General features: G+C 35.4%; 12 protein-coding genes and 4 long non-coding RNA genes across 48 annotated transcripts in view; 7 read left to right on the forward strand and 9 right to left on the reverse strand.

Moving 5' to 3' along the window:
* Nucleotides 1-55097, reverse strand: part of LOC125665996 (PAN2-PAN3 deadenylation complex catalytic subunit PAN2-like) — a 56837-nt gene extending 1740 nt beyond the window's left edge. The window contains exons 1-27 of the mRNA XM_048899046.2: nucleotides 54953-55097; nucleotides 52223-52480; nucleotides 49382-49513; nucleotides 46830-46999; nucleotides 44838-44958; nucleotides 44458-44535; nucleotides 43323-43441; nucleotides 40593-40737; nucleotides 31326-31467; nucleotides 30995-31071; nucleotides 28978-29105; nucleotides 27904-28073; nucleotides 23874-24034; nucleotides 22378-22506; nucleotides 21641-21790; nucleotides 20912-21243; nucleotides 19949-20088; nucleotides 19205-19317; nucleotides 17419-17517; nucleotides 16965-17113; nucleotides 13064-13178; nucleotides 11604-11804; nucleotides 10406-10496; nucleotides 8749-8903; nucleotides 7514-7599; nucleotides 3122-3179; nucleotides 1042-1221 (exon numbers count right to left, since the gene is read on the reverse strand). Coding sequence (XP_048755003.1) covers nucleotides 1042-1221; nucleotides 3122-3179; nucleotides 7514-7599; nucleotides 8749-8903; nucleotides 10406-10496; nucleotides 11604-11804; nucleotides 13064-13178; nucleotides 16965-17113; nucleotides 17419-17517; nucleotides 19205-19317; nucleotides 19949-20088; nucleotides 20912-21243; nucleotides 21641-21790; nucleotides 22378-22506; nucleotides 23874-24034; nucleotides 27904-28073; nucleotides 28978-29105; nucleotides 30995-31071; nucleotides 31326-31467; nucleotides 40593-40737; nucleotides 43323-43441; nucleotides 44458-44535; nucleotides 44838-44958; nucleotides 46830-46999; nucleotides 49382-49513; nucleotides 52223-52456 — 3675 coding nt within the window. The 5' untranslated portion in view covers nucleotides 52457-52480; nucleotides 54953-55097. The remainder of the gene's footprint in view (nucleotides 1-1041; nucleotides 1222-3121; nucleotides 3180-7513; nucleotides 7600-8748; nucleotides 8904-10405; nucleotides 10497-11603; nucleotides 11805-13063; nucleotides 13179-16964; nucleotides 17114-17418; nucleotides 17518-19204; nucleotides 19318-19948; nucleotides 20089-20911; nucleotides 21244-21640; nucleotides 21791-22377; nucleotides 22507-23873; nucleotides 24035-27903; nucleotides 28074-28977; nucleotides 29106-30994; nucleotides 31072-31325; nucleotides 31468-40592; nucleotides 40738-43322; nucleotides 43442-44457; nucleotides 44536-44837; nucleotides 44959-46829; nucleotides 47000-49381; nucleotides 49514-52222; nucleotides 52481-54952) is intronic.
* Nucleotides 55098-62091: 6994 nt separating this feature from the next.
* On the forward strand, nucleotides 62092-70492 carry LOC125666006 (uncharacterized). Of its 3 annotated transcripts, none has more exons than XM_048899076.2 (6): nucleotides 62092-62182; nucleotides 64169-64326; nucleotides 65779-65984; nucleotides 66208-66342; nucleotides 68343-68570; nucleotides 69560-70492. In XM_048899076.2, the coding sequence occupies exons 1-6, from the start codon at nucleotides 62180-62182 to the stop codon at nucleotides 70093-70095; spliced, it is 1266 nt and encodes a 421-aa protein (XP_048755033.2). In that variant the 5' UTR covers nucleotides 62092-62179; the 3' UTR covers nucleotides 70096-70492. The 3 variants fall into 3 exon arrangements, with proteins under 3 accessions (XP_048755033.2, XP_048755035.2, XP_048755034.2); XM_048899078.2 differs by lacking the exon at nucleotides 62092-62182 and adding an exon at nucleotides 63391-63530; XM_048899077.2 differs by lacking the exon at nucleotides 62092-62182 and adding an exon at nucleotides 63417-63565.
* Nucleotides 70493-80695: 10203 nt separating this feature from the next.
* LOC125666005 (ankyrin repeat, PH and SEC7 domain containing protein secG-like) lies at nucleotides 80696-83150 on the reverse strand. Its single transcript, XM_048899074.2, has one exon. It carries the CDS (start codon nucleotides 82141-82143, stop codon nucleotides 80860-80862), a length of 1284 nt encoding a protein of 427 aa, XP_048755031.1. The 5' UTR covers nucleotides 82144-83150; the 3' UTR covers nucleotides 80696-80859.
* Nucleotides 83151-83871: 721 nt separating this feature from the next.
* Nucleotides 83872-85080, forward strand: LOC125665397 (uncharacterized). Its single transcript, XM_048898040.2, has 2 exons — nucleotides 83872-83916; nucleotides 84562-85080. Exons 1-2 carry the CDS (start codon nucleotides 83872-83874, stop codon nucleotides 85078-85080), a joined length of 564 nt encoding a protein of 187 aa, XP_048753997.2.
* Nucleotides 85081-86912: 1832 nt separating this feature from the next.
* LOC125666007 (NADH dehydrogenase [ubiquinone] 1 alpha subcomplex subunit 10, mitochondrial-like) lies at nucleotides 86913-114168 on the forward strand. Of its 2 annotated transcripts, XM_048899079.2 has the most exons (8): nucleotides 86913-87530; nucleotides 93990-94076; nucleotides 94708-94829; nucleotides 97516-97607; nucleotides 104164-104218; nucleotides 109239-109357; nucleotides 112280-112394; nucleotides 113984-114168. In XM_048899079.2, the coding sequence occupies exons 1-8, from the start codon at nucleotides 86987-86989 to the stop codon at nucleotides 114059-114061; spliced, it is 1212 nt and encodes a 403-aa protein (XP_048755036.1). In that variant the 5' UTR covers nucleotides 86913-86986; the 3' UTR covers nucleotides 114062-114168. The 2 variants fall into 2 exon arrangements, 1 of the variants encoding a protein (XP_048755036.1); XR_008799028.1 differs by lacking the exons at nucleotides 109239-109357; nucleotides 112280-112394; nucleotides 113984-114168 and adding an exon at nucleotides 107139-108841 and having other exon boundaries at nucleotides 86928-87530; nucleotides 104164-105954.
* Nucleotides 98809-100945, reverse strand: LOC125649048 (uncharacterized). 2 transcript variants are annotated; one of them, XM_048876258.2, is made up of 3 exons: nucleotides 100482-100945; nucleotides 99748-99925; nucleotides 98809-99178 (listed from the first exon to the last, which is right to left on the reverse strand). In XM_048876258.2, the coding sequence occupies exons 1-3, from the start codon at nucleotides 100503-100505 to the stop codon at nucleotides 98943-98945; spliced, it is 438 nt and encodes a 145-aa protein (XP_048732215.2). In that variant the 5' UTR covers nucleotides 100506-100945; the 3' UTR covers nucleotides 98809-98942. The 2 variants fall into 2 exon arrangements, with proteins under 2 accessions (XP_048732215.2, XP_056007244.1); XM_056151269.1 differs by having other exon boundaries at nucleotides 98809-99925; nucleotides 100482-100922.
* A 6453-nt stretch (nucleotides 114169-120621) lies between the features above and the next one.
* On the reverse strand, nucleotides 120622-132105 carry LOC125666002 (uncharacterized). 4 transcript variants are annotated; one of them, XM_056151246.1, is made up of 6 exons: nucleotides 131966-132103; nucleotides 130009-130080; nucleotides 128948-129028; nucleotides 124412-124456; nucleotides 124002-124166; nucleotides 120622-121977 (listed from the first exon to the last, which is right to left on the reverse strand). In XM_056151246.1, the coding sequence occupies exons 5-6, from the start codon at nucleotides 124077-124079 to the stop codon at nucleotides 120847-120849; spliced, it is 1209 nt and encodes a 402-aa protein (XP_056007221.1). In that variant the 5' UTR covers nucleotides 124080-124166; nucleotides 124412-124456; nucleotides 128948-129028; nucleotides 130009-130080; nucleotides 131966-132103; the 3' UTR covers nucleotides 120622-120846. The 4 variants fall into 4 exon arrangements, with proteins under 4 accessions (XP_056007221.1, XP_048755021.2, XP_056007220.1 ...); XM_048899064.2 differs by lacking the exon at nucleotides 124412-124456 and having other exon boundaries at nucleotides 131966-132105; XM_056151245.1 differs by lacking the exon at nucleotides 124412-124456 and having other exon boundaries at nucleotides 129920-130080; nucleotides 131966-132105.
* A 21201-nt stretch (nucleotides 132106-153306) lies between these two features.
* Nucleotides 153307-156292, reverse strand: LOC125666014 (uncharacterized). Its single transcript, XR_007366453.2, has 2 exons — nucleotides 155899-156292; nucleotides 153307-153628 (listed from the first exon to the last, which is right to left on the reverse strand). It is a non-coding gene; the product is annotated as an uncharacterized LOC125666014 (long non-coding RNA).
* A 4781-nt stretch (nucleotides 156293-161073) lies between these two features.
* LOC125666012 (leucine-rich repeat-containing protein 15-like) lies at nucleotides 161074-465216 on the reverse strand. 21 transcript variants are annotated; one of them, XM_056151253.1, is made up of 16 exons: nucleotides 464756-465216; nucleotides 445242-445313; nucleotides 418048-418119; nucleotides 373202-373273; nucleotides 335885-335956; nucleotides 313498-313569; nucleotides 285413-285484; nucleotides 181940-182011; nucleotides 178204-178388; nucleotides 173200-173241; nucleotides 170876-170917; nucleotides 168504-170121; nucleotides 168310-168417; nucleotides 168212-168234; nucleotides 167344-167600; nucleotides 161074-167193 (listed from the first exon to the last, which is right to left on the reverse strand). In XM_056151253.1, exons 1-12 carry the CDS (start codon nucleotides 464935-464937, stop codon nucleotides 170009-170011), a joined length of 1068 nt encoding a protein of 355 aa, XP_056007228.1. In that variant the 5' UTR covers nucleotides 464938-465216; the 3' UTR covers nucleotides 161074-167193; nucleotides 167344-167600; nucleotides 168212-168234; nucleotides 168310-168417; nucleotides 168504-170008. The 21 variants fall into 21 exon arrangements, with proteins under 21 accessions (XP_056007228.1, XP_056007224.1, XP_056007231.1 ...); XM_056151249.1 differs by having other exon boundaries at nucleotides 167478-167600; nucleotides 464756-465166; XM_056151260.1 differs by lacking the exons at nucleotides 161074-167193; nucleotides 167344-167600; nucleotides 168212-168234; ... (4 more) ...; nucleotides 178204-178388; nucleotides 181940-182011 and adding exons at nucleotides 248522-249363; nucleotides 255048-255307; nucleotides 255458-255714; ... (4 more) ...; nucleotides 260959-261000; nucleotides 265965-266149 and having other exon boundaries at nucleotides 464756-465163.
* On the forward strand, nucleotides 302211-305417 carry LOC125657454 (uncharacterized). Its single transcript, XR_007363345.2, has 4 exons — nucleotides 302211-302399; nucleotides 303788-303956; nucleotides 304257-304437; nucleotides 304735-305417. It is a non-coding gene; the product is annotated as an uncharacterized LOC125657454 (long non-coding RNA).
* Nucleotides 388014-394194, forward strand: LOC130050767 (uncharacterized). The gene is made up of 2 exons (XR_008799029.1): nucleotides 388014-388623; nucleotides 394074-394194. It is a non-coding gene; the product is annotated as an uncharacterized LOC130050767 (long non-coding RNA).
* Nucleotides 410691-411675, forward strand: LOC130050769 (uncharacterized). Its single transcript, XR_008799030.1, has 2 exons — nucleotides 410691-411237; nucleotides 411327-411675. It is a non-coding gene; the product is annotated as an uncharacterized LOC130050769 (long non-coding RNA).
* Nucleotides 465217-468841: 3625 nt separating the features above from the next.
* LOC125665997 (protein AF-10-like) lies at nucleotides 468842-503453 on the reverse strand. 6 transcript variants are annotated; one of them, XM_056151271.1, is made up of 16 exons: nucleotides 503233-503453; nucleotides 503041-503120; nucleotides 502001-502055; nucleotides 500428-500540; nucleotides 497779-497882; nucleotides 489667-489760; nucleotides 488126-488275; nucleotides 487367-487571; nucleotides 486881-487151; nucleotides 486370-486549; nucleotides 485660-485854; nucleotides 476902-476990; nucleotides 475915-476120; nucleotides 473436-473490; nucleotides 472247-472326; nucleotides 468842-469033 (listed from the first exon to the last, which is right to left on the reverse strand). In XM_056151271.1, the coding sequence occupies exons 1-16, from the start codon at nucleotides 503339-503341 to the stop codon at nucleotides 468932-468934; spliced, it is 2088 nt and encodes a 695-aa protein (XP_056007246.1). In that variant the 5' UTR covers nucleotides 503342-503453; the 3' UTR covers nucleotides 468842-468931. The 6 variants fall into 6 exon arrangements, with proteins under 6 accessions (XP_056007246.1, XP_056007245.1, XP_056007251.1 ...); XM_056151270.1 differs by having other exon boundaries at nucleotides 475915-476123; XM_056151276.1 differs by lacking the exon at nucleotides 472247-472326 and having other exon boundaries at nucleotides 475915-476123.
* Nucleotides 503454-521924: 18471 nt separating this feature from the next.
* LOC125665402 (5-hydroxytryptamine receptor 2B-like) lies at nucleotides 521925-522962 on the reverse strand. Its single transcript, XM_048898044.2, has one exon. It carries the CDS (start codon nucleotides 522960-522962, stop codon nucleotides 521925-521927), a length of 1038 nt encoding a protein of 345 aa, XP_048754001.1.
* Nucleotides 522963-540240: 17278 nt separating this feature from the next.
* Nucleotides 540241-542791, forward strand: LOC125665404 (uncharacterized). The gene is made up of 2 exons (XM_048898046.2): nucleotides 540241-540262; nucleotides 540391-542791. Coding segments are annotated over exons 1-2 (1773 nt in total). The 5' UTR covers nucleotides 540241-540260; the 3' UTR covers nucleotides 542162-542791.
* Nucleotides 542792-555991: 13200 nt separating this feature from the next.
* Nucleotides 555992-576716, reverse strand: part of LOC125665405 (nose resistant to fluoxetine protein 6-like) — a 34002-nt gene continuing 13277 nt past the window's right edge. Inside the window, exons 3-12 of the mRNA XM_056150951.1 lie at nucleotides 575621-575859; nucleotides 574149-574242; nucleotides 573959-574048; nucleotides 570991-571156; nucleotides 567951-568030; nucleotides 567720-567842; nucleotides 563926-564049; nucleotides 558409-558601; nucleotides 557020-557162; nucleotides 555992-556246 (exon numbers count right to left, since the gene is read on the reverse strand). Coding sequence (XP_056006926.1) covers nucleotides 556124-556246; nucleotides 557020-557162; nucleotides 558409-558601; nucleotides 563926-564049; nucleotides 567720-567842; nucleotides 567951-568030; nucleotides 570991-571156; nucleotides 573959-574048; nucleotides 574149-574242; nucleotides 575621-575859 — 1375 coding nt within the window. The 3' untranslated portion in view covers nucleotides 555992-556123. The remainder of the gene's footprint in view (nucleotides 556247-557019; nucleotides 557163-558408; nucleotides 558602-563925; nucleotides 564050-567719; nucleotides 567843-567950; nucleotides 568031-570990; nucleotides 571157-573958; nucleotides 574049-574148; nucleotides 574243-575620; nucleotides 575860-576716) is intronic.

Genomic DNA, 576716 nt, shown 5'->3' on the forward strand with positions numbered 1-576716 from the left:
AAAAAAAAAAGAGGCCCATGGGCCACAACGCTCATCTGAGTCACCTTGACCTTGCTGTACTTCAGAATAAGATTTTAAAAAGATCTGTACCCTCTTTAATCCCTATGTTATGTTCCCAACCTAGTCACGTGCAGTTGTGACTAAACTGAACTTGAATCGGATGCCTCAATGCCTCACTGTTCTGGGGGGGAATTCCCCCCCCCCCCCCCCATTTCTATGGGTCAGACAAGATCACAAATCAAAAGCTTTTATTTGATTTTTGCCAAGAACTAATCATTCGGGATACTTGGTTATTTACCTATGTTCATAGCTTTACTGCATTTAAGCTCGGGATCTGTATTCTATTAATCTGTCAGTGTGACAAAAAATGTTGTGTAACTGTTGAAATATTGTTGAAATGACGTATTTTTCCATGTAAAAGCCATTTGACAATTACTTATTTGTGTGATATTTGATCAAAACTGTTCAAAAACTACTGAAATAAGTAACTTTTAAATGTTCTGAGTGACTTAACCTTTCCAAAATGAACTTGAGAGACTCCTTGTCTTAAGGAACATTTGTGATCAATTATGATCAATTTCAAATGAAAGGTTTAGGAAATATGAGCTCGGATGGACAAACAGACAGACACAAAAGAGTAAGTGCTTCCCTGAAATTTTTTGTGGAGCCTCTGAGGTCCAGAAAACCAATGTTATGAGAAAAAGATAAACAGAGAGCGAACAGTAGCTGTGTTTGGCTTTGCTGGTATGGGACTAAATGTACTATTCAACAACTCTTATCTGTAAATTGCTGATGGTAAAAGTGCTTGCAAGGAGTTTTACTAACAAATTTTTGCAAAACACATTGTGCTTGCAAATCTACTAAATTTTCTCACATATGGAGAGCATTGATATACTGAGTTTAACTTTTTCTTTTAATCTTTACTCTTTCACCTGAATTTTCTCAATTTCCAACAACATTCCAAAGCTTCGTTAACAATGAAATTCCAGTCTGCGATCATATCGAACAGACAATTCTCTGAACTTAGCACGGTGTACTCACAGTTATGTTGATGACCCGGAAGTCCTTTTTCAGACCGTGGCCGACAAACACCACTTTGTTGTCCACCAGATAGCGGAGTTTGATGTAGGTGGACTTAAGTGTAGTCAGATGTTTAGTGGACAGCTCGGGGTTCAAATCACCTGGACTTATCCCAGACCACTGGGTCAAATAATCCACTACCTGAAAATAGTTAGAAAGTCCAGTCATTGTTTCTATATGAATAATAACTTAGTAATATCTCCACTGTATTTCTGCAGTAAACAGAACATCCACAATAACACAACACAAGCCTGTAATTTATAATCATTTACTTTTATATTAATAAACTTGATACATAATTCATGGTTTTACATTACTTTCAAAATTCTCAAGTTCAAGGAAAGCCTGTATGAGTAAGTGACAATTAATGGACAACGAATATTCGAAAGGCCATGAAATACCTTTGAATAGGGCTGAAAAGATTCACCGAAATATCGATACTGTTCAATATAAACCCTTGATTCAATGTTTGATTTACTGCCTTGATTTTTGGTTTGATACGTTTATTACAAACTGGTTCAGTAAAATACATCAGGTTCGGCCTGTAATGATTTTTACCTCCATGAGGGACAAAATAGCGTTAAATAAAGTTCAGACTGTTGTTTACCTTGAGTCTTGCGAAAATAATAATACACTTCATCAGTTTAAACTACAGAGCCAACATGCATCTTACCATTTGGCAATTTGGAAACATTTTGCTTTTAAAATTATGAATGTGAATCTTGGTAATTAAATTTTTCTTCAATGTTATTATTGGTTTCTTCTGTAAATTGTATTGTATTACAGTGTACAAGTATGGAATCGTGGCATAAGCATTGCAATACGCATCGTATCGGGAGTGTATCATTTCAGCCCTACCTTTAAACTTCTATGTGTTTAACACGTCAAGTATCTCATTATCGACCAGTAACAGCTGAACTTTGATTAATTAAGAGGCCTACAGGCCGTATAAATGAGCATTAGTTAAAAGTATCACTAGTCCGAAGGGCTATGAAATCGATACTATTAATTTTCCTGTTCTGCATATCTAACCTAAATTCTAATATTCAGCAGGGGTACAAAACAAGACATTCTTAAAACACAAATGCCCCAGAAAGTGCCCATACTGATGAAAAGCTGAATATATGCTACATTAACACTATATGACTATTTTGGACCTGCCCTAGAGTCAGACCCCTGAGGTTGTGAAATTCACAATTCAGTACATCCCTTCCTGCACCTCCTAAATACGCATTTAGTTTTTATACAGTAACTGCAAAATTAAAGAAGAAATCTTTCAAATGATAAACACAATATTAATCAATAAAATATTGGCCCCACCCTGGTACTAAAACCCTACCCCTAGGGTCATAAATTTTTAAAATTTTGTTAAAGGATTACCTGCTATTTCTTTATATCCATTTAGTTTCAATATAGTATCACTAAAGACAATGCTATTGATCAGAAGTGTTTTACACATAACCACTATATAACAAGTTTGGCCTCACCCTGTAGTCATAACCTCTATCCCAGAGATTATGAAATTTACAGTTGTGGTAGAGGCCTTCCTGCTCTACATGACTATGCATTTAGTTTTTCTTACAGATGCGCAGTTGTAGAGCAAAAGATTTTTTAAAATTGATTAATTTTTGACAGTTTTTGCCCTGTCCCTATGGCCCAGGGGGTGCAGTCTTGAAATTTAGTTTGTGTCCCCCTTGACCCAAAGATGCTTAATAACAAATTTGAAAACATTGGAATGGTAGTTATCAAAAAGTTAAAAATGTTCAATCGTTAACAGAAAATGGACACTGACCAATTGCAATAGGTCACCTGAGTAAAAGTCCCAAATTTGAAAATATAACTTTTATAACCTTTTCTTTCATATTTCAAAAACATGCAATTGTTAATGCACCATGATGACCAATAGCATTAGGTCACCAGGTAACCTAAAAAGTCTGAATAGGAAACAAAAATAAATTTTGATTGGGTCACAAATTTGGAAATATATTCTTTATGACCTTTTCTTTCATATTTTAAAGCAGGCTAGTAGGGATAATTTTACCTGCTCTTGTGTGGATATATAATCATCAATGAAGGCTATCCCTTTTCTCTCTCCTCGTCTACAAATGATTGAAAAATACACATGATTCTAGACCTCCTACACTGGAGTCAAAGACAGGTGAAATTGTTTTGACGATACCATCTACACATCGAAAACGTACAATAAAAATTCCTTCAGCATGGAGATGTATATTTATAATTAGCATTCCCTTCTATAATTATGTTTGTATGTAATCATCTATATAGTGCATGCAATATAAACACACTGGCCAGTAAATACACTGACCGGTAAACACACTGACCGGTAAACACAGACCCGTAAACACACTGACCGGTAAATACACTGACTGGTAAACACACTGACCCGTAAATACACTGACTGGTAAACACACTGACCCGTTAACACACTGACTTCAACACACTGACCGGTAAATACACTGACTGGTAAACACAATGACCGGTAAACACACTGACCGTTCAACACACTGACTGGTAAACACACTTACACTGAACAGTACAGTAAACACAATGACAGGTAAACACACTGACCAGTAAATACACTGACTGGTAAACACAATGACCCGTAAACACAATGACTGTTCAACACAATGACCGATAAACACACTGACCGGTAAACACACTTACACTGAACAGTACAGTAAACACAATGACAGGTAAACACACTGACCAGTAAATACACTGACCGGTAAACACACTGACTGGTAAACACATTGACCAGTAAACACACTGACTGGTAAACACAATGACCAATAAACACTTACACTGACCAGTAAACACAATGACCGATAAACACTTGGACTGACCAGTAAACACAATGACAGGTAAACACACTGACCAGTAAATACACTGGCTGGTTAACACAATGACCAGTAAACACACTGACCAGTAAATAATTCAATACATGGAAAACATTCTACTCCAATATCTCCCGACTGAAGACATCTTGATTGGTACGGGTGAAGTGTGTCACACTCTCTCTAATGCAGTGTATGATAACCTGTATATTGCGGTAAAAGATACAAACGGAGTTTATATTCTTTTGTTTCGTGGATACATTTTCTTGGTGAGAATACCATATGCATTACTTACAAAAATGCACCTGTATTTTGTAAGAAGTGAATGTGAATATAATTTTATGCTCTTTGCTTACTTCACTTCATTGTTAGATAATTGACGAAAGACTTCTCCCCGTTTATTACACATTATTGACCAAATTACTGCAGATACTTATACATGCACAGGCAAGTTTGCAAGAAAAGCTTTTTCTTTGCATTTTCATCTAATTTATCAAAAACTTTCAGAATGTTTTATTAATGTATGATATGTTTATTGCAATTTTGAGCAATGCATGATGTTTTACAATATTTTTTTCCCATTCCCTTTACAGTGAAACTCTTTAAACCGGCCGGCTCTCGGATTGGAAAAAATGGCCGGTTTAGAGGGATGGCTGGTATACCGAGAATTTAGCAATTATAGACATTTTATCTCAATATTCACAAAGTAGGTACTGTTCACTTTGATCTGGTGATCTATGATTAATTATCGGTGGAGATTAAATTAGTCCGTTTGTACCTAAAGATAATTATGAATTACAGTCAACTCTCGATAAACCGCCACCTTTTGTTCTTATGAAATTATGGCATTATAACGAATTTGGCGATGAATTGAATTACTGCCATCTTGAAGAGATAGAGTTACCGTTCTTTTATATGTAAGAGTTATCTTTCCTCTATTTACAATACTTATGTAAGTGAGCGATCCTTTGCTGCTAAGATGTCACCCACTGTCCTTCTTTTTATATAGCCTTTTCCCATAAAACAGAAAAATGATTTGCAATATCCTGATGGATACATTTTTGATGATGGCCTTGGTACATAATGATTTCCTTTTTCTCATCAAAATTTAACAGGACCGGCCTCTTTTGTGGCGAAGCCATAGCTAAATTGAAATGTGTTTCTTTGATGTATAAACAACTTGACTACAGTTCATCTCAAGTATTTTTCTTGTTTATTCAATACAACAATTACTGGGATCCTTCTGTCCAGGTGTACGCCGGAGATTGATAATGACCAATTTACTGCTTCACTGACCACGTGCACCCATGGCGGTTTATCGAGATAATTAACACGTTGAAATAGACTTTTGTATTGAAAACACTGTGGCAAATGGCGATAGCGAATTTGGCGTTTTAACGAGAGTTTTAAGTAACAGGAAAAATGTTCCTAGAAAAATGCGGCGTTATAACGAAAATGGCGATGAATTGAGTGGCGATAATTCTCGAGTTACCTGTACAAGAAATATTCTTGCTGAAATCATCTAATTTTAAACTGAAAATCTATAACAGGATACATAAAGAAAACACAGAGGCCTATTATTGGAATTCCTCTTACCTATAAAAACTGTTTACATTCATCGCTTATGTCAGTAACAATTTTGTTTTGACGTTTTTAAAAAGTGCAGTAGTAAATATGAAATTGTAATTTGAATATTTCTTTGGAATTTTAAGTCTATGGAAACCAAGAAAATCAGTATATGCATCCAGGGGTGCATGAGCCGAGTTGCATGGGATACATTGTAAAGTCAGGAATGATGTGGCATATTTATAATTGTGAAGAACTAATTTCAGTTTTAAACTTTTCGAGTTACTGTCCAGAAACCATATTTGTCTGAAGTTTTCAATCTATATTCGGTCACTGTGACTTTGACCTTTGTTCTCCAAAATCAATAGGGGCCTTGCTTTGCTGGTATCCAACAATATATCCAAGTATAATTTGATTCGGATTTAAACTTTCTGAGTTATCATCCAGAAACCAAATATTTCTGAAATTTCATTCTATATTCGGTCACTGTGACCTTGACATTTGATCTATTTTCTCCAAAATCAATAGGGGTCTTCCTCACCTGGTACATAACAATATCTGTAAGTATCATTTGATTCGGATTTAAACTTTCTGAGTTATCATCCGGAAACAAATATTTCTGAAATTTTCATTCTAAATTTGGTCACTGTGACCTTAAATCAATAGGGGTCTTCCTTACCTGGTACCCAACAATATATAAAAGTTTCATTTGATTCGGATTTAAACTATCAGAGTTATCATCCGGAAACCAAATTTTTCTGAAATTTTCATTCTATTTTCGGTCACTGTGACCTTGACCTTTGACCTTTTTCCTCCAAAATCAATAGGGGTCTTCCTTACCTGGTACCCAACAATATATCAAAGTTTCATTTGATTAGATTGTAAACTTTTCGAGTTATCATCCGGAAACCAATTGTTGACGCACAACTGCCCGCCCACCCGCATCACCAAACCAATAGCCGAGTTCAACTTCGTTGCAACTCGGCTAAAAATTAATCTATATTTTATTAATTATCATTAAAAGTCATGGATTTGTTCTTTATTAACTACTGCTTATATCCATACAATAGTGTGGTGAAACATTATGGCGTTTGATACTGTATTCATTCATTATGTTCCTAACTGTTTTTTTAACCTGTTGTACAGAATTTGGAAGGGTCTCTTGGATGAGCTAAGTGTCAATTAACACCCTTGACAACACAGGTAAACAATAAAAATTAAAGAGGCCACTACTGTTTTTCACACAATTTCCAACCTGGCAGGTTGGTCAGTCAATTTGCACACCTGGAGGATCTTGATCAACCTCTGGTCAAAATTTTCTTGTCTTCAAAAAGTGGCCGGTATGTTAAGGGTAAATTAAACATGTTTGTTAACAAGTGTACTTTTAAAAGTGGCCAATGTCCGGTTTTCAGGGGTGGCCAGTTTGTAAGACTTTCTTTGTAAGGAAATGTTAAGATTTCTGCCGGGACTTTGAAAATCGGCAAATATTCAGGGAGAACCGGTTTTCTGAGGGGCCGGTTTGGAGAAGTTTCACTGTACATTACTATCGAAGATGTTCACCAGTTGAGTCCAGCTAGGAAATCACTTGGGTGTAACAATTACATTTGAGGTACATATTAAAGTAAACAAGACTATCTGACAAAAATATGGCAGAATAGAAAATTGATAAGTCAGAAAGGGACCCACAATAAATCTGAAATCAAAAGTGGTCTACCTTTGCCAAATCCAAGCATTATGTACAAATTTTACAAAAATCTTTACAAAGAAACTCAAGTTATCGCTTGCTATGGAAAATGTTGACACATGGATGAACAAAGTGATTACTATAGGACACCCTCCTTATGAAATAAAATAAAATGAAAAATATATATGTGTACATATTTAAGAATTCATGTTAGCTTTAAGAAAGGTCTGACATACCAGAATGTTTTTCTACATTTCTTCATCATTATTTCTGTTACAATCACAACACATTTCTGTCTTTTTTTTTGGGTCAAATTTTATGACCTTACCCTCTCAGACAGGTCATTCTGGCACAGGTCAGGTGGGATGGTTTGATCATGGAGCGCGTTCCATCACTGCGTAGTTCTGACTCTTCCTGTGGATTATAAATAGATATCTGTCATGTGACTTGCATGTCGAAGTATCTTGTTATCTAAAGAGATCGCTTATATTGTGACCTAAAGGCAACTCACAGGTAACTTACAACTTACAGGTAAATTACTACTTATAGGTGACTTACTATTTATAGGTGACTTACAGGTAACTTAAAACTTACAGGTAACTTACAGGTGACTTACAGGTGACTTATTACTTATAGGTGACTTACTATTTATAGGTAACTTACAGGTAACTTACAGGTGACTTACAGGTGACTTACTACTTATAGGTGACTTACTATTTATAGGTGACTTACAGGTAACTTACTACTTATAGCTGACTTATAGGTGACTTACTATTTATAGGTGACTTACTATTTATAGGTGACTTACAGGTGACTTACAGGAACAAGAGAAATGAGCATGCATACTGACTAACATGAAAAAAGATTGATACTGTATATTACAGAGAGCTGTATATTTGGTGCACATTAAACTAACATCATAAAACATAGTCTAGAAATAATTTATAACACACAAGTTCTTGCAAGAACATTTTTCAGTAGTTTGAAAATGAAAATGCCAAAATTTAGGATGTCAAATTACAAAATATTTCTGACCTTGAAAAATAATAAGTGTGCTGTATTGCACAGGATATAGGATTATAAAGAAAAGCTGTGAAGATCAAAAAACGTTTATTTTGATTTTCTTGCTACAAGGACTCGGAAACCTTTAATCATAGTAAAAAGTCCACCCTGATTTCTACAGCTGAGTGTAATCATTCTTCTCAAAATCTGGAATAACACCTTGAATTACAGTATACTGGTCGATTAACTGGTTCAGAGAGACAAACCTACAATAACACCCAATTACCCGGTTCAAAGCCTGATTACCTGATTCAGCGAGACAAACCTGGAATAATGCCTGATTACCTGATTCAGCGAGACAAACCTGGAATAATGCCTGATTACCTGATTCAGCGAGACAAACCTGGAATAACGCCTGATTACCTGATTCAGCGAGACATAATGCCTGATTACCTGATTCAGCGAGACATAACGCCTGATTACCTGATTCAGCGAGATAAACCTGGAATAACGCCTGATTACCTGATTCAGCGAGATAAACCTGGAATAACGCCCGATTACCTGATTCAGCGAGACAAACTCGGCATCCAGAGCCACTACGTCTCCTTTTTGAGGGAGTTCATCCTCTGTCAAGGGTTCAAATGTCACTTTTCTACTGGCTGGATTGACCAATCCAAAGTCTTCTCTCAAAACATCCACGGTAATGGGATTTGTCACTGTAATATTCATAAACACAACATACTTCTTATTGCTATCATCCACGGGTAATTTTCTGTTGTACATATACAATTAATGTGCTTCACACACCGGTACATAGAGCTGTAAACTAGTGCTGTCATAAAGGGACAAATACCCTGAAAAACGCATTACATCTAGTAGACAACATCAGATTAGTTCGACAAACTCCCCCCTTTTCAAGTTTCTCAATCATGGATACATGTATATGCATTACACACTGCCATCAGAACTTAAAAGTACTAAATAGTAGCTAAAGTCTGTTAAAAAATTCCAATGTTATCTACTACATTTGTTTTGATTGGACAGGTTGACAAGCTGATGAGAATTTACAAATCAATGAGTCCGAAAACACAATGTATTCATACACGATTGAAAACAAATAATGTAGTGCGGGCAAACTATTTGAATTTTTGAAATTGTTAATATAGTCTGTGAATGAATTGAAATTATAACTATCAAACGTTCTCTTTGAAGAATATATCGATGCGTAAGCAATGGATAATTTACTATGGATAATCTACTCACCCATTTTTAAATTTTTAAACATAAAAGTGCTTTGCTCCCCCCCCCCCCCCCAAATAAATAAATCCTATGTTAACCTATATTTACATTCACTGAATCTTTACTCTTATATTTCTTTTGAAATTCACATTTTTTAAGACACAGAATAACATTATTATTCACTAACCTTTACATCTTATAAAACACAGAATAACATTATTATTCACTAACCTTTACAACTTATAAGACACAGAATAACATTATTATTCACTAACCTTTACATCTTATAAAACACAGAATAACATTATTATTCACTAACCTTTACAACTTATAAGACACAGAATAACATTATTATTCACTAACCTTTACATCTTATGAGACACAGAATAACATTACTTTTCACTAACCTTTACATCTTATAAAACACAGAATAACATTACTATTCACTAACCTTTACATCTTATAAAACACAGAATACCATTACTATTCACTAACCTTTACATCTTATAAAACACAGAATAACATTACTATTCACTAACCTTTACATCTTATAAGACTGCATGAATAACATTACTTTTCACTAACCTTTACATCTTATAAAACACAGAATAACATTACTATTCACTAACCTTTACATCTTATAAGACACAGAATAACATTACTATTCACTAACCTTTACATCTTATAAAACACAGAATAACATTACTATTCACTAACCTTTACATCTTATAAGACTGCATGAATAACATTACTATTCACTAACCTTTACATCTTATAAAACACAGAATAACATTACTATTCACTAACCTTTACATCTTATAAGACACAGAATAACATTACTATTCACTAACCTGTACGTCGTATAAGACTGCATGAATAACAATAATAAATTTTTGGGTTACCTGTCAGGTTGTGAATAACAATAACAAATTTTCGGGTTACCTGTCAGGTTATGAATAATAATAAATTTTCGGGTTACCTGTCAGGTTGTGAAACTTGGTCAGACTTCTCCTCTTGAAATAAATGGTACATGGAACTTTCCAGTCCAAATTCACGGCACAGGCTTCATGCTACAAAAACAAACATTACATCTGTCTTGAAAGGAAACACACAATTAAAGAATGAAAAGTGACATAGGTTCTCCAAAAAAAGATCATGTGTGTAAAAAAAAAAACAACAAACAACTCTGACAAAAAATAGTCTTGTGCAGATCTACTCTCAGAGAGAAATTTTGTGGTGATTTGTGAAAACAACAAAGCGTTTGTAGAGACTTAGTTTTGTTGTGAAAGAGTTGTTTACATCTAGAGTCTATTTTAAGTCAGTTGTTTACATCTAGAGTCTATTGTAAGTCAGTTGTTTACATCTAGAGTCTATTGTAAGTCAGTTGTTTACATCTACAGTCTATTGTAAGTCAGTTGTTTACATCTAGAGTCTATTGTAAGTCAGTTGTGTACATCTAGAGTCTATTTTAAGTCAGTTGTTTACATCTAGAGTCTATTGTAAGTCAGTTGTTTACATCTACAGTCTATTGTAAGTCAGTTGTTTACATCTACAGTCTATTGTAGGTAAGTTTTTTCTTGTTCGTTTGTTGATGTAAAAATACTATGAAAAAAAAGCAAAATTTAACACACACCCTCCACACATGAAAATTAACGATCTGATTGACAGTTTATAATACAGTAAATCATGTTTTATCTAATTGACAGTTTATAATACAGTAAATCATGTTTTATCTAATTGACAGTTTATATTACAGTAAATCATGTTTTATCTAATTGACAGTTTATAATACAGTAAATCATGTTTTATTCAGATGTTGTACCCTCCAAAATATGGAATAAATTGTCTCCATCTTCCGCACAAAATCTGATTTCTATAATATACTCTATATTCTGAATGTTCACCGATTTCTATAAATATACTCTGTACTTTGAATGTTGTCCGATTTGAATTGTGAATGTTGTGTCTAATAAGAATATTAAGATATTTACAAGTCAGGATCATCAGAGTTTCACAGCATATGTATTTCAAAATTTCATACTCAATTAAAAAAAAACCCTTAAAATAAAAATAAATGTATTCTAAATATTGAATATATTGATCAGTTTTTATATTGTACAAGATCGTAATTTTCATCCCAATAACTTGACACCTATAAGGAACTGTTGAAGCCTGACCTTTTCTATGGGGAGGATGGAGAAGTCGTTGAAGAGGTACCACTGGGTACAGGTCACGTTCTCCTTCCTCTGGTGGTACGTCTCGCCCACGTTAATACACGCCACCAGATTGCCAGCAGTCTTCTCATCACGAATGTGGTAAATAACAGCCAGTATCTCATAAAATTTCATAGTCGGTGCAGCATCTCGTGGAACCGGATGCTAAAATTAAGAAAGCCATAGAATCTTAGCCTTCAAATATTGTATAGTGAGTTGTTTTTTTCTCGCAGAGTGATAATATTGTTAGAATGTTAGTGCTCTAACGCTTGTAATGGCAGCTTGCACTGTATGCTTCCTAGGAGGCTGAGAAAGTTCTAGATTGATATAATGTCTGCCGGGGTAATAATGTACATTACATTTGTAAAGCACCTTTGAACGTACATAGTGTATGAAAAGGGTGCTATATAAATATGGTATTATTATTATAATTTTGGCTTATTCTAGAGGTTTGGTGTCATACCAACAAATTTTAGAGCTAAATTTGCACCCAATTGTTTCTGCAATCATAATATGTATGTTTGCAAGAAAGATAACTTTTTATAACAGTTGTTTTTAAGTCAAAGGTATATTCAGCACTCTTCAGCTTGGGAGGTAAATAAACTGGTTGTCTCTGATGGGAAAAGAGTACCAATTCATTTCCCATAGACCTCAATGTTAACCTTTGGCCCTCTCACTAATTAACTATATCGATTTTAAACAAATGACCGCAAACATTTCAAAGTTCATTCCAAGCGTTGATAAAAAATGACAAAAAATATATAGGGTCCCGTGCCTTTTATAGGCCATATTTGTACTTTTTTTTACAACACATAGCAATCTGCAGTAAATTACACATTTCATTTTAAGCACACCCCTACCATGGTAATTTCCTCAGTCATTTGTCGATTTTGTACGATAATTTTTCATCCTGACAATTAATTTGAACCTCTATAATATTTTTTTCAATTCCAAATAATTTCACTCTTGATATTAGCCAATCACGCAACACCTAGACATTTATACCTCCGCTCAATCTTGGGTAAACTGCGTCCGGGTTACGCATACAGGGGTTTGGTACTCTCATTCCTATAGTCAGTAATATGTTTTGCAGGTAAGTTATTAACACTACACTACATATAAATTTTTACGTCTCTGCCAAAACATATTCTGCTAAAACTATTTGTATACTCATGAGCCTGGAAATCTCCAAATTTTACACACACAGAAAAAAACACTATATGGTATGAAAGTCTCCCTAAAATCATACCTGTGACCTACAGGTTTTTTATCATTCTATCCAAACAGACACTACATAAAGTAATCGCTCTGTACAAAATATCAGGAATCTATGACTGTTATAACTAGAAACCTTGGAATCACAAAATAAATATGACCACGAAAAGAACACAATGTTCTGTAGTAACAAACTCCGAATGCCTTACATCATCTGGGTACTCTTCGATGTTGAGAGTTCCGTCGGAATGCAAGTCCATCATCAGGCCTAGAGGAATCCACTGGCAGTCTATGTCTTCATCGTAATTGTGAGGCGGCGGCTCCCTGGGAAAACAAATCACATATTACTACAACAACATCAGGTCATTTACAAATACACAAGTTAAAAAGATGTCCAGTCACTTCTGCATGAACGAGGGACCCATAGTCACCAGCAGAGAAATAAGTTAACATTAAGAGACCGTCTGGTGTACCGTATCTTGTTAGTACTTGTGTTTGATATCATTTCTTGCAATACCATCTGTGTACCTTATTTAAAATTCAATAAAACTGGAGCTTTGCACATCCGTGGTAATCATCAATTATCACCTGTATGTTGTACGATAATACAGGATATTTTGGAACTCTTCAGAAAAAGAAGTTACGAAAATTATGCGTCACTTGGACAACTCTTGTATACAAGTTAGTGATTGCCAAAGACGACTAATTTCTGATACAAAATTATCTGCCTGGTTTGAAGATTATTTTTCAGATGTAGCCAGTATATGTCATAATACACGTCTCAGGACCGATACAAGCAGCAACAAATATACCCCCCCCCCCCCCCGTTTTATTATTGACATGTGACATACTAATTATTGCGTTATTGTCACGTTTGTTATTGTTAAATGCAAAAATTGATTTATAAATTAATAGCCCCCCCCCCCCCCCCACCCCCCCCCCCCCACCCCCCACGATTTTGGAGTTTGGGCAAAATTGCTTTTCTTGCTAACTAAGTTTTTTTTTCATACAAATATAACAGCACTTGTTTTCTCCATTTGCTCTCCATCCCTCAACTTTCAAAAACGACGCTAAGTGCCTGAACTCATTATATCTGATGGTAGCCTGTTCTTGTTTAATGATAAGTTGCCCAAGTTAACACAGAAAACGTGATCTCATTAGGCATACTAAATATCAAAACCATGACGGAACCGGAGACGAAATAGGGGTTCCGATATTCCGTATTGATAGAGAATGTCATTTTTGTGCAAACCCTAAATACACTCTTTTCTTCAATATGAAAGGCATTGATACATAACTCAAAAAGATTTATAAGAAAAAATTAGCAATTTCCAAGAGAGATAACTTCTTTTTTTTTTTTTTTTTTGCTTCAGACTTGGTAAGAGTTATGTTTCTTTATTCTGTCTGGTTTGTGGACACTTTTCACAGCTACACTTACTTCAAGAGAGGTGCTTATTTACTGTTATTTTATCTAACATGTTCAGACTGGTTCTCGTTGCCACAGAAAAAAATATGTCTCCCTAATCCAGAGGAAAGGAAAACTTCAGGAAAGCAAAGTTGTATGGAGAACTTAGATGAATTGGAATTTAGATTTAAAAAAAGCCGACGTCTAATTCTAAAAATCGTAAATGAGGAAATTACGATTATTACACGCAAGAGCAAAAAGGCATGATATGCTATCGAAAATGGGGCAATGAAGGCAGCAAAACAATTTTCTGAGGATTTGGGGGTGGGTGGGAGGTTCACATCAAAGAAAGTACTGTGTGGTCATTCAAGAGTTCCAACATTCTGTAACAAAAGCAAAAAATGTCCTAGTAATATCTGAAAAAAACTCAAAACCCCCAGCACAACCAAAACTTTTTTAAGTGATGATATCGATAACAAAATATGCGAATATTCAAAACTTGTGGTTAGCAGGTGGTACTGTGAACATAAATATTGTTCAGAGCTTTGGCAAGCAGGTGATCTTTAAACAAAAACAATTACTTTTCGAATACGGGGGCACCCTTGAGTTAACATGGGAGTGGGCGAGTTCTCTATTTATCAGAATGAATTTCTGGAAAAGAAATGGCACAAAGGGCATCAAACCAAATCTTACTCAAATAGAAAAAGTGCTGAAAGAAAATACCATTCCTGACCAGTTGATAATAAACTAGGACCAGACATGTATGTTTAAATGAAAACACATAATCAAAACAATAAATCGACCACTTAGAATCTTAATCCATCAATACACATATAGTAATATATATCCCTGTTATGAATTAGATTTTCTAAATTACGATCTAGTAAATATCTTGTAAGACTGAATATCATTCCTGTGAGTGAATGGATAATGGACATGACGGCCCAAAACAGGCGAGCTCTGGGGGACGGCCCAAAACAGGCGAGCTCTGGGGGACGGCCCAAAACAGGCGAGCTCTGGGGGACGGCCCAAAACAGGCGAGCTCTGGGGGACGGCCCAAAACAGGCGAGCTCTGGGGGACAAATGACAGGTGACACCCCCACCCCCTATGGCATGTGCAACATCTGGTTATCTTTTGCTGCCTCAGATCATATATGGTGGAAAAACCCGGCAAATGTCACCCAACCATTAAATTCCCAAAACACATACAGATTCTCACTGGAGTACACAGTGTATTGATGCCTGTGAAATATCATTTTGCTGTATCACTTCCCATTATGCAACACAATCAAATGGCTTTGGCAATATTCAACACGTTCAAAGCCCAACAAAGCCAGGCCCTGCTTGATCTGTTGAAAAAAATCATGCATTCCTGTTGCCCCTGCTAGTTGTACGGATAAATTAAAACCATTAGATCGAACAATTAATACGCAAATTCAGTCATGGTGTTCTGATCAAGTGTTCAAACAACCGTGAAGAATCACAGCAGAAGGAGGGACCCAGACGCAGAATTACAGTACATCAATTTAAAAACATCACTTCTCAAACCTCTACATGTTAAACAGCTTTAGTAGAACACATAAAAACTTAGATTGATTAAATATTGTTTAATGTCCCTCTTGAGAATCTTTCACTCTTATAGAGACTACCGGGGAAGGGCTGCAAAATTTAGGCCTAAGCTTGGCACTTATGGCCATTGAACAGGGAGGGATCTTTATCGTGTCACACCTGCTGTGACACAGGAACTCCGTTTTTGAGGTCTCATCCGAAGGACCGCCCCATTTAGTCACCTCTTATGACAAGCAAGGGGTACTGGGGACCTATTATAAAAACTTACAGCAACAAAACGAATTCATCATTCATTCATTTGCTGTTGAAATCAAATGACAGTTGTATATGGATTGGATGGCACAGTCCAGGACAGCATTATCGTCTGTAATTTGTAGGGAAATTAACAACCAGTGATTTTTCTACATTTTTTACAAGGGTCCCGTGGGTTTTGAATTGGGGAAAAATTGTCGACATTTCAGTCAAACTGGGAAAAATCAATTTTATCGTAAATAAGTTATAAAATCATATCACACATTATATTATCTTTATTTTACACATCTAATTTTCTTTAACCTTCTAAAATTTTCAACTATTCTATCCATATCATCATTCCCATAACTCTTTGTTAAGTCTGATGTATATCATTCACATTGAATGTTTATTTTTTTCAAATACGTTTTACTTTCATAACTTTTATATCATTGAGAAAAATGTAAGCTAAATTGGGAAAAAAATTGGCAATTTTTAAGAGGGGAAAGGGCCGAAATTCGGACCCAAAATGGGCTTTAAAAAATCACTGACAACATAACATAACTGTGTTTGTCAGTCTGTCATGTTCATTGAATTGCCTTGAATATAATTTTTATAATTTCTAGATCGGCATAAAATAGTGTTATTTGCTTACATGATCAAATGATTTGCGCTTTTCTTAAGAAACGTTTCCCAGGGGGATAAATTCATGTATAAATTTTCATTTCAATTTGTGCAGGAGAAACAAAACAAATTCCAGAAAACTCTCAATGCATGACTGATGCAAAAACATTCTGATCAATCGAGACTACTGACTACTAAAAGGGTCCTTATTATACAACTTAAAAGTTAAACATAACAGACACTCTTTTTGTTCATTAGTAAAAAAGTTGATTTTCTCTTACAGAATGTCACGCTCGTGCCTAAATTTACAGCCATTTCGACGACATCCGTTTCCATAACGACACATGACGGGGTTGCCTCCTGGAGCATTCATAAAGCTGCCGCTCTGTGCGGAGGTCTCGTTTATTTCCTCCTTTCGCTGTCTCAGTATCTACAAAATAATTTATCTTTTATCATCCTCGTATTTTAGGGTACAAAAACTTGTAAATCTGCGCCATGGCCAATACCAATTCCCATACAAGTTAACTTTGCAATATATTAGGTGTATACCCACTCTCAAGTGCAGGTAGCAATATCATGTCTCATTACTGATGGGGCAAGACCTCCACCCTCCCTTCCAATGCACTGTATCATGTAACAAACCATCTCCACGACATACAATAATCCTTCACCTAGGATCTTCTGCGACAAGCTTTAATTTTAGTTTACCCTGTACTGTAGAGATAAATTCTTTACCATGTGCTGCATCTTCCAGAACTCGTAATCCCGGGCATTCTCAATATGGCAGTTGACTGCCACCACATCCGGAATACTCTGAATAGTCTTAATCTGGGTCTGTCCAAAGAAAATAACAAATCAGATCTCACTCTGCATAATCAATCCCTAGATACTGATTTACACTCAATGTCTCTCTCTCTCTATATATATATATATATATACATGTATATTCATTCAATAAATTCTTTTTTCTTGGTATCGGGGTAGAATAAAGTAAAAAATAAAATCAAAGTTTGAGTATTGGATTTTATTTTTTGACTTTATATAGATACTGATTTACACGACAATGTTGTCTACCTTGTACTCACTCTACATAATATAGGCTATACACGTCAATGTGTCTATACATATAGCCTGCGGTACTGAGTACTACAAATCAGATCATAGGCTAGATACTGATATACACGTCAATGTGTCTATATATATAGCCTGCGGTACTGAGTACTACAAATCAGATCATAGGCTAGATACTGATTTACACGTCAATGTGTCTATACATATAGCCTGCGGTACCGAGTACTGAGAATGATATTCCGTGGGGCTTTACACGACAGTATGTACAGGGATACTATTTTTGTTATAAATGTTTCCCAATCATTCACAGTTAACATCTACAGAATTTCTAATCAGAAAACCAATAAATATCATAGAATTGCACAAAAGTCTGCGGCGGTAACCAGAGTCTGCGGCGGTAACCAGACACTAAACAGAAGGAAATGGATACCAGAACGTTTCACCCTGTAGGCTTCATATTGACATCATGTGATCAGGATAATGCACTCTGGTGGGGTGGATCTAGGGGAGTGTCATAGAGGATATTTGAACTACTAATAAAACATTAAATACATGTACTACAGTTACTTTTTGTTACTCTGTTCTAAGTTTTACAGGAGTTGAATCTAAATATAGCATTTGTTACAAATCTAGACTCACTTACAGAGTTCCTGAAATGCACCGGTCCACAGGGCATCCCCCGTAAATTTGGAACCAACAGATAGAATCTAAATTGTTTTAACATTATCACTTAGATTAACTTTATACATGGTACATGTCATCTGACTTCCAGTTGGTTTAACATTATCACTTAGATTAAGGTGGGATAGCAAAGAGAATTTCCAACAAATACATCAGCTGTCTGGTACATTTCAGCTGTCCTGTAGAGTTTGGACCAGTTTTGGGAGCTCTGTTGCACCACACATTCTTGGATACTCAAACACTAAAAACCATGCAACTAAAATTGAAGTTCATTTCAAAGGCATTTTCACCAAGCACTGATAGAAGTGATTTGTTAAAATTTTCTTGATCATGCATCCCTAGATCCACTCCATCAAAGATTCCATCATTCTTATCACAGGTGTCAATCCCAATCTAAAACCATATAGTGTATCTTCTGATGGTAACTAAATCATTATAATACCACTGCAACATTTAAAGATTGATTGATTGTTTTGCTGTTGTCCGCCACACTCAACAATTTTTCAGTCATCTGATGGCGCCCAGTTTTTATTGGTGGAAGAGAGAACCCAGACACAATGTACCTGGGAAGATACCACCGACCTTCCGTAAGTAAACTGGGAAACTTTCTCACTTACCGGCGCGAGGGGGATTCGAACCCGCACCAACCAGAGGTGAGAAGCCGTGTGATTTTGAGCACGATGCTCTAACCACTCGGCCACGGAGGCCCTTACAACATTTACAGACATCACTCGGTCTCCACAAGAGTCCGGATTTACTATCGACCTACATGTGGCTGGTAACGATCACAGACGTTGCACCACGTTTGCATGTTCTGTTCAGCTGTCAGGGTGTTCTTCAGCACATCAGAGAAGGGGTACTCAAAGGGGGGTCTGGTACTGCCTAGAAAATATAAAAATAACAGAGCTTTTAATACATTTAATTCACAATGAGGTTTATTTACCTGGACGATTACAATCCGGGTAGCTGAGGTTTATTTACCTGGAGAATAACAATCCGGGTAGCTGAGCTTTAATTACCTGGGGGATTACAATCCGGGTAGTCGAGGTTTATTTACCTGGAAGATTACAATCCGGGTAGCTGAGCTTTAATTACCTGGAGAATAACAATCTGGGTAGCTGAGGTTTATTTACCTGGACAATTACAATCCAGGTAGCTGAGTTTTATTTACCTGGAGGATTACAATTTGGGTAGCTGAGCTTTAATTACCTGGAAGATTAAAATCCGAGTAGCTGAGGTTTATTTACCTGGAGGATTACAATCCGGGTAGCTGATTTTTATTTACCTGGAGGATTACAATCCGGGTAGCTGAGGTTTATTTACCTGGAGGTTTACAATCCGGGTAGCTGATTTTTATTTACCTGGAGGTTTACAATCGGGGTAGCTGAGGTTTATTTACCTGGAGGATTACAATCCGGGTAGCTGATTTTTATTTACCTGGAGGTTTACAATCGGGGTAGCTGATTTTTATTTACCTGGAGGATTACAATCCGGGTAGCTGAGGTTTATTTACCTGGAGGATTACAATCCGGGTAGCTGAGGTTTATTATGTTGGTGTCAGACTGTCTCTGTGTCTCTTGACCACACCTACACCTCAGCGTTGTCACTATCTTGATCCCCAACATTTCTGATATTGCTGATTTTCCCTCAACTCTGTAATTAAAAAAAAATCTGCATTTCCAGACTTTAGCTTTTCACTTGCCACTAAAATTTGGGAAAACTAATAACACATTTTGAGTAAATAATTGGTGAACCACAAATTAGACTGTAACCCATTCCATAGATATTTTTTTGAATTTCACTTCCACTAATTATGGTGCCTAAGGATCAGAGGGTATCAAAGTCGTTACATAAACATACTTGTAAAGTTTTTGTCCAATTTGACAAGTGGCTATATACATATACAGTAAAACATATCAATAATGAATGCTGGAAACACAATATGCACCATTCATCATAACCCAAATGTAGTTCATAGAGGAGGTTACCCCAAGGTCACAATAAACAAATGCCTGGAATGCTTCCAGATTAAGATTTTCCGTCCTAGACTTTTGATTCTAGAGAAGGATTTTCAGTGATTTTTCAAAAGGGCCCTGTGGCTTTCATTGTAAATATATCACATCAGACAAGAAGTCAAACACAAGGTGATGTCATTCTTCTTTTATTTTTCATATCTAACTTTCTTTTCTTTAAGCTCTTAAACTTTCAACTATTCTTTCTAAATCGTCTAGAATTGATGCGTCTTTGTCATGTCGTACATAAAACTATTCACATTGAACTTATTTTTTAACAAATACATTTTTGCCAGTCTTTATTTTTGGGAAAAGTGCAAGTTAAATTGGAAATTCGGACCTAAAATGGGGTCTTAAAAATTTACTACAAAAGCTCCACGGTCTCTCTTCATCTGAAACTTTGATCATAAATCTGTACACTTAAAAGTTAACATTTTACTGATAGGATTATTTGGATGCCTTACTTTTCAGTGGAAATATTATCTGGTGCCCCATCCTCCAGTTTGTCTGGGTCCCTGCTCTCATCGTCTGCTGTCTCTGACCCTTTGTCTCCATCACCCTCCTTTTCAGATTTCTCCTCCTCGTGGTGATCCTTTCCTTTCTTTTTCCCCTTCTTCTTTTTCTTCTTCTTTGTCTTGGGAGGGGTGGTTTCCACCGCTTTATCTCCAGTCTTTGGTGCATCATCTTCTGTTTTCAGACTTACTTCAGACATTTGCTCCGACAGATTTTCGTCTGATTTGGAAAGACTTTCCTCAGACTTGGCCTCTTTCACTGGCTGACTTCTGTTACAGAGTTCCTAAAAAAACATGGCACCAAGTCTTTATACAATTAAAGAATAGCATTGAGGCGGTCGAAAAGATTCCAGTGCCCTGAGAACAGGCCTATTTCCCAAGCCGAAACCGAGTGAAATAGACAGGAATCTTGCTGACTCTCTCAATGATATAAATGTACATGTACTTTAACTGTTACATTATACCACAGTAAACCTTAAAACCAGAATGAAACTTGAAAATAATACAGCATTTAAAATCGCAACACAGTCGCCATGATTGTTGTCATTTGCTACCATAAACTGGTTCTTTATAAGGGGACCAGTTAAACTGATGCAATTGCATTCTATAATGAATATCTATGATTTCCTTTGATACAGCCAGTCGGTTTAGAGAATTTTCATTGTATAAGGTACAACTTACTGCATGAACTTGTTGATAGAGAAATCTCTGCCAGCTCTGAATCAGACGAGACAAGTTAATCCGTGGATCGTTCTCCTCATTCTCTGCTAGCACAAGGCTCAACGCCGAGGCCTCTGGGATGGTGCGAAAAGCTCTCAAGAAGTTACTGGCCTAGTTGTAGAAAAAAGACAAGTACATGCATTGCATGATCAGCTAAGGACTGCTTTACATTTACAAAAACAATTCTTGTGTAGTTTTTTATTTTATTTTAAAATCATAATTCAGCTAAAATACACATATCAACCCCCCCCCCCCCCCCCCCCAAGTTAAATCCCTTTGCAAAGCAAAGGTCAATTGATGATAAAACAAATTTTCTTTTCCTTTTTTACCCTACTAAATTGTATGAGGCTACCACTCTGAATTATTAAGTTTTACACAGGTTTATGGGTTGCCCCACCCTGGGGCATTATTGAAGCTGACTGCAATTGATGAAAAAATAACAAATGTCAAAGACAAAAATTAAAAAAGCCAAAGTAGGGAAATAAGATTTTTTCATCACAAAATGGCAGACAAGATACATAACTTGTGCAGCATTGATACATGTAATGAAGGGGAAAATCTTTATTCATATTCTAAAGGATGCATGCTGTCAAACCAGAATAGCCAATATTATGACTGCTGCAAATTTTCCTTTGATTTGAATATGCATCCTCTTGAGAACCAGAAATCCTCACATATTTTTGTTCTATACTGATTACCTGACACGTTTGACCTTTCTGGTTGTCCAGCATATGAAACAGAAATCCCAGCTCGCAGGCCAGACAGAACTCTCGCTCGCACAGATGGCTCAACAGCGTACAGCGAAGAGGCTCAATAAAGTACAGCACCTGGTGATCACAAGAGACATGGAATAATAGTCTACAAATAATAGTCTACCGTATATACTCGCCTATAAGTCGGTTGTATTTTTTAAGGTTATTTTGTAGGAATTTGCCATTGACCCGCTTGTAAGTCGATAAAATTTTTTGTCAAAATTGGTTGACAATTTCAAGTCAATGTTCTAGTGTTTTTACCTATGTTTCAAAAAAATTATTTTGAGAAATTAATAATAATGAGGTGCTCAATATCCAGGCCTTATCTGTTTGGGGTTTAAACGCAACCCTTGATCTATTATGGGCAATGATCACTTGTTTACCTAAGCAATTATGGTCTCCTAATTACCAGTACATTACCAGTACATGACACCGTGTTTACTTAGTGGCACGCGCCTCGCGAAAACTGTTATTGTGGGATTCTGGTATAATTCATTGTATCAACAATCAAGTTTTTAAGAGTCAAGAATGATGATCTGTTAACAATATTCAATCTTTTATGAAATATATTTCAGCCGGTATACATATGAATATTTCAATATTAAATCGGATTCGTAATTCAATTTTACCGATAAACGATACATTATTGTAAGAATTAGTTACCGGTATGTAAATAATTTTCAAAATAAATAATATGCCCTTAACTAGATCAAAATATGTAAATACTTGTACTTTATACATAATTTTAAAATACATAAACAATACAATATGTCTAGTTATTTGTGAACAATAATCATTTGTGTGGTACTCAATGATAATCGTCGGAGTTGTTTAAAAAAAAAACACAACATGTACATTACGCCGCCCAGAAAAATACCAATCTTCTTAGGACACGCCTATAAGTCGGACATAGAGTTTTGGACCAAAAATTGACTCCTAAAATTCCGACTTATAGGCGAGTATATACGGTACCAATAATAGTCTACAAAACCCAGCTGGAGTGTTTAGGGCCAGAGATTACAAGAGTCTACAAAACCCAGCTGGAGTGTTTAGGTTAAGCACTAGGAGAGTGTGGCAGTCACTGAATCCCTTACATTTACTGTAAATTGACAAAACATTGTCTACAAGAATCATACAACAGAAGCACGCGGTTGTATATTTAATGCTGTTTTTTCTCCAAGTTTTGAGAAAATAAATGAAAAATACAACCATGTCTAATAAAATACAACCATGTCTAATAAAATACAACCATGTCTAATAAAATACAAATTTTCTAGCGAGTCTTTGTTCTTGATTTGATATAAAAAATTGATAATGGAGAATAGATATTGATTCCTTATAAATGAGATTTACTGGGGGGAAAAAAGTTCCTTACATGAAGGAGATGGCAGAAAATATATCTAAAACTGTTCCTTATAATAACTGAGAGTCTATGATATTACCTGCAGCATGCAGTTACAGTAGGCATTAGGTATATCAGTCTCCAAACCAGCAAAGTGGGTCTTGTTGTAATGTCGGAAGTCAAAGTCCTCCAGCCCTAACTTAGAGTACTTCAGATCCACCTTCCTGAAGCGCTTTGGTACTTTGATGAATGGATCATCCCCTGAAAAAAAAAAACAACCCACATTCATGGAAATCTATCTTCCTGCAAGTAAACTACAGTGTTGACTTACCGGATGGATAAGTAGTTAATAACATTCCTGAGGGGAAAATGTTCATTTAAACTTCAATCAAGATGCAGTGGTGAAACAATATGTCCCCCCCCCCTTCTGTGTAGTCATTTTCAACAGTGGCATATTTAACCTTGACCTTATAGATAACTCTGACCTTTATCAATTAAATATCTTAGTGTCTGTCTTGTACAGTTCAAAAAGTAAAACCAAAGTTAGAGTTAAATTGAAGACACAGAAACAAATACACAGACAGACAGGCAGGTTTAACAAAGTATAACAATCTTCGCTCTCGGGAAATCAAAACTATTCACTTCCCATGGGATTAAAATTACTTAGTCTTTGATGACAGCACTTGGGTCTCAAGAAGTTGAATTTCAGGTTCTAAGATCCATAATTCTAATTTTCAGGTCTGTCTACATGCACTTAAAATGTGCTGTATGTACAATTTCATCAAATTTCTCATTCCAAAAACTTTGGATGCAGTTTCATATATTTTACCAAGAAAAAAGATCTGTCTCCTAAAACGTTTTAGAATACTACAGGGTGCTTCGAGTTTCCTTTCAATACAGTTCAAAACCTAATTATTGATAATTAATTAACTGTTTTTCAGGCCTGCATCTGTTTGAACACTGCTGCGTATGAACTTTTATCCTTGAAGGAATGAAACAAGAGGCTAACATGCCTTATCAGTCAACTGAGTATATCAGTTAAAAGTATTACTAGCCCTGAGTATATCAGTTAAAAGTACTACTAGCCCTGAGTATATCAGTTAAAAGTACTACTAGCCCTGAGTATATCAGTTAAAAGTACTACTAGCCCTGAGTAAATCAGTTAAAAGTACTACTAGCCCTGAGTATATCAGTTAAAAGTACTACTAGCCCTGAGTAAATCAGTTAAAAGTACTACTAGCCCTGAGAGCTACGGAATCTAGAAAAAAATTCCTGTTCTAAATATCTTAAGCTATACACAGGGAAAAGTGGCTCGCATGATTTTCATGCAAAGAATTCGCATGATATTCATGTGAATTTCATATGAAGTTCATGCGAGCCACTTTTCCTTGTGTACATGTATATTCGAATATTCAGCAACAAAATAAAACAAGGTGTTCTTAAAACTTAAATGCCTTCAAAAGTGTCTATACTGATGAACGACTTTACATAATACAGTGAAACTTCTCTAAACCGGCTGGTGCTCGGACCAAAAAAAAAACAAACAACCGGCCGGTTTAGGGGGGTGGCCGGTTTACCAAGAATATAGCATTTAAAAACATTTTATCTTTATCTTTATTCACAAAGTAAGTACTGTTTACTTTGTTCTCTTCTTCAAAAAGTGGCTGGTATTATATGGGTAAATTATACATGTTTGTTAACAAATGTACTTTAAAAAGTGGCCAATATCCGGTTTCCAAGGGTGGCCGGTTTTGTAAGACTTTCTATGTAAGGAAATGTTAAGTTTTCTGCCAGGACTAAGAAAATTGGCCAATGTTCAGGGAGAACCGGTTTTCTGAGGGGCCGGTTTGGAGAAGTTTCACTGTATATGAAACATCAAACACAATATGCCTAATTTGGACCCATCCCGGAGTCAGAACCCTTGGGTTGAAAAATTCATTATTTTGGAATACGCTTTTCTACTTTTCCTAAACATGCATTCATTTTTTATACCAAATCAGCAAACTTAAAGAAGTCTTCCAAATGATATACAATAATCACTATGATAATTTTGGCCCCACTCTGGAATCAAAACCCTTACCCCTGGGATCGTGAAATTTACATTTCTGGTAAAGAACTACACCTACTCCTTCTAAATATATATTTAGTTTCAATTTAGTATCAACAGCATTAAAGAACATATCATTTAGATGATTCACATACAGTGATCACCAACTATATTGCCCCCTGTTATAATGCCACCCCCTCATATCGCCAAAAAAGTTTAAAGTCCTGTTTTTCTCGCTATGTAAAACCCCGTTATAACGCCACCCCCCACATACCGCCATCCGCCAATCTATTTACAGGTACGATTTGGTCAATTATCATTATAATCACCCCCGCTAATTATCGCCAATCAACGGCAGGACAATTTCAGTAAGCAGGCTTAGGCAATTATCCACTATCGGTCCTCAAGGTATCAAAGTTCGGAGCAGATAATAAGTTACGTAAATTATAATCAACTGAGTTCAAATATGCAGTATTGTTTTTGAAATCAGAGTATGGCGGATACACCGAAGTCTAAGCGTGTTGGACATAAAGCAAAAACTGGAAATCATTAAATACCCCTACCATTACGAGTCATTTACGACCACTGGACGCCGGGATTATCCAGGTATTCAAAGCACGATGTAGTAGATAAAATTTGTTTGATTTCTTATGACACCTGTACACATACCCCCTCCCCACGTTATAAAGCCAAAATTGCCGAGGTACAAATGTTGGCGTTATAACGGGGGATCACTGTATATACATTATATATACATGTACCAAATATATACATAGCTCTGAACCTCTACCCTGGGGATCATAAAATTTACAATGTTGGTAGAGGCCTTCCTGCTCACATCACTATGCAATTAGTTTTTCTTATAGATGTGCAATTGTAGAGAAGATAATTATTGAAAATCAAATTTTTCTCTGCCCCTAAGACCCCTGGGGTGCAGGAGTCCTGAAACCTGCAACTTATGTCACTCAGGTCTCAAAAATGCTTTATACCAAATTTGAAAAGAATTGGAAAGGTAGTTTTCAAGAAAAAGTTAGAAATGTTCAATTGTTAACTCAGGACGCAGACCAATAGCAATAGGTCATCTGAGTGACTCAGGTGACCCAACAATTAGGTACAGAATCATACTAAAGTTTTATAGCCTAATGCATTTCCTACCTCTGCCAATGTACAGAATCATACTAAAGTTTTATAGCCTAATACAGAGCTGCCAACATTATAAAATGGAAAATAGTAAGGCGGGGGTCAGGGGGCCTAGGCGGCCCCCTGCCGCTGGAGATCTTTTATGAATAAATATGTAACCTGAGCAATTTTAGGTACATTTCAAATCCAAATTTAATGAATTTTGACATACTAATTGTTATGCATTTTACAACTGCAAAAGATTAAATACATCTTTTATTGATTTTACTTTCTAAAACTTGTGTAAAAAATATTGTTACATTAGTATAATATTATATAATTTTACAGTCACTGTGTCAGTTATTCTGGCAAATTTTTTTTATATATATATACACTGTATAATTTTAGTTACTGAATCAGTTATTCTGGCAAGTTTTTTTTAAGTCATTTTCGTCGCCGTGAGAAATGTTGAAGTTTGTCAAACAGATTGTACACTTATACAAACTCCCCCTTTCTGACTTTGAAACGAATATATGTTTACAGTGTACTTGCATATTGTTCTTTGAATTTCTAGCTCCATAAGGTTTTCTTCTTTGGGGGAGTATTGTTGTTATTTCCATCAACACATGCTTTATGTTTAGTAGCAGCTGTCATATTGTTTATTTCAAAGCATTAAAATGATCGAGACTCTATATAGACATAGACTATGCAAACAAACGTAGTAACGACTATAGTTTGTTTATTATAAAAGTAAAAACCAATGACGGACATCTATAAAAATTTCGAAATGTCAAATAAGCGGAAAATCAGAAGATGTACAGTAAAATCGTAAGGCGTATTTTCTGCCCTAAAATCGTAAGCCTTACGTGAAAATCGTGAGGGTTGGCAGCTCTGCTAATACCTTTCCTACCTCTGCCAATGTACAGAATCATACGGAAGTTTTATAGCCTAATACTTTTCCTACCTCTGCCAATTGGAGATTCTGGAATTGACCCTTTTCCTTTCTTTGATTTTTCATTAACCTGAACATAAGGGATCTGATTCCGTTTTTCCTTCCCCACGTTTTTGGCATATCCCACATTATGCTGCATCTTCATGGACCGCAGGATGTCTGCATCCAAAGGTTTAGGCTTCCTTAAAAATAACAGTCAGTCTGACATACACAAATACACAGCAAAATCAAGACGACAGACATATACGTCATATACACGTGTTTTCACTAGATCATGGCAGCGAAGAGATGAGGATTTATTTTCTAAATCACGATCCATATTTTGATAAATTGTGATACAGTTCTTTTTCCAGAACTTTCTCCCCCCAACACATTGCAAAATATTTAGTTTGAAATTAAAATGACCTATATACAGTCAAACACAGCTATAGAGAAGTACCAGGGACATCCTGCTGGCTTTGTATGAGGCCTAACTAAATTCACTACATCTAAGTAGGTTTTTTTCTTTGTTATTTTCAACTAAGTGGGGAATGCAAATCAGTAAATTTGTGTTTGTTCTAAAACGTAATTCATGGTAAATGTCTGTTATAACGAGTAATGCATTGTAAATGTCTGTTATAACCAGTAATGCATTGTAAATGTCTGTTATAACCAGTAATGCATTGTAAATGTCTGTTATAATCAGTAATACATTGTAAATGTCTGTTATAACCAGTAATGCATGGTAAATGTCTGTTATAACCAGTAATACATTGTAAATGTCTGTTATAACCAGTAATGCATGGTAAATGTCTGTTATAATCAGTAATACATTGTAAATGTCTGTTATAACCAGTAATGCATTGTAAATGTCTGTTATAACCAGTAATGCATTGTAAATGTCTGTTATAACCAGTAATGCATGGTAAATGTCTGTTATAATCAGTAATACATTGTAAATGTCTGTTATAACCAGTAATGCATTGTAAATGTCTGTTATAACCAGTAATGCATTGTAAATGTCTGTTATAACCAGTAATTCTGACGTTTTAAGAATATTTTATCACACATAATTGTATGAACTAAGGGGCCACACACATCACCCACCTGTAGGTCCGCTGTGAGAGATATTCCGGCCAATCAGAAAGTAGCGTCCCGTTGGTGGGATACATCATGGGGATGATAGAGTAAGGCGTGTACTCATCTGTGACATGAATGGGTTGAATAGGTTCAATCTGAAATACCAAACACGTATAAAATACCGCGAGACTAATACCAGACTGAAATAAAATACCGCGAGACTAATACAAGACAGAAATAAAATACCACGAGATTAATACCAGACTGAAATAAAATACCACGAGACTTATACCAGACTGAAATAAAATACTGCGAGACTAACACCAGACAGAAATAAAATACCGCGAGACTAATACCAGACAGAAATAAAATACCGCGAGACTAATACCAGACTGAAATAAAATACCGCGAGACTAATACCAGACAGAAATAAAATACCACGAGACTAATACCAGACAAAAATAAAATACCGCAAGATTAATACCAGACAGAAATAAAATATCGCGAGATTAATACCAGACAAAAATAAAATACTGCGAGATTAATACCAGACAGAAATAAAATACTGCGAGACTAACACCAGACAGAAATAAATGTCACAGGACTAAAACCAGACAGAAATAAAATGGGTCATCTTGTTGCTAACGATACATAAAGTAGATCATCCTATTACTAACAATACATAAAGTAGGTCATCCTGTTACTAACAATACATAAAGTAGGTCACTGTTACTAACAATACATAAAGTAGGTCATCCTCTTACTAACAATACATAAAGTAGATCATCCTGTTACTAACAATACATAAAGTAGATCATCCTGTTACTAACAATACATAAAGTAGGTCACTGTTACTAACAATACATAAAGTAGGTCATCCTGTTACTAACAATACATAAAGTAGGTCACTGTTACTAACAATACATAAAGTAGGTCATCCTGTTACTAACAATACATAAAGTAGGTCACTGTTACTAACAATACATAAAGTAGGTCTTCCTGTTACTAACAATACATAAAGTAGATCATCCTGTTACTAACAATACATAAAGTAGATCATCCTGTTACTAACAATACATAAAGTAGGTCACTGTTACTAACAATACATAAAGTAGGTCATCCTGTTACTAACAATACATAAAGTAGGTCACTGTTACTAACAATACATAAAGTAGGTCACTGTTACTAACAATACATAAAGTAGGTCTTCCTGTTACTAACAATACATAAAGTAGGTCATCCTGTTACTAACAATACGTACATTTACTGGAAAAATCATTTATCTTATTCGTAATTCACACAGCTGCTCTACATGTTTTCAAAATAGAACAAGATGAGTTTGTGAAACACTGATGTTGTGGCAGCAGAGTAATTCCGGTACCCAAAGAAAGGTCTTGTCAGAAGGAATACACATGTGAAAGATGAAAACCTTCATGACCTGTGTAAAACTAAGTGCCCCTGAATCTCCAATATGGGGGCATAATATCAATGAATCTAATAAAATAACACTTTCAGCATAAGATAGCTGGTCCCTAAAACTTCAATTTATCCAGAGTAAACTGTATTTCAAATCTCAAAGATTTGACATGGATTTTCATGTATTTCATTTATTAAATTTTACATAATTTTTAAGAATATTTAATTCATTGTATTCAATATTGTAATTTATGAATCCCTCATTCAGCTGGTTAAATATATGTTAACATTGATGATCCTTTCAGGAATCCCTTGATTCTATAAAACAAGTTCCATTCCCACTGAAAAAATAGTACCTTTATTCCCAAAATGGAGACACATTGTTACTAGTAAACATTACATACTCAAGTTAACATAAAAACTTTTTTTATAAACACTAAAAAACTGACAAGTCAAACAAGGACCTGTATTAAATATTCTAATATAAAAAATTCCAAGCCCGTAAAAGTGAACAAAATATTGTTATTTTCTCCCAACTCCCATGCCTACAGCCTCTTTTCCAAATAAAGTCTGAAGAATGTTGCGTGTGTGAATACAATTAAACAAATGCAGGTAATTATGCACTTACAGGGTCTGCGAACTCCGTCTGTTCTGGGTATTGGTTGTAGCACGGGTTCTCTCCCAAGGTGAACAAATGCATGTAACCTGTATACACAATCAAAAAGATGGATGAATTTAAATCCAGATCAATTACTTTATATTTGCCACTCAAAAAACAACTATCATGATTAATGAACAGTGTAAACATTAATTAAGCAAAACATTCAAAGTCAAAAATTCAATGATGAGTCATCAACTCTTTAGTCGGAAAGATAACTTCTGAATATCAGATAATATTAGATAAAGCAAAAGACAATGCTAAATTGGCTAAAAATAATCTTCATTAATTTCATACTTACCCCCAGAGTCCCCAAAGGCTAGGGCTTGACAGCTGGCAGTAATGTCAAAGCTGAGGAGCGGATTACCATGGGTGTTAATTGGACAGACACCCATTGTAGACGGGGTCATTGCCGTGGTTTCAATGATCTGAAACTGACCTGCCTGAATGACAACAGAGTTTACACAGTTACTATACATTGTACAGGACAGTCACTACATTGTAAACAGAGTATTGTTACTCATATTGTGAACATTTAGAATAAATCATATTTCAATTTCCAGAATCTCCACAAAGCTCGGGTTCAAGGACAAGGTGTGTATACATAGAAGGAATAAATCTCCATTTATGAATTCTTCCTAATTACTGAACTGCAAAACCATGACATAGTTCCCAACTTTTAATAATTTGAAAGTGACTGATAAATTTCCATAACAAGAGGCCCATGGGCCACATCGCTCACCTGAGTCTCTTTAACACATGAAAAATGAATTTCCCATTGTTATTCCATCAACTTTTCAGGAGCCATGTCAGATTTTAGGAAACTTGATTCTGCACTATGTTGGGGAGGTTCAGGTACATTGAAATACTTCTGGCTCAGAGGTTCTTAATCTGATCTATGTCATAAAGCTTCCATGAAAAGAACAAGAGCCATGAATACCCAAATATGGCCCTGTGATTTTGAGTAAAATAAAGTATCTTCATTCCAATATTTCATCATGGTATGAAACAGCTTAGACTTTCTTCTTTATAAATCCAGTGTGTTTTTTCCGCGAAAATTCACGCATATAGAAATTATAACATGCAGAACCCATAGCAGTTGTGTTATTTTTGTAAAAGCTGATAATATCCAACAATATGCACCAAAAATTTGTATAACCCCCGAGCCTCGATCCAATAAATCTTAATGAATTGTAAATTAGTATATTACATACTGCATAGAAGTTAAGAGTTTTTTTGGATCAAGGCCTGGGGGATAAGTGAATTTTTACTTTTTATGTTCTGCAAATAACTGGAATTTCACATTCCATGCACAAAATCCGAATACTTTTCCAAACTATAGGTTTAATACAAATCGTAATATTTAAATATTATAGTTGGGGATTGTTCCATTGTCTTTTTACGAAACCAGTAATTATTCAAAGTTAATAAAATATGATTATTTTAAACAATATTATTGAAATAAAACCGGATTTGCGCCATCGTCGGAATGGGGCTATGTACATCAATCGATTTTGCCCCCAAAATTTCAAATAGATTATATGCACAATTTATGAACTTGAATATATATGTAACCATGTTAGGGATAGTTACAAAAACCTTGCACTAGTTAACAGTTTTAGTTATTTGATCAACCAATTACGAGGGCATACCTAATTGAAGACCTACGGGTAATTGAAGACTTACGGAAGACTTACAGAAGACCTACAAAAACGTGGACTATATACATCAAAACTAATATGATTTTCTGATTAAGCATGTCTCAAATATAAAATAAACACAAACAATTTTGATAAAAATAAATTTTAAAGTGTATTTATAAAGCTCGGTATGGGGAACATTTTTTTCTATTAGACGACCTAGTGCACGTAAATATATATCTACAAAGCAGCTGTTCAATTTTTGTTCATTTCTTTTATTTTTTAAGATACAATTTTGAAACATTTTTCCGATCTTTTAACAAAGAAAATATACAAGAAATGATTATTAATTGAACAGCTGATTTGCAAGTATGACATTTTATACGAGTTATCGTTCTTGCGCTAGGTCGTCAAAAGAGAAAAATATTTGCCCCTACCCAGCTTTGAAAATACACTTTAAAACTTATTTTTATCAAACATTTTTGTTTATATTAGATATCTGAGGCATGCTTAATGAGAAAATCATATTAGTTTTAATGTAAATAGCCTATATTTTTGTAAGTCTTCCGTAGGTCTTCAATTACCTGTACGTCTTAAATTAGGCAGCCGAATTACGAAGCTAAGTCCTCCAATCCACTCCATATACAACCGAGATCCACCCATCGTCTGCGATGCGCCTTTACTTCCACGCATGTTCTTTATACGTTATCACACTACATATATTTTAATTATCTGAAGGCAGTTGAATTTAATAAATATCTGGCTTCACATGTTTCATCTCCGTGCATTCAGTTTTCTTGGCACTGATGAGCATGTTGAAATCGCTGTCGCAGTACATAAAAAGACTTGGAGGACCGAGGGGTGCCTAACTCGATAGGCTACTTAGATGCGAAGATATATTGGCCTATCCCGTATTGTTTAATGATTTCTAAAGTTATAGTACAATAATTCCAATGTTATTTATTACAATTGTTTTGATTGGACAAAAATAAAGCTGAACAAGAGTTTACACATCAATAAATCCAAAATCACGATGTATTCATACACGCCTGAAAACAAATAACATAGTGCGGGGAAACTATTCAAATGTTTGCAATTGTTAATAAAGTGAATGAATTGGAATTATAAGAATGAAAGATTCTTTTTGAAGAATTTATTGATGTGTAAACTCCGGACATTTTACTCACAAACTTAACATAGAAGTGCTTCGCACTTTTATTCAGTTTGTGAGTAAAATGTCCGGAGTTTACACATCGATAAATTCTTCAAAAAGAATGTTTAATCCTATAATATATGGGTACCAGAAAAAAATTAGGCGTCCACATAACAATATAAAGAATAGACTGTAGGCTACAAGTCTCTGAGCTACAGATCTACAACATTCGTTCCGTTGTTTACGTGTTACAACCGATTTGGACATACGTCATCGGGTACCATTATATTTCGACACACAGCTATTCCGGTCCATTGCATATTTCATCCGTCAGAAATCAATATATAGAAATACATACAAATATGAATACAAAAAATATATCTAGCAATATGGATCTTGTTTTGCTTTTAAATGAAATTCATTGACAAACAGAATTACATTTGACCTAATTAGCTAAAATACAAGCAGTTAATAAAAAGGGATAATAATAATGAATAATTCGAAAATGAAAAAAAAAAAAAATGTAAAAAGAATGTTAACAAAAGTAGTGTATATTTCATTGTTTCAATTATATTTATCATTGAAAATTCAGTCTTAACAGCAAATATTCAAAACCACAAATCTTATAACAAAATTAAAAAGACAAATGGAAAAAAGAAGACGATATCATTAATACTGATTAAAATAGAGGTGAACATATGAATCACACTCGTTCCTGAAGTAAAAGTTTATGTATTTATTTTTTTAAATATATTATCCTACATAATTAAGTAAAATATTACTAAGCATTATAGAAGGAAGAACTGAACACATTATTAAACCACTGTCCTACTTAATTTAGTTTGAGTGTTTGTAACATGGAGGAAGTGTCTGATAACGGAGAAAGGTTTCCCTCATGCATTTTATGTAAGATAAGAACTAAACCTAATGACAGGAAGAAATGTGAAAGTGTTAAAATAAGCAAATTTTATGTTGTTAACCCCTTGATTGATAAAATTCTTGTTTCTATTTAGGGCTATTCCAGCAAAAAACGTATGGGGAGGAGGGACGGCAGCCGATATTTTTTTGGATGGGTGGGGGTGATTTGGGAAAATATATTTGTATGGGTGGTTGTCTTCCAGGTTAAAAAAAAAACATGGGTGCCTGTGAATTATGATAAAAGTGAAAACGTATCACGTTACGTTTCTTTTATTACAAAAGAAGAAGAAAAGCGGAGGCATTCTACATTAACTTAAGTACAGAAAAAAGATTGATAAATGAGCAGATAACTCAATGTTACCATAAAACTTTCCCCTCCAAGGTGTTACCCAACCTATTGTACCTGTCCTAAACGACCACCTGTCTGACGCAACCAACGATCATGAGTTTTACAACCTTTTCATGTACTTTCACCTTTATGAAACGACTGCACATTTTTTCGATTACAACGCAATTCCTACTTTCGATTTCAGTCGAGCATGACTATTCTGGGTATTATCGCCCCTAACACTTTCGTTTTAAAATGCACAGGTAATAGTTCGGCGGTGATCTTGTTTAATCGGCACTCTGAATCAATTATTATACCCAAGCTATCAATTTGTTAACGTGTAATTAACATGCAGCGTCGTGTGAGATTAATTACCAAAACCCGAGTTGTTGTTTATTTAACAAAATCAAGGATCAAGGAATGACCGTTGTTTCCAAAGGTGTGAATTTCGACAGACTTTGAGATGTGCGGGGTAATTCAGATATGAAATCTCCCACCTGGTATACCATTAAGTTTAACAGAGTGGAAAATTTGCCTGATTGCGATATAAATCGGGTAAATATTATGCTTGGGACTGAAATTTTAAATGGAATATTCGCGAGTTTCCTGTAGGCCTACGAGAGATTGTAGGGGGAAAAGTCAAAGGAAAAAAGTCACAATCTATATGCATACACTTTGTAATTTAGGGAAATATCTATGTCTAGCACTTAAGTTGCGAGAAAACCTAACTCTTTGAAAAGTTCTTCTCTGTTGCTTGCTTGAATTTGTACACCACTATACAATGCCATTTTATGTATACATATTGTAACTGATGTAATAAGACACATGTCTTTTAAAAGCCATAAAGAGAGTAACAATATATGTGAATTTAAATTTAAAGTGGTATAATATATTCATATTTTATTTAGTTATATATCATTAAAAAAAAACCCAACTTCTTGCTATTTCAACTGCGCAATTAACAAGCACCCAGATCATGACATATGAGTAAAAAGGACATGCACATCTAGTCCAGAAATGATATGACAATATCCCACATCATTAGTGAAACTGTTCGTTTATAATAAGCAAACAGAGCTTAGGTTTCTACAACTCGCATGTTTCCAGAGTATACAAAATTTAATTGCATTTTTTCTTTCATTTTATATGCTGAGATCATCCTTTTTTCTCCCTACCAAAATTGCATTGGAAATCAAAATACGTAATTTTTTCTGCAATGATTGCTACCTTCATCTCCCGATGAAACAACAAAGAAAGACATTTTATTGTTTATACTTTTTGCATTTTTAAAAATATAAACTAGAATTAAGTTCTAAAATATCATATGGTTGATCCATTTGTTATGTTAAATGAAAGTATTGAATTGCAGGGGAGAATCTAATTGTATGGGTGGTGGTAGCAGAGGAAAATTTAATTGTATGGGTGGCTGTCTTAAAAATAAAGTGCCTTCCCTCTCTCTCCCCCCCCCCATATTTTTTTTTGCTGAATAGCCCTTATGTGAAAATAACATCCGCTTAATTTTGTTTGCACACTAACCAAATATATGCAAGGAGGGAGTTTGGTTCTATTATATGTAACAGCAGTATCAGAATAAGACTTTTTAATTAATGAATTCGTTTCATAGATGTTATGGAGTTAATGATAATAATTAAGGCATTTTGAAATACACACAGGTCTAGATATTATTGTAATAAATGATACGGATAGGAAACTAATGAAATTAGATAAATGGAACATATTTTACCTGATTATTAGTTCACGTGAACATTTTCTTAGCCTATAATGTAAAATAAATTTCATCCATATGGCTAAACTAAATGTTCATGCAGAGTTCTTGAAAAGTGTCGGTAATGTCGGATTATCCGATAAAAGTAGTAAATGTCCGACACGAGTTACTTAATTGTCGGTCCTGATGGCCGATATAAGATCGGGATCGAAGTCCGTTTTTTACCGGGGAAAATGGCGGCCATGTGGCCCATAAATTTTCAAACCGATGCTAAATCCGGCAACACATTGAAACGTAAACGTGAGGAATCTGTTGTGAGAACTACGAGGAGAAGAGAAACCGATTGTATCTCCGCCTGGCAATCTGGGAGACAATGGCTTTTGTTTGCAGCGTTTTTGATGACACAATCTGCTCTAAGTCGAAACTGACGAAAGACCAACTACACTCAGGCTTAAGTGAGAGAAAAAGTAGTTACAACGATTGCAAAGGAAGATGAGAAAGAAGTTGAGAGGAATATACAGGATAGAGAGAAAAATGGAGGAAGAGAGAGAAGTCGAGGGTGAGAGAGAAATAGAGCAAGAAAGTCGCTCGGATAGTGAAAGTGAGGAAGATTCATTCAGAGTATAAGGAAGATGAGAAAGGGTATGAAAAGATGATTTATAAACTTATAGCTGAGATGGAGATTGAATACAATTACACATGTAGTAAATAAAATATATGAAAACCTCAAAAGCGATGCATTTTTATCTGGACTGACAAAATTTTGTTTGGGCTGACACTATTTCTAACAGTGTCAGACCAAATGTCTGACATTTCAAAAGAAATTTCAAGAACTCTGTTCATGTGTTATTCTGTACATGTACGGCTACTTTTGTAACGGTCCCCCCCCCCCCCCCCCCCCCCACACACACACATCATAAACGTAACTCCCTATATAGCAAAACACAAATATAAGTGTGAAACATAGAATTAAAATGTTTACTCACTGTCCAAAGTTGTACATGTAGCAAAGTGCGTCTGAAATAACGCTGTCCGAAGCCTGGATATTACTGTTTTTGATGTGATTACATGTACATGCGGGATAATAATAACACCCCCCAAACAAATAATAAAAATAAAAATCCGCAAACTTATAAAAGATTGTTAAAAGAAGTGATCAATATGCAACATAAACAACATGTAATATTGAAATGCACACACATAGGTCAATAGATCTTATTCGTAAGTCAACGGTTGGATCCACCATGTTTTCGTGTACATTTTAAGATCCCCCCCCCCCCCCCAAAAATATCGGTATGTGCAATAAATGGTAATACAGTTAAAATATTGGGATTGGGTTTATCTTCATGTCATACTTAAATAACACAGCTAAGTAAAGAGGTACTGAATTAATATTACTTTAAAACTGTTGAATGGTTTCATATATAAAAATTTAAAAAATATAAAGAGAGGGCTGGAGACAAACAGAGAGAGGAGAAAGAGATGTACGATTATACTATATAGGTGTGTGTTTAAATATAGAATTAACATAGACAGATTTAAATATTTACAATATCATAATTAAATTGCACTGAATAGTGTTTTTGTTTCACTTTTATACCTAGAGAACTTTCACGTAAAAGTACATGAAACGTTGTAAAATTGTGACGTTACGTTGCAAAATTGCGACGTCAATAACAATCTGGCCAAAACAATGGGTACTTTGAAGGTCAATAACAAAAAGAATTGAAAAGATATAGGAAAAAGGATAACATATTTGAAAAATAGATATTCTTGGTTTCTGTCCCTGAGAATAATATCATATTCTGACTAAGGGCCATTTTTGGCTATTCGTGGCTCTGGTTCCAACTTTTCTGGCACAGTCGTTCTTGAGAAGATTTCCTATATAAGACATATGAAATACGGTTTCCCCTATTGTGGACCCACCCCGACCCCCGGGAGCCATGATTTGAACAAACTTGAATCTGCACTATGTCATAAAGGTTCCATGTAAATTTCTGGCACAGTGGTTTTTGAGAAGATTTTTAAAGATTAATTATCTTACATTAAGACATATGAAAAACGGTTTCCCCTATTGTGGACATACCTGACCCCCAGAGATCATGATTTGAACAAACTTGAAACTGCACTATGTCATAAAGGTTCCATGTATATTTCAATTTTTTTGGCACAGTAGTTCTTGAGAAGAAGATTTTAAAAAAATTATATATTTATACATATGAAATACGGTTTCCTTTATTGTGGCAAAACCTGACACCCCGGGGGCCATGATTTCAACAAACTTGAATTTGAACTATGTCATAAAGCTTCAAACTTGAATCTGAACTATGTCAGGAAACTTCGATGTAAATTTGAACTCTTCTGGCTCAATGGTTCTTGAGAAGAAGATTTTTCCTATATAAATACATATAAAATGTGGTTTCCCCTAGTGTGGCCCCATCCGACCCCCAGGGGCCATGATATGAAAAAACTTGAATCTGCATTATGTCAGGAAGCTTCCATGTAAAGTTGAACTCTTCTGACTCAATGGTTCTTGAGAAGAAGATTTTTAAAGATTTTTCCTATATAAACACATATAAAATATGATTTCACTTAGTGTGGCCCCACCCGACCCCTGGGGGCTATGATATGAACAAATCTGAATCTGCACTATGTCATAAAGCTTTCATGTAAATTTGAACTCTTCTGGCTCAATGGTTCTTGAGAAGAAGATTTTTAAAAGATTTTTCCTATATAAACACATATAAAATATGATTTCACTTAGTGTGGCCCCACCCGACCCCTGGGGGCTATGATATGAACAAATCTGAATCTGCACTATGTCATAAAGCTTTCATGTAAATTTGAACTCTTCTGGCTCAATGGTTCTTGAGAAGAAGATTTTTAAAGATTTTTCCTATATACACACATATAAAATATGGTTTCCCCTAGTGTGGCCCCACCCGACCCCCGGGGGCCATGATATGAACAAACTTGAATCTGCATTATGTCAGGAAGCTTCCATGTAAAGTTGAACTCATCTGGCTCAATGGTTCTTGAGAAGAAGATTTTAAAAGATTTTTCCTATATAAATACATATAAAATATGGTTTCCCCTATTGTGGCACCATCCGACCCCTGGGGGCCATGATATGAACAAACTTGAACTCAATTATGTCAACAAACTTCCACGTAAATTTCAACTATACTGGTACAGTGGTTCATGAGAAGAAGATTTTTAAATGACCCCACCCTATTTTTACACTTTTGTGATTATCTCCCCTTTGAAGAGAACCTGGCCCTTAATTTGAACAATTTTGAATTCCCTTCAACTAAGGATGATTTGCATTAAGTTTGAATGAAATTGGCTTACTGGTTCTGGAGAATAAGATTTTTAAAAATTTTCAGTGTATTTTTACTGATTTGCTATTATCTCCCCTTGGATAAGGGGGTTGGCCCTCATTTGAACAATTTTGAATCCCCTTCACCCAAGGATGATTTGTGCCAACATTGGTTAAAATTGGCCCAGTGGTTTGGAGAAGAAGTTGAAAATGTAAATGTTTAACAGACAGACGGATGGACAGACAGACGGATGGACAGACAGACAGACGATGGACAAAAAGCGATCAGAAAAGCTCACTTGAGCTTTCAGCTCAGGTGAGCTAAAAACAGTGATGTGGAATATTGTAAAGGTATTAGGAGAATTAATTGAAATGAGGGGGAGAAGAGGGGGGGGGGGGGGGGGGGGGGCACCTTTGGAGTTGGGAACTACATAATGTTATATGTATGTGGTAGAAATCATGAATCTCCATAGATTATACACACCTGAGATGTGATGATCATTCTGTTGTTGTAGGCGGGTATAAAGCGCAGAAACATGGGGTCAATGACGACCTGTATCGGAGCCATGGCTCTCATTACTCTCAAGTCATACACCATAAGGAACCGGTCCGCTGTCAAGTTAGTATGCCTGTGGAAGATTGTTTTATATTAATCCAGTCTCCTAAATTACATGCATAGTATGTAAAGATTCATTATGTTTACGTTGTCTCTGAAAGCTTCTTTTTTTTTTTTAGTAAAACTGTGACTTCGACCAATTCTTTTTACAAGTAACATTACTACACAAATCATTATCAGTAAAACTTCAAAACTCTTGATACAATATCATATGTGAAATAATGTTACCTATTACAATTCTTATGACTGCACAAAAAACATTCTGAACGAGAATTTACACATCAATAAATCCGAAAACAAGACGTAATACTATTCATTTGTGCCTGAAAACAAATAACGTAATGCAGTTTTGTATGATGTAGCTTTTTTCGACTTAAAGATATACACAGTTTCTACCATCAAGCTTTACTGTCCAGCAAAATGGTTGACTGTGTGGAAGTCGCATTGGTTGGTACGAAGGCCAACTTCTAACAGACAGACAGTCTACGGACTTGGACAGTCAGTCTACGGACTAGGACAGTCAGTCTACGGACTAGGACAGTCGATCTACAGACTAAGACAGTCGTTCTACGGACTAGGACAGTCAGTCTACGGACTAGAACAGTCAGTCTACAGACTAGGACAGTCAGTCTAAAGACTAGGACAGTCAGTCTACGGACTAGGACAGTCAGTCTACGGACTAGGACAGTCAGTCTACATAATAGGACAGTCAGTCTACGGACTAGGACAGTCAGTCTACAGACTAGGACAGTCAGTCTACATAATAGGACAGTCAGTCTACGGACTAGAGCAGTCAGTCTATGGACTAGGACAGTCAGTCTACAGACTAAGACAGTCAGTCTACGGACTAGGACAGTCAGTCTACGGACTAGAGCAGTCAGTCTACAGACTAGGACAGTCAGTCTACATAATAGGACAGTCAGTCTACGGAATAGGACAATCAGTCTACGGACTAAGACAGTCAATCTACGGACTAAGACAGTCAATCTACAGACTAGAATAAGTCTACAGATTTGGACAATCAGTCTACGGACTAGGACAGTCACTACGGACTAGGACAATCAGTCTACGGACTAGGACAGTCAGTCTATGAACTAGGACAGAAAATATACAGACTAGAACAGTTAGTCTACAGATTTGGACAATCAGTCTAGAGACTAGAACAGTCAGTCTACGGACTAGGACAGTCAGTCTACAGACTAGGACAGTCAGTCTACGAACTAGAACAGTCAGTCTACGGACTAGGACTAGGACAGTCAGTCTACGGACTAGGACAGTCAGTCTACGGACTAGGACAGTCAGTCTACAGACTAGGACAGTCAGTCTACATAATAGGACAGTCAGTCTATGGACTAGAGCAGTCAGTCTATGGACTAGGACAGTCAGTCTACAGACTAAGACAGTCAGTCTACGGACTAGGACAGTCAGTCTACGGACTAGAGCAGTCAGTCTACAGACTAGGACAGTCAGTCTACATAATAGGACAGTCAGTCTACGGAATAGGACAATCAGTCTACGGACTAAGACAGTCAATCTACGGACTAAGACAGTCAATCTACAGACTAGAATAAGTCTACAGATTTGGACAATCAGTCTACGGACTAGGACAGTCACTACGGACTAGGACAATCAGTCTACGGACTAGGACAGTCAGTCTATGGACTAGGACAGAAAATATACAGACTAGAACAGTTAGTCTACAGATTTGGACAATCAGTCTAGAGACTAGAACAGTCAGTCTACGGACTAGGACAGTCAGTCTACAGACTAGGACAGTCAGTCTACAGACTAGGACAGTCAGTCTATGAACTAGAACAGTCAGTCTACGGACTAGGACTAGGACAGTCAGTCTACGGACTAGGACAGTCAGTCTACAGACAGTCACAGTATTTCTGTACAAATGTAAACATAAATTTCTAATGCATTGTATTTAACAAAATAACAATAAGTAATATTTATTATAAGTCCACATTATGTACAATATAAGAGGCAACATAAGCTCTCAGGACCTTTCTAATCGACTATAAGCTATAGGTGAGGTACTGCAAATTCAAAACAATGCATGGCACTTACAGCCTTGCCGGTAATGGTTCTTATACGTGCCAATGCCTCTACAACATGGTACTTCCATTTTTTATGTTATATCCGTTGTCCTCGGGGAATATGATTTTTCTTGGGTGAATTAATCTTTATATCTCCCTCACTTTCATGCAACAAATGTATAATATGTGCTGTATATACCGTGTGGTAACCATTAGTCAATATGTGCTGTAGTATATACCGTGTGGTAACCATTAGTCAATATGTGCTGTAATATATACCGTGTGGTAACCATTAGTCAATATGTGCTGTAGTATATACCGTGTGATAACCATTAGTCAATATGTGCTGTAGTATATACCGTGTGTTAACCATTAGTCAATATGTTCTGTATATATACCGTGTGGTAACCATTAGTCAATATGTTCTGTATATATACCGTGTGATAACCATTAGTCAATATGTTCTGTATATATACCGTGTGGTAACCATTAGTCAATATGTGCTGTAGTATATACTGTGTGATAACCATTAGTCAATATGTGCTGTAGTATATACCGTGTGGAGAATCCACAAGTCACCAGGAGATTCCCCTGTATGTCGAAGTCGGACAGAGTTCCAGTGTGAGCCTCCAGTACATGTTCAGCTTTCATTGTGGAATGGTCATACAAAGTTACCTGAAAAACAGTCAGAAATCATCCTCACAAATACAGTCAGAAATCATCCTCACAAAAACAGTCAGAAATCATCCTCACAAAAACGGTCAGAAATCATCCTCACAAATAGTCAGAAATCATCCTCACAAATACAGTCAGAAATCATCCTCACAAAAACAGTCAGAAATCATCCTCACAAATACAGTCAGAAATCATCCTCACAAAAACAGTCAGAAATCATCCTCACAAATACAGTCAAAACTGCAAACCTGTATTAAGAGACCACCTGTCATATGTGACCTTTTTTCCCCCCATTTTTCCATTGGACGGTCTCTTATTACAGGTTTGACTGCACACCAAACTCTGCACCAAGTCAACCAGCCAATTATGACGAAAAACCACAAATATGACTATAACAAACAGTTTCAATATACCGGGCTCAAAATTAACATATGCCCGTCAGTCTGTGACTGGTTAAAAGTCTGGCGGACTGACCGACATTTGTTTTAGTCAGTCTGATGGGACTGGTTAATTTTCTAAAGCATCATTTTGGAAAATATACTCATGAAATCTTATACACACATTTGGTATGCTTCTGTAGATATCAGACGAACCCGATTAATAAACATAAATCTCACATAAGTGTTACAATATTGTCTGAGGCATATTAAGTTAAATTTCATTTTAATACCATTAACGAAATTTGTTAATTATTTTTGGAAAACTCTGTTAGACTGGTAAATTTTTTTGTGGACTGGTTGAAATTATACCCCATCAGTCTGGCTGGACTGGTGACATAAAAAATTAGCTTCAAGCCCTGATATATGTGTTTCCCGATCAATCTATCTACCTTGCATGAACATATAGTAATAAACCTTGGCAAATGTTAATTAAGCGAATGATTCAGAAATGCTATTTCCCAGCTTTTCTAAATGTTAATCAAGTGAGTGATTCAAAAACGCTATTTCCCAGATTTTCTAAATCTTAATCAAGTGAACGATTTAGAAATGCTATTTCCCAGAATTCCTCTTCCTTACCTTTCCCGCTGTGTCTCCAGCACAGATGTACTTGTTAGTGCCTCTAAATATAGCACAGCCAGGCTCAGGTATGTCCACCTGTCAACAGATAATAAATCTCTTTACTAACAAGCTCTATATTTTTTTAATTTGATAAAATGTCACAACAATTCATGAAAACGTAAAATAGTGAGCACCATTCCCCTGCTAGTAATGCATGTTACAGATTAGTTATAGATAAATAAAAGCACAAATTTTGATTTTATACAAGTGGTTTTTTACAATTCAATGCAAATATTGCATAGTAACCCATATATTACATTTAATGAATTAACAGTTTGAAATATAAAATATCAATTAATGAAAACATATAAATGATTTCCAAAAAACTGCTGTTTCACCTCACGGATGACCTCCTTGTGTTCGACCTCCAGCTCTATGACCTTGGCCTGATGACCTCCGATGATTACTGAAGAGGGCCCTGTCATCATCATACATTGCATGTTGTGCATCGTTGCACTCCTACAAACAAAGGGCAGATTATATCACACTAATACTGCTAGCTGAAAGTCTTCTCTCCACAACTGATAGTTTTGATCCAGAGAGAATTTGCCTGCTTGCTTCAAGCACATAACATCATTTTTCTAAGGGGGAGGGGGGGAGCCAGCCAGAGAAGATAAGTTGTCTAAAATTCTTGACACTAACAAGGAAAAGGCCCGCTGATCTTATCGGTCATGAACATTAGTCAAAAGTATCCCTAGTTCCAAGGGCTATGAAATCACTTGGTCTGTAGGACTCATCCTAGAGTCAAAACCCTGTGGTTGCTAAATTCACAATTTATACATCTTTTCTGCTTTTTCTAAATAAGCAATTAGATTTTATACCACATCAGCAACCTTAACACTTTAAAAAGAAGTCTATCAAATTATAAAGACAATAATCACTATTATAATTTTGGCACCTACCCTGGAACCAAAACCCTTACCCCTGGGATCATGAAATTTATAATTTTGGTAAAGGACTACCTAATTTCTTGTAAATATCTATATGTATTTAGTTTCAATTTAGCATCAATAGCATAACATGTTTTACACATATACACTATATATACCAAATTTGAACACACCCTGAAGTCAGAACCTCAATCAAGGGGATCATGGAATTTACAATTGTGGTAGAGGCCTTCCTACTCTACATCACTACTCATACAGTTTTTCTTACAGATGTGCAATTGTAGAGAGAAAGATTTTAGATAATTGGTCAATTTTTCATAATGTTTGCCCTTCCCATAAGGCTCCAGGGGTGCAGGAGTTCTGAAATTTAAAATATATGTTCCCCTTGTCTCAAAAATGCTTCATACAAAATTTGAAAAGAATTGGAAAAATAATTATCCAGAAGTTTAAATGTTCAATTGTTAATGTGCTATTAAGTCTATATCACTTGCTAACAGAGTTTTCAAATTCATTTTAATTTACCTGTACAAACATTGTACTCTCTCCTTCACTGGCCCAATATTTAGTGATCAAAATCTAACAGGTATATTACAGCGAAGTGATTCTCATTCCCTGTAGTTTTAAATCATATCATCAGCTTACTGGATATAATGAATTACGTCTCATCCCAGCACTTCACTGTATGCATGTGTTCCTGTATCTACTATTAAGGCCATTTTGTTTTTTGTCAAAGACTACAACATTGTTTTTACAAAACATAGGTAAAATGGTTTAGTGTGCCGTGGTCGTCACAAATTACAATAATAAAGAGTACCATCATAAAATGTTCAATTTTGATTTTTTTCTATGTCTAGCTGTGATGAAAATATGCATTTGTGTACAGACTATGATACAATCTTACTTTGTAGGTGCACATCGCTGCACATTATGAACATATCCAACATAAAAAGGTGTGTTCTGTTTGGTGATTTTACACACGTCAGTTCAGGCTGCCATTATCTTAATGAATCAAGCTTGTTACAACTGTCGTCAAGGTTGTGATTAGTCTATTTATACTTCGTAAGAAAGGTAACTCTGGATATCCGATAGGGATCTCTAAGGAGTTTTGAAAAATAAGGCTAAATCTGCCAAGGGGGAGATGAAAGTAAGCAAATCAGACACTGGTTAGCAGAGACGGACTGAGACATGTCCGACAGATTTCCCATGACAACAGAAAGATAATTTATAATCAATACCCTGACATATTTCCCATGACAACAGAAAGATAATTTATAATCAATACCCTGACACATTTCCCATGACAACAGAAAGATAATTTGTAATCAATATATTTTCTAAACAGAAAGATAATTTGTGACCAATACCCCGATATATTTGCCACACCCCTTTAACCTTCTATTTCTTACCTATGGTGACATTGTAAGTTTGTAACCTAATTACCTGTAACTGAATAAGGGGATTCCCCTCCTGTTGTTACAGGCCAGACTGCTCTGAGTAAGGGAGAGAACTCCCCGAGACAGGGGTACAATCTGTCGGATGTCCTCATTCACATGGATTTGGAAGGACGTATACTTCTGTAGTTCTGCTCCGTAGTAAGAAGTAACGTGGCCCTAAATCATAAAAGATACAGGTGACTTTAACTAAATCATAAAAGATACAGGCCACTTTAACATAAATATGAAAATTTGAATATTGCAGTTATCATTAAAACTTTAAAGGGACTGATTCACGATTTTACCCAAAATTTAGTTTTTCACTTTTAATGATCAAAATCTACTGTCTAATGTGTTTGAAAGATTTCAAATGAAAATTAAGGTTATACATCATCACAGAAGCTCATTTAAGAGATTTTATTATTTGTTTTGTAAACAAAGATTGCGGTATGTTATTGTTTACGAAATTTTCAAAAGAAATGGATATCAATCTAAGTTTATTATATATTTCACATTTCAAGCATTTTGGGGGTAAAATGTGTCATATAAAAGTTAAAATTTGTGATTATGGAAAATTAAGATGAATTATATTACAAAATCAATGTTTCACTTCTGTGTTTGTTTAAATAAAAAGACTCGAGTCTTTGTTTACATAACACATATTTAAGGCTAAAATATTGCTTTCATACTTGCATCCAGAAGGTCAAAATTTTGGCTGTCAACATTAAATGAGTTATATTTTTAATGTTCAACATCAAAAATGAAAACTATTTTCATCAAAAATCGTGAACCAGTCCCTTTAAAGACATGTGACCAGGTTCTCATTTTGTTTGGTAGCTAGTGTCTATTGTAGTTTCTGGTTTGTATGTCCCATGATAGAGAGATGTGTGTGTGTGAGAGAGAGAGTTAGCTGTATTCACTAACTCGCGTGCTATTCTATAATATCCAGTCATTCTCTGCACAACTATCAAGGTGTTAGCAGTATAGAGTAATATCTTATATATTCACCAGATTTATTACATTGGCTATAGACTGGTAAGCATATTTATACATACATTAATAATGCATGAATTTAAGTAATAGTAATATCATACTTTAGATATTATGCTGTAAAGTTATAATATTGTACTTTGTGAATTACAGCTAGGGTAAATGTTACGCCCAAATGTGTGTGTATGTTGCAGATTTAGATTTAAATACAAATATCAACAAACCAACCCAAGAGTTATAGTTCTACTTACATGGGTTACAGACACATGCAGTGATTTTTCTACATTTTTCACAAGGGTCCTGTAGCTTTCGAATTGGGAAAATTGTCGACATTTCAATCAAATTGGGAAAATCAATTTTATAGTAAATAAGTTTTAAAATCATATCAAACATTATATTATCTTTATTTTACACATCTAATTTTCTTTTACCTTTTAAAATTTTCAACTATTCTATCCAAATCATAATTTTCATAACTCTTTGTTAAGTCATATGTGACATCGAATGTTTATATTTTTCAAATACATTAATTTTTTCTTTCATAATTTTATCATTGGGAAAAATGCAAGCTAAATTGGGAAGAATTTGACAAATTTTAGGAGGGGAAAGGGCCGAAATTCGGACCCAAAATGGGCCTTCAAAAAATCACTGATATATATAATATTATATATGTGTGTGTGTGTTATATGTGATTATCATCAATTTTAAAATTATAGCTTTGAGGCATTCAATATTATTGGATCATTACACATTCATATTGATTCCTACCCAGATTTGTCCTTCCTTACCAAGAGTTGTCCTTCCTCACCCTCATTTATACCTGTCAATGGCTCTTGTTTTACAAAATTCTTGTAACTTTCACTTTGAACATCTTTTAGTACCTTCTTTTATATCCAAAGGTTAATAAATATCATGCTTACTTTTGAACAAAGCCTTTTGAATTACACTCACACATGAAATTTACATAATTCCAGGAGAATTATTTCGTGGGTTAATATTGAATCGGTTATAAAACAAGATTAACATGTGGAAAAAGTTATTGGGAATTAACGTTTTTGTCTGTAAACACTTCTAAGAATGGAACTATGACCCTCCATTGAAATGTTGACATAGAGGAACGGAGAGTAGGAATGACAACTCTGAGTGGAAATTGATATCAAATACATGTCTAAATTTTATTCTTTAAATCAAAATACAAAAAGAAAGATCTAAAAATTGGTTTTTCAAACATTAAAAAAAGCAACATGAACATGAAACTTTTATTGTCTGAATTATTTTACATGTTAATTTATAATTGATAGATAAAATGCTATTACTGATGGAAAATGATTCCTGTGAAATTTACGTGAATATTTTAACATAAACTCATGTGAATCACTATTCCTGTGAAATTTACATGAAATTTATGTGAAGTTCAGTGAAAAGCAATTCACGTGAAATTCACATGATGCACATTTGCCTGTGTATGTATTGTTACCCGATTTAATGCTATCAAACTAAACAGCTGAGAAAATGATACACAATGACCTTGAAAGTGATGCTCGATGACCTTGGACTTTTAACACTCACCCCTTGATTTCCCATCCAGAGTAATTCTTGACTATCGAAGCAGAGTGTGGAAACACCGTATCGATCTCCTCCGTCCACCAGGGTATTGTTAATTTCCACGTACTCAGGCTCTGCTCCAGTCGAGTACACATCCTACACAGAAACGTAACCATGGTAACACAGGAACAAAATATTAAATAAGAGTGTGTAGAATGTGAAATTTCTCTCGTTCCCCTTTATATAGCTCATTCTACAGAGTTTGTCACTAATGCAAGAATCCGCGTCCCGGACACAGAAAATTCATGTGGGATGCAAGGTTGTCACTAACGCAAGAATCCGCGTCCCAGACACAGAAAATTCATGTGGGATGCAAGTTTGTCTGATATGGCAAGTCCCACGGACGAGGCAGACTCCGAGTAAATATCATAATTTTACGTAGAAGCCCTGATATTGTGTATTAATTAAAAATCGTAGTAGGAAAAAATCTAGGCAAAACGTTACGCTCTATTGAAGTGAGATAATACCACCGTGTTCACAGTATCCAAATCCGACTTCTTTGTTTAGCATCAGTCAATTAGGCACAAATTAGAATATACATTGTAATATTCAAAAGATAATGAGATATTTGATGCAAAATGGAGAACATTTTGCCACTGGCAGTTATTTACATTTATTTATTTATTTTACAAATTGGCAGTGTCTATATTCAAACGTTTGTCTTCCGTTATCCATTTTTATTAGAATCAAAAGTAGAACAGTTAGTAAACTTTGATAGGTTTTACAGAGCATCGGCAAACAAAACTAATACCCATCTATGTTATCACAACAATTTGATTAAAATGCTGTTTAATATTGAACAAGGTTGTTGTGATGATAGGAGATTTGGGGAAGTAATTCTGTTGGCTTGGGCATTAGTCATCCGAGGCCAATGATTAAAAATAAATCTTAAAATTGTCATGTTTTGTACTGGTTCCATTTCAATTGTCTTATATAAAAAGACTCATTAAATATTCACGGGACTCATCAAATTTTCATGGGACTCGAGCTGCTTATAAACCACCAGTCCGGGACTCGTCTTCAATAATTCCTAGTGATAACCCTGATTCTACTAAAAAAATTTAATTCAAATAAAAGAATTATAAGTCTAGATTAATTTCTTAATTAACAAGAGGCCCATGGGCCATATCGCTCACCTGAGTTATCATATATCTACACATATGAAATACGGTTTCCCTTATTGTGGCAAAACCTGACACCCCGGGGGCCATGATTTCAACAAACTTGAATTTGAACTATGTCATAAAGCTTCAAACTTGAATCTGAACTATGTCAGGAAACTTCGATGTAAATTTGAACTCTTCTGGCTCAATGGTTCTTGAGAAGAAGATTTTTCCTATATAAATACATATAAAATGTGGTTTCCCCCAGTGTGGCCCCACCCGACCCCCAGGGGCCATGATATGAACAAACTTGAATCTGCATTATGTCAGGAAGCTTCCATGTAAAGTTGAACTCTTCTGGCTCAATGGTTCTTGAGAAGAAGATTTTAAAAGATTTTTCCCATATAAACACATATAAAATATGGTTTCCCCTATTGTGGCCCCACCCGACCCCTGGGGGCTATGATATGAACAAACTTGAATCTGCATTATGTCAGAAAGCTTCCATGTAAAGTTGAACTCTTCTGGCTCAATGGTTCTTGAGAAGAAGATTTTAAAAGATTATTCCTATATAAATACATATAAAATATGGTTTCCCCTATTGTGGCGCCATCCGACCCCCGGGGGCCATGATATGAACAAACTTGAATCTGCATTATGTCAGGAAGCTTCCATGTAAATTTGAACTCTTCTGGCTCAATGGCTCTTGAGAAGAAGATTTTAAAAGATTATTCCTATATAAATACATATAAAATATGGTTTCCCCTATTGTGGCGCCATCCAACCCCTGGGGGCCATGATATGAACAAACTTGAATCTCCATTATGTCAGCAAACTTCCACATAAATTTCAACTATATTGGTACAGTGGTTCATGAGAAAAAGATTTCTAAATGACCCCACCCTATTTTTACACTTTTGTGATTATCTCCCCTTTGAAGAGAACCTGGCCCTTAATTTGAACAATTTTGAATTCCCTACAAATAAGGATGATTTGCATTAAGTTTGAATGAAATTGGCTTACTGGTTCTGGAGAAGAAGATTTTTAAAAATTTTCAGTGTATTTTTACTGATTTGCTATTATCTCCCCTTGGATAAGGGGGTTGGCCCTCATTTGAACAATTTTGAATCCTCTTCACCCAAGGATGATTTGTGCCAACATTGGTTAAAATTGGTCCCGTGGTTTTGGAGAAGAAGTTGAAAATGTAAATGTTTAACAGACAGATGGACAGACAGACGACGGACAAAAAGCGATCAGAAAAGCTCACTTGAGCTTTCAGCTCAGGTGAGCTAAAAACTACAACTTAACAACTAACAAATTAACATTGTTGTTTGATCATTAGGGGCGTTTAATAAAGAAAAATCCCCGACTTCATTTTATGACAAACTTTTGAATAATATTTAAGCAGATTTATCAGGATTATTGACAAAAGTTACTTCCCCTCAACAACATTAAAATTCTATATGAGTAATTACTATTGCATCCAATGTGTTTGTAAACATTCTAAAGAACTTTTTGTGATTTTCTAGTTATGATCTTTAATTTCGCCACCTTTTTGGAACATGCAAAATTTTACCACTGAATATCATAGACCCTATGCCTTTAATTTAACATATATCTTACATACATGTGTGTAATTAACAGAACATTCTTAATTCTTGAATTATAAAGAATGCAATTTTAATTCTTCATGCAATTTTACCTGGTTTCCATAATGCCCTTGCATCATCATTCCATCATTTCTCCTAAGATCAGCTCCACCCATGTGGTGCGGCATATGTGGAGGTAAAGCAGTTGGAGGCATGCCCTGGGGCAAGCCCTGAGGCATGTGGCCCGGGTGCCCTGGGTTTGGGGGCATGGGTGGGGGACCTGCATTAGGGGGGAGGTGGGAAGGAGAGGGAAACTGGGGGTGCATGGGCACTCTGTTGAAATTCATCTTGATTTACTTCTATCCGTCCATCTACAATATAATTCATAGAGTGATAAATACTATCATATCTCAAAATCTGTTTGTCTTCCCACAACCTGTTAAGACTCGGACACTTTGCATCATGCACCCAAGTGTTGAATGGGGGCTGATAAACTGATATTCTAACATGTTTAAGTCCTTCCCTTCATATAAGTGACCAAGTAAATGTCATCTGCTTTAATTTAAAATTTACTTGCCTACTTAAAATTGACAGCTTGAGCAGAAGGCCCAGGATTGAAATGCCTGGCGATCTCTTGTCGGCAGTCAGAGTCTATACCCCACATAGGGACAACAGGCATAAGTAAGTAATGCACCAAGTATCAAATTAATTATATCTGTATGCATGACAAAAAGTGCAGAAAACTCATTTCCCGGACTGACAGACAGATGGCATGCATCTGACTCCAGTAGTAGACTAATAAAATTGCTTGTTTTGAGCAGTACAACTTTGCATGCTGGTTTATACCTTTTGACCTTGTTAACAGTAACTTACATAATAAATTAGGTCAGAATGACCAGGCGTTTCTAGTGACTGTACAGAAATTAAGTTATATTTATTGATGTCTGTACACAAGCCATTTACATAGTAAGATAAATGAATAAATTACTTTGTTATGAATATTTGATTTCTAAAAAATTATAGTTTCATTGCAACTTTGGGTTGATTGTTCAATGTGTTATTTTGTTAACATTATGAATATCATCCTGTAATGTTATTAGCAAGGTTAAAGTTTCAGACAGAAATACGGAATGACAAGACAGGACAAAAACAATATGCCCCCTGATCTTTGAGGCATAAAAATCATTATAATTGCAGGATTTTCTTAAATGATCTTTTTCTATAAAGTTCAAATTATTCTTTGAGTTTGCAGTGTAACTAACTGAGATTGTTAATTAAAGGCAGAAAAAGCAGCAATACCAGCTGGTGGCACTACATTCTCACTTTTCAATATGGAGACTGCCCACACTCTTCCCTCGCACGTAACAATGGGTCTATGACAACTCATAAAAAAAATTCATAGATAGGACAACTCTTTGATATGGCAAGTCATAGAAGGGACATCTCATAGATATGACAATTTATCGACTCATCAAAACTAGTTGAAAAAAATACAGGAATGATAATTTTGTTTACATATGTTTTATTTACTCATTTGACATAATATTCAATGTTTCAATAAGAAATATTATGTGACAAGCCCTCAATTTATTTTAGATTTCTTTCTTGTAATTTTCCTCTTGCGGGACAGGTTGACCTCTTCACCACGCACAAGGGAACTTACAGTGCAGAACTAGAGACAGATATAACACATGTCTCTGGGTCAACCATTTCTGAATCTGTTCAGGACTGTTTATTCTTTAAGAAAGGAAATATATTTGCAAATGCCTGGGGGTGATAAACTGACAAAGCATAAGAAGCATCTATGCCACCTTTCTAAAATTTGTTGTATATGTGTGTGTGTGTGTGGGGGGGGGGGGGGGGGGGGGGGGGGGGGGGGGTCATTGGCTAAAATGTGTTCATATAGATCCAACACTCAATGGAGTAACAAGGTTGTTAGTTTGTCATGTTTGAAACTACTTTTGAAATGACTGATGAAGGGTGTCTTGGGTGACAGTGATGAAATACAACAAAACAATGAAAAGTGTTCAATCTTTTCTCTATCTCTCTATTGCATCATTATTCAATACAGGTGATGTTGATGAGTTGTTGTCATTCCTGAGATGCCTTTCTCTGAGTTGTGGTGTTGGGGACATTTACTTATGATTAGTTGAGTTGCCGTGTACCACAATATAAAAGTGAGGGTAAAGTGTAGAAGAATCTTGAATTACTAGAAAAGATTTCACTGCTAAATGTTTATCACAAAACAGTTATTTGCAATGTTTAAAAATGAAAAATTGATTGTTATGTTGGTTTGTTGGGGGGGGGGGGGGTTAAGTTTAAAAAGACTGATGCACATGTGCATGTTCACCTTTAGTTCAAGTGATTTATAATGATAAAAACTGTCAATATATTCACAACAGAGTACATGGATGTCTTTAATGATTAATTAAAACACATGTCCATTTGCAGTTTTTAATTATGTGAATAAAGTATGAAAATAGTATGGGACTAGTAAACCCATCATAATGACTAGTGGTCAATCTCTCAGCTTACTCGTACCATACCATGAGGCGAGTTTTTTTTTTTTTTCTCATCCCGAATTCGTATATTATATACCATTTGATTCTTTTAATTCAATCTAATTAGACTAATATTTTCAAATGTCATGTCAGATTATCAATGATGCATAACGTGTATGTAAAAATTGAAGCCTGGCAAATGCAATGTGACACTCGACACGCATCATAAGCACTGTTTACAAAATTTACACTCAAATCTTGATATACATATTTGTCTAAAAATTAAGTTACTAATAAGATAATGAATGACTAGAGAGATTGGAATTCAACTTCACATCTTACCTTGTTACAAAATAAACGTAAAAATATAGAATCTGCGACTTTGTCTTTGCTTCTCCCTCGCAAAGCTTCCAACAATAGAATTTTTAACCTCCTTTTACAAGAGATTTCTTACAAGGGGGCGCACTCTCCCGCACTCGCTTCACTGCGAATATATATTTATTACAAATCCAATTCTGGGCATACAAACTTAAGAAAAGAAGGGGAGAAGTGACAATCAAAAGACCAAATACAGAAAAAAAGAGTGTTTAGCAAATATGTCGAGGTACATGTACCCTGGTATTATTTTCACTAGGCCTTATGGAGGGGGAAATGTCATTTACAATCGATCTGTTAACTTGATGCCACGCTTTTGTTTGGTATCAGAACTCGTACCCAGAAGAACCCGTACCCAGGAGAACTCGTACCCATAAATTTGGGACAAGTTTTTTCTCTGAAATTGTACCCAGATTTTTATAATACAATTGACAAGTTTTTTCTCCGGGAGAACTCGTACCCTGATATTGATGGGTACGACTTCTCTTGGAGAACTCGTACCCAAATTTTTGGGTACGAGTTCTCCTGGGTACGGGTTCTCCTGGGTACGAGTTCTCCAGAAGTCGTTAAAAAATGACAAATTCCCGCTCTCTCTCAGTCTCTGTACATAATTTCTGCTTAAATTCTCTTGTTTATAATAAGCCTTTTAATTTTACAAAAATACTAACTTATAACGGTACATTCAATATTTTCCCTCTTTAGCAAAACATCTTGTTAGCAGGTTAAACCCATAGACATATAACAGAAGACTGAGAGAGAACGGGAAGTTATCCTCAGATTCTGTCATTTTCTGACACACACCCCCTTCACACACACACACACGACTGTGACAGTATGCATGCCAGTCAAGTTGTTTCACAAAAAAGCAAAACGATAAAATAATACATACTGAAAAAGACTTGATCTATACAGATTAAAGGACATGTTTCTAAACCCTTTCATCTTTTCAGATTTTTTTCATGCCTAAAACAAACTACTTTAAATGTGTTTTTAATGAAATATTTTGCGTTTTTTAATTGTACTATTTTATTCTGGCTGCCACCTCAAGAAACTAACATTTTTATTTATTAGGCCTAGCCTATCTATGCTGATAAATCCCCCTTCACCCGAAAACACCATTGATATATATAATAATTTCCCCCTAAACATGGCCTTTTTAAATCGAACGTGCTTTTAATCGAACTATAGACATTTTGAAGATAACCGAGTTTGATTTTAATTTTACACCTGGTATAGTATTTATGTATCACATAATTTTTTTAAAAGGGCGATAATTGAGTTTATAAAAGTTTTGAATTTAAAAGTCCGTTCATGTGTAGATATATTCTGCGGATACAGATGCATGTGTTGAACCCGAAGAGATACATTTTAAAACATATCGATATCATTGATTATTCATATATAGCTTAAATTTTTAATTTTTTTTTTTTTTTTTTTTTTTTTTACAATAACTGTTTCCCATCATTTTGCAAAATCATATGACGTCACAGGAGGGTGGAACTACTTTAATTAATTAACAGACCTATATTCCGTATTATATGAAATAGTTAAAAGGCTAACAGAGAATTTATATTTGAATGGAATTAAATGGTTATTTCATAATTAATTTAAATAATTATATATCAGTAGTTGGATTAGAAATAAACTGCCAGAAATTCTCGCCATTTAGGATTGGAGTGTTGCGGTCACTCGGTCCCTGTCAGTTAAAAAGTGATCGAGCAAACACAAAATATTTAACTTGTTGACTTAAAACAATCATGATATGTCGTTGTTTTATACATATCACACTCTCTGTTGTAAGTAAAGTCTACACACACAACATACACTGTATTATGTATAAATACATGCATTTGTTACGCAAAGACGTTTTCTACGAGAAGGGTGGATGGGGGGGGGGTGTTGGTGGTGGTAGGAAAACCGAGGTGTTATTCAAAGTTCTGATCTCTTCTCTTAGGTGCATGCTCGTTTTAAGTAACATCTCTCTCAATGCCGAAATTACAAGATTGTAAATCGCTTTGTAAACTTTTATACAAACATATTGAACTTAGCTTGATTAATTTTATGGTGCAAAATCATTTTACGGTGGTATATTCAGGACACGCAGTTTTGTTGTTGTTGAAAAAATTATGTTTTGCGTACGACATAACTGATATATCGTGCTCACGATTTATCACCTCGTGCGCACGGCATATCATCTCGTGCGCACCGCATATTATCTCGTGCGCACGACTTATTATCTCGTGCGCACGACATGATAATATTTCGTGTGCACGACATAATATCACGTGGGCATGCACGACATGACTTATATCTCTTCAATTCAAGTCGATGAGTCGCATTCTATGGTTGGTGACCTTTCACAATGAACTTTAACCTTAAATTCAATTAGTACAGCGGGGACCAAATATTGTATTACATGTACATATGTACATCTCAATGATGTCTAGTTTTAACAAGGAATGTCACCCCCAAAAAATGAGATTGCTTTGTTATATACGTGTACGTGTAAAACCATCGAAGTTGAATGGATGAACTCGGTTATTAACTTATTTATGCCGATCAATTACTGATTACTCATTATTTGGCAAAGGAGGAACATATCAGAAAGAATCAATTCTAAACCATTGTTGTAAACTTTGAATTTACAAAAACGACACCACAAGGGAGCAAAGTCTTAAGATGTGTTAAAATAATCTGCTGAGTATTTCAATGTAAAGTGCGTATAGGTTTAGGAGCCATGGCCATGTGAGTTTGTTAGGTTTTAAAGGGATCCGGAAGATATCAAAAGATAAATGTCGGATAAAAATCTAAAATTCAAATAGTTAAGGGGGTGGTGGTTAAAGGTTCTGCAGATTTTTGTTATCCGACATAGATTTTCGTACACAATTTTAGAAACAACAAAAGATTTCATTGATATTGATTAATATGACATTTTTAAGTGGAATCTAAAGACTGTGCAAAATCGAATAGAAAATGTGTATACATTGTATAGTGTCAATATTTAGGTGTCACTCCGGTAATTACTTTCACTTTGTATTACTATAGAGGGAAAAATCATTGAAAATCAGTTTGCAGAATTGAAGCCAAATAACGCAGTCGATGTTCCGTGTCACCTGTCTCCTCTGCCGACACCGGAAAAACAACACCCTACGCGGCATTTTCGGAAGAAAAAAATTACCCGCAAACAAGACTTCCCTTAAATCCACGTGTTTTTCACATACATGTATGTGTAAATAGCCGGAGTGCACCCCAGGAAGTAGCCTATAGCTATAGCTACCAACATCAAATTACATGTAGTTCCTTGTATACGTACACTTGGTATTTCTACAAAGTACACAGAATTTCCTAATCAGGGGTACAAAAAGAAGAGAAAAGATTAGAAGAAGGGGAAATATAAGAAAAATCGCGCATTCATGCCCCAAAAAAATTCTTTGAGATATACATGTATGGAACTACAGTTGACTAAGTTTATTTTGATTGGACAAATACCGGTGTAATATCTTTAATAGTGTACCGTACTAATATAATTTTATATATTTGTATACAAGTTATATACAACTGTAGTCACAAAAATATACTTGGTCACCTGAGCTTCACGTTCGTGTGTTGTTCTGATAAATAGAACTAATAGCAGAGGCTTGTCTCATTCTTAATTCTGCTTATGATTTGCTGTTGACCAACATGAAGTCTCGGAGTAGTTTTGTGCGAGAAATTATGTCACGCGCACGAGATGATAAGACGTGCGCACGACATAATTAAAAAAAAATGTGTACCCTAAATATACCACCATAGAAATTTTATCAATAATGTGAATAAATTCATTCGATTGACCAAGCCATGAGCTATGCGTTAGCATGATTTTTAAATAAAGTTCAAAAAGTGCGATAGTAAAATTGTTACACTTGACAAGTTTCTTCTCCGTCACAGACTCCGCGGTAAAAGTCACGTGATTCGACACTAAAACGAATATTATTAATTTGTAATTAGCGCTTTTCAAAAAGTAAAGCCAACAATTTACGTTTTTAACTGTCAAAGTTACAAATATTACCTTTAAAAATTATTCATAGCAGTATTTAATCCTATTTAATTTGCATACCATACAGCATGTATGCATTCATGCGCAGTTGTGTGTGTATATATATTATGTATGTATGTATACAGTTCTAAACGTATTTGGGTAAAATGTTTTAAGAACCATCACTGTTATCAAAACGTCGGTGATTTAAGCGATGTTAGCATAGACACTATAACTTCGTTTTTTGATTATTTTTTTTTAAATGATTTATATTTTTCTGTCGATGTTTTAAAGGGACTGGTTCACGTTTTTCGAAAACAATGTTTTTCTTTTTTGATGTTAAGAATTAAAAATATAGCTCATTTGATGTTGACAACCAAAATTTGGACCGCCTGAATGCAAGGATAAGACCGATATTTATCTTTGATTCTGTGTTATGTAAACAAAGACTCGAGTCTTTTTAAAATATGTAAACAAACAAACCAGTGAAACGTTAATTTGGTAATTTAAAGCATCTTCATTTTGTACAATCACAAATTTTAACTTTTAAATGGCACATTTTACCTATATGCTTGAGATGTGATATATATAATAAACTTGGATCAATATCCATTTATTTTGAAAACCCCGTAAACAATAACTCACCTCAATCTTTGTTTTCAAAACAAATAATAAACTCTCTATAATGAGCTTCTGTCATGATGAATATCATTAATTTTTTTGTGAAACCTTCTAAACGTATTAGAAAGTAGATTTTGATCATTTAAAGTGAAAAACAAAATTTGGAGGAAAATCGTGAATCAGTCCCCTTAAAAGCATAAACAGAGGAGCCTATATGCATATAGGGAAAGTCGCTTTGAGACCGTAGTGACAGAAATTTGACTATTTTTCACCAGAATGGTGTATTATAATGCTTGTTTATGATCATTGATCCGGACACGAGTGAATCTAAAACAAGATACCTTCTTATCTTCAGGTATATATTACAGTACTGCTAAATTCATGAACACTTGAATACATGAACACACCAACACATGAACACACCAACACATGAACACACTAACACATGAACACACTAACACATGAACACACTAACACATGAACACACCAACACATGAACACACTAACACATGAACACACTAACACATGAACACACCAACACATGAACACACCAACACATGAACACACTAACACATGAACACACTAACACATGAACACACCAACACATGAACACACCAACACATGAACACACTAACACATGAACACACCAACACATGAGTTTCACACACTAGTTGTATACATGAACACAGACAACCGGGCAAAATGCTGAATTTCCTGCGATCGGTGGATAATAAGTAAAATCACTTCCATTAACGATTCAGGTGGGGGTTAAATTGATACATGTTTAGATATGTTTGTCAGCATTGCTTTGATGTACTATAAGATTAATTCTGATTTGTGAACACGAATTGACGGTTAACCTGTTGCGCTTCACTACACATACTGTACGTACATTTATAATTTACGAACATTGTAACGAAATTGATGCTCCTTATATATGAAATTAAAATGAAATCCATTGATCTCGAATTTTTATGTTCAAGTTGAAATTGCAGTGTCTTTTAAATGCAATAAGCATTAATTTCTCACAGAAAAGTTGAAAGGTGTTGACTTTATATCAATTATTATTGCTTTTGGTATTATTTATCTCGTGCATGAATGACTGTTTAAATTTACAAAGTTAGGAGAAATTTGATCTACATGTACCTAGAGGTAAATATAGCGGCGTATCAAATTGTTATATTTTTCAGAAATTCTCTTTCTTATGAAATATCAATGGTAGAAAGCATTAATGGACAGCGATATTTGGTGGAAAATTAGTATAGACGGTTCTTCTAAGGAATTTATTAAAAATTAGTATAGAAAATTAGTTTAGATGGTTCTTCTAAGGAATTTTTTATATGTTACATGTACATACACTGTAACACCTTCCAAAAGTGTATTTTAAGATACATTTGACATAGACCTCTCTCAGTTACACTGGATTCGAAAATACAAGAATAGCGGCAAAGTGTATTTTTTTTTTTTAAGGTTTTCATGCACGCACAGTGGAAAGTATTGATCATAAATAGTTATAAATGATAATACACTTTTGCTATATGGTTGGTTTTTAATTGTTTAACGTCCCTCTTGAGAATTTTTCACTCATATAGAGACGTCACCATTGCTGGTGAAGGGCTGCAAAATTTAGGCCTATATACACAGCGCTTACGGCCATTGCATGAGCAGGGAGGAATCTTTATCGTGCCACACCTGCTGTGACACGGGACCTCGGTTTTTGCGTTCTCGTCCGAAGGACCGCCCAAATCAGTCGCCTCTTACGACAAGTAAGGGAGTACTGAGATTCTATTCTAACCCGGGTCCCAACGGGACAATTTCGAAGTGAATTGTGATCAGCAAATAATCTACACGTTCATAGCATATTGATAGCGACATCTTTTACATACATGTATATCAGAAAAAGAAAAGGACCTAATACGGACCCCTGAGGAACGCTTTGTTAACTTTCCTCTGACTCTTTCACTGTACCCCCCCCCCCCCTAATTCAAATTCATTCACGGTGCATTATAAGGAATCTCAATGAGTACGAGTTCATTTTTAAACTGATTAATCAACACCATCAATTAACCCGTCCTCCGTAACATTAATTAAGTCAATTATTATCACATCGCGCATTGTGTATCAAATTATGCGTAATAATTCGCTCCCGAATTAAGTTATTAAATAACTAGCCATAAAAAATGGATATGTGATTTGCAATATATTCAATACATTTGTAGCTTTAGTTTAGTAGTTTAGGTAAAGCTTTAGTGCCTGCGATCGGGAGATGATAAACAAAATACCCCCATTAAAGATTTACGTAGGAGTTAAAATAGATATACATGTATATGGAATCTGTTAAATTTCTCACATAATTACATAAAGGTTTTGACGTTTGCATAGAAATAGGGAACTACAGACTAAATCATTTAAAACTGAGTATTAAAAATAAGACGATGAATGTGCACTTATAGAAATAAAAAGCATAGACCGTAAACGAAACCTTTGACGTTATTATAATGTTAGTATACCCACGCAGTATCCGGGTCATTTGATCAAAATTGTAACAACCACCAAGCATGGTAAGTCGATTTATCCCTCTCTTCTCAATCTAATACATGTAACATAAAGATTTAACAGATATTTCCGTTCGTTGTATATCTAAAGGAAATATAGATATTAAAATGTGTTTTATATTATTTGTCGTAATGCGCATCTGGTGCATTAAAATTGGTACCGTACAAGTTTTACATTACGACCCCTGGGTCGAGGCCTCTGCGGGTGGACTGTTAGTCCCCAAGGGTCTCTACAGACCAGTAGCTAAGTACTTCGTTACTAGCTTGAAAATACGGATGTATATTTAATTGCTAGGATAAAATTTAGAAATTCATTTCAAAATGAAGGATTATCTCCCTCATCCTTGGACGAATTTGGCTCCAGTTTTTGGCACTCTAGTTTTCCTTTTAGCTCTAACAAGTTTATTGTTATTTCGAATTTCCAAAATGTCGACTTGAGCATCACTGAAGAGACATTATTTGTCGAAATGCGCATCTGGTGCATCAAAATTGGTACCGTATAAGTTTTACGGAGTTGGCGGTCGATATACTACTGTAGGAGAATGTGCATGGTGCGCGGTGTTGTTAAATTTTCCTATAATCTGGCGACCGTCATATCCCCAATAAACACCTCAGAAACACATTCTAATGTTTACAAAACAGTAAAGTGACTCAGATGAGTGCAGAGGTCCATTTAATTTAATCGTTCAGAATCTAAAGCTGTGTCATTTGTCTTTTAGAGTTGTACAACCCATAAAATTATCAAATCATGCACATCACAATATACTACGTGTTCTTTTATCTATCATGTTGTTTTAACGTCCATTAGATTGGACGGTTTACTCATATAAGAGACGTTTTACTCGTATAATAGACGTTTTACTCGTATAATAGACGTTTTACTCATATAAGAGACGTTTTACTCGTATAAGATTGTCATTTTAACCTATGTATGGCGCCCTGGCCGAAGCAGTGAGAGTTTTTTATCATGTCACGGGACCTCTGTCTTTAGAGTCATGTGATTTATACTTCTAATGATGGTTGTTTGGTGAAGGAATATTCAACAGATCAACCTATAGTTAACTAGTCTCGTGCAACGAGACACTCGGCTACCTCTTTAAATCTCCGTTAAGCCGCTTGTTGGAGATTTACGGGGATAGCCGAGTGTCTGGTTACACGAGACAAATAGTAAACGTTTTACGTTTGATTAGTCTGGATCATCCCGACGTTTGTGTATACGCCCTGTGGGGAGTCGGACACAAACGACGGAATGATCCAGACTAACGTTTGATGCGACACCGGAAATCGGGATTCGAACCCGAAACAACCCGAAAGTCCAACCAACCGGGTTATTTGTGAATTCCGAATATTCTAGGTATTGATCTCACATTGTATAAATGGAAACATAAGGTAATTTGCATACTGTGGAAGCATTTAAATTCGTGGATTTATTTTCAAAGGCGTGTTTCTCACCTGTCAAAGGAGAGTAAGATTTAGAAGTTCATAGATCAATCAGGCCTGGAGGTTATAAAACTTTTACCGAACTCATACTCAAACTCAACCATGTTTGTTTTGAGTACAATTCTGAGATATAGCTTTGAAACATACTCGAAAAATCTTGAGCATGTATTCCATTTGAGTATGAGAATAATTTCATAAGTTTCATACCCTTCACTTTTGAGTATGAGTAAGATTTAGAGCACGGAGTTCAAGTTTGAGTATGAAAACGTGCTCAAAAAAGTTTAATAACCCCCAGGTCTGATTATATACCACATGGGCTATCAGATGACACCTTTGAATTTCCCCGAGAACGAAAAGAATGTTGGGTGCCGATTTTCCTCCTGTAAATTGGCAGACTTGCATGTATATATAAGACGTATTTTAAGGTTTATCAAAGACAGAATATTAGTGTACGTAGGTATTACAAATTTAATGTAAATTCACAAATTCAGTTAATTAATTTTGACAATATGGAACTTTAAGACTATTGTTGTGTTTGGTCCTTGTCAATAGAGAACCAGTTTCGTGATGTTACAAGTCATTGGTTTATTGACCCTCGCCGTCACCACCTGCCTGGGGGCCACCGAGGGTCTGTCTAAAGAAGAGAGAGACCAGTTCTACAACAGCAATGAATACGGAGGGATGGTCAGCCTCACAGAACACGACTCTTAGTAAGAGTATGATGTGGTCAATTGTGATTTAAAGTTTCTATGGAATTATTTCCCTAACATTATGAGATTGTGTTTTCGTTTATTTTATATGCTGAATTTTGAAAAGGTTTGCGTAGATTATATTTATTTATTCATTTTTTTTTCTTTTTTGCGAAAATAGTTGCATTCATTAATGTGTTTCAATATCAACTATATTGCTATATGACATGCAGTAAGGATTTCAGATGTCGAACCTGAAAAAAATGACATTTGACGCCGTGAGCCCTATATCTCGATCGGGTAATCGGAGTATGAAACATGTACAAAAGTATTTTATCCAATGACATGTTGTATTGGTGAATTTTATCGTTATCCAATGACAGGTTGTATTGGTGAATTTTATCCAATGACAGGTAGTATTGGTAAATTTTATCCAATGACAGGTTTGTATTGGTGAATTTTATCCAATGACAGGTTGTATTGGTGAATTTTATCCAATGACAGGTTGTATTGGTGAATTTTATCCAATGACAGGTTGTATTGGTGAATTTTATCGTTATCCAATGACAGGTTGTATTGGTGAATTTTATCCAATGACAGGTTGTATTGGTGAATTTTATCCAATGACAGATTGTATTGGTGAATTTTATCGTTATCCAATGACAGATTGTATTGGTGAATTTTATCCAATGACAGGTTGTATTGGTGAATTTTATCCAATGACAGATTGTATTGGTGAATTTTATCCAATGACAGGTTGTATTGGTGAATTTTATCCAATGACAGGTATTGGTGAATTTTATCGTTATAACGACCATAAAATTTGCGAAATGTTGACTTGTTGAAACCCCTGTAACAACCTGCCTCGATTTAAAAACTGACCATACGCAGAACAAGCTCTTGCGTATCGACTCGATCGAGAGGCATAAACAACATATGCAGGGGATAATGAAATATTGCTACATAAATTTTAGAATGCGATGAAGTTGACGATGGAGACACTGAAGTCATTCTGTTTGTCATAGAAGTAAGAATCACGGGTCTTTCGGACATTACCTTAGAGATCCCGTGTCGCGGCAGGCGCCGGCACGTTAAAGAACCCTCATTGTTTTGCCCCTAAGTGCTAATTCAAGCATGCTGGGTCTAGATCTGCAGTATTTTGGTCTGCACAGTAACCTGATTAACGTAGAATATATAAAGTGATATACAAGTCATGTACTTTGTGCAGAGTAAGTGTCACATCAGTGATCAAAATTAAACCTGCAATGAAATGAGGCTATAAATAAGTAATTTGTCGAAAAATAAATTCAAGAAAAGGAAGTTTAACCGATGAATCGTTGAAACTGCTATTGTCAAACATGATACAGCAGAGAACCATTAACACAACAGTCAAATTACGTCACAATTCCAAATCGCGGGCTCATGTCTACCGTGCCTCTGATTTAAGGACGCTTTGTAAAATGTGTGTTTCAGTTATGTCGTTGAATCAAACGGACTTCCAGACCATGATACACAACAAAAAAATAAGAATGCGGCCGAAGCCCAAAACTTCCGGTTCACGTTTAACAAAGAGATAGATTTTGCCTGCACTCCCGGAAGTCTTCCGAAGGGACCGATTGCAATCACCAAAACTGGTGTCGCCATCTACAACCCTCTCAGCAGTACTGACGAAAATGCTGGTATGAAATGATTGTAATGTAATGATTCATAAGCTACCGAATAATTCAGAGAAACACGTTAAAATGGTTAATTCTATTTGAATTAATTATCCCAAGTATTCAATTGTATAATGCTTCTCCAAACAGAAGATAAAGCCTTCGTAATTATGCATACATTATCCGTTGCAATGGTCAACCTAGCTGACTGGCGTGTATCTTTTATGCCAATATTCATTTTGTATAGTGGATGGCGACGGGGCGGAGAGATTCGACCGATGTCATGGTCACTCTGACAGAAAAGGCATATATCACTACCACCAATCACCAGGGGCAGATAACTGTGGCGTCACGTTCACAGCAGAGCCAGACCAATTTATCGGTAAGACCTTTATTGATTAAACAAATTAAGTAAAAATAAAAATAAGTATGGACGGTCAAAAAGTAACCAACTACTGGCCGTGCAAGAGCGCGGTCTGTTCTGATACGGGGTTTCAAGCTGTATATACATGTATATGCGTGTCTGCGGAATTAATGTTTTCGTTTCTGCGGGATTTAAATGTGAATGTATTTTATTTTTTATCTAATTCCAAAACTAAAGTAATACATGTTAAATAGGGATTGAAGCTCTCGTTAATATTAGTCTCTGAGTGTGATTGATGTTTACAAAGAAGCAATTTCAGAAGACATTTCAAATTAACCTAAATATTTTTTATATCGGCATCAGTAAATATTACATTTTTACTTAACATAACTCATTGGCTTTGTTCACAAATCTTTTATTACTCGCTTTAGAACTTCATCTCATAATTTGAATGTTGAAGTTAGAAGATATAATGATATAGTCAGAGAGCGACGGTTATGTACGGTACTGTTTGTGAGCTAAGTGATGTAGAGGATGAGTTCCACTTTATTTTAAAATATCTTCTTTATTCTAACTTGAGAAAAACATTTCTAGAAATCCTATACCCCGAAGATTATTAAATACGGAAATTATCAATATCCCAGGATAGGCCATTTTTCATGGTTCGTGGGTCATGTTCTTTTATTATGCAGTATCCAGTGTTTTCAAACCGATTAAACTACTCGGTGTTAAAAATACTGAAGAACTGATTAATTTTAGAAAATTTTACAGTATGCAACTAAACTACAAAATTCTCAATGGTGTGATAGCATTTGTTCAATCTAAATTGTACATCTTAGTAACATTGTTGTCTACTCATTCTCCACAATGCCATTTTTGTTTGTTTGTATAATTATATTTATGTATATGATATTCAATGAGCCTCTGGCTTATGGTAATAAAGACTCAGGATAAGGTTGATTGATTGATTGATTGTTTTCCGACACACTCAACAATTTTTCAGTTAGCTGGTGGCGCCCAGTTTTTATTGGTGGAAGAGAGAGGTGAGAGGCCGTGTGATTTTGAGCACGATGCTCTAACCACTCGGCCAATCAGAATAAGAGTTGTATAACCTCTCGGAATAAACCAAACGTTCTAACATAAACATTACAGTTATCGTGCCTTTGTTTTGGGTTCAGTTTATTTAATTTATTACTGTATATCTATTCATTCATGAAATACAAAAAGGATGTGTAGTGTTTTGTGGATTCAAGGCTATTTTGTGGATACTAGTAAAACGTTCAAGTGATCTTGGGGTGGTGAGAAGGGTGGCGTATAGATAGGTGAAAACTCCAAACATATATACACACCTTTTAAAACAGTTATCCTGCGTAAAACTTTCTACTAACTAATATTGCTTACTATAGCGACGAAGATATTTTAATCAAAGTATGACTTTACAATTAACTCTTCGACCTGAAAGGATGTACCAAATGCATATCGGTAGTGTCGTCTGATATAAAAACTGGAATGATTTATTTCATTTCCTGCGGTCTGATATCTTTAGCGTTTGGATAAACATCTGGGTAAGGATGCAAGAACCCTGTAAGTTAGCGAATCAGGTAACAGGCTGCTGTGACGTCACTGGTTGTATATTCCACTTTTTGTAATCGGAGTTCCGGTGCCGTAACAGAGAACCCCACTCCACCCCACCTATAGTAACCTCTGGAAGGATGAACCTGGGCTACATACTCCCTCCCGGAAAAAACGGACCAGGTTATATTCTCTCAATGATCTTCCCTAGACCATTTTTAGATTCTTTTATGAATGAAAAGGGGTGCTGCGTGTGCGTGAATTGGGTTTATGAATGGAGAGATGGCGCTGCATGTGTAAAGGTTTTAGAAAACGATCTTCTTTTCAAAAGTTTATTGATAATCAGATCTATTGATTACGAAACTGTTTTGATACAGACAGATTCACCTGACAATATCGTTGCAGAACTTCTGAAATACATGTACCACGCTTCATTTATTTTCCAGGTGTTGCCCTAGACGGTTTCCCTATCTACGGGCCTTACGCCTCCGACAAAGGAGGAGAAGCCTTGACCTCAGCTGACCTTGACGTGTGTCATGGCCGTATGTTGGATGGGAAATACCGATATCACTTGACCTCTGACTTTCCTTACGTATTGGGATGCTACTGGGGAGCTGGTGCGAAAGACAACTCTCCGAGAGTGTCGTATACTTGTGACCCGGAAGTCGGCACAGGTAAGAGGAAACAGCAGAGCTATGGAACGTCACGTGACAAATATTTCATAGACTTACACAGACCGCAGTGTACCAAGACTTTGTGTATGCGAGAGCAAGTGGGTGTTGCTAAAACGGAAAGGAAATTTAAGAATTAAAATAGTTGATATACATTGTAGCTAAGATAACACAGATAATCGCAAATTTGCTTTACTTTGATTCAAATCATCGCAGCAGTACGATGGAGCAATAGGGTTTCATATAAGGCCTTTCAGAGATATAGTCTGAAAACGAAAGTATGATATAGTCTGAAAACGGAAGTGTGACAGACAGAGTAACGACTGGACAGACAGACCCAGAGTAATATCCCCCGGAGGTGAACAAATTCTATATAAGAATAGTATATCCACGAAAATTTATCACAATGAAAATAAACGATACCACGCTCTGATTATTTCACGACAACAGGGAATGCTCGCCCTTTAAAGATCATGTCTTTAACCGATTTCAAATTTATGCACACAGAAACTGCTTAGCAATTATACTTACGAATAACCGATTGACAGAGGACGTTATAATAGTTAGCAATAGTACCAAGTCGTTTTGTATTTAATTTAAAACAATGAAATATATGTAAAGGAAATATATGGTCGGTGCATCCAGAACTTGGGGGTGGATTCCTACCTTCCGATGTGACTATGAATTGAATTTGAGGGTACGTGGCGTAGTTCTCTGGTTTATTAGCACTGCCAAACTAACAATATAATGTTTTAGATTTTGGTTAATATTCATTTAGTCTACATATATTCATGAACATTTATTGTACAAGTGTACAGATATTTAGAAGAACACCCCCACCCCCCATAATCTAAGTTGAAACATTTTCTTTTGAAACAATGGGATGTCTTGATTATACATAACATAAGTTTGTCATTTGTTCTTCTTAAGTTTACATTCTGGGTAATATTTCTTTCTATGATCACGAAATGTGCGTTCGCTATTATTTGCAGACCTACCAGATTTGGGATACTTATGCAGTAACGTTGAACAAAGAAACGTGGACGCTGTCGTCTGTAACGAATATCCTGGAACAGCGGAAGTGACGACAAACGAAGATGAAATGGAGGCTCGCAACATGGTTACGTCGCCCCCTATGGCAGCGCCAACTAAACATACTAAACGCCCACATCCCAAAACTGGAGAACTCAAACTCCGAGAATACACGCCCAGCCCCCTCCGGGGAAAAAATGGAGGACTCAGACTCCGAGAATACACACCCAGCCCCCTCCGAGAGAAAAAGGGAGGACTCAGACTCCGAGAATACACACCCAGCCCCCTCCGAGAGAAAAAGGGAGGACTCATACTCCGAGAATACACGCCCAGGCCCCTCCGAGAGAAAAATGGAGGACCCAAACTCCGAGAATATACCCCCAGCCCCCTCCGAGAGAAAAATGGAGGACCCAAACTCCGAGAATACACGCCCAGCCCCCTTAGAGAGGCATACCTCAAACGGTGGCTTAAAGATCTTCTGGAACGATCTACTTGAAGACATTGGTCGACTATTGGTATATGATTAAAGATAAAATGAAATTTTTGAATGTAGAAATATCTAGAACGGACACGTTTCTTCGTTGTATTTGAATACCACACATCAAACTGTAACACACGAGTTATCTGTCTTTACTGTAACACACGAATTATCTGTCTTTACTGTAACACGCGAGTTATCTGTCTTTACTGTAACACACGATTTTTCTGTCTTTACTGTAACACACGAGTTATCTGTCTTTGGGATCTTAAATCAAATGGTCATAATTCAGGATTATGTTGTAATTACTTATTAGCTACTGAGTGAGACTACTTCCACATGTAATAACAGACAGAGACAAGTTTTCATTGTTCAAATACAGAATATGCTATAAATAAATTGTTAAATACATATCAAATTGACTTCTAAAATAAAATGCATCATTATAGATACATGTATTTTCGAATGAAATGCAGCTGCAGATATCTTGAAGAGAGAAACATTCATGATGAGGTAAGTGCGATAATGAATTCATGCAGACAGTACCTCGCCAGGATGATTTTAAGCGACCTTACATTGATTTATGCATGTACTACCTAACCTTGTGACCTTCATATTTCTTAATGACCTTGATAAACAAAATTGTACGAATAATCGAGTATATAGACTTGTACTGTCATCATTAGGACAGTGGTTGATCTCGGAGCTCCCAAAGATGCCCTCACAATCATTAAAGAAGAGTCTTACCTATTCTACCAAATAAAAAGTCAAATATTATTTCCCCGATAAGTTCATGGAGCATATAGGGAGCAATACATCTAATCCTTCTGTAGACAATCCGGATATAGGGAGCATTACAACTATTCTTTCTTTAGACAATCCGGATCTGACGATGCAACAGTAGAGACAATTTTCATTACCATATATTTACATAAACTGAATCTTTTCTCTTATATTTCTATTGAAATTGACATTACTTTCACCTGCAACAATGAATGCATGTTTGTTGCAAACTAGTTCGGCCCGGGTTTTTATATTAGTACCACCTGTCTGTGTAATCATTACCAAATATGGAGCGTCATCAAGGTCAACGGGTGCATCGGGTGTTCCATTTAACGTAACGAATGGGTCAACCATATGATATTTTAGTACTTTTAAGTCTAGTTTATATTCTAAAACAATGCATAAAACTATAAACAATGAAATGTCTTTCTTTGTTGTTTCCTTGGGTGATGAAGGTAGCAATCATTGCAGAAAAAAAAATACATAACCCGCTTACGCGGATTATGATTTTTTTATGCAAAGCTATATGTACCTTCATCACCCGAGGAAACAACGAGGAGAGCATTTTATTGTTTAAGTATTTAGACTTGACAGACAATAAATGACCACTCGGGCAAAATCAGAAATGAGAAACTTCAAACGTCCTGTGCCACAGCATACGCCAGAAATGGTGTAAATCAAATGTGGATTCTTAAAAAAAACCCTTTAGTAAATTAGAAATCGCAAAACCTTTTCGTATCAGCAACATCAATGCAACACTTTACACCACATTTCTCATGATAAATTAAAGACTAGACTTTTTGACATCATAGACAAGTTGTTTCTTCAACAAAACTGGAAAAAGGAAATGTTCATATCTAGTGACCAGTCATCCAAAAAATTAACATCACTCTGATTCCACGCACAAGTACTCTGAAATTAATATAAAAATATGCTGGAGTTCCTCATTGACAATATCGTTGTAGTCTTTGGTGACCAGGTCTTCCAACAGTCTGTTGGAATTTTCATGGGTACGAATAATGATCCTTTGTTAGTTGACCTGTTTTTATATTCTTATGAAGGAGAGTTTATTCAAAAGCTTCTAGATAAGAAGAAAATCATCTTGCTGCTGCCTTCAACACATTTTGATGCACGACGACGTTTTATCAATTAACAGTGCTAATTTTCATTCATATGTCGATTTCGTTACGTTCCTGTGAATTCGAGATAAAAGACAGCACAGAGTCCTCCACATCTGCTTTCTTACTTAGATATTTTATTGAAAATGGATATTAACGGCAACCTAACAACTTAATTTATGACAAACGAGATGATTTCAGCTTCTCCATCACCTGCATATGGTGTATATATATCTCTCAACTGATTCGATATACAAGAGCTTGTTCTGCGTGTGATCATGTTTTTAATCGAGACAGGCAACTGACAAGCATTTTGATGTTACAAGGAAGTTTATGTTACAGGGGTTTCAACAGTCTCGTTGAAAGTCATCATTTCGCAAATCGTATGGTCGTTATAATGATCCAGTTTGCCAATACAACCTACCATTGGGTCAAATGATGTCTGGCATGTTTCTTACCGATTGTTAGTCTGTTCTTGGCACAATGATTTATCTACGGATTACTCCGTTTACCTGATCAAGATAGAGGGCTCACTGCAGGTGTGACTGGTCGACAGGGGATGCTTTCTCCTTCTTGACACCTGTTATGAAAGCCTCGTCTGGTATAATGTATAAAGTATAATGGAAGCCGTGAATTTACATGAAATTCAATATTCAAACCCATTCAAACAATTATTTATTTAATTATTTAATTAATTAATTCAAACAATTATTTTTTAAATAAACTGAAATGACTTCATCCAAAATATTTAACTAAAATATTTGTGGTGATATTTGTTCACATACATGTAGACATTATTGTTTTAAAAATTATACGAGCATGGAAATGAACGGAGTTCGATTTGACTGGCTACCAAACATGGCTACGTCAACAAACGAAATCATTTGAAGCTGTGAGTTTTCAGGTCACATGGGGCTTTGATGAATGTGTAGAAGTATGTTTTGACACAAGTATAGTGGGAAAACATGTAAGGAATCTTTATACATGTATTAGATTTATGAAACAACGAAGCAATATTTATAATGCAACGATGTAAGTCCTCAACTGTGCACATTTTTTTTTCTGCGCCGTAAATCGAAAGTTTTTGTAAGGGGTGGATTTAAAAGGTATCTGGTCTGTCCCAATATTTTGCCAGAGAGCTACAGATCTGCAGCTAATCTGCACGTTGACTGTGTGTGATGTCATAGTTGTTTCAGGTCACAGTAAGAGACAAGAGAAATTTTCATGAAAACAATTCCAGTGAAAAACACCGAGCACTCTTCTTCAGATCGTTTGAATTACTTTCTGTCATTATTATAATTGTCTTCCTATAAATATCAAAATGGATTGGTAGTTGAATGGTAAATCAGCTCGGTAAAAAAACCCAGGTTTGATAGGAAAAGTTTGGCTTTTTCGCATTGAGATAGTCACGCAATAATAGTAGACTGTAGTAAGTATGACATACAATCACATCAATTATAATAGATTATAATAGGTTAAGCTTAGGAATAGGTGCGATAGATAATTATGGATTGTTAGAATATAATTTACAAGGACATCGATTTTATGCTAAACAGAAAACACCAACTCTCGTCGTGTAATTATAATATGATTCTTGTTTATAAAGAAAGAATCATTATATGTATACACCGGTACGTCATTGAAATCTTGTTTACACTAAGTCGAAAATTCATAAGCATAATTTTCCCTCTAAACATGGCGACAAAAGTACATGTAGCTTTTAATTTATCGGAAGAAGAAAATACTAGCTGTTTCTTGCGTATAATGGTTGGAATTTGGATCCAGATAGAGGAAGAACGAATTATTTGTTGGGACAGTTATGAAAGATACTGTTGGAAAATCCACTGTCCTGACTGTTTTGTAGGTCATACGCCATGGACGTGTCACACAGACAACTTTGATGGCCAGAAAATTCTGGTGTGCCGTCCAGAATTTTTTTTTCAAACAGAAGAATAAGTATTAGCAGTTTTGGAATATGGTGTGTCACCGTGGGGCTTGGGGCGAGGAATGGTACATAGCCAGACAATCCACTGCAATACGCAGGAACTCCCGCCTGAAACTTTATGTCTGACAGCCACACTTCTAGAGCTAGACCTGTACTCATCATTATGAGTAGAGGACGAAATTAGCCGTGGGTATCGGACGATGGCAGCAAAATGGATACAAGAAAATTTATGCAGTAACTATGATTGGGACAAAGAATATTCTGCCTAATTATTCAATGGCTAACGTCCTCATTTATACAAAATAAATTTAGATCTGATTATCAATATTTCGATTAGGCTTCACAAGAGAAATGACTACTCTGAATTTATCAATCTTACAAAAACGCACAGGTCATGCAGGTACCACAGATAACATCCTGTATATTCAGGGATGTATACACATGCTAGCATGGTTTCCTCGGGGCTTCACACCTGCCTAAAATTAATTCCTAACTTACCATAGGAAAACCAACCTAATCTTGGAATATCTTTGTCGTTGATTTCTGCTGAGATTATAAATGGTTTATTCTGACCCACAACAAAACTGAGGGCTAGTTCGGGATTAAGAAGTACCGGTATATAACATTTTTCAAGTCGTTTGATTTATTAAATTTCATAGCCAACTAAAAATCAACATGTCTTCGTTCACATATTTTCTTGCTTCGCCGAATGTTAAGGATGAGTTGATTAGGTTAGCTGTAGAAGTCTAGTTAGAGATTAAAACGTCCATGAAAAACAAAAAAATTCGATTCAAGAACAGAAAGGAGCGGGTTGCTTTAGAATAAATAAATAAAATAAATATTTATTCGGTATATACATACATACATAAATACCAAAGATTACTCATGAAAGCTTGAAAGCTTATTTCCAAGGGGTCCTTTGATGCACGAATGTTTGCGCTAGGGGGTCATTTATAAGGGTTACACAAAGTACCATATTTTGAAAAATGACAACTATTATTAATATTATTATCATAACAGGTTGTTGGTCAGGTGTCATTGGTGTTCCCTTACATAGAATTTATCTGAAATGTTCAGATTTAATTACTGGATCAGCTAAACTCATGATGTCCCTACGACATATCACTGGAGCTACTAGTGAACAACACGCCATACTTCATCCGAGGGCCGGTGTCAGGTGGTTGACATTTTTGCATAAGAATCCCGTCTTTGGTGTAGAAGCACTCACCGACCTTGGCGGTCTCTTCTGGCGGAAGTATTTGAACTTTATCAGGGTCCTTGTTTTACTCGGACAATAACTGTTCTCGACTGAGGGGGTCCTTGCCCTGGACGACCTGCATATTAATGTGATCATCATCATCACTGGTTTTCAGTGGAGACTCATTGTTATGTAGGGGATGCTTACTCCTCCTAGGCACTTGATCCTACTTCTGGTGTGTCCAGGGGTCCGTGTTTGCCCAGCTATCTATTTTGTATTGCCTATAGGAGTTATGAGATTGATCACTGTTCGTTATCTTCACCTTTATAGGAGTTATGAGATTGATCACTGTTCGTTATCTTCACCTTTCATTAGGAGTTATGAGATTGATCACTGTTCGTTATCTTCACCTTTACAGGAGTTATGAGATTGATCACTGTTCGTTATCTTCACCTTTCATTAGGAGTTATGAGATTGATCACTGTTCGTTATCTTCACCTTTATAGGAGTTACGAGATTGATCACTGTTCGTTATCTTCACCTTTCATTAGGAGTTATGAGATTGATCACTGTTCGTTATCTTCACCTTTCATTAGGAGTTATGAGATTGATCACTGTTCGTTATCTTCATCTTTATAGGAGTTATGAGATTGATCACTGTTCGTTATCTTCACCTTTCATTAGGAGTTATGAGATTGATCACTGTCCGTTACCTTCACCTCTATAGGAGTTATGAGATTGATCACTGTTCGTTATCTTCACCTTTTATTAGGAGTTATGAGATTGATCACTGTTCGATATCTTCACTTCTATAGGAGTTATGAGATTGATCACTGTTCGTTATCTTCACCTTTCATTAGGAGTTGTGAGATGGATCATTGTTCGTTATCTTCACCTTTCATATACATGTAGCTGTCTGTTTTCATGCCATCAAGACCAAACAGGAGACTATCATCACTTAAGTCAATTTCATGAGATGAACCAGTCGTGTTAAGAGGTTGAACATTGTCATCCTCGATATCCTTTCTTCTGCTTATCGTTCTAGTAACAGCATAGATTGGATTTAAGTCATCGTCTTTATCATCGGACGCAACATTGGAAGTGTTTTTCTCAGAAACTATGGGATCTTGTACAACTTTTCCACCAGCTAAATTATTGCCTAACGACAAGTAAACTCCTTGAACAGGAAGAGTAGGTTGATCCAGTAATCAAATCTGAACATTTCAGATAAATTCTATGTAAGGGAACACCAATGACGCCTGACCAACAACCTGTTATAATAATAACATTAATAATAGTTGTCATTTTTCAAAAATGGTATTTAAATTGTGTAACCAACTTCTCTCACAGCCTTTACTTTACATATTTCAGACTCCACTTTCCTCCCTTTTAAATGACTCCTAGCGCAAACATTCGTGCATCAAAGGACCCCTTGGAAATAAGCTTTCGAGCTTTCATGGGTAATCTTTGGTATGTATGTATGTATATACCGAATAAATATTTATTTATTTGTTCTAAAGCAACGCGGTCATTTCTGTTCTTGAATCGAATTTTTTGGTTTTTCATGGACGTTTTAATCTCTAACTAGACTTTCACAGCTAATCTAATCAACTCATCATTTTTCACGACACACTCATGTCAGGTCCATTAGATTTCCACTTGTAACGGAGTTTTGAGTCATGTTATTGGCCAAAGTTGAGAAAGGATGTTTCTGAAGTTTGCAAGTCGTGTCATAATTGCGGGATAGTAGGTACATGTAATTCCATCTGCCCCTGTCTAACATATTCCTGCTTTTGAAGAACTTTCGAGTGTTAGTTGGTTGTGTAGGACCTTTGCCTAAGGCTAGGTCAGGGAACCAGCTGTATTTACTTATACTGTTATGTGTACGTCCACCCGAGTCCCTGAAGCTGAACCTATAGGATACCATAGCCAAGGCTGCTGACAAATTATTCAGTTGTGTAGGAGTACCTAATGCTATTCAGTCCGATCAAGGTTCGAATTTAACGTTGGGGTAATTTCAAAGGTCAAGCATGAGTTAGGTTTTAGACAGTTTATCATCCCGAGTCTCATGGGGCTCTTGAACGTTTTCATCAGACCCTTAAAGCTATGATGGAGATATATTGTTTTCAATATGATAAAGACTGGGATGAAGGGGTTCATCTTGGTTTATTAGCTGCAAGAGAAGCAGTTAAAGAGTCTCTTGGATTAGTGTTTATATATCTCAACTGATCCGATATGCAAGAGCTTGTTCTGCGTATAGTCAGTTTTTAAATCGAAGTAACTACTGACAAACAAGTTGATTGTACAGGGGGTTTGAATAGTCTCGATTGAAGTAAGCATTTCGCAAATTCTATGGTCATATAACGATCTAGTTCGTCAATACAACCTATCATTGGGTCAAATGTTGTCTGTCGTGTTTCATACCGATTCATAGCCGTTCTTGGCACACTGATTATGACTGCGGATAACTCCGTTTACCTGATCAAGATATAGGTCTCACGGCGACAGGGGATGCTTACTCCTCCTAGGCACCCGATCCCACTTCTGGTGTGTCCAGGGGTCCGTGTTTGTCCAACTATCTATTTTGTATTGCTTGTCGGAGTTATGAGATTGATCACTGTTTGTTATCTTCACCTTTCATTTGGCCATACAGTTAGCTTTGCAACATTTTGATGTTTATTTGAATGTTACTGTATATCCAAGTCTTGTTTTTACGGATCAGAACACTCTCACTTTTTGCATATTAAATGTCAACAAGAATCAAAGACTCACAAGATGGAGTTTATCATTACAAGGGTATGATATTGATTTCAAACATATCAAAGGTGAATACATGTACAATGTTATTGCAGATGCCTTATCCAGAGTGTGATGAGTGTGTTGTGATGAGTGTGTTGTGTTTTGTTGCTTCAATTTGATGTAAATGTATATTATGCATTCAGGTTTTGAAGAATTGCGTTTTCATTGTCATTCAAACTTCTATAAATAGGGAGATGTATAATTTCTAGATCCGCGCCTGTGTTGTATAATACATCTGTAGTTGATTGACAGCTGCGACCTACACATGATTCTACATAGCATGATGTTTGTCAGAAAATAAAGATGACTACTTAACATTTGTTTTGCCATTACACTGTACGTTCTAGAAACAAAAGGTCTCTAAGCTTCATTTTCGTTGTTGTATGAATCATATACTGTAATTGCACTCGTAAGCATTGAATAAGATTTGGGGACTGATTGGGTTTAACAGCCGATTTGTGACAGTTTACAATCTCGTGTTGGAATTCAGCTCGGCGTTAAACCAGCATCTGACTTTTTAGGTCACCTGCATTTACTCAGGTGACCTATAGGAATTTGTTTTCGTCCGTCGTTTTCCGACGTGCGCCGTGCGTTAAAAATTGAACATTTTTAACTTCTTCTTAATAACTACCTGTCCAATTCTTTTCATATTTGGCATGAAGCATCTTTAGGACAAGGGAGATATAAATTGTAAATTTCAGGTCTCCAGCACCCCTGGGGCCCTAGGAGCGGGGCAAAAACTACCCAAAATTGACAATTTCAAAAAATATTTTCCTCAAGAACTGCACACGTTTAAGAAAATCTAAATACATTGTGATGTAGCGCAGGAAGGCCTCTACCAAAATTGTAAATCTCATGATCCCGGGGTAGGGTTTCTGACCCCAGGGCGGGGCCAAACTTGGTATATAGTGCTTATGTTTAAAGCACTTAAATAGCATCTTCTTTAGTGCTATTGACACTAAATTGAAACTAAATAGATATTTAGAAAGAATAGGTTGTCCTTTACCAAAAATTGTAGATTTGATGATACCAGGGGTAGAGGTTTTGGTATCAGGGTGGGGCCAAAATGGTCAGTTATTAAATGTGTAAACAATAAACATTTCTAACGTCTTCTTGATAACTATCATTCCAATTCTTTTCAAATTTGGTATGAAGCATCTTTCGGACAATCGGGACATAAATTGTAAATTTAAGGGTTCCTTCAACCCTTGGGCCCTAGGGGCGGGGCACAAACTGTCCAAAATTGACCAATTTTCAAAAATCTTCTTCTCAAGAACCACACAAGTGTAAGAAAAACTAAATGCATACATGTAGTGATGTAGAGCAGGAAGGCCTCTACTAAAATTGTAAATTACATGATCCCTGGGGTAGGGGTTCTGACCCCAGGGCTGGGTCAAAGTCGGTATATAGTGTTTTTGTGTAAAACACTTAAATAACATCTTCTTTAGTGCTAGTGATACTAAATTGAAACTAAATGAATATATAGAAAGAACAGGTTGTCCTTTACCAAAATTATAAATTTGATGATCCTCGGGGTAGAGGTTTTGGTATCAGGGTGGGACCAAAATGGTCAGTTTTTATTAAATGTGTGAACAATAGACATTTTTAACGTCTTCTTGATAACTATCATTCCAATTCTTTTTAAATTTGGTATGAGGCATCCTTGGTAGAAGGGAGGCTTGAATTGTAAATTTCAGGATTCCTGCACCCCTGGAGCCTTAGGTGCGGACCAAAAACTGCCCAAAATTGACCAATTTTCAAAAATCTTCTTCTCTACAACTGCACATGTTTAAGAAAAACTAAATACATAGTGATGTAGAGCAGGAAAACCTCTACCAAAAATGGTAAATTTCATGATCCCCGGGGTAGGGGTTCTGACCCCAGGGTGTTGCCAAACGTACTATGTGGTGTTTATCTGTAAAACACTTAGATAACATCTTCTTTAGTGTTATTGATACTAAATTGAAACTAAATGGATATTTAAAAGGAGCAGGTAGGCCTTTACCAAAATTATAAATTTGATAATCCTCGGGGGTAGGAGTTCTGTCCCCTGGGTGGGGCCAAACTTAGTATACAATATTTATCTGTGTGTTTGCCGAAACTGTATAAAATGTAAATGCATACTTATAAATAGCAGAAAAGGATTGTACAAAAGATGGTAATTTTACAACCCAGGGTTTTGACTCTAGGATGGGTCCAAATTTGTCATATCTTTTAATGTGAATAGACCTATTATATTATTTAAAGCTTTTCATCAGTGTATGCACTTTTGAGGGCATTGAAGTTTTAAGAACACATTTTGTTTTATACTGTTGCTGAACATTAGAAATTAGCTTAGATATTCAGAAAAGGATTTTTTTCTTCTAAATTTCGCAGCCATTGGGAGAAGTGATACTTTTTCACTAGTACTCAGGTGACCGATAAGGCCTGTGGGCCTCTTATTTATACTTATTGGAAGTTAGCAATTTGCTATTGATATATTTTATTATAAATAGACTGTTTAAAATCTTTGAATATCTTTGTGATTGTTTTCTGCTGAATTCATTTAGGGTTTATTATGACCCATGAGAATCTGTACATATTACATCCAAACTTATCCAACACATATATATATCAACCCATGTATTCATATATTTTTAATAAATTCTTTTTTTAAATTTATTATTATCATTATTTTATTTTTGGAATCAAGTGTCTTTAAGAAAATTCAAATCGATGAAAAGCAATGATATTGCTGCTCCTTATACACGAACAATGAAAATAATTACACTTTAATAAAGCATATTCGTTTTGGTTTATTCCTAATAATACATGTATACACACAATACTGTTAGCATCAATTAAGATGTGATTTAAAAACCTTGAACAATGAAGTTTTGCATTGATATCTGAAATATGATAAAGATACAATATAACAAAGAGGCTTTACTTGAATCTGATTATTTAAAGTCACTTTCGTTAAAATCTTTTATCAAAACGTAATCCTTCAACGCACGAGGCATGGGCAGCATCTCCACGCTCTCTACAATCTTGTAGCCAATTCTTTTGCGTATGCACTTCCGGCAAAGTTGTTGGAGAGAGGTAGTAGTTTGCATCTTCTTTCTTAACCAGTTCACAACATACTCTGCTTCTGGCACTAAACGCGGGGGGATATAGCTTGGGTGAAAGTACATCCGGGCTCTGTAATCAACATAACCATGCACAGCTAAGAGTCTGCAGATTGTGAAATGACCTCTCTCTGATGCTATTTGGAAGAGAGATTTGTAAACACCGTTTGTGAAATATTTTCCAGGTTGCTCTAGGTCACAGTTATGAACAACCATCAATCTGATAATTTCGATTTTGTTGCTTACAACTGCATCATAAGCAGCTGTTTCACTTTGGTGGTTATAAATATCATGTTGACTTCCAGCCTTCAACAGTAGTCCCACCACTTCTGTGTAGTTCCGTTTTATTGCAATGTGCAAAGCGGTGTCCCCAGTTTTGAATTCTCGTCGATTTAAATCACAGTTAGCTTTTAGAAGCCTAGCCACTGCTTCTTTGTGGTTGTAACATACCGCCTCCATCAAGGGCGTCCGTCCCCAGTAATTCTGAACGTCAATCAAACTTCCCGCCGATAACAATATATCGATGACGTCAGCGCACCCATTCCTGGAGGCATAGTGTAGAGCCATGTCGTAGTTCCTGTCGGTTATGTTCATGTTACAGTTAGCTCTGATTAGCCTGATCACGGCATCAGTTTTGTTGTTTCTGACAGCTTTCATTAAGGGCGTCTTTGACGTTATGTCCTGAGTATTAACGTTGACTCCACGTCGGATCAGACGGTCTAAAATTTGACAATACCCGTCATCCGCTGCGTAATGACAGGGAGAATTGCTGAACGTGTCTTTAGCGTCAATTTTAGCACCTGCTCGGATGAGCAACAGCATACAGGCCAATTTGTGGCGCAAGACAGCAAAATGCAGGGCTGTTCGACGTAATGTTGCCGTTGTTTTGTTGACGTCACATTTGGACTCGATTAAGTATTGTAACATATACGTGTACCCCCGATACGCGGCCAAATGAATGGGACATAGATCGGCGTGGTTTTTCTTTCGAACCTCCACAAATTTGGCATTTAGGTCTATTTTATGTTGCGTCACAATTCGCTTCAGTAACTGCAATTCATTGTTGAGAACGGCGTCATAGAATTCGATACCCACCATTTGTGTTCTGAGTAACATGATGTAGTCACGTAGAGAGAGAAAGAGAGGGAGAGAGCACCTGTTAATGAATATCCTCACAGTATCATCTCATTGGCAATCGAAATAATCTTCAAGGATCACTTTTACTGTTATAGATCTGTCTAACACAGCACGCAGATCAATAATTTCGATGTTTACCAGTCATATTTCTAGACGTTAATGGTTGAGGACTCACTGGATGACATTTTGTGTTCCTAATTCAACATGGCGCCTTTCTAAAAATATCGTGCATCTTTACGTCTGGATTGAGTGCGACGTATTAGAACGAGGTGGATAAATTATACTAAATATATCGCCAGCGATCGATGCAGCGCTGAACAGGGGATCAACACAGGGATATCGAAAGCCAATAAAGCACAAGCTGTGTGAGAATTCTCGTGAACTCGTTGTTTACTTCAGATGATTAATGTTATGAAAGTACGGCATGCATATAATAAATATATTGACTGAAATAGATTATCCATGTTTATGAAATTAAAATATAATGTAGATAAATTAAGCTAAAAAAAAAAAAAACCGACCAAAAACATGACCGAGTTGTCATTTTTATCATTGTAACATGTAATACACAACAAACAGAGTATTTATGTTAATGAAATTTAGATATATTGTAGATATGTTTTAAAGCTTAAAAAAAAAAAAAAAAAAACGGGGTTGCAGCGTCATTGCAAACAGTAACTTACCTATATGATACATGATAATTTGATTATTTATGTTTATAGATATACTGTCGATAAAAAAAAATGTAAGTTAAGCATAACAAAAGAAAGAAAACGGAGCTGCAGCGTATTTCAAACATAAAACAGATTAAATGTGCACGATACATGTACAGTAAATCTAACTACTGGTACTATTTATAGATATTACGTAATACTGATGGTTAACATTCCCTATGATTAAATGGACCTGAATGATACAGTAATTTAGTGATAAAATAAAGAAAACGGTGACTGACCAACACAACGACAAGGGTAAGGGAACAAAAAATTTAAATTAATTCTAAATATTTTATATTATTATTCTAAATTATCTATCTTTTCATTTCCATTGTCATGGAACTTTTTAAGACGGGAAATATTCTGATTACATTTGTGGTAGATAAAAATATAGTATAATTAGGATCGAACTGAAATACACTAGTAAACCCCCCCCCCCCTCCTCTTCATTGTATTTCAGGCAGTTTAAAAAGGATGTGTTTCATTTTCAACATTGCTACAGAAATGGCAAAATTTTTGTTCTCGTTTTGTTTTAGGTTTTGTGTATCTTTCTCTTTCTATATACGTGTAAAGAAAGATCGTAACACAAGCTTTTTTCTCCTCTCAGTGTAAGTATGATTATAATTTCACACACTGTGGTATGAATCACAGGGGCTAAGCCCGTTCTGGGCCCGAACTCTGTGATACCATAAATTTATGGTATCACAGAGTTCGGGCCCAAAACGGGCTTAGCCGCTGTGATATGAATGAGTTTTCATGTTTGACGATCAATTTTTAATTGCATCAAATGATCTTTAAAAATGTAAAAAAGAAATTATCAATAAATGTATTCATTGTAATTTTTTTTTTTCAAAAATAAGACTATGTGATATTTTGAGGAAAATTTACAGTACCCTCGGTATATATACTATTCTTCCATCTATTGATTCAAATGTCTATCATGAATGTAATAAAGTTAAATAAACTTCAAACTTAACATTTTATTCTGAAAATGACGGGGTCATTGTGTCTCTTTAAGCCTCTGATCAAACGTTGGGTAGAGCTTGAGGCTTGATGTAAACGACTGGTGCAGTGGTAGAGCTTGCCTCTTCTGATGCCTCTCCTGATGCAGTGGTAGAGCTTGTCTCTTCTGATGCCTCCTCCTGATGCAGTGCCTGCGTCAGTTCATCTAAGGTGTCCTTTGAATAATTCGGCGACCATTGATATTCCCAATGTGCTCAATGGATTCAAATTGATTGAAAATAGTTTAACGTCCCTCTTGAGAATATTTCACTCATATGGAGACGTCACCATTGCCGGTGAAGGGCTGCACAATTTAGGCCTATTCTCGGTGCTTATTGTCTTTGAGCAGGGAGGGGTCTTTATCGTGCCACACCTGCTGTGATACGGGAGCTAGGTTATTGCGGTCTCATCCGAGCGACCTCCCATTGATTCAGTCGCCTCTTATGACAAGCAAGGGGTACTAAGGACCTATTCTAACCCGGATCCCCACGGGCCAATAAGATTCAGATATGGGCTTGGTGTCGCAACTGACTCTCTATACACAATACACCACCAGGACAGGCGCGGTGTGGTCTGGGCTTGCCATCCATTAACACCAGCTGGCCTTGTTCGAGGAAGGTGTTTTTTAAAATGAAGCACAGCAAGAATGTGCCTTTGGTAACTTTGTGTATTGAACTAGGTAGTCCCTAAACCAGATAAAATCCAGCTTACAGGAAACACTGCCCCACACCCAACAGATCCGCCCGCCACCAAACAGATCCACACCAAACAGATCCACCACCAAACAGCCCCACACCAAACAGATCCGCCACCAAACAAATTAACCACCAAACAGCCCCACACCAAACAGAGCCGCCACCAAATAGATCCACCACCAAACAGCCCCACACCAAACAGATCCACCACCAAACAGATTCACCACCAAACAGCCCCACACCAAACAGATCCGCCACACAGATTCACCACCAAACAGATCCGCCATCAAACAGATCCACCACCAAACAGCCCCACACCAAGCAGATCCGCCACACAGATTCACCACCAAACAGATCCGCCATCAAACAGATCCACCACCAAACAGATCCGCCATCAAACAGCCCCACACCAAACAGATCCACCACCAGAATTTCGCTCAGCAGGTTGTCGCCATACACGCATTCGTCCCTCCGCCATACATGCATTCATCCATCGGTCATAGGCCTATATACATGTAGCAAATAGCGACTCTGACCTATGAACTTTCAACCAAGGTGCTAGGTTCCAACGATGGCGAGCTTGCTTTGTGGTTGGGTGTAAGCACACGTCTCTCGATACATGATCTTCTTGCACGATCTAACCAAATGCACAGCTAAGGGTTAAGCCCGATTTGACCTGAAACACCTCGTAACCATATACAATGACGGGTTTAACCCCTGTACAATCGATTCCGCACAGTTCTCGTTGAAAGCCAATGATGAAACAACTATTCCCTTTTTACCACTGAGCTATCCTTCCGAGTACATTGTCCTCCCGAACTGATGTTTTAAGGGGTCTTGAATAAATCTTGCACAAATTTGACGTCAATTGTTGATAGATACTTTTTTTTGTGTGGGTATATGAGACTTCCTGGCAATTCTACTGATGGTTGACGCGACATGATGACCGGTTTATCTCAGTGACATACCTGCTTCCTCATTTCAATTATCTGCCGTTGGATTGATTTGAAACTTGCGGATGATCCATAATTTAGATGTGCAAGAATTGTTACGCTGTACAAATTAAAAATAAAAAGCTAAAGCACTCTGACAAAACTCATAAATTTCACTTTGGAAGCGAGTACAATAGTCGCATTACCTGATCAGGATATGGGGCTCACGGCGGGTGTGACCGGTCAACAGGGGATGCTTACTCCTCCTAGGCACCTGATCCCACCTCTGGTGTGTCCAGGGGTCCGTGTTTGCCCGACTATCTATTTTGTATTGCTTGTAGGAGTTATGAGATTGATCACTGTTCGTTATCTTCACCTTGCATTGGACAGTTAGATAAAGGTGCATTGTAAACAAAGGACAGGTACAGATTGAATTGTATAACTTAATTCAAAATAAGTGCTCTGATATATGTAAAGGAGTAGTTAAGATGAAAAAAAAAATTAATCATATGAGACTACGGAAGCATATCAGGGCCGCAGCAGAATCTTTTTTGTTTTGTTTTGTTATAACAAATTGTTATAACAGATTATTGATTTGTTGTAACAAATTATCAATTTGTTATAACAAATTACTAATCTGTTATAACAAATTACTAATCTGTTATAACAAATTACTAATTTGTTATAACAGATTATCAATTTGTTATAATAGATTATCAATTTGTTAAAACAAATTAATAATTTGTTTTAACAGATTAGTAATTTGTTATAACAAAACTAAAAAAAAAGATACTGCTGCGGCCCTAATATGCTTCCGTACGTATGAAACTGTAGCAGGCCTAACTAACATGTATTTCAAACTGATTTTTCTGTTCTGGAAATGTTTCAAAATAAATCCTTGAGGGACGAAGTATTCATTGACTATGTTGCTGCAAAGAGGTACTAGTTTGTTTTATCCAAATGACCATCCTTTATTATACCTAATCCACCGAGTCTATGATACATGCATCTTTCTTATGCGAGTGTAGCGGTCAGCCGGGTGCATGGTTCGCCGGTGGCCAGATTAGTGAAGCACCTGACTAGATATTCAGGGGGCCCGGGTTTGAATCCCGGTCTGGTCCGTTGCAGTTTCTCCCTTCCTGTTACATTTGGTGCCATAGACCAGCCCCTGGCCTGGAGATTAATATCCTGGGTTGATGTCTTCAAGTGTTACAATAGTATTCTTTTTATCCCCAACAAAAACTGCAGATGGTTCGATCCATTTCAAAATTAGAAATTTAAATTTATAATGAATTAAACATTTCTTATAACGTCTATTTGCATAGTAAATAATAGATGTGGCGATGGCTTTTTATTTGTTATCACCATTTTCATCTTTTTTAAAGATTATATCTATTATAGTCGGGCTCAATATTCTCAATATATATCAACTTCCGGTATTCAAGGAGACTAACAAAACTTGAACTTGGCCATAATCATGGCAAGTTTAGGGCCTCGGTTCTTAACGCAAGGAAAAGTTTGTGCTAAAAATGTTCTAAGATCACCTTTACTGAGTGCTGCTTTACCGAGCTGCACACAAGTCGCAAACTTAAGATCAGTTAACAACCCATTTCCTCTGCCTCCACGTAAAAAGCCGTTCACTCACAGATACAACATCTTTTGGCAGCTACTGGACAGTCCCATACCGCGCATGAATGAAAATTCCATCGTGGTCGTAGTTGAAGGAAACATAGGAACCGGGAAGAAAGAGTTGGCAAAGAAACTAGCGGAGGAGTTTGATTTGAAGTACATTGATCCCATCGACTATGACCAACTTTATATTGATAAAAATTGTATGCCAGGCTTTGATTACAGGATCATCAATAGTTGTTCTCCTGAACGTGTAATGTTCAACAGCTTGGATACGTTTTGGGCAACAGAAAAAGTACAAGAAAACCCACTGATTTTGATGTCACAGTTTGAGATGTTCCACCTCAGATGGCACTCGTACCTCAAAGCGCTAGTACATATTTGTAATACTGGTATGTATCGATATATTGTATCAGTGTACAGAAATGTGAAAATCAGGTATGCCAGGGTCCTATGATACCGAGGTTCTTAATGATTCTCAATTTGCTTTTAAGATCTGTTGATCTGATTTCGGTCAATTGTTAATTAAGAAATTATCGCATTACTTCGAATGACCAAAATGCCCATGATTTTCCGAAATGTCCCATAAAACTACAGAAAGGCCACTTCCAACGTATAAAATAAAGCATATTTAGTTTATAAATGTTCAATTTTGAAAAGAAAATGCCAAATTGTGGTTGTAAATACAGTGAAAACTGTCATAGCGACCCAATGTATTATTAAGCGACTCACTGTCATATGTGACCATAAAAAATTCCCCCTAAGGTGTTTCCTTATATATTGTACCTGTATCAAATGACCACCTGTCTGACACGACCAACGACCATGATTTTTAGAACGTTTTCGTGTAATTTCACAAAAGTTTACCTTTATTTAACGACTGTACATTTTTCGATTACAACAACACGATTCATACTTTCGATTTCGGTTCAGCACGACTATTGTGGGGATTATCACCCCTAACAGTTCTGAGCAGTGTTCTTGTTTAGTCGGCCCTCTGAATCAATTACCATACCCAAGCTGTCAACATGCAGGGTCGCGTGTGGTTAATTGATAAAACTCGAGTTGTTCTTTATTTAACAAAATCAAGGATCAAGGAATCAAGGCCGCAGGGGTCGAAATTAACTTTTTCTAGCACAGGCTTATTTTAGCTTGTGGGTATAAAAAGATTTGCTGTGTACAATGATATTGTGATTTATTCAATGTCTTTCAAATTGAATAACATATTTCCAGCATTTATTGTACAAACAGAGACACAACACTTCATCACTAGCTTTTTTACCACCAGACAAGCATTGCATTTTTATTTTTAGTTACAAGTAGACTATACGTAAATACTTTTTACAACGAAATGTTTATAAGTTTTAGAAAATTTACATGCAGTTCATAAATGAGATTTCAATCTCATGTAAATGTATCATTCTTAAAAAGATTAAATGTAATTTTTGATGAATGATATTATAAATTATGATACAATACATGTAAAGTTGTTTTCTCCATTATACAAACTATTTCTGTATATTTTTTGCGAAATTTTAATTGCGGAAAATAAGCAACCTGTATTCAGGGCTCGAAATTAACATATGCCCGTCTGTCTATGACTGGTTAAAAGTCTGGCGGACGGACTGACATTTGTTTTGGTCAGTCCGATGGGACTGGTTAATTTTAAAAGCATCATTTTTGGAAAATATACTTATGAAATTTTATACACACATTTGGCATGCTTTGATCTGTAGATATCAGACGAATGTGATTCGTAAATATAAATCCCACATTTTATTATTTCTGGAAAACTCTGTTGTACTGGTAATTTTTTCTGCGGACTGGTTGAAATTATACACCATCAGTCCGGCTGGACTGGTGACATAATAAATTAGCTTCAAGCCCTGGTATTCAGAGACCACCTGTCATATGTGACATTTTTTCCATTCTCCGTTGGACGATCTTTTAATACAGGTTTGACTGTATAGAAAATTGTGTTCAATTCTCACATTTAAAGGCAAGCTGTATGGTCCGAATTACATTTTTTTTCCATCTCGTAAAAACGATATTAAATCATCACACGTATGTAGTTATGAGCTTTTATGACATGTCATACATTATTTTACATGTTTTAACCAAAATTATTTGATTTTTAATTAAATCGGTGTTTACAAACAACCACGTCACTCTGCCATTCCATGTGACAGTCACATGACCAGTTCAAACTTTCAGATCATCGGTTGTCTTATCTGTGTATTTTGTTACAACAGTACTGTGCCATAAGTTTAATAGAAATAAAAAATATCAAACACCTCTTAGTAATTTGTTGTTTACGCTCTTTCAGCCTTAAAACTAGACATGCGTCAGAGTTAATACATCATGTTAGGATTCCCCTGACGCGTGTGGGGCTATTTATAGACGTCTAACATTGTATAATTTATGCATTATCCGGAACACCTCGGGCCTTTCACCAAATAGACCGTGCTTTGGATGAAAGGCCCGAGGTTTTCCGGATGATTTCAGCGATTTTTTTCTACCCACTGGTACCGGTACCCATTCAATTAGGAAAAATAGCGTCAATATTGAACAAATTGGGAATTTTCTACCAATGTATCGGCAAATGATTTCAACTAAAAGAAAAGAAAAAAGAGAACAAAACAAGAAGTAGTCATTCCTTTAAAAACTTTTTTACGGTAATATTTGCTGTTGTGATACATAAGGAATCGTCGTAGCCTTGTTTTAGAATCGTCGTAGCTCTACAAAACACGCGCACTGCCATGATTTGTACTTCCGATTTCATACTGGAAGTGAACATTTTAGTTAACTTGTACAACGTTTCAGACTAAGTAAATTACGATGTCAGCGGTCTATTTTTTGGCAAGTAAATTGGGAATTTTTAGTTTCAAAATTGGGAAAAATCAATTGTTTTTGGCATTGGGAATGGTACCGTTTGCTGGATTTACATATGTACCACACTATATTTACTTTCTAAATAGTATTCTCACTGTTTTCTTTTACATGCAGATGTTTTCAAGCATGTAATTAAGGAAAAGTTAATAACTTTGTAAATTAATTAATCTCCTTTAAAGTATTATGTACAAAAATGATACATGAACATCGGGTCATACAGCTTTAATAGCAATGTTTCAAAGAACGATAACTCTAGCAAAATCTTGTGGCCTCTGTGCTTATCTGAGGAGAGCTATCACCGAAGTTTTTGTCCCAATAATTCTCGTATTTTCTACCCATATAATACTTGTTTGAATTATTCTTTGTTAGTTTTGTTCGCTGTTTTATGAGAACTATAAATCTTTGGTTTAAGAGATAAATAGTTTTCAAAAATTTTATCAAAAGTTAATAACCTCAAATACGTAAAATGTCTTGTTTCCTCTATTCATTCAGAAATGATAAGAAGATGATAAAATCTGCAAACTTGTATCAAGGTCAAGTGACACCAGTGACCTTGACTTATGACCTTACAACATATATTACTTAAGAACCAGGTCTGGTAGAGATATATATGGGATCTTCAGAAAGAATGATGAGATGTACAAATTGGTATGAAGGTCAAGTGACTCCAGTGACCTTGACCTCTGACCTTGAACAAACATACTCATAACATTTAAGAACTGGAATTGATAGAGACATTGGATCTTCAGCAATGATGAAAGGAGGATGAGATCTACAAATCAAGGTCAAGTGACTCCAATGACCTTGACATCTGACCTTAGATCATAAGTTTGGTGTTACTTTAAAAATGAGGTCTGATAAAGAGATGGAATCTTCAGAAATAATAAAAGGATGATGGGATCTACAAATTGTTATCAAGGTCAAGTGACCTTGACCTCTGACCCAAAACACAAGTATGGTATAACTTTAGAACTGGAACTGATGGAGACATGGAATCTTCAAAAATGATAAAAGGATGTAGTGACCTACAAAGTAACTAGTATTCCCATTGACCTTAACTTTTGACCTTGATTATAAAAACTTGTACAACCGTAGAAAACCAGGACTGGCAGAGACATGGGTTCATCAAAAATGATAAGAGGATGGTGGGACCTACAAACATCAAGTGACTGAAAAAAAAAAAAACCCAGGGATTTTTTTGAAAATTTTCAAATCAAAGCCTTTGTGAAAAAAAAAAATCGAGATCAGCGTTCAAAATATACAAGACCAGGTAGATAACTCTTAAACAAAAACATGGACAAAATAAACGAATTTTGTTGAGATAAGAGGTTAAATATAGATGCCATATCCCGAAATATTATTTGAATACAAGTAGATAAGGCCATATTTAAAAGAATGTTTGTTTCCCCTCCCCCGGGTCTGACTTTTGAAACACACTAGGTAGGCAGGTGGTTTTTTGTTGTTTTTTTTTTAAATTTTTTGTTGGAAACACCTATGAAAAAGCAGCTCAGAGCACCGATAGTCATTTTCAATACTGTACATCAGAAGAAGAGTATGTCATGTATTGGTTGATCTTGTTTTTATGTTGGTCACTGGATTGACATGTCTGCTGGCATTTATAATTCATATTCTTGGACATGTTAGTGTGAATGCACTCAGTGGATGCAATATGTTGGTTTACTTTACAAATACCTACATAGAAACATTACATCTTTTTAAAGAAAACATTAAAAACAAAACCAAAACATTTATGTTTGACTTAATTAGTAGAAATAGATGTACTTATCAGAACGATTTTTGTTCTGGAAATAAAAAAAACAACAAAAAACAAAAAAACCCGCGATTTTTAGGTTAAAAATATTTGACACGGGCCCTTTTTTTTAGACCCGGCCGGGCAAGGGGAAACAAACATATTTTTATTTTTAGCCTAAATTAGAGTATTGGCCTTATATTGATTTATTGAGAAAGAAAGATTATACATCAGTGGTATTTCTCAAAATATTTTTTGAAACATAGGTAAAAACACTAGAGCATTGACTTCAATTTGTCAACCGATTCTGACAAAAATTTGTACCGACTTACATTTGGGTCAATGGCAAATTCCTACAAAAGAAACTTAAAAAATACAACCAACTTATGAGCGAGTACATACTGTATGCTGTGTAAAAATATTTTTAATCGGCTTATTTATAAAAGATCTTTATTATTACAAATAAATGTCATGTTTCAATTGATAAAAAATTGTATTCATACCCCTTTAAAAGTACTTTTCAATCTCCAGATGTTCATTTTAGGTCAATATGTACATTTCAAAGTGTCAGAAACTGGTCAAAAATCAATTGGAAAACTAACAAATTTATCCGACTTTTAAATATAAGTAATTGATTTTTCTGGAAAGGCCGGGTTGTAGATATCAATAAAAAGAGATAATATCTTGTTCAAACTTTTTATTAATTTATATTTCCGAATCATTTAAGTTATTTCTCAATCTCTAAAACATCTTTTGAGTATGTCATTCTGTCCTCGGTTCGATGGTTGTCAGAATCACTCGTAATCTCGGTATGGTATATGTCATGTCCAGACTCCTGTAGTGATTGCATGGTTATAAATACTAACTCTCAGTGTACTTCTGTGTGTTTATCCTTGATTGCCCACTCATTTCTACATCAGGTAGAACAACAGTATAATTATACTTCAAGGTTCACCAAATGTCCAAAATGGTGTGTTGTTTTTCTGGAGTACTTTTGTGTGTTGTTTTTCTGGAGTACTTTTGTGTGTTGTTTTTCTGGAGTACTTTTGTGTGTTGTTTTTCTGGAGTACTTTTGTGTGTTGTTTTTCTGGAGTACTTTTGTGTGTTGTTTTTCTGGAGTACTTTTGGAATGGAGCCCTTCTTACATTTGGGAAAATTTATGACAAAATAAGAAAATAGGAAAATTCATTTTTATTGAAAATTTGTGGTTTTCATCATGTTCATTATAATCATATATTTGGAATTCGACTCCATTTCATTTTTTCATCACTTTCACTGCATGGTTAACATCCTTTTAAGATGGCTAAATTTAAGATTGGGAAATGTTTTTCTGAGGTACATGTATATAGCTACATGTGTAAATACCTTGTTTGGTGTCTTTGAAATGGAATAGAATTTATTTTGTAATTATGTGGTTGAAAAAACTGTAAACATATTACATTTGTCTGTGTATTCTACTTACCGTATTTCGCGGAGAGGAGCCACCTCTAAATCAAGCACATCTCTACTAAATGTTGTCTGTCTGTATAATTTACAGTGTATATATTTAGAAAGAGTTTTGACAGTCTCAACTGGTGTGTATGTATATATATATATATATAAAGCACTAAATAATCACAACTAGGTACTGAAATTTTTTACCCCAGCCCGGGGTCGAACCAGCGACGTACGGCACCCACCGCCTAGCAAGATTGTCAAACCAGTGTGTAAGTCCACTCGGCCACAACTTAAAATCAATTGATATACATTGTATTATCATCCCCGCCCCCCCTCAAAAAATGGTCCACCCCATTTTATTTTCACAAAAATTATGATTTCAAACAAACTTGCTTCCCAGTGACATGAGTGAATGATTAAAGTAACAGAATGTTGGTTTTATATCTTCTACCAAGGATTCTTTGAATGTTCACTTGATTAACACTTTGTGTGATATGCCTTAATTAATTTTGTCATAAATTTTTTTTTCTCTGGAAATAAAAAAAAAAAAGAATCCTCCCACCCGCCCCATATTTTTTTGTGACCCCAGATGATATACTCTACTAATTAAGTTGAATTGTCCTATATGCTAACTTGTTGAAAATCAGTTTCCCCCAAATATTGTATGACACACTAAATAGACATTTGTAACACAGTAAGACTTGTCAAACATTTCCCTTCATACATCTTTTTATAGTAGTTGGTTGTGATAAACTTCTTTTTCCTTTTGCAGGACAAGGTGTTGTTATGCCTCGAAATGTCTACAGTGACATTGTGTTTTGCTATGCCATGATGAAGAAAAAACTCTTCCCCAGAAGAGGTAAATATTGGATTCATTTACTAGTAACACATGTTCAACCATTTGTACAAATTACAGTTTCCCTTGGAGATAAATGTTTTACCATAAAAAAAAAATAAAAATATTTGTGCAGCCCAATACTGAGTTTTGCGAATTATTATTAGGACAAATATTATTACATGTACATGATTCATAGCTGAATAATACAAAGGCCTTTCTTTTTAATGGATAAGACTCAATTCCGTATACTTATCTGGAAGACATCAAATCGGTTCGATTCAGTATTTTTGAAATACACATGTTCATCAAAACAAAATAATTACAGCTAAGTAAATGTTCACATAATATGGAACTAATTAGTAGGATATTTGATTCCTGATTATTTTTTGCAATCTAATGATATTTTGCTGATAATGCCTACTAAAATAAAATGCAGATGTATATATATATATATATAGCTCAATGATTCTCATTTATGATATAAAGTATGAAAGTTATTCTTACTCCACCATGAATGTACATAGGTGTTTCAACACAGTAAATGGGAAGAAATTCAATGTTATTAGGATGGGGGGGGGGGGGGGGGGGGGGGGTGTCCTCTATTGATGACATAACTGATGACGGGTTGTACATGTCTTTTATTTGTGAACAGTGTATAAAGAATTTGAGAATTACGTGGACAATGCCATGAAACACCTATGGGCGCCACATCTCGTTATTTATCTGGATGCCACCCCAGCCTATTGCCTAAAGAAGATCAAAGACAGAAATATGGTGAGGCTTTTGTATATTATTAAAAGACCACAGTGCGGGTATTATCATCTCAACATGACCCCCCCCCCTCCCCGGGTAATCATAGATTCAGGGCATATAGTTTTTGGTCTGTCTGTCTGCAAAAGCTTTCACCTTGACCATATCTTTTGAGTGATAAGTGAGAGAACTTTTATATTTCACATGATTGTGTATTGCTTGTGATAAGACCTTTTTTTTCGTAACAACATTTTTGACCACATGACCTTGAAATTTAGAGTTTGCCCACACAAACATGACTGACTCAGTCCATGCCTTCAGCCATTTTGTTCATTATTTTATTATCGGGATTTAACATAATGTGCATTTTGAAATGTAAAAATAGGACAAAAACAAAGTATAATATGGATTAATTTTCTTAGCGACGCCATTGACATTTATATTCATTAATTGATGAGTTGCATTATAGATCTAAAGCCTGGAACAATCCATCATGTCTAATATTAACATGCAATATTCTCAAACAGTACTCATTCCATCATGTCTAATATTAACATGCAATATTCTCAGTACTCATTCCATCACTAATATTAATATGCAATATTCTCAGGTATTGCAGAAATGATGGCCTCAGGGGGTGGGTGGGGTGTTAAGATGGGGCCTCAAGAAGGGGATAAAAGTTTCACATGAGAATACACAAGCTGCATATTTGATATCCAATATTTGTTGAACTTACAGGAATGCATCATTGTATTTTTAGATCACCTGAATCATTCAGGTGACCTATTGCTATCTTTTTTGTCCGTCGTCGTGCGTTAACATTTGAACATTTTCAGCTTCTTCTCTGAAACCCCATAACCAATTTCAACCAATTTTGGCATATAACATCTGTGGGTGGAGGGGAACAAAAATTGTGAAATTCGTGGTCCCTGCCCCCCTGGGGCCTGAGGGATGGGGCAAAAACCATCAAAATGAGTGTAATTTTAAAAAATCTTCTTCTTTACTCCTGGACATCAAGAAGCCAAACTGTGGGCATAATTATAATGAGCGTTGAGCCCTCTACCAAAATTGTGAAATTCATGGCCCCTGGATCAGGGGTTCTGGTGTGTTAGGGTGGGGCTCTATTGGTCATATAGTGAAAATGTAGAAATTCTTTGAAAATCTTCTTCTCTGTCTCTGGGTATTAAGTAGACAAACTAATAGCATGGTAATGATGAGCAAGGATGCCTCTTTAAAAATTGTGAAATTCATGGCCCCTGGATCAGGGGTTCTGGTGTGTTAGGGTGGGGCTCTATTGGTCAAATTGTGAAAATGTAGAAATTCTTTGAAAATCTTCTTCTCTGTGTCTGGGTATTAAGTAGACAAACTAATAGCATGGTAATGATGAGCAAGGATGCCTCTTTAAAAAATTGTGAAATTCATGGCCCCTGGATCAGGGGTTTTGGTGCTAGGGTGGGGCTCTATAAGTCATATAGTGAAAATGCATTATTTCTTTGAAAATCTTCTTCTCTGTCCTTGGGTATTAAGTAGACAAACCAATAGCATGGTTATGATGAGCAAGGATGCCTTTTTCAAAATTGTGAAATTCATGGCCCCTGGGTCAGGGGTTCTGGTATTAGGGTGGGGCCCTATTGATCATATTGTGAAAATGCATTTTATTTCTTTGAAAATCTTCTCCTCTGCTGCTGGGTATTAAGTAGACAAATTAATAGTATGATAATGATGATCAAGGATGCTTCTTTCAAAACTGAAATTTATGGCCCCTGGGTCAGGGGTTCTGGTGCAAAGGCGGGGCTGATTGATTATATAGTGAAAATGCAATATTTCTTTGAAAATCTTCTGTTTTTGTCCGTCGTCGTGCGTTAACATTTGAACAATTTCAGCTTCTTCTCTGAAACACCTGAACCAATTTCAACCAATTTTGGCATATAGCATCTGTGGGTGGAGGGGAACAAAAATTGTGAAATTCGTGGTCCCTGCCCCCCTGGGGCCTGAGGGATGGGGCAAAAACCATCAAAATGAGTGTAATTTTAAAAAATCTTCTTCTTTACTCCTGGACATCAAGAAGCCAAACTGTGGGCATAATTATAATGAGCGTTGAGCCCTCTACCAAAATTGTGAAATTCATGGCCCCTGGGGCAGGGGTTCTTGTGTTAGGGTGGGGCTCTATTGGTCATATAGTGAAAATGTAGAAATTCTTTGAAAATCTTCTTATATTGGTTTTATCTAAGGAGTAAATAACCCTTTTCTTTATGATGTCTCAGACCTAGGATTTTTAAAAAGGATTATTGATTGAACATAAAAATGACACATGTACTTCATGACCACATAGCTATTCAATGTTTCTTCCATCCAAAAGTAAAATTCTTATATTTAAACACAAATCTAATTCAAACATTGCAAGGTTGTTACATGATACTCAGGTGACCTATATAAGGCCCCTGGGCCTCTTGTAATACCTAGGTTTGTACTGAATGTCTAGGTTAGATATGAAATTTGAAGGTCACTGTATTGGAAATTCTTAATTTTTTTTTTAAATTTTATGATTTGGTATGGTATGAGAGGTAGCAAAGTGTGAAAACCAAAATAGTCTTCCTGAAAATTCCGGGGGGGGGGGGGGGGGGGGGGGGGGATGCACACAATACAAACAACTATTGTAACTATAAGTAAAATGAAGCAATTTAAAATTGTCGTGTTATTGTGTTTTCAGTCCTATGAAGTGAACAGTCCTATATTGAAAGATGAGGATTTCTTGTCCTACATCAGCGAGGGGTATGACAAAATACTGCTGCCACAACTCGAGTAAGTCACCTTGTTCTGTGTCTGGTTTAGGTCTTTATATGGAGTTGTACTGATCAAGTCCAATTTTCTTTGTTTTTGTTAGCTCACTTGAGCTGAAAGTGTCTGTTGTCTGTCCGTGCATCTGTCTGTCAACTTTTCACATTTTTATCTTCATTTCCTGAACCACTAGGCCAATTTCAATCAAACTTGGCACAAATTATCCTTGGGTAAATGAAATTTGAATTGATTAAATGAAGGGCCATGTTACCTTCAAAGTGGAAAGAAATTTTGCTTAAATGAAGGGCCATGCTCTCTTCAAAGTGAAAATAATAAAAGAAAAATAGAGTGGGGTCATTTAAACTGTTCTTCTAAAAAATCGCTGGGCCAGAAAAGTTGAAATTTAAATGAAAGCTTCCTGACATGGAGTAGATTTATGTTTGTTTAAATGAAGGTTAATGGGGGTAGGGTGGAGCCACAATAACGGATCAAAGTTTTATTTGTTGATGTATAGGAAAAAGATTGATGGCACAGGAAAAGTATTGCATGTATTACAAACATCACTTGGAAGAGGTTTTCATGTAGTTGTATCAAAGTGATTTTATGTTAAACAAGATTTTATCTGAATACCCCTTTGCTTGTCGAAGTGGTTCTCCCTACCACTTTCCCTGTCTGACTGTCTGTTATCACTGAATGTGTCCCGACAACAGCCTGCAGGCTGTCCATGCTTTCACATCACCAAAGTTGTTTACTTTCTAAATTCAGCTAGTGATGTCACATGATCATGAATATTTCAACATGTGGCGTTTATTTTCTGCCAGAATGATAGATACACAGCAAAATAGCTTGATTGCTCTTTAACTTGTATAAGGCCACAATTAAAAGAATGTTTGTTTCCCCTCCCCCGGGTCTAGTTTTTGAAACTGACCAGGCAGGCAGGTGATATTTTTTTTTTTTTTTAAATTCATATAATTTTATATGTATTGTCGGAAAAAAAGCAGATCTGTCAAACAGGGCACTGATTGTCTTCAATGCTTAACATCTGGAGAAGAGAACATTTATACTACTATGTTGAGGATTGGTTGAGCTTCAATGTTTTATGTATTAAAATCCTGGAATGGCTTGCTGGCGTTGAATCTGTATGCTAATATGAATGCTCTGGATGTGTAATTTCTGTTTTCTTTACTCCGACATTTCTTTAAAAAACATTATTTAAAGAAATAAATGAAAATAAACAAAAAACATTTATTCTTGACTAGAAACAAGTAGAAACAAAAATCATAAACAACATGTTAAAAAGAATGACTTAGAGAGGATGAATATCAGACTAGAATTAACTGATTGTCAGACTAGAATTAACTATTTCTTAATTGGATTTCTCTTTGGGACTTCCAATTTTTTTGAACGACACAAGTCACAAACTGGCAGCACAACTTTAAAGTTTTTGCACAAGTCCTTGTCCTTTTGGATCTCTGTTGCAACACAATATGCACATATGTCTTTGCGGCCAACATCCGAGCTGTAGTATGCAAATTCAATGTGACTGGTACATGCAAGCTGGAGTCTTGTGAAAACTTTTCCATGTAGAACATCCCCTGAAAGTGACCAAAAAAAACACTTGTCAGAGAAAAAAATTGATTTTAATGTTTTTGTGCTCTTTATTTTCTTTTTCAGATTACCCAAGGTTAAATTCAAAGATTCATCCCTACTTCCATTACTTCAATGATACAAATATTATAAAGATGTTATCATTCAATGACTGTAAATATAAAGGCTGCCAAAAACATAATTTCCACAGATTGTGCATTTAATACTGAATGTCCTTTTGGAGAGTGAAAAAGGGGAATATGCATGGTAGATGCAAACATGTTTTATCCTGCACATGTATATAAGGCCTACAAAAAGCATTTAAATTTTTGAACAATGCAAGGATACAGATTGAATGTGGACAAACACACAAATCCAATTTCTGTTCTTCTGACATTTTGTCATTTGATTAAAAAGATTTGAACAGTGAATATTCATCTTAGTTCATGTATCCATTGTTTATGATATTAATCATCATGATGATAAACAAATGAACATACTTGTGCTTTGGTTCTGTCAGAAATGCCAGTCTTATTTAGTGTCATTTAATCACAATATTGTCAATAAATATACAAACCTTCTGGTGCTAAAATTGCCCCGCAAGTGTAGTCATATTTATCTGTTGTGTGCTTCAAGGCTCTTAAATCTCGAGGGTTCAACTTCAGCTTAGAATAAATGCATCTAGGTTTGTCACATTCAGTGCATTTTATTGTAGATCTCACATTCTGGGCAACAAGCATTCTGTTTTCACAACCCTGAAAAAGATTAGATATCAAATGCTAATTAAAATATATTCATTGAATGTAGAACAAGACAACCTAGATTGTAATGTTAAACAAAACCTTAAATCCAGGGAAAGGTGTAAATGTTAGAATATTGGAGGAAAAATTAAGCAAAAATATTGAAATATTAATGCAAGTCATGAAAGATATTAGGATCTAATTTAGCACAACTGTCAGACATATTTGTTACCACTGTGTGAAAATTATAATATTGTCTTTCATTTCATATAGCCTAGCAGTTTTGGTCTGTTTTCATAAGATACATGCATCAGTGCCAGTACCAAGTCTGACTGCCCATTTTCCTATTGTTGTTTATGTTTGTCCAATGTTGAAAAAAATTTGGGCAGCACTTCCCCTAGGAATTTACCGTTTTTACACCCCCTACCATAAATTTCCCCAGACCAAAAGTTTGGGAACATTGAAGAAAGAAATGAAATGGTGTGGGACAGACTCATTTATAACTTTAAGACATGAGCCATACACCATCTCAAACCTACTTGATAGAAATATAATAATGCATATAAATTACCTGTAAATCTGGGAGAGGCTTCATCAATCTTTTGAGGGAGCTTTGTCAGTGTGCTGGACTTTCTCATCAAAACATCGAAAGCTGTAGGACATGTAGGAGGATTTTGACCTTTTGGTACATTGTTATTTGGTTCTAAGTCTCTTATCACGTCAAATTGTACATATTTCAATTTTCTATCAAAGTTGTGAACCACTTGTATCTGTTCTTCAAAATCTGGCTCAAAAGTTACACCGTTGGCAAGTTTGTCCGACACGGTGACAGTTACTTCGTCCAACTTGTCTATGTTATGGTCGCCGTCCGCTGTCAAATCATTCAAAACCTCATTCCATGTACAGTGTTTGGAGAAACTGTAGAGTCTGTTGACTATTATGGGCACAACTTTAGATGTGTGTTTGTATTTTATCTTTACAGTAGACGACAACGCTATTCTGTCACCCATTTTTCAAGTATGGATAAATCCCGGTAACTTCCGAAAAAAGCAGAAGTAACGTCTAGAACCGACACGGAGCGGACACGATTTTTTTACGGAAATAAAAAAAAAAACATCGCAATTTTTTGGCAAAAAAACTTTTGACCCGGGCCCTTTTTTTTGACCCGGTCGGGGCGAGGGGAAACAAACATATTTTTATTTTTGGCCTAATTTGCATAAAGTGTATAACTTGTATTGTTTGATAAAAATACACACTTTTATTCCATTGATAATATTCAATTAGCATGACATCTATACCTTTACATGTAAATAGGGACTCAAAGTTTTGCATGTGAATATTAAGGAAATTTGATGAAAAAATAATAATAGGGGACTCAAAGTTTTACTTGAGAATATGAACTTTCAAGGATATTTGAAAAAAAAAATTCAAGAGTAACAAAGCTAACCTAGATCACATATAAATTTACAAACATTCTACAGATCGAGCCACAGGACTAATTTCAATTATGAAGCTTTCTTGTGTAAAGGAGATTCAAAATTGATCAAATGAAGAGTCACACCTTTTTCCAAAGAGAGATAATTAAGAAATAGTAAAAATGTTGTGGCACTCTTGAAATTTTCTTCTCCTGAACCACTGGACCAGAAAAGACAAAACTAAATGTGAAAGCTTCCTTAATGAGTGGAGATTCAAAATTCTTCAGATCATGGCCAATGGGGGTAGGGTGGGACCACAACAGGGGATCAAATCATAACATTGGGATCTATAGGAGATATCTTTAAAATTCTTCTAAACAAGACCAATAGTGCCATATTAGTCATATTAATATGCAAGCATACTCAGATAGTATATTTTCAATTTGTTCAAATCATGGGAAGGGGGTGGGGGGTGGAGGTTGGATAGGGCAAGGCTATAAAAAGGGGAACAAAGTTGAAAAATCTTTTAAGTTTTATTCCTATTGCAATTAGTTGTCATCAGTCGCCGTACGTTAACAATTGAACATTTTTAACTCCTTGATAACTGCTATTCCAATTCTTTTCAGATTTGGTAAGCAGAATATTTGGGACATAAATTGTGAATTTCAGGACTCCTGCACCCCAGGGGCCCTAGGGGCAGGGCAAAAAACTGCAAAAAATTGAACAATTTTCAAAAATCTTCTTTAAAACCACAATTGTGTAAGAAAAACTAAATGCATAGTGATGTAGAGCAGGAAGGCCTTTACCAATATTGTAAATTTCATGATCCCCTGGGTAGGGGTTCTGACCCCAGGGTGGGGCCAAACCTACTATATAGTGTTTATGTGTAAACCACTTAAATAACATCTTCTTTAGTGTATGCTTTTGATACTAAGTTGAAACTGAATGGATATTTAGAAAGAGCAGGTAGTCCTTTACTAAAATTGTAAATTTGATGATCCCAGAGGTAGGGGTTTTGGTATCAGGGTGGGGCCAAATTGGTCAGTTATTAAATAAATTTGTATTAACAATTACAGAAATTTTTAACTTCTTGATAACTATCATTCCAATTCTTTTCAAATTTGGTATGAAGCATCTTTGGAACAAGGGGGGTGTAAATTGTAAATGTCAGGATTCCTTCATCCCTGGGGTCGTAAGGGCAGGGCAAAAACTTCCCAAAATTGTCCAATTAAAAAAAATCTTGCACTCTAGTACCGCACATGAGTAAGAAAAACTTAATTCATATTGATGTAGAGCAGGGAGGCATCTACCAAAATTGAAAAAAATCATGATCCCTGGGGTGGAGCCAAACTTAGTATTTTGTGTTTATATGTAAGTTTGCTGAATCTGTCTAAAATCTAAATGTATACTTTGGAATAGCAGAAAAGGATGTACAAAAAATGACGAATTCTAGGATGGGTCCAAATAAGTCATATCTTTTAATGTTTTAATGTTAATACACCTATTATATTATGTAAAGCCTTTTATCAGTGTATGTACTTTTGAGGGCATTGAAATTTTAAGAACACATTTATACTGTTGCTGAACATTAGAATTTAGCTTAGATCTGTCGATATTCAGAACAAGAGATGTGAATGACTGCCCTAGAGTTACCAATGATGGAATGTAGGTGAAAAGTTTGCAAGGTTCTTTAAAAAATCTTGTTCCCCAGAACAGCAAGACCATTTTAGTCATTTTGATATTGAAGTGTGGCAGATCTGATTGTTTAATTAGATAGAATTGCTCTTAATCTGTGCCCTGATTATTAATTCAGCGTCTTATTGTATTTAACATTTATTTACTGTCAGTCATTTTTATTTGAGTACTTTTATGTTTAGATATTGTTGATATATTCCACGTGTTTTTAGCTCACCCGAACCGAAGGTTCAAGTGAGCTTTCTGATCAGAATTTGTCCGTAGTCTGTTGTTGTCGTAAACTTTTCACAATTTTATCTTGTTCTTCAGAACTACTGGGCCAATTTCAACCAAACTTGGCTAAAAGCATCCTTGGGTGAAGGGCTTTCAAGTTTGTTCAAATGAAGGGCCATGTCCCTTTCAAAGGGGAGATAATCACAAAAATGCAAAAATAGGGTGGGTTCATTTAAAAATCTTCTTCTCAAGAACCACTGGGCCAGAAGAGCTGAAATAAATTTACCTGAAAGCTTCCTGACATATTGCAGATTCAAGTTTGTTCAAATCATGCCCCCCCCCCCCCCCCTGGGGGGGGGGGGGGGGGTAGGATGGGGCCACAAGGGGGAACAAAGTTTTACATACAGATATATAGCGAAAAACTTTAAAAATCTTCTCAAGAACCACTATGCCAGAAAAGCTGAGATTTACATGAAAGCTTCCTGACATAATGCAGATTCAAGTTTGTTCAAATAATGGACCCCGGGGGTTGGATGGGGCCACAATAAGGGATCAAAGTTTTACATACAAATATATAGGAAAAATCTTCTCAAGAACCACTGAGCCAGAAAAGCTGAGATTTACATGAAAACTTTCTGACATAGTGCAGATTCAAGTTTGTTCAAATCATGGCCCCCAGGGGTAGGATGGGGCCACAAGGGGGATCAAAGTTTTACATACAAATATATAGTTAAAATCTTCTTCTCAATACCCACTGAGTCAGAAAAGCTGATATTTACAAGAAAAGTCAGGATAGTTTCTTTGGCTTTGATTGGCTAAAGTTAGTTAATTCAGGGCTGTAATCTAACTTATTTATATCTGATGTTAATTCAGGGCTATTATCTAACCTATACACCTGATGTTAATTCAGATTATTCCGATTCCTTTCAGGGAAGAATCTGAAGTCCTGGTTCTGGATGCTGATAATCTACCAGACTTTGATTTAGTAAGTTGGGATTATTATACCCCCCGAACGAAGTTCTCGGGAGTATATAGGAATCACTCTGTCTGTCTGTCCGTCTCTCTGCAGATTCGTGTCCAGGCCATAACTTCTTTGTTCTTTGACATAGGCATACCATAATTGGCACACAGGTGGATCACCATGAGACAATGTGTCAAGTACCTTCATGACCTCTATATGATCTTGACCCTTGACCTCAAGGTCAAAATTAAAGGTTTTTTACAATGGATTCGTGTCCGGGCCATAACTTCCTTGTTCTTTGACATAGGCAAAGTATATTTGGCACACAGGTGGATCACCATGACATGATGTGTCAGGTACCTTCATGACCTCCATATGACCTTGACGTCAAGGTCAAAATTAAAGGTTTTTTTTACAATGGAATCGTGTCCGGGCCATGACTTCTTTGTTCTTTGACATAGGCATATCGTATTTGACACATGAGTGTATCACCATAAGACGATGTGTCATGTACATTCATGACCTCTTTATGACCTTGACCTTTGATCTCAAGGTCAAAATTATAGGTTTATACCATGGATTTGTGTTTGGACTATATCTTCCATTTCCTTCTACAAAGGCATACCATATTTTTACACTCAGGAATAAGATGGGCTGATTATAGACATGTAGTGAGATTCAAGTTTGTTCAAATTGTGTCCCTGAGGGGCCATAAATGATTCACAGAAATGGTTTAAAGTTTTACTGTAAAACACAGTCATAGCAAACCTCTAGGGCCAGTGAAAAACAGTTTGTTTTAATCAAACATCGTTTACTTATATCTTATAAGATTTTCATTATTTTCCTCTCATAGGGGAATGAATATCACTTTGCCATAAGCGTGAATTTGCTCTAAGCAGGTTCATTATAAGTGTGTTTTACTGTACATAAGAATGTATATGACAAATGTAATAATTTTCTCTGAAAATCTTTTTCTCGGGAACCATAAGTGTATACATTTTCGTCAGTATGCAAGCTTCTTATTGTAGTGAACCAAATTCACACCGTCACCCCATGGATTGGATCAGGGCCACTAGAGGGGTTTACATGATAATACATGTAGATAGGAACATTTTACTAGTTACCATGTGAGCATCCTCATGTATTATACATTTAAGTTCACACTATCCTCCAAGGACCTTTCCAGGGGACGCCCATATTAGGGGTTTCAATATGCAATTTCCGAGTTGCCCAATAGTTCTTTCCCTTTGTGGAACTCTTATGCACAGTGAGACGCAAAACATACTGTCCATACGCGATGGGTACAATGCTTATCGCTGTCTACATATATTGCCTAAAGGCCGATTATCATGCAACCACCCAAATTGCAGGGACACACAATATTTGTAAGTTTTAATTATTAGTATTTAATAATAAAATAGCTCAAACAAAAATGAATAATCACCATTTTCTTCCGTTAAAATATCACTCGTGCAGAAGAGGAAATATAAAATAATTTCATATTGAATTTAATGACCTAATTCAATCAAATATTATTCTTGATATGGTCAGTTTACTGTATACCAACGGCTGATATAAACAAAATTTACACTTTCATTACTTTCATCCGTATTTACAAAGCTAGTCTATAGTTTATGTACACTACGGGCAACACAGATTTCTTGTTTTCCGCGTTCCTGCGATGGGAAAAATTTAACGCGGTAATCTATAGGTAACTCATGTAAACCGCGTTCTTATCGCGGGATGACTATCAGTTAGCTGTCCCCGTCGCGTTAACATTTGTTAAAAAAATTGATCGGTTTTGTACCATCTCCCTCGATTTAATTTTTAAATGGGGGGGAGGGGGGAGACATTTTGAATATTTGCATACAAATGGTACGATGTCATGTAATTATGTCGCAGAATTTGAATAGACATATTTCAGTCCTGAATATTTAGTTGATCCCAATATAACTTATTTTCAAAAAAGTCAATAAAAGTATTAATTTGAATGAAATTAGAATCAACATGTATTAATTTCGTTGTGTGTTTGAATTAGGTTGCTATCTCAATATTGATTTTGATTATCTAATGCTACAAATCCTGGTGTTGCCTAATTAGAGGTCCCCCTGGACCCCAATTTCCTGTGTATTTCAGTAACTGACACTACTTGTGTATAAAGATTAGCACCCACCCCCACCTTGGGAGCTCCAGGTAAATAACACCTATGCTGAAAAGACAATGCCTACTTCTCGGTTTAAAAAAAATTGGGGCCGTTACCGTGCATGCATTGTGTCATCATGATTTTCAGCGATTGTAGGACAGAATATCACAGGATAGAAAGTCTCGGACAAAATGACCGTGGACAAAAACTCACGATTAGAAATTATGTGAAATTGGGATAAAAGGTCACAGTTCATAGGAAAATTAAAAACAATTAAAATTCATTTTTATATAAATTTTAAAAAAAATGTTCTTTTTGTAAAGTTTAAGAAAATATATGTGTAAAATTATATACTTTCTATAAGAATTTATTTGAATTTCAAACTTTAGATTTTAATACTGATAATACAAGAAAAAGAAGATTTTATTGATATCGAATAAAAATAAACTTTGTGATTAAGTTTACAATGCTACATGTATATATCAATGGTAACCGTTGTAAAAACAAAATCTGCTGACAGATTCCTTACACTCCAGATTATTGTGAAAACAAGCAGTCAGTGATTGCTATATATAAACATCAACCTGCACCACCCATTTGGTTGTCAATATGGTAGCTTCTACATTTTGATAATCAACTCATTACATAAGTTTATGCCAAAAAAGTAGAGTTTATTTGTGCCAATTAAATTTCAAGACCTTAACGACTGGGAGGCTGGGTAAATCCATCAGGAGAGAGAGAGAGAGAGAGAGAGAGAGAGAGAGAGCATGTTTGTAAAGGGACTCTCTTCTGATACTGTAGTATGTCAAAACTCGGACACACTGGTAAACAAGAAGTAGTATTACCCAAGCTCAAGATCACACTGCACAACAGATTAGCGAGACAAAGAAAGTCAGTCACAGACACAGTTAAAATCTAACATTTTATTAGATTACATTTACATGTACATGCTGTACCAGTGAGATGTACAATTTCCAAAGAATGAAATGATATGCGTATAATGAATGTAAATTGAATATTTAGGTTTTTTTCGCAAGTGAATTCATTAATTCATCAAATATTATCGTAAACTTAATATTTTGCATAAATAAAAGAAAAAGTTGTGTATTTGCCATTTCTAACAAATAAAAGGATGTGTAACAAGAATGTGTTAAGCTTAACTTTCAATATTCTTACAATGATAATGAAAGGGGGTGTCTCCAACCTTTATCTGACCACATTTTAAGTGATGTTGGCAGAGAAGCCATGCTGCTTCAAAGGGACTTTTCCTCGTAAAACCCGTGCACGAGTATTTCAAAACTCGGATCCTCGGGAAGACAGGAAGTATTATGCAACCATAGATCCACACTATTTACAACATAACAAGATGACAAAGAAAATTATAACATTAAATTTATCACTAAAACATACATCTTCCAACAAGTAATCCGATATGCAAGATGAATGTCTAAACAAAAACGAGAAGATTCAAGTAGAATTTAAATTTACGTTTCATTTTACTAACGACATTCTCAGTTCTTCAAATACATGTACACATGTATCATTGAAGACTGAGTTTTTGTTAAGATCAATGATCTTATTTTAAAATTTCAATACTCAATAAAAAGATATATAAGTATCAAACAAAGAAACATGCCCCATCAATTTTAGTCCCAGTTTAATGTATTCGCCATGGTTTCGCTTTCCAACGAATAAAACATGATTATACATGCATTTCAATGCCCAATTATTGTTTTACAAATAGAAGTATTTTTATTTTATCTTAGCATGCCTTTTTGCGCGATGATTATCAAGGAAATATCTATTATAATAAGTTTCAGAATTGGGTTTTAGATTTATTTTAATCATATATATATAAGCACATTCATTAAATACTGTAATATGAGAAACTGATTTTTCTTAAATTCGATGCAATTATATCTTTTATTTTTTTTATTTTGAATTTCATTTAAATGAAATGAATGCAGAAGAAATATACTTGTCCATGCACGTGCAATTTGCATGTTTAATCCAGTTGACTAGAAAACTACACTGTAAGCCATGATCTGACAGGAAAGACAGAACTGTCAAGGTATAGATCTCTTTGACATGTTATCTAATATTTTCTAAACTCTAGTTTCAAATCAATTTCTATTAAAACGATGTTTATAAATACCGAATAACTTTCCCGTGATCATCACTGACAATACGAAACCAAAATCTCTGAAGTAAATTATGTTTTACATTGTCGATTATACGGATAATGCACGTATATATTCCTTCTGAAATACTGCGAAAATTTTTAATTCACAAACATACTTGCATAAGATTTAAATTGTACTTTTCAATTGATTCTACCCATTGGAAGTAGCTGTCATTGGAGACAAGACACAGTATTCAGACCTGTGCAAATACAGATAGTTTACTCCGCCGCGGTATAAACGTGGTCCCGCGAAGCCCCGCTATGTTGTATGTGTGTTAAACATTTGAATAACATCTTTAATGCTATGAATACTAAATTGAAACTAAATAGAAATTTAGAAAGAAGGAGCAGGTAACCCTTTATGAAATTGTAAATTTCATAATCTCAAAGGTTAGGGATTTTGCATTGTCAGAAACCCACCTAGGTAAAAGAAGTGCAACTGACCGTGGGTTTCCAATGATGGGAAGTTTGGTATCGGGGTTGACCCGAAATAAATTAATATATAATATATATCTTTGTGATTTGAAAAACTTATTTTTATTTTGCTTATGCTGTATGAAAACTAAGTGGATATTAGGAAAAGCAGAAAGGGAAGTACTAAAAAGTAAAATTATGATGGATTTCCCTGTCATAATGATGTACTAAAGTGCAACAAAACAATACACTGAAGTGTACGTACATGAACATTGCAATTCATGTCTAAATGTTTGGTATTGTAGCTTGTCGAGGAATTGGAGCAGTTTAACTTCAACCCGTTTAGAGACAGTTTGTTGAGGGATGAGAAGTTCAAACAATGGAGACATACCCATGAAAGGAGCTGGGTGTCCTTTAGACTCTGGTAGGTATCCAATATGACCTCAGTCAGCGACTTAACTCAACAAATGGAGGGGAGTCGATCAAAGGGTCAATGTTGGCCAAATTTGAAACATTTCTTGAGGAAAGGGATTAAGGTTTATTGAATGGTGGATCATCCCTATTTCAAGTACAAATTGATAGTAAAATGCATGTAGCTAAAATCAGATGGAGTCATTTGAAAAAAAAAAAATTTAAGAAAGATTTTGTTATTAAAATATGTTAAAAAAACTCAAGCAATAAATTCTTGATATTTTATTGATATAGATCTGTTCAGATCCTGGGATATGAGAGGGGTGGGGGTGCAATGTTTTGTTTATATAAATCTGTACAGATTGTGGGATATGAGAGGAGTGGGGGTGCAATGTTTTGTTTTTATAAATATGTTCAGATCATGGGATATAAGAGATTTGGGGTGCAATGTTTTGTTTATATAAATCTGTTCAGATCGTGGGATATGAAATGTACAAGAAAGCTTCCTGACATAAGAGTGGATTCAAGTTTGTTCAAATCATGGCCCCAGGGGTTGGGTGGGGCCACAATGGGGTATCAAAGTTTTACATGCATATACAGTATAATTTGTCCAAACCGGCCTCTGAGTACTCCGGCGCTCTGTCAATTCCGGCCATAAAATATAGTCCCTAACATTTCTTTAACAAATCCTTTATTAATAATTCCCTGTACTCCGGATACTGCGTATTCTGTATATCGGCCGGCTTACACAGTCCCAACTGCTATCAATTAACTTTAATTATCCTGTGTAAACCGGCCCCTCGATGATACACCACCCTAATTGTTGCGGTCAATTGTATTCGGTGTACACAAGGTCCCAACTGCTCGTAATTAGCTCTAATTATCGCATTTAAACCAGCCACCCCACGATGACCAACCTGTCGGTATTCGGTCCATCACACGCGGTGTACACAAAGGGTGTCTCAAGGGAAGCCACAAGTAAGTAAAAGAGTGCAACTGGCGATGAGTCGCGATCAGTTTAAAATAAAACCTGATTTTTAGGGCTGCACTTTTCAATTATGACAGCACCACGCACGAGGTAATGGCGCCCTCCCTCTAACGACAGATACGAGAACTGACATTAAAAGACAAAGTTCAATTAATCGATGAATTCGATACATTCTTGGAATGAAACAAAATCAGCAACAATCCCGTTATGTTTTTCAAAAGTAGGGTTTCCACTAGTGGACTTCTCGGAGCTCTACGGCGAGTCAGACAGTGATGATATGCAGTTAGTTAGCACAACTCGCCATGTCCGGTCGATCACTCGGCATTGTATTAGTTTCCGTTTCACAAATTGAGACAGTCGAAAGCGATACATTTACAATGAAAGCTGGGAAAGACAAATTTTAAATGAACACAACACAAACTTGACGAACGTACATAATGTAGCACTTGATAACGGCGATGATGTAGATGAAATCGACAATTTACCAACAGAAAATTGCGCGAATAATTCCCAACTTTTAAATTTAATAAAAATTGAAACTTTTTCAAATGAGCACGACAATAAAACACTGACATTTATATTTTTAATTCTTTTGTGATTAATATATATTAAAACGTTAGCAATCATTACACACGTATGCATAGATAGTGAATACAAGGGAAGCAACTCTCATTCTTGTCAACATTCTGCACTCCGGACTCTGTGCAAACCGGCCAATTTCTTTGGAACCACACATAGCCGGTTTAGACAGATTATACTGTATATAGGAAAGATTCTGTAAAGCGGATTAATTTCATGATTTCCTTTTTTCTGAAACAATTGCGGTTTGATGAATTTGCGGATTTGTATATTATAAGAGTTACAGCAGTTGAGTCATGATTTACATTCAAGTTTGTTAAATTCAAGGGCCCAGGGGGTAGGTTGGGGCCACAATAGGAGATCAAAGACTATATATAAATATTGGAATATACAGGAAATTCTTTTATAGAAAACAGGGCCACGCTAAATCATATCCGAATACAAATGTTTCCAAGTTGTGTGGATCCAAACATTTTTTATGCTCCCCCTCCCCCAAGACCTTTCATTTCATACCATGATCTATGACGGTGTGACCTTGACCTTCTCCAGAACAGCAAGGTGATCTTGAAACATGTTTGGTTGTGTTGTAACCCGTTTGGGCTAGGTTGGGGACATAATGTACTGTTAATTTTTTTCATGGGAATAAAGGTTGAAAATAAAATCTTTCAAAAATCATAACAGCAGGGCCAAGGTGACTCAGGTGAGCAATGTGGCCCATGGACCTATTGTTCATGAAGGAAAGGCCAACGTGTATGAAATAGGGGTGAATCAATATATCGATATATCGAAATATACCGGTATACGCCTGTCCAGCGATATACGATACAGTGTTTCGACGATAAGATATGATATAATGTCGGGGTTAAAAATAGCCCTTTTAATAATCGGGATCGAAGTTCATAATTTAAAAATGGCTTCTAACAGGAACACGATTCCTCAGACTTTAATCCCCGCTTTTTCATTGTGACATTGGAGATTCCTCAGACTTCAATCCCCGCTTTTTCATTGTGACATTGGAGTTTCCTCAGACTTTAATCCCCGTTTTTACATTGTGACACATTGGAGATTTCTCAGACTTTAATCCCCGCTTTTACATTGTGACATTGGAGTTTCCTCAGACTTTAATTGTCATTGTTTGTTTTGTTATGAAATAAAAGATATGAAACCACTTCCATTTTTTTTAAAAAATTTTGATATTTTACTTCAGAAAATGCTTAAGTACCTTGTATATCCAATATATCGGATATCGCATCAGAAAATATTGTATCGTATTGGAAAATCTTGAGCAATACACACCCCTAGTATGAAAACAGTTCCTTCCAGCTCATTATATGTATTGTTCTATGTTGTTTTATACTGAATTTTCAGGGCCGATAGCTCTGCTGCTGATGTACAGGCATGCCCACGCCCTGCTACTATGCTTCAGATTCCAGAAATTCAATTAAAGGAAGAAGAGACCTTTGTTATTTGTGATTATTTAGCTGTAAGTACATTCATCATTGACACTGCATACTGTATATTTGGCCAATTTTGGTTGTCTCGAATATTTGGCAGATTTTTCTCAAAAAAGATGTTGGAAATGGTTGCGCTTTATTTTTTGACACAGTTTCATTTAACAAGTGCAGCATTTAATTATGACGCTTTAATTTTTGGCCAATATTTCTTCATGGTCCGAGTCCATCATGCAATTAAACATACACAATGGGGTTAAGGTGTCCCGAGTAAAATTTTACTAAAACTTGTGGGGAAATCCCTCGCTCACTGTGGAATCATTAGAATTCGTGGTGGCTCAATTTTCGTGGAATTCGTAGGTACCCCTCACCTGCGAATTTACATCCTCAACGAATAAAGAATCATAATTACATTCCAGAGTTATCTTTCTTACAAATATATAAATCCACTAAATTATGTGCCCACGAACCTGTAAAAATTCAGCAATCCATGAAAATTGGCCCCCATGAATTTAAATGATTCTACAGTAACTCAAGTGAGGTAGAGTTATATCTATCTGCTGTTTATCACCTTGGCACAGGTGAAAGGTGCGCTCAAATCATTTGCAATTTGGGCTTTATATGTCAACATTGATATGATAAATTCTTAAAAGTGATTCAGGGGCCTCCGTAGCTGAGTGGTTAGAGCATCGCAGTCAAAATCACACGGCCTCTTACCTCTGTCGGCGAGGGTTTGAATCCCGCTCGCACCGATAAGTGAGAAAGTTTCCCAGTTCACTTTCGGAAATTCGGTGGTCTCTGTACATTGTATCTGGGTTCTCTCTTCCACCAATAAAAACTGGGCGCCACCATATAACTGGAAAATTGTTGAGTGTGGCGGAAAACATCAATCAATAAAAGTGATCCAGGCCGTTAAAATATCCTCTAATATTTAGCAATTTCCATAATCTGAATTCAAATTTTGTGCATTTCCCATTCATTGCCAAATCTTATTTAAGTGAAACATAAAATCCTGTCATATCAAAATCCTAAATCTTCAACTAATAGTTACCTTTTGGAATATGCCTTGATCGAAATAAGATATCGTCATCTTTCACCTGTGTCACATGGACATGCACACACGACTAACCTTCTTTATTATAAATGACTATGCACATCGGGGAAAGATATCAAGGTCACAATGTAAAATAAAAATTACTTTAGTGCACTCTATATATTATAACATGAAATTTATATATATTATCAAAGAAAACTGAAAAAAAAATCATCTGACAAAAAGGTTTACACAGATACAGCTTGAACACTTGATAACGGTAGTAAAGAACGACAAAAGATTGTGACATTTTCCCCGCGATACAACTACCCGGGTATAGACCTGTACGTCATGATGTATTTTTATATTGTGATGTCATATAATATAAAGTGCACTAAAGTGTGTTTTAACTTTAATCGGGACACCTTAACCCCACTGCCACTCCTTCCAAATTTGATATTAAGTATCTTTAGGATAAGGGGGGCATAAATTGTAAATTTCAGGACTCCCATACCCCATGATTTTTACATGGATTGTATGAATATTCGTTCGTTTGGTATGGTATACATAAAATTATTTATTTGACAGAGAATGAAACAATACTACTACAATGTTCAACCGGGAGAGGGCGGTGTGGCAGGGGCAGTGAAGAGACTGTTTGTCTGAGAACCGTGTCGGGCTAGGGGGAAGAAGTGGTGAATGGAGTGCTTTGAACTCTTTCTTATGTTATTATCAAGTGACATTTGAAAAAAAATTAAATGAATATTAATTTATTGTTTTTTATATTTTCAAAAGCAAATTTTTTTATCAGACTGACTTGCTGTCTTCTGATAGAGATGAAATTACTTGAATGAGACGTATTGGTACATATTCCACTCCACATCTTTTGTTTGCCGGGCTTTAATAAGGAATTGCTGTTATAACAATAATAATTATTATTATTATTATTATTGCTGTTATTTCTAAGAGCATTGACCTTGTAAAGGAATTGCTGTTATTTCTGAGAGAATTGACCTTGTAATACACATGATGAGATGAGACATAATTTGATGAAGTTGTAAAGTGTGTCAGATACAGTTCTCCTCAATGTTTCACAACTAGTGGTGCAAAAATCTACCTGACAATTAAGGGGATGGCAAGATTAGGGTTGTTTCACATAGCTGTCCTATAGGGGGTGTAACTCTACCTTTCCTGAACTTTACAATTGTCTCTGCAAATACACATATTGATTTTACACGAAATCATGCATTCTCTCTTGAAGTTTGTCTGGAAAATTCTGTGCCAATCTAGCATCATGATGTGTAGAGTTGTATCCCATTCTGTGCCAATCTAGCATCATGATGTGTAGAGTTGTATCCCATTCTGTGCCAATCTAGCATCATGATGTGTAGAGTTGTATCCCATTCTGTGCCAATCTAGCATCATGATGTGAAGAGTTGTATCCCATTCTGTGCCAATCTAGCATCATGATGTGTAGAGTTGTATCCCATTCTGTGCCAATCTAGCATCATGATGTGTAGAGTTGTATCCCATTCTGTGCCAATCTAGCATCATGATGTGTAGAGTTGTATCCCATTCTGTGCCAATCTAGCATCATGATGTGTAGAGTTGTATCCCATTCTGTGCCAATCTAGCATCATGATGTGAAGAGTTGTATCCCATTCTGTGCCAATCTAGCATCATGATGTGTAGAGTTGTATCCCATTCTGTGCCAATCTAGCATCATGATGTGTAGAGTTGTATCCCATTCTGTGCCAATCTAGCATCATGATGTGTAGAGTTGTATCCCATTCTGTGCCAATCTAGCATCATGATGTGTAGAGTTGTATCCCATTCTGTGCCAATCTAGCATCATGATGTGAAGAGTTGTATCCCATTCTGTGCCAATCTAGCATCATGATGTGTAGAGTTGTATCCCATTCTGTGCCAATCTAGCATCATGATGTGTAGAGTTGCATCCCATTTCTCTTGATACCCATTTAATACTTACAAAAACAATGAGCAGAATTTCATTTCTATTTCATCTTTTTTATGATGATCATAAACAAGTTTCCATGGAAACAAAAGTATAATCTGTTGCAGTTCATATTCTTTTTGACCTGAAAGGATACACCATCATCATCATAATTATGAGGTAAATATTGTGTCAGGGTTTTAAATTGTTCTTCTTCCCATCCAATCTCTACCCAGAGTTATTGTTCCCGCTACGCTCCACTGTTGTAGCACAGCGTAATACGCCCTCTGGTGAGAGATTGCTTCCCATCATGGGGAATGATTCGAACATGCACAAAATTGGTGAGAGATGCTGGACTACCAGAAATCTCTGGTAAATTTTCAGATTGTACGAGTAGAGGATCATGTTGTGCAAACAAAAGCTGATAAAAGTAACTTGCTATTTTTTTTTTCATCATAAAATATATTAATTTATCGTAGACCATCAATGACTTGCTTTCCCAGAAATCTTACGAACACTGTGTGTGTACTTTCTTGCACGCATCTCATGGGACAAGTACTTTCTACTTGGCCTATTGAATGGTCGAACAATCATGGCTCAGAAAAAATGTGTTCGAAACACAACTGAAATTTTGTGATGTTATCGCAGCAGAGTAATTCTGGTACCCAGAGAAAGGTCGTCACAATACACATGTGAAATATGAAAGCATTCAAAAGTTGTGACATACTGGTAGTTGAAAGTTTTTTCAAAAGTAGGTCAAACTTCAATGACAAAAGATTTTGCTACCTAAAGAAAGGTCTTGTCACAAGGAAAGGAATATACATGTGAAATATGAAAGCCCTATCACCATCCATTCAAAAGTCACGGTCAATGTTAAAGTTTTTGTGGACAAACTCAAAACTCTACATGTGTATGTCCCCAAATCTCCAATCATGGTGGCATCAAAAGGATGAAAATTTCAACAGCAAAAAATGTAAGAAAGTTTGAATCTCTGTGGTAAAAAAAACAATCGAGGTTCTCTAAAATTTGAATTGAAAACAGGTTTGTACACTTTTGCATCGACGTCGTAATGCCCGAGATAGAGAGTGATGACGATTCAGACAATGGAAAATTAGTTTGTACTGTAGAGAGACCAACTGTTAAATGCTGAATTTAAGTATTGGAAATGAAATGAAAATGTTAATGTTTAGCATTGTCGCTGATTATAAATAAATGATGTTTAAACGTAATTTCACCTTTTCATTCTGTGTGCTAATTAAACATGTAAAAGTCGCTAATTAAACATGTAAAAGTCAAAACTGGAAACCAACTCCTCCATGGTTAAACTTGTGGAAGCTTCTCACAAATGGATATCACGTGATATTCAATAGGGTCTGGATCTAAAGAAATAAACAAGATCACCAACACCTCACGAGCTGCACAAGTTTATTACTAATCAAGTAAACTTTCTCGTGACGTATTGGTGATAGGTTTATTTCTTTAAACTTTTAATTTGTCTGGTAGTTTTACTAAATTTTCCATGATATACAGTATCAACCGGACCCAACCTGACACCCAAGCAGTCCCAGAAAGCTGGGGACTGCTCTAGAAAGCAGTCCCAGCAGTCCCCAGGACTGCTTCGTTCAGCCAAGCATGAATGAATCACTTGAGGTTATGATTGACAATAAGTAACCCATATCTAACCAACCATTTACAAATTAAAAATACATGTACATCTAAGTGGAAAGCAGTTTTTGCTAGTTTAATATAGACTATAAGTGAATAAATCATTTAGGCGACTTTAAACACATTTATTTCAATAACCCAGTCAAGAAATAAATATAATCATGCTACATAATTTTCAGAACCCAAGATACACTTCACATGTATGAAATATTAAAAAAAAATAATAATGAATAACAACAGCAAAATTGCCTGACAGAACATGGATGTCAATTGATTTTACATTGTGGTTATCAGACTTATAAATTCTACATCTATCTTTTTTCACTTGTATTCATAAACTGTCATTTTGTTATAAATGCATGAAAAAATATCACACAAGTATTTTGAATATGTGCTGTTTTCATGTATAATGTACATGTATTGTTTTTGTCTTTAATTACATTGCAAGTCATTTATCTTCGATTTCGACTACCGTATTGACATACTCCAGCGATTATCGACAATGTTTATTGATAATCTCACTGTCGGCTTAGCTCCTCCCACTAGTTATTTTAACCCCGCCTACTGGGACTGCTTTTCGGTTTGTTTTGTGGGACTGTCCTGCATGGGACTGCTTTCTGTCAGGTTGGGTCTGGTTGGTACTGTACAGAATAAATTTAGTTTTTTTACACTCTTCCGCCAACTCCGCATACATGTTACTGTGAGTGACTTAGGTGTGTCATGATGAAGCAGCTTGGTCAGATGGTCAAGGTTACTACAACAGTACTATGCTATGAGGTCATCAATGTCTGTCTGTATACTCAGTAGAACTACGGTAGGTTAAAACTCGTAATACATGTAAACTCCATGATACATAAATTTTTATGCTCCCAGAATTGAAGATGTGGCAAAAAACTTAAGCCTTGCTCATATCTTTTACACCATAAGAGGTATAGAGCTTTCATATTTGGTATGTGTATTCCTTGTGGTAAGACCTTCCCATTGACACCAAAATCTTTGACCTTGTGACCTTAGCATTGACTTGGTTCCACAGTTGGCAGTCGTTCAGATAATATACCATATTTATAGGTATTCAACAATAGTCTGTCAGATAATATACCATATTTATAGGTATTCAACAATATAGTCTGTCAGATAATATTCCATATTTATAGGTATTCAACTATAGTCTGTCAGATAATATACCATATTTATAGGTATTCAACTATAGTCTGTCAGATAATATACCATATTTATAGGTATTCAACTATAGTCTGTCAGATAATATACCATATATAGGTATTCAACTATAAAATCTGTCAGATAATAAATATACCATATTTATAAGTATTCAACTATAGTCTTTCAGATAATATACCATATTTATAGGTATTTAACTATAGTCTGTCAGATAATATACCATATATAGGTATTCAACTATACAGTCTGTCAGATAATATACCATATTTATAGGTATCCAAGTATAAAATCTGTCAGATAATATACCATATTTATAGGTATTCAACTATAGTCTGTCAGATAATATACCATATTTATAGGTATTCAACTATACAGTCTGTCAGATAATATACCATATTTATAGGTATTCAACTATAGTCTGTCAGATAATATACCATATTTATAAGTATTCAACTATATAGTCTGTCAGATAATATACCATATTTATAGGTATCCAACTATAAAATCTGTCAGATAATATACCATATTTATAAGTATTCAACTATAGTCTGTCAGATAATATACCATATTTATAGGTATTCAACTATAAAATCTGTCAGATAATATACCATATTTATAGGTATTCAACTATAGTCTGTCAGATAATATACCATATATAGATATTCAACTATAAAATCTGTCAGATAATAAATATACCATATTTATAAGTATTCAACTATAGTCTTTCAGATAATATACCATATTTATAGGTATTTAACTATAGTCTGTCAGATAATATACCATATATAGGTATTCAACTATACAGTCTGTCAGATAATATACCATATTTATAGGTATCCAACTATAAAATCTGTCAGATAATAAATATACCATATTTATAAGTATTCAACTATAGTCTGTCAGATAATATACCATATTTATAGGTATTCAACTATACAGTCTGTCAGATAATATACCATATTTATAAGTATTCAACTATATAGTCTTCAGATAATATACCATATTTATAGGTATCCAACTATAAAATCTGTCAGATAATATACCATATTTATAGGTATTCAACTATAAAATCTGTCAGATAATATACCATATTTATAGGTATTCAACTATAGTCTGTCAGATAATATACCATATATAGGTATTCAACTATAAAATCTGTCAGATAATAAATATACCATATTTATAAGTATTCAACTATAGTCTTTCAGATAATATACCATATTTATAGGTATTTAACTATAGTCTGTCAGATAATATACCATATATAGGTATTCAACTATACAGTCTGTCAGATAATATACCATATTTATAGGTATCCAACTATAAAATCTGTCAGATAATAAATATACCATATTTATAAGTATTCAACTATAGTCTGTCAGATAATATACCATATTTATAGGTATTCAACTATACAGTCTGTCAGATAATATACCATATTTATAAGTATTCAACTATATAGTCTTCAGATAATATACCATATTTATAGGTATCCAACTATAAAATCTGTCAGATAATATACCATATTTATAGGTATTCAACTATAGTCTGTCAGATAATATACCATATTTATAGGTATTCAACTATAAAATCTGTCAGATAATATACCATATTTATAGGTATTCAACTATAGTCTGTCAGATAATATACCATATATAGGTATTCAACTATAAAATCTGTCAGATAATAAATATACCATATTTATAAGTATTCAACTATAGTCTTTCAGATAATTTACCATATTTATAGGTATTTAACTATAGTCTGTCAGATAATATACCATATATAGGTATTCAACTATACAGTCTGTCAGATAATATACCATATTTATAGGTATCCAACTATAAAATCTGTCAGATAATATACCATATTTATAGGTATTCAACTATAGTCTGTCAGATAATATTCCATATTTATAGGTATTCAACTATATAGTCTGTCAGATAATATACCATATTTATAGGTATTCAACTATATAATCTGTCAGATAATATTCCATATTTATAGGTATTCAACTATATAGTCTGTCAGATAAAGCATGGCATCATATAAAGGTTAAGGTATTCACTAACAACAGTTCAAAGACAGACCTTTGTTCAGATAACACTGTGACATGTGTTATAAACATTTACTGACAGTCATTCAGATATCAAACAAATGATATTATAAACATTTACTGACAGTCGTTCAGATATCAAACAAATGATATTATAAACCTTTACTGACAGTCGTTCAGATATCAAACAAATGATATTATAAACCTTTACTGACAGTCGTTCAGATATCAAACAAATGATATTATAAACATTTACTGACAGTCGTTCAGATATCAAACAAATGATATTATAAACCTTTACTGACAGTCGTTCAGATATCAAACAAATGATATTATAAACCTTTACTGACAGTCGTTCAGATATCAAACAAATGATATTATAAACCTTTACTGACAGTCGTTCAGATATCAAACAAATGATATTATAAACATTTACTGACAGTCGTTCAGATATTAAACAAATGATATTATAAACATTTACTGACAGTCATTCAGATATTAAATAAATGATATTATAAACATATTTACTGTTGGCATTTCAGATAACACATGTTGTTATAAACCTTTACTGACAGTCGTTCAGATAACACCTGGTGATCAATGTATGTATTTGTATAGAGAATTCTTCGCCACAGACTTAAATATGAGTGGAATACCACTATATTCCTTCAAATTGGGCAGCTCACTCACATAATATTTGAAAACATCCTCGACATAATTTTCATTGTGAACTAACAGCCAAGTCTTCCAGTGTGTGGCGTCATGGCCGACCGTATGCTCAGTCACATTGGTAAACTCATTTTTCAGGTTGTAAGCCCAAAACAAGTCATAGTTGAAATAGTTTGAAGGCCACGCTCGGACACAACCAGCACGGTTGTACACTTTGTCCAGATTCGGTAAAAGTCTATGGAATGCTATGTTTGTCATTAGGTGCAGTTTCTCATATAGAGAATCTGTGGCCTTTTTTTGTTGAAATTTATAAATATCACAGTTCTGTCGAAGTTTTTTCATGGAATATGTTCTCCCACCTTCCACATAACTATCGAGCTTCCTCGCCTCATTTGTCATCAACATGTTCAAAGTTTGCTTATGATATTTCCCGCTGATCATGTATCCAGAACATGTATGATATTTTGTATAAAATCCGTACAGGCTAAAACTATTCAACAGGAGATAGATCAACTTTCGGTTCACATTAATGAAGACATACGTAAAGACTGGGAAAAGTATCAGAAGAGACGTCTTGTCCTGAAAATGGAGAGTCCATAAAAGTATGTGACGCAGAAATACAAATTTCCTTTCCCCCACGGACAGGTCCGATACGTAATCTGGACCCCCTGGTTTTTCACCTCCATGCTGTGTAGTAGGTATCTGTGACAAATTTCGTTTTGGTGGTGCATCCTTCAATGACTCTGGGAATAACTTTGGTGTTCTACCCGTGGTATCTGCAGACGTCAAGGATGCTCTTTGTTTCGGCGGAGGTTGTGAAGGTGACGATGGCAAAACTTTTGATGACCCATTACCGTTTTGTGGGACAGAGTGAAATGATTGTTGATCTTGAGGGGAGAAGGACAGATTTGATGGGACACCGATTAACATTCTGGAGGAACTGATGTCGTACAACCAGTGTAGGATAATTTCACTCCCCTTACACGAGTAGATGTCCAAGTCCATGGATCCATACAGCCTCCGGTTGGCAATATTTGATTCTTTGATGTCTTCCAACACCTGTAAAATATGAGAAGTGTACTTTTATGCGTATTGGATGACTGCAATTTGTTTCAACTTTCTCTTTCTCTCTTTAAATAAACTCATATACTAAAACACACACACACACCTACATCATAATCCTACAAGTAAGGTCTTTGATTTTTGTTTTGTTTTTATTGTATACCTGAAACTTAATAAAAAATTGTCTTTAACAAAATTGGAAATTTTTTACGATGCGGCCATGTGTGTGACCATGCAATCTGATTAAAAGAAGATCCTTAGATCTGCTCACGAAGATCGCTACACTGGTTTGTGAAATGATAATGCATGTACAAGTGTATAGTCTAAACATTTTGAAAGCTTCATAAAAATTATTTAACATATTCTCTATTTCATTCCAAGGTAAAATGTCCTAAACATTTTTATCTTGATTCAAATTTAAATGATGCAGTAAAGTTATCACAAAGGACCCAGCATGGTTAGTCCACGTCTGATAAACTGTATGATGAAAGGAGGATATTGTTATGGAAATGGAAAGAGAATATGCTTTCTGAGTACATTAAAAGTAAATGAAAGTTTTTTAAATTTGCGTTATTTTTTTCAATGTTGCGGTCTATGCCAATTCGATGAGGTCTATGTCATCTTGTTTTTTGGAATAGACCTGTGGTCTAAATCAAGTTTTAAACCAATGTCGAACACTAATAAATCACAGAAACCACTAATTTTGTCTGTGATAATAATAGTAGGCGTCTATACCACACCACACCCTAGTAATGTATAACATATTAATAATATATAACATGCTATTTGTGGTGTTGGCCAGTATTAGTTCTTTTTACATCCTCATTTATTTGATCTCGTATCTACAATAAAATCTAACACTTAATTTGGATGTTATGTCTGTGGTTTTTAGTGATGTGTAATGTTCAAAATTGGATTAAAACTTGGTATAGACCACGGGTCTATGCCAAAACAAGATGACATAGACCTCATTGAATTGGCATAGACCGCAACATTGAAAAGAAAAAATAACACAAATTAAAAAAATCTTAATTAATTCTAATGACTTTGAAAGCATATTTTCTTTCCGTTTCCATAACAATATCCTCCTTTCCTCATAACATTTATCAGACATCAACTTTTGGGATAACTCTATTGCTTTAAACGTAGAAAATCAGCATATACAATTTGGTCTATCCCAATTACAGTCAGCATAGACCAGTGTCATTTGACATAGAATCGGTCTATGGTTAATTTTGAATACTGGATATGGTATAAATGTATCTTACTATAATATTAACATGTATCTTACTATAATATTAACATATGTAACTGGCTGACCAGACTAAATGTATCTTACTATATTAACATGTGTCACTGGCTGGCCTGGCTAAATGTATCTTACTATAATATTAACATGTGTCACTGGCTAGCCTGGCTAAATGTATCTTACTATAATATTAACATGTGTAACTGGCTGGCCTGGTTAAATGTATATTACCATAAAATCAGCATGTGTAATCTGGCTGGCCTGGCTAAATGTATCTTACTATATTAACATGTGTCACTGGCTAACCTGGCTAAATGTATGTTACTATAATATTAACATGTGTAACTGGCCGGCCTGGCTAAATGTATCTTACTATATTAACATGTGTCACTGGCCGACCTGGCTAAATGTATGTTACTATAAGATTAACATGTGTCACTGGCCAACCTGGCTAAATGTATCTTACTATAATATTAACATGTGTCACTGGTCGGCCTGGCTAAATGTATCTTACTATATTAACATGTGTCACTGGCCGACCTGGCTAAATGTATCTTGCTATAAGATGAACATGTGTCACTGGCTAACCTGGCTAAATGTATCTTAGAATAATATTAACGTGTCACTGGCTGGCCTGGCTAAATGTATCTTACTATAATATTAACATGTATCTTACTATAATATTAACATGTGTCACTGGCCGGGCTGGCTAAATGTATCTTACTATAATATTAACATGTGTCACTGGCCAACCTGGCTAAATGTATCTTACTTCTTGCACAAGCGTCCATGTCTCCGCATTAACTGTGCTCAGCTCAGCCTCACTTTCAACCCCGTACCTTCTCTTCATCACGTTTTGGATGAACGAGTTTGGAATCAGATATGATCCCACAAAGGCAACAGGAAGCAAATAATACTTAACATGGAGTCGACGACCCTGTAATTATATAATCAATCTTATTTGTATCAAAATTCATTTATGCCCCGCGAGATTGAAGATCAGAGTGTGTAACATATAATGGATATTTCCAACAGTTGTTTATATTTTGCATACTCAGTTGTTCTGCGGATATGAAATATACACAATAATTACAATCATAGAATATTTATAAATATATGTATAAATACATCGTAGGTATAATACAACTGCAGAAACTGGAGATGCAGAATATAATTTCCTACCTAGGTCCTTATCGAATTGCAAAAATTTCCATCTTCAGAAAATCTCTGTTAAATACAGTACACACAATGTATCTCTATATTGTTTTGGTTTGTCTGTTATATGGTACATGTAAATATATTGTTTTGGTTTGTCTGTTATATGGTACCTGTAAATATATTGTTTTGGTTTGTTTATTATAATGGCGAGATCAAAAGTTCAATGTCTGACAAAAAACTAAATTCACATAGTTTTCACCCTCCCCACTCCCCTTTAAAACTAAATATGATAAATGTTGAAATTAATCAATCAACAAGTAAAAATATACGATTGAAAATAATGTAACGTGTAGCGGTCACCCAGCCAAGTGCTGAACACGCTCGCCGTTGCTTAACTTGCGTGATCAAGAGAGAGACTTTACCACATCACTAGAAAAGCTAGCTCTCTAGCGAGGCAGTAGAAGTTCCCTCTTATACTGACCGCTACACTTCCCCCCAATTTGGGGAAGCTTCATTCTGAAACTTAGCGCGAGTCCTCTCTAAGTGTTTGGCACCTGCTCAGTAATGGCACCAGCCGTTCCCGCCAACAACCACTGTCGTCCCCGGATGAATCCACATCCGTACCAGAGCTCCGAAGAGACTCTACCTAAAGCAGGCCTCCCACCAAACACCAGAGTCATACCGCTGCCACCAATTTGTAACGTGTAGTGGTCACCCAGCCAAGTGCTGAACACGCTCGCCATCACTTAACTTGCATGATCAAGAGAGACACTCTACCACATCACTAGAAAAGCTAGCTCTCTAGCGAGGCAGTACAAGTTCCCTCTTATACTGACCGCTACAATAACACTGTATATTTTTTCTAATGTTTATTCACAAATGAAAGTGTACATTAGAACTATTAAATGACTCAGTGTTTGACACTAACGTTAGTCTAAGACTAATAGATTTTAATTCGGACTAATAAAATCTGTGCCTAGTCAGTCCGATTGGACTAATAAAAATTTCTGCTGAACAACTTTTTTAAATTATCGATGTACGATTGTCTAGAACTTACTGGAAACAACCAATGTATTTTTAGCTATCTAGCATGGTGGGTAGTCACATAACTCCTAGTCAAGTCAACGCTTACTTGGAGTAGTTGATATTATATAAGTAAAACGTTTCAGCGATCATGATTAGTTTGACACATATGTCGCAATGGAGTAACTAGTCACGTGCAACCAGACGCTCTGCTTTCTCCATAAATCTCTGACAAAGATTTTTGGAGACAGCTGAGTGTCTGCTTGAACGAGACAATGGAGCTACAGAAGAAGCTGTCGTACATTTTCAAAGCAGATACCGAGAGTGTTAAAAAGTGAAAGGTAGACACAAGTATTGAGAAGAAAGCTCATGATCAGGAGTATGATCGAACTCGCTGATCACGAGATTTCCAGGAATCTTGGACGAAAAATTGAGACTGGTTATGTCATAAGTACATTGTATTAATTATATTAAATTAAATGTATTTTTGTTTTTAAATTACACATTTATTTCCCTATTTATGACGGACTAATAAAATTCCCCGCGGACAAGGTAAGCAGGCACTACACCGAAATGACTAATGCCTAAAAAAGTTAATGTCGATCACTGTAGAGTTCATTAAAATGTAATATTATTATGCCCCTAAGGTATAAAATATTATTTTGGTCTCTTATACGCTATATACAATGGATCTTTATATTGTTTTGTCTGTCTGACTCTTTGCGTGTCTCCATCATAACTTTTGAACCATAAAAATTGACTTCATACTTTGCCAACTGGATATATACAAGCATAAACAGGTATTATAAAAAAAAATAAAGTGCACCGCCACGGCACATGATACGCCCGTCACATATTGTTAACATGAACATATCACCATGAAGAGATAGGTATGCATGGAACCAAATGTCAACCTTCCTTTAAGAATCTTACCTACTTTATGGCCTCATGTGACATTGCTTCAAATATTGATAATGTAAGCTTAATGATTTTTAAAAGGATATAAAAACATTTTCCCAAATGGTTTCAATGAAATGATTAAAGTGCAAGATAGCCCTTTATCCAAGCAAACAACTTACAATAAATGGGAGTACTCAAAAAGGTTGATTTATTCAACATATCAAAAAATACATATATCAGTATCTGCCTTTGTCAAATCTTCAAGTATAAAAGTAAAATATGCATGGTGATGTCAATATAAATAAATATAGATTAAAAACGGTTATTTCAAATACTGGTGCATCTCCTATGGTGTAGTTATTAATTAGAAAAAAATAATACATCATATATTTCTCAACTGGTTGTGTTAGACTTGAGAAATGCACATCTGCAGCTTTGCTCATTGTATTTTAAGGAATGAAGAACAATGCACAGCGTAATAAAACATCAAACATTAGTCATTATGTTTATTCTTAGACTGTAAAACTGTCATCTTAGTGAGACATGACAATCTGCACCTTGTTGTTGAGATATAAAATAAAAATATATTTTACAATATCATATTAATTCTTAAACTTTATACCAAATTAACTTTCAAAGTAATGGCTACCACTTAGAACTGTTCTAAAATTTGACAGATCAATTAGAAGGCCAGATTCCTCTGCCCAATTCCCGATTGCAAGAGAAATAGATAGCACCTCCTTGATCAGATTGCTGTAACAGAAATCTTCTAAACTCATTAATTAATCTGTAATTTGACAGAATGCAATTTTTCTGTTAGCAAAATGCCTCCTGAATTGCTTGATAATTACACCCATGGGACAAGGGAAATTTCTCTTGTTACTGACACAAAAGAAATAATTTGTTTGTTATATACTGCTGTATAGTACAGTGTATATAATGAAGAATGTGTAGTTTCTTGAATTAACATTTTTTAATATGATTATTGCAATACTATTTCATCTGTTCAGATTTACACAAATGCCCAATCTGCAGCTTTGTTCATTGTATATCTTTTTTCTGAACAATGCCACAGCCATAACAAAACATCAAAATACTAATCATTAAAATAGGCCTTTATACATATTGCAACCATTTGTTGTCTTAGTGAGAAATGATACTCTGCATATAGGTTGCTGAGAAAAAAAATTAAAAATTATATAGTACAATGTCAAATTAATTTTGAAAATAAAGACTAACCACAACAAACAAATTCACTTTCACAAATAATTTCTGGTATATCTGCAATTAAGAGGCTAAGATCTCTCTGCCCAATTCCCTAGAGATAAAGATAACACCTGCTTGATCATGTTGATCAGAGATGCTCTACACAAAACTCATTAATTAGTCTTGTCAAAATGCCCTTTGCATGCTACTCCCATGGGACAAGTGGAATTTCTCATGTTATTGTTAGAAACAAAGGAAACATTACATAGGCTAAAAAGAAGCTGTACAGTATATCATAAAAAAAATATGTGTTTTCTTGATGTAACATTTTTGAATGAGGTTTTCTACAAAACTCTTATATGAGTAGGGATTGTACCAATTATAACATACTTTTTTCAAAAAATCACTTCAACTAAATGTCACAGTGACCTTAAAGTACAGTGCGACACACCTTCTACCTAAGATGCATAAGATGACCAAGTTTCATGATTCTAGATCAAATAGTTTTCAAGTTATGAGCCGGACAGGGTTTTACCATATTTGGCCATATCTTCTTAATTAAAAGTCACAGCGACCTGGTTTTAATGTGCGACACACCTTCTACCCAAGATGTATCAACTGACAAAGTTTGATTATTCTAGGCCTTATAGTATTTAAGTTATGAGCCGGACACGAAAAAGCTAACAGACGGACGAACAGACGGACGGACATGAAGGCCATAACATAATACGGCCCGTCTTAAGACGGGCGTATAATAAGTCTTTGGTATAGGTAAAATATATAAAAAATTCAGTCAAAGATTTTATATTTATTTCAAAGTGGCTTTACTGCGGCTCTTCAGTGGAATTTGAAAAAAACCCAACATTAACGGTATTATGATGTCATAGTAAGGTAAACTTTTGGTGCAATAATAGTCTGATTAAAATCAAACCTCTCACTTCGCTCAATATACGGACAATCCCGTGCAGCGATTGTCCGTATATCGAGCGAAGTGAGAGATTTGATTTTAATCAGACTGGTGCAATAAATGTCCAAAGAAGACACCAGAGTAAATTCTACAGATGATAATGTGATAACACATACTCACACGCTTACAAACAACATCTAAATTCAATGAATTCATGAAACATTATAGAATCACTTATAATTACATTTAGAGTAAATTATCCGGTGAGTTTCCAATTAAAATTCAGTAATGAAATATTGTTCTTTAAAAGTTGCCTGCTGTAATTGTTTATTTTCTTCTATAACTTTATAGAATGGGAAAATTTTGAAATGTCCTCTGCCGCACACATCAAAATGTTCGCTACATAGGGTGTTCCTATTGACATGTCCTCAGTCGGCTTTTTTACTACCTACTTTATTACAGATTAGTCCTATGTAATTTTGTATATGGAGAGAGAGTGTGTGTGGTGATAATTTGATAATTACCTTTGTAGATTTTTGGAATACACTATCTTTTCTGATCCACTGGACCCATCTGTTGAATGCTCTCCAAAATCGATTCATCTTCTGGAATGGGAAATATATTCTAAATACGAACATTGTAATCTCACTTCATTTCTGATTGTGTCTCTGTGAACAATATTTAAGCCTCACTCAATCCGATTGGCATACAAACTAGACTTTATAGCGAGCGAAGCGACGAGCACGCTCCAATGATTACACAATTAAGTCACGTGGTTGGCTCTTCATCAGATGAAAAATGATGGGGACTACCCATAATGCTTAAAGAAAAATGTCATTGTCACTGCGGTATGCTTCATTGACAACCGTGTAGATAAAACAAATAAATAGTTTGGAAAGTACCACAAATGATTTTAAATTCCAGACAAGCTTTCCCATACCTTCGTACATTTTGTTGTGGATAATTGCTTGGTTTGAAAGAAAAACAATTGCAGTTAATGATGACGTCACAATGCACTGTTTACATCAACGCGTTACATTTCCCGCGTTAAATGAATTGCCTATAGTCGTGTTGTAAGATGTTATGGGTCTTTGCTTGTCTCAACGGTCACACCGTAAACATACTAGATCATGAGACGCTAAACGAATTCATGCCAATACAAATGTCAATTGACTTCAAAGATATATGATCTGATAAAGAACACCATTGTGCATTATTACTTAGTGCATCTCTTTCAATATACTTAGAGCCTCTCTTTCAATATACTTAGAGCCTCTCTTTCAATATACTTAGAGCCTCTCTTTCAATATACTTAGAGCCTCTCTTTCAATATACTTAGAGCCTCTCTTTCAATACACTTTGATCCTCTCTTTCAGTATACTTTGAGCCTCTCTTTCAATATACTTAGAGCCTCTCTTTCAATATACTTAGAGCCTCTCTTTCAATACACTTTGAGCCTCTCTTTCAGTATACTTTGAGCCTCTCTTTCAGTATACTTTGAGCCTCTCTTTCAGCACTTTGTATAAAGGTGTGTTCCTTTCTTTCTAATGGTGAAGATGACAACGATCTCAGTGTTTACCCTTACTCAGTTCATGTATAAAGGTCTATTCTCCTCTCGTTGCCAACAATATCAGTAAACTCGATGACAGCTTAGCATCTGGAAAAGAAGTAATTAATGATCCACATGAACATTACCAAGTACACAGAGTAGAATGCTTTAGTAAATGTATGGATAAACCTCAACAGCCCTCACGCTGAGGCACTCATTGACTGCTCCTTATTGTTTTATACATATTATTAACATTGTGCTGTAGCAGGAAGGGGGGAAATGCAACGGACCAGACCACGATTCGAACCCGGGCCCCCTGAATCTCTACTCAGGTGCTCTACGAACTGAGCTAACTGGCCATTGGCGATCGAACCCGACTGACCGCTACATTCCTCCCTCCTTAACTGTCTTCACACTTTAAGACATCAACCCAGGATCTTTATTCCCTGGCTGGCATTTTCACCTGTCAGTTCCAGGGGCTGGTCTACCGCACCAAATGTAACAGGAACGGAGAAAAAGCAATGGACCAGACTGGGATTCAAACCCGGGCCCCCTGAATCTCTAGTCAGGTGCTCTACCAACTGAGCTATCTTGCCACCGGCGATCGAACCTGGCTGACCGGTACAGTGCATAATATCATGTAATATTGAGCGGAGAATGGCATGAAAAAAATTATTAACTTTTATGGCCACATTCAATATATAAAAATTAAACATGTAATGGAGAGAAGTACCTATGTATAGTGTAACAACCTTGTTTAGAAAATGTACGCTGCTGTTACCACAGGCACCGGGAATTTTGTCTAAATATGATAGTAAAGGTCTATTTCATACCTCATAAAAAGCAGTTTTTTATTAGAAGGTGTTCGGTAGAGACCCCCTACTATTATTATTACAGATAAAGTTACCGGTTCCTGTGCTGTTTGGTAGTGTTACACAGGGGCTTGTTTCATAAACTTCGCAAACTATTCTATATATCTAATGAGTTATTTAGACACTGGATTTTATGTATGGGCACTGAAGCACTTCATTTGAGTACCAGTGTTATGGAGGGGGTGAGGTAAGAGAGCCTGTAGGAGGTACAAGAAGGGGTTTTCCGGTAAACATTGTATACATGCGTTTGTTAGACGCTGAAATGGATAAAAACAAAATGTGTGTGTGTGGGGGGGGGGGGGGGGGGTGTGTGTTTATATATAGTATAGCTTGTGAAGTTTATGAAACAAGCGCTTGTGGAGTATTATCTAGAATCAACGGGTTGGGAACCTTCCCCTATAGCGAGATCTTCTCGCTAAAATGCGATTATCCCTCTCTAGCAAGAAATAAACATTACCGTATACAGGTATTTTTCGTGTTTTTATTGAAAATAATGGAAAATCCCGTGCATTGCTGAATAAGTACAACAAACACTCAGCATGACGTGAATTTTCTCTTTAAAATTTACATCACATTAAAGAAATTTCATATCAAATCTTGCTGCGTTAGAGGGAAGGAGGATGAAATCCGGTGCACATCGTGAGTGTTTTTGTTTTGATTTAATTAATACTACATTTGCAGAGGAGCGAGATATTTTAGCACTTTTCTTTTCATGTGACACACAAAGAGATGTACTCCACAGGTGTTTTTTTGGTTGTACGGGATATATTTACTCTCTCTAGAAGGGATAATCGCGTTTTTGAAAGAGAGTAGTTCGCTATAGGGGAAGTGTTCCGAGTCTGATCAATAGAAACCCAAGAGCTTATAGTTACAACACATTTGTCGTTTCGACCATAAATAAAGTTTGAGTATCTACATCTTTACAGCGTTGTGTGAAACCCAAGGATTGAGGTACGATCCAACCCCGTGGGTTTTAAATGATGCCTTACAAGTTACAGAAAAATAATAAGTAAGCCTAGAATGACATTTACATCCAGTCCGAATTGCCTCACTACTCATCGCCAGTTTTACATAAAATTGGTTCAAACTGGTTGCATGATTTTACCAATACGCATACTAACGTAGTCTAATGAATTATAATCAAGGTCCATTTTCCATTGTAGTAGACTTTACAGTCTGTTGACTGCAAATTTCTGTTATTGATATTATTTATTTCAGCATCAACACATGGTTAACAATGTGAATCCCGATCCCGAAATATAGGTGGGCGGTAAATCTAGTACTGCTTACTCCCGACTCCCGACTGTCCCGGATTGCGATGTTTTATAGATTATATTAAAACCGGCGAACAGAATAACTTCATATTTCTTGGGAACAATCTTTATGTCTAAATCGATTCATACAATTAAAAAAACAACAATATTAATGGTAAGCGGTAAATGTAGTACGGCCGAAACCCGAAAGTCCCGGATAACGATTTTTGCATGATTTCTCTCTTTTAAATAGTAGATAGAATAACATCAAACTTATTGTGATAATTGTTTGTGACCCATTAAACAAGAATCATATAACTTTTTTGGGGAATTCTGTAAATAAGATACTGAACCAGAGTTTTCGGATACCAAAAAGCGGTAAATCTAGTACGTTTTATAAATGCCGAAACCCGAACACGGTCGCCGATTTTTTGATCTACCGAAAGTCCGCGTTTTAGCATTATAGACAATATTGAATCAGACTGAGTTCTAGATATCTAAGGTAACTTAAATAAATCGCAGTTGCATATATGGTGCATCTATATGCGCGTTTTATTGTATCACCCTACATATTATTTGTAATTATACATGTGTAGTACACGCACTATTTTGCAATATTTCAATCCACTTTGATATACACTATAAATAGTGTGCTTCTTTTTAAACTTCGGTTGTTGAAGCATATTTGTTATTGAATTAATTGAATAATTTTATAATTCAATTATTATTTTGATGCAGTGTAGGCTACTAATGCATACGAAGTGTGATTTAAAGTAATCATATGTACATGTAATTTATATGTAATTTAACGAAGAAGAACGACAAATTTTAATATTATCAAGACGATTAACGACTGTGCTATCATATTTTCCTTTTCTTTCTTAATCAAAATGACAAAATATTGTAAAAGCACACTTTTTGGGTTACATTATTTAGCCTACTTGAGGGAGTAAAATTTCTTTACTTTCGGAGTTTGAATTTTTATTCAAAATAACATGAATGGATGAATGGGGAACCTTCGCGGGGTTAGAGCTGGGCAACGGAATCAATAGTTGATGCTGTAATCATGACTAATTACCGACAGACATCCCCAACTATCGTTTTACATGTATGCGTACGCTGTTTAGGTACGAATTTACTAAACTAAGGGGACTTACTTGTTCCGATTAAAACAGTATCGCGATTACAAAATACAGCAGTTTTTATTATTCTGTGTAGTGGAAATAATGATAGAAACATAAAATGTAGTCTTAATCAATATATTTTGCATGAATAGGATTACTTATAACCCAGTATTTACAAAGGGGCTTGTTATATTTAGAGTTACTCCCCCTTGACTGTAATTGAATAACTACTGCAGCCTCATTTTGGAGTTGGAATAAAAGCTGTGAAGCTGAGAACACGTGTTGGGTATTAGTGTTTCAGATTGGCCCTTCTTAGTGTCTGAGTCCAGTCCATATTACGAACACAATTATTACATGGTGTCAGATCATCATCGAACCCTAGAAAACACGGTTACAGAGGAAGATGTCGGATCTAACCGGACTTCCGATCCCCAGAATGGACTGGGATAGCTCAAATCTCCCAGAAACATGGTGGAAATTCCAGTCTACAGTCGAGCTTATGTTCAAGGGACCGTTAGCGGCCAAAGACGAGCCTATTAAAGTCACGTACCTATTATTATCGGTTGGCGAACGAGGACGAGAAATTGCAGATACCTGGACAGATATGAGTGAGACAGATAAGAAGAAATTGGTTCCCCAATACGAGAGATTTCAGAAGCAGGTGCAGCCAAAACTCAACCCCATTTTCGCCAGGTACAAATTTGATTTAACCAGTCAAGGAAACGACACAATTGAACAATTTCTATCAAGGTTAAAGACACTTGTCAAAGACTGCAATTATATTGATCCGGAAGAAATGATCAGATATCGTCTAGTTTTCGGTGTGTTGGAGGAGAAAGCACGTGAAAAACTCATAAACGCAGGATCAGACCTGACGCTAGACAAAGCCGTCCAAATTCTACAAACATACGAATACAGCCAGATACAGTTGAAGACCATGAAAGGTGCGGTCGACGAAATACAGATGAAGAGCAAATTACATCGTGCACAGTCCGGCAGTAATCGTGGGAGACAAGCATATCGCCAAGGAAACGCGAAACGTCAACCCAGAAAAGCTTCATCCCTGCCCGATAATAATCGCGACAGACCATGCACAGACGAAAGGCGCATCTGGCAGAGATCCACACAGATCTACGAGGTATCCTAACCCTACTGGTCAGTGCAAAATTTGCGGTTACGACCACAGCCAACAAGATCGCTGCCCAGCGAAAGGAAAGCAGTGTACAAAGTGCAAAAAATATAATCATTTTGCGAAAGTTTGTAAATCTATATATTCTCTTAATGTCAATGATGAGATATACACACATTATGAGAAATCTGTAGATTCGAGTAGTTCAGATGAATTTGTTATTGATAGCATTTCAGATGTGTCAGAAATCACTTGTTCAAATGACCAAGCATTTTGTATATTGACAGTTCACACTGGTACAATACCAAAGTCTGTCAGATTTAAGATCGATACTGGATCTCAGGTCAATATCATGCCTAAGAGAGTGTTTGATGCACTTAAGCTTTCAGAAGATCAGAATGTAGAGATCATACCTAGTAGTGCCAATCTTACTGCCTACAATAGTCAGCCACTTAGCTCGTTAGGTTGTTGTACTTTGAAATGTACTTACAAAGAGAAGTCTATGTTTGTCAAGTTTCATGTTATTGACACATGTTCAGCTGCTATATTAGGTCTGAAAGATTGTTTAACATTTAAGTTGATCAAACTTGTATATGCATGTAACACCACTAGTCAAGTACCCACCAGCAATCCCAGGGCCACACCCCAGGATAAAGGACCTGCCCCAGAACCCCTCTCAAAACACAACTCTATCCACAGCACTGGGACCCCTAGCCCTATAAAGCGGGACCACACCCCCTCAACAGGGATCCTCTCCAAAGACAAAGTTTTGTCAGAGTATGGAGACATATTTGAAGGAATTGGGAAATTTCCGGGGGAATGCACCATCCAAATTGATCCTTCAGTAGCCCCAGTAATTCACCCCCCCCCCTCCCCCCACGTAAGGTACTCTTTGCTCTTCACGAGAAACTTTCACAGGAACTGACAAGTATGGAGTCAGAGGGCATAATAGCAAAAGTCACAGAGCCAACCCAGTGGGTAAACTCGCTCGTTGTAGTTGAGACTTGTAGTAAGCTCAGGGTATGTTTAGACCCCAGGGACCTTTACAAAGCAATACAAAGACCCCACTACCCCATGAGAACCTTAGAATATGCTCTCCCAGAACTTACAGGTGCAAACGTATTCACCAAGCTTGACCTTCGTTGCGGTTATTGGACAATTCTCTTATCCACGGAATCATCATATTTAACCACTTTTAATACCCCATTTGGGAGGTATAAATACTTGAGACTACCATTTGGGTTGAAATCATCACAGAATGAATTTCAAAGAAAGGTCGACGAATGTTTTGAGGGTATATCTGGTGTCATTGCCCTTGTTGATGACATACTTGTCTATGGTCAAACCCGAGCAGAGCATGATCAAGCTCTTCATAAGGTCTTGGCAAAAGCAAGACAAACAGGTCTCAAATTCAACAAAGATAAGCTGCATGTAGCAGTTGACAAGGTCATATATTTCGGTCACATTCTTACCTCGAGTGGAATTGAACCTGACCCGGAAAAAGTGGTTGCTATTCGAGACATGCCACCCCCTTCCAGCAAAGCCGAGCTCCAGACTGTTTTCGGAATGATGACCTACTTATCTAAGTTTGCCCCTAATTTGTCCAACATTACCAGCCCCATGCGTAAACGTCTCGCACAAAATACACAGTTTGCATGGGACGAACCCCAGAAAAGAGCATTTGACGAGGTCAAAAGCATTTTAACCGCTAGCCCTGGTCCAATTCTTAGATATTTTGACCCATCTAAGCCAATAGTACTCCAAGTTGATGCTTCAAAACATGGCCTTGGCGCAGCCCTAATACAGGAAGGCAAGCCTATTGCATATGCCTCGAAATCTTTGACCCCTAGCGAATATGATTACGCCCAAATAGAGAAGGAGCTCTTTGCAATTGTTTTCGGATGCAAGCGCTTTCACCATTATATTTATGGTCGCAATATCACTGTCCAATCAGATCATAAGCCACTTGTTCCAATCTTTAAGAAACCCCTTCATGCTGCCCCTCCCCGTCTCCAAAGGATGTTGTTACAACTAGGCAATTATGACCTTGATGTCATCTATATACCAGGCACTAAGATTCCACTGGCCGACACGCTGTCTCGCAAACATTTGCCAAACAGTTACCCACAGTACTCAAAGGGCATGGACTCTCATGTTCATAGCATCATTAGTAGGGTACCCATCACAAGCCGTAGGTTAGATGATATTCGCATCGCAACTGCAAATGACCTGGACCTCCAAACCTTAATCAAGACCATTCTGAATGGCTGGCCTACTGAAAGGAAGTCATGTGACTCTTCTCTTATAGAATTTTGGAACTACAGAGATGAATTGTCCTACATAGATGGACTTGTGCTTAAAGGTCATAAGATTCTTATCCCAAGGTCACTCCGTAACCAAATACTAGGCAGCCTCCACATAGGTCATACAGGCGTCGAGAAGACCCTCCGTAGAGCTCGTACTGCCCTATTTTGGCCCGGTCTCCATACTGATGTACAAAAACTTGTATCTAGTTGCCCACAGTGTTTGTCTTATAGAAATTCAAACCCCAAAGAACCCCTTAACCCCCACCCAACACCTGACTACCCTTGGCAAGTAGTTGCCACAGACTTGTTCCAATGGGACGAGAATGATTATTTGATTGTAGTAGATTACTACAGCCGTTACTTTGAGGTGACCCACCTTAATACAACCACTAGTAAATCCATTGTAAAGCAAATGAAGTCAATCTTCTCAAGATTTGGCATACCCGAAAAAGTAGTGTCTGACAACGGGCCCCAATACAGCTCCTCGGAATTCACCAACTTTGCTTCAGATTATGGGTTTAACGATGGTACTTCCAGTCCAAAATACCCTCAATCAAATGGACTAGCCGAAAGAACTGTCCAAACTATCAAAAGAATATTTCAGAAATTTAAGGGTAACAAAAGCGACCCCCACCTAGGGATCTTGGAATATCGAAACACACCTATGGACAACTTAGGTTACTCCCCTGCTGAGTTATTGCAAGGTCGACAGCTTAGGTCAATATTACCTGTACTGCCCTCCCAGCTTACCCCAAAGGTTCTAGACCATCATAAGGTTGCTGTAAATATGCAGAACAGTAAGGATAAGACCTCAAAGACTTACAATAGTCAAGCCATGAGTTGTTGCCATTAACTGAAGGTGAAACTATTCAATTTCAGCAGGATTCCAAGTTATGGAAACCTTGCCACATAATAAGTCGCCTGAATGACCGTAGCTATCTTGTAAAAGCCCAAACTGGTACTAGTTTCAGGCGCAATAGACGTCACATTATTAAATCGAATGAGAAATCCCAAAACCTGTCTGAACCCGAGTTAATCCTGAATGCTGAGGACCCCATGCCATTGCCCACTCCTGCACCCACACCCCAACTATGGATAATGCACAACCCCCAAAGAAATCCATGGCAGTCAACTCCGATAACACAGCTCCTATGCCATATGTCACTAGAAGTGGTAGAATCAGCAAACCGAAACAAATTTATTTTCAGTGATGTACATTCGTTGGACATTGTCTCTCGTGGTTTGGATTAGACATTATATAATACTATCCACCACTGTTGTGTATAATACTTTATTCTGATAACCATTACTTTGTTAACATGTTGTATCATTATAATTGTGTTAAGAAGGGAGATGTTATATTTAGAGTTACTCCCCCTTGACTGTAATTGATTAACTACTGCAGCCTCATTTTGGAGGAATAAAAGCTGTGAAGCTGAGAACAATTGTTGGGTATTAGTGTTTCAGATTGGCCCTTCTTAGTGTCTGAGGCCAGTCCATATTACGAACACAATTATTACAGGGCTGTGGAAATCGGTCAGTGTCTTCGACCGTGTTTGGGTTCCGACATTTATAAAACGTACTAGATTTACCGCTTTTTGGCAGGTGAAAACTCTGGTTTGGTACTTTTGTAGAAGAATTCTCAGAAAAAGTTTATGTTTTTTATGTACCTAGGTTACAAACAGTAACCTCTGCAAATTATATGTTATTACATGCAACATTAAGAGAAAAAACTCGAAAAAATCGCTATCCGGGACTTTCGGCTTTTGGCATTCGGGTTTCGGCCGTACTATATTTACCGCTTAAACTGGAGATGCAGCATACTCAAAAGCGGTAAATCTAGTACTGTTTTAAATGTCAAAACCGAAAACGGACATTCTTCATTCCATGCATGATTTTATAAAGAGAATGTTGTTTTTTAAACGATATTAAACAAATCTTTGTATCATTGATTGGTTCAAGCTATATCACCCGACTCGAAAATTTTTGCAAAGGTGACTTAAAAATACCAGGTATTTCCAAGTTCTTTGGTGTACCTGGTTTGCGGGCAGACAATATATTTGATATGTTGAATGTATATAGTGCCGACTTTAAATAGAATTCACTTTACCTTGTTCAAAAGTATTGGAAGTTAGACAATTCAGACCTGATATTGTCATTGTTTTAGTTGGTGGAAATGACATTAGTGACAATTCCTCTCCGTGCGAAATATTTCAGAACACTGCGAACTTAGTTGACACGTTCAAGGAAGAAGTGCGATTTATTTATGTATGCGAAGTTCTCACAAGAGGAAAATTCAAACATTCGAAGGAACTAACAAGGGACCGATATGAAGCGCAAATGAAGAAAATCAACAAGAAATTGAAGTGTTTGAAATCCGCGTCAGTGATATCGACAAGAAAGATAAAATTTAATCAGGATTATTCCAGTGACTCTGTACATCTTAATGACAGTGGACCAAAAAAAAAACCCCTCTTTTTCTGTGTAAGAACTGCTGTATGGTCAATAAAGTTCCCTTAATTCGAGATACCATTAAAATACAAAGTTTTTTGAATTAATAAAATTTATCATTATTAGGCATTCTTTTTGTTTCTAAATTATGGCAGAACTCTTAGCCACATGAATTATGTGTTTCCAGGCTCTACGACGTGGACGTGGTTCTATCTCAGAGCCCTTATTTTTAATTTAATTTAATGAATTTCTGAATTTAATTACACGTGTTACGGATTGTCTTGAAGAAATCCATTTGACATATTACCCGATTTGTTATATTTTCAAAGTCAACATAAAGTTGTTTTTGATTTTCGCAAAAAATAATTACAAAACTAGTTCTAATTGTAACGGGGACCGTTACATATGTTCCCCAAACCTCCCCCAATTAAAAAGTGATGTCCTTGTGAATCTATAGCAAAAAATCATTTTATTTTAGCCTTTAATTACATGTAGTACGTTCAATATGGTCATTTCAGTACCAAAAAATGAAAGAAAGCGTTGCACGCGCATACACGCGCACGCGTGTATGATTCCGAATTTTTGTTGATGTCGTTCAACAGGCATTTGTATCATATACCCACAGTGTGAATTTCATAACGTTTCCATCAAATATAAGGAAGTTATAGCGATTTTAAAATCGTCCAATCAGAATTCAGCACACGTGCATGCACGTACTGAGCAGTAATTCTAACCACAGCAATTTGTAAGGAGTACCAAGACACATCTAAACCATTAATATCAATAGAATTTGATGAAAAACAAAAACGTTATCGTCCTTTAAAAATTGAACTTTTAAAAAACGTTGCACGCGCATGCGCGTGTGCGTTGGCATTTTTTTGTTACACCAATATATAGATACACATATTGTCTACGTATGCTGTGAATATCATCTCATTCGCTTCATAAATAAGATAGTTACAAACGTTTTAGTATTATCCAATCAAATTGAAGCGCACGTGTATGCGCGTGCAAATTGGTAATTTTGACCATGCAGATCAGTTAAGGGTCTCAATATCTACCTATGATATGAATTTCAAGCCATTTCAATTAACAACAAAAAAGTTAGACTGATTCCAAAGTTAGTGTACAGATTTTGTAATGCGCGTGCACGCGCATGCGTGCGCGTGCTGACAAAAAACTATTATTTTTCATATGTACAAATGATATACTATCATCCTATTTAGGTTTTATATCGCTTCCTTCAATATTCTGATTTTCCATTTTTTGTACCAAAATTGCAATGCACGTGCACGCGCGTGCATGCACGCGGAGACAAAATGACTATCACTATGCACATCTACAAACGCTATACTATCATCCTGGAAAGTTTCATATCGATCGCTTTTGTAGTTTCTGAGAACAAAAAAGTACCGGAGAAAAAGAATAATAATAATAATAATAATAATAATAAGAAACAGAGTAAAAACAATATGTTCCCAAACTTTGTTTGGGGAACATAATAATTGCATATCACCAAGCGCATAGGGGGCTTTTTTTTCTAGCGCATAAGCGATAAGGCGGAAGTAGATTCATCACTGGACAAACAACCTTGACACAGTTAATTGTTTTCACGAGTTCTTCGACTCCTAGTAATGCCGGTAAAACATAAAGATTAACATAAAAGATACGACAATCAATTTTTTGACAATAATAGAAATATTATGGTTTTGTTGGGAAAGAAAGAAAATTTGAACCTGAATTAAAAAAATAATAAAATATTTGATTTTTATTACATCATATATCTTGAAAATTAAAAAATCTGTGATTTTTAACAATGTTACATAACAAATTCCGAGCTTTAATATAGATAAATTCATTTTTGTAAAATTGGGTTTTAATATTTCTGTGATAATTGCACATATCAAAAGTATTAATTGAACATGTGATCGCAAGTTTCCATTGTACCATGCTTTGATCATAAATAACTGTATATATATCCATAATAACTGTGAAAAAGAAAACAATACTTCTAGTTAGATACAAAGATTTGTTTAATATCGTTTAAAAACAACATTCTCTTTATAAAATCATGCATGGAATGAAGAATGTCCGTTTTCGGTTTTGGCATTTAAAACATAGTACTAGATTTACCGCTTTTGAGTATGCTGCATCCCAGTTTAAGAATTTATAACAATTAATATTGTTTTTTTTTAAATTTTATGAATCAATTTGGACATAAAGATTGTTCCCAAGAAATATGAAGTTATTCTGTTCGCCGGTTTTAATATAATCTATAAAACATCGCAATCCGGGACAGTCGGGAGTCGGCAGTACTAGATTTACCGCCAACCCGAAATATAAAGCTTTGACCCTCCCCCCATATCGGATAAAACTCACCTAAATAGTATGACACACCCTCTCTATATCTATATCCAGTGGCGGATTTAAGGGGAGCGCCCCCCCCCCTAAAATTTTCAAATTTAAGGTAAATCGTGGTACATGTATCTTGTTTAGAAAAATGCACTAAACGATAAAAGAAGCAATCATTTCTTGGACCACTCCCGGAGATATGAATGACAAAATATTTTGATTTCTTGAATTCCTTTATTGGGAGAGCTTATTTTTTTTCCAAAAACCCTTAAAATTTGCGTCATTTTATTAATTTCACCTTATTAAAAATGACAGAAAATAGTGCAAATGACTTAAATATAGGAGACACTTTTCAAGCCCTATAAAATCTGTAAAATCCAGGAGCTTCCGGGGGCTTCGCCCCTGGACCTCCACCAGGGCTTCACCCTGGACCCACTGGAGGCATTAAGGCGGCCCCCAACCCCCCTGCCTCATCATAAAGTGGCGCCCCCCGTAACCGCAATTCCTGGATCCGCCCCTGATATCTATTCCTCTATAAAGATATCTTAAAAATTTATGAGATATTTTCTATTTTTAATAAGATATCTAATAAATTATATAAGATAACTTATATGATTTACAGCTTTAATATATGACATAAATATATAAAAGATATTTTATAAACTATATAGGATACACCATAAACTTTATAAGTTATTTTGTATATGAAAGAAGATACATAAAGTGTATCAGAATCTTATAAAAAGGAAGAAATCTTATAAAAGTTTTTATAAGATATGTTATAAAACATAAATTATATAAGATATCTTGTACAGTATGGCCAACGCAGATTCCGTACCCCCCCCCCCCCCCCCCCCCCCCCCCCCGCGGGATAGAGCTACCGCGGTATCTCGCGGCGGGGGTGGGGGGTGGGGGGGCACGCGGTCTAATACGGGATCCGCGTTGGGCGTACTGTATGTTTGATAACATATCTCATAAGCTTTATAAGATATCTTTTATAAATGAATTTTTATAAGATATTTCATAACTTTTATAAGATATCTTATAATCTTTATAAGATATCTTATAAAAGAAAGTTTATAACATATCATATATTTTTAAAAAATATCTCATATAATAATACAGTTTATCAGATATTTCATAGAATATATAAGATATCTCATAAACTACACTGTATATAAGATATATTGTACACCAAACACAATATCTTGTATATTAAGGTAACTCCATACTCGCAGTTTTATCTGATACAAATTTAAAAGGTGTATTTATTTCCATGTATTAGAGTTAAAACTAATAAATTATCAAATAAAATTTAAAGGTCGTCACACTTTTTAAGATGTGAGACATACATAAACAGAATCATACATCAACGTCAGAAAATTGCAATTTTAAACATCGTTATCAAAAAATCTGGTTATGACGATATGATAGCATTCATAACAAATTCATGAAACTGTTCCTTCACAAAATCATACAAAATGTCTGTAAAATATAAAGTAAATCTGTCGCATAATAGACTTGATAAAGATATGAAGAAAAACAGAGTTATTGCCCTTGGATTCAATATTTTGAAACATATCATAGATTATTCATATATAACTTAGACTTTTTATATAGTTTATTTATAACAAGATTTTTTACAATAATTATCGGAATAGATACCAACAAAATTGATGTTCCTATCATGCATAAATAAATAAATCATCGATTTTGCAAAATTTGATGACATCATAGTCCTGAGGGAGGAATTACTTTAAACAAGATATCTCATAGAGTTTATGAGATATTGCATAATAGACTTGATTAAGAAATCAATAAAACAGAGTTATTGTTCTTGGATTCAATATTTTGAAACGTATCGTTGATTATTCATCTATAATTTAGACTTTTTAAATAGTTTATTTTTAACAAGATTTTTTATAATCACTATCTGAAAAGACTCCAACAAAATTTATGTTCCTATCATGCATGAATCTAAATAAATTATTGATTTTGCAAAATATACCTTACAAAAATTTAGAGAATTCTTTAAAGAGGAATAAATGGAAAAACGGCGTGCCAAACACCTGGGCAAGCTCCGTTCAGCTCGACCAGTATATATTCCGTTACGCTACAACTCCAATATATTCGTATGGAATCAACACTGTGCGGAGTTTGCTCACCTGGGCTGCCACGCAATACTTGGATTGATAAATGTACTTATATTACAGGTGATTGAAAATCTCCAAATTTTGCCGGTGAAGGATTTAGGCCTAAGCTCGGGGCGCTTGTACGACTTAATTTGAGCAGGGAGGGATCTTTATCGTTCCACGCCTGCTGTGACACGGGACTTCAGTTTGTGCGGTCTCATCCGAAGAACCGCCCCATTTAGTCGCCTCTGCACCCTCTAAAATTTCAAATTTAAGGTAAATCGTGGCCTCTTGTTTAGAAGAATGTAAACGAGAAATAAATGACAAAATATTTTACTTTTATTGGGAGAACGTCCATTTTTAACAAAAACCCTTAAAATTTGCGTCATTTTATTACTTTCACCTAGTCAAAAATGACAGAAAATAGTAAAAATTACTGCAAATGAGACATATTTCTAGCCCTATAAAATCTGTAAACTCCAGGCACCCGGCCTCAAAAAGTTGCGCCCCCCAACCGCAATTCATGGATCCGCCCCTGATTATGACAAGCAAGTGGTACTGAGAACCCATTCTAACCGGATCTCCACGAGATAAATTATATGGAATAATACAGTCATATCAATTCTTATTATAACAATGACATACACTGCCCACCACAAATACGAGGGCTGTAATGTGTACTGAACGATATCTCAAAAGCATTCGACTCAAATATGAAAATGAACATTACATCCCTTCAAAGTATTCTCCGCGCTCTGAAATACATGATTTCAATTCTCTGAATCCATTTCTGAAATGCGTCACGGTATGCTGATTTAGGTAGACCTCTGAGGCACTGACTGATGGCTGAGCGAAGGGCTTGTCGGGACTTGTAACGACGACCAGATACAAAGTTTTTAAGTTTTAGAAAAATGAAAAAGTTGCACGGGGCTAGATCTGGAGAGTATGGTGGGTGTGGCAAGACCTTCGACGACTTCAAAAATTGCTTCACAAGCTCATATGTATGTGATGGAGCATTATCATGAAGTAGACGAACATGCCTAAATCCTGACCCAGGGCGTCGTTTATGATAATATTTCTTGAGCTTTTTAGCTCAGCTGAGCTGAAAGCTCAAGTGAACTTTTCTGATCACCCGTATTCCGGCGTCCGTCCGTCTGTCCGTCTGTAAACTTTTCACATTTTCAACTTCTTCTCAACAACCACTGGGCCAATTTCAACCAAAGTTGGCACAAAACATCCTTAGGTAAAGGGAATTCTAAATTGTTAAAATAAAGGGCCAGGCCACCTTCCAAGGGGAGATAATCAAGAAAAGGTAAAAATAGGGTAGGGTCATTAAAAAATCTTCTTCTCAAGAATCACTGGGCCAGAAAAGATGAAATTTATAGATAAGCTTTAATAGGTAGTGAAAATTCTAAATTGTTAAAATCATGGCCCCCGGGGGTAGGATGGGGCCACAATAGGGGATCAAAGTTTTACATACAAATATATAGGACAAATCTTTAAAAATCTTTTTCCCAGAACCACTGATGCAGAAACGCTGAGATTTATATGAAAGCTTTCTGATATAGTACAGATTCAGGTTTGTAAAAATCATTGCCCCCTGGGGTAGGATGGGGCCACAATAGGGGATCAACGTTTTACATACAAATATGGAGGGAAATCTTTTAAAATCTTCTTCTCAAGAACCGCTGAGCCAGAAAAGCTGAGATTTATATGAAAGCTTCCTTATATAATGCAGATTTTAAATTGTTAAAATCATGGCCCCCTGGGGTAGGATGGGGCCACAATAGGGGATCAAAGTTTTACATACAAATATATAGGAAAAATCTTTAAAAATCTTCTTCTCAAGAACCACTGAGCCAGAAAAGCTGAGATCTATAGGAAAGCTTCCTGATATAGTGCAGATTCTAAATTGTTAAAATCATGGCCCCCGGGGGTAGGATGAGGCCACAAAAGGGGATCAAAGTATTACATACAAATATATAGGAAAAATCTTTAAAAATCTTCTTCCCAAGAACCACTGAGCCAGAAAAGCTGAGAATTATATGAAAGCTTCCTGATATAGTACAGATTTTAAATTGTTAAAATCATGGCCCCCGGGGATCGGATGGGGCCACAATAGGGGGTCAAAGTTTTTTGTTTTTTTTGTTTATTTTTTTCGTTTTTTTTTTTTTTTTGGTGTTTTTTTAGGCTGTCCAGCAGCCCTAAAATTCCTAAAAATTCCTAATTTTTTTCAGTTTTGCTAAAATTCCTTAAAAAATGTAAAATTCAAGGGGAAATCCTAAAAAAGCCCTTATTTTTCATGTCAATTCCTACTTTTTTATCAGTCTTGAAAAATCAAAATGCATTCATGCAAAATGTGTGTTATTAACGTAGATTGCAGTTCTTATTCAGATAATGCTGATGCAGTGAAAGGCAGTTGACCTGTGGATCCATGTGTCAAGCTTGTTTATTGGTTGTGACTTTGTGATAAAGAGTTGAGATTTATGTAACATCTTATTTGTGTGTCATGTGAGTTTATTTATTGTCAAATTTGACAAGGTAGGTCCTTTTAAATAATTAAAACTTCCGCAATTTGGTTAAAAATTCCTAATTTTAGTCCTAATTTAGCCCTAATTTTTAAAAAATTTACCCCTAAAATGTGCCCTTATTTTTTGTCCAAGGGTGCTGAACAGCCTGTATATAGGGCAGATTCAAGTTTGTTAAAATCATGGACCCCGGGGATTGGATGGGGCCTCAAGGGGGGCCTCAAAGTTTTACATACAAATTTATATGAAAAATCTTTTAAAATCTTCTTCTCAAGAACCACTGAGCTAGAAAAGCTGAGATTTATATGAAAGCTTCCTGATATAGTGCAGATTCTAAATTGTTAAGATCATGGCCCCCAGGGGTCGGATGGGGCCACAATGAGGGGTCAAAGTTTTACATACAAATATATAGGAAAAATCTTTAAAAATCTTCTTCCCAGAACCACTAAGCCAGAAAAGCTGAGATTTATATGAAAGCTTTCTGATATAGTGGAGATTCAGGTTTGTTAAAATCATGCCCCCCTGTGGTAGGATGGGGCCACAATAGGGGGTCAAAGTTTTACATACAAATATATAGGGAAAATCTTTAAAAATCTTCTTCTCAAGAACCATTGGGCCAAAGAAGTTCACATTTACATGAAAGCTTTCTGACATAGTGTAGATTCAAGTTTGCAAAAACCATGGTCTCCAGGGGTAGGTTTGGGGCAATAATAGGGACTACGGTTTTACATGCAAATAGATATGGAAAATCTTCTGAGATGGACCAAAGTGACTCAGGTGAGCGATGTGGTCCATGGGCCTCTTGTTTAGCATAACATCTCGGTAATACCGACCTGTAACACTTTTGCCCCTCGGCACCGGAATTTGTACGGCTATACAATCACATGAGAAGAATATGCAATAAAGAACCTTCTTTGTGCTTATGGTTCTGTTGGCAACTACAGGCCTTCTACCGTGTTTAGTTAGCCATATTTTGTTTCCAATTGTTCTTACTGGTTCGAAATAGTGAACCCATGTTTCGTCACCAGTAACAATGTTTGCAAATTTTGAGCAATTGCTTAGCGGTTTGTACTCGTACCCGTTTTTGGTCATCTGCCAATATATGCGGTATCCATCTGGCAGGAATCTTTCGTACTTTCAAATTACGCTTCAAAATGAAATGCACCCGCGAAAACGATATGCCAACAGCTTTGGTAATATCACGAAGCGTGTATCTGCCATCACTTTCAATTATTTCCCCGACTGTTGAGACATTTGCCTTGCCTGTTACAGTCATGGGTCGGTCAGATTTTGCTGCATCTTTGACGGACTCTGTGCTAGTCAGAAATTTCTTTCTCCCCTACGAACTGTCTCATAAGATACCGTATCAGACCCATAAACTCCCCCCAATTCAGTAAAAATCTGCATTACCGAATGACCGAATTTTGTGTGAACTTTTATATAAGCTCTAATTTCTTCAATTTTCTCAACCCGTTTCCCAACCATTTTTACAACAGTGGTCAACGACTGGCTCTATTGAAATTACTATAAGTTTAAAACTATGTGGCGCTGAAGGCTCGTGTTTATACCGTTGGAAAGGTATTGATCAGAGCTATTCAAGAGTATCATCATCCACGAAAACGTGGACAGCGTTATCGCGCTGTGGTACAATACATATTACATATCGAACAGCCCTCGTAGGTATACACTTACCATGATAAGTTTCTTGTGCATGAAAAAAAAGAAGAGTTATATCATAGATACAGATTATTTTTACATATAAATTGATGACGTTGGGCTTTTAACATTTTACATCCTTATTTTTTTGTTTCAAATTAATTACTAATACATATTATTGTGTATTTAATGTGTGCTTTTATAAGACCCTTGGATTTTTCACCTTTCATAAATCAATGATACAATTCAACAGACTCTGCAAAAAATATTGAAAATATTGAATGTTCATTAATTGTTTCACATATATTGAAGTTGTAACCTTAACTGATTATTTTGACTGTTATAAATTGAAAGTTATACACAGCGAATTGAGCTCTTTTTCATTATACATGTATTGCCAACATATTTTCATGCCAAAATGTGTAAAAAGCTTATGTGTATACTTATTTATGGTGGGTAGTATATCAATAAAATATAACTTTCTAAAAATGGAAAATACACAGAGTAGTTTAGTAGAGGAAGTTTGTTTGATTTTATCTATGTGAAACTCATCATACAGTTTTGAAATACTTAATCAATAATCATTTTGGTAATGGAACATCAACTTAGTTGTGGTACATGTCTCTCTCTCTCTCTCTCTCTCTCTCTCTCTCTCTCTCTCTCTCTCTCTTCTTGGTGTTGCTTCGCGGACGATTGCAGGTACCATGATGGCTGACAAGACCAATGCAGGACAAACAGGTTCGGCTGCAGCGGTTGCAGACATAGGTCTTCCAACAGTCTGTTGAAAACCCATGGGCACGAATTGAGCTCCTTTGTTAGCTGACCTGTTTCTATACATGTATTCATATGAAGCAGATTTTATTCAAAAACTTCTACGTGAGAAGAAAATATCTCTCGATGTGGCCTTCAATTCGACATTTAGATATATCGACGACGTTTTGTCCATTAACAATAATAATTTTCATTCATATGTCGATTCGATATATCCCCGTGAGTCCCCCCCCCCAAAAAAAAAGAGAGAAGACACCACAGAGTTGTCCACTTCTGCTTCATACTTAGATATTTTCTTGAAAGTAGACATTGATGGCAAACTGACAACTGTATAACAAACGGGATGATTTCAGCTTCTCCATCGTCAACTTCCCATATTTATGTAGCAATATTCCATTATCACCTGCATATGGTGTTTATATATCTCAACTGATTCGGTACGCAAGAGCTTGTTCTGCGTATTGTCAGTTTTTGAATCGAGGCATGCTACTGACAAACAAGTTGATGGTACAAGGGTTTCAGCCGTCTCGATTGAAGTCAGCATTTCGCAAATTCTATGGTCGTTAAAACGATCTAGTTCGTCAATACAACCTATCATTGGGTCAAATGCTGTCTGACATGTTTCATACCGAATGTTAGGCCGTTTTTTGGCACACTGATTTTGACTGCGGATAACTCCGTTTACCTGATCAGGATATGGGGCTCACGGCGGTGTGACCGGTCAACAGGGGATGTTTACTTCTCCTAGGCACCTGATCCCACCTCTGGTGTGTCCAGGGGTCCGTGTTTGCCCAGCTATCTATTTTGTAATGCTTGTAGGAGTTATGAGATTGATCACTGTTCGTTATCTTCACCTTGCATTAGGACAAGTGGAATATTTTGGAACTTTACTGATAGTGGATCATAATATTATGGACTAAAAATATTTCGAGACGATTATAATTTATTTTTAGACTGATCACGTGATTCGGCGTCACGTGGTTTTGGCAAATATACCTCTGATATTGAGGCCATCAATGAGATTGAAATTCAAACTTTAATTCATGAATGTTTTAAACTACCTAGTTATGAAAACGCTGCGGAGTTCATTAGATTTCGATTTATAATTGTTAACATAATATTGTATTACGTGTTGAATTTTTTGCTGCTCAATAAACTGCATTTTAATTTGATATAAATAATTTATTTCTAAAATTTCATCAGGATGGCATCACTTTTCAAATACCTTATTATGTCTTTGGTTCACTTAAAAAAACCCATCGTGATGCATTGAGAGTATATCTTTACAATAAATCGATTTGTTAGACCCACCCATCCGCCCACTTACCATTTAAATAAAGCATATAATTAATGTTTTCCTACGATATAAATAGAAAATATTTCAGTGAATTTATAAAAAAGGCATTGTTCTAGAATCAATAGTCTTATAAATATCTGCAAATATTTTTCCATTTAATCGTAATTTTTTTTTTCACTAAGAAACAACAGTTGAACCGCCACTTCTTACAAATAAAGTGCGTCAGACTATCATGATGACAAGTGTATCGCGATCAATTTTTTGTTTATATCTTATCATTATGGGCCGGAAAGATGTCATATAGGTAGCAGGGGACAGTTTAGAACTGTAAGCCCATTCAACTTCTTTAAAGTTGGAAATACCCCATAAATGAAGTGATATTGCATGTATAAAAATGTATACAATAACTTTAGGATACTTGTCAAGTTCTTAATAAAAATGTTGATATACAACATATAGGTGTCACCATGATTCGTAGCATGTGGATGGGTGCAAATACGAAACTAAGACACGTGGTCAGTTGCTGAAGAAATTACGGTGAAAACATACATGGTCCGGCAAAAGGTCTGTAGCTGAGAGGGAGAGTGAATGGCCCCTATCAAAGGTAGATTTTTAAGAAGAGCAGACAGGGTTCTTGATTGTTCATAGTGTCTACATTCCCTCGCTTGGTATACTGTGGGGTGGTGCGGATTAACCCAAAATGAGAGAAAATCAAAGCAAGAAAGGGGCACCTGCTCAGAGCATGTTTTGTGCACCAACACCAATAGGCCTATGTATAGATTACATGTAATTTAGGGTCATGATTTATTAACTACATCAATATCAAATACAGGTATTGATAAAATAGGGAAATATGATTTTTCATTAGTCTATCATATCTGACTTTGATGTATACTCCTACCCACATACATGTATTTCAGAACAAAACAAAAAAAAAAATTAAGAAAAAAAAAATTAAGAAAAAAAACCAAACAAAGCATACAAAAACCAACCCCCCCCCCCAAAAAAAAAGACAAACAAACAAAAAAAACCAACCCTGTCTCCTGCCACGTGAAGCATGACGTCCAGTCTATAGATATAGGTTATATCCAGTTAATTTTGTTGCTATTTTAAGGGTTTTTTCTTCATTTGTTGTTTAAACGTACTATGGTCTGTTCTTTTAGGACTTGTTTTATTTCTCGCCGATTCGAAGCCATGTCTACTATATGTGTCTATAGCTCAGACTTAACTGTCTAAATTTAGGTGCAACACCCTCTTTAGGTTTGAAAGGGCGTAAAACAACGGAGATATTTAGGAATTACCAAGAGGTATTTGATATTTTTATTTCTCTTTAAACAAAACCGTGAAATACTTCCGGCGCGGTATTGTAGAAACAAAATACACAGCTTTACACATATAAGACCACCGATAATCTTACCTCTGGAAGTCTGAACTGGACACGTGACTGTCACTTGAATCATCTTCTGATTATGCAATAGACAGTGACCGCTGTTTTATAGACAGTGACTGCTGTTTTATAGACAGTGACTGCTGTTTTATAGACAGTGACTGCTGTTTAATAGACAGTGACCGCTGTTTTATAGACAGTGACTGCTGTTTTATAGACAGTGACTGCTGTTTAATAGACAGTGACTGCTGTTTTTAAACACCGATTTAAAATCAAAGAATTCTTAAACCAAGGGACATAATGCATGACATGTCGTACAGCCTAAACCAGGGGACATAATGCATGACATGCCGTACAGCCTCATAGATATTCTACAGTGTTTTTACAGGGTGGACAAAATTTGTCGAATGTTGGACCATATAACTTCATAAATACGTACCCGCAATAATTCAACATTGCTCAATTTTAAAGAGGTTATATACTGAGGTTTTTAATATTGTAATTATTGGGGGGGGGGGGGGGGGGGGGGGGTATCGGTTTCTACATAACAGGGGAATTATGAAATTAAAAAGAAAAACTGGGGAAATGGTGCTTGTTATTGAGCTATGTGCAGTGTGTGAAGATTGACCTTTTTTGTACTTAAGTTTAATAATTTAATAACGATTTATTCACAGCACACTTGATTTGTCTGTTAGTGTCAAAACAACATCAGCAACACAAATCAATCATTACATCAAATAAATACACACCCATGTCTTTTAACAATATAGATATATAGAAGTTCTTTGCTAGTAGATTAGAAAAAAAAATACAGCATGCGATGACATTTTTGCACTTAAATTCATCATGTGGAATTTTAGAGTTCAAAAGAACATAGCAGAGGTATTGTAAATGTGGGTTTTTTTTCATTGCACATAAAGTTTAAGATGAAACTTTATTAAGTAGGGGTTATGAATCAAAGTTCTGAATTATTGACCAAAATATTGAATTGTCAAACAAAATTTCGGATAAATCTGTAAAGATGTTTTTAGATTCGGCGAGTTGTTTACAAAAAATGCCAAACAAATCAATAAATCTATACAATAAAATCAGTTCAAGGTCTCCACTACTTGTATCATAAATACACACTCTCTCATAAATCTTATGTACACCGGAAGTCAACAAGGACGTAAACGAGTCTTGCGCCACTTATGTTTGAAATAGGGGAAAGAACTGACAAATATTCGCAAATGACGATATTTTGGATAAAATAAAAACTGTAAAATCTTGCAAATTTAGATCTTTTGGATTAAAGAATCTCCCCGCTACAAAATGTAGTACTTTCCAAACTGTTTCAAAATTGGAATGTACAGATTTTCAACTGGATAGATTTAAGTAGAAAAATATATATTTGGACCATAGCTTAAGAATAAGTATTGAACCCTTATCTACAGTCATTGCATTCTGTACAGTTGTGCTCAAAAGCTGAGAAGCGAATTTCTTTAAAGTATTATATCTATACAGGAAGGTGTGTAGAAAAAAATAGGGTGCGTTTTGCAATATCATATCTAAAGTTCTCTTATGAAACACAAAACTATTTCTTACAAAAACGGTGATATTGAAATTTGATACCAATTGGAATAGATGGAACCAAATTATTTCATATTTCTCTCTCTCTCTCTCTCTCTCTCTCTCTCTCTCTCAATCGACTAAAGTACACATTTATATTCTAGACATATTTATAATGTAGGTTTATACTCTTTAGTCAGATTATCTCTCTCTCTCTCTCTCTCTCTCTCTCTCTCTCTCTCTCTCTCTCTCTCTCATAATCAAACACTTCTGTACTTTTACAAAACATCACAAAAGATGTACTGTGGAATTTGTACAAAACGTTTATTAAAAGATATAGAAAGGATAATTTGTACCAAGTTTGAAGAAGATGAAAAGTGTGAAAAGTTTACAACGACGACAACACCAACGACAGACAACGAACAATTCTTTTTTATTAGAATAGCTCACTTGAGACTTCCGACTTTTTATTTCGTTAGACTCTATTACGATTTTCTTAAGCCATAGAAATATAGTCTCAACCAAATGGAAGTTTTACCACTGTTTATTTTCTTTGTTTTGTCTCATCAACATATGCACTTTTTAGCAATGCTTATATCCATCATGTCCATTAAATTGGTTCGCCTCAACAGCCAGCGGCACATCTATCATTGGTACTTGTGCAGTGACTCTCGCAGATGATACGATCAGAGACGTAGGAATACGTCAATCCACACGTCACTCTGCAGCTGCGCTCTGTAGATTGACAAGAATGAATGCAGCTATTTAGATCCCCATTTGTCATTCCCATCAAAAGTAGGACGGAGACTATAATTAAAATTTTTGGTTGCATTTTGTCTTTGCAAAGTATCTGAAACACAAGAATTAACAACCCATTATTGTACGCATGTGCAACTCAGGTACATGTAGTGAACTATTGGTCTAATTCGATCACCGACCATAGTATACTACATGTATACATGTCTTCCGAAACATAAATGCGCATGCCTGCCTTTATTCCGGAACCCCATACACAATAAACACCACTCGGCCAACCTCGGAATATTCATACCTCATACTAATGTAGGGTCCGGAAATAGCCGAGGTTGGCCGAATGAATGAACACAAGCAATCGTCAAATCGGCCGCAACTTCTTGGTAATTAAGGGATCGGTCAATATATATTGGGGGTGGGGGTGGGGGTGGGGTTGGGACCGATGCAAAGTGCAAGAAGGACACACATTTATTTGACTTACATACTAACTTTTTTTTATTTTCAACATTGATAGGAGAGCTATATATATATATATATATATTTGCAAATGTATCAATAAACAAAATATATTATAAAGTATGACAAACTTTCATTTCAACTATCTTTTAAACAATAATATACTAAATTATATGTATGCTTTCATGTCCAAGTTGAATATACTTGCCACAAATTGCAATAAAATACTAGACCTTTGAAAAATGTTAATATCAAAACATGTAATTAAAAGTAACAAAATTAAAATTAAAGTTTAGACACATCTTTAATAATTTGATAGTTTGCCATTACAACCTACCATTGGCTCAAATGCTGTCTGAATTTTTTCATATGGAGTGTTAGGCCGTTCTTGGCACACTAATTTTGACTACAGATAACTCCGTTTACCTGATCAAGATATAGGGCCCACGGAGGGTGTGACCGGTCGACAGGGGATGCTTACTCATCCTACTCACCCGATCTCACCTCTGGTATATCCAGGGGTCCGTGTTTGCCCAAGTCTCTATTTTGTATTACATATACGAGTTATGAGATTGATCGATGTTTGTTATCTTCACCTTTCATAGAAAATACTGAGATGTGAAAAATACTTGTAAGTACACGAGACAACAATTCAGTAAAACAGTAACTAAAAGTATGCAAAATGTAGTACTTTAAACAACAAATTAACAAAACGAAAAAAAATAAGATGAAAATAATGAGATTTGTAACTTCACTAGACAAATAACGGAACAAACATAACAACGTAAACAGTGGTTTCTCACGAGCTTGAATCCCTCAGCTGACTGGAGAAACAAATTTTAGGTGATAATTTTGAAGAACTCCAGAGATTTTTAAAATGAAGTAAAAATGTTGTTTAATCATACATCAAGATATAGGGCTCACGGCGGGTGTGACCGGTCAACAGGGGATGCTTATTCCTTCTAGGCACCTGATCAACACCTATGGTGTGTCCAGGAGTCCGTGTTTGCCCAACTATCTATTTTGTATTGCTTATAGGAGTTATGAGATTGATCACTGTTCGTTATCTTCACCTTACACATACATGTATATATCTATTTATTATAGAGGACACACATTTTTAAATTTCACATCTGATATAGGACAGCAACTTTTTTTGGTACTTTTAGAATATAGGACCTTGGGTTTTTTAAAAATGGAAATATGGAGTGCACCAGTCCCAACCCCTTGATAAATATTGACCGCTCGCTAACTATCAAGAATATTCAATAACCATAAGCGGTTTCCATATAAATGCAACAAACAGAACAGTTAGAAGTCTTCAAGTTTTGATATCAAAGCTTACTAATTTTTTTAATATTAATTTTTTGAGACGACGATGCGAGAATACAAGGATATCATGCCTCGACCGTGCGCATTTTTTCTGCGCCGTAAGTCAAAGGTTTTTATAAAGGGTAGATATCTAGCTCTCTGGCCTGCGAGTCTGTCAGACTGTCCCAATATTTTGCTAGAGAACCATGATACAAAGTTGCAGATGATTTTCCGACAAGTTGTCCATGAAATATATCGTGAAATGTCTCAACAAAAATGAAATATTTGAAGAAATTTGCTTTTCGTATTTTTGACAACCATTGTGGGACTTGCATTTCACAAAAGAGAGAGAGAGAGAGAGAGAGAGAGAGAGAGAGAGAGAGAGAGAGAGAGGAGCGGTTAGAAAAAATTGTCATGAAAACTTTCAATTATAGTCGGTATCAGGATGAAACATTTATTTATCGGCTAATCACTCTGACATTAGTAACTCAAGTTTACCCACTCAACAGCAGCTGCTGGTAAAGAGAGCGAAAACAAAAAAATTCCTGACGAGGGGACGATGAATTTGCTGCCATGGCTCAGGGGCTTCAATTGCCTTACCTTATAAAAACTGTCCAAGTCTTGGTTTATGCTTCCCCCTCAGGTAAAGCGATCGGCTGTGTCAATATGCAATGCCTTTCTGTCCTTGATATATGCATCGCCAAAAGTCACTTTTGCAATCATCTCCAGTCACGATTACTAACCCCTCTTGATAAACTCGCAAAGGGCATTTTGGTCTAGTTCCTTATGCACAGGTGCTATCGTTCCAGTAACAGTGCGTCACGTACGTCACTCGAATTTTGGGGATAGGCTTCTTAAAAATTCCAATTAAATAGATTTTACTTTTGTTCTAAGTGACTAATTCACATTGGTACAAGGAGAAGGGTCTTTTGTAAAACCTAAAATACATTATAAATCTGTGCTTTCTATCAATTGATAACTTAATATCCATTAATATTTTGTGTAACTAGATGAACCCCACAATGCACTATGAGTGTCTCCCCTGTGTATATACATGAAACCCACAATGCACTAGAGTGTCTCCCCTGTGAAAACGCATAAACCCCACAATGCACTATGAGTGTCTCCCCTGTGTATACACATGGACCCCGCAATGTACTATGAGTGTCTCCCCTGTGTATACACATGAACCTCACAATGCACTATGAGTGTCTCCCCTGTGTATACACATGAACCTAACAATGCACTATGAGTGTCTCCCATGTGTATACACATGAACCCCACAATGCACTATGAGTGTCTCCCATGTGTATACACATGAACCTCACAATGCACTATGAGTGTCTCCCCTGTGTATACACATGAACCTCACAATGCACTATGAGTGTCTCCCCTGTGTATACACATGAACCTCACAATGCACTATGAGTGTCTCTCCTGTGTATACACATGAACCTCACAATGCACTATGAGTGTCTCCCCTGTGTATACACATGAACCTCACAATGCACTATGAGTGTCTCCCCCTGTGTATACACATGAACCTCACAATGCACTATGAGTGTCTCCCCTGTGTATACACATGAACCTCACAATGCACTATGAGTGTCTCTCCTGTGTATACACATGAACCTCACAATGCACTATGAGTGTCTCCCCTGTGTATACACATGAACCTCACAATGCACTATGAGTGTCTCCCCTGTGTATACACATGAACCTAACAATGCACTATGAGTGTCTCCCATGTGTATACACATGAACCCCACAATGCACTATGAGTGTCTCCCATGTGTATACACATGAACCTCACAATGCACTATGAGTGTCTCCCCTGTGTATACACATGAACCTCACAATGCACTATGAGTGTCTCCCCTGTGTATACACATGAACCTCACAATGCACTATGAGTGTCTCTCCTGTGTATACACATGAACCTCACAATGCACTATGAGTGTCTCCCCTGTGTATACACATGAACCTCACAATGCACTATGAGTGTCTCCCCCTGTGTATACACATGAACCTTACAATGCATCACGAGTGTCTCTCCTGTGTATACACATGAACCTTACAATGCATGACGAGTGTCTCTCCTGTATACATATATTAATATCGCAGTGCACTATGATTTTTGCTATAGGTTTACAGTGACACTACTTTTTAATTAGGGGAGGTCTGGGGAACACATGTAACGGTCTCCGTTACAATCAGTAATATATTGTTGTGAAACTACTGAGCGACATTGAACAACATATTACATCAGTGATTAATTGCATCTATGATTGATAGTTAATCGGGATTCAAATTCATGATCTTCATCTTTTGTTTTGGGTTTGTTCTCTCTCATTTTTGTTTGTTGCTATGATTTGTTTTGTTTTGATGTTTTTTTAGTTATTTATGCCCTTTTTTGTTTTGTTTATTTGATTTTTAGAAATAACGTAAAGACATGGTCTTGGAAATTTAGATATAATGCGCTAATAGTTTGATTGGAATATGTACTTGTAGTTTAATTTGATGAACATTGGGGACAATCAATAAACTGTAACCTGAAACGATAACTTGAAATGCTCCCTAAAATAGTGAAAACAAAAACACTATATTCCAGATATATACCCAACAGGCCAAACTAAAGTAACAAAAGGAAAAACAAATAAAGCATATTATGCTTTCTTTTACAATATTTATTTTATGCTACCACAATTTAGACTTTAAGTAATCTAAAATCATTACGAAATTTACTTATATGTAAAACCATTCCATCATGAAGGACGGAGATAACGAACAGTGATCAATCCTATAACTCCCACCAGGAATATAGTCCTATAACTCCCACAAGCAATATAGTCCTATAACTCACACAGTCAATATAGTCCTATAACTCCCACCAGGAATATAGTCCTATAACTCCCACAAGGAATATACTCCTATGACTACCACCAGGAATATAGTCCTATAACTCCCACAATCAATATAGAATAAATAGTTCGGCAAACACGGATCCCTGGACATATCAGAAGTGGGATCAGGCGTCTAGGGGGAGTAATCATACCCTGTTGACCGTTCACATCATCCTGTCTGAACCTTGCATGATATTAATTTTGTATATTTTTTTTCTTTTCACATGTGATATATAGATATTTATACCATGGGTGTCAAAAGCATTTGCCGTTAACATAGGGAGACGGACTGGTATAACTTGCTAACTTTTTTTCGGAATCATATTGCTACTATGAAAATGATTGATTGATTGATTGAATATTGTTTAACGTCCCTCTCGAAAATATTTCATTCATATGGAAACGTCACCACTGCCAGTGAAGGGCTGCAAAATTTAGGTCTTTGCTCGGCGCTTATGGCCATTGAGCAGAAAGGGATCTTTATCGTGCCACACCTGCTGTGACAAGGAACCTGGGTTTTTGCGGTCTCATACTTTTTAGAATTATAATTGTGATTTATAATACAATATGATATGTATAAACTAAACTAACAACATCTACAAAACGCGATTTAATTGTTGTTACAAGCGTACTCAAACGTACCCTAGCGTGCTATGTTTGTAGTACCGTAAACAAACCACGGTGAGCCCTATGCCTTGATCAAGTAAATGGAGTAATCAGTACTCAAGACCTGGCTGCCAAGAACGGTCTAACAATCGCTGAAATCATCCTGTTGATCATGATGTTGATTTGTTACTTTTCAATAAGATATCTAAGTACGAAGCCGATGTGGAGGATACAGTGGTCTATTTTATCTCGAGTTCACAGGGATGTATTGGATCGAGATATGAATGAAAATCATTATTGTTAATAGCTAAAACGTGGTCGCTCTATCTAAATATCGAGTTGAAGTGTTATAGTGAGAGATGTATAAGCTTTTGGATGAATTATACCTCACAGAATATATAAAAAAAATCCCAGGTCAGCTAACAAAGCAACACAATCCGTCCCCATGGTAATTCTTATAAACTGTTGGAAGACCTAATAACCAAAGACTACCAATCTATTGCCAAGGAGGAACTCCAGCATATTTTTATTTCAATTTCAGAGCACTTATTTGGAATCAGAGGGACTTGAAGAACCGATTGCTTATGATGTCAAAAAATATAGTCCTTAAATTATCATGGGGAATGGTTGTGCAAAGTGTTCAGAAGTCATACGTTTTTGTGCCGTTGTTTTGAGAATTGAGTATCCAAATAAAAGTGAAATTTTCTGTGCTTTATATTAAACATTTCTTCACTTAGGGCAGTTATGTTCATTTAAGAGTTAATTGCTATTTCCCTGCTTTTTATAAAAATATTTCAAATGCAAAGTGTATCATGTTTGGTCCTCTTAAAGACCGAGGAAATAAGCACCGCCTTCAATTTTACCTGGTCTGTAAACCCCTGTCAATCAGGAGAAATTTAGCTTCAGATTGGATGCTAGAAATTGATGGACATTTAGTTACTAATCCGTGTTGATACATTGTCCACCTCGTCTCTCGATCGAGGCGTCCGTGAAATTTTTGATGTTTACCGCGTAGTATGCCAGCTCGATAGAGAAAGTTTTGATAAGAAAATTATGGCTTTGTATTACATCTATAGTCACAAAATATCATGAATTGAGTAGAAAATCTTACATATAATTACATCAATTATAATAAATTATGATGGGTTGTGTTTAGGAAGAGGTCCGATAGATAATTATGGATGGTTAGAACATCATTTACATGGACATGGATTAAATGCTCAAGAGACTGTACCGACTCTCATTGGAAATGTCGTGTTTATATATTATTATCAAAATTTTAATTATGAGTAAATACTTCATTAAAATTCCGTTTATATTCAGTTGAAATTTTATCAGCGTCATTTTACGACGAAACATGGCAACAAAAGTAACTGCAACTCTATCAGAAGAGAAATTATCCGCTGTAAGGGCCCTTTTTGCATACAATGGTGGGGATTGGGATGCCGAGGAAGAAGTTATATCTGAGGAAGTACCCTCTTCGTCTGGACCAGCTATTGAGGGAAATGCCGGAAGAGCTGAATGTCCCGACTGTTGGTGTAGGCCGTGCGTTATGGACGAGTCGCACAGACAACTTTGGTGGCCAGAAAATCCCGGTGTGCCGTCCAGAAAAAATAAATCTAACAGAAAAAAACTTTATAAGAAATTCTGGACTATTTTGAGTCATCGTGGGGTGTGGGACGATGATCGTTATATCGCCAGAAAATCCGCCGCAGTACGAAGGGATTCTTGTAGGAATCTGTATGTTTGGTAGACGCACGGATACAAGAGAGATATCATGCCTGACTGTGTTATTAAATATTTCTTCACTTAGGGCAGTTATGTTCATTAAAGAGTTCATTTCTATTTCCCTATTTCCGTGCATTATATATATATATATATATATAAAGAGAGAAAAACAGCAAATAGATAGAGATAATCTTTACATACGTTCATTGGAAATATTATGATCCATATGGGCGCTGCCATTTTGTTTTGTTAATTTGTTGCTTCTACAGTTATTCGTGTTTTGATTTTTAATACCAAAAAATACAAGACTGACTTGCAATTTGTAATTCAAACATCCAATTTGTTGTAAATGAATGATACAATTATTATTATTACATTTTTTAGCCAATTTGAATCATCAAATAGAAAAACAGCAATACGACTAAATAAATGGAAGAGTTTATGAGTTTCATTTTTTATGTCATACATTAAAATATAACTTATTTAATGTTGACAGCCAACAATTTGACCTTCTAAATGCAGGAATAAAAAAACATAATTTGTGTTATGTAAACATTTATAAGTAAACAAACAAATCAGTGAAACATCAATTTTATAATACAATGCATCGTGCAAGATGATATTTATTTTGAGTACATATACACCACAAACAACACGTAATACAAAGCAATTATAGACATTGTTTGACAAAACACAAACTTGTAATATTTATATTTTCAAGATATCAAAAATGTGCTTCCCTCGCCGCCCAGGAAAAACCATAGATAAAAATCACAACGTTTGTGAAAAACTATGGAAACCTGTGTGTCCGCGGCAATATAGTGCGAGGTAAACAAAATAAATGGCGGACCCTCATTTTTACAACAACAACAACAAAAGAAATTGCTGTTTTAATTCAAATAAAACTAACATAAAAAAACGAGACTTGCTCAAGAAGAGCGTGCGTGCGCTAGAAAGTGACAACACAGCCCCGGGATTCGCAATCGAACACGTAATAATAATACACTTAAATATCATAGGTCATTGCTATGTAAGCTTTTCGAAATAACCCCACGACACTTCCGCTATTGAAATTCTAAACATATTGTAAATTGTTTAACGTCCCTTGAGAGAATTTTTCACTGATATGGAAACGTCACCATTGCCGGTGAAGGTCTGCAAAATTTAGGCCTACGCTCGGCGCTTATGGCCTTTGAGCAGGGAGGAATCTATATCGTGCCACATCTGTTGTGACACGGGGCCTCTGTTTTTGCGGTCTCATCCGAAGAACCCTCCCATTTAGTCACCTCTTATGACAAGCAAGGGGTATTGAGGACCATTCTAACCTGGATTCCCAAAGGATCAGTGTATCTGTGCCATGTCTTCATTTCAATTGACTTGTGGATGAGAGGTGAAGAAGATGAACAGTGATTAATCTCATAATTCTAAAAGATTACAAAAAATCAAAGATAGGGTAAACACGGACCCCTTGACAGAACAGAGTTGGATCAAGTGCCAAGAATGAGTAAGCATTCCCTGTTCACCGGTCACATCCGTCCTGGGCCTGCTGTATTGATTAGGTAAACGGAGTAATCAGTAGTTGAAATAAATGTGTAAAGAAAGACCTAACATCTGGTACGAAACACGTCATATATTATTGGACCCAGTGATAGTTCCTATTTGCGAATTAAATCACTAAGTAAATATGATAGAATGTACGTAATGCTGACGTTATAGAGGACTTTTCAAACCCTTGTCAGTTGCTTTCTGAATTGAAATAGAGCATGGGAACATACATATCTTGTGATCAGTCATAAAAACCTGTTAATTTGTTACACACTAATCTGATTCTACGTAAAATACTCTGAACTTCCTATCAAAAAGATGCAAAGATGATGGAGTTCAACCTTGCCAATATTTAAACAATCTCTTAACTCCACATTTGGAAAGATCGGAAACGATTCATCAAACGTGAAAATCAAGGAATAGTGATCGATTTCATTCCTATAAATAATACAATACCAGAGTAGGGCAAACAAGAACCCGGACACAGATATCTATAGTTCTGGAATTCCAAATTTAATGTAACGCATGAGTCATTTTCCATAGGGCTTGTTAATGAAATAAGAATACAAGGTATTTGATTTTCGTCTATTCGTGAAGGAAATCATTTTAGTTTCAAAGATATTTACTGTTTTTTCATGTTACAACTCAATAGCTCTCCTGTCAATGAGGTGTGACTTGACAATATAAAAAGGACAGTGTATTGAAATGCATTCGCTTTTTTCACGATGATGATTATATTGCATAAATATTTAGACTCCAATTTTCTCTAAGTTTTAAAACTTGCAATACACGAGGCCTTATGTCTTTGATAAACATGTTCAGTTTACAGGGATTTCGGACGTATCGATTAAAATTTCACATCAGATGTCCGCTGCTTACTTCTTCATACGTTCATAATGCTCTTCGTGTAGACGTTACATGACTCAATTTTTCCTCAGCAGCATCAACTGCCATTTTAATGAAAGACACTGTATACTTAATCTCAAAAACCTTACAATTGATCAAAACATTTTTCTTGTGATATTGGACCTAGAGAAGGAAATTGAATATTATATTTTGGCTTTCTTAATATTTTTTGTCTATTTTACTTCATTTAGATCAGTTTTACCCATTTTCACCTTCTTTCAAGTTTCAGGTATTTCAGGTCTTTAGTAGCAGATAGAGTCAGGATCTTTTCTAAAAGAAACAACCAAGATAGAACGAATATAGAAACATTATTAAAATACATGTATGAGGAAGTAACTAAAGTATATTTGGTATGAAATTTTAATTGATAGGTCCAAAATCTTCCACACTAGTCTGAATTCCGCTGCTGTCATAGGCAAGATACAACCAGTTGACCTGGACCGGTAACTGTCCTACTAACAACAAACAGGTGGAATCTAGAGAGCTATGACGAATATCTCTGTTATTTCAAGAACCTGTTGCTGGGACATATAGTTAGTTATAACATTATTCTATGCAGGGAGACCGGCAAATTACGCATATCGCACCTAGTTTCTGGTTGTTTAGCCAATTGAAGCGAGTGGGTAGTTTTATTTATCTGGGTAAGAGTTAGACCCATTTCTATAGTAATGGTATCACAGAGTTCGGGCCCAGAACGGGCTTAGCCTCCGTGCATTTTGGTAACACTTTATCAAACAAGAAATGTTACAAATATCAAATAAACTATTGTCGTATCCAGGTGATTCTATCTAATTTCTAGAATAAGGTAGCGAGGATTAATGTAAATAGACAGATATATACTTATATTTATATTGATTGATATACACACGAACTCAAGTACGTGGTGCGGTATGTGTAGAATTGATTATCTCGGTATTGCTTCTTTTTTAGGAATTAAAGTAAGTTTTGCTCATTTTTGCTCATTCTATTTAGCAAATAACATAGGAAAGTCAACCCATTAAACATGTCAATTGCATTTAAATTCTTTATCTGAGAATCTCATCAAATGGAAAGTAACATATCGAATGTTGAACTGGCTGTTATTTTACAATTGTAACAGACGGAAATGCACTCTCAGACATTGAATTCATCGTGTTAATATATCACAATAAGCTAAATTGGCTGATAGTAGAATCATCAAAATCTCCGGATGTATGTACTTACACTGTAGTACGCGGAACTTATCCATCTATTGGCGACGAGTGTTGTATTCCGATTGTTTGTATGCCAACTAATGATGACTTAAAACTTTGTTTAAAGATATTATGTACAAACAAATATGAAAGGAATACAATCTGCGTTGGGTATTCAGAGATATATACAGATATACAAACCAACGTAGGGTTACCTCAAATTCTAGTGATCGATATTTTTATGGAATCGTAGAAATACGTTCATTTAGATTTATTCAATTGTTTGATTTAATTAGAATTCCACGTCATGATTTGGGTGGATAGCTACATTTTCAAGTTTTTGGGGGGTATTAAACTGAGAATTTCCACACAAGTTTCAAGAAAAAAATTCAACGCATCCTTTATTCGCAACTTTGACAAACCAGTAGTTGCCATGAAACTTTATCGATCCCACAACACGAAGAACATGCCCTACTATTACAAATCACCTATCCAAGGACGTTAACAGTCGATGCCAGCACTTGCAAGACCGTGAACAAAGCTAAGACAACTGATGAACAGAAAGACCAGGATTATAGTTTGTAACCATTTAATGTAAGCACGATGACTGATAAGAAAGCATAATGTTTCACAATTTTCAATACCCAATAGTAAATTGATTATTGTTAGGCTGTTCTTAACACATTGATTTTGACTACGGATTTCTCCGTTTGCCTGATCAAGACATGCAGGGCTCACAGCGGGTGTAACCGGTCGACACGTGATGTTTACATTTCCTAGGCACCTGATCCAACCTCTGCATGCATCAACTCATCAACAAAATTCTAAACAAAAAAGTGAGGATGGGTTAATTATCATTCATGGGACTGTGATCAATAATCTTTTCGCTAAAGCCAATGCTCATCATCCATTACTGAAATTCACACACTTAATTTCAAAGTAAAGTATGCATATCGTAGATAAAATTACATACAAAGGAAACTAATTCAACAGTGATCAATCTCGTAACATATGAAAGGTGAAAATAACGAACGTTGATCATCCTGAATTCAAGTTGAATCGAATATATTTTATTTTGTTTGTGTCTATGTATATTTGATAGATATTGTTTTATTCTCTTCATTTCTCAGCTTTTCGTTTGGAAAATTATTTCAAATATCGATATAGAGAAACTTCACAGCAAATTATATTTTTACGGTCTGTAAACTTTTGTGATTTTAGCTAGTTGTACTGCCAGGACGCGCTTGCATAATGCAATATAGCGTCATATGTATAGTATAACTTTAAAATGCACAAATATATCGTATACGGTGCATAGTGGTTTTAATTTATCATAGAGTATTTGGGTAGGATCAACATGGAAATTGTTTATCGTAGAAGGCGAGTAAATGGGGCGGTCCTTCGGATAAGACCGCAAAAACCGAGGTCCCGTGTCACAGCAGGTGTGGCACGATAAAGATCCCTCCCTGCTCAAAGGTCATAAGCGCCGAACATAGGCCTAAATTTTGTAGCCCTTCACCGGCAATGGTGACGTCTGTTTATCAGTGAAATATTCTCGAGAGGGACGATAAACAATCATTGAAATAATTTAGTTTGATGATACATGTTTTTCTCTTAAGTTTATTGAACTGATTAAGCAACCTGCAGGTCTCTTAGCCAATCTGAAATTGGGTAATGCGTGGTTTTCTGTTGCATTCTGGGATGTATAAGTTGAAATGTAAGATAATATTTCCGCAATGGCAGAATCTGACGTGCTGCATATCAATTATTAGGTCATTCTTTACATAGTGATTTTAACTACAGGTTACTTAGTTTATTGGTCAAAATATATGACTCACATTAGGTGTACCCGGTGAAGAGGGGCTTTTGGTATTCTTCCTAAGCTCCTGATCCCACCTATCATGATGAATTCCATCATAATTTGTATCAGAGTTTAAAAAGACTTATGCTTAATTCTAAAAAAGGAAACATTTTACTGTGACATTGCATCCATACAACAAGATGACATAGCTAACCAGGAACATATATAATGCTCATATGAAGAAATGGTAGAAAATTAGACATGTCTTTCAAATGCGTCATCTAACAACCCAATAAAAAATAAATAAAATGCGCTGTCTCTATACAATAAATGCTTATTATGACAAACATGTAGCCATCCACTTTTAAAGATTAAAAAATGAAACATGTGAAACTACATAATGCCCCCTGTATATGATAACAGCTTAATGCTTCCCGTGTTTGATTATCACCGTGAAGATAAGTTTGAAAGTATATAAGTTTAAGAACGTATAAATCTAGATTTAGATACATCTTGTTTTTATTGAGGACATTGTTTATGTAACAGATTTATTTAGATTGTCTCTTTTTGAAATCAGTTCACTGCCATCATGGTGTTTTACGTCGCGTTAAAAATATTTCAGTCATATCTCCATGGTGATTAAAAGTTGTTAAGTGTACACAGGTGTTGGAGTTTTATATTAGCCTACTACTCCAAGTCTCTTATCTAAATATTGGATATAGTCAATGTATTTCAGGAAATCACAAATAAACATTCAAAATTTAAAAGTAGATAAGGAAACGTTGTTGAAAGTTAACACATTAAAGTTTAAACCAATTATTTCAAATCCGCCATGTCTAAATATAATTTGTATTCAATCAGAACGTAAGTTTCTCGCCAGATGACGATAACATATTAGAACATGTGTTATCTTTATCTTCACGATGACGGAGAGTGTACTGTGTATCGTCACATACTGACACTCTTTATACAACCCTCGGCATATCATCCTCGATATGTATTCCGGAACGGCGTAACCTTCAGACATGGACTGCTAGATAACGTGGTTCAATAAGTCCTTCAACACAGGCTACAGTATAAAGGACATAGATATGAAATTAATTCCGATTTCACAGTAATTGATTAAGCCAAATAGCAGCATTCTAAATCGACAGTTCGAAGCTTCATGTCTGTCCTTAGGGTTGATTTCTGCGGATTTGAACCGTTGTGGATCTGATTATGACTGATGCACCTCCTGTAATACATTACAACATTCGATGTATTGATCGTAAACATACTCATTGATGCAATCAATAAAAATGAAATAATCAATTGTACTACAATATCTAAAATCATAAATGTATATTTCCGTCCAGATACTCAGTAAATGGGTTTGGTATTTTACCTGATCAGAGTTTCCTCGATGCATGTTTACTAATTGTTTCCATTGAAATGAAAATTGTTAGTAGTCTGGTCATTTATATCGAAAATGACCAATTTGTCCATAATTAGTTAAGAGATGAATTCCTGAATAAATACCCTTGGACATCTTTGTCATCGTGTACCATATTTTCAATTCACCATACGGAAAGTAGGTCGTGCAAAAACCACATCATTCAATGTTTGGTTGAAATTCCTACATGATTTCGATACTTCTGATTCCTATCAAAAGCCGAAGTATTGATGAGTTCCCATTACCGCTTAGAAATTAAGGGTCAACCAACAGATACATGTACTTATAACATTTTAAATTTTATAAATTACATAAAAAACTATTAAAAAAGATAAGTGTGTGAGAGAAATCAAAGTTTTGTTCAATATCAGAAGCTTTCACAACTGCCAACACGGTGGCTTAAATATTGTACAAATAAATATTAATCATTATTAAATATTAATCAAATATTAATTATATTATGAATTATATTGAATATTATGCCAGACGATGGGCTGTATGTGAAAATGAAGAACGTGACACCTTGTTAGTATGGTTAAGAAGTGTACGAGGGATATCAAAACCCCGTATTAAACATAGCAACACGAAAGTGCATGTCACCCAGCTTTCTGGGTTTATCAAGTCATAAGTGATAAAATGACTAGACATTAAAAATTAGAGAAATTGAATCATTAGTAATTATGATATTAATTATATTTCATTATCCTCACTGTTTCATTAACAATCATCTTTTAAAATTCCATGCAGATCGTTCAATAAAGAATGGAGAATGTTGGAATCGAATTTTAAGTCATGAACCTTATAGCAGTTTTTTACTCACATTTATCCGTTCTTCTAGGAATACTGAAGATAATGAACTGTGTTCAATATAAACAATCCTATGAAGAACACAACATTGACAATAGGACAAACACGAACCATTAGAAACACCGGCGTGGGATCAGCTGTCTAGGAGGAGGCAATATTCGTTGTTGATCGGACACACCCTCCGTAAACCCTCTGTTTCGATCGTGTAAGCGGGACAATCTGTAGTCAAAACCATTTTATAAAGAAAGGCCAAACAATTAGCATGAAAATGGCCAGACATTATTCAATCCAATGAGACACTGCACCTGCAATCCAGATCACCACATCGGCAATAGAACTTGCAAAATGCCGACCTCAAAGGAGACCGCCGAAATCCTGGTAACAGAAATCAGCTATCAGCATCTGTCCATGATCTCCAAAAATCCCGACCACATGCATACCCTGTCCTTGTCAAAGCAACAGAGAGACACGACCGCTTTTCTGATCTTCTGAAATGTTCAAATAGGATGATATAAAGAATGAATGAAACATTAAATACTTACCAGATTCCATGTTTGTGATTTTTGTCGTTATTATAAACAGCTCAATAAACACGAAGATAGTGTTATTCATTTTTCGATCCCCATTCTCCCCGGACACATAAAATACGCGTATACCGAATAAACATGTAACTTGTACATACAAAGTAAATATATACTATGTAAATACCAAGCAAATGTATGCATCATACTTACCGAGTACATTTGGAGCTTGTAGACACCAATAAAACGTAAAACTTGTAAATACCAAATACAGGTTGATGTTGTACATTCCGGGTAAACATATAACTCGAACATAGCGACGAACCTTCTGTTTTTTTTTTTTGGTTTTTTTTGTTTTGTTCTATATTAGTTTATTATATAGGAAAACAAAAATCTGTACTCACCAGCGTTGACTATTGAATATAAATACCTACCAGTGTTGAATACATCGACAGGGATGCATGTCTCTTACGTTGTCTAGGTAACAGTGCATCGATGGATCTTCCGTGGATTTATTTGAACATTGTTTGTGACGATTCTCATTTATCCCTTTTTATTTTCAATATAATGCGTTTTTTTTTATATCTTTAAATACACGAATTATAAATGCACCCATTTGCTTTACTTTTGGATAATATGTTACAATATGGACATTTATTTGAAATATATAACGATATCACCTTTCTTTTCTCACTACATGTCGATATCTTACCTATTAAGCAATCAGTAATGTATAAGGTATACCATTTTCGAATTATCGACTGAAAATGATTTACTACTTCTTGGAAATAAATTATGATTGTTTTCACGTCATTCAATCACTCTGTTGATAATACCTTAATGACCGACTCAACAAATAAGACAAAGGTGGTGATATAAATATTTGTCAAAGTTGTGTTGACTGTTCTAGAATTTGTAATTGTATACCCCACGTGACAAGTCATACTCGATATCGTCTTAAATTCGTTTCCTCTCGCGGCATCTGTGGAACAATGTTTAACGATATGAAATTACATGTGCATGCATTCGTAGGGCAGTTCATGATATTTTTCAACAAATAGATGAAGAAACGAACTTACTTCCGATGGCATGGGACATTTAGAAATTGGACACAAATACGATCTCTATACATGGAGTTTACCTGATGGATTGGAATTTCTCATGCAAAAATTAAATTTCAAATAGATGTTTTCAATAATCTTAGCGTCAATATATATTATGGCATTGGTTATTGATGGATGTAAATATCAAATGTATATGACGTATACTGCATATTGCTACTTGATTAATCAGTAACAGTGTATCATACAATGTCCACATGTTTTGGTACATGTTGAATACTTGCCAACTCCTGTAATTTTTGTGACGGCAGTGTCTGCCTCAGTGGAAGCTGATCTGAAATCTAAATAGACACAAACTATTGATATACGAAGAGCCACATATATTTCTTTGGACATAAATTAGAAAACATTCCTAAAGATATTTCAGAGTGAAGGGGACATCCGGGAGTTTAATACTTAGTATTTGACAAACGAGATAACACATACTGATAAGGCAAGACATGCATTTTCTTAGCCACCCCTAGATCACCTGTTCACTGGTTTCGTCTGTATGAAAATTGAAAATAACCGATAGTGAACAATCCCATCAATCCAACAAATTAAGATAAGGTCAAACACCAGAGGTGGGGTTGGGAACGTAGATGTAAGCATTCCCTGTTAATAGATCTATAATTTTAAATCATATTGATATTTCACCAACCGTTTGTGAAATGCTACAAAATTTGTTCCATGAAAGACGACCACGAAAGTGACGGTGCTTTAATAATCGTGGCAAAAATTATCATGATATGGGAGAGTAACTCTGTATATCTTGGCGAAAAAACAGTCTCTACAAACACTTTTGGGTTCCCCCTCCCGACAGTACTCAAATGCACGATCATTCGGTAGTGTGAATAAATACCGTATCTAGTAGACGTCTGCGCTATGTTGCGTTGATACTTAGTGTAGGTTTGTAGTTACAGTTTCATCAAATTATTGTAAAAAAAAATATATTGTAATAAACTGACCATACACATCTTGTATTCTGTGTGGACAAATGTCAGACGCATAATGGATGAAAATTGATTAAAATTAAATTAGTTTAAATATACGTACCAAGAACTGTTGTGTCTATGGCGGTAGTGACAGTGGTGGAATCTGAAGAGGTAGAGCTTTAATTAATCTTTTGTACGTACATGTAAATATATATACTGACTGTTGCATATTCATTTTGTTGTCGTAACAAAACATATATCATAGTGTTCGAATAATCAAGTTATACACATTATTAATGATGTCATTGGTATAAGTGGTTGTTTTTCTGCGTGTGTATCTGTGACGCCACTACGAAAGTTTGTTTTATGTCATTGGATGACGTGGCGGGTGGAACATGTAATCATCTGCAGAACTGTCGTTGTGTCATGGAGGAAAAACATAGGGACACTTCGTAATCTTCTCGTCCGTGCAAGTGGCTAGCAAAATTATGTAGAATAATGTGTCCGTAATTCGTGTGATTAACGTGTGTGCGTAATGTGATGAGAATACCCGCACTGGACTGATTCACGGATACGCTGACGCAAACAAGCAGTAGAAAATACAGATCTGCGTTTTGTCCTTATGTGTTATGTTTATATTCTTGTAACTAATTTTGTATAATTAGCATTTTTGTAAAACTGTTCAGCTGAATTTTCTTAGTGCGTCAATTAATCTAGTAGATGTGTGTGATCAGCGTGTGTCTACAAAATATACTATTATACGTTGTTTTCTTCTTCTTTAGAAGCCAGAAATCTATATAGCACTACTGTACAGTTGTTTCTACAATGGTAGTGTGGACCAACAGACATCTGTAGATTAACTGTAGCTTTAGTGCTTGCGATTTTATCAACCGTTTAGTTAGTGTTGAGGAAGGGATAAGTTGTCCAGGAAATTTGAATAACTGATCATGTCTTTGGTCAATGTAATAACACGGTACAAGTATAACAAATGTCCACACGGAGAAGCGGAAACCCTGTATTGGGATAGCGTTTGAAATATATGCTATACATTTTGATAATCTCATTTGCATCGAAACACGTCAGTTTACGCATACAGTCCGAATTCGCAGCTATGTTGAAGCTTGTCGGAGGTTTGAAATGCGTTCAAAACACAAATTGCATTACAAGACCGGTTTTGATATCAACTTGGAATTTATATACTTAAGGTAAGGTTTGCGACATTTTGACATATTGCGAACAAAGGCATGTTAATTATCAGTCTGTTCAGCAGGAACTTATTTTTTAAACTTTTATTTTTAAAACAACTACCCGCGTCGTTTTTTTGACAAGATGGGTTTATTTTTGTAAGGTTTTACATTTTCGGGATTTTGGCAAAGAAACGATCTCTGCAACACTCTTGGGTTTCACGCTACCGACAATAATCAAATGCACGATCATCCGGTAGTGAATTAAGTAACGTATCTGCTAGACTTCTGTGTGAATTAAGTACCGTATCTACTAGACTTCTGTGTGAAGTAAGTACCGTATCTACTAGACTACTGTGTGAATCAAGTACCGTATCTACTAGACTTCTGGGTGAAGTAAGTACCGTATCTACTAGACTTCTGTGTGAATTAAGTGCGTATCTACTAGACTTCTGTGTGAATTAAGTACCATATCTACTAGACTTCTGTGTGAAGTAAGTACCATATCTACTAGACTTCTATGTGAATTAAGTACCGTATCTACTAGACTTAAATGTAAATTAAGTACCGTATCTACTAGACTACTGTGTGAATTAAGTACCGTATCTACTAGACCTCTGTTTCAATTAAGTACCGTATCTACTAGACTTCTGTGTGAATTAAGTACTGTATCTATTAGCCTTCTGTGTGAATTAAGTACCGTATCTACTAGACTTCTGTGTGAATTAAGTACCGTATCTACTAGACTTCTGTATGAATTAAGTACCGTATCTACTAGACTTCTGTATGAATTAAGTACCGTATCTACTAGACTTCTGTGTGAATTAAGTACCGTATCTACTAGACTTCTGTATGAATTAAGTACCCTATCTACTAGACTACTGTGTGAATTAAGTACCGTATCTACTAGACTTCTATGTGAATTAAGTACCGCATCTACTAGACTTCTGTGTGAATTAAGTACCGTATCTACTAGACTTCTGTTTGAATTAAGTACCGTATCTACTAGACTTCTGTGTGAATTAAGTACCGTATCTACTAGACTTCTGTGTGAATTAAGCATCGTATCTACTAGACCTCTGTGTTATGTTGCTTTTATACTTAGTGTAGGTTTGTAGTTGCAGTATCATCTAATTATTGTAAAACAAAGTGTCATAAATTTACCATATACATCGTATATTGTATGTGGCTAAATTGCAGACGCATAATGGATGAAAGTTGATTAAAAGTAAGTTAGTTTAAATAAGTGTAAAATACTTACCAAGAACCGTTGTGTCTATGCCGGTAGTGACAGTGGTGGAATCTGAAGAGGTAGAACTTTAATTAATCTTTTGTATATACATGTAAATATTGCATATTCATTTTGTTTTCGTAACAAAACAGATATCAGAGTGATAGGATAATATAGTTATACACATGTTCCTAATGGTGCCATTGGTATAAGTGGTTTTTGTGTGTGTGTGTATCTGTAGTAGCACTGGGGAAGTTTGTTGTATAACATTGGATGACGTGGCGGGTGGAACATGTAATCATCTGCAGCGCTGTCCTTGTGTCATGGAGGAGAAACATGGGGACACTTCGTAATCCGTTCGTCCGTGCAAGTGTCTAGCAAAATTATGTGGAATAGTGTGTCAGTAATTTGTGTGATTAACGTGTGTGTAATGTAATGAGAATACCCGCACTGGACTGATTCAAGGATACGCTGACCCAAACAAGCTGTAGAACATACCGATCTCTGTTTTGTCCTTGTGTATTATGTTTATATTTTTGTAACTAATTTTGAATAATTAGCATTTTTGTAAAATTTTCAGCTCGTTTTTGTAAGTGCGTCAATTAATCTAGCTTTCAGTAGATGTGTGTAATCGATGCGTGCTGCAAAATAGACTACTATATGTTGTAGTTTTTGCAGAAGCCAGAAACCTAAATCACACTACTGTACAGTTGTTTCTACAATGGTAGTATGGACTAACAAACACGTGTAGGTTAACAGTAGCGTTAGTGCTTGCGATTTTATCAACCGTGTAGTTAGTGTTGATAAAGGAATAAGTTGTCCAAAAAATTTGAATAGCTGATCATGTCCTTGGTCAATGTAATAACACAGTGCAAGCATAACAAATTTTCACACGGAGAAAATTAAACCCTGTATCGGGATAGCTTTCGAAATGTATGTTATACTTTTTGATAATCTCATTTGCATCGAAACACGTCAGTTTACGGTTATAGGCCGAATCCACAGCTATGTTGAGGCTTGTCGGAAGTTTGAAATGCTTTCAAAACATACAATGCATTTTAAGGCCGGTTTTGATTTCAACTTGTAATTCATATACTTAAATACAGACAATTTGCATCGAGGATTCTCTCGCCTATATATTAAGATATTTCTTATGATGGCACATGACTTCGTTGATCACGTGACGGCCATTTATAAGTGTTTGAAATGTTCACATAAATCGTTTCAGCTCAACTGAGTAGTCAATTATTTATAACTCTTTGTTTTATAACTAAACTCACCGAATCCTTGTATACCCGAATTGTGATTGGGAAAAGTGGTAGTATTACTTCGGTACAAAATACACGTATTTCATGAGGAGTTCACATGACCGAAACACTTTCCGAAACTTACCGACACATTCCTGTATTCAAACAAAGCCATCACACAATTAACCCAAGCACACTTCACTTAGAGAACAAACTCCTAATGATTTCCGTGAAAAGATCTCAAATCAATCCTCATCAATTGTCTGTGCTAGACTCTTTTATAAACACATCTTAAACTCTACCCTTAACCACTGGTATAAAACAGGGTACATTTCAAAAGTGTATTTTTTGAAAACATTTTGAAGAAGCTGAATTTCAATCAAGGGTAATTAAGCAAACTATTCTAAAATATTTGGGCATATAATATTTTGCAATACAATTCAAGCACGTGAATTTTCCAATAACGTTCTGACATATAAACAGGCAGTTTGAAATAAGGTCTAAAGTTTACATCTATCCTCGCCGCTTACGGCCATTGAGCAATGAGGATTTTTAGCGTACTACACCTACTGTGAAACAGGAAATTCGTTTCTAAGGTGACGAATGTGGTATACAGGATTTTTTTCAATCTATTGTTCAGTTTCTCATGTGTAAATGTTATTGGATGCCAATTTATCACTTCATCACAAAAATCACCCGTTTCAATAATAAAATTCCCAGGTCTTGGTCAACAGATTCTAGTATGTATGTAACTTTGAAAACCAAGTGTCATTATGACACTTTGCAATGTATGTAGGGGTTGTATTAAATAGAACATTGCATTTTGAATATCGGAGCTGATCTTCGATTGATATATTTGATAATATTTCAAAAACCTTTATATAGTATCATATCGACGTTGAATGTTCTAGTTTGTACCTTGTTCATCCACGTATGTCAAGCACGACAAAATACTTGGTAGAAAATATAGTGACTTTTAAGACATTGGTAAGCTAATAGCGACACTAAAGAAGAATTCCACCATATTTCCTCCCGATCCCCTGTCATATAAACCCCATATTTATTTGCCACATCTGACTGAATTAGCATCGAGCAGTGCACATCTTCGATAGTAATGTATCGGGTATGTGAAATACACGGAGTGCTTTAGTAAAATGGTATGTGTATGCTGAACAGGAGAATAAAGATATTGAAAATAAGTAGTACAAATAGAAAACTTAATCATTTTAGGTGATAGTATGGATAATGTATTGGTGTTTTACACGTTTGCACCAGACCGCAGACGTTTGTAGTAAGCATGTCGAAATATGTAACAAATGTGTGTACACTCCTATAAGTTTATCAGGATAGTTTGATAGGACGAAATACTTAGAAAACATGAATTAAGATTAAATAGAGATACTTAAGAACTACGATCCGCATTGCCATGTACAATAAGGAGATATATCAACAACATGTAAGTATTAATCTTCGACTACTAAGGACACGAGATGTGAAAATATATGATATTTATTTTGTTGATTTAAATATTTCACAATGTACAAATGAAAACTGCAATAAAGACGTTGTCACACCGTTACACAGACGGAGACACACAGCTTGTGCCGATCAGCTGTATTCAATCAGAGGAAAACATCATAGTAGAAAATATTTTCTGAACCAATGAAGCTTATTGACTACTGACTCTCACTGTGGTTTATAGCAATCACATGTAGATGTGTCAATAGTGCTCTAATGTCTAAGTTATTTGATACCAATAATCATCATTGCGTACATCCTGAGGTCTACACAGAAAATACATAAGCGAGATTAAATAGGATGCTTTAGGGAAAAGTCAGCTTACGCTTGCACAAGAATATATTTTCACCACAGCTGATCGGAACATGGGTCAGACTCTTCCATCAAGCCTAGAAATGTTAACGGCAGGGTTGAAAAAAATCCAATCGATGTCCCTATTGCACTGGACCTTGACGGTGTGACCTTTATTTGTAGATACGACGTAACAGGGTACATGTAGCAAGTGATGGCAGACATGGAGAGAGAACTCAGATTACGCATACACATGTACATGTTTATTGAAATCAGATAATGTATGTCTTATAAAGAAGAATATTGATAGAAACAACGTTCTAGGTGTATTCTGTAAAGTTTCTTTCGTAATAAAAACAATTAATGTTATAGAGTGAACGCCAAATATAATGAACACTGATTAGTATCATAACTTCCAAAAAGAATGCAAAATAGGAAGTTGGGCAAACACGGGCCCCTGGATATACCCACGTACCAGCACCACTTTACACGGAGCTTTTGTAATGAAAAGCGATATTGAAATTTGTGAGCATCGCTATTTTGTTGCCAAATCTAAATCAGTGGATTGGGTGCGTTTAAGAAACTCAAACGTTAACCTATTAACTGGACCACATTATATCCTCTGTTGAATTTGAACATTGATGTTCAAATGAAATACAAGGATGGCTCTAAGCTTCTCAGTTTAAAGATCAAAGTTACAAATATAAGATACGTGGGGCCTATGGGTCATTCCAGCCCTAACAGTGAGATTTGATGAACTATTGGATTTAGATTAAAAAAAAAAACCACTTTTCAACATATTTGTATTTGAGCATAACATATCAGGTCTCCATTAGGAATTCCTGTAGGCCACTTTATAAAGGACAACAATCGTGTTTGACATATCAGCAAGCGAATATGTCGGTGTCAGCGGCGGTGGGCCTTTTCGGAATTGAGCGTTTTGAGATTCAGTGTAAATATAGTGTGTATTGTTTACGGAACTTTGATTGTGAAATCGCTGGATTCAGTAGGTTGGTTGAGTATTTGTTTTTTGTTCTGTCGAAAATTCAGAAATGCCTTGTCAACTGCTGCTCCACTATTTATCCATGTTGTCCGTCTTCTCGTATATAAATTATGTACATTTATATATTTCAATGCCTGCACTAACTAGGTCAACTACTTGAAACGAATGAATAAAAAAAATCAGTTATATTCAGACATCACCAGCTTTGGTGAAGTGTCACACAGTTAGACCTATGGCTAGCGCGTACGGCCGTTTCAAGATTTATATAAAAAAAATTGCCAACACTCTCTGCTACACCGGACCTCTGTAATTTAGGTCATATCTGAAAGACCCGTGTTCTCACTTCGAAGTTATACGCCTTTGGCGAAGGAGCAATCACTACTGATATATTGATACAGACATGGCACGAGTGAGTCTCGAACTCACAACCTCCCAGTTATGATGCAAACGCTCTACCATGGAGCTTACCGTGACGCCGAGCTCAAAATTTGTATTGATCGATTATTTGGAATTCCAAATTTCATTTTTCTGCATTTTGTAAATTCTAAACCTTTTTGAAAAATAAATCCTTTATACTACTATTATTGTATCAATTTAAAAGGGAATTATAGTAATACTTTTTTATATTGGCGTACTCATATCTACAGATAAAAAAAACGAGAAAGGTGATGCGTACGTTTGCTACAATAAAAACGGTCGTTATATCCATACAATTATAATTTAAGCAGGTCAAGTCCTTATATATCTTGCAATATATGATAAATGCACTATGTAGCTACTGGAGACGCATTTTGCGAGTTTTGTTGATTCCTTCTGGTCACTAATGGTGTACGTAGATGTATTTTGTTCTGATACAGATGTTTTATAATACATCAGTTAAAATATTATTTAGATTACATGGATACATATACCAGATAGCATGCCTGTCGTTGAGACCAGACCAGTGTCTGTAACCCTAAAGGTATTTTTTTTTACCTGAATCACAAACTACTTCTTGAAGTGAAATGTCTTTCAGCAACGTTTCTTTTAAATCAAGAGGGTTTTGACAGGAAGGTTCCGTACTCCACGAGTAGGGCTTTAACTGCACTCGCCTTGTTTTCATAAAGCGGATAAAGGAGACTACTTGGCAATCACAATGTAGAGGGTTTCTGCCTACACCACTGAAAAAACAAACAATCAAAGTCATTTATTGATAAACGAGAGAGTTGTATAAAGGAAGGTGAAGATAAGAAACAGTAACCAATCTCAACTCTTATATATATTACAAATTAGAGAGTTGGGTAAACGCGGACCACTGCATATACCAGAGCTGCGATCAGGGGCCTAGGAGGAGTAAGTATTCCCTGTCAACCGGTCACACCCAACATGCACCCTATATCATGATCAGGTAAACGGAGTTATCGGTAGTCAAAATTAATGTGCCAATAATTTGAGCCAAGTAAATGTTGTATTGACGAACTAGATCGTTGTAACGACCATAATATATGCAAAATGCTGACTTTAAACGAGACTGAATAAAAAACCCTGCAGCTTTGACTTGTTTGTCAGTAGCCTCGATTTAAAAACTGACAATCCACAGAACAAGGTTGTGCGAATGGAATCAGTTGAATGGAATCAGTTGAGATATATAGAAACCATATATGGGAAGTTGAATTCATAATAGAATATTGAAACACTACTACATCGGTGGTCTTTGGGAACATTGTCAGTGTTGTTCCATCACCTGGGAGTTGTCTCCTCGCATAAGCTTCTCCACTGTTGTTTGGAAGTATTTTTACTGTATGTCAATTCAAGATCCAAGGAATATGCGTTACATAGGGTATGTTATGACATAATAATGAAGTAGACTTGCATTCACGTGTAGAAGGTTTCGTGTTTGCCCTACGCTTCATTTCGTATTCTTTATAGGAATTATAAGATTAACCACTGTTCGTTAACTTCATTTTTACAACCATCGTGAATAATCTGGGAAAATGCTGTTATTGAGTCATGAGTCTGTATTAGGTATAATGTCGAAGTAGACCTGCATATCATGTTTCTTTTTCGATCAAGAAAAAAATATCCAGCTAAATATCATTTGAATTGTGAGAGATAATCTTTAATTCAAATGTTTTCTAAAGCATCTCTTCTAGATGCCTTGATAAAATTAATAGTATGAGAGATCAGTCGGAATCCTTTCTTCAGGCGAATGGAATATTTGATGTGCAGCTCTTTATTTTTTTTTTTATCCCTTTTAGGAGTCATGAGATTGATCACTGTTGGTAATCTATACCTCCCATTCATACATAATATGGCAACACACTATCTAATGAGGGTGTATGATTCTAATCTCCATACGGATAATATCATGGATTTTCAACAGATAAAGATCTTGATATTTTAAGTGAAATTATTCCTACATACCTAGTGTTAAATATACTTAAGTGTGTTAGGGATAATTGTGATCAACATTACACGGAAATATGAAGAAAACGAACTGTGATCAATGAAAACATAGAGAAAACGAGCAGAGAGTTATAGTGTATATGCCGGTAGTGAGAGAGATGGAGTTACCTCCCTTGGATGAATTATAGCATTCAAATGCTTGATGCGTTAAGAGTTAATGATGACATTGAAGTCTTGTATCATTAGGTCGAATGTTTTTTTTTACCTGTATCATGCCAATTATGAAGCTGTTATTTATATACTGATTTAACTAGGGTTACTCCATTGATCGGATCACTATAGTGGAATTATAGCGACTGTGACCTTTTAACAGGATATGTTTGTTTCTTTTAGGCACCTGATCCCACATTTGAATGTTCTGTAATTGCATTTCTTTCATGAACATATCGGAGGAAATTATTTCACATGAAGGCATAAGCTGCTAGTCAAAGGTGATACTTACACCCTCTAAGAAGACTCTCTCACCTTTAGAATGTACACAGGAATTTATTTGCCCTGTCCTCACTTTTTAATTGTTTATGGGATTATGTGATTGATCAATAATTTCATTATTTATTTATTTTTTCGTTTGAAGACTCTTACTATGTTATTGAAGAATAAAATGAAAAAAAGAAAAAGAAAACGGTACCATAAATAAAATCAAAATGCTTAATTTAGAGTAGGTCTACCTGGAAACATTAGAGATGTAATCTGGTATCTAGGAGGGGTAAATATCACCTGTTGAGCGGTCACACCCGTCATGATACCTAGATATACCTTGATTATGCAATGAGTGTGCGATTCTGCATTGGGACTAATATTCAAATGTGTACATGCGCATTATCGACATAAGTTTCCTTGATTTGATATTTCAATTTCCAATTCCAGTTTCAATATTGTTTGAATGTTTAATGTTACACAAATTATATTAAGGTTTTTATTCTGCGTAATCATGCGATTAAGTTCAAAAGTTTCATATGCATTTGAAAACCAACTTGCAGGGTATGTGTGTAGTGAATTTTGGCGAGCATAGATATAAGGGATGATTGAGCAAATGAATAATGTACTTTAAATCCAAAAGATGGTGTAGGACATATATACGCGAATATGTAACGTATGTTCTCACAAGACATTAGTACATTCATCGTACCGTTTTATAGTATGTATAGTAAGCGGTTGGAATACAGGTTTGATTTGTAAAACATGTGTCAGGTATGTGAAATACATGTTGCATATATATTCAAGAAGAATGACATTTCACGATTTCAAATATATATAATCAATGACCTGGAATACATTATTTCTAATAACATTAATTACAAGATGATGTAAAAATGCTGTCATTTCATAATTTTAAGGGAATTGTGTATCTAAGTATGAGAATATGGTATATATTTCATGTGATTTACATTGTCATTTACACTGTCGTTTGAAACAGAAAATAATGTTTTAAAATTTGCATATTCTTGATTACTACCAATATGTACAAATTAGTCAGCTGTATTGCAAGAAATTAATATTCATATCAATATTTATAGGCCTTGTCAATTTGCCAACGAATCAAAGATTTCATTTTGTAACGTTGTCATGTGATTATACATATACGTCGCGTCGCTGAATCAGGATGATTTCCTAATTAACAGAATTGATAATCGCTACAATAATGAAATGTACTGAAGTTTTAGTTGATTCCACTTGTGAGAACAGTGCTTGCACAAAATGTGAATTTAAATTTGACTTTAAAATACACGTTTTATCCTTTATTCAACGATAATCACTTTCAATCATATGTTGATGAACCGTGAAGATAACGAACAATAATCAATTTCATAAATCCTATGAGCATTACCAAATATAGAGTTGGACAGACATGGAATCCTCGACACACTAGAGGTACCGAGGAGGAGTAAGTATTCCTTGTCAACCTGTCACACCTTCTGTAAGCCCCATTTTTCCAGCAAACCTTTAAATATTACTTCTCCTAGGCATCTTATCCCACCTCTCATGTGCCCAGGGGTCATATTATGTCCTACTCTGCATTTAGTTTTAATTCTTCATATGTGTTTTAAGATTATTGTTCCTTATCTTTACCTTTTCGTTTTATGTTGACAGAAATAAAGGTTGGTGGAAAGGATATGAAAAATGTGATATCGTGGCAAATAAAACCTATGCCCATGTCTTACATTGAAGGGGGGTTAAAAGTCGTTCACAGTGAAAATATAGCATGCTGTACGTACATCTTATTTAGTTGTAGTGCAAGTAAGGGAATCCGTATGAAGGTACTTACAGTTCCTGTAAATTCCCCAGTTGATCAAATGTGCCAGTCTGTAATGTTGTTAGTTTATTGTCGCCAAGGTCTCTGAATGATGAAAAATCTTGATAAACTCAATTGATAAACTTTACAATGGTACAGTTATTTTGCAAGTTGATTCAATATGCAAGACAATATTGTTTTCACAAAATGCCACTTTGAACACCACGTTCAGATACATTAAGGGTGATTCATTTACTATCAACATTAATCATCAAGTCGATATGTAGATTACATATACTGCAGAAACTTCTCAATAAAATATTCAGCAATTTTAAGATTTAAAAGGAAATCATATGATGAAATATATTTGATATTCCGTAGCTTATTTTTGTTGCATACTCATTGAAGTATCTAATGAAATAACAGAACAGTTTAAGTGAACATGTCATTTAACATCATGAAGAAACAAAATACGTAATGGCGACATCAAACATGACTTTTGAAGCCCCTGTAACATCATCTTGTTTGTCAGTAGCTTGTCTCGATAAAAATGAATGATCATATGCAGCACAAGGTATTGCAGATCGAATCGGTTGAGGCATATATGCATCACATGCGAGTGATAATGGAATGATACTGCATAAATATGGTAAGTTGAGGATGGAGAATCTAAAATCACACCATTTTTCACAATGTTCCATTATCAGTTTGTCGCTAACATCTACATATATGTTCAAGAAAATAGGCAGATATGATGAAAATATGAGACAACCCGTTGTATCTTTTATTTCAAGTCCAATGGGATATATCAAATCAGCACATGCATGATAATGAACATTTTTTTAAAGATAAAACGTTGTTCATAGATCTAAATGTTGAGTGAAGGCCACTACAAAGAAATATTTCCTATCAGTATGTACGTTTTTTAATAAGCTCAGCCTCGTAAACATACCTAGTAATGCATAAGTGCAATTTGTGCCCATGGGAATTCCAACAGATTATTGGAAAACTCGACCCCTAAACACCACCATGACATTGCCAAGGCGAAACTCAAGCTGGTTATTAGTAACAACTTCATAGTTGTTTTATCAGAAATCAGAATGATGTTTCACACAGTGATTTTTCAATGACTTTTCAAAAGATATGAACATTTCCGTCTTCCATTTCTACTTGATAAACAACTGTCTATACCTATCGTGAGAACTATGCACGTAGCGTGTAGAAAAATCATACGTTTTCATTCTGTAGATTTTGGAACAGTTTGATTATTTCAAATTTACTAAAAGTTCTTCAGAATAGTTAATAATCCATGTTTGGTTTACGCTACTTCTGGAATAGTTCATGATATAATACATTTGAAGTGTATCCAATGACAGGTTGCGATTTTTAGAACTCTAAAGGGTTGCGATGACAAAAACGTTTCTACCTCTTCATCATGGGAACAATTACATTCAAACAACAAGCATGACGTCATATTATTCTATTGAGAAGAAAAATGACCAAACAATTGGTATGGAACACTTTGTAAAACACCCACCCTATGACATCTGTATTTTCAAATATAATCATTATAAAGATGATATAATTTACGAAATGCTGACTTTTAAATGAGACTATTGAAACCCCTGCGACATCAACTGATATATTTCAAGCACGTCCCGATTAAAAATTCATCATTTTCACAACACGCTCTTGCGCAATGAATCAGTTGAGATACATAAACACCGTGTTCAGGTGATGATATAGGTGCTACCGTAAAGATGGCGATGGAAACGTTGAAGTTAATTAGCCTTTTGATTTTACTTTCAGTAACACATTAAAAAATGAAGTATCCACATATAAAAGAAATGTGGAATATTCTTTGCCGCCTAGTATTGATAATTGAATGTGTTCTAATGAAGCGACATATGAATGACATCGAATATTGTCTATAGATAGAAAAAATACACAGATCTGTGTAAATATATAGTTTAAGGGTACATGTATATTAGAGCATTTTTCTAATGGAGAGTTTTTTTAAAAAATAAACGTATAGTAGTCACACATGAAATTGAAAAGAATAAACGTAGTGAATTTTGGTGAGCAATAATATAAGTTATGGCTAAAACATGTATGTGTGGAACGAATGAACAACAAAAGTTAAACGTATTGATACAATTATACATGGCATACATATGGAAATAGCTGATACACATTCTCACAAATACATGCATCAAACAGTTTTAAGGTATACAGAGTAAGTGATTGAAATGCAGGTGTGATTTGCAATGTATCTATCGTGCATGTGGAATGTACAATGCACGATTAGTTAAGAACAATGAAATATAATCTCAATGACCTGCAGTACATTACTTATATAAACATAATTCATGAACTTATCCATAGCTATAGTAATTTCATCATTTTGAAAAAGAGAAACATGCATTAAAATATCAAGAAATTGCTTTTTTATGTCATTTACAGTCTCAAATTTCATAATCATGATTACTCTTAGTATATACAAATTATCAAGTTGCATTGCAAATAACTGCTACCTATATCACGAAGTATGGGATCTCTAAATTCGCCAGCATATCAAATGTGCTATTTTGTACCGTTGTAATCTGATCGTGTGTGAGATCTCTGAATCGTAAAGATGTCCTGATTAACCTTTATTGATCATCGCTATAATGATAAAATATCATATTTTCTAAATTGATTCAATGCACGAGAGCATAGTGTTTGAAAAAAACAATGACTTTAACCAGGGCATTTAGATACATCAATGATGATTTATCTATTATCCAACAATAATCCTTGTCATTAATATGTCGATTAGACATAACGTGCTCCAGTTATCTCCAAATAAAGAAGCTCATGTTCTTCACCCTCTGTTTCATATTCAGGTGTTTTATTTCCGGTATTATACAGAGATGATGATAGCAAACTACCATATGACCCCAATTATAAATTATTATTTCAGATTATCCACTATCACCATATGTTCAACAATATTCCATTAAAACCTGGATATCGTATCCACCTGATCCGATGTTGCACCGCGTGCTCAATTTGGTCTGAATCAAAACAAGTTTTCAAAGTATCATTTCAAACGAAAGGGATGTATATGTGACAGCACCTTGTATGCAAATTTGCTTTGGAATGTGACTCAATATTCAAATGACACTATCGATCCTATATTTACGCATTTTATATCAAAGTATGAGAGTATTTTATGTACTCACTTTTAGATCATTTTTGTACTAGTTTCTTCAATGTATTTTGTGCTTTTAGGAAAGATGGTATATCACCTAGTCTAAAAATAAATGGTGATTTTGACAAAATGCATATTCCTAGTCTCTACGTGATATGCACATTTTTTCTTTTTAGAAATTTGCTTGTAGTAGTTTCCAATTCACATGCAACTGTACTTGCTATTTATTTTCTTCAATGAAGTTTGTTCTTTAGGGAAAGTTTCCTATCACCTAATCTGAGAAATAGTACACATTTTCATAAAATACATGTCGCCACGCTCTACTTGATAAACGTACGTTCCTTCGAAAGTTGTTTCCAGTAATTTTTAATTCAGATTTAACTCTATTGTTGAAAGCATTAACAAAAAAACCCAAAAAACAACAACACACAATTCAGAAGGAGATTATCAAATACAAAACAGGAAACGCATCAAATTCGGTTAAACTTGTTATTCCACGAAGATGTATCCCATTTATCCGTATTTGTAAAACCTAAGGTGACTGAAGGGGTTTTAAAAAAAACTTTCCTATTTTAAACAGTTATAAAACTATGTAAAATCGATTCTCTATTCCTTTTTCAAATCTCCCAATGTCTTCAGGAAAATAATTTTATCTACGTTGCTAGATATACAGACCGCAAAACATACAACTACACCTATGGAACGGTGAACAAACGTTGGGGGGTTTAGGAACAGACGGTTTTGTTTTTAAAACGAAAGCAGAACCCTGTGAACAGAGCAATGTTTAGTGAGAACGGAGCGGTTCTTTTCGAGAACGGAACGCGTTGCAACAGGATGGGAACGGACGGCATTGTGTGACTTCAAAAGCTGCATCTCACACACTGTCGGTACTTTTTATTCAATATTCATAGACAGTGAGGAAACGGGGGGGGGGGGGGGTGCCAAATAAATATTTATCTCATATAAGTTATAAATATCTAAAAATAGCAGTAACGTGGATGAACGTATACTAATACATGCAGTAGTATGTGCCTTGGATTCCACATGACGATATTTACAAGCATCAACTATCATAAATAAAAAGCGGCATCTTTAATTTAAAAAACAAAAATCGCGTTAGGTCATATTGAATACGACTTCAATAACATTGTCACCCTTCAGTAAACGTGTTATTATTGTTTTCAATTAGTTAGTGAAGATGTATTTTTGAAAGTGGAATTCAGTTTGTACATACATTACATACATTTCTAGTAAACTTTAAATCAATGATTGGTAATTATATAAATGTACATTGCAATGAATAAAGTGCACACAACCGTTTAATTTTTTTTTATCACTTACATACTGTATTTAGATACTTTTAAAATAGATCAATACAGGTTAATACAATTTAACTACAAATAAAGATTTATAATCAAAATCTGAACATCGTTAATAACAATTATTGTTATCATAAAAATGATTTGTTTTCTGTTTGAATTCGATAAGGTAATGTCCGCATTGTTTCAACGGACAGGGTGACTTATCATGATGATTGATTGCACACGTGATTGTACCCATTCGGTACAAATACATGAAAGGACTTCAAAGACACCTGTCAAAATTTAGAAAGGGGTATCAAGGAAGCCAATTTCACCCGAGACGGAGACTATAGGGTGGGCTCCTTGTCATTTCCCCCTTAAACTAGTAAATGCACACTGTTATTTTTGCAACTCCTAGTGTTTCGATCATTTCATGCCTATTTTAAAATTTGAAGACGACAAAAGCCACTTAAATATTAACACGTAAGCGATTATTTCCATTTTAATTTCACAACACTTTCACTTAAACATACCAAAGTCATACTAGTCTAGAACAAATACTACTTAAATAGATCTTATAATTCAACAGTTTGCTTCAAAATCCCCAAATTGATCAATTCAAAACAAAACACTGTACGAGTTCCTTTTCATGAACAGTACCATTATACTTATTTCTCTATTTCTGTTTCAAAATGAAAAATCCATTTTTACATAGTCTGCTGATTACAATTCAAATCGTTGGTAAAAGTTGATTTACCATTAATCCCAAAATAAAATTATTTTCTAATGTGTGGTGTTCAATTCGTAATTTATCTGTAAACTTTTATGTGTTTGAACTACGAAAAGTCCAGCCTTGTGCAAATTTCAAAATATTGAGTAAAGTGAAGAGGAACTAGTTTAGTCTTCTTTTATTTCGACGAAGCGTTATGTTAACCTGCAATGGCTGACTGACGCGGAAAGTCTGAATGACCATTCAGGAACAAATGGTTGGAGCGAACGGACGGTTTTAGATATAAAAATTAAAAAGGTATTATTTGGCCTAAAAACAGAGCACTTTGGTCTTGGAACGGAACGCTGAATGGTATAATCGGAGCAGTTGTGGGAGGGGAACGGTTACTTTTTAGCTGACCTGCTTTGATTTTCTGATGAAGCTGAGTTTATTCATAAACTTCTGAGAAGAAAAAAAAATCCTGTTAATTTTAACTTGACATTTAGAAAAGTTGACGATGTTTTGTCTATTAACAATAATCATTTTCATTTATACGGCGATCCAATATATTCTTGTGAACTCAAGATAAAAAACACCACGAAGTCCACCACATCTACTTTTGATTAGGAACATTATATCAAATGGATATTAACGGCAAAATAACAACTCTATTTTATGACAAAGAATATAGAAATAGGTCAGCCAACAAAGGGGCACAATCTATGCCAATGGGAATTCCAACAGACTGTCGTGAGATCTGATCACCAAGACCTTGTCATAGAGGAACTCGAGCATTTTTTTGTTTAAATTTTAACTTTGAAGTCATTGTGTATTGAATCAAAATGGCGTTTAGCGAAATGCTTTTTTAAGGACTGAACACTAGACACTATATTGAAGAAGCAACTGTTTATGATGTCAAAATGTCTAGTCTTTCATTTATCGTGAGGAATGGTTGTATAACGTGTTGAAATATATACGTTTCGATGTTGTTGATCTGGGAAACGTTTTGTGATTTAAAATTTCCTAAAAGTTTTAAAAGTTGTTTAAGAATCGACGAATTATTTTCTGGCATATGTTGTGACAACGTATGAAGGCAAAAATAACTCTCATAAATCCTACAAGGAGTATGCTTGAAGTTTCTCCTTCAAAGGTGTCATGTTTTCGTGAGGATCAAAGAAATACGCTTGATAGAACATTTACTGGGTCCAACAATGTATATGTGTTTGTAAGGGTTTCGTCAAGTTTAGAATTCCAGTATACATATGGTAATTCGTATACATCTCTCCCATTGACTGGGATACTAAATGTGTCTAAAACAAAAGCATGGTATTGAAGAATTTCATCTGTTGAAAGAGTAGTTAGAGTATAAGTACGATTATCAAATGGAGAATTAACGTCTCATCTAAACTAAAGTATCACATATCATAACGTAGTCCGGGATCATTAACGCATACGATAGTATATACACTATAATGATTCATGACATGGTCAATGATTGAATTTCAAGTGATTGATGTTGTGGTGTATGAGGATCTGAAAGACATTTTGAATCATTGACATGATGACGTAAACGAATCGAGAACATTATTAAATCCAAACAAGTTTTGATTAATTCGTATCATTGAAAACATTTACTTGTCATACAAATGATCGGTATCGATATCGATCTACTTAGAATGTCTGTAGATTTGTCGATGCATCACAAATTCCAGTCGGTAATGTTGCTATTTTATTGTTATTTAGAATCGTAAAAAATCCATTTTAGCCTTGATTAATCAACGCTTCAATGATGAAATACTTTATTTAGTTAACAGATTCAATATGAATATCTATTTTTAGCCATAATAATTTCCGTTCATGTTGATTAGAAATTATCCAGTCAACTTGAAATAAGAACACCATAGACCTTTCCACATTTGTTTAACATTCGGATCTTTTTCTTACAGAATACAGATAATTTTGTATCAATACATGCACTATAAAGATTCGTGAAATAAATATTGATTCATACGTGTAGGAGGATCTGAATCAGAATCTTTAGCACATTAATATCCTTTTTTTCATAATCACCCACATTTACATTAACAGGATTCATCTGTTATACAGATAGCTTGTGTCTATTTAGATATACTTAAAATGTCTCTAGCTTTTTCAATGCATCCACGATTCTGTTCGATAACCTTGTTATTCCATGGAAACCCAGACCTCTGAGTCGTAAAAACATCCTTATCAACTTTCTTTTATGAACGCTACAATGCTTAAACAAACTATTCTGTAAAGTGATTCAATATACAAAAACGTGGTATTTGCACTACACATGGCCTTAAATACGAGGCACCAATTGGGTCTTGATCTTTTTGTAAACCGAATTATGTCAGCAAAGAATAAATTTATTGATACCAAAATATGCTATAGATACTAATTTTATGCAAACATATTTTCTAATGACAAAAGACAATTTTGTTATATGAAATTATTTTTCATTTGCCAATAAAAAAAATGATTGTTGTCTTAACAGAATTCAATTTTGTCAATTGGGTATGCAAACATCAACTTATTATGTAATACAAAATAGACTTTTGTTATTTAATTTGCTAATTATACATCAAAAGTCAGTTTAATGGTTCAACATTGAATGTGTTCACACTATGTAGACGTCAAATGAGGCTTTGTACTCAAAATCCATTTTTGTATATACAAAATTGAGTCTTGTTTGACAAAAAATAAACTATCACAAGTGTAATACTTGCGTGAATATTCAACAAATATTTATTTACTACCATAGTATCCAAGTCTGATTAATCTTTACTAAAGAAAGGGCTAACTGAAAGAGTCTCTACCAATCGTTGATTGCCTTTCAAGTAAATGTAACAAAAATGAATTGTTATAAGAAAATGACATTTGTCTAAAGAGAGTATGTTTGTCATTTCTCCACTGAAGGAATGTCAATACATAATTTCCTGTTTAATGTCAGCATTTTGCAACTTATATGGTCGTTATAATGATCTAGTTTGCAATACAACCTATCAATGGATGACATGCTCTCTGACGTCTTTCATACCAATTGTTAGGCCGTTCTTGGTACGCTTATTCTATTTTTTTAAATTTAAAACCTGATCGAGAAATGGGTCTCATAGAGGGTGTGACCGGTCGACAGGGAATGATTACGCCTCCTAGACAACGGATCTCACTTCTGGTGTATCGAGTGGTCCGTATTTCCCCAACTATTCAACTTGTATTCCTGATAAAAGTTATAAGATTGATCACTGTTTCTTATCTGTACCTATGATAATTGAATGTATCATTTGTAAAACTATAGTTTTCTAATTTTCGTTATAACAGAATTTTCTTATATTTTTATTATTATTTTTCAACATTCTGTAAATAGTTCATGGTGTATCTTCATAATATATACATGTAATATAAAATTACAGAAGTGTTTATTTCTTTTAGAGAGGGAAAGAAGGAGAAAAAGGGAAAGAGAAAGAGCTATGAAAATGTCTGGTTCCATCTGTTCCAAAGGGCATCACAATCTTCAGTATCAGAATTTTTATAAGAATTGAATTTTTGTGTTTCATAGAATAACTTAAAAATGATGTTGCAAAACGCACACTCAAACTTTTCTTTGTACAGTTTGCTGTATAAATATAATACTTTAACCAAAGGATGAGAATATTTTGTATACCTTTGTTTTTCTCAAGGATGCTTACTATAAATCACAGAATTCAATATCGTCTAACGAAATTCAATCTCGTCTCACAAACCTAACTATTGTCAGAATTTGCCTCAGTTGTCTTTGCAGGTTAGTTTATATAATCCATATTAATGTAGTTTGTTAACTACAGCCCATTAAGGTCAAATATAATTAATTTGTGTCCATCCAATATTAGATTTCGAGTTCGAAATCATAAAAGTCTCATATCCCCACAATATCAAACACGAGAATTCGATTCCTTTAACCACGATTTATCTTTGTTCTAACAATAATTCCCAATCATTTGTTGATTAGATATTTTCCAATGAACTCGAATTAAGAACACCACATAACCTTCCACATTTGTTTTATGCTTATAAAGTTTTCATTACAGAACGGTTTCCATTAATGGCAAACGAACAGTTTAACTTTTTGGCATATCAGATTTTAGGTTCTCTATCCCAAGCTTCCTATATATGTGCCTCCCAACTGATTCAATGTTAAACTGTAAATTTTGCTTTTGATTATTTTGTTGTTGTAATTTTGCACAGACGAAAACACGTTTCCAAACTAAATCCTTACATGAAAAGAATATACGGTCGGTAATGTTTCATATGTAGAAATTTCTTCAAAATATATCCCAATATCAACTTACATTCACCGAATTTATCTCAAACTATGAAATGATTGCTATTTTTGATAGTATTTTAATCAGAGCCTTTTGTGCTTTTAGGAAATGTGATCTATCAACTAATCTCAGAATAGATAGTTATTTGGGCAAAATGAATGTCTCAAAGTTTTAGTTCATCAACACGTAGTCGGCTTTGAAAGATGACTATAGTAGTTTATGATTCAAACTCGGTACTTACAATTTAATCACCAAAATAACATCAGAAACGAACAATATAAAACATATAAATCAGGAAACACATCAGTTTGACCTATACATGTAATTCTTCAAAGGTGTATCTCACAATTCCGCATTTATAAAACTTAATATTACTGAGACGAGGTATAAGAGTTATGAGATTGACCACTGTTCGTTATCTTTGCCTTTTCATTCATAGCACTGTTGTTTTACAGCTTTGCTGATCTTCGCCAAGAAGTGAATTTTATTTGCCTTTCTAAATATGAAATCTAATGAGTGTTTTTCCTATCTTCAGTAACCTTTATTTCAAGTGGTAATATTAGGAGCGTTTGGATCATATATATGATAGTTCCAAAGCTCCGTGTTTACCCTCTATAAACTTTATGTTTGATGGAAATGAAATTGATCTTTGTTCATTATCTTCACTTGTCAATTGATCACCGTTAGGGATCTTCACTTTTTGATTTTAAATAATGAATCACACAGCATGATTTATTGTGATATCAGAAATACTATCATTGACACAAACAAAATCACACACACTATTATGATATATAAGATGATCGACGGTTGCAATTCAAAGGAATCATCAACAGGGGATGCTTACTCCTCCTAGGCACATGATCCCACCTCTGGTGTGTCCAGGGCTCCGTGTTTGTCTGATCCCACCTCTGGTTTGTCCAGGGGTCCGTTTTTGCCCAACTATATATTTTGTATTGCTTATAGGAGTTATGAGATTTATCACCGTTCGTTATCTTCACCTTGTATTAATAAGAATATAATGATCAGAAATAGGTTTTGTATTATTTCTATGGTAAGGTACAACTATCAATAACGTTTTCAAATGTGTTCACTTTTCCTATAATTACTCTCATTAACATGATTCATTTAGTATACACACATATTGTAAACATTTAGATAGCATGACAGGACTACACTTGATAACGTTTGTATTTAACTCAGAATCGTAAAAAAAATCTGATTAGTCTTAATCGGTCAACGGTAAATGCTGAAACACATTATTCTGGAAACGGATTCGTTGGGCGAGGAAATGGTACGTGCACTGAATACGGTTTTAAACACTAAAATTAGATCAATCAACTACTATTTATTTATTTTCTAATAATGATATAACCATATGTCGATTCGAAATGATCCAGTCAACCCGAAATAAGACGGCCACATAATTTTCCTTTTTTTACATTTAGGTTTCTTTCGTTGAAGAACGGAGATGATCAGTGTATACGAAATTTTTGTTTTTGTTTTGGAAAATGGGATAATTCCAGGTTTTCCACTGTCAGCTTCATTCAGTAATGTAAATGTAACGCTCTTTCAATATCATCTGATTATCATATTCATGTCTCCCAACAAATTCAATACACAAACACATATTCTGCTTTTGATTAATTTGGTAAGTAATTTCTCACTGATTGAAAAACAAGTTTCCAAACTATAATTCTAAATCAAAATAGATGTACGGTTTGTAATACTGTTTATGCAATTTGCTTAAACATGTGACCCAAAGCCAAAAAAGAAACTACTGACCTATGTGTATCGCAAAGTATAATAGAAGTGTTTACTCAACATTAAACGATTTTGATGATATTTTCATTAATGTATTCTGTGGTTATAGGAAAGGTGACTTATCAATTATTCTTCGAATTAGCAGGCATGTTGACAAGATGCATTTCGCCTGTGCCCATAGGTAGATACATAATCTAAATGCGTATCAAGATAAGTAGGGTCAGTTCTTTATTCGTTTTTCAGGATTACCCAATGCTGTTAAGAATATTATTTTATCTACGTTGGTAAATGTAAATCCGCATCTTTTTACTCCAAGGCTAATGTTCAAACACTGGATTCGATCTGTGGTATTTCCAGATGTCCGCGGGTACCCTTATTTATAGTTTGTTATTCATGGGGTTTATACAATTGATCACATTTGATTATGTTCACTTGCTCATTGATCACAGTTCAGTATTTTGACTTCTTCATGTAAAATAAGCTATTGCACACTGTGACTTATCGAGATGCCAGAGATTGTATTTTTGTATGAGTGACGTATATGACAATACCTACACTTTAATTATTCATGAGGTAAGTAACAACGAGTACTTCATTAGCTTATGCAAATGTGATACAGATCAGGTTTATTCACAGAGTGATGTGAAAAATAGAAAATGCTCAGAAATAGGAAATGGTCATAGTGAGATTGAATCGCAAGTGCTCAAAATCATCAATACGGAAAGTATATTTAGTGATAAAATTGATATGTAGGACAAAACAGAATGTTTGTCCAGACGGCAATATAACATAATAAGGATCGTGTCCTAAACCGTCAGAGTAGTGAAATTATGCAACGGAAAGGACTGTCGTGAGTCGTACCAGATGGCAGATATATTACGCGTTATGGGCCGCAAAAATGAATAGTTTGAAGTCTGCAATGTTTGGAGGTACTCTAGAGACCATGAGTGGGTCATTCATGCCTAGACAAGCATTTACCAAAACTGTCTAAATTCATCTACAGGATTGAAAACTGCATACAGAATAAAAGTTCTAAAAAAGAAAATTCGAAATGATTCAGTCAACCCATAAATCTGAATTTGCCAAATTATGTTAATTCTCAATAGGGATTTTGAAGTAAGACTTCACGCATGATACCAATAAAGGTCAGGGGGAGTCCATGTAAGGGTCGCTCAAGGCAAGGGGTGGAGTGTGTAAACTGCATCAGAGTGCACCTCAGGAAGTAACTCCAGCTACCAACATCAAATAAATCCTTCGTAAACAGTTGATTATTTCTACAAATCACGCAAACTTTCCTAATCCGGGGTACAGAAATGTAGAGGAAAGAATAAAGTGATATAATATTTTTTTTTTTTGATATGTGAAGCTACAATTCACAATTTTTGTTTTAATAGGATAATTACCGGTGCGATATCATGAGGTTCACTTCGATTTGATCAGTGAGCTGGGGATGCTTACTCCTCCTAGACATTTATTCCTGAATCTAGTATATCCAGAGATCCCTGTTTCCCCAACTCTTAATTTTGTTTTCCTTATAGGAGGTATTAGACAAATTGCATTGCAAACAGGATAATTTCAGGTTTTCCTTCGTCAGCTACCTATATCTGTGTAGGAATAATCCTCCCTTAACCTTGTCATGGCATCAATATGTTCTAACTGATTCAATAGACAAATATATCTTGCTGATGATCAATTTGATTTGTAATTTTGCACGGACCCAAAAGAAGTTATTAAATTAAAATATGTACAGGTGACATAAATTGTATGCACATTCCGATACAAATATGATCCAATATTAAAAAGGCACTAACAACTTATTTTTGCCGACTTTATTTCAAAATATGACAGGAATTTTTACTAAGCACTATACTATTTTGATTGTATTTTGATCGATGCGAGTTTTTGCTTTTAGGAAAGTTGGTTTATCAAATATTCTGAGAACGGAACGATGTTGGTCTTGGAGAGGAACGCTGAATGGTGCTAACGAAACAATCCAGAAGCTGATAATCTATAAAATACAAATCTTGGAAACGCATCAAATTCGGTTAAACTTGTAATTTAACGAAGATGTATCCTACATATCCGCATTTGTAAAACCTAAAATGATTTAGAGGGGGTTTTCGAAAAAAATATTTTATATTTTAAACGGCTATAAAGATATGTAAAATCGATTGTCTATTCCTTTTTCAACTTTATCCAATGCCCCCAGGAAAATAATCTCATCTAAGTTGCTAAATTTACAGACCACGAAACGTATAACTACACCTATAGAACGGTGCACAGACGTTTAACGGTTTTATGAACAAACGGTTTTGTTTTGAGAACGAACGCTGAACGCTGTGAACAGAATAGGTTTTAGTGATAACGGAACGGTGTTTTTCAAGAACGGAACACATTGCAACAAGATGGGAACGGAGGGTGTGATGTTGATTTCAAAATCTGCATCTCACACACTTTCGGTACTTTATATTCAATGTCCATAGCCATTGCGGGAACGAGGGAAGTTTTTTTGCCAACATAAAAAGTTTTCTCTCATTGAAATTATAAATATTTGAAAATAGCAGTAACGGGGATGAACGTACATTAATAGATGCAGTTGTATGCGCCTTGGATTCCACATGGGGATATATACATGCATCTACAGTACACGACACGAGTTTTATGCGTGTTCCACGCAACGCGGTGGAACAAATTTGACCCAAACACGGCGGACCTTTAAAATTGTCGGCACCTTTGAAGTCCTATTTTTTCGCGCGAGCTAGACATTGAAGTCCACGGGGGATCTCCGTAGATGCCACCGCGCATCTCCGTGGATGTTACCTGTACCTCCGTCGATGCCACCGTGTATCTCCATGTGATAAAACAAAGAAATAATTTCCGAAATATTCACCCAAAAAACCTTTTCGCTTGGCCAGCATGCATGCCCCCACCCCATTAATTATTTAGAAATTAGCTATCAATCATTAAATTCTTGTAATTGTTGTTTAATGATACGTTGGTGTTTTCGGTACATATTCGTATGTAGACTTCCCTGCAGACGTTCACATGTACATGTATATAGCTGACCTTAATCACATATTCCCAATTACAATGAAAACTTTACGTAAAAATAAACCATTGCTTATGGTACACATTTCTTTGAACTGCTATTTATCAAATTGAAATTACTGGCATGTGATTGTCGTTGTTCATTACCCTTCTTTTATTTGGTGAAATTGTGCTGCACGTGCCGTGAAACAATGTACCGACGAGTGGTAGAATAACACATGTTTACATTGGATATGAATTTCATTATGTACTCAACTGTGAAGCAATGTGAGCAAAGAATCAAATTTTTATCACGTAAACAAATAAATATTAAAAATATCTTTACTTTTAAACAAACCTTTAGAAAACTTCGTACTTTCATTAACCCTCTCTCTACCGTATCGGTCAATATGACCGATAGCGCGTAAAAACAGGGCTACGCAAAAGGAGTGTCTATAAATCTTTGAAACTACGGACGTAATATATATGTTTTATATATCATATTTTTGGAAATTGTCTATATTTTTTAACTATGCAAAAATCAATTGAATAAATAAAGCCATTAAATTAAAAAAAAGCATTTAAAATGAAAGATGACTTCGTCTAAATATGACGCAACGCTTTGTCGCAAGGCCATTTCCCCCTGGTTATGATTTTTTTTTATTTTCCCTATGAATGCCATATTTTTTTTTATTTTTGAAAAGTATATATTCCCTGCTTTCAGTACATATAAAAATTATTTTTAATGCCTGGCAAAGTTATAAGAAAATAGCAATTTTTTGCACATATACGTTGTTTTACGATTTTATTTCTCAATGTTTAAACAGATCGGCGTTTTATCTATATTTATATAGGGAAATAGGGAAAAGTAAATACATCCTGTAAAAGTAGAGGAAGTGTTCTTTTTGATGGACCCTTATTCATATTATAATTCTCGGTAGTTTTTATATTACGATAAAATGAAATTGGGACATGCTGCGCGGTTTTCTTAAAAATTAGTGACAAATCGACGTCGCTAACAGTAATCGACGCGCGTCGCACAATAAAGTGGTGAAAACTATTTGTATTGTCCTCTTTTAGTAAATTCAGTACCTGTTGATACACTAAAACAACATACATACACGAAGTTCGGTATTTATGTGAACATGTCTCTTTGCCTGTGATGTATATTATGCTATATATCAATAGAAATGTATTAACTCTTGCTAATATACCTCTTGGATTTAGACCAAAAATAATCATTGTAAACATGTATGATATGAAGGGGCGAGTAAAAAAAAAATCTCAAGAGAGGGGGCAAGTTGTCTTGAGGGCGAGTTGTCTTGGGGGCGAGTTGTCCTGATACCTCCTGTTCACTGAGTGGATTTGCCTGTAGTGTTTAAGATTAAGATGATTAATGAGCACTTTTAATTAAATTCAATAATAAGTTGCTGATCAATACCAAATAATTTACGATTTAAGGAACATATGATACAACCTTTTTTTTTCCAGAATACTTCATCTATGTTTATACAAGTAAAATGAATAAGTTAAACAATAAGTCGGTTAAAGTCACATAAATTTCATTCCCTCAATCTCCATCTTTTTTGAACCAATACAATTATTGATAAATACTTTATTGTTCAAATTTATAAGTGCAACGTATCCCTGTTTTAGATCCATCAAAAAAGCTTCCCAGTGCAGAAAGCAAAGACACGATTTGTCAAAACAAACTAAAATCAACGTTTGAAAATATGACACCTATAATTGCTAAATACTGTCACACAGGTATAATGGGGGGGGGGGGGGGGGGGGGGGGGGGGGGGGGGGGGGGCAAAACCACTCAAGGCAAAGTCACTCACTGACTCTGTGCAAACAGGTGATCGGGGCGAACACACCCGTTTGGATAATTAAACGTTGTGTTATAATTGACAAACAAAATGCAGTAACCTGCATACATGGGATCATTTGAACCCCTAAACTGTCCTCCCCCCTGCGGGAAAACATCCACTATTGACTAAGCTAATCCAGGTATACTAAATTTACTTATTTAGATAAATGTTACAAGTTGTAATTTACAGTGGCCAAATCTAGCTGCTATACAAATAAATGCTAAAAACATATTTACTTCAATAAAAACAGTTTGCTAATGTTTTTAAACCTAATCACAAGAGAAAACCCACCGGGTGACTGAATAAGCTTTTTTAAAAGCCAAAATTGTCAATAATTAGTAGTCCCGTGGTGATCCGGGTTAGAATAGGTCCTCAGTACCCCTTGTTTGTCGTAAGAGGCGACTAAATGGGGCGGTCCTTCGGAGGAGACCGCAAAAACCGAGGTCCCGTGTCACAGCAGGTGTGGCACGATAAAGATCCCTCCCTGCTCGGCTCGTAGATTTACCCCAAAACACCCAAAATACCCCAAAACACCCAAAAATACCCAAGAACACCCAAAAACACAATTTAAAAATAAAATATTGGTTAAAACTATGTTATTTACGCAGAAAACTGAACAATTTCGTCGTATATTATTTGAAATGGTATCAATATCCATAAAAGAGTTATTTCAAGATTGATAAATCGGTTAATTTTTCCTGCTCATCGGAGTCACATGACATATAAATGTATATTTTATATTTGAATAAAATCTAAAAAAAACAAAAGAAGAAAAACACTAACACAGCAACAGACTCCTCGAAGCCAGTCACAGGGACTTGGACACCAAACCACTCCCTGCTCAATGGCCATAAGTGCCGAGCATAGGTCTAAATTTCGCAGCCCTTCACCGGCAATGGTGACGTCTCCATATGAGTGAAATATTCTTGAGAGGGACGTTAAACAATATACAATCAATCAATAATTACCTTGCAGATATCTTGCGACTATTTTCCGCCATGTTGTTGACGCGCCTTTGGTATCTTTGTGCACAGTTATTGATGACGCGAATTTTACTCATAAAATTGCAAATGACAGTAATCTTTTTATATACTCAGCAACGTATTCGGCAGATGGATGGGAAGGGATTTAAGCTTTCACAATTAAATTTATGTGTCGTATTTAAGTAGCCAAATTGACTTGGGACCCCCACCCCCCCCCCCTTCTCTTGTAAAAAAAAGTCTCATAAATTGCAAATTAGGCCTAGATAAGTTTTGCATGGTACATGTAACAACAGTTAAGAGGTGGATCTCTGTTAGTTATCTTCACCTTTTAAATTATACATGTATGAAGAAAGGAACCTATATTTATAGTATATAGACTTAGTCAGTATCTACATATGTAGGTCCCTGGAATGCTGAATGATGAAAGTTAGGTCCCTGACTGAGAAAGTCGAGTACGTAGATAGGGGGATTTTTTTTTCAAATGAAGTTGAAATAGTTATGAATTAGACAAGAAAATTTCGGAATGAATAGAAATAAGTACATGTAATTGTAGGGAAAACAAACTTTTTTTTAAAATGACCCTATGGACAATTTATTATGGGGGGGGGGGGGTATCAAAGTGAGTGGTATATGAACGTCTTCCCCATCATCCAAATAAAAAAGTCTGGATCCACCTATGACATTCAACCAATAGCAACAAAATAAGTAAAGCTATTTAGAACATTTTCAATGTTATTTCAATATTTTCCAGGTCATGGGGAGGATGCAACAATTTTTTGAAGGGGGGGGGGGTCCAGGGTGATCCCACACTCATACATAGAATCATACACACAGGGAGAGAAAAATACCCCTTTAAATGATTTATTTAACATAGTTCCTTCGGAAAATGGCCCGAAAATGGCAAACGAGTTCGCTGGAATCTTCTGATAATATTAAATTGAAACCGCACATGTGACTTATCGTATATAAATAGATAGACTTTTTGTTTGTAAATTTGTAAACATTGTTGTGTGGGTGGGTAAGTAGTGAAGGTAAACAGATGAAAGGAAATGAGCGAGACTCTATCAAGCGAGTAGAATTAGTGCAGAGATTGCCAAGTAATTTTGAACTACTTTTTTTTATTCAAACTCATTAGACATATATTTCATAAATTACAGTAGCCTCTCTCTCTCTCTCTCTCTCTCTCTCTCTCTCTCTCTCTCTCTCTCTCTCTCTCTCTCTACAAAAGGGGGGGACCCATACCCACCGTCTTCAATATATTGCACTAAACTAAGTTATTATCACAATGGTAATTATTCGAGGGTCAATTATGCTGAAAATTAGTACATTTCTGAGTCTTCAAGTTTTATCGGACTTCTCATTTGCGCCATGAATGTTGATAATTACTGTTTATAATAGTGATAATATGATTAGACATTACAGCTGAGTTAATAGTTATGGTTGTTTATAGATGTGAAAAAATCATAATTATCCTATGCCGAGTAACAATAAAAATTGCTCCGTGTACTTAAATATTTAAGTTCTATCGGGCGGCCGGAGCCTGCATGTAGAAAAGGCACAAAGGGGGGTGGGGGGGGTCTTACATTTTGAATAACTGTCCATCCACTTTACTAGCCGATTTCTTTTATTTTTCATTGATATTATCATTATTTTCAATAGAAAGAGTACTACACTAGTGCGCCGGGAGACACCTGTCTGATGTAGACAGTTAGCTTAACATATTACAAATACATGTATTATTCATTATTATGATTCGCTATCAAAGGTGGATCCTGCGCCGGCGCGCTGGGCGCCCCCCCCCTCCCCCCACCTCCCCCCCCACCCCCCCACCCCCCATTTCGATATTACAAACGCCCACAAAAGAGCAAAATATACGTATGTAGACGTTATATGTTCATTATCTAAATGAAAAAGAACCCACTCTCTTATTGGCACAATTTCGTTAGCTTCCGGGGGCTTCTTCGCCCCCTGCACCCCCATCAGTGCAAAGCTTCAAGGCAACCCCAGCCTTCTACTGCGCCCCCCCCCCCACCCCCCCACCCACCCACCCCGTTATGAAATTCCTGGATCCGCCACTGGCTATTTTAATGAAAAGACATACATTGACAACAAAATCTATTAAAACAACCTTACAAGATTCATTTGCAGACTTGCAGCTGAATATATGTCGTTAGTAAAATTGAAGTTCAGAATTTCCTCTATGTAACACCGATATTAATTAATCACTACAGTCTTTATTCAGAAAAAAATCAATGAGGGAAACCCTATGCATGACATACAGTGTATAAAAGGATGATATTGTGGTCTCTCTATGAATTAATGATATGAACAATTTATATAATTTGTACTTACCTTCCACTGTTTTGCTTGACTTCTAAATGATGAATTTCAAGGATATGGAGTACACCCGAAAACACTCGGAACGCATTGCGCATAATTTTGTGCTTTGAAGTTGGAACGAGAAATTCTGAACCACATTTTTTTCGAAAAAAGATCTATTGCAAACAGAAAATTGTAACTACGAAAATTTTTTGACAAAACAATATTAAAAATTAATTGCAAAGAGAAATAACTGATACATAGCAGATCTTTACTTTTTAAACAAGTTTTTGCCGGTCTCCTTTATGATGATATTTAGCACTTTCGGAATATACGATGGTCGTACTTTAAGATAAAATATTTACATAATCATGATTTACTGGCATCGTTTGCTTATCTGGTAGGCAAAAAACTCAAGAAAAAAGACCAAATTTGGTCTATTCATTATAAAGAAATTACTAATTTTACTAATTTTTTAATTACACAGAGTCAAGATGTTAAGGCGACCGATCCGTGTCACCTTAATCCTGGCCCCAGGATCATGAAACATCTTAAGCTTAAGTCAAAATCTGAATATTGTGCTGAAATGATTGAGAAGTCAATCATTCCAAAATAAAATTGCTATTTAATATTGTTTCATTGAAGTTCTAGTGTCTGCAAATTAAGAGTTTCAATTCAAAAGTAATGAATATTTTACAGGTGATTGAAATTTTGACTTAAGTCTGAGTTTGTTACATGATCCTGGGGCCAGGAGGCCACTTAATGCCAATATATAAATTTAAAAATAACCAACAGTGTCGTGGCCTTTTCAGTGCTTTTATATATATATATATATGTATATATATATATATATATATATATATATACATATATATATATATATATATATATATATATAGGGAAAGGTATATATATATATATATATATATATATACATATATATATATATATATATATATATATATATATATATGTATATATATATATATATATATATATATATATATATATATATATATATATATTTATAGCTCTTTGGACGAATAAGGCATGTCCTAATTCGCTCCACTTTTAACATTGATTGGCAAGCCTAAAGACCAAAAAACATGTAGTCTGCGTTGTAAATACGTTTGTAGATTAGTGTAGTTGTACTGCTAGATGTATTTATATGTAGTTTTTGTTATTATGCTCTGTTGATATTGGCCACATTATGTAATTCTTTTCGTTTGTCCTGAAGAAGGGAAGTAGTATAAGGCGGCTCGATGGATGGTTCAACTGAGTGCACTTTTGAGGTCAAAAGGTCAAGTTTTAGAACGCACTGGAGAGCGGCCGAGGTAGCGCGTTGCTAAGGCGGCGCGTGCCTAGCGCGTGTCGAGGTAGCGCGTTGCTAAGGCGGCGCGTGCCTAGCGCGTGCCTATCACGTGCTGTGCAGGGCTAGGCCGGTATGAACTAGAGCGGAGATGGGAGCTATGACGCAACAATGGGGAAGAATCGATAACACTAACTAAAGTCGAGATCGCTATGACGACGAGGCCTGAGCCGTGTGTGAATCCTTTAAAATCCACAGTGTTATGAATAATAAACGCATGATTTTAAGTTTACACATTTATTAAATAAACAATTTGAATAACAATTGAACACAATTTTATACAGTTAAACATTAAAATTGTCAGAATAAAGTCCACACCAGTTTTATCACACGTTCATTCTTTATTCTTTCGGCTCAGCTTTCTCTTCTTTTTAGGGGGTTCTCCTTTACTCATATCTTTGCTCGTTTTCTTAGGGGGTGGTGGGTTCCACTTCTCCGATGGGGTGTACTCTCTTATGACCGGAGGTTTTGTGCCGGGTACCTCGCCAATCATAGCCATCAATTCGTCTTCATCTCTCGGGCAGTCGCTGATCCAGTGGCCTAATTTCCCACACTTGTAACAAGGGTCCTTTTCTACAGTTTTCTTGACTTTCTGAGGGCAACCTGGTGACCAATGTCCCGTTTCTCCACATGTGAAACAGGGGTTAGTGGCTGGGTCCTTCCTCCTTCTGCTGGTGATGTCCTTACGGGTTGCTGCTAATTCCTCTCTGGTTGCTGCTAATTCCTCGATTTTTTTCACCAGCACCGCGGTGTGATTGTCGATTTCATCAGCCATCACGTTGATCCGGTTGACAATACCGTCCAGTGTGGTCGTTATGATGGCGAAATCGGCCCTGCTCATGCGGGAATCTTCTCCACCGAAAGGCGGTTTATTGTATAATCCCATCTCCAGTCCCGTAGCATCCTGTGAATCGGGAAAATAGAAACCTAATCCCGGGTCTGTCGGATTCTGGCTAGGGAGGTAATCCGAGGTCTGGGCCATCTTCTCTTGTTGAGCAATGTAGTCTGAAGGCGTGAGATTGAAGTTTGAGGTCTGGTTCGGCGGCGAGAGATTGAAGCTCGAGGTCTGGGGCATCTTCACTTGTTGACCAACGTAGTCTGGAGACGTGAGATAGAAGTTCGAGGTCTTCCCCATTTCAGTCTTCTGATCGTCAGTCTTAGCTTTCTTCAGTTCAATGTAGTCTTTCTGTGGCGCTATCTGCTTCTGTACCAGCTGATCTATTTTCTTCTGAGCTTTGTCCACAAATTCTAGTTGTTTCTGAGCCATGTCTTCTGGAAGGTGATTGAAGATCGAATGAGGACTGACACTTGGGCTCCGCTTTTATAGCCAGCAAAATGTCTAGACTATTCTGTCTCGTGGGGAGCACGTGGGGAGCACGTGGTTGCAGCATCTTTTCTGGAAAAACCGGTTTCATTTAGAACATCTCGCGACCAGCGCGTGCTAGTGCACTAATTGAACTTGAAAAACCGGTTTCATCTAGAACATCTCACGACCAGCGCGTGGTAGTGCACATTGCTACACATTGACTTTAGTGGAATGGAACTTATACTGGTGTTTAAAATAGCCCTGAAAAGGGCTGTTTTGTGTGTGTGTGTGTGTGTGTGTGTGTGTGTGTGTGTGTGTGTGTGTGTGTGTGTGTGTGTGTGTTTAATAATCTCTTAAGCCAAATTCGTAGGGATAATCTACATCATAAAAGTTATAACTGTGATCTGCTGAGGTAATGGCGTTTTCTATTTTTTTTTTAGCTCTGCTACCTCGGAAATTCATCACGTTGATTGTTTCCAGCCAATAAATGTTTGCACAAAAAAGCTGCCGCCATGCACCGCCTCTGTTACGACGTTTTTTCAAACGCATGAATCCCGACACTTTTCTGGTTCCGTTAGACAGCGTGTAAAACTGGGCAATCATAAACTGTATCACAGTATTGTCGCGGTAGTAATCTTCCAAATCTATCAGAATGGCATGTTCCGTTTCCCTCTCTTGTAAGACATATTCAAAACACCAATTTTTAGATCTTCTCCTACGATTTCTCATTCGACGCATCTCTTTCAATTCTTCCCATACGTTGTCGTCCATGACTAACAGTGTAATGGTCGAGAATGTTAGCGCGTGCTACTGTACAACAGACTATTGCATCATCGGAAAAACCGGTTTCATCTAGAACATCTCGCGACCGGCGCGTGCTAGTGCACTAATTGAACTTGAAAAACTCTATTGTATCAAATCTAGAATATTCTCTGTACTCCACGACCTTTTCCCTATAAATACGAATGTTTTCTTAACTTATTCATTCACTATGGGTGGAACTTCCAACACTAGGTTAGACGGTCATACTTGTATTATAGATTTTGTCAAGATTGTTGAAAATTCGTCTTGGTATAAATCTGCTAAAGCCTATGTACAATCGGCGATACACGAGGTGGGGAATCTTGACAGTTTTCAGAGGATTGGTAGATCGTTAGTTAAAGACACCAATCCCGGGCGATTGATCATGATCTATTTGTATGCTGAGGAACTGAAGAAAATCATCCCCGATCAAATCCGAGACATCGAAATCATTCTACGATAATGTTTACAAGAAGGATTCATGGAAATAATCCGTTTTAACTAGTTTTCCTTCATTATCGAATCATGACTGGAAGTGACAACATCGTAGAAAAAGCGGATACTTGTATTCATTTTAGTCATTTACAAATCATGGCTGAAAGTGACAACATCGCAGAAAAAGCGCATAAGCATGCATTAGAATGGGTCGAGAAAATGCAAGACGATGTGGTGTTTCAATTTGCTAAAAAATTTCTGATAGCGGGAGTGTTTCCATTGACTCTGGACCAATATACAGATCTACGGAACCAGGTGTACATCAATCTCTATAACGATGCGGGATTGATGTTAATTTATGTCGTGGGGGAAGAATTCAGGAAACGCATGCCAGAAAAAACCGCCGAGATTGAAAGTATCACCAAGGACTGGCTTCTAGAAGTATACATAAAGTGTGAAGAACTTAATTCATTTCATTTATGAAATCATGACTGCCAGGGATAACATCGAAAAAACATTTGTCCTACAGTGTATTGAGGAAATAGAAAACTTGCCAGATTTTCAAAAATTGAAATCCTATCTTCGTTCGGTATTATTTCCAATCACTTTAGACGAATATTGGTGGATATGCAGACATTTGCTCGAGAACCGTATCAACACCGAGTCATTGGTGTTGATTCATTTAGTAGCCGAGGAATTAAAGAGAACAAAGCCGCACATCAGTGGCGTGATCGAGACCCTTCGAGTGCGGTATCTTCATCACATGTACAACAAAATACAAGAAAATGTGTAACTTTTAATCTGGACAATAATGAAGTGTATCTGTTACCCGAAGAAGACCGGAAAAGTATCTGGATGACAGTAACTGCTGATCGATATCGATTTCAACGCAGGATTCGAGAAATGGAAAAAATGTTGGACCCTATTTTAAAAAGACATGTGTATTGGTGTTGTGTGTGGGAGTTATGTATTTGAAATATGTGACATGAATAAAATTGTTTACACGAAAGCTGTGTTTGGTTGAGTCTCTCAGAGAAGGGTTTATTTGTTGAGGAATCCAGAAAATCCTAAAGGTAGAGTGAAAATCGAATCAAATAAGGTGTTTTCTATCGAATAGACCTTATGAGATGTTTTTATGGATGTACATGGTCGAGAAATAAATTTTTAAAGAGGCGGTGAAGAAACATCGAGCCTCGACTCGACCTCTTTGACCTCTGTTTCTTTGAAAACTATGCGACGTAGCAAAATAAAAATAAGTTTAACGAATTCGCCGTCTCAGAATCTATCAGATTAAACCTACCATGCACAGATATCGAATGTCTAGAAAAAGAAAATGAGAAAAAACACTCTGCTCGAAAGCACAAATCCGCCATTTTGACGGTCGCCATCTTGGCTTCGTCTCCGAAGCGAGGGATGTTTTCGAGGAGGTCCGCGCTCTCTCGTTATATACCGGCACGCTCGCCAGTTCGCTTCACTGGTAATCCAGCACTGATTTGAAGAAGTTATAGAAGAAAGAAGATAGAAGATTGAAGATGGCTGAAGGAAGAAGAGACCCCATCTACAACTTCCAGACCTTGCCTGGCTTTCGGTTCCGGCTGGTAGTGGTGGCTGAGGAACGGGTAGGGGAGAATTAAGTCGTCCGTTCTCAGAACGACCTGAGCACCTTCTCCCCTTTCGACCGCAGTGGGGTCCGTGAGATCGTGAACCGAGTGCGGCAAGAGTATGAAGGGAGGAGTCACCGCCGCACCACTCGGATGTCTACGGCTACGAGACCGCGCCTACGGGCCCCACAGCCACCCTCACCACCACCACCTTACTCCCCGGCGACGCCTACAGCACCACCAGCGATCCCATCGGCACCGGAGGAATACAGCCCGGTGCCGATGAGCGAGTCGCCAGCGTCACTGGTGGAGTATTCACCGAGGTCACCGTCCCCTGCGCCACCTCCAAGCCCAGCCCAGAGTCCGTCGCTGTTGGTCGCAGACACGCCACCACCATCACCACCGAGACCAGCAGCCCCGGCAAGACCCCCACCACCTACCATTCGGTCTGCAGGGAGGACTCCCCCACCGAGGCCAGCCCACGCACCTGTGGCAAGTCATCCCCCGAGGAACCACCCTATGACTGTCCCTGGCTGGGCAGATAGGGCGGTTCCTATCTGGTTTAAGTGCCCTGTCTGCTGGCAAGACAGGATACACTCCGGTATTACGTGCAGGGGATGTGGGCAGCGCCCAGCTTGCTGCCTGTGCGTGGATCGGATAGAGGAGCGGCGACACACCCGGGGACGGTGCCCGTTATGCCGGTTTACCGGAGCCAGGCATTAAAAGTCGGTCCTTAGGACCAAACGGCCCTTTTTAGGGCCACCCACATGTTACGAAAAGATGCTTTTATGGCAATGATTGAGAAACAAATTAACACCAGTTGCACTTTATTAACAAATACATGATTTAATGACAATATACACTTGTTGATCATACCTATAAGCAAAATCATGAATACATTGTCTGTAATGAGTCCAATTTCCTCCCGCTAACCCACAACCAATCTTATAAGGGAAGGCTAAAGTCTTGTACGATAATGTGGCCAATTCACGTAAACATTGTTGAAACCATAGTTCTCGCTGTTCGGGTGTATCTCGATAGCGGGGAATACGCTGAGTTCCTTTTCCGTAATCCCACTGGGCTAAGAAACAAATCACATCAGGCTCTGTAGCATTTGATAAGATGCGTAACGTGCCGGGTATTCCTCGATCGGGTTCTATAGCTAGATGTCTACGGCTTAAGGGTCTCCGAGTAGCATACAAGTTGCCCCACGGATATTTGTCGGCAATACTTTGACTTAATCCATGAGGTTTTACCGTTAAACAATTACATTGTTGTACAATACCATCGACTTTCATAGTGAGTAAATCTCCCTGCACATAAGTCACACTCATGCTGTGTTTTTGTTGAGTGTCGAGGCTACAGCTTTCGTTTTTATAAGTCACATTCACCCGATGTGTTTGTTGAGTGTCAATCATGGGGTTTCTTTGATAAGGGTTCACTACCCCATTCAAAGTGGCATTAAAATAGGATGAAATAGGTTTTTCTCTATCGATCTAACTATCATTGAGGTTTCTACTGCCTCACAGACGTGAGAAATGAATTTTTAAAGAGGTCGAGAAGAAACATCGAGCCTCGACTCGACCTCTTTGACCTCTGTTTCTTTGAAAACTATGCGACGTAGCAAAATAGAAATAAATTTAACGAATTCCGCGCCCTAGAATCTATCAGATTAAATCTACCATGCACAGATATCGAATGTCTAGAAAAAGAAAATGAGAAAAAACTCTCTTCTCGAAAGCACAAATCCGCCATTTTGACGGCCGCCATCTTGGCTTCGTCTCCGAAGCGAGGGATGTTTTCGAGGAGGTCCGCGCTTTCCTGATATATACCGGTGCGCTCGTCAGTTCGCTTCACTGGTGATCCAGCACTGCTTTTAAGAAGAATTTGAAGAAAGAAGATTTTTGAAGAAGATTTGAAGATGAGCCAAGTACCGAGTCCACCCATCACGAACCACAACCTGGTCCCGGAGGATCAGCGCGAGGACTGGGATGCCGAGCTGGAACTGGTACAGCGGCCCCCGGGGCGCATTGTGTTCCAACCAGACGACTCATTTGAGTGGCACTTCTTCTATGAAGGAGTGCCAGATGCCCCCAAGAAGCCGCTCAAGAGACGCCGCCGCCAGCGAAACAAGGCCAGACAGTAATGAGGTAATCAACCTCTAGACAGTGTGGGGGGCTTTCATAGTCCCCCCGGCCCTTTTCAGGGCCACCCACATCTTATGAAAAGAGGCTGTATATGACAATGCTTGAGAGAAACAAAAACTAACACCAGATGCACTTTTATTTTTTATTAAGAAACTCGATAAAGTTACACAATGTTGATAGTTAATAACTTGCCGTGTTCTTCATAGTCTCCCGTCATGTAACGTAGTCTTTCGGCTGCGAGACTATTGTCATATGCTTTCCAACAACATAGAGGATGAACGAAATACCTCATGTTACGCTTCGTTCTCCAGTGTTTCATTTGAATTAATCCTCTTAACGTTTGTTGATCTCGGGTCATGATCAAATACTGGTATTCACTCTGAACGATTTTAGCGATATCCTCCGGTCCTGCATTGTCTAAGATAAAAGTCCATGCCATACTTTGAGGAGTTTCTCTCACTCCTTTGACTCTTCTATAAACTGGCACGTATTCCATCTTTTGGCAGACTGATTTTTTTATTGTGGCAAACCTGTCTTATATAGGTACACACACAACACAGATTTTTTTTTTTAAATTTTTATTTTGTAAACAATTAAACATTTGAACAATTAAACATTTGAACAATTAAACATTTGAACAATCACATCAGTGACAAGTTAATACCATGACATTGACAACTTTGTCCTTTATGGGTTCTAGGTTTACGAAATGTCTCTTTAAACCATTGGGCTACATAACGATCTCGTTGTAACGCCGTGCCTTTCCAAGGAAGTAACTAATCTTGAACCGTTTTTCTTTCACGATGGCGTTGATGTAGATAATACACACAATACTGTCCACAGACATCCGTGTTCAACGCTTGATAACAATTTGTGTTATGAATCCAAGTGTCTCCGTGGCGTCGCATAAACGCTTTGATTTCTTGATGCATCGGGGGTAATCCGTAAGAATCAAAATATTCTATGATGGGCTGTTCAAATACAAACAGACCCAGTGGGCTCCGGGGCGATGATGAGGGTCTGTATTGATCACGATCGCTTTTTGGTGGGGTAAGATCTCCGGTAATACATCTCTAGGATACACACCTCCAAACGCAGGGCCTAAATCTCGGGATAAGACGTCTCTCAATTGATACGTGTCCATCAGTAATCGATGCTGACTTCTCGTTGTTTGTTGATTTCTAGCAAATTGTCAAAGACGGCATACACCACGCAGTTTAAGGTCGTCGCTATGCTGTCGGCAAATTGTACTTCTACTCTCAGGTTCCCCGTCTGTATGAGATGAAATTTATCCGTCTGAGCTTCTTGATCTTTGGTGAAATCCACACACCATAGGGTGTAACCGTTTTTATACTCTTCCAGAGTAATGTCGGGAGCCCAATCTTGCCCTAATTTTCCCAATCCTTTGTACAGACTTAAATACGATGTCAGATACTGATCGGCCGTGAAATTTGGTTCCAGGGGACGAGTTTCCATCATGTCTCCATTGATACTGACTTCTAATATTTTGATTTTCTGATTTTGGAAATTAAACTGATTTTTGCATCATCCCCGTTAAAGGCAGTGTTTTCCACAAACCCCAAGAGGATGAGTTTGGGCATCTGGCCTTGGAATAGGTGATCGGCGATTTTCGATTGGGTCCCGGTGGGGATCGTGAACGTTTTCACTTCCACTCTTCTCAATGGGTATTTAGCTGTTTGAGTACTCAGCTGTTGATTGATCAGATTGATGATCGTTGGAGTCGGTTTGACTTTTCTCACCCACAACACCATACTTTGAATGGCTACTTTCCCACTACTTCCGGCATCGGTCATCATGTAGAATTAAGGTCTGGCACGATTGAATCGAAGACGTACGTCTACTCCGTTCGGCAGACATTTCTCTTGCTGAAACAAATCCAGATGTAAACGGTCCATCAAGACAATTTCCTTACTGTTATTTATTTTGTGGTGACGTTTTCTCAACCCCACATTCTGAGAATCGTCGGGATATATTGGGGTGGGTAACATTGCATTGATGGTGACTTTTTCACCAACTACGCTAAATTCCTTTGGAGGTTGAACCAGACCAGAATACTCTCGATCTTCCATTTGACCGGCGGTATCTTTTTCCCACAAGGTACAGGTTCTCATCTGAGTTTTCAGAGTTTTGGGGGCATAAGACAGTAATTTTTCCAAGTAGGCTTTGTACGGATAAGTATCCGTTCCGGGGGTAATGACTTTGTCATTGAGACTCACATCGATTTCACTGAATAAGGAATGTAAGATGTTATTGACCGGGGTGGAAGTAGAACCCGCTCCCGTGAGAGCCGTCCCGTCTGCTTTGGTGAATTTACAGACCATCTGGAGATACGATTGAGATAAATCCAGATATTCATCTCCTTGACTTTTGATTTCAAATTAAATGGGAGCCGTATCCGAATTTAACGTACTGGAAATCGGATAATATTCCATCCATTTAGAGTCTTCTAAAGTGACGTTTGTCGGGGGAACTTTAAACAGTTCCAAACTGTCGGTCCCACACGCACAGGATTCTCTGTGCATCATTTTTGAACGATGTGTTACTGATCGTTGTTAGGAATCAAATGGGTTCACCCCTCCCTCACATCTCCTTTTTATAGGTTCAGTCGAAAATGTCGAGAGATCGTTTCTTCTTACCCCGGACCGGTGCCTGGGGCTTTCTTTTACGCGGTCCTCCTAAGAGACGTTGTTGAGAGGGGGTCTTGGACTGTCTCTTACGATGTCCTCGTGCACCGGCCTGTCTTTTACGGGGTCCCCCTCTTGCTAAGAGACGATGTTTGGCCATACCGGCTGTATTCTTAGCAGCTCGTATACCATGTGTCTTAAGAGCGTCTTTGAGAGATCTCTTATTTTCTAAAACATCTAACCCCGTCTTTGCGGCGGCCGTCAAAGCTTGTTTAGCTCCCGTTTTGAGTAAATCGGTAAAAAAGCCTTTTCCTCTCTGTTTTCTTCTTTTCTTTCTCCTCATAGTGGTTGCTAACGCCTGCCTTCCGTGAGTTCTGAGCGCTTGTTTGAGAGATCGTTTATTTTCTAAGACATCTAACCCTGTCCGGTACCCGGCTTTCATGGAATGTCGTGCTCCTCGTTTCATCATCCCCGCTAAAACACTGTCCCCTTGACGGGATCTTAATTTTTGTTGAATTCTCGGCATGGCCATACGACCCGTATTTTTGATGGCTTGTATTCCGTGTGTCTTGATGGCATCTTTGAGAGACCGTTTATTTTCTAAGACATCTAATCCCGTTTTAGCGACTGCTGATAAAGCACTTTTAGCTCCCGATTTGAGCAAATCCGCGAATAAACCTTTTCCCCATTGTGTGGGGTTAACCTTTTTGAGGAAATCGATGTAACCTTTCCCCCCTTGTGGTGGCGGTACTATATTGGGCAAGAGAAATCCTCCGATGACTTTACCGGCCGTGTTAACAATCCCACGAGCCAAACTCTTGGACCAATCTCCAAAATATCCATCGCCTGTTTGTGGTGCGGGGCTCCCTCCCAGTAACCCTCCAACGACCTGACCGATCACAGGGGCCGCTAGTTTACCGACTGTTTTTAAGAGACTACCCCACCCATGACCCCGCTGGTGTAATAAACCTCGTTGATACTGCATCTTTGTCGAGACTGACCCCTTTCAGAACCTTACCCGCTTTTTATACTTTTTGCGACCCCTCTTTTTTCTTTTCATACCTTTGCCTCCTTGAACGGCCCCGGCTATGGCCATAACCAGCATGGGAAAGAGAATGGAAAATAACCCGTGTCCTTTCTGTCGTCTGACTCCGCGATGATACTTCATCGTCACACGACTTTTCTCTTCAATACACTTTTCGGAAATGAAGTTTCACGATCGTTTTTCCATTTAAAAAGGGCATGGGGGTCCCCAGAGAGGTCATGATGTGAATATCGATGGTATCGAAATGTTTTTTACTCAGTTTCAAATATTCTGCTCGGATAGGTTCCCATTTGGCTTGTTGTCTATCATCTTGATGAAAGGTACAAGGAACCACTCTTAATAATTTCAATTCGTTGGACCCCACCACCTGCGGATCCACCACATCGCAATACACGTACATGGATTTCAGATTTTCGTACAAATCCATGGTATGGTTAGCTAAGTAAGTCACGTTCAACCACGTAGTCATGGGTTCATTGGGAATGATGAGTTTCTCACTCCCTATTCCGAGTTTGTAAGCTAAGCCAGTGGGAAAACGGATGGCTAAGGCTGTTTTTTAAAGTATACTACCATGAAACTGATACATGACTCGATCATATTTCTCGAAGTACACTAATTTCATAGAATTCTCTTCTCGCGGATCGCCGGCTGTTTTCCATATCTTTGCGAATGTTCTGTGCAAGGCTTCATTGATTTCATCGATTAAAGCCGTGGAATGAATGTAAGCCCCGGTTCTAAAGTGAATTCGGTAAATAGTCATCATAGCATCGAGTGGAATGACATCCCCCCAATCCCTATGGGTCCAATCAACCACTACAGCACAACGATTTAAAGGGATCGAGTTTTTTTTGGTCAGTGTAAATCGCCCCCATTTAAACGTATCTGGATTTTTAACCTGTTGGGCGTAAGCTGTAGGGATAAGGATGTCAAAATAAGCCTCTTCCTTTGTAATGTTTTTCAAGGCATTGGTATACATCATTTCGGTTAGCCCTACTTCCTATTCTCCGTCTGTTAAATCCAGGGTTTGTGGTAATAAGGTTTTAAATTGAGCAGTCGTATTATTTGAAAAAGCTTCCATAGACCCGTCACTGAGGAGAGTCATGTAAAACCCTTCTCGGCGAGCCATGATGATTCAAATGATGACCGTGTCTCCGTTCCTTCTCTATTTATACTCATAACACAATGAACATTTTCATATTTTATTGAACATACAACATAATGTTAATACACAATTTTACATGTCATTCTTCTTGATCGCGACCACCACCGCAAGTCAACGATTGTAGAAAGGAGTCTTCCAACTCTAGTGTTCCTCTCTCGACTAAACGGCGGCGCATCATCAGATAGTGTCGGGTTCCCCAGCAATCGGCCACATCATACCCCTCCTGTAATCTGTCTTTGAAATGTCGGAGACAGTCCTTGGAATTGTCAAACCAAGGACTCTCAAGCAATGTCCATTCCGATTCGTGTTGTCGTCCGAAACATCCCCAATGGGCTTTCACTTTCCAACGAAAATCTTGATACTTGGTCTTCATGATAAAGGCAGACCATCCGTGAGGTATCAGTATACGTTTGTACAAGTACACAGGTTGATCTAACACTTTGTGTTGTTTACAATGTCTCAAACACATCTTCTTATCCGCAAACCATGCCGTTTTCTTTCCCTCCTGTTTCCATGCGTACTGTGTGTTAGCCATGGTGAACTGGTGAATCTGAAGAAGATCGTTCCTGTTTTATACTCGGGCTCGCTAACGTCATTTGTGGACTAGGCATGACGTAGCCTACGAGAGAACTTAATGTGACCATCCAAAAATCACGATTGGAATCGCCCAAGGCTAACATCACGACCGACGTAATAATGACTGTTAAACACAGGAATAATTGTGCAAAATACACAATTTCTGCTCGAGGGACGTTTTCACCCAAGAATTTCCATTGGACGGTCATGGCAGAATGAGATCCGTTTGCGGAATCCATGAGTCAAAACTAGGGGGATATCCTTTCCAACGCACTTTGACTTCTGAAATGACTTTTTTCCCCACGCGGCGCTTTTTATACCCTAAGATCTCCTCCACTTCGTAGACATCGTCTTTTTTAATTACTGCTTGCAATTCTTTACCGTAAAACGTTCCTTCTAATTCTTCTCCATGGTCGTCTTTAATTCGATATACGTTGCGTCCTGGAACTTTTCTGGAAATGGTAAACAATTCTGTCGTCCAATTCGGTAAATAGCCTTTTTCAAATGTACGTTTCGCTTTACTGATCCGTACACGATCTCCCGCTTGTAATGATGAGGTCGATGATACTCTCTGTTTTCCGTACAAGGTTTTCCATACTTTCAAGACGTTCTTGGCATTGACTTGAGCAGGAGCTCTCTGAATACTACGATGATACGTGTGATTGTAACCGTGTACCAGATCGGGTAAAACATCCACATACCGTCGTGTTTTATGACGTGTAAAATATCGCCACATACGTGCTTTCAGGGTGCGTTGAAAACGCTCCACGATACTGGCTTTGGTTTCGGCATTACGCGTCGTAAAGAAATGAATGGATTTGAAGGCTTGCAGAAATTCTTTATTTGTGAATTATCTCCCTTGATCCGATTGAATGCGAACGGGGCGACGTCCGTCTCGAAATATCCATTTAAGGCCTCGTATCATTTCTTTCCCCGTTTTCTGTTTTAAAGGCACCACCCACGCATATTTCGACAACACGTCAATCGCACACAATAAAAACGTATACCCATCATTGTATTTTTTCAAGTTCGAGACGTCGGATAAATCTAACTGCCATTGTTCGTCTATATCCGTCACTCGCGTCTGTTGTCTTTTAAATTTCCGACGTATGGGCTTATGTAGGGTATACGTATCCTGTTCTTTGAACCATTCCCGAATTTGAGCAAGAGTAATCTTATGACCTAATTTACGCACTTGACGGTATAAAGCCTGTACTCCTCCATACCCTGTCTTAGGGTCGTAATAAAGTCGCTGTAGGATCTGATTCCTAGATTTTTTCATGGTAGCGTTAACCATTTTCCAATTTCACGTGATGTCTTTTTACCAGCCTCCCTGATATTTTTAGGGGTCATCATTCGTCTGGGAGTTTTATAGAAAGATTGGTCAAAACCCGAGATTTCTTGAAATCCGCTCTCATCTTCATCTATAGGTTTAGGAGTACTGATTTTTCCGGGCTTGTCCATCGCTTTTATAACATCACGATTGGTCACATATCCTTTAGGGGCATTCGTTTCTTTTAAAGCTTGGGCAAATTGCTGTAACCCTGCAGGGGGTTCACGATGTTTTAAAGGTTTTTGTCTCTGGGACTCGGTGATTAAATCCACGATATTGGAATCGGGGACCTTATGTCCTCTATAACTGATTTCTCCTTCTTTACTCCAAGTTAAGACTTTGGATTTCTTGAGATGATCGAGTAATAAACCCGCTTTCTTTTGACCCGGTTTACTGACACTTTTGATAATCTGATCTTCTAATGCATTGGTATCTGCGGCTGTGGCACCCCCAGGCGTTGGTATTCCCACAGGTGGTGTCGGTGGTAAAGGTTTAGACGGAGTCTGTTGTCGTGCTTGTTGTAAATATTGTCGATATCGATGAAGTTGATGGCCATACAAAGCTACTTTCCCCCTCTCGGTTAAATCATCTCGATGTTCGATGTCATCTAATTCACTGCGTTACCCCACGGTCGATTGAAATTCGGGAAGCTTGGGTAATTTTCCCTTCAACTCATTCAGCATGGCTTCGGGTACTAATACCATTTTACGACTCATCTTCTATTGGGATATTTGCAAATTTTGTTAATTCCACAAACTAATGAAGCCAAGCATCCTTTCTGATTGAGTAACGCTCGTCGTTTTTTCACGGGTTGCGGCTGCACCATGCGTCTTAAGATGTGCTTCTTCGGACCAAGTTGTCGTTTCTGAGCGGGAGTGAGAGGAATCACCCCTTTTAATATATTGTACACGATCTCACAAATCTTTAGAATGAAGTCATTGGAACAATATTTGATGACCTCTCTCTTTAATTTGGAGGAATAATGAGGAACCGCTAAGGTTTGCAAGAGGGGTAAACGAGGTCTTAATCGGGATTCACACTTCTTCGTATCAGCAATAGTGTAATAATGAAGGTCTGTGCACATTCCCCCTGCTTTTTATAGTGTTACGCGCTCGGGTGCTGGGGATTGAAACGTCCGTGATGAACGGTCTCCTCGTGACGATCACGACTACTTTTCAAATTGTATTGCAGAGGACAATATCGACATTTGTATTTCTGCTTAGGGGTCGATGTGCTTAAGGGAGTAAAATGTGCCATACCCCCAAAGGCTTGACCAAAACTGGGTAAGGCTGTATCGGTGGTTCTGGAAGTTCCTATGGGTCCTCGCATGGCTCGTTCCATTTTCTTTTCAGCTAATCCTTGTTTCAGTTCTGCTAAAGTCTTAGTTTTCTTGGGTGGGGTTATTTGAGGTATCATATATTTCGAAAAAGGGATTTTCACGATGAGTTTAGGGGTCTTCTTCTTCTTAGGAAATTTAGCCATGCGTAAGAGATAAGGAGCCAGGACACTGGTTTTAGGATCGTGGGTCTTCCGGTGAATGATGAGTTTCGGAACTTTCTTAGGAACTTTAGGAACTTTCTTTTTTCTTTTCTTAGCTAAGGCTAAGAGGGAAGGGGGTAACACATGTGTTTTCTTTTGCTTCACGACTCTCGCCACACTACGGGGACGTCTTTTACGTTTTTGCCCCGTTTCCCATTTGAACAAATGACGAATGATGGTCCCTCCTAAGAATCCGGCTCCACCCCGTTTCAAAATGGATTTTTTACGATCTTCCTCATTCGCATTCTTATTGGCAATGACATTCAAGTCGTGACAATGTGCTTGAATGAAACGCCCCGTGAGTTTATTCACGGGTAAGACTCCTCGTAATAATTTTTTAGCGCCCATGGCAAACCAGTTGAGTAAGGCTTTACGTCCTAATTCAATGAGATGGGCTCGTTGAACGGGATCCCGTTCCCGCTGTAAACGTCGTAACGTTTTCACTAATTTACTCTTGGCTGTAGGTCTACCCATGATGAAAGTTGTTTGTGAAATGAAATGAATAGTCATTCATAATGATATTTATACTCTCGGTGGCATGTGCACCGCTAAGGTAGAAAAGAGTTGACTTCTTAATCTTAAATCCTCGGATGTCTGAGGACTTAAATCGACCAGTAAATATCCGTGAGGAATACTGGTGGCTTCATCATACGCGGGTAATAAATGAGGCATTTGTAATTGGCGACTTAATACCCCAATCTGAGATTTATCTCTAGGATTTTTAAACAACACGAGATAGTGGGCATTCAGACTGATAGTACGATGTTGCACGGCGCGATCAAATAGATTTTGCGTGATATATATAACACTGGTATTACGATGATGCGCTTTGCGCGTAAACCAATCTACAATAGATTCTATGGCTTTACCGCCCATCATATCATCAAAAATGAGTAAATGTCGAGTAGTGAGATCGGCGACTAATTTCTCATCGTCTTGAGGAATGTTGTGAACGAATGTTACAGCTTTTTGTAATGATTCATAAGCCGGTTGCCATTCTCGATAACACCATACTATTTTTTCTGGGGGTGGTGATATCCACTGCGTATTTTGTACCAGTTGCTTCACAAATTCCGTTTTACCCGATTTAGAGGGACCCGCCACCACCATAGTAAATTCATGTTTCAATTGAAACGGGGCCAGTGTCTCGTAGGCATACATCTTGATAAATGACACAAGTTCATGGGATCATACATATTTATTAACAAGTAAAAATACGAACCGTTTCTACAAAAGAATCTCTACAAATAGGACATGTTCTAAGTCCTGAAGCACACATAGCACAAGTACATAAATGACCACAAGGTAAAAAAGCAATTCTCAAGTCTCGTTCTAAACAAATGTGACATTTCTGGGTACACATTGGATTCCCTGCCCCGTCTAAGGGCAAATCTCCCCAATCGCGATCACTGTCTTTAGCGCGGGCATAGGCATTGAAGGCTTGTCGTACCCATTTGACACTTTTATTGCACAACACGTAAGCACAATGAGGGCTCCAATAGGCATGTTCTATCCAAGGATCGTCCCCGGGTTCCCAATGTTTGAGAGACAATGTGCAATGAAAACAACGCACATGATCATCCATTCCTTTGAAAAAGAATCCGGCTTCTGCAATGTTAGGTAATAAGTTCAACAGAATATCGGGGGCTGTATGAAATGACTCTAGACGAGCCGATAATTCACCATAGGAAGGCACTGAAGGATTCTGTAGTGATCCGTATTTACTCATTTTGCAGACTGATGTTTTTCTCAAGACGCGTTTCCTTTTTTATACCTAATATCCATAAGGAAGCGTGTTGTAATGGTGAACCCGCTGTCGCTTGTCGTACACTACGCGGTATTTCTTTACTAAGGGAATGGTGCGAACATCGTGCTGGTGCGTTCTCTGAATGTAGTGAGGATAACGCACATTGACTTCTTTTTCTTCTCCTTTTAACATTTTTTCTAAGGTAGCGAGTGAGACGATCTTAGAAGCGCGATAATTGAGCGTCAGTCCTTTAACTTTGCACATTGATTTTTCCCCCTGGGTCTCGTATGCATAATTTTTAGGGCCTCCCGACATGTACTTGATGATACGATCTCCACTCAATTCATCGGTCCAGCCGCCTAAACTGTTGACAATGGTAGGGTTAAATTGGGTCTCATCATGTTGATAGATAATACTATCCGTATCAAAATAGAGGACGCGTTCCCCCAAAGGTTCTAACATCTCGTAGAGATGTAAACGAGCATGCGCTGTGGTAAAACAAGCCAGCACTACGTTTCCAAAAGGACAGTCTTCTAGGAATTCTTCTTTCTCCTGATAATTGATCAGCATCATGTCGGTTTCGGGGTGATCTCGATTTTCCAGCAGCTCGACTCCTTTGATTTCTAGAGTGGCATCTTGTAATTTTTTCTGTAATTCTTCTTCGGTTAAATACTGTGTTTGTGGTAGTTGTAATCGTTGTGCAAATTTTCCCCAGAGACAATTTAAAAAGAGTTTGGCAATGGTTCTACGGACGGGGTTTTTCTCGATGTCTATTAGATTCATGAAGATGCCTTCCCGGCGCCGGATCTCATCGATGTAGTCTTGTTTCTGTTAGCTCGTTTGACAATGATCGGGGAATCCGGAAGCTTCTTGTTTAATTTTAAAAAAAAGTATCGATGTAAGATCGAAACAAATCCTGGCTAGTCTTTTCAAAATGCCAGACTTCATAGATGCGGTCGAGCCGATAGCCGAGATCTAGAGCTTTGTGTACTTCTACGGTCACCCAGGTGCCAGTCAGACTGCGTTCTGAATCGCTGTGACTGCATCGATCGTCGGGTCCTAAGTTGCGATGTTCGGCGCAGGTTTGGCATAAGGGGAAAAGTAATTTTCCTCCCGTCTTATAGGGTAAGACGGGGTGATACAGACCTCGTGGTGGTAAGACACGACAATGAATGAGACCAAAGTACTCTCTCACATTCTTGAAATCGCTGGTGATGACTTGAGGATGATCGATGGGAAACGTTCTGTATTTCAACACGTAAGGATAGAGAACACACATCGACGTATCGCATATCTCCCTCCTCGCAATACAGACGCGTGGCATTGGTACGACCTCCGTATAAGGCATCGCGGGGATTTAAGGGGTCCTGAATATCGAGGTCTCGTAGTAATGTTTGTAACTCTGGATTGTTTTTCACTTGTCGATCAAACTCGTGTTCCCAGATGCTCACGACTGTATATCCTTGTTGCTCTAAGGCGGCGGCGCGTTTCAAGGTTTGCTCATACAGGGTTTGATACGTCTGCTGGACTCGATGGGGGTGGGTTTCCGTCAACAGATTCGGATAACAGGTGGGGCACCCGTGCCAGTAGCAGCCGTAAAATTCGTACACGGTGCGGGATTCCTCCTCGTAGCCGTCCACCGTATAAGGGCCTATGGTAATTTCGCCCCCGTTCTTAGCATGACGTATGTTGCGGTCCAGGGAGGTGAGCCAGCGACAGGCCTTGGCCGAGTAGCGGCGCGACGGTTGATATCCCATATTGGGTATGATGGCTATGGTGTCCTGTGCCATGAATCCTCGGCGATACGATAAATCAGCCGTGCTAGCAAAAGTGATGGATTCCTGAAACGGGTCGACGCGGACGAGTCCGTAGAGCGTCGCCTTAAATTGCGCACAACAACGACGTAAAATATCCACATCCGAGATACAGTAAGCCAGGAATTCCTTCTGGAAATCGAACACTTTCCCGGCCTGTTTAGTGTACCAGATATAGAAGGCTGCACGATTAGCGATCGACATGTCGTCAGGATTGTAGTAGTGAGCATCGGGATAAGCCCCCACGTAATTCTGGTTTTGTTCCGTGTTAAAAAAGTGGGGGAAATAACTTTTTTCAGTTCTGTTAATCCAAACGCAGAGGGCATCTTGGCGAGGGCAAAGGGGAGGAAATTGTATGAATCGATGAATCTCAAGCCGAACACACCCATACACAAGATTTTACTGCCGTTGAGGATGACTGCGGGTTTGATACAGGCCGTATGCACTAGATAGTTCAAGATGAATTGCCCATCGTATCCCTTGAAATTGTGCGCAATGGCGGTCGTTTCATCATGCTTAAAAGTCACTTTACCCTTCTCGTCCGTCTGGGATTGTAACAACCATTCCATAAACTGCTTTAAGGTGTCGGGGCCTTGAAATACGAAACGGCGTTGCGAGCCAAACGCATGACAGTGATCACACCGCATGTCGATGTCTAAACTATCGCAATGTTGACACACGCGTTCGGCCACACAGAGGTTAGGGGTGTGAACTCCGTTTTCCTGGGTACATTCAAAATCGTAATAAATGTACATTTTCAAATCCTTGTTGCGTTTGGGCTTGGGTTTCTGTTGAACGAAGCAGAGATGTGGGGTGGTGACGAGTTTCTTGCAGATGTGACATTGTGTTTTTCCACCGCACGCGTGCTGTTTTAATAATTTCTTTGTCATCCATTTCTGACACTGGTCACAACGTCCCATTAAACTACACACAGTTGTCGCGGTATTGCTACTGTAAGGTTTCAAGTGGGTCTGGTAACACGCAGCATTTCTAAAAAAATCCCTTACAATGAGCACATTCCGTGGGGGTGCCGTCTGGGGAACAGGGGGTGTCGGCTAAACAAAACGAACAGCGGTGAGGGCAGACGGTACGGTGGTCTTCGATGTGGCTATATCCAACATCACAGTAATCACAATAATATGTATTTTCCGTCACTCCCGGCATCGATGTTATGGTATCGTAATGCTCGTTATCCAACAGGATGTTCAAACATTTTCCGCTCCCCTGACCTCTGTAGATGGGGTCTAATCGTAATCGCTGCGTGTTTGTCTTAAAATGGAATATTTTCAAGCGATACTCGGGAGCCAAGACCTGATGTAATTTCTCCCATTCCTGAGCCCCACACGGTTGATCGTTTGCACACCCGGCGAGTTCCATGAGCGCTAAGACCTGTCGTTTCTGGTCGAGAGCTTGCGTATCCCCTTTTCTCATCTTTAACCATTTTTTATCCCATTCGGGGTCCGGAACCTTAGGTTTTTGACTGTGTAACTGTGCCACGGCAATAGCTCGGGGTAGACATAATGAATCGTCGGGGTTGTTAATACGAACGATAGCTCTCTTGGAGATCTTAAATTTCTTTTTATCGACTTGTAGATGCTTTTTCTTCATGCCGCCGCCACTCCCTTGAGGATATTTGACATGAAAAAAATCTAACTGTGTGGCTCCGTCTGTCATCAGGAACTCTTTTTTAGATTGCTGTACGGCTTCTATTTTGTTTAAAATTTTATCCTCGTTGAGGTTTTTAGACTGGGTAAATTCGACCCAAATCTCGGAATCCAAAGACGGGTGTCGAATGTTGAGCCGTACATAATCATTGGGGTTGCACTGCATTTCCCGTTTCACATTTTTGAGCATATCTTTGAATAATCGCCGAATAAAGGAAGAATCTGGAAGCTCTTTGAAAGTAACGTTGTACACATTTTGTTTCACTTTAAATTTCCTGGAATGGCGGCCTCTGTCGAGTTTGATTCGATAATATTCCGACACTAACTGGCGTTTTTCTCTGGCTATCCCCCCTCCCCGCTGTAAAAATCTCACTCGTTGCCAGTTTTCTCTGCGGAGTTCTAATTCACGCTCTCGCTGTATGTGTAGTTGTTCCTCTAAAAATCTCAATCGCTGTTCAATATAATTGGTTGGGAGCCCATTTCTGCTATTCCGTAAGTCGTTGGGTATTCGCTCAGACATGGTGATGAAAGTGACAACGCGAATTGTGTATTGCGTTTATATACTTATTGTGACGTCATAGAAAAACAGGTTTTTCTACAACGTCAGCTATAATGTTCCAGTCCTAGCTCGGTCACAGCGTCATATAGAATGTTCCACAACGTCAATAACACTCTAAATTAATTAAATTGTTTATTTAATAAATGTGTAAACTTAAAATCATGCGTTTATTATTCATAACACTGTGGATTTTAAAGGATTTTAAAGGATTCACACACGGCTCAGGCCTCGTCGTCATACCAACTTTGTTATCGATTTTTCCTACACCTGCACAGCACGCGCTAGGCACGCGCTAGGCACGCCCCGCCTTAGCAACGCGCTACCTCGACACACGCTAGGCCTCGGCCGCTCTCCAGTGCGTTCTAAAACTTGACTTTTTGACCTCAAAAGTGCACTCAGTTGAACCACCCATCGAGCCGCCTTATACTACTAAGGGACGGGTCGTCCCGAAAATTTGGCAATCTGGTTGTTCGTGACGTTGGTCATTTTAGTGCTTTGTATATATATATATATATATATATATATATATATATATATATATATATATATGATGTTACAGTGATTCAGCAGTCTCTTTTGAATTCGGCATTTCGCAAATTATATATACGTTATAACGATCTAGTTTGCCAATACAACCTATCATTGGGTCAAATGTTTTCCAATGTGTTCCATACCAAATATGCCCCAATAACTATACACTATACGCTGTAATAACAACGCTCTTTGAAATATGTACCCGTGCCAAATGTATGTTTTTGTTGAAAAATTTAATTCTGTCGAATAGGCCTTCTAATTTATAATATCTATACGATCCATCGATGTAATTGCTGCCGATAAAATCCGAGCAGCCAAGGCGGCACTTGAAGTCAAACTAATTGACATCTTTATCACTACATCTGATATAGTTGTATTTCATTACAGGTTCATATCATGGAGGTAATTATCTCGAGAGAAAAAATAATATGTCAAGAACGTCCGAAAGGTGTTTGAAAAGAGTGTAGGAATATCTTATTAAGACAAATATAATCAATATCGATGAAACAGAATACATATTGAAGTCATTATCAATATGTTACGGCGAAGTATTCAGTACATTGTTTGAATGTAAACATAGAATACATGATATAAGAGGTAATGTCGACCCTGAAGTATTGTATCAATCTATATTGTTCAACAACCTGATTTGGTGTAATGGTAAACTTCTTTGCTATGTAAATTGATTTTTTTTAAATAAGAGACCTGTTTGATGAAAACGGAAATTATCATGGTATCAATTATTTTTCTTATATTCCTGTAAACAAGTCTAACTAGATTTACGAATTACCACATTGAAACAAAGTAATCAAACTACATGTAATATAAAAGTATCGGCATACTTCAAAAAGCGTCTTTATAAACACAAAAACGCAAGTAACATTTTGTAAGAAAGTAAGAAGATAATACCCCTGAACTTGATAAATAACAAAATCAAACATCATAATTTTATCAACAAAACTTTTATAAAATCCTTCTGTGAGAGATTCTGGTTGAAAAGTTTTGATTTCAATTTTGAGAAAAACAAAACAAATATCTATACTTATAAATGAGCGTATTTTGACAACGAACTCCAAAACGCTTGTTCCAGAAATACTGTTTGTACCTTTATTACTGTTTCATATGTCAGGTGAACTACGTAAGCTATGCAATAGAATCTTACTTGATTAGTAAATTTCGCAGAATTCATTAAAACTACTTTTGTTTTCGATAAACTACCCTGAAATAGTAAAAATGAGAGTAAAGTGGGGGACACGCATTGGCGGTTCTAAGTCTGTTTTGATTTTCCTTTTAATGACAACGTAAAAATTAAGAAATGAACAGCACGTTTGAGCTGTTCATGTTCAATATGAACGGATTTGGATTTGAGGCAAATTCTGTGAATCACGTTAGCGAATGTACCACATTAACACGATTCACAGAGAATTTGCCTCAAATCGAAATCCGTTTATATTGACCATGAACAGCTCAAAAGTGCTGTTCAATTCGTATATTTATATTCATTTACTAAAACATCGTTTGTTTACATTGCTTCTATTTTGTTGCATATAACGAACTCCAAGCCTCTGTCACAGTTGTAATTGTGAGGTACGTCAACACATAGACATGACGTCACATTTCGTCTCACCCTGCCTTTTATCAACATTGCAGGTTGCACTGCATTTTGGAGGTAGGAGACCGCAAGATTGGGATGATAATCCACGTAAGTTTATAATCGTAATCCAAAGGTGTGACTTGCGATATCTTTGAAACATATGTTGTATTTTTTTCAAATCATTTACGCCCTCTCAGTCGCGTGCTTTAAACTAGTTCATAATCCGATCATAGTCAATATGAACGAATTGTGTCGCGTGCTGAAATTGGTTGGTTTATAGACGAAAATGTGATTTGTAATGTAAATATAATACAATATGGAGTAAATCCGTTGTTTGTCGATGCTTGCTTTTGACCTTACAGAAGAAAAAAGTTTTAGGGATTGCTGTACAATTATGCCTGTCCGTTTCTGTAATCGGTAATTTTAGTCTTGAATCAGCCTTATGAAACTTTCCAGAACGAAGCGCCAATAACAAGGCAACATAATAGACGCTTAGGTCCACAAACAATCGCACATTCTCGGGCCTCTCCGACAAGCCGAGAATTTACGATTGGTTTACAACATGATCAGTATAAGGTGGTGTAAGTGTTCAGTGTCAGTTATACTTATAATAGTTTTGACTAGGCCATGTTCATCATTTTGTGAAGCTTTATAATTATATTACCAGCGATCTGAAACATCGTTTGTTTTTAAAAAGACGATGTTCATCTGATATTTTTGATGTTCTTATTTTTGCAGTATTTTTAGAAGTCGCTGATACGATGTTTTGACATGATTTGTTAACAGTTACTGATATGCACATATTTATGGATAAACCCAAACAAAGTTTTGTGATGATACAGGTCTTGAAAGTAAGTAAAACGTAGAACAATGTCCAGTATGTAAAACTTATACGGTACCAATTTTGATGCACCAGATGCCCATTTCGACAAATAATGTCTCTTCAGTGATGCTCAACCGAAATGTTTGAAATCCGAAATAACAATGAAGTTTTAGAGCTATTATAGGGAAAAACAGCCTGCCAAAAATAAAAAGTGGAGTCAAATTCGTCTAAGGATAACAACTATGCATGAGGGAGATAATCCTTAATTTTGAAATGAGCTTAACGAAGTACTTAGCTACTGGGCTGTAGAGGCCCTCGGGGACTAACAGTCCACCAGCAGAGGCCTCGACCCAATGGTCATAATGTAAAACTTATACGGTACCAATTTTGATGTCAGATATCGAATGACCAGGGGCTGTTCAAAAAGTTTGCGTCTTATAACTTTAAAGCTTAACATTTTTAAGGAATAAGTCAAAGAAACGAGGCCATTGGCTAGAAGAAACGGGGTTGTTCATAATTTCGCCATTTAATTCTCGTACTGGACAAAAACTACCATCCAAATACTGAGTTGCAAATTGTGAAGTTATTCGAATGTGTGCAATTGATTCTGCAACTAAGAAAACAGTTCAAAAATACATCTGCCACATAAATAACATGAAAAGTAAAACATGTTATTGAAATCACAAAATGTTATAGATCACTACCCGATTAAAGAGGTTAAGAATCGCAATGCACATGCATTCTTGAACATGTAAAATTGATTTAGCATCTATGGTTACGATTCATGAAGTACACCTACAGCAAACTCATTTTATTTTAGTCTTTACTTAGTGCGTTATGGTCAATTCAGTATCAACAAAAATGAAAGAAGCAATGCACGTGCCTACGCGCGCATTTAACTGCACTTTTATCAATGCTGTTCATTAAGCCTTTGTATCATATGCATGTACCTAGAATATAGATTTCTAAAGGTTTGATCAAATATAAGAAAGTTACAGTGACTTTAAAATCGGTCTATCAGAATCCAGCACCGAGAAGTAATGTTTAAGGAGTACCAAGACACGCCCAAAACGTCAACATCAGACAACATTAATGAAAAATGAAAATACACATGTATTATGAACCTTTAAAAATTGAACATTCAGAAGACGATGTACATGAATGCGCGTGTGTTTAGGCATTTTTATACACCAATCTGCAGATATGTACATATTATCTACCTTCGCTGTGAATATCAGCCCATTAGCTTTATTCACAGGACGAAAGATCAGATACTATGAGTAAGCATTATCTGTTTACCGGTCACATCCACTGTGGGCCCTTTATCTTGATCAGATACTCCGTAGTCCAAATTAGTATGTAAAGGTGGATCAAACACTTGGTTGAAACACGTCAGACAGTATTCAACCCAGTAATTGCTTTCAGTTGCAAATTACAAAATTATAATGACCATTATAGAATTTGTCAAGTGCTGATTTTAACTAAAACTGCAGAAAATAAGCAAAACATGTTTCAAAGGTGAGGATAACACGCAGTGATCTCAAGGAAAGATATGAGTACATCTGGTTCCAAATAGAACCGGGATTGTAAATTGCTTGAATTGAAATAGATGGATTATGGAAATCAACGAGAAACAACCTTCAGCCAGTGAAGTTTTAATAAATGAACATTAATCATAAAAGTAGTCGCATAATTTATTAACATTGATTCTCAAGAATTCACACATTGTTGCCAAATCGTATATCTATTCATTTCTTTTTCTCTCCTTCTGACCCATTATACTCCACACACAAACATTACCCACTTCCGCCCCTACCCGGGGCTGAACTCACGACCTGCGGAACCAAATCTCCTAGCAGCATGTAACCAGCGCAGGTCGTGGAGTTCAACCCCGGGAAGGGGCGGAAGTGGGTATCCAAATCAAGTGAAATTTTCTGTGCTTGATATTAAATATTTTCTTCCCTTAGGGCAGTTATGTTAATTTAAGAGTCTATTGCTATATCCGTGCTTTATATAAAATATTTCGAATGCAATGTGTATCTTGTATGATCCTCATAAATGTATGATAAATAACTGTATCCTATTTCCATTCTCAACGACCGTGTAGCGTGTGACAGTGTGACGAGAATTCCATCGTCATCGAAAGCAAGTTTTAAGACTTGCCTAGATGGTCAAGCGGTCTAGATCTAGTGCGCTCGTTACATGCTGCTAGGAGATTTGGGTCCGCAGGTCGTGAGTTCAACTCCAGGAAGGGGCGGAATTGGGTCTCCAAATAAAGTGAAATTTGCTGTGCTTTATATTAAATATTTCTTCACTTAGGGCAGTTATGTTCATTTAAGAGTTATATATATATATATATATATATATATATATATATATATATATATATAAATTTATTAGATAGGATCGCGTGGGGATCCGGGTTAGGATAGATCCCCAGTACCCCTTGCTTGTTGTATAAGGCGACTAAATGGGGCGGTCCTTCGGATGAGATCGCAAAAACCGAGGTCCCGTGTCACAGCAGGTGTGGCACGATAAAGATCTCTTCATGCTCAATGGCCATAAGCGCCAAGCATAGGCCTAAACTTTGCCGCCCTTCACCGGCAGTGGTGACGTCTCCATATGAGTGAAATATTCTCGAAAGGGACGTTAAACAATATTCAATCAATCAATCAATATTAGATAGGATACAATTTTTTTTTTATTTCACATTTAATAAAAGACAGCAACTTTTTTTATTTTTAGAATTTAAAAAAAAAATGGAAATATAGAGTGCACCGGTCCCCCCACCCCCCACCCCCAATAAATATTGACCGGTCCCTAACCATCAATAATATTTAACAACTATGATATGTTTCCATATAAATGTAATAAATACTATGTAAAGGATATCAGGCATCGACCGTGCGCATTTTGTCTGCGCCGTAAGTCGAAGGTTTTTATAAGGGGTAGATATGTAGCTCTCTGGCCTGTGAGTCAGTCAAACTGTCCCAATATTTTCCTAGATAACTCATAATATAAAGTTGCAGATAATTTTCCGACAAGTTGTCCATGAAATATATCGTGAAATATCTCAACAAAAATCAAATATTTGAAGAAATTTGCTTTTCGCACTTTTTGACAACCATTGTTGGACTTGCATTTCACAAAAGAGGTGAGAGAGAGAGAGAGAGAGAGAGAGAGAGAGAGAGAGAGAGAGAGAGAGAGCAGTTACAAAAAGACGATAAATTTGCTGCCATGGCTCAGGGGCTTCAATTGCCTTACTTTGTAAATAATGTCCAAGACTTGGTTTATGCTTCCCCCTCGGGTAAAGCGATCTGCTGTGTCAATATGCAATACATTTCTGTCCTTGATATATGCATCGCCAAAGGTCACTTTTGCAATAATCTCCAGTCACGATTACTAACCCCTCTTGATAAACTCGCAAAGGGCTTTTTGGTCTGGTTCCTTATGCACAGGTGCTATCGTTCCAGTAACAGCGCGTCACGTGGGTCACTCGAATTTTGGGGATAGGCTTCTTAAACATTCCAATTAAACAGATTTTGGATATAATGCGCTGATAGTTTGATAGAAATATGTACTTGTAGTTTAATTTGAGGAACATTGGGGCAATCAATAAAGTGTAACCTGAAACGATAACTTGAAGTGTTCCCTAAAATAATGAAAACAAAAACACAATATTCCAGATATATACCCAACAGGTTAAACTAAAGTAACAAAAGGGAAAACGAATAAAGTATATTATCCTTTCTTTTACAATATTTATTTTATGCTACCACAATTTAGACCTTAAGTAATCTAAAATCATCACAAAATTTACTTATATGTAAAATCATTCCATCATGAAGGACGGAGATAACGAACAGTGGTCAATCCTATAACTCCCACAAGCAATATAGTCCTATAACTCCCACCAGGAATATAGTCCTATAACTCCCACAAGGAATATACTCCTATGACTCCCACCAGGAATATAGTCCTATGACTCCCACAAGGAATATAGTCCTATAACTCCCACAAGGAATATAGTCCTATAACTCCCACCAGGAATATAGTCCTATGACTCCCACCAGGAATATAGTCCTATAACTCCCACCAGGAATATAGTCCTATAACTCCCACAAGGAATATAGAATAAATAGGTAGGCAAACAATGACCCCTGGACACACCAAAAATGGGATCAGGCGTCTAGGGGGAGTAATCATACCCTGTTGACCGTTCACATCATCCTGTCTGAACCTTGCATGATATTAATTTTGTATATTTTTTTCTTTTCACATGTGATATATAGATATGTATACCATGGGTGTCAAAAGCATTTGCCGTTAACATAGGGAGACGGACTGGTATAACTTGCTAACTTTTTTTCGGAATCATATTGCTACTATGAAAATGATTGATTGATTGATTGAATATTGTTTAACGTCCCTCTCGAAAATATTTCATTCATATGGAAACGTCACCACTGCCAGTGAAGGGCTGCAAAATTTAGGTCTTTGCTCGGCGCTTATGGCCATTGAGCAGAAAGGGATCTTTATCGTGCCACACCTGCTGTGACACGGAACCTCGGTTTTTGCGGTCTCATACGTTTTAGAATTATAATTGTGATTTATAATACAATATGATATGTATAAACTAAACTAACAACATCTACAAAACGCGATTTAATTGTTGTTACAAGCGTACTCAAACGTACCCTAGCGTACTATGTTTGTAGTACCGTAAACAAACCACGGTGAGCCCTATGCCTTGATCAAGTAAATGGAGTAATCAGTACTCAAGACCTGGCTGCCAAGAACGGTCTAACAATCGCTGAAATCATCCTGTTGATCATGATGTTGATTTGTTACTTTTCAATAAGATATCTAAGTACGAAGCCGATGTGGAGGATACAGTGGTCTATTTTATCTCGAGTTCACAGGGATGTATTGGATCGAGATATGAATGAACATCATTATTGTTAATAGCTAAAACGTGGTCGCTCTATCTAAATGTCGAGTTGAAGTGTTATAGTGAGAGATGTATAAGCTTTTGGATGAATTATACCTCACAGAATATATAAAAAAAAATCCCAGGTCAGCTAACAAAGCAACACAATCCGTCCCCATGGTCATTCTTATAAACTGTTGGAAGACCTAATAACCAAAGACTACCAATCTATTGCCAAGGAGGAACTCCAGCATATTTTTATTTCAATTTCAGAGCACTTATTTGGAATCAGAGGGACTTGAAGAACCGATTGCTTATGATGTCAAAAAATATAGTCCTTAAATTATCATGGGGAATGGTTGTACAAAGTGTTCAGAAGTCATACGTTTTTGTGCCGTTGTTTTGAGAATTGAGTATCCAAATAAAAGTGAAATTTTCTGTGCTTTATATTAAACATTTCTTCACTTAGGGCAGTTATGTTCATTTAAGAGTTAATTGCTATTTCTCTGCTTTTTATAAAAATATTTCAAATGCAAAGTGTATCATGTATGGTCCTCTTAAAGACCGAGGAAATAAGCACCGCCTTCAATTTTACCTGGTCTGTAAACCCCTGTCAATCAGGAGAAATTTAGCTTCAGATTGGATGCTAGAAATTGATGGACATTTAGTTACTAATCCGTGTGTATACATTGTCCACCTCGTCTCTCGATCGAGGCGTCCGTGAAATCTTTTGATGTTTACCGCGTAGTATGCCAGCTCGATAGAGAAAGTTTTGATAAGAAAATTATGGCTTTGCATTACATCTATAGTCACAAAATATCATGAATTGAGTAGAAAATCTTACATATAATTACATCAATTATAATAAATTATGATGGGTTGTGTTTAGGAAGAGGTCCGATAGATAATTATGGATGGTTAGAACATCATTTACATGGACATGGATTAAATGCTCAAGAGACTGTACCGACTCTCATTGGAAATGTCGTGTTTATATATTATTATCAAAATTTTAATTATGAGTAAATACTTCATTAAAATTCCGTTTATATTCAGTTGAAATTTTATCAGCGTCATTTTACGACGAAACATGGCAACAAAAGTAACTGCAACTCTATCAGAAGAGAAATTATCCGCTGTAAGGGCCCTTTTTGCATACAATGGTGGGGATTGGGATGCCGAGGAAGAAGTTATATCTGAGGAAGTACCCTCTTCGTCTGGACCAGCTATTGAGGGAAATGCCGGAAGAGCTGAATGTCCCGACTGTTGGTGTAGGCCGTGCGTTATGGACGAGTCGCACAGACAACTTTGGTGGCCAGAAAATCCCGGTGTGCCGTCCAGAAAAAATAAATCTAACAGAAAAAAACTTTATAAGAAATTCTGGACTATTTTGAGTCATCGAGGGGTTGTGGGACGATGATCGTTATATCGCCAGAAAATCCGCCGCAGTACGAAGGGATTCTTGTAGGAATCTGTATGTTTGGTAGACGCACGGATACAAGAGAGATATCATGCCTGACTGTGTTATTAAATATTTCTTCACTTAGGGCAGTTATGTTCATTAAAGAGTTCATTTCTATTTCCCTATTTCCGTGCATTATATATATATATATATATATAAAGAGAGAAAAACAGCAAATAGATAGAGATAATCTTTACATACGTTCATTGGAAATATTATGATCCATATGGGCGCTGCCATTTTGTTTTGTTAATTTGTTGCTTCTACAGTTATTCGTGTTTTGATTTTTAATACCAAAAAATACAAGACTGACTTGCAATTTGTAATTCAAACATCCAATTTGTTGTAAATGAATGATACAATTATTATTATTGCATTTTTTAGCCAATTTGAATCATCAAATAGAAAAACAGCAATACGACTAAATAAATGGAAGAGTTTATGAGTTTCATTTTTTATGTCATACATTAAAATACAACTTATTTAATGTTGACAGCCAACAATTTGACCTTCTAAATGCAGGAATAAAAAAACATAATTTGTGTTATGTAAACATTTATAAGTAAACAAACAAATCAGTGAAACATCAATTTTATAATACAATGCATCGTGCAAGATGATATTTATTTTGAGTACATATACACCACAAACAACACGTAATACAAAGCAATTATAGACATTGTTTGACAAAACACAAACTTGTAATATTTATATTTTCAAGATATCAAAAATGTGCTTCCCTCGCCGCCCAGGAAAAACCATAGATAAAAATCACAACGTTTGTGAAAAACTATGGAAACCTGTGTGTCCGCGGCAATATAGTGCGAGGTAAACAAAATAAATGGCGGACCCTCATTTTTACAACAACAACAACAAAAGAAATTGCTGTTTTAATTCAAATAAAACTAACATAAAAAAACGAGACTTGCTCAAGAAGAGCGTGCGTGCGCTAGAAAGTGACAACACAGCCCCGGGATTCGCAATCGAACACGTAATAATAATACACTTAAATATCATAGGTCATTGCTATGTAAGCTTTTCGAAATAACCCCACGACACTTCCGCTATTGAAATTCTAAACATATTGTAAATTGTTTAACGTCCCTTGAGAGAATTTTTCACTGATATGGAAACGTCACCATTGCCGGTGAAGGTCTGCAAAATTTAGGCCTACGCTCGGCGCTTATGGCCTTTGAGCAGGGAGGAATCTATATCGTGCCACATCTGTTGTGACACGGGGCCTCTGTTTTTGCGGTCTCATCCGAAGAACCCTCCCATTTAGTCACCTCTTATGACAAGCAAGGGGTATTGAGGACCATTCTAACCTGGATTCCCAAAGGATCAGTGTATCTGTGGCATGTCTTCATTTCAATTGACTTGTGGATGAGAGGTGAAGAAGATGAACAGTGATTAATCTCATAATTCTAAAAGATTACAAAAAATCAAAGATAGGGTAAACACGGACCCCTTGACAGAACAGAGTTGGATCAAGTGCCAAGAATGAGTAAGCATTCCCTGTTCACCGGTCACATCCGTCCTGGGCCTGCTGTATTGATTAGGTAAACGGAGTAATCAGTAGTTGAAATAAATGTGTAAAGAAAGACCTAACATCTGGTACGAAACACGTCATATATTATTGGACCCAGTGATAGTTCCTATTTGCGAATTAAATCACAAAGTAAATATGATAGAATGTACGTAATGCTGACGTTATAGAGGACTTTTCAAACCCTTGTCAGTTGCTTTCTGAATTGAAATAGAGCATGGGAACATACATATCTTGTGATCAGTCATAAAAACCTGTTAATTTGTTACACACTAATCTGATTCTACGTAAAATACTCTGAACTTCCTATCAAAAAGATGCAAAGATGATGGAGTTCAACCTTGCCAATATTTAAACAATCTCTTAACTCCACATTTGGAAAGATCGGAAACGATTCATCAAACGTGAAAATCAAGGAATAGTGATCGATTTCATTCCTATAAATAATACAATACCAGAGTAGGGCAAACAAGAACCCGGACACAGATATCTATAGTTCTGGAATTCCAAATTTAATGTAACGCATGAGTCATTTTCCATAGGGCTTGTTAATGAAATAAGAATACAAGGTATTTGATTTTCGTCTATTCGTGAAGGAAATCATTTTAGTTTCAAAGATATTTACTGTTTTTTCATGTTACAACTCAATAGCTCTCCTGTCAATGAGGTGTGACTTGACAATATAAAAAGGACAGTGTATTGAAATGCATTCGCTTTTTTCACGATGATGATTATATTGCATAAATATTTAGACTCCAATTTTCTCTAAGTTTTAAAACTTGCAATACACGAGGCCTTATGTCTTTGATAAACATGTTCAGTTTACAGGGATTTCGGACGTATCGATTAAAATTTCACATCAGATGTCCGCTGCTTACTTCTTCATACGTTCATAATGCTCTTCGTGTAGACGTTACATGACTCAATTTTTCCTCAGCAGCATCAACTGCCATTTTAATGAAAGACACTGTATACTTAATCTCAAAAACCTTACAATTGATCAAAACATTTTTCTTGTGATATTGGACCTAGAGAAGGAAATTGAATATTATATTTTGGCTTTCTTAATATTTTTTGTCTATTTTACTTCATTTAGATCAGTTTTACCCATTTTCACCTTCTTTCAAGTTTCAGGTATTTCAGGTCTTTAGTAGCAGATAGAGTCAGGATCTTTTCTAAAAGAAACAACCAAGATAGAACGAATATAGAAACATTATTAAAATACATGTATGAGGAAGTAACTAAAGTATATTTGGTATGAAATTTTAATTGATAGGTCCAAAATCTTCCACACTAGTCTGAATTCCGCTGCTGTCATAGGCAAGATACAACCAGTTGACCTGGACCGGTAACTGTCCTACTAACAACAAACAGGTGGAATCTAGAGAGCTATGACGAATATCTCTGTTATTTCAAGAACCTGTTGCTGGGACATATAGTTAGTTATAACATTATTCTATGCAGGGAGACCGGCAAATTACGCATATCGCACCTAGTTTCTGGTTGTTTAGCCAATTGAAGCGAGTGGGTAGTTTTATTTATCTGGGTAAGAGTTAGACCCATTTCTATAGTAATGGTATCACAGAGTTCGGGCCCAGAACGGGCTTAGCCTCCGTGCATTTTGGTAACACTTTATCAAACAAGAAATGTTACAAATATCAAATAAACTATTGTCGTATCCAGGTGATTCTATCTAATTTCTAGAATAAGGTAGCGAGGATTAATGTAAATAGACAGATATATACTTATATTTATATTGATTGATATACACACGAACTCAAGTACGTGGTGCGGTATGTGTAGAATTGATTATCTCGGTATTGCTTCTTTTTTAGGAATTAAAGTAAGTTTTGCTCATTTTTGCTCATTCTATTTAGCAAATAACATAGGAAAGTCAACCCATTAAACATGTCAATTGCATTTAAATTCTTTATCTGAGAATCTCATCAAATGGAAAGTAACATATCGAATGTTGAACTGGCTGTTATTTTACAATTGTAACAGACGGAAATGCACTCTCAGACATTGAATTCATCGTGTTAATATATCACAATAAGCTAAATTGGCTGATAGTAGAATCATCAAAATCTCCGGATGTATGTACTTACACTGTAGTACGCGGAACTTATCCATCTATTGGCGACGAGTGTTGTATTCCGATTGTTTGTATGCCAACTAATGATGACTTAAAACTTTGTTTAAAGATATTATGTACAAACAAATATGAAAGGAATACAATCTGCGTTGGGTATTCAGAGATATATACAGATATACAAACCAACGTAGGGTTACCTCAAATTCTAGTGATCGATATTTTTATGGAATCGTAGAAATACGTTCATTTAGATTTATTCAATTGTTTGATTTAATTAGAATTCCACGTCATGATTTGGGTGGATAGCTACATTTTCAAGTTTTTGGGGGGTATTAAACTGAGAATTTCCACACAAGTTTCAAGAAAAAAATTCAACGCATCCTTTATTCGCAACTTTGACAAACCAGTAGTTGCCATGAAACTTTATCGATCCCACAACACGAAGAACATGCCCTACTATTACAAATCACCTATCCAAGGACGTTAACAGTCGATGCCAGCACTTGCAAGACCGTGAACAAAGCTAAGACAACTGATGAACAGAAAGACCAGGATTATAGTTTGTAACCATTTAATGTAAGCACGATGACTGATAAGAAAGCATAATGTTTCACAATTTTCAATACCCAATAGTAAATTGATTATTGTTAGGCTGTTCTTAACACATTGATTTTGACTACGGATTTCTCCGTTTGCCTGATCAAGACATGCAGGGCTCACAGCGGGTGTAACCGGTCGACACGTGATGTTTACATTTCCTAGGCACCTGATCCAACCTCTGCATGCATCAACTCATCAACAAAATTCTAAACAAAAAAGTGAGGATGGGTTAATTATCATTCATGGGACTGTGATCAATAATCTTTTCGCTAAAGCCAATGCTCATCATCCATTACTGAAATTCACACACTTAATTTCAAAGTAAAGTATGCATATCGTAGATAAAATTACATACAAAGGAAACTAATTCAACAGTGATCAATCTCGTAACATATGAAAGGTGAAAATAACGAACGTTGATCATCCTGAATTCAAGTTGAATCGAATATATTTTATTTTGTTTGTGTCTATGTATATTTGATAGATATTGTTTTATTCTCTTCATTTCTCAGCTTTTCGTTTGGAAAATTATTTCAAATATCGATATAGAGAAACTTCACAGCAAATTATATTTTTACGGTCTGTAAACTTTTGTGATTTTAGCTAGTTGTACTGCCAGGACGCGCTTGCATAATGCAATATAGCGTCATATGTATAGTATAACTTTAAAATGCACAAATATATCGTATACGGTGCATAGTGGTTTTAATTTATCATAGAGTATTTGGGTAGGATCAACATGGAAATTGTTTATCGTAGAAGGCGAGTAAATGGGGCGGTCCTTCGGATAAGACCGCAAAAACCGAGGTCCCGTGTCACAGCAGGTGTGGCACGATAAAGATCCCTCCCTGCTCAAAGGTCATAAGCGCCGAACATAGGCCTAAATTTTGTAGCCCTTCACCGGCAATGGTGACGTCTGTTTATCAGTGAAATATTCTCGAGAGGGACGATAAACAATCATTGAAATAATTTAGTTTGATGATACATGTTTTTCTCTTAAGTTTATTGAACTGATTAAGCAACCTGCAGGTCTCTTAGCCAATCTGAAATTGGGTAATGCGTGGTTTTCTGTTGCATTCTGGGATGTATAAGTTGAAATGTAAGATAATATTTCCGCAATGGCAGAATCTGACGTGCTGCATATCAATTATTAGGTCATTCTTTACATAGTGATTTTAACTACAGGTTACTTAGTTTATTGGTCAAAATATATGACTCACATTAGGTGTACCCGGTGAAGAGGGGCTTTTGGTATTCTTCCTAAGCTCCTGATCCCACCTATCATGATGAATTCCATCATAATTTGTATCAGAGTTTAAAAAGACTTATGCTTAATTCTAAAAAAGGAAACATTTTACTGTGACATTGCATCCATACAACAAGATGACATAGCTAACCAGGAACATATATAATGCTCATATGAAGAAATGGTAGAAAATTAGACATGTCTTTCAAATGCGTCATCTAACAACCCAATAAAAAATAAATAAAATGCGCTGTCTCTATACAATAAATGCTTATTATGACAAACATGTAGCCATCCACTTTTAAAGATTAAAAAATGAAACATGTGAAACTACATAATGCCCCCTGTATATGATAACAGCTTAATGCTTCCCGTGTTTGATTATCACCGTGAAGATAAGTTTGAAAGTATATAAGTTTAAGAACGTATAAATCTAGATTTAGATACATCTTGTTTTTATTGAGGACATTGTTTATGTAACAGATTTATTTAGATTGTCTCTTTTTGAAATCAGTTCACTGCCATCATGGTGTTTTACGTCGCGTTAAAAATATTTCAGTCATATCTCCATGGTGATTAAAAGTTGTTAAGTGTACACAGGTGTTGGAGTTTTATATTAGCCTACTACTCCAAGTCTCTTATCTAAATATTGGATATAGTCAATGTATTTCAGGAAATCACAAATAAACATTCAAAATTTAAAAGTAGATAAGGAAACGTTGTTGAAAGTTAACACATTAAAGTTTAAACCAATTATTTCAAATCCGCCATGTCTAAATATAATTTGTATTCAATCAGAACGTAAGTTTCTCGCCAGATGACGATAACATATTAGAACATGTGTTATCTTTATCTTCACGATGACGGAGAGTGTACTGTGTATCGTCACATACTGACACTCTTTATACAACCCTCGGCATATCATCCTCGATATGTATTCCGGAACGGCGTAACCTTCAGACATGGACTGCTAGATAACGTGGTTCAATAAGTCCTTCAACACAGGCTACAGTATAAAGGACATAGATATGAAATTAATTCCGATTTCACAGTAATTGATTAAGCCAAATAGCAGCATTCTAAATCGACAGTTCGAAGCTTCATGTCTGTCCTTAGGGTTGATTTCTGCGGATTTGAACCGTTGTGGATCTGATTATGACTGATGCACCTCCTGTAATACATTACAACATTCGATGTATTGATCGTAAACATACTCATTGATGCAATCAATAAAAATGAAATAATCAATTGTACTACAATATCTAAAATCATAAATGTATATTTCCGTCCAGATACTCAGTAAATGGGTTTGGTATTTTACCTGATCAGAGTTTCCTCGATGCATGTTTACTAATTGTTTCCATTGAAATGAAAATTGTTAGTAGTCTGGTCATTTATATCGAAAATGACCAATTTGTCCATAATTAGTTAAGAGATGAATTCCTGAATAAATACCCTTGGACATCTTTGTCATCGTGTACCATATTTTCAATTCACCACACGGAAAGTAGGTCGTGCAAAAACCACATCATTCAATGTTTGGTTGAAATTCCTACATGATTTCGATACTTCTGATTCCTATCAAAAGCCGAAGTATTGATGAGTTCCCATTACCGCTTAGAAATTAAGGGTCAACCAACAGATACATGTACTTATAACATTTCAAATTTTATAAATTACATAAAAAACCATTAAAAAAGATAAGTGCGTGAGAGAAATCAGTTCAATATCAGAAGCTTTCATAACTGCCAACACCGTGGCTTAGATATTGTACAAATAAATATTAATCATTATTAAATATTAATCAAATATTAATTATATTATGAATTATATTGAATATTATGCCAGACGATGGGCTATATGTGAAAATGAAGAACGTGACACCTTGTTAGTATGGTTAAGAAGTGTACGAGGGATATCAAAACCCTGTATTAAACATAGCAACACGAAAGTGCATGTCACCCAGCTTTCTGGGTTTATCAAGTCATAAGTGATAAAATGACTAGACATTAAAAATTAGAGAAATTGAATCATTAGTAATTATGATATTAATTATATTTCATTATCCTCACTGTTTCATTAACAATCATCTTTTAAAATCCCATGCAGATCGTTCAATAAAGAATGGAGAATGTTGGAATCGAATTTTAAGTCATGAACCTTATAGCAGTTTTTTACTCACATTTATCCGTTCTTCTAGGAATACTGAAGATAATGAACTGTGTTCAATATAAACAATCCTATAAAGAACACAACATTGACAATAGGACAAACACGAACCATTAGAAACACCGGCGTGGGATCAGCTGTCTAGGAGGAGGCAATATTCGTTGTTGATCGGACACACCCTCCGTAAACCCTCTGTTTCGATCGTGTAAGCGGGACAATCTGTAGTCAAAACCATTTTATAAAGAAAGGCCAAACAATTAGCATGAAAATGGCCAGACATTATTCAATCCAATGAGACACTGCACCTGCAATCCAGATCACCACATCGGCAATAGAACTTGCAAAATGCCGACCTCAAAGGAAACCGCCGAAATCCTGGTAACAGAAATCAGCTATCAGCATCTGTCCATGATCTCCAAAAATCCCGACCACATGCATACCCTGTCCTTGTCAAAGCAACAGAGAGACACGACCGTTTTTCTGATCTTCTGAAATGTTCAAATAGGATGATATAAAGAATGAATGAAACATTAAATACTTACCAGATTCCATGTTTGTGATTTTTGTCGTTATTATAAACAGCTCAATAAACACGAAGATAGTGTTATTCATTTTTCGATCCCCATTCTCCCCGGACACATAAAATACGCGTATACCGAATAAACATGTAACTTGTACATACAAAGTAAATATATACTATGTAAATACCAAGCAAATGTATGCATCATACTTACCGAGTACATTTAGAGCTTGTAGACACCAATAAAACGTAAAACTTGTAAATACCAAATACAGGTTGATGTTGTACATACCGGGTAAACATATAACTCGAACATAACGACGCACCTTCTGTTTTTTTTTTTTGTTTTTTTTTTTGTTCTATGTTAGTTTATTATATAGGAAAACAAAAATCTGTACTCACCAGCGTTGACTATTGAATATAAATACCTACCAGTGTTGAATACATCAACAGGGATGCATGTCTCTTACGTTGTCTAGGTAACAGTGCATCGATGGATCTTCCGTGGATTTATTTGAACATTGTTTGTGACGATTCTCATTTATCCCTTTTTATTTTCAATATAATGCGGTTTTTTTTTATATCTTTAAATACACGAATTATAAATGCACCCATTTGCTTTGCTTTTGGATAATATGTTACAATATGGACATTTATTTGAAATATATAACGATATCACCTTTCTTTTCTCACTGCATGTCGATATCTTACCTATTAAGCAATCAGTAATGTATAAGGTATACCATTTTCGAATTATCAACTGAAAATGATTTACTACTTCTTGGAAATAAATTATGATTGTTTTCACGTCATTCAATCACTCTGTTGCTAATACCTTAATGACCGACTCAACAAATAAGACAAAGGTGGTGATATAAATATTTGTCAAAGTTGTGTTGACTGTTCTAGAATTTGTAATTGTATACCCCACGTGACAAGTCATACTCGATATCGTCTTAAATTCGTTTCCTCTCGCGGCATCTGTGGAACAATGTTTAACGATATGAAATTACATGTGCATGCATTCGTAGGGCAGTTCATGATATTTTTCAACAAATAGATGAAGAAACGAACTTACTTCCGATGGCATGGGACATTTAGAAATTGGACACAAATACGATCTCTATACATGGAGTTTACCTGATGGATTGGAATTTCTCATGCAAAAAATTAAATTTCAAATAGATGTTTTCAATAATCTTAGCGTCAATATATATTATGGCATTGGTTATTGATGGATGTAAATATCAAATGTATATGACGTATACTGCATATTGCTACTTGATTAATCAGTAACAGTGTATCATACAATGTCCACATGTTTTGGTACATGTTGAATACTTGCCAACTCCTGCAATTTTTGTGACGGCAGTGTCTGCCTCAGTGGAAGCTGATCTGAAATCTAAATAGACACAAACTATTGATATACGAAGAGCCACATATATTTCTTTGGACATAAATTAGAAAACATTCCTAAAGATATTTCAGAGTGGAGGGGACATCCGGGAGTTTAATACTTAGTATTTGACAAACGAGATAACACATACTGATAAGGCAAGACATGCATTTTCTTAGCCACCCCTAGATCACCTATATATATATATATTGCAAATGTATCAATAAACAAAATATATTATAAAGTATTACAAACTTTTAATTCAACTATCTTTTAAACAATAATATACTAAATTGTATGTATGCTTTCATGTCCAAGTTGAATATACCAGCGACAAATTGTAATAAAATACTAGACCTTTGAAAAATGTTAATATTAAAACATGTGATTAAAAGTAACAAAATTAAAATTAAAGTTTAGACACATCTTTAATAATTTGATAGTTGCCATTACAACCTACCATTGGCTCAAATGCTGTCTGAATTTTTTCATATGGGGTGTTAGGCCGTTCTTGGCACACTAATTTTGACTACAGATAACTCCGTTTACCTGATCAAGATATAGGGCCCACGGAGGGTGTGACCGGTCAACAGGGGATGCTTACTCATCCTACTCACCTGATCTCACCTCTGGTATATCCAGGGGTCCGTGTTTGCCCAAGTCTCTATTTTGTATTACTTATTCGAGTTGTGAGATTGATCACTGTTCGTTATCTTCACCTTTCATAGAAAATACTGAGATGTGAAAAATACTTTTAAGTACACAAGACAACAATTCAGTAAAACAGTAACTAAAAGTATGCAAAATGTAGTACTTTAAACAACAAATTAAAAAAGAATAAGATGAAAATAATGAGATTTGTAACTTCACTAGACAAATTACCGAATAAATAAGACAACGTAAACAATAGTTTCTCACGATCTTGAATCCCTCAGCTGATATGACTGGAGAAACAAATTTTAGGTGATACTTTTGAAGAACTCCAGAGATTTTTAAAATGAAGTAAAAATGTTGTTTAATCATACATCAGGATATAGTGCTCACGGCGGGTGTGACCGGTCAACAGGGGATGCATACTCCTCCTAGGCACCTGATCCCACCTCTGGTTTGTCCAGGGGTGCGTGTTTGCCCAACTATCTATTTTGTATTGCTTATAGGAGTTATGAGATTGATCATTGTTCGTTATCTTCACCTTGCACATACATGTATATATCTATTTATTATAGAGGACACACATTTTTTAATTTCACATCTGATATAGGACAGCAACTTTTTTTGGTACTTTTAGAATATAGGACCTTGGGTTTTTTAAAAATGGAAATATGGAGTGCACCGGTCCCATCCCCTTGATAAATATTGACCGCTCGCTAACTATCAAGAATATTCAATAACCATAAGCGGTTTCCATATAAATGCAACAAATAGAACAGTTAGAAGTCTTCAAGTTTTGATATCAAAGCTTATTAATTTTTTTAATATTAATTTTTTGAGACGACGATGCGAGAATACAAGGATATCATGCCTCGACCGTGCGCATTTTTTCTGCGCCGTAAGTCAAAGGTTTTTATAAGGGGTAGATATGTAGCTCTCTGGCCTGCGAGTCTGTCAGACTGTCCCAATATTTTGCTAGAGAACCATGATACAAAGTTGCAGATGATTTTCCGACAAGTTGTCCATGAAATATATCGTGAAATGTCTCAACAAAAATGACATATTTGAAGAAATTTGCTTTTCGTATTTTTGACAACCATTGTGGGACTTGCATTTCACAAACAAGGAGAGAGAGAGAGAGAGAGAGAGAGAGAGAGAGAGAGAGAGAGAGAGAGAGAGAGAGAGAGAGGAGCGGTTAGAAAAATTTGTCATGAAAACTTTCAATTATAGTCGGTATCAGGATGAAACATTTATTTATCGGCTAATCACTCTGACATTAGTAACTCAAGTTTACCCACTCAACAGCAGCTGCTGGTAAAGAGAACGAAAACAAAAAAATTCCTGACGAGGGGACGATGAATTTGCTGCCATGGTTCAGGGGCTTCAATTGCCTTACCTTATAAAAACTGTCCAAGTCTTGGTTTATGCTTCCCCCTCAGGTAAAGCGATCGGCTGTGTCAATATGCAATGCCTTTCTGTCCTTGATATATGCATCGCCAAAAGTCACTTTTGCAATCATCTCCAGTCACGATTACTAACCCCTCTTGATAAACTCGCAAAGGGCATTTTGGTCTAGTTCCTTATGTACAGGTGCTATCGTTCCAGTAACAGTGCGTCACGTACGTCACTCGAATTTTGGGGATAAGCTTCTTAAAAATTCCAATTAAATAGATTTTACTTTTGTTCTAAGTGACTAATTCACATTGGTACAAGGAGAAGGGTCTTTTGTAAAACCTAAAATACATTATAAATCTGTGCTTTCTATCAATTGATAACTTAATATCCATTAATATTTTGTGTAACTAGATGAACCCCACAATGCACTATGAGTGTCTCCCCTGTGTATATACATGAACCCCACAATGCACTAGGAGTGTCTCCCCTGTGTATATACATGAACCCCACAATGCACTATGAGTGTCTCCCCTGTGTATACACATGAACCTCACAATGCACTATGAGTGTCTCCCCTGTGTATACACATGAACCTCACAATGCACTATGAGTGTCTCCCCTGTGTATATACATGAACCCCACAATGCACTATGAGTGTCTCCCCTGTGTATACACATGAACCTCACAATGCACTATGAGTGTCTCCCCTGTGTATACACATGAACCCCACAATGCACTATGAGTGTCTCCCCTGTGTATACACATGAACCTCACAATGCACTATGAGTGTCTCCCCTGTGTATACACATGAACCTCACTATGCACTATGAGTGTCTCCCCTGTGTATACATATGAACCCCACAATGCACTATGAATGTCTCCCCTGTGTATACACATGAACCTTACAATGCACTATGAGTGTCTCCCCTGTGTATACACATGAACCTCACAATGCACTATGAGTGTCTCCGCTGTGTATACACATGAACCTCACAATGCACTATGAGTGTCTCCCCTGTGTATACATATGAACCCCACAATGCACTATGAGTGTCTCCCCTGTGTATACACATGAACCTCACAATGCACTATGAGTGTCTCCCCTGTGTATACATATGAACCCCACAATGCACTATGAGTGTCTCCCCTGTGTATACACATGAACCTTACAATGCACTATGAGTGTCTCCCCTGTGTATACACATGAACCTTACAATGCACTATGAATGTCTCTCCTGTGTATACACATGAACCCCACAATGCACTATGAGTGTTTTTCCTGTGTATACACATGAACCCCACAATACACTATGAGTGTCTCCCCTGTGTATACACATAAACCTTACAATGCACTATGAGTGTCTCCCCTGTGTATATACATGAACCTCACAATGCACTATGAGTGTCTCTCCTGTGTATACACATGAACCTCACAATGCACTATGAGTGTCTCCCCTGTGTATATACATGAAACCCACAATGCACTATGAGTGTCTCCCCTGTGTATACACATGAACCTTACAATGCATGACGAGTGTCTCTCCTATATACATATATTAATATCGCAGTGCACTATGATTTTTGCTATAGGTTTACAGTGACACTACTTTTTAATTGATTGGAATATGTACTTGTAGTTTAATTTGATGAACATTGGGGATAATCAATAAACTTTAACCTGAAACGATAACTTGAAATGTTCCCTAAAATAGTGAAAACAAAAACACTATATTCCAGATATATACCCAACAGGCCAAACTAAAGTAACAAAAGGAAAAACGAATAAAGCATATTATGCTTTCTTTTACAATATTTATTTTATGCTACCACAACTTAAACTTTAAGTAATCTAAAATCATCACGAAATTTACTTATATGTAAAACCATTCCATCATGAAGGACGGAGATGACGAACAGTGATCAATCCTATAACTCCCACCAGGAATATAGTCCTATAACTCCCACAGTTAATATAGTCCTATAACTCCCACCAGGAATAAAGTCCTATAACTCACACAAGGAATATACTCCTATGACTCCCACCAGGAATATAGTCCTATAACTCCCACAATCAATCTAGAATAAATAGTTCGGCAAACACGGATCCCTGGACATATCAGAAGTGGGATCAGGTGTCTAGGGGGAGTAACCATATCCTGTTGACCGTTCACATCATCCTGTCTGAACATTGCATGATATTAATTTTGTATATATTTTTTTCTTTTCACATGTGATATATAGATATTTATACCATGGGTGTCAAAAACATTTGTCGTTAACATAGGGAGACGGACTGATATAACTTGCTAATTTTTTTCGGAATCATATTGCTACTATGAAAATGATTGATTGATTGATTGATTGAATATTGTTTAACGTCCCTCTCGAAAATATTTCATTCATATGGAAACGTCACCACTGCCAGTGAAGGGCTGTAAAATTTAGGTCTTTGCTCGGCGCTTATGGCCATTGAGCAGAAAGGGATCTTTATCGTGTCACACCTGCTGTGACACGGAACCTCGGTTTTTGCGGTCTCATACTTTTTAGAATCATAATTGTGATTTATAATACAATATGATATGTATAAACTAAACTAACAACATTTACAAAACGCTATTTAATGGTTGTTACAAGCGTACTCAAACGTACCCTAGCGGACTATGTTTGTAGTACCGTAAACAAACCACGGCGAGCCCTATGCCTTGATCAAGTAAATAGAATAATCAGCACTCAAAACCTGGCTGCCAAGAATGGTCTAACAATAGCTGAAATAATCCTGCTTGTCATGATGTTGATTTGTTACTTTTCAATAAGATATCTAAGTACGAATCCGATGTGGAGGATACTGTGGTCTATTTTATCTCGAGTTCACAGGGATGTATTGGATCAAGATATGAATGAAAATCATTATTGTTAATAGCTAAAACGTGGTTGCTCTATCTAAATATCGAGTTGAAGTGTTATAGTGAGAGATGTATAAGCTTTTGGATGAATTATACCTCACAGAATATATAAAAAAAATCCCTGGTCAGCTAACAAAGCAACACAATCCGTCCCCATGGTAATTCTTATAAACTGTTGGAAGACCTAATAACCAAAGACTACCAATTTATTGCCAAGGAGGAACTCCAGCATATTTTTATTTCAATTTCAGAGCACTTATTTGGAATCAGAGGGAGTTGAAGAACCGATTGCTTATGAAGTCAAAAAATATAGTCCTTAAATTATTATGGGGAATGATTGTGCAAAGTGTTCAGAAGTCATACGTTTTTGTGCCGTTGTTTTGAGAATTGAGTATCCAAATAAAAGTGAAATTTTCTGTGCTTTATATTAAACATTTCTTCACTTAGGGCAGTTATGTTCATTTAAGAGTTCATTGCTATTTCCCTGCTTTATATAAAAATACATGTATTTCAAATGAAAAGTGTATCATGTATGGTCCTCTTAAATAACTGTATCCCATTTCCTTTCTCAATGACCGTGTAGCTTGTGACAGCGTGGCAACAATTCCATCGTCACCGAAATCAAGTTTTTTGACTTGCCTAGATTACAGGATTACAGACTGCTAAGAGATTTGGTTCCGCAGGTCGTGAGTTAAAGTTGAGTTGGGGCGGAAGCGGGTATCCAAATAAAAATGAAATTTTCTGTGCTTTATATTGAATATTTCTTCACTTAGGGCAGTTATGTTCATTAAAGAGTTCATTTCCACAACATGGATACAAGGTCAAATACAAAAAATTATATAAAGTACTAAAATGACCAACGACACAACGAGATTGTCAAATTTTCGGGACAAACGAAAAGAATTACATAATGTGGACAATATCAACAGAGCATAATAACAAAAACAACATATAAATATATATTATATATATATATATATATATATATATATATATATATATATATATACATACATGTATTACCGGGCGAAGCTTGGACGGGCCGAAAGTCCATCCGCAAAGCAAGGCTCTAAACGTAACACGTATGTAAAAGGGAAAAAAGAGAGAAAAACAGCAAAGAAATAGAGATAATCTTTACATACTTTCATTGAAAATATTGTGATCCATATGGGCGCCGCCATTTTGTTTTGTTCATTCGTTGCTTCTACAGTTATTCGTGTTTTGATTTTTAATACCAAAATACAAGACTGACTTGCAATTTGTAATTCAAACATGCAATTTGTTGTAAATGAATGATACAATTATTATTATTACAGTTTTTAGACAATTTGAATCATCAAACAGAAAAACAGCAATACGACTAAATAAATGGAAGAGTTTATGAGTTTCATTTTTTATGTCAAACATTTAAAATATAACTCATTTAATGTTCACAGCCAACAATTTGGCCTTCTAAATGCAGGAATAAAAAAACATAATTTGTGTCATGTAAACATATATAAGTAAACAAACAAACCAGTGAAACATCAATTTTATAATACAATGCATCGTGCGAGATGATATTTATTTTGAGTACATATACACCACAAACAACACGTAATACAAAGCAATCATAGACATTGTTTGACAAAACACAAACTTGTAATACTTATATTTTCAATATATCATAAATGTGCTTCCCTCGCCGCCCAGGAAAAACCATAGATAAAAATCACAACGTTTGTGAAAAACTATGGAAACCTGTGTGTCCGCGGCAATATAATGCGAGGTAAACAAAATAAATGGCGGACTCTCATTTTTACAACAACAACAAAAGAAATTACTGTTTTAATTCAAATATAACTAACATAAAAAAACGAGACTTGCTCAAGAACAGCGTGCGTGCGCTAGAAAGTGACAACACAGCCCCGAGATTCACAATCGAACACGTAATAATAATTCACTTAAATCTCATAGGTCATTGCTATGTAAACGTTTCAAAATAACCCCGCGACACTTCCGCTATTGAAATTCTAAAGATATTGTAAATTGTGTAACGTCCCTTGAGAGCATTTTTCACTGATATGTAAACGTCACCATTGCCGGTGAAGGTCTGCAAAATTTAGGCCTACGTTCGGCGCTTGTGGCCTTTGATCAGGGAGGAATCTATATCGTGCAACATCTGTTGTGACACGGGGCCTCTGTTTTTCCGGTCTAATCCGAAGAACCCTCCCATTTAGTCACCTCTTACGACAAGCAAGGGGTATTGATGATCATTCTAACCCGGATTCCCAAAGGATCAGTGTATCTGTGCCATGTCGTCATTTCAATTGACTTGTGGATGAAAGGTGAAGAAGATGAACAGTGATTAATCTCATAATTCTAAAAAAAATAAATACAAAAATCAAGGATAGGGTAAACAATGACCCCTTGAATGAACAGAGGTTGGATCAAGTGCCAAGAATGGGTAAACATTCCCTGTTCACCAATCACATCCGTCCTGGGCCTTCTGTCTTGATTAGGTAAACGGCGTAATCAGTAGTTGAAATAAATGTGTAAAGAAATACCTAACATTTGGTACGAAACACGTCATATATTATTGGACCCAGTGATAGTTCCTATTTGCGAATTAAATCACTAAGTGAATATAATAGATTGTACGAAATGCTGACGTTATAGAGGACCTTTCAAACCCTTGTCAGTTGCTTTCTGAATTGAAATAGAGCACGGGAACATACATATCTTGTGATCAGTCGTAAAAAAAACCCGTTAATTTGTTACACACTAATCTGATTCTACGTAAAATACACTGAACTTCCTATAAAAAAAAAAATTAAAAATGCTGGAGTTCAACCCTGCCAATATTTAAACAATCTCTTAACTCCACATTTGGAAAGATCGGAAAGGATTCATCAAACGTGAAGATCAAGGAATAATGATCGATTTCATTCCTATAAATAATACAAAACCAGAGTAGGGCAAACAAGAACCCGGACACGAACCCGGACACAGATATCTATAGTTCTGAAATTCCAAATTTAATGTAACGCATGAGTCATTTTCCATAGGGCTTGTTAATGAAATAAGAATACAAGGTTTTGATTTTCGTCTATTCGTGAAGGAAATCATTTTAGTTTCAAAGATATTTGCCGGGTTTTTTTTTTTCATGTTACAACTCAATAGCTCTCTTGTCAATGAGGTGTCACTTGACAATATAAAAAGGACAGTGTATTGAAATAGATTCGCTTTTTTGACGATGATGTTTAAATTGCTTAAATATTTAGACTCCAATTTTCTCTAAGATTTAAAACTTGCAATACACGAGGCCTTATGTCATTAATAAACATGTTCTTTTTACAGGGATTTCGGACGTATCGATTAAAATTTCATATCAGATGTTCTCTGCTTACTTCCTCATACGTTCATAATGCTCTTCGTGTAGACGTTACACGACTCAATTTTTCCTCAGCAGCATCAACTGCCATTTTAATGAAAGACACTGTATACTTAATCTTAAAAACCGTACAATTGATCAAAACATTTTTCTTGTGACATTGGACCTAGAGAAGGAGATTGAACATTATTTTTTGGCTTTCTTAATATTTTTTGTCTATTTTATTTCATTTAGATCAGTTTTACCCATTTTCACCTTCTTTCAAGTTTCAGGTATTTCAGGTCTTTAGTAGCAGATAGAGTCAGGAGTTGATCTTTTCTAAAAGAAACAACCAAGATAGAATGAATATAGAAACAATATTAAAGTACATGTATGAGGAAGTAACTAACGTATATTTGGTATGAAATTTTAATTGATAGGTCCAAAATCTTCCACACTAGTCTGAATTCCGCTGCTGTCATAGGCAAGATACAACCAGTTGACCTGGACCGGTAACTGTCCTACTAACAACAAACAGGTGGAATCTAGAGAGCTATGACGAATACCTTTGTTATATCAAGAACCTGTTGCTGGGACATATAGTTAGTTATAACATTATTCTATGCAAGGAGACCGGCAAATTACGCATATCGCACCTAGTTTCTGGTTGTTTAGGCAATTGAAGAGAGTGGGTAGTTTTCTTTATCTGGGTAAGAGTTAGACCCCTTTCTATAGTAATGGTATCACAGAGTTCGGACCTAGAACGGGCTTAGCCTTTGTGCATTTTGGTAACACTTTATCAAACAAGAAATGTTACAAATATCAAATAAACTATTGTAGTATCCAAGTGGTTCTATTTAATTTCTAGAATAAGGTAGCGAGGATTAATGTAAATAGACAGATAGATACATACATTTATATTGATTGATATACACACGAACTCAGGAACGTGGTGCGGTATTTGTCTCTACAGTGTAGAATTGATTATCTCGTCACTGTTTCTTTTTTAGGAATTAAAGTAAGTTTTGCCTATTTTTGCTCATTCTATTTAGCAAATAACATAAGAAAGTCAACCCATTAAACATGTAAATTACATTTAAATTCTTTATCTGAGAATCTCATGAAATAGAAAGTAACATATCAAATGTTGAACTGACTTTTATTTTACAATTGTAACAGACGGAAATGCACTCTCAGACATTGAATTTATCGTGTTAATAGATCACAATAGGCTAAATTGGCTGATAGTAGAATCATCAAATTCTCCGGATGTATGTACTTACACTGTAGTACGCGGAACTTATCCATCTATTCCTGACGAGTGTTGTATTCCGACTGTATGCCAATTAATGATGACTTAAAACTTTGTTTAAAGATATTATGTACAAACAGATATAAAACGATTACAATCTACGTCGTTTATCCAGAAATATATAAAGATATACAAACCAACGTACGGTTACCTCAAATTCTAGTGATCGATATTTTTATGGAATCGTAGAAATACGTTCATTTAGATTTATTCAATCGTTTGATTTAATTAGAATTCCACATCATGATTTGGGTGGATAGCTACATTTTCAAGTTTTTGGGGGGTATTAAACTTAGAATTTCCACACAAGTTTCAAGAAGTTTCAAGAAATAAATTCAACGCATCCTTTATTCGCAACTTTGACAAACCAGTAGTTGCCATGAAACTTTATCGACCCAACAACACAAAGAACATGCCCCACTATTACAAATCAGTTATCCAAGGACGTTAACAGTCGATGCCAGCACTTGCAAGACCGTGAACAAAGCTAAGACAACTTATCAACAGAAAGACCAGGATTATAGTTTGTAACCATTTAACGTAAGCACGATGACTGATAAGAAAGCATATTGTTTCACAATTTTCAATACCCAATACTAAATTGATTATTGTTAGGCTGTTCTTAACACATTGAATTTGACTACGGATTACTCCGTTTGCCTGATCAAGACATGTGGGGCTCTCAGCGGGTGTAACCGGTCGACGCGTGATGTTTACATTTCCTAGGCACCTGATCCAACCTCTGCATGCATCAACTCATCAACAAAATTCTAAACAAAAAAGTGAGGATGAGTCATGGGACTGTGATCAATAATCTTTTCGCTAAAGCCAATGCTCATCATCCATTACTGAAATTCACACACGTAATTTCAAAGTAAAGTATGCATATCTTAGATAAAATTACATACAAAGGACAATAATTCAATAATAATGATCAAAGTATGCATTAAACTCATAAATATTTTCCAATCTTTGGATCACAAGGCTGCTCACAGTCCTATTTTTAAAGGATTCATTTAGAGTGATACTATTCGATATTTAAGAAAGAAAAATCAAACTATTGCACGTAACAAAATTGTTTCAAATTAAACTGATCTCAAAAACAGGTTATCCTAAAATGAAATTAACATGGACAAAATGTCAAACAGACACAGTGCAGACGGTGCAAACTGCTATCAAAACACAAATATCCCACTTGTTTTTTTTTTTTTTGTAATCGAATGCAAGCCTTGACTCCGAAAAATAAGGGATATCATCAAAATAGTGATATCTCCTTATAGAGAATTAACAGTACAAAGTAATTCTCCCTGAATTACCCATTGTGTCATATAAACGCTGTAAGAATTTAGGTGATTTGTTCACTCCCCCACTTATTAAATAATGTACATGTATATGCATCAAATGTGCAAGTAAGCTCTTAATAATGATGGATTCACAGATAAATAATAGACCACTATGAAAACCGATTAACCAAAGCTATCGTATCTCACTGACAAAACACTAAATCAGAGTCGAATCAAGCGATTTGAGGTACGTAGTCGTTTTTGAAACTTTCGAACGTTTGAAAGCAAGGTGGAGAAAACCAACAGAGATCAATCTCGTAACATATGAAAGGTGAAAATAACGAACGTTGATCATCCTGAATTCAAGTTGAATCGAATATATTTTATTTTGTTTGTGTCTATGTATATTTGATAGATGTTGTTTTATTCTCTTCATTTTTCTGCTTTTCGTTTGGAAAATTATTTCAAATATCGATATAGAGAAACTTCACAGCAAATTATATTTCCACGGTCTGTAAACTTTTGTGATTTTAGCTACACGTAGTTGTACTGCCAGGACGCGCTTGCATAATGCAATATAGCGCCATATGTACATGTATAGAATAACTTTAAAATGCACAAATATATCGTATACGGTGCAAAGTGGTTTTAATTTATCATAGAGTATTTGGGTAGGATCAACAAGGAAATTGTTTATCGTAGAAGGCGAGTAAATGGGGCGGTCCTTCGGATGAGACCGCAAAAATCGAGGTCCCGTGTCACAGCAGGTTTGGCATGATAAAGATCCCTCCCTGCTCAATGGTCATAAGCGCTGAGCACAGGCCTAAATTTTGTAGCCCTTCACCGGCAATGGTGACGTCTCTTTATAAGTGAAATATTCTCGAGAGGGACGATAAACAATCATTGAAATAATTTAGTTTGATGATACATGTTTTTCTCTTAGGTTTATTGAACTGATTAAGCAACCTGCAGGTCTCTTAGCCAATCTGAAATTGGGTAATGCGTGGTTTTCTGTTGCATTCTGGGATGTATAAGTTGACATGTAAGATAATATTTCCGCAATGGCAGAATCTGACGTGCTACATATCAATTATTAGGTCATTCCTTACATAGTGATTTTAACTACAGGTTACATAGTTTTCCTGGTCAAAGTATATGACTCGCATTAGGTGTACCCGGTGAAGAGGGGCATTTGGTAATCCGCCTAAGCTCCTGATCCCACCTATCATGAATTCTATCATAATTTGTATCAGAGTTTAAAAAGACATGTTTAATTCTAAAAAAGGAAGAATTTTACTGTGACATTACATCCAAACAACAAGATGACATAGCTAACCAGGAACATATATAATGCTCATATGAAGAAATGGTAGAAAATTAGACATGTCTTTCAAATGCGTCATCTAACAACCCAATAAAAAATAAATAAAATTCGCTGTCTCTATACAATAAATGCTTATTATGACAAACATGTAGCCATCCACTTTCAAAGATTCAAAAATGAAACATGTGAAACTACATAATGTCCCCTGTATATGATAACAGCTTAATGCTTCCCGTATTTGATTATCACCGTGAAGATAAGTTTGAAAGCATATAAGTTTAAGAACGTATAAATCTAGATTTAGATACATCTTGTTTTTATTGAGGACATTGTTTATGTAACAGATTTATTTAGATTGTCTCTTTTTGAAATCAGTTCATTGCCATCATGGTGTTTTACGTCGCGTTAAAGATATTTCAGTCATATCTCCATGGTGATTAAAAGCTGTCAAGTGTACACAGGTGTTGGAGTTTTAGATTAGCCTACCACTCCAAGTCTCTTTTCTAAATATTGGATATAGTCAATCTATTTCAGGAAATCACAAATAAACATTCAAACTTTAAAAGTAGATAAGGAAACGTTGTTGAAAGTTAACAAATGAAAGTTTAAACCAATTATTTCAAATCCCCCGTGTCTAAATATAATTTGTATTCAAACAGAACGTCAGTTTCTCACCAGATGACGATAACATATTAGAACACATGTGTTATCTTTATATTCATGATGACGGACAGTGCACTGTGTATTGTCACATACTGACACTCTGTATACAACCCTCGGTATACCGTCCTCGATATGTACTCCGGAACGGCGTAACCTTCAGACATGGACTGCTAGATAACGTGATTCAATAAGTCCTTCAACACAGGCTACAGTATAAAGGACATAGATATGAAATTAATTCCGATTTCACAGGAATTGATTGAGCCAAACAGCAGCATTCTAAATCGAGAGTTCAAAGCTTCATGTATGTCCTTAAGGTTGATTTCTGCAGATTTGAACCGTTGTGGATCTGACTATGACTGATGAACCTTCTATAATGTAGTACAACATTCGATGTATTGATCGTGAACATACTCATTGATGAAATCAATAAAAATGAAATAATCAATTGTACTACAATATCTAAAATCATAAATGTATATTTCCGTCCAGATACTCAGTAAATGGGTTTGGTATTTTACCTGATCAGAGTTTCCTCGATGCATGTTTACTAATTGTTTCCATTGAAATGAAAATTGTTAGTTGTCTGGTCATTTTTATCGAAAATGACCAATTTGTCCATAATTAGTTAAGAGATGAGTTCCTGAATAAATATTCTTGGACATCTTTGTCATCGTGTACCATATTTTCAATTCACCACACGGAAAGTAGGTCGTACAAAAACCACATCATTCAATGTTTGGTTGAAATTCCTACATGATTTCGATACTTCTGATTCCTATCAAAAGCCGAAGTATTGATGAGTTCCCATTACCGCTTAGAAATTAAGAGTCAACCAACAGATACATGTACTTATAACATTTTAAATTTTATAAATTACATAAAAAACCATTAAAAAAGATAAGTGCGTGAGAGAAATCAGTTCAATATCAGAAGCTTTCATAACTGCCAACACCGTGGCTTAGATATTGTACAAATAAATATTAATCATTATTAAATATTAATCAAATATTAATTATATTATGAATTATATTGAATATTATGCCAGACGATGGGCTATATGTGAAAATGAAGAACGTGACATCTTGTTAGTATGGATAAGAAATGTACTAGGGATATCAAAACCCCGTATTAGACATAGCAACACGAAAGTGCGTGGCATCTAGCTTTCTGGGTTTATCAAATCATAAGTGATAAAATGACTAGACATTAAAAATTTCAGAAATTGAATCATCAGTAATTATGATATTAATTATATTTCATTATCCTCACTGTTTCATTAACAATCCCATGCAGATCGTTCATTAAAGAATGGAGAATGTTGGAATCGAATTTTAAGTCATGAACCTTATAGCAGTTTTTTACTCACATTTATCCGTTCTTCTAGGAATACTGAAGATAATGAACTGTGTTCAATATAAACAATCCTATAAAGAACACAACATTGACAATAGGACAAACACGAACCATTAGAAACACCGGCGTGGGATCAGCTGTCTAGGAGGAGGCAATATTCGTTGTTGATCGGACACACCCTCCGTAAACCCTCTGTTTCGATCGTGTAGACAATCTGTAGTCAAAACCATTTTATAAAAAACGGCCAAACAATTAGCATGAAAATCGCCAGACAATCGCCAGACATTATTGAATCAAATGAGACACTGCACCTGCAATCCAGATCACCACATCGGCAATAGAACTTGCCAAATGCCAACCTCAAAGGAGACCGCCGAAATCCTGGTAACAAAAATCAGCTGTCAGCATCTGCCCATGATCTCCAAAAATCCCGACCACATGCATACCCTGTCCTTGTCAAAGCAACAGAGAGACACGGCCGCTTTTCTGATCTCCTGAAATGTTCAAATAGGGTGATAGAAAGAATGAATGAAACATTAAATACTTACCAGATTCCATGTTTGTGATTTTTGTCGTTATTATAATCAGCTCAATAAACACGAAGATAGTGTCATTCATTTTTCGATCCCCATTCTCCCCGGACACACAAAATACGCGTATACCGAATAAACATGTAACTTGTACATACAAAGTAAATATATACTATGTAAATACCAAGCAAATGTATGCATCATACTTAACGAGTACATTTATAGCTTGAAGACACTAATAAAACGTAAAACTTGTAAATACCAAATACAGGTTGATGTTGTACATTCCGGGTAAACATATAACTCGAATATAGCGACGCACCTTCTGTTGTTTTGTTCTATATTAGTTTATTATATAGGAAAACAAAAATCTGTACTCACCAGCGTTGACTATTGAATATAAATACCTACCAGTGTTGAATACATCGACAGGGATGCATGCCTCTTACGTTGTCTAGGTAACAGTGCATCGATGGATCTTCCGTGGATTTATTTGAACATTGTTTGTGACGATTCTCATTTATCCCTTTTTATTTTCAATATAATGCGGTTTTTTTATATCTTTAAATACACGAATTATAAATGCACCCATTTGCTTTGCTTTTGGATAATATGTTACAATATGGACATTTATTTGAAATATATAAAGATATCACCTTTCTTTTTTCACTGCATGTCGATATCTTACCTATTAAGCAATCCGTAATGTATAAGGTATACGATTTTGCACCCCTTCTCAAAAACAAAACTTTGCAATTGATCAGTGTTAAGTAAAGATTCAGTTGATTCGAATTATCAACTGAGAATGATTTACTACTTCTTGGAAATAAATTATGATTGTTTTCACGTCATTCAATCACTCTGTTGATAATACCTTAATGACCGACTCAACAAATAAGACAAAGGTGGTTATATAAACATTTGTCAAAGTTGTGTTGACTGTTCTAGAATTTCTAATTGTATACCCCACGTGCCAAGTCATACTCGATATCGTCTTAAATTAGATTCCTCTCCCGGCATCTGTGGAACAATTTTTAACGATATGAAATTACATATGCATGCATTCGTAGGGCAGTTCATGATATTTTTCAACAAATAGATGAAGAAACGAACTTACTTCCGATGGCATGGAACATTTAGAAATTGGACACAAATACGATCTCTATACATGGAGTTTACCTGGTGGATTGGAATTCCTCATGCAAAAATTAAATTTCAAATAGATGTTTTCAATAATCTCAGCGTCAATATATATTATGGCATTGGTTATTGATGGATGTAAATATCAAATGTATATGACGTATACTGCATATTGCTACTTGATTAATCAGTAACAGTGTATCATACAATGTCCACATGTTTTGGTACATGTTGAATACTTGCCAACTCCTGCAATTTCTGTGACGGCAGTGTCTGCCTCAGTGGAAGCTGATCTGAAATCTAAATAGACACAAACTATTGATATACGAAGAGCCACATATATTTCTTTGGACAGAAATTAGAAAACATTCCTAAAGATATTTCAGAGTGAAGGGGACATCCGGGAGTTTAATACTTAGTATTTGACAAACGAGATAACACAGACTGATAAGGCAAGACATGCATTTTCTTAGCCACCCCTAGATCACCTGTTCACTGGTTTCGTCTGTATGAAAATTGAAAATAACCGATAGTGAACAATCCCATCAATCCAACAAATTAAGATAAGGGCAAACACAGGCCCCTGGATACACCAGAGGTGGGGTTGGGAACGTAGATGTAAGCATTCCCTGTTAATAGATTTACAATTTTAAATCATATTGATATTTCACCAACCGTTTGTGAAATGCTACAGAATTTGTCCCATGAAAGACGACCACGAAAGTGAAGGTGCTTTAATAATTGTGGCAAAAATTACCATGATATTGGAGAGTAACTCTGTATATCTTGGCGAAAAAACAGTCTCTACAAACACTTTTGGGTTCCCCCTCCCGACAGTTTTCACATGCACGATCATTCGGTAGTGTGAATAAATACCGTATCTAGTAGACGTCTGCGCTATGTTGCGTTGATACTTAGTGTAGGTTTGTAGTTACAGTATCATCAAATTATTGTAAAAAAAAAATTGTAATAAACTGACCATACACATCTTGTATTCTGTGTGGACAAATTTCAGACGCATAATGGATGACAATTGATTAAAATTAAATTAGTTTAAATAAATACGTACCAAGAACTGTTGTGTCTATGGCGGTAGTGACAGTGGTGGAATCTGAAGAGGTAGAGCTTTAATTAATCTTTTGTACGTAAATGTAAATATATATACTGACTGTTGCATATTCATTTTGTTGTCGTAACAAAACATATATCATAGTGTTCGAATAATCAAGTTGTACACATTATTAATGATGTCATTGGTATAAGTGGTTGTTTTTTGCGTGTGTATCTGTGACGCCACTACGAAAGTTTGTTTTATGTCATTGGATGACGTGGCGGGTGGAACATGTAATCATCTGCAGCGCTGTCGTTGTGTCATGGAGGACAAACATGGGGACACTTCGTAATCTTCTCGTCCGTGCAAGTGCCTAGCAAAATTATGTGGAATAGTGTGTCAGTAATTCGTGTGATTAACGTGTGTACGTAATGTGATGAGAATACCCGCACTGGACTGATTCACGGATACGCTGACGCAAACAAGCAGTAGAAGATACAGATCTGCGTTTTGTCCTTATGTGTTATGTTTATATTCTTGTAACTAATTTTGTATAATTAGCATTTTTGTAAAAATGTTCAGCTGAATTTTCTTAGTGCGTCAATTAATCTAGTAGATGTGTGTGATCAGCGTGTGTCTACAAAATAGACTATTATACGTTGTTTTCTTCTTCTTTAGAAGCCAGAAATCTATATAGCACTACTGTACAGTTGTTTCTACAATGGTAGTGTGGACCAACAGACATCTGTAGATTAACTGTAGCTTTAGTGCTTGCGATTTTATCAACCGTTTAGTTAGTGTTGAGAAAGGGATAAGTTGTCCAGGAAATTTGAATAACTGATCATGTCTTTGGTCAATGTAATAACACGGTACAAGTATAACAAATGTCCACACGGAGAAGCGGAAACCCTGTATTGGGATAGCGTTTGAAATATATGCTATACATTTTGATAATCTCATTTGCATCGAAACACGTCAGTTTACGCATACAGTCCGAATTCGCAGCTATGTTGAAGCTTGTCGGAGGTTTGAAATGCGTTCAAAACACAAATTGCATTACAAGACCGGTTTTGATATCAACTTGGAATTTATATACTTAAGGTAAGGTTTGCGACATTTTTACATATTGCGAACAAAGGCATGTTAATTATCAGTCTGTTCAGCAGGAACTTATTTTTTAAACTTTTATTTTTAAAACAACTACCCGCGTCGTTTTTTGACAAGATGGGTTTATTTTTGTAAGGTTTTACATTTTCGGGATTTTGGCAAAGAAACGATCTCTGCAACACTATTGGGTTTCACGCTACCGACAATAATCAAATGCACGATCATCCGGTAGTGAATTAAGTAACGTATCTGCTAGACTTCTGTGTGAATTAAGTACCGTATCTACTAGACTTCTGTGTGAAGTAAGTACCGTATCTACTAGACTACTGTGTGAATCAAGTACCGTATCTACTAGACTTCTGGGTGAAGTAAGTACCGTATCTACTAGACTTCTGTGTGAATTAAGTACCGTATCTACTAGACTTCTGTGTGAATTAAGTACCGTATCTACTAGACTTCTGTGTGAATTAAGTACCGTATCTACTAGACTTCTCTGTGAATTAAGTACCGTATCTACTAGACTTAAATGTGAATTAAGTACCGTATCTACTAGACTGCTGTGTGAATTAAGTACCGTATCTACTAGACTTCTGTTTCAATTAAGTACCGTATCTATTAGCCTTCTGTGTGAATTAAGTACCGTATCTACTAGACCTCTGTGTTATGTTGCTTTTATACTTAGTGTAGGTTTGTAGTTGCAGTATCATCTAATTATTGTAAAACAAAGTGTCATAAATTTACCATATACATCGTATATTGTATGTGGCTAAATTGCAGACGCATAATGGATGAAAGTTGATTAAAAGTAAGTTAGTTTAAATAAGTGTAAAATACTTACCAAGAACCGTTGTGTCTATGCCGGTAGTGACAGTGGTGGAATCTGAAGAGGTAGAACTTTAATTAATCTTTTGTATATACATGTAAATATTGCATATTCATTTTGTTTTCGTAACAAAACAGATATCAGAGTGATAGGATAATATAGTTATACACATGTTCCTAATGGTGCCATTGGTATAAGTGGTTTTTATGTGTGTGTGTATCTGTAGTAGCACTGGGGAAGTTTGTTGTATAACATTGGATGACGTGGCGGGTGGAACATGTAATCATCTGCAGCGCTGTCCTTGTGTCATGGAGGAGAAACATGGGGACACTTCGTAATCCGTTCGTCCGTGCAAGTGTCTAGCAAAATTATGTGGAATAGTGTGTCAGTAATTTGTGTGATTAACGTGTGTGTAATGTAATGAGAATACCCGCACTGGACTGATTCAAGGATACGCTGACCCAAACAAACTGTAGAACATATCGATCTCTGTTTTGTCCTTGTGTATTATGTTTATATTTTTGTAACTAATTTTGAATAATTAGCATTTTTGTAAAATTTTCAGCTCGTTTTTGTAAGTGCGTCAATTAATCTAGCTTTCAGTAGATGTGTGTAATCGATGCGTGCTGCAAAATAGACTACTATATGTTGTAGTTTTTGCAGAAGCCAGAAACCTAAATCACACTACTGTACAGTTGTTTCTACAATGGTAGTATGGACTAACAAACACGTGTAGGTTAACTGTAGCGTTAGTGCTTGCGATTTTATCAACCGTGTAGTTAGTGTTGATAAAGGAATAAGTTGTCCAAAAAATTTGAATAGCTGATCATGTCCTTGGTCAATGTAATAACACAGTGCAAGCATAACAAATTTTCACACGGAGAAAATTAAACCCTGTATCGGGATAGCTTTCGAAATGTATGTTATACTTTTTGATAATCTCATTTGCATCGAAACACGTCAGTTTACGGTTATAGGCCGAATCCACAGCTATGTTGAGGCTTGTCGGAAGTTTGAAATGCTTTCAAAACATACAATGCATTTTAAGGCCGGTTTTGATTTCAACTTGTAATTCATATACTTAAATACAGACAATTTGCATCGAGGATTCTCTCGCCTATATATTAAGATATTTCTTATGATGGCACATGACTTCGTTGATCACGTGACGGCCATTTATAAGTGTTTGAAATGTTCACATAAATCGTTTCAGCTCAACTGAGTAGTCAATTATTTATAACTCTTTGTTTTATAACTAAACTCACCGAATTCTTGTATACCCGAATTGTGATTGGGAAAAGTGGTAGTATTACTTCGGTACAAAATACACGTATTTCATGAGGAGTTCACATGACCGAAACACTTTCCGAAACTTACCGACACATTCCTGTATTCAAACAAAGCCATCACACAATTAACCCAAGCACACTTCACTTAGAGAACAAACTCCTAATGATTTCCGTGAAAAGATCTCAAATCAATCCTCATCAATTGTCTGTGCTAGACTCTTTTATAAACACATCTTAAACTCTACCCTTAACCACTGGTATAAAACAGGGTACATTTCAAAAGTGTATTTTTTGAAAACATTTTGAAGAAGCTGAATTTCAATCAAGGGTAATTAAGCAAACTATTCTAAAATATTTGGGCATATAATATTTTGCAATACAATTCAAGCACGTGAATTTTCCAATAACGTTCTGACATATAAACAGGCAGTTTGAAATAAGGTCTAAAGTTTACATCTATCCTCGCCGCTTACGGCCATTGAGCAATGAGGATTTTTAGCGTACTACACCTACTGTGAAACAGGAAATTCGTTTTTAAGGTGACGAATGTGGTATACAGGATTTTTTTCAATCTATTGTTCAGTTTCTCATGTGTAGATGTTATTGGATGCCAATTTATCACTTCATCACAAAAATCACCCGTTTCAATAATAAAATTCCCAGGTCTTGGTCAACAGATTCTAGTATGTATGTAACTTTGAAAACCAAGTGTCATTATGACACTTTGCAATGTATGTAGGGGTTGTATTAAATAGAACATTGCATTTTGAATATCGGAGCTGATCTTCGATTGATATATTTGATAATATTTCAAAAACCTTTATATAGTATCATATCGACGTTGAATGTTCTAGTTTGTACCTTGTTCATCCACGTATGTCAAGCACGACAAAATACTTGGTAGAAAATATAGTGACTTTTAAGACATTGGTAAGCTAATAGCGACACTAAAGAAGAATTCCACCATATTTCCTCCCGATCCCCTGTCATATAAACCCCATATTTATTTGCCACATCTGACTGAATTAGCATCGAGCAGTGCACATCTTCGATAGTAATGTATCGGGTATGTGAAATACACGGAGTGCTTTAGTAAAATGGTATGTGTATGCTGAACAGGAGAATAAAGATATTGAAAATAAGTAGTACAAATAGAAAACTTAATCATTTTAGGTGATAGTATGGATAATGTATTGGTGTTTTACACGTTTGCACCAGACCGCAGACGTTTGTAGTAAGCATGTCGAAATATGTAACAAATGTGTGTACACTCCTATAAGTTTATCAGGATAGTTTGATAGGACGAAATACTTAGAAAACATGAATTAACATTAAATAGAGATACTTAAGAACTACGATCCGCATTGCCATGTACAATAAGGAGATATATCAACAACATGTAAGTATTAATCTTCGACTACTAAGGACACGAGATGTGAAAATATATGATATTTATTTTGTTGATTTAAATATTTCACAATGTACAAATGAAAACTGCAATAAAGACGTTGTCACACCGTTACACAGACGGAGACACACAGCTTGTGCCGATCAGCTGTATTCAATCAGAGGAAAACATCATAGTAGAAAATATTTTCTGAACCAATGAAGCTTATTGACTACTGACTCTCACTGTGGTTTATAGCAATCACATGTAGATGTGTCAATAGTGCTCTAATGTCTAAGTTATTTGATACCAATAATCATCATTGCGTACATCCTGAGGTCTACACAGAAAATACATAAGCGAGATTAAATAGGATGCTTTAGGGAAAAGTCAGCTTACGCTTGCACAAGAATATATTTTCACCACAGCTGATCGGAACATGGGTCAGACTCTTCCATCAAGCCTAGAAATGTTAACGGCAGGGTTGAAAAAAATCCAATCGATGTCCCTATTGCACTGGACCTTGACGGTGTGACCTTTATTTGTAGATACGACGTAACAGGGTACATGTAGCAAGTGATGGCAGACATGGAGAGAGAACTCAGATTACGCATACACATGTACATGTTTATTGAAATCAGATAATGTATGTCTTATAAAGAAGAATATTGATAGAAACAACGTTCTAGGTGTATTCTGTAAAGTTTCTTTCGTAATAAAAACAATTAATGTTATAGAGTGAACGCCAAATATAATGAACACTGATTAGTATCATAACTTCCAAAAAGAATGCAAAATAGGAAGTTGGGCAAACACGGGCCCCTGGATATACCCACGTACCAGCACCACTTTACACGGAGCTTTTGTAATGAAAAGCGATATTGAAATTTGTGAGCATCGCTATTTTGTTGCCAAATCTAAATCAGTGGATTGGGTGCGTTTAAGAAACTCAAACGTTAACCTATTAACTGGACCACATTATATCCTCTGTTGAATTTGAACATTGATGTTCAAATGAAATACAAGGATGGCTCTAAGCTTCTCAGTTTAAAGATCAAAGTTACAAATATAAGATACGTGGGGCCTATGGGTCATTCCAGCCCTAACAGTGAGATTTGATGAACTATTGGATTTAGATTATAAAAAAAACACTTTTCAACATATTTGTATTTGAGCATAACATATCAGGTCTCCATTAGGAATTCCTGTAGGCCACTTTATAAAGGACAACAATCGTGTTTGACATATCAGCAAGCGAATATGTCGGTGTCAGCGGCGGTGGGCCTTTTCGGAATTGAGCGTTTTGAGATTCAGTGTAAATATAGTGTGTATTGTTTACGGAACTTTGATTGTGAAATCGCTGGATTCAGTAGGTTGGTTGAGTATTTGTTTTTTGTTCTGTCGAAAATTCAGAAATGCCTTGTCAACTGCTGCTCCACTATTTATCCATGTTGTCCGTCTTCTCGTATATAAATTATGTACATTTATATATTTCAATGCCTGCACTAACTAGGTCAACTTCTTGAAACGAATGAATAAAAAAAATCAGTTATATTCAGACATCACCAGCTTTGGTGAAGTGTCACACAGTTAGACCTATGGCTAGCGCGTACGGCCGTTTCAAGATTTATATAAAAAAAAATTGCCAACACTCTCTGCTACACCGGACCTCTGTAATTTAGGTCATATCTGAAAGACCCGTGTTCTCACTTCGAAGTTATACGCCTTTGGCGAAGGAGCAATCACAACTGATATATTGATACAGACATGGCACGAGTGAGTCTCGAACTCACAACCTCCCAGTTATGATGCAAACGCTCTACCATGGAGCTTACCGTGACGCCGAGCTCAAAATTTGTATTGATCGATTATTTGGAATTCCAAATTTCATTTTTCTGCATTTTGTAAATTCTAAACCTTTTTGAAAAATAAATCCTTTATACTACTATTATTGTATCAATTTAAAAGGGAATTATAGTAATACTTTTTTTTTTATATCGGCGTACTCATATCTACAGATTGAAGAAAACGAGAAAGGTGATGCGTACGTTTGCTACAATGAAAAAGATCGTTATATCCATACACATATAATTTAAGCAGTTTAAGTCCTTATATATCCTGCAATATATGATAAATGCACTATGTAGCTATTGGAGACGCATTTCGCGAGTTTTGTTGCTTCCTTCTGGTCACTAATGGTGTACGCAGATGTATTTTGTTCTGATACAGATGTTTTATAATACATCAGTTAAAAGATTATTTAGATTACATGGATACATATACCAGATAGCATGCCTGTCGTTGAGACCAGACCAGTGTCTGTAACCCTAAAGGTATTTTTTTACCTGAATCACAAACTACTTCTTGAAGTGAAATGTATTTCAGCAACGTTTCGTTTAAATTAAGAGGGTTTTGACAGGAAGGTTCCGTACTCCACGAGTAGGGCTTTAACTGCAATCGCCTTGTTTTCATAAAGCGGATAAAGGAGACTACTTGGCAATCACAATGTAGAGGGTTTCCGCCTACTTCACTGAAAAAAAAAACAATCAAAGTCATAAATTGATAAACGAGAGAGTTGTATAAAGGAAGGTGAAGATAAGAAACAGTAACCAATCTCAACTCTTATATGTATTACAAATTAGAGAGTTGGGTAAACGCGGACCACTGCATATACCAGAGCTGCGATCAGGGGCCTAGGAGGAATAAGTATTCCCTGTCAACCGGTCACACCCACCATGCACCCTATATCATGATCAGGTAAACGGAGTTATCGGTAGTCAAAATTAATGTGCCAATAATTTGAGCCAAGTAAATGTTGTATTGACGAACTAGATCGTTGTAACGACCATAATATATGCAAAATGCTGACTTTAAACGAGACTGAATAAAAAACCCTGCAGCTTTGACTTGTTTGTCAGTAGCCTCGATTTAAAAACTGACAATCCACAGAACAAGGTTGTGCGAATGGAATCAGTTGAATGGAATCAGTTGAGATATATAGAAACCATATATGGGAAGTTGAATTCATAATAGAATATTGAAACACTACTACATCGGTGGTCTTTGGGAACATTGTCAGTGTTGTTCTATCGCCTGGGAGTTGTCTCCTCGCATAAGCTTCTCCACTGTTGTTTGGAAGTATTTTTATTGTATGTCAATTCAAGATCCAAGGAATATGTGTTACATAGGGTATGCTATGACATAAGAATGAAGTAGAATTGCATTCACGTGTAGAAGGTTTCGTGTTTGTCCTACGCTTCATTTCGTATTCTTTATAGGAATGATAAGATTAACCACTGTTCGTTAACTTCATGTTTGCAATCATCGTGAATAATCTGGGAAAATGCTGTTATTGAGTCATGAGTCTGTATTAGGTATAATGTCGAAGTAGACCTGCAGATCATGTTTCTTTTTCGATCAAGAAAAAAATATCCAGCTAAATATCATTTGAATTGTGAGAGATAATCTTTAATTCAAATGTTTTCTAAAGCATCTCTTCTAGATGCCTTGATAAAATTAATAGTATGAGAGATCAGTCGGAATCCTTTCTTCAGGCGAATGGAATATTTGATGTGCAGCTCTTTTTTTTTTTTTTTATCCCTTTTAGGAGTCACGGGATTGATCACTGTTGGTAATCTATACCTCCCATTCATACATAATATGGCAACACACTATCTAATGAGGGTGTATGATTCTAATCTCCATACGGATAATATCATGGATTTTCAACAGATAAAGATCTTGATATTTTAAGTGAAATTATTCCTACATACCTAGTGTTAAATATACTTAAGTGTGTTAGGGATAATTGTGATCAACATTACACGGAAATATGAAGAAAACGAACTGTGATCAATGAAAACATAGAGAAAACGAGCAGAGAGTTATAGTGTCTATGCCGGTAGTGAGAGAGATGGAGTTACCTCCCTTGGATGAATTATAGCATTCAAATGCTTGATGCGTTAAGAGTTAATGATGACATTGAAGTCTTGTATCATTAGGTCGAATGTTTTTTTTACCTGTATCATGCCAATTATGAAGCTGTTATTTATATACTGATTTAACTAGGGTTACTCCATTGATCGGATCACTATAGTGGAATTATAGCGACTGTGACCTTTTAACAGGAGATGTTTGTTTCTTTTAGGCACCTGATCCCACATTTGAATGTTCTGTAATTGCATTTCTTTCATGAACATATCGGAGGAAATTATTTCACATGAAGGCATAAGCTGCTAGTCAAAGGTGATACTTTGAACACCACGTTCAGATACATTAAGGGTGATTCATTTACTATCAACATTAATCATCAAGTCGATATGTACATTACATATACTGCAGAAACTTCTCAATAAAATATTCAGCAATTTTAAGATTTAAAAGGAAATCATATGATAAAATATATTTGGTATTCCGTAGCTTATTTTTGTTGCATACTCATTGAAGTATCTAATGAAATAACAGAACAGTTTAAGTGAACATGTCATTTAACATCATGAAGAAACAAAATACGTAATGGCGACATCAAACATGACTTTTGAAGCCCCTGTAACATCATCTTGTTTGTCAGTAGCTTGTCTCGATAAAAATGAATGATCATATGCAGCACAAGGTATTGCAGATCGAATCGGTTGAGGCATATATGCATCACATGCGAGTGATAATGGAATGATACTGCATAAATATGGTAAGTTGAGGATGGAGAATCTAAAATCACACCATTTTTCACAATGTTCCATTATCAGTTTGTCGCTAACATCTACATATATGTTCAAGAAAATAGGCAGATATGATGAAAACATGAGACAACCCGTTGTATCTTTTATTTCAAGTCCAATGGGATATATCAAATCAGCACATGCATGATAATGAACATTTTTTAAAAGATAAAACGTTGTTCATAGATCTAAATGTTGAGTGAAGGCCACTACAAAGAAATATTTCCTATCAGTATGTACGTTTTTTAATAAGCTCAGCCTCGTAAACATACCAAGTAATGCATAAGTGCAATTTGTGCCCATGGGAATTCCAACAGATTATTGGAAAACTCGACCCCTAAACACCACCATGACATTGCCAAGGCGAAACTCAAGCTGGTTATTAGTAACAACTTCATAGTTGTTTTATCAGAAATCAGAATGATGTTTCACACAGTGATTTTTCAATGACTTTTCAAAAGATATGAACATTTCCGTCTTCCATTTCTACTTGATAAACAACTGTCTATACCTATCGTGAGAACTATGCACGTAGCGTGTAGAAAAATCACACGTTTTCATTCTGTAGATTTTGGAACAGTTTGATTATTTCAAATTTACCAAAAGTTCTTCAGAATAGTTTAAAATCCATGTTTGGTTTACGCTACTTCTGGAATAGTTCATGATATAATACATTTGAAGTGTATCCAATGACAGGTTGCGATTTTTAGAACTCTAAAGGGCTGCGATGACAAAAACGTTTCTACCTCTTCATCATGGGAACAATTACATTCAAACAACAAGCATGACGTCATATTATTCTATTGAGAAGAAAAATGACCAAACAATTGGTATGGAACACTTTGTAAAACACCCACCCTATGACAATCTGTATTTTCAAATATAATCATTATAAAGATGATATAATTTACGAAATGCTGACTTTTAAATGAGACTATTAAAACCCCTGCGACATCAACTGATATATTTCAAGCACGTCCCGATTAAAAATTCATCATTTTCACAACACGCTCTTGCGCAATGAATCAGTTGAGATACATAAACACCGTGTTCAGGTGATGATATAGGTGCTACCGTAAAGATGGCGATGGAAACGTTGAAGTTAATTAGCCTTTTGATTATACTTTCAGTAACACATTAAAAAATGAAATATCCACATATAAAAGAAATGGGGAATATTCTGTGCCGCCTAGTATTGATAATTGAATGTGTTCTAATGAAGCGACATATGAATGACATCGAATATTGTCTATAGATAGAAAAAATACACAGATCTGTGTAAATATATAGTTTAAGGGTACATGTATATTAAAGCATTTTTCTAATGGAGAGTTTTTTAAAAAAAATAAACGTATAGTAGTCACACATGAAATTGAAAAGAATAAACGTAGTGAATTTTGGTGAGCAATAATATAAGTTATGGCTAAAACATGTATGTGTGGAACGAATGAACAGCAAAAGTTAAACGTATTGATACAATTATACATGGCATACATATGGAAATAGCTGATACACATTCTCACAAATTCATGCATCAAACAGTTTTAAGGTATACAGAGTAAGTGATTGAAATGCAGGTGTGATTTGCAATGTATCTATCGTGCATGTGGAATGTACAATGCACGATTAGTTAAGAACAATGAAATATAATCTCAATGACCTGCAGTACATTACTTATATAAACATAATTCATGAAATTATCCATAGCTATAGTCATTTCATCATTTTGAAAAAGAGAAACATGCATTAAAATATCAAGAGATTGCTTTTTTATGTCATTTACAGTCTCAAATTTCATAATCATGATTACTCTTAGTATATACAAATTATCAAGTTGCATTGGAAATAACTGCTACCTATATCCCGAAGTATGGGATCTCTAAATTCGCCAACATATCAAATGTGCTATTTTGTACCGTTGTAATCTTATCGTGTGTGAGATCTCTGAATCGTAAAGATGTCCTGATTAACCTTTATTGATCATCGCTATAATGATAAAATATCATATTTTCTAAATTGATTCAATGCACGAGAGCATAGTGTTTGAACTAACAATGACTTTAACCAGGGCATTTAGATACATCAATGATGATTTATCTATTATCCAACAATAATCCTTTTCATTAATATGTCGATTAGATATAACGTGCTCCAGTTATCTCCAAATAAAGAAGCTCATGTTCTTCACCCTCTGTTTCATATTCAGGTGTTTTATTTCCGGTATTATACAGAGATGATGATAGCAAACTACCATATGACCCCAATTATAAATTATTATTTCAGATTATCCACTATCACCATATGTTCAACAATATTCCATTAAAACCTGGATATCGTATCCACCTGATCCGATGTTGCACCGCGTGCTCAATTTGGTCTGAATCAAAACAAGTTTTCAAAGTATCATTTCAAACGAAAGGGATGTATATGTGACAGCACCTTGTATGCGAATTTGTTTTGAAATGTGACTCAATATTGAAATGGCACTACCGATCCTATATTTACGCATTTTATATCAAAGTATGAAAGTATTTTATGTACTCACTTTTAGATCATTTTTGTACTAGTTTCTTCAATGTATTTTGTGCTTTTAGGAAAGATGGTATATCACCTAGTCTAAAAATAAATGGTGATTTTGACAAAATGCATATTCCTAGTCTCTACGTGATATGCACATTTTTTCTTTTTAGAAATTTGCTTGTAGTAGTTTCCAATTCACATGCAACTGTACTTGCTATTTATTTTCTTCAATGAAGTTTGTTCTTTAGGGAAAGTTTCCTATCACCTAATCTGAGAAATAGTACTCATTTTCATAAAATACATGTCGCCACGCTCTACTTGATAAACGTACGTTCCTTCGAAAGTTGTTTCCAGTAATTTGTAATTCAGATTTAACTCTATTGTTGAAAGCATTAACAAAAAAACCCAAAAAACAACAACACACAATTCAGAAGCTGATTATCAAATACAAAACAGGAAACGCATCAAATTCGGTTAAACTTGTTATTCCACGAAGATGTATCCCATTTATCCGTATTTGTAAAACCTAAGGTGACTGAAGGGGTTTTAAAAAAAACTTTCCTATTTTAAACAGTTATAAAACTATGTAAAATCGATTCTCTATTCCTTTTTCAAATCTCCCAATGTCTCCAGGAAAAGAATTGTATCTACGTTGCTAGATATACAGACCGCAAAACATACAACTACACCTATGGAACGGTGAACAAACGTTGGAGGGTTTAGGAACAGACGGTTTTGTTTTTAAAACGAAAGCAGAACCCTGTGAACAGAGCAATGTTTAGTGAGAACGGAGCGGTTCTTTTCGAGAACGGAACGCGTTGCAACAGGATGGGAACGGACGGCATTGTGTGACTTCAAAAGCTGCATCTCACACACTGTCGGTACTTTTTATTCAATATTCATAGACAGTGAGGAAACGGGGGGGGGGTGCCAAATAAATCTTTATCTCATTTAAGTTATAAATATCTAAAAATAGCAGTAACGTGGATGAACGTATACTAATACATGCAGTAGTATGTGCCTTGGATTCCACATGACGATATTTACAAGCATCAACTATCATAAATAAAAAGCGGCATCTTTAATTTAAAAAACAAAAATCGCGTTAGGTCATATTGAATACGACTTCAATAACATTGTCACCCTTCAGTAAACGTGTTATTATTGTTTTCAATTACTTAGTGAAGATGTATTTTTGAAAGTGGAATTCAGTTTGTACATACATTACATACATTTCTAGTAAACTTTAAATCAATGATTGGTAATTATATAAATGTACATTGCAATGAATAAAGTGCACACAACCGTTTAATTTTTTTTTATCACTTACATACTGTATTTAGATACTTTTAAAATAGTACAATTTAACTACAAATAAAGATTTATAATCAAAATCTGAACATCGTTAATAACAATTATTGTTATCATAAAAATGATTTGTTTTCTGTTTGAATTCGATAAGGTAATGTCCGCATTGTTTCAACGGACAGGGTGACTTATCATGATGATTGATTGCACACGTGATTGTACCCATTCGGTACAAATACATGAAAGGACTTCAAAGACACCTGTCAAAATTTAGAAAGGGGTATCAAGGAAGCCAATTTCACCCGAGACGGAGACCTATAGGGTGGGCTCCTTGTCATGTCCCCCTTAAACTAGTAAATGCACACTGTTATGTTTGCAACTCCTAGTGTTTCGATCATTTCATGCCTATTTTAAAATTTGAAGACGACAAAAGCCACTTAAATATTAACACGTAAGCGATTATTTCCATTTTAATTTCACAACACTTTCACTTAAACATACCAAAGTCATAGTAGTCTAGAACAAATACTACTTAAATAGATCTTATAATTCAACAGTTTGCTTCAAAATCCCCAAATTGATCAATTCAAAACAAAACACTGTACGAGTTGCTTTTCATGAACAGTACCATTATACTTATTTCTCTATTTCTGTTTCAAAATGAAAAATCCATTTTTACATAGTCTGCTGATTACAATTCAAATCGTTGGTAAAAGTTGATTTACCATTAATCCCAAAATAAAATTATTTTCTAATGTGTGGTGTTCAATTCGTAATTTATCTGTAAACTTTTATGTGTTTGAACTACGAAAAGTCCAGCCTTGTGCAAATTTCAAAATATTGAGTAAAGTGAAGAGGAACTAGTTTAGTCTTCTTTTATTTCGACGAAGCGTTATGTTAACCTGCAATGGCTGACTGACGCGGAAAGTCTGAATGACCATTCAGGAACAAATGGTTGGAGCGAACGGACGGTTTTAGATATAAAAATTAAAAAGGTATTATTTGGCCTAAAAACAGAGCACTTTGGTCTTGGAACGGAACGCTGAATGGTATAATCGGAGCAGTTGTGGGAGGGGAACGGTTACTTTTTAGCTGACCTGCTTTGATTTTCTGATGAAGCTGAGTTTATTCATAAACTTCTGAGAAGAAAAAAAAATCCTGTTAATTTTAACTTGACATTTAGAAAAGTGGACGATGTTTTGTCTATTAACAATAATCATTTTCATTTATACGGCGATCCAATATATTCCTGTGAACTCAAGATAAAAAACACCACGAAGTCCACCACATCTACTTTTGATTAGGAACATTATATCAAATGGATATTAACGGCAAAATAACAACTCTATTTTATGACAAAGAATATAAAAATAGGTCAGCCAACAAAGGGGCACAATCTATGCTAATGGGAATTCCAACAGACTGTCGTGAGATCTGATCACGAAGACCTTGTCATAGAGGAACTCGAGCATTTTTTTGTTTAAATTTTAACTTTGAAGTCATTGTGTATTGAATCAAAATGGCGTTTAGCGAAATGCTTTTTTAAGGACTGAACACTAGACACTATATTGAAGAAGCAACTGTTTATGATGTCAAAATGTCCAGTCTTTCATTTATCGTGAGGAATGGTTGTATAACGTGTTGAAATATATACGTTTCGATGTTGTTGATCTGGGAAACGTTTTGTGATTTAAAATTTCCTAAAAGTTTTAAAAGTTGTTTAAGAATCGACGAATTATTTTCTGGCATATGTTGTGACAACGTATGAAGGCAAAAATAACTCTCATAAATCCTACAAGGAGTATGCTTGAAGTTTCTCCTTCAAAGGTGTCATGTTTTCGTGAGGATCAAAGAAATGCGCTTGATAGAACATTTACTGGGTCCAACAATGTATATGTGTTTGTAAGGGTTTCGTCAAGTTTAGAATTCCAGTATACATATGGTAATTCGTATACATCTATCCCATTGACTGGGATACTAAATGTGTCTAAAACAAAAGCATGGTATTGAAGAATTTCATCTGTTGAAAGAGTAGTTAGAGTATAAGTACGATTATCAAATGGAGAATTAACGTCTCATCTAAACTAAAGTATCACATATCATAACGTAGTCCGGGATCATTAACGCATACGATAGTATATACACTATAATGATTCATGACATGGTCAATGATTGAATTTCAAGTGATTGATGTTGTGGTGTATGAGGATCTGAAAGACATTTTGAATCATTGACATGATGACGTAAACGAATCGAGAACATTATTAAATCCAAACAAGTTTTGATTAATTCGTATCATTGAAAACATTTACTTGTCATACAAATGATCGGTATCGATATCGATCTACTTAGAATGTCTGTAGATTTGTCGATGCATCACAAATTCCAGTCGGTAATGTTGCTATTTTATTGTTATTTAGAATCGTAAAAAATCCATTTTAGCCTTGCTTAATCAACACTTCAATGATGAAATACTTTATTTAGTTAACAGATTCAATATGAATATCTATTTTTAGCCATAATAATTTCCGTTCATGTTGATTAGAAATTATCCAGTCAACTTGAAATAAGAACACCATAGACCTTTCTACATTTGTTTAACATTCGGATCTTTTTCTTACAGAATACAGATAATTTTACATCATTCTCATTCGTTTTCTAATATATTCTTTTCTTGCAATTACTCTCATTGTCATGGTGTATATGTTATACGAATAATTGATGTCTCTATAGAAACACGTATAATCTAGATAGCCGATATACCATCACTGACATATACGACAATACATGCACTATAAAGATTCGTGAAATAAATATTGATTCATACGTGTAGGAGGATCTGAATCAGAATCTTTAGCACATTAATATCCTTTTTTTCATAATCACCCTCATTTACATTAACAGGATTCATCTGTTATACAGATAGCTTGTGTCTATTTAGATATACTTAAAATGTCTCTAGCTTCGTCAATGCATCCACGATTCTGTTCGATAACCTTGTTATTCCATGGAAACCCAGACCTCTGAATCGTAAAAACATCCTTATCAACTTTCTTTTATGAACGCTACAATGCTTAAACAAACTATTTTGTAAAGTGATTCAATATACAAAAACGTGGTATTTGCACTACACATGGCCTTAAATACGAGGCACCACTTGGGTCTTGATCTTTTTGTAAACCGAATTATGTCAGCAAAGAATAAATTTATTGATACCAAAATATGCTATATATACTCATTTTATGCAAACATATTTTCTAATGACAAAAGAAAATTTTGTTATATGAAATTATTTTTCATTTGCCAATAAAAAAAATGATTTTTGTCTTAACAGAATTCAATTTTGTCAATTGGGTATGCAAACATCAACTTATTATGTAATACAAAATAGACTTTTGTTATTTAATTTGCTAATTATACATCAAAAGTCAGTTTAATGGTTCAACATTGAATGTGTTCACACTATTTAGACGTCAAATGAAGCTTTGTACTCAAAATCCATTTTTGTATATACAAAATTGAGTCTTGTTTGACAAAAAATAAACTATCACAAGTGTAATACTTGCGTGAATATTCAACAAATATTTATTTACTACCATAGTATCCAAGTCTGATTAATCTTTACTAAAGAAAGGGCTAACTGAAAGAGTCTCTACCAATCGTTGATTGCCTTTCAAGTAAATGTAACAAAAATGAATTGTTATAAGAAAATGACATTTGTCTAAAGAGAGTATGTTTGTCATTTCTCCACTGAAGGAATGTCAATACATAATTTCCTGTTTAATGTCAGCATTTTGCAACTTATATGGTCGTTATAATGATCTAGTTTGCAATACAACCTATCAATGGATGACATGCTCTCTGACGTCTTTCATACCAATTGTTAGGCCGTTATTGGTACGCTTATTCTATTTTTTTAATTTAAAACCTGATCGAGAAATGGGTCTCATAGAGGGTGTGACCGGTCGACAGGGAATGATTACGCCTCCTAGACAACGGATCTCACTTCTGGTGTATCGAGTGGTCCGTATTTCCCCAACTATTCAACTTGTATTCCTGATAAAAGTTATAAGATTGATCACTGTTTCTGATCTGTACCTATGATAATTGAATGTATCATTTGTAAAAATATAGTTTTCTAATTTTCGTTATAACAGAATTTTCTTATATTTTTATTATTATTTTCAACATTCTGTAAATAGTTCATGGTGTATCTTCATAATATATACATGTAATATAAAATTACAGAAGTGTTTATTTCTTTTAGAGAGAGAAAGAAGGAGAAAAAGGGAAAGAGAAAGAGCTATGAAAATGTCTGGTTCCATCTGTTCCAAAGGGCATCACAATCTTCAGTATCAGAATTTTTATAAGAATTGAATTTTTGTGTTTCATAGAATAACTTAAAAATGATGTTGCAAAACGCACACTCAAACTTTTCTTTGTACAGTTTGCTGTATAAATATAATACTTTAACCAAAGGATGAGAATATTTTGTATACCTTTGTTTTTCTCAAGGATGCTTACTATAAATCACAGAATTCAATGTCGTCTAACGAAATTCAATCTCGTCTCACAAACCTAACTATTGTCAGAATTTGCCTCAGTTGTCTTTGCAGGTTAGTTTATATAATCCATATTAATGTAGTTTGTTAACTACAGCCCATTAAGGTCAAATATAATTAATTTGTGTCCACCCAATATTAGATTTCGAGTTCGAAATCATAAAAGTCTCATATCCCCACAATATCAAACACGAGAATTCGATTCCTTTAACCACGATTTATCTTTGTTCTAACAATAATTCCCAATCATTTGTTGATTAGATATTTTCCAATGAACTCGAATTAAGAACACCACATAACCCTCCACATTTGTTTTATGCTTATATAGTTTCCATTACAGAACGGTTTCCATTAATGGTAAACGAACAGTTTAACTTTTTGGCATATCAGATTTTAGGTTCTCTATCCCCAGCTTCCTATATATGTGTCTCCCAACTGATTCAATGTTAAACTGCAAATTCTGCTTTTGATTATTTTGTTGTTGTAATTTTGCACAGACGAAAACACGTTTCCAAACTAAATCCTTACATGAAAAGAATATACGGTCGGCAATGTTTCATATGTAGAAATTTCTTCAAAATATATCCCAATATCAACTTACATTCACCGAATTTATCTCAAACTATGAAATGATTGCTATTTTTGATAGTATTTTAATCAGAGCCTTTTGTGCTTTTAGGAAATGTGATCTATCAACTAATCTCAGAATAGATAGTTATTTGGGCAAAATGAATGTCTCAAAGTTTTAGTTCATCAACACGTAGTCGGCTTTGAAAGATGACTATAGTAGTTTATGATTCAAACTCGGTACTTACAATTTAATCACCAAAATAACATCAGAAACGAACAATATAAAACATATAAATCAGGAAACACATCAGTTTGACCTATACATGTAATTCTTCAAAGGTGTATATCACAATTCCGCATTTCTAAAACTTAATATTACTGAGACGAGGTATAAGAGTTATGAGATTGACCACTGTTCGTTATCTTTGCTTTTTCATTCATAGCATTGTTGTTTTACAGCTTTGCTGATCTTCGGATCTTCGGCAAGAAGTGAATTTTATTTGCCTTTCTAAATATGAAATCTAATGAGTGTTTTTCCTATCTTCAGTAACCTTTATTTCAAGCGGTAATATTAGGAGCGTTTGGATCATATATATGATAGTTCCAAAGCTCCGTGTTTACCCTCTATAAACTTTATGTTTGATGAAAATAAAATTGATCTTTGTTCATTATCTTCACTTGTCAATTGATCACCGTTAGGAATCTTCACTTTTTGATTTTAAATAATGAATCACACAGCATGATTTATTGTGATATCAGAAATACTATCATTGACACAAACAAAATCACACACACTATTATGATATATAAGATGATCGACGGTTGCAATTCAAAGGAATCATCAACAGGGGATGCTTACTCCTCCTAGGCACATGATCCCACCTCTGGTGTGTCCAGGGCTCCGTGTTTGTCTGATCCCACCTCTGGTTTGTCCAGGGGTCCGTTTTTGCCCAACTATATATTTTGTATTGCTTATAGGAGTTATGAGATTTATCACCGTTCGTTATCTTCACCTTGTATTAATAAGAATATCATGATCAGAAATAGGTTTTGTATTATTCCCATGGTAAGATACAACTATTAATAACGTTTTCAAATGTGTTCACTTTTCCTATAATTACTCTCATTAACATGATTCATTTAGTATACACACATATTGTAAACATTTAGATAGCATCACAGGACTACACTTGATAACATTTGTATTTAACTCAGAATCGTAAAAAAAATCTGATTAGTCTTAATCGGTCAACGGTAAATGCTGAAACACATTATTCTGGAAACGGATTCGTTGGGCGAGGAAATGGTACGTGCACTGAATACGGTTTTAAACACTAAAATTAGATCAATCAATTACTATTTATTTATTTTCTAATAATGATATAACCATATGTCGATTCGAAATGATCCAGTCAACCCGAAATAAGACAGCCACATAATTTTCCTTTTTTTTACATTTAGGTTTCTTTCGTTGAAGAACGGAGATGATAAGTGTATACGAAAACATTTTTTGTTTTCGTTTGGAAAATGGGATAATTCCAGTTTTTCCACTGTGAGCTTCATTCAGTAATGTATATGTGACAATCTTTCAATATCATCTGCTTATCATATTCATGTCTCCCAACAAATTCAATACACAGACTCATATTCTGCTTTTGATTAAATTGGTAAGTAATTTCTCACTGACACAAAAACAAGTTTCCAAACTATAATTCTAAATCAAAATAGATGTACGGTTTGTAATACTTTTTATGCAAATCGTTAAAATACGTGACCCAAAGTCAAATAATAAACTACTGACCTATGTGTATCTCAAAGTATAATAGAAGTGTTTACTCAATATTAAAAGATTTTGATGATATTTTCATCAATGTATTTTGTGGTTATAGGAAATGTGACTTATCACCTATTCTTACAATTAACAGGTATGTTGACAAGATACATTTTGCCTGTACCCATAGGTAGATACATAATCTAAATGCGTATCAAGATACGCAGGGTCAGTTCTGTATTCGTTTTTCAGGTTTTACCAATGCTGTTAAGAATATTGTTTTATCTACGTTGATAAATGTAAATCTGCATCTTTTTACTCGAAAATTAATGTTTCAAACGCTGGATTTGATCTGTGGTATTTCTAGAGGTCTCTGGATACCCTTCTTTAAAGTTTGTAATTCATGGTTTTTTTTTTTAAAATTGATTACAGTTGATTATGTTCACTTATTCATTGATCACAGTTTGACATCTTGACCTCATCATCTAAACTAAGCAATTTCACACTATAACTTATCGGGATGTCAGATATTGTACTTTTTTATCAGTGACGTATATGACAATACTTACACTTTAATTATCGATGAGGTATGTAACAACGAGTACTTCATTAGTCTATGTAAATATAATATAGATCATGTTTATTGACAGGGGATGTGAAAAATAGAAAATGCTTAGACATAGGGAATGGGTATTGTGACATTGAATTGCAAGTGCTAAAAATCATCAATACGGTAAGTACATCTAGTGATAGAATTGATATGTATTTCAGAACACATAATGTTTTTCCAGAAGCCAACATAACATAATGATGATCATGTCCTAAACCGTCAGCTGTGAACTCATGCTACGGAGGGAACTTCGTGAGTCGTACCAGATATATTACGCAAAAATGAATAGTTTGAAGTCTGCAGTGTTTGGGGGAACTATAAAGATCATGAGTGATCTAGAGGAGGATTGACCAAAATTGTCTAAATTCATTTCTGGGATTTAAAAATGCACACAAAATAAAATTTCTAAGCACGAAAATTCGAAATGATTCAGTCAACCCAAATAATCGATTTTGCCAAATTATGCTAATTTGCAATAGGGATTTTGAACTAAGACTTCATAGAGTTATGCATGATACCAACAAAATCTTTGTAAGGATCGCTCAAGGCAAGGGGAGGGGTGTGTAAGCTGCATCAGAGTGCACCTCAGGAAGTAACCCCTGTTATCAACAGGGTGCAGCAATAAAGAGGAAAGAATAAAGGGACACGATATTTTTTAATATGTGGACCTACAATTCACAAAATGTTCTTTTAATTAGAGAATTGCTGTATTAAGCGTACAGTGACCCGGGTTCTCCGTTTTAATGCTTACTCCTCTTAAGCATTTGTTCCCAAATCTGGTATATCCAGGGATCCCTGTTTCCCCAACTCTTAATTTTATTTTCCTTATAGGATGTATTCAACAAATTTAATGACAAACGGGATAATTTCAGGTTTTCCGTCGTCAGCTGCTTATATCTATGTAGCAATAATCCTCCCTGAACCTTGTCATGGTATATAAATGTTCCAAATGATTCAATAGACAAACACATTTTGCTGATGATCAATTTGATTAGTAATTTTGCACAAACCCATAACAAGTTACTAAATCAAAATATGCAGGGATGACAAACTGCACATTCCGATACAACTATAATGCAATATTGAAAAGGAACTAACAAATTATTTTTACCGACTTAATCTTAAAATGTAAAACTTATACGGTACCAATTTTGATGCACCAGACGCACATTTCGACAATTGTTGTCTCTTCAGTGATGATCAACCGAAATGTTTGAAGTCCGAAATAACTGTGAAGTTTTAGAGCTAAATCTAGCCAAAACCAGTGTGCCAAAAAGAGTGGAGCCAAATTCGTCCAAGGATAAGAGCTATGCATGAGGGAGATAATCCTTAATTTTGAAATGCATTTCTAAATTTTTAACAGCAATTATATATACATCCGTATTTCCAAGCTAGTAACGAAGTACTTAGGTACTGGGCTGTAGAGACCCTTGGGGACTAACAGTCCACCAGCAGAGGCCTCGACCGAGGGGTCATAATGTAAAACTTATACGGTACCAATTTTGATGCACCAGATGCGCATTTCGACAATTAATGTCTCTTCAGTGATACTCAACTGAAATGTTTGAAGTCCGAAATAACTGTTAAGTTTTAGAGTTAAATATAACCAAAAGCCACGTGCCAAAACAGTGGAGCCAAAGTCGTCCAAGGATAAGAGCTATGCATGAGGGAGATAATCCTTAATTTTGAAATGAATTTCTAGATTTTATAACAGCATCCGTATTTTCAAGCTAGTAACGACGGATTTTTTTTACTCAGCACTAGACTCTTTTGATTGCATTTTGGTCGATGCAGGCTTTTGCTTTTAGAAAAGTTGGTATATCAAATATTCTGAGAACGTAACGATTTGGTCTTGAAGAGGAACGCTGAATGGTGCTAACGCAATAGTTTGATGTGGGAACGGTTCTTATCGAGTTGGAACGGTTTGAACAGTGTAGTAGTTCACTTCATGAAGTGTTAACGTGTCTTTTAGTATGAAATATTCTTATCTCCAATGCTAATATTCAACACGTTGGATCCTACCCAATGAACATACTTTCGGTACTATAATGGGATCTGCATCTGATCAATTTGATATCATAGCTGATTCAATTAATTGCATTTGACCTATCGAAAAGAGTTGATATTCATAGGTGATTAGTGGTTAAGATGATAACCAACTAACTATTCAGGAGTTATTTTTTCCGTTATTAAAGGCAGAAGTAACACGATTTAGAAGACCAAATGTTGGTTAAATTAAATAAATAAGACTAAAGTATGGGGGATATATTTGTACAGAAATGATACAGAAACCATCTATCTAACTGCCCGTTACAGGAAATGTAAATATTGATTCTAAAGAAGATGTAGGCCAAAAAGAAATGGCACTGATAGTGACACTGAATTACAAGTGCTCAAAATCCTCAATACGGTATGTACATTTAGTGATAAAATTGATATGTAGGACAGAACACGAAATGGTTGTACAGAAGGCAACATAACATAATGAGGACCGTGTCCTACACCGCCAGAGTAGTGATATCCTGCTACGGAGGAGACTGTCGTAAATCGTACCACCGATTTTAGTTTGCGTTATGGGCCGTATAACCGAATAGTTTGAAATCGTCAGTGTTAAGGTGGGTCCTTACTTCTGGATTTTGGGGTTTTAGCTAGCTTTAAACATTCAGAGTAATGACAAAACGGAAAACAGTTAAGGATTTCCATATCAATTTTCATTACATACATCACTAAATTTATGTACCCCGATGAAGATTTTTATGAAATTCATTGGAAACAGTTATTTGTTGTTATTTTAATATAAAAACAACAAAATATTTTATTTGAATTGCATGTATTTATGTATCGGGAAACATGTCAATGACTAAAACACATGTCATTTTCAATATGTTCACAAAGTTTTAAAGTAATATGTGCAAAATTATTGAGTTAGCGTTATTCTCCAAAATGTTGAAAAAATGTGGACACATGGTTTACATATAATGATTTATGTTTAAATTAGTAGAGTTACATGTGTTCTAGTTATTTATTGTAAAAAAAAAGATCCATACCTTTCCTTAATAATTTCAAATCTATAGCTTCCAGATCATGTATACCCCATAAAAAAAAAACAAGTCTGACACCATACAGCTGAGCTATTTAAAATCACTCGGATTAAAATTTTATGTAATTTCATGAAAAGACAAGATAATGATTCCTTATCACCTTGGTAAAATGTTTGTCAAAAATAAAGGAAATCTATCGCATTATGGACTTGATAAATAATTCAATGAAAGCAGAGTTATTGTCATTGGATTCAATATTTTGAAAAATATCATTGACCATTCAAATATAACTAAGATTTTTGAAATAATTTATGACTAACAATATTTTTTACAATAACTATTGAAAAAGATTTCAACAAAATATTTGTCCCTCTCATTAAATCATTGACTTTGCAAAATTGTACGATGTCACAGGAGTGTGGAACTACGTAAGTAAACAATTCAGAGTTCATGAGTGACCTTGACGAGCATTTACCATAATATTGTTGAAATCCAACTCTAGGACCTAAATTAAAATTGCATGCAGAATAGAAAGTCTCAACTGAACACAACAATTCGAATTTGCTAAATTATGTTGCTTTACGCTAGACATGTTAAACTAAGAATTCATAGAGTATACATGATACTAATAGAGGTCATGGAAAGTCCATCTAAAGGTCGATCAAGGCAAGATGGGGAAAGTTATTGTGCAATATGCATATTGTAAAAGTTAGTTGAAATATTCGTACGTCGTTTGAAATGTGTTAAGTGTTAAAATCGCCGCTGTCTGTTATAGGGAAACATTTCCATCACAAAAAAAAGTTAGAAGCCGATAATTATCAATATAAAAATCAGAAAACTTGCCAACTCTGCTTAAAAGTTTATTCACGGAAGGGATGTCCTATACCTCGTATTAGTAACACCTATGGTGACTTAGACGAGACATTCATAACATAATTCTTTTATAACTGATATATAGGTGAGATTGATCACTGTTCGTTATCTTCACCTTTCATGCATATTTTAAACGTGTATGAAGATATCCAAGGTCGGTTCTGTATTTGTCTGTCGGCTTTACTTAATGTTATCAAAAACATGATAGCATCTACGATGCTAGATGTAAATACGCATCTGTTGAATCCAGATCTATTTTTTTTAAAACGTTGGATCCCATCTCAGGTATTTCCAGAAGTCTGTAATTACCGTTCTGTAAGTTTTGTATGTTATGCGGTTTATAGAATTGATTACTGTTTACTATGTTCTCTTGTTCATTGTTTACAGTTCGGTATATTGACCTCTTCATCTAAACTAAGCTATTTGATTTAAACATATTTTAATGAGAAACCCTACATGATTGGGCAACAGGTATAGCCTACATATGCCCTCTCCCAAATCTAAACTAAGCTATCATTCACTATGACTTATCAATATGTCAGATATTGTACCGGTAATTTGCATCAATGGACCAATAAACACACTATAATTATTCCTGAGACGAATAACAAAGAGTGATTTATTGATGTATTCGAATGTGATACAGATTTCGCAGTATTCACAGGTCGATGTTAAAATGCTCCAATTTCTACATATTATACAAAATTTAGTAATCGGGGGTACACATATCAAGAAAAGAAAAGGGGGGTGAGAAAAGTGTGTATGTAACAAATATTATTTTGATTGTATGAAACTGCAATTTACTAAGTTAATTTTGATTCGAAAATTACCGGTGTGATACGTTAAAGACAACTAAATTACCAAATAAGGTCAAATTTCCATAGCAAGTGTCCGTTGGTATACTTATTGCATATAATGACCGGCTTGACTGGTGTTGTACCTTTTATGGGAACATCGTGCTTTTTTTCTGTTTTATCACTGATATATTAGAGTGGCGTGACACTTTTCAAATAGAACTAACTTTGTATACTGTTAGTTATTGATATTTATATCAATATTTATAGGCATTGTCAATTTACCAACTTATCAAAGCTTTCATTTTGTAACGTTGTCATATTATTATGCCTGTACCTCGCGTCTCTCAATCATGATGATTTCCTAATTAACCTGAACTGATAATCGCTACAATAATAAAATGTACTGAAGTGTTAACTGATTCAAAAGGCGAGAGCATAGTGCTTGCAAAGAATGTGGCTTTAAATTTGACATTCAAATACATAATTTACCTTTTTATCCAACATATGTGGATGAACGGTGAAGATAACGAATGGTAATCAATCTAATAAATGCAATGAGCAATACAAAATGGAGAGTTGGGCAGACACGGACCCCTGGACAAATTAAGGGTGGGGTCGGGTGCCGGGGAGGAGTAAGCATCCCCTGTCGACGTGTCACAACCTCTGTAAGCCCTATATTTTCCAGCAAACTTGAAATATTATTCCTCCTAGGCATATGACCCACCTCTGATGTGCCCAAGGGTCATATTATGCCATACTCTAATTTTTTGTTAAATTCTTACTCGGATTTTTAGATTAATTACTGCCAGTTATCCTCATCCACTCTTTTTAAATTGATGAAATAAATGATGGTTGATTGCAGGGATATGAAATATGTAATATCGTATCCAATAAAACCTAGGTTCCTGTCTTAAATTGAAGGGACGTTAAAACGTCGTTCAGTTTCAGTGAAAATATGACATGCAGTACGTACATGTTAACCAAATGTAGTGCAAGTAAGCAAATCCATATAAAGGTACTCACAGTGTCTGTAAATTCCCCAGTTGATCAAATATTCCAGTCTGCAACGTTGTTAGTTTATTGTGTTCCAGGTCTCTGAATGATAAAAAAATCCTCATTAACCCTAGTTGATTATCTTTACAATAGTACATGTATTGTGTAAATTGATACAAAATTCAAGACCATATTGTTTGCAAAAAAAAAATGTGACTTTAAACACCGCGTTCAGATACATCAAAGATGATTTATTTACTATCAACACTAATCATTAAGTCAATATACACATTGGATATATTGTATACACCTCCTAATAAAATATTAAACAATTTTGAGATTTAAAAAATACATATGAAAACAAACTCTGGTATTCTATAACTTATTATTTTTCCTGAACAATCATTGAAGTATCTATTTAAATAGTAAAACAGTTTATGTGAACATGTCGTTATCATGATCAAACACAATAGTAATGGCGACATAAAAAACTCTTGTAACATCAATTCGTTTGTCAGCAGCTTGCCTCGATTAAAAATTGATCATACGCAAATCATGGTATTGCAGACCGAATCGATTGAGGCTTTTGGACACCAGATGGGGTTGATAATGGAATGTCACTGCATAAATTTGGTAAATTGACGATGAAAAAACTGAAATCACAGCATTTGTCATAAAGTTGCGTTGTCAGTTTGCTGCTAACATCTAAGGTCAATAAATTATCCAAATATGAAGAAAATATGGGATAATTCGATATTTCTTTAATTTCAAGGTCACTGGAATTTATCAAATCAACACTTGAATGAAAATAGAAATTGTTAACAGATAAAACGGTGTTCATGCATGTACATGTTGAGCGAAGACCACAACAGAGACACATTTTTATTCTTTGAAAGTTTTTCAATAAAGTCTGTCTCGTAAGCGTATCGGCTAATAAATGAGTACAATTCGTGCCCATGAGAATTCCAAGCAATTGTTGTAAGACTTGATTTCCAAACACCACAATGGCATTGTCAACGTAAAACTCCAGCAATATTTTAGTAACAGGCTCAGAGTATTTTTACCCAGAATCAGAATGGTGTCTTACACAGTGACTTTTCAAATGAGTTTTCATGAGATATGAACACTTCTGCCTGTCATTGTTATTGAAGAAACAGCTGTCTATACCTTTCAAATGCCTAGTATTTTCTATCGTATGTAATACGCATGTAATGGGTTGGAAAGCCATACGTTTTGATGCTGTTGATTTGACAAAAGTTTGAGGATTTCAAATTAACTAAAAGTTCTTTAGAATATTTTAAAACCCACATTTGATTTACGCTACTTCTGGAATAATTCATGGTGCAATACATTTGAAGTATCTCCCTCACAGCAGTCAATACTTCATGAGGGAGCAAAGTTTGGGAATATGTAAAACACTCACTGTATCCAGAAGCATTGGGACCTATTTCCTACTTTTCTCAAAGGTGAGTACTATGAGCAGTTGATTTTGCCATTTATATTGATGTCAATTTTCTGTATCATAAATTACGTAGCTAGAAACTGTAACACCATGTATAGCCGGACTAAATGGACACATAAAGAACTTAATCTTGTGTATTTACTGATGGATATTGACAGGTAGAAAAAATTCTTGGACACATATTTCAGGTTTCATAAATAATTTCCTCCCCTGATTTTCTGCTATTCCAAGATTAGTTTGTGAAAACGTTTTAACACTACATTTATCTAATGACAGGTTTCGATTTTTAGAACTTTAAAAGGCTGCGAGGACAAAAACGATTCCATTAATTTATCATGGGTAAAATGACGTTGAAATGACAAGCATAACGTCACATTATTCTATTCAAAAGAACAATGGCCAAATAATTGGTATGGACCACTTTCGAAAACACCTACCCTAGACAGGTTGTATTTTCAAATAGAATCATTATAAGGATGGTATAACTTACGAAATGCTGACTTTTAAATGAGACTGTTGAAACCCCTGTGACATCAACTGATATATTTCAATCCTGTCTTGATTAAAATTTGCAGAACACACTCTTGTGCAGAGAATCAGTTGAGATACATAAACGCCATATTCAGGTGATACCATAGGTGCTACCATATATATGGCAATGAAAACGTTGAAGTTAATTAGCCTTTAAAGTATACTTTCAGATACACATTAAAAACGAAGTATCCACATATAAAACAAATGTGGAATATTCTGCACCACCTTTTATTGCTAATTCAATGTGTTATATTGAAGCGACATATACATTAAAGCGAATATTGTCTATACCAAAAAAATACACATATCTGTGTGAATAGATATTTTAAGGCTATATGAGGGTATTTCGTCTATTGGAGAGTTTTTTGAATAAATGTATAGTAATCACATGTGCAATTGAAAATAATAAGGGTGGTGAATTTTCGTGAATAATACATATAAAATATGACTGAAAATGTATATGTTGAGCGAAGGAAAAGCATAAGTTAAACACATTGATAAAATTATACATGGGTCGAGGCCTCTGCTGGTGGATTGTTAGTAACCGAGAGTCTCTACAGCCCAGTAGCTAAGTACTTCGTTACTAGCTTAAAAATACGGATGCATATTCAATTGCTGTTATAAAATTTAGAAATTCATTTCAAACTTAAGGATTATCTCCCTCATTCATAGCTCTTATCCTTGGAGGAATTTGGCTCCACTGTTTTGGCATGCCGGTTTTGGCTATATTTAGCTCGAAAACTTCATAGTTATTTCGGACTTCAAACATTTCGGTTGAGCATCACCGAAGAGACATTATTTGTCGAAATCCGCATCTGGTGCATCAAAATTGGTATCGTATAAGTTTTACATGTCATACATTTGGGAATAGATGATCAGGTTCTCACGAATACATGTATCAAATATTTTAAGGTATGTAGAGTAAGCTGTTGAAATACAGGTGTGATTTGCATTGTATGTATCATGAATGTGAAATGTACATTGCACTTTTATTTCAGAACAATGACATATACATGTAGTCTGAATGACCTGAAGTTTACTTCGTATATAAACTTGATTAATGAAATTATATATAACTATAGTAATTTCATCACTCTAAAGAAGAGAATCATGCATTAAATTGGTTTTTTATGTCATTTACAGTCTCAAATTTTCATAATCTTGATTACTTTCAGCATATACAAATCATTTAGTTGTATTGCAAATAACCAGAAGTATAGGATCTCTCAATTCGCCAACATATGAAATATGTTACTTTGTACGATTGTTATCTTAATGTTTGTGAGGTCTCTGAATCGTAAAGATGTCCTGATTAACCTTTATTGTTTGTGAGGTCTCTGAATCGTAAAGATGTCCTGATTAACCTTCGTTGATCATCGCCATAATGATAAAATATCATATTTTCGAAATTGATGTAATGCACAAGAGCATAGTGTTTGAACAAAATGTGACTTTAAACATGACATTTAGATACCTCAATGATGATTTATCTATTATCCAACAATAATCCTTTTCATTGATATGTCGATTATATATACCGTGTTCCAGTTATCTCCAAATAAAGAAGCTCATGTTTTTCACCCTCTGCTTCATATTTAGATGTTTTATTTCCGTTATTTTACAGAGATGATGATGGCAAACTACCATATGACCTCTATGATAAGATATTATTTCAGAGTATCTACTATCATCATATATTTAGCAATATTCCATTAAATCCTGGGCATCGTATCCACCTGATCCGATGTTGCACCGCGTGCTCAATTTGGTTTGCAGACCTGTGGTTCTGAATTAAAACAAGTTTTAAAAGTATAATTTCAAACGGGAGGGATGTATATGTGACAGCACCTTGTATGCGAATTTGTTTTGAAATGTGACTCAATATTGAAATGGCACTACCGATCCTATTTTTACGCATTTTATATCAAAGTATGAAAGTATTTTATGTACTCAATTTTAGATCATTTTGGTACTATTTTCTTCAATGTATTTTGTGCTTTTAGGAAAGATGGTATATCACCTAGTCTAAAAATAAATGGTGATTTTGACAGAATGCATATTCCTAGTCTCTACGTGATATGCACATTTTTTCTTTTTAGAAATTTGCATGTAGTAGTTTCCAATTCACATGTAACTGTACTTGCTATTTAGAAAGTATTTTCTTCAATGAAGTTTGTTCTTTAGGGAAAGTTCCCTATCACCTAATCTGAGAATTAGTACTCATTTTGATAAAATACATGTCGCCACGCTCTACTTGATAAACGCACGTTCCTTCGAAAGTTGTTTCCAGTAGTTTGTAATTCAGATTTAACTCTACTGTTGAAAGCATTAACAAATCAAAAAAGACAACAACAAAAAAACAAAAACAAAACCAAACAAAAAACAAAAAAAACCCCACACAATTCAGACGCTGGTGATCTATCAAATACAAAATAGGAAACGCATCAAATTCGGTTAAACTTGTTATTCCACGAAGATATATCCTATTTATCTGTATTTGTAAAACCTAAGGTGACTGAAGGGGTTTTAAGAAATATTTTCTATTTTTAACAGTTATAAAAATATGTATAATCGATTCTCTATTCCTTTTTCAAATTTTCCAATGTCTCCAGGAAAAGAATTGTATCTACGTTGTTAGATATACAGACCGCAAAACATATACCTACATCAATGGAACGGTGAACAAACGTTGGACGGTTTTAGGAACAAACGGTTTTGTTTTTAAAACGAACGCAGAACGCTGTGAAGAGAGCAATGTTTAGTGAGAACGGAGCGGTTCTTTTCGAGAACGGAACACGTTGCAACAGGATGGGAACGGACGGTATGGTGTGACTTCAAAAGCTGCATCTCACACACTGTCGGTACTTTTTATTCAATATTCATAGACATTGAGGAAACGGGGGAATTGTTTGCCAAAATAAATCTTTATTTCATTGAAATTATGAATATTTAAAAATAGCAGTAACGTGGATCAACGTATACTATTACATGCAGGAGTATGCGTCTTGGATTCCACATGGGGATATTTACAAGCATCTACTATGATAGATAAAAAGCAACATCTTTAATGTAAAAAAAAAAAGCGTTAAGTCACATGGAATCCGACTTCAATGACATTTTCACCCTTCAGTCAACGTGTTATGATTTTTTTTCGATTACTTAGTGAATATGTGTTTTTGAAAGTGGAATTCAGTTTGTACATACATTACATAAATTTCTAGTAAACTTTAAATCAATGACTGATAATTATATAAATGTACATTACAATGAATAAATTGTGACCGGTCAACAGGGGATGCTTACTCCTCCTAGGCACCTGATCCCATCTCTGGTGTGCCCAGGGGTCCGTGTTTGCCCAACTATCTATTTTGTATTGCTTGTAGGAGTTATGGGATTGATCACTGTTCGTTATCTTCACCTTACACAACCGTTTGATTTTTTTATCACTTGCATACTGTATTTAGATACTTTTAAAATAGATCAATACAGGTTAATACAATTTAACTACAAATAAAGATTGATAATCAAAATCTGAACATCGTTAATAACAACTATTGTTATCATAAACATGATTTGTGTTCTGTTTGAATTCGATGAGGTAATGTCCGCATTGTTACAACAACCATGGTGACTTATCATGATGTTTGATTGCACACGTGATTGTACCCATTCGGTACAAATACATGAACATACTTCAAAGACACCTGTCAAAATTTATAGAGGGGTATCAAGGAAGCCAATGTCACCCGAGACGGAGACTATAGGGTGGGCTCCTTGTCATTTCCCCCGTAGACTAGTAAAAACACTGTTATTTTTGCAACTCCTAGTGTTTCGATCATTTCATGCCTATTTAAAAATTTGAAGAGGACAAAAACCACTTAAATATTAACACATAAGCGATTATTTCCATTTTAATTTCACAACACTTTCACCTAAACATACCAAAGTCATACTAGTCTAGAACTAATACTACTTAAATAGATCTTATAATTCAACAGTTTGCTTCAAAATCCCCAAATTGATCAATTCAAAACAAAACACTATACGAGTTGCTTTTCATGAACAGTGCCATTATACTTATTTCTCTATTTCTGTTTCAAAATGAAAAATCCATTTTTACATAGTCTGCTGATTACAATTCAAATCGTTGGTAAAAGTTGATTTACCTGTAATCCCAAAATAAAATTATTTTCTAATGTGTGGTGTTCAATTCGTAATTTATCTGTAAACTTTTATGTGTTTGAACTACGAAAAGTCCAGCCTTGTGCAAATTTCAAAATATTGAGTAAAGTGAAGAGGAACTAGTTTAGTCTTCTTTTATTTCGACGAAGCGTTATGTTAACCTGCAATGGCTGACTGACGCGGAAAGTCTGAATGACCATTCAGGAACAAATGGTTGGAGCGAACGGACGGTTTTAGATATAAAAATTAAAAAGGTATTATTTGGCCTAAAAACAGAGCACTTTGGTCTTGGAACGGAACGCTGAATGGTATAATCGGAGCAGTTGTGGGAGGGGAACGGTTACCTTTTAGCTGACCTGCTTTGATTTTCTGATGAAGCTGAGTTTATTCATAAACTTCTGAGAAGAAAAAAAAATCCTGTTAATTTTAACTTGACATTTAGAAAAGTTGACGATGTTTTGTCTATTAACAATAATCATTTTCATTTATACGGCGATCCAATATATTCCTGTGAACTCAAGATAAAAAACACCACGAAGTCCACCACATCTACTTTTGATTAGGAACATTATATCAAATGGATATTAACGGCAAAATAACAACTCTATTTTATGACAAAGAATATAAAAATAGGTCAGCCAACAAAGGGGCACAATCTATGCCAATGGGAATTCCAACATACTGTCGAGAGATCTGATCACCAAGACCTTGTCATAGAGGAACTCGAGCATTTTTTTTGTTTAAATTTTAACTTTGAAGTCATTGTGTATTGAATCAAAATGGCGTTTAGCGAAATGCTTTTTTAAGGACTGAACACTAGACACTATATTGAAGAAGCAACTGTTTATGATGTCAAAATGCCTAGTCTTTCATTTATCGTGAGGAATGGTTGTATAACGTGTTGAAATATATACGTTTCGATGTTGTTGATCTGGGAAACGTTTTGTGATTTAAAATTTCCTAAAAGTTTTAAAAGTTGTTTAAGAATCGACGAATTATTTTCTGGCATATGTTGTGACAACGTATGAAGGCAAAAATAACTCTCATAAATCCTACAAGGAGTATGCTTGAAGTTTCTCCTTCAAAGGTGTCATGTTTTCGTGAGGATCAAAGAAATACGCTTGATAGAACATTTACTGGGTCCAACAATGTATATGTGTTTGTAAGGGTTTCGTCAAGTTTAGAATTCCAGTATACATATGGTAATTCGTATACATCTATCCCATTGACTGGGATACTAAATGTGTCTAAAACAAAAGCATGGTATTGAAGAATTTCATCTGTTGAAAGAGTAGTTAGAGTATAAGTACGATTATCAAATGGAGAATTAACGTCTCATCTAAACTAAAGTATCACATATCATAACGTAGTCCGGGATCATTAACGCATACGATAGTATATACACTATAATGATTCATGACATGGTCAATGATTGAATTTCAAGTGATTGATGTTGTGGTGTATGAGGATCTGAAAGACATTTTGAATCATTGACATGATGACGTAAACGAATCGAGAACATTATCAAATCCAAACAAGTTTTGATTAATTCGTATCATTGAAAACATTTACTTGTCATACAAATGATCGGTATCGATATCGATCTACTTAGAATGTCTGTAGATTTGTCGATGCATCACAAATTCCAGTCGGTAATGTTGCTATTTTATTGTTATTTAGAATCGTAAAAAATCCATTTTAGCCTTGATTAATCAACGCTTCAATGATGAAATACTTTATTTAGTTAACAGATTCAATATGAATATCTATTTTTAGCCATAATAATTTCCGTTCATGTTGATTAGAAATTATCCAGTCAACTTGAAATAAGAACACCATAGACCTTTCCACATTTGTTTAACATTCGGATCTTTTTCTTACAGAATACAGATAATTTTGTATCATTCTCATTCGTTTTCTAATATATTCTTTTCTTGCAATTACTCTCATTGCCATGGTGTATATGTTATACGAATAATTGATGTCTCTATAGAAACACGTATAATCTAGATAGCCGATATACCATCACTGACATATACGACAATACATGCACTATAAAGATTCGTGAAATAAATATTGATTCATACGTGTAGGAGGATCTGAATCAGAATCTTTAGCACATTAATATCCTTTTTTTCATAATCACCCTCATTTACATTAACAGGATTCATCTGTTATACAGATAGCTTGTGTCTATTTAGATATACTTAAAATGTCTCTAGCTTCTTCAATGCATCCACGATTCTGTTCGATAACCTTGTTATTCCATGGAAACCCAGACCTCTGAGTCGTAAAAACATCCTTATCATCTTTCTTTTATGAACGCTACAATGCTTAAACAAACTATTCTGTAAAGTGATTCAATATACAAAAACGTGGTATTTGCACTACACATGGCCTTAAATACGAGGCACCAATTGGGTCTTGATCTTTTTGTAAACCGAATTATGTCAGCAAAGAATAAATTTATTGATACCAAAATATGCTATATATACTAATTTTATGCAAACATATTTTCTAATGACAAAAGACAATTTTGTTATATGAAATTATTTTTCATTTGCCAATAAAAAAAATGATTGTTGTCTTAACAGAATTCAATTTTGTCAATTGGGTATGCAAACATCAACTTATTATGTAATACAAAATAGACTTTTGTTATTTAATTTGCTAATTATACATCAAAAGTCAGTTTAATGGTTCAACATTGAATGTGTTCACACTATGTAGACGTCAAATGAGGCTTTGTACTCAAAATCCATTTTTGTATATACAAAATTGAGTCTTGTTTGACAAAAAATAAACTATCACAAGTGTAATACTTGCGTGAATATTCAACAAATATTTATTTACTACCATAGTATCCAAGTCTGATTAATCTTTACTAAAGAAAGGGCTAACTGAAAGAGTCTCTACCAATCGTTGATTGCCTTTCAAGTAAATGTAACAAAAATGAATTGTTATAAGAAAATGACATTTGTCTAAAGAGAGTATGTTTGTCATTTCTCCACTGAAGGAATGTCAATACATAATTTCCTGTTTAATGTCAGCATTTTGCAACTTATATGGTCGTTATAATGATCTAGTTTGCAATACAACCTATCAATGGATGACATGCTCTCTGACGTCTTTCATACCAATTGTTAGGCCGTTCTTGGTACGCTTATTCTATTTTTTTAAATTTAAAACCTGATCGAGAAATGGGTCTCATAGAGGGTGTGACCGGTCGACAGGGAATGATTACGCCTCCTAGACAACGGATCTCACTTCTGGTGTATCGAGTGGTCCGTATTTCCCCAACTATTCAACTTGTATTCCTGATAAAAGTTATAAGATTGATCACTGTTTCTGATCTGTACCTATGATAATTGAATGTATCATTTGTAAAAATATAGTTTTCTAATTTTCGTTATAACAGAATTTTCTTATATTTTTATTATTATTTTTCAACATTCTGTAAATAGTTCATGGTGTATCTTCATAATATATACATGTAATATAAAATTACAGAAGTGTTTATTTCTTTTAGAGAGGGAAAGAAGGAGAAAAAGGGAAAGAGAAAGAGCTATGAAAATGTCTGGTTCCATCTGTTCCAAAGGGCATCACAATCTTCAGTATCAGAATTTTTATAAGAATTGAATTTTTGTGTTTCATAGAATAACTTAAAAATGATGTTGCAAAACGCACACTCAAACTTTTCTTTGTACAGTTTGCTGTATAAATATAATACTTTAACCAAATGATGAGAATATTTTGTATACCTTTGTTTTTCTCAAGGATGCTTACTATAAATCACAGAATTCAATATCGTCTAACGAAATTCAATCTCGTCTCACAAACCTAACTATTGTCAGAATTTGCCTCAGTTGTCTTTGCAGGTTAGTTTATATAATCCATATTAATGTAGTTTGTTAACTACAGCCCATTAAGGTCAAATATAATTAATTTGTGTCCATCCAATATTAGATTTCGAGTTCGAAATCATAAAAGTCTCATATCACCCCAATATCAAACACGAGAATTCGATTCCTTTAACCACGATTTATCTTTGTTCTAACAATAATTCCCAATCATTTGTTGATTAGATATTTTCCAATGAACTCGAATTAAGAACACCACATAACCTTCCACATTTGTTTTATGCTTATAAAGTTTTCATTACAGAACGGTTTCCATTAATGGTAAACGAACAGTTTAACTTTTTGGCATATCAGATTTTAGGTTCTCTATCCCAAGCTTCCTATATATGTGCCTCCCAACTGATTCAATGTTAAACTGTAAATTTTGCTTTTGATTATTTTGTTGTTATAATTTTGCACAGACGAAAACACGTTTCCAAACTAAATCCTTACATGAAAAGAATATACGGTCGGTAATGTTTCATATGTAGAAATTTCTTCAAAATATATCCCAATATCAACTTACATTCACCGAATTTATCTCAAACTATGAAATGATTGCTATTTTTGATAGTATTTTAATCAGAGCCTTTTGTGCTTTTAGGAAATGTGATCTATCAACTAATCTCAGAATAGATAGTTATTTGGGCAAAATGAATGTCTCAAAGTTTTAGTTCATCAACACGTAGTCGGCTTTGAAAGATGACTATAGTAGTTTATGATTCAAACTCGGTACTTACAATTTAATCACCAAAATAACATCAGAAACGAACAATATAAAACATATAAATCAGGAAACACATCAGTTTGACCTATACATGTAATTCTTCAAAGGTGTATCTCACAATTCCGCATTTATAAAACTTAATATTACTGAGACGAGGTATAAGAGTTATGAGATTGACCACTGTTCGTTATCTTTGCCTTTTCATTCATAGCACTGTTGTTTTACAGCTTTGCTGATCTTCGCCAAGAAGTGAATTTTATTTGCCTTTCTAAATATGAAATCTAATGAGTGTTTTTCCTATCTTCAGTAACCTTTATTTCAAGTGGTAATATTTGGAGCGTTTGGATCATATATATGATAGTTCCAAAGCTCCGTGTTTACCCTCTATAAACTTTATGTTTGATGGAAATGAAATTGATCTTTGTTCATTATCTTCACTTGTCAATTGATCACGTTAGGGATCTTCACTTTTTGATTTTAAATAATGAATCACACAGCATGATTTATTATGATATCAGAAATACTATCATTGACACAAACAAATTCACACACACTATTATGATATATAAGATGATCGACGGTTGCAATTCAAAGGAATCATCAACAGGGGATGCTTACTCCTCCTAGGCACATGATCCCACCTCTGGTGTGTCCAGGGCTCCGTGTTTGTCTGATCCCACCTCTTGTTTGTCCAGGGGTCCGTTTTTGCCCAACTATATATTTTGTATTGCTTATAGGAGTTATGAGATTTATCACCGTTCGTTATCTTCACCTTGTATTAATAAGAATATCATGATCAGCAATAGGTTTTGTATTATTTCTATGGTAAGGTACAACTATCAATAACGTTTTCAAATGTGTTCACTTTTCCTATAATTACTCTCATTAACATGATTCATTTAGTATACACACATATTGTAAACATTTAGATAGCATGACAGGACTACACTTGATAACGTTTGTATTTAACTCAGAATCGTAAAAAAAATCTGATTAGTCTTAATCGGTCAACGGTAAATGCTGAAACACATTATTCTGGAAACAGATTCGTTGGGCGAGGAAATGGTACGTGCACTGAATACGGTTTTAAACACTAAAATTAGATCAATCAACTACTATTTATTTATTTTCTAATAATGATATAACCATATGTCGATTCGAAATGATCCAGTCAACCCGAAATAAGACGGCCACATAATTTTCCTTTTTTTACATTTAGGTTTCTTTCGTTGAAGAACGGAGATGATCAGTGTATACGAAATTTTGTTTTTGTTTTGGAAAATGGGATAATTCCAGGTTTTCCACTGTCAGCTTCATTCAGTAATGTAAATGTAACGCTCTTTCAATATCATCTGATTATCATATTCATGTCTCCCAACAAATTCAATACACAAACACATATTCTGCTTTTGATTAATTTGGTAAGTAATTTCTCACTGACTGAAAAACAAGTTTCCAAACTATAATTCTAAATCAAAATAGATGTACGGTTTGTAATACTGTTTATGCAAATTGCTTAAACATGTGACCCAAAGCCAAAAAAGAAACTACTGACCTATGTGTATCGCAAAGTATAATAGAAGTGTTTACTCAACATTAAACGATGTTGATGATATTTTCATTAATGTATTTTGTGGTTATAGGAAAGGTGACTTATGAATTATTCTTCGAATTAGCAGGCATGTTGACAAGATGCATTTCGGCTGTGCCCATAGGTAGATACATAATCTAAATGCGTATCAAGATAAGTAGGGTCAGTTCTTTATTCGTTTTTCAGGATTACCCAATGCTGTTAAGAATATTATTTTATCTACGTTGGTAAATGTAAATCCGCATCTTTTTACTCCAAGGCTAATGTTCAAACACTGGATTCGATCTGTGGTATTTCCAGATGTCCGCGGGTACCCTTATTTATAGTTTGTTATTCATGGGGTTTATACAATTGATCACATTTCATTATGTTCACTTGCTCATTGATCACAGTTCAGTATTTTGACTTCTTCATGTAAAATAAGCTATTGCACACTGTGACTTATCGAGATGCCAGAGATTGTATTTTTGTATGAGTGACGTATATGACAATACCTACACTTTAATTATTCATGAGGTAAGTAACAACGAGTACTTCATTAGCTTATGCAAATGTGATACAGATCAGGTTTATTCACAGAGTGATGTGAAAAATAGAAAATGCTTAGAAATAGGAAATGGTCATAGTGAGATTGAATCGCAAGTGCTCAAAATCATCAATACGGAAAGTATATTTAGTGATAAAATTGATATGTAGGACAAAACAGAATGTTTGTCCAGACGGCAATATAACATAATACGGATCGTGTCCTAAACCGTCAGAGTAGTGAAATTATGCAACGGAAAGGACTGTCGTGAGTCGTACCAGATGGCAGATATATTACGCGTTATGGGCCGCAAAAATGAATAGTTTGAAGTCTGCAATGTTTGGAGGTACTCTAGAGACCATGAGTGGGTCATTCATGCCTAGACAAGCATTTACCAAAACTGTCTAAATTCATCTACAGGATTGAAAACTGCATACAGAATAAAAGTTCTAAAAAAGAAAATTCGAAATGATTCAGTCAACCCATAAATCTGAATTTGCCAAATTATGTTAATTCTCAATAGGGATTTTGAAGTAAGACTTCACGCATGATACCAATAAAGGTCAGGGGGAGTCCATGTAAGGGTCGCTCAAGGCAAGGGGTGGAGTGTGTAAACTGCATCAGAGTGCACCTCAGGAAGTAACTCCAGCTACCAACATCAAATAAATCCTTCGTAAACAGTTGATTATTTCTACAAATCACGCAAACTTTCCTAATCCGGGGTACAGAAATGTAGAGGAAAGAATGAAGTGATATAATATTTTTTTTTTTGATATGTGAAGCTACAATTCACAATTTTTGTTTTAATAGGATAATTACCGGTGTGATATCATGAGGTTCACTTCGATTTGATCGGTGAGCTGGGGATGCTTACTCCTCCTAGACATTTATTCCTGAATCTAGTATATCCAGAGATCCCTGTTTCCCCAACTCTTAATTTTGTTTTCCTTATAGGAGGTATTAGACAAATTGCATTGCAAACAGGATAATTTCAGGTTTTCCTTCGTCAGCTACCTATATCTGTGTAGGAATAATCCTCCCTTAACCTTGTCATGGCATCAATATGTTCTAACTGATTCAATAGACAAATATATCTTGCTGATGATCAATTTGATTTGTAATTTTGCACGGACCCAAAAGAAGTTATTAAATTAAAATATGTACAGGTGACATAAATTGTATGCACATTCCGATACAAATATGATCCAATATTAAAAAGGCACTAACAACTTATTTTTGCCGACTTTATTTCAAAATATGACAGGAATTTTTACTAAGCACTATACTATTTTGATTGTATTTTGATCGATGCGAGTTTTTGCTTTTAGGAAAGTTGGTTTATCAAATATTCTGAGAACGGAACGATTTTGGTCTTGGAGAGGAACGCTGAATGGTGCTAACGAAACAATCCAGAAGCTGATAATCTATAAAATACAAATCTTGGAAACGCATCAAATTCGGTTAAACTTGTAATTTAACGAAGATGTATCCTACATATCCGCATTTGTAAAACCTAAAATGATTTAGAGGGGGTTTTCGAGAAAAATATTTTATATTTTAAACGGCTATAAAGATATGTAAAATCGATTGTCTATTCCTTTTTCAACTTTATCCAATGCCCCCAGGAAAATAATTTCATCTAAGTTGCTAAATTTACAGACCACGAAACGTATAACTACACCTATAGAACGGTGCACAGACGTTTAACGGTTTTATGAACAAACGGTTTTGTTTTGAGAACGAACGCTGAACGCTGTGAACAGAATAGGTTTTAGTGATAACGGAACGGTGTTTTTCAAGAACGGAACACATTGCAACAAGATGGGAACGGAGGGTGTGATGTTGATTTCAAAATCTGCATCTCACACACTTTCGGTACTTTATATTCAATGTCCATAGCCATTGCGGGAACGAGGGAAGTTTTTTTGCCAACATAAAAAGTTTTCTCTCATTGAAATTATAAATATTTGAAAATAGCAGTAACGGGGATGAACGTACATTAATAGATGCAGTTGTATGCGCCTTGGATTCCACATGGGGATATATACATGCATCTACAGTACACGACACGAGTTTTATGCGTGTTCCACGCAACGCGGTGGAACAAATTTGACCCAAACACGGCGGACCTTTAAAATTGTCGGCACCTTTGAAGTCCTATTTTTCCGCGCGAGCTAGACATTGAAGTCCACGGGGGATCTCCGTAGATGCCACCGCGCATCTCCGTGGATGTTACCTGTACCTCCGTCGATGCCACCGTGTATCTCCATGTGATAAAACAAAGAAATAATTTCCGAAATATTCACCCAAAAAACCTTTTCGCTTGACCAGCATGCATGCCCCCACCCCATTAATTATTTAGAAATTAGCTATCAATCATTCAATTCTTGTAATTGTTGTTTAATGATACGTTGGTGTTTTCGGTACATATTCGTATGTAGACTTCCCTGCAGACGTTCACATGTACATGTATATAGCTGACCTTAATCACATATTCCCAATTACAATGAAAACTTTACGTAAAAATAAACCATTGCTTATGGTACACATTTCTTTGAACTGCTATTTATCAAATTGAAATTACTGGCATGTGATTGTCGTTGTTCATTACCCCTCTTTTATTTTGTGAAATTGTGCTGCACGTGCCGTGAAACAATGTACCGACGAGTGGTAAGAATAACACATGTTTACATTGGATATGAATTTCATTATGTACTCAACTGTGAAGCAATGTGAGCAAAGAATCAAATTTTTATCACGTAAACAAATAAATATTAAAAATATCTTTACTTTTAAACAAACCTTTAGAAAACTTCGTACTTTCATTAACCCTCTCTCTACCGTATCGGTCAATATGACCGATAGCGCGTAAAAACAGGGCTACGCAAAAGGAGTGTCTATAAATCTTTGAAACTACGGACGTAATATATATGTTTTATATATCATATTTTTGGAAATTGTCTATATTTTTTAACTATGCAAAAATCAATTGAATAAATAAAGCCATTAAATTTAAAAAAAGCATTTAAAATGAAAGATGACTTCGTCTAAATATGACGCAACGCTTTGTCGCAAGGCCATTTCCCCCTGGTTATGATTTTTTTTTATTTTCCCTATGAATGCCATATTTTTTTTTATTTTTGAAAAGTATATATTCCCTGCTTTCAGTACATATAAAAATTATTTTTAATGCCTGGCAAAGTTATAAGAAAATAGCAATTTTTTGCACATATACGTTGTTTTACGATTTTATTTCTCAATGTTTAAACAGATCGGCGTTTTATCTATATTTATATAGGGAAATAGGGAAAAGTAAATACATACTGTAAAAGTAGAGGAAGTGTTCTTTTTGATGGACCCTTATTCATATTATAATTCTCGGTAGTTTTTATATTACGATAAAATGAAATTGGGACATGCTGCGCGGTTTTCTTAAAAATTAGTGACAAATCGACGTCGCTAACAGTAATCGACGCGCGTCGCACAATAAAGTGGTGAAAACTATTTGTATTGTCCTCTTTTAGTAAATTCAGTACCTGTTGATACACTAAAACAACATACATACATGTATGAAATAATCAGCCAGGTATCTCTGCTATTTTTAAAAAGCATAAAACCAATATTGGTTTAAATAACAGTTACAAAACCTACATGTAACTTCATAAAACACCTATTGAGAATGTTACATCGGCAGATTGAATTTAAAAAAAGATAAATAAAGTACTTCAAATTCAGATATATATATATATATATATATATATATATATATATATATATATAAACGTTATATTTGTTCGGAATAGTAATAATTTTTTTTTCTCTGCCAAAGAAAGAAAACAAAAAAGAAGTTCGCCTATATATAGCCTGTATACTTTTATTTTTCCGTGATCCAAATCGCGGGGTTTTCTGAAAGTGTGCACGGAGAACACACGTGTTTCCGTTTCAACGAAAACAACACAGCTTCACCGTGACTGTCACAGCGAACGCTTACAAGTATTTTACATCTTTAAAACGACCTGATGTCAGAAGAAGATACCCTGGATCTCCTGTTGCAGGATGACCCAAACGATCATGCATTCAGTATAAATACGTACATGTAAGTTGATGTAGCCACATAGGCCGACTAAAAAGAAAAAAATATGCGGTTTTGTCATGTTATGAAAAATTCACGATTAATTAACCGCGATTTGATGCCATGATTTGTCGTTTCATGAAAGAAAATATTTATAATTTATGATACCTAAGCCAAGTGAATAACACCCTGTTCGGGTCCGGCAGTTTGATTAACACCCCCCCCCCCTTTTCCCCAGAATTATCTCCTTACCTGACGCGCGAGTGTAAGAAGAGGGTGTATTTAGTGTATAATGGGATTGGGTGGTTTTAATCAGACTGGACATTCACGGCCGCTGGTGAGAAGGCTATTTTCCATGTTTTGTTCCATGTTTATAAAAGAAATTATCTTTCTATGAAAAAAAAAAAAAAACACAATCTGTTAGGAAAACACACTTTGCATTATTGTAATGATATAATTTATTATCATACTTTGAATTATTTTCTTTATTCTGTAACAGAAATAAAAACAAAATGTGTGTTTGGGCCAAAATGGGGGTGGGTTAACATCAATCAAAGTCTGATTATGACAGGCTAATGAAAAATCATATTGATTTCTCTTTTATTCAAGTGCATGTATTTTATATACACTTAGTAGCTTATGACCAATAATTACATGTGATCCATACATGCTGGTACTTGTATGCTATGAGCTGATGGGCAAGTGTCCCCTTCTTGCCGGCCTCCTCCGTGGCCGAGTGGTTAGAGCATTGCGCTCAAAATCACACGGCCTCTCACCTCTGTCGGCGCGGGTTCGAATCCCGTTCGCGCCGGTAAGTGAGAAGGTTTTCCCAGTTTACTTTCAAAAGATCGGTGGTATCTCCCCAGGTATCTGGGTTCTCTCTTCCACCAATAAAAAAAACTGGGTGCCACCAGATAACTGAAAAATTGTTGAGTTTGGCAGAAAACATCAATCAATCAATCCCCTTCTTGCCTAGATTTTCTCTAATTTCGACTAAATCCACAGCCCATCAGAGTACCATGCAAGGGGGATTAAACACTGGGTACCATTAAGAAGCAATTCAATTCAACTTTTATATCTGGGGTCATTCACTTTCCCTCAGAGTTTCAGTATTTTCGCTGAACCCTGTAGGTTTTAACCTGAATTTCTTCAGTATTTGCCCTCGTGTATATTATATGCTGGGCATAATGCAGATACCTACATGATACATTTTTTTTTCATTATCCACTCTGCTACTCTCGCAATGTATAATAAAATATTCGATTCATTTCTAACACATGTATGCAATTCCTTACCTTATCTTTTAAATACATTTAAGTGCGAAACTGTTCCATGCTACCGTGAAACTTAGATTTTGCTTTTTAAACATAAACCAACAATTCTTAATTGTAATTTGTTTCTTCTTTAAAAAGGGTATTGGCATCCCAATATTTAGTGGGAAGTTCCCAGGTATCATCCGCTAGCGACAGTCTACTAGCAAATCCAGACATGCATTGGAAGGATGCTGATGTGGAGGACACAGGAACACCTGATCCCAGAACTGTGGCATTTCATTCGGGGTGACAACCTAGCTTTCAGTAGGTATGATTCTTTGAGGTTGACTATAGGGTTAAATCAGTATAAATTTGATTAACATTCAAATAAATCCAGATAATACATTCACAATTGGAATCATGGCATTATGGTACACTGATATGTGTGTACCATTTTACTGGGTTTTTTTGTTTGTTTGTTTGGTTTTTTTTTTTTTGCTACATAACTAGGGATCGGATACATACAAAATGAGACAAAACAATTTCTAATTAGTTTCTAATTATAAGGTATGACACGTTTTAAGGTATGGTGGCCAATACTGATTTTATTTGCAATTTTTTTTTTCAGATATGGGACCCTATTATTCGGAGAACTGCAGATTTTATGAAGCTGTCTTTGACAGAAGATTTGGTTTTCTCCATCTGTGTTGCCACCAACCATTATGCTGAGATGGTCATATCTAGGGGGAAGGGTTGCCATATACTTCCCAAGAAAGTTTGCAGCCTCTCACTGAAGAGGAACTGTACAGGTATCACTAGTTTTAAAAACCGATATTGTGGCGGTGATTTCCAGTTAAAAAAGAATAATAAAATGCATAGTAAAAAGATTACCTTTACCAAAATTAATCTGGCTGTGCATGTAACTCATTTACATTGTATTAAATGTGTACTACAATTACCTTTGATAAAATTTCATAAGTAATTAAATGCATACTTTTCAGAGGGCCTTGATTATCGAAAACATTTACAGAGCCAATTGAGTATTCAAAAGCTTTGACAATACATTAGTATTTAGGACTAAGTATTAAGAAATACTTTTTTTTCAGATTTTTGTGCATTATCTTATACACGCCTGCTGCGAAGTTCCAGTCGATATACAGATATTGGTCAACGCATGCCCCTGTCGGAACAACTCATTATCAAGAATTATGTCTAGAAATAGGTTTCAAGAGGTTGAATATAAGAACATTTTTGTTAAATGTGATGCAAGTACATTTAAATCTAGTGATTGAAAGTAAGTACTTGAACATTCGTATATGTTGAACTTGGAGAGGAAAAATGGTTAGTACTTTTTGATAACATTTGATAAGGTGTTGTTGCTTAGCAACCAAATATAATTGAATAAAAAATAGATTGTTTTAGATTAACAATAATTGAAAGATCTTTGTTTTAATGTTGCAATACTTATTCTATTTAATGGAACATAATGGCAAAACGTCATATTATTAGAAAATGATGGACAAGTATATAAAGTACGAACTTTTCATTTGATGACCTTTGACCTTAATTCTCTTCATCATATTTTTGTTAAAAACCTTTTAAAATGATTAAGATCTATTTAAAGATTATATTTTTAAAATAATGTGACATTTACTAATCATCATGGATTGTAATTACGTTTAAATTGTGTCGAATGGATGCAGAAAGGCAAATTATGGTCAAAATTGTACTATGAGTGTTGTTACATAGCAACCAAAAATATTTGTTTGTCAATAAAATTGATTAGTTTGATTTTGTTCTTTTTGTAGTATATTAAGAGGCACATTAGCTCATACATTTAGAATTTCCTATTTTTGACTCTAATCTAGTGAGAGGGGTCGTAATATATATATTTCAGAGAAAAAAGATTGCAAAAATGTGCACTTATATGACCTTTGACCCCGTAGATCTATTTGAGGTCATGGAATACATTGACAAATTTTATAAGAAATTGTTCCCTGTCCAATTCCTAACAAAATTACATGTCATATGCCTACCCCAAATTGTGATCCATGCAGATTTAAATCGATTTAAAAATATTGTCATTTAGTCTTTAAAAACTTCTAAAATGTGCCGGTAGAGAAAGGGTTAAGAAAATAATAAAATAAAATGTGCTCCCCTACCTATAATGCCCATGCATGTATTATTTATTAAATGTATATATAAAAGCCTTTTGTCTTTATATTTTTGTATACCATTGCATAATGGTGATGACATCCAATAAATTGAATTAAGTACATGTAGTCTTGAAATATCACAAAGTATACAGTTGACAACGATTGAAATAAAAATACAGACGTTTTCTCGTTTATTCAGTAACTCAATAACTAAGTGCGCGTCTTCTGAATGAAAGTTGTAAAACAAACGTACTAGGTTTTGGTCAGTTATAACATAATACAGGGGTAAAATTCATCTAATCTCCACTAGCAATGGGTTTTGAGTCAACTGTGCCGTTGTGGACGAATAATCTCGGCTAGCGAATATGGAAAAAAAGCCTAAATAGTCCGCTTGCATTAACATGTATTATGAAGGTGAAATCGAAGAATTATCCAGTAAATCCAATGATGTTGCAGTATGTATAGCATGAATTTATTTTATTTTTGACTGAGAGGGAGATAGACAGCTAAGCACGTAACATCGTTTTAGAAGAAGGGGGGGGGGGGGGGGGGGGCTCATTCATTAGTCCTAACCCGGACTAGCCGAAAAATTTAACATGTAAGAAAACAAAATGGGAAATAAAAAAAAATATATCAGAATGAAAGGGGATGAATAACTAATCAGAAAGAAATTATACTTTAAAGATTTATACAGAACGTATTAAACTTCCCGTATCTGCATACATTCATGAATATTATAATCAATGATTACCACTTGGACTCTCTCTCTCTCTCTCTCTCTCTCTCTCTCTCTCTCTCTCTTGCTTTCATTATCTAATGCATCTAAAGATTAAATTAAAGATTTTAAAAATCGATAGCGTATATGAATAAAAGCAAATAATTCGTAAGTTATTTCTGCTTATATTGATATTAGTTTTTTTTTCATGAACTAGTTGCATTTGACACAGAGGATTTAGAATCGGAGAGAGTGTACTTTGAAAATTTGAAAGTTAAGGATTTAGCCATTAGCTTATAACGACCTACCCACTGCACGATTTAAGAAATTGAAGTCGGAAGGGGAAATTGAGACAGTTTTAGAATTTTACACAATTTAACCGGCAACATATCCCTTCTGATACATTAAAAATATAAATTATGTTAGCACGGGGCTCTATAAAGTTCAATCTGCAGTTTGGTCATACTTCGTCATTCAATAACTTATTCAAAATTAAAAAAAAAATGCTTGTCGGGTTAGCGGTACTATGATGTATGACTATAACAAAGACCTGTGTATAACTTGTACATTCCATGCAAATTCGAAGGGGTTTTCGCCTCAGTAGAACAATGGGGGTCAGCTAATCCGTGTATTTGAAATCAACAGAAGTGCTTAGCTTCTTGCGGAAAGTGTGAAATATATTGGGTCGGCGCAAGATACCCGTGATCTTAGATATCGCGCCGACCCAATATATTTCACACTTTTCATGAAAAGTCAAAACCCAGACTAGCTAACCGTAGTTTAGTTATACTGTGACAAAGACCCTAGTAATTTGCATGGTATATACTTATCATACAAAAATCATTGCATTATCCAGACACTCCCGATCAACATTTTTTTTATGAAAACCTCTATCAAAGTACATCGAACATAAGTCTCGGTCAAATGTAATTAACTCGGGATTTTAAAAATGAATCATTCGATGGTTTGTATTTTTACTTCTATTAATTACGTAATAAATTAATTCCAATTTGTTAATCATCGACAATTCTCTAATTTCTATATTGGATCAAGTTATATTTGTCAAGATGCATATCAACACAATATGATGGAAGTAATTATTCCCATCGCTATTTGTCAGAGAGAGAGAGAGAGAGAGAGAGAGAGAGAGAGAGAGAGAGAGCACATCGGTAATTATTAAATATCCCTATCACATGTTGTACATGTATGTTTTTCATTTACTGAATATACTAATTCGCATTCAAAACAGGAATTGCCTGCAAGTATACATTATTTAAACATAGAATTTAAGAATATTTTAACGAAGAAAGAAGACTAAAAGAAAAAAATTCAAAACCAGGTTTTCTTAAAAACATAATATATAGTGTTTGGTATCGTTGGAATTGGTTCAAAATGCTGAAAAACAATATAAGTATCAGGGGGGAAAATATTGACATTTTTTTCTTTTCTTAAAATTCCACCTTTATCTTGATTATTTGGCATGCGGCACATTTTCCCATCTCCCGCAAGGCGCCCGTGGCCAGAACAAAGCTTTTAGCAGCTGTGTGTATTCGCAAATAACACACACCGTGGAACACGGAGGACACGGTGTATCTCCGTGGATTTTCCACCGTGGTCTTTCCACGGTGGGGTGTATAAAACTCGTGTCGTGTACTGTAATATGATAGATAAAAACCAACATCTTCAATTTAAGAATAAAAATCGCGATAGGTCACATCGAATCCGACTTCAATAACATTGTCACCCTTAAGTAAAAATGTTATGATTTGCTTTCGATTACTTAGTGCACATGTGTTTTAGAAAGTGGAATTCAGTTTGTACATACATTATATATATATATATCTTGTAAACTTTATATCAATGGTTAATAAGTATACAAATGTACAATGCAATGAATTCAACCGTTTAATTTTTTTTATCATTTGCATATTGTATTTAGATACTTTTAAATAGATCAATACCGGTAATACAATTTAACCACATATAATGATTGAAAATTAAAATTTGAACATCGTTGATAATAATTACTGTTATTATAAAAATGATTTATATTCTGTTTAAATTCGATAAGATAATATCTGCATTGTTGACTTATCATGATGATTGATTGCACACGTGATTGTACCCATACATGAAAATATTTTAAAGACACCTGTCAACATTTAGAGAGGGGTATCAAGGAAGCCGATGTCGCCTGAGATGGAGACCTATAGGGTGGGTTCCTTGTCATGTTCCCTGTATACTAGTAAATGTACAGTACCCGCAACGTTATTCTTGACATGATAAACGATAGAACACGATACACGCACGATAGGATAGGATACACGCACGATACGATAGGATACACGCACGATACGATAGGATACACGGTAAACCTGATAAACGCAAAACCTGATAAACGATCTTCACGATAGACCTGATAAACGCAAAACACGATAAACGATCTTCACGATAAACGGAAAACCTGATAGAAATGTTGTAAATTTAGAAACAATTTAGACAGAACGAAAGTTTGATACGTACAAAATAATTTCATTATGTTGATAATAATATTGAAGGATTTCAATACTTAATATATACCTAAAGCATATAATGTAATTATCCACGGTTGTACGTTTATTTTTTTTAAATTCTATTTATGTTTTCTTTAACGTCATTACAGCTAAAATCCGGAAGCTAAACTATATACGGTATTGAATTCATTATTTGATATCTATATGAATTTTCTCAGCCAATGATTCTAAAACGTATATTGTCACCTTGAATGTTTAATATATGAATCATAAATGGAGTGATTGATTTTTATCTTGCTTAACGTCACCATGACCGGTGAAGAGCTTTTAAATTTAGGCTTATGCTCGGCAATTACGGCCATTGAGCAGTGAGGGTTTTTTAGCGTGCCACACCTACCGTGACACGGGGCGTCTGTTTTTAAGGTCATCTCCGAGGACCCGTGGTATTCACACTTGATACCGAGTGTTTAGCAATTAAACAGGGAATTAACAAAATGGAATATAATGTAGTGATATCATGCTTCAATAGCTCTCTTATTCTGTTGTCTATTATCTTGGATATCAAATAAAACTAAGTAATATTTTGTGTGTAGCGAGGAGGGGGGTTATTTTGCATCAAGCTCTGAGTTCACCGCTCTTTCAACAACTACAATTATTTTCATAATGACCGCTTTAAATTCAATCCACTGCACTACACCATATGCTCATATGTTAGATATTTCTACACTATGAGTAATAATTGATAGTCATAAGTAATTGGAACATATTCATATGAATTGATATTTTGTTAACAAAAAATAAATAAACTATTAAAAACATAAACGAAACCCGGCTTGATTTAAAGTCGCAATTTAGAAACGCTTTAAATTAAATGTTTGTGTTTAGCATGTAAAAAAATTCAAATAATCATCAAAACCGGCATACATTTCCAGTATCTACACGTACGACTATTGGTATATGTGTACATGTACAAATAAAAAAAAAAACAACGATGACAGCTGAATCGTGCCCAATTGAGCAGAACTTTGGGAGATGCAATATACCCTTGCACTCTTTTAAAACTTAATCTTCTAAATGTGTGAAATACAATGCCCCTGAGAATGTTTACTGTCAAAACACGGGTGATACACAAAATCAGATAGATAAGAACGCGCACAAGTTCAGCAGTTGGTATATAAGTTGAATACAGGTGAACAAAATCGGAAGAAAAAGAACCATTATTAAAATATATGTGATAAACAATGTAATTTACTGATTTTTCCTTTCAGATCGGAACTTTCTATTTCTCTGTTAGTGTTAATTACAAATAATTGTTTCTAGACAAGGAACTGTTTATGAACTCCAGATGAAGGAGCTTTCAGTTTTATTGTCCTCGGTTTGCTCGGCAAACCACTGCCTACTTTCCAGACAGAATGACATTGCGATAAATTTTCACCCTCTCTGGACAGACATATAGCTCTTTTTCTGCTTTAAAATCAACAGCTTTATGTTCTCCTTCAAATATACTGTCTTTCCTCGATTCCTAAAAATAGCTTCTTTAACAAAACGAATAAAGCTTTCGGAAAGTATCTTACTTTTTCATTAGATTTAATATACGATCCCGATAGTTTCCGAAGCTACACGATAAACGATTTTCACGATAAACGGAAAACCCGATACACGCATAATACGATACACGATAGACCTGATAAACGCAAAACACGATAGAAAACGGAAAACCTGATACACGATAGGATAGGATACACGCACGATACGATAGGATACACGCACGATACGATAGGATACACGCACGATAGAACACGATAGGAATGTCAAGAATAACGTTGCGGGTACTGTACACTGTTGTATTTGCAACTCCTAGTGTTTCGATCAGTTCAAACCTATTTTAAAATTTGAAAATGACAAAAACCACTTAAATATTAACTCACAAGCGATTATTTCCATTTTAATTTTTCAAAACTTTCACTCAAACATGCCAAAATCATGCTACATAAATATATCTTATAATTCAACATTTTGTTTCAAAATCTCTAAATGATAAATTCAAAATAAAACACTGTATGTGTTCCTTTTCATGAACAGTGCCATTATCCTTATTTCCCTATTTCTGTCTCAAAATAGAAAAAAAAATAATTTTACATAATTGTGCGTTATTCCTACATATCTAGTGTTACATATACTTAAGTTTGTTAGGTGATCAACATTGCACGTAAATATGAGGAAAACGAACTGTGGTCAATGAAAACATAGAGATAAACAGCAGAGAGGAATTTCATCAATGGTGTAACGAATGAATCACTGAGAGTGGGAAAAACACGGAACACCAGAATCACCATAATTAAAATTTAAATCTAATTGTCTTTACATGACACACAGCAAGATGGAGTTCTCACCTTTGGATGAATTACAGCATTCATATGATTGATGAGTTAAAGGTTACTGATGATATTAAAATGTTACATCATTAGGTGAATTTTTGTTTACCTGTATCATGCCAATTATGGAACCGCTCTTTATATACTGATTTAATTAGGTTTACTCCATTGATCGGATCACTATAGTGGTATTATAGCGACTGTGACCTTTTAACAGGGGATGCTTGTTTCTTTTAGGCACCTGATCCCACATTTGAATGTTCGTTAACTCCATGTCTTTTATAAACATATAGGAAGAAATTAGTTCACATGAAGGCATAAGTTGCAAGTCAACAGGTGATACTTACACCCTCTAAGAAGACTGTCTCAACTTTGGAGTTTACAGGGAAAACTGTTTGCCCTGCTCTCGCTTTTGAATAATTTACAGGATTATGTGATTGATGGATAATTTCATTCTTTATCTTTTTCGTTTTAAGACTCTTACTATGTCATTGAAAGATAAAATGATAAAAAAAAAGATAACGGTACCAGAAATAGAATAAGAATGCTTAATTTAGAGTGGGATTACCTGGAAACATTAGAGGGGGTCTGGTGTCTAGGAGGGGTAAACATCACCTGTTGATCGGTCACACCCGCCATTATACCTATTTACCTTGATTATGCAATGAGTGTGCGACACTGCTTTGGGACTAATATTCAAATGTACATATGTACACAGATTATCCTTGATTTGGCATTTCAATTTCCAATACCAGTTTTAATATTCTTTGAATGTTTAATGTTACACAAATTATATTAAGGTTTTTATTCCCAAAGCATGCGATTGTATTCAAACGATTCATTTGCATTAGAAAACCAACTTGCAGGATATGTGTGCAGTGAATTTTAGCGAACATAGATAAAAAGGATGAATGGGCAAATGAATAACGCACTTTAAATCCATAAAATTGTGTAGGACATATATATGTGAATATGTAACATATGTTCTCACAAGTATATTCGTCGTACCATTTTTACAGTATGTATAGTAAGCGGTAGAAATAGAGGTTTGGTTTGCAAAACATGTCTTAGGTATATGAAATGCATATTGAATATATATTCAAGAAGAATGCCATTTCACGATTTCGAATTTATAACCAATGACCTAAATCACATTATTTCTAATAAAATTAATTATAAGATGATGTAAAAATGCTGTCATTTCATAATTTTAGTGAATCGTGTATCAAGGTATGGGGATATGGTATATATTTCATGCCATTTACATTGTCGTTTGAAACAGAAAATGATGTTTTAAAATGTACATATTCTTGATAACTACCAATATGTACAAATTAATCAACCGTATTTAAAGTAATTGATATTCATTTCAATATCTATATGTTTCGTCAATTTGCCAACGGATCAAAGATTTAATTTTGTAACGTTGTCATCTTATTATACATAAACCTTGCGTCTGTGAATCGTGATTATTTCCCTGCTAACCTGGACTATAATCACTGCAATAATGAAATGCACTGAAGTGTTAGTTGATTCAACACGCAAGAGCAAGGGCACAAAATTTGCCTTTAAATTTGACATTCAAATACATAATATATCGTTTATTGAACCGTAATCATTTTCATTCATATGTCGATGAACGGGAAAGATAATGAACAATAATCAATCTCATAAATCCAAATAGAAAATTGGGCAGACATATATCCCTGGACACACCAGAGATGAGATAGGTACCGAGGAGGAGTAAATATCCCTTTTCAACCTGTCACACCTTCTGTAAGCCCTATTTTCCCATTAAACTTTAAATATTACTCCTCCTAGGCATCTGACCCCACCTCCGATGTGACCAGGTGTCATATTGTTTCCTACTCTGCATTTAGTTTTAAACCTTTATATGATTTTTAAAATTATTGTTCCTTATCTTTACCTTTTCGTTTTATGTTGAGATAAATAAATTTTGAAAAATGCAATATCGTAACAAATGAAACTTATGTTCCTGTTTTACATTGAAGGGACTTTAAAAAGCTGTTCAGTTTCAGTGCAAATATTACATGCCGTACATGTTATTCATTTGTAGTGCAAGCAAATGAATCCATATAAAGGTACTTACAGATTCTTTAAACTCGCCAGTTGATCAACTGTTCCAATCTGTAACGTTGTTAGTTTATTGTTACTCAGGTATCTGAATGATAAAAAAAATCCTGATTAACCTCAGTTGATTAACTTTACAATGGTACGGTTATTTTGCAAGTTGATTCAATATGCAAGACAATATTGTTTTCACAAAATGCCACTTTGAACACCACGTTCAGGTACATTAAGGGTGATTCATTTACTATCAACATTAATTATCAACTCGATATGTAGATTACATATACTGCAGAAACCTCTTAATAAAATATTCAGCAATTTTGAGATTCGAAAGAAAATCACATGATAAGATAGCTTTGGTCATTTTTGTTGTTGCATTATCATTGAAGTATCTAATGAAATAACGGAACAGTTTAAATGAACATGTCATTTAACATCATGATCAAACAAAATACGTAATGGCGACATCAAAGATGACTGTTGAAACACCTGTAACATCAACTTGTTTGCCAGTAGCTTGTCACGATTTAAAAATAAATAATCATATACATAACTGAATCGGTTGAGACATATATACCTCACATGCAAGTGATAATGGAATGTTACTGCATAAATATGGTAAGTTGAGGATGGATAATCGGAAATCACACCATTTTTCACAAAGTTGCATCGTCAGTTTGTCGCTAACATCTATGTTCAAGAAAATAGCCAAATATGACGAAAATATGAGACAATCCGTTGTATCTTTTATTTCAAGTTCACTGGGATATATCAAATCAGCACATGCATGATAATGAACATTGTTTATAGATAGAACGTTGGGCATAGATATAAATGTTGAGTGAAGGACACTACAAAGACATTATTTTTATTAGTATGGACGTTTTGGAATAAATTCAGCCTCGTAAACAGATCAACTAATAAATAAGTGTAATTTGTGCTAATGGAAATGTCAAAGGATTATTGTAAAACTTGATCCCTAAACACCCCACGACATTGCCAAGGTGAAACTCAAGCAGGTTTTTCAGCAACAACTTCAGAGTAGTTCTAGCAAGAATCAGAATGATGTTTCACACAGTGATTTTTTAATGTCTTTTCAAAATATATGAACATCTCCGTCTTCCATTTCTATTAAATAAACAGCTGTTTATACTTTCAAAATGACTAGTCTTTTGTATCGTGAGTAATGTGCACGTAAGGTGTTGAAAAGTAGCACGTTTTCATTCTGTTGATTTGGGAACAGTTTGATGAGTTCAAATTTACTTAAAGTTCTTAAAACATTTTAAAATCGACGTTTGATTTACATTACTTCTGAAATAGTTCATGCTATAATACATTTCAAGTGTTTCCTTCACAGCAGTCAGTATTTATTAAAGGAACAAAGCTAGGGGCTTGGTATAGCATTTACTAGATCCAGCAGCATCGGGACATATTTTCTACATGTTTTCAAAGGTGAGTACTATGAGCAATATATTTTGCCATTGATATTGATGCGAATTTTCTGTATCATAAAAGACATAGCTAGAAATTGTTGCACCAGGTATAGCCGGACTAAATGGGCAAATAAAGAAATTGATCTTGTGTATTCACTGACAGGTAGAACAAATTATTGTACACAGCTTTCAGGTTTCATAAATTATTTCGTCGCATGATGTTTTTTTTTCATATTTCAAGCTTCGTTTGTGAACACTGCATGTATCTAATGACAAGTTGCGATTTCTACAATTTTAAAGGACTGCGATGACAAAAACGTTTCTACTGCTTCGTCATGAGTCCAGTGACATTGAAATGACAATCATGCCGTCACATTATTCTATTGAGAAGAAAAATGACGAAACAATTGGTATGGGATACTTTCTAAAACACCCACCCTATGACAGGCTGTATTTTCAAATATAATCATTATAAGGATAATATAATTTACGAAATGTTGACTTTTAATTAAATGAGACTGTTGAAACCCCTGTGATATCAACTGATATATTCCAAGCCTGCCTTGATTAAAAATTCATCATTTGCAGAACACACTCTTGCGCAGTGGATCAGTTGAGATACATAAACGCCGAATTTAGGTGAGAATATAGGTACTACCGTAAAGATGGCGATGGAAACGTTGAAGTTGATAACCTTTAAAGTGTACTTTCAGTAACACATTAAAAAACGAAGTATCAACATATATGAGAAATGTGGAAGATTCTGTCCCTCCTTTCATTGCTAATTCAATGAGTTATATTGAAGGGGCAGATGCATGACAGCGAATGTTGTCTATAGATAGAAAAAATACACAGACCTGTGTAATTAGATATTTTAAGGCTATGTGATGTTTTTTCTTGTAATGGAGAGTTTTTAAATGTACTTGGAAATAATGAGTGTAATGAATTGTGGTGAATAATATATATATGGTACGGCTGAAAAATGTATATGTTGAACGAATGAACACCATAAATAAAATATAGTAATAAAATGATACATGGCATACGTATGGGAATAGGTGACAAATACAGGTATCAAACATATTTTAAGGTCTGCACATTAGGCGGTTGAAATGCAGGTGTGATTTGCAATGTATGTGCCATGCCTGTGGAATTTAAATTGCACATTTATTTCAGAACAATGCGATATAGTCTGAATGACCTGAAGTGCATTACTTATATAAACATAATTTATGAAATTATACATAACTTTAGTCATTTCATTATTTAAATAAAGACAAACATGCATTAGAATACACACGATATAGTTTTTTCCATGTAATTTACAGTGTCAAATTTTCATAGTGTTGCTTACTCTCAGTTTATACCAATCATTTAGTTGTATTACAACTATCCAGAAATATAGGATCTCTAAATTCGCCAACATATCAAATTTGTCATTCTGTACCGTTGTTATCTTATTGTTTGTGAGGTCTCTGAATCGTAAAGATGTCCTGATTAACCTTTATTGATTGTGAGCTCACTGAATCCTAAAGATGTCCTGATTAACCTTTATTGATCATCGCCATAATGATAAGATATCACATTTTCTAAATTGATTCAATGCACGAGAACATAGTGTTTGAACAAAATATTACTTTAACCAAGACATTTAGATAGATCAATGCTGATTTATCTATTATCCAACAATAATAATTTTCATTGATATGTCGATTAGATATACCGTGCTCCAGTTATCTCCGAATAAAGAAGCTCATGTTCTCCACACTCTGTTTCATATTTAGATGTTTTATTTCCTGTATTATACAGAAATGATGATGACAAACTACCATATGACCCCAATGATAAATTATTAATTCAGATTATCCACTATCACCATATATTTAGGAATATTCCATTAACTCCCAGGCATTGTATCCACCTATTCCGGTGTTACATCGCGTGCTCAATTTGGTTTGCAGACCTGTGGTTCTGAATTAAAACAAGTTTTCAAAGTATAATTTCAAACGAAAGGATGTATATGAGACAGCACCTTGTATGCAAATTTGCTTTGAAATGGCACTACCGATCCTATATTTACGCATTTTATATCAAAGTATGAAAGTATTTTATGTACTCAATTTTAGATCATTTTGGCACTATTTTCTTCAATATATTTTGTGCTTTTAGGAAAGGTGGTATATCACCCAGTCTAAAAATAAATGGTGATTTTGACAAAATGCATATTTCTAGTCTTTACGTGATATGCACACTGTTTTTAAAAAATTGTTTGTAGTAGTTTCCATTTCACATGTAACTGTACTTGCTATTTAGAAAGTAATTTCTTCAATGAAATTTGTTCTTTAGGGAAAGTTCCCTGTCACCTAATCTGAGAATTAGTACTCATTTTGATAAAATACATGTCGTCAGGCTCTATTTGATAAACGCATGTTCCTTCGAAAGTTGTTTCCAGTAGTTTGTAATTTAGATTTAACTCTACTGCTGAAAGCATTACCAAAAACAAAAACAAAACACAACAAAAACAACACACAATTCAGAAGCTGGTGATCTATTAAATACAAATCAGGAAACGCATCAAATTCGGTTAAACTTGTAATTCCACGAAGATGTATTCTATATATCCGTATTTGTAAAACCTAAGGTGACTGAAGGGGTTTTAAAAAAATCTTTTCTATTTTAAATAGTTATAAAGGTATGTAAAATCGATTCTCTATTCCTTTTTCAAATCTCCCAATGTCTCCAGGAAAAGAATTTTATCTACGTTGGTAGATATACAGACCGCAAAACATATAACTACACCTATGGAACGGTGAACAAACTTTGGACGGTTTTAGGAACAAACGGTTTTGTTTTGAGAACGAACGCAGAACGATGGGAACAGAACAATTTTTAGTGAGAACGGAGCGGTTCTTTTGGAGAACGGAACGCGTTGCAACAGGATGGGAACGGACGGTATGGTGTTGATTTCAAAATCTGCATCTCACACGCTGTCGGTACTTTTTATTCAATATTCATAGACATTGAGGAAACGGGGAAGTTTTTTGCCAAAATAAATCTTTATTTCATTGAAATTATGAATATTTAAAAATAGCAGTAACGTGGATGAACGTATATTAATACATGCAGTATTATGCGCCTTGGATTCCACATGGGGATATTTACAAGCATCTAATATAATAAATAAAAAGCAATACCTTTAATTTAAAAAAAAAATTGCGTAAGGTCCAATCGAATCCGACTTCAATGACATTGTTACCCTTCAGTAAACGTGTTATGATTTTTTTCGATTACTTATTGAAGATGTGTTTTTGAAAGTGGAATTCAGTTTGTACATACATTACATATATTTCTACTAAACTTTAAATCAATGATTGATAATTTTATAAATGTACATTACAATGAATAAAGTGCACACAACCATTTGATTTTTTTTTTTATCGCTTGCATACTGTATTTAGATGCTTTTATAATAGATCAATACAGGTTAATACAATTTAACTACAAATAAAGATTGATAATCAAAATCTGAACATCGTTAATAATAATTATTGTTATCATAAAAATAATTTGTTTTCTGTTTGAATTCGATAAGGTAATGTCTTCATTGTTTCAACGAACAGGGTGACGTATCATGATGATTGATTGCACACGTGATTGTACCAATTCAGTACAAACACATGAAAAGACTTCAAACACACCTGTCAAAATTTAGAGAGGGTTATCAAGGAAGCCAATGTCACCCGAGACGGAGACCTATAGGGTGGGATCCTAGTCATTTTCCCCGTAGACTAGTAAATGCACAGTTATTTTTGCGACTCCTAGTGTTTCGATCATTTCATGCCTATTTTAAAGTTTGAAGACGACAAAAACCACTTAAATATTAACACACAAGTGATTATTTCCATTTTAATTTCCCAACACTTTCACTTAAACATACCAAAGTCATACTAGTCTAGAACAAGAACTACTTAAATAGATCTTATAATTCAACATTTTGCTTCAAAATCCGCAAATTGATCAACTCAAGTATGCTGATTTCAATTCAAAATCGTTGGTAAAGGTTGATTTACCTTTAATCCCAAAATAAAATTATTTTCTAATGTGTGGTGGTCAATTTGTACTTCATCTGTAAACTTTTATCAATTTAAACTACGAAAAGTCCAGCCTTGTGCAAATTTCAAAATATTGAGTAAAATGAAGAGGAATTAGTTTAGTCTTCTATTTTGACCAAACATTATGTTAACCCGCAATGACTGACTGACGCGCAAATTCCAAATGACCATTCAGGAACAAATCGTTGGAGCGAACGGACGGATTAGATATAAATAGGAATTATTTGGCCTAAAAACAGAGCACATTAATCTTGGAACGATATGCTGAATGATGTAAATGGAACATTTTGTTGTGGGAGCGGAACGATTATTTTCTTTTAGCTGACCTGCTTTTATTTTCTGATGAAGATGAGTTTGTTCAAAAACTTCTATATGAGAAGAAAAAAATTATCCTGTTAATTTTAACTTGACATTTAGAAAAATTGACAATGTGTTGTCTATTAACAATAATCATTTTCATTTATATGGCGATCCCATATATCCCTGTGAACTAGAGATAGAAAAAAAAAAACAGCACGTAGTTCACCACATCTACTTTTGATTAGGTACATGATTTCAAATGGATATTAACGGCAAAATAACAGCTCTATTTTATGACAAAGAATATAAAAATAGGTCAGCTAACAAAGGTGCACAGTCCATGCCAATGGGAATTCCAACATACTGTCCAAAGATCTGATCACCAAGACGTTGTCATAGAGGAACTCGAGCATTTTTGTTTAAATTTTAACTTTAAAGTTATTGTGTATGGAATCAAAATGGTGTTTAGCGAAATGATGTTTGGAGGACTGAACACTAGATACGAATATTTCCTTTTCCTTTTATATTGAAGAAGCAACTGTTTATGACGTCAAAATGTCTAGTCTTTCATTTATCGTGAGGAATAGTTGTATAACGTGTTGACATATATACGTGTCGATGTTGTTGATCTGGGAAACGTTTTGTGATTTAAAATTTCCTAAAAGTTTTAAAAGTTGTTTAAGAATCGACGAATGATTTCCTGGCATATGTTGTAGCAAAGTATGAAAGGTAACAATCAGTCTCATAAATCCTACAGGGAGTATGCTTGAAGTTTCTTCTTCGAAGCTGCCATGTTTTCGTGAGGATCAAAGAAATGCACTTGATAGAACATTTACTGGGTCCAGCAATGCATATATGTTTGTAAGGGTTTTGTCAAGTTTAGGAATCCAGTATACATATTGTAATTCGTATACATATATCCCATTCACTGGGATACTAAATGTGTCTAAAAGAAAAACATGGCATTGAAGAATTTCATCTGTTGAAAGAGTAGTTAGAGTATAAGTACGATTATCGAATGGAGAATTGATGTCTCATCTAAACTAAAGTATCACACATCATAACGTAGTCCGGTATCAATAACGCATACGATAGTACATGCACTATAATGATTCATGAGATGGTCAATGATTGTATTTCAAGTGACTGATGTTGTGGTGTATGATGATCTGAAAGACATTTTGAATCATTGACATGATGACGTAAACGAATCGAGAATATCATCAAATCCAAACAAGTTTTGATTAATTCCTCTGATTGAAAATATTCACTTGTCATACAAATAATCGGTATAGGTATCAATCTACTTAGAATGTCTTGAGATTTGTCGATGCATCACAAATTCCAGTCGGTAATGTTGTTATTCTATTTTTATTTAGAATCGTAAAAAATCCACTTTAGCCTTGATTGATCAACGCTTCAATGATGGAATACTTTATTTTGTTAACTGATTCAATATGAATATCTATTTTTAGCCATTATAATTTTCGTTCATGTTGATTAGAAATTATCCAGTCAACTTGAAATAAGAACACCATAGTCCTTTCCCCATTTTTTTAACATTCGGATCTTTATCTTTACAGAATACCGAGGATTTTGTATCATTGTCATGCGTTTTCTAATATATTCTTTTCTTGAAATTACTCTCATTGTTATGGTGTATATGTTGTACGAATAATTGATGTCTCTATAGAAACACGTATAGTCTAGATATTCGATATACCATCACTGACATATACGACAATACATGCACTATAAAGATTCCTGAAATGAATATTGATTCATACGTGTAGGAGGATCTGAATCAGAATTTGTAGCACATTAAAATCCTTTGTTCACAATCACTCTCATTTACATTAACATGATTCATCTGTTATACAGATAACTTGTATCTATATAGATATACTTAAAATGTATCTAGATTCATCAGTGCATCACATATTCTGTTCGATAACCTTGGTGTTCCATTGAAACCCGGACCTCTGAATCGTAAAAATATCCTTTTCAACTCTGTTTGATGAACGCTACAATGCTTAAACAAACTATTCTGTAAACTGATTCAATATACGAAAACGTGGTATTTGCACTACACATGGCTTTGAATACTTTAAATACGGGGCACCAATTTGGTCTTGTTCTTTTTGTAAACCGAATTCTGTCAGCAAAGAATAAATTGATGTGATACCAAAATATGCTATATATACTTATTTTATGCAAACATATTTTCTAATGGCAAAAGAAAACTTTGTTATATGAAATTACCTTTCATTTGCCAATAAAAAAAAAAGATTTTTGTCCTAACAGAATTCAATTGTGTCCATTAGGTATGCAAACATGAACTTATTATGTAATACAAAATAGACCTTTGTTATCTAATTTGCTAATTATACATTAAATGTCAGTTTTATGGGTAAACATTGAATGCGTTCACACTCTGTAGACGTCAAATGAGGCTTTGTACTCAAAATCCATTTGTGTATACACAAAATTGAGTCATGTTTAATAGTGTAATGATTGCGTGTATAATCAACAAATATTTACTTACTATCATAGTATCCAAGCCTGATTAATCTTTAACAAAGAAAGGGCTAAATGAAAGAGTCTACCAATCGTTGATTGCCTTTCAAGTAAATGTGACAAAAATGAATTGTCATAAGAAAATGGCATTTGTCTAAAGAAAGTATGTTTGTCATTCCTCCACTGAAGGAATGTCAATACATAATTTCCTGTTTAATGTCAGCATTTCGAAATGTATATGGTCGTTATAATGATCTAGTTTACAATACAACCTAGCAATGGATGACATGTTCTCTGACGTCTTTCATACCAATTGTTACACCGTTCTTGGCACACTTATTTAATTTTTTTTTAAATTTAAAACCTGATCGAGAAATGGGTCTCATAGAGGGTGTAATCAGTCGACAGAGAATGCTTATTCCTCCTAGACAAGGATCGCACCTCTGGTGTATCGAGTGGTCCGTATTTTTCCAACTATTCATTTTGTATTCCTGATAAAAGTTATAAGATTGATCACTGTTCGTTATCTTTACCTGTCATACTTGAATGTATCATTTGTAAAAATATAGTTTTGTAATTTTCGTTATAATAATTTTTTTTTTATAGTTTTGTAATTATTTTTCAACATTGTGTAAATAATTCATGGTGTATCTTCATAATATATGCATGTAATATAGAGTTACAGAAGTGTTTATTTCTTTTAGAGAGAGAAAGAAAGAAAAAAAGAAGGGAAAGAGAAAGAGCTATGAAAATAGTCAAGATTATTTGATACATATCAAATAGTCCACAATTAATTAAGATTGGCTAATACAGTTCGTACCGTTTACGAAATAAACCTGGTTCGAACTATCTTGCCTCTTACAATTCCGCCTAACGGGGAACGAGTTAACTTTTCATTCTGCTCAAACCTTAGATTCAACACATTGGAAACACATTGGAAAAAATGATTTGCTTAATGACAATCCATTGCCATCGAGCTAATTTATTAACATCGTGCAATCGTATACACAGCCAAACAATCCTTTATCAGTGCAGCAACAGGATGAAGCCAAAAAAAAAAGGGACAGATAGAAGCAATACCGATCGATTGGATTTTGATTTGTTTTGTCCATGGTGAAGATAACAAACTGTGACCTATCTAATTCCTATAAGCAATACAATAAAACATCTCTTCCAACAATGGAATCGTGACCACTGTCGGCGATGGGTTGTTAAACTTTGGCCTGAGTTGGGCGTTTTCTCGGCCACTTAGCGGGGAGCCTCAGCCTCAGCGATTTTTATCGTGCCACCTGTGACTCGGACCCGCGGTTTAATTTGACGACATGTTACAACTGCGATGGGTGCTGTGGACCTTTCTATCCTGGATCCCCACGGGACTTTAGTCCGAGACTATGAGGGCAAGGCAGTGAAGCACGGCAACGTTATGGCCACCCCCTCTTTTAAATGCATGAGGTACCCATTCACCCGGTGATGGAGGTTTAATCCCGGGCGAACGCTACTAGCCTTTCTCAAGGTCAACCTGAATAGAATCGTCACCAGTGTCGGCGATGGGTTTCCAAATTTTGGCCTGTACTCGGCCGCTTTGTGGGAAGCGATTTTTATCGTGCCACCACACACGGACCTTTCTAACCGGGATCTCCACGGGACTGGAGCTCGAGACCAGGACGGCATACCAGCCAGGCAGTGAAGCACGACAACGCTGGTCCTCCCCCTCCCCTGAAGACAGGAGGTACCTATTCAGCCGGCGATAGTCGTCTAATCTCTGACGAAGGCTACCATCCCTTCTCAAGGTCAACATGGTGAGTCGCTACATTTTTTTTATATTCCTTAATATTCACTTAGCTCAAATTCTACCGGCTGTCGTAAAGCACTCGCACAACATAGCCCATAGGGCGATACCATACTCAGACTTAATTTCTGTATGCAGCCGCCATATGTAAATTCATATCCTGGTCATGTTCTACACCACCTAATATACCTAGCATTGCCGGTGCTCTATCATTATGTATCCCAATGGCAAACCTATGGCACAATTTTGATTGTATCTATTTGGCCAAAATGCCATTCATGATTCAAGGTACTTGGTTAACGTAGGTTTCATGACTTTTCATAGGCATGGCTAGCGAGTCGGTCAAGCAAAGGGCACCAGATAGTCACATCATGCTACAAATTCCAAGGCTTGCTTACTCTTAATTCGTCCCATTCTGTAATCAGTTCATTATGTCGCGTTACTTGTTTTATTCAATTACATGTCATACACAGATGAACCTGGATAACGTTCAGGTATACCTGATTTTGCCATGTCGGCACTGCATAGACCAGGGGCTCGGACCTCAACCTACCACGAGGTTCAATTGCAATGTGGCCATTATTGGGCCCAAGTTTCAGGGTAGGCATTGCTATTCACGGCCACTGGGGTTCACGGGTTTTTACTACGCACAATCATAATTTTAGGTACCAAGGACCTCATCGGTCAATTTACGCAGTTATTAACTTCATAGTACTTATCTATTATTAACATCCCTATGCAATTACGTGGTATTCTTGCTATTTCAGCAATTTGCCTCTTTTTAGTTTATGTAGTTTACAGATGATTCCGACAACGTACGTGACGTGGAGTGCTATATGCTATTTCGTACACACGTTTCAGGTTCGTGCTAGAACCAGCATCACAACGTACGAGTCGCAGTATATTCTCACCTTGTCGTTCTTTGGATATTTAGCAATTTCCAAAGCACAGAGACCCTAGTTCCATATCATTAGTTGCATTTAATTGCAGTTTTTGTTTCCGATAATTGTCCACAATCTCAATTTAAGTTCGGACTTGCAGATTGTCATCGGTTCGTTGTTGTTTATTCTCAATGTCAAGCCTAACCAAAAGTTATTGTTTGGTTAACTTTAAGTCAATCACACTCCATTCCATTTTCATGTAAATAATTGACTGGTTTTGTCTCAGATGTATTCGGCCTTGAATTTGTCTTTCCATAATTCATTCAATAGGCATTTATTGGAGTTTGTATGGTTCCAGCAGTCGAGAAACCACGTCAGGAAGTGTTATGTTTTGTTATCCAACTTTTCCCGAGGAGGCGTGGCTTTGAGGGTAGAGGCTTAGGGATGTTAATGGGCTGGGTCATTTTCGTATTTAGGCTCGAGTAATCGGTCTTAATTGTAATTCTTAGCTGAGTTTGGGTTAATTCTCACTGGCTCTGGAACGTTTGGATTAGTTTTCTAATTTATGAGGAATTTCCAGTCGAAAAAGTTTGCCCATTACAGTTTATTGTTTTATCTTAGGAATCGTCGAAAATGGTATTTAGCAATGTGCAATTCTGCTATCATTACCTTAGTTTTTACGGAAGCATTTGGGACTTGTAGTTTGATCTTTTTTGACGGAATTCAGACTTCAAAATTATTCTCGAATTTTCTGCTGAAACTCTTCACAATCAATCGTAATCCTTTAGCGGTATACCAGTTTCAGTTATGGGGCGTACTATTCCTTTAGTAGGACCGGGAGATGGTTTGTTAAATTGGTGTTTGGAAATTTTGTCCAAATTTTTGCTTTCCATCATAGGAGTTATTCAGAGCTGACAAGTCTTATAGTCCGCCTGAACTGCAACCACTTTGTTGTTAATCTTACGTCACCTTTGAGATTACACATTTTGAAATGGTCATTTCAGAATTCAGTCTAATTTTGGTCAGGAATCCTGAAGTCTTAGCTATTCCCTTGAAAAATCCAGGAAATTTATAATTTACAACTTTCATAATCACTATCAAAATTTGTCAATTCGGTGATACCAGTGACCTCTAGGTTAAGTCACCATGCTTGCTTGAGAGTACGCAAGGGGGTTCGAAGGGGGTAGCATAGAGATAAACGCTCTCCCATAGTGCCTCCAGGGGGGCTGGGTGACGGACGAGAGTGCACGTCGCCCACCCCGCAGAATTCGGATGACCTTGTTAATTTATTACCTTCGAGGTTACACTTTTTGCAATGATCAACTTCACAATTTAATCTTACTGGTCGGAAATCCTGAAAGTCTTAAATATTCCCACGAAAATTACAGGAAATGCAGGTAATCTTCAAGTTGAGAGCGATTACCGAAATGTGTCAATTTGGTGATAACTTGGTCTTAGTAACCATTGCTTGAGAGTGCACAGGGGGTTCGGAGAGGGGAGCGTAGAGATAAATGTTCTCCCCTAGCGCCTGTGGGCCCTGGGCGATGACGAGGGTGCACGTCGCCCATCCCACTGTTTAAGTGCCTCCAATTTCAAGTATGCATGAAGAAAAACGGAAACAAACATACAAATATAAATTTTTGTGGGGGACATTGTCCCAATGTCTGTGGCGGACTGGGGAGTGCGTTGGGGTAGTTGATCACTAATTCTGCGCCAAAACCGGCTCTCCTTCCATCTACTACTAAAGCAGGGGGCAGGTATTTCACGTGTACCCTCCAGACGACCATTAAACTAGGTCAAGGGTCAGTGGATATTCATAGAAAATACTAATTTCTTGCATAAGTTGCTAAAGTTTAATTCGTGGGGCTCTCAGCTAGTTCATAGCTGGGGCCACATCCACCTCCTACTAAGGGAGGGGATGCTACAGGCTGGTGCATGTTGTGACAACTGTAGGAGGGTCTACAAGCTTACTCCGCACTTGCTAATTAAACCAGGTAGCACGCAGGAGACCGGTGAGATGCGCAGAGATCTCTACCTCCCTTAGAACGTGGGGACTCGTTCAGGTTCGGGCACCTATGTCCACATAGGGCCCCCTTTGTTGCCCCTACTTTGGTAGTCAAACTGGCACACTGGCCGCCTCCCCAGTTCCCCACAAAAAGTTTGCATGCGACCCTTTCCACCATATATGTAAATTTGCATCCTGTTTCTGATCCAATTAATAAATATTAAACTTGTATCACTCTTGTCATTGCAGCTGCTAAGCAGCCTATGAGGGATTACAGGGCAGCCAGTTAAGCTTCGACACACCTACTGGTCTATTCAAATATTAGGTTAAGGTCACTATTCAATTCGGGTAGTAGGTCAGATGTCTTGCGGCTGGTTGTGCTGTATATTAAGTTTATTTTAGCACAATGGCTTCTCTAGGTAAATTTAACACACCCTAGGTCAGATCATGTTCATAAAGCCAATTCTTTTATTAATGGGTTCGATTTGTTCCAAAGGGCATCAAAATCATCAGTATCACCATTTTTATAAGAATTGAATTTTTGTGTTTCATACAATAACTTTAAAAATGATTTTGCAAAATGCACACTCAAATTTTTCTCTGTACAGTTTGCTGTATAAATATAATACTTTAACCAAAGGATGAGAATATTTTGTATATCTCTGTTTTTCTCAAGGATGCCTACCATAAATGACAGAATTCAATGTCGTCTAACGAAATTCAATCTCGTCTCACAATGCTAACTTTTCTCAGAATTTGCCTCAGTTGTCTTTGCAGGTTAGTTTATATAATCCATATTAATGTAGTTTGTTAACTACAGCCCATTGAGGTCAAATAAAGTTAATTTGTGTCCACCCAATATTAGATCTCGCGTTCGAAATCATAAAAGTCTCATATCACCCCAATATCAAACACGAGAATTAGATTCCCTTAACCACGATTTATCTTTGTTCTAACAATAATTCTCTATCATTTGTTGATTAGAAATTTTCTAATGAACTCGAATTAGGAACACCACATAATCTTCCACATTTGTTTTAGGTTTATATCGTTTTCATTACAGAACGGTTTCCGTTAATGGTAAACGAACAGTTTAACTTTTTGGCATATCAGATTTTAGGTTCTCTATCCCCAGCTTCCTATATATGTGCCTCCCAACTGATTCAATGTTAAACTGTAAATTTTGCTTTTGATTATTTTTTGTTGTAATTTTGCACAGACGAAAACACGTTTCCAAACTAAATCCTTACATGAAAAGAATATACGGTCGGTAATGTTTCATATGTAGAAATTTCTTCAAAATATATCCCAATATCAACTTACATTCACCGAATTTATTTCAAACTATGAAATGATTGCTATTTTGATAGTATTTTAATCAGAGCCTTTTGTGCTTTTAGGAAATGTGATCTATCAACTAATCTCAGAATAGATAGTTATTTGGGCAAAATGAATGTCTCAAAGTTTTAGTTCATCAACACGCAGTCGGCTTTGAAAAATGACTATAGTAGTTTATGATTCAAACTCGGTACTTACAATTTAATCACCAAAATAACATCAGAAACGAACAATGTAAAACATATAAATCAGGAAACACATCAGTTTGACCTACACATGTAATTCGTCAAAGGTGTACCTCACAATTCCGCATTTATAAAACTTAATATTACTGAGACTAGGTATAAGAGTTATGAGATTGACCACTGCTCGTTATCTTTGCCTTTTCATTCATAGCATTGTTGTTTTACAGCTTTGCTGATCTTCGACAAGAAGTGAATTTTATTTGCCTTTCTAAATATGAAATCTAATGAGTGTTTTTCCTATCTTCAGTAACCTTTATTTCAAGTGGTAATATTAGGAGCGTTTGGATCATATATATGACAGTTCCAAAGCTCCGTGTTTACCCTCTATAAACTTTATGTTTGATGGAAATGAAATTGATCTTTGTTCATTATCTTCACTTGTCAATTGATCACCGTTAGGAATCTTCACTTTTTATTTTGAATAATGAATCACACAATATGATTTACCGTGATATCAGATATACTATCATTGAGACAAACAAAAGCACATATACAATATTATGATATATAGGATAATCGACGGTTGTAATTCAAAGGAAATCATCAACAGGGAATGCTTACTCCTCCTAGGCACATGATTCCATCTCTGGTGTGTCCAGGGCTCCGTGTTGTCTGATCCCACCTCTGGTTTGTCCAGGGGTCCGTTTTTGCCCAACTATATATTTTGTATTGCTTATAGGAGTTATGAGATTTATCACCGTTCGTTATCTTCACCTTGTATTAATAAGAATATCATGATCAGCAATAGGTTTTGTATTATTTCTATGGTAAGGTACAACTATCAATAACGTTTTCAAATGTGTTCACTTTTCCTATAATTACTCTCATTAACATGATTCATTTAGTATACATACATATTGTAAACATTTAGATAGCATCACAGGACTACATTTGATAACGTTTGTATTTAACTCAGAATCGTAGAAAAAATATGATTAGTCTTAATCGGTGAACAGTAAATGCTGAAACACATTATTCTGGAAACGGATTCGTTGGGCGAGGAAATGGTACGTGCACTGAATACGGTTTTAAACACTAAAATTAGATCAATCAACTACTATTTATTTCTTTTCTAATAATAATATAACCATATGTCGATTCGAAATGATCCAGTTAATAAGACAGCCACATAATTTCCCTTTTTTTACATTTAGGTTTCTTTCGTTGCAGAACGGAAATGATAAGTGTATACGAAAACATTTTTTTTTGGGGGGGGGATGGGATAATCCCAGGTTTTCCACGGTCAGCCTCATTCAGTAATGTAAATGTGACAATCTTTCAATATCATCTGATTATCCTATTCATGCCTCCCAACAAATTCAATACACAGACTCATATTCTGCTTTTGATTAATTTGGTAAGTAATTTCTCACTGACTCAAAAACAAGTTTCCAAACTATAATTCTAAATCAAAATAGATGTACGGTTTGTAATACTTTTTATGCAAATCGTTAAAACACGTGACCCAAAGTCAAATAATAAACTACTGACCTATGTGTATCTCAAACTATAATAGAAGTGTTTACTCAATGTTAAACGATTTTGATGATATTTTCATCAATGTATTTTGTGGTTATAGGAAATGTGACTTATCACCTATTCTTACAATTAGCAAGTATGTTGACAAGACGCATTTTGCCTGTACCCATAGGTAGATACATAATCTAAATGCGTATCAAGATACGTAGGGTCAGTTCTCTATTCGTTTTTCAGGTTTACCCAATGCTGTTGAGAATATTGTTTTATCTACGTTGCTAAATGTAAATCTGCATCTTTTTACTCCAAAAATAATGTTTCAAACGCTGGATTTGATCTGTGGTATTTCCAGAGGTCCCTGGATAACCTTTTTTAAAGTTTGTAATTCATGGTTTTTTTTAAATTGATTACAGTTGATTATGTTCACTTGTTCATTGATCACAGTTTGACATCTTGACCTCATCATCTAAACTCAGCTATTGCACACTATGACTTATCGGGATGTGAGATATTGTACTTTTTTATCAGTGACGTATATGACAATACCTACACTTTAATTATCGATGAGGTAAGTAACAACGATTACTTCATTAGTCTATGCAAATATAATATAGATCATGTTTATTGACAGGGGATGTGAAAAATAGAAAATGCTTAGACATAGGGAATGGTTATTGTGACATTGAATTGCAAGTGCTAAAAATCATAAATACGGTAAGTACATCTAGTGATAGAATTGATATGTATTTCAGAACACATAATGTTTGTCCAGAAGCCAACATAACATAATGATGATCATGTCCTAAACCGTCAGCTGTGAAATCATGCTACGGGGGGAACTTCGTGAGTCGTACCAGATATATTACGCAAAGATGAATAGTTTGAAGTCTGCAGTGTTTGGGGGAACTATAAAGATCATGAATGATCTAGAGGAGGATTTACCAACATTGTCTACATTGATCTCTGGGATTTAAAAAATGCACACAAAATAAAATTTCTAAGCACGAAAATTCGAAATGATTCAGTCAACCCAAAAATTCGAATTTGCCAAATTATGCTAATTTGCAATAGGGATTTTGAACTAAGACTTCATAGAGTTATGCATGATACCAACAAAATCCTTGTAAGGATCACTCAAGGCAAGGGGGGTGGGTGGGTGTAAACTGCATCAGAGTGCACCTCAGGAAGTAACCCTTGTTATCAACAGGGTGCAGCAATAAAGAGGAAAGAATAAAGGGACACGATATTTTTTAATATGTGGACCTACAATTCACAAAATGTTGTTTTAATTAGAGAATTGCTGTATTAAGCGTACAGTGACCCGGGTCCTCCGTTTTAATGCTTACTCCTCTTAAGCATTTGTTCCCAAATCTGGTATATCCAGGGATCCCTGCTTCCCCAACTCTTAGTTTTATTTTCCTTATAGGATGTATTAGACAAATTTAATGACAAACGGGATAATTTCAGGTTTTCCGTCTATGTAGCAATAATCCTCCCTGAACCTTGTCATGGTATATAAATGTTCCAAATTATTCAATAGACAAACACATTTTGCTGATGATCAATTTGATTAGTAATTTTGCACAAACCCATAACAAGGTACTAAATTAAAATATGCAGGAATGACAAACTGCACATTTTTTTTACAACTATAATGCAATATTGAAAAGGAACCACCAACTTATTTTTACCGACTTAATCTTGAAATGTAAAACTTATATGGTACAAATTTTGATGCACCAGATGCGCATTTCGACAATTGTTGTGTCTTCAGTGATGCTCAACCGAAATGTTTGAAGTTCGAAATAACTGTGAAGTTTTAGAGCTAAATATAGCCAAAACCAGCGTGCCAAAAAAAGTGGAGCCAAATTCGTCCAAGGACAAGAGCTATGAATGAGGGAGATAATCCTTAATTTTGAAATGCATTTCTAAATTTTTAACAGCAATTATATATACATCCGTATTTCCAAGCTAGTAACGAAGTACTTAGCTACTGAGCTGTAGAGACCCTTGGGGACTAACAGTCCACCAGCAGAGGCCTCGACCCAGGGGTCATAATGTAAAACTTAGACGGTACCAATTTTGATGCACCAGATGCGCATTTCGACAATTAATGTCTCCAGTGATGCTCAACCGAAATGTTTGAAGTCCTAAATAACTGTTAAGTTTTAGAGTTAAATATAGCCAAAAGCCGCGTGCCAAAAAAAGTGGAGCCAAAGTCGTCCAAGGATAAGAGCTATGCATGAGGGAGATAATCCTTAATTTTGAAATGAATTTCTAGATTTTATAACAGCAATTAAATATACATCCGTATTTTCAAGCTAGTAACGACGGATTTTTTTACTCACCACTAGACTATTTTGATTGCATTTTGGTCGATGCAGGCTTTTGCTTTTAGAAAAGTTGGTATATCAAATATTCTGAGAACGGAACGATTTGGTCTTGAAGAGGAACGCTGAATGGTGATAACGCAATAGTTTGATGTAGGAACGGTTCTTTTCGAGTTGGAACGGTTTGAACAGTGTAGTAGTTCACTTCATGAAGTGTTAACATGTCTTTTAGTATTAAATATTCTTATCTCCAATGCTAATATTCAAAACGTTGGATCCTACCCAATGAACATACTTTCGGTACTATAATGGGATCTGCATCTGATCAATGTGATATCCTAGCTGATCCAATTAATTGCATTTGACCTATCGAAAAGAGTTGATATTCATAGGTGATTAGTAGCTAAGATGATAACCAACTAATTATTCAGGAGTTATTTTTCCGTTATTCAAGGCAGAAGTAACACTATTTAGAATACCAAATGTTGGTTAAATTAAATAAATAAGACTAAAGTATGGGGGATATATTTGTACAGAAATGACACAGAAACCATCCATCTAATTGTCCGTTACAGGAAATATAAATATTCATTATAAAGAAGATGTAGGCCAAAAAAGAAATGGCACTGATAGTGACGTTGAATTACAAGTGCTCAAAATCGTCAATACGGTAAGTACATGCATTGATAAAATTGATATGTAGGACAGAACACGAAATGGTTGTCCAGAAGGCAACATAACATAATGAGGACCGTGTCCTACACCGCCAGAATAGTGATATCCTGCTATGGGCCGTATAACCGAATAGTTTGAAATCGTCAGTGTTAAGGTGGGTCCTTAGTTCTGGATTTTTGAGGTTTAGGTAGCTTTTTTTTTTGCTTGGAATCAATAAATTAACATTCAAAGTAATGACAAAACGCAAAATAGTTAAGGATTTCCATATCAATTTTCATTACATACATCACTAAAGTAATGTACCCCGATGAAGATTTTTATGAAATTCATTGGAAACAGTTATTTGTTGTTATTTTAATATAAAAACAACGAAATTTTTTTTTGAATTGCATGTATTTATCTATCGGGAAACATGTCAATGACTAAAACACATGTCATTTTCAATATGTTCACAAAGTTTTAAAACAATATGTGCAAAGTTATTGAGTTAGAGTTATTCTCCAAAATGTTGAAAAATAAACAAATGTGGACGCATGGTTTACATATAATGATTTATTTATAAATTAGTAAAGTTACACATGTTCTAGTTATTTATTGTAAAAAAAAAATTCCATACCTTTCCTTAATAATTTCAAATCTATAGCTTCCAGATCATGTATACCCCCATAAAAAAAAACTAAGTCTGGCACCATACAGCTGAGCTCTTTAAAATCACTCGGATTAAAATTTTATGTAATTTCATGAAAAGACACAGATAATGATTCCTTAACACCATGGTAAAATGTTTGTCAAAAATAAAGGAAATCTATCGCATTATGGACTTGATAAATAATTCAATGAAAGCAGAGTTATTGTCATTGGATTCAATATTTTGAAAAATATCATTGACCATTCAAATATAACTAAGACTTTTGAAATAATTTATGACTAACAATATTCTTTACAATGACTATTGAAAAAGATTTCAACAAAATTGTTATCCCTCTCATTAAATCATTGACTTTGCAAAATTGTACGACGTCACAGAAGTGTGGAACTACGTAAGTAAACAATTCAGAGTTCATGAGTGACCTTGACGAGCATTTACCATAATATTGTTGAAATCCAACTCTAGGACCTAAATTAAAATTGCATGCAGAATAGAATGTCTCAACTGAACACAACGATTCGAATTTGCCAAATTATGTTGCTTTACGCTAGACATTTTAAACTAAGAATTTATAGAGTATACATGATATTAATAGAGGTCATGGAAATTCCATCTAAAGGTCGATCAAGGCAAGATGGGGAAAGTTATTGTGCAATATGCATATTGTAAAAGTTAGTTGAAATGTTCGTACGTCGTTTGAAATGTGTTAAGTGTTAAAATCGCCGCTGTCTGTTATAGGGAAACATTTCCATCACAAAAAAAAGTTAGAAGCCGATAATTATCAATATAAAAATCAGAAAACTTGCCAACTCTGCTTAAAAGTTTATTCACGGAAGGGATGTCCTATACCTCGTATTAGTAACACCTATGGTGACTTAGACGAGACATTCATAACATAATTCTTCTATAACTTATATATAGGTGAGATTGATCACTGTTCGTTATCTTCACCTCTCATGCATATTTTAAACGTGTATGAAGATATGTAAGGTCGGTTCTGTATTTGTCCGTCGGCTTTACTTAATGTTATCAAAAACATGATAGCATCTACGATGCTAGATGTAAATACGCATCTGTTGAATCCAGATCTATTTTTTTTAAAACGTTGGATCCCATCTCAGGTATTTCCAGAAGTCTGTAATTACCGTTCTGTAAGTTTTGTATGTTATGCGGTTTATAGAATTGATTATTGTTTACTATGTTCTCTTGTTCATTGTTTACAGTTCGGTATATTGACCTCTTCATCTAAACTAAGCTATTTGATTTAAACATATTTTAATGAGAAACCCTACATGATTGGGCAACAGGTATAGCCTACATATGCCCTCTCCCAAATCTAAACTAAGCTATCATTCACTATGACTTATCAATATGTCAGATATTGTACCGGTAATTTGCATCAATGGACCAATAAACACACTATAATTATTCCTGAGACGAATAACAAAGAGTGATTTATTGATGTATTCGAATGTGATACAGATTTTGCAGTATTCACAGGTCGATGTTAAAATGCTCCAATTTCTACATATTATACAAAATTTAGTAATCGGGGGTACACATATCAAGAAAAGAAAAGGAGGGTGAGAAAAGTGTGTATGTAACAAATATTATTTTGATTGTATGAAACTGCAATTTACTAAGTTAATTTTGATTCGAAAATTACCGGTGTGATACGTTAAAGACAACTAAATTACCAAATAAGGTCAAATTTCCATAGCAAGTGTCCGTTGGTATACTTATTGCATATAATGACCGGCTTGACTGGTGTTGTACCTTTTATGGGAACATCGTGCTTTTTTTCTGTTTTATCACTGATATATTAGAGTGGCGTGACACTTTTCAAATAGAACTAACTTTGTATACTGTTAGTTATTGATATTTATATCAATATTTATAGGCATTGTCAATTTACCAACTTATCAAAACTTTCATTTTGTAACGTTGTCATATTATTATGCCTGTACCTCGCGTCTCTCAATCATGATGATTTCCTAATTAACCTGAACTGATAATCGCTACAATAATAAAATGTACTGAAGTGTTAACTGATTCAAAAGGCGAGAGCATAGTGCTTGCAAAGAATGTGGCTTTAAATTTGACATTCAAATACATAACTTACCTTTTTATCCAACATATGTGGATGAACGGTGAAGATAACGAATGGTAATCAATCTAATAAATGCAATGAGCAATACAAAATGGAGAGTTGGGCAGACACGGACCCCTGGACAAATTAAGGGTGGGGTCAGGTGCCGGGGAGGAGTAAGCATCCCCTGTCGACGTGTCACAACCTCTGTAAGCCCTATATTTTCCAGCAAACTTGAAATATTATTCCTCCTAGGCATATGACCCACCTCTGATGTGCCCAAGGGTCCTATTATGCCATACTCTAATTTTTTCTTCAATTCTTACTCGGATTTTTAGATTAATTACTGCCAGTTATCCTCATCCACTCTTTTTAAATTGATGAAATAAATGATGGTTGATTGCAGGGATATGAAATATGTAATATCGTATCCAATAAAACCTAGGTTCCTGTCTTAAATTGAAGGGACGTTAAAACGTCGTTCAGTTTCAGTGAAAATATGACATGCAGTACGTACATGTTAACCAAATGTAGTGCAAGTAAGCAAATCCATATAAAGGTACTCACAGTGTCTGTAAATTCCCCAGTTGATCAAATATTCCAGTCTGCAACGTTGTTAGTTTATTGTTTTCCAGCAGTCTGAATGATAAAAAAAATCCTCATTAACCCTAGTTGATTATCTTTACAATAGTACATGTATTGTGTAAATTGATACAAAATTCAAGACCATATTGTTTGCAAAAAAAATGTGACTTTAAACACCGCGTTCAGATACATCAAAGATGATTTATTTACTATCAACACTAATCATTAAGTCAATATACACATTGGATATATTGTATACACCTCCTAATAAAATATTAAACAATTTTGAGATTTAAAAAATACATATGAAAACAAACTCTGGTATTCTATAACTTATTATTTTTCCTGAACAATCATTGAAGTATCTATTTAAATAGTAAAACAGTTTATGTGAACATGTCGTTATCATGATCAAACACAATAGTAATGGCGACATAAAAAACTCTTGTAACATCAATTCGTTTGTCAGCAGCTTGCCTCGATTAAAAATTGATCATACGCAAATCATGGTATTGCAGACCGAATCGATTGAGGCTTTTGGACACCAGATGGGGTTGATAATGGAATGTCACTGCATAAATTTGGTAAATTGACGATGAAAAAACTGAAATCACAGCATTTGTCATAAAGTTGCGTTGTCAGTTTGCTGCTAACATCTAAGGTCAATAAATTATCCAAATATGAAGAAAATATGGGATAATTCGATATTTCTTTAATTTCAAGGTCACTGGAATTTATCAAATCAACACTTGAATGAAAATAGAAATTGTTAACAGATAAAACGGTGTTCATGCATGTACATGTTGAGCGAAGACCACAACAGAGACACATTTTTATTCTTTGAAAGTTTTTCAATAAAGTCTGTCTCGTAAGCGTATCGGCTAATAAATGAGTACAATTCGTGCCCATGAGAATTCCAAGCAATTGTTGTAAGACTTGATTTCCAAACACCACAATGGCATTGTCAACGTAAAACTCCAGCAATCTTTTAGTAACAGGCTCAGAGTATTTTTACCCAGAATCAGAATGGTGTCTTACACAGTGACTTTTCAAATGAGTTTTCATGAGATATGAACACTTCTGCCTGTCATTGTTATTGAAGAAACAGCTGTCTATACCTTTCAAATGCCTAGTATTTTCTATCGTATGTAATACGCATGTAATGGGTTGGAAAGCCATACGTTTTGATGCTGTTGATTTGACAAAAGTTTGAGGATTTCAAATTAACTAAAAGTTCTTTAGAATATTTTAAAACCCACATTTGATTTACGCTACTTCTGGAATAATTCATGGTGCAATACATTTGAAGTATCTCCCTCACAGCAGTCAATACTTCATGAGGGAGCAAAGTTTGGGAATGTGTAAAACACTCACTGTATCCAGAAGCATTGGGACCTATTTTCTACTTTTCTCAAAGGTGAGTACTATGAGCAGTTGATTTTGCCATTTATATTGATGTCAATTTTCTGTATCATAAATTACGTAGCTAGAAACTGTAACACCATGTATAGCCGGACTAAATGGACACATAAAGAATTTAATCTTGTGTATTTACTGATGGATATTGACAGGTAGAAAAAATTCTTGGACACATATTTCAGGTTTCATAAATAATTTCCTCCCCTGATTTTCTGCTATTCCAAGATTAGTTTGTGAAAACGTATTAACACTACATTTATCTAATGACAGGTTTCGATTTTTAGAACTTTAAAAGGCTGCGAGGACAAAAACGATTCCATTAATTTATCATGGGTAAAATGACGTTGAAATGACAAGCATAACGTCACATTATTCTATTCAGAAGAACAATGGCCAAATAATTGGTATGGACCACTTTCGAAAACACCTACCCTAGACAGGTTGTATTTTCAAATAGAATCATTATAAGGATGGTATAACTTACGAAATGCTGACTTTTAAATGAGACTGTTGAAACCCCTGTGACATCAACTGATATATTTCAATCCTGTCTTGATTAAAATTTGCAGAACACACTCTTGTGCAGAGAATCAGTTGAGATACATAAACGCCATATTCAGGTGATACCATAGGTGCTACCATATATATGGCAATGAAAACGTTGAAGTTAATTAGCCTTTAAAGTATACTTTCAGATACACATTAAAAACGAAGTATCCACATATAAAACAAATGTGGAATATTCTGCACCACCTTTTATTGCTAATTCAATGTGTTATATTGAAGCGACATATAAATTAAAGCGAATATTGTCTATACAAAAAAAATACACATATCTATGTGAATAGATATTTTAAGGCTATATGAGGGTATTTCGTCTATTGGAGAGTTTTTTGAATAAATGTATAGTAATCACATGTGCAATTGAAAATAATAAGGGTGGTGAATTTTCGTGAAAAATGAGCGAAGGAAAAGCATAAGTTAAACACATTGATAAAATTATACATGGGTCGAGGCCTCTGCTGGTGGATTGTTAGTAACCGAGGGTCTCTACAGCCCAGTAGCTAAGTACTTCGTTACTAGCTTAAAAATACGGATGCATATTCAATTGCTGTTATAAAATTTAGAAATTCATTTCAAACTTAAGGATTATCTCCCTCATTCATAACTCTTATCCTTGGAGGAATTTGGCTCCACTTTTTTGGCATGCTGGTTTTGGCTATATTTAGCTCGAAAACTTCATAGTTATTTCGGACTTCAAACATTTCGGTTGAGCATCACCGAAGAGACATTATTTGTCGAAATGCGCATCTGGTGCATCAAAATTGGTATCATATAAGTTTTACATGTCATACATTTGGGAATAGATGATACAGGTTCTCACAAATACATGTATCAAATATTTTAAGGTATGTAGAGTAAGCTGTTGAAATACAGGTGTGATTTGCATTGTATGTGTCATGAATGTGAAATGTACATTGCACTTTTATTTCAGAACAATGACATATACATGTAGTCTGAATGACCTGAAGTTTACTACGTATATAAACATGATTAATGAAATTATATATAACTATAGTAATTTCATCACTCTAAAGAAGAGAATCATGCATTAAATTGGTTTTTTATGTCATTTACAGTCTCAAATTTTCATAATCTTGATTACTTTCAGCATATACAAATCATTTAGTTGTATTGCAAATAACCAGAAGTATAGGATCTCTCAATTCGCCAACATATGAAATATGTTACTTTGTACGATTGTTATCTTATTGTTTGTTAGGTCTCTGAATCGTAAAGATGTCCTGATTAACCTTTATTGTTTGTGAGGTCTCTGAATCGTAAAGATGTCCTGATTAACCTTCGTTGATCATCGCCATAATGATAAAATATCATATTTTCGAAATTGATGTAATGAACAAGAGCATAGTGTTTGAACAAAATGTGACTTTAGACATGACATTTAGATACCTCAGTGATGATTTATCTATTATCCAACAATAATCCTTTTCATTGATATGTCGATTATATATACCGTGTTCCAGTTATCTCCAAATAAAGAAGCTCATGTTTTACACCCTCTGCTTCATATTTAGATGTTTTATTTCCGGTATTTTACAGAGATGATGATGGCAAACTACCATATGACCTCTATGATAAGATATTATTTCAGAGTATCCACTATCATCATATATTTAGCAATATTCCATTAAATCCTGGGCATCGTATCCACCTGATCCGATGTTGCACCGCGTGCTCAATTTGGTTTGCAGACCTGTGGTTCTGAATTAAAACAAGTTTTAAAAGTATAATTTCAAACGGGAGGGATGTATATGTGACAGCACCTTGTATGCGAATTTGTTTTGAAATGTGACTCAATATTGAAATGGCACTACCGATCCTATATTTACGCATTTTATATCAAAGTATGAAAGTATTTTATGTACTCAATTTTAGATCATTTTGGTACTATTTTCTTCAATGTATTTTGTGCTTTTAGGAAAGATGGTATATCACCTAGTCTAAAAATAAATGGTGATTTTGACAGAATGCATATTGACAGTATCTACGTGATATGCACAGTATCTACGTGAAATTTGTTTGTAGTAGTTTCCAATTCACATGTAACTGTACTTGCTATTTAGAAAGTATTTTCTTCAATGAAGTTTGTTCTTTAGGGAAAGTTCCCTATCACCTAATCTGAGAATTAGTACTGATTTTGATAAAATACATGTCGCCACGCTCTACTTGATAAACGCACGTTCCTTCGAAAGTTGTTTCCAGTAGTTTGTAATTCAGATTTAACTCTACTGTTGAAAGCATTAACAAATAAAAAAAAAAAAAAAAAAAAAAAAACAAAAACAAAACCAAACAAAAAAAAAAAAAAAAAACCCACACAATTCAGAAGCTGGTGATCTATCAAATACAAAATAGGAAACGCATCAAATTCGGTTAAACTTGTTATTCCACGAAGATGTATCCTATTTATCCGTATTTGTAAAACCTAAGGTGACTGAAGGGGTTTTAAGAAATATTTTCTATTTTAAACAGTTATAAAAATATGTAAAATCGATTCTCTAATCCTTTTTCAAATTTTCCAATGTCTCCAGGAAAAGAATTGTATCTACGTTGTTAGATATACAGACCGCAAAACATATACCTACATCAATGGAACGGTGAACAAACGTTGGACGGTTTTAGGAACAAACGGTTTTGTTTTTAAAACGAACGTAGAACGCTGTGAAGAGAGCAATGTTTAGTGAGAACGGAGCGGTTCTTTTGGAGAACGGAACACGTTGCAACAGGATGGGAACGGACGGTATGGTGTGACTTCAAAAGCTGCATCTCACACACTGTCGGTACTTTTTATTCAATATTCATAGACATTGAGGAAACGGGGGAATTGTTTGCCAAAATAAATCTTTATTTCATTGAAATTATGAATATTTAAAAATAGCAGTAACGTGGATGAACGTATACTAATACCTGCAGTAGTATGCGTCTTGGATTCCACATGGGGATATTTACAAGCATCTAATATGATAGATAATAAGGAGCATCTTTAATTTAAAAAAAAATGCGTTAAGTCACATGGAATCCGACTTCAATGACATTTTCACCCTTCAGTCAACGTGTTAGGATTTTTTTATCGATTACTTAGTTAATATGTGTTTTTGAAAGTGGAATTCAGTTTGTACATACATTACATAAATTTCTAGTAAACTTTAAATCAATGATTGATAATTATATAAATGTACATTACAATGAATAAAGTGTGACCGGTCAACAGGGGATGCTTACTCCTCCTAGGCACCTGATCCCATCTCTGGTGTGTCCAGGGGTCCGTGTTTGCCCAACTATCTATTTTGTATTGCTTGTAGGAGTTATGAGATTGATCACTGTTCGTTATCTTCACCTTACACAACCGTTTGATTTTTTTATCACTTGCATACTGTATTTAGATACTTTTAAAATATATCAATACAGGTTAATACAATTTAACTACAAATAAAGATTGATAATCAAAATCTGAACATCGTTAATAACAACTATTGTTATCATAAACATGATTTGTGTTCTGTTTGAATTCGATGAGGTAATGTCCGCATTGTTACAACAACCATGGTGACTTATCATGATGTTTGATTGCACACGTGATTGTACCCATTCGGTACAAATACATGAACATATTTCAAAGACACCTGTCAAAATTTATAGAGGGGTATCAAGGAAGCCAATGTCACCCGAGACGGAGACTATAGGGTGGGCTCCTTGTCATTTCCCCCGTAGACTAGTAAAAACACTGTTATTTTTGCCACTCCTAGTGTTTCGATCATTTCATGCCTATTCAAAAATTTGAAGAGGACAAAAACCACTTAAATATTAACACATAAGCGATTATTTCCATTTTAATTTCCCAACATTTTCACTTAAACAAACCAAAGTCATACTAGTCTAGAACAAATACTACTTAAATAGATCTTATAATTCAACAGTTTGCTTCAAAATCCCCAAATTGATCAATTCAAAATAAAATACTATCCGAGTTGCTTTTCATGAACAGTACCATTATACTTATTTCTCTATTTCTGTTTCAAAATGAAAAATCCATTTTTACAGAGTCTGCTGTCAAAATCGTTGGTAAAAGTTGATTTACCTTTAATCCCAAAATAAAATTATTTCTAATGTGTGGTGGTTAATTCGTAATTTATCTGTAAACTTTTATGAATTTGATCTACGAAAAGTCCAGCCTTGTGTAGATTACAAAATATTTGGTAAAATGAAGAGAAATTAGTTTAGTTTTCTTCTATTTCGACCAAGCGTTATGTTAACCGGCAATGACTGACTGACGCGCAAAGTCTGAATGACCATTCAGAAAGAAATGAGTGGAGCGAACGGACGGTTTCAGATATAAAAAGGAATTAGTTGGCCTAAAAACAGAGCGCTTTGGTCTTGGAACGGAACGCTGAATGGTGTAAACGGAACATTTTGTTGTGGGAGCGGAACGGTTCTTTGTTAGCTGACCTGCTTTTATTTTTCTGATGAAGCTGAGTTTATTCAAAAACTTCTATCTGAGAAGAAAAAAAATATCCTGTTAATTTTATCTTGACATTTAGAAAAATGGACGATGTTTTGTCTATTAACAATAATCATTTTCATTTATATGGCGATCCAATATATCCCTGTGAACTCGAGATAAAAAACACCACGAAGTCCATCATATCTACTTTTGATTAGGAACATGATTTCAAATGGATATTAACGGCAAATTAACAACTCTATTTTATGACAAAGAATATAAAAATAGGTCAGCTGACAAAGGGGCACAATCCATGCTAATGGGAATTCCAACAGACTGTCGAAAGATCTGATTACCAAGACGTTGTCATAGAGGAACTCGAGCATTTTTGTTTAAATTTTAACTTTAAAGTTATTGTGTATGGAATCAAAATGGTGTTTAGCGAAATGATGTTTGGAGGACTGAGCACTAGATACGAATATTTCCTTTTCCTTTTATATTGAATAAGCAACTGTTTATGATGTCAAAATGTCTAGTCTTTCATTTATCGTGAAGAATGGTTGTATAACGTGTGGAAATATATACGTTTCGATGTTCTTGATCTGGGAAACGTTTTGTGATTTAAAATTTCCTAAAAGTTTTAAAAGTTGTTTAAGAATCGACGAATTATTTTCTGGCATAGGTTGTGGCAAAGTATGAAAAGTAACAATCAGTCTCATAAATCCTACAAGGAGTATACTTGAAGTTTCTCCTTCAAAGCTGCAATGTTTTCGTGAAGATCAAAGAAATGCGCTTGATGGAACATTTACTGGGTCCAGCAATATATATGTGTTTGTAAGGGTTTCGTCAAGTTTAGGAATCCAGTATACATATGGTAATTCGTATATATTTATCCCATTGACTGGGATACGAAATGTTTCTAATACAAAAACATGCTATTGAAGAATTTCATCTGTTGAAAGAGTAGTTAGAGTATAAGTACGATTATCGAATGGAGAATTAATGTCTCATCTAAAATAAAGTATCACACATCATAACGTAGTCCGTTATCAATAACGCTTACGATAGTATATACACTATAATGTTTCATGAGATGATCAATGGTTGTATTTCAAGTGATTTATGTTGTGGTGTATGGGGATCTGAAAGACATTTTGAATCATTGACATGGTGACGTAAACGAATCGAGAATATTATCAAATCCAAACAAGTTTTGATTAATTCCTATCATTGAAAATATTGACTTGTCATACAAATAATCGGTTTCAATATTGATCTACTTAGAATGTATGTAGATTTGTCAATGCATCACAAATTCCAGTCGGTAATGTTGCTATTTCATTGCTATTTAGAATCGTAAAAAATCCAATTTAACCTTGATTGATCAACGCTTCAATGAATAAATACTTTATTTTGTTAACTGATTCAATATGAATATCTATTTTTAACCATAATAATTTTCGTTCATGTTGATTAGAAATTATCCAGTCAACTTGAAATAAGAACACCATAGACTTTTTCACATTTGTTTAACATTCGGATCTTTATCGTTACAGAATACAGAGAATTTTGTATCATTCTCATTCGTTTTCTAATATATTCTTTTCTTGAAATTACTCTCATTGTCGTGATGTATATGTTATACGAATAATTGATGTCTCTATAGAAACACGTATAGTCTAGATATCCGATATACTATCACTGACATATGCAAGGTGAAGATAACGAACAGTGATCAATCTCATAACTCCTACAAGCAATACAAAATAGATAGTTGGGCAAACACGGACCCCTGGACACACCAGAGGTGGGGTCAGGTGCCTAGGAGGAGTAAGCATCCCCTGTTGACCGGTCACACCCGCCATGAGCCCCATATCCTGATCAGGTAAACGGAGCTATCCGCAGTCAAAATCAGTGTGCCAAGAACGGCTTAACAATCGGTATGAAACACGTCAATACATGCACTATAAAATTCCTGAAATGAATATTGATTCATACGTGTAGGAGGATATGAATCAGAATTTGTAGAGCATTAACATCTTATTTTTCATAATCACTCTCATTTACATTAACATGATTCATTTGTTATACAGATAACTTGTGTCTATTTAGATATACTTAAAATGTCTCTAGCTTCGTCAATGCATCCAAGATTCTGTTCGATAACCTTGTTATTCAATGGAAACCCAGACCTCTGAATCGTGTAGACGTCAAATGAGGTTTTGTACTCAAAATCCATTTTTGTATATACAAAATTGAGTATTGTTTGACAAAAAATAAACTATCACAAGTGTAATACTTGCATGAATATTCAACAAATATTTATTTACTACCATAGTATCCAAGTCTGATTAATCTTTACTAAAGAAAGGGCTAAATGAAAGAGTCTCTACCAATCGTTGATTGCCTTTCAAGTAAATGTAACAAAAATGAATTGTTATAAGAAAATGACATTTGTCTAAAGAAAGTATGTTTGTCATTTCTCCACTGAAGGAATGTCAATACATAATTTCCTGTTTAATGTCAGCATTTTGCAACTTATATGGTCGTTATAATGATCTAGTTTGCAATACAACCTATCAATGGATGACATGCTCTCTGACGTCTTTCATACCAATTGTTAGGCCGTTCTTGGTACGTTTATTTTAAGTTTTCTTTTAATTTAAAACCTGATCGAAAAATGGGTCTCATAGAGGGTGTGACCGGTCGACAGGGAATGATTACTCTTCCTAGACAACGGATCTCACTTCTGGTGTATGGAGTGGTCCGTATTTCCCCAACTATTCAATTTGTATTCCTGATAAAAGTTATAAGATTGATCACTGTTTCTTCTCTGTACCTATCATAATTGAATGTATCATTTGTAAAAATATAGTTTTCTAATTTTCTTCTAGTTTTATAATAATTTTTCAACATTCTGTAAATAGTTCATGGTATATCTTCATAATATATACATGTAATATAAAATTACAGAAGTGTTTATTTCTTTTAGAGAGAGAAAGAAAGAAAAAAAAAGAAGGGAAAGAGAAAAAGCTATGAAAATATCTGGTTCCATCTGTTCCAAAGGGCATCACAATCTTCAGTATCAGAATTTTTATAAGAATTGAATTTTTGTGTTTCATAGAATAACTTAAAAATGATGTTGCAAAACGCACACTCAAATTTTTCTCTGTACAGTTTGCTGTATAAATATAATACTTTAACCAAAGGATGAGAATATTTTGTATACCTTTGTTTTTCTCAAGGATGCCTACCATAAATGACATAATTCAATGTCGTCTAACGAAATTCAATCTCGTCTCACAAACCTAACTTTTGTCAGAATTTGCCTCAGTTGTCTTTGCAGGTTAGTTTATATAATCCATATTAATGTAGTTTGTTAACTACAGCCCATTAAGGTCAAATAAAATTAATTTGTGTCCACCCGATATTAGATTTCGAGTTCGAAATCATAAAAGTCTCATATCCCCCCAATATCAAACACGAGAATTCGATTCCTTTAACCACGATTTATCTTTGTTCTAACAATCCAATGAACTTGAATGAAGAACACCACATAATCTTCCACATTTGTTTTATGATTATATCGTTTTCATTACAGAACGGTTTCCGTTAATGGTAAACGAACGGTTTAACTTTTTGACATATCATATTTTAGGTTCTCCATCCCCAGCTTCCTATATATGTGCCTCCCAACTGATTCAATGTTAAACTGCAAATTCTGCTTTTGGTTATTTTTGTTGTTGTAATTTTGCACAGACGAAAACACGTTTCCAAACCAAATCTTTAGATGAAAAGAATATCCGGTCGGCAATGTTTCATATGATGAATTTCCTTCAAAATATGTCCCAATATCAACTTGCATTCACTGACTTTATCTCAAACTATGAAATTATTGCTTTATTCAATAAACGACTATTTTGATAGTATTTTAATCAGAGCGCCTTTTGTGGTTTTAGGAAATGTGATCTATCAACTATTCTCAGAATAAATAGTCATTTGGGCAAAATGAATGTCTCAAAGTTCTAGTTCATCAACACGCAGTCGGCTTTGAAAATGACTGTAGTAGTTAATGATTCAAACTCGGTACTTACAATATCATCACCAAAATAACATTAGAAACAGATAATATAAAAAAATATAAACCAGGAAACACATCAATTTGACGTAAACATGTAATTCGTCAAAGGCGTATCCCACAATTCCACATTTATAAAACTTAATATTACTGAAACGAGGCATAAGAGTTATGAGATTGACGACTATTCGTTATCTTTGCCTTTTCATTCATAGCATTATTGTTTTACAGCTTTGCTGATCTTCGCCAAGAAGTGAATTTTATTTGCCTTTCTAAATATGAAATCTAATGAGTGTTTTTCCTATCTTCAGTAACCTTTATTTCAAGTGGTAATATTAAGAACGTTTGGATCATATATATGATAGTTCCAAAGCTCCGTGTTCACCCTCTATAAACTTTATGTTTGATGGAAATAAAATTGATCTTTGTTCATTATCTTCACTTGTCAATTGATCACCGTTAGGAATCTTCACTTTTTATTTTGAATAATGAATCACACAACATGATTTATCGTGATATCAGATATACTATCATTGAGACAAACAAAAGCACATATACATTATTATGATATATAGGATGATCGACGGTTGTAATTCAAAGGAATCATCAACAGGGGATGCTTACTCCTCCCAGGCACATGATTCCACCTCTGGTGTGTCCAGGGCTCCGTGTTTGTCTAATCCCACCTCTGGTGTGTCCAGGGGTCCGTGTTTGCCCAACTATATATTTTGTATTGCTTATAGGAGTTATGAGATTGATCACTGTTCGTTATCTTCACATTACATTAATAAGAATAGCATGATCAGAAATATATTTTGTATTATTTCCATGGTAAGATACAGCTATCAATAACGTTTTCAAATGTGTTCACTTTTCCTATAATTACTATAATCAACATGATTCATTTAGTATACACACATATTATAAACATTTAGATAGCATCACAGGACTACACTTGATAACGTTTGTATTTAACTCAGAATAGTAAAAAAAATTGATTAGTCTTAATCAGTCAACGGTAAAATGCTGAAACACATTGTTCTGGAAACCGATTCGTTGGGCGAGAAAATGGTACCTGCACTGAATACGGTTTTAAACACTAAAATTAGATCAATCAACTACTATTTATTTATTTTCTAATAATTATCTAGTCATATGCCGATTCAAAATGATCCAGTTAACCCAAAATAAGACAACCACATCATTTTCCTTTTATTTTTTTTTACATTTAGGTTTCTTTCGTTGCAGAACGGAGATGATAAGTGTATACGAAAACATTTTTTGTTGTTGTGGAAAATGGGATAATTCCAGGTTTTCCACTGTCAGCTTCATTCAGTAATCTAAATGTACCAATCTTTTAATATCATCTGATTATCATATTCATGTCTCCCAACAAATTCAATACCCAAACGCATATTCTGCTTTTGATTAATTTGGTAAGTAATTTCTCACTGACTGAAAAACAAGTTTCCAAACTATAATTCTAAATCAAAATAGATGTACGGTTTGTAATACTGTTTATGCAAATTGCTTAAACATGTGACCCAAAGCCAAAAAAGAAACTACTGACCTATGTGTATCGCAAAGTATAATAGAAGTGTTTACTCAACATTAAACGATTTGGGTGATATTTTCATTAATGTATTTTGTGGTTATAGGAAAGGTGACCTATCAACTATTATCAGAATTAGCATGCATGTCGACAAGATGCACTTCGCCTGTACCCATAGGTAGATACATAATCTAAATGCGTATCAAGATACGTAGGGTCAGTTCTGTATTCGTTTTTCAGGATTACCCAATGCTGTTAAGAATATTATTTTATCTACGTTGGTAAATGTAAATCCGCATCTTTTTACTCCAAGGCTAATGTTCAAAACGCTGGGTTCGATCTGTGGTATTTCCAGATGTCCGCGGGTACCCTTCTTTAAAGTTTGTAATTAACGTAGTTCCACACTCCTGTGACGTCATAGGATTTTGCAGTCAATGATTTAATGACAGAAACATAAATTTTGTTGGAGCCCTTTTCAATAGTTATTGTAAAAAATCTTGTTAGCCATAAAATATTTGAAAAACCTTAGTTATATTTGAAAAGTCAATGATATGTTTTAAAATATTGAATCCAGGGACAATAACTCTGTTTTCATTAAATTATTTATCAAGTCCATTATGCGATAGATTTCCTTTATTTTTGACAAACATTTTACCAAGGTGATAAGGAATCATTATCTGTGTCTTTTCATGAAATTACGTAAACTTTTAATCCCGAGTGATTTTGAACTTCGGTTTTTTATGGGGGTATACATACTCTGGAAGCTATAGATTTGAAATTATTAAGGAAAAGTATGGATTTTTTTTCATAAATAACTATAACAGATGTACATCTACTAATATAAACAGAAAAAAATGTTATGTAAACCATGCAATAAGGAAAATGCGTCCACATTTGTTTGTTTTTTAACATTTTGGAGAATAACGCTAATTCAATAATTTTGCACATATGTTTCTAAAACTTGATGAACATATTGAAAATGACATGTGTTTTAGTTATTGATATGTTTCCCGATAAATAAATGCAATTCAAAAATATTTTGTTGATTTTATTTTAAAATAACAAATAACTGTTTCCAATGAATTTCATAAAAATCTACATAGGGGTACAATACTTCAGTAGTGTCTGTAATGAAAATTAATATGGAAATCCTTAACTGTTTTGCCTTTTTTCATTACTCTGAATATTAATTTATTGATTCCAGACAAAAAAATGCTACCTAAACCCCAAAAATCCAGGATTAAGGACCCACCTTAACGGGGTTTATAAAATTGATCACTGTTGATTATGTTCACTAGTTCATTGATCACAGTTCAGTATTTTGACTTCTTCATCTAAACTAAGCTATTGCACACTGTGACTTATCGAGATGTCAGATATTGTACTTTTGTATCAGTGACGTATATGGCAATACCTACACTTTAATTATTCACAAGGTAAGTAACAACGAGTACTTTATTAGTTTATGCAAATGTGATATAGATCATGTTTATTGACAGGGTGATGTGAAAAATAGAAAATGCTTAGAAATAGGAAATGGTCAGTGATATTGAATCGCAAGTGCTCAAAATCATCAATACGGTAAGTATATCTAGTGATAACATTGATATGTAGGACAAAACAGAATGTTTGTCCAGACGGCAATATAACATAATAAGGATTCTGTCCTAAACCGTCAGAGTAGTGAAATCATGCAACGGAAGGGACTGTCGTGAGTCGTACCAGATAGCAGATATATTACGCGTTATGGGCCACAAAAATGAATAGTTTGAAGTCTACAATGTTTGGAGGTACTCTAGAGACCATGAGTGGGTCATTCATGCCTAGACGAGCATTTACCAAAACTGTCTAAATTCATCTACAGGATTTAAAACTGCATACAGAATAAAAATTCTAAAAAAGAAAATTCTAAATGATTCAGTCAACCCATAAATTCGAATTTGCCAAATTATGTTAATTCCCAATAGGGATTTTGAACTAAGACTTCACGCATGATACCAATAAAGGTCAGGGGGAGTCCATGTAAGGGTCGCTCAAGGCAACGGGTCGAGTGTGTAAACTGCATCAGAGTGCACCTCAGGAAGTAACTCCAGCTACCAACATCAAATAAATCCTTCGTAAACAGTTGATTATTTCTACAAATCACGCAAACTTTCCTAATCCGGGGTACAGAAATGTAGAGGAAAGAATAAAGGGACATAATATTTTTTTTTTTGATATGTGAAGCTACAATTCACAATTTTTGTTTTAATAGGAGAATTACTGGTGTGATATCACGAGGTTTCCTTCGATTTGATCGGTGAGCTGGGGATGCTTACTCCGCCTAGACATTTACTCCTGAATCTGGTATATCCAGGGATCCCTGTTTCCCCAACTCTTAATATTGTTTTTCTTATAGGAGGTATTAGACAAATTGCATTGCAAACAGGATAATTTCAGGTTTTCCTTCGTCAGCTACCTATATATGTGTAGGAATAATCCTCCCTTAACCTTGTCATGGCATCAATATGTTCTAACTGATTCAATAGACAAACATATTTTGCTGATGATCAATTTGATTTGTAATTTTGCACAGACCCAATAGAAGTTACTAAATTAAAATATGTATGGGCGACATAAATTTTATGCACATTCTGATGCAAGTATGATCTAATATTAAAAAGGAACTAACAACTTATTTTTGTCGACTTTATCTCAAAACATGACAGGAATGCTTACTCAGCACTATACTATTTTAATTTTATTTTGATCGATGCAAGTTTTTGCTTTTAGGAAAGTTGGTTTATCAAATATTCTGAGAACGGAACGATGTTGGTCTTGGAGCGGAACGCTGAATGGTGCTAACTTGATAATCCAGAAGCTGATAAGCTATAAAATACAAATCTTGGAACTGCATCAAATTCGGTTAAACCTGTAATTCAACGAAGATGTATCCTACATGTCAACATTTGTAAAACCTAAAATGATTTAGAGTGGGTTTTCGAAAAAAAATATTTTATATTTTAAACAGTTATAAAGATATGTAAAATCGATTGTCTATTCCTTTTTCAACTTTATCCAATGCCTCCAGGAAAATAATAAGTTGCTAAATTTACAGACCACGAAACGTATAACTACACCTATGGAACGGTGAACAGACGTTGGACAGTTTTAGGAACAAACGGTTTTGTTTTGAGAACGAACGCTGAACGCTGTGAACAGAATAGGTTTTAGTGATAACGGTTCTTTTCGAGAACGGAACACGTTGCAACAATATGGGAACGGACGGTGTAATGTTGATTTCAAACACTCTCATTCTGATTCTCACTCTCACTCTCACTCTGATTCTCAAACACTCTCGGTACTTTTTATTCAATGTTCATAGCCATTGCGGGAACGAGGGAAGTTTTTTGCCAAAATAAAACGTTTTCTCTCATTGAAATTATAAATATTTGAAAATAGCGGTAACGGGGATGAACGTACATAAATAGATACAGTTGTAAGCGCCTTGGATTCCACATGGGGATCTGTACATGCATCTACTATTATAAATAAAAACCAACATTTTAAATTTAAAGATAAAAATCGCGATAGGTCACATCGAATCCGACTCCAATAACATTGTCACCCTTAAGTAAAAATGTTATGATTTTCATTCGATTACTTAGTGCACGTGTGTTTCAGAAAGTGGAAAGTGGAATTCGGTTTGTACACACATTATGTATATTTCTTATAAACTTTATATCAATGATTGATAAGTATACAAATGTACAATACAATGAATTCAACCGTTTAACTTTTTTATCATTTGCATATTGTATTTAGATACTTTTAAATAGACCAATACCGGTAATACAATTTAACCACAGATAATGATTGATAATTAAAATTTGAGCATCGTTAATAATAATTAATGTTATTATAAAAACGATTTATTTTCTGTTTAAATTCGATAAGATAATACCTGCATTGTTGACTTATCATGATGATTGATTGCACACATGATTGTACCCATACATGAAAATATTTTAAAGACACCTGTCAACATTTAGAGAGGGGTATCAAGGAAGCCAATGTCACCTGAGATGGAGACCAATAGGGGGTGGTCCTTGTCATGTCCCCCATATACTAGTAAATGTACACTGTTATATTTGCAGCTCCTAGTGTTTCGATCATTTCCTACCCATTTTATAATTTGAAGATGATAAAATCCACTTAAATATTAACACACAAGCGATTATTTCCATTTTAATTTTCCAACACTTTCACTCAAACATACCAAAATCATACTGCATAAATATATCTTATAATTCAACATTTTGTTTCAAAATCTCTAAATGATAAATTCATAACAAAACACTATATGAACTCCTTCTTATGAACAATATCATTATCCTTATTTCCCTATTTTTGTCTCAAAATAGAACAAAAATCATTTGTACATAATTTTGCATTATTCCTACATATCTAGTGTTAAATATAATTAAGTAGAATGGTGATAATGGTGATCAACATTGCACGGAAATACGAAGGAAACGAACTGTGATCAGTGAAACATAGAGATAACAAGCAGAGATGAATTCATCAATGGTGTAATGAGTGGAGAACTGAGAGTGCGAAAAACACGGATCGTCAGAATCACCATAACTCACATTTAAATCCAATTGTCTTTACATGACACACAGCAAGATGGAGTTATCACCCTTGGGTGAATTATAGCATTGAAGTGATTGATGAGTTAAGGGTTACTGATGATATTAAAATGTTATATCATTAGGTGAATTTTTGTTTACCTGTATCATGCCAATTATGAAGCCGCTCATTATATACTGATTTAACTAGGGTTACTCCATTGATCGGATCACTATAGTGGTATTATAGGGACTGCGACCTTTTAACAGGGGATGTTTGTTTCTTTGAGGCACCTGATCCCACATTTGAATGTTCGTTAACTCCATGTCTTTTATAAACATATAGGAAGAAATTATTTCACATGAAGGCATAAGTTGCTAGTCAACAGGTGATACTTACACCCTCTAAGAAGACTTTCTCACCTTTGGAGTTTACAGGGAGAACTGTTTGCCTTGCCCTCGCTTTTGAATAATTTACAGAATTATGTGATTGAACAATAATTTCATTCTTTATCTTTTTCGTTTTAAGACTCTTACTATGTGATTGGAGGATAAAGTGAGAGAAAAAGATAACGGTACCAGAAATAAAATAAAAATGCTTAATTTAGAGTGGGATTACCTGGAAACATTAGAGAGGGGGACCTGGTGTCTAGGAAGGGTGAACATCACCTGTTGATCGGTCACATCCGCCATGATAACTATTTACCTTGATTATGCAATGAGTGTTCGACTTTGCTTTGGGACTAATATTTTAATATACATATGTACACACATTATTTTTGATTTGACATTTCAATTTCCAATATCCGTTTTAATATTTTTTGAATGTTTAATGTTACACAAATTATATTAAGGTTTTTATTCCGTAACCATGCGATTATGTTCAAACGATTCATTTGCATTAGAAAACAAACTTGCAGGATATGTGTGTAGTGAATTTAGGCGAACATGATAAAAGGGATGAATGGGCAAACGAATAACGTATTTTAAATCCAAAAAATTGTGTAGGACATATACATGTGAATATGTAACACATGTTCTCACAAGTATATTCGTTGTACCATTTTTAGAGTATGTATAGTAAGCGGTAGAAATACGGGTTTGGTTTCCAAAACATATCTTAGGTATATGAAATGCACATTGAATATATATTCAAGAAGAATGCCATTTCACGATTTCAAATTTATAATCAATTACCTAAAACACGTTATTTCTAATAAAATTAATTACAAGATGATGAAAAAATGCTGTCATTTCATAATTTAAGGGAATCGTGCATCTAGGTATGGGGATATGATATATATTCCATGTCATTTACATTGTCGTTTGAAACAGAAAATAATGTTTTAAAATGTACATATTCGTGATTACTACCAATATGTACAAATTAATCAGCCGTATTGAAAGTAATTGATATTCATATCTATATGTTTTGTCAATTTGCCAACGGATCAAAGATTTCATTTTGTAACGTTGTCATGTTATTATACATAAACCTCTCGTCTCTGAATCATGATTATTTCCCTGCTAACCTGGACTATATTTACTGCAATAATGAAATGTACTGAAGTGTTAGTTGATTCAACACGAGAGAGCATAGTGCTGACACAAAATTTGCCTTTAAATTTGACATTCAAATACATAATTTATCGTTTATTCAACCGTGATCATTTTCATTCATATGTCGATGAACGGTAAAGATAATCAACAGTAATCAATCTCATACATCCTATGAGCAATAAGAAACAGAAAATTGGGCAGACATGGATCCCTGGACACACCAGAGGTGGGATCAGGTACCGAGGAGGAGTAAGTATTCCTTATCAACCTGTCACTCTAAGCCCTATTTTCCCAGCAAACTTTAAATATTACTCCTCCTAGGCATCTGATCTCACCTCCGATGTGCCCAGGGGTCATATTATGTCCGACTCTGCATTTAGTTTTAAACCTTTATATGATTTTTAAGATTATTGTTCCTTATCTTTACCTTTTCGTTTTATGTTGAGATAAATAATTTTTGGCTGAAAGGATATGAAAAATGCAATATGGTAGCAAATAAAACCTATGTTCCTGTTTTGCATTGAAGGAAGTTTAAAAAAGTAGCTCAGTTTCAGTGAAAATATTACATGGCGTACATGAATGATAAAAAAAAAGTTCCTGATTAACCTCAGTTGATTAACTTTACAATGGTACGGTTATTTTGCAAGTTGATTCAATATGCAAGACAATATTGTTTGCACAAAATGCCACTTTGAACACCACGTTCAGGTACATTTAGGGTGATTTATTTACTATCAACATTAATTATCAAGTCGATATGTAGATTACATATAGTGCAGAAACCTCTTAATAAAATATTCAGCAATTTTGAGATTCAAAAGAAAATCACATGAGAAAATAGCTTCGGTATTCGGTAGGCCATTTTTGTTGTTGCATTATCATTGAAGTATCTAATGAAATAATGGAACATTTTAAATGAACATGTTATTTAACATCATGATCAAACAAAATATGTAATGGCGACTTCAAAGATGACTGTTGAAACACCTGTAACATCAACTTGTTTGCCAGTAGCTTGTCACGATTTAAAAATAAATAATCATACATAGAACTTAATCGGTTGAGGCATAAATACATCACATGCAAGTGCTAATGGGATGCTACTGCATATATATGGTAAATTGAGGATGGATACTGTACAATCACACCATTTGTCACAAAGTTGCATCGTCAGTTTGTCGGTAACATCTACATATATGTTCAAGAAAATAGCCAACTATGACAAAAATATGAGCGAATCCGTTGTATCTTTTATTTCAAGTCCACTGGGATATATCAAATCAGCACATGCATGATAATGAACATTGTTTATAGATAAAACGTTGTGCATAGATATAAATGTTGAGTGAAGGCCACTACAAAGACATTGTTTTTATTAGTATGGACGTTTTTGAATAAATTCAGCTTCTTAAACAGATCAACTAATAAATAAGTGTAATTTGTGCTAATGGAAATTTCAAAAGATTATTGTAAAACTGGATCCCTAAACACCCACGACATTGCCAAGGCGAAACTCAAGCAGATTTTTCAGCAACGACTTCAGAGTAGTTCTAGCAAGAATCAGAATGATGTTTCACACTGTGATTTTTTAATGTCTTTTCAAAAGATATGAACATCTCCGTCTTCCATTTCTATTAAATAAACAGCTGTTTATACTTTCAAAATGACTAGTCTTTTGTATCGTGAGTAATGTGCACGTAAGGTGTTGAAAAGTAGTGCGTTTTCATTCTGTTGATTTGGGAAGAGTTTGATGAGTTCAAACTTACTAAAAGTTATTAATACATTTTAAAATCGACGTTTGATTTACATTATTTCTAAAATAGTTCATGCTATAATACATTTGAAATGTTTCCTTCACAGCAGTCAGTATTTATTGAAGGAACAAAGCTAGGGGCTTGGTATAGCATTTACTAGATCCAGCAGCATCGGGACATATTTTCTACATGTTTTCAAAGGTGAGTACTATGAGCAATAGATTTTGCCATTGATATTGATGCGAATTTTCTGTATCATAAAAGACATAGCTAGAAATTGTTGCACCAGGTATAGCCGGACTAAATGGGCAAATAAAGAAATTGATCTTGTGTATTCACTGATGAATATTGACAAGTAGAACAAATTCTTGTACACAGCTTTCAGGTTTCATAATTTTTTTCGTCGCATGATGTTTTTTTTTTTTTTTTTTTTTTTTCATATTTCAAGCTTAGTTTGTGAACACTGCATGTATCTAATGACAAGTTGCGATTTCTACAATTTTAAAAGACTGCGATGACAAAAACGTTTCTACTGCTTCATCATAGTTCAATGACATTGAAATGACAATCATGCCGTCACATTATTCTCTTGAGAAGAAAAATGACGAAACAATTGGTATGGAATACTTTCTAAAACACCCACCCTATGACAGGCTGTATTTTCAAATATAATCATTATAAGGATGATGTAATTTACGAAATGCTGACTTTTAATTAAATGAGACTTGTGAAACTTCTGTTATATCAACTGATATATTCCAAGCCTGTCTTGATTAAAAATTCATCATTTGCAGAACACACCCTTGCGCAGTGGATCAGGTGAGATACATAAACGCCGAATTTGGGTGAGAATATAGGTACTACCGTAAAGATGGCGATGGAAGCTTTGAAGTTAATCAGCCTTTAAAGTATACTTTCAGTAACACATTAAAAACGAAGTATCCACATATATGAGAAATGTGGAAGATTCTGTCCCTCCTTTTATTGCTAATTCAATGTGTTATTTTGAAGGGGCAGATGCATGACAGCGAATGTTGTCTATAGATAGAAAAAAATACACAGACCTGTGTAATTAGATATTTTAAGGCTATATGATGTTTGTTTTTATTGTAATGGAGAGTTTTTAAATAAATGTACTTGGAAATAATGAGTGTAATGAATTTTGGTGAATAATATATATATATATGGTACGGCGGAAAAAAAATGTATATGTTGAACGAATGAACACCATAAGTTAAATATAATAATAAAATGATACATGACATACGTATGGGCATAGGTGACAAATACAGGTATCAAACATATTTTAAGGTCTGCACAGTAGGCGGTTGAAATGCAAGTGTTATTTGCAATGTATGTAGCATGCCTGCGGAATGTAAATTGCACATTTATTTCAGAACAATGCGACATAGTCTGAATGACCTGAAGTACATTACTTATATGAACATAATTTATGAAATTATACATAACTTTAGTCATTTCATTATCTAAAAAAAGACAAACATGCATTAGAATACACACGATATAGTTTTTTCCATGTAATTTACAGTGTCAAATTTTCATAATCTTGCTTACTGTCAGTTTATACCAATCATTTAGTTGTATTACAAATATCCAGAAGTATAGGGTCGCTAAATTCGCCAACATATCAAATTTGTCATTCTGTACCGTTGTTATCTTATGTTTGTGAGATCTCAGAATCATAAAGATGTCCTGATTAACTTTTATTGATTGTGAGCTCAATGAATCCTAAAGATGTCCTGATTAACCTTTATTGATTGTGATCTCACTGAATCCTAAAGATGTCCTGATTTACCTTTACTGATCATCGCCATAATGATGAAATATCATATTTTCTAAATTGATTCCATGCACGAGAGCATAGTGTTTGAACAAAATATGACTTTAGACAGGACATTTAGATACATCAATGATGATTTATCTATTATCCAACAATAATCCTCTTTATTGATATGTCGATTATATATACCGTGTTCCAGTTATCTTCAAATAAAGAAAGCTCATGTTCTTCACCCTTTGTTTCATATTTAGATGTTTTATTTCAATTCATTTTTGTCACATTTACTGGAAAGTCAGTCAACGATTCGTAAAAACTCTTTCATTTAGCTCATCCTTTGGTAAAGGTTAATCAGACTTTGTCAGATTATTCCTCAGTCGTGTTTGCAGGTTAGTTTACAGAATCCAGACTAAAGTAGTTTGTTAACTAGAGCCCCTTTTGTCAAACAAAATTGATTTGTGTACACCTAAAATTGGATTTCGAAAAAAGTATCATATGGCGCCCCCAATATCAAACAAGAAAATTAGATTCCCTTAACGACGATTTATTTATTTTCTAACAATAATGCCCAATGTTTTGTTGATTAGAAATTTTCCAGTGAACTTGAAATAAGAACATCACAGAATTTTCCAAATTTGTTCTATGTTTGGATCGCTTTCATTACAGAACGGAAACGTTAATGGTATACGAAGTTTAACTTTTTAGCATATTGGATTTTAGGTTCTCCATCACCAGCTACCTATATCTGTGTCTCCCAAATGATTCGATGCTAAAGTGCAATTTCTACTTTTGGTTAATTTTCTTTGTAATTGTGCACTGACGACAACACGTTTCCAAACTAAAACTTTAATTGAAAAGAATACACGGTCGACAATGCTTCATATGTACAAATTCCTTCAAAAAAATGTTCCAACATAAACTTACATTTCATCGACTTTATCTCAAACTATGAAATTATTGCTTTACTCAACCAACGACTATTTTGACAGTATTTACATCAGTGCCTTTTTGTGCTTTTAGGAAATGTGATCTATCAACGATTCTCAGAATAAGTAGTCATATGGGCAAAATGTATGTCTCAAAGTTCTAGTTGATCAACACGCAGTCGGCTTTGAAAGATGACTATAGTAGTCTATGATTCGAACTCGGTACTTACAATTTCATCACCAGAATAACATCAGAAACAAATAATACAAAAAAAAAAAATAGAAATCAGGAAACACATCAATTTGACCTAAACATGTAATTCGTCAAAGGTGTATCCCATAATTCCGCATTTAAAAAACTTAATATCACTTAGATGAGGCATAAGAGTTATGAGATTGACCACTGTTCGTTATCTTCGCATTTTCATTCATAGCATTATTGTTTTACAGCTTTGCTAGTCTTTGCCAAGAAGTGAATTCTATTTGTCTTTCTAAATATGGAATCTAATGAGTGTTTTTCCTATCTTCAGTAACCTTTAATTTAAGTGGTACTATTCAGAGCGTTTGGATCATATTTCTAATAGTTCCAAAGATCCGTGTTTATCCTCTATAAACTTTATGTTTTATGGAAATAATAAGATTGATCTTTGTTCTTTATTTTCACTTGTCAATTGATTACCGTTAGGAATCTTCACTTTTTTTATTTTGAAATAATGAATTACACCACATGATATACCGTGATATCAGATATACTATCATTCACACATACAAAGTCACATACAATATTATGATACATAAGCTGATCAACGATTGTATTTCAAAGGAATCATTAATAAGAATATTATGATCAGAAATATATTTTGTATTATTTCCATACTACCAATAACGTTTTTTTTTTAAATGTGTTCACTTTTTCTATAATTACTCTCATTAACATGATTCATTTAGTATACACACATGTTGTAAACATTTAGATAACATCACAGAACACCGCTTGATAACGTTGGTATTTAACTCAGAATCGTGAAAAAATCTGATTAGTTCATTGGTCAACGCTAAAATGCTGAAACATTATTGTGGAAACCGATTCGTTGTACGAGAAAACATTTCACTGTCAGCGCTTTCGGCTTTAATGCCTCTTCAGACAGTTGGAATTATCCCATTCTCCATAAAGTTAATCATTCGAGTTTTGTGTTTCTTGACTTTTGTTATTGGATATATATATATATATATATATATATATATATATATATATATATATATATAATTCGCATGACAAGTATCAAGACATCAATTTTTTCGGATCCCAATGCACTCATACATTACTATCTTGAAATACAAGCATTATTTATCTCATGAAGTGCAGGTGTTGTATGTCATCACGATACGTGGCGATATTTGATAGCACAGTTTAAATGAAAGGGTGAATATACCGAACATTGATCAATGAGAAAATGAAGCAATGAACATCAATCACTGTCACAACTCCCATAAACAATACAAAAATAGTGTTCTTAGCTCGCCCTAAAATATTTTTGCATTTATGGTCAATTGAAAAGGTGTATATTATAAAATTACTTTAATATTTTGGGCGAGATGAAACCAGTATGGCAAAACCTTTACAAAATAACCATTTTTTGTGAAAAATGACAAAAATACGGTACCATATCCGGTTCTAGTATGTATACAGCTTTAGTTGTGCTCCTATTTTAAAAATCTAACATGTTTTTTTTAAACATCGGATTTTGATACATATTTATAGCACCAATACTCCTATTCAACATTTACTTTCATTTTTATTTATTTTAAGGGCCATATATTGGGGTTTGTGAATCAGGTTCTTTGCTTTAAATTGTTATTCAATGTTAAGAAAGGGACTATCAACTTATATTAACCGACTTTCTCTCAAACTATGAAAGGATGTACTTAACTTTACACTATTTTATATCATTTTCACCAACGTATTTAGTGTTTGTATTTAAGGCGGTTTATTAACTATTCTCAGAATAAGTAGTTATTTTGAAAGAATGTCTGTATCCGGAACTCTGCTTGATAAGCATTTAATTTGCAGTTGTTCATGATTATTTTGCATAGGTAGAAAAACATTTAATTTATAGTTGCCTTTAACTATTTTGCATCAACAGGTGAGTATTTTTGAATAGGTATCATGACATAACTCAAGTTCGCCAAGAAAATGATAATTTTCGATGCTAATTAAACATGTTTTTATTTTACATGGTTCATCAGTTAATCATCTTGACTTCTTCATTGATCACTGTTCAGTATATTGACATCTTCATCTAAAGTAGGTTATCACACAGTATAACTGATAGAGAGGTTAGATATATCATCAATGATGCATACGACAGTACTTGCACTATAATTATTCATTAGATGATTAATGGGTGATGTAGTATCCTATGAGAGTCTGAAAGAAATGCTGTATCATTGCCAGGGTGATCTTTCCAAATCCGTACACTTTTCGCACAATTCCTCTCATTGACATTATTAACTTGTGGTACAACTAATCGGTATTTTTATACATATACTTAAAATGTAACAAGACTCGACAATGCATCAAAGATTCCAGTCGGTAACTTTGTTATTGTATTGCCATACAGGGATCGGAATCATGAATATTTATCGATTAAGCTTGGTTGATCAGCGCCAAAATACTGAAATATATTATTCTGGTGAGTTAAAATACAAGAGAATGGTATTTACAATAAATATAGCTTTAAACACGAGAATTAGATCCATCAGCAACGTCCTATATATTTTCTAACAAACATTTCCAGTGATGTGTTGATAAGATCGTATTCAGTCAACTCAAAATAAGAACTCCACATACTACCCCACACTCCTTTCATATCTGAATCTTTTTTTTACAGAACGGATATGTTAATGATATACGGACTCATCAACTTTATAACAAATGGGATAATTTCAGGTTCTCCGTCGTCAGCTTCCTTTCCATTATCACCTGGTTATTATGTAAAACTTATACGGTACCAATTTTGATGCACCAGATGCGCATTTCGACAAATAATGTCTCTTCAGTGATGCTCAACTTTATTATATCAATATCTCTCAATTAATTCATTTCAAAACTGCATTTTCTGTTTAACTTCAATTTAGTTCCTAATCTCTCACCGATTCAAAACAAGTTTCCAAAGTAAACTTTTATATGGAAAGCATGTAAACTTTGTAATAATTTATATGAAAATGTACTTAAAATGTGTCCCCATGTTCAAAAAGCTTATATTTACTTCTTTTGCTTATATTTTTATCTTGAACTGTGCAAGAATTGTTGTACCTAAGAATAAACTATTCTGATAGTATTTCAGTCGATGTATGTTGTGCTTTTAGAAATGGTGGTCTATCAATTCTCAGATTACCCTAACGTCAATAAATTACAATGCATCAAATACATATCAGGACGCGTATTGATTTTGTCTAAACATCTAATTCACTGAAGGGGTATTATACTATTATGCATTTATAATATCCAAGATGGCAGACGGAATGTTGGAGTCATCAGATTGATCACTGTTCGTTATTTTCGCCTTATCATTCGTAACATTATTCTTTCACAACCATTGCGTAGATATATCTGTGAAACACCCATCAATACTGGTTCTCTATTCATTTTTCAGCTTTACTCAAACTCACCAAGAAGCAGATGCTATTTGTGTTGGTGTATATAAATGAGTCTCTCTTTTTTTTTAATCTTAAATACTTTTTTTTATTTCCAGCGTTAATATTCAAAACGTTGAATCTCATATCTGGTATTTTCAGCAGTCCGTCTTTACCCTTCCCTTAAGTTTATATTTGCAATGAGAGTAAAAGATTCGCCATTGTTCATTACTTTCACTTATTCATTGATCACCGTTCAGAATCTTCACTTGTCGATCGATCACTGTTCAGAATCTTCGCATTTTCATCTTACATGTAACTAAGGTATCACACAACTTGAATTATTTTTGTAATTGTCATGATGAGGTACAAATATCAATAACGTTTACAAATCAATAAACATTTCCTGCAATTACTTTCATTAACATTATCCAGTTGTTATAAAAATTATTTAAATCCATATAGATATAGCTATAGTGACTATAGATATGTGAATGCATCACAGAATCCATTAATAACGTTATTTTATTGTTACTGGTGTATCTGAATCGTAAAAAAAATCTCAATTACCCTTACTTTATCAACGTTACAATGATGAACTATATTATTCTGTAATGTATTCAATATTCTAGAGAATGGTATTTGCACTACATATGTTTAAACACGAACATTAGATCCATCAATGACGATTATCTATTTTCTAGCAATAATGATTTTCATTCATATGTTAATTAGAGATTCTCTTGTCAACTCGAAATAAAAACAACACAACATCTTTCCAATTAGTTGTATATTTGGATTGTTTCTTACAGAACGCAGATGTTAATGTTAAACGAATACATACGTTTGAAGCCAAATGGGATACTTTAAACTTTTCCATCATCGCCTTTCTGCATCAATGTAGTAATGCTCTATTGTTACAGGGTTATGTTTTCTATGTATCCCAACTGATTGAATACATGACAACATTATTTGCTGATTGTCGAATTGGTTTGGAATTTCTCACCGACTCAAAATAAGTTTCCAAACTATAATTCTAAATCACAAAAGAATTAATTTTTGCAATACTTTTTTATGGTGAAAACATGTGACCTAATCCCAACAAAGAGAGCTACTGACTTACATTTACGACCTTGTCTAAAACTATAAAAGGATTGTTTCCTCAACATTAGACGCTTTTGGTAGTATTTTCATTAATGCATTTTGTGCTTCTAGTAAAAGTGGTCTCAGAACTATCCTCAGAATAAGTAGTCATATTGGCAGAATGTATGTCTCCAAGCCCTACTTGATAAATACACGGTGTTTCTAAACTTGTATGTAGTACATTATAATTTAGATTTAACTGTAGTTACAATTTCATCAGAAAAATGTCAACAGTCGACTATTCTCAACATAAAAATCTAGAAACTCGTCAATTTTGCTTCAACGTTTATTCACGGAAGGGGATCCTATATTTCCGTATTTGTAAAACCTATGATGACTTAGACGAGGCATTCATAACATTATTCTTTTATAACTTATATATAGATTCATATTTTAAACGTGTATGAAGATATGTAATGTCGGTTCTGTATACGTTTGTCGGCTTTACTCAATTTTATCAAGAACATGATTGCATCTACGATGCTAGATGTAAATGCGCATCTGTTGAATCCAATGCTATTTTTTTAAACGTTGAATCCAGGAATATTTTTGGATCTCATCTCTGTTATTTCCAGAAGTCTCTAATTGCCGTTCTGTAAGTTTTGTATGTTATGGGGTTTATAGAATTGATCACTGTTTACTATGTTCACTTGCTTAATGGTCACAGTTCGGTATCTTGACATCTTCATCTAACCTAAGCTATTTGATATAAACATATTTTATTGAGAGACGCAAACGGATAGGGCAACAGACATAGACTGTAGAGTAGAATTTCAAACGAGAGGGAGCCCACATATACACATGTTTGTGTTGATTGATGGTGTTCCAAATGAAATAACCAAGGAAACTGTACTTAGTCTAGTATCATATATATATTGTACAATTAAATAATGTCTTCCAGATATTGAGGATGAAGAACTGAAATATTTTGTTACAAAATTACAAACTCAGCCATACAAAATATTGTACAACATTATAAAAAGCTTCTTGTAGATTTGAATTTCCAAAGCCTGTTTGTACACAAACGAAAATACTTGGAAATATTGATTTTAATTTGGGTAACAAAGGAAAATTTTACTTTACGACAAGAGGTAAAAATGAAACCATTGTTCGCAAGAAGTCAACAAGGTTGGCTAACAAACTGATGGTTCAAAATGTTTTACTTTTGATGATGAGTTTCACATGCGTTCTTTGCATTGTTCAATGTTTATTGCTGACTTTGAAAAAAGCATTGAAACTTGACAACCTCTCAAACAAGAGCTTTGCACTTGGTGAAAAGTAAATTTGAAACACAAAATTGTCCATTTCACCTGTTCCTTACGGGTGGAGCTGGTGTTGGAAAAACATATATAACAAAAGTACTATTATCTTACATTCAGCACTATTGTGCCATGGTTACAAATTCTAATCATGCGGTGGTATGTGCACGTATAGGATCTGCATCTAATAGCATTAATGGGCGTACTTTGCATTCTATATTTAGAATTTCAATTGCAAGTTTTTTTCAGTATGGCTCATTATCTAGTTATAGTATATCAAAGTTACGACAAGAATAAAAAAAAGTGCATACAATTGTTATTGATGAAATCAGTATGGTGAGCAGTGTAATGTTTTCATTTATAAGCCGGCGACTATCAGAAAAATGTCTTTGGGGGTTGCAATGTTATTGTAATTTGTGTTGTTGTTTTTTCAATTCGACCAGTAAAAGGTAGCTTTTGTTTTACAAATGTGTTACTTTGGCAACTTTTTGATTCTATATTTTTAACAGAAAACGTGCGACAGAGAAATGATAATTTATATTCTGCTTTGTTAATAGGTTATCCAAGTGATGAAGATAATTTGCAACTTAAAACAAGATTAGTATATAACACACAAGTGAACTGTTCTGAAGATTTACACATCTTTCCAACTAGAAAGTAGGTTGAAATATATAACAAAGAACAACTGAGTAAATTATGCAACAGAACATTTGTTATTCTTGCTGAACATAATTTTTCATCATCTGAACAAAATGCATATGCGCATGTTCCCATGGACATGATACCGCTTGATGATAATCTTGCTGGTGGTTTGGAAAGAGAGTTGATGATTTCAATTAATTCTAGAGTGATGTTGACAAGAAATATCAATACTGATCAGGGATTAGTGAATGGCGCAATGGGCATTGTAACAAATATTGAATTTATAGGAAGCATTCCATCTAATATCGATGTACAATTTGACACCCTACAACTGGATGAGTCATATGTAATGGTAAAAACACAGTTCACACACCTGTCCCTATTCAGCGCATTGAAAGCGAGTTTATTTATACTGGGCATCATGTTATTAGATCACAGTTCCCTTTGATTTTACCATAGGCATGTCCTGTACATAAGGTAGAAGACATACCATTGGACTCAGCATTTGTAGACCACGGGAGTGTAGTATTTGATAATGGAATGGCTTATGTAGCTCTTAGTAGAGTCAGAACTTGGTCTGGTTTGATACTTATTCGTTTAGATCCCATGGAAATTAAGGCTAGTGAGTCAGTTATCAATGAAAATGAAAGGTTGAAAAATTCAACAAATTAATTGGTCTCTCCAGATATGATTTAGAACAAAAATGGAAACAGGGTCACTGCAAATGAACACTTTTATACTTCACCCTTGAAAAATGTATATTTTATAAGAAAAGAGTACTATTAAATGTGGCATGTATTGCATGTAAAAAAATTCACTGTATTAGTAGAAAATGCTCAAAAGAACTCCTTTTGTATTTTACAGGAAATTGGCACTTAATTAAGACTTATATAGATGATACCAATGAATGATTTAGATATATGTTTAATTGTCATACATGCAATCATACCAAACTGTTTTATTCCACATTTTTATGTTATCACTATGCTGCTCATATGTGTGCATCGACCATTTAAAAGTTAAACCAACACATTTCTAACAACCGGTATCAAAAGTTCTCTATAATATAAAAACTTAAACTTTTTTCTTTGAAAGGATGACACCATAATTCTCAAAGTCTGCAGAGTATTTAAAGAAATTCAGTCTTATAAAAACTCCAAGACAGATAAAAGTCATGAAATACTTTAATCTGGTGTGTGTAGAAAACCTAAAAACTTATCATGTAAGAGTATACCTGACTGGAAAATATGAAATATTTAAGGAAGGCCTGACATACAAGTTTTAAAATGCTGTTTTGAAAGGAGAGAATGTACTCTGGGTGACCAAAGATACTATTGTTGCATACGCTGTCCCTGTGATTGTTAACTCCACACTGCAAATTCCACCATTGCCAGAAGATGTCCCACCACAAGGAGTAGTTCAGAATTTGCCATCAGCGTTTCAATCACCATCAAAATCAACTGTGACTGGTGAAATTGTTAAAGTAAGTAGCAAATATCACGGAAAGATATACAAAAAAAAAAATTCGTCATTTTCTTGAATCTAAATTGTAAATTTAAATATTACTAAAGATGTGGTTTGGGTATTAATTGCAGGTCCCCCCTCTAAAGCAAGTCCGAGATGGAACATTAAATGTTAAGTCCCTTTTGATTAAGGACACTGATGGGTTGGCAAAAATATGTATATTCAGTAAAAACGCTGAATTAAATTATGAAGAAGGTGATGTTGTACAGATAACGTCTGAATATCCAAATCAGTATCTGAATGTACCTCAACTTAAAACAACCTCGGAGTCTAGATGCCAGGTAATATTTTTTTCCCATTAATCTACTTTCATTGTGCTTGACCTTTCTATTAAAACATTGCTCCTGATGTTTACAAACATATACTGAGTTAATAACTTGTATGCATTGTGTAAAATAGAAATATAATAATACTACACTCCACATCCAGGGGTTGGGGGTAATCTGGCATGCGTCTCAATTTGTTGGGCCTACAATGGCCATACACATTTATTCATATTGTTAGAATTTTCTTTTGTAGTTAATATCAAATACCTTGAATGTCACTGATCCAACTTATGGCGAGTTGAAGGCATTTGAGAATGATAGTGACTTCAATAATTGCACAAGTGACATCAGCAACAAAATCAATACAATAACAGATGTTTTAGAAGTTGATATATATGAAATCTGCGAAAAACCTGGTATATATATATATATATATATATATATATATATATATATATATATATATCAATCAGATAATGCATACTGTTATCCCCCTTTCAAAGAAGAGTAAATGACCCTTATTTATTTTGAAGTCACGTGGTCAAGGATCAAACTGGACAATCGACCTAATTAAAATCAGACTTTTTTTTATTTTTTGGGGCCACTTGAATCACTCGGGTGACGCATTACTATTGGTCGGCATGCAGCGTCCGTTATATAGTATCTGTAGGTGAAGGAGACTGGAAATTGTAAATTTCATTGGCCCCTCCCCTTCTCCAAAGGGGACTTCATTTTAGGGTAAAATTGTAAAATTGATATATTTCTTTGAAATATTCTTCTTACATCTATACATCTAGCAATGAAAGTGAATACCGGGTATATAGTAATAATGAGCAAGGAAAATTTATTAGGGCCCGGCATGAAATGCAGGAAGCCCTGTAGTACTCACATTGCCTGTTCTTTGTGACACGATAACTCAAGGTTTTTTAATGTATATTTTTCATTTTTTTTTAGAGAAATAATTTACAGTAAGAGGAAGACGCCTATATAATTTAGGGTCATATCAATTTGTCTGTTTGTTGTCTTTGTTATCATGAACACTTTATTGTGACACGATAAATCAAAAAGGGCACAATAATGAAACCTTAATATTTATCACTGAACACTTGCCAATCTCATTTTCTGGATGCATCACCGCATCTAACTGTGTTTACAACATAAACACTGATGCTTAAAACCATCAACTGTTACTTTGGATTCAGTGTTTTGTCCCTTCATGGACTTCGATACTTGATTTTCATGTATTGATATACTTAATTTTCATCCAAGACAAATAGTCAACACTGTTATTCAAAATGTTACTGTTGAAGTGGTAACATTTAAGAATCTTATGGATGTTATTTTGTAACACTGTCAGATACCAAAAAACATTAAGTAATTGTTTCGTCCCTTCGTGGATTGAGATACTTGATTTTCATTGATCCAAGACAAATACTCAGCACTGTTATCTAAAATGTTACTGTTGATGTGTACCATTTAAGAATCCAATACATGTTATTTTGTAACACTGTTACCAAAAAACAGTAAGTACTTGTTTTTTCTTTTCGTGGACTTGAATACTTGATTTTCATGTATTGTTATACAGCGATCACTGGTTAGAACGCCAACATTTATACCTCTGCAATTTCTGCATTATATCGGGGGAGGGGGATATGTGTACAGCTGTCATAACAAATCGAACAAATTTTATCTACTACATCGTGCTTTGGATGCCTGGATAATCCCGGGGTCCAGTGGTCGTAAATGACTTGTAATGGTAGGGATATTTAATGATTTCCAGTTTTTGCTTTATGTCCAACACGCTTAGACTTCGGTATGTCCGCCATACTCAGATTTCAAAAACAATTATGCATATTTGAACTCGGTTGATTACAATTTACGTAACTTATTATCTGCTCCAAACTTTGATACCTTGAGGACTAATGGCGGATAATTGCTTTTATGTAAACCTGCTCACTCAAATTTTCTTGCCGTTGATTGGCGATAATTAGCGGGGATGATTATAACGGAAATTGACCAAATCCTACCTGCGAATAGGATGGCGGTATGCCAGGGATGGCGTTATAACGGGGTTTTACATAGAAAGGAAAACAGAACTTTGAACTTTTTTGGCGATATGCGGGGATACATTATAACGGGGGAATACTAAACTTGATTTTAATCCAAGACAAATAGTTAACACTGTAATTTAAAATGTTGCTGCTGAAGTTGTAACATTCAAGAATCCAGTATATCTTATTTTGTAAACTTTTTCACTAATTATCTCAAAAGATAATGTGCTAATTATTTACTCATATTTGCATTGTATGATGAAAAATTTATGAATATGAAATCATTGAAGTTTTTTTTTATTCAATTTGCTGGAGTATTATTTATTAAGTATAATTTCAACAACATTGCCCTTTGAAAACGGATACATTACTAGTGTGCCATGAACCTTTCCCTGGTTGTGTTGTTTAATCTTGAGTTTGCTGATCACTGGTTTTATTTTTATTGATTTTTGTTGAGGAATGTGGGGTTTTGTATTATTTATGTAAATTTAAAACTTAATTGCAATAGCATTTAAAGGTTTTACAGATGCAAAAACAAAAAAACAAAAAACAACAGTTATTTATTATTCGTCATAACATCTATTTTGTTTTAATCTGCAAAATTAATGCTTTTTAGTTTCCTTAAAGGGACTGGTTCACGATTTTTGAAAAATATATTTTTTATTTTTGATGTTAAATATTAAAAACATAACTGATTAAATGTTGAGAGTGAAAAAATCGGAACTTTTGAATGCAAAAATAAAAGTAATATTTTAGCCTTAAATCTGTGTTGTGGAAACAAATACTCCATTCTTTTCATGTATACAAATAAACCAATGAATGTTAATTTTGTAATATAAAGCATCTTAATTTGACATAATCACAAATTTTAACTTTTAGATGACACATTTTACCCAAAGAATGCTTTTAATGTGAACGATATAATAAACTTAGATCGATATCGATTTCTTTTGAAATTTTCATAAACAATAAAATACCGCAATCTTTGTTGACAAAACAAATAACAAACTCTCTAGATGAGCTTTTGTCATGATGTATAACTTTGATTTTTATGTAACATTTTTTACACACATTAGACAATAGCTTTTGATCATTAAGAGTGAAAAACAAAATGTTGGGGGAAATCGTGAACCAGTCCCTTTAAAACATCATTTTCTTAATGTCTTAACTAAATGTCTATTTTTAACCATTCAAAAATCTAGTCATTTTTACAGAAAATTAGGACAGTTACTTAAGCATTCTAAAGTATGGTAGGGTTTCTTCACATTTGTTTAAATTTTCAGTCAAACATTTGTTATACCCTGCATTAACTGTTGTCTATCCATGCCTTATATTTTGTGAAGCATTACTTGTTTTTTACATGTTAAATTATTTGATAATTGTTCAGAAGATATTTTGTTTATATATATATATATATATATATATATATATATATATATATATATATTCCAAATCCATATAGGGTTTGTGATAATAAAAAAAAACTAGTTTTTGGCAAACTGTAGGCTTGTCTATCTTATTAGAGTTATCTCTCTTGTACTGTTCATGTTTAGCGCAAGGGGAGGTAATTTTGATTGTTGAGTTACGCAACTTTGCATATAGAGGGTGCATATTGGCGCATTCTAGAAATTTCTTAAATTAATGGCTGGACAAGTCCAGAGTAAACAAAATTTCCCCACTTTCCACCCTAATGCATAATTTGTTAAGGGGGGGTAGATATGTTAATAGTCTAGTTGGCAGTTGATCGATGAAACTTGAAGATGATGTTCAAGCTAGTTAGTTTTTGATATGGGGGGTGTTAAGCTCCCCATCTTTGGTGGGCCATATAATTGTGGATATTAAATGTATGTTGATTGTGATGTTTCATCATGCATATCTTGTTTAATATTGGCTGTATTTACCATTGCATATTATCTGTCATTTACATTAATAAATGACATTTTTCACATCAACAAGATTTTCTCATTCAGACCCACCAAACTAGCACACACTGTGTTGACAAAAATATCTTGATAATGTTTTCATGTATAGCATTTATAGTAGTCATGTTGTCTGTCCAACTGTTTTTACTGTTGGTCAATAATTTTATATGTATACTTTTTCAACTGTCCAAAAATCATTTTGAAAAATTTCCAGATCATATTTATGACCCCCTCCCCTCTTGAAAGAAGCGAGGTATATTGCATTGCACCAGTCGGTCGGTTGGTAGACTACATGTTGTCCGCTCAATATCTTGAGAACCATTCACTTGATCATAATGATATGTCATATCTTGGTTTGTTATGAGTAGAAGAGAACTATTGTTTTCCAGGTCCAAGGGTCAATCAACTACGGACATAAGAATAAATTATTTGCTGAATATCTTGAGAACCCTTTGCTTGACAGGCATCAAACTTGGTACACTGGTACATAAGAGAAGATGACCCCGATTGATTTTGAGGCCAAAGGTCAAGGTCAAACTGGACATTGGAATATTCAGTCTGCTCACTATCTTGAGAACCTTCTGCTTGACAGACATCAAACTTCGTACATCTTCAGGAGATGACCCCTATTGATTTTGAGGTCAAGGGTTAAACTGGACATAGTAATATACTGTCCACTCAATATCTTGAGAACCCTGTCCATGACAAGACAACAAACTTAGTAAACTGGTATGTCTTCAGGAGAAGATGACCCCTATTGATTGAGGTCATATGGTCAATGGTTGAACTGGGCATAGTAATACATTGTCTCCTATATTCTAAAAATTATTTGCTTGATTAACACCAAACTTGGTACACTGGTACAGCATAAAGAGTAGATATGACCCCTGTTGATTTTTAGGTCATATGGTCATTTCACTCCTGACCACATAGGCACCTGAAGTATGAATATTACTACACTCCCTACTTTTTGATAATTTTTTGGTGGTAATACTTTCTTTGAAATGTGTAAATTCCCAGTCTATCTCACCCCCCCCCCCTTTCAATTTATGTAATCGTGTCACGCTTTTTGTAAGCTTTCGAGATTGACCCTCTACCGCTATAATAAAATACCGGTAGAAGGCCAATCTCTAAAGCTTACAAAAAGCGTGAAACGATTACATGTATTGAAAGAGGAATTAGATAGACTGGTAATCCACACAATTCAGAGAAAGTATTGCCACCAAACAAAAATTATCAAAAAAGGGATGTGGTAATATTCATATTTCAGGTGCCTGTGCTCTCGACATAGTAATCATGTGGGGATCCGGGTTAGAATAGATCCCCAGTATCCTTTGATTGTCGTAAGAGGCGACTAAATGGGGCGGTCCTTCGGACGAGACCATAAAACCCGAGGTCCCGTGTCACAGCAGGTGTGGCACGATAAAGATCCCTCCCTGCGCAATGGCCATAAGCGCCGAACATAGGCCTAAATTGTGCAGCCCTTACCGGCAGTGGTGACGTCTCCACATGAGTGAAATATTCTTTAGAGACGTTAAGCAATATTCAATCAATCAATCTTGACATAGTAAGATGTCTGCTCAATATTTTGAATTGATACTACTATCAGTTAAATGATGTGTTTTTGCAACCCTTTTCAATTTAGCACCATAGGGGACATATGTGTCTTACAAACATCTCTTGTTGTAATTCACATTTCACCTCTTTGTTTAGTATTACCAAATTGTCTTTTGAATGAGTGATTTCATTTTCAAATATTGGTGAGATCACTCATTAGTATGGGCACACTGAATCTATGATGTCAAATATTCCAATAATAACTTCTTGAATCAGAAATATCGCTTATCCTTTTATCACCTATACACTATTAGTTATTCCTTTTTCATTTTAAAATTGGAGGTTGTTGGTACTCTATCAAAAAACTTACGGAATATACTTGAACAATACTATAAAAAAAAAAATTCGGCCCATAAATGTGGTGTTTACACCAATAGTTTCTTGTGTAGTATAGTATGAGGATCTGAAAAAAATGTCATTGACAGGGTGATATATTTTCATATTCATACACGTTTCGTACAATTCCTCTTATTAACATTAATGACTTGTACAAATTATTGGCATTTTTATAGATATACTTACAAGGTTTGTAGACTCGTCAGTGCATCAAATATTCCAATCGGTAACGTTGTTATGTTATTCCCACTCAGGTATCTGAATAATAAACATTTCCCAATTAAGCTTAGTTACAAAGGTGAAATATATAATTCCGTAAACTCAAAATGCAAGAGAATGGCATTTACAATATATATGTCTTTAAACATGAGAATTAAATTCATCAACAACGGTTCATCTATTTTCTAACAACACTTTTCAATTATAATTATGTTAGAAATTGTCTAGTCAAATCAAAATAAGAACACCACAGCATTTCCCACATTTGTTTTATATTTATACTATTTTCCTTTACAGAACAGAGATGTTAAAGGTATACGAACACATCAACTTTATGGCAAGTGGGATAATTGTAGGTTCTATATCCTCAGCTTCTTATATCTATGTAGCGATAATCCATTATCATCCATTATCATCTGGCTATCATATCTATGTATCTGAACTATAGCTCCCAAATGATTAAATGCAAAACTGCATTTTCTGCTTATGATCAATTAGCTTTCTAATTACGCACTGATTCACAACAAGTTTCCAAGCTAAACTTTGGAAAGATGATAATGACGTTCAGAATTTATATGAACGTGTGCTTAGAATATGTTCCCATGTTAGAAAGGCTTATATTTAATTTGAATTTTATATCTAACTGTGAAAGGATAGTGGTACGCAACATTATATTATTTTGATAGCATTTTCATCGTTGCATTTTGTGCTTTTGGTAATTTTGACAGAACGTATGTCTCCAAGGCGTTACTTGGTCAACACGTGGTTAGATTTGAAAAATGTTAGTTGCAGTTTATAATTCAAATAAAACTGTTCATAATATGTCATCACAAATAAGAACGTCATGATCTGTCTACGTATTAAATGTTGAACTTATACAGTATAAATTTTGATGCACCACATGCACATTTCGACAAATAATGTATCTTCAGTACTGTTTAACCGAAATGTTTGAAATCCGAAATAACAATGAAGTTTTAGAGCTATTACAGGGGAAACAATGTGCCTAAAAGTGGGGTCAAATTCGTTTAAGGATGCTTGAATTAGATGATCCTTAATTTTGAAATGAATTTATAAATTTTATAACAGCAATTACATATACATCAGTATTCTGAAGCTAGTAATAAAGTAATTAGCTACTGGACTGTAGAGACCCTCGGGGACTAACAGTTAACGAGCAGAGGTCTCGATCCAGGGGTCATAAAATACAATTAAGGAAGTGCGTTAATTGGTCTATACATGTAATTCATTAAAGATGTATTATTCTGATATATTGATTGGACAGTATTAAGTCAACTGGAAATAAGAAGATCACAGCAGTTATCATATTTGTTTTATATTTCAGTATCTTTTATTTACAGAACGGAGATATTAATTGTATACAAACACATCAACTTAATGACAATCTTTGCATTGGCAGATAACTATTCATTTAATTTGTAGTTGTTGATAATTCTTTGGTATAGGCAGATGGACTTTATATTTGCATGGGATGTTTAAAGCAGGATTTATTCAAAATCTTCTATGTGAGAAGAAAGAACATCTTGCTGTGACCTTCGAGTCAACATTTAGATGTATCAACGACCTGTCATTTAATTACAATAATAGTTTACATTCTGATATATATATATATATATATATATATATATATATATATATATATATATATATATATATACTGGGCATATCTGCTTCATATTTATCTATATTTATTGAAAGTAAATATACAAGGCGAACTAACAAAAATTACATTAATTAAGTTTATTGTTTTTTTCTTTTCGGACATTTTGGATCAGCTCTTTGGACAAATAAGGCATGTCCTAATTCGCTCCACTTTTAACATTGATTGGCAAGCCTAAAGACCAAAAACATGTAGTCTGCGTTGTAAATGCGTTTGTAGATTAGTGTAGTTGTAGTGATAGATGTATTTATATGTAGTTTTTGTTATTATGCTCTGTTGATATTGACCACATTATGTAATTGTTTTCGTTTGTCCTGAAGAAGGGACGGGTCGTCCCAAAAAATTGACAATCTCGTTCTTCGTGTCGTTGGTCATTTTAGTGCTTTGTATATATATATATATATATATATATATATATATATATATATATATATATACTGGGCATATCCCACTGAACTCAAAATAAAAGACAACACAGTCGTTCACTTCTGCTTCATATTTATCTATATCTAGCGGTCGTCGGCGGGGGATGCTTACTCCTCCTAGGCACCTGATCCCACCTCTGGTGTGTCCAGGGGTCCGTGTTTGCCCAACTATCTAATTTGTATTGCTTGTAGGAGTTATGAGATTGATCACTGTTCGTTATCTTCACCTTGCATTTATTGAAAGTAAATATAAACGGCGAACTAACACCTGAATTTTATGACAAACGGGATTGTTTCAGGTTCTTCACTGTCAACCTCATAGATTTATGTAGCATTATTTCATTGTCAACTACATATGGTGTATATATCTCTCCAGTAAGTCGATACACCAGAGCTTGTCCTGACTTCTGGTCATTTTTAAGTCGAAGCAGGCTACTGAAAAACAAGGTGAAGATGCAGGGGTTCCACAGTCTCATTTAAAGTCAACATTTAGCAAATTATATGATCATTGTAGCGATCTGGTTTGCAAACACAACATGGCATTGGGTTAAGTGCTCTCTGACGTGTTTCATACCGATCGTTAGAGCGTTATTTTCTCACTAAGTTTCACTACGGATACATTCGTTTACTTGATCAAGATATAAGGCTTATGGTGGGTGTGATCGGTCGACAGGGAGTGTTTGCTCCTCCTTGGCACCTTATCCCACCGTTTGTATATCTAGGGTCACGTGTTTGCTAAACTATCTATTGTGTACTGATTATAGGAGTTATCAGATTGGTCACTATTCGCTATGTTCACCTTTCATAAGATTTACCATTGTTCATTATTTTCAATTCCTCATTGATCACTGTTTGGAATCTTCTCATTTTCATCTTCCAGGTATCTAAAGTATCACAAAGCATGATATATTGTGATGTCAAATATACCATCAATGACTCTTAAACAGCACCTGCACTATTATGATTCATGAGGTATTTAATGACTGTATTTCAAATTAGTCATCTACCGGTGTATGCTAGCCTGAAATAGATTTTTATGCCATTGCCATGATGTCGTAAAATATCAAAAATGTTTACAAAAAAAAGCAACCTTTCCTACACTTACTCTCATTAACATCATTTGCTATAGAAATAATTTGGATCCACATAGATTTATTTATGGTGCATCTAAGTTTCAAATGTATCAAAACATTAATTCGGTAACGCTGTTCTTTGATTGTAACTCACGCATCTGAATCATTAAAAAAAATCTTGATTAGCCTTAATTGATCAACGCTACAATCATGAAATACATTACTATGTAAACTGATTCAATATTCCAGAGAATAGTATTTGCAATAACTATGGTTAAACACAATAATTAGATACACCAACGATGGTTTATTTATTTTCTAACGATAATAGTTTTTATTATATGATTGAATTATAATTAGCTCTCTACTTGATTGAGATCCAACAATGTAGACACCATACTAACTTATGATTACCTGCACGTGACCTTCCAGGTGAACATAAGGAATTATTTTTTCCACATAGGACCAAAAATAGGTCGGGAATTTCCAATTTGACGCGATCGATTATGCTTATTTTTGTCATCCAATGAAATTCTGCGTTTCTCACAGATTTCAACAGACGTATATGGACAATAGAAAAATGGCGAGGTTTGTTTTTTAATCATTTAATCATATAATAAAACAATTATTGCTGTTTTTGAGGTCAATACGATGATTTAGCCATCTTCGAAGTACGATATTCTCCGAGTCCGGAGGGCTGTCTAAATCATCGTATTGACCTCAAAAACAGCAATAATTGTAAATCATTCATATGTTAATTAGAGAAAACCCAGTCAACTTGAAACACTTTTTCCCCCAAATTAATTGTATAGTTGTATTTTCCCCCGATCACAGGTGTGCATGGTAAACGAATACATCAACGTAATGGTAAATGGGATATATTCAGGTTCTTTCTCATCGCCTTCCTGCATCTATGCAGCAATGTTCTATTATTATATTGTCATGTTATTTATGTATCCCAATTGATTGAATACATCACAACTTTTTCGGCTGATTGACAATTTGGTTTCACATTTATTATTGACTCAAATTAGGTTTTCAAACTATGATTCTAAATCAAACAATTGTACGATTTCTAATACATTTTTGGTAAATTTGCTTGAAATTATGACCCAATGTCGAAAGATGAACTACTGACTTATGATTTGCAATCTTATCTCAAATATAAAAGAATTCTTTACCTAACATTAGACGATGTATGCACCATTGCTACACAAACATCGGAAACTAACGATGGAGAAGCTAAACTAATCTCATTTGTCATCAACTAGAATTGTTAGTTTGCTGTTAATAACCTTTTTTCAATGAAGTATCGAAATGCAAAGCAGATGTGGAATTTGTGATATCTTTTTTTCAAATTCACAGGGATATATCGAATATATCCAGTGAGCTGGAAATAAAGGACACCACAGAGTCATCCACTTCTGCTTCATACTTAGCTATTTTATTGAAAGTAAACATTAACGGCAAACTGACAACTCAACTGTATGACAAACGAGATGATTTCAGCTTATCCATCGTCAACTTCCCATATTTATGTAGCAATATTCCATTATCGCCTGCATATGGTGCTTATATATCTCAACTGATTCGATATGCAAGAGCTTGTTCTGCGTATAGCCCGTTTTTAAATCGAGGTAAGCTACTGACAAACAAGTTGATGGTACAGGGATTTCAACAGTCTCGATTGAAGTCAGCATTTCGCAAATTCTATGGTCGTTATAACGATCTAGTTCGTCAATACAACCTCGCATTGGGTCAAATGCTGTCTGACGTGTTTTATACCGATTGTTAAGCCGTTCTTGGTACACTGATTTTGACTGCGGAAAATTCCGTTTACTTGATCAGGATATAAGGCTCACAGTGGATGTGACCGGTCAACAGGGGATGCTTACTCCTCCTAGGCACCTGATCCCACCTCTGTTGTGTCAAGGGGTTAGTGTTTGCTCAACTTTCTATTTCGTAATGCTTATAGGAGTTATGAGATTGATCACTGTTCGTTATATTCACCTTACATCAATGAAAATACAAAACTTATACGGTACCAATTTTGATGCACCAGATGCAGATTTCGACAAATAATGTAGCTTCAGTGATGCTCAACCGAAATGTTGGAAATCCGAAATAACACTGAAGTTTTAGAGCTATTATAGCCAAAAACAGCGTGCCAAAAAACTGGAGTCAAAAACAGCGTGCCAAACAAGTGGAACCAAATTCGTCTAAGGATAAGAGCAATGCATGAGGGAGATAATCCTTAATTTTGAAATGAATATCTAAATTTTATAACAGCAATTAAATATACATCCGTATTTCCAAGCTAGTAACGAAGTACTTAGCTACTGGGCTGTAGAGACCCTCGGGGACTAACAGTCCACCAGCAGAGGCCTTGACCCAATGATTATTTTCAGTCAATAAAGCGCCATTGATATGTGTAGATGTTGAGTTGAAGTCAACAGGAAGTTTTTTTTTCGTGTCATGCTGAAACCTTGGATTGAAATATGCTTCGTAATAATACGAAAACAGGTCATGTAAAAACGGAACACAATCCGTGCCCATCAAAATTTTAGCAGACTGTTGGAAAACCTGATCATCAGAACCAGGGAGTCATAATCGACAAGGAACTCCAACATGTTTTTTTTTATTTCAACAGTAGGGTATTCGTGCGTTGTATAAGAGTGATGGCTAACAAAGTAATATTCTGGATGACTGATCACTAGATATGAATATTTCGTTTTTCATTTTTTGCTGAATAAGTAACCATCCATAATGTATCCAAGTCCAGTCTTTGATTTATCGTAATGAGTGGTTGTGTATAGTGTTGAAAAATCAGACGGTTTGATGTTGTGGGTTTCAGAAAAGCTTTTGCGATTTCAAATCTAAAAGAAATCTTAAAACCTTTTATAGATACATGTTTGATATACACTATTTATGACCTATATTGTGGCACAGTATGTTTGTTTGTTTTTTATTTTACAGTTGTCAATAGTTTCATAAGAAGCAAATATAGGGGCTTTGTAGAAAGTCTGTCCCATCTAGTAAAGTATCGTTGTTTGTAAAGGTTTTTGTGAAGGTTAAGAATACAGTATAGGGACGACAATTCATATTCTTCTATCCAGTTGAATGGGATGTTAAATGTGTTTAAAACTGAAAAATCATGATTTTGAAGATTTTCATCTATTGATTACCAAATGTGGAATTAATACCAAACGTGTGTAAAATACAGGTTTGATAATGAGTCGTTTAATCAATGGAAAGATAATAGAATATTCCAGAATCGGAAAACTGCATTGTCTACAGTTTTGAATATGTTCAGTCTAAATAAGGCATAGTACATCTTTGTAAAACAACTGACTGTATATTTCATAAGACATGATCATAGTTTTCACATCAGTTTACACACAAATCATACACAAACAAAAAGCAGTTTCCCCTGTGTACAGTATTATACGTACAGATACGTTGACATGTGTACATGGAAAAAAGAGGGGAGGATGCTTATTTCGAATCATATTCTATGATATTTAGAATACTTGATCTTTTCATGAAATATCATGAATATCGATGCGTCTTCGCGGGATATTATTACATTGTGACTTATTAGATTGTGACTAATAATACATGGTGTTAATTCTTAATGTACAATACATGGGAAAAATACACTCTAGTAATTAGCACTGTAGTGATATCCAAAAATTACAGGTATTAATGCATGGCTTAAAACTTTACGAGCTCGTTCGTTTGGGATGCATGTGGTTAACAAACGCCCACACAAAGTCACTCGCTTTATCGGAACTAAATCGACTCAAAACAATGATCCCATAATTCATCTAAGTACAAAATGTATTAATATTATTATTAAAGAGACCAAGGATTGCATTTAAATCGTTTAATATTGGTATATCGTTGAGGCAGACACAACTAGTTACTATATTGAACAGCACGTAAACTGTTCAAAGAATGTATTGTTTGTGAGGCAAATACAAGAATACACGAGAAAAAAATTTAAAATGGTTGTTAGTTGTCTGTTAGTAACCTCAGATTATGTTAGCCGCCGTTTGGAAACTCTTGGAAACCTCGAGAAACACCAACCCTTTCTCATTATTTCTCAATATTTTTGGTTTAACTCATTGTACTGCCCCCTCTCTCTAAATAGGTAAATAAACAAACAAGTAAACAGACAAATAACTAAAACATATTTGCATAGCCCCATATAACCTACATACACCATGTTAGTTCAATCGGTTCACAAACACAAGAGTGACAGTCAATAAATGTTCGTTATGATTACAGCTCCCAGTGCTTTGAGGTTGCGATCAATATATATATATATATATATATATATATATATATATATATATATGTATATAGTTTGTAAATAAAGAATTAGGTATTTGATACAGTAAATACATCCAATAATAAAAGTCAAGAAACACAAAACTCGAATAACATTTCACTGTTAGCGCTTTCGGCTTTGTACATCTAGTGATAAAATTGATATGTAGGACAGGACACAGAATGTTTGTCCAGACGGCAAAAAACTGTCAGGGTAGTGAAATCATGCTACGGAGGAGACTGTCATAAATCGTACTAACAATATTGTTTTGCGCTGTGGGCCGTATACACGAATAGTTTGAAATCGTCCGTGTTAAGTAAGCGATTCAGAGTTCATGAGTGACCTTGCCAAGCATTTACCATAAGATTGTTGAAATCCAACTCTAACACCTAGTATTGCATGCAGAATAGACTTTCTAAACCGAACACATTTATTCGAATTTGCCCAATTATGTTAATTCACACTAGAACGTTTGAACTAAAAATTCATAGAGTATACATGATACTAATAAAGGTCATTGAAAGTCCATCTAAAGGTGGATCAAGGCAAGATGATGAGATTTATTGTGCAAAATACGTATTATAAAATTAACTTGAAATGTTCGTACGTCTTTTGAAATGTGTTACAATGTAATTGTTAAAATCACCGTTGTATGTTATAGGGATGCGTTTTCAACAGAAAAAAGTTAGAAGCCGACAATTCTCAATATAAAAATCAGAAAACTCGCCAACTTTGTTTAAACGTTTATTCACGGAAGGGATATCATATGCTTCCGTATTTGTAAATCGTATGGTGACTTAGACCAGGCATTCATAACATTATTTTTATATAACTTATTGATAAATGAGATTGATCACTGTTCGTTATCTTCACAGTTCATGCATATTTTAAACGTGTATATAGGTATATAAGTCCGGTTCTGTATTCGTTTGTCGGCTTTACTCAATGCTATTAAGAACATGATTACATCTACGATGCTAAATGTTAATGCGCATCTGTTGAGTCCAGGGCTATTTTTTTTTAAACATTGGATCCCATCTCTGGTATTTCCAGAGATCTGTAATTACCGTTCTGTAAGTTTTGTATGTTATGGGGTTTACAGAATTGATCACTGTTCACTTGTTCATTGCTTACAGTTCGGTATATTGACCTCTTCATCTAAACTAAGCTATTTGATGTAAACATATTTTATTGAGAAACTATATAGGATTGGGCAACAGGCAAATCCTATATAGACCCTCTCCCAAATCTAAACTAAGCTATCACGCACTATGACTTATTATGTCAGATATTGTAATCAATGGACTAATGCATACACTATAACTATTCCTGAGACGAATAACAAAGAGTAATTCATTAGTGTATTCGAATATGATATAGGTTCCGCAGTATTCACAGGGCGATGTTAGAATAAAAAACGGTTTCAAGTAGATAGTTTCGTACAATTAATCTCATTAACATTGTTCTCTGGAAAACAAATACACAGTGTCCACACAGATATACTTACAAGATCTGTATATTTCTCAATTTATTCAATATGTGAGGACATGATACTTTGTTGAACATCATTCTAATTCCCACAAATACTCTGAAGTTCTTCTTAAAACATTTTCTGTTCGGATTCCCATAGACACAAATTGTATTAAATATTGGTCAAAACTTTCTACATAAAAAAGTCTTCCTGTGGCCTTCATGTCGCCAAATATATATATCTACAACGTTTGATATGTTAACAATCATATTTCGATTCGATATATCCCAGTGGATTCTCAAATGAAAGAAACCATAGCGTCGTATATATCTACTTCGTACTTAGATGTTCAATTGAACATAGATGTTAACTACAAAATAACAACTCAGTTTTATGACAGTTTTACACAGTGAGGTTTCTATATCTATGTTGCAGTATAATATTCTCACCTATATATGATGTTTTGTGCTTCGACTGATTTGATGTACACGCGTTTATTCTGCGCATTATGAGTTTTGAAATCAAGACAGGCTACTGACACAGATGTGGACGTTACATATTTTTCAGACGTCTAGTTTAAAGTCAGCATTTCGCAAATTCTACGGTCCTTATTATGATCTACTTTGCAAATGCAATCTGTCATTGAGCTAAGTGCGGTCTAACCTGTTTCATAACAATTGTTAGACCATTCTTTAAAACCGATTTTGAATACGGATTGCTCCGTTTCCCTGGTCAGGAAATAGGTATCTTACCAGTAATGAGATCCCTTATATATTCCCATCAAAGAACAAACTTCAATCCAAATTATATTTAAAAATTGTTTTGATAATACCACAGTCGTAAATGATCTAACTTTGTATAAAATCATGATATTTCCTTAAAAAGCGGTTTCATTAGAAAGCACAATGATGACATATAATATTTCTATCAGTTATTAATCTTTATTGAATTGACAGAAAATGTTTAATTGGTAGTTACAGTATTTCAAATTTCATGCGAATGGAATCTTCAATTTCATAAAAATACTAAATTTTCGGTGCTATAATGGAATGTATATCTCGTCAAATAGATATCCCAGCTGATCCAATCAAATACACGTGGTATATCAAACAGAGGTGATGCTCATAGGTGATTAGTGGTTCAGATGATAACCACGTAATTAGTCAGGAGTTGCACTTATTGTTTCGGTATTCAAAGCAGGAGGTAATATATTTTAGAAAATCAAATATTGGTTAAAGCAAAGAAATGACTAAAATATTGATGGACAATTTTGCGTTCTAAGAATTAGATGTGTACACAGATGAAACAGAAATCACATATCCAAATGTTCATTACAAGAAATTGAAGGTAAAATATTGTCTAAATATTGGTTCTAAAGAAGATGTAGCCAGAGTAGTGGTATACTGCAAGGGAAGGGTTCGTCGTAAATCGTACCAGAGATATCATGGTACGTAAAACGAATTGTTTGAAATATTCAGTGTTAGGGAGGCACTTTAGAGTCTATTAGTGACCCAGGCGAGCATGTACCATGAGATTGTCTAAATAAAATTCTGGAACCTGAAATTACATGCAGAATGAAATCTCTAAACTGAACACATAAGTAGAATTTCCCAAATTATATTGATTTAAGCTAGGAATTTTAAAACTAATAATTCATAGAGTATACGCTCAAGGGAAGAGAATAAGGGTTGTTATTATGCAATATGCGTATTGTAAAAGTTGCTTGAAATGTTCATATGTTTTTTGGAATGTGCTAAGTGTTGAAATCGCTGATGTGTGTTACATGGATATATGTACATAAAATTATTTTACGATTTCCTATACGGCAAACAAACGTTCCTCGTATATGTATAGATGAAATTCAAATTCATATCGGGCATTTCGTAATGTTTCTGTATGGAAGGATACCAAGTTTTATTTCCCAAACTTCGTGTTTTCATATCCACTAACGATAATGAGACAAGGAAAAGGAAATGATAGAGAAAACGGAAATTGTGAATTTTACAACGTATTTCAAAGTATCACACCGGCAATTAGTTTTACTATTAATAATATAAAAGTAAAAAAGTACAATCATTTTGCTTAGTTGATTTGAAATAACGTAGTCGGAAATAGCCTATGTTACCAGTCTCATCTGCTGACACCGGAAACATATCACCCTACGTGGAATTTTCTGAGGTTGCTTTATCTGTCAATAAGACTAACCTTGAACACACGTGTTTTTCACATGTGTGTAAATTGCAAGAAAGTGCATCTCAGGATGCAACTTCAACTATTAACATCAAATATTTCCTTTGTAGATAATTGGTTATTTGTACAAAATACACAGAATCAGGGGTACAAAAATGAAGTGAGAAAAATAAGGGGGATGAGGATATTTTTTAATTGGAGAATTACCGGTGTGATGCCAATAAGTTGACTTCGGTGTGACCTTATAGGAGTTATGAGATCAACTTTATTGCAAATGGGATGATTTCAAGCTCTCTATCGTCAGCTTCCTATATCTATATAACATTAATCCATTATCATCTTGCCTTGGTGTCTATACGTCCCAAATGATTCAATGGACAACACATGTTTTGTTGATGATCAATTTGATTTGTAATTTCGCACAGATTCAAAAGAAGTTTTTGAACTAAAATGTACGGATGACATGTTTTTTATCCGCATTTCGATACAAATATGATGCAATGTTGAAAGGGGACTAGCAATTTATACTTTACCTCAAAATATGATGGTTTATCAAATATTCTGCGAACGGAATGATTTGGAGTTAATATTGAAAACGTTGGATTTTGATTCGGATATTTCCAGAGTTTGCAATTGATTTCTCTTAATCGTATATTGTTTATGGGACTTGTGAGATTGACTACTGTTCATTTGTTCATTTTTCATTGACCAATGCTCAGTATCTCCACCTTTTCATCTAAACAGAACTATCAAACATAGTCACTTAGCGTGATGTCATACAACACCTACAGTATTATGCTTCATGAGATAAATAACGATTGTATTTCAGAGGAGTAAAATATGAGTGTAGGGGATCTGAAACAGATTGTATTTCATTGAAAGAGTGGCGTTAAAAATCAATAACGATTGAAATTGATGAAGTTTTTACAAATACTCTGATCATCATGATCCAATTGGTATTCAACTAATTGACAAGTTTAGATGATTAGAATATCCGTATCTTCTTGAACATATCAATTATTCTATTTGATAATATTACGATATTTTTGTACTTTAACAACCTGAACCAAAAAGATAACTTTAGTGCAGTTGATATACACTACAATAATGGCATACATTTATTGTGTAAACTTTTCCAATATACAATAGCATGACATTTGCACTAAATATAGGTTTATATATATATATATATATATATATATATATATATATATATATATATATATGTGTGTGTGTGTGTGTGTGTGTGTGTGTGTGTGTGTGTGTGTGTGTGTGTGTGTGTGTTGATTACAAGATATTCAGTCAACTCGAAATAAGAAAACCTCAGAATCTTCCATATTTGCTTTATATTTGCATTTATATCTTTACAGAACACAGAAGTTAATGATAAACAAACAGATCAACAATTTCAAATGGGATGTATTTTACATCCTCAACTTCCCATAACTATGTAGCAATGTTCCATTATCGCCTGGGTCTTACATCTGATTCCATACGCAAGGGCATGTTCTACATATGCTCACATTGGTTTATAATTTTGCATTGACTTAAAGACCCTACACTGCTATAATTTTAAATTAAAAGATATGTACTGGTTGTATATATTGCATTATTTGCAAACTTGCTTCAATATTTCATCCGATATTAAAAAGGGAGTATCGATTTATATATACCGACGTTATTTCATACTATAAAAGAATGTATTTAACTTCACACTATTTCGATAGTATTTTCACCATTGCTTTTGGTGACAGGAGGCCTATCAAATATTCGAGGAATAAATAGCTATTTTGACAGAATTACACACATTCAAATTGTAGTTGTTTATAATTCGTTTGCATAGGCAGATAAACATTTAATTTGAAGTTGTTTATAATTCCTTTGCAGAGGCAGATAAATATTTTTAAACAGGTATCAATAAGTTAGTCCATTTCACCATGAAGATGATTATTTACGATGCTAATCATGAATGTTTTTATTTAACATGGTTTACATAGTTTCTTGTTCCAGTGATAATACTCAAAACGAACTTGCGGCATTACCAGAGTCCGTGTTTACCCTTCTATAATAGTCACCACTGTTTATTATCCTCACTTGTTCATTAATCACAGTTTGTTATCTTAACCTCTTCATGTATGCTAACTTATCACAAAGTATCACTTTTTGAGATACCAGATACACTACTAATGGCGCATACGACAGTAACTACACTATAAATATTCCTGAGATGATTAATGATTGTATTACAAGTGAGTTGTCATGGGCCCATTATATGATATAAGTTTAAAAACCTCACATTATTTACTGCGGAGCTGTTCGTGATATAATAGTGCGTGCTTTTATTATTATTATTATTATTTATTTATTTTTATTATTATGTGTGTTAAATTTGGGGAATATACGTATTAATATTTGTTTTTAAGAAGAAAAAAATCTTGAATGATAAACAAAAGAATTTGATCAATCTCGGTAGATTCCGCCTGTAATCGGGTAGGCGTCTAGACGCTCAGGATGCAGCAGATAAAGTACGAGTGACAGTTGACGTTAAAAATCAATTCGACCGTGTATAATTTGTGCAATTAAAAAAACAGAGGGAAAGTATTTTCTTTAAAATTATACAGAGGTCTTGATCATCAAATTTCTCATTGATAAATATTAAAAAATACATTCAAGGTGTGGTGCAGATTTATATATATAAATATATATTATAATTACAGGAATGGTCATCTATTTTCGTTGTTTATCCTCGGTTTTCCTGCGTTCATGCTGAAGATTTCGCACGAGGCGTCAAAATGGTAAGGAGTGTGTCAGCTAATATGCATTAAGGATGCAACATATTCAGGCCATATAATGGTGTACAATGTACTGCAATTGCGCTTGTAGCTTTAATTGTATTTATGCAGCATATGCCCAATAAATCAAATTTGCGTAGCGAGGAACGTGGTTTCATTCTGAGAAATGGGACTGATTTATATTCGTATATACAAAATCATGGTGGATCTGGTGGATATTTGTTGCACAGAGATTTACCTCATACTTTGCTGAACTGGAATCGTGATTATGGTGAAGTTGAATATTTTTGACAGGTATTATGTGTCTGCTAGTTCACAACATGTACTTGACAGTAGAAGAGGGCAATTTTAGAAGCACGGGAGATATCGTCTTTTCACCTCGTTACATTTCGTGATAGTACTGTAGCTATATACTATAACAATTTGAATAATGTTGTGCATTTGTTTGATTTACATCAAAGGGATCGATATAGTCTGTCTAGTACAAATGGCAATGCTGTGTTGTTGATATTTCAATCCATGGAAGAATTTATTAGATTCACAGGAAATGTTTATGATGGTTATCAGTTTGAAATAACACCCGTTTGCTTTGGACGGTTTATCATTAACAACAGGTCAAGGGATGAACCTTCACACTCGACCAAAAAGCCAAAGCAAGAAAACTTTAGTAAAACTTAGAATTGTGGAAATGAAAAAAATCAAAAACCCTCAACAGAAAAGAAAAAGAGAAAAAAAAATTGTCACCTAAGCAAAATATTAAAGCATACAACCTTTATTTCACAACTATTGTAAAACTATAAACAATGGTCAGTAATCATGTCGAAAGAAGAAAAATAACAAACTACATTTTTCAGACTATAATGTATTACAAGATGCAAACAAAGAAATTTCATGGATTGAGTTTCAAAACGTTTTTTTTTTCTTTAGATGAGGATTGTTCTCCGAAATTAGTCTCTGATTGTTGCTTTGTTGAAAGTAGTAGTGGTATTAACTATCAAAATATTGATTATTTAAGGATGTACGGGACTGACGATTTTGAAATTACCGCGCAACTCCGAATGACGTAAATAAATCCTATGTCGTTCGCATCTCCTATTTGATTCTGAGTGTATGTTAGATAATATCTACAATGCAATTAATTCTATATATATATTTTACATAAACTATGACAAAAATATTATTATATTCGAAATAAAAACAAATCGCGTAAATTTTACGACTTTAATTACTTTTCGGCAATGTAAACATAGTGAGACTTTTGAAACATTGAAATGCGGGGGAAACGCGGATTTCAGTCAGCTAAAGCGATCCAGCGTTACATCAAGGTTTTTTGACCCACAGAAGACGATGGAAAGTTGCCTCACCAAGACACCAGACGCTGGATCATCTATATTTGCAATCGCAGACGCAAGACATGTGTTCAGGTTTGTCAATCACTGTTAACAGGTTAATAAATTAATGCCGAGTACGCACGTACGTCAAATAAGAAGAAAACAAAATTGTTCAAGTGCAAATCTTCCCAAAAATTCCATGAAAATCGATGCTTGAAAACAATATTGAAATAGGGTATGAATTCACCGGCGTTTATTAAATTGTCAATGTCAGCTGATTGTTCATAGACTTTGAAGATCTAGATCAACCTAAATTATTTAGCCAAACATACAAAGTGTATGATACAAGCATCTGAGTATGAATATGTTAAAGTATTTGTCAAGTTTTAATATACATCTCTATAAATTTAAATATCTGTTGGAGGAGGGGTCATATAAAGCTAGGATATACACAATAGATCAGTGGTGGATCTTTGGTTTTACATAAATTGATAAGTAAGATTTTTTCTTCCTTTAATAGTTGATGTTTGCAGTACAGAAAACAGAGACAGGACACTATAAAAATCTACCACCACATACAAATTATACAAACCCAGTGACATGCTTTGATTTATTTTCACTTTGTGCAAAATATACAGCATAATGCCATAAATGGGTCAACTTTTATTTATTTTACTATATAATTGATTTTGAAATCATTTCCATCCACTTATTAAGATTCAATTCATAGTAACCTTTACACTATTAACAGCACAAATATCTCCAGTATCTTGTTTCAGTGTCTTATTTTTTCCCCAGAACATTGCAGCCATACACATATTATATGATTGTGTTCCACTCTTACAAAGGAATATAAGGAAATGGAATGATAAATTTCATTAATCATGCATGTTTTCTGCATCTAATGTTGCTAAAAGTTTTTGAAATCATGAATAGAATTTATGTCCAGATCAAATGTGTTTTGATAAATGTTTTAGATTTCATAAAAATGAGTTTAGAATTATGATTTAAACAAAAGTTATTTTTCAATGAGTTATAGGCCTAGCGTAAGATGTGAAAGTTGACTCATTCATGACAGTATGCTGCAATTCTATGCCAGTATGAATGTGTTGAACAACAAAAAGAATATGAATTGTCACTGAGCTTCCTTAGGCCCCAATATTAACACTTCATGTAAGTAGCCGAGGTTCATTGATGTATCAGTATTGTTTTTCAGTTCAGTAATTCAAATACCCCCCTCCCCCCCCCCCCCCCCCCCGAGTAACAAAAAAAGTAATTTTATTACAAAGGAATAGTAATACACTAATTGATAGCTGACTACAATAAAATCGTAAGGTAACCATGGCCTTTTTCGATCATGCAGGAAGATGGATGCTAGGTATTTTCTGCCAATTAAGTTTAAATTCAGCCCAACAATTTCAACACTATGACACTACTATTATACATATACAACACTAAATATTTTTTTTAACAAGACGCTTCATTAAAGAAATTTATTTAACATTATTAGTTTTCTATTCACCTAATATATTATCTAGTTTCTTTGGGCCAAAGTTTCCACTATTAAATGTCAGGTAGACCATGTAGACGGATTCAATGATGAAATCTAGTTGTATTCACCTTTTTTGTGTTACACATACCATGTGAGAGTAAAATATAATTGTTCTATATCTATTTCATGTAAACAATATTTGGGAATTGTCAAGCTAGCTGGATAATTTTGCAGCAAGGCATTTGATATCATGATATCATATTGTGCTTATTTTTAAAATATATATGCAAATTAAAGATTGTCCAAGTCCTATAATGAAAAAATGACAAGCATGGCATTATGATAAATATGTACGTTTTTGTTATATGCATAATTTTGCAAGGAACTCTAGTTGTTTTTAAATGCATACATACCTACATGTATATACTGCCCACCATGAATAAGTATACACTCACCAAAATAAGTTACTTGTGCATAAAAAAGAAACATGTGTTACATCATAGATACAGATATTTTGATGCAAATACATAACTCTTGCAAATAAATATATAATGGTAGGCTTTTAACTTTTCATATCCTTCTGGTCTTTTTATTAAAATACTTGATTTTCTGAATTCTCTAAATAAGAGATATTATGTAAAATTTAAATTGAAACTATTTCGAACTATTTACTAATACATATTATTTTGTATTTGATGTGAATATAGTAACTTTTATAAGGCCCTTTGATTTTTCAACTGTAATACATCAATATCACAATTTAACAGACTATATCAAAATATTGAAAGTCCATTATTGTTTCACATATATTGAATTTGTACCCTTAACAAATTATTTTATTGAGCTTAATTGAAAGTTATATTCAGTGAATTAATTTGGCTCTTTTTCATTATATCATATACTATTGGCTATCATTAAGGTACAATGTATCTAGGTTTATATAATTGCACCTGTCAATAAGTTAGTCCTAATACTAAATGCAGTTTGGGCAAGACACACATCACATATTTGATGCAAGTGTACCTCTAAGTTTGGAGAGGAATTCTTAAATCATTTAACACGTTAAGGGGCGATGACGAAATCAAAAGTTCAATGTCTGACAAAAAACTAAATTCACATCAAAATTGGTACCGTATACGTTTTACATAGTTTTCACGAAATCACACCCCACTCCCCTTAAATCTAAATATTATGAATGTTGAAACTAATCGATTAACAAGTAAAAACATGCGAGTATAAATAATACTGTTATACTTTTACTTCTGTTTATTCACAAATTAAAGTGTACATTTAAAATATTTAATGTTCATCACCGGTAAAATGTAATATATTATTATGTGGTTTTTAACAGCCACTTGTCTTTTTTCCACTAAAGTGAAATCGATGTTGGATGACAAAAACTTATTTGAGTTTTTACTCCCCCTGAGGCCCCCTAACTATTTGAATTTATTTTTTTTTCCTGACATTGGTCTTTTGATTTCGCCCCTAAACATGATGGACACTCAACAACCATGGATCAAATTCTGTATGTTGACTCTGCCATTGACCCAATAACCAGAAAACTTACTACAACATTTATACTTAGTAATAAGTCTTTATACAGGACCCTGCATACAAAATAACCTCTAAAGTAATAATCTTGAATACTTATGATATTCATTGTAAAATTTAATATTGTTTATTTATTCTATTAATATATATCATAGGGGTACATACTTCATTACGATTTTCTGTCTTATTTTAAGTTATACATACACAACTACATGTATATAATTTATTGATTCTTTTAATAGATACCTAAAATTGTTCAAATGCATGTTGTCAATATTTGAACAATGCACCCACAGGAAAGAAACATGGAAGAGTGTGGGATGCAAACACAAAACTAAACAATAGTAATTTGTCTGCATGTGCATGTACGCGCACGTACGTGCATTGCAATTTTGGTACAAAAAAATTGAAAATCAGAATTCACAAGGAATCAACATGAAACCTTGTTAGGATGATAGTATATCATTTGTATATACGCAAAATGATAGTCGTGTTGTCTGCACGCACGTGCATGCACATGCATCACATTTTTCGTACACGAATTTTGTAATCAGTGTTTTTTGTTGCTCATTCAAATGGTTTGATATTCATTTTATAGGTAGATATTGAGATCCTTAACTGATCTGCATTGTCAAGATTACCAATCTGCACGCGCATGCACGTGCGCTTCTTTTTGATTGGATAATACATGTACTAAAACATCTGTAACTCTCTTATTAATGAAGCGAATGAGTTGATATTCACATCATAGGTAGATGGTATGTGTATCTATATACTGGTGTAACAAAAAATGCCAACGCACACGTGCATGCACATGCATCATATTTCAAAAGTTAATTTTTTGAAGGACGATAATGTTTTTGTTTTTCATCAAATTCTTTTGATTTTGAGGTTTTAGGTGTGTCTTGGTACTCCTTACAAATTGGTGTGGTTAAAATTACTGGTCAGCACGTGCACGCACGTGTGCTGATTTCTGATTGGATGATTTTAAAATCACTATAACTTTCTTGTATTTCATGCAAACATTAAGAAATTCTTTCTGTGGGTATATGATAGAAAGGCCTGTACTAGAATGACATCAACAAAAGTACGGAATCATACTCGTATGTGTGTGTATGCAAGTGCATTGCTTTCTTTTATTTCTTTGCACTAACATGACCATAGTAAATCATAGTAAACGTACTACATGTAATTAAAGGCTAAAATAAAATGATTTTTGCTATAGGTTTACAATGACTTTACTTTTTAACTGGTTTGTGGAACATATGTAATGGTCCCAGTTACAATTAGAACTAGTTACAAATGGAATTTTGATTTTACTTTAGATTGCAGAATTTTTATCTTTGATATGATTTTATAAAGAAATGCAACTCATTTTTAGCTCAAGTGAGCATTTCTGATCACCCATTGTCTATCGTCTGACTGTCTGTAAACTTTTCACATTTTCGACTTCTTCTCCAGAACCACTTGGCCAATTTCAAACAAACTTGGCAAAAAGCATCCTTGGGTCGAGGCAAGTTAAGTCTGATGAAATGAAGGGTAACACCCTGCTCCAAGGGGAGATAATAGCGAAATAGTAGATATATATTGACAAATTTATAAAAAATTCTCCACAAAAATCCTGTGGGGATCTGTGTTGGAATAGATCCTCAGTACCCCCTAGCTTGTCGCAAGAGGCGACTAAATGGGGCGGTCCTTCGGATGAGACTGCAAAAACCGAGGTCCCGTGTCACACCAGATGTGGCACGAGATAGATCCCTCCCTGCTCAATGGCCCTAAGCACCGAGCATAGGCCTAAATTTTGCAGCCCTTCACCGTCATGGGTGACATCTTCATATGAGTGAAATATTCTCGAGAGGGACGTAAAACAATATTCAATCAATCAATCTCCAGTTCAATACTTCCAGAACAAGTAGGCCAATTTCATCCAATGAAGGGCCATGCTACCTTTAAAGGTATAAAAGAGATAATTACAAAAATAGGGAGGGGTCAATTAAAAATCTTCTCAAGAACTGCTGGGCAAGGAAAGTTCAAATGTTCATGGCAGCTTCCTGATATAGTGCAGATTAAAGTTTCTTGAAACCATGGCTCCTGGGGGGTAGGATGGGGCTACAATAGGGGATCAAAGTTTTATATCTGAATATATAGGGAACAAATCTTTAAAAAGCTCCTTCAGAAAGCAATAATTATATATAAATATTTATTATATTTAATATATATATTTATTTAATAGTAAATATATATAATGCTATCCATTTCACGTAATTTTTGGAATTTTTTAATTATTCTGATGTCAACCTTACACGTATATTTTTCACAGGTTTTGAACATGATGTCTCCAGCAAGGATATGTTTGATGATGGTTACCATGGGAACGAACTCAGACCTATGTCAAAAATGTCATTTTCTGATAGAATAGACATAATGCTATCCATTTCACTTAATTTTAGAATTTTTTAATTATTCTCATGTCAGTCATACCTTTCCATTTTTTTTACAGGTTTTGAACATGATGTCTCCAGAAAGGATATGTTTGATGACGGTTACCATGGAAACGAACTCACGGACCTATGTCAAAAATGTCTTTTTCTGATAAAATAAATATAATGCTATCCATTTCATTCAATTTTAGAATTTTTTAATTATTCTGATGTCAGCCATACACTTCCGGGTTCTGTACAGGTTCTAGATATGATGTCTCCAGCAAGGATATGTTTGATGATGGTTACCATGGTAACGAACTCAAAGACCTATTTAGAAATGAATGTTTCTGTTAAATTAAAACTAATGCTAATTACTTTAATCACTTTAGGAATTTTTTCACTGCTCTGATTTCAGTTCCATACCCCCTTTTAGACAAATAGTAAATTTCAGTCAATTATAATGTCTCCAGCAAGGGTATCTTTGATGTTCGTTACCATGGAAACGAACTCACGAACCTATCTAAAAAATGTCTTTTTTCGATAAAATGAGTACAATACTATCTATTTCACTCATTTTTAGGATTTTTTAATTACTCTGATGTCAGTCCCATACATCCTTAAATGATTCAAATCATGATAAAAAGTTTGAAGAAGAAATAAGACAATCTGCAATTTTTTTTATTGCGTATGTTGTGAGAGTTTTTTTTTCTTCAAATCAGGTATACCGTTGGAGGCAAACTGTCAGTTTGCATGACCTGCAAATTAAACAAGATGCCAATTTATGCAAGTTTTCCTACATTTCACTATTCATTAGTCTATTAATTTTGTCTGGCGGACAGTATGGTGAGAAAGGTATCATACTTAATTTGCCTTGCAACGTCCAAATCGTAGCTGATCAGTTCCCTCAAAGTACTAGAGATGTAAATTTAATGAGTGTAAAATAATTGCATGAAAGTCATGCCGCTGACGATGAAAGGAAATATTTTGCATATCCATGAAAACTTTTAGACGCTTTGAACTGGCTGAAAGCAAATAACAAACTTTATGCTAATATTTCAGTAGATTTATCTGAATCTGATCATGATGGAGGATTTCACAATTTGTACAGTCAGAATGAAGTTCTTGAAGCAGAATAATTTTTTGCAACCCCTGTAAATAAGACTAATCCAATTCCTAGTATAGAAGAGTTTATAAATAAAGGGTGTATAAAAGTTTCTAAGATTAAAGAAGGGCTTGTGAATGTATATAACCAGAATCACGAGAGATGGCATTTCTCAGGCTCTTTCCTCGAGGAGTAAATTGTTTTAAATTTCCTAGACAAATGAAGATTCCACGTACAATGTATTTCAGACAAAGACTTTATCACAGACATGGTTATTTTAGAAACAATATGACTTACTTACTACACGCTGCTGTTAATACCGATCTGATGATGCTGAAGTCTGAGATGAGTGGTAATATGAGAATAACCAAAAGTACACAAAATTCTGATTTGGTAACTGCTTTTGATGTGAAGAATTTGAAGCCAAATAATGTAAAACTTATACGGTACCAATTTTGATGCACCAGATGTGCATTTCGACAAATAATGTCTCTTCAGTGATGCTCAAGCGAAATGTTTGAAATCCGAAATAACTATGAAGTTTTAGATCTAAATATAGCCAAAAACAGCGTGCCAAACAAGTGGAGCCAAATTCGTCCAAGGATAAGAGCTATGCATGAGGGAGAGAATCCTTAATTTTGAAATGAATTTCCAAATTTTATAACAGTAATTAAATAGGCATCCGTAATTTCAAGCTAGTAACGAAGTACTTAGCTACTGGGCTGTAGAGACCCTCGGGGACTAACAGTCCACCAGCAGATGCCTCGACCCAGGGGTCATAATGTAAAACTTATATTATACGGTACCAATTTTGATGCACCAGATGTGCATTTCGACAAATAATTTCTCTTCAGTGATGTTCAACCGAAATGTTTGAAATCCGAAATAACTATGAAGTTTTAGATCTAAATATAGCCAAAAACAGCATGCCAAACAAGTGGAGCCAAATTCGTCCAAGGATAAGAGCTAGGCATGAGGGATATGTTGTGCCAAAATTCTCATATGTTTATGAAAAATATCAGAGGTACAGTAGCATACTTTAGAAAGCAATTATACAATCTTTTTTTTCAATGTTTAAATTTCTAGATCCCCTAACTCTTTTTATGACTTTATCCGCTAATAATCTTCATTGGACTGAATTAGCTATGTTGTTAAAGAATGTGAATTACGAAACTGCCATACTTCTTAACAATGTCATGGATAATATGAGACACGATCCACTGTTAACATCTATCCATTTTGAAAAGAGATGCAATGCTTTGATGAAATTGTTTGTTTTATCAGGAGAACGACCGCTTGGTAAAGTACAAGATTATTTTGCAAGAGTAGAATTTCAAACTAGAGGGAACCCACATATACACATGTTTGTTTTGATTGATGGTGTTCCAAATAAAATAACCAAGGAAAATGTACCTAGTCTAGTATCATATGTAGATAGTACAATTAGATAATGTCTTCCAGATACTGAGGATGAAGAACTGAACTATTTTGTTACAAAATTACAAACTCACAGCCATACAAAATATTGTACAACATTATACAGAGCTTCTTGTAGATTTGAATTCCTAAAGCCTGTTTGTACACAAACGAAAATACTTGGAAATATTGATTTTAATTTGGGTAACAAAGGAAAGTTTTACTTTACGAAAAGAGGTAAAAATGAAACCATGATAAATTGTTCGCAAGAAGTCAACAAGGTTGATTAACAAACTGATGATTCAAAATGTTTTACTTTTGATGATGATTTTCACATGCATTCTTTGCATTGTTCAATTATTATTGCTGACTTTAAAAAAGCCTTGAAACAATGAAAAGTTCTCAAAAAGAGCTTTGCACTTCGTGAAAAGTAAATTTGGAACACGAAAGTGTTCATTTCATCTGTTTTTTACGGATGGAGCTGGTGTTGGAAAAACATATAACACAAGTACTAATATCTTACATTCAGCACTACTGTGCCAAGGTTCCAAATTCTAATCCTGCGGTGGTATGTGCACGTATAGGATCTGCATCTAATAGCATTAATGGGCGTACTTTGCATTCTGTATTTAGAATTTCAGTTGCAAGTTTTCTTCAGTATGGCTCATTATCTAGTTATAGCATATCAAAGTTACGACAAGAATTAAAAAAATGTGCATATAATTGTTATTGATGAAATCAGTATGGTGAGCAGTGAAATGTTTTCATTTATAAGCCGGCGACTATCAGAAAAATGTCTTTGTGGGTTGCAATGTTATTGTAATTGGTGATTTTGTTCAACTTAGAGCAGTAAAAGGTAGCTTTTGTTTTACAAATGTGTTACTTTGACAACTTTTTGATTCTATATTTTTAACGGAAAACGTGCGACAGAGAAATAATCATTAATATTCTGCTTTGTTAAATCGTGTAAGGATATGTTATCCAAGTGATGAAGATAATTTGCAACCTAAAACAAGATTAGTATATAAGACACAAGTGAACTGTTCTGAAGATTTGCACATGTTTCCAACTAGAAAGCAGGTTGAAATATATAACAAAGAACAACTGAGTAAATTATGCAACATAACATTTGTTATTCTTGCTGAACATCATTTTTAATCATCTGAACAAAATGCATATGCGCATGTTCCCATGAACATGATACCGCTTGATGATAATCTTGCTGGTGGTTTGGAAAGAGAGTTGATGATTTCAATTAATTCTAGAATGATGTTGACAAGAAATATCAATACTGATCAGGGATTAGTGAATGGCGTAATGGGCATTGTAACAAATATTGAATTTATAGGGAGCATTCCATCCAATATCGATGTACAATTTGACAACCCTACAACTGGATGAGTTATATGTAATGGTAAAAACACAGTTCACACACCTGTCCCTATTCAGCGCATTGAAAGCAAGTTTATTTATACGGGGCATCATGTTATTAGATCACAGTTTCCTTTGATTTTACCATAGACATGTACTGTACATAAGGTACAAGGCACACCATTGGACTCAGCAGTTCTAGACCAGGGGAGTGCAGTATTTGATTATGGAATGGCTTATGTAGCTCTTAGTAGAGTCAAAACTCGGTCTGGTTTGATACTTATTCGTTTAGATCCCATGAAAATCAGGGCTAGTGAGTCAGTTATCAATGAATATGAAAAAGTTGAAAAATTCAACAAATTAATCGGTCTCTCCAGATATGATTTAGAATGAAAATGGAAACAAGGTCACTGCAAATGAACACATTTATACTTCACCCTTGAAAGATGTATATTTTAGAAGAAAATAGTGCTATTAAATGTGGCATGTATTGCATGTAAAAAAAATTCACTGCATTAGTAGAAAATGCTCAAAAGAACTCCTTTTGTATTTTACAGGAAATTGGACATTGCACTTAATTAAGACTTATATAGATAATACCAATGCATGATTTAGATATATGTTTAATTGCCATATATGCAATCATACCAAACTGTTTTATTCCACATTTATATGTTATCACTATGCTGCTCATATGTGTGCATCGACCATTTAAAAGTTAAACCAACACATTCTAACAACCGGTATCAAAAGTTCTCTATAATATAAAAACTTAAACTTTTTTCTTTGGAAGGATAACACCAGAATTCTCAAAGTCTGCAGAGTATCTAAAGAAATTCAGTCTTATGAAAAATCCAAGACAGATAAAATGATGAAATACTTTAATCTGGTGTTTGTAGAAAACATGAAAACTTTCCATGTAAGAGTATACCTGGCTGGAAAATATGGAATATTTAAGGAAGGCCTGACATACAAGTTTTAAAATGCTGTTTTGAAAGGAGAGAATGGACTCTGGGTGACCAAAGACACTATTGTTGCATACGCTGTCCCTGTGAATGTTAACTCCACACTGCAAATTCCACCATTGCCAGAAGATATCCCACCACAAGGAGTAGTTCAGAATTTGCCATCAGCGTTACAATCACCATCAAAATCAACTGTGACTGGTGAAATTGTTAAAGTAAGCAGCAAATATCACGGAAAGAAATACAAAAAAAAAAAAAAAAATCCGTCATTTTTTTGAATCCAAATGGTAAAGAACCTGATTCACAAACCCCAAAATATGGCCCTTAAAATATATATAAAAATGAAAGTAAATGTTGAATACGAGTATTGGTGTTATAAATATGTATCAGAATGCGGGGTTTTAAAAAAACATGTTAGATTTTAAAAATAGGAGCACAACTAAAGCTGTATACATACCAGAACCGGATATGGTACCGTATATTTGTCATTTTTCACCAAAAACTGGTTATTTTGTAAAGGTTTTGCCATACTGGTTTCATCTCGCCCAAAATATTTAAAGTATTTTTATAATATACACCTTTTCAATTGACCATAAATGCAAAAATATTTTAGGGCGAGCTAGGAGCACTATTTTTATTTTTCAAAAAACGATATTCCGGATTGCTGAAAAATATTACGGTTATAATGCGCTGGTGGTGGTAAACTTGAATTTTACAGAAAATATGGCTGGTTTAAGTATCTTATGGAGAAGGAAACTGTTTTTTATTTCGTGTCATGTATATAGGTCATTTTAGTTCGGTGTTTATTTTTAAAGCAAGGGAATTTCCCACACCTAATAATAGTTTTTGGTAGCAGCTTGTTTTACCCTTTTACTATAGATGTTCATTTTCAATACCTAGTTGTTTTCATCTTTTAAAGTCGTTCACAATACATCTTCATTGCATCGTTGCTTAAAAACTGTGTACAATTTTGGTAGTTTTACATTATAAACATAAACATTATCATTGAACAAAACGACAGTTACCGACACTGTTAGGCCTAGTGACTGAAATGAACATGGCGCGTCGCGGCGTCTTCTTTCACTTTGGGATATCAGAAAATATTCAGGCTTCACGCAAGTATTCTTGTATGGTACTGATATCATATAGAATAGTTTTTGCTTTATTTATTTTACAAAATTGTTACTACGCAGATTTAGACTGTCAACATTCGAAATAACTGTTTTATTTAACCTAAGTTTACGTACATTGGGAGAAAGTCCTTCTTTGATTTACAGTACATCCAAGTTTCGGGCTGAATATTAGCATGGCCTGGTCAGGGAAAAAGAAATTCAAACTAAAAGATTTAAACTAAAATATGACTTACCATAGCATGCAGCATTGCCGCCAGTTAAATCCGACACAGTAAATTATGTAAGCAATTCATAGATAGCGATCCACATGTTATCGATGAGACATGACGTCATCTGTTGTAAGACATTCATGACGCATTTTATGCTTCGATAGGCGGATCAAGTAACCCCCATATGAAAATACTCGATATACCGGTGGGTTTTTTTTTTATTTCACTTATGATATCGTTGTACATGTCAAGAGTTTTTTATTTTTTATTTTTATGTAACTACTTGTAAACCAAGACTGTGCGTTTTGCTTTTTGTTTTAGACAAAAAAAAAACCCAGTATTTATTGTGCATGTTTAATTCCGTTGATTTTTAATTCCATGGTCTAGTTCAAAGGCCTATCAACGTATCAGTGTTCCATTGTCCAATGTAAAATTAGAAAAGGAAAAATAGTGTCGTCTTGGTTGTCAAGGAGGCGTGTCCCCATGCCAAGTTACAATTATACAATATAAACACATATTTTTTTTCAGAATTGCGTGATACAAGTAAAATTAAATTATGACAGACGGACTGAATTCTATATTATATATGTTTTGCCAATTAATAAACTGGACGTGTGTTGTTCCAATAAATATATCTTAATTTAATAATCCAGCCTACAATAGCAACAGGAAATTGTGCTTAAATTGTACAATCTTCAAAAGCTTAAAGTGTGTACATGCGTGTGGTGGCGGTGGTGGGTGGTGGTCTTCATCCACTCAAACTGTCCCAGTCCCCCTCCTAAATTCAATTTCTTTAAGTGTGCAATGGATAAGTCGCCATATGAACCCATCCAAGTCTACTGTTAGGATGTTTTAAAATCTCAGTTTCAAATGCAATTAGTTCACACACAAAAATATATAAACAACATTATTTGACGATTTGCATTTTAGTTGCTTCTATCCATACACGCTATACAACAGTACTGAATCTATAACTTCGTGAGAGAGAGAGAGAGAGAGAGAGAGAGAGAGAGAGAGAGAGAGAGAGAGAGAGAGATAAAGAGAGAGAGGGGGGAGAGATTATCAATAATTGTATACAGGTAGGGGAAGTTTAATCAAATCTTAAATGTACAATATTATTCTTATTAATTAACCATTCCACTTCATTCTGATATATTTAATTTCCCCTTTTTCCATGTTAAATTATTCGGCTGGCGCGAGTTGGGACTGCTCCCCCCCCCCCCTCCCTTTTTTAAACCGATGTTACGTGCCTAGCTATCTAACGCATTCTCAGTCAAAAATGAAATATATAATCTATATCACTACAACTTCATTGGATTTACTAGATTTTTTACCACCTTAATACGTGTTTATGCAAGCGGACAATCTAGGCATTTTTAAAATTATTTTTTCCATCTTCGATAGCAAAATATATTCAGTCCACGAAGAGCAGAATGGACCCAAAACCTATGGCAAGCGAAGATGATTTTTACCCCCGTTTTCGGGTGTTATAACTGACCAAAAAAATAGTATGTTTTATAACTTTCATTCAGAAGACGGGTAAGCTCGTAAGTCACTGAATAAACAAAAAATCGTCCGCATTCTTATTTCGATAGCGTTGTCAACTGTACATTTTTTGATATTTCTACACTACCTGTAACATGTATACAGCAGATCTAAATCATCTAATATTCTTAATTACAATAAAAATTATACATTAAAAGACGTGGAGCACTAATATAAATGTCAATCTTTTAAAATAATCGCACAAATAAACCAATGCTTTTACTTGTCATTTTATGGTCCACATTTCTTTGAGCTGCTATAATTCATGCTATTTAACAAATTGAAATCAATGCCAATCTATACCATGTGATATTCGTTTGTTCATTTTCAAAGTCAAATGATCCTTTTTTTATTTGGTGAACTCGTGTTGCGAAACAATGTGCCGACAAACACGTACAGGTGTTTGTGTACGGGATGTCGAGACTATCATGGGCGTTTCATAAAGGTGTGAACGTCTGCGGGGAAGTCTGCATACGGATATATATCAATATCTTGATATATCTTTATACAAGAAATAATCCCGATTTACAAACATGTTGAGGTTTCTACTTAGAAATAATTAAAATCCATTTAGCGACACTGTCCACTCTATATCTGCTTCAAACATATAAACGTGAAAAGTTAATACAGAACGGACGTCATAAGTTAAGGGTAATTAAGATGAATTGTTTCGAATAGCAAACTCCAACATGTAAACAATTTAAGTAAGTTATCAAATTAGTATGATAATTCTTTAAAGATAGACAGTGAAGGCACATTTTTTGAAATTAGATTACTATTTTAAATTTACAATAATATATATCATTACAGGATATAAATATATACAAATCGCCGTTTTATACGTTTTAATTTTCACCCACTAATATTTCCCTTAGTATTTTTTTTTATCACACGAAGGTACACGGTGGCATGAAGGAGGCACATATGTCAGACCTCCGTGGACTTAAAGGTCTACCTCGCTCTGAAAATTGAGACTTCAGAGGAGTAGTATAGAGCGAGGGAATATACGCGCCCTGGCGCAAGTTTTCACCGAAATTTTGCACGTTTGGTCAAGAGGTAAGCCAAGGGGGCGGACGTAAGGGAATGAACCAATCAGAAGCCAGAGGGTGAGAGAAGGAACCAATCAGAATTTAGAAGGAAATATAGATTGTCAGGTTTAGAAATTTATCACGTGATGAAAGGGGTACCAGAGAGGATAATATATAATTATCCATTGAAAATTTTTCCCTTACATTGGGCCCCTCCGAAGAGAAAAATAAAAATCAATAAGTAATACTGCTGGTCAATGGGGAAAAATCAATATAATTGCTGGTTATGAATAATAGATGACTTATTGATTTGGATAAAGAGATCGATGAGAGATGAAAACAATGATATTGTCGGTCAGTTTATGAATAATAAATGAATTATTGATAGGAAACTTCGCAGGATAAAAACATAATCTTTTCATTTTATGGTTCAATCTGCTAACTTAAAGATACGGAGAGTCGTTCAGAGTGTCCAATGTCCGTGAGATTTCAATACGGGGATTTGTTAGACGTTAAAGATGTAGACCTTATTTGTCATCAGGTCAATTGTTTAACCGTCAAATCTCATGGACTTTCTCAACAAATTTCTCGCAAGTATCCGTGGGCCGACATATATAGTGACCGGAAATCATTTCAGGGAAGAAATTTAGCTACGTTTAATACCAGAGGCGTCCCCGGTCACATCAAAATGTTTAAAAAAAACCAATCACACAACCATAGTTTGTATGCTAGCTCAATGGGACTACGGGCGTTGCCATGATGTTAGAAAAAAGAACAATCGCAAAGCTGTGAATTGTCTCGGATATTGTGGCTTTACTGAAATAATTCGGTATATATAGTGTTAAGTCTTTCAAATGTAGACAAGGGTGACAAAATATCAACAACTGTTAATCCTCTTATGCACGGTTGAACTATATCAACTTATTTATTTTAAAATGTGGAAAAAAGAGAGATAAATCTCAACTAAAGAGAGGATTTTTATTTTTATTCATGTAATTTGAGTGACATTGAATTTATCAATTGTACACATAATATGTCAAAACTTGATTCAAGGCCATGTATCCCGAAGACTGAGAAACCACGTTGAATTCAATGACTCAGACTGCATCTTCTCACAATTAAAAGTTTTCCCTCACGATCCAATGCATTCCGATTTGGTCATTTCCAAAGCCTGCGCTACCAGGGTCAATAAGGTCACTTTAAGTTCTATCTGTTTGGATGGCGGATCTCTATTTTTTTTTTTTAGATCCGCTTCCCACAATGTAACGTCCCTTGTGATCGGGTCTCTCTATTCCCTCCGAAATGTCTTGAAAATGTCGTATCCATTTTTCAAAATCGGGTACGTAAGGCATCCATTTACCAAGTTTGGCATCGTACATGTACTTCTATGGATCCCGTCTTCTTTTTTGAGTAAAAGTACACAGTGTGCAGGTTTTTCTAGTTTCAAAGGTTGTAAATTACTTCCCCTTATAAACAATTGTAATCTATCAAGATTCTGACTTCGTAATGGAAAGAAAAAAGGGCGATCAAAGGTCAGGTGACCGTATACGGTTTCGCGTCCCAAATATGCTCCATTAGGTTCTACGACAGGTAAGGTCCGTAGTATCCGATACGAGGATCCATTGACGTAGGAATCTCCAATGATATCACAACACACGTGTAGACGTTCGTGGTAAGGCATGTGTAGAGCAATTTCTAGCAAAGCACATTCCCAACATCCATTTAAATCATAAGTTTTGGGAAGCACCACCGCAAAATCCCCAGGCGTGTTCCCGAAAATTTTGTTGTCGTCACTGCCCACAAACAAGTAATGTTGCATGTTTCTAATCTTTTGAATGAATTAGATTGTTGTTGCTCTTATGCTTTTAGACCATAAATAATTAAGATACCTGAATTCCAATAATGTAAGGTCTTCAATAAAAACTGAATGTTCACATTTACGTATTTATACACTAATATATAGTAAAACAATTTCACAACTACAGAGATACATCATTTAGAATAAAATGTCACTTAATTGAATGTATAAAGTTTGATCATGTATATCAGAAAAACACCCATTTTGTGATTCTTGACTTCTTTTGAGACGACGACGTCAAATTGTCCCGTTGATTTACCACGACTGTTGGTAGTGGCGCGGCTGCAGTAATCGTTCCACATTTTGGCGGCGGCGGCGGAATTTCCCGTGTATTTTCTATGGCTGGAGGCGACGACGGCGGACTTGACCGCTGCGGTGACTGTGGAATCGATGGACTGTTGGGCGGCAGCGACGGTGATTTGCCTTTGTTTTGCATGGGAGATTGCGGCGGCGGCGGAGATTGGCGGTCTTTTAGCGGCGGCGGCGGTGGATTTAAAGCTGAGGTTCCTGTGATAATTAAAATAAATACATAAAGAAAATTTATATTAATGTACTAATGACACAAGGATATTAATTGTGCTTTCTACATAAATGTCCAGTACTTAAGATACCTGAATTCCAATAATGTAAGGTCTTTAATAAAAACTGAATGTTCACATTTACGTATTTATATACTAATATATAGTAAAACAATTTCACAACTAGAGAGATACACCATTTAGAATAAAATGTCACTTAATTGAAAGCACAAAGTTTGATAGTGTATATCAGAAAAGCACCCATTTTGTGAGTCTTGAATTTTTGGGGGAGCGGAGGCGTCGTACTGCCCCGTTGATTTACCACGACTGTTGGTAGTGGCGCGGCTGCAGTAATCGTTCCACATTTTGGCGGCGGCGGCGGAACTCCCCGTGTATTTTCTATGACTGGAGGCGGCGGCGGCGGACTTGACCGCTGCGGTGACTGTGGAATCGATGGACTGTTGGGCGGCAGCGGCGGTGATTTGCCTTTGTTTTGTATGGGAGATTGCGGCGGCGGCGGCGGCGGCGGCGGCGGCGGCGGAGATTGGCGGTCTTTTAGCGGCGGCGGCGGTAGATTTAAAGCTGAGAATCCTGACATGACTAAAATAAATACATAAAGAAAATTTATATTAATGTACTAATGACACAAGGATATTAATTGTGCTTTCTACATAAATGTGATTGATAGTCCTAGGTGTTTTTCGTAAATCTTGGTCTTAGTCCTTTTATAGCAAGTCCAAGATTTACGAAAAACACCTAGGACTATCAATCACATTTATGTAGAAAGCACAATTAATATCCTTGTGTCATTAGTACATTAATATAAATTTTCTTTATGTATTTATTTTAGTCATGTCAGGATCCTCAGCTTTAAATCCACCGCCGCCGCCGCTAAAAGACCGCCAATCTCCGCCGCCGCCGCCGCCGCCGCAATCTCCCATACAAAACAAAGGCAAATCACCGCCGCTGCCGCCCAACAGTCCATCGATTCCACAGTCACCGCAGCGGTCAAGTCCGCCGCCGCCGCCTCCAGTCATAGAAAATACACGGGGAGTTCCGCCGCCGCCGCCAAAATGTGGAACGATTACTGCAGCCGCGCCACTACCAACAGTCGTGGTAAATCAACGGGGCAGTACGACGCCTCCGCTCCCCCAAAAATTCAAGACTCACAAAATGGGTGCTTTTCTGATATACACTATCAAACTTTGTGCTTTCAATTAAGTGACATTTTATTCTAAATGGTGTATCTCTCTAGTTGTGAAATTGTTTTACTATATATTAGTATATAAATACGTAAATGTGAACATTCAGTTTTTATTAAAGACCTTACATTATTGGAATTCAGGTATCTTAAGTACTGGACATTTATGTAGAAAGCACAATTAATATCCTTGTGTCATTAGTACATTAATATAAATTTTCTTTATGTATTTATTTTAATTATCACAGGAACCTCAGCTTTAAATCCACCGCCGCCGCCGCTAAAAGACCGCCAATCTCCGCCGCCGCCGCAATCTCCCATGCAAAACAAAGGCAAATCACCGTCGCTGCCGCCCAACAGTCCATCGATTCCACAGTCACCGCAGCGGTCAAGTCCGCCGTCGTCGCCTCCAGCCATAGAAAATACACGGGGAGTTCCGCCGCCGCCGCCAAAATGTGGAACGATTACTGCAGCCGCGCCACTACCAACAGTCGTGGTAAATCAACGGTACAGTATGACGTCGTCGTCTCAAAAGAAGTCAAGACTCACAAAATGGGTGTTTTTCTGATATACATGATCAAACTTTATACATTCAATTAAGTGACATTTTATTCTAAATGATGTATCTCTGTAGTTGTGAAATTGTTTTACTATATATTAGTGTATAAATACGTAAATGTGAACATTCAGTTTTTATTGAAGACCTTACATTATTGGAATTCAGGTATCTTAATTATTTATGGTCTAAAAGCATAAGAGCAACAACAATCTAATTCATTCAAAAGATTAGAAACATGCAACATTACTTGTTTGTGGGCAGTGACGACAACAAAATTTTCGGGAACACGCCTGGGGATTTTGCGGTGGTGCTTCCCAAAACTTATGATTTAAATGGATGTTGGGAATGTGCTTTGCTAGAAATTTCTCTACACATGCCTTACCACGAACGTCTACACGTGTGTTGTGATATCATTGGAGATTCCTACGTCAATGGATCCTCGTATCGGATACTACGGACCTTACCTGTCGTAGAACCTAATGGAGCATATTTGGGACGCGAAACCGTATACGGTCACCTGACCTTTGATCGCCCTTTTTTTCTTTCCATTACGAAGTCAGAATCTTGATAGACTACAATTGTTTATAAGGGGAAGTAATTTACAACCTTTGAAACTAGAAAAACCTGTACACTGTGTTCTTTTTCTTAAAAAAGAAGACGGGATCCATAGAAGTACATGTACGATGCCAAACTTGGTAAATGGATGCCTTACGTACCCGATTTTGAAAAATGGATACGACATTTTCAAGACATTTCGGAGGGAATAGAGAGACCTGATCACAAGGGACGTTACATTGTGGGAAGCGGACCTAAAAAAAAAAAAATAGAGATCCGCCGTCCAAACAGATAGAACTTAAAGTGACCTTATTGACCCTGGTAGCGCAGGCTTTGGAAATGACCAAATCGGAATGCATTGGATCGTGAGGGAAAACTTTTAATTGTGAGAAGATGCAGTCTGAGTCATTGAATTCAACGTGGTTTCTCAGTCTTCGGGATACATGGCCTTGAATCAAGTTTTGACATATTATGTGTACAATTGATAAATTCAATGTCACTCAAATTACATGAATAAAAATAAAAATCCTCTCTTTAGTTGAGATTTATCTCTCTTTTTTCCACATTTTAAAATAAATAATTTGATATAGTTCAACCGTGCATAAGAGGGTTTAACAGTTATTGATATTTTGTCACCCTTGTCTACATTTGAAAGACTTAACACTATATATACCGAATTATTTCAGTAAAGCCACAATATCCGAGACAATTCACAGCTGTGCGATTGTTCTTTTTTCTAACACCATGGCAACGCCCGTAGTCCCATTGAGCTAGCATACAAACTATGGTTGTGTGATTTGGTTTTTTTTAAACATTTTGATGTGACAGGGGACGCCTCTGGTATTAAACGTAGCTAAATTTCTTCCCTGAAATGATTTCCGGTCACTATATATGTCGGCCCACGGATACTTGCGAGAAATTTGTTGAGAAAGTCCATGAGATTTGACGGTTAAACAATTGACCTGATGACAAATAAGGTCTACATCTTTAACGTCTAACATATCCCCGTATTGAAATCTCACGGATATTGGACACTCTGAACGACTCTCCGTATCTTTAAGTTAGCAGATTGAACCATAAAATGAAAAGATTATGTTTTTATCCTGCGAAGTTTCCTATCAATAATTCATTTATTATTCATAAACTGACCGACAATATCATTGTTTTCATCTCTCGTCGATCTCTTTATCCAAATCAATAAGTCATCTATTATTCATAACCAGCGATTATATTGATTTTTCCCCACTGACCAGCAGTAGTACTTATTGATTTTTATTTTTCTCTTCGGAGGGGCCCAATGTAAGGGAAAAATTTTCAATGGATAATTATATATTATCCTCTCTGGTACCCCTTTCATCACGTGATAAATTTCTAAACCTGACAATCTATATTTCCTTCTAAATTCTGATTGGTTCCTTCTCTCACCCTCTGACTTCTGACTGGTTCATTCCCTTACGTCCGCCCCCTTGGCTTACCTCTTGACCAAACGTGCAAAATTTCGGTGAAAACTTGCGCCAGGGCGCGTATATTCCCTCGCTCTATACTACTCAGGGGTGCCGACAATTTTAAATGTTCACCGTGTTTTATTTTTTTTTTAATACTTTCAAAAATCTATTTTTGTAATTAGTTACTATAAGTACTCAAGTTTAACCAAAATTATACAGTTGTCTCTCTTTTTTATTCTCAATTATATCAATTTTAATGGAAGTTGATACATATAGATATATGCAACTTGAAAATATAAACTCGTCTTTGAGATAGACGGTAAAACATTACTATTTGCTGTGGTCCTTTCACTGCAAGGAATTTGAATTTTTAATCACGATTTTTCAATTATGTCCAATACAGCGGGAAAAAAATGTAGTGTTATGTAGTGGGGGGGGGGATATATCACAAATTTAAACATCGTGATAGAAAATATACAAGTTCCTAGTATTTTAACAGTTGTGATTTACAACCAGAATAAGCCCAAAAAATATATATTAACCTATGCGTCCATTTTTCGTGTATTACACTGTGATTCCCAAAACGTCAACATCATGACGTTATATAGTTTTTCTGTTGCAAAACAACACAAAGTTTCAACGACTGTAAAACGAAAACTAGAAAAGATATAGTTATAAAATAAATTGTTCTGTAACCTATAACTCGTAGAGCATCAACTGTGAAAGTCTCATTTATTTTGACGAAAGGGCCAATTTTAGTACTTTGTGGCTTTGGTTCTTTACAAATTACTAAAGATGTGAGTTTGGTATTAAATTGCAGGTTTCCCCTCTAAAGCAAGTCCGAGATGGAACATTAAGTGTTAAGTCCCTTTTAATGAAGGACACCGATGGGTTGGCAAAAATATGTCTATTCAGTAAAAACGTTGAATTAAATCATGAAGAAGGTGATGTTGTACAGATACCGTCTGCATATCCCAAGCAGTATATGCATGTACCTCAACTTACAACAACCTCAGAGTCTAGATGCCAGGTAATATTTTTTTTTCATTAATCCACTTTCATTGTGCTTGACCTTTCTATTCAAACATTGCTCCTGATGTTTACAAACATATACTGAGTTAATAACTTGCATGTATTGTGTAAAATAGAAATATAATAATACTACACTCCACATTCAAGGGGTGGAGTTAATCTGGCATGTATCTCAATTTGTTGGGCCTATAATGGCCATACACATTTATTCATATTGTTGGAATTTTCTTTTGTAGTTAATGTCAAGTACCTTGAATGTCGCTGATCCAACTAATGGCGAGTTGAAGGCATTTGAGAATGATAGTGACTTCAATAATTGCACAAGTGACATCAAAAACAAAATCATAACCATAACAGATGATTTAGAAGTTGGTGTCTATGAAATCTGCGCAATATATATCAGATAATGCATATTGTTATTCCCCTTTCAAAGAAGAGTAAATGACCCTTATTTATTTTGAGGTCACAGGGTCAAGGGTCAAACTGGACAATCGACCTAATTAAAATCGGACTCCTTCGATTTGCGCCATATACTTATACTCTTGAGATAACCTAACTAGGGGGGCGTGTTCATATGAACTAATTAATGTATATGCTGTTTTGTGCTGTATTGTACTGAAGTGAAATGTTTTGACTGTAACATTTAAGAAATAAGGTATCATTTAAAAATATTTATCGGGATATAAATACGGGTTGGTCACGTGACAAAATTTAATCATGTAGAAACCCGTATTTATATCCCGATAAATATTTTAAAATGACACCTTATTACTTATATTTACATTTTTGGTCGGTAACATTGCTGAATTGTGTTAACAACACGTTTCCATACATTTCAAATTGTTGACGTCCACAACGAAGCGTCATATATGTTCAAAATGACGACAACACAAAACAAAGTTCTATAAAATGAAGAACTGTTTTAATTATTAAGACGCTAGAAAGCAAGTATATCAACATATACTTATACATTAACTCGGGAGTATATAATAGAAAACTCTTCCATGTGTCTAATTTTAGGGGGTGGGGGAATTATGATTTAAACGGGTATGCGCAGTGTTACACTTAGAGTTGTGATGCGCTTTGACTTTTGAAAAGTGAAGACGTTGAAGACCGACTTTGAAAGATATTCTGTGGATATTACGGAGTTAACAGAAGACTGAGATGGAGGAACATGAAGAACAGGGCGGCAGTCGTCAGGTGTAGGCAAATTATTTATAGACAGGACAACTCGACAGAGGACGCAGCTCAGATGAATCTCCGGAAAGAACTGAACATCGCAGAGAATGTGGAACTGCACGAAGGTAAGGGACGGTTTGGATTTGGATATGTAATTGTTGATAAACATGACCTCACTGAACGCTTCTTTTGACTCGATAATTTTTTGTAATAGGTTTTTAACGACGCCTCGCTTCGATGTCCCGACATAAACTTGGAAACCGACATCAAGCACTATGGCTGCTGTGGCACGGAAGCAGTGTGGTGTGTAGGTCTTAATGCACGTTCACGACTTATCGGCCATACATTCTGTGAACGACCTTTTTGCTAAAGCCTAATGTCATCGTCTAGCAGTAGGTACAATTCCGCATCACCGATAACCAAGGTGAAGTTGTAGCAGACGAAATTTTAGACATACATTAGGCCTAGTAGGCTAGTAACTAAAGACATTGTTTACAGTTATGCTTTTATCAATTATTGATGAAAGTCCACTGCTTGGAATACAAATAAAACCGTAAATACATTTTGTGGTGTTGATTTCATCTATTGAAAGATTTCTGTAGTAAGTGAGAGCGATTAATAGATGTGTATTGCCTTAGTAAAAGTAGTACCTGTTACCTACTTTTAACAAATGTTCATACGCACAGCCGTGACCTCTGTTGACCCCGTAGTAGATTTATCCAGAAATAAATACGTATTGCTCGTAATAGTGTTATGTAGGAGAAAACAGTTGCAAATGTAAATATTTAATGATAACAAATACTTTTTAAAACAATGAAGAATTTTGATTTTTGGGGGCCATTTGAATCAGTCGGGTGACGCATTACTATTGGTCGGCGTGCGGCGTCCGTTATATAGTATCTGTAGGTGAAGGAGACTGGAAATTGTAAATTTCATTGACCCCTCCCCCCCCCCCCCCTCTCCAAAGGGGCCTTCATTCTGGGGTAAAATTGTAAAATTGATGTATTTCTTTGAAATATTCTTCTTACATCTAAACATCTAGCAATGAAAGTGAGTATATAGTGATAATGAGCAAGGGGAACTTATTAGGGCCCGGCATGAATGCAGGGAGCCCTGTAGTAATCACATTATCTGTCCATCAACACTTTCTTTGTGACACGATAACTCAAGAGTTTTTATTGTACATTTTTCTAATTTTTTAGAAAAATAATTTACAGTAAGAGGAAGGTGCCTATATAATTTAGGGTCATTTCACTTTGTCTGTCTGTTTGTTGTCTTTGTTATTATGAACACTTTTTTGTGACACGATAAATCAAACATATTTCATTGTACAGTTTTCAAATTGTGTACAGAAATAAATTACATACCCCAGTTAAACATTAGAAATTCGCTTAGATATTCAGAACAGGGAGTAGTGATACTGTTTTCACTCAAGTGACATATAAGGTCTGTGAGCCTCTTTTTGCAATTTCATGGGGTTTGAAGTTTTGTACTCTTGCTACAATAACATGGGACGGATTTATATTCATATATTTTGAACCATGGTGGGTCCAGTGGATAGTTGTTTTTACAGAGATATACCTTGTAATTTGCAGAACTGGAATCATGATTATGACGAAGTTGAATATTTTTTGACCGGTAATATTATTACGAACCTGTTAGTTCAGAATATGTAGTTGGCAGGAATGCTGGACAAATGTTGAACAACTTTTTTGCTGTATTACACTCTTTTTGAAACATGTCTATAAACATTCTAACGATAAGTTTTTCTTGCCTAGCATGTCGTCAAAAGAAATTGGTGAAAGGACAATTTCCAGTGTGTTGAGGGCAAGAAAGCTCCAAAGAAAAGAATGTGAGAGCTTTATTTCTATACCAATCGGAAGACAAGACAGACCAGACAATAACGATGTTTAAAGGTGTTATTGAAATTGCTGTGCATAAAAAGATACCAAACGGACACAATAATGAAACCTTAATATATATCACTGAGCACTTGCCAATCTCATTTTCTGGATGCATCACCGCATCTAACTGTGTTTACAACATAAACACTGATGCTTAAAACCATTAACTATTACTTTGGATTCAGTGTTTTATCCCTTCATGGACTTCGATACTTGATTTTCATGTATTGATATACTTAATTTTCATCCAAGACAAATAGTCAACACTGTTATTTCAAATGTTACTGTTGAAGTTGTATCATTTAAGAATCCTATGGATGTTATTTTGTAACACTGTCAGATACCAAAAAACATTAAGTACTTCCTTCGTCCCTTCGTGGATTGAGATACTTGATTTTCATTGATCCAAGACAAATACTCAGGACTGTTATTTAAAATGTTGCTGTTGATTTGTACCATTTAAGAATCCAATACATGTTATTTTGTAACACTGTTACCAAAAAACATTAAGTACTTGTTTTGTCTTTTCGTGGACTTGAATACTTGATTTTCATGTATTGTTATATAGTGATCCCCATCCCCCTTTGAACGTCAACATTTATACTTCGGCAATTTTGGCATTATATCGGGGGAGGGGGGTATGTGTACAGCTGTCATAACAAATCGAACAAATTTTATCTACTACATCGTGCTTTGGATGCCTGGATAATCCTGGCGTCCAGTAGTCGTAAATGACTCGTAATGGTAGGGGTATTTAACGATTTCCAGTTATTGCTTTATGTCCAACACGCTTAGACTTCGGTATGTCCGCCATACTCAGATTTCAAAAATAATTATGCATATTTGAACTCGGTTGATTACAATTTTCGTAACTTATTATCTGATCCAAACGTTGATACCTTGATGACTAATGGCGGATAATTGCTTTTATGTAAGCCTGCTCACTCCAATTTTCTTGCCGTTGATTCGCGATAATTAGCGGGGATGATTATAACGGAAATTGACCAAATCCTACCTGCGAATAGGATGGCGGTATGCCAGGGATGGCGTTATGACGGGGTTTTACATAGCAAGGAAAACAGGACTTTGACTTTTTTGGCGATATGCGGGGATGGCATTATAACGGGGGATTGCTGAACTTTATTTTAATCCAAGACAAATAGTTAACACTGTAATTTAAAATGTTGAAGTTGTAACATTCAAGAATCCAGCATATCTTATTTTGTAATTTTTTTTTCATCAATGATCCCAAAAGATAATGTGCTAATTATTTACTCATATTTGTATTGTATGATGAAAAATTTATGAATGTGAAATCATTGAAGTTTTTTTTATTCAATTTGCTGAAGTATTATTTATTAAGTATAATTTCAACAACATTGCCCTTTGAAAACGGATACATTACTAGTGTGCCATAAACCTTTCCCTGGTTGTGTTGTTTAATCCTGAGTTTGCTGATCACTGGTTTTATTTTCATTGATTTTTGTTGAGCAATGTGGGGTTTTGTATTACTTATGTAAATTTAAAACTTAATTGCAATAGCATTTAAAGGTTTTACAGATGCAAAAAAAAAAAAACCAGTTAATCATTATTCGTCATAACAACTATTTTTTTTACTCTGCAAAATGAATGATTTTCAGTTTCCTTAAAGGGACTGGTTTACGATTTTTTAAAAATATATTTTTCATTTTTGATGCTAAATATTAAAAATATAACTGATTAAATGTTGAGAGTAAAAAATGGAGCTTTTGAATGCAAGAATAAAGGTAGTATTTTAGCCTTAAATCTGTGTTGTGGAAACAAAGACTCAAGTCTTTTCATGTATACAAATACACCAATGAAATGTTAATTTTGTAATATAAACCATCTTAATTTGACATGATCACAAATTTTAACTTTTAGATGACACATTTTACCCAAAGAATGCTTTAAATGTGAACGATATAATAAACTTAAATCGATATCGATTTCTTTTGAAATTTTCATAAACAATAAAATACCGCAATCTTTGTTGACAAAATAAATAACAAACTCTCTAGATGAGTTTTTGTCATGATGTATAACTTTAATTTTTATGTAGCATCTTTTATACACATTAGACAATAGCTTTTGATCATTAAGAGTGAAAAACAAAATTTTGAGGGAAATCGTGAACCAGCCCTTCAAAACATCATTTTCTTAATGTCTTAACTCAATGTCTATTTTAAAGCATTTAAAAATCTAGTCATTTTTATAGAAAATTAGGACAGTTACTTAAGCATTCTAAAGTATGGTAGGGTTTCTTCACATTTGTTTACATTTTCAGTCAAATATTTGTTATACTCTGCATTAGCTGTTGTCTATCCATGCCTTATATTTTGTGAAGCATTACTTGTTTTTTACATCTTAAATTTCCTTTTGAAATCTCAAGTAACATTGCTCTATATTATTTGATAGGGTTTGTGATAATAAAAAAAAATAGAGTTTATGAAATAAACTAATTTTTGGCAAACTGTAGGCTTGTCTATCTTATTAGAGTTATCTCTCTTCTACTGTTCATGTTTAGCGCAAGGGGAGGTAATTTTGATTGTTGAGTTACGCAACTTTGCATATAGAGGGCGCATATTGGTGCATTCTAGAAATTTCTTAAATTAATGGCTGGACAAGTCCAGAGTAAACAAAATTTCCCCACCTCCCACCCTGATGCATACTTTGTTAATTGGGGGGGGGGGGGGGGGGGAGGGTAGATATGCTAATATTCTAGTTGGCAGTTGATCGATGAAACTTGAAGATGATGTTGAAGCTAGTTAATTTTTGATATAGGGGGTGTTAAGATCCCCATCTTTGGTGGGCCATATAATTGTGCATACTAAATGTATGTTGATTGTGATGTTTCATCATGTATATCTTGTTTATTATTGGTTGTATTTACCATTGCATATTATCTGTCATTTACATTGATAAATGACATTTTTCACATCAATAAGATTTTGTCATTCAGATCCACCAAACTAGCACACACTGTGTTGACAAAAATATCTTGATAATGTTTTTCATGTATAGCATTTGTAGTAGTCATGTTGTCTGTCCAACTGTTTTTACTGTTGGTCAATAATTTTATATGTATACTTTTTCAACTGTCCAAAAATCATTTTAAAAATTTTTCATACGATACGTATGACCCCCACTCCCTTCAAAGAAGCGAGGTATATTGCTTTGCACCAGTCGGTCGGTTGGTAGACTATATGTTGTCCGCTCAATATCTTGAGAACCATTCACTTCATCATAATGATATGTCATATCTTGGTTGGTTATGAGTAGAAGAGAATTCCTATTGTTTTTCAGGTCCAAGGATCGATCAACTATGGACATAGGGATATACTATTTGCTGAATATCTTGAGAACCCTTTGCTTGACAGACATCAAACTTGGTAGACTGGTACATAAGAGAAGATGACCCCTATTGATTTTGAGGCCAAAGGTCAAGGTCAAACTGGACAATGGAATATACTGTATGTTCACTATCTTGAGAACCTTCTGCTTGACAGACGTCAAACTTGGTACATCTTCAGGAGATGACCCCTATTGATTTTGAGGTCAAGGGTTAAACTGGACATAGTAATATACTGTCCACTCAATATTTGAGAACCCTTTGCTTGACAACACAACAAATTTAGTAAACTGGTATGTCTTCAGGAGAAGATGACCCCTATTGATTGATCTAATATGGTCAATGGTTGAACTGGGCATAGTGATACATTGTCTCCTATATTCTAAAAACATATTTGCTTGATTGACACCAAACTTGGTACACTGGTACAGCATAAAGAGTAGATGACCCCTGTTGATTTTTAGGTCATATGGTCATTTTACTCCTGACCACACAGGCACCTGAAGTATGGATATTACTACACCCCCCTTTTGATAATTTTTTGGTGGTAATAATTTCTTTCAGATGTGTAAATTCCCAGTATATAAACTACCTTTCAATTTATGTAATCGTGTCACGCTTTTTGTAAGCTTTAGAGATTGACCTTCTACCGCTATAAAAAAAATACCGGTAGAAGGCCAATCTCTAAAGCTTACAAAAAGCGTGAAACGATTACATGTATTGAAAGAGGAATTAGATAGACTGGGAATTTACACAATTCAGAGAAAGTATTGCCACCAAACAAAAATTATCAAAAAAGGGGATGTGGTAATATTCATACTTCAGGTGCCTGTGCTCTCGACATAGTAATCCCGTGGGGTTCTAGGTTAAAATAGATCCCTAGTAACCTTTGCTTGTCGTAAGAGGCGACTAAATGGGGTGGTCCTTCGGACGATACCATAAAACCCGAAGTCCCGTGTCACAGCAGGTGTGGCACGATAAAGATCCCTCCCTGCTCAATGGCCATAAGCGCCGAGAATAGGCCTACACTGTGCAGCCCCCATATGAGTGAAATATTCTTTAGAGACGTTAAGCAATATTCAATCAATCAATCTTGACATAGTAAGATGTCTGCTCAATATTTTGAATTGATACTACTATCAGTTAAATGATGTGTTTTTACAAGCACCATGGGAGACATATGTGTTTTACAAACATCTCTTGTTGTAATTCACATTTCACCTCTTTGTTTAGTATTACCAAATTGTCTTTTGAATGAGTGATTTCATTTTCAAATATTGGTGAGATCACTCATTAATACGGGCATAGTGAATCTGGGATGTCAAATATTCCAATAATAACTTCTTGAATCGGAAATATCGCTTTTCCTTTTATCACCTATACACCATTAGTTATTCCCTTTTCATTTAAAAACTGCATGTTGTTGGTACTCTATCACAAACAACTTACGGGATGTACTTGAACAATATTATAAAAAACAAATCGGCCCATAAATGTGGTGCTTACACAAATAGTTTCTTGTGTAGTATTGTATGAGGATCTGAAAAAAAACTGTCATTGACAGGGTGGTATATTTTCATATTCATACACGTTTCGAACAATTCCTTTTATTAACATTAATGACTTGTACAAATTATTGGCATTTTTATAGATATACTTACAATTTTTGTAGACTCGTCAGTGCATCAAATATTCCAATCGGTAACGTTGTTATTTTATTCCAACCCAGGGATCTGAATCATAAATATTTCCCAATTAAGCTTAGTTGATCAACGTTACAATGGTGAAATATATAATTCCGTAAACTCAAAATGCAAGAATTTGGTATTTACAATATATATGGCTTTAAACACGAGAATAAGATTCATCAACAACAGTTCATTTATTTTCTAACAAAAATTATCAATCTTATGTTAGAAAGTATCCAGTCAAATCAAAATAAGAACACCATAACATTTCCCACAGTAGTTTTATATTTCGATTTTTTTCTTTACAGAACACAGACGTCAAAGGTATACGAACACATCAACTTGATGGCAAGTGGGATAATTGTAGGTTCTATATCCTCTTCGTATATCTATGTAGCGATAATCCATTATCATCTGGTTATCATATTTATGTCTTTGAACTATAGGTCCCAAATGATTAAATGCAAAACTGCATTTTCTGCTTATGATCAATTAGCTTTCTGATTACGCACTGATTCACAACAAGTTTCCAAGCTAAACTTTGGAATGATGAAAAGGATGTTCAGAATTTATATGAACGTGTGCTTCAAATATGTTCCCATGTTAGAAAGGCTTATATTTAATTTGAATTTTATATCTAACTGTGAAAGGATAGTGGTACGCAACATTATATTATTTTGATAGCATTTTCATCGTTGCATTTTGTGCTTTTGGTAATTTTGACAGAACGTATGTCTCCAAGGCGTTACTTGGTCAACACGTGGTTAGATTTGAAAAATGTTAGTTGCAGTTTATAATTCAAATAAAACTGTTCATAATATTTCATCACAAATAAGAACGTCATGATCTGTCTACGTATTAAATGTTAAACTTATACAGTATAAATTTTGATGCACCACATGCGCATTTCGACAAATAATGTATCTTCAGTACTGTTTAACCGAAATGTTTGAAATCCGAAATAACAATGAAGTTTTAGAGCTATTACAGGGGAAACAGTGTGCCAAAAAGTGGGGTCAAATTCGTTTAAGGATGCTTGAATTAGATGATCCTTAATTTTGAAATGAATTTATAAATTTTATAACAGCAATTACATATACATCAGTATTCTGAAGCTAGTAATAAAGTAATTAGCTACTGGACTGTAGAGACCCTCGGGGACTAACAGTTAACGAGCAGAGGTCTCGACCCAGGGGTCATAAAATACAATTAAGGAAGTGCGTTAATTGGTCTATACATGTAATTCATTAAAGATGTATTATTCTGATATATTGATTGGACAGTATTAAGTCAACTGGAAATAAGAAGATCACAGCAGTTATCATATTTGTTTTATATTTCAGTATCTTTTATTTACAGAACGGAGATATTAATTGTATACAAACACATCAACTTAATGACAATCTTTGCATTGGCAGATAACTATTCATTTAATTTGTAGTTGTTGATAATTCTTTGGTATAGGCAGATGGACTTTATATTTGCATGGGATGTTTAAAGCAGGATTTATTCAAAATCTTCTATGTGAGAAGAAAGAACATCTTGCTGTGACCTTCGAGTCAACATTTAGATGTATCAACGACCTGTCATTTAATTACAATAATAGTTTACATTCTGATATATATATATATATATATATATATATATATATATATATATATATATATATATATACTGGGCATATCTGCTTCATATTTATCTATATTTATTGAAAGTAAATATAAACGGCGAACTAACAAAAATTACATTAATTAAGTTTATTGTTTTTTTCTTTTCGGACATTGTGGATCAGCTCTTTGGACAAATAAGGCATGTCCTAATTCGCTCCACTTTTAACATTGATTGGCAAGCCTGAAGACCAAAAACATGTAGTCTGCGTTGTAAATGCGTTTGTAGATTAGTGTAGTTGTAGTGATAGATGTATTTATATGTAGTTTTTGTTATTATGCTCTGTTGATATTGACCGCATTATGTAATTGTTTTCGTTTGTCCTGAAGAAGGGACGGGTCGTCCCAAAAATTTGACAATCTCGTTGTTCGTGTCGTTGGTCATTTTAGTGCTTTGTATATATATATATATATATATATATATATATACTGGGCATATCCCACTGAACTCAAAATAAAAGACAACACAGTCGTTCACTTCTGCTTCATATTTATCTATATCTAGCGGTCGTCGGCGGGGGATGCTTACTCCTCCTAGGCACCTGATCCCACCTCTGGTGTGTCCAGGGGTCCGTGTTTGCCCAACTATCTAATTTGTATTGCTTGTAGGAGTTATGAGATTGATCACTGTTCGTTATCTTCACCTTGCATTTATTGAAAGTAAATATAAACGGCGAACTAACACCTGAATTTTATGACAAACGGGATTGTTTCAGGTTCTTCACTGTCAACCTCATAGATTTATGTAGCATTATTTCATTGTCAACTACATATGGTGTATATATCTCTCCAGTAAGTCGATACACCAGAGTTTGTCCTGACTTCTGGTCATTTTTAAGTCGAAGCAGGCTACTGAAAAACAAGGTGAAGATGCAGGGGTTCCACAGTCTCATTTAAAGTCAACATTTAGCAAATTATATGATCATTGTAGCGATCTGGTTTGCAAACACAACATGGCATTGGGTTAAGTGCTCTCTGACGTGTTTCATACCGATCGTTAGAGTGTTCTTGGCTCACTAAGTTTGACTACGGATACATTCGTTTACTTGATCAAGATATAAGGCTTATGGTGGGTGTGATCGGTCGACAGGGAGTGTTTGCTCCTCCTTGGCACCTTATCCCACCGTTTGTATATCTAGGGTCACGTGTTTGCTAAACTATCTATTGTGTACTGATTATAGGAGTTATCAGATTGGTCACTATTCGCTTTGTTCACCTTTCATAAGATTTACCATTGTTCATTATTTTCAATTCCTCATTGATCACTGTTTGGAATCTTCTCATTCTCATCTTCCAGGTATCTAAGGTATCACAAAGCATGATATATTGTGATGTCAAATATACCATCAATGACTCTTAAACAGCACCTGCACTATTATGATTCATGAGGTATTTAATGACTGTATTTCAAATTAGTCATCTACCGGTGTATGCTAGCCTGAAATAGATTTTTATGCCATTGCCATGATGTCGTAAAATATCAAAAATGTTTACAAAAAAAAGCAACCTTTCCTACACTTACTCTCATTAACATCATTTGCTATAGAAATAATTTGGATCCACATAGATTTATTTATGGTGCTTCTAAGTTTCAAATGTATCAAAACATTAATTCGGTAACGCTGTTCTTTGATTGTAACTCACGCATCTGAATCATTAAAAAAAATCCTGATTAGCCTTAATTGATCAACGCTACAATCATGAAATACATTACTATGTAAACTGATTCAATATTCCAGAGAATAGTATTTGCAATAACTATGGTTAAACACAATAATTAGATACACCAACGATGGTTTATTTATTTTCTAACGATAATAGTTTTTATTATATGATTGAATTATAATTAGCTCTCTACTTGATTGAGATCCAACAATGCAGACACCATACTAACTTATGATTACCTGCACGTGACCTTCCAGGTGAACATAAGGAATTATTTTTTCCACATAGGACCAAAAATAGGTCGGGAATTTCCAATTTGACGCGATCGATTATGCTTATTTTTGTCATCCAATGAAATTCTGCGTTTCTCACAGATTTCAACAGACGTATATGGACAATAGAAAAATGGCGAGGTTTGTTTTTTAATCATTTAATCATATAATAAAACAATTATTGCTGTTTTTGAGGTCAATACGATGATTTAGCCATCTTCGAAGTACGATATTCTCCGAGTCCGGAGGGCTGTCTAAATCATCGTATTGACCTCAAAAACAGCAATAATTGTAAATCATTCATATGTTAATTAGAGAAAACCCAGTCAACTTGAAACACTTTTCCCCCCAAATTAATTGTATAGTTGTATTTTCCCCCGATCACAGGTGTGCATGGTAAACGAATACATCAACGTAATGGTAAATGGGATATATTCAGGTTCTTTCTCATCGCCTTCCTGCATCTATGCAGCAATGTTCTATTATTATATTGTCATGTTATTTATGTATCCCAATTGATTGAATACATCACAACTTTTTCGGCTGATTGACAATTTGGTTTGACATTTATTATTGACTCGAATTAGGTTTTCAAACTATGATTCTAAATCAAACAATTGTACGATTTCTAATACATTTTAGGTAAATTTGCTTGAAATTATGACCCAATGCCGAAAGATGAACTACTGACTTATGATTTGCAATCTTATCTCAAATATAAAAGAATTGTTTACCTAACATTAGACGATGTATGCACCATTGCTACACAAACATCGGAAACTAACGATGGAGAAGCTAAACTAATCCCATTTGTCATCAACTAGAATTGTTAGTTTGCTGTTAATAACCTTTTTTCAATGAAGTATCGAAATGCAAAGCAGATGTGGAATTTGTGATATCTTTTTTTCAAATTCACAGGGATATATCGAATATATCCAGTGAGCTGGAAATAAAGGACACCACAGAGTCGTCAACTTCTGCTTCATACTTAGCTATTTTATTGAAAGTAAACATTAACGGCAAACTGACAACTCAACTGTATGACAAACGGGATGATTTCAGCTTATCCATCGTCAACTTCCCATATTTATGTAGCAATATTCCATTATCGCCTGCATATGGTGCTTATATATCTCAACTGATTCGATATGCAAGAGCTTGTTCTGCGTATAGCCCGTTTTTAAATCGAGGTAAGCTACTGACAAACAAGTTGATGGTACAGGGATTTCAACAGTCTCGATTGAAGTCAGCATTTCGCAAATTCTATGGTCGTTATAACGATCTAGTTCGTCAATACAACCTCGCATTGGGTCAAATGCTGTCTGACGTGTTTTATACCGATTGTTAAGCCGTTCTTGGTACACTGATTTTGACTGCGGAAAATTCCGTTTACTTGATCAGGATATAAGGCTCACAGTGGATGTGACCGGTCAACAGGGGATGCTTACTCCTCCTAGGCACCTGATCCCACCTCTGTTGTGTCAAGGGGTTAGTGTTTGCTCAACTATCTATTTCGTAATGCTTATAGGAGTTATGAGATTGATCACTGTTCGTTATATTCACCTTACATCAATGAAAATACAAAACTTATACGGTACCAATTTTGATGCACCAGATGCAGATTTCGACAAATAATGTAGCTTCAGTGATGCTCAACCGAAATGTTGGAAATCCGAAATAACAATGAAGTTTTAGAGCTATTATAGCCAAAAACAGCGTGCCAAAAAACTGGAGTCAAATTTGTCTAAGGATAAGAGCAATGCATGAGGGAGATAATCCTTAATTTTGAAATGAATATCTAAATTTTATAACAGCAATTAAATATACATCCGTATTTCCAAGCTAGTAACGAAGTACTTAGCTACTGGGCTGTAGAGACCCTCGGGGACTAGCAGTCCACCAGCAGAGGCCTTGACCCAATGATTATTTTCAGTCAATAAAACGCCATTGATATGTGTAGATGTTGAGTTGAAGTCAACAGGAAGATTTTTTTCGTGTCATGCTGAAACCTTGGATTGAAATATGCTTCGTAAGAATACGAAAACAGGTCATGTAAAAACGGAACACAATCCGTGCCCATCAAAATTTTAGCAGACTGTTGGAAAACCTGATCATCAGAACCAGGGAGTCATAATCGACAAGGAACTCCAACATGTTTTTTTTATTTCAACAGTAGGGTATTCGTGCGTTGTATAAGAGTGATGGCTAACAAAGTAATATTCTGGATGACTGATCACTAGATATGAATATTTCGTTTTTCATTTTTTGCTGAATAAGTAACCATCCATAATGTATCCAAGTCCAGTATTTGATTTATCGTGATGAGTGGTTGTGTATAGTGTTGAAAAATCAGACGGTTTGATGTTGTGGGTTTCAGAAAAGCTTTTGCGATTTCAAATCTAAAAGAAATCTTAAAACCTTTTATAGATACATGTTTGATATACACTATTTATGACCTATATTGTGGCACAGTATGTTTGTTTGTTTTTTATTTTACAGTTGTCAATAGTTTCATAAGAAGCAAATATAGGGGCTTTGTAGAAAGTCTGTCCCATCTAGTAAAGTATCGTTGTTTGTAAAGGTTTTTGTGAAGGTTAGGAATCCAGTATAGGGACGACAATTCATATTCTTCTATCCAGTTGAATGGGATGTTAAATGTGTTTAAAACTGAAAAATCATGATTTTGAAGATTTTCATCTATTGATTACCAAATGTGGAATTAATACCAAACGTGTGTAAAATACAGGTTTGATAATGAGTCGTTTAATCAATGGAAAGATAATAGAATATTCCAGAATCGGAAAACTGCATTGTCTACAGTTTTGAATATGTTCAGTCTAAATAAGGCATAGTACATCTTTGTAAAACAACTGACTGTATATTTCATAAGACATGATCATAGTTTTCACATCAGTTTACACACAAATCATACACAAACAAAAAGCAGTTTCCCCTGTGTACAGTATTATACGTACAGATACGTTGACATGTGTACATGGAAAAAAGAGGGGAGGATGCTTATTTCGAATCATATTCTATGATATTTAGAATGCTTGATCTTTTCATGAAATATCATGAATATCGATGCGTCTTCGCGGGATATTATTACATTGTGACTTATTAGATTGTGACTAATAATACATGGTGTTAATTCTTAATGTACAATACATGGGAAAAATACACTCTAGTAATTAGCACTGTAGTGATATCCAAAAATTACAGGTATTAATGCATGGCTTAAAACTTTACGAGCTCGTTCGTTTGGGATGCATGTGGTTAACAAACGCCCACACAAAGTCACTCGCTTTATCGGAACTAAATCGACCCAAAACAATGATCCCATAATTCATCTAAGTACAAAATGTATTACTATTATTATTAAAGAGACCAAGGATTGCATTTAAATCGTTTAATATTGGTATATCGTTGAGGCAGACACAACTAGTTACTATATTGAACAGCACGTAAACTGTTCAAAGAATGTATTGTTTGTGAGGCAAATACAAGAATACACGAGAAAAAAAATTTAAAATGGTTGTTAGTTGTCTGTTAATAACCTCAGATTATGTTAGCCGCCGTTTGGAAACTCTTGGAAACCTCGAGAAACACCAACCCTTTCTCATTATTTCTCAATATTTTTGGTTTAACTCATTGTACTGCCCCCTCTCTCTAAATAGGTAAATAAACAAGTAAACAAACAAATAACTAAAACCTATTTGCATAGCCCCATATAACCTACATACACCATGTTAGTTCAATCGGTTCACAAACACAAGAGTGACAGTCAATAAATGTTCGTTATGATTACAGCTCCCAGTGCTTTGAGGTTGCGATCAATATATATATATATATATATATATATATATATATATATATATATATATATATGTATATAGTTTGTAAATAAAGAATTAGGTATTTGATACAGTAAATACATCCAATAATAAAAGTCAAGAAACACAAAACTCGAATAACATTTCACTGTTAGCGCTTTCGGCTTTGTACATCTAGTGATAAAATTGATATGTAGGACAGGACACAGAATGTTTGTCCAGACGGCAAAAAACTGTCAGGGTAGTGAAATCATGCTACGGAGGAGACTGTCATAAATCGTACTAACAATATTGTTTTGCGCTGTGGGCCGTATACACGAATAGTTTGAAATCGTCCGTGTTAAGTAAGCGATTCAGAGTTCATGAGTGACCTTGCCAAGCATTTACCATAAGATTGTTGAAATCCAACTCTAGCACCTAGTATTGCATGCAGAATAGACTTTCTAAACCGAACACATTTATTCGAATTTGCCCAATTATGTTAATTCACACTAGAACGTTTGAACTAAAAATTCATAGAGTATACATGATACTAATAAAGGTCATTGAAAGTCCATCTACAGGTGGATCAAGGCAAGATGATGAGATTTATTGTGCAAAATACGTATTATAAAATTAACTTGAAATGTTCGTACGTCTTTTGAAATGTGTTACAATGTAATTGTTAAAATCACCGTTGTCTGTTATAGGGATGCGTTTTCAACAGAAAAAAGTTAGAAGCCGACAATTCTCAATATAAAAATCAGAAAACTCGCCAACTTTGTTTAAACGTTTATTCACGGAAGGGATATCATATGCTTCCGTATTTGTAAATCGTATGGTGACTTAGACCAGGCATTCATAACATTATTTTTATATAACTTATTGATAAATGAGATTGATCACTGTTCGTTATCTTCACAGTTCATGCATATTTTAAACGTGTATATAGGTATATAAGTCCGGTTCTGTATTCGTTTGTCGGCTTTACTCAATGCTATTAAGAACATGATTACATCTACGATGCTAAATGTTAATGCGCATCTGTTGAGTCCAGGGCTATTTTTTTTTAAACATTGGATCCCATCTCTGGTATTTCCAGAGATCTGTAATTACCGTTCTGTAAGTTTTGTATGTTATGGGGTTTACAGAATTGATCACTGTTCACTTGTTCATTGCTTACAGTTCGGTATATTGACCTCTTCATCTAAACTAAGCTATTTGATTTAAACATATTTTATTGAGAAACTATATAGGATTGGGCAACAGGCAAATCCTATATAGACCCTCTCCCAAATCTAAACTAAGCTATCACGCACTATGACTTATTATGTCAGATATTGTAATCAATGGACTAATGCATACACTATAACTATTCCTGAGACGAATAACAAAGAGTAATTCATTAGTGTATTCGAATATGATATAGGTTCCGCAGTATTCACAGGGCGATGTTAGAATAAAAAACGGTTTCAAGTAGATAGTTTCGTACAATTAATCTCATTAACATTGTTCTCTGGAAAACAAATACACAGTGTCCACACAGATATACTTACAAGATCTGTATATTTCTCAATTTATTCAATATGTGAGGACATGATACTTTGTTGAACATCATTCTAATTCCCACAAATACTCTGAAGTTCTTCTTAAAACATTTTCTGTTCGGATTCCCATAGACACAAATTGTATTAAATATTGGTCAAAACTTTCTACATAAAAAAGTCTTCCTGTGGCCTTCATGTCGCCAAATATATATATCTACAACGTTTGATATGTTAACAATCATATTTCGATTCGATATATCCCAGTGGATTCTCAAATGAAAGAAACCATAGCGTCTTATATATCTACTTCGTACTTAGATGTTCAATTGAACATAGATGTTAACTACAAAATAACAACTCAGTTTTATGACAGTTTTACACAGTGAGGTTTCTATATCTATGTTGCAGTATAATATTCTCACCTATATATGATGTTTTGTGCTTCGACTGATTTGATGTACAAGCGTTTATTCTGCGCATTATGAGTTTTGAAATCAAGACAGGCTACTGACACAGATGTGGACGTTACATATTTTTCAGACGTCTAGTTTAAAGTCAGCATTTCGCAAATTCTACGGTCCTTATTATGATCTACTTTGCAAATGCAATATGTCATTGAGCTAAGTGCGGTCTAACCTGTTTCATAACAATTGTTAGACCATTCTTTAAAACCGATTTTGAATACGGATTGCTCCGTTTCCCTGGTCAGGAAATAGGTATCTTACCAGTAATGAGATCCCTTATATATTCCCATCAAAGAACAAACTTCAATCCAAATTATATTTAAAAATTGTTTTGATAATACCACAGTCGTAAATGATCCAACTTTGTATAAAATCATGATATTTCCTTAAAAAACGGTTTCATTAGAAAGCACAATGATGACATATAATATTTCTATCAGTTATTAATCTTTATTGAATTGACAGAAAATGTTTAATTGGTAGTTACAGTATTTCAAATTTCATGCGAATGGAATCTTCAATTTCATAAAAATACTAAATTTTCGGTACTATAATGGAATGTATATCTCGTCAAATAGATATCCCAGCTGATCCAATCAAATACACGTGGTATATCAAACAGAGGTGATGCTCATAGGTGATTAGTGGTTCAGATGATAACCACGTAATTAGTCAGGAGTTGCACTTATTGTTTCGGTATTCAAAGCAGGAGGTAATATATTTTAGAAAATCAAATATTGGTTAAAGCAAAGAAATGACTAAAATATTGATGGACAATTTTGCGTTCTAAGAATTAGATGTGTACACAAATGAAACAGAAATCACATATCCAAATGTTCATTACAAGAAATTGAAGGTAAAATATTGTCTAAATATTGGTTCTAAAGAAGATGTAGCCAGAGTAGTGGTATACTGCAAGGGAAGGGTTCGTCGTAAATCGTACCAGAGATATCATGGTACGTAAAACGAATTGTTTGAAATATTCAGTGTTAGGGAGGCACTTTAGAGTCTATTAGTGACCCAGGCGAGCATGTACCATGAGATTGTCTAAATAAAATTCTGGAACCTGAAATTACATGCAGAATGAAATCTCTAAACTGAACACATAAGTAGAATTTCCTAAATTATATTGATTTAAGCTAGGAATTTTAAAACTAATAATTCATAGAGTATACGCTCAAGGGAAGAGAATAAGGGTTATTATGCAATATGCGTATTGTAAAAGTTGCTTGAAATGTTCATATGTTTTTTGGAATGTGCTAAGTGTTGAAATCGCTGATGTGTGTTACACGGATATATGTACATAAAATTATTTTACGATTTCCTATACGGCAAACAAACGTTCCTCGTATATGTATAGATGAAATTCAAATTCATATCGGGCATTTCGTAGTGTTTCTGTATGGAAGGATACCAAGTTTTATTTCCCAAACTTCGTGTTTTCATATCCACTAACGATAATGAGACAAGGAAAAGGAAATGATAGAGAAAACGGAAATTGTGAATTTTACAACGTATTTCAAAGTATCACACCGGCAATTAGTTTTACTATTAATAATATAAAAGTAAAAAAGTACAATCATTTTGCTTAGTTGATTTGAAATAACGTAGTCGGAAATATCCTATGTTACCAGTCTCATCTGCTGACACCGGAAACATATCACCCTACGTGGAATTTTCTGAGGTTGCTTTATCTGTCAATAAGACTAACCTTGAACACACGTGTTTTTCACATGTGTGTAAATTGCAAGAAAGTGCATCTCAGGATGCAACTTCAACTATTAACATCAAATAGTTCCTTTGTAGATAATTGGTTATTTGTACAAAATACACAGAATCAGGGGTACAAAAATGAAGTGAGAAAAATAAGGGGGATGAGGATATTTTTTAATTGGAGAATTACCGGTGTGATGCCAATAAGTTGACTTCGGTGTGACCTTATAGGAGTTATGAGATCAACTTTATTGCAAATGGGATGATTTCAAGCTCTCTATCGTCAGCTTCCTATATCTATATAACATTAATCCATTATCATCTTGCCTTGGTGTCTATACGTCCCAAATGATTCAATGGACAGCACATGTTTTGTTGATGATCAATTTGATTTGTAATTTCGCACAGATTCAAAAGAAGTTTTTGAACTAAAATGTACGGATGACATGTTTTTTATCCGCATTTCGATACAAATATGATGCAATGTTGAAAGGGGACTAGCAATTTATACTTTACCTCAAAATATGATGGTTTATCAAATATTCTGCGAACGGAATGATTTGGAGTTAATATTGAAAACGTTGGATTTTGATTCGGATATTTCCAGAGTTTGCAATTGATTTCTCTTAATCTTATATTGTTTATGGGACTTGTGAGATTGACTACTGTTCATTTGTTCATTTTTCATTGACCAATGCTCAGTATCTCCACCTTTTCATCTAAACAGAACTATCAAACAGTCACTTAGCGTGATGTCATACAGCACCTACAGTATTATGCTTCATGAGATAAATAACGATTGTATTTCAGAGGAGTAAAATATGAGTGTAGGGGATCTGAAACAGATTGTATTTCATTGAAAGAGTGGCGTTAAAAATCAATAACGATTGAAAATGATGAAGTTTTTACAAATACTCTGATCATCATGATCCAATTGGTATTCAACTAATTGACAAGTTTAGATGATTAGAATATCCGTATCTTCTTGAACATATCAATTATTCTATTTGATAATATTACGATATTTTTGTACTTTAACAACCTGAACCAAAAAGATAACTTTAGTGCAGTTGATATACACTACAATAATGGCATACATTTATTGTGTAAACTTTTCCAATATACAATAGCATGACATTTGCACTAAATATAGGTTTATATATATATATATATATATATATATATGTGTGTGTGTGTGTGTGTGTGTGTGTGTGTGTGTGTGTGTGTGTGTGTGTGTGTGTGTGTTGATTACAAGATATTCAGTCAACTCGAAATAAGAAAACCTCAGAATCTTCCATATTTGCTTTATATTTGCATTTATATCTTTACAGAACACAGAAGTTAATGATAAACAAACAGATCAACAATTTCAAATGGGATGTATTTTACATCCTCAACTTCCCATAACTATGTAGCAATGTTCCATTATCGCCTGGGTCTTACATCTGATTCCATACGCAAGGGCATGTTCTACATATGCTCACATTGGTTTATAATTTTGCATTGACTTAAAGACCCTACACTGCTATAATTTTAAATTAAAAGATATGTACTGGTTGTATATATTGCATTATTTGCAAACTTGCTTCAATATTTCATCCGATATTAAAAAGGGAGTATCGATTTATATATACCGACGTTATTTCATACTATAAAAAAATGTATTTAACTTCACACTATTTCGATAGTATTTTCATCATTGCTTTTGGTGACAGGAGGCCTATCAAATATTCGAGGAATAAATAGCTATTTTGACAGAATTACACACATTCAAATTGTAGTTGTTTATAATTCGTTTGCATAGGCAGATAAACATTTAATTTGAAGTTGTTTATAATTCCTTTGCAGAGGCAGATAAATATTTTTAAACAGGTATCAAGAAGTTAGTCCATTCCACCATGGAGATGATTATTTACAATGCTAATCATGAATGTTTTTATTTAACATGGTTTACATAGTTTCTTGTTCCAGTGATAATACTCAAAACGAACTTGCGGCATTACCAGAGTCCGTGTTTACCCTTCTATAATAGTCACCACTGTTTATTATCCTCACTTGTTCATTAATCACAGTTTGTTATCTTAACCTCTTCATGTATGCTAACTTATCACAAAGTATGACTTTTTGAGATACCAGACACACTACTAATGGCGCATACGACAGTACCTGCACTATCAATATTCCTGAGATGATTAATGATTGCATTACAAGTGAGTTGTCATGGGCCCATTATATGATATAAGTTTAAAAACCTCACATGATTTGCTGCGGAGCTGTTCGTGATATAATAGTGCATGCTTTTATTATTATTACTATTATTATTTATTTATTTTTATTATTATGTATGTTAAATTTGGGGAATATACGTATTAATATTTGTTTTTAAGAAGAAAAAAATCTTGAATGATAAACAAAAGAATTTGATCAATCTCGGTAGATTCCGTCTGTAATCCGGTAGGCGTCTAGACGCTCAAGATGCAGCAGATAAAGTACGAGTGACAGTTGACGTTAAAAATTAATTCGACCGTGTTTAATTTGTGCAATTAAGAAAACAGACGGAAAGTATTTTCTTTAAAATTATACAGAGGTCTTGATCATCAAATTTCTCATTCATAGTTATTAAAAAATACAGTCAAAGTGTGGTGCAGATTTATATATATAAATATATATTATAATTACAGGAATGGTCATCTATTTTCGTTGTTTACCCTCGGTTTTCCTGCGTTCATGCTGAAGATTTCGCACGAGGCGTCAAAATGGTAAGGAGTGTGTCAGCTAATATGCATTAAGGATGCAACATATTCAGGCCATATAATGGTGTACAATGTACTGCAATTGCGCTTGTAGCTTTAATTGTTTTATGCAGCATATGCCGAATATATCAAATTTGCGTAGCGAGGAACGTGATTTCATTCTGAGAAATGGGACTGATGTATATTCTTATATACAAAATAATGGTGGGTCTGGTGGATATTTGTTGCACAGAGATTTACCTCATACTTTGCAGAACTGGAATCGTGATTATGGTGAAGTTGAATATTTTTTGACAGGTATTATGTGTCTGCTAGTTCACAATATGTAGTTGACGGTAGAAGAGGGCAATTTTAGAAGCACAGGAGATATCGTCTTTTCACCTCGTTACATTTCGTGATAGTATTGTAGCTATATACTATAACAATTTGAATGATGTTGTACATTTGTTTTATTTGCACCAAAGGGATCGATATAGTCTGTCTAGTCCAAATGGCAATGCTGTGTTGTTGATATTTGAATCCATGGAAGAATTTATTAGATACACAATAAATGTTTATGATGGTTATCAGTTTGAAATAACACCCGTTTGCTTTGGACGGTTTTCCATTAACAACAGGTCAAGGGATCAACCTTCACACTAGACCAAAAACCCAAAGCAAGAAAACTTTAGTAAAACTGAGAATTGTGGAAAGGAAAAAATCAAAAACCCTAAACAGAAAAGAAAAAGAAAAAAAATTGTCACCTGAGCAAAATAATAAAGCATACAATCTTTCATTTCACAACTATTGCAAAACTATAAACAATGGTCAGAAATCATGTCGAAAGAAGAAAAATAACAAACTACATTTCTCAGACTATAATGTATTACACGATGCAAACAAAGAAATTTCATGTATTGAGTTTGAAAACTTTTTTTCCCTTTAGATGAGGATTGTTCCCCGACATTAATATATGATTGTTGCTTTGTTGAAAGTAGTAGTGGTATTAACTATCAAAATATTGATTATTTAAATGATTCAAATCATGTTAAAAAGTTTGAAGAAGAAATAAGACAATCTACAAACTTTTATTGGGTATGTTGTGAGAGGTTTTTATTTTAAAATCAGATACACCATTTGAGGCAAACTGTCAATTTACATGACCTGCAAATTAAACAAGATTCCAATTTACGCAAGTTTTGATACATTTCACTGTTCATTAGTCTATTAATTTTGCTTGGCGGACAGTATGATGAGAAAGGTCTCATACCTAATTTGCCTTGCAACGTCCAAATCGTAGCTGGTCAGTTGCCTCAAAGTACTAGAGATGTAAATTTAATGAGTGTAAAATAATTGCATGAAAGTCATGCCGCTGACGATGAATGAAAATATTTCGCATATCCATAAAAACTTGTAGACGCTTTGAACTGGTTAAAAGCAAATAACACTTTATGCTAATATTTCAGTAGATTTATTTGAATCTGATCATGATGGAGGATTTCACAATTTGTACAGTCAAAATGAAGTTCTTGAAGCAGAATAATTTACTGCAACCCCTGTAAATAAGACTAATCCAATTCCTAGTATAGAAGAGTTTATAAATAAAGGGTGTATAGAAGTTCCTAAGATTAAAGAAGGACTTGTGAATGTATATGAACCAGAATCAGGAGAGGAGATGGCATTTCCCAGGCTCTTTCCTCGAGGAGTAAATTGTTTTAAATTTCCTCGACAAATGAAGATTCTACGTACAATGTATTTCAGACAAAGACTTTATGAAAGACATGGTTATTTTAGAAACAATATGACTTACTTAGTACAAAAAAATATCAGAGGTTCAGTAGCATACTTTAGACACCAATTATACAATCTTTTAGCAACGTTTAAATTTCTAGGTCCCCAACTCTTTTTATGACTTTATCTGCTAATAATCTTCATTGGAATGAATTAGTTATGTTGTTAAAGAATGTGAATTACGAATCTGCCATACTTCTTAGCAATTTCATGGATAATATGAGACAAGATCCACTATTAACATATATGCATTTTGAAAAGAGATTCAATGCTTTGATGAAAAATTTTGTTTTATCAGAACAGCCGCTTGGTACAGTACAAGATTAGTTTGCAAGAGTAGAATTTCAAACTAGAGGGAGCCCACATATACACATGTTTGTGTTGATTGATGGTGTTCCAAATGAAATAACCAAGGAAACTGTACTTAGTCTAGTATCATATATATATTGTACAATTAAATAATGTCTTCCAGATATTGAGGATGAAGAACTGAAATATTTTGTTACAAAATTACAAACTCAGCCATACAAAATATTGTACAACATTATAAAAAGCTTCTTGTAGATTTGAATTTCCAAAATTGTCCATTTCACCTGTTCCTTACGGGTGGAGCTGGTGTTGGAAAAACATATATAACAAAAGTTCTATTATCTTACATTCAGCACTACTGCGCGAAGGTTCCAAATTCTAATCCTGTGGTGGTATGTGCACGTATAGGATCTGCATCTAATAGCATTAATGGGCGTACTTTGCATTCTGTATTTAGAATTTCAGTTTTCTTCAGCATGGCTCATTATCTAGTTATAGTATATCAAAGTTACGACAAGAATTAAAAAAAATGTGCATACAATTGTTATTGATGAAATCAGTATGGTGAGCAGTGAAATGTTTTCATTTATAAGCCGGCGACTATCAGAGAAATGTCTTTGGGGGTTGCAATGTTATTGTAACTGGTGATTTTTTTCAACTTAGACCAGTAAAAGGTAGCTTTTGTTTTGCAAATGTGTTACTTGGCAAGTTTTTGATTCTATATTTTTAACGGAAAACGTGCGACAGAAAAATGATCATTCATATTCTGCTTTGTTAAATCGTGTTAGGATATGTTATCCAAGTGATGAAGATAATTGGCAACTTAAAACAAGATTAGTATATAACACACAAGTGAACTGTTCTGAAGATTTGCACATCTTTTCAACTAGAAAGCAGGTTGAAATATATAACAAAGAACAACTGAGTAAATTATGCAACAGAACATTTGTTATTCCTGCTGAACATCATTTTTCATCATCTGAACAAAATGCATATGTGCATGTTCCCATGAACATGATACCGCTTGATGATAATCTTGCTGGTGGTTTGGAAAGAGATTTGATGATTTCAATTAATTCTAGAGTGATGTTGACAAGAAATATCAATACTGATCAGGGATTAGTGAATGGCGTAATGGGCATTGTAACAGATATTGAATTTATAGGGAGCATTCCATCCAATATCGATGTACAATTTGACAACCCTACAACTGGATGAGTCATATGTAATGGTAAAAACACAGTTCAAACACCTGTCCCTATTCAGCGCATTGAATGCGAGTTTATTTATACGGGGCATCATGTTATTAGATCACAGTTTCCTTTGATTTTACCATAGGCATGTACTGTACATAAGGTACAAGGCACATCATTGGACTCAGCAGTTGTAGACCAGAAGAGTGCAGTATTTGATTATAGAATGGCTTATGTAGCTCTTAGTAGAGTCAGAACTCGGTCTGGTTTGATACTTATTCGTTTAGATCCCATGAAAATCAAGGCTAGTGAGTCAGTTATCAATGAATATGAAAGGTTTAAAAATTCAACAAATTAATTGGTCTCTCCAGATATGATTTAGAATGAAAATGGAAACAAGGTAACTGCAAATGAACACTTTTACAGGAAATTGGACATTGCACTTAATTAAGACTTATATAGATGATACCAATGAATGATTTAGATATATGTTTAATGTTTAATTGTCATATATGCAATCATACCAAACTGTTATCCCCATTTCAAAGAAGAGTAAATGACCCTTATTTATTTTGAGGTCACAGGGTCAAGGGTCAAACTGGACAATCGACCTAATTAAAATCAGACTTCTTAGATCTGCGCCATATACTTATACTCTTGAGATAACCTAACTAGGGGGGCGTGTTCATATGAACTAATCAATGTATATGCTGTGTTGTGCTGTATTGTACTGACGTGAAGTGTTTTGACTGTAACATTTAAAAATAACAAATACTTTTTTAAAACAATGGAGAATTTTGATTTTTTGGGGCCACTTGAATCACTCGGGTGACGCAGTACTATTGGTCGGCTTGCGGCGTCTGTTATATAATATATGTAGTTGAAGGAGACTGGAAATTGTAAGTTTCATTGACCCCGACCCCTCTCCAAAGGGGACTTCATTTTGGGTTAAAATTGTAAAATTGATGTGTTTCTTTGAAATATTCTTCTTACATCTGAACATCTAGCAATGAAAATGGGTATATACATGTTAATTCTTAGTTGATGGTACAAGGATTTCAACAGTCTCGATTGAAGTCAGAATTTCGCAGATTCTATGGTCGTTATAACGATCTACTTCGTCAGTACAACCTCGCATTATGTCATTTGCTGTCTGACGTGTTTCATACCGATTGTTAAGCCGTTCTTGGCACACTGATTTCGACTGTGGATAACTCCGTTTACCTGATCAGGATATAGGGCTCACGGAAAGTGTGAAAGGATTGGTGTACACAACATTATACTATTTTGATAGCATTTTCAACAAATCATTTTCTGCATTAAGAAATGGTTTATCCACGGTTCTCAAAATATGTAGTCATTTCGATAAAAAGATACGTCCCCAGATTTTACTTGATCAGCACGAGGTCAGATTTCAAAAATGCATTTTGCAGTTTATAAATCAATTGGTGTACACAACATTATACTATTTTGATAGCATTTTCAACAAATCATTTTCTGCCTTAAGAAATGGTCTATCCACGGTTCTCAGAATATGTAGTCATTTCGACAAAAGATATGTCCCCAGGTTTTACTTGATCAGCACGAGGTCAGATTTCAAAAATGCATTTTGCAGCTTATAAATCAATTCAAACCGTTCATACAATGTAATCACAAAAAAGAACGTCATAAACTGACTATGTATCAAATTCAATTCAGGAAGCACATTAAGTCTGTCTACACATGTAATTCACCGAAGGGGTGTCATGCTATTTTGCATTGATGAAGCCTAGTATGATGGAAGAAATATAGGAGTCATACGATTAATCACTGTTTGTTATTTTCACCGTTTATTCGTAACATAATTTACAACATTATGTAGATAAATATTTCAGACAGATATCAAAATACGTAAGATTGGTTCTTTATTCATTTTTCAGTTTTACTTAAACTCACCAAGAAGTGGATGTTATGTGTGTTGCTATATATAAATGAGTATCTTTTTATCTTAAATGTTTTTCTTTTAAATTTCCAATGCTAATATTCAAAACGTTGAATCCCATCTCTGGTATTTCCAGAGGTTAGTCTTTACCCTTCTCTTAAGTTTATATTTGCATGAGATGTTTAAAGCAGGATTTATTTAACATCTTCTGCGTGATAAGAAAGAACCTCTTGCTGTGACCTTCAATTCGACATTTACATGTATCGACGACCTATTATTGATCAACAATAATAGTTTTCAATCATATGTAGACTGGATATATCCCACTGAACTCAAATTAAAAGACAACACAGTCGTCCACTTCTGCTTCATATTCATGTATATTTATTGAAAGTAGATATAAAAGGCGAACTAAGAACTCAGTTTTATGACTAACGGGATTGTCTCAAATTCTTCATTATTAATTTCCCAGATTGGTGTAGCAATATTCCATTGTCACCGGCATATGGTTTATATATCTCTCTAGTGATTCGATACAAAAGAGCTTGTCCTGACTTATAGTCATTTTACAATCGAAGCAAGCTACTGACAAACAAGGTGATGGTGCAGGGGTTCCCACAGTCTCGTTTAAAATCAACATTTTGCAAAGAATATGGTCATTGTAGCTATCTGATTTGCCAAAACAACATGACATTGGATTAAGTGCTGTCTGACGTGTTTCATACCGATACTTAGAGCGTTCTTGGGACACTAAGTTTGACTACGGATACATTCTTTTACCTGATCAAGATATAAGGCTCACGGTGGGTGTGATCGGTCGAAAGGGGATGTTTAGTCCTCCTAGCCACCTCATCCCACCGTTTGTTTATCTAGGAGCACATGGTTGCTAAACTCTCTACTGTGTTCTAATTGTTCATTGATCACTGTTCGGAATATTCGCAATTTCATCTTTCTGGTATCTAAGATATCACAAAGCATGACTTATTATGATGTCAAATATGTCATGAATGACTCTTAAAATGGCTCCTGCACTATTATGATTCATGGGGTATTTAATGACTGTATTTCAAATTAGTCATCTACAGGTGTATGCTAATATGAAATAGACTTTTATGCCATTGTGATGATGACGTAAATATATCAAAAATGTTTACAAAACAAAAAACCTTTCCTACATTTACTCTCATTAATATCATTTGTTATAGAAATGATGTGTATCCACATAGACATATTTATGGTGCTTTTAAGTTCCTAAATGCATCAAAGAATTAATTCGGTAACGTTGTTCTTTGATTGTTACTCACTCATCCGAATAATAAAAAACAAATCCTGATTAGCCTTAATTGGTCACGCTACAATCATGATATACATTACTATGTAAACTGATTCAATATTCTAGAGAATGGTATTTGCACTAACTATGGTTAAACACAAGAATTAGATACACCAACGATGGTTTATTTAATTTCTAACGATAATATTATTTTTCATATGTTAATTAAACATAACACAGTCAACTCGAAATATTTTTTTTAAAATTAATTGTATAGTTGGATTTTCCCCCTGAACGCAGGTGTTCATGATTAACGAATACATCAACGTAATGGTAAATGGGATATTTTCAGGTTCTTCCTCATCGCCTTCCTGCATCTATGCAGCAATATTCTATTATTATAGTGTTATGTTATCTATGTATCCCAAATGATGGAATACATCAAAACTTTTTCTGCTGACTGACAATTTGGTTTGGCATTTATTATTGACTCAGATTAGGTTTCCAAACTATGATTCTAAATCAAAAAATTGTACGATTTGTAATACTTTTTAGGCAAATTTACTCGAAATTATGACCCAATGTCGAAAGATGAACGAATGAGTTATAATTAACGATCTTATCTCAACTATAAAAGGATTATTTACTCAACACTAGACGATAAATGCACCACTGCTACATAAATATCGGAAACTAACGATGGCGAAGCTAAACTAATCCCACTTGAAATAAACTCGAATTGTTAGTTTGCTGTTAATAACTTTTTCCAATAAAGTATCTAAATGCGAAGCAGATGTGGAATCTGTGATATCTTTTTTGTTCAAATTCACAGGGATATATCAATCGATATATAAATGAAAATTAGTATTTTCAATCAATAAGACGTCATTGATATGTGTAGATATTAAGTTGAAGTCAGCAGGAAGAATTTTTTTCTTCTCATGCAGAAACCTTTGATTGAACTATGCTTTTTAAGAATATGAAAACAGGTCATCTAAAAACGGAACAAAATCCGTACCCATATAAATTTCAGCAGACTGTTGGAAAACCTGATCATCGGAGGCTAGGGAGATATCATCGACAAGGAACTCCAACATGCTTTGTTTTATTTCAACTTTAGGGTATCTGTGCCTGGTATAAGAGTGATGGCTAACAAAGTAATATTTTGCATTACTGATCACTAGATACGAATATTTCGTTTTTCAATTTTTGCTGAAAAATGTCTCCATAATGTCTCCAAGTCTAGTCTTTGATTTATCGTGATGAGTTGTTGTGTAAAATATTGAAAAGCCATGCAGTTTGATGTTGTGGGTTTCAGAAAAGCTTTTGCGATTTCAAATCTAAAAGAAATCTTAAAATGTTTTTCAATACATTTTTGATGTACAGTATTTATGACATATGTTGTGACACAGTATGTTTGATTTTGTTTTATTTTACAGTTGTTAATATTTTCATAAGAAGCAAAGATAGGGACTTTGTACAAAGTTTGCCCCATCCAGTAATGTATCTTTGTTTGTAAAGGTTTTTTCTGAAGGTTGGGAATCCAATATAGATACGGTAACTCATATTCTTCTATCCCATTGAATGGGATGTTAAATGTGTCTAAAACTGAAAATCATGATTTTGAAGATTTTCATCTTTTGATTACCAAATGTGGAAATATTACCAAATGTCTGAAAAATACAGGTGTGATAATGAGTCGTTTAATCAATGGAAAGATAATAAAATATTCCAGAATCAGGAAACTGCATTTTCTACAGTTTTGAATATGCTCAGTCTAAATAAGGCATAGTGCATCTTTGTAAGATAACTAAATGTATATTTCATATGACATGATCACAGATTCCACATCAGTTCACACAAAAATCATACACAAACAAAAACAATTTTTCTGTGTATATTGTGTACAGTATTAGATGTACAGATATGTTGACATGTGTACATGGAAAAAGAGGGGATAATGCTTACTTCGAATCATATTCTATAACATTTAGAATGCTTGACCTTTTCATGAAATATCATGAATATTGATGCGTCTTCTCGGGATATTATTAGATTGTGACTTATTAGATTCTGACTAATGATACATGATATTAATTCTTAATGCACAATACATGTGAAAAACACTCTAGTAATTAGCACTGTAGTGATATCCAAAATTAACAGGTATTCATGTATGGCTTCAAACTTTACGAGCTCCGTCGTTTGGGATGTAAGTGATAAACAAACGCCCACAAAAAGTCATTCACTTTATCGGAACTATATCGACCCGAAGCAATGATCCCATAATTTATATAACTACAAAATGTATTACTATTATCATTAATGAGACCAAGAATTGCATTTAGATCGTTTAATATTGGTCTATCGTTGAGGTAGGCAAAACTATATTGAAATGTAGGTAAACTTTTCAAAGAATGTATTATTTTTTAGTCAAATGCAAAAATATACGATAAAAACACTTACATCTTTGTATTGAGAGACAACGATGGGTATAGGCGTAAAATCTTTGTCAAATCAATCTCAACTGATATTTATACACACATGTACGTTGAAGTATGGTATCGTTTTCTTTTCAATCACAAAGTGGGGGATTTGTTTTTTGCCCGAAATTGATGATGCTAAATTGAATGTATGTGTGTGGACTCATTAACTCAAACTGACTCATTTTTGTACATACACGGGCGCTCGTCATTCGCAACAATTAATACCGACATGCCCTTACATTCTCCTCTCTGACCTCTAATCCACCCCATTCCCTAAAATTAAACTTCTAAAGATCGCATATTTTTTTTAGTATTCCTTTTCAATCAAATGCGTGTCAAGAATTTTTATTGTAAGGTCATTCTGCTGAATGTCTGACAATGGCAATAAATCGTGTTGCTTTTTGTTGTAAAGCCATTCTGCAGAATGTCGGATAATGGCAATAAATCGTTTAGCTTTCTGTTGTAAGGTTATTCTGCTGAATATCCGATAATGACAATAAATCGTTTTGCTTTTTGTTGTAAGGCCATTCTGCTGAATGTCGGATAATGGCAATAAATCGTTTTGCTTTTTGTTGTAAGGTCAATCTGCTGAACATGGGGTTGTTAGGTCTTGTACACCGCAGATTTGTTGGTAGTCTCAGATTATGTTGGATTACACCTGTTAGCCGCCGTTTAGACACTCTTGAAAACCTCGAGAAACACCAACCTTTCCTAGTTATTTCTCAATATTTTTGAAAACTTACGCGGATTATTTTTTATTCTAAATTTGACAGTCTCCGTCAGATACCCAGTATCCGACGATGGTGTCTGTGTGACTCGTCCATAACGCATGACCTACAAAAACAGTAAGGACATTCGGATTGTCCGACAGTTCCTTCGATAACTGGTCCAGACGAAGAATTCGCTCTTCCTCTGCATCCCCATTCCAACCATTATACGCAAGAAAGAGCCATTACAGCGGCATTCAACTGAGTGTAAGCAAAAGTTCATTATCATACGATGTATTTACTCAAAATTAATATGTTTAGCATAACATCGATGTCCGTGTAAATTATATTCTAACAATCCACAATAATTATTATCAACTGTACCCATTCCTAAGCATAACCTATTATATTCCATTATAATTGATGTAATTGTATGCAAAATTTACTTCTGTTATTGTATGACTATCTCTACATGAAATTTCCCTCTCCAGTTGGATTACGCGGTAAGCATCAAAAGATTGCACGGACGACTCGATCGCCAGATAAGATAGATAAGGTATACACAAATACTAGTAACTAAATGTCCATCAATTTCTAGCATCCAGTGTGAAGCTCAATATCTCCTGATTGACAAGGGTTCACAGGCCAGATAAATTCGAAGGCGTGCTCATTTTCTCGGTCTTTAAACTAATTGCGCTGCCCCCTCCCCCTCTCTAAATAAGTAAGTGAAAAAAACAAACAAGCAAATAAATGAAACCTATGTACTTGTTCCGATATAACCTACATACATAATTTTAACTCAGTTGGTTCACAAACACCAGCGTGACAGTCCAAAATAGTTTGCTATGATTACAGCTCGCAGTGCTTTGAGGTCGCTATCAAGATAGTACATGTGGTTTATAAACACCAGAGATATTACAGAGTTGCTGAAAAGTGTACACAGCTCGCGGTGCTTTAAGCTCTCATTCCAAAATTTTCATTTTCGGGGAGGCATGTCAGAGGGATACGTGTAATCTACATAAAAAGTTGCAGTGCAATACGTCGACAAACACTAGAAATATGGGTGAGAACAGACAGACAAATATACCAAGTGAAACCTATGTATCCCCATATCAAATAAAATAAAATAATTTATGTGTAATCTATCCTTAAAATGTCAATAAAATATTAGGGAGCGGCGGTTTAGGACGGGCGAAGATTTGGGGTGTAAAATAGTACATCCCAAATCCTCGCCCTTAATGATAGTACAATTTTTTCCCAAATTGTCGACGGTGTAACGATTTGGGATGCCGGGCGACGGTTTGGGGTGTAACATATCACAATACCTACACTATAATGATACATGGGATGAATAACAAAGAGTAATTAACTAGTGTATTCCAGTGTGATACAGATTCTGTAATATTCACAGGGCGATGTAAAAAAAAAAAAAAAATAGAAAACGATTTCATTAAAAAGCACAAGGATGGAATTTGATATTTACATTGGTTATTAATCTTTATTCAATTTACAAAAAATGCTTAACTGTTAATCAAAATATATCAAATGGCATACGAACGGAATCTTCAATTTTATGAAAATACTTTCGGTACTATGGTAGATCATATCTATCTGGTCAACCTATGCATCTCGTCAATTTGATATCCTAGCTGATCTAATTAATTACACTTGACATATCGAACCGAGTTTATATTCATGGGTGATTAGTGGTTAAGATGATAACCACCTAAATAGTCAGGAGTTGCATTTATATTTTCGTTATTCAAAGCAGAGGTAACACAATTTAGAAGACCAAATATTGATTAAAGCAAAAAAATAAGACTAAAGTATGGATGGACAATATTACGTTTTAAGATGTGTACACAAATGATACAGCAAGCATCCATCTAACTGTTCATTATAAGACACGTAAGGTAAAATATTCTTAAATATTGGCTCTAAAGAAGATGTAGGCCAAAGAGAAATGACACTGATAGTGACGCTGAAGTACAGCTGCTCAAAATCATCAATACCTTAAGTACATTTAATGTTCAAATTGATAGGTAGGACAGAACACAGAATGTTGGTACAGACGGCAACACAACATGATGAGGACCGTGTCCTACACCGTCAGAGTAGTGATATCCTGCTACGGAGGAGACTGTCGTATATCGTACCAAATATATTATTTTGCGTCATGGACCGTATAAACGAATAGTTAGAAATCGTCAGTGTTAAGGAGGCAATTTAGAGTTCTTGAGTGAACCTGGCGAGAATTTATCATATGGTTGTGTAAATCCAGCTCTAGGACATAAGTTTTCATGCAGAATAGAATTTCTAAACTGAACACATAAATTGAAATTTGCGAAAACATGTTCATTTATGCTATAAATTTTAAACTAAGAATACATATTCCATATGCAAGAGCTTGTTCTGGGTATAGTCAGTTTTTAAATCGAGGTAAGCTACTGACAAAAAAGTTGATGGTACAGGGATTTCAACAGTCTCGATTGAAGTCAGCATTTCGCAAATTCTATGGTCGTTATAACGATCGAGTTCGTCAATACAACCTCCCATTGGGTGAAATGCTGTCTGACGTGTTTCATACCGATTGTTAAGCCGTTCTTAGCACACTGATTTGACTGCGGATAACTCCGTTTACCTGATCAGGATATGGGGCTCACGGCGGGTGTGACCGGTCAGCAGGGGATGCTTGCTCCTCCTGGGCACCTGATCCCACCTCTGGTGTGTCCAGGGGTCCGTGTTTGCCCAACTATCTATTTTGTATTGCTTGTAGGAGCTATGAAAATGATCACTGTTCGTTATCTTCACTTTGCATAGTATACATGATACTAATAAAGGCCAAGGGACGTCTATCTAAAGGTCACTCAAGACAAGATGAGGATTGTTATTGTGCAATATGTATATTATAAAAGTTACTTGAAATGCTCGTAGGTCTTTTGGAATGCGTTACGTGTTAAAATAAAAAATAGATATAGGTATTTACCTAAATGTTGATGATTTGCTTGATATATACAACAACACATACGTTCTTCATATGTATTTATATGTTGTTGAAATTCCGTACCCTGTATTGCGTTTTGTCTGAGATTGTTTTATTTCCCTTACCTCCTGTTTTGATATCCAGTACCGATATTGAGACGAGGAAAAGGAAAAATACTGAGAAATTGCTTGCGTTGTAAAATTCTTTAAATTTTGTATCGCATACGGAATTTACAAAATTCATAACAATTTATTATGTTCCCTTGATCATTGATCACCGTTCGGTTTCTTAACCTCTTCATCTCAGCTAAGTTCTCACAAGGTATAACTCATGATAAATTTGTGTAGTGATCACATATTCGGTATTTTGTCCTCTTATCACACAGTATGCCTCATCGAGATGTCAGTTGCACTATCAATGGCGCATACGACATAACCTGAACTATAATTATTCATGAGATGATTAATTACTGTATTACAAGTGAATAATTTAATGTTGTATGATTGTCTGAAAGATATTTTATATCATTGTCAGGGTGATGTTTTCATATGGATACACTGTTCGCATAATCCCTCTCACTGATATTATTAACTTGTCATACAGATAATTGGTATTTTTATAGATATACTTACAATGTCTGCAGACTCGTCAGTGCATCAAATATTCCATTTGGTAACGTTGTTATTTGATTGGAATCCAGGTCTCTGAATCATAAATATTTCCCAATTAAGCTTAGTTGATCAACACTACAATGCTGGAATATATCATTCTGTAAACTCAAAATGCAAGAAAATAATAATGACAATGAGTGTGGCTTTATAAACAAAAATAAATCCATCAACAAAGGTTTCTTTATTTTCTAACACACATTTCAAATTATATGATTATTACAAATTATCCAGTCAAATCAAGATAAGAATACGACATAATTCCCCACATTTGTTTTATAGTTAGATCCTTTTTCTTTACAGAAGGGAGATGTTAACATTGATGTAGGAAGACATCAACTTTATGACAAATGGGATAAATTCAAGTTATCCAACGTCAGCTTCCTATATACATGTAGTGATATTCCATTATCACTTGTTTGTCATACCAACATATCTCATTTGATGTAATTAAAAACTGCATTTTCTGGTTATCATCAATTTGATTTCTAATTTCTCGCTAATTCAAAACAAGTTTTAGATAAATAGAAAGTAATTTGTGCAATAATGTATATGAAAATGTGCTTAAAATGCCTCCATGTTGAAAAAGGTTATATTTACTTATATTTTGTTTTTATTTCAAACTATAAAATATAAACTATTGTTGTACTCAACATTATACTATTTTGATAGTATTTTCATCAATGTGTTTTGTGGTTTTAGGAGTTATGGTCTATCAACTGTTCTCAGAATATGTAGTCATGTTGACAGAATGTTTGTAGCAGTTTATACTTTAAATTAGTTTTTTTTCCATACAATTTCATCACAAAAAAGATCATCATAAACTGACTATGTATCAAATACAATTCAGGAAGCGCATTAATTTTGTCTACACATGTAGATCACTAAAGATGTGTCATACTATTCAGCTTGATAAACCCCAACAAGACAGAGAGTATATAGGAGTCATGAGATCGATCACTCCTTGTTATTTTCACCTTTTTATTCTTAACATAATTTACAACATTGTGTAGATAAATATTTCAAACAGATATCAAGATACGTAAGATTGATTCCTTATTCAGTTTTCAGTTTTACTCCACCTCGCCAAGAAGCGGACAGTATATATGTTGCTATACATAAACGAGTCTCTGTTTATCTTAAATACTTTTTATGCCCAGTGTTAATATTAAAAATCTTGAATCCCATCTCTGGTATTTCCAGAGGTCCGTCTTTCCTCTTTTATGACAAACGGGATGATTTCAGCTTTTCCAATTTCAATTTCCCATATTTATATAACATTATTCCATTATCACCTGCTTATGGTGTTTATGTCGCTCAACTGATTAGATACGCACGCAAGAGCTTGCCCTAATTATGGCCATTTCTAAATCGAAGCAGGCTATTGACAAATAAGTTGATTGTACAGGGGTTTCAACAATCTCCTTTAAAGTCAACATTTCGGAACGTCCGTGGTCATTGTAGCGATCTAGTTTGCCAGTACACCATGTGGTTGGGATAAGTGCTGTCCGACGTGTTTCATAACGATTGTTAGGTCCTTATTGGCACCCTGACTTTGACTACGGATAACTATGTTTACCTGAGCAAGATATAAGGCTCATGGTGGATGTGATCGGTCGACTGGGGATGCTTACTTCTTCTAGGTACCTGATCCCGTCTTTATTACCTCCAGGAGTACGTGTTTACCAAACTCTCTATTGTGTATTGCTTATAGGAGTTATCAGATTGATCACTGCTGTTATCTTCACCTTTCATAAGATGTATCATTGTTTATTTTTTTCACTTGTTCATAGATCACTGTTCAGAAACTTCGCATTTTCATCTAAAATGTATTTAAGGTGTCAAAAAGCATGATATATCGTGATGTCAGAAATACTATCAATGACTTTCAAGAACACTTGCACTATTATAATACATGAAGCAATTAATTATTGTATTTCACATTAGTCATCTCCAGGTGTATGCTGCTCTGAAATAGATTTTTGGGTCATTGTCATGATGACGTAAATATATCAAAATAGTTTTCAGAGCAATACAACTTTCCTACATTTACTCTCATTAACATGATTCATTTGCGTTAAAAATAATTTGTATCCATATAGATATATGTATAGTGCTTTTAGATTCGTGAATGCATCAAATAATCTATTCGGTAATGCTGTTCTTTGATTGCTACTCATGCATCCGAATAGTAAAAAAAGCATGATTAGCCTTAATTGATCAACGCTACAATGATGGAATACTTAATTCTGTAAACGGAATCAATTTTCTAGAGAATGGCATTTGCACTAAATACGGTCATTTTCTCCCTCAGTGCCCTCGTCCGAAAATAAATATGTTCTTGACTATTTTATAATAAAACAAAACAGAAAGTGAATAGTCTGGTTGCGTTCGTTACAAGATCGCTTTTAATTAGCAACATCAAATCGACAAATCTGCACACACAAAAATCACTAATGAAAGCATAAGAAATCAAAACCGATAATGGGCTGGGTGGGAGGGAAGGCTAAGCCACAGAAATATAAAAGAGACCTTTGTTGGTTGTAACGAACCTCACACTGCTCGAAAACTGACCAGTAGTAGTATATATGCTAAGCGCAAAAGCGATCGTGCATGAGCTCAAAAACCCGCGAAATGTATTTACGGAATATAACGAAAAATGACAAAACGTAAAATGTAAATAAATAAATTTAAACACAATAATTAGATCCATCAACGATGGTTTATCTATTTTATAAAGATAATAATTTCCATCCATATGTTAACTAGAGATGTTTTGTCAACTTGAAATAAAAGCAACAAAATATATTTCAAATTAGTTGTTTAGTTGGATTTGTTTCCGCAGAACGCAGGCGTTGATTGTAAACAAATACAGCAACCTCATGGCAAATGGGATAATTTCAGGTTCTTCTTCATCACCGTCCCGTATCCACATGTATTTAACAATGCTATATTATCATATGGTAATGTTATCTGTGTATCCTAAGCGATTGATTACATCACAACTTTTTCTGCTAATTAGCAATTGGTTTGGAATTTATCCTTGACGCAGTTGTGTTAAGTAGAGCCATAGAAATATTTTAGAGTAAAAAAAACATTATAAACAGATCAATTTTTGACAAAATCTGTACACACAACCTTTTCATACAAAAAATAAATATGTATATATAATTAAGTGCATATTGACCTCCCATACATTTTTCACCAGACCGACAGTCTCTACATCAGCTGTATTTCACGTGATCAAATATCAAGATAAAATCGTACCGTGTATGTATAAATGGTTCCATTGGCAAGGTATCAATGCAACTTGAAGTTAATATTACTTCAAAACATATTAATTTCTTAATTTGAAAAGTGCTGAGAGCAAGTTTATTGTGACTTGTAACATGTCTAATATTTGCATTGAACATGCAAGATGCGGCGATTTTTGCATATACGAAGTTGAATCTAGCCCGAAAAACATGTTTTCTGTTGAAGCCACAACTTGCTCCCCTAACGTTCCTTTTGCACTGAAGTTCACATGTCACATAAATCAAACATCTTTCACTCAAAAACCTCGGGGTGTCGTGCCAATGATGAAATTTGTATGTACGGAAACCCTGTTTATGCAAATGAGTTCATTGTGAAAGTCACTATATACATGTAGATTAGGGGCGATATCAAGATCACAATATAATATGGATATTACTTTAGCATGTATGTTATATAAAGAGGAAATTGAAAATATTTCAATATCAAAGAGAATTAATATAACCCATTTGACAGAAACTTTTACACGATTGCGGTTTATTGTTTGACAGCGGTGGTAAATAACGAAAAAAAAATATTTTGACATTTCCAACCGCAAAAGGAATGTAGATATGTACGTCATTACCTTCAGCATGACGTATTTGTCATTGTGACGTCATGTAATGTGCCAGTGCGGTAAAGTACATGTTTTACAGCACTGGTATTTATGAGGAAAGCCTTAACTCAGCCACGGACAAACAGGTTTCCAAACTATGATTCTAAATCAAACAAATGTACGGTTTGGAATACTTTTTTATGCACATTTGCTGAAAAATAAAGCCTAATGCCAAAAGATGAACTACTGACTTATAACTACCGACCTTATTTCAAACTATAAAAGGATTCTTTACTCAATATTATGCGATAAATGCACCATGAGCCATGCACAGAATTGCTACATACATATCGCAAGCTAACGGTGGGGAAGTTAAACTCATCCCATTTGTCATAAACTTCACTTGTTAGTTTGCCGTTAATAAATATTTTCAATAAAATATCTAAGTGCGAAGCAGATGTGGAATTTGTAGTGTCTTTTTTTTTCAAATTCACAGGGATATATCAAATCGACATATGAATGAAAATGAATATTTTTAAAAGATAAAACGGCATTGATGTATCGAGATGTTGAGTTTAAGTCAACAGGAAGATATTTTTCTTCTCATACAGAAGCTTTTGATAGAAATATGCTTCATAAGAATATGAAAACAGGTCATATAAAAACGAGACACAATACGTGCCCATGGAATCTTTAACAGGCTGTTGGAAGACCTGATCATCAAAGTGTAGGAAGAGATTATCGATGAGGAACTCCAACATCTTTTATTTTAACTTCAGAGTATTTGTGCATGGATTAAGAGTGATGGTTAACACAGTAATGTCTTGGATGACTGATCACTAGATACGAATATTTTGGATATTTTTTGTTTCAATTTTTGCTGAAGAAACAACTATCCTTGATGTCTTAAAGTCTAGTCTTTGATTTATCGTGATGAGTGGTTGTGTAAAGTGTCGAAAAGTCATACGGTTTGATGTTGTGGGTTTGAGAAAAGTTTTGTGATTCCAAATCTAAATGAAACCTTAAAATGTTTTAAAATCTACATTTGATATACATTATCTCTGACATATGTTGTGACCCAGTATGTTTCTGTTTTCTATTTTACAGCTGTTAATATTTTCGCAAGGAACAAAGATAGGGGCTTGCTAAAACATTTGCGCCATCCAGCAATGTATCTTTATTTGTAAAGTTTTTTGTGAAGTTTAGAAATCCAGTATAGGTACGGTAATTCATATTGTTCTATTCCATTGAATGGGATTATAAAATGTGTCTAAAACTGAAAACCATGATTTTGAAAATCTTCTGATTACAAAATGTGAAATTAATGGCAAATTTGTGTAAAATACAGTTGTGATAATGAGTATTTTAATCAATGGATATATTATGAAATATTCCAGAAGTGGCAAACTGCATGTTCTACAGTTCTGTATATGTTTAGTCTTAATAAAGCGAAGTACCTTTTTGTAAAGGAACTGAATGTATATTTCTCATGAAAAGATCGCAGATTCCACACCAGTTCACGCAGCAATCATACAAAAATAAAAAGGAAATTCCATGTGTACATTCTGTAAAGTATTACATGTACAGATACATGTACATGTATACATGGAAAAAGAGGGGAACATACCTGTTTCGAATCATATTCTATAATATTTAGAATGCTTGACCTTTTCTTGACGAATCATCAAAATTGATTTTTTTTAATGATACGTCTTCTCGGGATACTTTTAGATTGTGATTAATATCCCATGGTATTTATTTTTAATGCACAATATATGAGGGGAGATACACTCTATTACTTAGCACTATAAGGACATCAATAATTTACAGGTGTTCCTGTATGGCTTCAAAGTTTACGAACTCGGTCGTTTGAAATGCATGTAATTAACAGAAACCAACAAAGTGAGTCAAGATACATGTATATTCAAGAAACGTCAAACATCACAGACTGTATATGTACCCTGTGTTAACACCTTCACGCTCCTAAACTGTATAAAATTCACTTCCTACTTAGATTGGACATATAAAATTTGTTTCATACACTTTATTGAAACTATATAGACCCAAAGCAATGACTCCAGCATTTATGTAAGTATAAAATGTATTAGTATTATCAGTATTGACATCAAGGATTGCATTTAAATGGTTTAATATTTGTATATATTTGAGGCAAAAAAACCGAACTACTACGTTGAAATACACTAGAATGTTTAACGAATGTATCATTTGTGATGCAAATACAAAAACGTACGAGAAAAACAAATACATCTTTGTATTGAGAGACAACAATACAAATGTTTCGTATTTTGCGAAAGCAGAAAATGCATTTATGCACAATGTCTCCCATAGATATAGGCGTGAAATCCTTATTAAATCAGTTTCAAATGACATTTAGACATACGTGTACATTAGAGTGCGGTATCGTTTTCTTTTCAATTACAAAGTGAAGGAATTGGTTTGCCCGAATTGGATAATACGAAATCGTATGTGTGTGTGTGTGAGGGGGAGGTGTACATTTACTGAAACTGTCTCATTTTTGTACATACACCGGCGCTAGTCATTCGCAACAATTCATACCGACATGCTCTTTCATTCTCCTCTCTCATTCAGAACTGCAATAGCTGTACAAGATCTCTATTCTACCCCATCCGCCTAACAATTGAAATTTTGGAGATGACATAAAATTGTTTAGTACAATTATTTTTTCTTTGATTTAATCCTTGTCAAGAATTTTTGAGAAGCTAAATCGATCTCCCTTCTCTTTGAAAAAATGATACACGCCGATTCTGATGCAAAGTGCATTTCCTCGAGTTTTCTTTGAATTTTCACAGTTGATAATGCAAATATTCTGGACTTCACTATAGAATTTCTGAAAGGATAAAACAGCTTCTTTCTACTTTTACGCACGCATTCTTTTTTCATGTTTGTCTCTCTGTCAAAGTTGACCCTTTCCTTTTGGTGTTCCGAATGACAATGCACAGACAAAAGATTGAACGGCAAACAAACGGTGATTGCATGGTGAGTGCACCGTAAATACTTTCTGAACGTTGAACGCGAGCAGTTGGTGAACAGTGACCGCAAAAGTGTGAACGGTGAGCGCATGATGAACACATGATGAGCGCACAAAAAGAGGTTGAACGTATCAGGGAATGTAAAACTGTTCGTTAGCGATTTGTTTGTTTCCTCAAACGGTTCATTCCTGCATAGGAATTCGGACCTCATTTACCATTTTCGAGTCATTATATTTCAACACAGGGTTCGGTTGGAAATCAAGAAGGCAATTCGAATTTCTTAATGAAAAGAACAAAATGTAAAACTTATACAGTACCACTTTTGATGCAGCAGATGAACATTTCGACAAATTATGTTAGTGATGCTCAACCGAAATGTTTGAAATCCGAAATAATAATGAAGTTTTAGAGCTATTATAGGCAAAACCAGTGTGCTAAATTCGTTGAAGGATAAGAGATATGCGTTAGGGAGATAATCCTTAATTTGGAAATGAATTTCTAAATTTTATAAAAGCAAATAAATATACATCTGTATTTTCAAGCTAGTAACAAAATACTTAGCTACTGGACTGTTGAGGCCCTCGGGGACTAACAGTCCACCAGCAGAGGCCTCGACCCAGGGGTCATAATGTAATACTTATCCGGTGCCAATTTTGATGCACCAGATGCACATTTCGACAAATTATGTCTCTTCAAAACTAATGTGTATTTGAGAGTTTTTATTCATGTTCGGATAGCTAAGGAATTTCGAAACTAGCAAAATTTCAAATTACATGCTCAGTCTGAAATTGTTTTAAAAATAATTATTTTTTATGAAATTGTTGAAACAAATGAAATGCATTATTGATTTGTTATAAGATCAACTACTGTTGTCTTGAAGTGTGGATGTGAATTGAGAAACTATGGATTGCTAGAGCAACGGTGCACTCCCATACGCATCAGTGGACACGGACTATATTTATCCGGTGTAATTACAGACCCTGAAGAGTGCTATTACACCTCCAAATCGTTTCGTTTCGTTAGGCACAAACCATTCACCGTTCCGTACAGACAGTTCAGCGTACTGTGCAAATCGTTCACCGTTCCGTGCAAACCGTTCACCGTTTCGTGCAAATCGTTTATTGCAAGAATCGTTCCGTGCAGGATCAAGCCACGCCCATAGAAACGTGCAGATCGTTCAAACCACGCCCTTAGAAACATACAGATCGTGCAAGTCATTTCAGAATGGGATGTAGGACAGGTAGACATTGTAGGGAAATTTGACCAATTATTTCAAAATGTCTCTATGACAGTAAAAATCTGCAAATAATCGAGAGAAAACAAATTATTATAAAACCACCAGGCAGAGCAAATCCAACACCATTTTCTCACATTTATTCAAGATCTGTCTTTGAAAAGAGGCCTGGAATTACATATTGCACAAGTGTTTCAACGGCACTCAGATTGAATGAACAAAACTAGCGAAGCAGACGAGACTTTTTCAATGAATTTAATAAAGCAATGAATACATAAAGTTGAATATATCAATATTCCATGACGATACAATTTGTGCATCTTCTCCCTGTATTTCCGAAGTTAAAAAATATTCATTTCCTTTTATCCCAACGTGTTCGAAAGTTATTAAAAATATTCCTTGTTTAACTAACACCAGGATGGAACAAATAATGCCGATAAAAAATCAGAGCGTGCATGTCATGCCTAGCATTTTGTGCAGACCGTTCACAACCCTCTCCCCGCCCAAAAATATTTCAATTTTTCCTGATGAGAAATTTCCTTAAATAATTTTATCCGTTTTCATTCACGTACAAATGTATATAAAATGTACAGTATAGGTTTATTCAACATCTGTCTTTGCGAAGAGGCCTGGAATTTGCAAATGTATTTTAAAGACACCCAAAAGAAATGCACAAAAATAGCGAAACAGACGATATCATTTCATATTCAGTTTCAATGAATTAAATAGAGCAATGAACAAATAAAAGTTGATTAATCAATACGCGGGTATGTTAAGGCAGGTCATGCTTCATTTATGCACGTAAACTTCACAATTTTTAAATTATGTCTTACATAGAGAGAGGGAGCTACTAACTCTTAAAAACTATTTTTGTTATAGATAGATCATGGGGGTACCTTAATAGAAAATGTAAAAGTAACACATTATCCGAAGATTCAAATATTGGTCTAACTGGCGATAATGACGGTAAAATACCCATAGTATATCAGAATTACTGATAGAATCCTACCACTCTCAATAAGAAATAATTATTGAACATTTAAACACGAAACCATCTAGCTCATGTTTTACAATTTGCATGATGCTATGTAGTTTTCTTTAAAAGCTTTCTTAACAGAGGATTCTATCAGTAATTGCCGTGTACATTAGTTTATGACCTTTTAAACGGTGTATAAAAAATCTCTAAAAGTATGCGGGCTAATGTGCTACTTTTGCAGTTTTATTTCAGTCTGTGACAGAGGAAAATCGGATCGACATGCAAAATGGAATGTTTTCTCCGTTAAACAAAGTTGTCAATGAATGATATCAACATACCTTCTTAATATCAATAAATCCTTAGCTTTTCACATACATATTCCATATATCCCATGCCATATATTTCAAATACTCCATATTTTGTCGATATTTGCATGGCACACATAACAAATTCCTTGCATGTGTCAACGTCACTCGATGTATAGTCATGCTGTCATCAGTTTACTTTCATATCGATCAGACAGAAATTACACAACAGCAGTATAGCATTTTGAATTTCTTTGGATCTTAGTAGCTGCATGGTTTATTTTATGCATAAATAAAACTTATATAAAAAATAAAATCGGAATTTAACATATACTTAGTGATATACTTATTTCAATTATGACGTCACATTGTTTCGCGGATTTTATCCCAGTAAAAAAATTCATAACCTGCCTTAACGTACGCGCGTATTCCGTGAAGATATAATTTTTGCATACTTTTCTATTTCCGAAATTAAAAAAGAATGCATTTGTTTTCATTCCAAGGTGTTCAGAATTTATTGATCTAATAAGCAAAAATGAAATTTACCGCGTCGTACATAAGCAATCATTTAAAACAAATCATTATCATTTCTTTCTCAATCTTTTTTTAATATCTAGAATACTGCAGTTATATTGAAACTATTTGAACCAGATAATATCGAGAAAAAAATCAAAGCGTGCAGGCCACGCATACTGTTCCGTGCAGATCGTTCAGCGTTTCGTGCAAAGCGTTCACCGTGCAAGTGGTGTAGTAGTACGCTTCGGGGTCTGTAGCTTCCTTGTCAAAACAGGACTTACTTGAGTATCGATTGGAGACCAAACATACATGTATTCTCAATTAATTTAGCACAGATGTTTAAACAATGCTGTGCGTACCTCCCTACTAAGCAGAATAGTGTGTCATGTTTGTAAATGTTATTTTTTATTTCAAAATACCAATAGCATTCAATTTTCAATTTAAAGTGGTGAATGGGGAGAGTATTCAATTTTGAATAAACGACTGGTGTCATGATATGTGCACAATCGTTGCATGCATTGTGCATTGGTCCATTAATAAATATTGACTATAATCCATTTAATAGGAACATCTTCAAAAAAGCGTAAATTTGAAATTTACACATCAAACAATGCCAACAACATGATGAGGGCTACTTCTTTTAGATGATTTATAACTAGCTAAAACACTCGCTGTTACAAAATCTCACATACTTTAATATTCCAAATGCAATAAATCGTCAATGAAAATGTCATATTTCTATAAATTGTCGCTAGTTCCAACCTTTTCCATTAGACTTACGAGATTGTGATTATATGTACCAACATTTTTAAAGAAATGAATGAGTGATAAATACATTTTAACACAGTTTACTGAACTTACAAGTACGAACCACTACTTGAATCATAAAGAAATAAATTAAAACATCTAGAAACTGAATTATTTTTATAATATATACGCAATGATATTACTGATATTTATTTTAGAATTGTGTCAAGAAACTACTGGCCCTTTTTAGTTATACGGTGACAATTGTATCACAATCAGGCCTGCGATGACCCCCATGGATGTATGAATAATGGTATATAAGTAACTGTTTGAGCTTTGTCAAGGATATATATGTATAACTGTAATTCATGTTTCAATTCATTTTCATCAGAATTTTCCACCTTAGAATGGCAACATTTTCAAATAATTTATTTAGTGAACCGTTAATGACGTCTGGGTTTGTTTTTTTTTGGGGGGGGGGGGGGCGCCTTTTTCTTTTTATAACACTTTATCTTTATCATTGGGTAAAATGCTGTCTGACGTGTTTCATACCAATTATTAGACCGTTCTTGGCACACTGATTTTGACTACGGATAACTCCGTTTACCTGATCAGGATGTAGGGCTCACGGTGGGTGTGACCATTCCACAGAGGATGTTTACTCCTCCTCATTTTTACAAGCCAAGTGTCCAATTCCCTTACTCTCATCTACCCCTTGGTGTATTTAGTTGCGACTGAATCTCGAGAGTTATCCTTCTTGACGAAAACAAAATCTAACCAATCAGATAAGGCATTTCATTTTTGGTTGCATGTGTACGTTTACAAAATGGAGTTGACAGATGAAAACAATAAAATTGTTTATTAATTATCTGTGCACACTTGATGGACGTCTATGCCATTTTTGTGCTTAAGGCGTAAATCACGTATCAAAACAATTCATTCAAATTTCAGCGTTTCTACTTTCGTTTTGATATTGTATTCATTGTATCCGAGTTTATTCAGTTCATTCCAGCACAAACCCTCCTTTATCGTCATTTGGGTGAGGTATATTATCGATTATCTCTAAAAGTTGATTGTAAACCCCAAAAAATTTCTCCGAAAATCCCCCGTCTTTGTTTTTTTTTTTTTTAGACAAAATGTCATTGCAAAGGGAAGAGCATGGGCTAGACATGGGGGCCGCCATTTCTTAAATCAAACTGGTTCTATGGCACGATTTGATTGGATGCCTTGGAAAGCCAAAGTGCGATATTTTGAAGTCTTAGAAATGCGACTAAATTCGCCAAAGGGGAGATGAGAGTAAACGGATTAGACACTTGGTTTGCGAAGATGACTCCTCCTAGGCACCTGACCCCACCTCTGGTTTGCTCAGGGGTCCGTTTTTGCACACCTATCTATTTTGTATTGCTTATAGGAATTATGGGATCGATCACTGTCCGATATATTTACCCTTCGTTTAAAAAGAGCGGAAATAATTCGAAAGACAGAATTTGACATCGAGGCTAAACTGTTCTTTCCTATTTTGACCTAAAGCGTTCCGCTCTCGATCAAAAAATGTTCGCTTTCCACCTTAAAGTGTTTCGTTCTTGATTCAATTCTGGTCGACAACCGTTTCGTTAAAATCGTTCAGTGTTCGTTCCCTAAACAAAACCATTCCTTCTCAAACCGCTTATCGTTCCTTCACTGTCACACTGGTGTAGTACTACGCTTCAGGTTCTGTACCAAGTGTTATTAATGATCAAGTATTTCCTATTCTACAAATATTTATCATTGCATCAGAAAGATTTTACTTCAACACATATCAGCATTTCACTACTACATTACTAATGTAAGTGTATGCAACATTAGTTTGTTTTTATCATTTGTTGGAAATTATATCCAAAGTATTTGTATTTATGCACTATTATGCAACAATGTAAGACCAAATCAAATCATGGATCGTAATGTATCAATAGAGGAATCCAACCAAAAGACACAGATTGATCAGCATGTTTTTGACATATGTAATAGTGAAAGTTTCCTCGAAAGACATCTGGATTGTGTAATGTATTTAAGAGGTAGGGTACCATGAATTGCACTTCGTTAAAAGGATGCATCGGGTTTTCAAAGTTCCAGTTTAAAAAGACAACATGAAGGCTATTTGTAAATATCAATACAGTTAATGTGTCTAAATTGTTAAAAATCTGTATTCCATAGGCAGTTATACACACATGTCACTACCACCAAAGATACTGGGAAAATTTTCTTTATTGTTTTACGTGAAACATTAAGACTTACATTCGGTCAGGACCATTATATAGGTTAACGGTCAACATATCATGCTTACTCCTGTTAGGCATCTGACCCCACCTATATAGTTTTCAAGGGCTAGTCCTTGCTGTGTTTTCGATTATGATGTACTTTCTTATGTATATAAGTCACTTTGCAAATCCTGCTACTCTTCGAGATAACCATTATTCAATGTTTATTCCAATAACAAATTCTAACGAATAATAACCTGTTCAATTATATACCAAATTGTATTTCATCAATACAAATCGTCCGCTTGAATTGCGAAGCTCCATGTAATGATCGATAAAATAGAAGTTTTAGACTGTTGTATTCAGAAGCATATGTCTTTCACAGAAAGTGTACAATGTATCTGTATCAGGTCTTCGTTTCATTTGACTTGTGTATGAATGGTGCAGATAACGGATAGTGATGAATTTCATAAATTTCCAAAATAACAAAACCAATAGGAGGGCAAACGCGGACCCTTTGACAAAACAGAAGGAATAAGCATCCCCTGCTCACTGGTCACATCCGCCATGCGCACTCTGCTTTTAATAGGTATAAGGAGAGATTTGTAGTTAAAGTCAGTATGTAAAGAATATCCTAACATCTGGTAAAAACACGTCAGACCTAGTGAAAAATCATTTTTGCAAATCAGATCATTATCAAGATGATAACATTTTTGAAACGCTGAAGTGAAAGAAGACAGTTCAACCCCTTGTCATTTGTTAAAAGATGCTGAAGTACGTCATTGACAATATTCATGTAATTTTTCAACTCAACATTTAGATCGATATCCAGGAGTCCATGTTTTCTCAACTCTCTATTCTGTATTTGCTTAGAGGAATTGTAAAATTGATCACTGTTCGTTATCTTTACCTTTCATCGACGACGTTTCATTTATCTAAGGTTGAGGAATAATCTCAAGATTCCTGGAAATTCTACAAAACTAAGAAGAGGGCAAACACGGATCCGGACACGAACCCGGACACATATATTTATAGTTCCAAAATTCCAAATTTAATGTAACACATGCATGCTTTCTCCTAAGGCCTATGTTTGATTTAAGAATATATATATGTTTTAATTTTAGTATATTCGTGAAGGGTCAACGCCCTGTAGTTGTAAAATAACGTGGATATGAATTGATAGATATAGTAGTCTGTGAAATTATAAAGAAAGGAATGTATAATGTAAATGTGATAAGCGACCGGAAAACAGGGCGTATTGAGTTTTTTCGTCACACTGGAATTTTAATATTCTTTGAATGTTTTTGTTTTATTCCGCCACACTCAACTGTTTTTCAGTTATCTGGTGGAGCCCAGTTTTTATTGGTTGAAGAGGGAACTCAGATACAATGTACCAGTCAAGAGACCACCGACCTTCCGAAAGTAAACTGTGAAACTTTCTCACTTACCGGCGTGAGCGGGATTCGTAACCGCGCCGACCAAAGGTGATAGGCCGTATGACAGATTGATGGTGATTTTAGCGTATTTCGACGACTTTCTTCATCACATAAAAGTGGTATTTTACTAAATCTTATTCCTACTGATTGTTTGCTCTGGTTTAGGGTGTTGATAAAACGTGAAATGGTAAACGGAATTGAACGAAAAAGAAAACCAAGATGCAATGGGGAAAATGTAAATAGAACGATTTTTTACTATCATAACTACGCATGGGTCTTGCAGCATTGAATGAATGTAGTAATGAAATACAATTCATACATTTAATCACAACCAGCCTTGATTTAAGAACACTAGTTAATGTGAATGATAATTATTTCCTGTTTTATCAGCAAATGCAGTTGACTCACGGATATCACTACCCTCTCGACTACCTTCTTCAATTTTCAGGTTAAAATTATTGAGGATAAACAGTTGATAACATATATTATGCCTTCTACTGTCGAAATGTGTAATCTATATTCTTCAGGGATGTGATTTTTCATCTTTTAAGAAGAAATCCTTCGATTGGTTCAATTTTTCGAAAGAAATAAAACACCAAAAACGAAATACTGGGTTTGCTCAAGAGTGACAGAAAATATTTTTCCAGGTAGCGTGGGGGTGGTTTCCTCCCTTTTGACCAATTTCCTCTGATTTCTGAAAAATTCAGTCACATCCCTTAGTTACCATTCGCAGTACTCGATAACGCACCCCCCTTCCAAAAAAAAAAAAGAAATGGAAGAAAAACAAAAACGTTATGATTGAAAAAAAGTAATATCTATGAAAAGGTGAAAAAGTAATCAATTTGAATTAATTTACATCCTTAGAAATTCAGAAATTTAGCATTAAACTTTTTTTTTACACAGCATCTCTGAACTAGTATTAGTTGTGAAACGAATTTCTTAATCGATATAAAATAAATGAAGTTTATTTAATGTACAGTGCATGTTAACTGGATCAACAGCTCTATTTGTTGATACGTTGAATTCAAAGCTTTATACGTGTAACTCGCTTCAGGTAGCTCATTACACTATTTTTTTTTTTTTACTGGCTCGTTAAAACACCTCTTATGAAGTATGATTTCGCCATCGAAAAAGTGATACAAGTTTTCAAGTATTTTATATGATTTTTTAAGTCTACCAAAAACATGTCAATATAAAAATAGATATATCAGAGAAATTGATTTTGAAAAGAAATTGAAATAAAATGGTCAAAATTCAGAATTATTACGATTTTTCTAATTTGAACCACGCCCGATTGGAATTATAAAAAAGTAGAAAAAAGAACATTGTAATCAGAAAATTACCAACAATATGATTATTTTAGTCATTTCTATCAATTTTGATCGGGGTCGGTATTTTTCTCTCCATTTTGAATATGGTGATTATGTCTAAAATGTGGTCATTTCGTTTCAATTTCTTTTTATTCTGAGAATTCTTCGATATATCTCTTTTTCTAACTGACAATTTTTTTTTTCCGGAAGATTTATCCGTAGATTTAAGAATAATGTTAGCAAATACCGTTTTCAATTTTCATATATATTTTTTTTCTAAAAAAGATTAGGTCGTTTATATCTGAATATTTTAGGCATATTTTAGTAGTTCGTTATCTTCACCTTTCATACACAAAATCACAACGAAATTTAGACTCAAGAATCTCTTATTTGCAAGCAAAACACCATTTTTATCATTCCGGAAAAAATCACAAATAATTGCATCACTCTTTCGATGGTGAAATCATACTTCAATGGAAGTGTATTAACGATCCATTAGATAAATTTTTAGTGTAATAAGCTACCTTAATTCAGTATAAATATTTTAATCCCTCGTGATCATGTATTAAACTGACTGTTCATATTACAAATGCATACACATCAATGAAACTATTGAAATATAACAATTTAAACGGGTAATAGAAACATGCATGTCTTATTCTTTCATTGCTATTGAGGAAGGGACGGTTGTGTGGGGGTGTTCATTTTTTTTTTCAATTTCGAATACAAGATTAGTTCAAATGTTTATAAATGTATGTCCCCTCCCTCCTTTGCACTGACAATTACCGCTTTTCCTGTAATTGAGTCAATAAAACATAGAGGAAGGACATCAATTCGCAAGGATAATCAACTTTTCTGTACCACGGCTTTCCTCCTCTCGTTGTATCCATTGTCGGCATGCGACGTCAAAATTTGTGGGAACGAACGGTTAATGTTTGTACTATGGAGATTTAAACCATCTAAAACAAAACCTACACAGACATGGGTATGGGCTTTTGTAATTTTGTTTTCAAAAGTGGATTCATTTACAATTGTCAATTTTTCGAATGAGCCGATATGTTTGATAACTACGCTGTGTAACGAAAAAAAAAATCCAGCATAGCTATACTGTATTCTTTTAATTTCATGGTTTGTTTAACAACCAAGCCCAACAAGAGACCCATGGGCCACATCGCTCACCTGAGTCACCTTGGTATATATCTGAAGATTTTCCATATGTATTTGCATATGTATTTGCATGCAAAACCTTAGTCCCTATTATGACCCGAACCTGCCCCTGGAGGCCATGGTTTTTGCAAACTTGAATCTTCACTATATCAGAAAGCTTTCATGTAAATGTCAGCTTCTTTGTCCCAATGGTTATTGAGAAGAAGAGTTTTAGGGATTTTCCCAATATTTGTATGTAAAACTTTGATCCCCCCTTGTGGCCCCATCGTAAACCCGGGACCATGATTTTGACAAACTTGAATCTGAACTATGTCAGGAAGCTTTCATGTTAAACTCAGCTTTTCTGGCTTAGTGGTTCTTAAGAAGAATATTTTTAAAAAATTACCCATATATATATATCTGTATGCAAAACGTAGACACCCACCTTGTGGCCCCATCCTACACCCGGGGGGAGGGGGGAGGGGCTTGATTTGAACAAACTTGGATCTGCACTATGTCAGAAAGCTTCCATTTAAATATTAGTTTTTCTGTCTCAGTGCTTCTTGAGAAGATTTTTAAAATTGTTAATATATATTTTTATGTAAGACTTTGATCCCCTATTGTGACCCCATCTTACCTCCAGGGGGCATGATTTTAACAAACTTGAATCTACCCTATATCAGGAAGCTTTCATGTAAATTTCAGCTCTTCGGGCCCAGTGGTTCTTGAGAAGAAGCTTTTTTAAATGACCCCCACAATATTTTTGCATTTTTTTTTATTATCTCCCCTTTGAAAGGGATATGGCCCTTCCTTTGAACAAACGCGAAAGCCCTTTACCCAAGGCTGCTTTTGGCTACGTTTGGTTGAAATTGGCCCAGTGGTGCTGGAGAAGTCGAAAATGAAAAAAACGTTTACAGACAGACGAACAGACAGACAGACGGACGGACGGACGGGCAGACGACGGACAACAGGATATCAGAAAAGCTCACTTGAGCTTTCAGCTCAGGTGAGCTAAAAATCACAGGATATATAATAAGGTATATGTAGAAATTAGTGTGAATTTATTGTTTTTAATTTCAAGGATCCCATATAAATTTCTTTAAACATATTTTTTCCCGTAAATTCTATTATTGATGAATTACGCAGCAATTCGTTTAGTTTGTTCTTTTTCATTCCTTCATTCAATATGGGCAATAAAAACTTCTTTGTGAATGCAATATCTTTTATTCAGACTTTGACAAAGGTGACGGGATGCATTTATTTATCATTCCTAAATGCTTGTGACATTCATATATCAGACAAAATTAAGTTCATGAGTGAGTTTCACCAGATATTGTGTCCGGTCCATCGTGAAATCGATTGGCCTAACCAATCATCAATATTTTAGTAATGTTCGTGACTTTACCAGCACTTTCAACGTATATAACAGTGAACTCTGTCGTTATTTCCATACATGATATATCATATCGCAAAAGACAACATCATAATGACAGATTGCAGTAAAACGACTATCGATGTCCGCAATAAGTCGTGAGAGTTATATTTAAATTTTCAAAAAATGGTCAATTTATTTTTCATATTTCAATTATTATTCAGCTATGATTAGATTGAATAGCATGTTCTAAAGTAGGTTATAACGCGTTTGCAAATTCACAAAATATGCACGGAAATCATTACCGCTGCTCTTTCTTGACTTAACACAATCACAATGCATGTAGTTTTCTCGATATTCTCGTATAAATAGTAAAATACTATCCTCTTGCACGGAAACACATGCAACAAAAGCAATGATCTTATTGATATTTATAAAATATGTACGTAAATTTGTAGATAATGCCATGCTGGTTAGAACAAAAATCGAACTCATTACATTTCATTCCATCTTCCGCACCGCGTTTAAACATCACCCGTTAAATTGCTACTTTCGTATTCGACAAAGCCGACCAAACAAAATACACAACTTATATATTCTAAGATTTGTGAAGATATTTCTTCTGCACTTAAGTCATGCAATAACTGTGCATACGAGGTCCTTGTCAAAAGTCCATGAAACAGGAATGCTGCTTGTATACACACGGCTTTTTATCTCGCTACATTGTGCATTACAGCAATCCATTCTTTACTGATACAAATCTTTGCATATACGTTTTGTTAAAGTTTGATTACTTTATATCACTTTTAAAATTCTACTTTAAAAATTACAAAGGGCGATGTAATCAGTTTTATACCAAACAAAACACAGAACACAGCTTGATGTTGCACACAATTAACAACGTCAACAAATAAACAACGTGATGTCTAATATTTCTTTTAACGTCATTTTCTCGATGATGACGTAAAACTCAACAAGCCTGATTTTGTCGTGGTGGCTTATAAATGTAGGAGAGAAAATTTAACATATATGAGGGTATGAACTGTGACGCTTCGCACCTTCATGTGCCAAATATATTACATGATCATACAAATAACGTATACGGATTATATAAAACCATCATCAATTGATAGAAATCGTGGAATGAAGTGAATTAATCCCAACATAGTGCGTTGGTCTAAAATGCATGTCTTGAAATACAAGACGTTAACCTTTTCACAATAATTGTTTAGCATTATGTAGAATAACATAATTCATATAGCTTTATAGTTGAATACATGTAGTACCTATATATAGCTATTCATGAGTGTTATAACTTCGAATATGCTTAGAATAACTTACAGGAAACAGGTGTCCGTGGGGATGTTAGTCGGTACTCCGGTCAGTCCTCTACTGTCACAATCTACGTAAGTTCCATCACAGAGATACCTTTCCTTACTACAACTACACTGGTCAGGACAGGCATCCGTTCCTTGGCTGTTTAGCACAGAGAGCACTACCAACGCCCAAACCACCAGCTGCATCGTTACTATGTGGTGAATAACGTTGTCTCTCTATTCTCATAAAAGTCTAGCTACTCAGCATGTCTTCATTGTTAGTGCAAGAGCTAAATATTTCCTTATTCTAACGCAGGGACCTTGCGCACGTCATATGTATACAGACATATTTTTCTACAATAAACATAAACATTGAGTATCTGGATCTGTGACTTATGATCATTAATGTAGGGGTAGATATTGATCACTGAAAACTATAGGGTAGAGGAATCAAGCCAGTATTTATCATTCTTGTTAAATGAGATCAGCTCAACCACATAAAATTATTTTGATTATATGTTTGTTAATCTGAAGTGTTGATGTCAAGTGTTGCTATTAAACGTACACTAGTGTGTGTTTTCCGGAGTTGACTTTCTCTCATAAAAAAACTTTCAAGATTTAACAAAAGCGGTTACTTGTATCTTTCATTTGCATTTGCATTCATATATATATATATATATATATATATATATATATATATATAACTTTAAACACTTTGTTGAAATATTTATATATATATATAAGCACTGAAAAGGCCACGACACTGTTGGTTATTTAAAACTCAAGTTTCCGACGCAACCCACGTCTTTTTCAAGAGACATATATTACAACGCAAAAACTACAAGTATCGATAAACTACATTGGTGACAAGAGTGATACACTCTTGTACTGAGTGATAAAAATGGTTGTGGTTTCGTTGTAAAGCGTGTTTACAGGACTTATGAAAAAAATGACAAATGTTCTTTTGTCAATATTTGTGAAAAAAAATTATCCCCCAAAAAATTAGTTTTAGAATAACGACTGGTAAGAGAGCGTGAAAGGTGAAGCTTACGAACAGTGATCAATTTCATAATTCCTATAAGCAATACAAAATAAAGAGTTTGCCAAACACAGACTCCTGGACACACCAGAGGCGGGATCAGGTGCTTAGGAGGAGTAAGCATCCCCTGCCGACCGGTCACACCCGCCGTGAATCCTATATCTTGATCAAGTAAACAGAGATATCCGTAGTCAAAATCGGTGTACCAAGAATGGCCTAACAATCGGTATGAAACAAGTCAGACAGCATTTGACCCAATGTTAGTTGAAATTGGCAAACTAAATCAATTCATATGTTGTTTTTATTTGGGGGGGGGGGGTCAAAATCCAATAGTAAAGTGAAGAAGAAATGCTTCAAATGTAATAGTTTGGACTATATAGACCCTGAACATCAGCCGGAATAGCTGAGTAAGGTAAACGCGGACCTTTGGAAAAAACAGAAGCGGGAGCAGGTGAATAACGTATGAGGAGTAAACTTCTCCTTTGACAGATCAACCCGCCGTGTGCCTGATATCTTGATCATGTAAAGGGAGTAGTCCTAGTCAAAACCAATGCACAAGGAACGGTCTAGTAGTGGGTTGCAAATATGTCAGACATGATTCAACCTATTGATAGGTTTTATATGCAAATTTGATCATTACAACCACCATAAGAACTTGTGAAATGCTGACTTTACAAGAGACGGATGGAACAACTGTAAAATCAAAGATATAGCCTGACTCAATTTAAAACATGCAAAATGTGGTCGTTTTGATGCTGTTGATTTGGGAAAGAAATATAATTTCAAATTTTCTAAAATATCACTACAATCTTTTTTTAGACCTCACATTTGATTTGCACCACTTCCTGCATATGTTGTGGTACATAAATTCGGAAGTTCTCCTTAAAATCATTCATTATAGCTGTAAGGAGGAAAGATACGTGCTTGGTAGAATATGTACAGGAAGAAGCATTGTATCTCTGTAGGGGGGAGGGGGGGGTGAATGTTGGCAGTCCTGTAATACTAGTACATATTTATTCATTTCGTTGACGGAGATGTCAAAAGTGAAAATTTTCAAAAACACGCTTCAAGTTTCAATACATTTTGAAAGAGCACTTGGGGAATGCGTGGGATTAACAAACGTAGACATGATTAAGATATCGCTGTAATAATGCGCCTAGCAAGGAACGACAAAGCTGTTGCAAGTTTGTCAGCTAGAATCCATATTTATTCCTCATGTAAGCTATTCATTCATTATCATTTTATTAAAGAGACTTTCACTGTTAAGATTTGGTCGTTATCCTGTAAAGATATCTTTAACGTAAAGTATTATAAACGCTGGAATACTTTTCCGTAAAAATACTTTATAATGGTGTCCTTAATAATCTTTCATTTAAGGATATCGTTCTACACTCTTTGCATAGTTATCCAACAAATAAAGATACCATTCAACACTCTTTACATAGTTATACAACATATACAGATATTGATATATGTTCTTTACTTAGTAATACAACATATAAAGATATCGTTCTTCACTCTTTACATATTATACAATATATATAGATATCGTTCTATAACATATCACCAGTGTTGGTATTGGCATAAAAAAATGTCTTCTTGATATAGAAAGTTTACATTTTTGAAAGTTAGGGTTTGGGAAAGAAAAACAACAAACGATTTCCTTGTAATAAAAATAGCTGTAGATCATATAACGAGTTCAGGTTTTGGTCGTTATTTTGTAAAGTCGGAAATTAAAGTAAAGTGTAGACTTATAAAATGTAGTTCATACATAGGGATGTGAACAGGAAAGCTTCAGACTCCATGCAGTACGCAGGCGTAAAGCATTGCAGTTCATGTTCCATTTTCTAAATGAAAATTATTCTTAAATACATTCCATCTATGATGATTGAATATGTGTACCAGGTTTTATTATTCTAGCCCAACTGGTACCGCTTTTATCTTGTTTTGTGATTGTAAAATTACCCTTGCGAGTTTGACCTTCGAGAACAATAAGTTTCTTCCTCCAATTATTAGAAATGTGTGTACCGAGTTTGGTGATCCTCGATGAGATTCCATCTGATCCTGTTTTCATCCAATTCACAGTGCTGATACATGTACATTTGTGAGGTTTAATATGTGTATCAGATTTGATTATCCTAGCTTAACAATATAGTCTCTATGCACCAATATAATTACCCTTGTCCTCCAATTTGACCTTGAAAAACAGCAAGTTTCTTCCTTTTATCATGGGGATGCCCGGTAATGGGTATGAAGTTTGGCGATGCTAGCTTTGTAAGTATGGTTTTATCTCATTCACTAGAGGCTTACAGACAGACAGATGTACTGTGTCACATAATAATATATCTCTTCAATGACGACCATGTAGAAGTAGCTCTTTCTCTCATCAATAAAGGATGTAAATCAATAATTCTCTATTGTTATCATTTCCTACTTACAACCCTCACAAACATCAGGACATCGCAAACTCCGCGCATTCCCTTACCTAGGTTACTCCCCTTTGTTCTATACCAAGTTTACTTCGACCCAATAAAGACAACATAGTACCTTGTTTTATACACCTACACTGTGTGGTATCTACCCATCATCTAACAGTGATGGTACGAAGTCATGTACCTAAACTAACCCAGAATGTCCGATTTTAAACGTAGCTTGGCAAAGGAACAGCCACTTAATACTGGTCATGAGCACACCATAGAAGAATAACACCCCGACAAGTCCCGGAAATATGAATTCAAGAACACCCCGACAAGTCCCGGAAATATGAATTCCATCACTAGCATTCAGAAGTGACGCCTTCATGCTCATAAATACATTTCCTCTGAGATATGGAAGGTTTTCGTGCCCATGAATACATTTCCTCTGAGGTATGGGAGGTCTTCGTGCCCATTAATACATTTCCTCTGAGGTATGGGAGGTATTCGTGCTCATTAATACATTTCCTCTGAGGTATGGGAGACTTCATTCATAACTAGAATTATAAATTTTCAGATTGAGACACGATTTTTACAATACCTAGATATTCACAGTAACCTCTAATGCCTCCATTTCTCTTCCCCCATAATATCCATAGAGGTTCAAAGACATTTTTATTATCAATTAAATACATGTAACATATATATTATATTAAAACAAAATTTAATGATATCATGACATTTCAGTTCAAGTCACATCCAGCTTGCTCTTGTCAGGAGGCGATGAAGAAACTGATCCCGTCTCCATGGATACCGGTATGGAGCCTGTCGTCAGTGGAGTATTTGATATCTAAAAAAATCAAAAATACAAAATTCTTATTTACTGATAAAAATACAGATATCTTATCTACAGAAAAAAAATTTGAAATTCTTATTTTCAGGTACAAAAAAAATACAAAATTCTTATCTACACTGATAAAATATACAACATTAACTAAGATAAAATATATACAAAATTCTTAACTCCATATAAAATTTCTAGAAAAATCTTTAAAAAGTAACTAGATTCATTTGACCTTGATATAATCAAGGTCAAATGACTCTGAAGTTCCAATCATCATATCTGAAGATTGCATGTCTATGTCAGACCCAGTTCTGAAGTAATACCAGTTTCATGTAGAAGGTTACATATCAAGGTCACTGGTACTACTTGACCTTGATACTAGTTTGTAGGTCCTATCATTATCCTCATAATTTCTGAAGATCACATGTCTTTATCAATCCCGCTTCTAAAGTTAAATCAGTTTTAATGTTCATGGTCAGAGGTCAAGGTCACTTGAGCTTGATACTAATTTGTAGACTGTCTTACTCTTCTCATGCCAAATTCCCAAGGATACTATCCATCATGTATATCAAGTTATATATGTTGAATTTTAAAGATATACATGTTGAATTTTAAAGGCATAGGGTCTCTCTTTCATCTGAAAAATGACAGATATGTATATGATATTTTGCAAGAAGAACTCAAACTACAATCTATAGCTGCAGCGCTTTGAAATTGAAGTCAGTTTGACGTTTTAGCCCTTTATAGAATGTTTGTCTGGAGGACAATATATTAAACTGGTACCCCTCTGATTGGTGACTACACACAAAAATAAGATATACGAAGTCAACAGGGTACCAGTTTAGGCAAATGAGAACAGGGAATTATTTTGTAATTACTATTGTATCCAATGTGTTTGTAAACATTCTGAGGAAAGTTTTGTGATTTTCTAGTTTTGAACTTTAGTTTCACCACCTTTTTGGAACATGCAAAATTTCACCAATATCTTAAATCCTATGCCTTTCAAAATTCTTTTTCTTCCCAATAGAATTCTGTTATACTCCACCACATTTGATCCCCCCCCCCCCCCAAAATATAAACTAATGAAAACAAAAACATTTCTGCACAACCAAATAGGGCCTACATTGGTCTATCAGATCCTTAGCATCTACTATGTTCATCAGTGGGTTACGGAGAACGACTGCTGACAGTGTTAGGTACGAGACAGAAGAACAAGAAGTGGAAGACTAATAACTAGAAGCGACAAAAAACAATAAATCTCCAATCTTTGTTTGGGAGGCCTAATTATCAGCGGAACTTTATAGAAGTGAACCTAGCACTCATGAACCTCATTTTAGTTTTGTTTTAGCTGTCCCCGGTGTCAGTCTGTATGTACCTAAATCACATCAATGACTATCTATTCAATATATAGTGTGTATGTACCTAAATTATATCAATGACGATCTATCCAGTACGGATCTGGAGAAATTGTTTTAAGAATTATCTCATTTAATCCCATATAAACTTCTACTTTCTTAACACCCCACCCTATTTCTTCATTATTTCCCCTTGAAGAAAAACAATCTCAACAAACTGTAATAATTCACCCTATGGATGCTATGTGTCAACTGTAGGTCAGTGGTTCTTAGTAAGCTGAAAATGTGAAATGCACAGATACTGCAAAACATAGATTTCGTATCCACGATACGCTCATAATGACACACCGCTACCCTAAATGTCATTTTTTTATATGATGCACTGCTTAACAACATGATACACCCCTAACAACATGATGCATCCCTTAACAACACGATACACCCCTAATGACATGGTACATCCCTCAATGACACAATGCGCCCCTAAAAACATGATACACCTCAACAACACGATTCACCCTTTAATAACATGATACACTCCTATCAGCAATACAAAATAGATAGTTGGACAAACACGGACCCATGGATACACCAGAGGTGGGATAAGGTGCCTAGGAGGAACAAGAGGCCCATGAGCCACATCGCTCACCTGATTCACCTTGGCTCATATCTGAAGACTCCATATATATATTTGCATGTAAAACTTTAGTCCCTATTATGGCCCCAACTACCCCTGGAGGCCACGATTTTTTTTTTTTGCAAACTTGAATCTACACTACGTCAGAAAGCGTTCATGCAAATGTCAACTTCTTTGGCCCAATGGTTCTTGAGAAGAAGATTTTCCCTATATTTGTATGTAACACTTTGACCCCCCCCACTTGTGGCCCCATCCTACCCCCCCGGGGGCCATGATTTGATAAAACTTGAATCTGCACTATGTCAGAAAGTTCTCTTGTAAATATCAGCTTTTCTGACTCAGTGGTTATTGAGAAGATTTTAACTATATATTTGTATGTAAAACTTTGATCCCCTTTGTGGTCCCATCCTACCCCCGGGGGCCATGATTTGAACAAACTTGAATCTGCACTAGGTCAGAAAGTTTTCATGTAAAAATCAGCTTTTCTGGCTCAGTGGTTCTAGAGAAGAAGATTTTTAAAGATTTTTCCTATATATTTGTATGTAAAACTTTGATCCCCTATTATGGCCCCATCCAACCCCCAGGGACCATGATTTGAACAAACTTGAATCTTCATTATGTCAGGAAGCTTTCATGTAAATCTCAGCTTTTCTGGTTTCATGGTTCTTAAGAAGAAGATTTTTTAAGTTTTTCCCTATATATTTGTATGTAAAACTTTGATCCCCCTTGTGGCCCCATCCTACCCTTGAGGGCCATGATTTGAACAAACTAGAATCTGCAATATGTCAGGAAGCTTTCAGGTAAATTTCAGCTCTTCTGGCCCAGTGGTTCTTGAGAATATTTTTAAATGACCCAACCCTATTTTTGCATTTTTGTAATTATATCCTCTTTGAAAGGGACATGGCCCTTCATTTGAACAAACTTGAAAGCCCTTCACCCAAGGATGCTTTCGGCCAAGTTTGGTTGAAATTGGCCCAGTGGTTCTGGAGAAGAAGTCGAAAATGTGAAAAGTTTACAGACGGACAGACAGACGGACAAAATGTAATCAGAAAATCAGTGTGCGAAGAATGGTCTAACAATCGGTATGAAACACGTCAGACAGCATTTGACCCAACGACATGATACATCCCTAACAACATGATACAACTCTAACATGATACATCCCTAACAACATGATACATCCCTAACGACATGATACATCCCTGACAATGACAGTAGAGAACTTACTGATGAGGTCTGTACAGAATGACTCCCACTGGATGATGATGTAACAGTTGAGAGGGAAGAGACAGGCATTGTCATGGCAACTGTAAATATCCAGAACTAAAGAATCAGCAATTTTCTACTAGTAACATGATGAACAATTAATATCAATTCTGTAACAATGAAGAAATTCCTAACACAGTATGAAATTATTTCCCAAATATATCATTAGTTAAACAGCCTCAGGGTGCATGAAATATAAGTCAAAACTCAGGGTATCCCCCATCCCCACCCCCGTACACCATTCATTGGACCTGAATAACAAATCCATTTCCTATGTAACCAAAATCATTACCTAAGTTCAATCACTGTGTGGTTCACAAATGATTTTATCCATTACTGACTAAATCAACTAGAATATTGTGCGAGGTAGTCTGCTTGTTGTACAATGTCGGGAAAGACAATGCATCGCGTAATTCACAATAAGGAACACTGGGGAAACTCATGATTAAAGGAGGATTTGTATACACTACTCAGTTTCAATGAACGTTTCTGGAAAATGTTCTCAGAGGCATAATTTGGTTTTTCGTATCTGAACTTCACTGCTATACAAAATTGTCATAAAATATTTTGCCCGAATTCTTTTTGTACAATGCCATCTCACTCAAAGTGTTTTAATTTGTATCAGGGTCACTCATCATTGTTTTACATGTATAGGTCATGCAGTAGTGTGTTACACATGTCAGAGTACCTTGTTAGTATTTTACCTGTACTGAGAGCATTAACATTTTAAATGTACTAAGAACATTCACATTTCACCTGTACTGACAGCATTAACAATTTACCTGTACTAAGAACATTAACATTTTACCTGTACTGAGAGCATTAACATTTTACCTGTACTGAGAACATTAACATTTTACCTGTACTGACAGCATTAACAATTTACCTGTACTAAGAACATTAACATTTTACCTGTACTGAGAGCATTAACATTTTACCTGTACTGACAGCATTAACATTTTACCTGTACTAAGAACATTAACATTTTAAATGTACTAAGAACATTAACATTTCACCTGTACTGACAGCATTAACAATTTACCTGTACTAAGAACATTAACATTTTACCTGTACTGAGAGCATTAACATTTTACCTGTACTGAGAACATTAACATTTTACCTGTACTAAGAACATTAATTAACATTTTACCTGTGGTAGTGGCCCCTGCTAGGAGAGGGTTGTCAGCTGTAAGACAGGTAACATCCTACAACAGAACAAACCCCGTTACAAAATCAGAGCACCTGTCTGACATACTGTACAAGATGTGAAACACTAATGATGTGTTGACGAAACAGATTATGTGTCGGTGTAACACTAATGATGTGTTGATCAAACACCAATGGTATATTGGTGAAACACTAATGATGTGTTGGTGAAACACTAATGATGTGTTGACGAAACACTAATTATGTGTCGGTAAAACACTAATGATGTGTTGGTGAAAACACTAATGATGTGTTGGTGAAAACACTAATGATGTGTTGGTGAAAACACTAATGATGTGTTGACGAAACACTAATTATGTGTCGGTAAAACACTAATGATGTGTTGGTGAAAACACTAATTATGTGTCGGTGTAACACTAATGATGTGTTGGTGAAAACACTAATGATGTGTTGGTGAAAACACTAATGATGTGTCGGTGTAACACTAATGATGTGTTGGTGAAAACACTAATGATGTGTTGGTGTAACACTAATGATGTGTTGGTGAAAACACTAATGATGTGTTGGTGAAACACTAATGATGTGTTGGTGAAAACACTAATGATGTGTTGGTGAAAACACTAATGCCCCCAGATTACAAGAAAGTAAAACTTTAAGACATTGTAGTTGAAAGTTTTGTAGCAATATTGAGAATGTGGAGTAATTTTCATTTTGTCCACCTTTAAAAGCAGTGCCTTACAATTTAAAAGATACGGCTACTATTATAATTTTCTAGAAGTAGGCCAAAGGTTAATGTAAAGTTCAACAGGTCAAAGATGTCGGTGTCAATGGAAAGGTCTTGCCACAAGGAATACATATATCAAATATGAAAGCACTGCCTCTTATGTTGTAAAAGATATGACCAAGGTTAAAGTTTTTTCACTAAGTCAAGGTAAAAAAAAATCTGATATTGTTGAAAAGGTCTTCTCATAAGAAATGCACATGCTATATTTAAAAGTGTACCTCTTACAATTTAAAAATGTAGCTTACATTGGAACTTTTTAAAAGTAGGTCAAAGGTCAATGTAAAGGTCACCAAGTCAAAGTTGGGAAGGTCTTGCTACAACAAATACACAAATATGAAACCTCTACCTCTTATGGTGTAAAAGGTATGACCAAGGTTAAAGTTTTTTGCACAGACAGATAGATGAACAGGCCAACAACTATACGCACTAGAATCTTTAATTCCAGAGGCATAAAAACTCTAACAAATTAACAGCTGAACTAGTAAAAACTCATTACAAATTAACACCGGAACTAGTAAAAGCTCATCACAAATCAACACCTGAACTAGTAACAAGAGGCCCATGGGCCACATCACTCACCTGAGTCACCTTGGCCCATTTCTGAAGACTTTCCATATATATTTGCATGTGAAACCTTAGTCCCTATTATGGCCCCAACTACTCATGGAGGCCACGATTTTTGCAAACTTGAATCTACACTACGTCAGAAAGCGTTCATGCAAAAGTCAACTTCTTTGGCCCAATGATTCTTGAGAAGAAGATTTTTAAAGATTTTCCCTACATTTGTATGTAAATCTTTTACCCCCCCCCCCCCTACTTGTGGCCCCATCCTACTCCCCCTGGGGGCCATGATTTGAACAAACTTGAATCTGCACTATGTCAGAAAGTTTTCTTGTGAATATCAGCTTTTCTAACTCAGTGGTTATTGAGAAGATTTTAACTATATATTTGTATGTAAAACTTTGATTCCCCTTGTGGCCCCATCCTACCCCCGGGGGCCATGATTTGAACAAACTTGAATCTGCACTAGGTCAGAAAGTTTTCATGTAAAAATCAGCTTTTCTGGCTCAGTGGTTCTTGAGAAGATTTGTCCTATATATTTGTATGTAAAACTTTGATCCCCTATTGTGGCCCCATCCAATACCCGGGGCCCATGATTTTAACGAACTTGAATCTACGTTATGTCAGGAAGCTTTTATGTAAATCTCAGCTATTCTGGCTTAGTGGTTCTTGAGAAGAAGATTTTTAAAGTTTTTCCCTATATATTTATATGCAAGACTTTGACCCCCCCCCCCCCCCCCCCTTCCCCCGGGGGCCATGATTTGAACAAACTTGAATCTGCTGCAATATGTCAGGAAGCTTTCAGGTAAATTTCAGCTCTTCTGGCCCAGTGGTTCTTGAGAAGAAGATTTTTAAATGGCCCCATCCTATTTTTGCATTTTTATGACTATAACAAACTTGAAAGCCCTTCACCCAAAAATGCTTTTGGCCAAGTTTGGTTGAAATTGGCCCAGTAGTTCTGAAGAAGAAGATAAAATTGTGAAAAGTTTACAACAACGACGACAGACAACGGACAAATTTTGATCAGAAAAGCTATCTTGAACCTTTGGTTCAGGTAAGCTAAAAACTCATCACAAATTAACACCTGAACTAGTAAAACCTCATCACAAATTAACACCTGAACTAGTGAAGGCTCCATATTTTTGCTGTCTGCATTTTTTTCCGAGGACAGGAATGAATCTGCATGTAGTGGGGAGGTAAATGGAATAGCCAACCGAGCATTCACTGCCAGTAGATGTTCCCGACGAGTGGACAGCGACTGGATATGACCCTCTAATCGCTGGTTCTCCGATTTTAATTGGTGCAAACAATGGAGAAGGGAGGCTACTGCAACAAATCAGATGATCAGGTATATTTTAAAAGGGCATTATAAGAATTTGGAAATTGATAAAACTAGTTCTACGATAAAAAAAATTCTTAACAACTGGGCCCCTGTTTCAGAAATGTTTGTGTGGGGCATCAGTTCGTGTTGTTAGATAGGTATTGTAACACATTAGAAAGATAGCAACTTCTGCAATGTTTATCCATCAACCAATCATCTCTCATTTTTGCTTTCATCACAGACATTTATTCCTGTACATGCATATATGACAAATTTCACATGAAAAAATTCAGACTAAGGGCTAAAAAGTGAGGAATCTAAGTTGTGCATGTCATGACGTGGTACATTGGTTTTAAAGGTATCAACTAATGGCAAAGCAGTTGTGAACAATGTGTGCACGAGTCTTGTTAAATATAGTACACCTATTTCTACAGCTGAGAATTCTGACAGAAATAAATTTCAGTTTTTAAAATACATGAGGGTAAGAACTGCAATGCTTCACACCGATCTACTCTTCATAAAGTACTCTGGTGTGAAGGGTCGAAGTTCATACCCTCGTGTATTAATTCTAAATCGAGGATAAAGAAGACGCAATCGTCAGAGCTGGCATTGTTCATCAATGCAACCAACAACTCGATACAATCGACTTCAATACAAGTGATATCAGATGCATGCTAAATGTATTTTGAACAGGAACAAATAAAATACTATAAATTGGGTTATCTACCTTGCAGTGATAAGGGGAAAACAACGAATTCTGCATCTCCTTAACATTCAACTTACTATCAAAATGTTCTCCTTGCTTCATCAGGAACTGAGATCCCTGTTCCCACTGCCTCTCTAACAACTGCTCTAGGGACGTCGGAAAATCTCTGTCAACACAAATACACAATGCATCACACAATGCTTCTAACACTACTAAGATAGCACATGTTCGATGGACCATGAACATAATACAATAAGAGGCCCATGGGCCATCATCGTTACCTGGATTTCATGAAACCAGTTTAAGTTTAAGTTTGAACTTAATTATGAATTCGTAAATATTTTTAAATTTATGATTTGCAACCAGTTAAGGTAGGCAGGGTTTGACACTAAGGCACGTCCAACCGATCGAGTCTACTAAATGATAGGTCCGATCGGGTAAAATGTCGATTTACTAGTCCGACTGGTCGTGTTAAAAAAATAAACAAGAAACTTTACTTTAATCTGCAAGATATTTTATTCTTAGCTAAAAGAAAATAACTGTAAGAGTTTGCAAGCAATTTTAAACCGTGTGATGGAATAATCTCTATTTTCAGTTCTAATAAATAAATTGCGGTCGGAAGTGATGTTTTACAACTTCTACTAGATGTTCATTTTAAACAGTTTATTTGAATTGACTATAAAAAAGTGTTTTTCAAATCAATAAATTACGTCGTGAACAGCTATTTATCGCTGTTGACATCTCTATATTTAAATACGACTTCTCGTCCTCAATGAAAGACGTCCCAGGAGAAAAAAGAAAAGGTTAGGAAGAAACAAAGCAGGGCTTATGAAATATAAATTAAATAAAAAGCTAGTTGAGGTCATTTTATACTAAATAGACTAAAGAATATCCATGCCGAGTAGAATTTAAAGAAACAGAAAACGTGTTTGAATGATGAGACTTAGATATTTTTGAGACAAATAAATACGTTTTGGTTCAAACTTAACGTTTGTCATTCAAATGAAGTATTTAAATATGGAGAAACTATCAGGGGTTTTTTCTGGAAAGTTGGTCAGGGCTAGTGGATATAAAATCAGGTCTAGTAAAAATCATTTGAAGTAGCCCGACTGGTCTAGTGCTCAAAAAAGTTAATGGTAGGTGTTCATGCTGTTAAATGCATAATGATGTCAATTCATCGCTTGTACATGTAAATGTATAGATGTATACTGATGTTAAATCATCGCTTGTAAGTGTATAGATGTATACTGATGTTAAATCATCGCTTGTAAGTGTATAGATGTATAATGATGTTAAATCATCGCTCGTAAGTCTATAGATGTATAATGATGTTAAATCATCGCTTGTAAGTGTATAGATATATAATGATGTTAAATCATCGCTTGTAAGTGTATAGATGTATAATGATGTTAAATCATCGCTTGTAAGTGTATAGATGTATAGTGATGTTACATCATCGCATGTAAGTGTATAGATGTATAATGATGTTAAATCATCGCTTGTCAGTGTTAGTCTAGTCAATCTAGCAAATCACCTCAAAGTAATTGCAACAGAAACAAACTCGACGGAATTTAATAAACAAAAGCGTGATTAACAACATACAAAAAATCGGACAAAATCGGACAATGGGAAATATTTAAAATTTAGACTTAAATGTTTTAGTAAACCATCGATATTTTGTGGTGTTTACGGCACGCCGTACACGTAAAGGGGAGTAACTTAACTGTGACAGTCATCGGAATAAAGTTATACACGACGATCTAAAGTGCATGTAATAAAAAACGCGATTAAACAGCTTAACAGTTGTATTAAAAAGGTGATTTTAAGACCTTCTATATCCATACAATATTGCTCAGCATCTCATATTCTTTGCCAACTTCCATTCCCGGGGAACTTTCGCGAATAAAGCTTCAAAATATTTTGTTTGACCCTCTACTGAATTAATTTTAATTATAAAACACAATATTTACTTTAGAAGTTATGAATAATCAATTATAAATGAAATCTTAAAGAATTAGTGTCAATTTACAAGGGGGAATTACGGTTGTTAAAAAAGAAAGTATGGAAAGCCATTCGGGTTAAAAGTTTCAGTTATTTTGTGTCTTCATCATTTGAGCAAGCCTTTTGTATTAAAAACTTTTATAAAACTAAGTAAGTAAAGTATTTTTGCTTTTCTTTTTCAAATTCAGGTTTGGGGAGTCATTCATGGGTAATAATAATGATAATAAAACATTGATAATATAAATAATAAAAATCAATGTAAGTAAACACTTGCGCATAGTATCATGATTTGATGTAAAATCGAGTAGTTACTCTTTCTAATTAGTCTTGGGCTCACGACCTGCGGAACCATATCTCCTAGCAGCATGCAAACAGCGCGCTAGACAGCCCGACCATCTATTCAAGACAAAACTTGTTTTCGATGACGATGGAATTCTCGCCACGCTGGCACACGATCATTGAGAATGGAAATGGGATACAGTTATTTATCGTAAATTTTAGAGGATCATACAAAATGCACATTGTGTTTGAAATGTCTATATATAAAGCACGGAAATAGCAACGAACTCTGAAATAAACATAACTGCCTTAAGGGACGAAATCAATGTCGGATGAAAATTTAGATTCACTTAGTTAGGGGGAGGGGAATAAAAACTCCTGCAAGTTTCTGTCATCCTTTCCCTTTCTACGTGCATTCACAGGATGCGACACAACGTCAAGAATGTTCGGCATCGGAACAGGTCCTGTATAGTCAAAATGTAGACAAATCACGAAAAAATTCTGTATATGATTAGTTTTTATTTGGAGGCAGGCTACTGACAAACAAGTTGATGGTGAAGGGGTTTCAACTGTTTCGTTTAAAGTCAGCATTTCGTGAATTATATGGTCGTTATAACAATCTACTTTGCCAATACAACCTATCATTGGGTCAAATCTGTCTGACTTGTTTCATATACATGTAGATTGTTGGGCCGTTTTTGGCACAATGATATTGAATAAGGGTAACTCCGTTTGCCTTATTAAGATATAGAGCTCACGGCGGGTGTAACCGGTCAACAGGGGGTGCTTACTCCTTATAGCCCATAGGCATCTGATCCCACTTCTCGTATATCCAGGGGTCCGTGTTTGCCCACCTCTCTATTTTGTATTGCTTATAGGAGTTACGAGATGGATCACTGTTCGTTATCTTCACCTTCCTATATGAGGATTTCATAGAGAAAATGATATATTCTGGTGTCGATGTCATATCGACTTTGTACGATGGAATACTATAGAGACACTTACAGGGGATTTGCTTTGTGAAGAATTGTCTAACACAATATCATTTTTATAAGTTCAGTCATTGCCACAAACTACTAACTACAGCTGCAGAAGAGGAGCATTGCAAGAATTTTTTAAGTCATAGAGTGGACTAAAGAAATGATTAATTTGGATCCTTCGAATTGGGGCTTATCACTGCTTTCAGCAATTCTTGTATCCATTAAAACTAAATTACAAGTCGCGCCAGATAAATTTTTGAACGTTTTTCGCTGTAAATGCAAGGCAAATTGTGACACTAGCCGTTGTACTTGTAAAAACATGGACTGAACTGTACTGCAATTACTCAAATGATCACTTATATAATTATCAGGCATGTAGCAATAATGGCTCTACACCTTTTATCATTACATGCAAAGTTGATAATTTTTACGTACAGAGGTCGATTTTTAGACAGATTGGTTGCCCTCCCTCCTCTTTTTTTTTTTAAAAAAAAAATAGCATTGTTGTGAACTGTACACAGTGGAAGTGTAAAATTGAACCGAGAGAACAACCTTAGCCCCCCCCCCCCCCCCCCCCCCCCCCCCCCCCATCAAGGATTTTTATAACTTTGGATTAAAATTTACTTGTCAATTTTCAGGCAATATTGTGAAATTATCTTCACACACCCCCCCCCTTTTTTTTTACGATGCTGTGTGCCTGATTCATTTTGCTTTTAATCCTATGTGTCCATTGTTTTAAAACAGATTACTCCTGAAATTCTCGGTATTAATTGCACAATAATTTGGATAGAACTAAACATCAAATACGGCAATAACCCCCCCCCCCCCCCCCCTCCTTCCCAAACTCTAGAACTTGACGAAGTGCACATATTAAAGATTTCTTTATAAAATCGAAGAAACTGAACCTTGTTTCGTCATAGATGTAGTACAAACTGTTAAAACTCAGCTTAATAAAGAATTTGGTAACGTAAGCTTTACTATACACTGTTTGTTTTAAAATAATACATGTATTTATGTGAAACATAGGACCGGAATGGTAAGCGCGCCTCCAACTTCCGATGTAAGGGGAGTAACTGCAAAAATGTAGGTCATCTTTTACAGACCATTTTTGAAGGGGCACTTGTTTTGTGTTAACAGTTTATTTTAATGTATAAATCTTCATGTGGTAACTCATATATGCCTAATGGACAGGAAAAAGTATTTTCTTCCAAAATACAGTTTTTAACGATTTTTGTTGAAAAATGGAGATTTCAGCCCAAAATTCGGCAAGGGAAAATAAATTTTGGTGCAGAAAAGTTTAGTTGTGCATTTGGACGTTTTATTCTTAAATTTATAAGATCAATGTCATCTCTTCTATAAAACAGTAATTTCCTATCATTTCCAGTTTTTCACTATTTTTGTTTTAGAAAAAGGTAGGTTTTCCTACCTAAAATGGTATTTTTCATATATATTGCCAATAATCTATATATCTTACTTGTTGAGCAGTTTTTAAAATAAATCCTAACTTCAATTTTTTATTGGTAGACTCAAATGTATGACAAAATGTGGGTTTTCTTCTTAAAATTTCAATCTTTAACAATTATATTCAAAAAAGCAAGATTTTACCCAAAAATTACAGTCAAGGAAAGAATATATTCTGCTGCTAAAAAAAATAATCGAACATTCCCAGGTTGAAATTTGAGATATGAAACTTATTTTTACTGTATGTTACATAAAATGGACATTTTCTTCAATTTCCAGTTTTTAGCGATTTTCATGAAAAAACGCATCCTTTTACCCCAAAATTCCAATTTTCCCATAGAAACACAAAAGCCGATTTTTAATATGTTGTTTGCATGTGTTTTCTTGCATGAATAATCAAAATTTCATTTCTGTTGCAATTAGTTTGAGGTTTTGCTCATTTTTGAGCTAGATTGACTAGACTATGTATAGATGTATAATGATGTTAAATCATCGCTTGTAAGTGTATAGATGTCTAATGATGTTAAATCATCGCTTGTAAGTGTATAGAAGTATATTGATGTTAAATCATCGCTTGTAAATGTATAGAAGTATATTGATGTTAAATCATCGCTTGTCAGTGTATAGATGTATAGTGATGTTAAATCATCGCTTGTAAGTGTATAGATGTATAATGATGTTAAATCATTGCTTGTAAGTGTAGAAGTGCTGTATTTTATTTCAATGTAATGGTTTCAAAGAAGTTGAAAAAGTGAATTTAAGTTTATGTATGATTCACAAAAATGGATAGCAATCGTGACATGTCTATAAATTCTGTTCTGCGGAATACTAAATCCTGTAGCATTTTATTTTCAAAAGAGGTATAACTCCTGTTAAAATTTCCTGTGAATATCCAAATGTATCTACATAGTATGTCCATATCAAATACAATTAGTTACATGAAATTCTGTTCAGCGGTTTCGGAGGAGTCATGCTGACACTGTTTCAGAGGTAAATTCAAGTTCAAAGGGGCATAACTCCAACCCCCCCAAAAATCAAATCGGAGTTTCCTATACACAGCAAGTTCTTAATAATCTAGAAAGTTGATAAGAGGAATTCTAGTCAGTAAATAAGATTGGCTGTAAATAAGATTGTAGATCCCTGCAGTTAGGGTAGACTTATCGCGAGTCCAGTAGAAAGTCTGCAGTTAGGGCAGACTTATCGTGAGTCCAGTAGAAAGCCTGCAGTTAGGGCAGACTTATCGCGAGTCCAGTAGTAAGCCTGCAGTTAGGGCAGACTTATTGTGAGTCCAGTAGAACGCCTGCAGTTAGGACAGACTTATTGTGAGTCCAGTAGAACGCCTGCAGTTAGGACAGCCTTATCGTGAGTCCAGTAGAAAGCCTTGAGTTAGGGCAGACTTATCGTGAGTCCAGTTGAAAACCTGCAGTTAGGACAGACTTATCGTGAGTCCAGTAGAAAGCCTTGAGTTAGGGCAGACTTATCGTGAGTCCAGTTGAAAACCTGCAGTTAGCGCAGACTTATCGTGAGTCCAGTTGAAAGCCTGTAGTTAGGACAGACTTATCGCGAGTCCAGTAGAAAGCTTGATGTTGCTGACCCTCTGTGTGACAGTGTATATCACTACAACTGATGAGCTTTGCTTTTAGTTGTATGATCGAAAACTCATTGCGATGTACCTGATGAATTTAACGAACATCATGCTTTATTTCTAATAGCTGTAAACATTTACTTTATCTCTCATTCCATTTGAATTAACAGGGATCAAACAGGGTTTAACACTAAGGCACGTCCGACCGACCGAGTCTAAAATGTCGATTTACTAGTCCGACTGGTCGTGTTAAAAAAAATAAACAAGGAACTTTACTTTAAACCGTAAGATATTTCATTTTTAACTGTAAAGAGTTTGCAAGCAATCTTGAACCGTGTGATGGGATAATCTCTATTTTTAGTTCTAATAATTAAGTTGCGGTCGGAAGGGATGTTTTACGACATCTACTCGATGCTCATTTTAAACAGTTTATTTGAATTGACTATAATAAAGTGTTTATCAAGTTAATAAACTACATCGTAAACAGCTATTTATCGGTGTTGACATATGTGCGGGAATGTCTCTATATTTAAATACGACTTCTCGTCCACAATGAAAGACTTCTCAGGAGAAAAAAGAAAAGGTTGGAAAGAAACAAAGCAGAGCTAATGAAATATAAATTAAATAAAGAGCCGGTTCAGGTCATTTTATACTGAATAGACTAAAGAATATCCGTGCCAGGTAGAATTTAAAGAAACAGAAAACGTGTTTGAAAATCAAATTGAATGACGAGACTTGAGGTATTTTTGAGACAATTAAAATATGTTTTGGCTCAAACTTAACGTTTGTCATTTCCATGGAGTATTAAAATATGGAGAAACAATCAGTTTTTTTCTGGAAAGTTGGTCAGGGCTAGTGGATATAAAGTCAGGTCTAGTAAAAATCATTTGAAGTAGCCCGACTGGTCTAGTGCTCAAAAATATAAATGTCAAACCCTGTCAAAATTACCTTTTTTCACTACTAGCACATTTTACCTAATGGATTATTTTCCAATTTACTAGCATTTTTCAATTGATAGCTTTTTCACAAGAATTTAAGAAAACAAGCATGCCTCTATTATCAAAATATATGAAAATAAAGTACAGTAATAAAAATCAGATGGAGTTCTTTCATTTTAAGTTTAATGAATTATCCCATAGCATACCACTGGTGCATAGTGAGGGTCATAGGGTAAATTTTTGCAATGTGCTCACTGTCCAGAGATCTAGCATCTCTTTAGTACAACAGCACCTGGTTAGAAATCTTGGAAGAATTCAAAATATTTATTTAAACCATTGGAGATTTCTTTTATTAAAAATCTAGTTTAAAAATGTGCCACAAATAACTCAAAATGTTTACCTATAGATACCAGAAAGCAAGACCATTGTGTGTTGAGTAAACACGAATGAGATCATCATGATCATTAATTAAATCAGAAGTTTCTGAGATGCTTGAAGTATGGCTGCAGAACTTTCTTTATTCATTGCACGTTTACTTTTTCAATGCGTAAAGTGTTTCTATACACAAGATGAAATTATTGTAAACTTTAAGTACAGCCAATAAACCAAAAAAATCCACAAAATAGATTTTTTTCCCTAGCAACACATTGCCAGAGCTGCCAACATTATAAAATGGAAAATAGTAAGGTGGGGGTCAGGGGGCCGCCTAGACCCCCTGCCGCTGGAGTTTTTTTTTTATGAATAAACATGTAACCTGAGCAATTTTAGGCACATTTCAATTCCAAATTTAATGAATTTATACATACTAATTGTTATACATTTTACAACTGCAAAAGATCAAATACATCTTTTATTGATTTTACTTTCTAAAACCTGTGTAAAAAATAATGTTACGTTAGTATATTGCATAATTTTACAGTGTCAGTTATTCTGGCAAGTTTTTATATATATCATATAATTTTAGTTACTGAATCAGTTATTCTGGCAAGGTTTTTCTATGTCATTTTCGCCGCCGTGAGAAATGTTGAAGTTTGTCAAACAGATTGTACACTTATACAAACTCCCCCTTTCCGACTTTGAAACAAATATATGTTTACAGTGTACTTGCATATTGTTCTTTGAATTTCTATCTCCATTAGGTTTTCTCCTTTGGGGGAGTATTGTTGTTATTTCCATCAACACATGCTTTACGTTTAGTAGCAGCTGCCATATTGTTTATTTTAAAGTATTAAAATGATCGAGATTCTATATAGATATAGACTATGCAAACAAACATAGCAACGACTATAGCTTGCTTATTATAAAAGTAAAAACCAATGACGGACAGCTCTAAAAATTTCGAAATGTCAAATAAGCGAAAATTGGAAGATGTACGTAACAGTGAAATCGTAAGGCGTATTTTCGGCCCTAAAATCGTAAGCCTTACGCCAAAATCGTGAGGGTTGGCAGCTCTGCATTGCCACCACTTGTGATTTTTTTACTCGCAGACTTTTAAGTCATGAACTCGCATTTAGCCAGTATTTCCCCTGAATTTTGTTGCCTGCCATTAACAAAATCTTTCTAGAATAATTTGTTGGTGAGTACTGCCTACCCGTTCGGAGGCTCCTTCTCAGGACTCTGCAAACTAGGAAATAGCTTGGGTGGTCCACACGCCCCGTCAGCAGGATCGTTACAGGACCCGAGCGCCGAGGCCGAAGCGTTCTGTGTAAAGGAGAAGGTGAGTGGCCCTGGGGCGGTGAGACTCTGAAAATGTGGGCTTCCTCCAAACACCGAGAAGTTATTCAGGCTGTAATGCAAACACAAAGTCAGAATTTATCCCACAACTTTGCACAGTGATGATTTTTCTTTCCAATCACTTTTAAAAGTGCTTTTCCGTCACATTTAAAGATATTTCCAATCACTTTTAATACATTGCTACATAATTACATAACTTGAGTCCTATCAGAATATTGCTCTGAATTGTAAAACTTATAAATCTTTCGGCAACACAGATATGCTGTGTCTCAGGCCTTCGAGGCAGAAGGACGATCAAAACAAAGTCAACATTAAGAAAACATCAATAATGCAAATTTCTTCACCTTTATAAATATACATTCTAAACAGTAAGGCAAATTCAATCACTGGAAATTTTTTTCTTCAGAAATCATACAAATTTTTCACATTTTTCATCAGTAAATTTAGTTGGCCCCTAGACTTCCACTCACAGTGACACCCTACCTCTGGCCGGAGTTGGCCCCTATACTTCCACTCACACCCTACCTCAGGCCGGAGTTGGCCCCTAGACTTCCACTCACACCCTACCTCAGGCCGGAGTTGGCCCCTAGACTTGGTGTGGTGATTTCCGGTTTTCTGCGGACTTTCCGAGACAGAGGGGGAGATGAGTCTTTGCTGTCAGTCGAGGGGTTCCGATTCATTTTCTTGTTCCCTGTGGGGTTCAGCTGTTTCGTTCTTTTCAACTTCTTTTCGAATTTTTCTTGAGATCTATATCAAATAGAAGACAATAACACTTCAATATACAGTAATATAATTTGCTTCACCGACAAACTCTGAGGGATGAACACGGACAAAAACACATATAAATATCATTTTGTCATTTGTTTCTTTTACAAACACACTTCTGAATTATATTTCGTTATCAATGCAAGGTTTTATTGTCGAGATCCAGGTCAAAATTTTCATTCATTCTGTCATTTTGTCTTCCCCAACACACATTACAATTACCATGCACTCATCTCTCGATGTTGAACATAATAAGTCTGATTACAGATTTTAATTTTTCTTTTCTTTCCTCGTAAACTATAGCACTATTTACCTTGACCTATTTGCAGCCTGGTCAATTTCATTATCACTCTGCGAGGCAGTTTTGGCCGTTGTTGCAAGTTTATTAGCAGCACTTGTAATAAAACTGTCTAAAGAACCTGTAAAGCTTCCACTAAACGCTTCACCACCTAGACTACCCGAGGGCAAAAACATTGGTCCCGCTTCACTGGTTAATCTTAGATCAGCACTTTGTACCGAGGACAAGCTTCCCGATGACACAGATCGATGAAGCACATGTCTGTCTTTTATGGAGGCTGGACACGCTACAATGAATTTCAAATTTCAATGCCAAGACTTTCTTGTTTACAGGCAATTTGTGTAAGCAATAATCTTAAAGGGACTGGGCCACAATTTTGGAAGAAAAAAATATTTTTCATTTTAGACTTTAAACATTAAATATAACACATTTTAATTTGAACTTTCTTAATACAAGGCTAAGAACAATGTGTAAACCAACATATCACTCTCGATGTCTTACTAGGAAATGTTCCATTCTCGGTGTCCTCTTCCTGATTGGGGGATTCTGTAGGACTGATGGTTGATGTCTCTGACATCGTTGAAGTTCCAATCCCGCTGCTGGCATTCGATAAGGGGGGCGTGGCGGGCTGCTTCTCTTTCTCAGTGCTGGGCAGGTGATAACCTAGATTATTAAAGACTTCTTTTGTTTCTGCCTTGTTTCCTCTCTACAATAACAAGCTTAAGTTAACTTTTAACAAGGACAAGCTGTTTTCAAAGAACTCCTCAATAAGCAGCTCAAGGCCAATGACTTTTTATAAGAACAAACTCATGTCAAAGAACTCCTCAATAGCCAGCTCAAGGTAAATGACTTTTTACAAGGACAAGCTTATTCAAATGATTTCTCAATAACCGGCTCAAGTAAAATAATATTTTATAAAAACATATTAACCAGCCTATTTCAAATTAGCTACATTCATTTTAAAATCATGTATGAAAGATAGATGAGCTTTCCCCAGGTATTTTCTGTGTACTAGTATCCAAACTCCACAAGACATGGATATACATCACAGCTGTATACTATAGGAGTTCATCATAGTAAATTAAACAAAACGTGGCAATTCTTTATTCTCAAAATACACTTGACACATTGATACTCAGAACTATCAGCAAAGCTAAGATTACGATTTATCTCTCTAGAGATTCACTTCTGTAGACAGTAAGCTCAATCCAAGTACTGAAAGTACTATCAGGTGAAATGACATCTGACAGGTAGACTTACCTTAACGACACGGGTCTCTGTGGAGGTAGAGCTCACTTTGATGCGAGTGTCTGTGGAGATTGGGCCAAGCTTGTCAGTCTTCTCTGGGCTAGCATTATCAGCAGGAATTGGCTTGAAGGCAGGGATCTGCTTTATGTTGGCATCCCTCTTCTACAAAAGTGGTTACAAATCTCTAATGCAGGAGAATTTTCAAGACATACAGGTAACTTTCCATAACCAGAAAAAATCCAGGAGGCTAACAATTCTGAATGAGATTTTAAATCCCACAATGAAAAAAAGTTAATTGTTTTATCATATGACAGACATTGCAGAGTGTATATATTTTCCAATCAAACTGGTAATGGTAACACAGTGATTCAAATTATCGGATAGGTTCTGAGCGCGAATTCTCCATCTTGACAAAGCTAAAGACGGTGATCAACTGGGTAATGACTGTCCATTCAATAAGCACCAAGCGTAAGAAGTCGATGCCACGGGTCTTTTTGATGCGACCTTAAAACTGAGGTTCCTGTCATGGAAGCTGTTGACATGAATCGATATAGTCATACACAGATCAAAATAAGTAGTACTCCACGTGAAGTTGGTAATCTCTCTATACAGGATCATTTTTAGAACAGAACATCAAACAAAATATGCAAACAAGCACAGTGAAAGCGAAATGTTGTCGGACCGACGGACATATCCAGTAATTTGACTCTCTGTCTGATAAACTTCGTTATATTTTCGGTCCGAATGTCTGGTGACTTTCCAGCAACGGTTTCGGAAACTACGCAGCGTTTTTCTTTTTCTTTTTCCTTATATAGGCCTAACTGGTTCCGATAAACGGCACCATTCCCAATGCCAAAACCCGTTGATTTTTCCCAATGTTGAGAATAAAAATTCCCAATTCACTTGCCGAAAAATAGACCGCTTAAAATTGTAATTTTCATAGTCTGAAATATTGTACAAGTTAACTAAAATGTTCACTTCCGGTATTAAATTGAAAGTACAGATCATGGTAGTGTGTTTTGTAGAGCTACAACGATTCCTTATGTTTCACAACAACAAATATTATCATAAAAAAGTTTGTAAAGAGATGAATACTTCTTGTTTTGTTGTCTTTTTTCTTTTCTTTTACTTGAAATCATTTGCCTATACATTGGTAGAAAATTCCCAATTTGTTCGATTTTGACGCTATTTTTCCCAATTGAATGGGTACTGGTACCAGTGGGTAGAAAAAAATCGCTGCTACGTTTCGACTTCCAGTTCCGTTTATAAAAAAAAAAGGCAACATGTTCCAATTGAAATAAAACTGTAATGCAGTCCCCATTAAACCTTTAAAACGAAAATCCAATGACCAGGAGGTTCAAAGTCTTTCATGTTTCAATATAAAAATAATACTACTTTTTTCAGTCTGGTAAAATGTGATTCGATCCGGTAATGTTCCTGTGTTTACCAGACCAAATGTCCTGTAAAACATTTCAACATTTCGCGATCACTGCAAGCAAGTTTATCTATGCAAATTATCTTGAGCAATGAAATGTCTCAGTTTTTAATCTTACCAGCTTTTTGTAGTGATGGACACAATATCCGCAATATTTAACATTGTCGCCGTAGTTCCCAGCCTCCTCACATAGAAGTCCTTGTGCCTGGGCACTGCAATAGAGTGCAATAAATGATAAACTTCCTCTTAGTGAAACAGCATCAGACAAATAAACGCAATCAACTGTAAGGCATAATATGTTGTAGAGTGTGACCGTTGAAACGAGCGAAGCCCATTAACATCTTGCAACACGACTTATAGACATTTTATCCGCCTCTTCATTTAACGTGGGAAATATAATGCAGTGGATGTAAACAGTTATATTGTGACGTCACATTAGCTGCAATGTTTTTCCTTCTTCTCTCAAACCAAGCAAAAACAAAACGTTTGAAGATATAAGAAAGCTTGTCTGGATTTTAAAAACATTTATGGTACTTTCTAAACAATTTAATTATTTTAATTACGGGTTTGTCCATGAAGTATACCGCAGTGACGGCGATATTTTTCCAGAAGCATTATGGGTAATACTCATCTTTTTTCAGCTGATGAAGAGCAAATCACGTGACTCATGTGTAATCATTGGAGCGAGCTCGTCGCTTCGCTTCATATATAAAACTGAATATCACATGCAGCGATTTTTTTCCTTATATAACTGGTACCGATAAACGGTACCATCCCCAATGTCAAAAACCGTTGATTTTTCCCAATTTGAGACTAAAAATTCCCAATTCAGTTGCCGAAAAATAGACCACTGACATCGTAATTTACTTAGTTTGAAACATTGTACAAGTTAACTAAAATGTTCACTTCTGGTATTAAATCGAAAGTACAAATCACGTATTGTAGAGCTATGACAATTCTAAAACAAGCCTACGATGATTCCTTATGTCTCACAACAGCAAATATTACCGTAAAAAAGTTTGTAAAGTGATGAATACTTCTTGTTTTGTTCTTTCTTTTCTTTTGTTTTGGTTGAAATCATTTGCCGATGTGTTGGTAGAAAATTCCCAATTTGTTCAATTTTGACGCTATTTTTCCAAATTGAATGGGTACCGGTACCAGTACCAATGAGTAGAAAAAAATCGCTGACATGAACATTCACACATTGGATAAAAAATTGGTATCAATATGTAACACAATGAATTTTTGATAAATTGATTAACTAGAAATTTCAAGTAAAGAGCCCCTTCTTTTCAGCAATGCATGGATAGATGCCATTAGGTACATCCAACTATGCGAAATTCACCGGGCATTTCTGGTAAAAAGTGGGACATTACAGTATAATTCCATTTCTGAACCAAATCCAGTAAATTATGCTACTTCTGTTTTTCAAAATAAACATTTTTGGATTGAAATTTACGCAAGGTAAATCAAGGGAAGATCTAACAATTTCAGTCAATAAAGAAATAATGGCCTGGTAAAATGACTTTATGATCTGTTAAATCTAGATTGTTTACCAGATTGAATACGCTGTAAAATCAAAAATCATTCTCATTATCTACACACCTGCAGGGGAGTTCTCAAAACAACATTCACTATGATTTTATCTAGGGTCAATTCAAAAGTGTAAAAAATGATACCGTTATTTATTGATGAAGCTCCTATAATATTCATATGATTAATAAGAATAAAGTCTGGAGTCCACACAACTTGGGAACATTTGCTTTAGAAAAGTATTTGTTTTCAATTCATTTCCTGAAATCACGATCTCATATCATGGCCCCATTCCACCCCAGGGGGTACATTAAGATTGATAATCAACCTATTCTTACACAATTTTATATCAGGGACAATGAAAACGTTTTCAGTACAATGCATTTAGACACTGGTCTAACATGTGACGTTCCAAACACTCCCAAGTTTATATACAGACACTGGTCTAACGTGTGACGTTCCAAACACTCCCAAGTTTACATACAGACACTGGTCTAATGTGTGACGTTCCAGACACTCCCAAGTTTATATACAGACACTGGTCTAACGTGTGACGTTCCAAACACTCCCAAGTTTACATACAGACACTGGTCTAATGCATGACGTTCCAAACACTCCCAAGTTTACATACAGACACTGGTCTAACGTGTGACGTTCCAAACACTCCCAAGTTTATATACAGACACTGGTCTAACGTGTGACGTTCCAAACACTCCCAAGTTTACATACAGACACTGGTCTAATGTGTGACGTTCCAAACACTCCCAAGTTTATATACAGACACTGGTCTAACGTGTGACGCTCCAAACCCTCCCAAGTTTATAGACATTTTCTACATGTGTGAGGTTTTTTTCTCTCCAGGTGTACGAATTAGGACAGATGTTAGTATGATCAACAGTAGGGCTGAAACGATACGCCCCCTTTCCGATACGCTACATATTGCAATACTTATGCCACAATTCAATACTTTCAATACGATACAATTTACAGAAGAAACCAATAACATTTAAGAAAAATTTGATTACCAAGATTCACATTCATAATTTTAAAAGCAAATTGTTTCCAAACTACCAAATAGTAAGATGCATGTTGGTTCTGTAGTTTAACCTGATGAATTGTAGTACTATTTTCGTAAGACTCAAAGTCTGAACGTTATTTGACACTACTTAGTCCCCACATGCACCATTGCAGACCGAACCTGATGTATTTTATTGAACCAGTTTGTAATAAACGTATCGAACCGAAAATCTAGGCAATGAATTGAACATTGAATCGAGAGTTTATATTGAACAGTATTGATATTTCGGTGAATCGTTTCAGCCCTAATCAACAGATATTTGTGACTGCCTGCATCAGGGTTTTATCCAGCTTCTAAATGCTACTACCCATTTCATATTTAGTGGAATTTTAGAAAATACAGTCATGAGCTTCCAGGGGAGGGAGAAGGGTGGGACATCCTCGGATTATAATACGTTAAAACAGGCAGATAGAATCGCTTGATTACTCATTAATATCTATATTGTAAGAATTCGCCAATTATAGAAAATGACTATATATAAAAATGATTTTTGTTTAAATTCTCAAATAATTTTGAACAGGAAATATTCATTTGTTTTGAAAGGGGGAAAGGTACCATTTACTGGTAGTAAAAAGAATCTAGATAAATCATATATATAAAATTCCTTCTAATTTCTAGTTAGTCATGTAAGACTTTACAATATCATAAGAGTACATTTTTTTTGGCTACTATTTGTATATATTTGTGAAGATACAGTTTCATGAAATTGTTATGAATGCTACTATATCGTTATAACCAGTTTGTATGAAATTTTGATAACGCTGTTTAAGGAAAATTGCAATTTTCTGACGGTGATATATGATTCTGATTATGTACGTCTGATGTGTGATGACCTATGTATTCTATTTGATAATTGTTAGTTTTAAAGCTAATGAATGGAAATAAATACACATTTCAAACTTGTATCAGATAAAACTGCGAGTATCGAGTTACCTTAAATAAATAGAAAGTTCTTAGTTATGTTCTTTGTGTGCTGATTGCATAATATTTAACTAGATGTGTTTGAGAAACACTGATGCCCCTGTATCACAATAAAAACAATTACGGTTCCCAAGGAAATGTCTAATCACAAGGAATACCAATGTGAAACATGAAAGCCCAATCACTAAATGTCTTATCACAAGGAATACCAATGTGAAACATGAAAGCTCAATCACTAAATGTCTTATCACAAGGAATACCAATGTGAAACATGAAAGCCCAATCACTAAATGTCTAATCACAAGGAATACCAATGTGAAACATGAAAGCCCAATCACTAAATGTCTTATCACAAATACCAATGTCAAACATGAAAGCTCAATCACTAAATGTCTTATCACAAGGAATACCAATGTTAAACATGAAAGCCCAATCACTAAATGTCTAATCACAAGGAATACCAATGTGAAACATGAAAGCCCAATCACTAAATGTCTAATCACAAGGAATACCAATGTGAAACATGAAAGCCCAATCACTAAATGTCTTATCACAAATACCAATGTCAAACATGAAAGCTCAATCACTAAATGTCTTATCACAAGGAATACCAATGTTAAACATGAAAGCCCAATCACTAAATGTCTGATCACAAGGAATACCAATGTTAAACATGAAAGCCCAATCACTAAATGTCTTATCACAAGGAATACCAATGTAAAAACATGAAAGCTCAATCACTAAATATCTTATCACAAGGAATACCAATGTTAAACATGAAAGCCCAATCACTAAATGTCTGATCACAAGGAATACCAATGTCAAACATGAAAGCCCAATCACTAAATGTCTTATCACAAGGAATACCAATGTAAAAACATGAAAGCTCAATCACTAAATGTCTAATCACAAGGAATACCAATGTGAAACATGAAAGCCCAATCACTAAATGTCTTATCACAAGGAATACCAATGTGAAACATGAAAGCCCAATCACTAAATGTCTTATCACAAGGAATACCAATGTTAAACATGAAAGCCCAATCACTAAATGTCTAATCACAAGGAATACCAATGTGAAACATGAAAGCCCAATCACTAAATGTCTTATCACAAGGAATACCAATGTGAAACATGAAAGCCCAATCACTAAATGTCTGATCACAAATACCAATGTGAAACATGAAAGCTCAATCACTAAATGTCTTATCACAAGGAATAGCAATGTTAAACATGAAAGCTCAATCACTAAATGTCTTATCACAAATACCAATGTCAAACATGAAAGCTCAACCACTAAATGTCTTATCACAAGGAATAACAATGTTAAGCATGAAAGCTCAATCACTAAATGTCTTATCACAAGGAATAACAATGTTAAGCATGAAAGCTCAATCACTAAACATTCAAAACTTATGGTCTAAGTTAAAGTTTTACATAATTCGGTCAAACACCAAGGTGAAGGTCACAAGTAGGGCTGAAATGATTCACTGAAATATTGGTATTGTTGAATATCAACGTTTGATTCATTGCCTCAATTTTCCGTTTGATATGTTTAATACAAACAGCTTCAGTAAAACACTTCAGACTCGGCCTGTACTTATTATTATAACCTGCATGAGGGCAAAAGTAGCATCGAATAAAGTTCAGAATGTTGTTTGCCCTAACGCTGGTGAAAATAATAATGAACTTCATTAGTTTAAACTACAGAGCCAACAGGTATCTTGGCATTTGGCAACATTTTGCTTTTAAAATCAAGATTTTGATTTTAGGTAAATTAATTTTTTTTATGTTATTATAAGTTTCTTCTGTAAATCGTATCATATTGAAAATATTAAATTGTGGCATAAGTATTGCAATTTGAATCCTATCGTGAAGGGGGCATATCTTTTCTGCCCTATGGTCACAAGGTCAAAATTTGGAAAAAAAAAGTAAAGCACATGTGAATTATGAAAGCTCTATCACTAACCATTCAAAAGTTAGGACCTAGGTCAAAGTTTTAAATATTTAAGACAAGACTTCCAGACTATGTTTATAGATTCGTTGTGTTTTAAATACTTAAGACAAGACTTTCAGACTTTGCTTATAGATTCGTTGAGTTTTAAATACTTAAGACAAGACTTTCAGACTTTGCTTATAGATTCGTTGAGTTTTAAATACTTAAGACAAGACTTTCAGACTTTGCTTATAGATTCGTTGAGTTTTAAATACTTAAGACAAGACTTTCAGACTTTGCTTATAGATTCGTTGAGTTTTAAATACTTAAGACAAGACTTTCAGACTTTGCTTATAGATTCGTTGTGTTTTAAATACTTAAGACAAGACTTTCAGACTTTGCTTATAGATTCGTTGTGTTTTAAATACTTAAGACAAGACTTTCAGACTTTGCTTATAGATTCGTTGTGTTTTAAATACTTAAGACAAGACTTTCAGACTTTGCTTATAGATTCGTTGAGTTTTAAATACTTAAGACAAGACTTTCAGACTTTGCTTATAGATTCGTTGAGTTTTAAATACTTAAGACAAGACTTTCAGACTTTGCTTATAGATTCGTTGTGTTTTAAATACTTAAGACAAGACTTTCAGACTTTGCTTATAGATTCGTTGTGTTTTAAATACTTAAGACAAGACTTTCAGACTTTGCTTATAGATTCGTTGTGTTTTAAATACTTAAGACAAGACTTTCAGACTTTGCTTATAGATTCGTTGAGTTTTAAATACTTAAGACAAGACTTTCAGACTTTGCTTATAGATTCGTTGAGTTTTAAATACTTAAGACAAGACTTTCAGACTTTGCTTATAGATTCGTTGTGTTTTAAATACTTAAGACAAGACTTTCAGACTTTGCTTATAGATTCGTTGTGTTTTAAATACTTAAGACAAGACTTTCAGACTTTGCTTATAGATTCGTTGTGTTTTAAATACTTAAGACAAGACTTTCAGACTTTGCTTATAGATTCTTTGTGTTTTAAATACTTAAGACAAGACTTTCAGACTTTGCTTATAGATTCGTTGTGTTTTAAATACTTAAGACAAGACTTTCAGACTTTGCTTATAGATTCGTTGTGTTTTAAATACTTAAGACAAGACTTTCAGACTTTGCTTATAGATTCGTTGTGTTTTAAATACTTAAGACAAGACTTTCAGACTTTGTTTATAGATTCGTTGAGTTTTAAATACTTAAGACAAGACTTTCAGACTTTGTTTATAGATTCTTTGTGTTTTAAATACTTAAGACAAGACTTTCAGACTTTGTTTATAGATTCTTTGTGTTTTAAATACTTAAGACAAGACTTTCAGACTTTGTTTATAGATTCTTTGTGTTTTAAATACTTAAGACAAGACTTTCAGACTTTGCTTATAGATTCGTTGTGTTTTAAATACTTAAGACAAGACTTTCAGACTTTGCTTATAGATTCGTTGTGTTTTAAATACTTAAGACAAGACTTTCAGACTTTGTTTATAGATTCTTTGTGTTTTAAATACTTAAGACAAGACTTTCAGACTTTGCTTATAGATTCTTTGTGTTTTAAATACTTAAGACAAGACTTTCAGACTTTGCTTATAGATTCTTTGTGTTTTAAATACTTAAGACAAGACTTTCAGACTTTGTTTATAGATTCGTTGTGTTTTAAATACTTAAGACAAGACTTTCAGACTTTGCTTATAGATTCGTTGAGTTTTAAATACTTAAGACAAGACTTTCAGACTTTGCTTATAGATTCGTTGAGTTTTAAATACTTAAGACAAGACTTTCAGACTTTGCTTATAGATTCGTTGAGTTTTAAATACTTAAGACAAGACTTTCAGACTTTGCTTATAGATTCGTTGAGTTTTAAATACTTAAGACAAGACTTTCAGACTTTGCTTATAGATTCGTTGAGTTTTAAATACTTAAGACAAGACTTTCAGACTTTGCTTATAGATTCGTTGAGTTTTAAATACTTAAGACAAGACTTTCAGACTTTGTTTATAGATTCTTTGTGTTTTAAATACTTAAGACAAGACTTTCAGACTTTGTTTATAGATTCTTTGCTTATAGACCTTACTAGACCTTGTGACATTGGAGGCTGACTTACTTTTAAAAATATTATGACCTTTCAATATCTCCTAAACTGTTTAAGTAGGTACTCTACATCGTCATAATGGCTGACTTCCTTTTAAAACATGGATGAAAATATAAATATCAGCCATACTTATCTATTAATTTCAATAGTCATCACATAGATAAGTAGCTCAGTGGGTTAGTAATCGACTCCTCCACTGTAGATCGCGTGTTCGAGACCAGCAGGAGTTTTTAATTTTTTTTCACATTAAGGTAGACCTTTCATATTTTCTATATAAATTTCTTAAGACAATACCTTTCATTTCATATCATGATCTGTGACCTTAAGCTTCTATAAAACAGCCAGGCTATTTTACCTTTATCGGTGTTGAGGCATCCCCATATCAGAATTCATGTTCAGCTATGTCATGACCCTTTGGGGCTAGATTGGGGCCATGATATGGTGTCAAAGTTGTTCATGGGAATAAAGATTGAAAAAAAAATCTTTCAAAAATTACAACAGCTGAACAACAGCAAAGCCAAGGTGACTCAGATGAATAATGTGACCCATAGACCTTTTTTTCATAATGCAGGGGCAGAGGTGGGGGGGTGGGTGATTTAGAAACAAAAGTTGGTCAAATAAAATAAAATACCAAGTGACATGGAAGTTCATTTTGCAGCCATTTCTATTACACTGCATGCAGGCCCCCGAGTTAGACTTCTCTTGTCGTCCATTCTCCTCACAGATATAACACACCTGTAAATAGCATATATAACACACCTGTAAATAGCATATATATAACACACCTGTAAATAGCATATATAACACACCTGTAAATAGCACAGATATAACACACCTGTAAATAGCATATATAACACACCTGTAAATACCACAGATATAACAACTGACAGAGAGATAATTAAGATAATTAGAATTACTGGTTGACAGGCTTTTTAGAGTCTAAAATATTTTAGACAACTAAGTTTTTCATTCGGACAAGGAAAACTTTGAGTTCACTTGCCCTGAGATGAAAAGTTAATGTCTATCCCTGAAAGCATACATAACACACCTGTAAATACCACAGATATATTATAGTTGTAAATACCAGATATATCAAAATTATCATGTTATATTATTATATGAATAATGTAAACGTACAAAGGCAGAGTCACTCAAGAAAATCTCCAAATTTTTAATTCGGAGCTAACAGTCCTTTGATGGAGAAATTCATTAAAGTTAAAATTCATTATCATAATCAGTTTGTAATCAGGGGTTGTAAACATGGTAAACCTACAAATTCATGATAAAATAATAATCAGTTTAGCAAAAATGTAAACATTTCCACATGTAGCTATGTTCTTAAAGGGAAGGGCAACCCTAACCACATATTTGCTTTTATGAATAAAGTATCACTTACTGATATCGTAATTGACAGTCTTTAACAACAACAAGAGGCCCAGGGGCCTTATAGGTCACCTGAATATCATGTAACAACCTTCCAATGTTTGAATTAGGTTTGTGTTTATATATAAGAATTTTACTTTTGGATGGAAGAAACATTGAATAGCTATGTGGTCATGAAGTACATGTGTCATTTTTATGTTCAATCAATAATCCTTTTTAAAAAACCTAGGTCTGAGACATCATAAAGAAAAGGGTCATTTACTCCTTAGATAAAACCAATATAATCAGATTTTCAAAGAATTTCTACATTTTCACTATATGACCAATAGAGCCCTACCCTAACACAAGAACCCCTGCCCCAGGGGCCATGAATTTCACAATTTTGGTAGAGGGCTCAACGCTCACTATAACTATGCCCACAATTTGGCTTCTTGATGTCCAGGAGTAAAGAAGAAGATTTTTTAAAATTACACTCATTTTGATGATTTTTGCCCCCACCCCTCAGGCCCCAGGGGGGCAGGGACCACGTATTTCACAAATTTTGTTCCCCTCCATCCACAGATGCTATATGTCAAAATTGGTTGAAATTGGTTCAGGGGTTCCAGAGAAGAAGCTAAAAATGTTCAAATGTTAACGCACGACGACAGACAAAAACAGATAGCAATAGGTCACCTGAATGATTCAGGTGACCTAAAAATCCTTGCTTAACAATTAAATCAATATTAATCTATCATGTATTTAAAATTACCCGCCGCTAAGAGAGTGGCCATTGAAGTTTAATTTATGACGTCACACCGATCTGAGTTCTAATGAAGTTCAATTTCCGGTTAAGATTTTACCACTTTACGAGACATTCCTGGGGGTATCAAACCTTACAAAACGTAAACCAGAAGAAGTTGAACAATGCAAGGGTTACTTCAAACGAAAAAATAGCGTCTATTTTTACCGAAGTGGAGAGAAGGGGAGAATATGGCTCGATGATGATGTAAAGGGTACAAAACATGACACGAGAGGTCCAGTCGTTATAACAGCTGGCCCGAGTTATAACATGACACAAGAGGTCCAGTCATTATAACAGCTGACCCGAGTTATAAACTTGACACGAGAGGTCCAGTCATTATAACAGCTGGCCTGAGTTATAACATGACACGAGAGGTCCAGTCATTATAACAGCTGGCCCGAGTTATAAACTTGACGGCACTGTAAAGCTGAGAAATTGAAGCGTGTGTTGAAGTCAGCCGCCGTGAATATCATAAATCCATGAACTCTAATATTTTTGCTAGGTTAACAAACTGAGAGTGGACATGAGAGAGAGAGAGAGAGAGAGAGAGAGAGAGAGAGAGAGAGAGAGAGAGAGAGAGAGTGTGTTTGAAACAATTACAGAAATGGAAACAGAATTTGAATATTGTTATTTTAATTTTTCTTAAATAAATTGCAATTTGATTGACCTGATGTTTCTTTTTCTTAAAAAAAAACCTGTTCTTCCATATTATATGTGTGGGTTACTAAAATTTCATGTGGCTAAATTGATTTTTTATTTAGGGACCCACTTGGCCTTTAAGGTATTTAGTCGAAGTTGGAACCCTGGTTGATAGGCGCATTATATTTTAAAAATTTTCTGACAACTAAGTCTTTCATTCAGACAAGTGAAAGTTGGAGTTTACATCCCTGAAAGGAAAGTTAAATGTCTATTCCTGTTACATTACAAATGATACATTGGGTGGGGCATCTCATTACCATGATTACTATACAAAACAGTCTTAAAAATAAGATTTTTTAAAAAAACTTATACTTTAATGTATTCCTTTCTAATAAACTTTTTTCCTGTCATTTTACTATTTTCCACATGTTTTCTATTGCAAACTTCTTTCACTTCTACATACAATTCTCAAATTACCTTATTAAATCTCTCCGGTGGTACATTTTTCAGTACAATAGGTTCCATTGTTTGAACATTCGCAAACCAGGCCTCAGGAATAAAGAGCGCACAAACCACGTGACACCATGCAACTGAAATCAAACAACATGATGTAAATAACAACGATCAACTAACTTGTCTCTTTCATGTGTGTAAATAACCACCAATCACTGAGAAATGAGCATATCACCACCAATCAATGGCTTGCATTTTTTATGTGTGTAAATAATAACCAATCAATGACTTGCATTCTTTATGTGCATAAATAATAACCAATCAATGACTTGCATTCTTTATGTGTATAAATAATAACCAATCAATGACTTGCATTCTTTATGTGTATAAATAATAACCAATCAATGATTTGCATTCTTCATGTGTGTCTTGTGTGTAAATAACCATGCAATCAATCACATTTTTCATAGTGTGAAATAATAACCAATCACTGACTTACATTCTTCATGTGTAAAATAACAACCAATCACTGACTTGCATTCTTCATGAGTGAAATAACAACCAATCACTGACAGGTGTGTAAATGACAGCCAATCACTCACTTGCATTCTTTAGATGATCTTACTCATCATACATCCTTCATTCAGTAACATACACAAATGAAAAATTACTCAGCTTATAGACCTCATGGAATATTCTTAATATCATATAAAATTTGAACACACATTTTCACACCTAATTGACTCACGCTAAACACACAAGTCGGATTGGTACACTGTGAACTAATCACTAATACTTCGTGGTATTATCTCGGTTCACTAGAGCGTAACGTTTTACCGCTATTTCTCCTACTTCGACTTTTAATTAATACACAATATCAGGGCTTCTAAGTAAAATTATGATTTTTACTTGGACTCTGTGAAACGTTCACGGGACTCACCATATCAGATAAATTTGCATCCAAATATGAATTTTCTGCATCTAGGACGCAGATTCTTGCGTTAGTGACAACCTGGTGGAGTGCCTCCAATTAAGATTAATCCTGGCAATCGTAAATTATAGATGCAGTTAATATTTGAATTGCTACCGCCATTACTGTAGTTGTATTTAATTTCGCTTAGCTCACTAACCTAGTTCGTTGAGAATTTTAATCTCTTCATTATGTTTGATTATTTTTACAACACAGACCATTAATATATTCTTTTTAAATCGGTATGGATTGGATGTTTAAAAACATTAATCTATAAAATAAAGAAAGCAATTTAGTGCACAAGAGACAATCATCAATGTACACTCAATGGCTTTTTGAGGGCGAATCGTCTTTTCAGGTGAATCGTTTTAGAACGAAACGTCTTAGGGCAAATTGTCTTCTGGGCCAAATCATCTCAGCATGAAACGTCCCGCATTCCTCCAAAAATACATTTGCTCACGAGTTGAAGCCCTCATCTTTGCTCTAGTTCTTGTAATTTGGTCTCAAATATAAAACAACCCTTGCATCATAATGATATTGTAGTATTAGGTAAATTTTCTGGTAGGAAAAAAACGTTAGGGGTCAGTCTAGACTTTATCCTTCTGTTATGTCCCAAGATTAGCTTACCTCCGGTGTCTGTCCGTTTTAATGCTCCATCCTTCTGAGGACACAGCTCACATTTCTGCAGGGGAAAACATCAGCATCAGTTTGTGTAAAAATTTCTAGTTATTAAAGTTCACTTCATTTCTACCGGGAGAAAATTCAGCATCAGTTTCAAACTGAGTTCGTATAAACAGTGTGCGAAATTAACCATGGACCGATAGACAATGTCTATAGAAAATCAAATCGGTCTATAACGATCGAAATAGCTATAGACCGACTTGTCTATAGGAATTATGCTTTAAAAAATGGTTTCCTGCCGCTTATTTTAAACATATATGAGAAGCAGGACCAGTTTATAGATATTACGCTAAACGAAACGTAGTAGAAGTGACTCAGATGAGGAATCGGACTGAAACTGAGCTGAAACAAAATGAAAAATAAAACGGAATTCTAATTGAAAAGCTTGTGCATGAAATTGAAAAAGAATATAATTAAACTATCATGAGCGAATTACCAAAATCAAATTTGTGTCTATTTTTTATTTTTTAATAACAATGAATATTGCATGTTAAATTTTGGTCTATAGGAATTTGTTGTGGTCTATAGGAAATGAAATGACTATGGACCGAAAGTCTATAGGACTTTAAAGTTAGTTTCGCACACTGTATAAAAATTTCTAGTTTTGCAGTACTTAATATATTAAACATCACTTCCTTTCTCAGATTTCTGCAGGGAAAAAATCAGTATCACTTTTTGTATACATTTCTAGTTTTGCAGTAATATATTAAATTTCACTTCACAACTCCATGGATTCTATAGTATAGATTTACACGTGCGCATCAATTTCAAAATGCTTTAGTCTAAGTTTTTAAACACTTCACCGCATCCCCATCACTATCTTACTAATTCCTGATCGCTGTAACCTGACAAACTCTCGGTAAACGGGATCAAAAAGAGGTAAAATCGCCAAATAATGTCACTATGTAAAAACTCCCTAGTTCTCGCTCTTTGATGTTTACAGAGAACGTGCATCCGGTGAATTTCAAAATGGCCGCGAAACTTACAACTCTGGCTGTCCTCTCCTGAGATTCGCACTTTCTGCAAAACCAAGGTCCCTTGGGTACATGCACAATACCATAACACGCTGTAAACACATAAATATCAACATTTTGAATTTCATTATAACTGACATGACAGATGATCGCGACTGGAATGTTAATTTCCGATTTCTTAATGTATCCCCGGGATCCCCATACCTTGATGAACAGCTACGTTACATCCCTGGCCGTCACAGTAAACAAGGGGATTCTCTGCCCAACCTCTCTCGTCTGAACAAACACAGCAACCCCCGACCATCTCCTTCATCGTGGACAAATTCAAGGAATTACCCTTGAAATCGAAGGATAATCATTGTTTTGTAGACATTATTACATTTCCTTATGTTCCGGAACAAAGGTCACGACGCATGCGGAATCATATTTTGACAGAGAATTCTACAATTCGACCTACCAGTAAATGAGACCATGAGATCTTTCATTCCAAATATTGGTTTTAAGGTCGGCCTGCCTAATTGAAGACCTACAGGTAATACACGTATCAACACTTCGCGAAAGTTACGTCCCTTGTCCGCCATCTTCCGGATAAAAATCGTATTTCCCTACGTTGGCCTTTGTAATTTTCCTATCTGTAGCTTTGACATCTGTTATTTTTCCATCAATTGCAGTCAACTACAATATGCCCCAGATTGGGGCAACCCATTAACTTGTATGAAAACTTGGTAATTGGCTAAAATTCAAAGTAATAACATCTTACATTTGGTAAGGTAAAGAAGGAAAACTGGGTTTTTCACCGATTGACCTTTGGCTGACCCCGCAAAGGGACGTAACTTGCGGCGAAGTGTTGATACGTGTATTGAAGACCTGTGGAAGACTTACAAAAATATAGAAACTGTAAAGATGGGTTTATCATGAAATACAATAAAGAATTAAATCTAATCATTAAAGGCGTAAAATACAATGTCCATATACTTCCATAAAAATCGCTGTATCCATGTTTTATTTTCCTTTATTATTCTGCAAACTCCATATTTAGTGTCAAGTTCCGGGACTTCTTAATTTATACTGCAAATAATGTTATTGGAGTTGTACATAGCGTAACGGAATATAGTGAGCTGACCGAAGCTTGATCATTCATTTGAAACGCTTTCAATTCTACTTTTATCAATATGTATATGGATTTACACTGTATATGGTTCTAGGGATATTTTTATTACATAATATGTTGTACGGTGTGACCGTTGAGACGAACGAAGCCCATTAACATCTTGCAACACGACTTTTATCCGCCTCTTCATTTAACGCGAGAAATATAACGCGCTTGGTGTAAACAGTTACAAATTGTGACGTCATATTAGCTGCAATTTTTTTTTCTTCTCTCAAACCAAGCAAAAACAAAACGTTTAAAGCTATGAGAAAGCTTGTCTGGAATTTAAAAACGTTAACTGTACTTTCTAAACAATCTAATTATTTTAATTACGGGATTGTCAATGAAGTATACCGCAGTGACGGCGACATTTTTCCGGAGGCATTATGGGTAGTCCCAATCATTTTTTCAGCTGATGAAGAGCAGACCACGTGACTCAATGCGCAATCATTGGAGCGAGCTCGTCGCGTGGATTCGCGATGCGAGATTCGCTCGCTAATATGTTGTACGGCGTGACCATTGAGACGAGCGAAGCCCATTAACATCTTGCAACACGACTTTTATCCGTTAACACGGGAAATAATATGATTACGGTGTGACCGTTGGGGCGAGCGCAGCATATCTGAATACATTTTCAAAAAAATTATATTGAAAACAAGGAAAACTTATTAGGATTACTGTCTTGCTCTTCTCGCCAATGTAGGAACCAGTTTAGCGGGAAATGCAACGAGCGTGTTGTGACGTAGCTTGGTAGTTGTGACGTGACTGTTTACATTTCTTTAGACGATATTTTAAAAAGAAAGGGGGAAGAATATGATTGTCATCCTTTCCTTTCAAATAAGAAAGGTTTGTAATACTTCAAAAAAAAAATTATTATTATTTTACGAATCGGACCATCCGCCATTTTGTACGAGGGACTTCTGGGATTGGCGTCAAAAAAAATTCTTGTTAGAGGTTGAGATTTAGCTCGGATTATTTCCCGCGCTCTAGTCATTAGAGCTCGCAGTACGAGCCAGCGCTCCGCGCTGGCTCGCTGCGCTCGCTATAACGCGCTTGATGTAAACAGTCACAAATTGTGACGTCATATTACCTGCATTTTTTTTTTCTTCTTCTCTTGAACCAAGCAAAAACAAAATGTTTGAAGCTATGAGAAAGCTTCTCTGGAATTTAAAAACGTTTATGGTACTTCCTAAACAATTTAATTATTTTAATTACGGGTTTGTCAATGAAGTGTACCGCAGTGACGGCGACATTTTTTCGGTAGCATTATGGGTGATACCCATCTTTTTTTCAACTGATGAAGAGCAAATCACGTGACTCATGTGTAATCATTGGATCGAGCTCGTCGCGACGCGAGCTTCGCTCGCTAATATGATTACGATGTGACCGTTGGGGCGAGCGCAGCATATCTGAATACATTTTCAAAAAAATTATATTGAAAACAAGGAAAACTGATCTGGTTCACTGTCAATACGTAGGATTACTGTCTTGCTCTTCTCGCCAATGTAGGAACCAGTTTAGCGGGAAATGCAACGAGCGTGTTGTGACGTAGCTTGGTAGTTGTGATGTGACTGTTTACATTTCTTTAGACAATATTTTAAAAAGAAAGGGGGAAAAATATGATTGTCATCCTTTCCTTTCAAATAAGAAAGGTTTGGAATACTTCAAAGATTTTTTTCATTATTATTTTACGAATCGAACCATCCGCCATTTTGTACGAGGGACTTCTGGGATTGGCGTCAAAAAATTCTTGTTAGAGGTTGAGATTTAGCTCGGATTATTTCCCGCGCTCTAGTCATTAGAGCTCGCAGTACGAGTCAGCGCTCCGCGCTGGCTCGCTGCGCTCGCTATTAATTACTCTGTTTACCAAGATAGAGGGCGGCTCACAGCGGTTGTGACAGGTCAACAGGGAATGCTTACTCCTTCTGGGTGCTTGATCAGGATTATGTGTGCCTCTTCTTTTAATGTTGCATTTTTACAGGAGTTATAAAATGTGAGACAGACACAGAGTGGGGGTACAGTGTGAGACAGAGACAGAGTGGGGGTACACACGGGCACTGGAAGTTAATGTAAATATATAGTATGTGCATGTATAAAAAAGGAAGGGTAGGACACTTTTTTTTTAGGCAAATTCGGGTTTGGGTTATTGTGGGCGTTTCTCAAACGGCCTGACGCTATGAAACGTTCACATATACCTTACTTTCAATATATGTACGGTTTCTTTCCGTTCCAATGCCGTTCATTCGAAGAAAAAGATGTTTTTACACCTCCAAGTGCCTAAGAATTTCGCTAGACTGTCTTACTTCCGGTTTAATCGCACTGAATCGAAAGGTAAGTTGTGATTGGTCAATGTGATAAACATTTATAAGTTTATGTCATATTCTTATTGGTTGTGAAATAATGATAAGAATATTTGAACTATAAAAACAAACATGGCTCATGTACTTAACCACTACTCTCTAACACCATCATGAAGTAATAATCCTGAGAATTATTTTCTCTACATATGTATTTATGGATTAGATAACGTGTGTCAATTCAGACTTCAATTTTATTATTGACCTATCAGAACTTACCTTTCGATTCAGTGCGATTAAACCGGAAGTGAGACAGTCTAGCGAAATTCTTAGGCACTTGGAGGTGTAAAAACATCTTTTTCTTCGAATGAACGGCATTGGAACGGAAAGAAACCGTACATATATTGAAAGTAAGGTATATGTGAACGATTCATCGCGTCAGGCCGTTTGAGAAACGCCCACAATAACCCAAACCCGAATTTGCCTAAAAAAAAGTGTCCTACCCTTCCTTTTTTATACATGTACATACTATATATTTACATTAACTTCCAGTGTCCGTGGGTGTACAGAGTGAGATAGACACAGAGTGGAGGTACAGTGTGAGACAGAGAGTTGGGGTACAGTGTGAGACAGACACAGAGTGGGGGTACAGTGTGAGACAGACACAGAGTGGGGGTACAGTGTGAGACAGACACAGAGTGGGGGTACAGTGTGAGACAGACACAGAGTGGGAGTACAGAGTATGAGACAGACACAGAGTGGGGGTACAGTGTGAGACAGACACAGAGTGGGGTACAGTGTGAGACAGACAGAGAGTGGGGGTACAGTGTGAGATAGACACAGAGTGGGAGTACAGTATGAGACAGAGAGTTGGGGTACAATTTGAGACAGACACAGAGTGGGGGTACAGAGTGAGATAGACACAGAGTGGGGGTACAGTGTGAGACAGAGAGTGGGGGTACAGTGTGAGACAGAGAGTGAGGGTACAGTGTGAGACAGACACAGAGTGAGGTTGCAGTGTGAGACAGACACAGAGTGGGGATACAGTGTGAGACAGAGACAGAGTGGGGGTACAGTGTGAGATAGACACAGAGTGGGGGTACAGTGTGAGACAGACACGGAGTGGGGGTACAGTGTGAGACAGACACGGAGTGGGGGTACAGTGTGAGACAGACACAGAGTGAGGTTGCAGTGTGAGACAGACACAGAGTGGGGATACAGTGTGAGACAGAGACAGAGTGGGGGTACAGTGTGAGACAGACACAGAGTGGGAGTACAGTGTGAGACAGACACAGAGTGGGAGTTCAGTGTGAGACAGACAGAGAATGGGGGTACAGTGTGAGACAGACACAGAGTGGGAGTACAGTGTGAGATACAGACAGAGTGGGGGTACAGTATGAGACAGACAGAGAGTGGGGGTACAGTGTGAGACAGACAGAGAATGGGAGTACAGTGTGAGACACAGACAGAGTGGGGGTACAGTGTGAGACAGACACAGAGTGGGAGTACAGTGTGAGACAGACAGAGAGTGGGGGTACACTGTGAGACACAGAGTGGGGGTACAGTGTGAGACAGACACAGTGTGGGGATACAGTGTGAGACACAGACAGAGTGGGGGTACAGTGTGAGACAGACAGAGAGTGGGGGTACAGTGTGAGACAGACAGAGAGTGGGGGTACAGTGTGAGACACAGACAGACTGGGGGTACAGTGTGAGACAGAGAGTGGGGGTACAGTGCGAGACAGACACAGAGTGGTGGTACAGTGTGAGACAGAGAGTGGGGGTACAGTGTGAGACAGAGAGTGGGGGTACAGTGTGAGACAGAGAGTGGGGGTACAGTGTGAGACAGACACAGAGTGGGGGTACAGTGTGAGACACAGACAGAGTGGTGGTACAGTGTGAGACAGAGAGTGGGGGTACAGTGTGAGACAGACACAGAGTGGTGGTACAGTGTGAGACAGACACAGAGTGGGGGTACAGTGTGAGACAGACACAGAGTGGGAGTACAGAGTATGAGACAGACACAGAGTGGGGGTACAGTGTGAGACAGACACAGAGTGGGAGTACAGAGTATGAGACAGACACAGAGTGGGGGTACAGTGTGAGACAGACACAGAGTGGGGTACAGTGTGAGACAGACAGAGAGTGGGGGTACAGTGTGAGATAGACACAGAGTGGGAGTACAGTGTGAGACAGAGAGTTGGGGTACAGTGTGAGACAGACACAGAGTGGGGGTACAGAGTGAGATAGACACAGAGTGGGGGTACAGTGTGAGACAGAGAGTGGGGGTACAGTATGAGACAGAGAGTGAGGGTACAGTGTGAGACAGACACAGAGTGAGGTTGCAGTGTGAGACAGACACAGAGTGGGGATACAGTGTGAGACAGAGACAGAGTGGGGGTACAGTGTGAGATAGACACAGAGTGGGGGTACAGTGTGAGACAGACACGGAGTGGGGGTACAGTGTGAGACAGACACGGAGTGGGGGTACAGTGTGAGACATACACAGAGTGAGGTTGCAGTGTGAGACAGACACAGAGTGGGGATACAGTGTGAGACAGAGACAGAGTGGGGGTACAGTGTGAGACAGACACAGAGTGGGAGTACAGTGTGAGACAGACAGAGAGTGGGGGTACACTGTGAGACACAGAGTGGGGGTACAGTGTGAGACAGACACAGTGTGGGGATACAGTGTGAGACACAGACAGAGTGGGGGTACAGTGTGAGACAGACAGAGAGTGGGGGTACAGTGTGAGACAGACAGAGTGGGGGTACAGTGTGAGACACAGACAGACTGGGGGTACAGTGTGAGACAGAGAGTGGGGGTACAGTGCGAGACAGACACAGAGTGGTGGTACAGTGTGAGACAGAGAGTGGGGGTACAGTGTGAGACAGAGAGTGGGGGTACAGTGTGAGACAGAGAGTGGGGGTACAGTGTGAGACAGACACAGAGTGGGGGTACAGTGTGAGACACAGACAGAGTGGGGGTACAGTGTGAGACAGAGAGTGGGGGTACAGTGTGAGACAGACACAGAGTGGTGGTACAGTGTGAGACAGACAGAGAGTGAGGGTACAGTGTGAGACAGACACAGAGTGGGATTACAGTGTGAGACAGACACAGAGTGGGGATACAGTGTGAGACAGACACAGAGTGGGGGTACAGTGTGAGACAGACACAGAGTGGGGGTACAGTGTGAGACAGACACAGTGTGGGGATACAGTGTGAGACAGACACAGAGTGGGGGTACGGTGTGAGACAGACACAGAGTGGGGGTACAGTGTGAGACAGAGAGTGGGGGTACAGTGTGAGACAGACACAGAGTGGGGGTACAGTGTGAGACAGACACAGAGTGGGGGTACAGTGTGAGACAGAGAGTGAGGTTGCAGTGTGAGACAGACACAGAGTGGGGGTACAGTGTGAGACAGAGAGAGGGAGTACAGTGTGAGACAGACACAGAGTGGGAGTACAGTGTGAGACAGAGAATGGGGGTACAGTGTGAGACAGACACAGAGTGGGGGTACAGTGTGAGACAGACACAGAGTGAGGGTACAGTGTGAGACAGACACAGAGTGGGGGTACAGTGTGAGACAGAGAGTGGGGGTACAGTGTGAGATAGACACAGAGTGGGGGTACAGTGTGAGACAGACACAGAGTGAGGGTACAGTGTGAGACAGACACAGAGTGGGGGTACAGTGTGAGACAGACACAGAGTGGGGGTACAGTGTGAGACAGACACAGAGTGGGGGTACAGTGTGAGACAGACACAGAGTGGGAGTACAGTGTGAGACAGAGAGAGGGAGTACAGTGTGAGACAGACACAGAGTGGGGGTACAGTGTGAGACAGACACAGAGTGGGGGTACAGTGTGAGACAGACACAGAGTGGGGGTACAGTGTGAGACAGACACACAGTGGGAGTACAGTGTGAGACAGAGAGAGGGAGTACAGTGTGACACAGACAGAGTGGGGATACAGTGTGAGACAGACACAGAGTAGGGGTACAGTGTGAGACAGACACAGAGTGAGGGTACAGTGTGAGACAGACAGAGAGTGGGGGTACAGTGTGAGACAGACACAGAGTGGGGGTACAGTGTGAGACAGACACAGAGTGGGGGTACAGTGTGAGACAGACACAGAGTGGGGGTACAGTGTGAGACAGAGAGTTGGGATACAGTGTGTGACAGAGAGAGGGAGTACAGTGTGAGACAGACACAGAGCGGGGGTACAGTGTGAGACAGACACAGAGTGGGGATACAGTGTGAGACAGACACAGAGTGGGGGTACAGTGTGAGACAGAGAGTTGGGATACAGTGTGAGACAGAGAGAGGGAGTACAGTGTGAGACAGACACAGAGTGGGGGTACAGTGTGAGACAGACACAGAGTGGGGATACAGTGTGAGACAGACACAGAGTGGGGGTACAGTGTGAGACAGACACAGAGTGGGGATACAGTGTGAGACAGACAGAGAGTGGGGGTACAGTGTGAGACAGACACAGAGTGGGGGTACAGTGTGAGACAGACACAGAGTGCGGGTACAGTGTGAGACCGACACAGAGTGGGGGTACAGTGTGAGACCGACACAGAGTGGGGGTACAGTGTGAGACCGACACAGAGTGGGGGTACAGTGTGAGACAGACACAGACTGGGTGTACAGTGTGAGATAGACACAGAGTGGGGATACAGTGTGAGATAGACACAGAGTGGGGGTACAGTGTGAGATAGACACAGAGTGGGGGTACAGTGTGAGACAGAGAGAGGGAGTACAGTGTGAGACAGACACAGAGTGGGGGTGCAGTGTGAGACAGACACAGAGTGGGGGTACAGTGTGAGACAGACACAGAGTGGGGGTACAGTGTGAGACAGAAAGAGGGAGTACAGTGTGACACAGACAGAGTGGGGATACAGTGTGAGACAGACACAGAGTAGGGGTACAGTGTGAGACAGACACAGAGTGAGGGTACAGTGTGAGACAGACAGAGAGTGGGGGTACAGTGTGAGACAGACACAGAGTGGGGGTACAGTGTGAGACAGACACAGAGTGGGGGTACAGTGTGAGACAGACACAGAGTGGGGGTACAGTGTGAGACAGACACAGAGTGGGGGTACAGTGTGAGACAGACACAGAGTGGGGGTACAGTGTGAGACAGAGAGTGGGGATACAGTGTGAGACAGAGAGAGGGAGTACAGTGTGAGACAGACACAGAGTGGGGGTACAGTGTGAGACAGACACAAAGTGGGGATACAGTGTGAGACAGACACAGAGTGGGGGTACAGTGTGAGACCGACACAGAGTGGGGATACAGTGTGAGACAGACAGAGAGTGGGGGTACAGTGTGAGACAGACACAGAGTGGGGGTACAGTGTGAGACAGACACAGAGTGCGGGTACAGTGTGAGACCGACACAGAGTGGGGGTACAGTGTGAGACCGACACAGAGTGGGGGTACAGTGTGAGACCGACACAGAGTGGGGGTACAGTGTGAGACAGACACAGACTGGGTGTACAGTGTGAGATAGACACAGAGTGGGGATACAGTGTGAGATAGACACAGAGTGGGGGTACAGTGTGAGATAGACACAGAGTGGGGGTACAGTGTGAGACAGAGAAAGGGAGTACAGTGTGAGACAGACACAGAGTGGGGGTGCAGTGTGAGACAGACACAGAGTGGGGGTACAGTGTGAGACAGACACAGAGTGGGGGTACAGTGTGAGACAGACACAGAGTGGGGGTACAGTGTGAGACGGAAAGAGGGAGTACAGTGTGACACAGACAGAGTGGGGATACAGTGTGAGACAGACACAGAGTAGGGGTACAGTGTGAGACAGACACAGAGTGAGGGTACAGTGTGAGACAGACAGAGAGTGGGGGTACAGTGTGAGACAGACACAGAGTGGGGGTACAGTGTGAGACAGACACAGAGTGGGGGTACAGTGTGAGACAGACACAGAGTGGGGGTACAGTGTGAGACAGACACAGAGTGGGGGTACAGTGTGAGACAGACACAGAGTGGGAGTACAGTGTGAGACAGACACAGAGTTGGGGTACAGTGTGAGACAGAGAGTGGGGATACAGTGTGAGACAGAGAGAGGGAGTACAGTGTGAGACAGACACAGAGTGGGGGTACAGTGTGAGACAGACACAAAGTGGGGATACAGTGTGAGACAGACACAGAGTGGGGGTACAGTGTGAGACAGACACAGAGTGGGGATACAGTGTGAGACAGACAGAGAGTGGGGGTACAGTGTGAGACAGACACAGAGTGGGGGTACAGTGTGAGACAGACACAGAGTGGGGGTACAGTGTGAGACAGACACAGAGTGGGGGTACAGTGTGAGACCGACACAGAGTGGGGGTACAGTGTGAGACCGACACAGAGTGGGGGTACAGTGTGAGACAGACACAGAGTGGGGGTACAGTGTGAGACAGACACAGAGTGGGGGTACAGTGTGAGACAGACACAGAGTGGGGGTACAGTGTGAGATAGACACAGAGAGGTGGTACAGTGTGAGACAGAGGAGGGATAGATAGGGGATATAATGAGATAAAGAGAGAGTTCGGGGATACAGTTTGTGAGAGAGAGGAGGTACAGTGAGATAGGGGATGGAGAGAATGTGTGTGTTGTTGATAGAGAGACAGTGTGAAAAAATAAAAAATAGTACTGTATACTCTGTTTTCTGTTAAGTCTTCACATAATCCAAGGAAACAGTACAGCTGTGTTTCCTTCCATGTAATGATGTGAACCATAACAGGCAACATGTTAGGTGTGTATTAATCCGAGATTCCTCTGACTGTTACCCCCGCTTTTATATTTGACATGTGCGGGGGAGAGTCAGAGCGGACTCCATATTGAAAAGTGGGAATTCAGCGACACCAGCTGGTGTCGCTGCTTTACCTACCTCTTACAGCTTTATTTCGCGGATCTATCTTCCAAGACGTGAGAATTCAGTTATCGGAAGATAAATCTATAAATAGATCGTGATTAATACGATGCTATCGCCGTTTAAACGGCCCTAACACCGAAAAATGGAGCATCACTTGAATTAGGTCGCCGTCTCGCCATTTGATTTCTTTGCGCATGACGTCAGCACATATAAACACAAAATTCCATCGTTTAAACGGCGATAGCATCGTATTAATCATGATGTATTTGTAGAATAATCTTCCGATAACTGAATCCTCGCGTCTTGGAAGATGGGTCCGCGAAATAAAGTTGTAAGAGGTAGGTAAAGCAGCGACACCAGCTGGTGTCGCTGAATTCCCACTTTTCAATATGGAGTCCGCTCTGACTCTCCCCCGCAGAAGTCACAAAATAAAAGCGGGGTTAAGAGTCAGAGGAATCTCGGATTAGGTGTGTATGTAAATGATGGGAAACAAAAAAACACACACATAGAAAAAATAGCTGGGAGACATACCAACATCAAAAGAAATTTGTTGACACATGCACTGTTTCTTGACTAAAATTGCAAGTTATCTCAACACTGCAGAAAATCTTTTACATGAACCACTCAAAGATATACATAGTGTTGTTTATATCTTTATGCATTTTTAAAAAATAAAACTAGATTTAGGTATATTTGGTAATGATTACGTGCAAAACGGATCGAAGTATTTTGCATGTAACAAACAGATACTTGTATATCCATTGTCTATGATGAAAGCAAAGTCAATGCGCATGTACAAAGAAATAGAAGAGAAAAGATTCAGTGACGGTAAATATTAACAGCACTCTTGCAATCGCAATATTTTTACAAAACGAAAATTCTATAATGCTATAAAATACAATATTTACATTTCAAATGACTTTGTCTATGATGTCAATACAAATTGTATAGAAGACCATTTCCTAATATGTATATTTCCAATTTTCTGCTTTCGATATGAATGCTATTTATTTACTGACCAATGAATGTATGAATCTTGATAGGTATAGTGCGTCTATCTTAACGACTAGGAAATTCAGGAGAAATGAAAGTAAAATGCAAATAAAGATGAATTCCAGTTTTTAAAAATACACTGTACATGAGAATATGGACTACATTGCTTTATGGCGGCAGAACACGCTTCATGAAAAGTCCTGGCCCTGAAGCATCGCAATGCATGTCCTCCTGCATGTATTTCAAATTCTTTTTAAATTTTTTTATTTTCAATGCCTTGTTTAAAAAAAAAAATACTTTGTGACCGCATTATATTGATGAACCTGCAGCAACTGTTACCTTGAATTTACAGTGTGTTGCTAAGGTTACCTCCCGTAGACTAAGAAAGGCTGCATGCTAATGCGTTGAAATACAGTTCTTAAGGTGTTTTTTCCTATTTGTTCAGTTGCTAAGTCTGCCGCAAAAAAAAGGGTCAGATGTAAATCCGTGTGCTTGTACTTGATTTTGTTACAATTAATAATTAATAGTGAAATACACGTCAATATGTGATATAAAACTTATTTCATGTACAACGACGCTGTATCCGTTGTCCGTCCGTCCGCCCTTCTTTCTGATGTAATTTTTTAAACACTGCTCCTTCTACAGTTTTTGTCTGACGTTCAAAATTCAATGTACATGAGGTTATTTTATTCTGACTTTTGATGTACGTGTACATAATTTTACAAATTTTAGTCTAACTTTCAAAAATCGATGTACAGTGTACTTGTACAAGATTTTGTACTTTTTTCTGAATTTCACAATATTATAGATATGTACATAATTTTACAATTTTTTATGCGGGCCCTTTCAATTTTCGAATTTAAGGTAAATCTTGGTCCTTTGTTTAGAAAAAGATAAAAGAAGCAATTATTTCTTCCACTCTCGGAGAAATTAGTGACAAATATTTCAGTTCATTGAATCACTTTTATTGGGAGGACACACCGGTACATTTTTTTCAAAAAAACTCTTAAAATGCGTCATTATATTAATTTCATTTTATTAGAAATGACTGACAATAGTAAAAAAAAAAAAAAAAAAAAAAAAAAAAAAAAAAAAAAACACCTAAATAGGAGACGTATTCAAGCCGTATAAAATGTGTGATACGCGGGGGTTTCGTCCTCTGGACCCACTGGGAGTCTCAAGACAGCCCCCCTCCCCCCCCTCCCGACTCTCTGGCTCATACAGTAATTGCCTCCCTAACCGCAGTTCCTGGATCCACCCCAGTTAGTTGCCTCTTACGACAAGCAAGGGGCACTGCGGACCTATTGTAACCTGGATACCCACGGAATGACAACTATTGAAATGTTTAGGATCACCCTGTAAACTTCTGAAGTTAACAAGTTAGAAGGGCAACTATTTGGACATTTCCGCTGAATTGACATTTGACAACAGTATTAAAACATTTTTGGTGAATTGAACTTCAAAAACAACTGCAAAAGAGCATTTCAAATCAGATTGACATTAAAATTATTTGCGATACAAAACAAAATTAATATCTGGTGTCTGTTACATACTTGGTAGATAAAACTTATTTTACTTTTATTTTATTATCTACTTTTGTAATCATAGGCATAATTGTTTTGGTCCCTTTTTTTCAAAAAAGAAAGAAATTTTTACTTACTCATTTTTGGAACATTTTGTGAAAAACCGTCATTTTGAAATGGATATATATCGGCATCGGAAAACCTTAAATAACGGACGAAAACAATGGGTATGATCAATATTGGAAAACTAATATTAATTAAGATCATTTTCTCAATGAAAGCCACATATCGAGGGCGGATGTGATTGATTACAAGAAAACCTATCACAAAACTTATAACGGAATGTTAGTGTTTGATAAACTAGATAATGATATATAAAAATCAATGGAATATCATCAGTTCTCATTTGATTTACGCGGAAAGCGATGTGTTCAATGATCGAGCCTCGAGGTATGATCTTTTTGGAAATTAGAAATGGTTTAATAATTAACTGACATTTAATATTGGTATCTGTCAAAGTTATATAAATCCTAACAAACGTATTATATGAAATTAAATTTCTGCGCACAGAGAGAAAAAAAAGAGATAGAATATGTTTTAACATTTGTGGCCGAAGATCCATTCTCATTCAAATAACTGACCCGCGATTAGCTATATCCTTACTAATTAAGTAGCATGTTGTAAAATACGATATTTTAATACGTTTCAGCTTTCCGAAATCAATATATCTACACTTAAAAAGTGTTTTCCTTTGAAATCTATATTTAACAGAGCTCTGCCTATTGGGTCAAGAAACGGCTAAACGATGCAAACTGTGACGTCATAATTGTGCTCAACCTTTGACTTCCTTGAAGAAATAATAAGTTGCTACATGTACCTCACTAATATTGGTACATAAATCCTCGAATCTTGCGCTCGATCGTGTTACATCAGGTTGAAAAGTCAGTGGATTTACAAAGGAAGGAGATACATTGAAACAAAAAGATATGCTGTAAATTTGTTTCACTCCGTGTCAGTCAATAATCTATATCAATCCATCGCACGATCTTGAGAGTTTATTTTTATTACTGATCATCGATTATCCTTTCATGTATTTTTCCAACTTGTGATTAGAAAACAATGTATTGTATAGTGAGTTACGTGTGAATAAAGTCGAATCCCCTTTTTAAAAAGTGGCATATTTTACATAATTTCAAGGATTACGAAATGATGGCGAGGATTGTAACATCATAATACAAAACCCTATACAATAATAAATAAATTAAAATAAAATAAATAAATTAAATTAACAGGGCTCGAAATTAACATATGTCCGTCAGTCTGTGACTGGTTAAAAGTTAAAAGGGACTGAACGACATTTGTTTTAGTCAGCCGATGGGACTGGTTAATTTTCTAAAGCATCATTTTGGAAAGTATACTTATGAAATCTTATACACACATTTGGCATGCTTCGATCTGTAGATACCGGAAGAACTTGATTCGTAAATATAAATCCCATATTTAAGTGTTACAATATTGTCTGAGGCATATTGAGTTAAATTTCATTTTAATAACATTAACGAGATATGTTTAATTATTTCTGGAAAACTGTTGGACTGGTAAAGTTTTCTGTGGACTGGTTGAAATTATACCGCATCAGTCCGGTTGGACTGGTGACACAAAATGTTAGCTTCAAGCCCTGATATATGTGTTTCCCGATCAATCTATCTACTTTGCATGAACATATAGTAATAAACCTTGGCAAATGTTAATTAAGCGAGTGATTCAGAAATGCTATTATACATGAGTGACAACAAGGTGACATAAGGTGAACTAATAGTTCATGTCCTTTACCAGCAAAATAAACCGATCAAAATAGAACATTCGCTTTGTAACCGGAAGGTTGTGAGTTAAAGCCCCAATCGGATCACGCGCTCGTCCTTTTCCGTAACCGGTTACGGAAATAGCCGAGTAGTTACGATTGGCCCCGCTCTTGCCATGGCCTCGTCAAACCTAAGACGTTAACATCACAGGCAATGACGTCGTTTAGGGGGTCGAATTTACTATATAAAGAGTCTGATCCCCTTGTCAGTAGTTTGTTATCACGTTCGTCATCTGAATAAATGACATTTTCATACTCAATTTGCCTTGTGTTTATATATGATACAGCAAAAACTAGCTGCGATGACCTTGCGCAGCATTTTAAGACATAAAACTATCAATGAAAATATGGGGTAATTGTTGTCTTATTTTTAATAAAAGATATGTCAAAATTTGATTTGAAAAACATCCCAGCTGCAGGTTTAAAAAAAAATATTACGAATACACAATTTCCGGATGGCCCTATAGTTCTTTCCCTTTGTTGAACTCTTACGTACGTTGAGACGCAAACCATATTTTTGTCCACACGTGGTGAATACAAAATGCTTATACATATATTGCTGGGAGGATGATTACCAACAGATTCATGGTTAGGTTCATCGCACTGATCTCTCGTATTATCCAATATTTTCATTAAATCTGGGTGAACTTGTAGTGGACTTGGTCTTGCAATTTCTAACATTAAACCAAGAATGCCAATTGCTCTTTTTACCCCCTCTTAAAATGTTATGGGGAGTTAAAGAGAGACTTTTTCAACAATAAATTCAAAACACCATTACCATCAAACAAGTAATCTACAATAGTAAACCCCTTTTCATACAACGATTTTGAAAGGAAAAAACATGCTTATTTTGGATTATGATTTATTGTTATACCATAAAGGTTCCCCTAAAACATGCACGTCTTAATATCCTAACCAGAAAGACAACGAAGGGGGTTTCTATTTTACAATATATTCATGCCTTACTTCCAACCCTTCGCAAACACATAGGCTCACTCACTTCAAGTAACCCCTCGAAAACACCAACACGGTTTAAGATTAAGCATCAAACAGCATTTATCTTAAACAACATCATGCACTGATCCAGATTTTTTTTTCCTGTAGGGGTGGAGGTGGTGATTCAACGTTTGGTACAAAATGTAAGATAAAAACAAACCCTGATATAGAAACAGCTGGGCATTATTTACCAGGGATGGTTACAGACTAAACCTCGGGCCCGGTCTTCGGTTTCGGCCCCGTCTTTGGTCCCAGGTCCCGGTCCCAGATTTTTATATTAGATAAAAAACAGAATTTATCAGAATTTTTGAGCCCCATATCTCGTTAACTTATGTATGACATCCCATGCCTCCATTCTGATAGGTGATTGATCATATCATTTTCTTCTTTCGTAAAGTAATATGTGAAGACTCCGGGACCGGTGAGCCCGACAAATAAAAACAATGCTAAAAGACGTAGTCGGGTTCGATTTTAACATGGATAGGAAAACTGGAACAAAAAAACACCTCAGACACAATAATTCAGAAACGTGTGTTAACGAGGGATGGCGTTGTTTATCGCATCCTTATCTTTCTTATGAAAGGTAGATTACAGGGCTGTTGAGAGAAAATGTCGAGACTGGGACTGGGTTTTACTCGGAGTTTTCGCGCCGATATCAGACAGCAGCCCGACAACACTCCTAACCCGGACTGAGTGACTATATCATTTACAGATACAGTCATATTAAAGAAACTTAAGTTTCACCACAGTTTCGATTTTTCCCTTGTGTGTGAGCACAACAAACAATTTAAAGAACCAAAACTGCCATTTTGTGTTTTATTGTCAAATGCAAAACGGTCACAGATACATACAAAATGTGAATATAACGAACAGTGATCAATCTCATAACTCCTATAAGGAATACAAAATAAAGAGTTGGGTAAACACGGATCCCTGGATATACCAGAGGAGAGATCAGGTGCCTAAGAGGAGTAAGCATCCCCTGTCAACTGGTCACACCAGTATACATGTATTCATAAAAACATTCACATACATAGATGATTTAAAGAAAATAATGAAAAAATTACTTATGAGACAAAAAGAAAAAGAAACCAAAATTTAATCATACAAGAGTGGATATGTACATTTATTTATAGGATATTCATTCATTGGAAGTTCAGAATATGCACATTACATCTGATTTTTGTTAGATCGTTCATTTTTCAGACAATAAATACAAATATCTTATCAACTATATAAAGTTCACGAGATTTTTCTTCTTAAATCAGGGGCCTCCGTGGCCGAGTGGTTAGAGCATCGCGCCCAAAACCACACGGCATATCACCTCTGTCGGCGCGGGTTCCAATCCTGCTCGCGCCGGTAAGTGAGAAAGTTTCCCAGTTTACTTTCGGAAGGTCGTTGGTCTCTTCCCAGGTACAGTGTATCTGGGTTCTCTCTTCCACCAATAAAAACTGGGCGCCACCAAATAACTGCAAAATTGTTGAGTGTGGCCGAAAATCAATTAATCAATCTTCTTAAATCATATCTAAATTCTACTAAATCTGAATGGTGTTCTTATACCAGTATTTCTAGAGTAACATATATTTGTAATGGATACTTATTTTAATTCTAAATAAATTCTACTAACATCAGTAGCATTCTCCTTCTTTCAGAATACATTTAACTTTCTGCTGATGCAGAATTTGGATATCATTTTACTTTTCCCAGCAACGTCACTTTAAAAAATTAGATGAAAATTCCGAATTTCACATCTGTCGGTACAGTTGGCAATTGATTATACCTTTACATGCGTCTATGATTTATGAATATTTGAACATATGCAAATAAAATATCTCATGAAAACATAATGTCTCTCTCCATGGACTATTTGCTGCTGCTAGTGAGGGAGATGATAAACAATACTTGCATGTAATGTAGAAAACTCATGTAAATTGTATGATGACATTTTAGATTTTATTTTTACGGTTGATTTTCCATTCTGTTATGTCTCGGTTATGATATTCACTCCAATTTCATTTCTCAAAGGAAACGCCAGATTGGCTTGTGATGTCTCTAACTGAACAGAAAATAATTCTCGATTTGGACAGGAAAAACAACAAAAACAACAACAAAACAACATACACCCAGTCCTCAAATACTATGTAACCCTTTAATGCCCTTCTGTGACCTAAGTTAAATCAATAAAACTTTGCATCTCATAGCTATAGGTTGAATAAGACGTATGTAAAAACAGACAACAAACAATTAAAACATTCAGCAATAGACGGCCAGTGTCCATCTTTACAAAAAATAAAATCCTACGACTAACATACAAATATTGTCTCTGCCTTCAACTGAGCACAGCTATGTCCTGAGTAAGAATGCCAGTTTTATCATCCGTGTATATTATTGTATGAATTACATGTAAGTTTTGCTCCTCGGAAATACATGAGTGAAGAGTTATAAAGGAATTACAGTGTTTTAAAATTTGCATCTTAATCGTAAAGATGTTTTACAGGGGTCGCTGATCCATGGTGGTCCCCCAAAGTGCCTTCCTATTTGTACAGCAGTTTTTACAAAATTCATAACAGAATTGGGGGTTATTTCAAGCTCTGATGTATGTCCGAGATATCCACTAATAATTTTATTAAAAATGTCCCAAAACCGAAGTCAGGCAGTACTAATACCCGACTCTCAGGCATAAAATTTCAGATTGAAAAAAAAAAAAAACGAAACAAACATAACACGTGATATTGCTTTTTTCAAACAGCAAGAGTAAGCACACTGTATTAGATATCAACGCTACCTGCACACCTTTGTGCTAATCTATTATAACAGGGCTGCGTTCAAAATCGTAGCGGCTAGCCGAAGGGCTAGTATAGGGATTTCCGCCCTTTTACACTTTATCGTTGTTTTTTTGGTTTTGTTTTTTTTTTTGTTTTTTTTTTTTGTTGTTTTTTTTGTTTTTGTTTTTTTTTTGTTATTTCGAGGAGAAATGACAACAAAACAATAATTAGCAACTTTTCCTCCCTAAATAGCGAAAAGACGACAAAATGATATTATTAGCTACTTTTCACTTCAAAATAACGAAAACAAAACACGTTTTTAAAATTCGATTCATCAGTGCTAAGGTCGCTGCTATGATTACAACATACTTATACATAGGATACATATAAGTATAGATAGACAAAACAATTAGCACTTAGATTATAGTGGTTATATTTTTCGACAATCGCAAAAGAGTTCCTTGATGCTGGCTCTCACGCGCTCGTTGATGATACTGTAGACCACGGGATTACTGGCATGCGAGACAAAAAAGAAATAACGCCAAATGGTGATCTCGGAAATGTTAAAAATAGCAATCGTGAAAGGTATCCACGAGATGAAGAATATCAGAGTGCACACGAAAAGCATCGTCCATGTTTTTGTCCGAACATGCGATGTACCTTTTAGATTCGACGAATTTGGGTTTTTCTTCGAAGCAGACATTGCGTTATCATCCGGGCCTCCTGTTGTTTCTACCGCAGACGTTTTCGGGTTGTCTTGTACTTCTGAGCCCCTTGTTCCTTCCCTGTCATTTTCCTTGGATATTTTTCCACGGGTACCACCAACGTTTTTGATTTTATTTTGCATTCGCTTCTTCCTGGTATATAACAAAGCGTACACCAGGACGTATATGATCATGAGGAGAACCATGGACAACGCAATGATAAAGGATTGGAAGTTCCGGTACACCGCGCCCAGCTCATCCCCTAACGTTGAGGTGGTGTACTGGCAATATTCTGAACTCGTTGTATTATCGGCATTTTGATCACTTTCCACTTTAAATAGAACAGCTGTTGGAATGTTGATAACGAAGACGATTAATAGAGTTGTAAGTAAAATCCAGATTTTATTCCTTTTTGTGATATTGCTCCTGACTTTCCAAATCATTACAAATCTGTCGATAGCAACGACCAACAAGATAAGGTTAGAGAATATGACAACGGTGTGACGAATAATCTCCAACAATCGGCAGATCACGTCATTGGTAACTAATCTGAACTCAAAGAAAACCGTGTATGGCATTAAAACTCCGCAGACGAAGAGATCGCTAACTGCTAAAACTTGAATGTACAAGAATTCCCCAAGTAGATTCTTCTTTTTAATGGAATAAACGAGCAAAATGATAATGTTTCCTATAACTCCAAAACTGGCAAACAAAGCTACAAAGCTAACAAATGAGATGCTATCAGCACTCCAGCTGAACGCCATCATTAATAAAAATAAATCAGAAAGCTATGTCCCTGTGATAATCACTGGAAAACATTTAATTCTCAAAGACCCGGATTGTTGTTTCTCCATAGTTTTAAACTTGATTATTGGTATATACGCCCACAGCATATCTATCTGCCAGGTTTTATTTCAATAAAGTACGGGGGTAAACCAATCAGAATGCGGGCGATCTCTCCAAATCAATACGAAACACTCAGTAAAACACCTCGGCTATTATTGTTATCAACATGCACACCACGTGGTTTCCCTCACCAGTTTAAAGGTTACAGGGTATGGACATCTTCACAGTGTAGGAAACCAGAATTGTATCGATGACTGATACATTTCATTTCATATATTGTATTGGACATCTTAATGACACTTTGAACATTGAAGTTCGAAACATTTCGTGACGCGAACGTTTTGAATTATGCATATAAGGTTTGTCATTGTGTGTACGTTACCAGAACTTCATGGATAAATAATGAAAAAATATTAAACACATTATTGCTCTAATCTCCGTCTAGTGTAAGTTTCATTAATCATTCGTAGCATAATAAACGTGGCGTCCTTTTCACTCGTTGATTTCATTAGTTCATATTAGAAGCAAATCTTAATTATCGTATGATATGAATTAATGAAATCAAATAACTAACAAAACACATCAGAAAGAAAGTATCGAGAAATTGATATTGTTTAGGACTCTAATGATTTATAACTTGATTAATTTGAAACGAAACTTTGTGACATTTAAATCATTGATTCCATAAATTGAATGTTACGTTTGATATAATGTGAACCAACTTTTATTCGCGGCTACTTTATTTCGCGATTCATCCGTGGTAAACTGGTTCGCGGCGAGTATTTTCGTGATCGAGCTTTTTCCGAGCCTATGACAGACATTCAATGATTGGTTCGCGGCGAATATTTTCGTGATCGAGCTTTTTCCGAGCTTATGGCAGACATTCAATGATTGGTTCGCGACGATAAATATTCGCGACGATGATGTTATCACAAAATCTTCCCGCACGCGAACAAAATATGTATAATCCTATGTGCAAATAAATGGCAAGACTTCAATAAATAAAAGGCTGAGATCACTGCATTGCATCAACTATATGTTAGATTGCTCATATCATATCCTCGTATTTGGGCGAAATTGTTATGGGAGATGCGGGCTAATTTTGTTTTAAACTGGTGACACGAAATAATCAATTATGACTTGCTAATCAATTTCCCTTTGATAGTATGTATTATACATTTTCACACATTGTACTTTCAACTATTATCCCGCTCGCGTCGGTAAATGAGAAAGGTTCCCAGTTTACTTTCGGAAGGTCGGTGGTCTCTTCCCAGGTACATTGTATCTGGGTTCTCTCTTCTACCAATAAAAACTGGGCGCCACCAGATAACTGAAAAATTGTTGTATGTGGCGGAAAACATCAACCAATCTTATTGCATAGTAAACTGTGTAGAAGGTAGATGATAAAAATAGGGTGGAATTATACTAAAATTTGGTTACTCCAGTTCTTATTTGAGGGTATGAATTATCCTTCTGCGGATGTAACGTATTCGGATTTTAGTGTATCACGATCCCGATGCTTATTCTACTTTTAGAACAACCGCATAATGATAAAGTACCATCATATAATGAAGTATTACCAGGTATCACGTAGTGTTAAAGTATCATTGATTTATTTTATATTCTCTAGAATAGTTCACTTATATGGAGACGTCACCACTGCCGGTGAAGGGCTGCAAAATTTTGGTCAATGCTCAGCGCTTACGGCATTTGAGCAGGGAGGGATTTTTATCGTGCCACACCTGCTGTGACATGGATCCTCGGTTTTTGCGGTCTCATCCGAAGGACCGCCCCATTTAGTCGCCTCTTACGACAAGCAAGGGGTACTGAGGACCTAATCTAACCCGGATCCCCACGAGATTGTTAAAGTATCAGCATATGATGTTAAAGTATCATCATGTAATGTTAAAGTATCATGATGTAATGTTAAATCCCGTAGGGATCCGGGTTGGAATAGGTCCTCAGTACCCCCTTGCTTGTTGTAAGAGGCGACTAAATGGGGCGGTCCTTCGGATGAGACCGCAAACCCGAGGCCCCGTGTCACAGCAGAGCATAGGCCTAAATTTTGCAGCCTTTCACCGGCAGTGGTGACGTCTCCATATGAGTGAAATATTCTGGAGAGGGACGTTAAACAATATACAATCAATCAATGTAATGTTAAAGTACCAGCATGTAATGATGAAGTATATATAACATCACGACATGAATATTATTCACATAAAGCAGTTGCGCCGTTCCATACTTATACGTCAAATCGCAAGAACAGGAATTTGCGAGTGGTCCGCTGATCAAAATTTTTCAACATGTATTTTAGGAATGTATAAATATAAGGGAGTACAATTTTTCATTTCGCGTCTAGTGCTGCTTCACGTCTGGCGCTGCTTATTGAATTACGCAATCATTTCACGTCTGGTGCTGCTTATTGAATTACGCAATCATTTCACGTCTGGTGCTGCTTATTGAACTACGCAATCATTCACGTCTGGTGCTGCTTCACGTCTGGTGCTGCTTATTGAATTACGCAATCATTTCACGTCTGGTGCTGCTTATTGAATTACGCAATCATTTCACGTCTGGTGCTGCTTATTGAATTACGCAATCATTTCACGTCTGGTGCTGCTTATTGAATTACGCAATCATTTCACGCCTGGTGCTGCTTATTGAATTACGCAATCATTTCGCGTCTGGTGCTGCTTATTGAATTACGAAATCATTTCACGTCTGGTGCTGCTTATTGAATTACGCAATCATTTCACGTCTGGTGCTGCTTATTGAATTACGCAATCATTTCACGTCTGGTGCTGCTTATTGAATTACGCAATCATTTCGCGTCTGGTGCTGCTTATTGAATTACGCAATCATTTCACGTCTGGTGTTGCTTATTGAATTACGCAATCATTTCACGTCTGGTGCTGCTTATTGAATTACGAAATCATTTCACGTCTGGTGCTGCTTATTGAATTACGCAATCATTTCACGTCTGGTGCTGCTTTCTGAATTGTTTAATAATGAATTTCTCGTGTATATTTAGCAATATACAGCATATTCTAAATTATCGAATGCACAGAAAATATCAAAAGATTTTGATTTATGGAGAGGTACAATATGATGAATAATTGAAAAATCAAACGCCTTTCACAAATCGAGGAAAAGTGGATAACATAATTCTTTTGACTATTTCGATGGGCAAGCTAATCCCCCACCCCGTGCTCAAAGGCCGTAAGCGCCAAGTACAGGCTTAAATTTTGCAGCCCTTCAACGGCAATGGTGACGTCTCCATATCAGTGAAATATTCTCGAGAGGGACATTAAACAATATACAACCAACCAACCACTATTTCAAACCACGTATTGAGTAGCGACTGGCGAGCATTTGATATAGAATCAGTTTGATAATCATAACGAACAATTGTTACACTAGAAATAAAACATGCCTTTCAAACACCCTGACTTTGAAGGTGACACCGTTTCCATTAATATACAAATCCATTGGGGGGGGGGGGATATATTTCAAGATATATTTCCGAAAATCATCAATAATTATCCTATCACTGAAAAGTTTCAAAAGCTTGACTGGGACGTCATTAAGAATTTTCAGATTTATCGAAATCAATATAGTAATGAACGGAATCGTAAACGCATTCCCGAACATTCATTTCTTAAAGTAAGGTAAAGGATCACTAACTTATTTTCTATTAGCATGCATGGCCAACGTGAACTTCCATTTAATCAGACTATCACTGTATGGTATTTTACAGAAATGATGTTAAATACAAAGTTAAAAATTGGGACTTAAGTCTGATATTTTACTCAAACTTTGACTGCTCAAATAAAAGAAAATTAAGTTTGAGACCCCCCCCCCCCCCCCCCCGAAATCCAAGCCTGATGAAATGAATTTATCATAGAGTGTTACTGAGGCTGTTTTTGATAACAATGACATTATGCAATGTCCTTAGTGACCATCTAACTAAACACTACATAACTTCATGTATTTTATTTTCTTGTATTCACATTTTGAATATTTCCATTTCTGTCGGAATATCCAGCCGTTGAAATATAGACGTAATAAATTTATCAAGATTCATACGAGCATTCTTCACAGCTACAGTGAAGAAATGACTAGCATTACAATTTGTACAGTTATCAAAGGCACAAACATTGAAAATGTAAATTGATTGATTGACTGAAAACCCTTGGCTAGCGTTGATGAACTAATCCTGGCTTTAACTAGCCACTACATGACCAATCCTGTCTCTAACTAGACACTACATAACCAATCCTGTCTCTAATTAGACACTACATAACTAATCCTGTCTCTAACTAGACACTACATAACTAATCCTGTCTCTGACTAGACACTACATAACTAATCCTGTCTCTAACTAGACACTACATAACCAATCCTGTCACTAACTAGATACTACATAACTAATCCTGTCTCTAACTAGACACTACATAACCAATCCTGTCACTAACTAGACACTACATAACTAATCCTGTCTCTAACTAGACACTACATAACTAATCCTGTCTCTAACTAGACACTACATAACTAATCCTGTCTCTAACTAGATACTACATAACTAATCCTGTCTGTAACTAGACACTACATAACTAATACTGTCTCTAACTAGACACTACATAACTAATCCTGTCTCTAACTAGACACTACATAACCAATCCTGTCTCTAACTAGATACTACATAACTAATCCTGTCTCTAACTAGACACTACATAACTAAGCCTGTCACTTACTATACACAACATAACTAATCCTGTCTCTACATAACTAATCCTGTTTCTAACTAGATACTACATAACTAATCCTGTCTCTAACTAGACACTACATAACTAATCCTGTCTCTACATAACTAATCCTGTCTCTAACTAGACACTACATAACTAATCCTGTCTCTAACTAGACACTACATAACTAAGCCTGTCACTAACTAGATACTACATAACTAATCCTGTCTTTAACTATACACTACATAACTAATCCTGTCTGTAACTAGACACTACATAACTAATCCTGTCTCTAACTAGACACTACATAACTAAGCCTGTCACTAACTAGACACTACATAACTAATCCTGTCTCTAACTAGACACTACATAACTAAGCCTGTCACTAACTAGACACTACATAACTAATCCTGTCTCTACATAACTAATCCTGTCCCTACATAACTAATCCTGTCTCTAACTAGATACTACATAACTAATCCTGTCTCTAACTAGATACTACATAACTAATCCTGTGTATAACTAGACACTACATAACTAATCCTGTCTGTAACTAGATACTACATAACTAATCCTGTCTGTAACTAGATACTACATAACTAAGCCTGTCCTAACTAGATACTACATAACTAATCCTGTCTCTAACTAGACACTACAAAACCAATCCTGTGTATAACTAGACACTACATAACTAATCCTGTCTCTAACTAGACACTACATAACTAATCCTGTCTCTAACTAGACACTACATAACTAATCCTGTCTCTAACTAGACACTGCATAACTAATCCTGTCTCTAACTAGACACTACATAACTAATCCTGTCTCTAACTAGACACTACATAACCAATCCTGTCTCTAACTAGACACTACATAACTAATCCTGTCTCTAACTAGACACTACATAACTAATCCTGTCTCTAACTAGACACTACATAACTAATCCTGTCTCTACATAACTAATCCTGTCTCTAACTAGACACTACATAACTAATCCTGTCTCTAACTAGATACTACATAACCAATCCTGTCTCTAACTAGACATTACATAACTAATCCTGTCACTTACTATACACTACATAACTAATCCTGTCACTAACTAGATACTACATAACTAATCCTGTCTCTAACTAGACACTACATAACCAATCCTGTCTCTAACTAGATACTACATAACTAATCCTGTCTCTAACTAGACACTACATAACTAATCCTGTCTCTAACTAGACACTACATAATTAATCCTGTCTCTAACTAGACACTACATAACTAATCCTGTCTCTGACTAGACACTACATAACTAATCCTGTCTCTAACTAGACACTACATAACTAATCCTGTCTCTAACTAGACACTACATAACTAATCCTGTCTCTACATAACTAATCCTGTCTCTAACTAGACACTACATAACTAATCCTGTGTATAACTAGACACTACATAACTAATCCTGTGTATAACTAGACACTACATAACTAATCCTGTGTATAACTAGACACTACATAACTAAGCCTGTCTCTAACTAGATACTACATAACTAATCCTGTCTCTAACTAGACACTACATAACTAATCCTGTCTCTAACTAGATACTACATAACTAATCCTGTCTCTAACTAGACACTACATAACTAATCCTGTCTCTAACTAGATACTACATACCTAAGCCTGTCTCTAACTAGATACATAACTAATCCTGTCTCTAATTAGACACCACATAACTAATCCTGTCTCTAACTAGACACTACATAACTAATCCTGTCTCTAACTAGACACTACATAACTAAGCCTGTCTCTAACTAGATACTACATAACTAATCCTGTCTCTAACTAGACACTACATAACTAATCCTGTCACTAACTAGATACTACATAACTAATCCTGTCTCTAACTAGACACTACATAACTAAGTCTGTCACTAACTAGATACTACATAACTAATCCTGTCTCTAACTAGACACTACATAATCAATCCTGTCTAACTAGACACTACATAACTAATCCTGTCTCTAACTAGACACTACATAATCAATCCTGTCTCTAACTAGACACTACATAATCAATCCTGTCTCTATCTAGACACTACATAACTAAGCCTGTCACTAACTAGACACTACATAACTAATCCTGTGTATAACAAGAGGTACTGTGAGCAATGCTCACTAAGAATACCCCCCGCTTACCCCAATCTCCCAAAGGGTGTTGGTAATAGGTATAAACTACCTCTTTTCTGAGTGTAAAAAATAAATGGCATGACAAACCGAACCATATTGCTACTTCAATGTCCAGTGCACGTGACCTTTGACCTTTTGACCCCAAAATCGATAGGGAACATCTTCATCCCATGGGTAGTCCATATGTAAGATATGGTGACTGTAGGTGGAAAGGATAACGCTTTAGAGCCCGGAAACCATATTGCTACTTCGATATCCAGTGTGCGTGACCTTTGACCTTTTGACCCCAAAATCAATAGGGAACATCTTCATCCCATGGGTAGTCCATATGTATGATATGGTGACTGTAGGTGGAAAGGATAACGCTTTAGAGCCTGGAAACCATATTGCTACTTCGATGTCCAGTGCGCGTGACCTTTGACCTTTTGACCCCAAAATCAATAGGGAACATCTTCATCCCATGGGTAGTCCATATGCATGATATGGTGACTGTAGGTGGAAAGGATAACGCTTTAGAGCCCGGAAACCATATTGCTACTTCAATATCCAGTGCGCTTGACCTTTGACCTTTTGACCCCAAAATCGATAGGGAACATCTTCATCCCATGGGTAGTCCATATGTATGATATGGTGACTGTAGGTGGAAAGGATAATGCTTTAGAGTCCGGAAACCATTGCGTCTACAGACGGACGGACGGACGGACGGACGGACGGACAGACAGACGGACAACCTGATTCCAGTATACCCCCCCCCCCCCCACAACTTGTTGCGGGGGGTATAACTAGACACTACATAACTAATCCTGGCTTTAACTAGACACTACATAACTAATCCTGTCTCTAACTAGACACTACATAACCAATCCTGTCTTTAACTAGACACTTCATAACTAATCCTGTCTCTAACTAGACACTACATAACTAATCATGTCTCTAACTAGACACCATATAACTATGAATAAAGTTTTGTATATTTTGTATTGAAGATATTTTGAATTACTCGTAGATAGTTGTTCTCTCTAAATGAATTATAGCGCGTATCATTTAAACTAATAATATCTTCAGTTTAATTGAAGGGAACAAACATTGTGCGCATTAATTGAATTATTGCTGTCATTAAAAGTCAATAATTCTACAGTAGCAACACTAGTAATTCAATATCAATACACTATAGAGTCAACATTGTGAGGTCGATGATATCAATTCTAAAACATGTACCGAGTATACTTCAAACCAAGAACTGCAGGTCTAGTACCGGGTAGACATTGAATCATGTCGATAATTTGGTATTGATGCATAAAAAATGGCAGCAATTCCCCCGACTGTTTCAACATTAGGCTGATCAATACGACTTTTCGGTTCAAAAGGTGCTTAAGAGCAATGGTGGTATTTCTTCGTGAATGCGCGTATGAATGCAGATGAATTTACCGCGAACGCGCTTCATCCAGTAAGCCGGCGTGAAAGCTCGCAGTTCATATCCTCGTGAATTTTCAAAGAGATATTTATCGTAAAGTTAGAAGGTAGACATTGAACTGAGATTGTGCAGTCTTATTTATGGAAACAACACAATCCGATAAACATTTTTAGAAGGCAGGTTGTGATAATGAGAAGACCTAAAAAAAAATATTATTCGACATAATTTTTTTATCTAAATATTTGAAAAGGACGACGCACCAGACACAATTTGTACAGAATGAATACCCTCTTGGACTCATTAAAGCAGAATTCAGTCTCGTTTAAAGTCAGCATTTAGCAAATTTTATGGTCGTTATAATGATTTAGTTTACCGATACAACATACCATTGGGTCAAATGCCGGCGTGTTTCATACCGATTGTTGGACCATTCTTCGCACACTGATTTTGACTACGGATTACTCTTTTTACCTGATCAAGACAGGGCTCACGGCGGATGTTTACTTCTCCTAGGCACCTGATCCCACCTCTGGTATATCCAGGGGTTCGTATTAATCCAACTCTCTATTTTGTATTGCTTATAGGAGTTATGAGATTGACTTCTGCTTTATTTGTTTTTAAGTTTTTTAACAGCTTCTTTAATTTCATCATCACCGTCCATCTACTATGTGTTAAACTTTCAGTATTGAAATCAGTGGTTAACGTATGACATCTTACAAACCTTCAAGTCAGCAATGTGTCACCGATAAACTGTATGCATGATTATCGTGCTTATGGGATACACAAATGTACATGTATAAGGCAAAATTCTGAATCTATTAAATCTAGTTGTTATTCACTTTGTCGATCAAATATGACCGGGTCTCTGGCGCTACCAAGCCCAGTTCTATTTATAACCATTAAAGTATCCATTTGCATCGGCAGTTCGGCTAAATTAATCGTTTCCAGAAAAAGCCGACGTTCAGCGTAAATTTCACTGCATCGAATAGATGTTCGCCAACCTTTTTTGATAATTTAAAAAAAAATTAGATGATAAATCGATGATCTTTTCTCTACCCTTTAAATAAATTAGTATCTAAACTAGCCGTTTTCTGCATGGTAAGTGAAATTCTAATCTTTATTACCCTATCAATAATAAAAATTTGATATTGATCAATACATAGTTTAATTCATTTTATAAAATTCTATAAGCTTTGTAAATTTGTAATCAATTATCTAAAAAAAAAAATCACGGATGGTAATGCCTTCACTCTGGATGGTTTTCCTAAAACTGACCATATTGGAATTTGATGTTCAGGAGGCGGTTTCTACATCGTTATACACTGCCCTCTATAGAATTACGGACGGTAGCACTTATTCCGCCTACATCGTTATTCATCATCAACCACTCGATTTGGAGTTGAGCCAAACAAGCAAGATGTTTCGTATCGAGTGGGGTTTTGTTTATCAAAAAACAGGCAATGCAAAATAACTAAAATATTCACAATTCGCCTAGCAAGAGCTGTCAGAACACAACGTACCTCGTAGGGAAGTGTGACTCTACTTACCCTATCGTCATGGTTCAGACTACGCCGAGGCACCACGACTCAGGGGGTCATGGCAATACCAATTAATTAAATAGGCGAGTTAAAAAGTAATGGACAATGGATGTGCTTTAAAAGAACCCCTTTAGATCAATTCATTCTTATATAAGAAAGACTCGAATGTGACCTTTCATAACTACACAGTGAAGAGTACTTTCTTTGTCCATGAAAAGTACAATCGGATTACGCATATTTTGACTACGGATTGCTCCGTTTACCTAATTAAGATATAGGGCTTAAGGCGGGAGTGGCCGGTCGTCAGGAGATGCTTACTCCTCCTAGGCACATGATTCCACCTCTGGTATGTCCAGGGGTCCGTGTTTGCCCAACTCTCTGTTTTGTATTCCTTATAGGAGTTATGAGATCGATCACTTTATTTTCATCACTTTCTCTGTAAGGTTCTAATGAGTTTAATATGAGTACGATATGTCGTTCACTGAATGAGGGAGAAAAATCACTCTTTCAGTCTATGTACATATGCCCTGATGATGTTACAGCCTTGTCAATACACCGTACACAGCCCTGATTTACAGCCTTTTCAATACACCATACACAGCCCTGATTTACAGCCTTGTCAATACACCGTACACAGCCCTGATGATGTTACAGCCTTGTCAATACACCGTACATAGCCCTGATGATGTTACAGCCTTGTCAATACACTGTACACAGCCCTGATTTACAGTCTTGTCAATACACCGTGCACAGTCCTTGTCAACACACCGTACACAGTCCTGATTTACAGCCTTGTCAATACACCGTACAGAGTCCCGATTTACAGCATTGTCAATACACCGTACACAGCCCTGATTTACAGCCTTGTCAATACACCGTACACAGCCCTGATTTACAGCCTTGTCAATACATCGTACACAGTCCTTGTCAATACACCGTACACACCCCTGATTTACAGCCTTGTCAATACACCGTACACAGTCCTTGTCAATACACCGTACACAACCCTGATTAACAGTCTTGTCAATACACTGTACACAACCCTGATTTACAGCCTTGTCAATACACCGTACACAGCCCTGATTAACAGCCTTGTCAGTACACCATACACAACCCTGATTTACAGCCTTGTCAACACACCGTACACAGTCCTGATTTACAGCCTTGTCAATACACCATACACAGTCCTGATTTACAGCCTTGTCAATACACCATACACAGCCCTGATTTACAGCCTTGTCAATACACCGTACACATGTCCTGATTTACAGTCTTGTCAATACACCGTACACATGTCCTGATTTACAGCCTTTTCAATATACCGTACACAGCCCTGATTTACAGCCTTGTCAATACACTATATACATCCCTGATTTACAGCCTTGTCAATACACTATATACATCCCTGATTTACAGCCTTGTCAATACACTGTACACAGTCCTGATTTACAGCCTTGTCAATACACCATACACAGTCCTGATTTACAGCCTTGTCAATACACCATACACAGCCCTGATTTACAGCCTTGTCAATACACCGTACACATGTCCTGATTTACAGTCTTGTCAATACACCGTACACATGTCCTGATTTACAGCCTTTTCAATATACCGTACATAGCCCTGATTTACAGCCTTGTCAATACACTATATACATCCCTGATTTACAGCCTTGTCAATACACTATATACATCCCTGATTTACAGCCTTGTCAATACACTGTACACAGTCCTGATTTACAGCCTTGTCAATACACCATACACAACCCTGATTTACAGCCTTGTCAATACACCATACAATCTTGATTTACAGCCTTGTCAATACACTGTACACAGTCCTGATTTACAGCCTTGTCAATACACCGTACACATGTCCTGATTTACAGTCTTGTCAATACACCGTACACATGTCCTGATTTACTGCCTCAATTTACCATGTCTCCATCCCAGTGGAATCAATTCGTGTCCCAACAAATACATCTTTGCCAGCCATAACTGCTTCAATTCCTCTCACCTGGTTTTCCTTTAAATCTACTTTGAATACGTCCGAAATTTTCTTTTTCGATTCATCGTTCAGCATTTCCTCGCTTTTACTGGATGACGTCATTGTTGTTATCGGTTTGTGCTATAACATGTCTTTTCATTGGCTGAATATAAATTCCATTCAGGCATCACGTGATATAAACATTGCCAACTTTTAGATAGCTCGATCGGCCAAGGCTTTATGGGGAGCGGAGTCGACCGAAAACCCTTGGCTAGCGAAGATGAGCCTGCTGTGACACGGGACCTCATCTAATCCGAAAGACCGACCCATTTAATCGCCTCTTACGACAAGCAAGGGCTACTGGAGACCTATTCTAACCCGGATCCCCACGGGATGGAAATGTAATTATTGAATAATACACAATAAAAGTATAAACAATCACAAAATGTTCCTAGCCAAAAACGCTGACGTTTGTCTTAGCAATTCCCGAAGATGGGAGATATTCGGGATTCCTACTTCCGGTAAACAGGGAGAGAGTACCCAGGCAATTCGCCCGTATAAAGTAAAAACCAACCCCTAAATTTACTACTGTGGTAGTATCGGTGTATATTATCTCTATTTCATTATTTTCTACTTGTCTACGTAAATTCCTATCTTCATATTCGAGTTGTTTATTTCATGAAACAGGAAGAGAGTTATCTTTTATTTTCAAACGTATTTTATTACAAAACTTCTCATTGGTTACTTTTAGATTTATTATCAAATCATATTACAGGTAAATTTTACTTTCATTCTTTGAATAGTATTTAAACCCGAGCACAACCGTGCTGGGGGCTTCTTCTGAGCCAAACCTTGCAACAAGGTAAATATCAGGAGCTGCCTCACCCTGTATTTATTTGATTATTGTTTCTTTATTTTTCCTATTTAGTTATATTTTTCTCTCAAGCCACATTCATTCCCCGGGATTATTATTTTGGTATTTATCATACAATTGTTGAACTTATTAAAGGTTTAAAACTTTATTTATTATTTTATTACTAGCCTCACTCTAGGACTCAAACTTACCTGGAAATATCTAACGGTTTGAATACTTTACATAACACGTATCATCATTAAAAAAACCCACAACGCGAAGTAAATAGAACATATCCATAGTAGTGGCAGAATGTCCAACTGCTACACTACATACCCCTCCCTTTCAAACAGCACTACGAAGATCATTTTGATCAGACTGCGATCTGAAAAAAAAATAGTATCGGAACCAGATCCGCGTCGAAACCGTGCAATTTGACAAATTTAGGTCTTCATTAGGATAGTATCACGATGCCTCTACGTCGAAAGCCGTCCTCGCAAGTTTTCACCAACATCAAATGCAGACCAATGCTGATCAACGGCCGATTTTAGTGCGTTATTCTGCGTTGCCACTACGACATACATGCACAACATATCATGATGTTACATGAACACAGGCCAAGAAGGCTGTACGACGATGTCGGTGCGTTGTAGCCGATCATATCACGCGCATAGCACGCTTGTTGTACGTCATGCGCGTAGAGGGATCGGATTGGGTGCGTATGCTACTATTCCACTGTTATGAGATCTGTTGCGAACGCCACGATTGCTGATTGTGGAAGTTTTCTGGAATTTCAGGTTTTGATGCGAGGTGATGCGAGTTACCTATACGTTATCATTCGATTTGTTGCGCATTGATGCGGTAAGGTCACGAAAGATAAATTTCAGGTGACATGAACTCACGATCTGAACACCCGTACCTCAGTCTGTGAATTGGGTAAGAATTACAACTTAAAACAAGAGGCACATGGGCCACATCGCTCACCTGAATCACTTTAGCTCTGTCATTGTTCAGCTGGTGTGATTTTAAAAAGATGTTTTTATCAATCTTTATTCCCCATGAATTTTTTTATCCCATATTGTGCCCCCAATCTAGCCCCAAAGGAATACATCACCACTGAAAATAAATTCACATAACACAGAAATGCACATCAATATGACTGACATGATCTTGCTGTTCTGCATAAAAACCAAGGTCACAAGGTCATAGATCATGGTATGATACGAAAGACCTTGGCATAAGAAATCTATATACAAAATATGAAAGCTGTATCTTAAATAGTTGAGGAGATATTGAATAAGTCAGATTTTTATTAAAAGCAGGCCAGATTTCCAGGTCAAGGTCACATGATCGCACACCATCGCATCACATGAAAAGTCTTTTCGTATAGAAATTATGTACAAAATATGGAAGCCCTAGCTTAAATAGTTCTAGAGATATTTTTAATCATTTTTCTATATATCAGCATATAACGCTTTGATCCCCTACTGTGCCCCCCCCCCTACCCCCCCCCCCCCCCGGGAACTATGAATTGCACAAATTTGGATCTACTATATGTCAGAAAGTTTTCATGTAAATTTCCACTTTTCTGGCCCTGTGGCTTTTGAAAAGATTTTCCCTATATACTCGTTTGTAAACCTTTGAACTTTTATCACTTATTGTGCCCCCAACCTACCCTCGGGGCCATGGTTTTTACAAATGTGAATTGATCTATGTCAGGAAGCATCCATGTAAATGTCAACTTTTCTGGCCAAGTGATTCTTTAGAAATTTTACTGGCATGTAAATTTGAACTTTCCTTGCCCAGTGGTTCTTGAGAAGATTTTCCCTATATATTTGTATGTAAAACTTTGATCCCCTATTGTGGCCCCACCCTTCCCCCGGGCACCATGATTTTGGCAAACTTGAATCTGCACTATATCAGGAAGCTTTCATATAATCGTAAACTTCTCTAGCCCCGTGGTTCTTGAGAAGATTTTTAAAGATTTTCCCATGTAAAACTTAGATCCCCTATTGCAAACCCATCCTACCTCGGGGGCCATGATTGTAACAAGCTTGATTCTGCACTATATCAGGAAGCTATCCTGTAAATTCGAACTTTCCTGGCTCAGTGGTTCTTGAGAAGAACATTTTTAAATGAGCCAACCCTATTTTTATACTTTCCTGGCCCAATGGGTCTTTTGAGAGCAAGATTTTTAAAGATTTCACTATATATTCCCATGTAAAACTTTGATATCCTACTGTTGCCCCACCCTACCCCTGCAGGCCATGATTTTTAAAAACTTGAATTTGCACTCTGTCATGAAGCTTTGATATAAATTCAAAATTGTCTGGCTCAGTCGTTCTTGAGAAGAACATTTTTAAATGACCCACCCTATTTTTGCATTTTAGTGATTATCTCCCCTTTGAAGGAGACATGACCCTTCAATTTTACAAACTGGAATCCCCTGCACCCAACGATGATTTTTTGCCAAGTTTGGTTGAAATTGGCTCTGTGGTTCTGGAGAGGAAGATGAAAATGAAAAGTTTACAGATGGACGGACAGACGACAGACAAAAGATATCAGAATAGCTCACTTGAGCTCAGGTTACCTAATGCTATTTAATGTCGCACACTCTGCGTAATACGCCAGTTTCGAGATACGAACTCTTCTGTGTAGGAGGTGCATTTAGTGAAACTTTGAATGACGAAGTGGGACAGAGTGGACCTATAGTCAGCGAGGAAGATGACGAAATGTATTAAAAGCAGCTTCTCTTTTAATATGTAAATGTGGGAAATACAATATACTATCGAAAGAAATGTTTTACTAAAGTGGAAACATAAAAACAATGTCATATTTGCAAGTAATGTCTTAGATATGGTACTTCTGACCAACGAAATAACGTGATATGATAAGAATTCTATGCATTTAATTACTCCCTAAATACTTATAAATTACTTAGTTTGTGTATCAGTCGAATTCGGGTGATCTAAGAGTGTATGAGAAACTTACTGAGTACATTCACTTACGCAGTGATGAATAATAGTCCCACTCCCGCGTGTAAAGAAATTGTTTCGCGCCTCACTATATATGAGAGTTCTCCAAAGGGAAATAACTCGGGTGTATCTCGAAACCGGCGTATTGCTTGTTGCAATGCGCAAACAATTTATTTATCGGTAGAGTATTAGTGCCAGGGTCCAGCTAAAATTCGAGTAAAAAATAATAAACAGTTTTCTTAATTCATTACTACATATATTGGAAAGAATACGTAACTTCGGGATGAACTTTGTTGAAAACTTTGATTGATTATGTGTGAATATAGTAGAATACAGAGTAGAATTTTATATCATTTGGTTTATTGTTGTTCTTTTATGCCATCGGCGAACTTGGGTACCCTATATTTAGAGTTCTATATCTGAACTCTTTCATAGTAAGTTCAATTCCAAGCGATATAATATTGTCTGTGTTACTGACCATCAAAGAATAATATAGTGAAACTTGACAAATCTATATATATATATATATATAAAATATAGCTTTTGAATTTAAAAAAAATCTCAGCTGTAATCTCTAACAACGAAGCAAAAATCAAAAGGGTCGAGGTAACGACACCGTGATGTATACCAGTGCTTGTCATTGACTGTTGAAGATCAGTTTTCACTCACCAACTGTAAAAGGTACAAAGATTGACCATATGTATTCCTTGATATTCGTAAGAAAGGAGGAGTTTCGATAAATCTCATTACACTCCAAAAAGACAGTTCCTAAATGGTCACTCTCGGTTTTCATTCCCCATTATTTAAGGAAGATGGACCCATTTCGAAATTTTATGCTTCTGCACATAAAGCCGTGCGTATCGCCATTTGCATTATCCCCGCATTGTGACATCACTGTAAATGTTTGCCTTATATCAAAATTGGAATAAAATCTGTATTGTAGAAACGAATTAGGGCCGTCGTCCTTCAATCATGCGTTTTCAGTTGTATATTTTGATGTCATGTTCAAAGTCAATTTACACTCGATGTTATAGGGACAGTGGAGAAACCATTAGGAATGACAACATTATTAGAAATAAATTACTCAGAACTAAGCCTAACTTAGCTGCATAACTGTATGCAAAACATTCTACCTCTAAGAACTGTTGTCATAATTTTGATGGGTTGATTGGTCTCCAAAATTTTATAATATTTTCGTTTGTGTCGTTGGTCATTTTTAATTGTTTAAATATCATTTTCTGGTGACCTAATATCATATTGCATTTTTTATTTACTGGGTGGGTGTAAATGCAAAAATATTGAAACATAACAATATGACACTATCGTCTATATTTAGCGGATATAGAGAGTTGTGCTAATAATATATCACCATGTTTACTTTCACTGCGTGTGTATGGTCTATGTAGCGTGAGATAAGATATATATAATACGATCATGAATATTCATTTGTCATTTACTGTACCTGACACTATGACAGAAGGTTATCATTTAACACTTTCCATATAATACATAATAGACCAATCTGTGAAGTGCAATGTAAGTATGAGTTTATCATCAAGTTTCACATCTAGTCAAATGTATTTTAAGTTTGCTAAGTGATTAATTAGTAAGTGTTTATGGTAAACATTAAGTATAAGTACATGACTACATACTCTTTTTTATAGGTCGGAAATGAACGGAGAAGCAACGCAGCAAGTATTCAATTGCGAAACATGCAAGAAACCGCGGGAACATCAATACTTCTGTAACGCTTGTCAACATCAGCTGTGTCAACGGAGTGAGTGTCTACGAGCACATCTTGGAGAAGGACATGATGTTGTCCAGTTTGAAAGTAGAGTTCAATTTAGACAAAAGCAGATGCATTATGAAGTATGTCAGTCCCACACAGATAAGGTGCTCAACATGTTTTGCAGGTCATGTCATAAGAAAATCTGCGATGGGTGTGTTCGACTTAATCACAGAGACGTGAAGAAACACTTAGTTGTTGGGATAAACTATGTTCTAGCTGACAAAAGAAAAACTTTGACAACGAATACGAGTATTCTGAAATGCAATGCTATCCCAAGATTTGTAAAAGGCATTCAATATTTAGATGAGGAAATTGCCGATTCTGTAGAAGCTTACAATGTGAAGAGAGATACAATTGTCAAAACGTTACAATTATGGCAAGATGAAATGGGAAGACTGGCCAATAGACTGTTCACTGACCTGCAATGTTTACAAGATTTGCACCTAACACATCTAAGAGAACAACGGGGGTACCTTGAAAAAACATTGATTCAGATGGGAGACTTGGTTCGAACAAACGAGAAACGCTTACAATCGCCATTGGAAATCATCGAGCATGGAGTAGGAGGCATAGAAAAGTATCTGGTGTTTCCTGAAATAATTACATATGATCCGCCCGAGTTCTCGGTCGGGACACTTTCCACTCTCCTCGATGCTGTGAGTAAAAATCAGCGGGTGACGTACTCGCCTCGTTATAGTGCGTCATCAGATAGCCTGTGTGCCAAGTCGTGTGTCTTCATCGGAGAACTAACTAGGCTTACTGAGAAAATTCACAAGAAGGAAAAAATACGGATAGGAATTCAGAATGAAATGATTCTTGTCAGTTCATTTCCAGCAAATCACAACCGCCGCCATTTTTCTGACATATGTTGTTCATTCTCTGATTTTGCTTGGATTTACGATCAGACTTCAAGCAAAATCTTAAAGGTGACAGAAAATGGAGATTTGTCGATAGAGAAGAAGATTGAAGACATGAGTTATATAACAGCGCATCGCAATGGCGAAATATTTTTCACAAGTGAGAAAAGCAAGAGTCTGAATAAAATGTCATTTTCGGAAAATTGTTCACAAACTGTCCAGGTAGTGACCATGACCGAGTGGATCCCCTACGGACTCACGTTGACAAAGACAAACGATATTTTAATCTGTGAAAGAAGGCAATCACGAGGACGAGTCGTGCGATACAGCACACAAGGTCATCAGCTGAAGGTCATCGAAAAATGCCTAGGGACATCACTGTTTCAGAGACCAGAGAGGGTCACAGAAAACAAAAATGGTGACATTTGTGTAACAGATACCGAGATTCCGGGGTCTCTTGTTGTTGTGAATAATTTAGGGGAATTCAATTTCAGATATACCCCCGATGACCAGTATCCGGGTTCTACCTACAGACATCTGCCTTTATTGTCGGAATACAAACCATTTATTCCAAGTGGAATAGCCACAGACAGATATGGGAATATTCTGGTTTCCGATTCTCAAAAACTAACAATCCACTTATTGGACCAATGGGGACAGTTTGTACAATTTTTATCAAGCAAACACGTGAAGGTTCCGACTGCCTTATCCGTAGATGACGCGGGAAAATTGTGGATATCTGACGGAAAACTACAAATTAAGATAGTAAAATATCTTAATTCCTCCTGATTTACTTTGCAAGTTTTGTTCAACATTGTGACAAACACAAACTAATTAGAAATATGTATAGGGAGTTACAAGTGTTGTGGACTTCAAAACAAAGCTTTGTGGACTTTGAAACAAACATCAAAGCTATCAAAGTTACAAAAAAAAAGAAAAAAGACCAGAATACCATGTATTTCCTTAAATACTTGTCGTAAGAAACACCATATGGATTATTAACACAAACATAATAATTGTTTGTAATCCAGAATTTACAACAAAAAAAGTGGTCTGAATACTTGTTTAAAAATTCGCATTACAAAGGATATTTCGTAGTTGGTGTTAAAGTGTATTAACATGTAGTTTCTACCGAGGCTTGATCGAGGAAAAAACACACAAAACACATTATTGAAACATTTGGTTTAGACCATTTGTAAGTGTTTTCCCTGTGGTATATGGAGAAAATGTTATCAATAGAAAGTGAACTAAAGATTATGAGTTCAATTGAATAGTTTCCCCACACTATGTTATTTGTTTTCAGGCGTGTATGTATATATAGCGTTTTTGAATGTATTGATGTGCAAATTCTCGTTTAGCTTTATTTTTGTCCAATCAAAACAACTGTAATAAATAACATTGGAATTATTCTAATTTAAACACATTTTGTTATATGTATATCTTAATAGGACCAGGCAGCACGCAGAACCAATATAAGCCTTCTCCTAAGATCACTACACATACATTATGATTACAATTATCATGGATATGTTGTATATCATCGGAGGAAAATATATCAAACACCTCAGCTTTGATTGTAGTTTATAACGGCAAACTGTGTAAAAAAAAATTACCAAAAAAGGTAGACTCACGGGGAGGTGTGGGTGCAGGGGGGCCTTGGACCCCTACTTTTTTTTTTATAATGTTCATTATTATTTTCAGTTTGTAATGTAGATAAAGATGTATTGGGTGACCCCCTCTATTTTTATTAGTAGTAGTGAAAGAGAAGAATGTGAGTTTGAAAGATAGGGAAGTATGACACACCCCCTAACCACCCTACCACCGCCGCCGCCACCACCAACACCGCCACGAATTGGGATTTTGAAGATCGTGGATCTTTTTGTTTTTCTTGTCAAGATTTTGTGGACAAAGTTCTCTCTCTCTTCAATAAAAAAACCTTCTAAGTTTAGTTCCGGCTGCCCACCTCCACCTTAAAAAAAACGATGACGCATGCTGTCAAGATTACTACTTATTTTCTGAATAAAGTACACAAATATGACATGGGGTGCAGAATATTTCATGTTTATTTGGTTTATAAGTTTGAATATTGCTCTACATTTATGAACGAGTAGATGTCACGACCAGGAGACACCCTAACCTATCTACATAATGTACACGTACATCCAATTTAAAAAAAAAAACCTCTCATTTTCGCAGACGTATTTCCCTCAGAATCTTGATGCTAGATTGATACGATCTGAGACTTCATTAATCTCATATAGGATTGATAAGATTGATCACTGTTCGTTATCTTTATCAGCCATAATCAGTAATTGAGATGTTACCGTTTCCGTGCGGTCGATTGATTTTGTGTTATTTTATGTTGTCATGGCGATATTTCAGACATATTTTGTCGACAAACTGATAAGACTAGGGGCAAGTTTTGCAGTCTCTGTGGCTGCCAGCAATAAGTCTGCTGGTTTAAAAAAAAAACTTGTGAACACAATTTGTCCTTGTACATTAATATATCAAGTCAACAGAACGCTGCAGAATATTACGTATATACACATAATGTACAGATTTTGCATCATTTGACAAATATTGTATTTCTCTATTCATCAACCTACGCGTATTATGTTATACATTTATTTCATGTTGAATGAGCTGAAGACTCTCTCTCTCTCTCTCTCTCTCTCTCTCTCTCTCTCTCTCTCTCTCTTACCAATCAGAGGTAAATAAATAACCTAATTTATTTTCTGGTTAATCCTTTCCTTTCCTTTTTATTTGTTTCACTATTATATATACTAGAATATATTATCTCTTATAATATTATCATTTGATATTAGAACACTGCCTTAATTAGAATTAGATCCCTTGATCCGCTCACCTACTATCGCTAGGTAAGCGGATCAAAGTATCTAATCTTAATTAGATTGTATTGATGGTCAAAGTCCGTCTTATGGCCTCAAATTAATTTGGGTATGGATGGATTAGTCTATCTATCTACCTTGGGATGCAACGAAAACCGACACTGCTTGATATCAAAAATGACATTGACGACCTTAACCTACAAATTATCAAACTAAAACAGCAGCAGATCTTATTTTATGAAAAGCAATGAGAGGGATTTCAAACAGATACAACGCTAATTTTTGTTCCCACAATTTTTATATCTTACCAATTATAATGAGCTTGATGAAAAAAGAGCTGATATCAGTACAATATCTATACTTAAAACAATTTTTGCCCAAACAATTCCGAAATGCTTGCTCCAGAGTTACTGTTTGCACTTTTAATATTATTCCATATAAGAGGTGAAGTCCGTAAGTAGAATCTTACTTGATTACGTGTAGTTAATGTTGTAAATTTAGATTAAAAAACTTTCCTTCGATAAACTACCCTAAAAGAGCAAAAATGATAGTAAAGTGGCGGATCTTAGCCAGTTTTCTTCTCCCTTCTTATATCGATTGATTGATTGAATATTGTTTAACGTCACTCTCGAGAATATTTTACTCATGGAGACGTCACCACTGCCGATGAAAGGCTGCAAAATGTAGGCCTATGCTCGGCGCTTATGGCCATTGAGCAGGGAGGGATCTTTATCGTGCAACACCTGCTGTGACACGGGGCCTCGGTTTTTGCGGTCTCATCCGAACGACCGCCCCATTTAGTCGCCTCTTGCGGCAAGTAATGGGTACTAAGGACCTATCCTAATCCGGATCCCCACGGGTTCCTTCTTATAATGACAATTTAAGATAATACAACATGATATAATGCTGTGGTTTACAGATGCTTGATTTTGATCTTACAAATGAAAAATATATGTAATTGATAATTGTTAAATAAAATATGCCTGTTCGTTTCTTCAATCCGTGATTTTAGTCTTGAATCAGCGTTATGGAAATTTTCAGAACAACCAATCGCACATTCTCGGATCTTTCAGAAATTGCGATTGGTTTACAACATGTGTAGGCGTTCAATGTTAGCTATACTTATAATAATTTTGACTAAGTTCATATTTATTATTTCATGAAGATTTATAATTATATTTCTTATATATATATATATATATATATATATATATATATATATATATATATATATATAATTATAATTATATATATATATATATATATATATATATATATATATATATATATAAAAGCACTAAAGTTCCAACAACACCCGATACTTCAAAGTGTCGGATCCACAACATGGATAAAAGGTCAAATACAAAAAATTATACAAAGCACTAAAATGACCAACGACACGAACAACGAGATTGTCAAATTTTCGGGACGACCCGTCCCTTCTTCAGGACAAACGAAAACAATTACAATTACAATCCTGAAGAAGGGACGGGTCGTCCCGAAAATTTGACAATCTCGTTGTTCGTGTCGTTGGTCATTTTAGTGCTTTGTATATATATATATATATATATATATATATATATATATATATCATTCAACGAAGGACATCCCCCCTCCAGAGAACAACAATCTAACACATCGATGATTTTTTAAATACGGTATTCATCTAATATGTTCTCAATTTTTTTCGTGATTATGAAAGTCACTGTTACGACATTTTGGGACAATTGATTAACAGAAACCGATATGTACAAACACATGGATAAACACAAAAAACTTGTTCTAATTTTTGTTTGAACATGTTTTCTGACGACGCAGCTGTTGAAAGTAAGTAACAAGTCGAAAACTGTCCAATACAAGTATGTCAGATATCAAAAACTGTCCAATACATGTATGTCAGATATCGATTTGGGAAGTAAGTAATACGTCAAAAACTGTCCAATACATGTATGTCAGATATCTACTCGTACGGAGCTGTTCTGGGGATTTTCTGCCTTATAACTTTATAGTTAAAACATTTTACCGAAATTAGATTGTACACTACCTGATAATGTGCAAAAAATCAGGCCACTGTTTACAATATAGCAGTTTTTCTATTTGTCATTTATATAGTGCTTTATGTTTTCGATCATTGCGTTTGACGAGAAGAAACGGTGTGTTTTCATGATTTTGCCCTTAAATTGTCACTCTGGACAGAAACTACCATTATAAACAAATTCGCAATACTGAGTTTCAAATTTTGAAATTATATGAACCACTGTTCATTTTGTCTTTGGTCAACTATTCGGCATGACGGGTTATTATTGCAATCGTAAAATTATGATTCCCCGCGCTTGCGCGTACTTTATAACATAGGAATCACACATACATTAACTGTATCCCCATATCCAGGGGATCCGAGGGTCGACCACCATCGTCGCCTCGCTGCAACAAACCTAATGTAGCACGGCCTCTACTGGGCAGTCTGCACTATAAATCTACACCACCATCATTGGCTGTATTGTGGAGCTGATGTTTCCGGAATAACCCAATGGTACACCCTTCCAATCAACTATATCAGAATTAAGTAAACAGTCAGTGTGATAAATATGCATATTTCAGACAAGCTTGAATATTACACAATACTTCAGTGATAAGATAATGTATGACAAAATAGTACGCACTGTCAACAAAGAAATTCATTGGATATTTACTGGACCAGGAAGAGTGAAAACTCAATATTCACATTATTTACTTATTGGTGGTCATACGGCATGAGTAAATATATCTTAATTGACAATATCTGCTGTGGATGTTAAAGATTTATCTTTGTCTCATTGGATGTCGGTCGAGTGCTCGTCACGCAGCTATTGTTAAGGTTTCCCGGAGTTTGAAATGCGTTCAAAACATACATTGGATTGCGAGGTCGGTTTTTGGTTTTCAGTTGTAATTTATATACTTAAGTACAGACAGTTTATATAGAAGGTTCGCTCGGCTATATATTAACATATCTGTTATGATATCACATGACTTCGTTGATCACGTGACGGTCATTTATAATCGTTTGAAATGTTTCACATAAACCGCTTCAGATTATTTTTAACTTTTTGTTAATGAACTCATCGTATCCTTGTGTACCCGAAATGTGCTTGGGAAAAATGGTAGTATTACTTGCGTACAATATACACGTATTTCATGAAGAGTTCAACTTACGGACACACTTCCCTACACATTTGAGGGTAATCTGTATTCAAACAAAGCCATCATACATTTAACCAAGCAAGACTCGGATAGAGAACAAACTCCTCTTACGATTTCCGTAATAGATCTCAAATGAATCCTCATAAATTACCTGCGCTAGACTCTTTTATAAACACATCATAAATTCTACCTCTTATCACTGGTATAAAACAGAGTACATTTCAAAAGTATATTTTTCGAAAGTAGTGTATACACGCTGAATTTAAATCAAGGGTAATTAAACAAACTATTTTAAAATATTCGAACATATATATATATAAGATATTAAAATACAATTCAGACAACTGAATTTTGCAATAGCGTTCTGACATCTGATAGGCAGTTTGAAATAAGGTCTAGAGTTTTTGACACTCTCCCCGTCATAACAGCTCAAGTTTGCAGTGACTTGACGTCATTTTCCATTATGACGTCATATTGGTAGTTCAGAGAAGTAAAGGCATAAAGTGCACTGTGATATTCTATTAAAAGGGAATCCTTAACCTATAGTCTAGTCAATCTAGCAAATCACCTCAAAGTAATTGCAACAGAAACAAACTCGACGGAATTTAATAAACAAAAGCGTGATTAACAACATACAAAAAATCGGACAAAATCGGACAATGGGAAATATTTAAAATTTAGACTTAAATATTTTAGTAAACCATCGATATTTTGTGATGTTTACGGCACGCCGTACACGTAAAGGGGAGTAACTTAACTGTGAAAGTCATCGGAATGAAGTTATACACAACGATCTGAAGTGCATGTAATAAAAAACGCGATTAAACAGCTTTTAAAACAGTTGTATTAAAAAGGTGATTTTAAGACCTTCTATATGCATACAATATTGCTCAGCATCTCATATTCTTTGCCGACTTCCATTCCCGGGGAACTTTCGCGAATAAAGCTTCAAAATATTTTGTTTGACCCTCTACTGAATTAATTTTAATTATAAAACACAATATTTACTTTAGAAGTTATGAATAATCAATTATAAATGAAATCTTAAAGAATTAGTGTCAATTTACAAGGGGGAATTACGGTTGTTAAAAAAGAAAGTATGGAAAGCCATTCGGGTTAAAAGTTTCAGTTATTTTGTATCTTCATCATTTGAGCAAGCGTTTTGTATTAAAAACTTTTATAAAACTAAGTAAGTAAATATTTTTGCTTTTCTTTTTCAAATTCAGGTTTGGGGAGTCATTCATGGGTAATAATAATGATAATAAAACATTGATAATATAAATAATAAAAATCAATGTAAGTAAACACTTGCGCATAGTATCATGATTTGATGTAAAATCGAGTAGTTACTCTTTTTAATTAGTCTTGGGCTCACGACCTGCGGAACCATATCTCCTAGCAGCATGCAAACAGCGCGCTAGACCGCCCGGCCATCTATTCAAGACAACACTTGTTTTCGATGACGATGGAATTCTCGCCACGCTGGCACACGATACAGTTATTTATCGTAAATTTTAGAGGATCATACAAAATGCATATTGTGTTTGAAATGTCTATATATAAAGCACAGAAATAGCAACGAACTCTGAAATAAACATAACTGCCCTAAGGGACGAAATCAATGTCGGATGAAAATTTAAATTAAATTAGTTAGGGGGAGGGGAATAAAAACTCCCGCAAGTTTCTGTCATCCGACATCGATTACACTTTAGTGGAAAAAGGAAAAAGACAAGCGACTGTTGAATACCACATAATATTTAAAACATATTAATGAACATTTAATAGATTTAATGTACACTTTCATTTGTGAATAAACAGTAGAAAAGGTATACAGAGTGTTATTTATAATCGTATGTTTCTTTTCTTTTTATTCGATTAGTTTCAACATTTGTCATATTAAGTTTTAAAGGGGGGGGGGGGGGGGGGTTCTTGGTGAAAACTATGTGAACTTAGTTTTTTGTGAGACATTGAATTTTTGACCCTGCCCCTAATATAAGTGAAGAATATCGTTAAAACCAGATGTCTTTTTAGGAAACGAAGTTTGTCAATCCTTTCCCTTTCTACATGTATTCACAGGATGCGACACAACGTCAAGAATGTTCGGCATCGGAACGGGTCCTGTATAGTCAAAATGTAGACAAATCGCGAAAAAATCCTGTATATGATTAGTTTTTAAATGGAGACAGGCTACTGACAAACAAGTTGATGGTGAAGGGGTTTCAACTGTTTCGTTTAAAGTCAGCATTTCGCGAATTATATGGTCGTTATAACAATCTACTTTGCCAATACAACCTATCATTGGGTCAAATCTGTCTGACTTGTTTCATATAGATTGTTAGGCCGTTTTTGGCACAATGATATTGAATAAGGGTAACTCCGTTTGCCTTTATAAGATATAGAGCTCACGGCGGGTGTAACCGGTCAACAGGGGGTGCTTACTCCTTATCGCCCATATACATCTGATCCCACTTCTGGTATATCCAGGGGTCCGTGTTTGCCCACCTCTCTATTTTGTATTGCTTATAGGAGTTACGAGATGGATCACTGTTCATTATCTTCACCTTCCTATATGAGGATTTCATAGAGAAAAGGATATATTCTGGTGTCGATGTCATATCGACTTTGTACGATGGAATACCGTAGAGACACTTATAGGAGATTTGCTATGTGAAGAATTGTCTAACACAAAATCATTTTTATAAGTTCAGTCATTGCCACTAACTACTAACTACAGCTGCAGAAAAGGAGCACTGCAAGAATTTTTTAAGTCATAGAGTGGACTAAAGAAATGATTAATTTGGATCCTTCGAATTGGGGCTTATCACTGCTTTCAGCAATTCTTGTATCCGTTAAAACTAAATTACAAGTCGCGCCAAATAAACTTTTGAACGTTTTTTGCTGTAAATGCAAGGCAAATTGTGACACTAGCCGTTGTACTTGTAAAAACATGGACTGAACTGTACTGTAATTACTCAAATGATCACTTATATAATTATAGCAATAATGGCTCTACACCTTTTATCATTACATGCAAAGTTGATAAATTTTTACGTACAGAGGTCGATTTTTAGACAGATTGGTTGCTCTCCCTCCTCTTTTTTTTTTTTTTTTTTTAAAAAAATAGCATTGTCGTGAACTGTACACAGTGGAAGTGTAAAATTGAACTGAGAGAACAACCTTAGCCCCCACCCCCCACGACCACCACACACACCATCAAGGATTTTTATAACTTTGGATTAAAATTTACTTGTCAATTTTCAGGCAATATTGTGAAATTATCTTCACCCCCCCCTTTTTTTTTTTTACGATGCTGCGTGCCTGATTCATTTTGCTTTTAATTCTATGTGTCCATTGTTTTTAAAACAGATTACTCCTGAAATTCTCGGTATTAATTGCACAATAATTTGGATAGAACTAAACATCAAATACGGCTATAACCCCCCCCCCCCTTTCCCAAACTCTAGAACTTGACGAAGTGCACGTATTAAAGATTTCTTTATAAAATCGAAGAAACTGAACCTTGTTTCGTCATAGATGTAGTACAAACTGTTAAAACTCAGCTTAATAAAGAATTTGGTAACGTAAGCTTTACTATACACTGTTTGTTTTAAAATACTACATGTATTTATGTGAAACATAGGACCGGAATGGTAAGCGCGCTTCCAACTTCCGATGTAAGGGGAGTAACTGCAAAAATGTAGGTCATCTTTTACAGACCATTTTTGAAGGGGCACTTGTTTTGTGTTAACAATTTATTTTAATGTATAAATCTTCATGTGGTAACTCATATATGCCTAATGGACAGGAAAAAGTATTTTCTTCCAAAATCCAGTTTTTAACGATTTTTGTTGGGAAATGAAGATTTCAGCCCAAAATTCGGCAAGGGAAAATAAATTTTGGTGCAGAAAAGTTTAGTTGTGCATTTGGACATTTTATTCTTAAATTTATAAGATCAATGTCATCTCTTCTATAAAACAGTAATTTCCTATCATTTCCAATTTTTCACTATTTTTGTTTTAGAAAAAGGTAGGTTTTCCTACCTAAAATGGTATTTTTCATATATATTGCCAATAATCTATATATCTTACTTGTTGAGCAGTTTTTAAAATAAATCCTAACTTCAATATTTTATTGGTAGACTCAAATGTATGACAAAATGTGGGTTTTCTTCTTAAAATTTCAATCTTTAACAATTATATTCAAAAAAGCAAGATTTTACCCAAAAATTATAGTCAAGGAAAGAATATATTCTGCTGTAAAAAAAATTAATCGAACATTTCCAGGTTGAAATTTGAGATATGAAACTTATTTTTACTGTATGTTACATAAAATGGACATTTTCTTCAATTTCCAGTTTTTAGCGATTTTCATGAAAAAACACATCCTTTTACCCCAAAATTCCAATTTTCCCATGGAAATACAAAAGCCGATTTTTAATATGTTGTTTGCATGTGTTTTCTTGCATGAATAATCAAAATTTCATTTCTGTTGCAATTAGTTTGAGGTTTTGCTCATTTTTGAGCTAGATTGACTAGACTACTACCCGCGCAGCGAATGATGACTCCATAGATACAATGTACATATACACAGTAACCCATCATGGTTCTCAGAGGCGACACCGGTCCCTACAGCCCCTGTATCGTGGTTCTCAGAGGCGACACCGGTCCCTACACCTCCTGTATCGTGGTTCTCAGAGGCGACACCGGTCCCTACAGCCCCTGCATCGTGGTTCTCAGAGGAGACACCGGTCCCTACAGCCCCTGCATCGGAGTGCTCTATACTATCTTATTTTCTAGAACCCGGACCTCCTCATCCACCACGACATAGAGATACTCAAATGTAATAAGTGGAATGAAAAGGGTGTGAAGCTTCTTGATTAAATGATGGAAAACTGTTCCGGTATATATTATACACCTATTTACGGGCTATGATGACAATAATAAGTTTATTGATTGATTGATTGTATCTTGCTTAACGTCTCGCTCGAGAATTTTTTGCTCATATGGAGACGTCACCAAGGCCGGTGAAGGGCTTAAAATTTAGGCCTATGCTCGGCCCTCACGGCCATTGAGCAGTTCTTTAGTGTGTCACACCTACTGTGACACGGGACATCCGTTTTTAAGATCATCTCCGAGGACCAGTGACAATCACACCTGATGTCGAGCATTTGGAGATGGAATTGTCACTACTTGTTTTAACGACTTAAGTCTGTCGTGGCCGTGATTTGAACCTTGGCCTTCCTTATGCGGGGCGAATGCTCTAACCTCTCGGCCACTGCGGCGCTATTTCCCGCGGCGCTATTTCCCCAGGCGCTGCTGCTCGTCTTCGTCTTGCTGGTTGCAATAAAAACGCTTATTGTCGTGTTATTTCACATTTACCGACTCCTGTGATCCGAAACACACATGCTTGAATACACATACATCTAGCTCATCTCTCTCTCTCTCTCTCTCTCTCTCTCTCTCTCTCTCTCTCTCTCTCTCTCTCTATATATATATATATATATATATAAGGGAAATCACTCATAAAGGTTGAAATGTACACTGTAAATGTACTGGTAAATATATACAATTGTTATGATGAATACCAAATGATGTTCATTGTTACTATTTTGTCTTTTCGGGCTGTTTTGTTTTTATTGTGAAATACAATGAATATGTATTGTGAACCCTGAAACAGGAGTTGGGTATTTCTATCCCATAAACACAATTGGACCCTTCAAGCAATAGGGGTCTTCCTCTCTTGATAACAAGGCTACATGTGAAGAATGAAAACAATAAAGCAAAAATTGTGACCTGTAGAGTGACTACGAGCGTGACCTTGACATTTAGACCTTAAAAACAATGCAAAATAAGATATGAGGATAGTCTACCAAACTTCCGCCAGAGGAGACGCAGAGGACTATGGGTAGTATGGATAGTCTTCAAGTTCAGTGTCATACACACTATCACATACCAATGCACGAACGGGCACGATAGTACAACCCTCATTGCAAAGGAATAATAATGTAAGCTTGGACGTAAATGCTATTTCTATTATGTGTACAACAACATCAGCGATCTACTGTAGTGAAATTACTTTTGTTTATGTTATAGAAAGTTGGAGTTTTTCAGTTCTTGTGCTCATGTTGAAATTAGGGATGTTAACGAATATTCGAATATTCATTTGATGAGTTGATTGATTGATTTGCTGTTTTCCTCCACACTCAACACTTTTTCAGTTATCTGGTGGCGCCCAGTTTTTATTGGTGGAAGAGAGAACCCAGATACAATGTAACTGGGAAGAGACCACCGACCTTCCGAAAGTAAACTGGGAAACTTTCTCACTTACCGGCGCGAGCGGGATTCGAACCCGCGCCGACCAGAGGTGAGAAGCCGTGTGATTTTGGGCGCGATGCTTTAACCACTCGGCCACGGAAGCCCGGGGTTGATATTTGAATTTGAAATTAAGGTATAACCGTATATACTTGGATAACAAGAGCTACAGAAAGCTACCTAACGATTACCGAACACCAAGAACGCAAGAACCGGAAATAGAAGACAATGTCCAAGAAAAAATGGAAAACGCAAATATACGTATCTATTGATCAGTCATCCAAAACAAATTACTTTGTTAAACGCCACTCTGATTCCACGCACAAGTACTCTGAAGTTGAAATAAAAAATATGCTGGTGTTCCTCAATGACAATATCTTCGTGGTCTTTGGTGATCAGGTCTTCCAACAGTTTGTTGGAATCCCTATGGGCACGAATTGTGCTCCTTTGTTAGCTGACTTGTTTTTACATTCCTATGAAGCAGAATTTCTTAAAAAATTTCTACGTGAGAAGAAAAAAATATCTTGCTCTGGCCATTAATTCCACATTTAGATTTATTATACTTTCATGTAAAACACTCGAATTTGATTGGTCGAGAAGCATTTAAAAAACATATTGTTACCCTCTGAGAAAAGAAAGCACGCACTCCAGGGTGATAGCATCTAGCAACGGGTAACGGTACTTGACAACGGGTGATATCATAAAAAAGCATCGCATGCGTCAAATTTATTCGTGTACAGTAGGCCGTAGATTGTTAGACGACGTCATCTGAGCGTTTGTAATAAACATGAATACCCGCATCGATATACGAAATATCGTCTTTTTGTTTTGTTGTTTATATAACATTCAGTATAATAAAGCAAATATTGCATGTAGTTGAAGGTAACATTGAAAATGTTCACTCCGAGAAAACCATTGTCACCCGAGGCGTAATATCAACGATGTATTATATATTAACGATGATAATGTTCATTCATAATTATGCCGATTCGATTTATCTCAGTGAACTCGAAATAAAAGACACTACAGAGTCGTCCACTTCGGCTTCATACTTAGATATTTTATTGAAAGTCAATATTAACGGCAAACTAACAACTCGACTTTATGACAAACGGGATGATTTCAGCTTCTCCATCGTAAACTTCCCATATTTATGTAGCAATATTCCATTATCACCGTTCCGTGGGGATCCGGGTTAGAATAGGTCCCCAGTATCCCTTGCTTGTCGTAAAAGGGGACTAAATGGGGCGATCCTTCGGATGAGACCACAAAATCAGAGGTCCTGTGTCACAGCAGGTGTGGCACGATAAAGATCCCTCTTTGTTCAAAGGCCGTAAGCGCCGAGCATAGGCCTAAATTATGCAGCCCTTCACCGGCAATGGTGACGTCTCCATATTAGTGAAATATTCCCGAAAGGGACGTTAAACAATATTCAATCAATCAATCCATTATCATCTGTATATGGTGTTTATATTTGTCAACTGATTCGATACGCAAGAACTTGTTCTGCTTTGGTCAGTTTTTAAATCGAAGCAGGCTACTGACAATTAAACAAGTTGATGATGCAGGGGTTCCAACAGTCTCGTTTAAAGTAAGCATTTCGCAAATTCTATGGTCGTTATAACGATCTAGTTTGCTAATATAACCTATCATTGGGTCAAATGCTGTCTGACGTGTTCATACCGATTGTTAGGTCGTTCTTGGCACACTGATTTTGACTACGGATAACTCCGTTTACCTGATCAAGATATGGGGCTTGCAGCGAGTGTGGCCGAAAGGCGGGTGATGCTTACTCCTCCTTGGCACCTAATCCCACCCCTGGTATATCCAGGGGTCCGTGTTTGCCCAACTCTATATTTTGTATTGCTTATGAGAGTAATGAGATTGATCGCTGTTCGTTATCTTCGCCTTTCATGTACATGTTCGATGTTAGAGAGTCACATTGTCATTAATATTGCGTTTAAAATAAAAGATGTCGGCCATACTTTACAGTCCCTGATATACAGTATGTGGCCAAATTTCTTTCAATTGTCGGAACCTCGTTGGTCTTGCTGCTTGTTAGACGATCGATTCAGTCAAACTTCCCCTTTTATGCTTTTCTGTATTTTAACAGTCAATACATTGATATAAAGTATTGAATATGTATTGTACAGTGTCTTCCTAACGAGGTCTAGAGGTTTAACGTTCACATACCGATCCAAAACGTGTACTATGGACAGAGCAATGCATATATCAGGACTTAATATTTATTTTGCACATGACCATTTGTTATCGAATATTCGAATACTGTTATCGAATATTCGAATATGAATTATTGACAGTTTTGACATCCATAACTGGTTGAAACCAAACATGATCAAATCCTTCATTTAATACAGTAGTTTGTTGTTTAACGGTCTATACAGTGGTGGTTATTTCGTCTGCTTTCTTCTACGAAGTATGTTCATCAATTCCATCATTGGAACCTCGAATGCAATCGAGGTAACAAACGCTACCAAGATGGACAGAGCAAGATGACCCAGGAAGAGGTATATCTGGAAAATAATCCGTAAAGGATGTTTCAATTGAAAACGAAATTGATATTTTTCTCTAAATATTTTCAAGCTGGTTTTTTTTTTTTCCAGTGGTTCCATTTTCCCTATGTAAATCTTTGAACCCCCACCCAGCCTCAATAATGATACCACCTTTCCTTCTTCCAATCAAATTTGATTTGAATCATTGCTTGCACATTAACCTCACAATTTGTGTTCTTATCAAAATATTGCTACATCCTTACACATAATTTTCTACCCCTTTTGTGGCCCCCAGGGTCTTTTCGCGCCAAGACGACATCACACATGCAAACTTAATTGATGGTTTGTGCCCTCGAGCAGAATTATTTCCAATGTGTTTCTATACAAAACATTAAAACAAATCATTTAATGAAATGTCTAGGATGACCCAGTTCTGATCACAAGGGGTGGGGAATAGGTGTGTGATTTTATAATATGAGGAGCTTTGTAACAGTAGCTATAGAAATGCAGTGTAGAAAATTAAAGATGGCTTTGGTCAATCAATTGGAGCACGTGTTAATTAAATGACGTTGATGTGAAGTTTCTGCCTGTCCCAATAGACTGATTTTCCGTCTATAAATACCTACTTAAAGGTCTACGCTCTAAATCGAGATAGAACATTATTATGGGTATCCCCCCAAAAAAAAAATTCTTGGTAGATCTTTTTTAATATTATCATTAAATATGGTATCCCTTTCTATATTTTCACTGGTTCGAGTCATCAAGATTTTCATTGATAAATATTTTTCTCTTACCAGGTTTGTGTTGTTTAGGTAAATTTGCGTGCGCCGGCTGTAGGTATGGACTGATATCAGGATTGGATGGGTTAAATAAATGCAGTAGGTCAGCCGCGAGAGAGAGATGAATGGTGACCACGACAGCACTGTATTGACGAACCCTTTACAAAGAAAAGAAAATATCATATAAACAAGAGGCCCATGGGCCACATCCTTCAATTGAGTCACCTTGGCCCATATTTAAAGATTTTAATTCCTTATATATTCGCATGTAAAACTTTTATCCCTATTGTAGTTACAACCTACTCCCGAGGGCCATGATTTTAACAAACTTGGTTCTTGAGAAGATTTTAAAAGATATTCTCTATATATTAGTATGTAAAACTTTGAGTCCCTATTGTGGCGCCATCCTACCCCCGTGGGGCCATGATTTTAACAAATTCGAATCTGCACTATGTCAGGAAGCCTTCATGTAAAATTCGACTTTCCTAATCCAGTGGTTCTTGAGAAGATTTTTAAAGATTTTTCCCTACACATTTGTATGCAAAACTCTGATATCCTATAGTGGCCCCATCCTACCCCCGGATCCTATAGTGGCCCCATCCTACCCCCGGGGTCATGTTTTTAACAAACTTGATTGTGCACTATGTCAGGAAGCTTTCATGTAAATCTCAGCTTTTCTAGCTCAGTGGTTCTTTAAAAAGATTTTTAAATGACCTCAACCTATTTTTGCATTTTTTGTGATTATCTCATCTTTGAAGGGGGCATGACCCTTCATTTGAACAAACTTGCAATTCCTAAGCCTTCACCGTAGAATGTGTTTTGCCAAGTTTGGTTGAAATTGGCCTGGTGGTTCTACAGAAGTCAAAAATGTAAAAGTTTACAAACAGACGGACAGACAACAGGGGATCAGAAAAGCTCACATCTTTGATGATCTCATAATCTCATCAGAACCGAAACAGACGGTGTGACGTCAAAATCATTGATTTTTGTCGTTTTGAATACAAAAGATAATTTTATACCATTTGGTTTATTGGTTTTTCACCAGCAAACTTGGGTACCCGACATTTCACTCTTTAATAGTAAATTCGACCTGTGGGTTGTATCTTATATCAGTTTACATACATATTTTCTGTCGATGAAGTATATTGAATGAGAATTATTCTATGCAATGATTCAACTTAAATCTATATGTGGTATTTTATTGATGGATGAACATTTTTTTTTTCAAATTAAATGGTTTGCTTCAAAGGGGGAATATGTTGCATGATATTGCATATTTATTACTGGAAATTCTAAATATGATATTTTAGTAGGTATTATCAGGACTGCTTTAATTAATAAGCTGAAGAATAGTAAGGATATGGAGTTCACATTTGTTCATAAATATCAGTAATGAAATCGTACCCCCATTTCCAGTAACGCAAGTAAATATAACCCAGGCTACACATCCTCCCCATATGATAGAATGGGTGGCATTGTAGAGAGCCGAGACCTCACGACTGAGTTTGTCATCCGGGTAGGCGATGGGGTTACGGAGGCCGTACACAACCAAAAGCGCCAGAGCAGTGAAAACCAACCACAACAGCACATTCAGGAACTAAAAAATACAGAAAATACAATTAAAACTGTGTAATCTGAAAACCAACCACAACAGCCAATTCAGGAACTACAAAATACAGAAAATGCAGTTCAAACTGTGTAATCTGACACCTGTATAACCCGTTTTATTATGACACCGAACTTTGATTCATTGCAAATTCTGGGATTTCCACCCCCACCTCCCATATAATCTCCACTGTGCAACAATTCGTGATGTCTCAATATGAAAATAAAACAACCAACCAACCTTGCCAATATATCTATGAGAAGTGAAGATAACGAACAGCGATCAATCTCATAACTCCTATAAAGGTGAAGATAACGAACAGCGATCAATCTCATAACTCCTATAAAGGTGAAGATAACGAACAGCGATCAATCTCATAACTCCTATAAAGGTGAAGATAACGAACAGCGATCAATCTCATAACTCCTATAAAGGTGAAGATAACGAACAGTGATCAATCTCATAACTCCTATAGAGGTGAAGATAACGAACAGCGATCAATCTCATAACGCCTATAAAGGTGAAGATAACGAACAGCGATCAATCTCATAACTCCTATAAAGGTGAAGATAACGAACAGCGATCAATCTCATAACTCCTATAAAGGTGAAGATAACGAACAGTGATCAATCTCATAACTCCTATAAAGGTGAAGATAACGAACAGCGATCAATCTCATAACTCCTATAAAGTTGAAGATAACGGACAGCGATCAATCTCATAACTCCTACAAGCAATACAAAATAAAGAGTTGGGCAAACACGGACCCATGGACACACCAAAGGTGGGATCAGGTGCCTAGAAAAATTTAGGCCTATGCTCGGCGCTATACGGCCATTGAGCAATGAGGGTTGTTTAGCGTGTCACACCTATTGTATTGTAAAATATAAGAGACAATATACCACTATGTCCAGTCTGACCCTTAGCCATGTGAACCCAAAATTCAGAGGGTCATCTACTTGTTAGGATGTACCAGTGTACAAAGTTCGATGTATGTCAAGCAAAGGGTTCTCAAGATATTGAACGGACAGTATATTCCCACGTCCAGTTTGACCATGTGACCTAAAATCAATAGGGGTCATCAATCCTTAGGATATACCAATGTACATTGTATTAAGTTTGATGTCTGTCTAGTAAAATGTTCTCAAGATATTGAGCGGACAGTATCTTCCTATGTCCAGAGTAGATTGACCCTTGACGTTTTGACCTGAAAATTAATAGGGTCCTTTTTCTACTCATAACTAACCCACCTACATGTATATGTATGAAATATTAACGATATTGAGCGGACATGTGATTTACTGACCAACCGACCAACAAGTGGCAAGCAATATATGCCCCTCTTCTTTGAAAGTGGGGTGGGTAATTATAGTAATGATAAAGACCTAATAAATCTTTAAATTATTTTGAATAATATATCATTTGTAGCACTTCAAAATTACACTTTTCCTTCTTCGTGGCATGTTACACACTGTTCCTCATTTTTGACACACCCTTTACTTCATCAAAAGCGTCTGAACTGGAAAGGGTGGAGATGCTAGGTGGAAGGACTAAAACCCCAACATTCTGTCAAAAATGAAAACGAGAGAGAGAGAGAGAGAGAGAGAGAGAGAGAGAGAGAGAGAGAGAGAGAGAGAGAGAGCTATAAAGCATGGACACAAGATATCATTTGTGGAAGTCAGCTCTTTCCTAAATCAAGCATCTTTTGTTAGTTAGGCACCTTTTTACCCTATGCGTTGAATTTGATCCCAACGCTTGTGTTCAGTAACGAATTGACCCAGTTGTGTATCGAATGATATTATTTTGACATTAATCAAAGATTTAGAAATATAAAGATCCGAAAATAAAAGAGGTGCATTCCAGTTCAACTGACCAAACTGCAAGATATTATAATTAATCATCTATTTATACGCTTTATATTAAGTATGTAACATAAATAATTGTTTAATCATATGTAAATTCTTCGAAAATTCGTCGTTTGAAGGACTGTGTCTTGGAACAAACTGACTTAGGAGTTTGTGAACTTGGCTTGTTTCACACAAATAATACTGCAGTCGATTCATTATAAAAGCAAATACATTATAAGCATGTTCGTTATAACAGTGTTTTACTGTAGTATATGTAGCAAATTATGCAAATTCATTTGCGTCACTGAAGCAAGAGGCCCACATGCCCTATCGTTCACCTGAATACTAGTGAAAAAGTATCACTACTTCCATGGGCTATGAAATCTAGAGAAAAATTGCTGTTCTGAATATCTAAGCTAAATTCTAATGTTCAGCTACATTATAAAACAAGATGTATTCTTAAACTTCAATGCCCTAAAAAGTGCATACACTGAAGAAAGTCTTTAAATAATAGGTGTATTGATATTAAATTATCAAAAGATGACTAATTTGGACTCATCCTAAAGTCATAACCCTGAGTTATAAAATTCACCATTTTACATGTATGTAGATCCTTTTCTGCTATTCCTAAGTATGCATTTAGATTTTATACAGTATCAGCGAACTTACACATAAATATTATATACTAAGTTTGGCCCTACCCTACTCTAAGGATCATGAAATTTACAATTTTGGTAAAGGCTATCTGCTCTCTCCATTTAGTATCAATAGCACTAAAGAAAATGTTATTTAAGTGTTTTACATATAAACACTATATAAGAAGTTTGGCCCCGCCCTGGAGTCAGAACCCCTACCCCGGGAAGCATGAAATTTACGTTTTTGGCAGAGGCTTTCCTGCTCTACATCGCTATGCATTTAGTTTTTCTTACATGTGTGCGGTTCTTGAGAAGACGATTTGTGAAAAATGGTCATTTTTGGGCAGTTTTTGCCCCGCCCCTAAGACCCCAGGGGTGTAGGAATCCTGAATTTTACAATTTAAGTTCCCCTTGTTCCAAATATGTTTCATACCAAATTTGAAAAGAATTGGAATGATAGTTATCAAGAAGAAGTTAAAAATGTCTATTGTTCACACATTTCATAACTGACCATTTTGGCCCCACCCTGATACCCAAACCTTACCTCTGGGATCATCAAATTTACAATTTTGGTAAAGGACTACCTGTTCTTGCTAAATATCTACTTACTTTCAATTTAGTATCAATAGCACTAAAGAGGATCTAAATGTTTTACACATAAACACTATATAACAAGTTTGGTCCCGCCCTGGCGTCAAAATCCCTACCCCGAGATCATGAATTTATAATTTTGGTAGATGCCTTCCTGCTCTACATCACTATGCATTTAGTTTTTCTTTCACATGTGTGTTTCTTGTGAAAAAAAATGAAAATTAGTCAATTTTGGGCATTTTTGGTCCCCCTTGTTCCAACGATGCTTCATACCAAAGAAGTAGGTACTGTACCTACAGTCATCTGGTCCAAAATATTGATGATTTCACTTGGAGCTCAAATGCTGACATTCAATTAAGGAATAGTTTAGCAAACCCAAAATTCACTCAGTTTGATCAGCAAAATGATTTGTGTCATATGACGAGAGCTTGAAGTTGGCATAAAATTGCAAAAATGCCATTTTCAATGAAAATATCCACAAATTCAGGTGGTTTTCCTTTTAGAAAACATACAGCGCATGCGTCGAGCAAATTCATATTGAAGCATGTTTTTCATTTCAAAATAATACACAATATATATCATTTTCATTTTGCTCGACAAATGCGCACATCTTTTCCTGAGCAATAATTTGTATGACATTTGACAGTTTTCAGGCTTATTTTGAGAAAAAGGCGGGAAATGTCTTATTCATGATGTCATAATGCTATCCATTTAGGACTATCATTCTGATTTTGTTGACATAGTATACCTGGCATTTATTTTACTTTTTTAAAACACTGATTAAGGTTAATTCCAGACACATTTTATAGAGAGAATTTTTTTGGGCCTTTTTGTGTATACAACCGTACCTTGTTCTTTGAAAAGAATTGGAATGGTAGTCATTAAGAAGAAGTTCAAAATGTTCAATTGTTGACGCACGATGGACAACCCATTGCAATAGGTCACCTGAGTTTACTCACCTGAGTTTACTCAGCTGACCTAAAAAGCGTAAAACCCCTTGTTAATTTCCTTGTCACACACACTTGTTTATACAATGTATTTTGGAGTATATGTTACATGTATCACTCTGCACTGTAAAATGCTGTTTATGGGAATAAGTGTTGTTCGCATACACCAAACAGAGTGTTTCTTTTTTTTTCTTTCTATTGTTTAGTATCACGTTAATACAATTCTTTACAAAGCATAAATGATATAGGTTAAAGGGACATTGACACGGTCGAGCTGAAAATTTTATTTTTCTTATTTATTGTTTACAATGCGTAATTAACGTTTTTCTAATGGTCAACCAAAATTTGAATATCAGGGTTTTTTTTTAGTTACAAGTGAGATACAGCATTCACAATTCTTTGTTATGGAAACAAGGTTCGTGGCCGGGTTTTGTTTACATTTAGATTGCTTGATAGAAAATAGCATGTTTAAAACATAATGAGATGTGCTAAACACTAGAAATTATCAACTTTTGTAAATTGAAAACTCTGCTTTTAACGAACTTTAACTGGTATATCTAGCTTATAGGTAAACAAAAACAGGACACACGCCTTGTTTACATGACAAAGAATTGTGAGCTCTGTATTTCCGATGTACCTCGACATGCAAATATTTGTATATAAATTAAATACAGATCGAAATGTTCCCGTGGGGATCCGGGTTAGAATAGGTCCTTAGTACCCCTTGCTTGTCCTAAGAGGCGACTAAATGGGGCGGTCCTTCAGATGAGACCGCAAAAACCGAGGTTCCGTGTCACAGCAGGTGTGGCACGATAAAGATCCCTCCCTGTTCAATGGCCATAAGCGCCGAGCATAGACCGAAATTTTGCAGCCCTTCACCGATAGTGGTGACGTCTCCGTATGATTGAGTGAAATATTCTCGAGAGGGACATTAAACAAAATACAATCAATCAATCAATCAGATTGAAATGAAATGGTTTATTTGTATGCTTCTATATAAATTGGCGATTTGCTGGCTGAAAGATATGCTAATAATTTTAGCGGAATAAATTTTGCCGACAGGGAACCGTTGTCTCTCTTTCAAATACTAAAGTCGCAATTGGGTGCATATTTGGCGATTGAAATTTTGGCGGAAAGTTATCTAAATGCTAGCATAAGCCAAAATCATAATCCGTGGGGGGAACGCTATACATGACACAGTCCAGGGGAGTCCCCGAGATTTTCATGGAAATTTATTAGATGCACAATACTAAAAAGATTATTTTATTAAATGGTATTCATATCTAAACCTTTACCTTGTTGAGTTTTACTTTGCAGTCTGTTTTGTATAAAAGTGATCCTACAAGGATGCCCACTATGTATGGTCCCATCCTGCAGTAGGGTTTGATGTAATAATACGTAAGGTAATCTGCCATGCCCCTGTAAAAAAAAAATAGAATACAAACAATCCAGGGGTTCGTCTTTGCCAAACTCTATTTTCTAATCCTTAAGGAGTTACGAGATTGATCACTTCGATATCTTTACCTTTTTTCAAGGGTACGGACCTTAACTCATTGTCTCTTGTTACGTAATAAATCATTAAATCTTGTATGCGCATTTTTATTTTTAAATGGTTCATTCAATTTTTTAGGTTATGTTGAATTGATTCGTTTAATGTCCTTACATTCTATGGAACAAGACTCCCCCTTAGTTTTATAACTTTTTGACAATAGGCACTTTATGGTTAATGATTTTTTTTTTTATTCAAGTGCCTCTGATATTAACCCTAAAATGGTTTGTTAGAAAATTACGAGGGTTGTTCGATATGTAATGTGTATTGTACGATATCTCAAATAGTGAAATGAACATAACATCCTTTGAAAGTAGTCTCCGCAGTTTGAAATACTTAATTTCAATCTCTGAATCCATATCTGAAATGCGTCACGGTACGCTGATTTAGGTAGACCTCTGAGGCACTGACTGATGACTGAGCCAAGGGCTTGTCGGAACTTGAAACGACGACCAGATAAGAACTTTTTAAGTTTTGGAAAAGGAAAAAGTCGCTTGTGGCTAGATCAGGAGAGTATGGTGGGTGTGGCAAGACGATAACCTTCCCCGACTTCAAAAATTGCTTCACAATCTCAGATGTATGTGATGGAGCATTATCACAAAGTACACGAACATGCCTAAATCCTGACACAGGGCGTCGTTTATGATAATATTTCTTAAGCTTTTTTAGTATAATATCTCGGTAATACCGACCTGTAACACTTTTGCACCTTCGGCACGGAATTTGTACGGCTATACCATCACATGAGAAGAATATACAATAAAGAACCTTCTTTGTGCTTATGGTTCTTTTGGCAACTACAGTCCTTCTACCGTGTTTAGTTAGCGATATTTTGTTTCCAATTTTTCTTACTGGTTCGAAATAGTGAACCCATGTTTCGTCACCAGTAACAATGTTTGCAAATTGTCTTTGATTGAATTTGGGAATCATTTTGAGCAATTGCTTAGCGGTTTGTACTCGTACCCGTTTTTGGTCATCTGTCAATATATGCGGTATCCATCTGGCAGAAATCTTCCGTACTTTCAAAATACGCTTCAAAATGAAATGCACCCGCGATAGCGATATGCCAACAATTTTGACAAGATCACGAATCGTGGATCTGCAATCACTTTCAATTATTCCCCTGACTTTTGCCTTGCCTGTTACAGTCACAGGTCGGCCAGATTTTGCTGCATCTTTGACGGACTCTGTGCAAGTCAGAAATTTCTTTCTCCACCTACGAACTGTCTCAAAAAATACACTGTACCTTATCAGACCCATAAACGTCCCCCATTCAGTAAATATCTGCATTATCGTATGACCGAGTTTGTGCGAACTTTCATATAAGCTCTAATTTCTTCAATATCCTCAACGCGTTTCCCAACCATTTTTACAACAGTGGTCAACGACTGGCTCTATTGAAATAACTTAAGTTTAAAACTATGTGGATCTGAGACTCGTGTTTAAGCCGTTGGAAAGGTATTGAATAGAGCTATTCAAGAGTATCATCATCCACGAAATCGTGAAAAAGTGTTATTGCGCTGTGGTACAATACACGTTACATATCGAACAGCCGTCGGACATCATACAAACTTGGGAATACGAGGGTCTTTGCTATCTCTTGATTAGGCCTCCTAAACGAAGTTTGGAAACTAACTGTTTTTGTTTGGTTCTTATTATTATTCCGCCTAAAATGTCTGCAGCCGTTCTCCATAACCCATTAATGATTGATTGATTGAATATTGTTTAACGTCCCTCTCGAAAATATTTCACTCATATGGAGACGTCACTACTGCCGGTGAAGGGCTGCAAAATTTCGGCCTATGCTCGGCGCTTATGGCCATTGAGCAAGGAGGGATCTTTATCGTACCACACCTGCTGTGACACGGGACCTCGGTTTTTGCGGTCTAATCCGAAGGACCCATTGATGAAAGTATTAGATACGCAAAGATATGATAGACCAACGTATCTAACAGAAATGTTTTTATTTTCAGATTGAAGGCAGTTGAGTACATTTTAAGGGGATCAAATGGGGGTGGGGGCCAAACAAAGAACTAAGGGGGAAATTGATTTACAAAATGCAATAGATATAATTTAACAAATATGATAGAGTCCTCGAGTCTTCGGAAATAGAAGAAAATGACACGACCTACAAACTAGAATAAAAGTCAAAGTAACTACTTTGATCTTGGCCCATTACCATGAACATGAAAACTTATCTAACTTTAGAACCGAGACAGAGGTCGGTATGGGGTATTCAGAACCGAGACAGAGGGCGGTATGGGGTATTCAGAACCGAGACAGAGGGCGGTATGGGGTATTCAGAACCGAGACAGAGGGCGGTATGGGGTATTCAGAACCGAGACAGAGGGCGGTATGGGGTATTCAGAACCGAGACAGAGGGCGGTATGGGGTATTCAGAACCGAGACAGAGGTCGGTATGGGGTATTCAGAACCGAGACAGAGGGCGGTATGGGGTATTCAGAACCGAGACAGAGGGCGGTATGGGGTATTCAGAACCGAGACAGAGGGCGGTATGGGGTATTCAGAAATGACAAGAAGATAATAGGACCTACAGATTATAAAACTAACATCACTTCAGAACCATAGGTAGAGGCATCGGATATTAAGAAATGATGAAAGGATGGAGAATTACGAAAAACGTCTCTTGATTGTTATGTCATAATTACAATATTATGCCTACAAAGTGTAAGGTGTCTATTACTTCTATTTATTGTGCACATAATAATTGTATTTATTTCATTGTAAAGTTGCTTGGATGAAAAAGTGAAAATAGCGAAAAGTGATAAATCTCATTTAGATTCTATATAGAATACAAAAGTAAGAGTGGGAAAACACGGACCCTGGACACACCAGAGGTAGGACAAGTGCTTCGGAAGAGTTAGCATCCCTTGTTGACCGGTCACAACCGCCGTGAGTCCTATATCTTGATCAGGTAAACAGAGTAATTTGTAATCTAAATCAGTATGCAATGCACGACGTAGCAATCAATATGAAACACGTCACACAGCGTTCTACGTCATAACAGATTGTACTAGCAAATGCCGACTTTAACCGAGACTTTTGAAACGACTGTAACATCCACTTGTTTGGCAGTAGCCTGTTTTATTTTTTTTAATTGATCATACACAGAACATGCTCTCGTTTGTCGAATAAGTTGGGAGGCACTATATACATGTGATAATGGAAAATTATTACATAAATGAAAAAGTGAAGATAACAAATAGTATTTAATCTCATAATTATTATAAAGAATACAAACTTAAAAGTAAGGCAAGCACGGACCCCTGAACACGCCAGAGGTGTAAGCAAGTGCCTAGGAGGAGTGAGCATTCCCTGTTGACCGGTCACACCCGTCGTGAGCCATATATCTTGATAATGTCAACAGAGTAAGCTAAAGTCAAAACCAGTATATAAAAACGGTCTAACAAATGGTATGAAACAGCATTCATCCTAATGACGTAATCTACTGATTCAACATCTAGAATATTTTAGGGGACAGATTTTTAATATCATCACACTTTTGCTCACTCTACTCACTGTTGTGATCCTCCCCCGCCTACGGGTGTTGGTGGCAGATCCAAGACGTATGAAATAACTCCAGGTGCAACAGCCGATCCCAACAGAGACACAACACAAATGCCTACTCCTAGTGGGTAATAACTGAGACGAAAAAAATGAATTCTCAGATGCGGCGGGGTGATGTCATTTGATTGATTTTGTTTTTCCAAGTTCATGAAATAGCGGTTTTTAGAATGAAAATACACTTACTGATGTAGAGGTACCAACATCAAAGGACTTATTGCGTAAAACTGCATATCATTTGCGAGGTACCACGAAGCTTTTAAGCACTGAAAGACGTATCGATAAACATAAGAATACTCACACCTGTCTAATCCGACACCCGTGTAATCCATTTGTCTTTATACCTTGTTCTTTTTAAGTGTGTGAAATCTGACATATTTTTCTCCTACAACATGTAGAAATAAACAGTTCCCGCGCGTTTACAATGCATAACTGGTTTGTTTGTTTGATTATTGTTAAACGTCCCCCTCGAGAAAGTTTACTTTTCACCCGCTTTACGTAGTCCCTACAGTAGCTCTGCAATGGGAAGGTGTCCGTTCCCTTATATAGTGTTTTTGTTTTACAAATGTGCGGTTGAACAAAAGATTTTTGAACCTTGGTCAATTTTGGGCAGTCATTGCCCAGTCCTAAGGCCCCCAGATGCCCAGTCCTAAGGCCCCCTGATGCCCAGTCCTAAGGCCCCCTGATGCCCAGTCCTGAATGTACAACTTATGTCCCCACTGTCCAAAATATGAAAAGAATTAGATTTTACTTTCATCTAGTGTCGGTGAAATTATAGTTTATTAAATGTAATGAACTTGACCTTGACATAAAACTCTATCCCTGGAGTTGCGAAATTCCAAAATTTTGGTACAACCCTTTCTGCTTTTCTGAAACATGCGTCTTTTATATAGTATCAGCAAAATTAAAGAATCAAATGATAAAGATATTTAACAAGAGGCCCAAAGGCCTTATCGGTCAACTGAGTACTAATGAAAAAGTATCACTACTCCCAAGGGCTATGAAATCTACAAAATATTTCCTGTTGCATATGGAGAAATTATAACCACTTTATATTCATTAAGCGCGTAACTTTAACAGAAGTTCTTTTACGGCGTACATTTAAAGGGACATGGACACGATTTGAACTTTTAAAAAAATTATTTTTCCATTTTCAATGTCTAGAATGCTAAACTAAGATATTTCTAATGGTCAGTAAATATGTTGATGTCAGTTGCTGTGGTACATGGGAGATACAGAGCTCACAAATTTTTGTTTTGTAAACAAGGCTCGTGCCATGCTTTTCTTTACATGTTAAATATACCAGTAAACGTTTCGTTTAAAGCAGATTGTTTGTTTTTTTCAATTTACAAGTTAATTCTGAACATAATTAAATAGTTTCTAGTGTTTAACACATCTCATTTTACTTTAAACATGCTATTTTCTATTAAGCAATTTATATGTAAACAAAAACATGGCACGAGCCTTGTTTACATATTGAAAAATTGTGAGTGTGTTTCTCATTTGTAACTCAACCAATGATATTAAAAAATTTGGTTGATCATTAGAAATACTTTAGTAAAGCATTGTAAACAATAAAAATGGAAAAATAAAATTTGAAAATTTTCAGCTTAAATCGTGTCCATGTCCCTTTAATGGCAATTCGTGGTGTAAAAATTAATTTCAAAAAATTCAAAAGTTTTCACAACACAATATTTGAACCACGAGAGGAATTTAAAAACAAAATATACTCCCCGGCACATATAAAATTGTCCACATAATATTGCAGACAGGGGATCCTGTTCGATAAGTCAATGTATATAACATAGCCCCCCCCCCCTCCTTTCAACAACATACACCATCGGGCGATCCCATCTCTACCAGGCAATTCTATCTCAAGTATTAACGTTTATTTTAGCTGCAGGTACGAATACATATTCACTACTTCCTTTATTTTGAAGATGCATCAAGTTTCAGTGAGGCATCATATTTACTTAAATGTTAATTTTCCGAAATAATTTTTCAAAAAAATGTTGTAGATATCCCTTTTGGGGGCCTCATGACGTCATTACAAGTGTCAAGGACAGAAAACATGACATTTCTATTCATAAAATAAATACATGTTCATAACTGCATTTTCTAAATCTTAATTTCCCCGTCGACGTCCCTCTACCCAAATGCCGAAAACGGTGGTTTTGATTCAAAAACGGACTTTTTTGAAAAATAATTCAATAAATTTGTGAACAGATTCCGGAATAACACATATCAATTTCCCGTTTCCGAATGTATCCGTTGCTTTTTGAAGTGAAAAAGTGGACCTTTTGTGATTTTCCAATATTCTTGAAATGCTTATAATGGATTGAATGAGGTTCTTCGATTCAAAACTTTTACTATAAATGGAACTCTGAATGTTGTATCAGTTAAACTGAAAATTATTTCATTGAAAAGATACAAACGTGAAGAATGGGATGTGATGTTGGAAACGTGTGTTTATGAAGAGGTTAGTTTACGATTGTCATTTTGCATATTTTTCTCTTAGTGCAAATAATTGAAATTAACCAAAAGGTAAGAAAATTTCTCCATATGCTGAATATCTAAGCTACATTCTAATGTTCAGCAACAGCATAAAACAAGATGTGTTCTTTAAACTTCAATGCCATTTCATATGACAAAACTCTATACTAGTACTATATATAATTCTGATATTTGATAATATCTTTGTAATTCATTGAAAAACTGGGTGGACCATTCCTTAAAAGCAATAGACCTCGGGGCTTTCGGGGCCTCAGCTCCATTACTTTTAAGGAATGGCGAGGTACTCGGGACATTAACCTATATTTATCAGTTCCTAAAACGTGAGATAAACTTTACATAGAGTATTATAAACAAATATCACTTTCACCACATTCCAGTGGTTCCTCATAACCTAATTTTAACTTTACCTACATGGAGCATCAGTTATATCAGTTAAGATAACGAGCAATGATCAATCTTGTAACTCCTACATGGAATACAAAATAAAGAGCTGAGCAAACACAGACCCATGGACATACCAGAGGTGGGATCGGGTGCCCAGGAGGAGCAAGCATCCCCATTTGATCGGTCACATTCACTACGAGCTCCACGACTCGATCAGGCAAACGGAGCAATCTGCAGTCAAAATCAGTGTGCCGAGAACGGCCCAACAATCGGCACAAAACACATCAAACCGCATGATGAATTATAATCTTAATACTAGTAGTACTACCTGATCATCATTATGAAAGAGATTATTAATGTAAAGAAGGTTTCTCCACCAATTGTTTCTACAAAAGTCTTTCTCGAACCCTGCCTTTGGCCATCGTGGTCCATCTCCAAGGTAACGCCCCAGACAGGCACTGATCATCATTACCATCATATATACTGGGGTTAACCTGGAAATATTACAGTCTTTTACCTTATGTTTCTTTTGAAATTGACATTGCTTTCATCTGCGACAATGAATACATTGTTAACGGGGTTATGTTGTTTGGCTCGTTGTATTCGCAATTTTCTGAAGAAAATTTATCGCTTATTTTTAATCGTACGTTTCAGGCTTGATATTTCACCAGAATATACACAGGCACTTGGAACAAGGATCATGCAACACGCCACACACACCACCCCCTCCCATTCAAGTTTTTCTGATGTGGGATCTACACAATGCTCTTTTTTTTACTTTTGATTTGTAAATATACATTAAATATTATCTAAATTGTATTTGTTCGTCTCTGTTACATATTAGTAAAAATCAAGTTTTTAGCGATCGTTAGAAGAACTGAAACTGAAAACGAGAACCTTACTAATACGTAACAGATACGAAAATCCTTAATTAATCTATAAATTTACAAAACATCAAGAAAAAGAAAATAAATGTGTTGATCTCGGATAAGAAAAAAATGGGACATGGATCATTCACCCTTTAAGGCCTGTGGTTTGACATGGATTTATTCTGAAGAACTGAACGTCACTGTATAATTCAAATACTGGTCAGTTTATCTGTACTTACCACACTAGTACTGTACTCTTCCGTATACCAGCTAGGGTCTTATTATACAGGTCTGCACGGTCGCAATTTAATATAGCATTTGGAGAAATTATGTTAAATGAGCAAAAGAGGGTACGTGGGCCCTGGCTTCAAGCGGGCCCAGGCGAGATTGATTGATTGAATATTGTTTAACGTCCCTCTCGAGAATATTTCACTCATATGGAGACGTCACCATTGCCGATGAAGGGCTGCAAAATGTAGGCCTATGCTCGGTGCTTATGGCCTTTGAGCAAGGAGGAGTCTTTATCGTGCCACACCTACTGTGACACGGGACCTCGGTTTTTGCGGTCTCACCCGAAGGTCCGCCCCATTTAGTCGCATCCTACGTCAAGCAAGGGGTACTGAGGATTTATTCTAACCCGGATCCCGGGGGGGGGGGGGGGGGGGGGGGGGTTACTGAGGATTTATTCTAACCCGGATCACCACGCGATTGAGATAAGGTATACATGTATATATATTGAAAAATATTATTTTAAAAATTTGAGTATGAATTATGTACATGTACATAACAAATGATAAAAGTCTGGCGGCTTATTAACACGAGACTCTGGGGAGAAACATTCTACATCGTCATAATGGCTGACTTCCTTTTAAACATGGATGAAAATATGAATATCAGCAACATTTGTCTATTCATTTTTTTAAAAAAAACATTGCCTAGTTGAGTAGGTTAGCACGTCGACTACTGAACTGTATATCGCGGGTTCGAGTCCCGCAGGGGTTTTCATTTTTTTTTCAGATTTCTTTTAACTAAAATTGCATTTCAAAGTAAATTTGAAAGTTTTCAATTTCAAAATATTATTGTACATAGCCTCCACTTTTCATCCACATCAGATTTCTCTTAATTTCAACTCAATATAGTTAGATTTAATTAATAACCAAAGAAAACGTGTATGTTGCCACATTTTTAAAGATGTCAGACATACAAAAACAGAAGCATATGTTAATATAAGAAAATCACACATTTTCGTTATACAGAATAATTAAAATACATAAGAATTTGTTGAAATGACAAATTTTAAATGTCAACAGTTTAAAAAAAAACTGCTAATTCATAAATATGTAAAAATTAAGTGTGGATAACAGATATGCAGTAGAAGAAATACCAACATAGGAGTTATTGCCCTTGACAATTTTTTTGAAATTATAAATAATTGATTATCTATGGAAAATATAAACTTTTTCTGTATGGAAAGTTTACCAATTTTTTTTTTTTTATTCAGTAAATAAAACTCCTATGAAAGATATATTTCTATCTTGCACAAAGTTTAATTTAATAAAGATTTTTGCAAAAAAACCTATGACATCACATGAGGATCGATCAACCTTAAGGTAAAATATACATCGATAGATACAAAGTATCATTAGAATGTTGACTTTGAAAAAAGCTATTCCTCGAAGGTTTCATTAGGCTCGATAATCGCGTAAGCTATTTCCGTAAAAAAAAAAAAAAAACAAGCGATAAATCTAAAACGTTAAAGCAATCAAGCTCATTTGAGTGTTTATTACAACATCAAATTTCACTGGAAAACATCAACCACGATTGACAAGCCGAATACAACTAGCCGATTTCGTTTTCTACAATGCTTGCTACTTTCATACCCGATGAAATAACGAAGAAAGCATTTTACTGAGTGTCTAGCGCTGAGACCGATTCTTAGGAGATTTTTAATCCTACAGCTAAGCATTCTTATCCACGCATAAAATTGCACGGGACCTATGCTTAGCGCCCAGGGCTGTAGCAGTGAGGATTCTTTGTCATCACATAGCCTATCGCGACACGGGACCTCCTTTTTAAGGCCATATCCAGAAGACCTGTGATTCTCACTTCTATATGCCGAGCGTTTGGCGAAGGAGCAACCATTGCCTGTGTTAACGGCTTAGGTCTGATGCGGCGATGGCACGAGCGGAGCTCGAACTCACGACCTCCTGTACAAATTCTATTTGTTGCTTTGGAATAATGGTGCATAAAAATAGTTGTGAAGTTGAAATATCAAACATTTTCTTTTCGGTATTTGCTGGTTTGCTTTCGTCTAGGGCAATATTCATTGTTTCAGTGAAAATCTTCCTCAAATACCGGTTTTTTTGAAATAAATCTTATTTCTGTTGAAATAAAATAAAATGAAAAATTCTTGTTATATACATATACCTCCAAAATCTTTGGAAATAAAACATGAACCAATTGATCCCCTTTCCTTTCTTCATTTCCTTCAGTTTAAGGTATGATAAAAGCAGTCCACTAAATGAAAAATAAAAATTTTAAAGCCATCACATAACCAATGATTACACAATCTTTTCATTATACATGTAGCATATTGTGTCATTGAACAAACCCTAACCTCAAAACAAAGAAGGAATCTACAGCGTGTGAGCTGCTGGTGACGACTTGGAAAAGCCAGTGTTGGAAGGTTTCGTTTTCAGAATTTGAGTTACCTTTAATTTACAATATCATAAAAACTGAAATTCTTTCATCAAAGATGATGAAGAAACAATGAAACAATATATGGTCGACACTTGGTTGAATTGTGTTATTAATTGATAATCCAGATACGTAGAAATTAGTCTAAGAGTCTGAAATTCCGTACTTGCTATGTTGATATTCAAAAAATACGTGTGACTAAGAACGACCCAGAAGATGCTTAGAACCCGTATCCCATTCAACGCTGTCAGTGTTCCGGCGGGTTGGTTCACCTGCAGAACCGTCTTTCCATTGGTATAGGCAGAAAATGAAAGTAACATCTTTCCCAATGTTGCTGTAAAATACATTTCAGTGAATGAGACAATCACCTACTTAGAGAGTTGCATGTATTGACGATATTGGTAAGTATTGGCGTAGGCTGAGTATAAACAAGTTGAATAATTCCATAATTTTATTATAATTAAATATATTTCAAGTTAATCAATGTTGATACTTAAAGGACACATAGCATGTTTCTAAACTTTTTAATTTTTTCAGCAAAATAAATTCTTTTGTTTGTATGAAAGGTGAAGATCACGAACCGTGATCAATCTCATAACTCCTATAAGCAATACAAAATAGATAATTGGACAAACACGGACCCCTGGATACACCAGAGGTTGAATCAGTTGTCTAGGAGGTGTAAGCATACCCTATCGATATTTACTCGCCATATATTTACGCGATATTATATATATATGTGACGTCATACGCGACCTCGAGCAATACTGTTAGCCATTTCATAAAACAGATTGGTAGATTTACAAAAAAATTAAAGATAAAAAATCATTGAACTTTGGGTTATAACTGATAAAATATTGTATTTCCTAACTTTGAATTGAATTATGATGCTTTCATGTGTTTTAAATAAACTCGTAACATCAAGTACAGTATAAGTTATAACGCCGTGCTCCCAAATTCTAACAACATGTACATCACAATTAAAATAATAATGATACAGTCCTAACAACATGTACATCACAATTAAAATAATAATGATACAGTCCTAACAACATGTAGATAACAATTAAAATAATAATGATTCAGTCCTAACAACATGTACATCACAATTAAAATAATAATGATACAGTCCTAACAACATGTACATCACAATTAAAATAATAATGATACAATTCCTTTTTTAAAATAAAGTATTTTGATATCCACTGTAAATTTGACATTTATTTTTCAAAAATGCACACGTGACAGTTGGTCTAGTTGTCAACGATGTAACGTATAATGTAACGTATTATTTATCTAATCCAAAAATAGATTATGATTGCACTGTTTATTTATATAAAACACACACTTACAGATGCCCTATACTGCAACCTCTATCATTGTTTTACTCACATTTTTCCTTTTTGGTAATATTTGCCTTTTCCTCTATCAGCAGAGGGGTTTTCTCACATGGCGATTCATCTCTTGATTGATCGGGTTCGATCTTCGGTGAATTCAAAGCTTTGTGAGACAGCAGTTGATTGATTACGTCATACGCCGTGCTTACTGATATCAAGGCAGCAAATATTCCGAGGATGGCTCTAAAAGTGGACGCTAAGAGTAACAACCAGACGGCTAAATTTGATAAGGACCTGAATAAGTAAATTGCATGTGAATCGTGAAGATTTAAAATATGATTTTTATCAAATTTCAATCCTTGTGTGACAAAACCATAAATTACAATGGCTTCGATGAAATTGACATCGTGTTGCACAGCTACTGCAAGAATAATGTACACTAAATCCGTCTCCAAAATCAGACTTCATGTATATAAAGGATTTATTTCAGGTGAACTTAGTAAGTCATATATACATATGTCTTAAATTAGCGTTCTATTTCAATTTTAATGGGAATTTTCCAAATTCGGAAGAGAAACGCGTTAGCAATGTCATGCTTGAACATTTTGGTTTTTTTTTGTTTTTGTTTTTTTGGTTTTTTTTTTGCTGAAAAAATGTAACAAAATGGATTGAAACAAATATACGCATTTTTGCGTAGATTATTCGTTGTATCAAAATGTCAAATTGTTAAATGTAAGCATATTTTTGCCTCTTCGACTTTACGTAAAATTCAAGTTGAATATTTGACTTTATTTTATACACAGATCCGGCACGGTACACCAGAGGAGCGATAAACGAACGCTAAACTGGATGGCTGGTTGTGTTGCATCCCGTCGAGAATAGTTCACTCATATGAACTAATTTGATAGCGTAAAGAACACTGAACGGTTTGAAAAGAACGTTTCTTTGTGAGAACAGAACGGTTCTTATCGAGAACGGAATGCTTAAAGATAGAGAACGGAACGGTTATAATAGAGAATGGAACATTTCGTATAGAGAACGGAACGGTTTGTACAGAGAACAGAACGGCTTTTATAGAGAATGGACCACTTAAAGATAGAAAACGGAACGGTTATAATAGAGAATGGAACATTTCTTATAGAGAATGGAAG

Source organism: Ostrea edulis, chromosome 10 (genome assembly GCF_947568905.1).
Source record: "Ostrea edulis chromosome 10, xbOstEdul1.1, whole genome shotgun sequence".
In the NCBI taxonomy this organism is placed as follows: Eukaryota; Metazoa; Mollusca; class Bivalvia; order Ostreida; family Ostreidae; genus Ostrea; species Ostrea edulis.

Coding starts and splice junctions, on each gene's coding strand:
- LOC125665997 (XM_056151270.1), bottom strand. CDS start 503,341: ATGAAGGAGATGGTCGGGGGTTGCTGTGTTTGTTCAGACGAGAGAGGT. Junction 500,541..502,000: donor AAAACGGACAGACACCGGAG/GTAAGCTAATCT, acceptor GTTTGATTTCAG/TTGCATGGTGTCACGTGGTT. Junction 497,883..500,427: donor CACCGGAGAGATTTAATAAG/GTAATTTGAGAA, acceptor TGCTATTTACAG/GTGTGTTATATCTGTGAGGA.
- LOC125665397 (XM_048898040.2), top strand. CDS start 83,872: ATGACGGGGTCATTGTGTCTCTTTAAGCCTCTGATCAAACGTTGG. Junction 83,917..84,561: donor AGCCTCTGATCAAACGTTGG/GTAGAGCTTGAG, acceptor GTATTGAACTAG/GTAGTCCCTAAACCAGATAA.
- LOC125665402 (XM_048898044.2), bottom strand. CDS start 522,962: ATGGCGTTCAGCTGGAGTGCTGATAGCATCTCATTTGTTAGCTTTGTA.
- LOC125666005 (XM_048899074.2), bottom strand. CDS start 82,143: ATGTTACTCAGAACACAAATGGTGGGTATCGAATTCTATGACGCCGTT.
- LOC125666006 (XM_048899076.2), top strand. Junction 65,985..66,207: donor CAGTACTGACGAAAATGCTG/GTATGAAATGAT, acceptor CATTTTGTATAG/TGGATGGCGACGGGGCGGAG. Junction 68,571..69,559: donor TGACCCGGAAGTCGGCACAG/GTAAGAGGAAAC, acceptor TATTATTTGCAG/ACCTACCAGATTTGGGATAC.
- LOC125666002 (XM_048899064.2), bottom strand. CDS start 129,025: ATGAATCGATTTTGGAGAGCATTCAACAGATGGGTCCAGTGGATCAGA. Junction 124,167..128,947: donor TATTCCAAAAATCTACAAAG/GTAATTATCAAA, acceptor ATATAATTACAG/GGTCGTCGACTCCATGTTAA. Junction 121,978..124,001: donor CATGGACGCTTGTGCAAGAA/GTAAGATACATT, acceptor CATATTTTACAG/GTGTTGGAAGACATCAAAGA.
- LOC125666012 (XM_056151253.1), bottom strand. CDS start 464,937: ATGCAGCTGGTGGTTTGGGCGTTGGTAGTGCTCTCTGTGCTAAACAGC. Junction 182,012..285,412: donor CTGGGGAATTTACAGACACT/GTGAGTACCTTT, acceptor TTCATCATTCAG/AGACCTTGGCGACAATAAAC. Junction 173,242..178,203: donor AGAAGTAGTTTGTGATTCAG/GTAAAAAAAAAT, acceptor CTACCTCTTCAG/ATTCCACCACTGTCACTACC.
- LOC125649048 (XM_056151269.1), bottom strand. CDS start 100,920: ATGGGTGACAGAATAGCGTTGTCGTCTACTGTAAAGATAAAATACAAA.
- LOC125666007 (XM_048899079.2), top strand. CDS start 86,987: ATGGCAAGTTTAGGGCCTCGGTTCTTAACGCAAGGAAAAGTTTGTGCT. Junction 97,608..104,163: donor ATACTGCTGCCACAACTCGA/GTAAGTCACCTT, acceptor GATTCCTTTCAG/GGAAGAATCTGAAGTCCTGG. Junction 112,395..113,983: donor TTATTTGTGATTATTTAGCT/GTAAGTACATTC, acceptor TTTATTTGACAG/AGAATGAAACAATACTACTA.